The sequence below is a fragment of the Homo sapiens genome, chromosome 5 (assembly GCF_000001405.40).
Source record: "Homo sapiens chromosome 5, GRCh38.p14 Primary Assembly".
Taxonomy (NCBI): domain Eukaryota; kingdom Metazoa; phylum Chordata; class Mammalia; order Primates; family Hominidae; genus Homo; species Homo sapiens.
In genome coordinates, this window is record NC_000005.10 from 23,768,646 (window position 1) to 24,345,361 (window position 576,716).

At 35.2% G+C, this 576,716-nt stretch overlaps 5 long non-coding RNA genes and 4 pseudogenes across 6 annotated transcripts, besides 2 other annotated features; 4 read left to right on the forward strand and 5 right to left on the reverse strand.

Moving 5' to 3' along the window:
• Window positions 1-3,561: 3,561 nt before the first annotated feature.
• LOC107986377 (uncharacterized) lies at window positions 3,562-60,639 on the reverse strand. The gene is made up of 5 exons (XR_001742503.2): window positions 60,619-60,639; window positions 54,636-54,724; window positions 42,638-42,673; window positions 41,743-41,807; window positions 3,562-4,197 (listed from the first exon to the last, which is right to left on the reverse strand). It is a non-coding gene; the product is annotated as an uncharacterized LOC107986377 (long non-coding RNA).
• A 95,511-nt stretch (window positions 60,640-156,150) lies between these two features.
• On the reverse strand, window positions 156,151-161,833 carry LOC124901172 (uncharacterized). The gene is made up of 2 exons (XR_007059123.1): window positions 161,674-161,833; window positions 156,151-157,939 (listed from the first exon to the last, which is right to left on the reverse strand). It is a non-coding gene; the product is annotated as an uncharacterized LOC124901172 (long non-coding RNA).
• Window positions 161,834-182,702: 20,869 nt separating this feature from the next.
• Window positions 182,703-409,620, forward strand: LINC02899 (long intergenic non-protein coding RNA 2899). The gene is made up of 5 exons (NR_131245.1): window positions 182,703-183,158; window positions 207,352-207,405; window positions 209,136-209,277; window positions 211,292-212,196; window positions 409,192-409,620. It is a non-coding gene; the product is annotated as a long intergenic non-protein coding RNA 2899 (long non-coding RNA).
• Window positions 182,913-183,412: an enhancer, noted in NCBI's record as "H3K27ac hESC enhancer chr5:23951667-23952166 (GRCh37/hg19 assembly coordinates)". NCBI's record gives its function as "activates a minimal SCP1, AML or CMV promoter by ChIP-STARR-seq in naive H9 embryonic stem cells {active_cell/tissue: H9 hESC(naive)}" and the evidence as "EXISTENCE:reporter gene assay evidence [ECO:0000049][PMID:30033119]".
• Window positions 203,543-203,649, reverse strand: LOC124900210 (uncharacterized; annotated as a pseudogene).
• On the forward strand, window positions 211,942-212,293 carry ADH5P5 (ADH5 pseudogene 5; annotated as a pseudogene).
• Window positions 365,589-380,129, reverse strand: LOC124901173 (uncharacterized). Its single transcript, XR_007059124.1, has 2 exons — window positions 371,243-380,129; window positions 365,589-366,742 (listed from the first exon to the last, which is right to left on the reverse strand). It is a non-coding gene; the product is annotated as an uncharacterized LOC124901173 (long non-coding RNA).
• AKTIPP2 (AKTIP pseudogene 2) lies at window positions 401,526-402,800 on the forward strand (annotated as a pseudogene).
• LOC503540 (AKT interacting protein pseudogene) lies at window positions 401,594-403,632 on the reverse strand (annotated as a pseudogene).
• Window positions 439,819-440,722: an enhancer, noted in NCBI's record as "OCT4-NANOG hESC enhancer chr5:24208573-24209476 (GRCh37/hg19 assembly coordinates)". NCBI's record gives its function as "activates a minimal SCP1, AML or CMV promoter by ChIP-STARR-seq in naive H9 embryonic stem cells {active_cell/tissue: H9 hESC(naive)}" and the evidence as "EXISTENCE:reporter gene assay evidence [ECO:0000049][PMID:30033119]".
• Window positions 523,097-553,820, forward strand: LOC105374689 (uncharacterized). 2 transcript variants are annotated; one of them, XR_925859.3, is made up of 3 exons: window positions 523,097-523,419; window positions 527,868-527,943; window positions 551,974-553,820. It is a non-coding gene; the product is annotated as an uncharacterized LOC105374689 (long non-coding RNA). The 2 variants fall into 2 exon arrangements; XR_925858.3 differs by lacking the exon at window positions 523,097-523,419 and adding an exon at window positions 525,551-525,892.
• The last annotated feature ends 22,896 nt before the right edge of the window (window positions 553,821-576,716 follow it).

Consider the following 576,716-nt stretch of genomic DNA (forward strand, 5'->3'; position numbering starts at 1 on the left):
ATATAATTTTTTTGTAAAATGTAAACAATGAAACTATAAGACTATTAGTATGATATGATAGCAAACTTATAGATATATGAAGTCCCTTATTTATTAGGTGCTGTTTTAGCTATAACTATGTAGTGGTGAATTTGACTGACAAGGTTCCTCCATTAAAAGAATATATATGAGTCTTTATGTTGTGGAGGAAAAATAATGAACAAATCCAAGAGTAAAATAATCAGAAATGTGTTCTATAGAAAATAAAACAGTGCTCTTTTCTTTTCTTTTCTTTTTTGTGACTGAGTCTCACTCTGTTTTCCTAGCTGGAGGGCAGTGGTGCGATCTTGGCTCACTGCAACCTCCACCTCCCAGGTTCAAGCGATTCTCCTGCCTCAGCCTCCCGAGTAGCTGGGATTACAGGTGTGTGTGCCACCACGGCTGACAAATTTTTGTATTTTCGGTAGAGACAGGGTTTCGCCATGGTGACCAGACTGGTCTCAAACTCTTGACATCAGGTCATCTGCCCACCTCGGCCTCCCAAAGTGCTGGGATTACAGGTGTGAGCCACCATGCCCGGCCAAAACAGGGTTATTTTCAATATCTGGTTTGGAATAACTTTTTCAGATTTTGTAATCTTTAAGGATTTTCTGAAAGATGACATTTAAGTCTATATTTGAAAGAGATAAGATCCTCTTGTGGAAGACTTGGGGAAGACTTTTCTACTTTGTTTAAACAAAATTTAATAATCACAGGTATGGTAAATATTTTTTAACAAAGAGCAACAACTCCTTTTTCTCCCCTCCCCTCAGACCCTGGCAACCATCATTCTACTTTCTGTTTTTATGAGTCAGACTATTTTAGACACCTCATGTGAGTGGAATCATGCAGTGTGTGTCTTTCTCTGACTGGTTTATTTCACTTAGCATAATGTCCTTGAGATTCATCCATGTTATTGTAAATGGTAGGATACCACTTTTTTTAAGGCTGAATAATATTCCATTTATATATACACACCACATTTTATTTATGCATACATCTGTCAATGGATGAGTATGTTCCAGAGATCTGCTGTACTTCACAGTGCCTACGGCTAACCCTACAGTATTGTGCACTTAAAAATGTGCTAAAAGAGTAGAATTCATGCTAAGTGTTTCTACCACACAAAGATGACAAAACAAAGCAAAACAAAAATCACAAAGCTGACACAGAAAACTTTTGGGGATGATGGTGTGTTCATCCATTCTCATGTTGCTATAGGGATATACCCAAGAATAGATAATTTACAAAGAAAAGAGGTTTATTTGACACAGTTCTGTGTGGCTGTGGAGGCCTCAGGTAATTGACGATCATGGTGGAAGGGGAAGCAAACACATCCTTCTTCACATAATGGTGGGAAGGAGAAGTGTTGAGCAAAAGGGGGAAAAGCCCCTTATAAAACCATACGATCTCGTGAAAACTCATCCACTATCACCAGAACAGCAGCATGGAGGTAACCACACCCACGGTTCAATTACTTCCCACTGAGTCCCTCCAGTGACAGGTGGGGATTATGGAAACTACAATCCAAGGTGAGTTTTGGGTGGGGACACAGGCAAACCACATCAGATGGATATGTTTACTACCTTCATTGTGGTGATTGTCTTACAAGTATTTACAGATGCCCAAACTTCAACTTTATAAATTGAACATGCAGATTTTTTTCTATGTAAGTTATACCTCAATAAAGATGTTGGAAATTGATAATGTATTTTTAGTAATTGTTCCATTGTGTAGTATGATAAACTTCATTGACAGTCTTGCTCAGAAAGAATAAAGCTTTCTGCTTCATATACACAAAGTTAACTCTTAATAATGTACTTCTTAGTATAAATTTATGTATGATTCATCTGCATTAGCTGATAAAGTTCCAAGGTAAGACACAATTTTTAGTACTTAACAGTCTGTTATGGACTGAAGTGTATCCCCTTAAAATTCCTATGTTGAAATGTTAACCATCAATGACTGTACTTGGAGATAGGTCTTGTTTAGAAATAATTAAGGTACAATGAGGTAATAGGGTAGGCTCTAATCCAGTAGGACTGGAAGAAGAGGAAGAGACAGCAGAGGAAATGCCAGGTGAGGATACAGTGCAAAGTTGGCCATCTGCAAGCTAAGGACAGAGACCTCAGGAGAAAATTACTCTGCTGAAACCTTGTCTTGGACTTTCAATTTCCAGGACCATGAAAAAAATAGATTTCTGTTGTTTTAGCCATCCAGTCTGTTTTATTCTATCATGGTGGCTTTAGTAGACTAACAAATATCTCTTACATTAACTAAAGTTATATGAAAAGTACTAAGTTCAACAATTCCCCATTGTTAATTTTCATTAATATTAATTTCTAAAGGGATCAATTAAACAATTCTCTTCTGTAGATGCAATTTATAATGACTTATTGTCTCAATTTAATTTAGTTTTCAAACATGCTCTTATATGAACTTTACAAAGTGTTTTCCTCATCTTATAAATAGAGTAGAAAAGAGAATAAATCTCTTTTTAGAAATACCTTAAAAATTTGATCAGAAGTTTTAGAACAGTAACTTAAAATAAGCATTGCTTTACCTTAGTTCTACTGGTATCTCCTATTACTAGTTCCACTAGCTATAAGAAATAACATACGCTTTATGTTTTATATTTCTTGAAATTTTTTCAGACTTGCTTTACAATCTTTAATATAGTTCACTAAAATATATGTATATATTTATGTTTATGGGATGATTTTATCTCTGATTTTTTCTTTTGTCTCTAAAATATTTACACTATTATTTAAAAATACTTGCAGCTTAACTGTAATCTAAATTATCCCTTTGTTTCTATTTCATTTTTCTATTGATTATAAGTCACATTTATTGTTTCTTTTCCTGCCTTACAGTATGTATAAAAAAGCTTAGAGACTAAAGTCTAAGGTCCTTGTGTCCCAGCTTTTCCCTTAGGCCGACAGGATGAGGGGTCTAAACACATCAAACTGATCATTCACTGAGTTGAATCAAGTCTGAGTTTGCTTTCTCAATTTGCTTAATGGGCTTCACTCGATTCCTAGTATATTTGTGGTCTCCTGAGGTAGCGCTCCTTTGGTTTAGTAATAGCTTTATTGATATATAATTCAAATACCATCATCTTACTCTCCTTAAGTGTGAAATCCAGTGAGTTTTGATATATGCACAAAGTTGTACAACCAGCACCAATGTCTAATTCCAGAATACATTCATCATCACAACAAGAACATCAGTTACTTCCCATTTCCCACCCTATCCTATGCTCCACTCCTGCCAATAGTAATTTGTAAATTTCTGATGTTATGGATTTTCCTATTACGTATGTTTTTATAAATGAAATCACTCAACATGTTATCCTCTGTGACTGGCTTTTATTTTACATAATGTTTTCAGGGATCATCTGTGTAGTAGCATGGAACAGTACTTCATTTCTTTATATTCCATTGTATAGATATAACACATTTTCTTTATTCATTCATCAGTTGATGGGCATTTAGATTGTTGCCACTTTGGGCCATAAGGAATAATGTAGCTATCAATATCCACGTACGCATCTTTGTTTAGAAATGTTTTCATTTTTCTTGGGTACATATCTAGGTGTAGAATTGCTGTCTTCTATGTTATATCATTTGAGGAACTGCCAGATTATTTTCCAAAGCCTCTGTACCACTTTACATTCCCACCAGTAACATAAGGTTCCAGTTTTTCTACATCATTATACCTGTTATCTGTCTTTTTTGTTGCATGCATTTTAGTGGGTGAAAAGTTTCCATCCATCTTTCTGTTTTTGCATTGCGTCTCCCTAATGATTAACAATGTTGAGCACCCTTTCACGAGCTTATTCTTTGTCATGCAACTTTTTTTGGGAAAAGTCTATTGAAATCATTCGCCCACTTATTTGTTATTTGTCTTTACATTGTTGAATTGTAAGCATTCTTTATTTATTCTGGATCTTTATGGAGTTTTGACAGAGAGCTTGATAGGTTTCCTTCCATGCTTCAGAGGTTTGAGTTGAGCATTTTGAGACGCTTCTTTATGTCAGCACCACAAGTTTGCTGGGGATTGCATTCTGCCCAGCCCGGCTGCATTCTGCCCAGCCCGGCTGCATTCTCCCAGTAAGGCTCTCTCAAACTCTTGAGAACTCTACATTTTCAAAAGTTTTGAACTTAGTTCTTCGGACTTCTGAAAAAAAAAAAAAATCATGATCTGGCCAAATCCTTGAAAATCACTATTTTTAAATTTGTTTTGTAAACTTATCCTTCCAAGAGGGCTTTGCTCCTGAAACACTTCAAGATTTCATTTTTCACTCAAACTCCACATAATATTGATGAAGACTCAGCAATGAAAATATGTTTTAGAACAAAATGTTATTAATTTTGTTATATATTTTTAGCTTGTAACTTTTATGTGCTGTGCCACTTGTAGAAACATACCAAAACTTATTTCTCCAGTCATTTGTTGATAGACATTTGGAATGTTTCCAGTTTGGTGCTATTAAAAATAAGGCTCTAAAAGCACCTCATATATTTCTTTTAGTATCTCTTGAGAATCACTTAGTAATGCAATTACAGAGTAATAGCTGAGACAAATATGAAGCTTTAGTTGATACTCTCATACAACTTAACACAGTGATTGTACAAATTTTCCCTACCACCAACAGTGTATGACAGTGGAAGTAACATCACATCTTTATGAACATGTGATATGGATAATGTTCTGTTTTTCGTTTTAATTTTAGATACTGGGGTGGGTGTCTAGTACTATAACAACATGGTTTTACTTTGCATTTGCCTCTGGAGCAATGAGATTAAGAGCCCTTTAGGATGTATATTGGTTATTTAGATAGCCTCTCTGTAGGTGTGCCTCTTCAACTTGCAAATATTTGCTGAGTATATAAGTTGTATTTTGTCATCATGGTATGGTTTGGCAGAAAAAAAATTATTATTTTTTCATGCAGTCTAATGTATAATTATTTTTATTTATCATGTCCAATTTTTGAATCATGAGTATAAAACAATTGCTTACTTTTTAGGTCATAGTGTGGTTCATCTACGTTTTCCTCTAGATTTTTACAGTTTTATTATATTTATGTTAACTATATTTTTATAGTTTTATTTTTTACACTTATATATGCCTGATTCCTTTGCTCTTCCCAACCCCTTTAGTATTTACCCTTGGCCATAATGCACTATATATCGATATTTTTATTTTCCAAATGTTTTTCCAGTTTTCCCAGCCCTCCTTGATTCTTCTATAGTTTGTTCACAAGACTCTGCATGAGTGTTCTTCATATGTGTGTGTGGTTTTAGTGGTTTTATTTTAGCATTCACCTGCTACTGAGAGCCTGTGAGGACCTTTCCCATTTAAGTGCATTCTCATCGCTTTCTCACTCAGAAAGTGGAAATAAATATAGGGAAGGAATATGAATAATTTTACACGTATGTATGTTTGTGTGTGCATGTGTGTGTGTGTGTGATTTCTGTGTGGTTGATCAGAATGAAGACGAATAAAGAAAATGGGAATGAGTATTTAATTTGGTGATTTCTGAGTGACCCATATGCTAAGTTTCCCTCTAACCTCTGCTTGTCCTTTCAGTCAGCCCTGTGGCACTGCTGCTGAATCTATACAAGTGCTGTTCACAGGTAGTGCAGCCATGACTCATCCCTGCCACCAATAATTATTTTAGTAATATTATCCACGCTTTCATTCTTTTGTATTACTGGTTGCTTTCCCTGGCTTTAGGTGATGATCAGAAGTGATTTTTAAAATGTGTGAATTAGTTTTCTATTGCTGCACGACTCATTACCACAAACACAGAGGCTAAAAACAAGAGCCATTCATAATCTCACTATTTCTTAGGCCTGGAGTACAAACATAACTTAGCTGGGGTCTTTCCTCAGGCCCTCCTCAGGCTGTAATCAAGGTATCAGCCAGGCTGGGGGGTTATTTGACACCCAGGTTTCTCTTCCAAGCTCACGTGGGTGTTGGCAGAATGTGTTTCTTGATGACATAGAACAATTTCTCCAGGCTCCTTCAAAGCCAGAAGGAGAGAAATAGTCTCTGAACCAAAGAGCCCTCTGTCCCTGTTTGAAGGATTTTCACCTGGTTAAGTTAGGCCCACTCAGGATATTCTTTCCTACTATTAATCTTAAATCAACGTTTTGACACTTAAAGAAGTTAGACAAAATTCCTTTACCTTTCCCATATATTATTTACCAGAAACAAGTCACACTTCCCTTCCACACTCAAAGAAAATGGATTATAAAATAGTATGACTTATTGAATTTCAAACTGAGTCCAACCCACTCTGTCTCCATGATTTCTCCAAATCCAGATCAAACTCATACTTGATACAAATATTCTCCCCCTTTTTTTTCTTTTTGCTATGGTCTGAATGTTTGTATCTCTCTCAAACTCACATGTTAAAATGTTAATCCACAAAATGATGGTTTTAGGAGGCAGGGCTTTTGGGAGGTGATTAGGGATTATTGCTCTTATGAGAGAGGCCCAGTTCTTTTCACCATTTGAGAATGCAGCTAAAAGATACCATCTATAAATTGAGAAATGAGCTCTTAACAAGCAACCAGTCTGCTGAACTCTTGACGTTAGACTTTTCGGCTTCCAGAACTGAAGGAAATACATGTCTGTCGTTAATAAACCACCCAGTCTATATTTTGTTATAGCAGCCTGAATGAGCTAAGATAATCTTCATAGAATTGTTCTGCAATCTACACTTCACCCACCTTTACTTGTTATAGCCTCTGATGTTCTCTGTGGATCAGAACTCTAGTCGCAGATTGCTAAATTTTTCTGAGCTCCTTATGGACCACCTCTCTTTGTAGTTTTGTTAACCAAGCTTGACTAATTTTGCCTTCCTAACTCCTGTCAGACTCTGACACTATTTCCATACATTGCTCTGAAACACCGATTTTTACCCCTTTTGGATGGGGTCCTTAAGGTTATTCCAATTCTGCCTTCCATATTGTCCACCTAACCCACAGGAAATCCATGAATTGATAAACAAATACAAATATATCCCTAACCCACTACACTTTTGTCTTTTTATTGGCCCAGACAACACTCTAGGTACCCCTGCCCTCTTAGTCATGGAGTATGGGTTCATATAAGCAATTATCTTGCCCAATTAGACCCTTCTGAGAAATGCCATTTGTGTCCCCTTGTAGGAAATCCAATCTGTGTGTATGATTCTCTTTGAATTCTACTTAAATATGCAGATTCAAGGAATAGACAAACTTCTTGGCATAAATACTGCAATCCCCTCTCCAAAATTCCTACATAGATTGTTTCAGGAATGCCATGGAATGACAAGCAATCATGCAGCATTTTAACAAGCCCCAGATAAGCTGAAATGATTCAATTTATGGTTGATTTCATAGAACATGAGGTTCTAAGTGCATCTTGATTTTAACTGTAAGCTCTAATTCCAATACCAAAGAAAGTTCTACTTAACTTCCAGTAACAAGTTATACATATAAAACCAATCTAAAATGTTGATAAATTACAGTGGGATTATACACGAACATTGTTTAGAGGGAATACGCATTTCAATATCCTCAGTGTCATCATAATTTGCAGTATAAACCCTTCCTAATTTTCAGGGTTCCACCCTTTCCTTATTAATGCTTCAATTTAACATTATAGGTACTGCATGCTAATAAATTTAATTCACATTGTATTGAAACCACCAATATTTTTGTCTTTGGTTTGAATTTCTAGAAATCTCTGTCTTGTGGCTATAGGAGATTAGATTTTTTTTCAAGGTAGTCATAGTAGATTTCTGGTCTCTAATGTGGACCTTCACCTGAGAATTTTCTGTGACCTGCAAATTTTTTCTCTATGTTGCTAAGTGTTCTTAGAAGCAATCCTCCAACTCCTTTATACAATTTATTTTCACTAGTCTATTATGTCAGAAACTACTTAATGTTTAACTTTACTTTCAGCATGCACTTGATTACAAGTATCTACAGAGGATAATTTAAGTAACCGTTTTTCCACTGTTTGCCATGGGCCTCCAATGACCCTTTAAATACTGATGATAGAGACATCATTGTCTTTAAATGTAATCAGATATGAATACAAAGTAGAGATTCTTATCCTGAACTTTCAGTCCTCTGGAATAATTTGTGATATCAAAAACTATTTCAGTCAGGACTGAATCAAGGAAGTAGCACAATTTTTCTTCCTTATCTGGCAGTTGGCCTGAGGGAACTCGTGATCCAGAGTTGGCACTTGGAAGGAAGAGCTAGACACAGAATGGTTGAGAACCAACGTGAACCTTCAGGTATCTATTTGTTATCTATCACCATGAAGGGGAACAAAGACAACCTGAAAACTGACAGCAGCTCTGAATTTCTCTCTTGGCTCGTCTGACCACAATGGCCTTCAGAAACTAGTGATTACTGCTTTATTTCTGCCCTCCAAATTTCATGCAATTCTCTCTCTTTTTTTTTTTTTCCAAACTCTCAGGGGGAAACAGGCAGGGAAGGGCATTCCTGGAGAAGCAGTTCCAGATTATCCTAGTTGACATGGTGTAAAACTGTGAGAGCTAAACAATTCATAACAATATCCATTGTAATTTTTTCAATAAATCCATAAGATATCAATATTAGTAAATTAATCTTTCCAGTAGATGGTTTAGTATAGGGTTACTTTCTTTGGTTTCTATGTTGTCTGAATATTTATATTCATGATACAACTAGATGTACAGTTGTTCAATTTGGGGTGGGGTGATGCATAGGAAAAGAGGACTTAAAACTTGAAATCAGATTTAACAAGGAAACTAAGTAAGAAACTATGTATGAAAAAATAATCTTTTCAATACAATAAGGTCAACTGCAGGCATAAGCAGAAATTGTAGTTTACAATGTTCACCTAATAAAAGGAAGCAAAGAGCTGAATTGAGATTTACCCTAGCAATTCTAATCTGCTTACATTTTCAAGAATTGCTGACATCTAATCAGAAAGCTTGAGGATTATTATATTTAGAAAAATATGCTTACATAACATATAATCTTCTATCCTGTTTTATGAGTAAGATTTTTTTGCATGAAACATATCTTTGTATCTGTATGGTTAATCTTTTGATGAAATCATAAAACACTTTTCACAGCAAGAAATTATGTCAAAGTCACTCTTTATTTTACACTGGTTAAGGCATAAATATAAGGATTTAAACATTTCTCAGAATACCAAGTTTCTTATGTTCAAGTTGATCTTTATCAGGGTTTTTTGATAGTGCATATTATGACAGTAGAACTGGTTTTAAATTCTTAAGAAAATACCTGAAATAAGGAAATGTAGAATCAATCGTCCATTTGTGGAGTGGGTGAAATTTCCTTTATCTTTCAAATAACTGAGAAAACTCCATGGTGTATAGATAGTAAATCAAATTTTCAATAATTTAAGTGCCTTCTAATTTTAAAACCTATACATTTATCTGGTACTAGAAAACAGCATCTTTTAGCCAATTATTTTTACTTTACATTATTTTTTAAGCTTTGGGCTTTTCAAAAGACTTGATGTCCATTATTTTAGTCACATGTTTTTGTACATAATGAAAGGTGTATGAGCATACGTGTTCTAGATTATCTGACGATATTCTCAGTACCTACACAGTCAAATGCAGTAAAAAATTGACTTAAATTTTCCATTTAATGGGTCCATTCTAATATGCTGAATTTATCAACCCAATGTTTATGGCATATTCTTTCTCATTAATTAGTTTTTCTTTTTCTATACAACTAGCACACTGGCTAATTTCAAGCAGTTAATTAATACTTGATGAATGGATTAATAAGTGAATGATTGACATAATCTAGAGCATCCACAGAGTTTTTAAATAACTGTTGTTAACCAAAAAGAGTCTTGGAAAATATTTTGTCTTAAAATTAAGGCCAGTGGACCTGTGTTATTTTTTATTCTTGTAAATATCCTATTCCTAATTGTTTTTTGAATCTAAGAATTAGTTCTTGCATGGACTTGTAAGTTTTAATTATGCAACTTTTCTGTGAAACAGGTAAGAATGCTAAAAATGCCACCTATGACAAATTAATTCTTCTCAACCTTTCATTACAGTAATGTCATAGTCAAAAAGGAACTTAGAAATCACCCAACCCAATCCTATTCTCTTTGTATAAAATCTGTGATCTCATCCATTTAATATTTCCAGTTCTGAGTTTATTTTTTCTACTTTTATATGCATTCCAGTGTCCTGTACCCAGTTGAGACAGAGCCACTGATTAATATATTCACATTAATATAATATTTTTAATGTTTTAGAATATAATCACATTTATACAATGTCAATTTATCTGGAGAGATGTGTGGACTTTTTATTGTACAATTCAATAAAAATATTTGATGCCACTATGTTAATAATTCTATGGCAAATCTAAGGTTTTCACATAAGGGGGCAAGCACACAGTAGTGATTTTCTTTTTATATTTTAATATGTAAAGTAACAAGAACAACTATTTCAAAAGAGTTTTTTTAAAAAACTCTTAAAAAAGCAGTACTTCATTTCAAAGTTTGAAGTCTCTACGTTTTCTGAAATAACGTCAGTGTTCCTTCCTATTTCTACAGTATGGTCTATAAGGTTAGATTTGTAGTATCTGATCAACTTTGGATGTCAAGATAGGAAATAATCCATCTCTTGTGTGTGTATAACAACATGTACTTCTGCAATAGGAAATAACTCTATAAAGAACAGTTTATATTTTTACATACATCACAATGGCTGAAAGCTTTACCAGTTTCTTAGTCAAAGTGGGTTTGATTAAAAGTCTCAGTCCTTCTGCTAGCGGCTCACCAAATTTTCTGGAACAATATTATTTTACTTTAGTTTGTGTTGTCTTTTCTGACCTTTCTCAAATTAGAGAGAGTAATATCTATTTTTAGATAAATCTATGTAAAACCAATTCTGATTCAGGTTTGTTAAATGTTGAAAGTGGTTGGTAATTTTTAAAAACTCATCTATAAGTGCTATAAGTCAAGTAAATCCTTATAAGCTCTACAAGGTGTACATGGAAGGATGTTTCTGACATTAAAAAGAAACTAGTGAGATGGAAGACTATGCTTTATTTAGGGGTTTAAGATTAAATTTAATATTATTCTGTATTAATCTGTACAAACTTGCAACTCCTACATTGAGTACTGCAAGGATAGAATCTACAGAAAAAAAGTACATATTTAAGTAAATGCTATTTTTATTGTTTGTAAGTAAAATAATTTCATGAACAAAACATATAAAATTTAATACCACAGACCCACATAAGCATAATTTAGTTTATGGAGAAATATGCACACACACACACACACACACACACACAAAAGCACATAGACACAAACACACACACACACAAACACACACACACATACACACACACACACATATATATATTTCTCATATCATAACCATGTATAATGTTTCCTAGTCCTATGAATTTGTTTAGTAATGACATATGCTTATTAGTTGACTAATTTGTGCCTAGGATCATTGCAGGTCCTGAGAATGTAGCAGTCTATTAGTGATCCATTCTGCTATAGCGAAGTACCAAAAACTTAATGACTTACAAGGGGCCAAATTTCCTATCGTATAGTGCTAGAGATCAGAAGTCCAAAATGGGTTTCTCTGATCTAAAAATCAAAGATCATTCTGAAAGCATTAGTGGAGAATCCATTTCCTCACATTTTCGGACTTTTAGAGGCTTCCTCTACACCTTGGCTCATTGCTCCTTCCATTCCTTCAAAGACAGCAATTTAGCATCTTCAAATCTCTTTCTGATACTGAACAACTTGGTCTTTTTCTTTCACATATAATTTCATTTCTTCCATTTGGATAATCCTGGATAATCTTCACACCCCAAGATCTTTAATCACATCTGCAAAGTCCTTTTGGCCTTGTTAGGAAGCACATTCACAGCTTCCTTGGCTGAGGATGTGGACATTCTTTGGGGACTTCTATTTTGCCTGCTAGAAGTGGTAAATAAAACAGACTAAACCCTCTATGTTCATAAGAGTATATTTTAGTGAGAAAGGTAGACAAAAAACAAACCCATAATTTGTCCTCTTTTGTATTCCTACAATTTATTTGTATCATTATTTTATTTATAGTTTTCTCAAGAAATTATCTATATTATTGCCCTCCTCAACCACTCAATTTTTACCTTTGTAAACACACTCAATTTCATACACTTATGTTCATGTATATTTCTCTCTCCTTCTACTTTATTTGGTTTAATTTTCCTATTATTTTCAAAACTTCATAATATGTATGTTTAGCTTAACCATTACTAGTCTTCTTTATTTTGTTTTATTTTTAAAAATCTATTTCTTTAGAGACAAAGTCTCATTCTGTTACCCAGTTGGGAATGCAGTGGCACATTCTTGCCTCACTGTAGCCTCGAACTCCTAGGTGCAAGTAAGTCTTTCATCTCAGCCTCCTGAGTAGCTGGGACTGAAGGTGCACATCACTGTGTAGGAATACTTTTAGTTATTAGTCATTTTTGTAGAGAAGGGGTCTCATTTTGGCTCCCAGGCTAGTCAGGGACTCCTGGCTTGAAGAGATCCTCCCAACTCAGCCTCCCAAAATGCTGGGATTACAGGTGTGAACCACCACTCCCCGCCTTCTTTATTTATATAAACTTTCAGTGTTAAAATTTGCCCCACAAGTACAGGTTTTATGGTATTCCACTATTTTCAAATATCATCTTTTTCTATTTAATTAGAATAAAACATTTGTTTAATTTTTCCTTGGATCATAACATAGTAAAAGTTTTGTTTGTGTCTGTGTGTGTGTCAGCAATTTCCAAGGGTTGCTATAATTTTCTTTAACGTTTTTTATTGTAGTAAAATACTTGTGACATAAAATTTACCACTTTAAATGTTTTTAACTGTGCAATTCAGTGGCATTAGTACATTCAGAGTGTTGTCTAACTACCATCACTATCCATTTCCCCTCCCCTTAGGAATCCCTGTTCTACTTCATATCTCTCTGAATTTGCCTATTCTAGTTACCTCATTTAGGTAGAATCACACAATGTTTGTCCTTTAGTGTCTGGCTTCCTTCAGTTTTTATAATAATTTCAAGGTTCAATTAAAAAACTTGATTGAATTATGTTTAAATATCCTTGATCTGTTACAGTACCACTCATAAAATACTTTGAGATAAGCCTTTGTTTAGCACTTAGTCATTTTGTTTAGTATAACCCCTGGGTGTTTATGAGAAATATGATTTTCCTAATAGTGGGGATAGACTAAATTGTAATTGTATTTTTCAAATATTCCATACCCTTACTATATTTTGGCCTTCAGAGAAAGAAATAGAGCATGCGTACTGCAGCAAAGCTATAAAGATTAAATGCAACCATTTCATGACTTATGGAAAAGAGCAAGGAAGGAGATACTAATATAACACCAAACTTTTAAGAAATATAATCAGAATTCAGAGAGAATTGTGCAATTATTTAAAACTGTGCTAATTGGACCATATTTTATTTTTCACAGAATCTGTCTCAGATTGCTCTCCTTAAACTCCTACCCTTTTCTCAGATGTAATTTAATGTATAAAGGCACATAAACACAAACATTAGATGATAAGATCACTCTCCATCTGATATGGTTTGGCTTTGCATCCCCACCTAAATCTCATCTTGAATTATAGTTCCCATAATCCCCACGTGTCATTGGAGAGACCTGGTGGGAGGTAATTGAATAATGGGCAGTTTCGCCCAGGCTATTCTTGTGTGACAGTGAGTGAGTCTCACGAGATCTGATAGTTTTATAAGGAGCATCCCCCTTTGCTTGGCACTTCTCTCTCCTGATGCCATGTGTAGAAGGATATGTTTGCTTGCCCCTTCTGCCATGATTGTAAGTCTCCTAAGGCCTCCCCAGCCATGCAGAACTCTGAGTCAATTAAACCTCTTTCCTTTATAAATTACCCAGTCTCGGGTATTTCTTTATAGCAGTGTGAGAACAGACTAATACACCATCTTTCTCCAATATATTCTGATTTTATGCATACATACACAAGCACACACATACACATGTGTACAAACATAGACACATACAAAAATATATGGATACCTATTTTATGAAATAACTGCTTTGTAAATCTGTCTTCAAATATAAATTAGAATTCTAGTTTGCCCATTTCACTTGTGTCTGTCTATGTCTAATTAAATTACATAAGCTTTGTTTTACTAAATGAAGACTGAGGAAAACTACGCATTAAATGTAGATACATTTGAAAAGCTCTAAACTTGAATCCTGATTCTAGCACTCCTTTCCTCTCTGACATTGATGTGGCTTATATTATCCTGGTAGGCAGTATAATGCTTCTGCCGAAGATATCATTGCCCTAATACTCAGAAATTGTGAATCTGTCATATTATATGGCATAAATATATTTGCACATATAATCAAAATCATAGACCTTAAAATAGGGAGATTGTCTTGGATTAACTAGGTGGGTCCATCTACTCACATGAGAGCTTACAAGCAGAGAACTCTCTCTGGCAAGAGAGATGTAGCAGAAGGAGATCAGAGATTCTAAGGGTGAAAAGGATTCAGTGTACCCTTGCTGGCTATGAGATATAGGTTCCCACATTCAAGGACAAGATAGAAACCTCTTGGAGCTAGACCATCTGCCAGCTGACAGATAACAGGAAACGAAATGTCCTAAAACTGCAAGGACCTAGATTCGGTCAACAACCTGGGCAAGTTAGAAGCACAATTTTCCCAGAGTATCCTGAGAAAAGTCTAGTTAGCTTGATTTTGGCTTTATCAAATTCAGAGCAGAGAAATCAGTAAAGCCAGCTAGAACTTCTAATATATAAAACTGTGAGATACAGAATTTGTGGGGTTTGTTTGTTTTTGTTTGTTTGTTCATTTGTTTGTTTTTTGAGACAGAGTCTCGCTCTGTCATCCAGGCTGGAGTGCAGTGGCGTGATCTGAGCTCACTGCAACCGCTGCCTCCTGGGTTGAAGTGACTCTCCTGCCTCAGCCTCCTGAGTAGCTGGAATTACAGGCGTGCACCACCATGCCTGGCTAATTTTGTATTTTTGGTAGAGACAGGATTTCACCATGATGGTCACGTTGGTATTGAACTCTTGACCTCATGATCCGCCCGACTCGGCCTCCCAAAGTGCTGGGATTACAGGCATGACCCACCACACCTGGCTGTGTTGTTTTAAGCCACAAAATTTGTGCCTATTTGGTATGGCAGCAATAAAAAGCAAGTACAATTATCTTTTTCAACTCAAACATGAGTCTCTAGACAACTAGAGAAAATAATGCTATGTCCCAAGTGTGTGTATGTCGTAGGTATTCAAAGTGATTAATAAGTAATTTTTGACATGTATTTTAAATTTAAACTGTGATTATATAAATCACATTTTTCCCCTTTATGTATGTGTGTACAAATGTGCACACCCATGTGTATAACACATTGATCATATTTAATTACCTTTGGGAAAAGCAGCTACCATCTGATTACTTAATACTTTCACTGACATATACAGATCCAATACAGGGAAGTGTTACAGTGGAAAGTTCCTGATACAAAAGACAACGATGAGGGTAAGTATCATTGCCTGATTCTAAGAAATAGAGGTATGCTACTCCAAAGGCAGACAGAAATGCTATCAAATTTGCTATATTTCATTAAAATACTATACCTTTCTATGCAATCATCTAGTTAATTTTTTAGCAAAACATGTAAGAATGTTCTTACATAGTACATGAAATAAGAGATGCTCTATTGTTATTCATAAATAGATAAAAAGAGAGATGTGGCAGAAGGAGATCAGAGACTCTAAGTGTGAGAAGGATTCAATGCGCTTTTGCTAGCTATGGGATACAGGTTCCCACATTCAATGACAAGAGAGAAACCTTTTGGTTTCTCTTGTCCTCTGAGATTTTTTAAATGTTGGTTTTAAATGAAAATATAATTAACACTTTATTTGGTATTATAGGATTTTCAAATGGATATAAAATTTATATTCAACACTTTAAAATTATAATTGAATGATTTCATGTTTCTGTGGAAAATATGACAGAAGAGAGATCATGTGGCTTGTAATAGATTTTAGATGAGCCCAATGGTTCAATATTATTTTCATAGTTTGATTTTTTTTAAAGCAAGAATGAACATGGTTTTCATTTTTAAAGGATGATTATATTTTCTTTCTTGGAAATTAAATTGTTTTGAGAATGTTATAGCAAACAGAGTTGAGAATGTTGTAGTAAAATAAGAGATAGTATTTATATGTAGTCATGCCATTCAGGTATAGAATGTTTTTATCTATTGATTTACTGTAAATTAGACAATAAATTGTATATTACTTGGTAGTATTATTCTTTCATTTTCTGTTGCTGCATATGGCACCGTCGAATAATGGAAAATTTGCCTGAGACTTTCCATTAATCCCTCACTGCCCAGATAATGTAATACTTGATTCTGAAATAATATAAATTTTATTTCAAAAAATCATTGCAAAATATTTTAATAAAAATATTTCAATACAAAGTTTTAAGTAATACAGTTTATTTTGATTCAATTAGTTTTGAAATTATCAAATAAAAAGATTTGGGGAATAAATAATTTCACTTTCTCTGTGCTTTCTTCCACTCTTTACATCCAATAATCTCATCTTAAATTTGAATTTAGTGGAAAGTGTTCATAGAATCCTCCCATAGTCTATGCTTAAGGAAGAATGAGTAAAAGTCCTTGTATGTTAACAATTTTCATCAAACATACTGGAGACAGCATGCCCCTCCTACCAGAATTTTTGCAGATTTTTGAACCTTTATAAACTTCTTGTTTATGAATTGTTGAATTGTTGAGGTTCTAGAGATATAGGCATCTGCTTTTAATCTCCTCTATATCTTTCCTGAAGCTATGTTAACAATTATAGGGGTAAATTGATGACTGAAGGAAAACAATCAGACACACACAAACACACATATATGCTTTGCACGAAACACTGCATTCAAAAAGAAAACCTAATAAATCTACTTTTTTAATCTTTTGAACATTCAATAAATAATATTTTTCCCTTGTCAGAAGAAAAGTCTCAGAAATGTGAGAATTGGTTACTGAAAAAAAGAGGTCAAAATCTATATTAAGGTATTAAAATTCACATAAGGTGATTGATTTGACAAAATGAGAAGAAGACTAGCAAAAAAATGGACCAGAGGAGAAAATAATAGAAAATTTATATAGTATTTACTCTGCAAGCAAATATTTTTAATAACATATATGAATGAAATGGATAACATAATTTATAACATGAATAAAATTTGCAGAAAGCACTTCATATATTTTGTTTATAATAATTAAAAGGAATATGCTACATATACCTCTAGACATATTTCCCTCTGTTTTTCCATTAGAATACTATGTGAAATGTAACATTCTCTTAATAACAAATAACAAATGTTCTCAATGCTTAAAATAATTTAAAAACCTAATAAAATATTCCAAATAAGTTAATAATATGCATAACACAAAACATTATGTATATTTTATGGCAGAGAACTTATACATGTTTTATTAAAATATGTATAAAATTTTGTATAAAATATGTATAAAATATGTATAAAAATGTACAAAATATGTATAAAATATGTATAAAATTTACCTCTAGTAAAAAGCACAGATTTAAATTGTGTAATACTATGAGTTTTGAAAATGAGTATGCCTCATACAAGACTATCAACCTATAGAGCATTTATCATTCCAGAAATGTCCATTGTACCTTTCAAATCAATCCCACCAAAGGAAAACAAGACACTATTCTGATTTACATTTTCACAGATTAGTTTTCTCTGTTATAGAAATTTAGAAATCCAAGTAAGCAGGAAGACATCATATACTGTTTAGAACTTCAGTTAGTTTGCAGAGAAATCTATTTTTGAAAATTGTTTATAATATTGCACATATAGGTATTCTTTTTATTTTCTGAGTAAGATTCCATTGTATGAATATATCACACTGTTTCTACCCATTCATCTTGGGTTGGATATTCTGTTTATAATTTTTGTTTTTTATCACTAAAAGTACTACAGATATCTTATGAAAGTTGATGTGTAGTAATATATTTTAATTTCTCTTTGGTACATAGTTAGGAGTAAAATTTCTAGATTATACATGTTTAATTTTATGTGTACATAATCAGATCATCTACTAATAAATGCAGTTTTACTTCTGGTATTCTGAAACGTATGCCTTTTCCCCTATCTATGAAATCTTTACCAAGCTCCAGACCATGGGTTTTTTTTTCTAAATAACCTTGTAGAAATGTTACAGTTTTAATTATAATTTTTAAATCTATTAACCCATTCGAGTTCATTTTAGTATATGGTGTGAAAATGGCTGTCTTTGTGATGTTCTTCAATATTTTTAAAAATGTATATTCGATTGTCCTATTATCATTGAATAAGAAGAATATTCTTCTTCCATAAGTTTGCTCTGTCATCATTGCAAAAAAAGCAATTGACCATGTAAGTCAATGATAATCTATTCCTGAGCTGTCCTTGTACTATTGATCTTTAAAGATATCCCTTTGGCGATACCACACTGTCCTGATTACTATAGCTTTAAGGTCATTCTTAAAATGAGTGAGTATAAGTACTACAACTTTTTCTTCTTTAATTTTTTTTCTATTATAGGTCACTTCAATACCTATATAAATATTATGATCAACCTATTAATTTCCACAAGTTACGTTTTAGAATTTTGATTGGGTTTCCTTTGAATAGATAGAGATATATGTAGCTAGATTTGAGAACATTCTTTTCCTAAATATTTAACTGTGAAAGATACTCCAGGAAATGTATTAGGTTTTAAGATTTAAAAAAATCCTTTAGGCTTTGAGGTGAAAATACCAAGTTACTTATTAAGGTTAGAAAATAAGTTTGGCATCACACACCTCAACAAAATAATGCAAGACAACAGTGGAGCAACATTATAAAGAGACTCAAGAAAGATAGCATAAGCCAGAAATTCTGTATCTAAAATTATTTTCTTCAAATCTCTAGGTAATAGAAAAACTATTTTAATGATTCAACAACCCAGGAAAATTCCTTTCTGAGGTTTTGAGGTAGTGCCTAACACAAACTTTTTGTTTTTTTAAGGCAAATAGCACAGATATTAGGCAATTCAGATCATAAGACCTCTGCCACATCTATTAAATTCTGTTGTTAAAATGTAAAAGCTACCATAAAAGGTTGGTCAATGAATTGTCATGGCTGTGTTTTAATAAAACTTTATTTACAAAAACAGGAGGCTTACAATATTTCCATATATAGTTTGCTGATCCTCATCTAGGGCAGCTATTATCAACATATTGTTCTTAGATCATGCTCATCAGTAACACCTAGGAACTTGAGGGAAATTTGCACTACCTCTTCCAGACCTACTAGATCAGAAATTTTGAGGAAAGTATTCAGCAATCTGTGTGTCAGGGACCTACAGGTGATCTTTATGCATTCTGAAGTTTGAGAACCACTAATCCTGAAGATCAGTGTTATTCTAACGGGTTGACTGAAGGAATATTAGCAAAATGACACCTGGTGACCAATGAATACAGAGGAATTTGAAGTCTTCTGTGCACTATGGTAAATGAGAAAACAAAGCCCAGATCCAGCATAAGTACAATGTAGATTGACTAAATTTCTTCATTAACCAGATAACTGAAAAAGGGCATATCTACTTTGGATGTAAATGTTTATTTTAGCTTTTACTATTCTTTGATATACAATGTCTGATATTAAATTTTATAACTCATTTAAAAAGTCAAGAAATTATGTTAATGAAAATAGTGGAAAATTGAACATGTTTGCACAGTTGGAAAAATCCAGCATAGAGACAGAAGTCACATAAAAGAGACAAATGAAAATGTACTCATAAGAACTTTATTTTTATATAAACCAAATCAGTTTTCAACATAATTGTACCAATTACATATTTTTGCCAAGAATGTCTGAGATTTACTGGTTTGACATTCCTGGAAACACTTGGTTTTGCCAGGGTATAAACGTATTTATTTATATGAAAATTTACTGTCATCTCTCTTCTATGAAGGAATTCATCCTTTTGGGAAAATGGGTTATACAATAAAGTATTATAATCCTGGGGAATAATAGTGTAATATGTATTAGTCAAAAAGCCCTTGTATTGACTTTAAAATATCCAAGTAAATATTTTATTAGACAAGTATATGAAAATAAAGTTATTGGGCCAGGCGCAGTGGCTCACGCCTGGAATCCCAGGAGTTTGGGAGGCTGAGGCAGGCAGATCACTTGAGACCAGGAGTTGGAGACTAGCCTGGCCAACATAATGAAACCCCATCTCTACTAAAAATTCAAGAATTAGCCAGGCATGGTGGCACAGGCCTGTATTACCAGCTACTCGGGAGGCTGAGACATGAGAATCGCTTGGACCCGGGAAGCAGAGGTTGCAGTGAGCCAAGATCCCGCCACTACACTCCAGCCTGAGCGGCAGAGCAAGACTCCCTCTCAAAAAGAAAAAAGAAAAAAAAAAGTTCTTATCAAAAGCCTGCATCTGTTAGATTAATTTGGGAGCATCAAGGTAAGTACCTGAAGCCATTTTTAGAGATTACAGCTTGAGAAAAAGAGCTTCAAATTACGGTAAAAAGACTTCTCTGGAAATTCAGAAAGAGAAAAATTCAACCACTAAACTACTTAGATGGAGTTTCCAAAGAAGTAGGAGGCAAACCAGGTAAATATGTCATAGGAGTCAAAGAAAGAATTCAGAGGTTAGGATCAACATTCTCCCATCATTTTGATGTCTGAGACAAGGGTGCCAGCATGGTCAGATTCTGGTGTGGGCCCAATTTCTGGTTTACAGATGGCATTCTTGTGTCTGTGTCCTTACGTGGAGCAGAAGAGAGAGAGGTAACAAGCTCTCTCATGCATCTTCTTACAAGGGCACTAATCCCACTCAATAAGGGCTCCAGCTCTAGGATCTAATCATCCCCAAAGACTCTACCTCATAATACCATTACTTTGGCAGAATTTCATAATATGAATTTGGAAGGACACAAATATTCAGCCCACAACATAGAGAAATATGTTAATATTATGTAAATATTGTTCCTCATTTTTTTCTCATACTTTTAGTATTAATTGATATTTTCTAACTCCATTATTATTTCTCTTTAATGGTTGGTGTTCTACTACAAGGAAGAATGTTCCTGTTTAAAATTTATATGTATTATATGAACTCATGATTCTTCAGTTGTCCAATAGTTTATAATCCACTACTCTGTCTCTTTCTCTATATATGTGTGTGTATGTGTGTATATATGTATTATATGTGTGTGTATATATGTATATATATGATATATACATTACGTATGATATACAGATTTGTATATATCTATATATATACACACACATATAGATACACACACATATATATTCATTATATATAATATACATATATACACACACACATCCTGGCTCTTGCAACCTTTTGACATGTTTCTGTCTTAGTCTGCTTAGGCTGTGATGCTAAAATATTAATGACTGGGTGACTTAAATTGACTATAGACATTGTTTTTTCCTCACAGTTCTGGAGGCTGAACGTCTGACATTAGGGTACCAGCATGGTCTGGTTGTGGTAAGGGCCCTCTTCCTGGGTTACAGAAAGCTGCCTTCTTACTGCGGTCTTGCATGGTAGATCAATCTCTCTTTTTCTTCCTTTTCTTATAAGGCCACACCAATCCTATCAGATCAGGGTCCCACCCTTCTCATCAGTATTTGTTTTTAAACATAAGTTTATTTTCTATTAAGGTTTTCATGTATTTCTGTTTCCTTCTAAGATATTTACATTTTATATTTCTGGGATTTTAACATTCGTATATTTCATAATATATTTGAATGGTTATAACTTTATCTAACAATTATGCAATACTTTAGTATTTTTTTCCAAATTCCCTTAAATTCCATTAGTCAGTATTAATTTCTAGTATTTATGGACAAATTCTTAAGTCTGATCACATAACATTCCTTACTGCACTCTATTATTAATTAATTTAGTTGTATCATAACATATATACTGTAGTTCATTGATAGCAATATAGGTATTTTTAAAAGCTACACTAGTGTTTATTCCATAAGGACAGAATCATGCATATTCAATCTGAATTAAATAAGGTATGCAAGGGAAAATATGACAGTATAGTAAATGAGTGTACCAAAATCAACATCTAAGTTTAGAGTTCAATAAAAAATGTAATTATATTGGTCTGCTATGATTTATGATTTACTCTTGCTGTTTATTGCTCAGCAATTGATTATGATCCAGATGTTTAAAACTTTCTATTCCACTTTTTAATTTTCAGTTTTGTTGGAATTTTTATCTTATGGCCACTCTAAAGGAAGTGTGTAATTTCCTTTGAAGAGAAGAATATATATTAGAAAACTAAAGCTGTCCTCTGAGATTTTCTTAATTTCATGATCAGTATGCCTATAGGTGGTTTCACTAACAGTTGACAATATCCCACGCAGCAATAACAGACACCCATAATCCCTACCATCTTTGGTTAATGGCTCTGCCTTTTGGATCCACGTGCATGCAATCATTGCAAGACCTATTATAGATGTTTAAGCATTTTTATCTAGCTAGCAAGTAGGCAAATCCAGCAATTATAACTTAAATGTAAACTACATATTATTTGAACATATGTTATAGAGTAAAAAATTTGAAAGCTAAGAAAGAAATGAACAGTTATGTTTTTCTTTTCTTCTCTCTTACCCTGGAAAAAGAATCTATCTCACTCAGACTACTTTATTGTACTTAATGGTACAAAATATAAATATGAACAGAGAAAACAATAAATATAACAAAAGAAAAGAGTGATAACTAATAGCAAGTGGTTCAAGTAAAAGTATAAATAGAGATGTTGGAAAGGTAGTAACACATTTCTTCTGGCTAAGGAATAAAGACAGCTCAAGAGTTTAAGTTTGGTACATATTTGGATAATTTGGGGTATAAGAGGAGCACATATATTATGAAAATCAGTTTAAAGATACTTAGCAAAAAATTAAAAATTTACACTAGAAAAAATAAAGGAATTCTAGCCATAGAGCTTATGACAATTAAATCCAAGAGATCATGTATTTGTATAAGATACAAAAGAAAGTAAATGTTACATGCCTTTTAATCAAAGGAACAAAATATTTTTGCATACAAAACAGAGAAAAGAAAACCCTCCAAAAATAAATAATTAAAAGAGATGACTCTGTGAACGCTACCTGAATAATGTTCTGAATATTGTTTTTATTTTATGTATGAATCTATGTATGTATGTATATATGTATGTACGTATGCATGTATTTAAGATGGAGTCTCACTCTGTTGCCCAGGCTGGAGTGCAATGGCATGATGGCGGCTCACTGCAACCTCCGCCTACCAGGATCAAGTGATTCTCCTGCCTCAGCCTCCTGAGTAGCTGGGATTACAGGTGCACGCCACCACGCCTGGCTAATTTTTTATATCTTTGGTACAGATGAGGTTTCACCATGTTGGCCAGGCTGGTCTCGAACTCCTGACCTCAAGTGATCTGCCAGCCTCGGCCTTCCAAAGTGATAGGATTACAGATTTGAGCCACTGCACCCAGCCTGAATATTGTTTTTAAATGCTAATATGAAAACAGAAACACTCAAACTTGATTCAGGCCTTTATTTAGGGGACACTATTGGACAATTTAGAGAAATAAAAATTAATCTCCCGAATTTTTGCACTTGCGTTTGTGAGGAATATTGCATTGTAGTAATCTTCTGCAACATTTTTGTATGTGTTTGCTATTAAGGTGATTCTAGAATTCTGGCCCAACAAAATTAATTAGAAAACGTTCTCTTCCCTGCTCTTTTCAGAAAGAGTTTGAATATAATCATTTTTTTCCTTCTAAAATGTTTCTTTTAATTGACTGGGGAAGTGATTTGGGCCTAAGGTTTTTTTTTTAAAGTATGTATTCAATTGTTTAATAGATATAAGGCTATTCAGATTATTTATTTCTTTTTGTATATGTAATTTGTATGTTTCAAATAATTTGTTCATTTTCAAATATTTTGGCCTAAATTTGTTCAGCATATTCTCCTATTACCATTTTAATGTCCACAGGATGTATAAATAATATTGGTATATTCCTATATTGGCTGGTATTATTGTGCTTTCTCCGTCTCTGTTTTTCATGATCATTTTATAAAGAATTTAACAATATAATTATATTTTCAAAAAACCTATATTTTGTTTTCTTTCTGGTTTTCTAACATAAAAACCATTTACTCAATGACACATTTTCTAAGGGTTGCTTTAGTCTTACTCTACACATTCGATTTTATATTCTGTGCTTTTATTTCATTCTATTTAAAATATTTTAATATTGAATATTAAAATTATTTTTTTATGTTTACTGAAATTAAGGTTATTTGGGATGTTATTAAATTTCCAAATATTTGCAGATTATCAAAATTATCTTTCTCTTACTGATAACTAATTATATATTGGCCTAAACCACACTATGTAAAACAACTTGTTCAAATACTCTGAACTTTGGAGGTTATAGGGTTTATTCTCAGATATTAAAAAATAAATAAAACTTTGCTTTGCATGCATACACTTCATGAAACTTCTGTATTCTTCATCGTTAGCCAGAACCTCAGATAAGAGTGAGATGTGTCGGTCTCATACGCCAATCACATTGCTATTCAGTATGGCGCACATGGGCATGTGTTGACAAGTAAAAGTGTTGGGGTACAAAGCACACAAATGTGAAATCAAGTTTCTTATTGCCTAATGACCCCCGATGTGGTATCCAAAACAAAAATAAAGTGAGCATAATGTTTCGTTTTATTTTATGGTAATACTAATACGTGAATTCTTATCTCCAATACTTTGAAAAACTAATTAAATATACAAAAAATAATTTTAATGCCAAAATAATTATAAATGTTACTATAATAAATTAATTATTAAAATGTATCCTACAAGCATTTTCACCTAGAAATATGTATTTATGTTTCCTCCATGTCTTTTCATGGCTTGAAACGTATTTCTTTTTAACACTGAATATCTTTCACTATCAGGCACCACAGTTTATTTGCCCATTCACCTGCCGAAGAACATTGTTTTATTTTGTTTGTGCTGCTATATAGGAATACCTGAAGCTGGCTAATTTATAGAGAAGAGGTTTATTTGGCTCACAGTTCTCCAGGCTGTATAAGAAGTATGGCACCAGCACCTCATTCTGGTGAGGGCCTCAGGCTGCTTCCACTCATGACAGAAGGTTAAGGGGAGTTGGTGTGTGCAAATGACCTAGCAAGAGAGGAAGCAAAAGAGAGAACAGAGGAGGTGTCAGGCTCTTTTCTACAAGTTCTTCTGGAAACTGAGTGAATACCCACTCATGGCTGCAATAACAGCACCAAGCCATACACAGGGGATCCACCCGCACAACCCAAACACCTCGCATCAGGCCCCACCTCCCACACTGGTGAGAAAATTTCAACAGGAGATTTGGCAGGGCCAGACAAACCATACCCAAACTGTCTGACATTTTATCAATTATGAATAAAGCTGCTGTGAACATTCATGTGCAGTTTTTTGTGTAGACATGAGTTCTTTTACTCTTTTGAGCAAATACCAAGGGCTGTAATTGCTAGACTGTATTATTATTGTATGTTTGGTTGTATAATAAATCACCAAACTGCCTACCAAAGTGGCTATACCACTTAGTATTTGCATCAGCAATAATTGGAAATTCCTGTTGTTCTACATCCTCACCAGCGTTAAGTGTTGTCAGTGTTTTGAATTTTAAAGAAATGTGTAGTGGTAGCTCATTGTTGAGATGAGCAAACTCTTGATATATTCAGTGAAAGAAACATCTGTAAAGGCTGAAGTAACCTTTAGTAATGTGGTTGTGAGATGTGGGGTGGCAAAGAGAGAAGTGTTCTATAGTCCCATGAGCAGATTTAGTAAGTCTGTACCAGTGAACTGTGAACTTCATACATGCTTCTAAAATCCACCTGCCTGTCTTTGGTGAGAAAGAATGTCTAGAGTAGGCTACAACTGTGTCTTTGCCTTCTCTGAATCCATCTAGGTTCTCATTAAACCCAGCAGGTTAGTCTCTGGTAAAAACAGTTTCTCCTGCAGGTAGGTCTTGTTAAGAAAAACAGATGCTCTGAAGTATTTCAAAATGGTTATCTTTCCCCTCCCCCTGCCAGAAAAATCAGGGAAATTTTCTCTGATATTTACTGTAAGGACAGGGTCAAGCTGGTAAATTTCACAAAATGTGGGATCCTCCGGTGACTGAGTCCCCTTGGAGTTGTCATGTCTCAGGGATGATATTTCATATCTGATTCGTGAAATCAGAGATGTGATTTGTAAAATTTGTTCTACCTGCAGTAGAAAGTATTTAACCAGAGACTAACCTGCTTGGTTTAATGAGAACCCAGCTGAACTCGGAGAAGGGAAAGACACAATTTTAGCCTACACTAACTTGTCCACACTAAGCCTCCAGAAATTAATCACTTATAACGCAAGTTTCCCTACACCAATATGGGTTATCTTTGAGGTTCGTGCTTGAAGGTTTCTGCTCTGGTAAACCAAGACTTTGGCCCTCACCTGTAGGTCTCTCCAATTTGGTGAGCAGTGGTTTGCCCTGTGACCGCATTTCTATGAGAAACCTAAGGAATTTTTTTGTTTGTTCAGCTTTTGTTGTTTGGATGAAGTGGTGATTTCTAGCTTCTTACGTACCTGACAGGAGAGTTCTAGTAGATTTTTTAAACCTGCTTTTTGTTTTAATTGATTCACTATGCTGTATAATTCTTTCATTTCAGTGAGAAAAAAAATGGAAAGAAATATTCTCCAACATATATTGTTATACTAGGAAAATGAATTTAAAGAGAAATTGTGAAATTATAAAATGAAAGTTATGAACATATAAACTTTGATAGTGCTAGCATAATAAAATGAAACAAAGGCAATCGATCAATAAGCAAGCTAAGCTAATTGTAAATCCTTCCTCATTATGTTATCATTAGAAATTGAGATAAATTGGAAAATGCTTAAAAACTTCCTACAGCAAAAGTCTTTTCCTCTGAAATTAATTAAGAAAACATAGATCTCTTTGAAAACTTCCAACTAGGAGTAATTTAAATATGATCACTCAATTGCAAATAAAATAATTAATGTATTAATAATTTCAATGTTATTATTATATTTGCTTATAGATTAACTTGTTTCAGTAGCTTGGTTAACATTTGAAACAGTAATTAAAGAACGAAAAATTCGGTCAGTCATCCAGGTGTGTTATTTTCAAATGTAAAATAAATATATGAGATAGCTTGGTGTTGGAGATGCAGAATATAAATTAAATTAATTTATATTATATGTATAAATAATTACTTTATATATAAGTAATTGGTTTATATATATATACACATGTACATACATTTTCAAGTGAATATTAAGTTTGTTAGATTTACACTTACTATTTCCACTAAGGAATTAAAGTTTAACTTGTATTAATGTTATATGTACATATAGTGAATATTCTTTCTTAGGAAATTTATTCAAAAGGAAACAAAGAGAAAAGATGATGTCGTTCTAATACAAATAATGACAATGTTAAAAAAAAAAGCAATAATCCAAACTCTATATTCCACAATACCAGGATACTTTGATACCTTTCTTATGTAGTATCTAGGAAAATATAATACCAAATAAAGAAAAGTTCAAGTAAGCATAAGGAAGGATTCTGAGAAAGCTTTTTAGGTTGCATACATCCCACAAAGCCAACAGAGCACCTTTCCCTAAATAATATGGCACATTTAAGGAAAAAAAGCTTCAAGTTGTATTTCAGAATCGATGTAGAGAAATTAAACCAGGTTGTAAGAACTGATGGTGAGGCTGTATTTGACATCAGGAAGATTCAAAGAAAATGGCCCTGAATTGTAAATTATATATATGAATTCTCATGAAAAGGACCATTATTGAGGCATAGTGGATAACTTTGGAGTTGTAAACTGACTTGAAATATATACTGTAAATATATAACTCTGTGTATATGTATTATATCTGTACAAATATGATCGTATGGCATACCTAAGTTCTTCGTACAACCTGGAGAATTACTAATAGCCAGTCACATAGTCCTTGTCTCTCCTTCACATTAATTCTCTCTATTTGCTTTTCTAGTTATTTGTCATCCCATTATTAAAAAAATCAACAAACTAAGAAATAATTACAGAAACTAGACAATATCACTTCAAGAAAAAAATAACAAAGGTAAAATAACAAACAAAGCTTCCAAAACTTCTGGAACTTTGTACAACAAATCAAGAGAAGTTAAGAATTTAGCCAAATGAATTGCTACTAATAATATAATAACAATAATGAGATAACCACACCACAAAATGAAGAACTAAAGAAGCTACAGGCCGGGCACGGTGGCTCACGTCTGTAATCCCAGCACTTTGGGAGGCCGAGGCAGGCGGATCACAAGGTCAGGAGATCGAGACCATCCTGGCTAACATGGTGAAACCCTGTCTCTACTAAAAATACAAAAAAATTAGCCAGGCATGGTGGCATGTGCCTGTAGTCCCAGCTACTCAGGAGGCTGAGGCAGGAGAATAGCTTCAACCCGGGAGGCAGAGGTTGCAGTGAGCTGAGATTGTGCCACTGCACTCCAGCCTAGGAGACAGAGAAAACTCCGTCTCAAAAAACAAAAACAAAAACAAACAAACAAAAAGCTGCAGAAGCTGACAGAAATACAGTTAGACAATATAAGGAAATAATTCCAAAGATGACAGAACTGAGGAAAAAGATGAAAGTGTAAAATAAAAACATCAGTAATGAAGGCTACATTTAAAGCAGTGTAGGAGAATAGACACTGTTGAAAACAATGTAAATGATATAAAGGACAGGATTACTAACCAGAAAAAGATAAAATGGATCACGGTAGAGTTAATTTAAGGAGAAAAGAAGCTCACAAGCCATACAAAGATGTTAGGTCATGTCCCACGAAGAGCGACCAAAGCAGTGAAACAAACAAAAGGAAATCATCAACCCTGTATAGTAGACAGCCCCCAAAGGTATCCACTTTCAAATCCTGAGGACATATGAATATATTATGTTACCCGGCAAGAAAGATTTTGCAGATATGATTAAGTTTATGAACCTTGAGATGGATAGATTGTCTCAATTGTCCAGTTGGGTCTGAATTAATCGTATGAATTCTTAAATGCACAGGACCATTCTGGGCTGTGGCTAGACAAAGAAAAATGAGGAAAGAGGAAGGGTCAGAGAGATGTGAGTTCCCAGCTTTAAAGATGAAGGAAAGCGTCATGAGCCAATTAATTAATTCAGGGATCTTCTAGAAGTTATAAAAAGCAAGAAACAAAGCACCCCCCAGATCCCCCAGAAAGCAGTGCATCTTTGCTGATGCCTTGATTTTAGCTCAATATTATCACTGTCAGACATGTGAGCTAATTTATATTCTGTAGTTTTGTGTTACTTTAACTTGCAAAGGTCATGAGAATGTGCATGATAGGGATAGAAAACCCACATACCATGAAGAAAACCAGACATTTCCAATGTTTGGAATATTGGCTAGTGAGCATATACTTTTCTACTTGAACAATAAATAATGCAGAAATTCAAGTAAAAGAAATCATGAATCTATAGATTGAAATGCCATACACCATCCCAGGAAAATGTGGTAGAGTAATCAAACTTAGTCATATCCTTGTCAGTTGCTTGCACTTCAAAGATAAAAAAAGAATTGTCAAGTACGTAGTTAAAATGGCATGCCACAAATTAAGATTTGAAAATTGGGTTGGTCCCAGAATTTTCCAAAGTAAAGTTATGAGTAGAAGAGAGAGAAACTTTTTTACAAAATTTTCAAGAAAGGAACCCTGCAGATAAATGGACAGATCACAGTGACTAACTGCCTCTAGTCTAAGAGGTTATCTAAAACCCAGTTTATTTGATCATATAATTCTACTGTCCCTTAGGGTGTTTTACTCATTTAAATGGTCAAATAGAATCATTCCTACTGTGTCAATATTGCAGCTTGCAAAAGAAAGAAGAAATAGAGGACAAGTAATTTTCTCTTTTGCATATGATCCAAATAAGTTGCTTATCTCCTTTCTGCATCCAAGAGCTCAGAATAAGTTAGGTGGCCACCATCATTAGATCCAAGGGAAGCTGGGAGTGCATTAGTGCTGTGTTGCCGTGTACTTATTTGAAACTTCACGATTTATTTATTTATTTATTTATTTATTTGGGACAGAGTCTTGCTCTGTGGCCCAGGCTGGAGTGCAATGGTGCGATCTTGGCTCACTACAAGCTCCGCCTCCTGGGTTCATGCCATTCTCCTGCCTCAGTCTCTCGAGTAGCTGGGACCACAGGTGCCCGCCACCACACCCAGCTAATTTTTTTTTTTTTTTGTATTTTTAGTACAGATGGGGTTTAACCGTGTTAGCCAGGATGGTCTCGATCTCCTGACCTCGTGATCCACCCATCTCCGCCTCCCAAAGTGCTGGGATTAAAGGCATGAGCCACCGCGCCTGGCTAAAACTTGATGATTCTATTTCAGATATGGTTTGGCTGTGTCCCCACCCACATCTCAACTTGAATTGTACTTCTATAATTCCCACATGTTGTGGGAGGGACCAGATGGGAGGTAATTGAATCATGGGGTTGGTTCCCCAATACTGTTCTCATGTAGTGAATAAGTCTTTATCAGCAGTGTGAAAACAGTAAATTGGTATCGGTAGAGTCGGGTGTTGCTGAAAAGATACCTGAAAATGTGGAAGCGACTTTGAAACTGGGTAACAGGCAGAGGTTGGAACAGTTTAGAGGGCTCAGAAGAAGACAGGAAAATGTGGGAAAGTTTGGAACCTCCTAGAGATTTGTTGAATGGCTTTGACAAAATTGCTGATAGTGACATGGACAATGATGTCTAGACTGAGGTGGTCTTAAATAAAGATGAGGAACTTGCTGGGAACTGGAGCAAAGGTGACTCTTATTATGTTTAAGCAAAGAGACTGGTGGTATTTTGCCCCTGCCCTAGAGATTTGTGGAACTTTGAATGTGAGAGATGATTTAGGATATCTGGTGGAAGAAATTTCTAAGCAGCAAAGCATTCAAGAGGTGACTTGGGTGCTGTTAAAAACATTCCATTTTAAAAGGGAAACAGAGCATAAAATCAGAAAATTTGCAGTCTGACAATGCAGTAGAAAAGAAAAAAAAACATTTTTTGAGGAGAAATTAAAGATGGCTGCAGAAATTTGCATAAGTAACAAGGAGCCGAACGTTAATTCCTAAGACAGTGGAAAAAATGTCTCCAGGGCATTTCATAGGTCTTCTTGGCAGCCCCTCCCATCACAGACCCAGAAGCCTGGAAGGAAGAAACGGTTTCATGGGCTGAGGCCTGGGTCCCCATGCTGTGTGCAGCCTAGGGACTTGGTGCCCTGCATCCCAGCCACTCCATCTGTGGCTGAAAGGGGCCAACATCAAGCTCAGGCTGTGGCTTCAGAGCATGCAAACATCCAGCCTTGGCAGCTTCCATGTGGTGTTGAGCCTTCAAGTGCAAAGAAGCCAAAAATTGATGTTTGTGATCCTCTGCCTAGATTTCAGATGTATAGAAATGTCTGGGTGCCTAGGCAGAAGTTCACACAGGGGCAGAGCCCTCATGGAGAACTGCTAGGGCAGTGTGGAAAAGAAATGTGGGATCAGAGCCCCTATGCAGAGTCCCTACCAGGGCACCACCTAGTGGAGCTGTGAGAAGAGGGCCACCGTCCTCCAGATCCCAGAATGGTAGATCCACCGAAAGCTTGCACCATGCACCTGGAAAAGCTGCAGACACTCAACGCCAGCCCATGAAAGCAGCCAGGAGGTGGGCTATACCCTGCAAAGCCACAGGGTGGAACTGCCCAAGACTATGGGAACCTACTTCTTGCATCAACGTCACCTGAATGTAAGACATGGAGTCAAAGTCATTTTGGAGCTTTAAAATTTGACTGGCCCACTGGATTTCAGCCTTGCACGCCCCGCCCCCACCAGCCCCTTTGTTTTGGCCAATGTCTCTCATTTGAATTGTTGTATTTACCCAGTGTTTGTGCCCCCATTATATCTAGGAAATAACTATCTTGCTTTTGATTATACAGGCTCATAGGCAGTAGGGACTTGCCTTGTCTCAGGTGAGACTTTGGACTATGGGCTTTTGAGTTAATGCTGAAACGAGTTAAGACTTTGGGGGACTGTTGGGAAGGTGTGATTGGTTTTGGAATGTGATTTACATGAGATTTGGCAGGGTCCAGGGGTGGAATGATATGGTTTGGCTCTATGTCCCCATCTAAATCTCATCTTGAATTGTACTACTATAATTCCCACATTTTGTAGGAGGAACCTGGTAGGAGATAATTGGATCATTGGGGTGGTTTCCCCCATGCTGTTCTCATGGTAGTGAATATGTCTCATGAGATCTGATGGTTTTATCAGGGATTTCTGTTTTTGAGTCTTCCTCATTCTCTCTTTGCCTGCTGCTATCCATGTAAGACAGGACTTGCTCCTTTTTGCCTTCTGCCATGATTGTGAGGCTTCCCCAGCCATGTAGAACTGTAAGTCCAATTAAACCTCTTTCTTTTGTAAATTGCCCAGTCTCAGGTATGTCTTTATCAACAGCGTGAAAGTGCACTAATACAATTTCTAAAAACAAAAGGAAACAAAACAAAAACAGCAGGCAAAAAAATTAGGAAGCAGTTAAAAATGTTTACCCTGGTATACTGACATTTCTATGTATGTCATTGTCAATAACTTTCTAAATAAACTACTACTTACTGAATCCATCTCATCATCCAAGTGCTTGGGGTAGGCCCTATACTTTTTAGCAAATCAAGATGATATGTCTTTTTATTTCCTGGTGATTGTTACACTAAAAATAGTTTGCTCTACCCAATATAAATTGGTGAAGTAGGAAGGATAATTACAAAAAGAAAAAAATGTGAAGAATGGAAAGCACACTGCAGTCAGTATTTCATAGTAGTTATGAATTACTTTACAGAAATTATAGAAACTCCCTTCTCTTTATGGAGAAATTTTCATGATTAGCACATTGGGCAACTCTTAATTCTCCCTTTGAAATTCTCTTGTGTGTTATCCTCCATGACCCCTGGATTTCCAATGAAGAAAAACCATTCTACTACACTATCCTCTTTGGCCCCATCTAAAGTGGGCAATGAAGTTTATAGACTGAAGTTTATGTATCTTTGGGGATACAGATATCCTCAGAGGATTTTGGTCTATTTGCTTGCCACGATATTAACAGCAGCTGATCACATCTGGTCACAATTCCTAAGACAGATCAGCTGAAATAGCAGGCATGGAGTGAATTGGGGAGAGCCGTACCATTCATCTCTTCTTTGGAGTTGAGCTGGCTCTCACTGTCTTTCACTTAACTGTAGGGTCTTGAAAAAAGACTCAATGACAATCCTATCTCCTGCTGTTTGGGCTCCAGAAGCCCTTGATTTTTCCAACTTTGAGGACCAACATTACCAAAAGTTCAACCAATTTAAATTGCAGGCCATAATCACAGAAATTTCCTCAGAGAGGTGTGGAATTCCCTTCCATTTCTACTAGCAAATTCGGATTTTTGCTAGAATCAATCAGTCTCTTGTATCACTCTGCTAGAAGCATCAAGGAGTACCAGTAATTGTAGTTTTTCTAATCACTTTTACAGAACTACAAGTTCAATAAGCCCATGTTCTGTGTTCTAAGTTATCACAGGTGACAGTCTTAACACCTGTAATTGCCAAGATGAAGATGACCAACTTTCTATTTTGCACTATGTATACTGCCTCTATGCCAACTGCTAAGCCAACAATGTGTATTTTAGACTTTTTTGTTATAATAGCACACGCTTCCAATTATCAATTTTATATATTCATGGAGTATAAGTTAAGCCTCTGTAACAAAGAGTTCCAACACAGGACAGCCATTTCTTTATTTTTATGTAATGGCACAGAGGATAATTTTTAGTCCAGAGTGAGTAGAAAACTCTGCTCCACAAAGACATCTAGGTTCTTTCAATATTTCTAGCTTGTGAAACACTCCCTAAGTTGTATCCCTAGTATGCATCACCAAGTGGCTCAATATCTCTGCCTTCTAGCCTGCAGAACTGAAGATGTGAAGGGCAATCTTCTTCTTAAGGTGGTGCCTATAATCTATGCATATCATTCCCACAGGACTCACTGTCCATAATTAGTTGTAATGCCAAACCTCTTTGCAAACTAAGCTGAGAATGTGCTGGCACTAATTCAGTATTTTTACTATGAAGAACAAAATTTTACAAGGGAAAAGAAGGCAGCTTCTGCTTGACATCAAAAAACAATGGAATTATTGACTTTTTACTATGTTCCAGAAACTATTGGATTAACCACTGGCTTTACAAGAACTTAATTTATTAACAGCTGAATAATAGAAATAAAATATTCAAGTAAAAGTGTCTAAGTGGCACATGTAAATAATATAAATTAAAATTTATTAAATTATTCACTATATCATAGAACAAAAATCTTGTATTATTCATATCAATTACTTGTTTCCAAAATGTCAATTTACTTTTATAATATGGTCTCTAATTCAAGTACTTTACTTTTTAAACATTTTATGATATGTATCTCTAAGTAAAAATATATAAAAATAACATCTGAAATATATAAAATAAAGAAATAAGTCATATGTAGTACTAGTTATTGCTTTTCTGAATAAAAAATAAATACAAGATTAGAGTAAAAATGTAAAGATTCAAGATAATGTTTAATTTTAGACTAATTTATAAATACAAATTATAACATTCTGTGTGTCTTTACCATTTTTACACAAATAAAGTTACCTTAAATTTTACTCTAGACTTTTATTTTTAATATTGCTTTAATTACTGACTTTTCTGTAAATGTATTTTTTTTTTTTTTTTTTTTTTTTTTTTAGTTTACTTGCTTCTGAGCTAATTTGATAGCAAAAAACAGGTTCTTCATTTTGGTAGCACTAGTTTTTGCCATCATAAACAAAATGGGATCATATATGATCATGTTAAGAGCTCAAGGTAAATTCCTTTGTCCCAAATGTTTGATAAGAAAATGAATATATCTTAAATTTAATTACCCTGTCATGTGAATTATATAATAATTGAATTCATAACTTCAGATTAAAGATTTATGATTATATATAAAATATTTGCTTATATTTAGTATATGACTACATTTATAGAGACAAAATACAATTAGCATTTCATATTTATGTGCTTAAAGACTCATTTCTAATCTTGTTTTTTTAATTTTATTACTTTTATAATCAATTTTTATGATAGTTTTCAGAGAAATGACACATTTTACTTTTCTATTTGTTTGAAAGTTTTTTTTTAATCATATGTGATGGTTGCTACTGAGTGTCAACTTGATTGGATTGAAGTATAGAAAGTATTAATTCTGGGTGCATCTGTGATGGTGTTGCCAAAGCAGATTAACATTTGAGTCAGTGGGCTGGGAAAGATAGAGCCACCCTTAACTGGGTGTGCACCATCTAATCAGCTGCCAGCAAATATAAAGCAGGCAGAAAAACGTGAAAAGGAGAGATGGGCCTAGCCTCTCAGCCTACATCTTTCTCCTGTGCTGGATGCTTCCTGCCCTCAAACATCAGACGTCAAGTTCTTCAGTTTTGAGACTCTGGCTGGCTCTCCTTGCTCCTCAAGCACGCAGACAGCATGTTGTGGGATCTTGTGATCATGTAAGTTAATAATTAATAAACTCATATATATTTATATTTTATATATATATACAGACATACATATATGTATATGTATGTGTATGTGTGTGTATATATATATAGACATATATATACACACATACACATACATAGTCCCTGGCTAATACAGATTTTGGTATAAGGAGTGGTTCTAGAGGAACAGAATATTAAGGATGGAGTTCTTTTTTTGGTTTTGGGGTTTCTGGAGTTGGCTTCTTAATATTATTAGACCCCAAAATGCTGAGGACTCTACCTAATAGTATGGAGAACACTGATAGTCCTTGGCATAAAGTGTTTACAGAGTTATGCAAAATAAACACATTTGACACTCCTGATTCACCACTTGTGAGAGACAAGGAGTTTAGTTACTCTATCCATAATACCTTTGACCACATGTGGAGAATCAAGGAACATAATGAAACTGGTAGCTTGCTCCTAAGTTCAGTGGACAAAGTGATTAAAGAAAATGATGAACTCAGGGATTCTGTCTCCCGGCTTCAGAAGCAGATACTGAGCCTTAAAACTGCTAAGACTGCACTGAGTGAGAGTTTTATCTCCTGTAGACAAAGAGCTGAAACTTTGGAAAAAGAGACACAAGCTCTTAACACATGAGGGGCTGACCTGCAATGAAAGGTGCATGCACAGCCTCACCAGGTGTCTACTGTTAAAAGGAGGGCATTACTGGAAAAGAATGTGACCCTGCAACTTGGAATGGGGAAGTATGGGAAGACCCTGATGAAACTGGGGCCACTGAGTTTGTAAACTCTGATGAACCTTATTTGCCTGAAGGAACAGCTTCACCGTCCCCTGTAGTGGCAACATCCCCTCCTAGACCCATGCTGCCATCAGCCTTTACACCTTTGTCTGAGGAGATAAACCCTGTGCTGCCTGAGGCAACAGTGAGGGCCTTCCCTGGGGCAGTTACCAGGCAAAATAATGTTGATTCTCCCCAGGAACCACCCCCAAAACCCCTGTTTGCTTCTAGTTATCTAACTAAAGTCCTGGCAGGTCCCTTGAGGTGAGGTTGCATGCTACACTTGAAAAGAACTGTTAATTTATGTAAACAGAAACCTGGAGAACAGGCATCAGAATGGATATTAAGGTTATGGGATAATGGTGGAAGGAACATAGAGTTGGGTCAGGCTGAATTTATTGATTTGAACCCACTAAGTAGGTACTCTGCTTTTAATGATGCAGCTCAGGGAGTTAAAAAAGTTTCTAATACTTTGTCTGCCTGGTTAGCTGTCCATAAGGCCTACCAGAAGCAATTTGCCTTTAGCTGGCAAGCCCAGCAATATGCCTTTACCCCTGAGGGGTATACCTTTACCTCAGAGGTATATCAACTCTCCAGCTTTGGGTCATAATCTTATTTGGAGAGAACTTGATTGCTTTTTGTTTCCACAACATATCACTCTGGTCCATTACATTAATGACATTATGCTGATTGGATACAGTGAGCAAGAAGTAGCAAACACACTGGACTTATTGGTGAGACATTTGTGTGCCAGAGGATGGGAAATAAATCTCACTGAAATTCAGGGACCTTCTACTTTAGTAAAATTTCCAATGGTCCAGTGGTGTGGGCCCTCTTGAGATATTCCTTCTAAGGTGAAGAAAAAGTTGCTGCATTTTGGCCCCTCCTACAAGCAAGAAAAAGGCACAACGCCTAGTGGGCCTATTGGATTTTGGAGGCAACACATTCTGCATTTGGGTGTGTTACTCCCACTCATTTATCAAGTGACCCAAAAGGCTGCCAGTTTTGAGTGGGGTCCAGAAAAGGAGAAGGCTCTGCAACAGGTCCAGGCTGCTGTGCAAGCTGCTCTGCCACTTGGGTAATATGACTCAGCAAATACAATGGTGCTTGAGGTGTCAGTGGCAGATACGGATGCTGCTTGGAGCTTCTGACAGGCCCCCATAAGTTAGTCACAGCAGAGGCCTCTAGGATTTTGGAACAAGGCTCTGCCATCTTCTGCAGATAACTACCCTCCTTTTGAGAGATGGCTGTTGGCCTATTACTGGGCTTCGGTGGAAACTGAACATTTGACTATGGGTCATCAAGTCACCATACGACCTGAACTGCCTATCATGAACTGGGTGCTTTTTGACCCATCTAACCATAAAGTGGGTCATGCACAGCAGCATTCCATCATCAAATGGAAGTGGCTATATATATGATCAGGTTCGAGTAGGTCCTGAAGACACAAGTAAGTTACATGAGGAAGTGGCTCAAATGCCCATGGTCTCCACTCCTGTCACCCTGCCTTCTCTCCCTCATCCTGCACTGAGGGTCTCATGAGGAGTTCCCTATAATCAGTTGACAGGGGAAGAAAAGACTAGGGCCTGGTTCACAGATGGTTCTGCACGATATGCAGGCACCACCCAAAAGTGGATAGCTGCAGCACCACAGCCCCAAGGTAGGACATCCCTGAAGGATGCGGTGAAGGGAAATCTTCCCAGTGGGCAGAACTTCAAGCAGTGCACCTGGTTGTGCACTTTGCATGGAAGTAGAAATGACCAGATGTGCGATTACATGTTGATTTATGGGCTGTAGCCAATGGTTTGGCTTAATGGTCAGGTTCTTGGAAGAAACATGATTAGAAATTTGGTGACAAAGAAATTTGGAGAAGAGGTAGGTGGATGAGCCTCTCTGAGTGGTCAAAAACTGTGAAGATATTTGTATCCCATGTGAGTACTCACCAATGAGTGACCTCAGGGGAGGAGGGTTTGAATAATTAAGTGGATACGATGACCCGTGCTGTGGACACCACTCAGCCTCTTTTCCCAGCCACCCCATCATCACCCAATAGGCCCTTGAAGAAAGTAGCCATAGTGGCAGGGATGGAGGTTATGCATGGGCTCAGGAACATGGACTTCCACTCAACAAGGCTGACCTGGCTACGTCTACTGCTGAGTGCCCAATTTGCCAGCAGCAGAGACCAACACTGAGCCCTCGATATGGCACCATTCCTTGGGGTGATCAGCTAGCTACCTGGTGGCAGGTTGATTATATTGGATCTCTTTCATCAGGGAAAGGGCAGAGGTTTGTCCTCACAGGCATAAACGATTACTCTGGATACGGATTTGCCTAACCTGTACACAATGCTTCTGCCATGACTACCATTCATAGACTCACGGAATGCTTTATCCACCATCATGGTATTCCACACAGCATTGCCTCTGTCCAAGCCACTCACTTTATGACTAAAGAAGTGTGGCAGTGGGCTTATGCTCATGGAATTCACTGGTCTTACCATGTTCCGTATTATCCTGAAGCAGCTGAGCAGCTGGATTGGTAGAACAGTGGATGACCTTTTGAAGTCACAATTACAATACTATGTTGAATAAGAGTGGTGAGAGAGGGCATCCTTGTCTTGTACTGGTTTTCAAAGGGAATGCTTCCAGCTTTTGCCCATTCAGTATGATATTGGCTGTTGGTTTTCATAGATTTTGTTATTTTGAGATATATTCTATCATTACCTATTTTATTGAGGGTTTTTAACGTGAAGTTAAATGATGTTAAATCATTTAACTTAAACCATGATGTTAAACTTTATCAAAGACCTTTTCTGCATCTATTGAGATAATCATGGGGTTTTTGTCTTTGATTCTGTTTATGTGATGGATTACGTTTATTGGTTTGCATATGTTGAAGCATCCTTGCATCCCAGGGATGAAGCCGACTTGATCGTGGTAGATAAGGTTTTTTTGATGTGCTGCTGAATTGTTTGCCAGTATTTTGTTGAGGATTTTCTCATCGATGTTCCTCAGGGATATTGGCCTGAAGGTTTTTGTTGTTGTTGTGTCTCTTCCTGGTTGTAGTATCAGGATAATGCTAGCTTCAAAAAATGAGTTAGGGAGAAGTCCTTCCTTTTCAATTGTTTGGAACAGTTTCAGAAGGAATGGTACCAGCTCCTCTTTGTATTTGTGGTAAAATTCAGCTGTGAATTCGTCTGGTCCTGGGTTGTTGTGGTAGTTTTTTTTTTGGGGGGGGGGGTGGTTGGCAAGCTATGAATCACTGCTTCCATTTCAGAGCTTGTTATTGGTCTATTCAGGGTTTCAACTTCTTTCTGGTTTAGTCTTGGTAGAATGTATGCGTCCAGTAATTTATCCATTTCTTCTAGATTAGATAGTTTATTTGCGTAGAGGTGTTTATAGTATTCTCTGATGGTAGTTTGTATTTCTGTGGGATCAGTGGTGATATGCCCCTTATCAGTTTTTATTGTGTCTATTTAATTCTTCTCTCTCTTATTCTTTATTAGTCTAGCTAGTGGCACAGTACAGTTTTTATCTAAAATAACGATACAAAAATTAGCTTAATTTTGCTAAACAAGTATATAAAACAACCTTTTTTTAAAGTAATTTCTCTAATGCTTTTACCAGAGGAACATGTTTTTATTTATTTTTATCTATTTATGTTTATTATTTATTTATTTGAGACTGGGTCTCACTCTGTTGCCCAGGCTGGAGTGCAGTGGTGCAATCTCAGCTCACTGTAACCTCTGCCTCTTGGGTTCAAGTGATTCTCATGCCTCAGTCTCCAAAGTAGCTTGGATTATGGGCATGTACCACCACACCCAGCTAATTTTTGTATTTTTAGTAGAGACAGCATTTCACCATGTTGCCCAGGCTGGTCTTGAACTTCCAGCCTCAAGTGATCCACTCACCTCTGCCTCCCAAATTTCTGTGATTACAGCAATGAACCACCACACCCAGCCAATTTTTAGTTTTTCAATTTGTCTTCTTTCAGGTGGCAAAATCTGCCTACTTCCTTTGTCTCCTATAAGCGATGATAACCATCCCATCTATCCAACACCACCCACCAAAAACGGAAGCGATTTTTTTGTTTCGCTAGATCCACAGTCCCTTCTTAGTTTTTCTTGTATTTATTTCTTTCTTTTTAATGTCAGTTTTCTCCCATAGTTCAATGAAAAAGGCAGGGGTTTTTGAAAAAATGAGTAACTGACCTCTTTCTTACTGACCCAGGTGATCACCCTCACCTAATTCTTGAGCTATCTGTTGCCATTGAAATAGGGTCAATCTTCTCTAAACAGCAATTTCTTTAAAAATAATTTCTCCATCATGCTTGTAAAGTATCTATATCTTAACTGTCTAACACATTTATTAGCACAGTTTTAGCAAACAGTATCACCAAAAACATCTATTAGAAAACTCATAGGTGATGACCAAATAGCTAGAGAACAGCATCGTAACACATGAAGTGAAGAAAAAACAGGGGACAGACAGAAAGACATGAACTCTCTCCAGACAGACGTCAGGAGGACAGATAGGGACCTAGAGGCTTGGAAACCTTGCTGACATAAAGGTAACTGGCCTTAAATCCAAAGAACTGATACGACCTTAGTAGTACTGTCTCATAATAAAACAAGGTTATGTCTAAACATAAGGACATATACATTTCTATAGTAGAAATATGTACTATGTTTAGTAATCTGAAAGTTTAAATATCATTTTAAATTGGTACATAAACAGAAAAAGTTTAAATTTTGGAGTTAAAAGATAAATATAATTTCGATTATTTTTAATGCTGAAAGACGATTATATACTGATATTACTTAAACATAACAAATAGATATTTATGTGGCTGTAGTAATTATTCAAATAGAAAATGCAGTCAATCATACTATATATAATATATAATATGTATTTTCAGTGACCATAGAAGTATTTAAATGGCAGTTCATCATCATAACCACAACTTCAATGAAATTGCCTAGAAACCTATACAGTAACCATCTCGTGCATGTTCCACATATAATCTGAGCTTTTACAACATGACTCCTATGTAACTAGTATCATAATCATAATCAAAATTATATGCTCTGGCATTAATATAGACTGAATGTTTGTGTCCTCACCTCCTGCTCTCCACCATATGTTGAAGTCTTGACCCTCAGTGTGGTAATACTTGGAGATGAGGCCTCTAAGGAAATAATTAAGATTAAATGAGGTTATAGGAGGAGATGGGGGTGAGGAGCATAAATCCAGATCCAATGGAATTAGTGTCCTTTAAAGAAGAGACATCAGAGAGCTGGCTTGTTCTATCCATGCGAAGATTGTGAAAAGGCCATATAAGGATGTAACAAGAAGGGGGACATATACAAGCTGGAAAGACAGCCCTCACAGAAATGGCACTGCAAGATCGGATTTCCAGCCTCCAAAATTGTGAGAAAATAAATTTCAATTGTTTAAGCTACCCATGATGACAACAACATGGCTCTCTTTAACAATCAAATATTAATATTAATACATGCAACAACAGTATAAAATTATGCAAAAGTTATTGAAGTTTTAAAATTTAAATGTGGAGGAGAAAAAAAAAAACATATCCAAACATCCTTAAGATACCGTCTACAGGCTCCCCACTGTAAATCACAATAAATCCATAGGAGCTGCTAATATATACTATTTAAATATACAAATGATATCTTTTCTAGTAAATAGTTCACATATTAAAATAGTTTTCTACCTTATTTGCGTATGTATATAAAACACTTATGACAAAGATTTGAAGATAATATTTGCTTGTGCTTAAGATAATTTAAGCATTGCTGTGCATATTTTATTAAATTCCTCTGCTAATGCATCTTCAGTATGATGCAAAAACTCTAGGTAACTTACATGCTTGTATATATACATGCTTGAATATGTAGTCACTTTGAAAATCCGGAAATATGAAATAATGCTTCAGGGAACTCCATGTATGTCATGAATTTGATGAATTTTAATCCAAATTTACTTTGAAATACTCACACAATATTCATGTGTCTGTGATACAGTTTTTAATGCCTACAAATAAGAAGTAGAAGAAAATTAGTTTTTTAACTAACGATATTGACAATCTTACTTTTAAGGTGATTGAGCCCTGCATACCGTGAGATTCTAACTATTCTGATAATGTAATGTGAATCTGATTATTGAATTTTATTTGCACTCTTTGAGCATTGAAAACTAATCACAGTAATCCAAGTCTGTGCTGTTTATTTTTCCCTTAAAACACAAGGAAGTCAGGATAACATAGAGTTGTCTCTGTTGCTTAGTATTTTCTCCCTTCCTCTGACCCCATTTAAAAATGTTTGTTCCTGACTTTGTAAATACTAATATTCGTTGTCTGATAACAGGATATAATTCTACAAACAGTACAAAATTAGAACAGTAATAATACCATTGTCCTCTTTTATGAGGTAATAATTTGATTCCTACTAAATGAAAATAAAGACAATCTAATAAAACTAAGAATAAATGCTCAGAAAAATAATTATATTTATTATTTCACTGTCCTTACTTAGAGAATTTCTCTTCTGAAGGGGGCTTCCTAAGAAAGAAGTCTTGATGAAGGATTTGTAAATATAATTAGTAAACATCTCCAATGACAAAAAATGGTCTTTTCAACCTTCAAAGGAATTTTACTATCTCCAAGGTTGTTAAGGTTAGTCCCAATTGTCCCTTTGTTTTATTTAGTCTCAACTATTGCCGTAACTCCAGAGAAGTAGTGCCTGATTAGCAGTAGTTAGAGAAAGGAATCAATTTACGTTATCTCCTCAGTTTAATAAGCATAACAATTCTAATCACAGCTTCTCTGCTTGTTGCTTCTCCTTAAGTTTTAGAATGTAATATAGACAATGTTTCTACGAGGTCGTAATGAGGACAGATATAGTAATTATAGCACCATATTAAATTTTTAGAAACTTTCTGGGAACTAGAGATAAAACATTGAAGGGGGAATAAAACAAAAATCTCTGCTTTTATTTTTAGGGGGTGAAAGGATAGAGATATTTATGAAAATAAATATTATTTATCATATTAAAATATAATAAATGCTATATAAAAAATAAGGCAGTGGAAAGAATAAAGATTTCTGAGAAAGAGTTTTAATTTCATATTGGTTGTCCAGTGAAGGCTTCACATTTGATAGGTGAGCACATGCAGTCTTTCCCCTCTCTGGCTTTCAACTTCTTTTTATAGATCTGTTCCTATAATACCCAAACTCCAATAACTCTTTGCTATGAACAGGAGTTCTAATCATTGAACATCAAAATATTTTTCTATTTTTCGACTTCCTATCACTTATGTGATGATTTATATTCTTTCAAAGTTTGATTTTCATGAAAACCATAAGACTCTCCTTTTATTATAATATTCTGTCAACTCCTGTGCTGCTGAGTTGCTTTTTTTTGCTCTTACTTGGAAAAGCTTTAATCCTGATTAAATTCAACTAACTTGCTATTCCTTTGCTATCATCCATTCAGCTGAAAGTGGTTGGAGAAAACACACACACACACACACACACACACACACACACACACACACACACACGAGAGAAACTGGTCTCATATTCAATTTATGACTATGTCCACAAGAGGGCTCACTTCTTTTTTTGGCTTGTAAACTAAATTTCTATCTATTTGAAGCTATGTCACACCTATCTACCCATTTGTAACTGAAAATAGTAATAAAAAGAAAACAGACAATTTGAGTGTTCTTCATTCCGTGAATATCTCAATTTTGTAAGCTCTTTTTAAAATTCACTTTCCTGTAATGTGTCTGCTCACTGTGTATTTTATAGATTGTTGATTTCCCATTAGAATGATAAATTTGGTCTCTGTTCACAGTGATTGGTATTTCATGTTAATTAATGAAGATGAGAATACTCATTTACTGAATAATATTATGATATTTAAAATGATTTTTAAAGTGTATTTGGAAACTGATATACAAGTTATACATATTTTAGATGATGGGATAAAATATTTCATAATAGCTCATAATTATAATATCTCTACATTATATCTCTGCCATTTCTAAAGTTTCATTTTATTTTATTTTTTGAGACAGAGCCTCACTCTATCATTTGGGCTGGATTGGATTACAGTGGTACAATCACAGCTCACTGCAACCTTGAACTCCTGGCCTCAAGCAATCCTCCAGTGTGGGCCTCCAAAAGTGCTTGGATTACAGGTACAAGCCACTACACCTAGCCTGTCTCTAACATTTAAATTTAAATTTAAAATATCCCTGATACTATTATTTAAACATTTGTTAGTGAAGAATGATTTCTTAAAAGTTTGAGATTAAAAAATAAGGAATGACTATATTCACTGATAAGATCTTTTTACATTTCTAAAGAAAGATTTTTTATATATATAATCAACATATTTTTATGTTTTTGAAATTATCTTACTATGGAAGTAAGAATCCAGAAGGCAGGAATATTCTTCTCATTTATAACTATGACATTATTCAATGGAAAGCATAAGGTAAATCTTTAATCTCCTTGTTAGGGAAGAGACAGTATATCAGAACAGAATACTAAATATGTAATTTTGATAGATTGAGTAGGATTAATAGCTAGTCAAGGAAACCCTGTGTGTTTGCACATTTAGCAGATCATCTGAGCTATTAGAAAGTTTCATGTAATATATCATTTACTTAACTTGTCAACTCTAAAACTTTTTCAGCGAAATCATTTAACTCTCAGTAATAATGAAGAATGAAGAAGAAAGTACAAATAGATCAGATGGTAAATTATTAACATATGCCTATGTGAAGTCAGCTTTAGGGCTACTATACATCTTTGTTATGGGGTACATGAGAGAGAACAAATTCCATGCTAATGTCTCATTCAACCTCTGTTCAGTGTAGCTCTTTTTTGATAACACACAGTTTACTTATTCTAAAAGTTGATAAAGGCTCATGCATACAATAAGAACAAAAGTGTCTTAATTGGACTATCAATTCGAGTTGGGAAAGGAGAAACCTGGTTGGGCGCTTGGATTAAAAATATTTGTGAAAGACTCTAATAGGAAGGCAAGATGAGAGGATAATGATAAATATTACTAAGATAAAATAGATAAATTGCAAATTTTCTGCCATGTGTACAATGCTTATAAGCCTTGGGGTGAGATTGGTCTGTGTTATTGGCCAGAAATGTCTAGTATATGTTTCTTCTCCTCTGTCTATTGAAGCATCCATATTTCATCAGCTCTTCTTAAACAAATTTCTACCCTTTGCTTGTTGGTTAAAAAAAAACGACAGTACAGTTTAGACTCTATGAGCATAGACCCTGATACCAGAGTGCCCGAGATAGTTTCCTCATTCTATTGTCTTGGTAAGTTCCTTAAATTTCCTTTACTTCAATTTCCTCCTTTGTAAAATGGACCTAATAAGAATTTCTACTTTATAGATTATTACAGTGATATTAAATAAGCTTCTATTTGAACACACCATAATCATTTTTGGCAAGAGGTATACTTTTTTAAAAAATCCTATTTTGTTCCTTCAAAAAAATGTAAAATAAGAAATTATTCTTTATTTTTTACTAATTTGAAAGTCTGTTACAGAGATTACAAATCCAAGCTATTTCAGGAGAGCTGGGCAGGTTCTGGGACAAGAAGTACCAACAAGGTATATTATTTTCCAGCACCAACAACCTGGTAGGAAGTCCTTAATCTGTGGCTCCATCAGAGTATTGTCTAACACTGTGCCCCACGAGCCCAGAAATTAGAAAGCATGTGATATTAGATGTGGTGCTCAGGGCTTTTTCACTACATGCTGACTTCAGTCAAGAACAAGTCAAGGTAATTTCCTCCATCTCATGGACATTTACTTCATGAGTATTGGAGACAAATAATTCCTGTAGTTAATAAGTGAGTTCATGTTCTAGCAGTCAGGGAGAATGACACACAGACCAAAACATGCAGTCACTAGTGGAATCTTCAACCTTGTTAAGTTCCAGGAGGCAGTCCTGTCCTTTTGCAGCTGAAGTCCCGTTTAATATAATCCAGACAAACTTCCAGGTTACTGGTCCACCAAGACACATATGTGCTGCAAATTGGGGATTCTAATTATTTAAAACATTTTGATTTGAATACATTAAAATGGATTTAATGAATACATTAAATGGATTCAAATCCATTTAAACAGTCAAGGAAATTGGGGTGCACTTGGTCTCTCAAGTCACCCACTTGGCCCTCTTCAAAGTGTACTTTCCTTCCTTTCTTTTCCTTATTTTCCTTACTGCTTTAAAGCTTTTTAATAAACTTTCACTCCTGGACTGAAAAAAGAAAAAAGGAAAGAAATTGAAATATTGCAGTTGCTCATAGAAAAGTACAGAGCAGGGAGACAGACCAAGATGGCTGAATAGAACCCACTGGAGATTGTACCCCAACAGAACGCCAAATTAAACAACTCTCCACCCAAGAAAGCACGTTGAGCAGAACAAAAAAACCAGGTGAGGGATCATATTACCTGATTTTAACATAATATCAAGGAAAGAGGCAATGAAGAGTGTGGGAAAGACAGTCTCTTTGCCAACATTGCTTCTCTCCTACACTGTGTCAGTGCCTGGTGGGGAGAGAATCTGTGTGCTTGGGGGAGGGAGAGTAAAGTGAGTGTGGGGCTTTGCTTTAGAACTCAGCGCTGCTCTGTCACAGCAGAACACAACCCAAGGCAAAATTCTGCCAGTACTCAGGAAAACAGCATTTAGAACAGTTCCCTTTTTTCTGAGTCCACATTTTACAGTCCCTAAGTTCCTGTGAAAGACTATAACTTTAATATCTACAGCCTTTTCTGGGTTCTAAAAACTATTCTTCCCCTTGGCCTTTCAGACGTAGCAGTGGTAACAGCTTCATAATGTTTCTCAATTTAGGTACTTTTGCACCCTGTATAGTTCTCCTTAACCCTGTCAGTACCTTTAAAACACTCTGCTTATTAAGCCTGGTGGCAGCATGACCTTCTTACTTTGATGGCCCTATACATGATAAAACCTGTGTGCTATATACCCCATTATATTTTTAATTATATTTAAGATGAAAATATTAAAAATTATATAAATATTTATATATGCTTCACTCATAATGTAGATCTAAATCTACATTCAAAAACACAACAATAAATAAAGTTGGAAGTTATCTACAGAGTAAATGGACAATAGAGTGGGTGGGAGCAGAAGTATTTGGACAATTCCAACATATACTTTGTATTTTCATTTGATGCTTAAAATATATAAAATAACTACCTGTACAAAATAAACTAAATAAAATTAGCACAATTATTAATGGCATTAAGATGTTTTAATTTCAAAGGTGAACCTCATTTTTTGTCCTAAATAATGAAACTATTATTAGTTTACTAAATTAATCTATAGTTTTTGTCGATCATGTTTCCTACTTTTCATTCTGTCACATTTTGAGAAACCAAGGCCTTCCTCTTTCTTACCTTATCACTAGGCAGAGATTTTAATATGATTTCAAGACAAAAAGGAGACTAAGGATGGGAGAAATTTCAGTGCAGCAATATATGGATAGAGGAAATGGTTTGATGTTTTCCTATTTTGACTTAATTTTGGTTCTATTTTCATTTTACAAAGGATGCATGATTTCCCAAGGCTCAAGAGAACTGCCTGGTATAAACATTTGCAAACACTAGTCTCATTATCTAGGCTTTACGGGAGACAGATGAAAGGTGATCTGAGTATAATGTATTGTCTCTGCTCAGGGGCTCAGGGTAAGATCACTGGGAGGAATCTGGGTCCTGCCAGGCTGCATGTAGGTGCTGGAAACAAAGAAAATAATGTTTACTGACAGTGATTCTGAGATGCAATGATCCAGCCATCTATGCTTATGAGACACAATTGCTGTTACTTATGTGATCAATATAGGAAACATTCAATTTTACACACCCTAACATCATACAGTAAATATTTAATTTAGGAAGCAAGTTTCTGGGTATTGTCTACTGTCTTTTGTAACAGATAGGGAAAGTGTCAATTTGTAAAAACTCTTTACCCCATTGATTAGGAATTTATTATATAGGAATAAGTTTTCTATTTTATTTAGAATTCTTAATGGTGCAAATAAGGATGCTTCAGTCTTTCATCCTCAATAAAAAAACATCACTGAACTTCATGAAAGCAAAGGCCTCATCTCCCATGATTTTTAAAAATTATTTTTGAACTCAAGATAAGTATATACTTATAGGGAATAAGTTGAGTTTTAAAAATATGCTGCTTCTTCTTAATACTCTTCTCATGTTATTATTGTCATCTAAATATTTCCTATAATTTGTATATCTTAATCCCAAGAGTCCCAGCAAGACATATTACTTTCCCTAAGCGGCATCTCCAGGAGTAGTGTGTGGATTGTGGTGGGTCCACAGAGCCAATAGCCAGAGCGGTCAATCAATATACAAAGACATAAGTGGCAAATTTTCAGAGCCACCACAAATTGATTTTACTGTGTTTCCTCAGTCAGTATTACATTCTCTAATGATATAGCCTTCTTATAGGTTTTAGTATGCCACATAAAATAGTATCTCACAGTGTTTTACTCCATCCAAGGATATAAAATACTGTCGTTGAGAAGGCTTATTAAAGTAGCCATCATGCCAACTCCAAAATGTATGCTTATTCATCTGACATAAACCATATCTACAGAACACGAAACCTTGCACAGTTGTTTCTAAATCATTGTAGAAGTGAAACAAATAAATCAGCCCAGAAAATTCCAAGGCTAGCAGTTTGTTTTCTCCCTCTTTATTTTCCCTACACATCTTAGATATTTCAGATTGGAAAATATAATTCAATCAAATTGTTAAAAGGTTAATATGTTTATTACTATTACTCTAATCATGAATCTTTAGTAGTCATCAGAAACATTTCATATTTTTATTCATCAAATCTCAGGTTTAAAGTGAGTTGGGTTGTTCCTTTTTTACATTATTTTCCTTAAAAGGATCGTATCAAAAATCAGTATGTTACACTGCAATTATCTTATTTGACTAAAGCACTGTTAAAAGATATGAATAATTATTTTAAGAATATTAATCAAAATATTTGTATTGAAGATATCAAAGGGAAATGTTCCACAATTGAAAGCAAAGTATGGGGAAAATTATCTCGCATATGGCTGAATATTATTGCTTATTTGTCCTACATATTTAAAACTAGAAGGACATATTATGCAATTCCAGCAGGCAATTGAGTCAGACTACCTAGATTTAGATGTAAAATTTACAAATTTCTAGTTTAGTGACCATGAGTAAGGCATCCCTCTGGACCTTAGTTTTCTTATTTGCAAAATAGGTGATGTAATATAAACCACCACATAAACTCATTGAGGAGACCAGTTAGCATGCATACCATTTTATAGAGCCCTGCCACTGTTTTGTTTTTGGCTTAAAAAATTGTTAGTTTAATATTTGATATACAACGCTATTTTTGTGTCACACAGAATATGTGAATGATTAACCTCATGGAATAACAATTTATAACACTGCCATTCTGCCAATGGTGGATAATTACAACGAAAGTTCATCCATTGTTCCAGAACAAATTATTGCAGTGTATGATATTTAAGAATAAGTAGAAAGAGTGAAATCATTATCTCTAATGTTGTTTTTAAAACTTCCAAGATTTTGATAACACTGTGAATCTGAGAATAACTGGCAAGTAGAATACATTAAACCTATAACAAGGGTTCTTAGTGGAGTTGTGGAAATAACTATTCTATTATAGGCTTTGCTGATCCTATAGGAGAACAAATAGCCAACATTTAAAGGTTCCATAGAGAGAACAATCTAGCACTTTGGCCCACCTGGATATATTTCTTCCTATGAAGCTACACATATTATTAATACTAGCATACAGAAATGGGCAAAGAAACATAGTATTACATGAATATAGTATATTCCCATCACCCTCAATGCAGTGATCTTATGGAAAGTTTGAATAAACAATTAAGTCATGTGTTCTTTAATTCAGGAGGTGAGAAAGGCTTGAAAGCTGCAGTACAAATGTGTTCTCCTGTTGCAGGTGAAAGAAGAAAAGAAAGAACACTACTGGAAAGCTTTTGGAATTTCTACATAGGTATACGTGATGACATTAATAGAATTATGCAACTTTATTACCTCCCATATTTCTTGAAAACTTTTATTTTGTTTTGACTGAGTTGATGTTTAAGCATTGTGGCTACACTCAGCCAGTAGGAGAAGTCACTGCAAAAGACATGAATCTATACCATTGAATTTGGCTTGTGCGTTCTTAAAAGAACCTTGGGGTCACTTATAACGTGTTCCCTTGCAGTTAAAATAGCGTTAGTTGTGACTACATTAGCAAACGGAAGGACAGTTGTGCAATTTTTACCTGTCAAATCCTATGATACTTTCCAGGGGATGAAGCAGAGGAGAGATCATACCGATGTTGTTACGGTTTGCTGAGTAAGTAATACTGCCAAAGCAGGCTATTTCGTCAGGGCGAGTTAAATGAGGTAATAAATGGAAACTGATGGAGCTTATGACAAATGTGAAGAAGACACACAAGATTTTCTCAAAGAAATACAGTCATTCTTGTCTGAGTTCATTTATGCTGCTATAACAAAATGTACCATAAACTGGGTGGCTTACAAACAATAGAAATTTATTTCTCACAGTTCTGGAGACTGGGAAAACCATGACCACGGCACTGGCAGATTCAATATCTGGTGAGGGCCCATTTTCTGGTTTATAAATGACATTTTTATGTTGTGTTCCCACATGTTGAAAGGGGCAACGTGGCTTTCTGGAGCCCCTTTAAGAGCACTCATCTCATTCTTGAGGGCTCCAGCCTCATGAGCTAATTACCTCTCAATGGCCTCACCTTCTAATGGCATCATATTGGTAATTAGGTTTCAACAGATAAATTTAGGAGAGGCAGGAACACTCAGACCCCAGCAATACTCTAAACAACTTCTCTCAGGCTTGGTGCAGACAATGGGTGATGTAAAGCGAAGCTGCCTAAATTACTTCTTTTTCCAGTAAAAGAAAATAGGTCTCCTGCATACTTAAAGTGTCTACCTAAAGACTTCACCTGAATGATCTGGATTTAAGGATTTAAGGTGTGATGGGGCACACTCTAACATAATCGTTGACTGGTTGGAGCTACCATTTGGCTCATGATATTAGGATTATATTAATTGTTGTTGTTGTATTTTTTTCAGGTACCTGGAGAAAAAAATATTACCTTTAAATCATACATGGCAAAGGCTACTGAGCAGCTGAGTATATGCACACGATGTCACTATGAATTAAGTGACACATTGCTAAGACAGATATGTGCAGGGGATGAGAAGCAAATTTTTGCCACCTGCCCAGTTTGTCATAGCTTCAATCTTTCAACTTTGTCAAATCTGAAGGTGAATGAAATGTCTTAAAGAGAGGATAAGACCTGAATAGCCTTGAAGAAAGTGGGCGCAGAAATGGCCCAAATCACTGGTAATTATCCTCATATGGGCCACTCATGGGGAGTCCTATGCAGCAACCAGATTGAGCTGTCTTCGTAAAAGAATGGGCTCTGTTGAAATTTTCATGACGCATCCAATGTTTGGGTGTTCTTCTTGTGCATAAAACTGTACTCATGACAATTAGAGGAACATTGGGTTTAATCAACACTGGCCCCAACCAAAACAGATGAGTCTTGGAAAATTTAGAAACTATATTTGGATTACTGAGTCATCTGAAAGTGTCCTTCCAAGACGAAAAAGATTTGCTAACTATATAGGAACACTAGAGGGAGCCCACTTCCAAGAGACTTCATGTGGCTGGCAGTTGATAAAGGTTATGAAGTGATTCATGAGTGGACAAGACATGTTTTCAAACCAATAAGGCATCACATTCATCAACCACGCTGGTGGAGGCCTTTACTCTCACTCAGGAAGGAGTGCTAAAAATGTACATTACTATAGAATCTGAGAAAGTGATGAAGAGTTCTAGGGGACTAGTTTGGTATAGGAGGAGGCAGTCATTTACAAAAATTCTATGGTAAGCCTAAGCTATGGAGAAAAAATTAAAAAAAAAAAAAAGGCTGTCGGAGAATGTGGCTTTCACTGAAATATCTAAGAGTTTATGTCCCATGGAAAAAAATGTCTTTCTGTAGGGGGCAGATGTGTGGTTCATAATGATACCTAAAAGTCTGTTTTTATATAAACCTGTAATATAATTATGTCAACAAACGACGTGGAATCTAAAATTAATTGAACAGTGGTTTCTTGTCATCAGTCTAGTCACTAAAACTGTATATCGCATGAAAATCGTTCATTTGCTTCTTGGAAATAAATACAAAGATAAATCTGTAATTTTACTAGATGCGTAATGTGTCAAACATTATTTTAGTCACTATGCTATGGTTATACACAGTAAAAAAGTGCATGTAAATACATTGATAAAATTAAATTGAAATCAAACTTCTTTGCATGGTGATCAATTATTTTGGGAGACTAATTTGAATCACCTATCTCATGTGATAACTAACACACTTAATTGTCTGAAAAAGCAGAGCAGTTGGCCTTAGAAAAAGCCAGCACCTCTATTTAAGTGTAGTAATAAAAATATTCAAACCATTGGTGAATATGGGAGAAATAATCTAGCCAATAGTGCAGCCCTGATTTATACCTGGTTCATAGCCTGCCTTTCCGAGTCACATCTCAATGCCTGATTTGTTTACTAGTGTCTCTCTTATTTGGTATGCCCTTTCTTCAGTGGTCTCTTTCCACACAACCTTAGTCACAATGGACACACACATACACACACATACGCCACATCAAACACACAAGTAAACATTTATTTATCCCGTAAATCTGCTGCTCAGTAATTTAGGCTGGGCCTCATCTGGTGATTTTGCCTATCTTGTTTTACCCTACCCAGATCAGATATCTGATAGTCAACTGGTTGTGAGCTGAGACAACTCAGGGTTACTGGATTCGGTTCTACCTATCGTTCCTTTTCTAGTAGTCTAGCCTGGGTTTGTGTTTATAAAATGGTAGTGATGCAAGACCAGGAAAAGTCTAATCACTCAAATGATCCCCAAGCCTCTGCCTTCAACGTGTTTGTGAACAACATGCCCAAGTCAGATCCATGTGTGAGAGCACTGCCTGAGTACTTGGAATAGGAGAAAAATATAAACAGTGTTATAGACTGAATTGCATTTCCCAAAATTTATATATTGAAATCCTAACCTCTAGTACCTCATATTACTATATTTAGAGATAGCGTTTTTAAAGAGGTAATAAAAGTTAAATGAAATCTTTGGGGTAGGCCCTAATACAATATAACTGTATCCTTAGAAGAGGAGGTTAGGACACACACATACACACAGAGAAGAATGACCATGTGGAGACAAAGGGCGAAGACAGCCGTATATAAGCCAAAGACAAAGGTTTCAGAATAAAACCAAACCTGCCTACACCTTGATTTCAGATTTCTCACCCACAGAACTGTGAGAAAAATTTTAAACTTTTGTCATTTAAGTCATGCAGGGTCTGGTATATTATCACGGAAGCCCTAGCAAACTAATATAGGGAGAAATAAAAAATGCTATCACAATATGGTGAGTCCCAGGATAAGGGCCCCAACATTCTTACACAATCATTTTATCAAGCTTAAATTACAGGACTTTATGAGTCACATCAGGTCTAGATGTAGTTCCCTTAAAAGGCTGATCTGTAAAGCGAAGTGCTATGGTTTTAATATTCATCCCCTCCAAAACTTCTGTTGAAAATGTAATCTCTAATATGGCAGTATTGAGAGGTGGGCCTTTAAGAGATGGTTGGGTCATGAGAGCCCTGTGCTCATAAATTGATTAATTCATTCGTGAATTAACAGATTAATGGAATATTGGGTTAACACATTGAACAGTTATCATGGGAGTGATGCTGGTGGCTTTATAAGAGGAAGAGCGAACTGAGCCAACACATTTAGTCCTCTCACTATGTGATGCCCTTACCCAACTCAAGACTCTGCAGAGGATCCCAACCAGCAAGAAGGCTCTCATCAGATGCAGCTCCTCAACCTTGGACTTCTTAGACTCCACACCTGTAAGAAATACCTTTCTTATTAAATAAATAACCCAGTGTCAGGTATTCTGTTACAAACAACAGAAAATGAACTAAGATATTAAACTAAAAGATATCTTCCTCACACACACCCAAATGTAGTCTTGCAACAGAAACAGAATAACACCAAAAAGAATCTGCATTCAAAAAGATGGAAAAAGTGAGGCAGCTGTTCCGAAAAGAGCTCAGGGAGACTCTGTTCAAATCATGCACATTCCCCGGGTTTTAAGATTGGCTCTTTGCCCAACACCTGGCAGATGACCCCTAAGTCCCTGGAGTATCTTGCCTGGTATGTGTGTCTTCATACACTTGAGTTTTTGGGCCATGACAGATGGTTTACACTAATAATGTTATTTATGGTAAATGTCCGCAGTTTTGGGACTTAGCTGAGCTCAGTCACGTGAGCACTGCATGCCTTTGTGAATAATCCCCAATGAAAACGGTAGGCGCCAATGTTCGGGTGGGCTTCCCTGGTAGGCAATACTGTGCATGCGTTGTCACACACTGTTTCTGTGGGATATAAGCACTGTTCATACAAATCCACTGGGAGAGGACAGTTGGAAGTCCATGTCTGCTTTCTGCTGGACTCCATCCACCCTGTGTACCTTGTTATTCCTTGCTGATTTTAATCTGTTTTCTTTTGCTGTAAGTAAACTGCAACTGTATTAACACTTTTCTGATGTCTGTGATGTTTTCAAGTGAATTAGCAAGCCTAAGTGTGGTCTGGGGAACCCCTGAGAACAAAACAAATGATAAATTTTAAGATGAGGGCTCAAAATTGACAGTTATTTACACCTATATTCTATGAACAAAAGAAAGTTATAATATGTATTAGTTGTAATCATTCTTTCACTTGAAGCCAAATCATTTCAATCTCTGCTTCTGTGGCCACATCCTATCTTGTTTTATGTTGTTTTGTTTTGTTTTTCAGACAAGGTCTTGCTTGGTTGCCCAGACTGGACTTGGAGTGCAGTGGTGTGATCTGGGCTCACTGCACTGCAACCTTCGCTTTCCAGGCTCAAGGAATCCTCCCACTTTAGCCTCTTGAGTAGGTGGGACTACAGGTGTGTGCCACTATGCCCAGCTAATTTTTATTCATTTATTTATTTATTTATTGTAGATATAGGGTTTCACCATGCTGACCAAGCTGGTCTTGAACTCCTGGACTCAAGCTATCTGCCAACCTTTGCCTCCCAAAGTGCTGGGATTACAGATGTGACATCCTGGACCTGGCCCTTTCTCTCAAAATTACTTCTACCTCTCTCTTATAAGGATACATGTGCATTTAGGGTCCAAAGAATAATCTAGAATAAGCATTTTCTCTAAAGATTCTTAAGTGAATACAGTCATGCCTCCCTTAATGACAGGGATATGTTCTGAGAAATGCATCTTTCAGCATTTTCACTGGTGTACAAACATAGAGTACTTACACAAGCCAAGATGGTATAGCTCACAACAAACCTAGGCTACACAGTACAGCCTACTGCGCCGAGGCTACAAATCTACACAGCATTTTACTATACTGAATACTGGAGACAATTGTAACACAATGGTAATTTATTTATTTTTATTTATTTATTTTTAAGATGACAGTCTTGCTCTGTTGCCCAGGCTGGAGTGCAGTGGCATCATCTCGGCTCACTGCATCCTCCATCTCCTGGGTTCAAGTGATTCTCCTGCCTTAGCTTCCCAAGTAGCTAGGATTGCAGTCGTGCACCAGCATGCCCAGCTAATTTTTGTATTTTTAGTAGAGACGAATTTCATCATGTTAGCCAGGCTGATCTCGAACTCCTGACCTCAGGTGATCCACCCACCATGGCCTCCCAAATTGCTGGTATTACAGGCGTGAGTTACCATGCCTGGCCCCTAAATATATTTAAACATAGAACATGCAGAGTAAAAATACGGTGTGAAAGACAAAATGTGGTCCACCTGTACAGGACATTTAACATGAATGGAGCTTTTAGTACTGCAAGTTGCTGTGGGTGAGTCAGCAAGTGGGTGCTGAGTGAATGTGAAGGTCTAGGATATTACTGTACACTACCGTAGACTTTATAAACACTGTACACTACCGTAGACTTTATAAACACTGTACACTTAAGCACTACTAAATTTATTTAAAAATATTTACTTTCCTCTATAATTAAACTTAGCTTACTGAAAGTTTTTATGTTATAAACTTATTTTTTTTACTTTTGACTCGTACTCTTATAACATCCAAAAACACAAACACATTGTACAGCTGTACAAAAATATTTTTCTTTATATCCTTATTCTATAAGCTTTTTCCAGTTTTTAAATTTATTTTATTTATTATCAATTTATTTTTAAACTTCTTTGTTAAAAATAAGACACAACCATGCAGATTCACCTAGGCCTACACATGGCTAGCATCATCAACATCAGTTTATTCTACCTCCACATCCTGTCCCCCTGGAAGGCCATCAGAGGCAATAACACTCAAGGAGCTGTCATCTCCTGTGATAACAATGCCTCCTGACGGACCTGCCTGAAGCTGTTTTACAGTTAACCTTTTTTTTCTTTAATAATAAGAAAGCATACACTCTGAAATATAGTACGTTAAATATTAGGTGACGGGAATTTTTCAGTGTCATTATAATCTTATAGGACCACAGTCATACCGTGTATGCAGTCCAAATTGTGACAAGAAACATGACTGTAAGATACTTTTCCAAATAAGGTAATATTCACAGGTGTCTGGGATTGGGACATTTTTGGGGCCATCATCCATTCCACATAAGGCAATGGCCAAAGTCAAATGGTGGGCAACAGACTCCATCCATTGTAAGGATATGGCCACAGTGTAAGTTTACAACACAACAAGGGGCTACTAAAAAGTTGGGACCAAAAAAAAAAAAAGAATTGCCATCTTTTACATAATGAGTCATGGTATGCAAATTTTACATTTCCCTAATACCAAAACGTCCCCAAATCTCATTCAACTGTTCGTGTCAGGCTTAAAGCCTAGGTTCTCATGATCTATAGAAAAGTTATCCCGTTTTTAAAAATATTTTAAGATATTTTTAAAATTTTTGTGGGTACACAGTGGGTGTATATATTTATGGAGTACATGAAATATTTTGACACAGGCATGAAATGCATACTAAGCATATCATGGAGAAGGGGGTAACCATTCTCTCAAGTATTTATCTTTTGGGTTACAAACAATCCAATTACACTCTTTAAATTATTTTAAAATGTACAGTTATTATTGACCACAGTCACCCTGTTGTGCCATCAAATAGTAGATCTTATTTATTCTTTCTACTTCTTGTACCTATTAGCCATCCCCACCTTTTCCTCCACTCCCTCACTACCCTCCCCAGCCTCTGGTAACCATCCTTCTACTCTCTACGTCCATGAGTTCAATTGTTTTGATTTTCAGGTCCCTCAAATAAGTGAGAACATGTGATGTTTGTCTTTCTGTGCCTGGCTTATTTCACTTAACATAATGATCGCCAGTCTCATCCATGTTGTTGCAAATAGCAGGATCTCATTCATTTTTTGTGGCTGAATAGTACCCCACTGTGTATATGTACCACATCTTCTTTATCCATACACTAATTACAATTATGGAATCTTAGCATAAACTAAATACACTCTCATTTTAAAAGGGAAAACAAAGAGGAGGTGCATATCATACTCTGTGAATATTGTGAAATCTTGCTGAGAAAATGTTATTAGGTTCTGGGAATTTTCCTTGACTTAATTCTGCTTTTGATCCCTGGGAAGGGCTTCTCCAACCATTTTTCTTTATAGTTTGAATTTTCTTTCTGGGGAGATTTCCTTCCCTATGATATGCTGGTTATTCAAAGAGATCACTGAAAAATATGCCCTTCAATCAACATTTTCAAAATATTTTCTTCTTACAGAATGTTGGGGGGCAGGGCAGAGATATTTATCACTTTTTACATTTCCCATCAACTTTACTCAGACTGGCAATTCTTTTGTAAATACAACTTTCTCAAATATTCATTAGCTTCCTTGATTTTTGATTCAAGTTTACTCTGTAGCAAAAGCCAGAAGCAAAATTTATGTCCCAACTTCCCTCTCCGTCTAGGCTTGTTTACTCCAACTATGGGTGTGCCATGGCTGCTAGGAGACCTAAAGCCTATTTATCCAGCAGAAACTAACTTCTGGGGAAAACCTGAATTATTTTAGAATTTTTAGTAAATATTTTCATAGTAACAATGTTGATTTGGTCTTACCCTTTAGGTTATGTCTTAATGTGAAAATATTTAACCGACATGAGAGTCTGAACATAGAAAAAGTTTTATTTTCCAAACTAGCAAATTCTGGTCCCTGCATATTAATCTCTAAATTCTACTTTGAAGCTTTTCCGTTCTTTTCTCAGTTAATTTCTGAGTTAATATCTTTCTTGTAGTACCACAATATCTCATATAATCAATATGCTGCCTGGAAGACTCTGTTTAAGTCTAAAAGCTCATTTATACATTTTCTACCTTCTAATTTACTGCAGGTGAAGAGCTGTACTAAATAATTTGCTACAGAAAAACACGGATTGCCCTTTCCCCAGCCTATTTTCCTTTTTGCTGTGTTATCCCAACCTTCTCTAATTATTTTCTTGTCATTTACTAACTTCTTTTAATAGTGTCCCCATCCCCAGGACCTGGCACAAAATTACTGCTACATACTTTAAGGTTGTCTTATGGTGGCATACCTCTCTGGGCATTAAAAAATGGATTAATCTGGGGTTTTATCATTTATAAAAAGTCATTATCTGAAATTTTGAAAACCTGAGAATACTGTATTAGTCTCTTTTCATGCTGCTAATAAAGACATACTTAAGACTGGGTAATTTAGAAAGAAAAGAGGTTTTAATTGACTCACAGTTCCACATGGCTGGGGAGGCCTCACAATCACATTAGAAGGCAAATGAGGAGCAAAGTTACGTCTTAATGGCAGCTGTCAAAAAAGGGAACTTGTGTAGGAAATCTCCCCTTTATAAAAGCACTGGATCTCCTGAGACTCATTCATTTTCATGAGAACAGCAGAGGAAATACCCACCCCCGTGATTCAATTACGTCCCATCAGGTCCCTCCCATGACACATGGGGATTATGGGAGCTACAATTCAAGAAGAAATTTGGGTGGGGATATTGTCAAATCATATCAAATACCATAGCAGCTAACATACACAAATGTGAGGGGAGCTACAGAGTGAAGTTCTGGAAAAAGAAAGTTGTAGTATCAGAGAGCTATTGACCATTCCAAACTAAAGCATTGGCACAAAGATACGGACTGTGTGCAGTTGCTATAATCAAGTTATCTTCTTTTCAGCTGCAAACTTTGAAATTGGTGCTTCCCTTGAAGGGCAGTTGTTTATATTACAAAGATATATCAGTTTATACAGATCAATTAAGACTTCAGTAGATTGCCTATCTATTTGTTTTCTAGAGACAACATGATTGACTAGCCAATGTCATATGTCTCTGAGAGTCAGACTATTTTGATTACTGCTTTGGAACTACTGTTCGTATTCACCAAATCTTTGACAATTAAAATTAACTCAGCTCCTGCTCTTGATGGCTGTTGTGAAACCTTGATTCTTGTTTTCTTAGTTTAAAAGAATTTAAACAAGAGACATACAACAAAGGAGATACAGCATAGAGTAATTTATTGCCAGGAGAAAGAATACTCTAAAAGTTAGGTGAAGAATAGACAGTACACACTGAGAGAGGATTCAGGATGGGCTGCTTATAAGGATGAGACCACAAAACTGACACTAGGAAAACTCCCTTTATGGGCGCTGTATTAGTCCATTTTCATACTGTTATAAAGAAATACCCAAGACTGGGTAATTTATAAGGAAAAAGAGGTTTAATGGACTCACAGTTCCACATGGCTGGGGAGGCCTCACAATCATAGCAAAAAGCAAAGGAGGAGCAAAGGCACGTCTTACATGATGGCAGGGAAGAGAGCATGTCCAGGAGAACTGCCCTTTGTAAAACCATCAGACCTTGTGATACTTATTCACGCTCAGGAGGACAGCACAAGAAAAACCCACCACTCTGATTTATTTACCTCTCACTGTGTTCCTCCCAGGACATGTGGGAATTATGGAAGTTACAATTTTAGATGAGATTTGGGAGGGGACACAGCCAAACCATATCAGAAGCCTTACATAATTATTCATAAGTGAATGTGAAGAAGTGTTACTAGTAAGCATGTTATTATGGGTGGTCCTCTGGGTGCACATGTGCAGTAGCTGTACATGCTTTTTCATACATTGGATATCTCATTAGAATGTTAAATCTCCACCCAGGGGTGTGTTTTTTACTATTATAATGAGTAAAAGATCAGTCCAAGGTCAGGTAAAATCAAAATGCACATGCTCTCTACAGGGAAAATTTCCTACTGAAGATAGCTTTGCTTGAATGATCTTGACTACAATGTGAATGCTGGGGCTTATTTTGCTGATTCTATGGTCACCATGGTTGTTGCATCCAGAGGATGTGGTTGCTTCTTTGACCACATATCCTGCTTCAGTGTCACTCTGTAATTTTATTATCACAATTGCATTTAAGGATTCTAGTTTAATGTTAATAGTTCCCACTATAATTTCTGTCATACAGAGAAGAGTAAACACAGAGCACATTAAGGACACTGGGGTGCCTATCAAAAATTTATAACTTGCAGTCATGGTGAAAGACGATTCTTCTGGACCCTCTTAGGGTGGGTGAACAGGTCTTTCAGACTAAATCCAATTTAGCATCCCCTGTCTGTAAGCCTTTGATACCTTCCTCTATCCAGCCAGTATGGGAATTTTAACTTTATTTAGTATAGGCCACCTTTGAGTCTATGTGTCAGTCAATAAACAAAACAATTAGAGGCTTTTATAACACCTTCTGCTAAATTATTGATTCCAAAATCTCTGTTTAGTAAGTTGATATCAGTTTCAGGGTTGTAGCCAAGATGGCTGACTATAAGCAGCTACTGTGCATGGTTCTCACAGAGAGGAACAGAAGGGGTGAATAAACCTTCAACTAAAGCATTCAGGTACCAGCCTTGGGACCAATCAAACAAACAACTTGATCCATGGAGAACAGAGCCAAAGGAAACTCCCCCACCCAGGGAAGTGGTGAGTGAATGTGCAATCCCAGGAAACCATGCTTTACCCACAGATCTTTCCAACCCTTGGGTCAGGAGATCCCCTTTTAAACCTACCCCACCAGAACCTTCAGTCTGACTCACAAAACTATGTGGAGTCTCCACAGGGCAGCCACTTGGGCACATGTGGAGGTCCAGAAGCTTTAGATACTCTGGGTTTTTGGACTTCCTGGCAAAAGTAGCTGCAACTTTAGACCCCCTCTACGTACCCAAAGGAAAGAGGCTGAATCCAGGGGGCAAAATAGCAATTGTCTGCAGGCCCCATTTCCATGACACATCACAGGGTAAGACCCTTTGGCATGGAGTTCCAGCCAGCCACTGATAGTAGTGTTGTGATCTGAGATGGAGCTCCTAGGGCTAGGGACAGGCTGCCATCTTTGCTGCTTGGGCAAATTAGCTCTTCCAGCCTTCAGGCTTTAGAGAGTCCAAGCAGACTGGGGGTGGAAGCAGTATTCCAACACATCACAGCAGCCCTACTTGGCCAGACTACTTTTTAAGCAGGTCCCCAATCCCATTCCTCCTAACTGGGTGAGACCTCCCAACCGGGGTCTCCAGCTACCTCATACAGGCTCATTCAGGCTGGCAACAGGTCTGTACCTGCTGGGGATGGAGCTCCCAGAGGAGGTGGTAGGTTTCCATCTTTGCTGTTTTGCAGCCTTCAGTGGTAATACCTCCAGCGAAGGTAATACTTCCACTCGGAAATCTGGGGTGACTAGGGACTGTAGCAAGCCTCAAGCATACTGCAGCTGACCTACAGAAAACTGACCAGATTGTAACATGGGTGCCTGGTTCTGTATCTTTTCACCAGGCAGATTGTAACATGGGTGCCTTGTTCCCTATCTTTTCACCAGGCAGTTTCTCCAGGCCTGTGCGTCTAGCCATTCCTCATCAGTGCTATTGAGATAGTAGCAACTTGGCAACTCACCGGACATAGCCTCCAGGGGCAACTGAACTGTCCCTGCTACCCTTGGACTAATGAAGGAGCCGATACTCTAAGTACCATATCCACACCCCCAAAAAGCTGCAGTTGACCCAAGGTGAGGAGGCCAGTCCATCTCCCAGGAGTCCCACACTTCCACTACTGCTCATCACAAGAAAGGGAATCCATGGCTTGAGCCCAAAGCAAACACCCACCATCCTGGGTGGATTGCATTGAGCAATTGCTGACCCACATCTCTCTTGGATGGAGCCCACAGGAGATAAGCAAACTAGTGAAGCAGCAAGCCAGCTGATGTGGAGCCCAGAGGTTTTGATGTGGGACTTTCTGTAGTGGAGCATGATCAAGGATGGCCATCTCTGTAGCCTCAACTCACTCCCATAAGAGACTTTAGTCCTAGGGGAACTGTCAGACCTGATCTTTGCAGGTGATCTTGCACATCAGATGGGGATGGTCCAACCTGAGTATTCCTTGGTCTGCTGGCCTCTCCTGGAGCCCCAACCTGGCCATGCCTGCTTACAGGGAAGTCTCAGGTGCCCTGGGGACCCAACACCATAGCTTCTGCAGTGGTGGAACAAGCCTGACTAGTGAAGAACTCCAGCAAGGCAGCCCCTATGGCCATGTACCACCCTGCAGGTTCCCTCACCCTACTGCAGCTTCCCTGGAGCCCACAGCAACTTCCCACATCACTTTGCTGGTATGTGTCTGCATGAGCAGGTTTTGGTTTACTTTCCCTGCCAGCACACAGGAGTGCAGTAACTCCCTACCTTCATTGACCACCATTGCAGATGGATTATTGACAGGCACAGAGCCAGAAAGCCCTGCACCCACCACTGACCCACCTTTATACTAATGCTGCATAAAGAACAGAGGCCCTTCCACACCCTGAGCAATCACTTCTGTTTGTGGGGCACCAAGAAGGCACCCAGACTCGCACTGGCCAGTATTCTGCCCCAAACCAACACCATCTTCAGTTCAACAGCACACACAGTTCCCAGAAATGGCCCTCTGCTTCTCCTTCAGCTGCCTTGCCTCTACCACTGTGTCGAATGCCCATAGGGAGGCAGGCAGCCCTGCATCAGCTAGCACTCTGCTGCAGCTGCCACCTTGGTCCTCCCAGCACAGTAGACTCCAAACTTCAAAAAGGCAGAGAACAAAGTCAAAACTCAATACAAGTCCCGCAGATTTTGAGCATGCAGTCCAGGAGTTGGGAACTGAATGTAATGCTGGCCCATTAAAATCTTCCAGAAATAAAGCCAGTAGGCTAAATCCAGCTTGTACCACAATCAAACCCCAAAGTCATGAAGTAGAATTTTTAAAAAATCCAAAGGACAGCAACCTCAAAGATTGAAGATAGATAACTCCACAAAGATAAGAAAGAATCAGCACAAGAATACCAAAAACTGAAAAAGTCAGAGTGACTTCTTTCCTCCAAATGGCCACATCGCTTCTCCAGCAAAAGTTTGGAATGAGACTGAGGCTGAGATGGTTGAAATGACAGAAGTAGAATTCAGGTGTAGACCTGAAAAAGGTTACTGAGCTAAAGGAGTAATTGTATCCTAATGTAAGGAAGTTAAATAATCATGATAAAACATTGCAGGAGCTGACAGACAGAATAACTAGTATAGAGAAGAACATAACCAATCTGATAGAGCTGATAAACACACTACAAAAATTTTATAATGCCATCACAAGTATTAATAGTAGACTAGACCAAGCAGAGGAAAGAATTTCAGAGTTTGAAGGCTGGCTTTCTGAAATAAGACAGACAGAAAAAAATAGAGAAAAAAATAATAAAAAGGAATAAACAAAACCACAGAGAAATGTAGAATTATGTAAAGAGACCAAATCTCGGAGTGATTGGTGTACCTGAAAGAGATGGAGAGAATGGAACAACTTGTAAAACATGTTTTAAGATATCATCCATGAGAATTTCCCCCTTCTGGCTAGAGAGGTAAAATCTTCAAATTCAGGAAATGCAGAGAACCCCAGTAAGGTACTCCATAAGAAGATCATCTCCAAGACACATAATCATTAAATTTTCCAAGGTCAAAATGAAAGAAAAAATGTTAAAGGCAGCTAGAGAGAAAGGCCAGGTCACCTACAAAGGGAAGCCTATCAAACTAACAGCCAAACTCTCACCTGAAACCAAACAAGCCAGAAGAGATTGAGGGTTAATATTCAACATTCTTGAAGAAAAGCAGTTCCAAGCCAGAATTTCATGTCTGGCCAAACTAAGCTTAATAAGCAAAAGAGAAATAAGATCCTTTTCGGATAAGCAAATGCTGAGAAAATTTGTTACCACCAGAGCTGCCTTATAAGAGTTCCTGAAGGAAGCACTAAATATTGGAAAAAAGACAGACCATTACCACCCAAAACAGAGACATCGAAGCACAAAGACCAGTGACACTATAAAGCAACCACATAAACAAGACTGAAAAGTAACCAGCTAACACCATGATGACAGTATCAAATTTACTGTAAGTGTAAATGGGCTAAATGTCCCAATTAAGAGACACAGAGAGGCAAGCTGGGTCAAGAATGAAGGCACATTGGTATGCTGTCTTCAAGCGACCCATCTCACCTGTAATGACACAAATAGGGTCAAAATAAAAGGACAGAGAAAAATCTACTAAGCAAAGGAAAAACAGAAAAAAAAGTTGCAGTTATAGTTTGAGACAAAACAGAATTGAAACCAACAAAGATCAAAAAGGACATTACATAATGGTAAAGTGTTCAATTCAACAAGATCTAATTAATTATCCTAAATATAAAGACATCCAATAAAGGAGCACTCAGATTCATACAGCAAGTTCTCAGAGACCTTCAAAGAAACTTAAACTCTCACGCAATAATAGTGGAGACTTTAACACCTCACTGACAATATTAAACAGATCATTGAGACAGAAAATTAACAAAAATACTCAGGACCTGAATTCAGCTCTGGATCAAATGGACCTGTCTACAGAACTCTCCATCCTAAAACACCAGCATATACATTCTTCTCATGGCCCCATGGCAGACTCTAAACTCAATCAATAATTGGAAGTAAAACACTCAGCAAATGCAAAATAACTGAAATTGTAACAAAAAGTCTCCCTGACTGTAGCACAAACAAATTCAAAATCAAGACTAAGAAATTCACTCAACACCATACAATTACATGGAAATTGAATAATTTGCTTCTGAGTGACATTTGGGTAAATAATAAAATTTAGGCAAAAATCAAGAAATTATTTGAAACTGATGAGAAAAAAGATACAACATACCAGAATCTCTGGAACACAACTAAGGCAGTGTTAAGAAGGAAATTTATAGCACTAAGTGCCCACATCAAAAAGTTAGAAATATTTCAAGTTAACAATCCAACAACTAAAAGAATTAAAGAACCAAAAGCAAACAAATCCCAAAGCTAGCAGAAGACAATAAATTACCAAAATCAGAGCTGAACTGAAGGAGAAAGAGATATGAAAAACCATTCAAACAATCAACACATACAGGAGCTTTTTAAAAAAATTAGTAAAATAGATAGACCACTTGCTAGAATAATAAAGAAGAGAGAGAAGATTTAAATAAACACAATTACAAATGAAAATGTCAGTATTCTCACTGACCCCACAAAAAGACAAAGAGCAAAGAGAAAATATTATGAACACTTTCTGTACATAGACTAGATAGTCTTGAAAAAATAGATAGATTCCTGGACACATACACCCTTCCAAGATTGAGTCAGGAAGAAATCGAATCCCTGAACAGACCAATAATGAGTTCTAAAATTGAGGCAGTAATAAATAGCCTACCAACCAAAAAAAAAAAAAAAAAAAAAAAACGCCCAGGACCAGAAGTATTAACAGCTGAATTCTAACACATATATAAAAAACAGCTTGTATTATTCTTACTGAAACTATTGCAAAAGAATGAGAGGGAGAGATGTCTCCCTAACTTATTCTATGAAGCCAGCATTATCCTGATACCAAAACCTGGCAGAGATACAACAACAACAAAAACTTCAGGCCAGCACCCTTGATGAACATCAGTGTGAAAATCCTCAATAAAATACTAGCAAACAAAATCCAGCAGCACGTCAAAAAGCTTATCCACCACGATCAAGTAGGCTTTAACCTCAGGATGCAAGGTTGGTTCAGCATACACAAATCGATAAATGTGATTCATCATATAAATAGAACTAAACACAAAAACCATACAATTATCTCAATAGATTCAGGAAAGGCTTTCAACAAAATTCAACATCGATTTATGTTGAAAACTCTCAATAAACTACATATTGAAGGAACATACCTCAAGATAATAAGAGCCCTATATGACAAAGCTACAGCCAACATCATAGTGAATGGGCAAAAATCATTCACTATGGAAGCATTCCGCTTGAAAACTGGCACAAGACAAGTATACCATCTCTTACCACTCCTATTCAACATAGTGTTTGAAGTTCTGGTCTGGGCAATCGGGCAAAAGAAAAAAAATAATAAAGAACATACAAACATAAAGCAAGGAAGTCAAACTATCCCTTTTTGCAGACTACATATTCCCATAGCTAGAAAACCTGATAGTCTCAGCCCCAAAGCTTTTTAAGCTGATAAACAATTTTAGCAAAGTCTCATAGTACTAAATCAATGTGCAAAAATCCCTAGCATTCCTATACACCAATAATAGTCAAGCTGAGATCCAAATCACAAACTATCCCTCATTCACAATTGCCAAAAAAGAATAAAATACTTAGGGATACAGCTAACTAGTTCTCTCTTAAGAGGAGAACTATTGTTCAAAGATTTCAGAACCACTGCTTAAAGATTTCAGAGATGACACAAACAAATGGCAAAAATATTCCATGCTCATGGATAAGAAAAATCATCATTAAAATGCCCATACTGCCCAAAGCAATTTATATATTCAATGCTAGCTATTTCTATTCAACTACTGTTGACATTCTTCATCAAGCTAGAGAAACCTATTTTAAAATTCATATAAAACAAACAAAGAGCCCAAACAGTCAAGGAAATCCTAAGAAAAAAGAACAGGGCTGGAGACATCATAGTACCTGACTTTAAACTATGTTACAGGGCTACGGTAACCAAAACAGCATGGTACATAAACAGATGCACAGATCAATGGAACAGAATAGAGAATCCAGAAATAAAACCACACACTTAAAACTACCTAATGTTCATCAAGCCTGAGAAAAACAAGCAATGGAGAAAAGATTCCCTATTCAATAAATAGTGCTGGGATAACTGGCTAACTGTATAAAGGAGACTAAAACTGGACCCCTTCCTTACACTATATACAAAAATTAACTCAAGATGGACTAAAGACTTAAATGTAAAATCTAAATCTCTAAAAACCTTGGAACACAATCTAGACAATAAAATTCTGGACGTAGGCAGGGGCAAAGGTAAAAAGGCATCAAAAGCAATTGCAACAAAAGCAAAAACTGGCAAATTGGATTTAATTACAATACAGAGCTTCTGCACAGCAAAAGAAACTATCAACAGAGTAAGCAAACAACCTAAAGAATGGGAAAAAATATTTGCAAACTGTGCATCCAACAAAGGTCTAATATCCAGCATCTACAAGGAATTTAGACAAATTTACAAGAAAAAAATGAACAATTCCATAAAAACTGGGCAAAGGACATGAACAGACACTTTTCAAAAGAAGACATACATTTGCCCAACAATCATATGAAAAAAAAGCTTGAATTCTCACATTTAATTTAACGGTTAAAAAAAAAGTTTCGGCCTGATCCAATGTTTTATTTTTCTACAGTGATCTCACATCCTTAAGGTAAATTCCAACAGATATTCCTAAGATTTCTGTGTAAAGTGGAAAAATCATGCAGTACTTGGTGTTTAGCACTTTTTTATGGGTTAGACTTTGTATCTTACCCTTTTTGGTGTGCTGGAAGTTGAGTCTAATTATAGGTCTAGAAGCATGCATGGGTAGGACATGAGGTGATTCAGTAGTCCCTTGCAAGTCAGAGGCCTCAGGAGAGACCAATATAAGTTCTTTGGATATGGGTGGAAGGTCCGCTTCTACTGGGAAAGAGGTTCTGGAAGAATTAAGGGATTTGATAATCCATTATTGAAATCTGTTCATATTAACTTAGTTTAATGTTTAGAATCCCATTCCTTCCAACGAATGCCCTCACAATAGAGAAGATATCTAGCAAGACTGAGAATCCAATTTGCATTATAATTCAACCACTCACAGGATGAAACTCTGAAGTTTGGTTTTTAGAAAGCTTTAACCTGAGGCTATTGGAGATGAAGATTTACTTCAGTGCAGATTTAAAACATTTCCAATTATTTACATAGAGCCTGAGCCAGGAATTTGGTTTCCCGAGCTCATCCTTTTCTTTTTCCACTGCTGTGAACTTAACTGTTTTCTTCAAAATTAATAAAGCCCTACTTAATTGGATTAGAGGTCCTAATCTATCCCTAATGTGACTGTATTTGGAGATAAGGCCTTTAAGGATGTCATTTATTTAAATGAGATTGTAAGGGTAGGACTCTAATTTGATAAGGCTGAAACCTTATAGAGAAAGAAATGCTAGAGCTCTGTTTCTCTCTTTCCTCACATACCCACCAAGGAAAGTTCATGTGAGCACCCAACAATAAGGTGGTCATCTGAAATCCAGGAAGCATGGCTTCACCAGAAACTGGCCATGCTGGCACCTGGATGCTGGAGCTTCCAAAACTGTGAGAACATAAACTTCTGTTTTTCAAGCCATCCAGTCAGCAGCATTTTGTTATGACAGCTAAGCTAACTCATACATGCACTTACTCCAGCAAATCCCATGATAATTCTTAATTTGATTAAAGTGTTCTAAAATATCTTCAATAGGTATTTGATTAAGAGTATCCAATGGCAATCTTTTGTATTATCTCTATTGCCACATTATTTGAGGGAAAATCAGTATTTCTTTTATAGTCATGAGTGTTTTGAAATCTGATTACATTAGAAAACCAATTCCAGAAATTTCAGAACCAATTCAGAGAACTTATTTTTAAACTTCTCTTCTTCCAGAACCACTTTCAGTACCAAAACTGTAGCCATCATGCTTCAACTAGAGGGACAAAAACAGTAGTAGATAAATATTAAGAGTTTTATTGTCATCATTTGGCTTACATGATTTGGGAGAAATGTGTAGCAAATAGAAAATCCAAAGGGCAGGCTGTCAGGAGAAAGGCTGGAATTCTTTAGCAAAGACTGAAGCTGTTAGGTACAAGATGAATTTCTTCTTCTTTAGGGAATCCTCAGTTCTGCTCTTAAGATCTTTCAATTGATTCAATAGAGTCCACCCAAAATATCTATTATGACATCAAATATCTCTAATTTACAGCCAACTGATTATTGACCACGATCACATCTGCAAAATACCTTCAAAGTAACACCTAGATCAGTGTTTGATTGAATATCTAGAGATTGTAGCTTACACAAGGTGACATAAAAACATCACATGTGCTATTGGCAAAAAACAGTAAGCATTTAATAAGATTCAAAACATTGACATTCAAAATATGTCAATAATTATAATAAATTTAAATGAGCTGAGAGTTCTACAATTTTTTATGTCAAAATTAGCCAGTATTTCTTAGAAAGACTCGTTGTTGTTGTTGTTATTTTCTTTTCCTTAATATAAACCCATTGTGCATTTTAGGAAAAAATATAATAAAAATTTATTGAATGTACATGTGGTTTGTTATACAAAACCATGATATTATAGCAAAGCAAACATATTTACACAACTGTCAAAATTTATAAAATCCAATAAAACAATTTATGTATATTCAAGTAGATATTCTTGCAAATATATTTCTGTCAATGTTTGTTGAATTTATTTTGATACGTCAATATTTCAATCTGTGGCATCTTGATGGTTCTAAGATAGTTTACGTGTCTAGGGTTATGAGTCTTCTAGTTTTAGTATGAGGTATAATAAGTACTAAGTAAGTAAACATTTCATCCAGGCATTTGCAGGTTTGTGTTAAAGTTAATCCACTGTAACTCATAGAACCTGTCTCATTCTTATCATCTTTTTGAACTCTACTTTTTGGCAAACTGAGCATTTGTGATTCCCTGAATATTCTTCCTGTTTTTCGTAATGCTGTGCCTGGTAGACCCTTATGTTCTGTCTAAAAAGTTTATCACTCTCATTCTTCCCATTCATCCACCCGAGTAACTGATTATGTAACTTTTATCATTTGAATTGTTCTAGCACCTTTTAGTGGTACATTTTTTTATGACACTTTCTTTATTCTGTCTTATATAATTATTTTTATGCATATTATTCATATTCAACAAGAGAAGACACTGTGTTTTATTTATAATTGTCTCTATTCAGTGATTAGCCTAGTTCCTTATATATATCAATTTTCAATAATTATGTTTCATTTATAAACTATAACCCACACTGCTTTAAGAGCAAAGGTTTGTTTTTCTTTTACTGTAATAATTATTCTAGTAACAATCTTATTGCTAAAATGATTTAGGAAGAAATCAACAGCCTCTCTCATTATTATTTTTCTGAGCTATATAATGTTCACGTAATAATAGTCAGAAAAGCAAACCTGAACAGGCATAATAAAATTTGAAAGCAGCAAATAAACAATAAAAAAAAGAAACAGAGAACTTTATCTGAACCAAAAGATTTAAATGACTTCTACCATCTTATTTATAATTTTATTTTTATTTTCCAATATTGTATTTAATAAATATCTATTTCCATATTCTACTCAAGCTCTAATACAATATTCAATGTTATGGTCAATACAAGCAGAGCCCTCTGCTGTATGGCAGAAATATAACAAGATAATACAGTTCCTTCAAATTCACTGGGAACAGTTCAGTGAGTAATCTGCTTATAGCTATTTCCTTCATGTTTCAAAAATACAAACTAGTTGTAGTTTACATAGGTTGTATTACTATAGTTTAAATGATATTTTCAAAAATTAATATGTTGTACTAACTAACTCTTTTTTTTTCCTTTAGGACTGCAATTTGCACAAACAAGGCTTTGTATATACATAAAGTGTCAGGCAGAAACCAAGATTTATTAACATCTTCACAGATTCCTTGCTAGTTTATAACTGTATTAAATGTTCTTCTTCCAGTCACCTAGGGTCTTTATTCATTAGCTGTATTTAATTAAATAGCTGAGTTACTCTATTTTGAGTATACTGCCTAATCCATTAACTAATAGGTACCTTATTTTCCTTTCTTCTGTATTTCTTTCCTCATTTCCTTCCATCTATCTTTATTTTCTTCCTTACTTCTTACACTTCATTCCTTCTGTTCTTTCCTTCCTACCTTCCTTGAATCAGTGTTATAAAGAGAGTTCAGAGAGGCAAATGTAAAATTTTAATTCTGTTTGCATTTCGAGTGACACTATTTTAAGTAGCATTCTTATCTCATTGGCCAGAGGGAATTTATCACTTGGGCACAATCTCATTGTGACTAATACATCAGAACTTTAGCCAGAACTCTGATGGGGCTACACATATTAATTGAGAAATAATAGTATTTTCACCAAAAATTAATGATGTTCATAATACCATTAATATAAAACTCTAAAAGTCTAAAGTTCCATGAGTTCAGGGGCTGGAATCGTGATTTGCCCAACTGTATCTTCAGTGCAATACATGGTTTCTAATACATAGTAATTTCTGAATGTATTAATTGGGCAAGTAATTATTTAGTGTTTAGACTGAACAGGGAATTACACGCTGTTAATTCTCTAGAACATTCATACAGTGCAGTAATGTACATAGAAATCTTTATAACCTGGTTTAATTAATAAAATTTTATTTTTCTATAAAATATGATCCATAGCATTTTTGAAAAAAAATCATTGTTTCAAAAACAATAAGTATATAATTCTATAAGGTATTAACAGTCCATAAATACTACAATTAACAAAAAATTCTGTGAACTAATTATCTCAGTTAATTTTATAATATTTTCAACATCTAAAAAAATTAGAATTATAGTTTTATATTGGTATAAATGTATACAGGGTAAGATAAAGTTCTAATTTTTTTTATCTAAGGGATGTATTAACATGAATTTGACAATAATTATATGAAAAATTGACCAGGCTATTCTTCAGTTCTGGTAAACTAAGAAACATTTATTTAAAAACTATAAATAATAAAATAGAAAACACTCTTAAAGCTGAGAAATTCTTAAATCTTTATACGGCAATGAATTGCAATTAAACATTGGCTCTCAAATTATATCTCTAATAAAATGCTGGACTAGAGAAAAAAATTCTGTACTATTATAAGGATAAGATAAGAATATGACATCTATCATCTTTACCTAGGCTCTGAGGCCCCAGACCGTCCAAAAACATTGGTCTTTATTCATAGTATTTGGGGATTTTAATTTACATTGTTTACATCGTGTGAGAACATCTGGTCCTCTTGTTCAGATTGATTTTTGTTTTCTATTTGTAAAGTGGATTTTCTTTTTTTGCTTTTAAAAATATTTAAATAGGGGAAGTTTGGGGAACAGGCTGTGTTTGATTACATGAGTAAGTCCTTTAGTGGTGATTTTTGAGATTTTCCTGAGGTTTGGGGACACAGGTGGTGCTTGGTTACATTAATAAGTTCGTTAGTGGTGATTTCTGCACCCAATGTGTAGTCTTTTATCCCTCACCCCCTCCCACACTTTCCCTCAAGCCCCCAAAGTTCTTTGTATTATTCTTACATCTTTGCATCCTCATAGTTTAGCTCTCACTTATGAATAAAAACATCCGATGTTTGGTTTTCCATTCCTGAGTTACTTCCCTTAGAATAATGGTCTCCAATTGCATTCAGGTTGCTGTGAAGGTTTGTGATTCACCAGTCTCATTCTACAAGGGACTGTCACTGAAAACTAAGCCTACCACACATTAGCAAAAATTAAAGGTCTCAAAAACACTGTCGACAAAAGCAAAAATTGATACAAGAATCAACGTCAAACTAAAAAGCTTCTGCACTACCAAGAAAATAACAGAGTGAAAAAGCATAGGCCATTTTTGTGGAATGAAAGAAAACATGTGCAAAGCATTTATATAATATGTGATTAATTCCAAAATATATCAAAACTGCTATAACTCAAAAGTAAAAAGAAAAAGAAAACCAAACACAAAAGAATGAATAATCCAATTTAAAAATGGACAAAGGACTTGAGTAGACTTTTCTCCAATGAAGACATACAATATGAACACCAGGTAGGTAAAAAGGTACTCAACATCATTGATCACCAAGGAAATCCATATCAAAACACTACTGAGATAGCACCTCACATCTGTTAGGATGGCTATTATCAAAAATAAATAAATAGGAACAAAAATATGAAGAATTTGGAATACTTGTACAATGTTGATGGAAATGTAAAATGGTGCAGCCACCATAGAGAATATAGTAAGGAAATTTCTTAAAAATTAAAATATAACTACCATATGATCCACTAATCTTATTTCTTGGCATGTATGAAATCAGGATCAGAGATACTTTGTACTGTCATATTCATTACAGCATTATTCATAATAGCCAAGATATGGAAACAACCCAAATATCCATTGACAGATCAATGGATAAAGAAAGCATGGTATATACATACAATGGAATATTATTTTACCTTAAAGAAGAAAAAATACTACCAATTGCAACAACATGTATGAGCCTAGTGAACACTATGCAAAGCAAAATAAGCCTGTCTCAAAGATGATTCCACGTATATGAGGCATCTGCAATAGTCAAACTCATAGAAACAGAGAGAAACGGGGTAGTTACCAGAGACTAAGGGTAGAGGGAAAGAGAAAATTGTTGGGAAATGGGTATAAAATTTTAGTCATTTGAGATGAGTAAGTTCTGAGATAATCTGTGTAACATAGTACCTATAATTAACAATGTGGTGTTATGCACTTCAAAATGCATTGAAGTTAAATCTCAGGTTAAGTGTTTTTACTGTATTAAGGAAAGAGACAGAAAATTTGGGGCGATGACAGATATGTGTATGTTTAATATCTTGATTCTTGATGGTATCACAGCTGTATGCATATGTCCAAACTGATCAAATTACATACAGGTAGATTAAACTTGTATAATTTGCTTTTTTGTTGAATGTTAACTATACCTTAATAAACCTGTTAAAATTTAAAGTTGTTATTAAATCCCTATGAAAACACAACCCACCTTCAATGAGAATTACACTGAATATAACACAGAGAGGTGAAACATCAGAAAATATGGATGACTGTTTAAGACCAGAAGATTAGGATGTAAAACCATAGTTATATGTGTGATAGGAACCACAGAAGATCTGGGGATGAAAATAAAGACCTAATCATTTATAAACAGCAGAAATAATAAATACAATACACATGAGATGGCTTTTTTTACTGTCAGGAATTACAGATGACAGAATTTACTTCCCAGAAAAAAATTAAGACTTTTTCATGAAGATGGAACTAAAATCCACTAAAATACAAGTAAAATGTGGGAAGTTATGGTAAAGAAGGGATACAAAAGAAAGAATAAGGAACATACGTTCATTATTATAACATTTCTAACCGTGCAGTACTAAAATTTCTAAACGTGCAGAGGAAAATGAGGAGGAAATAAAGGACTAACAATCACTTGAACAACCCACTTGAAACTTTTCTATATTACATTTTCCCCAGTTGTCAACATGGGCAACAAGTCTTTATTATTTATGATAATTTTTTGCCTAAAATAAATATGATTAACAGATAACTGGTTAATCCCCAAACCTCACTGTGTACTTACTTTTTATCTTATTTCTCCAATGAAAGCATTTAAAGTAACCACTAATTAGGACTAAATTTGACTGCTATTTGTTTAATATCTATTCATGTTTTCCCTTTCTAATTCTCTGGTTGGGAAAACAATTAGCAATAAACAAGCAAGTGGTAATGTACAAGGGAAAAACGGCCAAAATTCAGCCACAAAGTTCACAGTTGTCTCTTTTTTTTTCATTTTGATAATACAATGACTGAACAAATGAAGACTATGTATTCATTCAATAAATACTAATTGAGCCCAGCCGCGTTCCTGTCATGGTGCTCAGTGTTGAATGGACGTAGTGTTTCACTACTTACAGATTTGAACTCCAAGTTCAGAAAAGTCAAAAAGAAATAATAGCTCAAAAGTTAGATTAAAATAGAACTAGAACCAATTTACAAATCCAGTGTTCCTTGTCTGCCTCTCATCATGTTGGAAATGAATGATCATTGGTTATTAAAGCAGATTTTTCACAAGGGACTTTAATTAATCCAGAATGTCCAAGTATTTTTGTTTCTAATCATAGTGGAAAGACAGACATTAAAATGAACAAATACCCACATAGATTTGTAAAACATTATTAAAATATATATTTGGTGTAATTAGCAATCCTCCTAATTTTAATTTATTATTATGTCCTTCATTGCTCATTCCCAACATTCCAATTGAAGTAATTCTACCACTTCTCTCCCACCAAAGTTTAAGATGTCCCAGATCAGTGGGTCTATAAATAGATCCACTAAACTAAATAGAATTCCAAGTTAAAAAGAAAAAAAAAGCTACACAAAAATAATAACAGATGCTAGCAATCTGTTAGTGATAATATAAATTAGTAAAGACATCATGGAAAACAGTATGAAGAGTTCTCAAAAAACTAAAAGGAGAACTACCATTTGACCCAGCAATTGGACTATGGGGTATTTATCCAAGGAAAGAAATACAATATATCACAGGCATACCTGCACTCTCAGTTTACTACAGCGTTATTCACAGTAGCAAAGATACGGAATCAACCTAAGTGTCCACCAATGGATGAATAGATTAAAAATGTGATATAAATACAAAAATGGCATGCTATTCCCCAAAAAAGAATAATATCATGTCATTTGCAGCAACATGGATGGAACTGGAGGTCATTATATTAAGTGAAATAAGCCATGCACAGAAAGATAAATATTGCATGCTGTCACTTATATATGGGAGTTAAAAATGCTGATCTCATGGAGGTAGAGAGAGTAATGACAAATACCAGAGGCTGGGAAGGTGGGGAGGAGGATTAAGAGAGGTTGGTTAATGGGTACAAATATACAGTCAGATAGAACCAATAAGTTCTGTGTTCTATAGCACAGTGGGGTGACTATAGTTCATAACAATATATTATATATTTCAAAATAACTAGAAGAGAGGACTTGAAATGTTCCTAACACATAGAAATGATGAATACTTGAGGTGATAGATACACTAAGTACCCTGAGCGGATCAATCCACATTCCATGCATGTAACAAAATATCACAGGTCCTCCATAAATATGTAGAAATACGCATCAATTGAAAAAAGAAAAAATCCATAACATAGATGTAAGGAAGTCCAACTCTTCTGATTTTTCCCATAAGGTTTACTTGGGGCTTTAAAAAATTAAATAATAAATTTATAAACAAACAAAGGGCTCTTGAAAGAAATTTAAAGTGTTTCTCCAAAGAAGACATGAACGATAAGAAAATGAAAAAGCCTTCTTTCTGATATGAAGAAAGTTTTAATGGTCTGGATAGAAGATCAAAGTGGCTACAACATTCCCTTAAACCAAATTCTAATCTAGAGCAAGGCCCTAACTCTCTTCAATTCTGTGATGGCTAAGAGAGGTAAGGAAGCTGTAGAAGAAAAGTTTAAAGCTAGCAGAGGTTGGTTTACAAAGTTGAAGAGATAACGCCATCTCTCTAACACACCAATGCAAGGTGAAGCAGCAGGTGCTCATGTAGAAGCTACAGCAAGTTATCCAGTAGTTCTAGGTAAGATGAATGATGACGATAGATACACTAAACAACAGATTTTCAATATAAACAAAGTGGACTTCTAATGGAAGATGCCATCTAGGACTTCCATAGCTATCGATAAGCCAATGTCTGGCTTCAAAGCTTCAAAAGACAGACTGGCTTTCTTATTAGAAGGCATTACAGCTGGCGACTTTAAGTTGAAGCCAATGTTCATTTACTATCTGAAAATCCTAGGGCTGTTAAGAATTATGCTAACTTTAGTCTGCGTATGCTCTATAAATGGAACAATAAAGCATATCTGTTTATAGCACAGTTTACTGAATATTTTAAACCCATTTTTTAAAACTACTGCTCAGGAAAAAAAAGATTTCTTTCAAAATATTACTGCTTATTGACAAGTTACCTATTTACCCAAGAACTCAAATGAAGATATATACGAAGATTAATGTTATCTTCATGCCTGTTAACAAAACATTTATTCTGTAGCCCATACATCAAGGAGTAATTTTGACTTTCATTCATATTATAAAATAAATACATTTTATAATGCTATAGCTGCCAGAGATAGTGATTATTCTGATGGATTTGGCATGAAGAAGTGAAAAGTCTCCTGGAGAGAACTGAGCATTCTAGATGCAATGGACAATATTTATGATTCATGGAAGGAGGTCAAAATATTAACATGAACAGGAGTTTGGAAGAAGTAGATTCCAACTGTTATAGATGACTTTGAGGAATTTGACTTCAGTGGAGCGAGTAACTGCAAATGTGTTAGAAATAGCAAGATAACTAGAATTAAAAATGGAGTCTGAAGATGAGACTGAATTGCTGGTATCTCATCATGAAATGAACGGATGAGCAGTTGCAAAATAAAAATTACAGGTGAGCAAAGAAAGTGGTTTCTTGAGATTAAATCTACTCCTGGTGAAGATTCTGTAAACAATGGTGAAATGACCAACATATTGTTTATATTATTTCATAAACTTACTTGGTAAAGCAATGGTTTTTGCAACCACCATCCTGATCAGTCAGCAATCATCAATGATGAGCAGATTTCTCCACCAGGAAAAATATTCAGACTCGCTGAAGGCTGAGGTGATTGTTAGCATTATTTAGCATAACGTTTTTTGAGTTTTTGTTTGTTTGTTGTTTGTTTTTTGGGGTTTTTTGACAGGGTCTCACTCTGTCACTTAAGCTAGAGTGCAGTGGCACGATCTTGGCTCACTGCAATGTCGAATTTCCAGGCTTAGGTGATTTTCCCACCTCAGCCTCTCGATTAGCTGGGACTGCAGCCATACACCACCACACCCCGCTAATTTTTTTTTTTTTTTTTTTTTTTTTTTTTTTTCTGTAGAGAGCGGGTTTATCCATGCTTCCCAGACTGGTCTCCAACTCCTGAGCTCAAGCGATCTGCCCGCCTCAGCCTCCCAAAGTGCTGCAATTACAGGAGTGAGCCACCAAGCCCAGCAGTAAATATTTTTAAAATTAAGGTATGTATATGTTTTAGACATAATGGTAGTGCACATGCAGTACACTACAATATAGTGTAAACATAACTTTTATATACATTGGGAAGCCAAAAGTTTGTCTGCCTCACTTTATTTGTATATTAACTTTATTGCAGTGTCTGGAATGCAACTCGTGATATGTCAGGTATGCCTACACTTTGCATTTATACATTTTATTTATCCATATTCCTTAAAATATCTTCCCTGCCTTGTTTTTTTCTTTTTTTTTTCTTTTTAACTAACATGTAATCCTTACATTTCTCTGAAACTATTTTGGAAATGTAACCAGAAGATGAGCATTCATAATTCTGCATATATTTGAATCTTCAAAATGTTCAAATGTTTATACATAGACAGAGATGATGTGAGTGTGCGTGTGTGTGCATGTGTATAATCTTACATAAACAAGATCATAATAATCATGCCTGTTTTATTTTAGAAAGGTTTGAGCATGTGTTACTTGTTTCCTCTTTACTCTCACTTCTCCCGTTTTCTTCTCCCTGTTTCCTGTACCCATGTTAAATAAATGACACTTCATTTTCCATGCTTACATAATTAACTAATTATTTATTGTTTTCCTGTTTGTTTAACAAAACAGGTCACATTTCCTTGGAAACATTGTAAAATGATAATATGGAATATATAATTTGGAGAAATAATTATGTAATTACATTGCAAACCCTTGAAGGTAAAAGATGTAAGAAGAAAATATAGCATAGTTTATTAAAAAACATATTTACTTTCAAAACTCTTTCTGTTCCTTTTGTCTTTTTCATCAATTAAGCATAAATTCAGCTCAGTGCAGTATTATAAAAAACATTTGAAAATGTAATTGGTAAATTGTGTCTTCCCATAGGAACAAAGAGCGACGGCACCTTGTTTATCACCCTGCAATAATGTCATTACTATCCAGTTGACCTCTGATGCACAGTGACAGACAGATGATAGAGTAAGAATTCAGTGCATATTTGATAAATTCAGTAAAACATTTTCTTGCAATGAAAAAATAACCTTTCTGGCATTTCTACTTTCCTTCTCATTGAATAGCTTCTACAATAGCTCTATGTGATGCTTTAGAAGCTCTCTATGACTCTTTGGAAACCCAAACCGATCTTTGAATTTTTTTCAGGCTTCTCATTAACAGCAAGGATGAAGACAAAGCAACAGCATTCAATCGAGGATACCAACAAGTGATGCTTGTGTAGCACTCTTTTAACATTTGTATAAGTGGATGTAGTATATGTACATGGAATGACAGTGAATTGATCAAAGGATCAATTAGGTTTTTTCATTAAGGTTTGGAAAACCTTAATTTGTAAGATGTTCTAAGAAGAAATCAGCTTAATACATTCAAAAATATCAAAAACATCTCAATTATTTTGTAGAATTTCAAAAACAAAAAGATATATATTATATGAATTAAATCTGCATAATGATCTAATTCAAAGTGATAAAGTGGGAACTCGGGCTCATGATTTGAGAAGTGCATATATATGTTTTCGATCTTGAAGTAATGGATACTCCAAATATTTTCTTTTAAATGTAAGAAAAGGCACCATTACATAATATTTAATAAAATAATATATAATATCTTAGGAAATCTCTTGCAAATTCTGACTGTACTGATGATTAGCAAGCAATTTTTGTGTGCCTCAGGTATTTCTTTAAAGACAGTGCGAAATATATAGAGCTATAGGAGTAAATTCACATATACAGTGCATTTAATTAGATAGTTCCTGTAAAACAATAAGAACAGTGCCTGGAAAATAGAAAGCTCTCACTAAATATTGCTAATTGTTAAAAAATTCAGGTAATGGTTAAAGTCTGCGCAGAGCAGATACGTTTTTCTTTCTGCTAGGTCTGTGAATAGGACACAAAGATACAATTTCCTCCATTATGTAGAGAGTTGGAAGGAGCTTTGAAAAAACTCTTCTAATATCAACTTAATGCAACAGTCATAATAGTTAAAGAAAATAAAATGTATAAAACATGAAAGAAAAAAGCTGAAGCTCAAACACATTGGTAGAAAAAAAATGATGGAAATAAATAAAATTTTAAAATGCTACTACTTGAAATATTTCAATAAGAAGGACCCTATTTCTTCAGATGAGGGTGTTCAGGATGTGGAGAATTGGGTATCAAAATGCCCTAACATCAAGAAAAACTTCCAGGGATGAACAGTGTGAGATATCTGTAGGGTAACTTGAATTTGGGACTAGAAGAGAGTGATATTTGACAATTTGTTTTCTAGGCTTCACAGTGAGATTCTGGTAGAAGTTAAACCCTGTAGTAGCACAGGGAAGAGAAATCAGGGGCAGCCGTAAATACTCAAAAGCTGTGAGGCATGCTTCTGGAAAACCATTTTACTAGGATCTAAAGAAAATTCACATCATTTGGAAATAATACAGTTATTTTATTAAGTTTTTACAAAATCAAAGCTGATTTGTTTCAAAGTGGCTAAATTGATCTGCAGGCTTTTAGCATATATTTCCTCTGTAAAGAAGGACTTGTCGATAAACATGGTTGCACTCTCAGTATTGGAGTTTGGCATGAAGCCGAATGGGCTCCTTAATAGAATATCACTACATGATGTGGTCAGAATGAAGTAGATGCTTATGCTTCAAAAAAACTCATCATTTATATGAGTGAAATATTTTATGACATTTATCTGGAATTAACACAGCACTCTAAATATAACCAGATGACAAATAGGAGTGGTAAAAACCAGGAATTTTGAGATATTTGAGTTCTACAGTAATTATTTTTCATTTGCCTAGTCTCAAACATACTGTGGAAAGCCAATGCCTTTCAAAGCTTGCAATTTACCATGAACAAAAGGTGGAATCCTCTTGGTCAAGCAGGAATGAGGTACTACCCCATCCTGTGTGCACAAAACAGGTTTGCAGTGCAGATGTAGCAATGGCTTGTGGTTTTAACACTAACCAAATGAAACCATAAAATTACCCCCAAAGTTTTTAGGACTCTATCCTAAAAACTATCTAGCAAAATAAAGAATAATTTTGGAGTTGAAAAGACTTAAAATATATATTAGAAAATTTATCTAATTGATTTTGCAGCAAATGGAGGTCATTTTTTTCCATTAATCTTAACTGAATGCAGGATAATAAAACATATAGATAAACTCAAAAATAATAAAATTAATCACTTTATCCTCCATATTTCTCCCATATTTGTTGTAAAAGCCTCATCCTATATCTGAGTCTTTAAAGTTGACGGTCCTCAGACTTTTCTGTGTCTCATTTTCTCATCTCAATTGTTCCATGCTTCTTGCATCTCATCTAACATTTTGTTGTTTCTACCACCTTTATTCACATGTCCCAAAATCTATATCCTCAGTTCTAATTGCTCTCATAAGCTCTAGATTAATATGTCTGATGGCTCATGAAAACACTTATTTGAATATCTATGGGGAATTATGAGATAATCATCTAATTTTAACCTTGCCAACCTCTCCCAAACCTGCTCTTCTACTGGCATTCTCTTTTTAGTTATTTGAGTTTAAACCAGAGCATCATACTTGACTTTCACTCCTCCACTCCCTTTCCCAGTCGGTCCCAAAGCCATGTTGATTCTGCCTCTTTTATGACACTCAGACTTCACATTTGTCTTTCTCCCATGCTGCTGCTCAAAAAAATACTATTGTGAACTCCCATCTGAATTTTTGTAATCATTGATATTGTCTATTTTCCATTACATTTGCATCAGAATATTAGACATCTTAGAAAAAGTAACTATAATATCCAAATAAAATAAATATTTGACTTCTTTTTTTATTTTTATTTTATGTCAAAGTCTATTTTTTTTTCAAATTTAATTTAGGTTGGAGGGTACATATGCAATTTCGTTACATGGGTATATTGTGTGATGCTGAGATTTGGGATATGAATGATCCCGTAACCCAGGTAATGAATACAGTAACCAATAGGTATGTTTCAACCTTTTTCTCCCTCCTACCTCTAGTAGATGTTAGTGTCTGCTGTTTCCACCTTTATGTCCATATATATTCAATATTTAGCTCCCACTTAAAGTGACAACACGTAGTATTTGATTTTCTCTTCCTGGAATAATTCACTTGGAATTATGACATCCAGCTGCAACCATGTTGCTGCAAATGACATGATTTTATTCTCATTGTATTCCATGGTATATAAAATCATATTCTTTAGCCAGTCCATACTGTTGATGGACATCTAGGTTGATTCCTTGTCTTTACTATTGTGAATAGTGCTGCAATGAACATACAAGAGCATGTGCCTTTTTGGTATAATGATTTATTTTGCTTTGGATATATACCTAGTAATGGGATTGCTGGATTGAATGGTAGATTTGTTGTAAGTTCTTTGAGAATTCTCCAAACTGCATTTCACAGTGGCAGAACTAATTTACATTTGCACCAGGAGTATATAAGTGTTCCGTTTTCTCCACAACCTTGCCAACATCTGTTATTTTTTGGACTTTTTAATAGTAGCCATTTGGACTGCTGTGAGATGTCATCTCAATGTGGCTTTTATTTGCATTTCTCTAATGATTAATGTGATGTTGAGCATTTTTTATATATTCGTGGCGGTATGTATGCCTTTTTTAAAAAAAGTGTTTATTCATGACTTTTGACCATATTTTAATGTGGTTATTTGTTATTTTCTTGTTGAATACTTTAAGTTTCTTATGATTTCTGGATTTTAGATCTTTGATGAATACAAAGATTGCAAATATGTTCTTCCATTCTGTAATTTGTCTATTTACTCCATTGATAGTTTATTTTACTGTACAGAAACTCTTTAGTTTAATTGGGTCCCATGTGTTAAATTTGTGTTTGTTGCAATTGATTTTGGGGACATAATCATACTTTTTTTTTTTTTTTTTTTTGCCAAGGCTGATGTCTAGACTGGTATTTCTTACGTTTTAGTCTAGTCTTATGTTTTAGTCTAGTATTTTATAGTTTTAGGCAGAACATTTAAGTTTTTAATCCATCTTAAGTTAATTCTTGTATATGCTGAAAGTTAGTGGTCCAGTTTAATTCTTCTTTGTATTCATAGTGATTTATCCCAGCACTATTTACTGAATACGAAGGTCTTTCTCCATTGCTTGTTTTATTGTAATTGTTAAAAATCAGAAGATTGTAGGTGTGTGGCTTTACTTCTGGGTTCTCTATTCTGTTCCATTGGTCTATGTTTCTGTTTTAGTACTGGTACCATGCTGTTTATAGGAATGATGAGAGTGGCCATCCTTGTTTGTTCCAGTTGTTAACGGGAATGCTTCAAGATTTGGCACACTCACTATGATGTTGGCTGGGGGCTTGTCAAAGTCCCATGTACCTATTTTGAGGTATGTTCTTTTGATGCTTAGCTTACTGAGGTTATTCATAGTTATTACTGTGAAGGGATGTTAGATTTTATCAAAAGCTTTCTCTGTGTCTGTTGAGACAATCATATGTCTTTTGTTTTTAATTCTTTTTATGTGGTCAATCACATTATTTATTTGTGCACATTGAACCAATCCTGCATCCCAAGAATAAGACCAACTTGATGATGGTGAATGAACTTTTTTTAAAAATTATACTTTAAGTTCTGGGGTACATGTGCAGAACATGCAGTTTTGTTACATAGGTATACACATGCCCTGGTGGTTTGCTGCACCCATCAACCCGTCACCTACATTAGGTATTTCTCCTAATGCTATCCCTCCTTTAGCCCCCCATCCCCCAACAGGCCCTGGCATGTGATGTTCCCCTCCTTGTGTCCATGTGTTCTCATTGTTCAATTCCCACTTATGAGTGAGAACATGCAGTGTTTGGTTTTCTGATCTTGTGATAGTTTGCTGAGAATGATGGTTTCCAGCTTCATCCATGTCCCTGCAAAGGACATTAACTCATCATTTTTTATGGCTTCATAGTATTCCATGGTGTATATGTGCCACATTTTCTTAATCCAGTCTATCATTGATGGACATTTGGGTTGGTTCCAAGTCTTTGCTATTGTGAATAGTGCCACAATAAACATAAGTATGCATGTGTCTTTATTGTAGAATTATTTGTAATCCTTTGGGTATATGCCCAGTAATGGGCTTGTGGGTCAAATGGTATTTCCAGCTCTAGATCCTTGAGGAATTACCACGCTATCTTCCACAATGATTGAACTAATTTACACTCCCACCTACAGTATAACCTACAACAACAGCATTCCTATTTCTCCACATCCTCTCTAGCATCTGTTGTTTCCTGACATTTTATTGATTGCCATTCTAACTGGCATGAGATGGTATCTCATTGTGGTTTTGATTTGCATTTCTCTAGTGACCAGTGATGATGAGCATTTTTTCCTATGTTTGTTGGCCACATAAATATCTTCTTTTGAGAAGTGTCTGTTCATATCGTTTGCCCATTTTTTGATGGGGTTGTTTTTTTTTTTTCTGGTAAATTTGTTTAAGTTTTTTGTAGATTCTGGATATTAGCCCTTTGTCAGATGGATAGATTGCAAACATTTTCTCCAAATCTGTAGGTTGCCTGTTCACTCTGATGATAGTTTCTTTTGCTGTGCAGAAGCTCTTTAGTTTAATTAGATCCCATTTATCAATTTTGGCTTTTGTTGCCATTGCTTTTGGTGTTTTAGAAATGAAGTCTTTTCCCAGGCCTATGCCCTGAATGGTATTTCCCAGGTTTTCTTCTAGGATTTTTATGGTTATAGGACTTACATTTAAGTCGTTGATCCATCTTGAGTCGGTTTCTGTAAAAGATGTAAGGAAGGGGTCCAGTTTCAGTTTTCTGCATATGGCTAGCCAGTTTTCCCAACACCATTTATTAAATAGGGAATCTTTTCCCCATTGCTTGTGTGTGTCAGGTTTGTCAAACATCAGATGGTTGTAGCTGTGTGGTGTTATTTCTGAGGCCTCTGTTCTGTTCCATTTGTCTGTATATCTGTTTTGGTACTAGTACCATGCTGTTTTGGTTACTGTAACCTTGTAGTATAGTTTGAAGTCAGGTAGCATGATGCCTTCAGCTTTGTTCTTCTTGCCCAGGATTGTCTTGGCAATGCAGGCTCTTTTATTGTTCCATATGAAGTTTAAAGTAGTTTATCCAATTATGTGAAGAAAGTCAGTGGTAGCTTGATGGGCACAGCATTGAATCTATAAATTACTTTGGGTAGTATAGCCATTTTCACGATATTGATTCTTCCTATCCATGACCGTGGAATGTTTTTCCAGTTTTTTGTGTCCTCTCTTATTTCCTTGAGCAGTTGTTTCTAGTTCTCCTTGAAGAGGTCCTTCACATCCCTTGTAAGTTGTATTCCTAGGTATTTTATTCTCTTAGCAGCAATTGTGAATGGGAGTTCACTTATGATTTGGCTCTCTGTTTGTCTGTTATTGTTGTATAGGATTGCCTGTGATTTTTGCACACTGATTTTGTGTCCTGCAAGTTTGCTGAAGTTGCTTATCAGCTTAAGGAGGTTTTGGGCTGAGACAATGGGTTTTTCTAAATATAGAATCATGACATCTGCAAACAGAGACAATTGGACTTCCTCTCTTCCTATCTGATTACACTTTATTGCTTTCTCTCACCTGATTGCCCCGGTCAGAACTTCCAATACTGTGTTGAATAGGAGTTGTGAGAAAGAGCATGCTTGTTTTGTGCCAGTTTTCAAAGGGAATGCTTCCAGTTTTTGCCCATTCAGTATGATATTTGCTGTGGGTTTGTCATAAATAGCTCTTATTATTTTGAGATATGTTCCATTGATACCTAGTTTATTGAGAGTTTTTATCATGAAGAACTGTTGAATTTTGTCGAAGGCCTTTTCTGCATCTATTGAGATAGTCATGTGGTTTTTGTTGTTGGTTCTGTTTATGTGATGGATTACATTTATTGATTTGTGAATGTTAAACCAGTCTTGCATCCCAGGGATGAAGCCATCTTGATTGTGGTGGATACACTTTTTGATGTGCTGCTGGATTCGGTTTGCCTGTATTTTATTGAGGATTTTCACATTGATGTTCATCAGGGATATTAGCCTGATATTTTCTTTTTTTGTTGTTGTGTCTCTGCCAGGTTTTGTCCTAATAAAATGAGTTAGGGAGGATTCCCTCTTTTTCTATTGTTTGGAATAGTTTCAGAAGGAATGGTACAAGCTCCTCTTTGTACCTCTGGTAGAATTCGGCTGTGACTTCATCTGGTCCTGGACTTTTTTTGCTTGGTAGGCTATTAATTACTGCCTGAATTTCAGAGCTTGTTATTGGTCTATTCACTGATTCCATTTCTTCCTGGCTTAGACTGGGGAGGATATACGTGTCCAGGAATTTATCCTTTTCTTCTAGATTTTCTAGTTTATCTGTGTAGAGGTGTTTATAGTATTCTCTGATGGTAGTTTGTATTTCTGTGGGATCAGTGGTGATATCCCCTATATCATTTTTTATTGCATCTATTTGATTCTTCTCTCTTTTCTTCTTTATTAGTCTGGCTAGAAGTTTATACATTTTGTTGATCTTTACAAATAACCAGATCCTGGATTCACTGATTTTTTGAAGCATTTTTTGTGTCTCTATCTCCTTCAGTTCTGCTCTGATCTTAGTTGTTTCTTGTCTTCTGCTAGCTTTTGAAATTGTTTGCTCTTGCTGCTCTAGTTATTTTAATTGTGATGATAGGGTGTCGGTTTTAGATCTTTCCTGCTTTCTCTCTTGGGCATTTACTGCTATAAATTTCCCTCTAAACACTGCTATAAATGTGTCCCAGAGATTCTGGTGCATTGTGTCTTCGTTCTCATTGATTTCAAATAACTTCTTTATTTCTGCCTTAATTTTGTTATTTACCCAGTAGTCATTCAGGAGCACATTGTTCAGTTTCCAAGTAGTTGTGTGGTTTTGAGTGTGTTTCTTAATCCTGAGTTCTAATTTGATTGCACTGTGGTCTGAGAGACTGTTTCTTATTATTTCCGTTATTTTGCATTTGCTGAAGAGTGTTTTACTTCCAATTATGTGGTAAATTTTAGAATAAGTGTTATGTGGTCCTGAGAAGAATGTATATTCTGGTGATTTGGGGTGGAGGGTTCTGCAGAGGTCTCTTAGGTCCCCTTGGTCCAGAGCTGAGTTCAAGCCCTTAAGACCATCAACACTATGAATAAACTGCATCAACTAACAGGCAAAACAACTGGCTAGCATCATAATGACAGGATCAAATTTACACGTAACAATATTAACCTTAAGTGGAAATAGGCTAAATGCCTCAATTAAAAGACACAGACTGGTAAATTGGATAACGAGTTGAGATCCATCGGTGTGCTGTGTTCAGGAGACCCATCTCACGTGCAAAGACACACATAGGCTCAAAATAATGGGAAGGAGGAATATTTACCAAGCAAATGGAAAGCAAAAAAAAAAAAAAAAAAAAAAAGACAGGGGTTGCAATCCTAGTCTCTGATAAAACAGACTTTAAACCAACAGAAATCAAAAGAGACAAAAAATGTCATTACATAATGGTAAAGGGATCAATGCAACAAAAAGATCTAACTATCCTAAATATATATGCACCCAATACAGGAGCACCCAGATTCATAACCCAAGTTCTTAGAGACCTACAAAGAGAGTTAGACTCCTACACAATAATAGCGAGAGACTTTAACACCCCACTGTCAATATTAGACAGACCAACGAGACGGAAAATTAACAAGTATATTCAGGGCTGGTAGGTTCTTTACTACTGATTCAATTTTTGAACTCACTGTTGGCCTGCTCAGCATTTTTATTTCTCTCTGATTCAGTCTTGGGAGTTTCTGAGACTTACCCATTTTCTCTAGACTTTCTAGTTTGTGTACAGAGGTATTCATAATAGCCTCTGAGCATCTTTTGTGTTTCTTTGGTACCGGTTGTTACATCACCTTTGTTGTTTCTGATTGTGCTTATTGGGATCTTCTCTCTTTATTTTCATCATTAATCTAGCTAGTGGTCGATTAGTCTTGTTGATCCTCTCAAAGAATCAGCTTTTGGCTTCATTTACCCTTTGTATGGATTTTTAAATCTTAATTTCATTCAATTCTGCTCTAATTTTAGTTCTTTCTTTTATTCTACTAGCTCTCGGGTTAGTTTTTACTTCTTTGTCTAATTCCTCTAGGTGCCATGTCAGATTGTTAATTTGAGATCTATCTGATTTCTAGATGTAGGCATTTAGCATTATAAACTTTCCTCTTAATACTGCTTTTGCTGCATCCCAAAGATTTGGGTATATTGTGTCTTTGTTTTCATTTATTTCAAATAAGTTTTTGACTCCTGCATTAATTATGTTGTTTACCCAGAAGTCATTCAGGAGGAAGTTGTTTAATTTTCATATAATTGTGTGTTTTTGAAAAGTTTTATTGGTGTTGATTTGTATTTTTATTCCACTGTTGTCTGAAAGTGTGCTTGGTATGATTTTGATTTTTCTGAATTTGTTGAGATTTGCTTTATATGCAAGCATGTCATCATTCTTAGAGCATGCTCCATGTGCAGATGAGGAGAAGGTATATTCTGTGGTTGAAAGATGGAGTCTTTTGTTGTTTATCAGGTCTTGTTTATTAGATGATTATTAGGTCTAATTGATCATGTGTCAAATTTAAATCTTCTTTGTTAATCATTTTCTGTCTTGATAATCTAACACTGTCATTGCAGTATTGAAGTCCTCCAATATTATTGTGTGGCTACGTAAGTCTATAAGAACTTGTTTTATGAATCTCAGTGTTCCAATGTTGGGTGCATATATATTTATGATAGTTTAAGTCATCTTGCTGCATTGAACCTTTTATCATTGTGCCGCACCCTTCTTAGTGTTTCTTTACTGTTGTTGGTTTAAAGTATTGGCCAGGTGCAATGGCTCATGCCTGTAATCCCAGCACTTTGAGAGGCTGAGGCAGGTGAATCACTTGAGGTTAGGAGTTCAAGACCAGCCTGCCCAACATGGTGAACCCACATCTCTGCTAAAAATACAAAAATTACCTGTTCATGGTGGCACATGCCTGTAATCTCAGCTACTCAGGAGGCTGTGGCATGAGAATCGCTTAAACCCAGGAGGCGGATGTTGCAGTGAGCCAAGATAGCACCACCGCACTATAGCCTGCATAACAGAGTGAGACTCCATCTCAAAAAAAAAAAAAAAGTAAGTTTTATCTTTATCTAATATAAGAATAGTGACCTCTGCTGTCTTTTGTTTTCCATTTAGATGATAGGTCTTTTCTCCAAACCTTTACTTTGAGGACAAGGGTGTCATTACGTTTGAGATGAGTCCCTTACATATGGAAGAGGGATGGGTCTTGGATTTTTTTTGTTTTTGTTGTTGTTGTTGTGTTTTTTTTAAATCTATCTTGTTGATCTGCACCTTTTCATTTGGGAAGTAAAACCATTTACATTTAAAGTTAATACTCATATGTGAGATTTTGATTCTATCATGAAGTTGTTAGCTGGTTATTTTGTATTTTCAATTGTGTAGTTGTGTTATAGTTACAGTTTGTGGGCTATGTACTTAAGTGCAATTTTGTGGTAGCAGCTATTGTTCTTTCATTGCCTGTTTGGAACTCCCTTAAGACTGAATTTCGTACATGTAAACCTTTCTAACTACATCATACTCAAAGTACAACATAGTCATCCTTCTCTGTATTTGTACTCTCCATACAGCTTATGCTTTATGTCCCATGAAGCTTCCTAAACAGAACTAAGTCGGGGAGCAATAAAATCTACTACACAGGCCATTGCAATCACACATTCCAGGAAATGTTGATCATGTAGGGGATTCCAATAACTGTTAATTTATTAAATAAAAATGAACTCCAATACATTTCAATATCATAAAAGCTTTTCCTTTGTTCATAAAAAATACGATAAATGTCTATTATCTGGGCTTTATGAACTTTATATTCTTAGGGAGAAGAAACTAGTTTATAAAGAGCTCTGGACTCTTAAGTTTCTAAAATGTTTAACTAACACTGGTACGTTAAAAGCCTTCGCTATACACTATAGCATTAAAGCAAACAAATACACACACACACACACACACACAAACATAATACTAGGGTAAGGGTAATTTGTTTTGTTGTTGTTTGTGTGTGGGTATGTGATAGGTTGAATTATTGACTGTGATTCTTCTCATCTTTCTGCATCTATACCCATGTTATGGCCTCATTGTGGGTGGAGTTCCATGACTTTGAACCTGGCCACATGACTTGCCAAAGACAAGGGTATATAAGAGCTGTTGAGTTTAATGTAAGCCAATTCCAAGCTGGGCCCTGAAAAAGTCTCAAGTGTTTTCATTAGCTTGCTTCCACTTTGATATCACCAGGAAAAGATCATAGACCTAAGAGGACGAGAAAACTCTTTGACAGCAGAGCTACCAGAGTCGATTTGACCTAGCCATGACCTGCCTAGAAGAGCAAATCTCCACGGATTAAGCAGATGCTTTTGTAGTAATAAATGAGTATTGTTACAAGCCACAGAGCATTGGGTGGTTTACACAATAATAATTAACTTAAGTAATTTTATTATGCTTCATTAAAAGTGCAGGCAAATCTGAAGCATTCCTTAAGAATTCATTGTTAGCCCCGAGGTTGATCACTTACCTCATTAATAATATAGTTTACATGTATTTTCATATTAATTTTCTAAAAGCTGATATGCAAGCCTGTGTTGTGAAAAATATATATATAAAACTGTTAAATTGTGTTAAATAAATGAGCTAAGTGGAAAAGAAAACCAACAAACAGTAGTTTCACATCATGAAGAACAGAAGGTAAATAGGCTAAAATTATTTAAAGTGATGTGGGACACTATGTGTCCTTTTAAAAAATTATAGATAAGATTTTAATTTTACTTTGGAAATAGATACATACTTATCAATCCTTTCTGGAAAAGTAATGCTATTGGCAACCAATTATGGGAGTGAGAGAGTAAACTATGTGAATTATAACATGTTACTAAAGTACCATTCTTTATATTTTCCTTAGAAACAGAACACTGTCTGTTAAATATAATAAATTGATATTAAATTATATATTAACTCAGATATTCAATAAGAATATGTTGTAATTAAGCTTTTCAGAATCTCATAATTCTTTCATGTGGGGGTAAATGTATTAAATAGTTTAGCCAAAAAGTTCTAGATTTCAGTTATTTGTGATCCATTAGAGCAGGCAGCATGAAAAATGCAGAAAAATGTATCTGTATTTACTTTTTTTCAAGTGAAGCATCATAGTTTGTCTTTTTATTATTACATTTTTGATTCTGTAATAGCTATTACTTTTGTGTATTATAAACAGGAAATCTGTCTGATAATTATTATCAAAACATCTGTTTTTCTGTATACGCTATTTCCAAAATGGGTATGTTTATAACCTCTTCAGGAGTATAATTGAATCCATGTTTGGCTTGCATATCTTATATGAATTCTACCTCTACCATGTCAATAATTATTTTGTTCCTTGTTATTGTCAGTTTTAAAATTAGTTCGATGTTTATGGAGAAGATAAGTAATGCTTTATAATTTGTATAAAGCAAACGAGTGTTCCACCAGATATGGCATGCAGGCTGCCCTGGTGAGGGGGTATCACCTTGGACAACGCAGCTCTGTTCAGCTGACAGCAAATCCCAGAGAGGGACTTGAGAGGAATTGAGGTTGAAATTTTCTCTGTCAACATTCCAAGAAGCTAGAAAAATGAAGTTCTCAGTCTTTTGGAGGTGTGTAGAAATAATACCATGACATCTGCTGGAACATTAATTTTTATTTAATTTTGTTTCATTTATTGATTTATTTTATGGATCAGAATACCAAATAATCCCTTCAGATTGCCTTGTTTATGATTTGGAAGCAACGTGCATAAAGGTGATTCAAAATACCAAATATAGCCAGTAAGGATATATCCTGATTGGTCAAAGACAATTTAAAAGCACTAAATCTTACATCTATGGTTAATGTGCATAGAGCTCACCTACTTAGTGACATGTTTCATGTTCTGTATTTCATCAATTTTAAGTTATCATTTTTTTCACATTGCATTAGTTTTCAAATTAAGAAAAATTAAAATATTTTTGCTGGCCAGACTACAGCCATTCTTGTATTTGCCTGGGCAGATGTGAAATAGCATGTAACTATTATTATTTTTTCACTTTCTTTGAAATATGTGCATCAATAATTATGTTTCATTTTAAATAAATTTCTATTTAATTTTCATTTCATTATATTACCACTAGCATGAACACTTGGGTAAGGGGAGTCATGATTGAGACAAAATGTTTGGGGCAGTACTAGAGCATTCTTTTAAGAAATGATGAATCACAGACAACTTTGATATTACAGAAGGCAATGTTATATGAGAAAAATATAGTAAAAAAAATTCTTATAATTGCACTGGAAGTGCTTTTGCTTTCTTAGTAGTAGATGAAATAAGAGTATGTCTAATCATGAAGGTGCTTTATATATGAGGAAATACAATTTTAAGAAATTTTACTCATATGTCTTTTAAGAAATATCAAAGTTATAAAATGACTCTGAATCCAAATCTGTACTACAAGGAAGGAGAAGCAAGCAGGAATCAGAAAAATAAGCAAATGAAGGATCTCAAGCCCAAGGATGGTAGCTCACACCTGTAATCACAGCAGTATGAGAGGCTGAGGTGGGAGGATCACTTGGGCCTAGGAGTTCTAGACTGGCATGAGCAACATGACAAAAGCCTGTCTCTACAAAAAATACAAAATAAATCTGCTGGGCATGTTGGCACATATCTGTAGTCCCAGTTACTTGGGAGGCTGAGGCAGGAGGATAACCTGAGCTCAGGAGGCTGAGGCTGTAGTGAGCAGTGATCACACCACTGAACTCTAGCCTCAGTGACAGAGTGAGACCCTGTCTCAAAAAAATAAAGAAACTTAATAAACATTTAATATAATAGAAAATAAAAGTTAAGACTATAACTATTAGATATTATAAAAGGGGGATTTTAAGCAAATTGAAATGAGTAAAATAAAATTACAGGAGCATATACGTTCAGATTATGTATGCATCAGATAACCTAACACCAAAACATATAATGCGATTATTACAAAAGTATAAGAAAACACACAGAAATATAATTGTACCAGCAAACAACCTTAATATTATTTATCTATGACAAATAAGTAGAAATATGATTAAAAGTTAATAATTACAAAAGTTAGATAATATGTTTATTTATACATACATAATATGTATACATATGGCTCAGAAATATGTAACTTTGTTGGTTACAAATTTCACACACACATATACACACACATACACACATTTACACACACATACACACACACACTAAGGGGTCTTCAAAGTTTCATGGAAAACATGTATTCAGAAATAACAATGTGGCTGGGAGCGGTGGCTCACGCCTGTAATCCCAGCACTTTGGGAGGCTGAGGCGGGCGGATCACAAGGTCAGGAGATGGAGACCAACCTGGCCAACATGGTGAAACCCCGTTTCCACTAAAAATACAAAAAAAATTAGATGGGTGTTGTTGCACGTGCCTGTAATCCCAGCTACTCAGGAAGCTGAGGGAAGAGAATTGCTTGAACCCAGGAGGTGGAAGTTGCAGTGAGCCCAGATGGCACTCCAGCTTGATGACAAAGCAAGACTCTGTCTCAAAAACAAACAAACAAACAAACAAACAAACACCACAAATAACTATAAATAGATTTCAAAACTTTTTTTGGGACCAAAATACATTTACTTGTTTTTGTTTTTTTAGTTTTTTTTTTGAGACAGAGTCTCGCTCTGTCGCCCAGGCTGGAGTGCAGTGGCACAATCTCGGCTCACTGGAAGCTCCGCCTCCCAGGTTCACGCCATTCTCCTGCCTCAGCCTCCTGAGTAGCTGGGACTACAGGCGCCCACCACCGCACCCCGGTAATTTTTTGTATTTTTAGTAGAGACAGGGTTTCACCGTGTTAGCCAGGATGGTCTGGATCTCCTGACCTCGTGATCCTCCCACCTCGGCTGCCCAGTATTTGTTGTAACATGTCTGAACAGGATCTAGTTTGAGGATAAAGCATGAGTTTGAAAATAGCCCCTATAAGAGCAACATGAATTCTAGACAAATTGAAGTATGAACAAACATCAAATTGAGACAACCAGGTGAGAAGGGCCCCCTGACAGAGCCTCTGACTGGGAGAGCCCCTGACAGACTGCCCACTGGGAGAAACACATACCTGGCTGGAGCCACACAAGTTTGCACCATTTGCAGCGGGGAAGAGCCGGGCCCCTCCTTTTCCTGGGTGGAAGCTGGGATTCAAACTGCAAGGCAGGAAACCCACGGGCAGGAAACACACTTTTTCGCTTCACTAAGAGCCTCTGTTTCCCTTTCTTTTCCTTCTTGCCAAATAAATCCCATTTTTCTCACTCTTCAACTCATCTGTGAGCCTAAATTTTCATGGCTGTGTGATAAGGAACCCCATCTTTAGCAGAACTAAGGGAAAATGCCTTGCAACATCTTTGGTGTGCAAGGTAGGGACTTGAGAAGCAGTGAGTGAAATGGGTTCTCAAAACCTCTCACTGTCCTTTCTAAGCCTTTTCATCCTTGAACTTCTGAGGGCAGGGGAAACTTTGCCCCCACCCTGCCACTCCCGGGGGTTTGAAATGTCAGCCTCAGTCTCCATGGCATTGTCCTCCCTTTCTCTGGATGGACTGGTGAGTGATGGCTTCCTCTTTCCCTCACTGGGCTTCCCTCCCTGCTGGGGCTGGGACTCATGGCCTGAGGCACCCTGCCTGGCTGACTGGCATTTTCTGCCATGTGCCCATGGAGTCTTTCCCTCCCCTGGCCAGAGAGGCCAGCTTCGACCGACAACAATTAAACTTGTCTTCCTGGTGGAAGGGCCATTTGCATAAAATAAGAGGTTCTTCCTCACGCATTTTTAAACTTTTTCTTTCCTCTTACCCACCCTGTCAGTCGTTAACTTTTAAGCAAGTTATTCTTTTTTCCTGTTGGAAGACATTTTACTAGGCCAGGCCCCCCAACTATCACTGTTTATATTCTCTGTAAAGTTTTGGTTGTGAGGAGAGAGGCCATTTTTCCTACTGTCCGCTGTCTCCAAAGAAAAGGAGGAAGTAAAAACTGAAAAATAACAGACTGATTGGCCCACTGGCCAGGCCTGTAGGTTAAAGATTAACCCCCACCTAACAGCTTGTGCTATCTATAGATCACAGACAATGATATAGAGAAATACTTGCCTTGCTCACCACCCCCACCTAGTCACATACCCCATGCTTGCTCAGTCTATCATGACCCTTTCACGTGGACCCCTTTGAGTTGTAAGCCCTTAAAAGGGCCAGGAACTCTTTCTTCAGGGAGCTCAGTTCTTGAGACACAAGTTGGCGGACGCTCCCAGCCGAATAAAGCCTATTCCTTCTTTAACCTGGTGTCTGAGGGGTTTTGTCTGAAGCTAGTCCTGCTACAGTTTTAAAAAAAGGATCTTGTGGGGACTGGGTTTTCTTCTGTCTGTCTGTTGTATATAATGTCTGGAGAAAGAGCTCTAATTAATTTAGCCTAAAGAAAAACAATCCCTTGGATCTACAATTTTTTTAAGGGAAGATAAAAGCTGTGGTACCTTTCAGTTCATGTGACTTTAACTTTTGAGAAATAAAAACAACCTTAAAGATTATTAGTAAAAAGCAGATGTCTTCAAAATGTAAATAGGTGGAATACATTATGCAGGTCAAAGTGAAGATTTGCTAAGTGTCTTAAGGTGACAAACTGCTTTTTGGGTTTTGAAAACTATTTGACTTGCCTGCTTCACAACTGGTAAGGCCTGGGGGCATATGGAACTAACTATGCCCTTAATTATGCACGTATAACATGATGTAAACAACTTACCAGGTTTCACATTAAAGTTAAAATTACTAGGAGTTAACATTAAAACATGTAATTGAAACTACTGAAAATAGATTTACATGCAAGGTGTGTAAGAACAGTAAAATCTTATTTATTTATTTATTTTTTGGTAAAAGGTTATAAGAAGGCATGAAAATTTAAATTTTTGCCTAGGGTAAAAAATTGTTTTGAATTCAATAAGATAAAGCTGAAAGTTCAAACAAATGGTGGAAAGATTATGGAAATGAATCTTGCAGATGAGGTTCTCTGTGTGAACATACTGACTAAATTCAAAAAAGATATTATATGATTTCTTTGTAAATTGAGCATTGAAATAAAGCATAACAAGGTATTCTTAAGGCACTAATCTGCTCTTTATCAAAATTTATAAATGGTTACAAAAGGTTTTTGCTTCTTTAAATTTTCTGAGTCATCATTTTGGCAAAATAAATCGTTTATGGCAATCTGGAATTCTATTTCTTAATATCAGTGCTTTAAACATATCTAACAGGCATCCCAAAATCACATTTCAGTTTCAAAATTGAATTTTCTGACACCTGGCTTTTGAGATACTTCAGAGGGCTCCTGAGGCATCCAGAAAAGAGAGGTAAAGAGGGTTATTTGACATATTTAGGTACATGGGATTGCCAAAATCATGTTCAGTCTTCTTTAGGTTATATTTTGATGAATAATGCTAATTAATATATGTTCCAAAATTGTGTGGGATTTCTAAAATTTTAATGTCTAAGTATATGCTATCAATCATAAGTAAGGTTGTCATGTTAAGTTATTGTAAGCCACAGAGATAACCAAAGTTCTTTGTCAATGGTGTTTCAAACTGTAACTATCCTGGACATTTTACTCTTCACAGACAACTGTTGTCTTGTTTTAATCCTTTTCAAAAGATGGTTTATAATAAACTATAGAACTTTAACAGGTGCTCTCAAATACAGGCTTCTGATATCTTTGGAGTTTGTGACATTGGAATAAAGGAAAATGTACAGGACTCATAAATAGCTGAAATGTTCATGAATATCAAGCAAAACAAGAGTTTACTAAATGGACTAAGTTCAGAAACTGAAGCAATCTATGTAACCTTTGCTTGGAATATTGCTGATCTTTGTTTTATTTTGCAGAGTCAAGGAAACTTATTTTGAACTATTTACAGCCTTTAATAATTGAGTAAGTTATATTCCTATAAACAAATTTGGAGCATGTTTGTTTCTCTCTGCCTGGTTCCTGTAGAATTTGGAGACTATATGTGAGCATTCTTAACTTATGGCAATATAGTTGTTTGCATCAGTGCAATAAAAATCCATTTTTCTTTTGCAACAGGATCCAATTGGAAAAATTGGTTATTTTACCAAAGCTTTAACTGGAATGATATGCTTCCATTTAAGGAGTCAAGCTCGACTTGCAGAGCCAATAAAAGTCCAGTGGGGAAACTGGCCTCATACTCTTGTCTATTCAGTCCCTGTACAGGGTTCCTGACCTGTGGTCAGTAAAGAATGTCACTTTCGGCTGGGCATGGCGACTCACCTCTGTAATCCCAGAACTTTGGGAGCTAACATTAAAAATTAGGGTTTATGTTTTCATTTTTATATTTTAATTCCATCTTCCCATAAACTGTTGGAAGTACTCTTTTGAGTTTGTGTGTCTGTGTATAGAAAATACATATTTTCCAGGCTACTGAATATATACCTAATGCAGGTTAACTTGAAGGAAATAAAGACTATCTGATTAAGGAGAAGTAAACAAAAGTTGAGTAGATTTTTAATATGTGATAAAATAAATCAAAAAAGAAAAATGAAAGAAACAAATGGCATTATGTTTTCAATCTAATCAAACATTTTCAATACCAAATTTTGCCATGTCTTTCCACATGTAACTGATACCAAATTTTTCACATATTTCCTGATGTTTAGTAATGTATCGTATTCATCCAAATAAGGTTTTTATTTCTCCTTTTTCAACTTCCTCTTATTTTTCCCATTCTTTTATTTCTTTTTCCTTTTTCCCTTTCTATTTTCCCTCCCTCCCTCCTTTTCATCTTCCTCTTATCCTTTCTCTTTTTTTTGAGATGGAGTCTTGCTCTGTAGCCCAGGCTGGAGTGCAGTGGCGCAATCTCGGCTCACTGCAAGCTCCACCTCCCGGGTTCACGCCGTTCTCCTGCCTCAGCCTCCCGAGTAGTTGGGACTACAGGCGCCCGCCACCGCGCCCGGCTAATTTTTTGTATTTTTAGTAGAGAAGGGGTTTCACTGTGCCAGCCAGGATGGTCTCGATCTCCTGACCTCATGATCCGCCTGCCTCGGCCTCCCAACGTGCTGGGATTACAGGCGTGAGCCACTGTGCCCGGCCCCTCTTTTCCTTTCTTTACTTTCTTTCCTCCTCCCTCCACCCTGTCTCAACTTCTCCCCTCCTTCTTTCATTCCCTTTCAATCTTCCCCAGCAATGTTAAGAGAAAAATCTACCCATGAAATAATTTATTACACTTATCAATTTTATATTAAAGGTTAAAATTAATATATAATTAAACACTTAAATGTCAAATCTATGATCTGCAAAGGTAAATAGGGCTGCTTCTAAAAATTAACCACAATTTTACTTTTTATAAATAAGTTTCACATTAAAAATATTTTTTGCTCCTTCTTGCACAGTTTGTTAAAATTTTTAATTTGTTTTAATTTATTTGGTTTGGCTTATTTGCTGATTAGAACAAAAACAATAATATAATCACTTTAGACATATGCATATATAAAAAGTAATTACTGAAGGAAAACACAAAAAAGTTGCAGCAAAATATTTGATTTTTAAATGATAGATCCTAAAGAAGAAATAAATGTAATATATACTAGAACAAGCTTTAGTAGAAGTCCATTACTTTAATGGAGTAATGATGATCACTGACAATAAAATTTAAAAATTTTTGCTGGCTGCGGTGGCTCAAATCTGCAATTCTGAACTTTGGGAGGCTGAGTCAGAAGACCACTTGAGGCCAGGAGTTCAAGTCTGGCCTGGGTCACACACATTCATGTTCCTTTACATTAAAACAAATTGCATTTATTTAGGTATATACCCAGTAATTAGATTGCTGGGTCAAATGGAAGTTATAAGTTCTTTGAGAATTCTCAAAACCACTTTCTACAGTGGCTGAATGAATTTACATTTCCAGCAGGATATTAGCATTCCCTTTTCTCTGCAGCCTCACCAATATCTGTTATTTTTTTACTTAGCCATTCTGACTGATGTTAGATGGTATCTCACTGTGGTTTTGATTTGCATTTATCTAACAAGTGATGTGGAGTATTTTTTCACATGCTTGTTGGCTGCTTGTGTGTCTTCTTTTGAGAAGTGTCTGCTTATGTGCTTTGTTTTTGAATTGAGTTGTTTAATATTTGCTTGATGATTTGCTTAAGTATCTTGTAGATTCTGGAAGTTAGACCTTTTTCAGATGCATAATTTGCAAGTATATTCTCCCATTTTGTAGTTTGTCTGTTTACTCTCTTGATAGTCACTTTTTCTGTACAGAGCTTTTTAGTTTCATTATGTTACACTTGTCAATTTTTCTTTTGTTGCAATTGCTTTTGAAGATTTAGCTAAAAATTATTTTCCAAGGCCAATGTTAAGAGGGCATTTCCTAGGTTTTCCTCTAGGATTTGTATACTTTGAGGTTTTATGTTTAAGAATTTAATTAATCTTAAATTGATTGTTTTGTATACGTTGAAAGGCAGGGTCCAGTTTTAATATTCTGTATGTAGCTAGTCCGTTATCCCAGCACCATTTATTGAACGGGGAGTCCTTTCCCCATTGCTTGTTATTGTCGACTTTGTCAAAAATCAGATTGTTGTACATGTGTGGCTTTATTTCTGTGTTCTCTATTTTGTTCCATTAGCCTTGTGTCTGTTTTTGTACCCCAGTACATGCCAGTACACGCTGTATTGTTTACTGTAGCCTTGTGTTATAGTTTGAAGTCAGGTAGTATAATGTCTCTAGCTTTGTTCATTTTGCTTAGGATTGCTTTGGTTATTTGGACTCCTTTTGGGTTCCATGTGAATTTTAGAATAGTTTTTTTCTAATTTTGTGAAGAATTGTGTTAGGGGTTTTATAGGAGCAGTATTTGATATGGTTTGGCTCTGTATCCCCACTCAAACCTCATCTTAAATTGTAATAATCCTCATGTATCAAGGGCGAGACCAGGTGGAGGTAAGTGGATCATGGGGGCAATTTCGCCCATGCTGTTCTTGTTGTAATGCGCTAGTCTTATGAAATCTGACGGTTTTATAAGCATGCCACATTTCCCCTGCTTGCACTCATTCTCTCTCCTGCTTCCCTTTGAAGAGGTAACTTCTTCCATGATTCTATTTTCTGAGGCCTCCCCAGCCATGCAGATCTGTGAGTCAATTAAACCTCTTTCCTTGATAAATTACCCAGTCTCAGGTATGTCTTTATTAGCAACGTTAGAACTGACTAATACAGCATTGAATCTGTTAATTACTTGGGCAGTGTGCCTATTTTAACAATATTGATTCTTCCTATCCATGAGCATGGAATGTTTTTCCACTTGTGTCATTTCTGATTTCTTTAGCAGTGTTTTGTAATTCTTGTTGTGGAGATCCTTCTCTTCCCTGTTTATTTGGCTTTTTTTTTTCTATTTTTTTTGTGACTCTTGTGAATGGGATTTCATTCCTGATTCATCTCTCTCCTTGGATGTTATTGGTGTATAGAAATGTTAATATTTTTTGTACATTGATTTTGTATCATGAAAATTTGCTGAAGTTGTTTATCAATTCTAATAGCATTTGGAATTCTTTTCAAAATATGGTAAACATCAAAAATGAAATCCAGTTTAATTTATTGTAAATTAAATTGTAAAAACCAATATCAATCTAAAAAGAAACATTCTCACATATAAATAATAATGGTGGAATTATTTGCAAAGGCCATCTAAGAAAGAAAGCCAAAATGATTTCTGTGTGCTTGCTATTATTTTAACAGAAAACCATGTCCATGCTATTTGGGCAATGCCTTTATTCTAGGTTACAATGGGATTCACATTGTTGAAGAAAAAACAGACATAAAATTTGTGACAAACAACTGTTATTTATTTTCCCTGTTTGTAAATGATACATGACTGAGCATGATGATACCAGTTCTTTATCAAGGCTTGAGAAAATATAAGTAGTAAATCTTTCTGTGCCTGAAAAGAAGTTCTTTCCTTTTTATTCAGAGCAAATAAACTACATAACATAAATATGGAACATAAAGTGGTTTTAAAAAGTGTAATGAAGAGAATAGGATGTTTATTCTATCTGAAGACACATTTTGACTTTGTTTCAGAAAAATCTCCTGCTGTCTTAAAGTATATCAGAATACCTGATAGCCTCAATGGAGAATTTTGTTTCTTTGACAGAACCCAGACTTTTAAACTCTCCCCTCCCTGGGAATGTCAAATTTCAGAATATATATACACACACACACACACACACATATACATGTGTATATATGTGTGTATATAACATATATATTTATGTTTATATCATATCACAAATCTATATAAAATGTGTGTGTATATATATAGATATATTTATATATATCCAACCGTGTGTGTATATATATGTGTGTTTGTATCTCTATATATAAAATCTATAATTGTTCTATGATGGTTCTGTTCAGAATGAACTCAGCCTTTATTTGCTCTGAGAAGCCTTCAAACACTTCCACAATAGTGGTAAAATGTATCACTTTTGTAATTCCACGGTAATCTGATAGTGGCTTTATTTGACTCTTACTACATAAGGATAAAATTATCCATACATTTGACCATAAGCTCTTCTTCACTTTTGCTTTTTTTTTTTTTTTTTTGATGCTTCGATGACATAGCCTGATGTTTATGCATAGTGGGTACTGAACATATTTTATTGACGTATCCTGATTATTTGTTACTGTATTTACATGGTCAGATATAAAATTTGTACTGAAATCCATGTCATTAGGTTAAATTCATCCATAATTAAAATAATTCAAATAAAAAATCAATTTTACAAATGCCATTTTCAATATGACAGATTCATAGTAATTGTCACTTTTCTTTAGAAAAGTTTTATGAACTTTGCATTTTCACTCAAATCTCAAGGTCAATTTATAAAATCCTATTTGTATTCCTTTAAGCTTTATTAAAGTATAATTTATATACAAATGTTGCTCATGTTTAATGTATACATTTTGATGAGTTTGAACATATACATACACCTGTGATAGTATTTTTAATTCCAGTACCAAGGTAATAGACTTATATGCATCGCCTCCAAAAGTTTTCCTGAGAGCTGTCGAAAACAAGCAATGGGAAAAAGACTCCATATTTAATAAATGGTGCCAGAATAACTGGCTAGCCCTATGCAGAAGATTGAAGCTTAACCCTTTCCTCACTCCATACACAAAAATCAACTCAAGATGCATTAAATATTTAAATATAAAACTGAAAACTACAAAACAAAATAAACTGGACACAACCTAGGTGCAATACCATACTGGAGATAGGAATGGGCAAAGATTTCATGACAAAAACACCAAAAGTAATCCCAACTAAAGCCAAAATGACAAGTGGGATCTAATGAAACTTAAGAGCTTCTGCACAACCAAAAAAAACAAAAAAACAACAACAACAACAAAAAAAAACTAACGAAGTAAACACACAACCTATGGAATGGGAAAAAAAATGTGCTCATGGATAGGGAGAATCAATATCATTATAATAGCTATACTGTCTGAAGCAATTTACAAATTAGTGCTATTCCTGTCAAACTACCAACAACATTCTTCATGGAACTAGAAAAAAAACTGTTTTAAAATTCATATGGAACCAAAATATGTCCCCAATACCCAAAACAATCCAACGCAAAAAGAACAAAGATAGAGGAATCATGTTACCTGACTTCAAACTATACTACAAGGCCATAGAAAAAAAACAGTGTGGTACTGGTACAAAAACAGGCACATAAACCAATGGAACAGAATAGAGAGCCCAGAAATAAGGCTGTACATCTATGACCATCTGATCTTTGACAAAGCTGACAAAGACAAGCAATGGAAGAAAGATGCTCTATTCAATAAGTGGTGCATTTTGATGAGATTTTGAATAACAACCAAAAATTATAAATGTTCAGAGTGATGGATATAATAGATATCATTACCTTGATTTGAGCATTATACATTGTATATATGCATTAAAACATCATAATGTACTTCATAAATATGTACAATAATTATATATCAATTAAAAAATAATTAATTTTAAAAATCCAGTGATGTGGATTGTCAAGATGTCTACAATTTTATGTTGTCCAATGTCATGTCTTTTAACAATGTGCCCTTGGGCATTAATGATATTTTATACCATATTTCAACCTTATCCAAAGCTTGAAATTAGATACAGTAGTAAATTTGAGAAATTTGTACATCAGTGCCATCTGGAATTTTCTGGCAAACCCAAGCCCTAATTTGATAATACTGTATAAAATAGTGACATATGTGTAGTGTAGCACTCTATTCAAAATATTAATGCTTAATCCACTTCATTAAAATCCTAAGTCATACTAATACTGGTAAGTCAGATGTTATAAAATGCCTTTTAATCTAATGTGTGTGTGTGTGTGTGTGTGTGTGTGTGTGTGTGTGTGTTGTTTTTTGGGTGATCTTTTAAAAGCTAATTCTGTCATATTTTTGCATGAAAGTAAAATGATCTTAGAAACACATACACAGACACACACACACATACACACATACACAAAGAAAATTAAATAAACCAAAATTATACAAAGGTTTAAAGGGAATGAGGAGAAAAAGATTCACTTTTTACCACTTTCAAGCAGTCTCTCAGTCCAACTACTCAGAGGTAACTTATGTATCTTTCCATTTGCATATATTAGTTACTCATAGTTACATAGCCCTATATACACAATGGCACAAATGTATTTTTTATATGCAAGACTGAACTTGAATATTTTTATAAAACATGGCTCTTTGTTATTTAAAATATATCTCTATCTTTTAGCATCAGAGTATGTATAGATCTACATTGCGTACTTTATGGTTCTTTATTTTATGGCTGCCTTAAAATACAGAAATTATTTAATTTAACCTATATTACCAGTAAGTAATATTGTTTCTAAGGTTTTGGTTTTTGAGACAATTATAAATAATATTTCAGTATCTAGGTAAGTGTATGTCCTAGTTTTGTGCTGCTATAACAAAAAACGTGAGTAATGTATAACACAAAGAGATATATTGCCTCCAAGTTCTGGAGAATACAAAGTCTAAGATCAAGGTGCTGTTATCTGGCAAGGACCTTCCTGCTATGTCATAATGTGGCAGACACATCTTATGGCAAAAGGGTAAAAAGAATGTTAGAGAAAGAGCAAGAGGAGGAAAATCTACTGTGGACATAGCAAACCCACTTTCATGCTCACGGCTTCTGATTATGTTCCTTCAACTTCTACTATTCCTCTTGGTTGAAAATATACATTTCTACCACCTATTAGAAATATTTGTCTGGGTGGGTGTGGTGGCTCATGCCTATAATCTCAGCACTTTGGGAGGCTAAGGTGAGAGAATTGCTTAATACCAGGAGTATGAGACCAGCCTGGGAAACATAGCAAGACCCCCTCTCTAAGAAAACTAAAAAATAAAAGTATCCAGGCATGGTAGAGCACACCTGGAGTCTTACCTACTTGGGAGACTGAGGCAGTAACACCCCTTGAGCCCAGAGATTGAGGCTGCAGTGAGCTATGAGCATGTCACTGCTCTCCAACCTAGGTGACAGAGCAAGACCCTGTCTTAAAAATAATTAAAATAAAAATGAAGGGAGAAATATTTGTCTTACAGACATCTCTGTAATTTCACAGTATATAGTTGAAAAGAGGAGTCAACAAAGGAAGAGACCAGGTGCCGTGGCTCGTATTTGTAATCCCAGTACTTTGGGAGGCCAAGACAGGTGGATCATTTGAGGCCATGCATTCAAGACCAGCCTGGCCAACATGGTGAAATCCCATCCCTACTAAACATACCAAGATTAGCTGGCATGGTGATAGGCACCTGTATACAGTCCCAGCGACTCAGAAGACTGAGATAGGAGAATCACTTAAACCCAAGAGGCAGAAGTTGTAGTGAGCAGAGATCATACCACTGCACTCCAGCCTGGGCTACAGAGCAAGACTCCATCTCAAAAAAAAAAAAAAAAAAAAAAAAAAGAGATGTAAAAAGAAAAAGAAGCGAAGGGCGAAGGTAGTGTTTGTTTGACAGCAATAGAGCTAGATAGATTGGGTTGAATCCCAGTTAGGCAACTTTCTGGCTACATACTTTGGAGAAGTCACTTACCCTTTCTGTTCCTAAATTTTCTCAAGTGTAAAAAGGAATCACAATAGAAAGAGGAAAGATTGAAATAAGAATGACAGCGCTCTGCATATACACACAGAGTAAAATATGTCAAATGTAGTGATTCAATATCAGTAGGATGACAAAGTAATTAGACTTGAATACATATTGCTCAAAGGAGGAAACTGGGAAAAATTATACAGAGTTCATATAATTAGTTTTTCCATTCTCATGGAATAGGGTCCTGGAAGCCTAGTGGGAAATTGTTCTGTTTTTCCAATGCAAAAATCACTTAGTATGTTGCCTTTTACTGGTTTCCATTGCAATATGGAAGGCCTCATATTTTTACTTGATTTGATGTAAATAAAAGTTGCATCAATTTAAGTGGATCAAACAATTTCACTATCCACCCACTCATTCTTTTATCCATTCATTTTTAATGTATTTACACATTGAGTAAACCTTCACTGGTTTTCTTTCAATTGTTAACCTCTTACTTGGCAGTATGAATTTTTTAAAAAAATAAATGTGTGATTTAAACAAAAAAGAATGAAGATAATTTTATGACAAATTTCTCATGTATTTTGAGTGAATAGTCAGACTGAAGATGTACAATAAGATCATTTGACATGGCAGTAATAATTAAATTTGTGTTTTATTGATTTATATAGTATTTATTGTGTTCTTGCTATGATCCATATGCTCTGTTAAGGGATCAGTCCAATTGCCAACAGTGATAATCATTGAATATTTTCTAGAGAGCCCATGTCTGAAGCTACAGTATCCATCTGAAATCATGTGGGAAGAGAAAAATGCAAAGGATATTGAGGCAGAAAGATAAATATTCATAACATAACATTTGAAAAGATAAACGGATGTTTTGGGGACATAAGGCATTCTTAATTGAGATTCCCATTACATATTAATACATGCATTACAAACAGATACAGTTAGTAGAGTAAATAAATTACTTAGGACTCCTGAGTGTTTAAGTGGTTCTGACACCATCCTTCTCATCTAACTTACTTATTCACAAGAATTTTACACTGAGAAGCTGACTGTACATAATAATTATGGTATTATTATAGTTTCTTGGTTTAAGTTAGTGAAGAAAACTGAGAGACATATGCACAGAGAATCACATTTTTTCCAGTAATTTGACCACTCAGAGAGATAATGAAGAATAAAGATTATCAGGTTGATCTCAGGAACAGAGAATTGCACTCTTCTGAGACAAAGTTGAGAATCTTGGTTTTAACATTATTTAATATAAATACCATACATATTTCTTTTAGACTCCATATGGTCTCTTAAAGAGTTAGTGACATGAAAAACATGTTCAAATAAAATTATTCTAACTGTTCAATTCAAGATGAGATTATTTGGAGAGTAAAGAGAGAGGACAAGTGGATACCCTATTATCCAGGTTTATTAGTGTACTAAAGCAATAAAAGTACTGAATCCAATGTACTCTCAAAGTCAATTCTCATATGAAGAACAACTTTATATCCTGATGAAGTAAAAGATCACAAAATTCAATAGCGAAGATTCAAGGTAATGACTATTTTAAGGAGGACATATCTTTTTCAGACTGGCATATGGTCCAACAAGGTGCTGGCCTCATTACTGACAAGGTGTGAAACTATTTAGAGCAGAGAAACATTTAGGGCTCTACAATAAGAGCGCTGGGTACATTAGCGAAAACAAAACAATACCTTTAACAAAACAGTGTATCTCAAATAATAAGTTTTATGGCTCTTTGTTTTTCTGTGCTTTTCCGTGCAAGTATGATAGCATACAGAAATTGCTTAACTAAAGAAATGCAACAGAATCTTAAACTAATGGGTATGGTGTGCAATGCTTTAACTTAATGATGTGGCACTTTTTGGACTATCCCACTTTATATGTTAATTTTTGTAATCCTTATAAATGGAAAATCTCATATAGACTATGCAACATCATTGTGCAGCATAAAAATTATATCCAAATGATTTTTCTGATGACATGCATCCATTAGAAGGAGCCCATAAAAATGTTATAAACATACTTGGATCTGCTAGGTGATGATTTTTCCTGACAAGGTAATGTGTTGTGCTACGAGTAAAAATGGAGTAATACTGTTGAAAAGAATAAAATGACTCCAGTGTCATTTATGCAAAAACAAAAAATTAAAAAAAAACAGTATAGTCTACAAAAGCTCAGCTATTAAGATAGTCCTTTGAGAATTGTAAGTTTCACATGATAATTTTTACAAGCTATTTTTCTAGATTGATAGGAAGTATATCAATGAAGATAGCATTGTCTTAAATTTGCATTTTAATAATTCAACCACTGTTAAGGTCTCCAGAGCTTCCAAAATAAACATTTTTCCCCTGAGTTTTCTATAATTTGAAAAATAGTTCTGAAGAACTGAAAATGTAAAAATATATGTCAATTTTCTATGGACATTATCTTTAATAGTCCTATATCTACCTAATTTTTTTAAGCAAAGACTATATATATATACACAGATTGAATGCAGCATTTACATATGATAAATTTTTGAAGGTCTGACTAAACTCTTTGTGTTTTCAGTGGTAATTGAGTAATCATTGATTTTATTTGTCATTTAAACATAATACTGAAATTCTCAATATAGACTTGATTAAAAGTGAAGATTGATAAACACATCAACCAGCCTGTGTAAAAAGTGGTAGAAAACTTTTAACAAAAAAGCAAATTTTAAATCACTTACTGGTTATAAAAGAAAAATAGGTTAAAAAGAAATAACATATATGACAATTGTCTACTGACAATATTGCAATTTTTAATTCAAAATTGTTTTAGACTAAAAAAAATACTATTTACACAGCTAAAAAATAAATATAGCAGTGGTTGCCAGTTCTGGAAGTGCAGAGCCTAGTAAAAAGGAGATGTTCTTATAAAATCATAAACGCTTCGCAGAACTAGTTAGGTAGAGAGGACAATTAGTCAAAAGACTGCAGACTATGAACCAATGTGGTGTAACGGGGGAGTTTAGATTCTATATTTATGACCAATGCCTGAAACTTAAGGTGGGTATAAGGTCAGAAGCATTGTGGTAAACCAGGTCAACATTTGCAATTAAGACTACAGCATAAAGAAAAGGCTCTGGAAATTTTGAATTAGTTGCCAAAGAAATTAAAGATTAATAAGTGAATAAATAAATCAAATAACATAGATTCTGAAAAGCCAAAATAAATTTATGATTGCATGCAACAGAGGGAGACATAGCTATATATAAATATATACAAACACACTCATACTGGTTAGAAATGAACCAGTATATATACTATATGTCAATTATTAGCAAAATATATTACTTATTAGCAAATAGTCCAAATGTATATTGTCTATAAAGAATTTCCAAACTAAGTAGCTATTTTACAAACCAATTCTAGAATTCTAGACTGGTAAAACCCCAATGACACATAGCAAAAAAAAAAAAAAAAAAAAAAGAACTAAATAAATATAGAATAACAGAAAAATAGTTTTTTAAAATACTTACAAAATGTAAGAGAATAGAAAAATATATTTCTAACTATTCTCTTAAATCTCTTTAAATCTAGGGTTATTTGTGTATGAAAATGTTATCAAAAATAAAAACATAAAGTAGTTTACTATAAAGTATTAATTCCACACCCACACAAAATACAGACAAAAGAAAATACTTCCAATATACTTCAAGACAGTACAAAACATAAGACTTAAAAATTTACATTCATTTTATAAATTTAATTTAAAATGGGTAAAAAGAATTACTTTGATATGAACGAGTAAACCAATGAAATAAAAATAACAAAATAGTTAAAAATAAAAATCAGTGGGTAGTCAAAGAGGTAATTAAGTCTATATGATTGGAATTGTGGTTGAAAATATATTTGAGAAGACTACAGAATACAACACAGAGACAAAAATAGATTTTATAAAAAGAAGACAAATAGAAATTATGATAAAATCAGAAGTGTGTGTGTGGGTATGTCTCTGTGTATGTGTGTGTGTGTGCATGTGTGTGTGGAGATGAAATGTGGGGTTGGAGCCCCCCTACAGAGTCTTCACTGGGGCACTGCCTACTGGGAGCCATGAGAAGGGGGCCATTATCTTCCAGATTGCAGAATGGCAGAGCCACGGACAGCTTGCACCCTGTGACTGGAAAAGCCATAGGCACTCAATGCAGACCCATGGGAGCAGCCATGGGGTCTGGCCCCTCCAAAGCCACAAGGGTACAGCTGCCTAAGGTTTTTGGAGCCCGCCCCTCAAACCAGAGTGCCCTGGATGTGGGAAATGGGGTCAAAGATTAATTTGTAGCTTCAATGTTTAATGGCTGCCCTGCTTGGTTTCAGACTTGCACGGTTCCTGTAGCCTCTTTCTTTGGCCAATTTCTCCCTTTTGGAATGGGAGTATTTACCCAATGCCTATATCTTCATTGTATCTTGGAAGTAACTAACTTGTTTTCTGTGTTATAGACTCATAGGTGGAAGGTACTTGCCTTGTCTCATATGAGAATAAAAAATAAAATACAAATAAAATAATATATAAATAAATTAAATCTGAGATTTTTATATATAAACATGAATGTTGACTTTCATATGTGTGTTTGCAGCAACAAGGAAAAGTACATGAGTAAATAATGCCTGTGAAGTTAAAACTGCCCACTGTTATTGACGCCTACTCAAAACAATTTTAACTTTATTTTCTATTTTGTATTAGATAATTTAAAAAATTACAGAAATACTTGGAGAGAAGAGGTTAAAAAGGCATGCATAAAATTACTAAAATACAAGAGGCCAAAAATGTGAAGAAATGCTTAACATCACTAATCTTTAGAGAAATGCAAATTAAAACTGAGATAGCATCTCATATCAGTCAGAATGCCTATTATTAAAAAGTCCCAAAACAACAGATGTTGATGTGGATGCAGAGAAAAGGGAACGCTTATGCACTCTTGGTGGGAATGTAAATTAGCTCAACCTCTACGGAAAATAGTATGAGGATATGTCAGAGAAATGAAAACAGAGCCACCATTCAATCCAGAAATCTTATCACTGGGTATGTATCCGAAAGAAAATAAATAATTATGTAAACAAACATCTGCACTTGTATGTTCATCACAGCAATATACAGAATAGCAAAATCATGGAACCAATCTATGTGTCCATCTATGATTGACTGGTTAAAGGAATGTGGTATATATATATCATGGAATACTATGCAGGAATAAAAAGAATAAAACCATGCCATTTTCACCAATATGGATATAACTTAATGCCATTATCTTAAGTGATCTAACTCAGAAACAGAAATCAAATCTCATATGTTGTCACTTTCATGAGGGAGCTAATCAATGTATACCAATGGGTATACATAAACATGAAGATATAAATGATAGACACTGGACACTCCTAAGGGGGAAAGGTAGGAGGGAGGTGAGGGTTGAATAAATACCTATTGGGTACAGTGTTCAATATTTGCTTGATGGATACACCAGCAGCCCAATCTCCACCATTATGCAATATACTCATATAACAAACATGCACATGCACCCCCTAAATCTAAAATTTTTCAAAAGTTAAACAATCTTCTAGAATGATTTAATTTTGACATTTTGGAAACAACGAAAATCAATATAAAATAGTGTACTCCAACCCAAAGGTTTTTTTTTTTTTTTTCTTTTCTTTGAGATGGGGTCTCACCCTCTCTGTCCCCCAGGCTGGAGTGCAGTGGCTCAATCTCGACTCACCTCAACCTCCACCTCTCAGGTTCAAGTGATTCCCCAGCCTCAGCCTCCCCAGTAGCTGGGATTACAGGCACACGCCACCAGGCCCAGCTAATTTTTGTATTTTTAGTAGAGACCAGGTTTTGCCACGTTGGCCAGGCTGGTCTCAAACTCCTGACCTCAGGTGATCCACCCACTTAGGCCTCCCAAAGTGCTGGGATTACAGCCATGAGCCACCCGCCCTGCCCCAATCCAAAGTTTTAACAATTTGTAGAATTGAAAGAGAATACCAAGCATAGAACTCTATTTTCAGAAAAGTAGCGTAAGTTGCACACATAAATATAAATGGTGCATTAAGATCACTTTTTGGAATTCTACTTGCTGATGTTAACAATGTAAGTTTTAAAAGTTTAAAATGTGCTTGTGTGTGTGCTAGAAGAAATGACGCTACTTTGAAACCTGCTTTCCTAACTAGTGGCTATAAATTAGGAACATAAAAATTGTGATAATTTTACTATTTCTTTCCAATTTGGATGCTTTTATTTCTTTTCTTGTGTGGTAGATAATATAATTTGATATAATTCTATATGTAAAAACCACAAAGAGTTCACAAAACACTATAAGAACTAATAAAATTTGTAAAGTTGTAGAATAAAAAATCAACTTAAAAATTATTAGCATTTTATACATAAATAATTACCTAACTGAAAAAGATATAAATTATTCTTAAGTTTCTCCACAAGATAAAAAAAATTTCATTTATGACAGCATCAAAACAAAAAAGAACCTGGGAATAAATGTAGCCAAAGAGATGAAAAAATCTTGGTATGGTTTGGCTCTGTGCCCCCACACAAATCTCATTTTGAATTGTAATCCCCTCCATCCCCCTTTTCAAGGGAGGGACCTGTGGGAGGTGATTGGATCAGGGGGGTGGTTTCTCCCATGCTATTCTTGTGATATTGAGGGAGTTGTCATGAGAGCTGATGGTTTTTTTTCTTTTTTGAGACGGAGTTTCGCTCTGTCGCCCAGGCTGGAGTGCAGTGGCGCGATCTCGACTCACTGCAAGCTCCGCCTCCCGGGTTCACGCCATTCTCCTGCCTCAGCCTCCCGTGTAGCTGGGACTACAGGCGCGCACCACCATGCCCGGCTAATTTTTGTATTTTTAGTAGAGACGGGGTTTCACCGTGTTAGCCAGGATGGTCTCGATCTCCTGACCTCGTGATCCGCCCGTCTCGGCCTCCCAAAGTGCTGGGATTACAGGCGTGAGCCACCGCGCCCGGCCGAGCTGATGGTTTTATGTCTGGCATTTCCTCACTCTTTCTCTCTCTCTTGCTGCCTTGAGAAGAAGGTGCTTGCTTCCCCTTTGCCTTCTGCCATACTCCTAAGTTTCCTGAGGCCTCCCCAGCAATGCAGAACTGTGAGTCAATAAAACATCTTTTGTTTGTAAATTACCCAGTCTAAGGTGAGTATCTTTACAGCAGTGTGAAAACGGACTAATACAAATCTACATATTTAAAACAGTAATAAAAATTGGAAAATTATACAAACAAATGGAAAGATATCTATTTCTTATGAATTGGAAGAATTAATATTTTGTAAATGTCCGCATTTTCCAAAGCAACATTCAGGTTTAACACAATCTTTTTCAAAATCCCAATGACATTCTTTATTTTTTTTGAGACAGAGTCTCACTCTATCGCCCAGGCTGGAGTGCAGTGGTGCAGTCTCGGCTCATCGCAACCTCTGCCTCCCTGGATCAAGCAATTCTCTTGCCTCAGCCTCCCGGGTAGCTGGGACTACAGGTGCATGCCACCACACCTGAATAATTTTTTGTATTTTAGTAGAGACAGGTTTTACCATGTTGCCCAGGCTGGTTGTGAACTCCTGAGCTCAGGCAATCCACCCACCTCAGCCTCCCAAAGTGCTGGGATTACAGGCATGAGCCACTGCACCCAGCCCCAAATGACATTATTTATATAAACAGAAAAATAATTATAAAATCCATGTGGAGCTGAAAAAAACAAACACTTGAAAAGCCAATACTATTCTGAGAAAGAAAAACAAAATTGGAGGCATCACACATACTTAAAATTCTGTTGAAAAGCTCTAGTAATGTAGACAGTATGATACTGGCATAAGAAAACAGATGTATACACCAGTGAAACAAAACAGAGGGCATAAAAATAAATCTATTCACTTTCAGCAATTAATTTTTGATAAAAGGGCCCAAAACACATAATGGAGAAAGGACAAAATGAATTGTATTGGGGAAACTGGATATCCACATGCAAAATAAAGAAATTAGACCTTTATCTCACAAAATATGCAAATAGCAACTTAAAGTACATGCAAAACTTGAACATAAGACCTGAAACTGTGAAAGTACTGAAAGAAAACACGGAAAAAAAGCTTCATAACATTGGTCTGGATAATGACTTTTTTTTTTCAGATATGACCCCAAAAGCACAAGCAACAAAAGTAAAAGTAGACAAATGAGATTACACAAAAGTTAAAGATTCTTCAGGCACACACACACAAAAAAATCAGCAAAATGAAATGACAGCCTATGGATTGGGAAACGAAAATTCAAACTTTAAATCTGATGAGGTGTTAATATTCAAAATTTATAAAGAACTCATACGACTCAATAGTGGAAAACAAATAACCCAATTAAAAAATGGGCAAAAGACCTGAATACACATTTCTGTAAAGAAGACATAAAAATGGCCAAGACATATGAAAAGGTGCTCGACATCATTTATTATCAAAGGAATGCAAAACAAAATTACTGTGACATACTGTCTCACAACCCTTAGAGCGGCTGTTATGCTAACTGAAGAAGATTGAAAAATGTGGCGGGGATGTGGAGAAAAGAGAACGCATAGCAACTGTTGACAGAAATGTAGGTTGTTACAGCCATTATGAAAAACAGTATGGAGGTTTCTAAAGAAATTAAGAATAGAATTATCAAATAACCCAGCAAACCTTCTTCTGGGCATACACCCAAAGAAAGGAAATCTCCACCTCGTAAAGATAATCACATTGCCATGTTAATTGCAGCATTATTTACAATAGCCAAAATATAAAACCAACCTGTCTCTTAATAGATTGATTTTTTTAAAAACTGTGATACACATATATATAGTTGAATATTATTTACATTAAAAAAGAATAGGAACTTGCCATTTTCTGCAACGTAGATGAGCCTGAAGGATGTTATACTAAGTAAAATATAAGCTAGAGACAGAAAGAAAAGTATTGCATTATTTCACCTATATGTGAAATCTGAAAAAATATATATAAAATATGAACAGATAGGAAACAAAATCTTGTTTACAAGGTGTTGGGGATAGGGGACAGAAAATGAGGAGAAATAGGTCAGAGTGTATAAACTAGCAGATAAGTGGGATGAACAAATCTAGAAATCTGTTGTACAACCTGAGAACTATAAGTAATAAAATTGTACTGTATTTTGGATTCATGCTAAATGAGTAGATTTTATTTGGTTTTGCCAAAACAGCAAAACAAAACAAAATGTATAACTATGTGAGATGATGGATCATTGATTTGCTTTGCTATAGTAATCTTTTGTGCTATCTATATCTATCTCATAGCATTATGTTCTGTATCTTAAATATATACAATAAAATGTATTTTTAGAAAAAGAGAATCAGCAATAATCACATTTGTGCTTTTAGCTCCTGAAAATTAAACTTATAATGGTATCTTATTTAAATAAAATTTATAGATTTTTAATGCAGCTAAGCCTCTGTCTTAGGTGATTTATTTTTAAAACATGAGTAGAATAACCATCTCTAGCCATTATGAATCATAATTGGGTATCTGTGTGTATAATCCAATGTCATAGTTTCTTTCACTTTCTTTTTGTCCGTAATAAACATAGTTGTTTTTCACTTGCTCTTTCTGAAGTTTCTCAGATGCATTACTTGGATTCCTAAGGAATATGTATAAGTATATATATATATATATATTTTTTTTTTTTTTTGAGACAGCGTCTCCTGGGCTGGAGTGCAGTGGCACTATCTGAGCTCAATGCAACCTTGGACTCCTGGGTTCAAGCGATTCTTCTGTCTCAGCCTCTTGAGTAGCTGGGATTACAGGCATGAGCCACTGCACCCGGCCAAAGCCCCACATTTCAAATACATTTTTTACTTAGGGTGAAAATTACTGAACCTCATAATTATGTTTAAAGTTTAAAACTAGATTTATCTTAGATCACATTAATACATTTAAAGATCTCTTTGATATTCTTCAAGCCCATGAACTGAATGATTTCATCTTAACTATGCTAAATCACTGTTAATTTCATTGCAGTGATTAATAAACCGTGTCACTATGCATTTAAAAACCTGCTATTTTCAGAGTTGCATTTATTGCTTGCCTTTTTTCAAAGTGCCATTTCATCAGAGCAGTTTAACAAAAGTTAAATTTCAAAGACAGATAATAGATAATTACAAACATTTAAATGATGGATGGTAATTTGATCTTAATAAAATATCAGGTAAACTAAGGTCATGTAAACAGAAGGCAGGCATTCTAAACAAATCTTATTGCTATATAATAAATATATCTCACCTCTTACATTCTACCCACACACTTGTTTATTCGAATTAAATAAAGTTTTTAAATAATGGTTAGATATAACAAAATTGTTCTCATTACTCATCAACACATTTGAAGCAAGCCATTGAAAAAAACCTGTGTTTTGATTCACCAGGTTGGAAACACTGTTTTTGTAGAATGTACGAAGAGACACTCTTGAGTCCATTGATGCACATAAGATAAAATTGAATATCCCATGATAAAAACTAGAAACAAGTTATCTGCGAAAATACTTCATGATGTGTGGATTCATCTCAGAGAATAAAACCTGCATTTTGATTCACGAGGTTGGACACTTCTGGTGAAGAATCTACGAAGGGACATTTCTGAGCTCATTGAGGCCTACAGTGAAAAAACTAATATCCCACGTTAAAAACTAGAAACAAGGTATGTGTGAAAATGCTTTGAGATGTGTGGATTAATCGAATGGAACAGAATCTGTGTTTTAATTCACCAGGTTGGAAACACTCTTTTTGTAGAATCTATGAAGGGATATTTTGGAGCCCATTGAAGCCTATGGTAAAAAACCAAGTATCCTGGGATAAAAACTAGAAACAAACTATCTAGGAAAACGCTTTGTGATATATGGATTGATCTCAAAGAATGGAACCTGTGTTTGGATTTACTAGTTGGAAACATTCATTTTGTAGAATATACAAAGGGATATTTCTAAGCCCATTGAGACGTGTAAGATGAAATTGAATATCCTGCAATAAAAACTAGAAACAAGGTATCTGTGAAAATGCTGTGTGATGTGTGGATTCATCTCACAGAATGGAACATGTGGTTAGGGTGGAAATCCCCCTTTTTTTAAATCTATGATGGAACATTTTTGAGCCCATAGATGCTTATCATTAAAAACTAGAAACAAGGTATCTGTTAAAATGTTCTCTGATGTGTGGATTCATCTCACAGAATGGAACCTGTGATTTGATTCTCCATGCTGGAAAAACTTTTTGTAGAATCTATGAAGGGACATTTCTGAGCCTGTTGAGGCCTAATGTGAAAAACCTAGTATGTCGTGATAAAAACTAGAAACAAGCTATCTGTGAAAATGCTTTGTGATGTGTGGATTCCTCTCACAGAGTTAAACCTGTGTTTTGATTCACCAGGTTGGAAACACTTTTGTTGTAGAATCTACAAAAGGGACATTTCTGAGCCCATTGAGGGCTACAGTGAAAAACAGAATATCCCGCGTTAAAAACTGGAAACAAGCTATGTTTGAAAAAGTTTTGTGATGAGTGGATTCATCTCACAGAATGGAACCTGAGTTTTGATTCACCAGGTTGTAAACACTCTTTTTGTAGAACCTACAAGGGATATTTCTGAGCCCAATGAGGCCAAATTGAAAACCCGAATATGCTGCGATTAAAATTAGGAACAAGCTCTCTGTGAAAATGCTTTGAGTGTAGATTCATCCACAGAATGAAAACTGTGCTTTAATTCACTAGGGAGGAAATGTTTTTGTAGAATCTATGAAAAGACATTTGTGCACCCACTGAGGCCTACAGTGAAATCCCAAATATTCCACAATCAAAACTAGAAACAAGCTCTCTGTGAAAACTTTTTATGATGTGAATATTCATCTCACAGAAAGGAACCTGTGTTTTGATTTACCAGGTTGTTAACAGTAATTTTGTAGAATCTATGAAAAGACATTTCTGAGCCCACTGAGGCTTATATTGAAAAACAGAATATCCCATGATTAAAACTAGAAACAAGGTATCTGTGAAAATGCTTTCTGATGTCTGAATTCATTGCACAGAACATACCTATGTACCGATTCACAACATTAAAAACTCTTTTTGTAGTATCTATGAAGGGACATTTCTGAGCCCATTGAAGCCTATAGTAAAAAACCAAATATCCTGCGATAAATATTATAACAAACTACCTGTTAACATGCTTTGTGATGTGTAAATTCATATCACAGAATGAAACCTGCTTTTTTTTTTTTTTTTTTTTTTTTGAGATGGAGTCTCACTCTGTTGCCCAGGCTGGAGTGCAGTGGCATGATCTCGGCTCATGGCAAGCTCGCCTCCAGGGTTCATCCCATTCTCCTGCTTCAGCCTCCTGAGTAGCTGGGTCTACAGGCACCCACCACCATGCCTGGCTAATTTTTTGTATTTTTAGTAGAGACGGGGTTTCACCATGTTAGTCAGGATGGTCTCGATCTCCTGACCTCGTGATCCACCCGCCTTGGCCTCCCAAAGTGCTGGGATTACAGGCGTGAGCCACCGCGCCTGGCTGAAACCTGCATTTTGATTCACCAGGTGGAAACACTCTTTCTGTAAAATCAATGACCTGACCTTTCTGCACCCTTTGATGCCTATAAGGAAATATCATATATCTTGTGATATAAACTACAAACAATGTGTCTGTGAAAATGCTGTGTGATGTGTGGATTCATCTCACAGAATGGAACCTGTGTTTTGATACACCAGGTTGGAAACACTCTTTCTGTAGAATCAACGAAGGGACATTTCTGAGCCCATTGATCCCCATACTGAAAAAGTGAATATTTTGCAATAAAAACTAGAAACAAGCTACCTGTAAAAATACTGTGTAATGTGTGTACTCGTCTCACAGAATGGAACCTGGATCATTCACTAGGTTGGAAACACTCTTTTTGTAGAATCTACAAAGGGATATTTCCGAGCCCTTTGAAGCCCATAGTGAAAAACTGAATATCCCTGGATAAAAAATATAAACAAGTGATCTGTGTAACTGCTTTGTAATGTGTGGATTTTTCTCACAGAATTGAACCTGTGTTTTGATTCACCAGGTTGTAAACCCTATTTAGAACTTACTAAGAGACATTTCTGATCCAATTGAAGCCAAGAGTGAAAAACCGATTATCCTTCGACAAAAACTATAAACAAGAAATCTGTGTAAGTGCTTTGTGATGTGTGAATTCATCTCACAGAATGGAACCTGTATTTGATTCAAAAGGATGGGAACTCTCTTTTTGTACAATCTACTAAAGGACATTTCTGAGCAAATTGAAGCCCATATTTAAAAATCAAATAACCCACCACAAAAACTAGAAACAGGCTATCAGTGAAAATGCTTTGTTATGTGTGGATTCCTCTCACAGAATGGAACCTGTGTATTGTTTCACCCCGTTGGAAACACTCTTTTTGTAGAATATATGAAGGGACATTTCTGAGCCCACTGAAGCCTATAGTGAAAAACCAAATATCCCATGATAAAAAGTGGAAACAAGTTGTCTGTGAAAATGCTTTATAATGTGTGGATTCATCTCACAGAATGGAATCTGTGCTTTGATTTGCCAGGTTGGAAACGCTCTTTTTGTAGAATCTATGAAGGGATATTTTTGAGCCCAGCCAAATATCCCATGATAAAAAGTGGAAACAAGCTATCTGTGAACATGTTTTGTGATGTTTGGATTTATCTCAGAGAGTAAAATCTGTGTCTTGATTCATCAGGTTGGAAACACTCTTTTTAAAAATCTACAAAGGGACATTTCTGAGCCTATTGTAGTGTATAGTGAAAAATCAAATATCACAACATAAAAATCTATAAACAAGCTCTCTGTGAGAATGCCTTTTGATGTGTGGATTCATATCACAGAATGGAACCATTGTTTTTATTCACCAGGCTAGACACATTCCTGTAGTAGGTTCTAGGAAGGGACATTACTGAGCCCATTGAAGCCTATTGTGAAAAACCAAATATTCCGTGATAAAAATTAGAAACAGACTATCTGTGAAAATGCTTTGTGATGTGTAAATTTATCTCACAAAATAGAACCTGTGTTTGGATTCACTAGGTTAGAAACCCTCTTTTTGTAGAATCTACAAAGGAACATGTCTGAGCCCAATTAGACCTTTACTGAAAGCCAGAATGTCCCACAATTAAAACTACAAACAAGCTATCTGTAAAATGCTTTGTGATGTGTGGATTCACCTCACAGAATGGAACCTGTGATTTGATTCCCTAGGTTGGAAACATTCTTTTTGTAGAATCTATGAGGAGAATTTTTGAGCCCAGTGATGTCTTTACTGAAAACCCGTATATCCAATGATGAGAACTAGAAATAAGCTATCTGTGAAAATGCTTTGTGATGTGTGGATTTATCTCACAGAATGGAACTTGTGTTTTGATTCACCGGGTAGGAAACACTCTGTTTGTAGAATCTATGAAGGGGCATTTCTGAGCTTTTTGAGGCCTATAGTGAAAAACTGAATATCCCCGATTAAAACTAGAAACAAGCTATCTGTAAAATGCTTTGAGATGTGTGGATTCATCTCACAGAATGGAACTTGTGTTTTAATTCACCAGGTTGGAAACATTCTTTTTGCAGAATCTACAAAGGGACATATCTGAGTCCTTTTAGGCCAATAGTGAAAAACGGAATATAACCGATAAAAGCTAGAAACAATATACCTGTGAAAATGCTTTGTGATGTGTGGATTTATCTCACAGAATGCAAACTGTGTTTTAATTTACCAGGATGCACACACTGTTTTGTATAATCTACAAAGGACATTTCTGAGCCGAATGTGGCCTATAGTGACAATCCGAATATACCACAATTAAAACCAGAAACAGGCTATCTTTGTAAATGCTTTGTGATATTTGGATTCATTTCACAGACTTAAACCTGTGTTTTGATTCACCATGTTAGAAAGACTTTTTTTGTAGAATCTATGAAGGGACATTTCTGAGCCCTATGAAGATTATAGTAAAAACCAAATATCACACGATAATAACTAGAAACAAACTATTTATGATAATGCTTGTGATGTGTGGATTCATCTCACAGAATGGAACCTGTGTTTTCATTCACCAAGTTGCAAACCCTCTTTTTGTAGAATCTTAATCCAGTGAGGCCTATTCTGAAAGTAGGAATATCCTGAGATAAAAATTAGAGAGTATCTATCTGTAAAAATGCTTTGCGATATGTGAATTGCTTTCACTGAGTTAAATTTGTGTTTTGATTCACTACGTTGGAAACACTTCTGTTGTAGAATCAATAAATGGAAATTTCTGAGCCTACAGAGGTCTACAATGAAAAACAGAATATCCCGTGATAACAACTAGAAATAACTATGTATGAAAAAGCTTTGTGATGAGTGGATTCATCTCACAGAAGGAAACCTGTGTTTTGATTCATTAGGTTGGAAACAGTCTTTTGGTAAAATCTACTAAGGGATATTTCTAAGCCCACTGATGTGCATAAGATGAAATTGAATATCCCACAAAAAACAAAAAACAAAAAAAACTAGAAACAAGGTATCTACGAAAATGCTTTGGGATGTGTGGATTCTTTTAACAGAATGAAACGTGTGTTTTGATTCTCCATGCTGAACACACGCTTTTTGTAGAATCAATGAAAAGACATTTCTGAGTCCATTGCAGTTTATAGTGGAAAACTGAGTATTCCATCAAAAAACTAGAAACAGGCCATCTGTGAAAATGCTTTGTGATATGTGGATGCATTTCACAGGATGGACCCTTTGTTCTGATTCACCAGAGCGGACACACAGTTTTTGTAGAATCTACAATGGGACATTTCTTAGTACCTTGAGGCCCATTGTAAGAAACTGAATATCCAGCGATAAAAACTAGAAACAAGTTATCTGTGAAAATGGTTCATCATATGAGGATTTATCTCACACAATGGAACCAGTGTTTTGATGCATCACGTTGGAAACACTCTTTTTGTAGAATCTATGAGGGTACATCTCTGAGCCCATTGAAGCCTATAGTGAAAAATGGAATATCTCACGATAAAAATTAGAAAGAAGCTACCTGTGAAAATGCTTGTTATGTGTGGATTCATCTCACAGAATGGAACCTGTGTTTTGATTCTCCAGTTTGGAAACACACTTTTGTAGAATCTACGAAAAGATTTCTGAGGACACTGAGGTATATAGTGAAAAACCCAGTATCCCTGGATAAAAACTAGAAACACGCTATGTTTGAAAAAGATTTGTGATGAGTAGATTCATCTCACAGAATGGAACCTGTGTTTTGATTTATCAGGATAAAAATATTCTTTTTGTAGTATCTACAAAAATACATTTCTGAGCAAATTGTAACTCATATTTAAAAACCAAATATCCCCTTATAAAAACTAGAAATGAGATCTGTGAAACCGCTTTGTACCGTGTGGGTTCATCTCACAGAATGGAAACTGTGTTTTGATTAACCAGGTTGGAAACACTCTTTTTGTAGAATATACGAAGGGACATTTCTGAGCCCTTTGAAAGCTGTAGTGAAAAACCCAACATCATGCGATAAACTAGAACCAAGCTGTCTGTGAAAATGCTTTGTAATGTGTGGATTTATCTCACAGAATAGAACCTGTGTTTTCATTCACCAGGTTAGAAACCCTCCTTTTGAAGATTGTATGAAGAGAAATTTCTGAGCCCATTGAAGCCTGTATTGAAAAACAGAATATCAAGTGATAAAAACTAGAAACATGCTACTTGAGAAAAGGCCTTTTGATGTGTGGATTCATCTCATAGAATGGAACTTGTGTTTGATTCTCTAGGTTGGAAACACTCTTTTTTAGTACCTGCAAAGGGACATTTCTGAGCCCATTAAGGTCTACAGTGAAAAACCGAATGCCATGCAATAAAAACTTGAAAGAAGCTATTTGTGGGAATGCTTTGTGATGTGTGTGTTCATCTCATGGAATAAAATCTGTGTTTATCTACATTAGATATTTCTCCTAATGCTATCCCTCCCTTAGACCGCCACCCTCTGACAGGCCCTGGTGTGTGATGTTCCCCTACCTGTGTCCATGTGTTCTCATTGTTCAACTCCCACTTATGAGTAAGAACATGTGGTGTTTGATTTTCTCTTCCTATGTTAGTTTGTTCAGAATGATGGTTTCCAGCTTCATCCGTGTCCCTGCAAAGGACATGAACTCATCCTTTTTTATGGCTGCATAGTATTCTGTGTTGTATACATGCCACATTTTCTTTATCCAGTGTATCATTGATGGACATTTGGGTTGGTTCCAAGTCTTTGCTATTGTGAATAGTACTGCAATAAATATATGTGTGCATGTGTCTTTATAGTAGAATGATTTGTAATCCTTTGGGTATATACCCAGTAATGGGATTGCTGGGTCAAATGGTATTTCTTGTTCTAGATCCTTGAGGAATTGCCACACTGTCTTCCACAATGGTTGAACTAATTTACACTCCCACCAACAGTGTAAAAGTGCTCCTATTTCTCCACATCCTCTCCAGTATCTGTTGTTTCCTGACATTTTAATGATCGCCTTTCTAACTGGCATAAGATGGTATCTCATTTGGGTTTTGATTTGCATTTCTCTAGTGACGAGTGATGATGAGCTTTTTTTTCATATGTTTGTTGGCCACATAGATGTCTTCTTTTGAGAAGTGTCTGTTCATATCCTTCACCTACTTTTTGATGGGGTTGTTTGTTTTTTTTCTTGTAAATTTGTTTAAGTTCTTTGTAGATCTGGATATTAGCCCTTTGTCAGATGGATAGATTGCAAACATTTTCTTCCATTCTCTAGGTTGCCTGTTCACTCTGATGATAGATTCTTTTGCTGGGCAGAAGCTCTTTAGTTTAATTAGGTCCCAGTTGTCAATTTTCGCTTTTGTTGCTTTTGGTTTTTTAGTCATGAAATCTTTGCCCATGCCTATGTCCTAAATGGTGTTGCCTAGGTTTTCTTATACGGTTTTTATGGTTTTAGGTCTTATGTTTAAGTCTTTAATCCATCTTGCGTTCATTTTTGTATCAGGTGTAAGGAAGGGGTCCAGTTTCAGTTTTCTGCATATGGCTAGCCAGTTTTCCCAGCACCAAGTACTAAATAGGGAATCCTTTCCCTAATGCTTATTTTTATCAGATTTCTGAAAGATCCAATGGTTGTGGATGTGTGGTGTTCTTTTTGAGGCCTCTGTTCTATTCCATTGGTCTATATATCTGTTTTGGTACTAGTACCATCCTGTTTTGGTTACTGTAGCCTTGTAGAATAGTTTGAAGTCAGGTAGCATGATGCCTCCAGCTTTATACTTTTGCTAAGGATTGCCTTGGCTATACAGGCTCTTTTTTGGTTCCATATGAAATTTAAAGTAGTTTTTTTCTAATTCTGTGAAGAACATCAATGGGAACCTGTATTTTGATTCACCAGCTTTGAAACACTCTTTCTGTAGAATCTATGAGGTGACTTTCTGAGCCCATTAAAGCCTATTGTGAGAACAAGAATGTCCCACAATTAATACTAGAAACACAATATTTATGTAAAAGATTTGTAATGTTTGGATTATTCTTCCAGAGTTAAACCTGTGTTTTGGTTTACCAGTTTAGAAAGACTCTTTTCGTATAATCCACAAAGAAACATTTCTGAGTACTTGAAGCCCATAGTGAAAAACCGAATATTGCGCAATAACAACTAGAAACAATTGTGAAATCTGTGAAAATGCTTTTTGATGTGTTGATTCATATCACAGAATGGAACCTGTGTTTTGATTCACCAGATTGGAAACACTTTTTTGTAGAATCTCCGTAGGGTCACTTTTCAGCCCAATGAGGTCTTTATGGAAAACCTGAATATCCAACGATTAAAACTAGAAACAAGATATCTGTGAAAATGCTTTGTGATAAGTGTATTCATCTCACAGAATGGAACAGGAGTTTTGATTGGTCAGGTTGGAAACACTCGTTTTGTAGAATCTACAAAAGGACATTTCTGAGCCCAGTAAAGCCTGTCCTGAAAAACCGAATATCCCACAATAAAAATTAGAAACAAACTGTCTGTGAAAATGCTTTGTGATCTGTGGATTCATCTCACAGAATGGAACCAGTGTTTTAATTCAACAGTTTGGAACCACTACTTTGTAGAATCTACAACGTGACATTTCTGAACTTATTTAAGCCTAGAGTGAAAACCTGAATATCCCATATTAAAAAATAGATACAAGCTATTTTTGAAGATTACTTGTGTTGTACTGATTTTTCTCAAAGAATGGAAACTGTGTTTTGATTCACCAGGTTGAAAACACTCTTTTGGTAGAATGTACAAAGGGACATTTCTGACCCCTGTAATACCTGTATTAAAAAACCGAATATCCTGAGATAAAAACTAGAAACAAGCTATCTGTTAAAATGCTTTTTGATGTGTGGATCCATCTCAGAGAGTTATACTTGTGTTTTGCTACACCAGGCTTGAAACACTCTTTTTTGCAGTATCTATGAGAGGATATTTCTGAGCCCATTAAAGCCTATTGTGAAAAACCGAATATCCCGTGATGAAAAGTAGAAACAAGCTATCTGTGAAAGTGTTTTGTGATGGGTGGATTCATCTCGCAGAATTGAACCTGTATTTTGATTCACCATGTTGGAAAAACTCTTTTTGTGGAATCTACAAAGGAATATTTCCAAGGTTTTTGTGGCTAATAGTGAAAAACCGAATATCCTGTGATAAATACCAGAAACAAGCTATTTGTGAAAATGCTTAGAGAAATGTAGATTCATCTCACCAAATGGAATTTGTGCATTGATTCACCAAGTTGGAAAGTCTCTTTTTGTAGAATCTGTGAAGGGACATTTCTGAGCCCAATGAGGCTTATACTAAAAACCCAAATACTTTACCATTAAAACTAATAATAAGCTATCTGTGAAAACGCTTTGTGATGTGTGGATTCTTCTCACAGAATACAACCTGTGTGTTATTGACCAGGTTGGAAATACTCTTTTTGTAGAACCTATGAACGAGCGTTTCTGTTTCCATTGACACCTATAAGGAAGAACTGAATATCCTGCTATTAAAACTAGAAAAAAACTACCTTTGAAAATGCTTTGTGATGTAGACTCATTTCACAGACTTAAATTTGTGTTTTCATTCAGCAGGTTGAAAACACTCTGTAGAATCAATGAAGAGAAATTTCTGACCCCATTGAGGCCTATAGTGGAAAACAGAATACCCCCAATGAAAACTAGAAACAAGCTACTGTGAAAATGCTTTGTGATGTGTGGATTCATCTCTCAGAATGTAACCCATGTTTTTTTTCACCAGGGTGGAAACAATTTTTTTGTAGAATCTACAAATGCACATTTCTGAGCCAATTGAGACCTATAGTGAAAAACCGAATATCCCGCAATAAATACTAGAAACGAGCTATCTATGAAATGTGTCATGATACGTGGATTCATCTCAAAGAATGGAACTTGTTTTGTGATTCACCAAATTGGAACCACTCTTTCTGTAGAATCTACAAGAAACATTTCTGAGTTCATTGAAGCCTATAGTGAAAAACAGAATATCTCAAGATAAAATGTAAAAACAAGCTATTACAATTATTCATAATGTGTGGATTTATCTTACAGAATGGAACCTGTGTTTCAATTTATCAGGTTGGAAACACTCTTTTTGTAGAATCCAAGAAGGGACATTTCCGAGCCCTTTGAAGTATATAGTGGAAAACAGAATACCCCACGATAAAACTAGAAACAAGCTGTCTGTGAAAATGATTTGTGATATATGGATTCATCACACAGAGTTAAACCTGTGTTTTGATTTATCCGGTTGGAAATACTCTTATTGTAGAATCTAAGAGGGAAAATTTTTAGCCTATTTAAGTTTACATTGCAAATGTCCCACAATAAAAACAAGAAAAAAAGCTATCTGTGAAAATGCTTCGTGGTGTGTGAATTCTTCTAACTGGAACCTGTGTTTTTATTGACCAGTTTGGAACACTCTTTTTGTGGTATATATGCAGAGTCATTGTTGTAGTTATTGAAGCCTGTAAAGTAAAACAAAAATATCCTGCCATAAAAACTATAAAAAAAGCTATCTGTCAAAATGCTTTCTGATATGAGATTCATCTCACAGAATAGAACCTGTGTTTTCATTCACCAAGTTAGAAACACTGTATGTGTAGTATACATGAAAGGACATTTCTGAACCCATTGAGGCCTATACTGCAAAACCGAATATCCCGTGATAAAAAATGGAAACAAACTATCTGTGAAAATGCTGTGTGATGTATGGATTCACCTCACAGAGTTAAACCTGTGTTTCATTTACCAGCTTGAAAGGGCTTATTTTGTAGCATGTATGAAGGGACATTTCTGAGCCCATTGAAGCCTACAGTGAAAAACCGAATATCCTGCAATGAAATGTAGAAACAAGCTATCAATGAAAATGCTCTGTGCTTTGTGGATTCATCTCACAGACTGGAAACTGTTTTGATTCACCAGGTTGGAAACACTCTTTTGGTCAAACTACGAAGGGATAATTCTGAGCTTATTGAGGCCAATAATGAAAAACTGTATATCACGTGCAAAGAACTAGAAACAAGCTATTTGTGAAAATGCTTTGTAATATGTGAATCCATTTCACAGAATTAAACTTGTGTTTTGATTCACCAGGTTGGAAACAATGATGTGTGGATTCTTCCTACAGAATGGATCCTATGTTTTGAATCACCAGGTTGGAAACAGTTTTTTTTTGTAGTATATACAAAAAGACATTTCTGTTCCATTGAAACCTATAGTGAAAAAACCAATATCCCACGATAAAAACTAGAAACAAGCTATCTGTCAAAATGTTTTGTAATGTGTGGGTTCATCTCACAGAATGGAGCCTGTGCCTTGATTCACGAGGTTGGAAACACTCTTTAGGTAGTGTATACGAAAAGTACGAAAAGACATTTCTGAGCCCGTGGAAGCCTACAGTGAGAAACCAAACATCCAGCGATAAAAACTAGAAACAAGCCATGTTTGAAAATACTTTGTGATGTATGGATTCATCTTACAGAGCTAAACTTGTGTTTTGTTTTACCAAGTTAGAAAAACTCTTTTTGTAGAATTTTCCAAAAAATTTCTGAGGTCATTGAAGTCTATAGTGATAAACTGAATATCTAGTGATAAAAAGTAGTAACAAGCTGTCTGTGAAAATACTTTGTGTGGTGTTAATTCATCTCACAGAATGAAAACTGTGTTTCAATTCACTAGTTTGGAAACAATCTTTTTGTAGTATCTCCAGAGTAACATTTCTGAGCCCATTGTGGCCTGTAGTGGAAAACTGAATATCCCACGATAAAAACAAACAAAAAAGGGGATCTGTGAAAATGTTTTGTGATGTGTGGATTCATCTCACAGAATGGAAACCGTGTTTGATTCACCAGGTTGGAAACACATTTTTTGTAGAATCTACAAAGGGACATTTCTGAGACCACTGGGGCCTATAGTGAAAAACTAAATATCCCACACCAAAAACTAGAAACAAGCTATCTGTGAAAATGTTTTGTGATAAATGGATTCATCTCACAGAGTTAATCCTTTGTTTTGATTCAACACGTTAGAAATACTCTTTTTTAGTACATACAAAGGGACATTCCTCTTCCCATTGACGCCTATAAGGTAAAATCAAATATCACACCATGCAAACTAGAAACAAGCTATCTGTCAATATGTTTTGTGATGTGTGGACTCATCTAATAGAATGAAACCTGTGTTTTGATTCTCCACATTGGAAATACTCTTTATGTAGTATATACGAAGGGACATTTTTTAGCACATTGAAGCCTGTAATGAAAATCTGAATGGAACCTGTGTTTTGATTACACAGGTTGTAATTATGCTTTATGTACTATATACAAAGGGATATTCCTGAGCCCTTTGGAGCCTATAGTGAAAACCCAAATATCCCATGATATAAACTAGAAACAAACTATCTGTGAAAATGTTTTGTGATGTATGAATTTATCTCACAGAGCTAAACCTGTGTTTTAATTCAAAAGGTTAAAAACACTTTTTGTAGAATCTACAGAGGGACATTTCTGGCTCATTGAAGTCTAGAGTGAAAGACAGAATATCCCATGACAAACACTAGAAAAAAGCTCTCTGTGAAAATGTTTTGTGCTCTGTGGTTTCATCTCACAGAATGGAAACTCTTTTGATTCACAACGTTGGAAAGATTCTTTTCATAAAATCTATGAAGAGACATTTCTGAGCCCATTGAGGCCTGCAGTGAAAAACTGTGTATCCCTCAATAAAAACTAGAAACAAGCTACCTGTGAAAATGCTTGGTGGAGTGTGAATTCTACTCACAGAATGGAACCAGTGTTTTCATCCACCAAGTTGGAAAGAATCATTTTGTGGCATATATGAAGGGACATTACTGTTCCCTTTGAATCCTATAATGTGAAACTGAATATCCCATGATAAAAACTAGAAACAAGCTGTCTGTGAAAATGCTTTGCGATGTGTGGATTCAACTCACAGAATGGAAACTGTGTTTGATTCACCATGTTGGAAATACTCTTTATGTAGTATATAAGAAGAAAAATTGCTGAGCCCTTTGAAGCCTGTAGTGAAAAACCGAATATGCTGCAATAAAAACTGGAAACAAGCTATCTGTGAAAATGTTTTGTGATGTATGGATTCATCTCACTGAGCTAAACCTGTGTTTTGATTCACCAGGTTGGAAACACTGTTTCTCGCATATACGAGGAGATATTTCTGTTTCCATTGAAGCCTATTGTGAAAAACCAAACATCCCATGATAAAAACTAGATAAAAAGCTATCTGTCAAAATGCTTTGGAATGTGTAGATTCATCTCACAGAATGGAAACTGAGTCTAGATTCACAATGTTGGAAACACCCGTTATGTGGTATGTACAAAGGGTCACTTCTGAGCCCTATGAAGCCTATAGTGAAAAATCGAATATCCTGAGATTAAAAACTATAAACAAGCTATCTTCAAAAATGTTTTGTAATGTATGGATTCATCTCAGAGCTAAACCTGTGTTTTGATTTATCAGGTTACAAATACTCCTTTTGTATAATCTGCAAGAGGACATTCCTGAGCTCACTGAAGTCTATAGTGAAATACAGAATATTGTGCAACAAAAACTAGAAACAAGCTCTGTGTAAAAATGCTTTGTGCTGTGTGGTTTTATCTCACAGAATGAAAACTGTCCTTTGATTCACCACGTTGGAAATACTCTTGGAAAAAAAAAAAATGAAGGGACATTTCCGAGCCCATTGAGAACTATAGTTAAAAACCATATATCCTGTGATAAAAACTAAAAACTAGCTACCTATAAAAATGCATTGTGATATGTGGATGCTTCCCACAGAAGGAAACCTGTGTTTTTATTCACCAGGTTAGAAACACGCTTTTTGTAGTATGTATGAAGTGACAATTCTATTCCCTTTGAAGCCTATAATGTGAAAACAAATACGCCATGAAAAAAATCTAAAAACAAGCTATCTGTGAAAATACTTTGTGATGTGTGGATTTATCTCACAAAGCTAAATTTGTGTTTTTATTTACCAGGTTAGAAACACTCTTTTGGTAGAATCTTAACAAAAGACGTTTCTTAGCTTTCATAGTGAGTAACCTAATATGCCATGATAAAAACAGGAAACAAGCTATCCTTGAAAATGCTTTGTGATGTATGGATTCAACCCACAGAATGGAAACTCTGTTTGATTCACCATGCTGGAATTTCTCTTTAAGTAGTATATACGAAGAAACATTTCTGAGCCATTTGAAGACTATAGGAAAATCAGAATATCCTGTGATAAAAACTAGAAACAAACAATCTGTGAAAATGTTTTGTGATGTGTGGATTCATCTTAAAGAGCTAAATCTGTGTTTTGATTCACCAGTTTGGAAACACTGTTTGTAGTAGATACGAAGAGACAGTTCTGTTTCCATTGAAGCCTATAGTGAAAAACCGAATATGCCGCCCTAAAAATGAGAAGCATGCTGTCTCTCAAAATTCTGTGTGATGTGTGAATTCGTCGCACAGCATGGAAACAGTATTTTGATTCACCAGCTTGGAAATACTCTTTATGTAGTATATATGTTGAAAAATTTCTGAGACTTTTGAAGTCTATACTAAAAAATTGAATATCACGTGATAAAAACTAGAATCAAACTATCTGTGAAAATGCTTTGTTAAGTGTGGATTCACCTCAGAAAGCTCAAACTAGGTTTTCACTTACCAGGTTAGAAACCCTCTTTTTGTAGAATCTACCAACATACATTTCTGAGCTCATTGAAGTCTTTAGTGAAAAACCAAAAAAACTGCAATTAAAAACCAGAAACAAGCTATCTGTGATAATGCTTTGTGATGTATAGATTCATCTCACAGAATAGAATCTGTTTTTAGATTCAGCACGTTGGAAACACTCTTTTTATTGCATATATGAAGAGACATGACTAAGTCCGTTGAAGCTTATAGTGAAAAACTCAATATTCTGAAATAAAAACAACAAAACAAGCTATCTATGAAAATGCTTTCTGATGTGCAGATTCTTCTCACAGAATGAAACCTGTTTTGGTTCAACAGGTTGGAAACACATTTTTTGTAGTATATATGAAGGGACGTTTCTGTTTCCATTGAAGCCTGAAGTGAAAAACCAAATATCCTGTGAAAAAAACTAGAAACAAGCTATCTGTGAAAATGCTTTGTGATATGTGGCTTCATCTCACTGAGTTAAACCTGTGTTTTGATTCGTTAGGTTGGAAATACTCTTTATGTAGTATATACAACGTAAAATTTCTGAGCCCTTTGTAGTCTATAGTATAAAATCAAATATCACACGATAAAAACTAGAAACAGGCTATCTCTGAAAATGCTTTGTGATGTGTGGATTCATCTTAGAAAGCTAATACTGGGTTTTCATTTAACAGGTTAGAGACACTCTTTTTGTAGAATCTACCAACATACATTTCTGAGCTCACTGAAGTCTTTAGTGAAAAACTGAATACACCGCAATAAAAACTAGAAACAAGCTATATGTGAAAATGCTTTGTGATGTGTGGATACTTCTCACAGAATGGAACCTGTATTTTTATTCAACAGGTTGGAAACACTCTGCATGTAGTATACATGAGGACACATTTCTGAACCCATTGAATACTATATTGAAAAAATAAATATCCTGTGATTAAAACTATAAACAAGGTATAAGTGAAATTTTTTGTGATGTAATAATTCATCTCACAGAACCAATCCCGTATTGTGATTTACCAGGTTAGAATCATTCTTTTTGTAGAATCTACAAAGGGACATTTCAGTGCTCTATTAAGTCTATAGTGAAAAACCAAATGTCCCACAATAAATACCAGAAATAAGCTATCTGTGAAAATGCTTCATGATGTGTGGATTCATCTCACAAAATGAAAACTGTGTTTTGATTCACTACACTGGAAACAATCTTTTTGTAGTATATACGGAGGTATATACGGAAATATACTATATATACGGATATATAGTATATACGTATATACTATACGGAAATATATACGGAGTATATATTTCTGTTTCAGTTGAAGCCTATAGTAAAAAAACGAATACTTGCGATAAAAACTAGAAACAAGCTATCTCTCAAAAAGCTTTGTGATTTGTGGATTCATCTCACAAAATTGGACCTGTGTTTTGATTCACCTGGTTGGAAACACTCTTTATGTAGTATATGCGAAGTTACATCTCTGAGCCCATAGAAGCCTATAGTGAAAAACAGAATATCCTGCAATAAACCTAGAAACAAGCTATCTGTCAAAATGCTTTGTGATGTGTGTATTCTTGTCACAAAATGAAAGCTGCATTTTCATTCACCAGGTATGAAACACTCTTTATGTAGTATATACGGGGACATTTCTGTCCCCTTTGAAGCCTATAGTGAAAAAACAAATATCCCATGATAAAAAGTACAAGCAAATGATCTGTGAAAATGCTTTGTGATGTGTGTTTTCATCTCACAGAATGGAACCTGTGTTTTGATTCACGAGGTTGGAAACACTCTTTTTGTGGAATATATGAATGGACATTTCTGAGCTCATTTAAGTATACAATAAAAACCCAAATATCCCATGATAACAACTAGAAACAAGCTCTTCATAAAAATGCTTTGTGCTGTGTGGATTCATCTCACAGAATGGAAACTGTGTCACTCTTTTGGTAGAATCTATGAAGTGACATTTCTGAGCCCATTGAGGCATGTAGTAAAAAACAGAATATCCTGCGCAAATCTAGAAACAATCTATCTGTGAAAATGTTTTGTGCTGTGTGGATTCATCTCACAGAATGGAAATGGTGTTTTGATTCAGCAAGTGGGACACAAATTTTTTTTTGTACTATATATGAAGGAACATTTCTGTGCCCATTGAAGCCTATAGTGAAAAACCGAATATCCCATGATAAAAACTAGGATCAATCTATCTGTGAATATGCTTTGTGATGTGTGGATTTATCTCACAGAATGGAGTGTGTGTTTTGATTCACCAGGTTTGAAAGACTGTTTATGTAGAATCTACCAAGGGACATTTTTGAGCCCCATGAGACCGATAGTGAAAACCCAAATATCTCCAAGCAAGCTATCTTTAAAAATTCTTTGTCGTAAGTGGAATCATCTCACAGAATGGAACCTGTGTTTTGATGCAACGGGTCGGAAACACACTTTTTATACAATCTACAGAGGCACATTTCTGAGCCCATTGAATCCTATATTGAAAACCGAATATCCCACAATAACAACTAGAAACAAGCTATCTGTGAAAATGCTTTGTGATGTGTGGATTCATCTCACAGAATGAAACCTGTGTTTTGATTCACTAGATTGGAAACACTCTTTTTGTGAATCTAGGAAGGGACATTTCTGAGCCCAATGTGGCCTATAGCAAGAAACCAAATATCCCACGATAAAAAGTGGAAGCAAGCTATCTTTGAAAATGCTTTGTCATACGTTAATTCATCTTACAGAATGAAACTTGTGTTTTGATTCACCAGGTAAAAAACAATTTTTTTTGTAGACTCTAAATAGGGACATTTCTAAGCCTATTGAAGCCTATAGTGAAGAACCAAATATCACGTGATGAAACCTCAAAACAAACTATCTGTGAAAATGCTATGTGATGTGTGGATTCAATTCACTGAAGGGAACCTGTGTTTTAATTCACCAGGTTAGAAACACTCTTTCTGTAGAATCTACAAAATGACATTCCTGAGCTCATTGAAGCCTACAGTGAGAAACTATATATCCCTTGATGAAACTAGAAACCAACTACCTGTGAAAATGTTTTGTGATGGGTGGATTCATCTCACAGAATGGAATCTGTGTTTTGATTTACCAGGTAGGAAACACTGTTCTTGCGGAATCTACTAAGGGACATTTCATAGCCCATTGAGGCCTATAGTGAAAACCAAATATCCCGCGATACAAACTAGAAACAAGCTATCTGTGAAAAATGCTCTGTGCCGTGTGGATTCACCTCACAGGGCTAAACCTATGTTTTCATTTACCAGGTTAGAAACACTTTTTTTTTATATATAGAATCTACAAATGGACATTTCTGAGCTCATTGAAGTCCATAGTGAAAAACTGAATATCCCACGATAAAAACTAAAACAAGCTATCTAAAAAAATGCTTTGTGACATGTGAATTCTTCTCACAGAATGGAAACTGTGTTTTTATTCACCAGGTTGGAAACATTCTTTTTGTAGTATATACAAAGGGACATTCCTGTTCCCAGTGAAACCTATATTATAAAACCAAATATCCTGTGATTTAAACAGAAACAAGCTATGTGTAAAACTGCTTTGTGATGTGTGAATTCATCTCACAGAATAGAACCTGTGTTTTGATTCACCTGGTTGGAAACACTCCTTCTGTACTATATGCGAAGGAACATTTCTGAGTCCATTGAAGCCCATAGTGAAAAACCGATTACCTGTGATAAAAACTAGAAACAAGCTATCTGTGAAAATACTTTGTGATGTGTGAATTTATCTCACAGAATGAAACCTTTGTTTTCACTCACAAGGTTGGAAACATTCTGTTTGTAGTATATACGAAGAAACATTCCTGTTCCCGTTGAAGCCTATAATGTAAAACCGATTATGCTGTGATAAAAACTAGAAACAATCAATCTGTCAAAATGCTTTGTTCTGTGTGGATTCATCTCACAATGGAACCAGTGTTTTGATTCATCAGGTAGGAAACTATCTTTTTTGTAGAATCTATGAAGGGACATTTCAGAGCCCATTGAAGCCTACAGTTATAAATCCAATATCCTGCGATAAAAACTGGAAACAAACTATCTGTGAAAATGCTTTGTGATGTGTGGATTCATCTCCATGATCAAACCTGTGTTGTGATTTACCAGATTAGAAAAGCTTTTCTTTTAAGATCTACAAAGGGACATTTCTAAGCCCATTGAGTCCTATAGTGAAAAACATAATATACCATGATAAAAACTAGAAACAAGCTATAGGTGAAAATACTTTGCACTGTGTGGATTCATCTCACAGAATGGAAACTGTGTTTTGATTCACCAAGTTGGAAACAATCTTTTTGTAGAATCTACAGAGGGACATTTCTGAGCCCATTATGGCCTATAGTGAAAAACTGAATATCCCACGCTAAAAACTAGAAAAAAAACTATCTGTGAAAATGCTTTGTGACAGGTGGATTCATCTAATAGAATGGAAACTGGTTTTGATTCACCAGGTTGGCAACACTCCTTTTGTAGAATTTATGAAGGGACATTTCTGAGCCCATTGAAGCCTATATTGAAAACCAAATATCCCCCAGTAAAAACTTGAAACAAGCTATCTGTGAAAATGCTTTGTGATGTGTGGATTCATATCAGAGAATGGAACCTGTGTTTTCATTCACCAGGTTGGAAACGATCTTTTTTGTGGAATCTAGGAAGGGACATTTCTGAGCCCAATGAGGCCTAAAGCCAAAATCCAAATATCCCATGAGAAAAAGTAGAAACAAGTTATCTTTGAAAATGCTTTGTGATGTGTGGATTCATCTTACAGAATGAAACTTGTGTTTTGATTCCCCCGGTTGGAAACATTTTTTTTTTTTTTTTGGTAGAATCTACAAAGGAACATTTCTGAGCCTACTGAGGCCTCTAGTGAAAAATTGAATATCCCATGATAAAAACTAGAAACAAACTATCTGTGAAAATGCTTTGTGATGTGTTGATATAACTCACTAAATGGAACCTGTGTTTTGATTCACCAGATTGAAAACACTCTTTCTGTAGAATCTAAGAAATGACATTCCTGAGTCCATTGAAGCCTACAGTGCAAAACTGAATATTCTGCCATAAAAACTAGAAACAATCTATCACTGAAATTGCTTTATGATGTGTGGATTCATCTCACAGAATGGAACCTGTGTTTCTATTCACCAGGTTGGAAACACTGTTTCTGTAGAATCTGCAAAGGAACAGTTCTGAGCCCATTGAAGCCCACTAAAATCTAGAAATTTAACGTTCAACATGATAAATATAAATAATAAAATTGTGCTGTATTTTGGATTCATGCTAACCCAGTAGATTTTACCTTGTTCTGCCACAAAAGCCAAACAAAACAAATTGTATAACTATGCGACATGATGGATTGTTGATTTGCTTCTCTATGGTAATCTATGGTACTATCTACCTCTATTTCATGGCATCATGTTGTATATTTTCAATTTTCAATATACATAACAAAATGTATTTTTAGAAAAAGAGAATCAGCAATAATCACATTTGTGCTACTAGCTCCTGAATATTAAACTTATTATGGTATCCTATTTAAATAAAATTTATAGTTTCTACTTTTTATGCAATTAAGCTTCTGTCTTAGATGATTTATTTTTAAAACATGAGTAGAATAACCATCTCTACCCATTCTGAATCATAATTGGATATCTCTGTGTATACTTCAATCTCATAGTTTCACTTTTTTTGTCTGTAATAAACATAGTTGTTTTTGAGCTGCTCATTCTGAAGTTTTTCAGATTCATTACTTGGATTTTCTAGGAAAAAAATAACCCCCCATATTTTAAATACATTTTTAGCTTAAGGTAGAATTTACTGAACCTCATAATTATGTTTAAAGATTAAAACTAGATTTATATTAGATCACATTTAAAGGTCTCTTTGATATTCTTCAAGCCCAGGAACTGAATTATTTCTTCTTAACTATGCACTGTTAATTTCATTGCAGGGATTAATAAATCCTGTCATTACCCATTTATAAACCTGCTATTTTCAGAGTTGCATTTATTGCTTGCCTTTTTTCAAAGTGCCATTTCATAAGAGCAGTTTAACAAATGTTAAATTTCAAAGACAGATAATAGATAATTACAAACATTTAAATGATGGATGTTAATATGATCTTAATAAAATGTCATGTAAATTAAGGTAATGTCTGCAGAAGACAGTCATTCTAAACTAATTTTATTGTTACATAACAAATATGTCTCACCTCTTACATTCTACCCAGAGTTGTCTACTCACTATTTAATACACTTTTAAAATAAGGGTTAGAGATAACAAAAATGTTCTCATTACTTATCAAAATATTTGAAGCAAGTTATTGAATAAAATGATCTTAAAGAATAGAACAAAAGTTTTAAATTAAGAAATGTTTTAAAATAATATTCAATAAGTTGAATAACCTCACAATAACAAACAAAGGTGAAAAAATATTTTCCCCTTTCAATCAATCAGAAAATTCAGCATAAAGAAATACAGCAACCTGCCCAAAGTAATGAAATAAGTCTTGTAACCAACTCTTAACTCTCAACACACTAGAAAATTATACTACTAAAAAGTTTTGATTAGTTATGTATAAATAGAGCAGTGCTGACATGTAATACAAAGAATGTGCATGAATGTGTCTAAATAGAAGTTTTGTTTAGAATTGGTCATCTACAGTTCATGTGTAATTACAATTTGCAAGTTCTCTCAGGTTTACCACTCTACTGTGGGGCCTTTGATGATGCCAACAAAATTTCATTAAAATTCGGATATATGCTCTACAGTTAAAATCTAAACTCATATTAACCAAAGGAAATGCACAAAAAATGTGAAAGTATTTAGGTAGACATATTAATAGCTTCACTAATACCCTGTAAAATATTATATCTCAATTCATATTTGACTACATTTTGTATATTGAAAATAAACTTATTTTAGACCTGGAGAAAAAAATGACACTATTAAAGAAAATGAATAAAGCAATCATGATATTAGATGAGAACACTTGGGTCTTGGGAGAGAAATAAAAAGAGTGAAAGAATCAAAAGATAAATAAGCAGCGCCAAAATCAAATTGTACTCTGGATGACGTATGAATAGATTTATAACAAAACACAGTGTTGTTTTTCAAATAACTTAATAAATACAAGAAACATTGTGAATGATTGTTCATTGTTATTACATAATATTTAAAATATGAAGTACACACTTCTGTAACTTAATATGTCATTTGGATACCTTTTCTCAAGAAGACTCAAATAAATAATTTTATTATGCCTTAAATATTACCAAGTCAGAATACTCACAGATGGATACTCTGTCCAAATGAGTATTTGTGATTGCGCATTTACACACACATATAATTTGTCATTGGTAATTTTGTTGCAGAAATTATTGTGAGAAAATAAATTTTAAAAGAAAATACGATTCTATGAATACATTTTATATTTTACCTTTTTCTGGCACATACTGTTGCATCAAACTGATTAATTAATGTAATTATGTTAAACTTCTCCAGTTAAAAAAGAGAATATACACTGCAAAGCTGAATGTGTATACTACTTGTTGAATATACTGGTATTTAAATATGCACATTTAAAGGACTATTGTGAAAATTAAATGAAGTTTTATTCGAATATCATCAGTTTATTCACACTGAAACTGAGACATTATTAAAAGTCAGTATGTGAAACCTCGTCTCTACTAAAAATACAAAAATTAGCCAGGCGTGGTGGTGGGCGCCTGTAATCTCAGTTAGTCGGGAGGGTGAGGCAGGAGAATTGCTTGAACCCGAGAGGTTGAAGGTTGCTGTGAGCCAAGATTGTGCCATTGCACTCTAGCCTGGGCAACAAGAGTGAAACTCCTCCTCAAAAAAAAAAAAAAAGTCATATAGTTCACCCATTAGTTAAGATTAAATTTAGAACAAAAAAAGTAATTAAAATATGGTTTATTCAATTTTTCTCATTAATTCTGACAATATAATAAGACTATCTTGTATTCATAATTATGAAATGGAACACTGTAAACATAGTATCACTATTAGTAAGTGGTATCCAAGGATATAAATGTGCTCCTGGATTAGGCTGACTTCTTTCTCATTTGATTTTCTAAACCATTTATATCTCTGAATTTTGATTTCTATTTACTTCCAATAAATAGTATGGGTAGATGAACCACACACTTCAATTATCGTAAAAAATATTTTTGTTGATCTACAACATTTTAGTTTAAATTCAATTTTAATGTTTCCTGTGTTTAACTGAAAATATATTCAAATTAGTTTGTTTATTTAAATAGTCTGAAATTTTGATATTCACAAGAGAGCTCTTCATTAAACTAGTTATAGCAAAACATTCACCAAAATTTAAAAAACACTATTTTAAAAAACATATATTTTTATATTATCATTGAAGGATTATAAAAATAAAAATATAAAAAATTTAAGTAAATATATACCTTGGCAATGAAAATGGCTTATATAATGACAGCATTTATGAGAGCCACTAAACAAAAATTAGTAACGAAGTTTTTATTTCTGTTTATATTTTATTTAAATATTTTATTAACTTCTTGTCAACTTACTTGACATATGGGTTTGAAAATTTAGGACACGTACACTTTGTACATGAATTCAATGACTAGCTTTTAGTTTGTTTTATTTTGTAAGCCTCAGTGATTTTCCCCAAAACATATCCTTAGTTCTTCTGCTAACATTTTCACAGGAATAAAGCACAAATAGGGAATATCTGATCACAGAGGATACTATGAATACTGTCACACTCACACTAGCCACTCATGTCCTCAAACTTAGTACATATTTGTTTTAGAAAAATATTCTCAGGGACCTTCTCAGTAACATCAAGAAAAACGACTTATTGAAAAGTGGAGATATGAAAGCGTTTGCTACTTCTGTTATAAAACCTCTTCCCTGGCTAGCTGTGTGACACTTATTATAAAGGACCCCTAATCATGGTTCATAGCTGTTACAGTTTTTTGTTTATTTTCTTATTTAATGTCTTTAAGGAGTTAAATAAGCAATTTTGAAAATAATAATATAATTATTATAGCCTCAACATAAAGGAAAGGAGCAGTATCAAAGAGCATTTTTTTTGGTCAAACATTATCAGAAAATAATGAATAGAGTTTTTATAAGAATATATGGAGAACATGCTGAATCACTTATCATAATCAAACATTAGAAGCTAATTCCAATGTATTTAGGAAATAAGATATTTTTCTTGGCAGGCTAATTGGTAGCATCTAGAATTTATGTGATGGGTGGAGAATTAGACTTTGGTAAGAATCAAAGTATTGTTGGCATAATTGAAATCCAGGCATAAGAATAATGAACTTAGCTTGTAGCTAATTGTCATCACAAATACTCTGACATTGTCCTTGGGAATGTCACTGTTCAAAATAGGCTGCAGATCCCCCCGATCTGTACATGTATGTGGACATGGCCACCGTGGCACTTCTGGAAGTAATCTTTGATCAAACCTGCAAATTTGTGTGAATCTTTCAAATGTAAAGTCTCAGCACAAAGCATCTTAAACTCAGTGCATAGACCACGTCCACATATTCTCAAAAAGAAGAGGGGGCACAGGAAGAATATACATCTCATTTTAGGTGTCTGTACAGAAAGCTAGTTACTACCTGCTACCAAAGTCTACTAGTGGTTTTGCTCCAATATACGGAGATGGTATAAATGCTGGGCCGCTGAAATAGTAACAAAACACACTTCACTGAAGGATTTATTTTTAAGATTGCTTTGATTGTCATGTTTTATAAGCATTAGACAACTTTTAATTGATTATAAAATAATAGACTTAAGCATAACTAAAACATTAAAAATATAATAGAAAATGTGATTCAGTGTTCCAGTGTCATGAATCACAGTGAAAGTAACTTATACTCTATCTCCTTTGCTAGTCCTCTATTTAAAAAATCATTCTCGGCCGGGCGCGGTGGCTCACGCCTGTAATCCCAGCACTTTGGGAGGCCGAGGCGGGCGGATCACGAGGTCAGGAGATCGAGACCCCGTCTCTACTAAAAATACAAAAAATTAGCCGGGCGTGGTAGCGGGCGCCTGTAGTCCCAGCTACTCGGGAGGCTGAGGCAGGAGAATGGCGTGAACCCGGGAGGCGGAGCTTGCAGTGAGCCGAGATCGCGCCACTGCACTCCAGCCTGGGCGACAGAGCGAGACTCCGTCTCAAAAAAAAAAAAAAAAAAAATCATTCTCAGCAAACTAACACAAGAATGGAATATTATAAAGAAAATTTTGCTGATTAATATATAAATTGTAGTTTTAGAAGTGATTTGACCAAATTGTTAAGGAGGAGAATTTCTATATCTCAAATATACTAGGCTATGAGTAATAAAAATTAAAAAGAAATATAGGCAGACTGATAAAATTGCAATAAAATTCAAATTTACAAACAATTTATATGAAACCTTTTTTTAGAAACATTAAACAGCAATAAGTAAAAAATATGTTTTGTACAGTAAAGTAAAAAAATATATTTTGTACAGGAAATTCACTGATGGGAAAATGACTGTTGAATTTGTTTAATAATAATGTTAATTATATAAATGTCAAAGAAGAAAAACAAGGAAATAGCATTCTATATCATACACTCAGGAAACTAAGCTGTTAACTGCTTTGGAAAGTGTTTGTATATATATATATATAATTTTAGATGAGTGTTATAAAAATTATAAACCTCTAACTATACCATAAACGCAACACAAAAATGTCAAATGTGCACAAGGAATATAAATAAAGGTTTCATGCAACATTATATTTAACAATGACATAAAGTTTGGAAACATTATCGTGTCCACCAAGAGGAAAATATGAAACTTATACAAAATCAGGGTTCCCATAAAACAGTACACTATAACTAAAATAATAATTTGAGTTATAGGAATAAATATAACAAAATCTCTAAAACCTAATGTTGAATGTAAAAAAAAAAAGTTGAAACATAAGTCTGCTGCAAAAAATTATGTAAAATTTAGAGATTCACAATAAACTCTAGATATTTCATATGGATACAATTATGTAATTTAAGTACTGGGTATATACCCAAAGGATTATAAATTATTCTATAAAGCCACATGCACACGTATGTTTATTGCAGTACTATTTACAATAGCAAAGACTTGGAACCAAACCAAATGCCCATTAATGATAGACTGGATAAAGAAAATGTGGCACATATACACCATGGAATACTATGCAGTCATAAAAAAGGATGAGTTCATGTTCTTTGCAGGGATATGGATGCGTTCATGTCCTTTGCAGGGACATGGATGAAGCTGGATACCATCATTCTCAGCAAACTAACACAGGAACAGAAAACTAAATACTGTATGTTCTCACTCATAAGTGAGAATTGAACGATGAGAACATATGGACACAGGGAAGGGAACATCAAATACCGGTGCTTATTGGGAGGTGGGGGGCTATGGGAGGGATAGCATTAGGACAAATACCTAATGGAGATGACGGGTTGCTGGATGCAGCAAACCACCACGGCACATGTATACCTATGTAACAAACCTGCATGTTCTGCACATTTATACATGTATCTGAGAACTTAAAGTATAATACAAAATAAACATTTAAAAAAATAAGCTGTGTTAATTGTATTGTGCTTTCCTTTACTGTACTTCACAGATACTATGATTTTTACAAATTGAAGGTTTGTGGCAACCCAGTATGAAATAAGTCTGTGGGTGCCATTTTTCCAACAGCATATATACACTTTTTTAGAATTTTTTAGCAATAGAGTATTTTTAATTAAGACAAGTAAATTTTTTAGCACAATGCTATTCCACACTTAATAGAATGCAGTAAACTATAAATATAAATATTATATACACTGGAAAACCAAAAAATGTATATGACTCACTTTATTGTGATATTTGCTTTACTGTTATGGTCTGCAACAGTACCCAGAATATCTCTGAGGTATGTCTAAGTACTCAAAACTCTTTCAAAAGAAACCTTACTACAAACAGTGATCTTGTCATGGATAAATTCATAAATGTTTAGGTTTAAAAACATCTAGGAATCAAGACCCTGGCTTTTATAAAGATAGTTTATGTGGGTGGATCTCGAGGTCAGGAGATCGAGACCATCCTGGCATCCTGGCTAACATAGTGAAACCCTATCTCTACTAAAAATACAAAAAATTAGCCGGGCGTGGTGGCAGGCACCTGTAGTCCCAGCTACTCGGGAGGCTGAGGCAGGAGAATGGCGTGAACCTGGAAGGCAGAGCTTGCAGTCAGCCGATCGCGCCACTGCACTCCAGCCTGGGCGACAGAGAGAGACTCCGTCTCAAAAAAAAAAAAAAAAAAAAAGGGATAGTTTATCTTCTAGAATCATACCTGAAGAGACTTTGGTCAAAGAGTTTCAAAAGCACTCATCTAGTCCAAACTATGGTCATCTCCTCAAGACAAATATGTGAAGAGAAGATTCACTAAGCTTAAGATAAAGGTATTGGGATTATCACTATCAATATAATTCATCTGTCATTTCTACTACACGCACTTGGACTGTATCCTACATATTTTAGCAGTATTTGTAAGTATTGAGCTGTGCATTCTTCAGTGAGAAATCTTATCAAAATTTATGTTTACTTGGATATATAGATATCAACGAAAAATATTTTTATATATACCTATTGTTTTTTTAATAATAACATTTAAAGGAAAGTCAAACAAACTTACTACTTAAACAGTATGAACAGTGAGTTATATAGGCTTGTATTCTTAAAATAAAACCCTAATATGCATATGTAAAAAAGGATTTATTAAGTTCTACAAGGTAAGCATACCATACACAATTGCAGGAAGTGCAGACATGTCTCAGAAATACAGAAGTGACAGGAAGTTACTCTTTCCTTTTACATTCTTCTCATGATTTTTATAATTCCATTTTGATCCTCTCTTCCTCTCTCTCAAATTGTTGCCTTATCTGTTCATACATATTTATTCATTATTTACTAGTAATCTCTCCATCTTGAGTCTATGGAAACTTGGAGTTCATGTTTTTTAAATGAGGGATTAACTCTATTCAAATGTCAGTCAAAAAATTGAGGAAAATGAAGTTATATGATTTTAAATCAGGTGTCCATTTGTGACTGTTGGCCATGATATTGTTGAGGGCAAATTCTATTAGAAGGCATTTTGCAATCAATGCTTATCTAATATGCTGCCTGGTTAAAATACATAACACCAACCTTTCTCCCCAAATATATACGTTAACAACATCCCTTAGCATCATAATCTAGCCACATTAGTCTGTTTTCACACTGCTAATAAGGATATACCCAAGTAATTTACAAAGGAAGCAGGTTTAATGGACTCATAGTTCCACATGGCCGGGGAGGATTCTCAATCATGGTGGAAGGCAAAGGAGGAGCAAAAGCACATTTTACATGGCTGCAGGCAAGAGAGTTTGTGCAAGGGAACTCCCATTTATGAAACTATCAGAACTCCTGAGAATTATTCTCTATCATGAGAAAAGCATGGAGGAAACTGGCCCTGTGATTCAATTCTCTCCACTTGGCCCCATCCTTGACATGGAGGAGGATGGTTATTGCAATTCAAGGTGAGATTTGGGTGGGGACACAGCCAAACCATATCAGTAGCAAAGTATGTCATGCATAAATTTGACTTCTATCCTCCTCCTCAATAAAGGCAAACAAAAATGACAGATTTTGCATTTTTAGATAGACTCATAAGGTCATTTTGAATATGGCTAAACTAAGAAGTATATCTTCTTCAAGTAATTGACAACTGAACACACATAATATTAATCACTATGCCATGTAGGCCACACATTTTTAAAAAGAGCCAAGATTTGCTGTAAAAAGTGGCTAGAAGACTAAACCTGGAATTTAAAGCTGTTTTACCCAATACAATTTTATGTTCTCAATGAAGTCGCTGAAAATCTAAGCACAATATTGGAGAAACTCAAAGGTATAAGGACAAAAATTAGAGTTAAATGATCTGATAATAGAAGCATCAGTATACTCAGACTTTGAGTTATATCTCATACAGCTTAACTAAAAATACATACATTTGTACAAAGTAAAGGCTAGTTTTGCACCCTCTGAATCTCTGATTGTTGTTAGTTGATCTGGCATTTTAAAGACTTTGCTATTTGCCAGCAGTAAACATAAATTATCTCTGAAGATAACATCTTCTAAGGCCTTATGTTAACTGAGCTACATGAAATATATAATAAGTAAAGACGTAAGAAATATGACTGGCCCCATCGTTGTTCTCAGCCTTGGGATGCTTGTCTTGGGCAAACTTGATGTAGACTACAGGAGCAACCAATAAGTAAAGAAAGACTTCAGCATAACTCTCAAATTATGCACAATCCAACAGATAGCTGAGTGTAGATGATAATCATGGCAAGATTCTTGATTATAACTGGTGATTGTCCAGCAAAAAATGAATGGGTACACTATTTTTTTATATTGTTATCTCAGTAAAAAGAAACACTTCTTCTAGATGAGGTTTCTTCTCCATCCTATTTTCTCATATAGATTTGTATGGCTTTTATCATACCAACTGTGTCTGAAAGCCTTAGGTCTAACTCTGGCAGCTCTCCTCTCTCCAACAACCCAAGGTGTATGCTAGTTCTCCTGAACATTAACAAAAAAGATTAAGCATTATAAGGTTGTTTTAGTGCCTATATGTTATGTGCATTTTCACTTCCTTATTTCAATGATATATTATTAAGTACTGATACAACCACATTGTTTTATTCTATTGATCATGGTCTATCCATATTTGTGAAAATTACTGCAAAATTTTAAAACATAAATCATGAATTCTAGGGATGATAGTTTATGTCACTGTGTATTCACATACTTTTAGAAAATACACATTTCAAGGGGATCAATATTTGATCAATTATTTTTTGTCTGAGCTACATATTCTAATGTTACTTATTTAATTCACAGTAATTCATCATCAGAATTTTTTTCCCAACATTGATTTGCCTGTGATTGCTAGAATTATGCAAGGAAATTGGACTTTTTAAATATATGAGACATAGTTTTAGTATAAGAATGTGGCATAATGTGTAATTTTCTTTTGCAAATTGTATACATGGTGCTAAATAAAAATTATGTCTAGCATTCCCCCTGAGAACCAGAACAAGATAAGGATGTTCACTCTCCCCATTCCTATTCAGCATAGTACTAGAAATCCTAGCAAGAAAAATCAGGAAAGAGAAAGAAATAAAAGGCATCCAAAATAGGAGGAGAGAATGTTAAACTATCTCCTTTTTCAGGCAATATTATTCTATACCTAGAAACATACAGTGTCTGCCCAAAAGCTCTTAGAACTGATATACAACTTTAGTAAAGTTTCAGGATACAAAATCAATGTACAAAAGTCCATGGCATTTCTATACACTGATAATGTCCAAGCTGAGAAGCAAATTAAGAATGCAATATCACTCACAACAGCCACAAAAATAATAAAATAGCTAGGCACACAGCAAACCAAGGACGTGAAAGATTCCCGTGGCAAGAATTACAAAACATTACTGAAGGAATTCAGAGACCGCACAAACAAATGGCTAAAACTTTCCATGCTCATGGATAGGAAGAATCATTATTACTAAAATGGCCATATCGCCCAAAGCAATTTACATATTCAATGTTATCCCTATCAAACTATCAACATCATTTTTCACAGATTAGAAAAAAAAAAACTATTCTGAAATTCAAATAGAACCAAAAAGGATCCCGAATGGCCAAATCAATCCTAAGCAATAGGAACACAACTGGATGCATCACATTACCCAACTTTATACTACAAGGCTGCAATAACCAAAGAGCATGGTATTAGTACAAAAACAGACAGGTGGGCCAAATGACCAGGTTAGAGAACACAGAAATAAGTCTGCACAGATACAACCATCTGTTCTTCAACAAAGTTGACAATGACAAGCAATAGAAAAAGAACTCCTATTTAATAAATGATGCTGCAATAAACATACGTGTGCATGTGTCTTTAGAGCAGCATGATTTATAATCTTTTGGGTATATACCCAGTAATGGGATGGCTGGGTCAAATGGTATTTCTAGTTCTAGATCCCTGAGGAATTGCCACACTGACTTCCACAATGGTTGAACTAGTTTACAGTCCCACCAACAGTGTAAAAGTATTCATATTTCTCCACATCCTCTCCAGCACCTGTTGTTTCCTGACTTTTTAATGATCGCCATTCTAACTGGTGTGAGATGGTATCTCATTGTGGTTTTGATTTGCATTTCTCTGATGGCCAGTGATGATGAGCATTTTTTCATGTGTTTTTTGGCTGCATAAATGTCTTCTTTTGAGAAGTGTCTGTTCATATCCTTCGCCCACTTTTTGATGGGGTTGTTTGTTTTTTCTTGTAAATTTGTTTGAGCCCATTGTAGATTCTGGATATTAGCCCTTTGTCAGATGAGTAGGTTGCAAAAATTTTCTCCCATTCTGTAGGTTGCCTGTTCACTCTGATGGTGGTTTCTTTTGCTGTGCAGAAGCTCTTTAATTTAATTAGATCCCATTTGTCAATTTTGGCTTTTGTTGCCATTGCTTTTGGTGTTTTAGACATGAAGTCCTTGCCCATGCCTATGTCCTGAATGGTATTGCCTAGGTTTTCTTCTAGGGTTTTTATGATTTTTAGGTCTAACATTTAAGTCTTTAATCCATCTTGAATTGATTTTTGTATAAGGTGCAAGGTAGGGATCCAGTTTCAGCTTTCTATATATGGCTAGCCAGTTTTCCCAGCACCATTTATTAAATAGGGAATCCTTTCCCCATTTCTTGTTTTTGTCAGGTTTGTCAAAGATGAGATAGTTGTAGATATGCAGCATTATTTCTGAGGGCTCTGTTCTGTTTCATTGGTCTATATCTCTGTTTTGGTACCAGTACCATACTGTTTTGGTTACTGTAGTCTTGTAGTATAGTTTGAAGTCAGGTAGCGTGATGCCTCCAGCTTTGTTTTTTTGGCTTAGGATTGACTTGGCAATGCGGGCTATTTTTTGGTTCCATATGAACTTTAAAGTAGTTTTTTTTCCAATTCTGTGAAGAAAGTCACTGGTAGCTTGATGGGGATGGCATTGAATCTATAAATTACATTGGGTGGTATGGCCGTTTTCATGATATTGATTCTTCCTACCCATGAGCATGGAATGTTCTTCCATTTGTTTGTATCCTCTTTTATTTCCTTGAGCAGTGGTTTGTAGTTCTCCTTGAAGAGGTCCTTCACATCCCTTGTAAGTTGGATTCCTAGGTATTTTATTCTCTTTGAAGCAATTGTGAATGGGAGTTCACTCATGATTTGGCTCTCTGTTTGTCTGTTATTGGTGTATAAGAATGCTTGTGATTTTTGTATATTGATTTTGTATCCTGAGACTTTGCTGAAGTTGCTTATCAGCTTAAGGAGATTTTGGGCTGAGACGATGGGGTTTTCTAGATATACAATCATGTCATCTGCAAACAGGGACAATTTGACCTCCTCTTTTCCTAACTGAATGCCCTTTATTTCCTTCCCCTGCCTGATTGCCCTGGCCAGAACTCCCAACACTATGTTGAATAGGAGTGGTGAGAGAGGGCATCCCTGTCTTGTGCCAGTTTTCAAAGGGAGTGCTTTCAGTTTTTGTCCATTCAGTATGACATTGGCTGTGGGTTTGTCATAGATAGCTCTTATTATTTTGAGATATGTCCCATCAATACCTAATTTATTGAGAGTTTTTAGCATGAAGCGTTGTTGAATTTTGTCAAAGGCCTTTTCTGCATCTATTGAGATAATCATGTGTTTTTTTTCTTTGGTTCTGTTTATATGCTGGATTACATTTATTGATTTTCGTATGTTGATGCAGCATAGCAAAGATTTGGAACCAACCCAAATGTCCAACAATGATAGATTGGATTAAGAAAATGTGGCACATATACACCATGGAATACTATGCAGCCATAAAAAATGTTGAGTTCATGTCCTTTGTAGGGACATGGATGAAGCTGGAAACCATCATTCTCAGCAAACTATCACAAGGACAAAAAACCAAACACCGCATGTTCTCACTCATAGGTAGGAATTGAACAATGAGAACACATGGACACAGGAAGGGGAACATCACACATCGGGGACTGTTGTGGGGTGGGGGGAAGGAGGGATAGCATTAGGAGATATACCTAATGCTAAATGACAAGTAAATGGGTGCAGCACAGCAGCATGGCACATGTATACATATGTAACAAACCTGCACATTGTGCACATGTACCCTAAAACTTAAAGTATAATAATAATAATAATAAAATTTAAAAAATAAATGATGCTTGGAGAAGTGGCTAGCCATATGCAGAAAATGGAAACTGAACCACTTTCTTTCATCATGTACAAAACTCAACTCAAGATGGATTAAAGACTTAAATTTAAAACCTAAAACTATAAAAGCCCTAGAAGAAAGCCTAGGACATAGCATTCTGGACATAGGCCTTGGCAAAGATTTCAGGATGAAGACTCCAAAAGCAATTGCAACAAAAACAAAAATTGACAAGTGAGATCTAATAAAACTAAAGAGCTTCTGCCCGGCAAAAGAAACTATCAACAGAGTAAACAGACAATCTATAGAATGATAAAATAAATATTTGCAAACTCTGCCTCTGACAAAGGTCTAATATGCAGATCTATAAGGAATGAAATTAAATCAACAAGCAAAAACCAACTTCATTAAAAATGGGCAGAGGAAATTAACAGACACTTCTTAATGAGGACATACATGTTGCCAACAAGCATATAAAAAATGTTCAAGATCACTAATTATTAGAGAAATGCAAATCAAAACCACAATGGATTACTATCACACCAGTCATAAGGGCTATTATTAAGAAGACAAAATGTAATAGATGTTGGTGAGGTTGCAGAGAAAAGGGAATGTATATCCAGTGCTGGTGGGAATGTGAATTATTTCAGCCACTGTGGAAAGCAGTTTGGAGAATACTCAAAGAACATAAAACAGAACTATAATTTGACCCAGCAATCCTATTACTTGGTATATACCCAAAGGAATATAAATTATTCTGCCATAGAGACGCACACACAAGTATGTTCATCACAGTACTATTCACAATAGTAAAGACATGGAATCAACCTAGATGCCTGATACGGTTAGGTTTTGTGTTCTCACCCAAATTTCATCTTGAATTGTAATCCGCATAATCCCCATGTATCAAGGTGGAGACCAGGTCGAGGTAATTGAATAACGGGGTTGGTTCCCCTATGCTGTTTTCATGATAGTGAGTAAGTTCTCACAAGATCTGATGGTTGTACGAAGGGCTCCTCCCCATTTGCTCGGCATTTCTCCTTCCTGCCACCTTGTGATGAAGGTGCCTTGCTTCCCCTTTGCCTTCTGCTATGATTGTAAGTTTTCTGAGGCCTCCCCGCCATGATGAACTGTGAGTCAGTTAAATTCTTTCCTTTATAAATTACCCAGTCTCTGGCAGCTTTTTATAGCAGTATGAAAACAGACTAATACCATGCCCATTAATGGTGGACTGGATTTAAAAAATGTGATACATATACATCATGGAATACAGTACAGTCATAAAAAGACTGAGGTCATGTTCTTTGCAGCAACATGGATGTAATTGAAGGCGATTATCCTAATGAAATCAACACAGAAAATCAAAAACACATTTTCTCAAATATAAATGGGAGCTAAATATTGAGTACACACAGACCTAAAGAGGGGAACAGTAGACACTTGGGCTTACTTAAGGGTGGAAAATTGAAGGAGGGTAAGGTTGAAAAACTACTTATCAAGTACTCTGCTCACTATCTGGGTGATGAAATAATTTGTACATCAAACCCCAGAAAGATGCAATATATGCATATATCAAAACTGCTCATGTATTCCCTGAATCTAAAATGAAGATGGAGAAAAATACTTCTAAAGACTGAGGAAGATACTGTTTTCCATAATGGCTGTGCCAGAATTACAATAACCCTAACAGTGTACAAGGATTCTCTTTCTTCCACATCCATGCCAACACTTTTTATCATTTGGCTCTTTGATGATATTTTCTAACAGGTGTGAGGTGATGCATGTGTGTGACTCTGTTAGTATTAAGAAAATGTATTTATATACCTTTTCTGTAGATCCAAAACCATACAACCTCAGATATAATATGTTCAAAGAAGAAGATGTATTGAGAAGTTAGCTTTGTAAAGTTATAGCATTAAAATTTTCAAAAGTATGCTCATTGGGCAGATTCATGATTTTCTGCTTTATCAATTTCCAGTATGTTTATGGAATATGCATACATGCTCATCAAAAATGTGTGCCAGGGTTACTTATTTAAACCATCTCTGTTTCACTCACAAAAGCATATATGATCACCCTATTTATATTGAAGATGTAGCTAATAAAATTAAGACTTATTTTTAAAATGGTATAATGATTCATGGCATATATAAGCAGTCAAAGACAAAACCGACTATGAACCAGGTCCATTCCAATTAAGTTAAGCCCCAGAGTAGAAGAATGACAGTGATGTCAAAACATTTTATTTGTTTCTGTATCTTTCCCTTATAAATAAGTCTCATTTCTTTCTACCAAAGCCAGATGTCAGTGAGTGCTTAAATGATTTGAACAATAAAGTAGGATTTAAAAATTAAAATGTTTTCATTCTCCGAAAATAGCCTAAAAGTAATTGAGTAATTGTAGCACATTTTAAATAAACTTTAGAGATGTAAAAATTAAATATAAAGATGCACCACTTAATGCTTAATTTGATAAATTTTGATAAAAATATACACTAGCATAACTAGCACCACAACCAAAATATAGAAAATTGCCATTAACCACTCCTAAAATATTCTTAGCAATCATTCCTTACCTTGACCTTGTGTAATCACACCTGCTTTCTATCATTATAGATTTATTTTTCTTTTATTTATTTAGGTTTTTTTTTTTTGAGACAGAGTTTCGCTCTTGTAACCTGGGCTAGAGTACAGTAGCATGATCTTGACTCACTGCAACCTCCACCTCCCGGGTTCAAGCAATTCTCTTGCCTCAACCTCCTGAGTAGCTGAGAATACAGGCGTGTGCCACCACACCAGGCTAATTTTTGTAGTTTTAGTAGAGATGGGGTTTCACCATGTTGGCCAGGCTGGTCTCAAACTCCTGACCTCAGGTGATCCTCCCACCTCAGCCTCCCAAAGTGCCGGGATTACATGCATGAGCCACTGCACCCAGTCTCATTATAGATTTAAAAGCTTTGCTTTGTTGCTTTGTCTAGAATGTCATATAGAAAATTAATTATACAATTGTACAATATGTATTTTTTTGTTTCTGTCTTATTTCATTCAACCTAATGCTATGTATTTATGTAGAACATTCTTTTATTGCCAAGTAGCTTTTCATCCTGTGGAATTTACCTATCAATCACATATTTTTATTCATTTTTCAATTGATAGGCATATGGGTTGTTTCCAGTTTGTGGCTATTATGAATAAAACCACTATAAATATTTATATACATATCTTTACACAGATATGTGATTTTGTTTCTTTTCAGTAAATACCTAGCAATGTATCACTGAGTCATACGTTAAACTGATGCTAATAAGACTGCCAATTGTTTTTCAGAGGGATGGTATATTCCCACCAGCGATGGATGCGAGTTCAGTCACTCTACTCTGAATGTTCATCAACACTTATTATTGGCAGTGGGGATTCATTATTGTTGCTCTAGTTGTTTTTGCTGGGTTGTTTTGTTTACATTTCATTTTAGTCTTGCAATAGCATATTCTTGTAGTCTTATTTGCATTTTTCTAATGAGTAAAAATGTCAAGAATACATTCTTGTGTTGTTTTTTTTTGCTCTCTGTATCTTTTATAATGTGACTTCCAAGTTTTGTTTTTTGTTCTTGTCTTTTTATTTATTTAGTTTAAAATTTATTTTAACTCTCATTTCTTCCTGCATGTGGCTAGCCTTTGCATTTTATTAATCATGTCTTTTGAAAAGTAAAATTTCTAATTTTGATGATATTTATCTATTAAAATATGTTATGAACTTTCTGTGTGCTGTCTGATAAATATTTGCATATTAATTGTTAAAAAAATTATATTATTTCTACTAGAAATTGTTTACAGTTAGTTTTTACACTTGGGACATTTATAAAGTTAATATTTGCTGAAAGCAATTCTCACTGAACACTCACTGAAAGTGAAATATAAATAAGAGTTTAAATTTTTACAGGAATATCCAGTTGCTTCAGCATTATTAGTTGAAATAAGCATTCTGTCTTCATTGCATTAAATTGACATCTTTAATAAAATTTTAATTGACCACGTGTATATGGATCTCTTTCTGGACTCCGTTTTCAAATTCATTGACCTAAGTGTAAAACATGTTGTAAATTTGGTAATAAATAAGATACTTAGTTGGATTATTTTGTTTTATCAATTCACGATTTAAAAATCTAGTCTTCATGATTTGAACATCAACAACCTCAGATGTTTGATATTTCTGATTAATTGATATTTTTGTTTATAAATTATTAAAAGCATGTATATACACATATATGTTCATATTTATTGTTAGTTTTTAATTTTTATTCATCATTATGTTTTATTTAACTATTATACACTTATTTTATTGAAAGAGATTCCTATAGGTTTTCTTTCACCATATTCTTGTCAGACTTACTCCTCAATGTTCTAGTTATATCCAAAAAACAAATATAATGATATGTATTCATTGTTTAAAGTCCATATTGCTTTTTGTAGCTAATTCATTTTTTAAAAAATTTCTCAAACTTATTGTATATTTATTGAGAAGAATTGCAATAAAACAAAATCAAACCAAAATTTTAGATTGATTGAAATGTATATACCTAAACAATTGTACATATTGTTTGAACACTAAACTCAAAGATTATTAACATAATTGTTTATATAGATAACAACTCTGTAAGAATTAGTAAAGATAGTAATAGGTGTATAAATAATAACAAAATAATCATAAAATTATAATTTTAATATGAAGCTAACATAAAAGAATTAGAGTCAATAGAGAGTATGGGAAAAAACAAAAAAGTTATTTAAGTTTAGTCAATGATTTAGGCCACATTCATAGAGAAATTGCTATATTTCAGGCTCTAAACTTGGCAGACAGCAAGGATATAGAAAAATATGATCATGCAGTAATGGAAATTATGGTATCAGAATCTAGAAAAGGTGACAGTAGACCACTAAAAAAAGTATCTAATATTATTGTAATTAGGACAAATAAAGAGAAATAAAAGGGCAATATAAAATATCGAGTCTTTAAACATGCAGAGTGATTGGAATAAAATTCAGAGACATCATGAAAAATCAATATATGAGAATCAGCAGGAGTGGTCAGTTAGTTAAAATTTAGTCAAAATTATTTTCAAAATGTAAAAATTACCAAATATGTCAACCGCTAAAAGGTGAAGTGAAACTGATTTTCATTTGCATGTGGTTATAAAATAAATTTTCAGTAATTTATTTTCTTATGATAACAAGTTAGTATATATAGAAAAAACCTCATAAAAATGATATGCGAATATTGATATAAGCCATATGGGAATAAATTTAATTAGAATATTTTTAGAGTACAAATGAAAAAAAAGAAACCTATCCAGGGACATAAAAGAAAATTAAAAATAAATGTGTATCTTTTTCTGATGTGAAATGACTTATTGTAGAGGTAGCAATACTTTCCAAATTATTACTATTTTTTTCTTTTCTAAAAGAAAAGATATTTATTTGAAAATAGAGCATTGCAATGGGAATATGTGTGTCATGGTAAACTATGTGTGTATTCATGAGGGTCAAGGAAGACAGATTTTTAAAGGAAAAATGAGGAGAATTACATACTTCTTTTGAGATAATTGTCCTTGGGTACAAGGATCAATAACAAGGGTAGTTTAAGTCTGAGTTTGGACAGGTAGTTTCTGGACAGGTGTTCTTGAAGAAGCATTTTTTGTGTATAGTTGTCATGGCCTTTTTTGCAAGGTTGTGGTATTTGCAAGTCTTTTGTTATGGTTTACGATATCAGGTATTTATGCCTGAGAACCCTTCCCTTAATGGCCTATCTAAGCTCTATTTGTCAAGTGTTTTTCCTTTTTTGGTTTTCTTGTTTGCTTGTTTGTTTTAACATAGGTACTCCATTAAAAAGAAAAAAATACCATCTGTATTAGTTCATTTTAATGCTGCTGATAAAGACATAACCGAGACTGGGAAGAAAAGGAGGTTTAATTGGACTTACAGTTCCGCATGGCTGGGGAGGCCTCAGAATCATGGCAGGAGGTGAAAGCCACTTCTTACATGGCGGCGGCAAGAGAAAAATGAGGAAGAAACAAAAGCAGAAATCCCTGATAAACCCATCAGATCTCATAAGATTTATTCGCTATCATAAGAATAGCATGGGAAAGACGGGTCCCATAATTCAATTACCTCCCTCTCTGTCCCTCCCACAACATATAGGAATTCTGGGAGATACTATTCAAGCTGAGATTTGGGTGAGAACACAGCCAAACCTTATCATTCCACCCCTGGTCCCTCCAAATCTCTTGTCCTCACATTTCAAAACCAATCATGCCTTCCCAGCAGTCCCCCAAAGGCTTAACTCATTTCAGTATTAACCCAAAAGTCCACAGTCCAAAGTCTCATCTGAGACAAGGCAAGTCCCTTCTGCCTATGAGCCTGTAAAATCAAACACAATCTAGTGACTTCCTAGATACAAGGGGGGACAAGTATTAGGTAAATACAGCCATTCCAAATCAGAGAAATTGGCCAAAACAAAGGGGTTACAGGGCCCACGAAAGTCCAAAATCCAGTGGGGCAGTCAAATTTTAAAGGTCCAAAATGATCTCCTTTGACTCTAGGTCTCAAACCCAGGTCACTCTGATGCAAGAGGTGGGTTCTCATGGTCACGGGCAGCCCTGCCTCTGTGGCTTTGCAGGGAACAGCATCCTTCCCTGCTGCTTTCAAGGGCTGGCATTGAGTGTCTGCGGCTATTCCAGGCACACGGTGCAGTGCTCCAGTAGGGATGTTGTGTGGGGGCTCTGACCCCACATTTCCCTTCCCTCATGCCCAAGCATGAGGGCTGCATCCCTGCAGAAAACTTTTGCCTGGGCATCCAGGTGTTTCCATACATCTTCTGATACCTAGGTGGAAGCTTCCAAACCTCGATTCTTGACTTCTGTGCACCCACAGGCTCAATACCACGTGGAAACTGCCAAGGCTTGGGGCTTCCACCCTCTGAAGCCACAGTCCATGCTGTACATTGGCCCCTTTCAGCCAAGGCTGGAACAGCTGGGACACAGGGCACCAAGTCCCTAGGCTGCACACAGCATGGGGACCTTGGGTCTGGCCCATGAAACCACTTTTTCCTTCGGGCCCTCTGGGTTTGTGATGGGAGGGGCTGCCATGAAGATCTCTGACATAGCCTGGAGACATTTTTCCCATGGTCTTGGGCATTAACATTAGGCTCCTTGTTATTTATGCAAATTTCTGCAGCCAACTTGAATTTCTCCTCAAAAACTGGGTTTTTCATTCCTAGTGCATCATCAGGCTGCAAATTTTCTGAACTTTTATGCTCTAGGATGCTTTTAACAGCACCCAAGTCACCTTTTGAATGCTTTGCTGCTTAGAAATTTCTTTCACCAGATATCCTAAATCATCTCTCCCAAGTTCAAAGTTCCATAAATCTCTAGTGCAGGGGGAAAATGCCCTCAGTTTCTTTGCCAAAATATAACAGGAGTCACCTTTTCTCCAGTTCCCAACAAGTTTCTCATCACTATCTGAGACCACCTCAGCCTGGACCTTATTGTTTACATCACTATCAGCATTTTTGTCAAAGCCATTCAGCAAGTCTTCAGGAGATTCCAAACTTTCCTACATTTTCCTGTCTTCTTCAAACTGTTCCAACCTTTGCCTGTTACCAAGTTCCAAAGTTGCTTCCACATTTTCGGGTATCTTTTCAGCTATGCCCCACTCTACTGGTACCAATTTACTGTATTACTCCATTTTCACACTGCTGACAAAGACATACCTGAGACTGGGAAGAAAAGGAAGTTTAATTGGACTTACAATTCCACATGGCTGGGGAGGCCTCAGAATCATGGCGGGAGATGAAAAGCACTTCTTACATGGCAGCTGCAAGAGAAAAAATGAGGAGGAAGCAAAAGCAGAAACCCCTGATAAACCTATCAGATCTTGTGAGACTTGTTCACTATCATGAGAATAGCACAGGATGACCAGCCCCCATGATTCAGTTATCTCCCTCTTGGTCCCTTCCACAACACATGGAAATTCTGGGAGATACTATTAAAGTTGAGATTAGGGTGGGAACACAGTCAACCACATTATCATCTTTACTTTTTTCTTAGACAGAGGCTCACTCTGTTGACCAGGCTAGAGTGCAGTGGTGTGATCTTGGCTCATCACAACCTCCGCCTCTCAAGTTCAAGCAATTTTCCTGCCTCAGTCTCCCAAGTAGCTGGGATTACAGGTTCATGCCACCATGACTCGCTAATTTTTGTATTTGTAGTAGAGACAGGGTCTCACCATGTTGGCCAGGCTTGTCTCGAGCTCCTGACCTCAAGTGATCTACCTGCCTCGGCCTCCCAAAGTGCTGGGATTAAAGGAGTGAGCCATGGAACCTGGCCCTCTTTATCATTTTTTTAAAATTTATTTTTGGGACAGAGTCTTACTCTGTTGCCCAGGCTGGAGTGCAGTGGTGCTATCTCAGCTCACTGCAACTTCCACCTCCTAGGTTCAAGTGATTCTCATGCCTCAACCTCCAGAGTAACTGGGACTATAGGCGCCCGCCACCAAGCTTGACTACTTTTTTTTTGACTCTTTAAATTTCATTTCATTTTATTTATTTATTTATTTATTTATTTATTTCATTTTTTAATTTTATTAAACTTTAAGTTCTGGGATACATGTGCAGAATGTGCAGGTTTGTTACATAGATATACATGTGCCATAGCGGTTTGCTGCACCCATCAACCCATCATCTACATTAAGTATTTCTCCCATTGCTATCTCTCCCCTAGCCCCCAACCCCCGACAGGCCCCGGTGTGTGATGTTCCCCTCCCTGTGTCCGCATGTTCTCATTGTTCAACTCCCACTTATGAGTGAGAACATGTGGTGTTTGGTTTCTGTTCTTGTGTTAGTTTGGTGAGAATGATGCATTCCCTCTTCATCCATGTCCCTGCAAAGGACATGAATTCATCCTTTTCTATGGCTGCATAGTATTCCATGGTGTATATGTGCCACATTTTCTTTATCCAGTCTATCACTGATGGGCATTTGGGTTAGTTCCAAGTCTTAGCTATTGTGAACAGTGCTGCAATAAACATATGTATGCATGTGTCTTTATAGTAGAATGATTTATAATCCTTTGGGTATATACCCAGTAATGGGATTGCTGAGCCAAATGGTATTTCTGGTTTTAGATCCTTGAGTAATCGCCCCACTGTCTTCCACAATGGTTGAACCATTTTTAAGTGTACAGTTCAGTGGTAATAAATTCATTTTTTTTCCTCGATCATCCTCTTCTTTCTCTTCCCCAGCTTTTCAAATTAACAATGTAATCAACTCAGTGATAAAATCGCAATGATATTTTCAGAATTGATAGACAATAAATAGGTAGATAGATACATGGGTAGATGGGTGATAAAACAAATAATAAATAGGAACTTGGATTACTAAGAATTCCACTGTTATCACTGGCTGACCCAATACGCATAACTAACTTCCTCTATTTTACTTATCTTGAATGTAAAGTCTGAGAATGTGCTTGTAGCTAAAGGCTGTTACATGAAATGATTCTGGCTAAAAAAGAAAATCTCGTAATTTGAGAAGGGAAAGTAGGTACAATTGCTAAATGTAGAATAAAATAAGGCAAATGGTCAAAATTTATTTTGAAAACATAGAGAGCCAAAAGGATGATAAAATAACAATAGAGAAAGATGATATTTTAAAAAAATCTGTAAACACAAAAATGAAATACAAAGAACAAAAGCATAATCAATGAAATAGATGAGATGTTTCAAAATGCCGTGTTCCTATAGATAATATATATCATAAAAGGCAAATGTAAGCAATTTGGAAAACTTAATTGCTAATGTGAAATTACAAAACCCCTTGGGTCCTTAACTAAAATATAATCAAAATTTGAAAAAACTAAATATTTTTAAAATACAAGCAAAACAAAATAGTAGTAGGATATTTTTTGTAATATAAAAGTGTGATTAAAATTAATTATAAATGTAGCTGACTTTAAACCTGTAATAAAATGAAAATGATAACCATATCTGCTAAGTTATTGCAATCTATAGTTAAAGCAATAAAAAAGCAATTAGAAGAAAGCATAAGGACTAAAATGAGAAAAATCTTTGCATCATAAATGACAGACAGTTAATAACCCCAATATAAAAAATAATACTAGTTGGTAAGAAAAAGGCAAACCACTTAGAAAAAGCAAGTGTAGTTCCAAAGAGCAATTAATGGAAAAGCAAAACCAATGGGAAGTGTAACTGTTATAATTGTAATAGTTATAATAATATGAAGTAACATAACAAGTAGATATACTTTTTACCCATAAAATTGACAATTTTTTTTAATTAAAATTTTTAAAGTTATTCAGTCTTGCCAAGGAATTGAGCACATTGGTACTTTTATGAGGTGAATGCTGTTGAAACTATCAGTTTCTGGTATCTATGGGGAAGGTAATATAGCTATAGCCACTGATAAAATATATTTAAATCTCAAATAAAGACATATATGCTATAGGAAAAATATCACCCAGATATAAGAATGTATTTTCCAATATCCTTACTTTTTGTACCAATAATAACCATAAAAATAAAAAATACGTACAGGCAGAAAACAATTTAAATGCCCATCAAAAGGATGTTTCAATAATATTGTATATATAAATATACATATATATATATATATATATATATAATTGAAAGTTATTAATCTACTGACTCATTATATCAATCTACACTTATTGACCTAGGGGAATATTTAAGATGTTGTTAATTGGGAAGAAAGATGTATATTACAATTTTAATTTTTTAAAAGCAAATAACCAAAAAACCCTAGATAGATACAAAGGTAGATCATAGGTTGATATGAGAGAGAGAGAGAGAGAGAGAGAGAGAGAGAGAGAAACATGTTTTTAATTGTGCTTTAAGAAAATCAACTATATTCCCTAGGCCATTTAAAATTACAATAAAATGAGAGGGTGTTATAAAAAGGAAAGAAAAAGCTCAGACAGGCCCCCAAATCTTTAGTTGTGGTATTAACACATTAGGTTCTTCATTGCACAAATACCTTTTAATATAAAACAATTAGGGTCCTGCTCAAAAATTAAAAAAAAAACTATACATTGATATCCCAGAAATGCCCTTCATAGTTTGATAATTTTAGCACCTAACTTGTTTTCTTTTATTCCCCTTTTCTATTACCATATTTGGTGACTACCACATCCATTTGATCTTCCTGCTAAGGTTTAATTCTCCTGAACATTCCTTTCAAATTTTCTTTTCTTAACCACTTTCAGCCAACAAACATTTTATCACCAATTTCTATACCACACCTGAAGTCTCAACAGCCACCTATCCATGAGGTGTGTCTACTATCTCCTATCCCACTGACAAAGGTAATATAAGCTCCTGTTCCCCAATATTATGCCACCCAAAACACTTTAAAATTTCAGAAATATTTCTAAATCAAATTCTCTAAGTCACTGACTTCCACACTTGCATGGCAGCCTACACATAAAATCCCAAATCTGGTAAACTCTAACTTACCTACTCTACATTGTTGAGCAAACACTTGACCAGGATACAAATTTGTCAAATGTTCTCACCTTAAACTCAGACCATTAGGGTCAGGCACTGTGATTCACTGCTGTAATCCCAGCAGCACTTTGAGAGGCTGAGGCAGGAGGATGGCTTGAAGCGCAGGAATTCCAAACCAGTCTGGGAAACATAGTGAGGTCTTGCCTGTATTAGTTCATTCTTGCACTGCTATAAAGAAATACCTGAGATTAGGTAATTTATAAGGGAAAATGGTTTTATTGGCTCATGGTTCTGCAGGCTGTGCAGAAGGCATGGCAGCATCGGTTTCTGGGGAGACCTCAGGGAGCTTTTACTCATGGTGGAAAGCAAAGTGGAAGTAGGCATCTTCACATGTCTGGAGCAGGATGGTGTTAAACCATGAGAAACTGCCCCCAGTATCCAATCACCTCCCACCAGGTTATACCTCTAACATGGGGTACTAAAATTAGACATGAAATTTGGGCAGGGACACAGATCCAAAACATATCACCATCTCTACAATAAATAAATAAATGAATAAATAAAAAAAAGAGTTAGGACATTCTCCCTAAATTGACATGAAAACTACTTTAAACCAATGCTTCTCAATCCCTTATATGGAGAGAAATAAGCTGAAAAATTTGCTAATGAAACTTCGATTTAATAAGTTTGAGATGGGTTTGGGTTTCTTCATTTCTAAGAGGTACACAGCCGTTGCTAATGCTGCTGATACTTCTGTAAAGAGAATTAAAATACCACTCCCCTTTGCTGATTATAATTATCATTTTATGGTATGTTTGTTTTCACATTTTTTAATACATGACTTAAAACTTACACAATGCACCAACTTCGTATTCACCAGGAGAGTTTCAGAGAGATCCACCCAGCAACACGGGCAGGCATTACAGAAACGGCTTCATTGGCTACAGCTCAGCATTTACCTTATTTGGGGATAATGTGTTGATGTATTTGCCTTTTATGGACATAGTTGGGTTGCAGTTTGTCTACACACTAAGGTTGCCATTTTCTGCATTCAGAGAACAAATTAATCTAACAAGCTTATATCCTATTGGAGGATAAAGCAGTTTCTCCTCAAAGTCTATATTTTAAGACAATCTCAAACAATGAAGTTAAGTTTTTCTAAAGCAAGGAATTTTGTCATCCTAAACACATTCTAAAAAGGCTATTTTTTAACTCCAAGGCATTCCTCTCTCTCTCTCTCTCTCTCTCTCTCTCTCTCTCTCTCTCTCGGACTTGCTCTGCTTTCTCTGTGTGTCTGTGTGTAAATTTTATCATCATATGATTATATGATTCCCTTCTTATGGTTTATTTTTTTTCTATTCTGATAAAAATTGATACATTCAAGGATAAAGACAAAATATTTTTTGGACATAAATTTGGAAAGAAACAATGAGAAAATAAGTGGATTTAACGTTCTAGAAAGATGTTCATTAAGACATAAGTGCCAATATACTTTATTAAACTGATAGTATTACATGAGTTGGCAAAGAGCCTTCTTGGTTTGATCAGGGTTAGAGTAAGTTTATAATAACCAGAGTTGTGTGTAACATTATTTGAAATATTACTGTTTTTGTTGTTTTACTATTTACAATGTTTTTACTCATTTTTCTGTGTATTGATTTAACATTAAGGCAATTACGCATTTGAAGAATTTCATAATAATTTTCCTTGTGAGTGAAATAATTGTTAGAAAGGACCTGAGGGCTAAGAAACAATAATATAAAATGCAATAAATTTTATTTTATAAAATTATTGGAAAGGCAAAGTTTTTTTTGTTGTTGTTAATTGATGCAAGCTTGTAATATCTGCTGATATAGTTTGTCTGGTATCAGTTCCTCAGTGATGATGTTATTGGTGACATAACCCTCCGAACTTTTAAGTGGCATCAACTTTCTTCAGCTTCTCTTGTTTTAGTCATAGCCATTATATAAGTAGTGTTTGCAAATTTTTGAACTTTAATTTTCGCTTAAAAATAAATGCCATTTTTTTACTCCATACAATATTATTTTTCTTTCTTCTTATTATTAAATGAGCATTAGTAGAAATCTTTAAAGATCTTCAAAGATAAGCACCTTATAAATAACAGAAAACTGTGATCTTTATGGGTTTCTGTGGAAAAAAAAACTTTTACACAGATGAGATAGGTAGACTGTGATGTGTCTCTTTTTTTGTTGTTGTTGTTTTGTTTTGTTTTTGTTTTTGTTAGTTTGTTTTCAGAAGCACCAACTCGACCCTTAAAGTGCTACCTCAGTTTTAGGTGATTCTCCTTGTCTCTTAAAAGCAAATTTAGGCTGGGCACGGAACCTCACATGGACTTTGGGAGGCATCACTTGAGCTTAGGAGTTCAACACCAGCCTTGGCAACATAATGAAACACTGGTCTCTACAAAAAATGTTGAAAAACAATTTAACCAGGATATCTGGTGTTGTGTAGCTGTAGTTCCAGCTATCATTCCAGCTACTCAGGTGGCTGAGGTGGGCGTATCGCTTGAGCCCAGCAGATCAAGTCTGCAGGGAGCCATGACCACACCCCTGTACTCTACCCTGAGTGACAAGACCCCATTTCCAAAAGGAGTTTATTCTAATTATGTTAAGTGTGAAATGCTTCCTTATATAAAGAACATTTTCAAATAGGACAATATAAGATGATTTATTTAAAAATGTATTAATCCAGTGGAAATAAGGAAGATCAGGAAACTAAATTTTATTGTGTAGCACTGAATATTTAAATTTTTTTATGTGAAGTTAAAAAAAAGTAAAAACTTTAATCCAAGTGAAGTAAAAAGTGATAAATTCAAGAGAATAAATGCAGTAAATAATGTAGGAAAAAGACATATTTAGAAAGAATGAGATAATGTCCTTTGCAGAGACCTGGGTGGAGCTGGAGGCCATTATCCTTAGCAAACTAGCAAAGGAACAGAAAACCAAATACTACATGTATAAATGGGAGCTAAATGTTGAGAACACATGGACACATAGAGGAGAACAACACACGGTGGGGTCTTTCGGAGAGTGGAGGGTGGGAGGAGGGAGAGGATCAGGAAAAATAACTAATGCGTACCAGGCTTAAAACCCACCTGGGTGATGCCATGTACAACAAACCACCATGATGCAAGTTTACCTGTGCAACAAACCTGCACTTATACCCCTGAACTTAAAATAAAAATTAATATATGTATATAAAATTGCTAAAGTTTTAAAAATATTTAAACATATTCAAAATCAGAATGCAGCTTAAAATGCACAACATGTCAAAGTTTAATTGAAAATATTTTTGATATATGAGGTGATAAAATTTAGCACTCAAAATTTATACAAATGATTTATTTTGTACAGAAAAATATCAGTATATTATAGAAAATATGTATTGGCACTTCCAGTATAAGAAAGAAAAAGAAAAACGCTGAAGAAGAAAAGAAAAAGAAGAAGGAGGAGGAAAGCTAAACACTCACACGACAAATATGCAAAGGGAACGCACTGAAAGTTCACCAAAGATAGAAATATGGCGATCCTAGCTATGAAAATATTGTATTGCCAAGGCAGGCAGATCGTGAGGTCAGGAGATGAGACCATCCTGGCCAACATGGTGAAACCCCGTCTCTACTAAAAATACAAAAATTAGCTGCGCGTGGTGGCAGGTGCCTGTAATCCCAGCTACTCAGGAGGCTGAGGCAGGAGAATTACTTGAACCAGGGAGTTTGAGGTTGGAAATAGAGACTTTCCAGATGCATTTAAATTGAATTCCTACTGTATTTGAATGGAAGTTAAATTTGACAACTGATGTCCTTATAGGAAAAAGGTATTACACACCTAGAGACTTACTCATATAGAGGAGACAGGAACGCCAAGAAGGCCACCGTTTAATTTTCATATTATTTTTATTTTATGTGCTAGTTTATAAAAAAGTAATATATATAATTTTCCCCAATAAGTGAGGTAAAATACAGTTAACATAAAATTAATTATATCATTTAACAGTATCTAGGACATTCTCAATGTTGTACAACCATCACCATTGTATGGATACACTGCAATTTGTTTATCCATTCATTCACCGATGGGCGTTCGAGTTGTTTCCACCATTTTGTTATTGTTACACTAGTGCTGCTATGAATATTTGGGCAAATTTTTATTTTGAGTAACTATTTTAAATTATTAGATCTATGTACAGACAATCCCTGATTTATAATGGTCTGATTTATAAATTTACAAATTTACTTACAAATTTACGATGCAGTTTATCAGAGCATTAAAGACATTTTTCACTTAAAATATTTTTGACCTGAGATGGATTTATCAGGATGTAACCCCATTATATCGTGAAGCATCTGTACATAGAAGTGCAATTCCTGTTTCATATGTTAACTCGATGGTTAGTTTCATTAGGAATCGCTAAGCTGTAGTTTACAGCAGCTATACCATTTTACATTTCCACCAGCAATGTAAGAGGATTCCAATTTCTCACCAAGTGCAATTTTCAATATTCAATAAGCCATCTTAGGGGATATAAAGTGGTACTCTATTGTGGTTTTGTATGTTTTAAATAATTAACGATGTTGAGGATCTTTTCTTGTGATTTTGAACATTTGTGTATTTGCTACACAAAAACACATATTTAAATATTTTGCCCACTATTTTATGGGGTTGTTTGTCCATTCAGCAATGATCATAAATATACGACAATAGACTTATAAGATATATAATTTGCAAATATTTTCTTATTCTGTAGATTGTCTTTTCAGTTTCTTGATAATGTACCTTAATAAACAAAATATATTTTGAAAAAATTTTTATTTATATTTGTCTTCTGATGGTTTTGCTGTTGGTGTCATATTGAAGAATTCATCAGTAAATTGGAAGTTATGAAAAATCACCCCTATGTTTACTTCTGATATTTTATAGCTTTAACTGTTACCTGTATGTTGTTGATACATTTTTGGTTAATTTTTATACATAACATGAGGTAGAGGTTTAACTTAATTCTTTTTACACAGATATCCAGTTATTTCAGAAATATTTATTGAGATAGTATTTTTTCCCATTCAATTTTGTTTGTATCATTGTCAAAAATAAATTGATAATAGATTTATGAGTTTATTTCTGGACCCTACATCTTATTTAATTCATCTATATGTTTATTCTTTGTTTGGTTTATTATTATTAACCATTCTTATTACATTATTAGTTTGGTTAAAAAGCAATTGCAATTTTTGTCATTAAAAGTAATAGCAAAAAACACAATAACGTTTGCGCAAACCTGACAGCACCATAGTTTTGTTATTTTGTAGTAAGTTTCGAAATTACAAAGTTTGAGACCTTCAATATGTTCTTTTTTAAACGTTTTGACAGTTCCTGCTTCCTTACAATTTCATATCAATATTAGATCATCAGCTTTTCTATTTCTGCAAATACAGCAGTTTGGATTTGATATAATTTCATTGAATCTTTAGATATTTGGGTAATATTGCCATTTTAACACTGAGTCTTAAAATTCTTTAACAAAGAATGCCCTTCCATTTAATAGATATTCTTAATTTTAACAGGAGTTTGTTTATTGTACAAGGCTTGAACCTAATTGATTAGATTCATTCCTAAGCATTTAACATTTTATGCTACTGTAAATGAAATTGTTTTCATAATTTCAACTTCAGATTTTTATTGCTATTGTATAGCAATACACCTGATTTTTGAGTGTTGATCTTGTATCCTGACCCCTTGCTGAATTTGTTTATTAGCTTGAATAGTCTCTGTGGATACTTTAGGACCTCTATTTCTTGATAGTTGAGTGTTTTTATTATGAAATGATGTTAAATTTTGTGAAATGCTTTTTCTGAATCAATGAATGATTAAAATAATCATTCATTTTATTCCTTCAATCTATTAATAAATTGATTTTTATATGCTGAAAGATTCTTGAATTCCTCAGATAAATCCCATTTAGCCATAATGTATGATCCTGTAAATATGCTCCTTTATTTAGTTTACTGTTTTGGGGGCAGTTATTTTTGCATCTATATTCATAAGGTATGTTTTTCTATAATTTTTTTCTTTCAGTTGGTGTTTATCTCGCTGTGGTGTCAGAGTACCTCTATCTTTAAATAATAAGTTAGAAAGTGTTCCTTTTTCTACTTTTTGGAAAAGTTTAGAAATTATTGTTGTAAAGTCTTTAAATTGTTAGTAGAATTCACCATTGAAACCAGGTCACCCTGGGCTTTTATTTGTTAGAATGTATCGATTAATGATTTAAGTTTGTTTAGCTGTGTTAAGATTTTTATTTTTGGTGCAGTTTTGCTGGTTTTTTTTTGTATTTCTAGGAACTTTTCCATTTTATCAAAATTACATAATTTATTGATCTTTAATATTTCAGTATTCTCTTATCCTTTTAAATATTTTAGGTAGCATATTCTCACTTTCATTTCTGATTTTAGTACATTAGATCTTCTCTTTTTTTGTTATCTATGTTTGTTAATTTTGTTGATCTTTTCAAAGATACATGTTTTGGTATTACTTATTCTTTCTTCTGTTTTTCCTATTTTGTTTGTCTCTGCTCTAAGAGTTTTATGATTCCCTGAAATTCTAAATTATTAATTTTTAAAATTATTATGTATTATACACTTTGTAAAGGTCTATGAGCTTTGACAAATGCATAGTGTCAAAAAATACGATTATAATATCATAGAAAATAGTTTTATGACCTCAAAAAAAAAACCCTTGTGTTTCACCTGTTTAACCAACTCTCTCTGCTGATACCATGCCAACTGCTCATCATTTTATTGTCTCTATAATTTTACCCCTTCCAGAATATCACATAAGTGGAATCATATAGTATATCACTTTTTTCCAACTGGTTATTTTACCTATTAATATGCATTCAAAAGTCATCCATAACTTTTTTATATTTAAATGTTTTTATTTAATTTTTATGAGTACATAATAGCTGTATATATTTATGGGCACATGTGATGTTTTGATACAGTCATACAACGTGTAATGATCCAATAAGAGTACTGGAGTAGAAATAATGTCAAGGCTTTATTATTTCTTTATATTAAAAACATTCCAAATTCACTATATTTGTTATTTTAAAATGTATGATAAGTTGTAGTTAACTGTAGTCACCCTAATGTACTACCATTACTAGATCTTATTTATCTAACTGTATTTTATACTCATGAAACATTGCCAATCTATCTCCACCTCTCCTTTACCCTCCCCATTATCTGTCAATAATTAATCCACTCTCAATTTTATATGTTTATATATTTTTTAGCTCCCACATGTATAAGTGAGACATAGGACGTTTGTCTCTATATCATTCAACGTAATGTCCTCCAGTTTCATCCATGTTGTTGCAAATGACAAGATTTCATATTTCATTGTGTATATCGATCCCATTTTTTGTATCCATTCATCCACCGATGGGCAGTTAGGTTGCTTCTGTAGCTTGGCTGTGGTGAATAGTGCTGCATTAAACATGATAATACAAATACCCCTTTAATATACTATTTTTCTCCTTTTTTGGGATATAGCCCGCAGTGGGATTGCTGGATCATACGTTAGTTCCATACCTAGTTTTTTAAAGAAGGTTTATACTGTTCTCCACAGCGGCATTATTAATTTGCATTCCCACAATAGTGTACAAGGGATCCCCCTTCTCCATATTCTTACCAGCTTTAATTAATGACTATCTTCCGGATAGAATCCATATTCACTGGGGTGAAAAGATATCTCATTTTATTTTTGATTTGCATTTTCCTGATAATTAGTGATGCTGAGTATTTTTTTTTCATAAACCTGTTGGCCATTTGTATGTCTTCTGAGAAACGTTTATTTAGATATTTTGCCCATTTTTCAATCAGATGTTTTTCCTATTGAGTTGTTTGTGCTCCTTACATATTCTGGTTATTAATCCTTCAACAGCCATGATGTTTGTAAATATTGTCTCTTATCCCCTGGATTGTCTGTTCACATTGTTAATTGTTTCCTTTGCTGTACAGAAGCTTCTTAATTTAATGTGATCACATTTGTCCATTTTTACTTTGATTGCCTTTGCTTATGAGGCTTACTCAAGAATTATTTGCCCCTACTAATGTCCTGGAGTGCTTCCCAATGTTTTCTACTGGTAGTTTTATAGTTTGAGCTCTTAGATTTAAGTCTTTAATCCCTTTCAATTTGATTTTTGTACATGGCAAAAAAATAAGTGTTTAGTTTCAATCTTCTGCTTATGGATATCCAGTTTTCCTGTCACTATCTATTGAAGAGACTGTCCTTTCCCCAGTGTATGTTCTTGTCCCCATTTGTCAAAAATAAGTTGATAGCAAATCCTGGATTTATGTGTGGGTTGCCTCTTCTGTTCCATTGGTCTGCATGTCTCTTTTTAACGCCAGCATCATGCTGTTTTGGTTATGAGAGCATTGTGGTATACTTTGAAGTTATATAATGTAATTCCTCCAGTTTCGTTCTTTTTGGTGAAGATGGCTTTAGCTATTCTGGGTGTTTTGTTGTTCCATAAAAATTTTAGAATTAAAAAAAAAATCTGGGAATAAATGTCATTGTATTTTAATAGGGATTATATTGAATCCGTAGATTCTTTGAGTACTATGGACCTTTTGACAATATTGATTCTTTCAATCCATGAACATGGAATATCTTTCCATTTTTTGATGTCTTCTTCATTTTTTATTAATATTTATAGTTTTGATTGTATAGATCTTATCTGTTTTTGGTTAAGTTTATTCCTAAGTATTTTATTTTATTCATATTATAGCTATAGATATGATTACTTTAGTGTTTTTTAAAATTCTTTGCTGTTGGCAAATAGAAACAGTACTGTTTTTATTTTTCTAATAATGACAAGGCCTTGCTCTGTCACCCAGGCTGGATTGCAGTGTTGTGATCTTAGCTAACTGCAGCCTTGAACTCCTGGTCTCAAGCAATCTTCCCACCTCAATCTCCTGAGTAGCTGGGAATACAGAAGAACACCCACGGACCTGGCTGAAAAATGCTACTGCTTTCTGTATGTTGATTTTGTATTTTGCAATTTTACTGAATTTGTTCATTAGTTTTAACAGGCTTTGTGAAGTTACTGAGTTATTTTAAATACAAGATCATATCACCTGCAAACAAGGGTAATTTAAACTTCCCCTTTCCAATTTGGATACCTTTTATTTCTTACTCTTGCCTAATTGCTCTGGCTAGGACTTCCAGTATCATTTTAAATAAAAATGGTAAAAGGTGGCATCCTTGTCTTGTTCCAGATCTTGGAGAAAAGGTTTTTTGTTTCTCGCATTCAGTGTAATACTAGCTATGTGCTTTTTGTATACAGCTTTTATTGTGTTGAGGTATATTCTCTCTATACCCTGTTTTTTGAGAGGTTTTATCATGGAGTTACGTTGAATTTCACTGAAATTCATTGAAAAAGCTTCCAGCATCAGTTAAAATGATCATGTTTTTGTCCTTTATTCTGTTGATATGATGTATTACATTTATTGATTGCATGTGATGAACCATTCCCACATCGCTGAGTTGAATCTCATTTGATTATGATTAATTGTCTTTTTATTGCATTGTTAAAATTAATTAGCTAGCATTTTGTTGAGGATTTTTGCATCTATGTTCACCAGATATATTGGCTTATAATTTTCTTTTTTTTGTGTGTTTTTTTATCTGATTTTGATAACAGGGTAATACTGGATTCATAGAATAAATTTATAAGTTTTATCTTCTCCTTAATATTTTAGAATAATTTGAGTAGTATTGTAATTAATTATTCTTTAAATGTGTGATACAAATCAGCAGTGAAGGCATCACATCCTGAGGTTTTCTTTGATAAGAAACATTTTATTACTGCTTATATATTGTAACTTATTATTGGTCTATTCGGGTTTTGAATTTCTTAATGTTTCAATCTTGGTAGGTTGTATGCTTCTAGTAATTTATCCACTTCTAGGTTTTCCTATTTTTTGGCATATAGTTGCTTGTAATAGTGTCAAATGATCCTTTGAATTTCTGTGGTATCAATTGTACTGCCACCTTTTTCACCTCTGATTTTGATATTTTAGGAGGCTCTTTCCCCTTTTGCCTTGATTCATCAGGCTAAAGATTTGTCAGTGCTATCCTTCAAAATAACCCAAGTTTTCATTTTGTAGATCATTACACTTTTATAGTCTCTATTTTTTTTACTTATGCTCTAATCTTTCTTATTTCTTTTAGTTTTATAATTTTAGGTTTAGTTTACTCTTTTAGAATTATTTAAAATGCATCTTTTGGTTATTTGTTTGAAATTTTTATTACTTTTTCATTTGGGCATTTATTTCTATAAACTTCCCTCTAAGTATTGATTTTGCTGTATTCCACAGGTTTAATATATTGTGTTTCCATTTTTATTTGTGTTCAAAATATTTTAATATTCTCTCTAGTTTCTTCATTCGTCTAATGGTTGGTCAGGAGCATATTGTTTAATATTTATGTGTTTCTGTAGATCCCAATGTTTCTCTTGTTGTTAATTTCTAGTTTTTCTGTGTTAAAAATACATAATATAATTTATTTAAAAATATTTGAGACTTGTTTTGTGGCCTAAAATATTTTCTATCCTTGAAAATGTTTCATGTACTGAGGAGAAGAATGCTTATTCTGCAGCTGTTGGATGTAATGTTCTGTAAACGTCTGCTAGGTCCATTTGGTCTATATTGCAGATTAAGTCCATGTTTCTTTATTGATTTTCTGTGTGAATGATCTGTCCTGTGCTGAAAGTGAGGTATTGAAATCCTCCCTCATTATCCTATTAAAGCCTGTCTCTCTTTTTCTAGCTCTAATAAGATTTGTTTTATATATCTGGGTGCTCCAGTGTTGAGTGCATAATTTATAATTGTTAAATCCTCTTGCTGAATCAACTCCCTTATCATTATATAATAACCTTCTTTGTTTCATTACAGCTTTTGTCTTGAAATCTATTTTGTCTGATATAGCTACTCCTTCTTCATTTCCATTTGCATTGACTATCTTTTTATTTTCTTTATTTTAAATCTGTTTGTGTCTTATAGGAGAAGTGAATTTCTTATAGGCAGCATGTAGTTGGCATACCTTTGACAGGCTTGGTAGAGCATTCCTTTTTGTTGATAATGTTCCACTGAATGGATGTACCATCATTTGTTTGCCTTTCACCTATGCAAGGATATACTGTTTGCTTCTAACTTGGGGCAATTATAAATAAAGCAATTATAAACATTCATGTGCAGATTTTGCTTAGTTATAAGTTTTCAAATCATATGAATAAATAACTAAAAGTGTGATGACTAGATTATGTGGTATGTCTATGATAGGGTTTGTAAAAATGACTGCCAAATTATTTTCCAGAGTGATGTATCATTTTGTATTTTCATTAAAATTAATGTCAGTTTCTCTTGCTCTGTATTCTTACCAGCATTAAATATTATTTTTTAAAAATTAACATATGTAGTGGTATCTCATTATAATTTTAATTTGCTTTTTTCTAATTAAAACTATTGCTTTTCATATGCTTAAATGTAATACATCTTTGTTGCAAATTTTTAATTGGGTAGTTTATTATTATTATTACTATTTAGTTTTAACTTTATATGTTGTATAGTTTTTTAATCAAATATGTGTTTTGAAATATATTCTGTGTGTTTTCTTTTTGTAATATTATATTGACAAAACATTTTTTAATAAAGTGTAATTCCCCAGTTTTCTTTAATGAATTGTGCCTTTAGTATTGTAGCCAAACTCTTGTACTAGTTCATTTTCACTCTGCTAATAAACACATACCCGAAACTGGGAATAAAAGAGGTTTAATTGAACTTACAGTTCCACTTGGCTGGGGCGGCCTCAGAATCATGGTGGGACATGAAAGGCATTTCTTACATGGCAGCAGCAAGAGAAAACTGAGGAAAAAGCAAAAGCGGAAATCCCTGATAAACTCGCTAGATCTCGTGAGACTTATTCACTATGAGAAGAATAACATCAGAAAGACCAGCCCCCATGATTCAATAACCTCCCTCTGGGTCCCTCCTACAACACGTAAGAATTCTGGGAGATACAATTCAAGTTGAAATTTGGACGGGGACACAGCCAAACCATATCATTCCGCCAGGCTTCACCAAATCTTACGTCTTCTCATTTCAAAACCAATCATGCCTTCCCAACAGTCCGCCAAAGTCTTAACTCATTTCAGCATTAACCCAAAGTCCACAGTTGAAAGTCTCACCTGAGACAAAGCAAGTTCCTTCTACCTATGAGCTTGTAAAATCAAAAGCAAACTAGTTACTTCCTAGATACAATGAGAGTACACATATTGGGTAAATACAGCCATACAAAATGGGAGAAATTGACCAAAGCAAGGAGGTTACAGGGCCCATGCAAGTCAGAAATCCAGCAGGGCAGTCAAAATTTAAGGCTCCAAAATTATTTTCTTTTGACAGCAGGTCAGGCATCCAGGTCACACTGATGCAAGAGGTGGGTTCCCATGGTCTTGGACAGCTCCGCCCTGTGGCTTTGCAGGGTACGGCCTCCCTCCTGGCTGCTTTCATGGGCTGGCATTGAGTGTCTGCAGCTTTTCCAGGTGCACGGTGCAAACTGTCAGTGGAGCTACCACTCTGGGGTCTGCAGGATGGTGGCCCTCTTTTCACAGCTCCACCAAGCAGTGCCCCAGTAGGGACTCTGTGTGGGGGCTCCAACCCCACATTTCCCTTCCACATTGCCCTAGCAGAGGGTCTCCATGAGGGCCCTGTCCCTACAGCAAATGTTTGCTGGGCATTCAGTAGTTTCCATACATCTTTCTGAAATCTAGGCAGAGGTTCCCAAACCTCATTTCTTGACTTCTGTGCACCCCTGGGCTCAAAACCAAGTGGAAGCTGCCAAGGTTAGGGGCTGCCACCCTCTGAAGCCACAGCCTGAGCTGTACATTGGCCCCTTTCAGCCATGGCTGGAGTGGCTGGGACACAGGGCACCAAGTCCCTAAGCTACACACAGCATGGGGACCCTGGGCCCAGCACATGAAACCACTTTCTCCTCCTGGAATTTGGGGCCTGGGATGGGAGCAGCTGCTATGAAAGTCTCTGACACGGCCTGGAAACATTTTCCCCATGGCCTTGGGGATTAACATTAGGCTCCTTGCTACTTATGCAAATTTCAGCAGCTGGCTTGAGTTTCTCTTAAAAAAAAAAGTTGGTTTTTCTTTTCTAGTGCATTGTCAGGCTGCAAATTTTCTGAACTTTTATGCTCTGTTTCCCTTTTAAAATGGAATGCTTTTAACAGCACCCAAGTCATCTCTTGAATGCTTTACTGCTTAGGAATTTCTTCTATCAGGTACCCTAAATCATTGCTCTCAAGTTCAAAGTTCCACAAACCTCTAGGGCAGGGGCAAACTGCTGCCAGCCTCTTTGCTAAAACATAACAAGGGTCACCTTTGCTCCAGATCCCAACAATTTCCTCATATCCATCTGAGACCACCTCAGCCTGAATTTTATTGTCCATATTGCTATAAGCCTTTTGGGCAAAGCTATTCAATAAGTCTCTGGGAAGTTCCAAATTTTACCACACTTTCTTTTCTTCTGAGCCCTCCAAACTGTTCCAACCTCTGCCTGTTATCCAGTTCCAAAGTTGCTTCCACATTTTTGGGTATTTTTACAGCAACATCCCACTCCTGGTACAAATTTACTGTATTAGTTCATTTTCATGCTGCTGATAAAGACATACTCAAAACTGGAAACAAAAAAAGGTTTAATTAGACTTACAGTTCCACACGGCTGGGCAGGCCTCAGAATCATGGTGGAAGGTGAAAGGCACTTCTTATATGGCAGCTGCAAGAGAAAAAATGAGGAGGAAGCAAAAACAGAAACCCCTGATAAACTTATCAGATATTGTGAGACTTATTCACTATCATGACAATAGCATGGGAAAGGCTGGCTCCCATGATTCAATTACCTCCCACTGGGTCTCTCTTACAACACTTGGGAATTCTGGGACATAAAATTCAAGTTAAGATTTGGATGGGGATACTGTTAAACCATATCAGTACTCATCATCAAACCCAAGATCACAAATAATTTTAAAATGTTTTCTTCTAGAGTATTTTAATCTTGCATTTTACATATAAATGATTGTGTATTTTTAGTTTAGTTTTATGTAATATGCAAGGTCTTTAGATCTGTGTCTGTTTGTTTTGTTTCCTTTTGCATATTAGCATTCAATTGCACCAGCACTATTAGTTAAAAATAGTCTTGATTACTCTAGCTTTATATTTTCTTAAAGCTGGTAATATGAGTCTTCCAATTTTGAGTTTCATTTTTTTTTTATTAATCTGAGACTTTTCCTTTTCCATGTAAACCTTAGAATCCACTTGTCCACATCTACAAAATAGGCCTGTTGTGATTATAATTTGTACTGTCTTGAACTTATATATCAAGTTAGGAAGAACTGACATCTAAGCAATATTGAGTCTTCTTATTCAAGAACTTGAAATATATCTTTATTTAAGTCTATTTTTTCTTTATTTCATGATTCATTTGTAGTTTTCTGCACAGATGCTCTTTAAATATTTTATTAGATTTATGCGTACTACTGTATTCTTTTATTGGTGGTGGTACTTTCATTTCCAATTATATTATTCATTACCATTATGTAAACAGTAGTACATCTTGTGACATTGCTATACCTGCTTATTATAACAGTACCAGACATTTTTGGTATATTATTTTGAAATTTTATCCATAGATAATTGTCATCTGCAAATAAATTTAGTTTTACTTCTCCTTTTCTAATTTGCATTATTAAATTATTTTACTTCATTATCTAGGTATTTGAGTACAATAATGACACAGAGTAATGAGACATGACATATTCGCATATTTTCCAGTAGGAGAAAAGGTCTAGTCTTTGTCCATTAGAAATGGTGTTAGATGTACGTTTTTTGTAGATGTTCATTATCAATTTATGGGAATTCCACCTTTATTGCTAGTTTATAAAATGTTATTTTTTTGTTTTAATTATAAGAGTTGGAATTTTTTCAAATACTTTTCTGCAGCAATTGTTACTGTTATATGAACTACCATATGATCTTATTCTATTAATATAGTGGAGTGATTCACATTCACTCATCATTCACTCACTCACTGACTTCCCAAGGGTAACTTCCAGAACTATGAGCTTCATTCATGATAAATGCCTTATTCAGGTGTACCACTTTTTATCTTTTATACCATATGCATATTTGAGTTAAAGGAAAATACAACTTAGCAAAATTTGTGGAATACAGATAAATTATGCTTAGTAAATGTTATTGTATTAAATGCATGTATTATAAAAGAGAGATATAAAATAAATTAACTAAGCTTCTACTACCTTAAGTAATGAGAGTAAGAATAGGAATTTAAGTCTAAAGTACAGCCACTCATCATTTACCAAGGAAGCTACTTTCTGAGAAATACATCATTAAACAATCTTGTCACTATGCAAATATCAGAGAAGTGCCTACGCAAACCTAGATGGAGTCTCTGCTCTTGTCTGTAGAAGTTATATGATATATCCTATTTTTCCTATGATACCTATGTGTATAAAATGCTACTGCACTAAATACTTTAGTTAATTGTAACACAATGATTTTTGTGTTTTTTATATCTTAACATATAAAAAGTACTGTAAAATATGAGGGGGTCTTCAAACATTTATGAAAAATATGTATTATAAAAAAAACTATTCATGGCTTTAAATTTCTTTTGCACCAAAATAATCTGGTACTAACTTGTTATAACACGTTTGAACAGAATCCAATTTGAGGCACTATAAGACACCAGTTTTAAATGAAGTACTATCAGAGCAACACTAATTCTGCTAACATTGAAACAAGAACATCAAATTTATGATTAAGCTTGGATAGAAAAATGGTAAAATCATTGATGCTTTACAAAAAGTTGATGGGGAGTGTCCCAAATAAATCAACAGTTAACTCATTTCAAGAAGGGACAAGACAATGTTAAAGAGAAAGCCTGCAGTGTAGACCATTCAAATGAATTTATGACAAAAATATTTTTCTTGCACTAATTGACAATCAATAATTAAAAGCAGTAACAATAGCCAACACCATAGACATTTCAATTGTTTAGGCTTACACTATTCTGGTGAAAAAATTAAAGCTGAACAAACTTTCCACTCAAAGGGTGCTAAAACCATTGTGCCCAAATTGGCTGCAGACCAGAATGTAGCTTTCAATGGAATTTTAAACAAATAGGATCATGGTCCTGAAATTTTTCTTTGCAGAATTTCCACAGGAGATGAAACATGGCTTTCCCAGTACAATCCTGAAGACAAAGCACAATCAAAGCAATGGTTACCAAGAGGTGGAAGTGGTCCGGTCAAAGCAAATGTGGACTGGTTAAGAGGAAGTATCCTGGCAAAAGTTTCTTGGGATGGTCAAGGAATTCTGCTTGTTTACTTTCTTGAGGCCCAAAGAACAACAACATCTGCTTATTATAAAAGTGTTTTGAGAAAGTTAACCAAAGTTTATCAGAAAACTTCCTGGGAAAGCTTCACCGGTCTTTCTCCACCACAACAATGCTTCTGTTGATTCTCCTCAAACAAGGGCAATTTTGTGAGCATTTTGAAGAAAAATCGTAAGAAATCTACCTTAAGGTCCTGATTTGGCTCCTTCTGACTTACTTCTGTTTTCTAATTGTAAAAAAATTGTTTCACGGGCATGCAATTTTTTTTTTTTTTAGTTAATAATGTATAAAAGCCTGAATTGACATGATTAAATTCCCAGGATCCTCAGTTCTTTTGGTATGGACTAAATTGGTCTGGTATCATTGCTTACAGATTACATTGAACTTAATGAAACTTAGGTTTAGAAATACAGTTTATATTTTTTATTTGTACCTTTTAATTCCATTTTCCTTTGACCTTTTTGATATCTCCTCAGTAACTTCTTCCATCACTGTTTCTTCTTTCTATACTTTAACTGTGCATCATTAAATTTCCAAATATTTGAGTATAGCCCTTATATATTTTTATTTTTATTGTAGTATGAAAATACACTTTATATTATTTCTGTTTTTTGAAATGTGTTAATGTATGGGAGGGCCCACAATGTTGTCTATCATTATATGTTCCATGTGAACTTGAGAAGAATACATGTGCTGTTGTTGTTGGATGGAGCATTCTATAAATTTTGATTGCATTAAATTGATTGATAGTGCTGATCAGGCCACTAGTATCCTTATAGATTTACTTCTATATTTATCTGTCAGTAAGTAATACAGGGGTAATAAGTTTTTGAACTAAAATAGTGTATTTGTTTACATTTATTTCGGTCTTATTACCTTTTTGTCTCATATTTTGATATTATTTTGTTAGGTGGATACATTTATAGTACTGGTATTACTTCTTGAAGAATTAACATCTTTATAATTATGTATTGCTCCTTTTATTATGAATAATCTTTCTTGTAAATTTTTTTGTCTGAGGTTCATATATCTATTCCAGGATTTTTGTGTGTGTCTGTTTGTATAATATATGTTTCTCTATCTCTTTACTTTTAATTTACATGAGTCTTTATATTATAGTGAGTTACTTAAATAAAATTTGTATTTTTTGTTTTATTTTATATTTTAATCTACTTTGATAATATCTGTATTTCAATTAGTGAATTTATAAATTTACCCTTAAAGTGATTATGAATTAATATTACCATATCTGTAATTGTTTCTTATTTGGTACATTTTTTCCTTCATTCTTTCCTCTTTTTCTTTGAGCATTTTATATGATTCATTTGATTTCTTCTTTTAACATACTAATTCCTTTTATGTTTCCATGATTGCTCTAAAACTTTTAATAACCATTAAAAGTAATGTAAGTCCATTGTAAAATAACACCGTAGCCCTTCACATGTAATACAAGTAACATAACCATGTATACCTAATTCCCCCCTTTTATCTCTTATAATATTGCTGTCATTCATTTCTTGTTTTTTAATTAACTGTATGCAACATGTTTTCAAATTTTCTCACAGTTCTTGGATATTCTGCTTGTTTTAAATTTACTTAGTTTTTTCATTCTTTTTCTTTTTGCTCTTTAATTTGGGAAGCTGACCTATCTTGACCTATATTTTAAGCTCACCAATTCCTTTTTTATCCATGTCAAGACATCCCAATATTTCATAAGAAAATTTATTTATTTATAATCTTTTTATATTTAATTTATAAAATTTAATTTTGGCTGTTACTTAAAATTCTATTTCTGTGCTTACAATGACTGTATGTTACTGCATTTTGTAATGTTTTAAATAGAGCCTTTAACATAGTAATTATTGCTATTTCTACATTCGCTGTCTGATAATTCCAACATTTCTGCTATTTTTTAGTTTTATTCTGATGATTGGGTTTTCAATTGAATTTGGCGTGCCTTATCATTTGATGTTGAAAGTTGTACACCTTCCATCAAGTAATGAGAAATAAGGTAGATAGAACCATGTGTGAGTATTTAATTAATATGACTAAAAATTAAGCTTTAAAAAATTTTTGCTCTATCTATAAGTGCCAGAGGCTCCATTTCTTCCCAGTTTTTTGATATTTTTCTCTATTCTTGACTTTGGTTTTTCTACATACTCCTGCTCAGAGATAGTCTGTGAAGTTTAGATCCTTCAAATTTAATACACTGTTATACTGAGTTTGGCTGTTGTACAACAAAGTGTGAAGAATGATGAGCTCTCTTTAATCTTTTAATTAAATCTCAATATTTTGTGTGCCTATGTCTCAGGCTGTTACCTTCACAAATGTTTATAAAGTAGTATTGTTCTTTTTTCAACCTTTATAATCTACTATGTTCCCTGGCTACAGCATTCCCAATATATTTCCTTTAAGCCCTGACCCTGCAAACTATATGCTTTTCCCTCTTAGGTGAGACAGAAAAGCCAATGGAGGCTGGAGTGGAAAAAATATCTTTCTCTCAGCTCAGCAATCAGAGATAACTTGGACCTCAGTTCTTTACTTGATCTAAAGATGATCACTACTCTTTAGTGTCTTTTCTTCCTCCTCTTCCTCCTCCTCTCCTTCCCCTTCCCCTTCTTTCTCTTCCTCTTCTTTCCTCCTTCCCTTCCTCCCCCTTCCCCTCCCACTCCTCCTCCTTCTTCTTCTTCTTCTTGATAGGGGCCGGAAGCAGTGGCTCATACCTGTAATCCCAGCACTTTGGGAGGCTGAGGCGGGTGGATCACCTGAGGTCAGGAGTTACAGAGCAGCCTGGTAAACATGGTGAAAGCCCATCTCTACTAAAAATACAAAATCAGCCAAGCACGGTGGCACACATGCAATCCCAGCTACTCAGGAGGCTGAGGCAGGAGAATCACTTGAATTCCGGAGGCAGAGATTGCAGTGAGCCAAGATGGCGCCAGCACACTCTAGCCTGGGCAACAGAGTGAGTGAAATGAATGAGACTACATGTCAAAAACAAAACAAAACAAAAAGAAAGGCAGGAGTAATGACTTCCAAGTTTTCTACACATCAAAGCTGTAACTGGAAGACTCTCACTATAGTTTTTTAATTTCTCTTTTTAAATTGTTTTTAAAAACTTTGACAAAAAAGACATAACTTTAGATTTGTTTTTTTTTTTTTGGAAATTTTGTTACCAGATGGTTTATTGATTGATACTAATCCTAAATCCAAGAGTTGTCATTAAGTATACAAATAGTATTTTAATTATGAGTATCAATCCAAAATTTAACTGTTTATGTAAATTTTAAGTGTAATAATAGTTGTGTGTGTACATGCATGTACACATTAATACTAAGAAACAGACCCAGCGAAGATAATATGTATGATACAAAATGAGATACTTCTCAACAAACATTCACTCCTTTCTGGCTCCATAAATTTGGGATTTGCTCTCTGGCTTACGGTGGTCAAAAGAGAGTAAAGTGAGATATAAGCAAAGGCTATACCTATGATTCAGGAAGTTGGCCTGTCTTTTTGCTGTTTTGGATCTGCCATCAAAAGACAGTGATTTGAGGAGCTGAATAGTAACCAATGATTTAAAGAGAGTTAGGAAATATATGGAGGAGATTTGCATGTAATTTGCAGCTTAACATTAAGTCAAGACAATCATATATGAGTCTAGTAGAGCAATAGTCACCCTTCAAACATGGAAATATGGGCATAAGCGTTAGAAGCCAGAGTGAATTAGTGTTGATTACACAGCAAGAAATGGCTTACTAAAAATGTAATGTTACTTACAATATGTGGAATTACAACCAAATGTATTAATCAACATAACTACATCACATGGGTAAAAAAAGAAGTTATATTGTACAATTTAAGATGTAAATACTCCTTTTTTTCTCTAATATATGAAGTTAAGTCTTACATAACTCTCAATGACTGAAGATAAATACAATTGTGTAATTAAAGAAATTTGCTAAGATAATTATCTCTCCAATTTATAAATGAAATATATTATTTAACTATTTAGATATAAATTATAAGTGATAAACGAGTGAGAAGAACTTTTAGAAGGGGTCAAAATTAATTAAGCAAGATTTTTTTTTTTTGCTAAATGCCCATCTCACAGGTTTTTAAAAAAATTTTTTTTTGCTAAATTATAACTAAGCAAGTTTCAATGTTTTTTAAGATGTATAGGTCATGAATATAATTTTACTAATGTCATATGTGGTGTGAGATAAAATATTTGAGGCATTTTTGAATTGCATCCAGATTCTACACTTTGTTTCATTAACATTTTCAAATAAATCTTAAAGTATTATAAATATTTAATATTTAAAAATTTTGGAACTCATCAAAGATATTGAGAGGTGACAACGTGCTGGCAGTCCTCACAGCCCTCGCTCGCTCTCGGCGCCTCCTCTGCCTGGGTTCTCACTTTGGCGGCACTTGAGGAGCCGTTCAGCCCACCGCTGCACTGTGGCAGCCCCTTTCTGGGCTGGCCAAGGCCGGAGCCGGCTCCCTCAGCTTGCAGGGAGGTGTGGAGGGAAAGGCGACAGCGGGAACCGGGGCTGCGCGCGGCGCTTCCGGCGCTGCGCGCGGCGCTTGCGGCCAGCTGGAGTTCCGGGTGGGCGTGGGCTTGGCGGGCCCTGCACTCGGAGCAGCCGGCTGGCCCCGCCGCGGCCGAGCAATGAGGAGTACACCCTCCGGGCCAGCGACTGTGGAGGGTGTACTGGGTACCCCAGCAGTGACAGCCCACCGGCGCTGCGTTCGATTTCTCGCTGGGCCTTAGCTGCCTTCCCTCAGGGCAGGGCTCGGGACCTGCAGCCCGCCATGCCTGAGCCTCCCACCCCCTCCGTTGGCTCCTGTGCTGCCCGAGCCTCCCGGATGAGCGCCGCCCCCTGCTCCAGGGCGCCCAGTCCCATCGACCACCCAAGGGCTGAGGAGTGCGGGCGCGCGGCGCGGGACTGGCAGGCAGCTCCACCTGCAGCCCCGGTGAGGGATCCACTGGGTGAAGCCAGCTGGGCTCCTGAGTCTGGTGAGGACATGGAGAACCTTTATGTCCAGCTCAAGGTTTGTAAATACACCAATCAGCACCTTGTATCTAGCTCAGGGTTTGTGAATGCACCAATCGACACTCTGTATCTAGCTACTCTGGTGGGGTCTTGGAGAACCTTAATGTCTAGCTCAGGGATTGTAAATACACCAATTGGCACTCTGTATCTAGCTCAAGGTGTGTAAACACACCAGTCTGCACCCTGTGTCTAGCTCAGAGTTTGTGAATGCACCAATGGACACTCTGTATCTAGCTAATCTAGTGGGGACGTGGAGAACCTTTGTGTCTAGCTCAGGGATTGTAAACGCACCAGTCAGCGCCCTGTCAAAACAGACCACTGGGCTCTACCAATCAGCAGGATGTGGGTGGGGCCAGATAAGAGAATAAAAGCAGGCTGCCTGAACCAGCAGTGGCAACCCGCTCGGGACCCCTTCCACACTGTGGAGGCTTTGTTCTTTCGCTCTTTGCAATAAATCTTGCTACTGCTCACTCTTTGGGTCCACACTGCTTTTATGAGTTGTAACACTCACCGCGAAGGTCTGCAGCTTCACTCCTGAGCTAGCGAGACCACGAACCCACCAGAAGGAAGAAACTGAACACATCCGAACATCAGAAGGAACAAACTCCAGACGCGCGCCACCTTAAGAGCTGTAACACTCACCGCGAGGGTCCGAGGCTTCATTCTTGAAGTCAGTGAGACCAAGAACCCACCAATTCTGGACACAATAGTATCTCATTGTGGTTTTGATTTTCATTTCTGTAATGATCTGTGATACTGAGCTTGATACAGGTTTTTTGACCACATATATGTTTTCTTTTGAAAAGTGATTGTTCATGGCTATTGCTCACTTTTTAATGGGGTTGTTTTTCCCCTGTAAATTTGTTTAAGTTCCTTATAGATGCTGGATATTAGATCTTTGTCAGATACATTGTTTGCAAATATTTTCTCCCATTTTGTAGGTTGTCAGTTTACTCTGTTGATAGTTTCTTTTGCTGTGCAGAAGCTCTTTAGTATAATTAGATCTCATTAATCAATTTTTACTTTTGTTGCTGTTGTTTTTGGTGTCTTTATTATGAAATACTTGTCAGTTTCTATGTCTATAATGGTATTGCCTTGTTGTCTTCCAGGGTTTTTATAGTTTTGAGTTTTGCATTTAAGTCTTCAATCTATCTTGAGTTGATTTAAATATATATGTATGTATGTGTATATATATATAATGAAAGAGAGGGGTCCAGTTTCCATTTTTTGCATATGGCTAGCCAGTTACCCATTTATTGAATAGTCCTTTCCCTATTGCTTATTTTTGTCATTTTTATCAAGGATGAGATGGTTGTAGGTGTGCAGACTTATTTCTGGGGTCTGTATTGTGTTCCATTGGTCTACGTGTCTGTTTTTATACCAGTACCACACTGTTTTGATTTCTGTAGCGCTATAGTGCAGTTTCAAGTTGGTTAGATATGCCTCTATCTTTGTCCTTTTTGCTTAGGATTGCCTTAGGCTTTGTTTATTTGTTTGTTTCTAATGAATTTTAAAAGAGTTTTCTTTTCTAGTTCTGTGAAGAATGACATTGGTAGTTTGACAGAAATAGCAAATCTGTAAATTTCTTTGGACAGTAAGGCCATTTTAATTATATCGATTCTCTCTATTCTCAAGCATAGCATGTTTTTCCACTTGTTTATGTCATCTCTGATTTTTCGAGCAGTGCTTTGTAATTCTCATTGTAGAGATCTTCCGCATCCCTGGTTAGCTGTATTCCTAGGTGTTTTATTTTTTTGTATCCATTATAAATTAGATGGCATTCCTGACTTGATTTTCAGCTTGGCTGTTGTTGATATATAGGAATGCCAGTAATTTCTTTTTTTTTTTCTTTTTTTTTTTTTTTGAGACGGAGTCTCGCTCTTTCGCCCAGGCTGGAGTGCAGTGGCGCAATCTCGGCTCACTGCAGGCTCTGCCCCCCGGGGTTCATGCCATTCTTCTGCCTCAGCCTCCCAAGTAGCTGGGACTACAGGCGCCCGCCACCTTGCCCGGCTAATTTTTTGTATTTTTAGTAGAGACGGGGTTTCACCGTGTTAGCCAGGATGGTCTCGATCTCCTGACCTCGTGATCTGCCCGCCTCGGCCTCCCAAAGTGCTGGGTTTACAGGCGTGAGCCACCGCGCCCGGCCGCCAGTAGTTTCTTATGTTGATTTTGTATCCTGAGATGTTGCCAAAATTGTTTATCAGCTGGAACTTTTGGCCTGAGACTATGGGGTTTTCTAAATACAGAAACATGCCGTCTGCAAACAGGGATAGTTTGACTTCCTCTCTTCCAATTTGAATGCCCTTTATTTCTTTCTCTTGCCTGATTGCCCTGGCCAGAACTTCCAATAGGAAGAGGAATGTTGAGGAAGGGCATGCTTGTCTTGTGCTGGTTTTCAAGGGAAATGCTTCTTGATTTTGCACATTCAGCATGATGTTGCCTGTGGGTTTGTCATTGATGGCCTTTTTTTTTTTTTCTTTTTTGGAGGTGTGTTCCTTCAATGCCTAGGCTATTGAAAGTTTTTAACATGAAGGGATGTTGAATTTTATCAAAAGTGTTTTCTGCATCTGTTAAGATAAATATGTAGTTTTTGCCTTTGGTTCTGTTTATGTGATGAATCACATTTATTGATTTGCAGATGTTAAACCAAACTTGCACCCAGGGAATAAAGTCTACTTGATCATTGTGGATTAGCTAGCTGTCTGATGTGCTTCTGAATTCAGTTTGCTAGTATTTTGTTGAGAATTTTTACATCAATGTTAATCCAAGATATTGGCCTGAAGTTTTCTTTCTTTTTTTTTTTTTTTTCGCTGTGTCTCTGCTAGGTTTTGGTACCAGAATGATGCTGACTTAATAGAATGAGTTGGGGAGAAGTCCTTCCTCCTCATTTATTTGGGAATAGTTTCAGCAGAAATGGTACTAGCTCTTCTCTGTACATCTGGCAGAATTTGGCTGTGACTCCATCTGGTCTTGGGCTTTTGTTAGTTGGTAGTCTATTTGTTACTGGTTCAATTTTGGAACCTGTTATTTGTCTTTTCAGGGAATCAGTGTCTTCCTGGTTCAGTCTTGGGAGGGTGTATGAATCCAGAAATGTATCCATCTCTTCTAAGTTTTCTAGTTTGTGTGCATAGAGGTGTTCCTAGTAGTCTCTGATTATTATTTGTATTTCTGTGGGGTCAGTGACAACATCCCATTTGTCATTTCTAAATTTGTTTCTTTAGATTTTCTCTCTTTTCTTCTTTATTAATCTGCCCAGCCACCTATCTACTTTACTATTTTTTTCAAAAAGTCAACTCCTTGATTTGTTGATCTTTTGAATTTTTTTTGTGTCTCGATCTTATTCAGTTTAGCTGATTTTTTAATGTCTGTCTTCTAGCTTTAGAGTTGGTTTGCTCTTGTTTCTCCAGTTCCTTTAGCTGTGATGTTAGGTTGTTAATTTGAGATCTTTCTAATTTTTTGATGTGGACATTTAGTGCTATAAATTTCTCTCAACACTGCCTTAAATCCCAGAGATTCTGGTAACTTGTGTATTTGTTCTCATTAGTTTCAAAGAATTTCTGTTTTATCCTTAATTTCATTATTTATCTAAAGCCATCCAGGAGCAGGTTACTTACTTTCCATGTGTTTGCATATATTTGGGCAATTTTTTAATTATTTATTTCTATTTTTATTGTTTGTGGTCCAAGAGTGTGTTTGGTGTAATTTTAGTTCTTTCACATTTTCTGAGGATTGTTTTATGACTATATGATTGATTGTAAAATATGTGCCTTGTGGTGATGAGAAGAATGTATATTCTGTTGTTTTTGGTGGGGAGTTCTTCAGAGGTCTATGAAATCTATTTTGTCCAATTTTGAGGTCATGTCCTGAGTATCTTCTGCCTCGATGATCTAAGTATCAGTGGAGTGTTGAAGTTTCCCCCTATTATTGTGTGGGAGCCTAATTCTCTTTGTAGGTGTCTAAGAACTTGCTTTATGAATCTGGATGTTCCTGTGGTAGTTGCATATGTATTTAGGGTAGTTAGGTCTTCTTTTCAAATTGAATCCTTTACCATTATGTAATGCCCTTCTTTTTCTTTTTCTTTTTCTTTTTTAATATTTGTTGCTTTAAAGTTTGTTTTGTCTGAAATTAGGATTGCAACCCCTGCTTTTTTTTACTGAATTCCATTTGCTCAGTAGATTTTCCTCCTTGTCTTTACTTTGAGCCTATGGGTGTCATTGCGTGTAAGGCTGGTCTCTTGAAGACCACATATCAACAAATCTTGCTTTTGTATCCAGCTTGTCACTCTGTGCTTTTTAAATGAGACATTTAGCCTATTTACATTCACAGTTAGTATTGATATGTGTGGATTTGATCCTGTCATTATGTTATCAGCTGGTTATTATGCCAACTTGTTTATGTGGTTGCTTTACAATGTCACTTGTCTATGTACTTAAGTGTGTTTTTTTATTGGCTGGTAATGGTCTTTCTTTTTCATATTTAGTGCTTGTTTCAAGATCTCTTATAAGGTGGGTCTGATGGTAACAAACTCTCTCAGCATTGGTTTATCTGAAAAAGATCTTATTTCTCCTACCCTTTGGATTCTTGCTTTGGCTGGTATGAAATTCTTGGTTGAAGACTTCTTTTTTTAAGAAGCTTGTAGAGTTTCTGCTGAGAGGTTCACTGTTAGTCTAATAGGGTTCCATTTGTAGGTTACCTGCCTTTTGTCTCTGGCTGCCTTTAATATTCTTTCATTTCGTCCTTGGAAAAATCTGACAATTATGTGTCTTGGAGATAATCTTCTTGTTGTAGAATCTTTCAGGGGTTCTCTGTAATTGCTGAATTTGCCTGTTGGCCTGTCTAGTGAGACTGAGGAAGTTTTTATGGATAATATCCTGAAATATGTTTTTTAAGTTGTTTGGAAAGTTTAATAAGGTATCTGAACATAAAATTAATATAAATTGCTGGTGTCTTTCTATACATAATTGAAAAATAAAATTAAATTGTTCATTTCTTAGAAGACACAAAACACAATTGTTAAAAATGTGGAGGAATTTGTCTATTTATATTAGAAAATATAATAAAAAGGTATCAATTTTCCTCAAGTTTATTTGTACAGTCAATGCCATTGATTTCAATAAGATTTCTACAGAATTTTTAAAATATCTATTAAGAGGATTTGAAATGCATTTGGTAGATTTTATGCCCAAATATCTATCTAATTACAAAATTAGAAAGAGAAAATAGTAGATTTTACATCCAAGAACAGGCAAAATACTGCTGCAGAAAAAACTAAATGTGGGATTTGCCCTAATACTTATTGAGATGTGAAGCTGTAGGTAATTCTTAGAAAACTGATAGGAAATACTATCGGTACAAGAACAGACAAGATAATAGTTCAGTGGAATAGAAGTGTATTAAATTTATTGGCTGGGAATATTTGCTGACACCTGTAATTCCAGCACTTTAGGAGGTTCAGGTGGGTAGATCACTTAACGTCAGGAGTTTGAGACCAGCCTAGCCAAAATGCAGAAACCCAATCTGTACTAAAAGATACAAAAATTAGCTGGGGGTGGTGGGATGCACCTGTCACTCCAGCTGCTGGGGAGGCTGAGGCAGGATAATCACTTGAACTCAAGAGGTGGAGGTTGCAGCAAGCCAAGATCATCCCACTGCACTCCAGTTTGGGTGACAGAGCAAGACTCTACCTCAAACCAATAAATAGATAAATAAATTTCTTATATCTTGCTGATACGACAAAAGTATCCCTATTACGAATACATAAAGACAATAAGAAAGTGCAATTAAAACCAATAGAAAGTGGGAAAAGTCAGGAATTTACTTTCTGTAGAAAGGAGTCACATAGAGGCAAGCATCATTGATAATGAAGACATTAAAATAAAGGTCATAAGATAAAATTTTATGACCATTTGATGGAGAAAATTAAAACATTTGAAAACATCAGATGTTGAAGTAAATGCTGAGGAATGTACAAGTATCCATTGATACAACCACACTGGCAAAGAGTTTATTACTGTATGATTTTATAAAGATGAGGAATTACATGCTCTATACCTTAAAATACTGCTTCCACTTCTTTATACAAGAACAATTCTTTCACGCATTAACTCAGAGATTTATACAAGTATATTCTTATCAGCTATCCACAGTAGCAGAAATTAAGAAACATAGAGGCCATCAAGAGGAGATTGTTACACTCAAATAATGTGATTTGCTACATTTATCCAAGTGAAAGAATTACAAAGCAAGTACTCTAATATAAATAAATATTTATGTACATAACATTAAGTATAATATTAACCCACTGGAAATAAAATCAGCATATAAACTCATATAAATATAACATAAAATATAATATATATACATATACCCTATAAACAAATACATAAAAATTATATAGACAAATTCCTGGACACATACACCCTCCTAAGACTGAACCAGGAACAAAATGAATCCCTGCATAGATCAATAACAAGTTCCTAAACAACTGAGGCAGTAATAAACACCTACCAACCAAAAAAAAAAAAAAAAAGCCCACAACCAGAGGGATTTATAGCTGAATTTTACCAGACGTACAAAGAGGAGTTGGTACCATTTCTTCTGAAACTATTTCAAACAATTGATAAGCAGAGATTCCTCCATAACTCGTTTTATGAGGCCAGCATCATTCTGATACCAAAACACAGCAGAGGTACAACAACAACAACAAATTTAGGCCAATATCTTTGACGAACATCGATGTGAAAAGCCTCAATAAAATACTGGCAAACTGAATGCAGCAGCACATCAAAAAGCTTATCCACCATGATCAAGTTGGCTTCATCCCCAGGATGCAAGGCTGGTTCAACATAGGCAAATCAATAAACATAATCTATTACATAAACAGAAACCACATTATTATCTCAACAGGTTCACAAAAGGCCTTTGATAACATTCAACAACCTTCAAGTTTAAAAGTCTCAATAAACTAGGTATTGATAGAAGATATTTCAAAAAAATAAGAGCCATTTATGACAAAGCCACAGCCAATATCATACTGAATGAGCAAAAGCTGGAAGAATTCCTCTTGAAAACCATCACTAGACAAGAATGCCCTCTCTCACTACTCCTTTTCAACATAGTATTGGAATTTCTGGCCAGGCCAATCAGGTAAGAGAAATAAAATGTATTCAGATAGGAATATAGGAAGACAAACCGTCTCTGTTTGCAGATGACACTATCCTGTATCTAGAAAATCCCTTCATCTCAGCCCAAAAGCTTAAGCTGATAAGCAAATTCAGCAGTCTCAGAATACAAAATCAATGCCAGAAATCACAAGCATTCTTATACATCAACAACAGACAAGTGGAGAGCCAAATCATAAATGAACTTCCAATAACAATTACTACAAAGAAAATAAAATACCTAGGAATACAGCTAACAAGAAAAGTGAAGGACCTCTTCAAGGAGAACCACAAAGCATTGCTCAAGAAAATCAAAGCAGGCACAAACAAATGGAAAAACATTTCATATTCATGGATAGAAAGAATCAATATCATGAAAATGGCCATATTGCCCAAAGTAATTTATAAATTCAATGCTATTACCATTAAACTACCAGTGATGTTCTTCAGAGAATTAGAAAAAAACAACTGCTTTAAAATTAATATGGAATAAAAAAACAGCCTGTGTAGCCAAGACAATCTTAAGCAAAAAGCACAAAGCTGGAGGCATCATGCTACCTGAAATCAAACTATACTACAAGGTTACAGTAACCATAAGAACATGATACTGGTACAAAAACAGACATATAGACCAAAGGAACAATACAGAACTGAGAAGTAAGACTGCACATCTACAACCATCTGATCTTTGACAAACCTGACAAAAACAAGCTGTATTATTCCATTTTAACACTGCTGATAAAGACATATATGAGACTAGGTAATTCCTAAAGAAAAAGAGGTTTAATGGACTCACAGTTCCACGTGGCTGGGGAGCCCTCACGATCATGGTGGAAGATGAAAGGCAAGTCTTGCATGGCAGCAGACAAGAGGAATCAAAGAGAACCAAGTGAAAGGGTTTTTCCCTTATGAAACCATCAGATCTCGTCGGATTTATTCACTACCACAAGAACATTATAGGGCATACCACCTCCATTATTCAATTATCTTCCACCGGTACCTCCCACAACATGTGGTAATTATGGGAACTACAATTCAAGATGAGATTGGTGGGGAGTCCCCACAGCCAAACCATATCACAATCAATGGGGAAAGGATTACCTATTTAATAAATGGTGCTGGGAGAACTGTCTAGCCATATGCAGAAAATTGAAACTGGACCCCTTCCTTACACTTTATACAAAAATTAACTCAAGATGAATTAAAGACTTAAATATAAAACCCCAAACTATAAAAACCCTAGAAGAAAAATCTAGGCAATACCATTATGGACATAGGCATGTGCAAAATTTCATGATGAAAACATTAAAAGCAATTGTGGCAAAAGCAAAAGTTGACATATAGAATATAATTAAACTAAAGAGCTTCTGCACAGCCAAAGAAACTATCATCAAAACAAACAGACAACCTATAGAATGGGATAAAAATTTTGCCATGTATCCATCTGACAAAGATCTAATATCCAGAATCTACAAGATACTTAAACAAATTTACAAGGAATAAAATGAATAACTCCATTAAAAAGTGGGCAAAGGACATGAGCAAACACTTCTCAACAGAAAACTTGCATGAGGCCAGCAAACATATGAAAAAATAACACATTAAAGAAATGCAAATCAAACAACAATGAGATACCATCTCATGCCAGACAGAATGTGATTTTTAAATAGTCAAGAAACAATAGATGCTGGTGAAGTTGTGGAGAAATAGCAACATTTTTACACTCTTGGTGGGAATGCAAATTAGTTTAACCATTGTGGAAGACAGTGTGTTGATTCCTCAGAGACCTAGAACCAGAAATACCATTTGACCTAGCAATCCCATTACTGAGCATATACCCAAAGAAATATATCATTTTATATAAAGATACATACATGCATATGTTCACTGCAACACTATTCACAATAGTAAAGACATGGAATCAACCCAAATGCCCATCAATGATAGATCGGATAAAGAAAATGTGGTACATATACACCATGGAATACTATGCAGCCATATAAATAAATGAGAGCATGTCCTTTACAGGGATATGGATGGATCCAGAAGCCATTATCCTCAGTAAACTAACTCAGGAACAACAAACCAAACACCAAGAGTTCTCACTTACAAGTGGGAGCTGAACAATGAGAACACATGGACACATGGAGGATAACAACACACACTGGGGCCTGTCATGGGAGACTGGGAGGTGGGTGAGCATCAGGAAAAATAGCTAATGCGTGCTGGGCTTAATACCTAGGTGATGGGGTGATAGGTGCAGCAAACCACCATGGCACATGCCTACCTATGTAACAAACCTGCACATCCTGCACTTGTATCTCTGAACTTAAAATAAAAAAATAAAAAGACTGAACCAAAATTTAGGGTAGCATTTACCTCAACCAAAGAAAATCTTTAATATAAAATGAGGTAGAATATAAAAACAAATATAACTTCATACGTATGTTCATATTTTCATGCCATAATGGTAGTTTGGGAGGGATGTTTAGTTCAATATTAATGAGTCTATGATATAAAATAAAGTATAAACATACATAGATAATGTATGAAAGAATAAAGTTTTAGAATCCCTGGCCTTTGAACTAGTAATATTTTTTATATTTTAAAAGTTTTATAAAAAACAAGAAATGTATGGCTAGGGTATATGTGACCCACAATACATAGATTATTTTATCTTTTACAAAAATACAAAAAAAAAACTTTGCCAAACTCTTTTCTCAACATGAAGATAACTTACTCACTGGAAATTACTTTTACATTTTTCTTCATCCTTTCATAGATATTTTAGGTATTTGCAAAAATACATGTATATTTATTCACTTTTAATAATAATGTGTTGGATATTATAGTTGTATTCTGAACAGTACTTTTTAACAACAATATATTTTGCAATATTTCAAATCATTGTATATGAAAGTGACTAATTCTTTATAATAATTTTTTGTATTTCAATACATAAATACAATATGATTTTTTAACATTGTTCTTTCTTAAAGGACATTTAGATTGATTTCCATGTTTCGGTGTTTTAAAACAATGCTCTTTAACTATCTCTCACAGGTGAGATATTGTAAATACAAACACTTCTGGTACAAGGGTTATGTGCATGTCTAAATTAGACACATATTAGCACACTGCATTTTTAGAGGCTATACAAATTTGCACTTCACTGGCAATGAAAAATAATGACTATTTACACTATTTTATGACTAGTGTACTCGTTTTCAGTAATCATCTCCAATCTGTTTGGCAAAGATAAAAATTCCTTGTTTTTTTTTTTAATTGACAATCCTCAATGAAAATAGTTTAGATTGGTGCTGTTTGTAAAAAGCAGTTCTTCTGGTTTGGATTTGTTTTCATCATCTACTTCTATAGGAATGTGTCTGATTTAACTTTGTTTCTACCTTTTAAGGTAAGATTTGGTAAATTATGTACTTTTAGAAAACAGATTTCATTGAGGTGATCTACTTCGTTTCTATAGCATTATCAAACTAATATGTCATGGCCAAGTGTGGTGGCTCATGCCTGCAATCCAAGAACTTTGGAAGGATTCTTGAGCCCACGAGTTCAACACCAACCTTGGCATCATAGCAATACACAGTTTCTACAGAAAAATAAGCTGTCATGGTGACCTGTGCCTGGAGTACCAGCTGAGGTGGGAGGATTGCTTGAGCCCTGGAGGTCGAGGATGCAGTGAGCCATAGTCATGACACTGCAGACCAGCCTGGGCAACGTAGTGGTGCCCTGTCCAAAATAATAGTAATAATAATAACAATAATGTATCACAACCTTTTAAATTTCCTCCTTATTTTGTTTTGTAATCAATTATTACACATTAGCAATATGAATTTTTCTCAATATGTAAATTTTAATCTATTTTTAATAATCATTATTTGGATTCTTATTCTAATTTCTAATTTATTAACTTATTATTTTTATTTTTATTAGTTATGCTGTTTTGTTTTCCTTAGTATTATTGTGTTTTTCTAAAGAATTTAATTGATTGCATGAATCATGTAATTTTCTTCCCAGTTTATTCAGTTAATATTTAATAGTGTAACTTTTGCTTTCTTTTGCTAACTTTTGCTGTTTTTTAACCCATTTATATATTTTTACGTGCATAATTTATTTTTATGTTCTCACTTATGATGGAGTAACTGGCATCTGAATGACCCTCTTGGGAAAATAATTTATAAAATTAGAGAAATTATATTTGAAAACATATTTCAGGGATTATACATCAGTTATCTACCTGTGGTCTCTGTGAGAAGGGAAAAATCACAAGATCAACTCCATATTTTCTCTGGCTCTTAGCCTAGGGACTCTTCCTCAACCATATGCAGCAAGCTGATTCCAATAAGAGCATGATAGACCTGCTGAAGTAAGGAGACAAAAAAACTTGTGACAACTGAAGCAGCTAGAATGCACAGAATGCAGTGTTGAAGGTGAAAAGATATGGACAGGAGGCAATCTAGGGGCCCCTGCAACTCTGCAGCTTAGGACCAAACTGAACATGCATGCACAAAGCGAGATTATCCAAGAAATACCAGAGAATGGCAACTCTGTAGTTGGAAACCGAACAGAAACGCTACAGGTTGGGCAGTATAGGGTTAGACTAGTGCCTAAAAGTATGGGACATGAAAATTTTGGCTTGCCATAAGATCTCCTTAATATCCATTGCTGACTTTGCAAATAAATTTGCTTTGAGTAAAACAGTGCCATATAAGTAAAATATGCTCTAGATATTAAGCAAAATGTTTTTAAGTGATCTCGGTTTCAAAGAATAAATCAAAATTAGTCTGTTCTCACACTGCTAATAAAGGCATATCCCAAACTCGGTAATTTATAAAGGAAAGAGATTTAATGGACTCACAGTTTCACATTGCTAGAGAGGCCTCACAATTATGGCAGAAGTCAAAGGAGAAAGAAAGGCACATCTTACATGGCAGGAGGCAAGAGAGCTTGTGCAGAGGAACTCTCATTTATAAAACGATCAGGTATAATGAGACTTATTTATTACCCTGAGAATAGTATGGGAGAAACTGCCCCTATGATTCAATTATTTCTGCCTGGCCCCACCCTTGACATGTGGGGATTATTACAATTCAATTTGAGATTTGGGTGGGGACACAGCTAAACCATATCAACACTGAATAATGAAAATACCTCATATCAAAATGTAGGAAATTCGGCTAAAACAGCATTCAAAGAAAAATTTGTAGCTTTAAGTATTTGTAGTAAAAAAAAAAAGAAGAAAAGTAAAAAAAATCATCTAACAACAGAAAAATTAGAAAAGCAACTTAGTGAATAAGTAAGCAAGTAAATAAGCAGATATAAATAAATGCTAAAAATAAAGAAAAAAATGAAAAACAAAACGAACTAAGCCAAAAATAGTCTTTTGAAAAGATGAATAACATTTACAACCAAATATACAGACTGATGGGAGAAATCAAAAGGAAATGTAAGGGTTACTAAAATTAGGAATTAAAGGGAGAATATCTCTGTAGAGCATTGAAATATTAAAATATTAACTGAGGATAATATAGTTAGCTTTATATCACTAACTTCAAAAAAAAGCTCAGAATAATTCCTCCTCAATGATACATTAAAACATTTGACAAAATTGAATATATCCATTCATGATAAAAAACTCTCACAACAGTAGGTATTGAAGAAAATACCATCAAACTTTTAAAGGCTATCTCAAAAACCGTATGGCAAATATCAACCTTAATAGAGAAAAAGTGAATAACTTTTTCCCAAGATCATAAGCTAGCAAAAAATGCTCTCTCTCTTCAAGGATATCCAATCATGCAAGTAGGTTTACTTACTGTACCATACTGTAGAGAAGGGTCTAGGTAGTCTATTAAAGTTAAAAAGAAATTATACATATTGGAAAATATAAACGTAAAATTTTCTTTATCTCAGATGACATGGCTGTTTTTGTAGAAATGAAAAGCAACAATCATAACTGTATTCGTCTGTTCTCATGCTGCAAATAAAAACATACCCAAGACTGGGTAATTTAAAAAGGAAAGAGGTTTAATTGACTCACCATTCCACATGAATGGGGAAGCCTCAGAATCATGGTGGAAGCCAAAGGCTCATATTACATGGTGGCAGGCAAGAGAGCATATGCGGGGGAACTTTTTTTTTATAAACCATCTGATCTCATGAGACTTATTCATATTATGAGAACAGCATGGGAAAAGCCTGCCTCCATGTTTCAATTACCTCCTACCAGGTCCCTCCCATGACACATGGGGAACATGGGAGCTACAATTCAATGTCAGATTTGGGTGGGGACACAGAGCCAAACCATTTCTATAACCAAAACAAGAAAATTGCTAGAATGACTAAGCAGTTTAATAAAATCACAAGTTACAAACTGAATATAGAGAATCAATTGCATGTTTCTACAGTAGCAGCAAATTATTGGAAAATAAAGTTTAAAACTGCCATTTACAATAACATTAAAATCAAAATGTTTCAGAACACATTTAATGAAGTATGTATAAACCTCTAAAATGGAAACTGCAAAGTATGTTAAGGGAAGTAAATAATATCTAAATAAATAGAAGTGGCAGCTAGATTCTAGGCTGACCCTCAAGATTCATACCTACTGATATATATGCCCTGTGTAATCCCCATCCCATAAATATGGGCAGGATCTGGGAATATGATGGGTTATTACTCCTGTGGGAAGATCATTATATATGGTCACAGGCAAATGTGAAGGACTTTTGTAGACGTAAGGTCCCAAATCAGGTGACTTTGACTCATTAAAAAGGAAGATTGGCTTTCCTAGTTTTTTCTGACTTAAACAGTGTAAAGTATTTAAAAGAGAGATTAGACACTTTCTAAAGAAAGAGATGCTCTCCTTCTGGTCTTTAAAAAGCAAAGAGCCATGCTGTAAACTACCCGTGGATCTGGGAAGCCTCCCAGTACCAAAGGCCTCAATCCAATCACAACCAGGAACTGAATTTTGCCAACAACTGGAATGATCTGAACAAGTCCCAAGCTCCTCGTGAGAACACCATCTGCCCAACATTTTGATCTCAGCCTAGTTAAGACTCTGAGCAGAAGACCCAGATAAGTCATGCTAGGGTTTCTGAATCATAAAAACTGTGAGATAATAAACATATATTGCCTTAAGGCAGTAAAACTGTGAAAATTTTTATGTATTACAATACAAACTAATAAAATAGAGATGTGTCACATTCACAGAATGAAAGACTTCATATTATTATAATTTCCAATTTCCAAAAATCAATATGTAAATTAAGGCAATCCTAATTAAATTTCAAAAGGTTTATTCTAAAAGGTGACAAATTGGACTAAAATATTTTAGGAAATGCAAAAAGCCTAACATTTCTGAAATCATGTTTGAAAAAGAACATACAAAATTGAGGGATTCACCTTTTCGAAGTTCACAACTTACCATAAATCTAGAGCAGTTATCATAATATCTCATTCTCACATGAGACATAAATAAATCATTGCATAAATTAATAAATACAGAAATACAATCCCAAAGACACCACTGATTAACTTTCAACAGAGGTGCCAAAGTAATTCAATGTACCTTGATACCTTAAAGATAGCAATGTACCTAATTAGGTAGGTGAAGATTGAAGTTTATTTTTCCACACAAGTGTCTACCTTTAAACAATGTGGAACAAAGTAGATATTTGTGCGAAAAGATGAACTTTAATCTTCACCTATGGTGATACACAAAAATAATTGAAAATTGTAGACATAAATTTTAAAACCACAAATATTAAACACCTACATGACAACATAGGAGAAAAATCTATGCAATCTTGGTAAAGGTAAAAGTTTCTTAAATAGCATACAAAAAGTATTACCAAAAAGGGCAATTTTGATAAATTGTACTTTATCAAAATAAAACTTTTTGCTCTTCAGAAGATACCATAAAAAATAAAAAAAAACATGAATGGATGAGTCATAGTCTAGGAGAAAATATATAACACAGTACTTCCATCTACAATATTCAAAAACCTCCCACAAATTAAGGAGATTAAAAAATCCTATGTAATGTAAAGCACTTGCATAAACATGTCCCAAAAATAATATGTAACTGGAAAATATTTACCTGAAGAGAACAATGACATTATTGATCACCAAAACACTGCAAACTAACATCCTTGGAATATATCACTTATATTAACTGGTATGCTAAAGTTAAAAGGGTATCAACTGCAACAGTTCATAAGGATGTAGAACACAGAGCTCTCACACATTCCAGAGAGTGTCAATAGGTAAATTTATTTTTATTTTTCTCTTTGGAAAACTGGCTGACTCTCTCTTTAAAAAGTAAGCCTAAACTTATCATATGACACAGGAGTCAAACATCTAGGTATTTTTCCAAGGAAAATGAATATATATGCTCATAAGATCACTTATAAATGAATGTTTGGAGCCCCTTTAATCATAATACCAAACACCATATACAGACTCATGTCCTACAGTCCATCCAAAGATAAATGAATAAATAATTTTGGTATAATCCCCCAATAATATGTAACTAAGAAGAAATGAAACATAGAAATACTGATACCCATGATAATATGGATGAATTTTACAGACATTATGTTGAGAGGAAGAAGCCAGGTATATAAAGGTATTTGTTGTTTGCTTTCATTTTTATTAAATTCTAGGTAAAATCAATAATTAGGGATCCATCGCCCAAGATGGAGTACACAGGTGCGATCTTGGCTCATTGCAACCTCCACCTTCTGGGTTCAAGTGATTCTCCTGCCTCAGCCTTCTGAGTAGCTGGGAGTATAGGTCCCCACCACCATGCCTGGCTAATTTTTGTATTTATAGTAGAGGCGGGGTTTTGCCATGTGGGCCAGGCTGGTCTCGAACTCCTGACCTCAAATGATCGACCCACCTCGGCCTCCCAAAGTGCTGGGATTACAGGCATGAGCCATTGTGCCCAGCCTAACACACACACACACACACACACACACACAAACTTGACTTAATAATATCTGCAGTGGGTTCATTTTTGCTGGCTTTATTTTCCCTAATTTGTCAATACCTGATTAATTTTTGAACTCATATATAGTTTTAACAACCTGTAAGGCAATCATTTCTCATTTGGACCTTGTGATAAGTAAATCTTCAAATGCCTTAGGAGTTTATAAGTCAAGACAAATACTGCTACATGCTTCTTGAGTTAGCTATCCTGTTATAATCGCATTCTCAGTTGATTTTTTACACCATAGCAGAACTTATAAGGTTCTTCGTCCATGTGAAAGTTTTGCTGCCACAGCTTTAAATTTGTTCAGCTTATACTGAAGTTTTTCAGTTTATTCAATGTTAAAAAAATATTAGTCATTATGTCAGATTTAAAATTATTTATATTTATGCATTTTAACTAAAATTATCATTTTGTTGAACGAATCAAATATGAAATATTGAATTTGCTGCACGTTTACCAAATGAATGTTACTATCATTTGACTCACTGTATTTACAATATGAGATATTTATTTTTTTCTTATAGTAAATGAGTCAGTTTTTCTTGCTTATATTCTTAAAAACACCTGGAATTTTAAAAGTTATTTTAAAAAGCAGGATCAATATTCATATAATTTCATATACCCATACATAAATTCTTGCTCATAATAAATGAAATCTTACAGTTGAAAGTAAATTTAAAAATCATCAAATAACAGCTGGTGAAATTGAAACACTGGCTTAATATATAAATCAAACACTTATCAGAAAACATTTGCAAACTCAAGGTAGGATAGTGTGAAGGAAATATTTTTTAAAATAGGACTCCATGTGAATTTTAGATAGATTTTTTTTCTAATTATGTGAAGAATACCACTGGTAGTTTTATAGGAGTAGAATTAAATCTATAAATGAACTAAATCTATAAATCTATAAAATGATGTCTTTTGGCCTAGGAACAGAGCCCCTCTTAAAGACTTGCTGGAAAAAGCTAGAGTGAAATTCTATTTTGCTCCATCTCTCTTACCTTCTGACATTCTCTCAGTGGCTGAGAGAATCTATCTTTGTCCTATTTGTTTCTGTCATATAGATCAATACTCTACAACAGAAAGCAGAGTGGAAATTTTAAAAAATACATCAGTTGTCTTAGAGAGGATCATTTTTCTTAATGACATATAACGTTGCATACAAAATAGCAAAACAAATTATTTTGAGAACACATAAAAAATTTAATTTGTTCTAATTGACTATATGTTAGATCACAAAATACTTTTAAATTCACAATAAAATCATACATTTACTCATGAATTTACTGATACATCAAATACTTAACAACTCTCCACTCTATACCAAATATGACTTTAGTCCAAGGGGATGAAACAGGGAGTGAACTCCCTCTGACTACAAAGTTGCTTCTCTTTAGCTTATACCCTGTATGGAGAGACAGAGAGTGAAATAGCTAATCTACAGAAGATCACTTAGAGATAGATGTGGGAAAAATTGGAGAGTGTAAAGGGATTTCAAGAGACAGGGTATGATGTGGGGGATCTATGTTTGTTAGATTGACTAAGGGATGCCTCTCTGATTAGATGGCCCACTAACAGTGTATTAATTCCCCAGCCCTGCCATAACAAATTACGACAACTAAGTTGTTTAAATAAACAGAAATTCATCATCTTCCAGTCCTGGAAGCTAGAAATTAAAAACAGAGGTTTCAGCAGGGTGGTACTCCCTTTGAAACTCTGGGTGGAATGATCTTTTGCCTCTTCCTAGCTTGCTGGTTTGGGATGTCAGTCCTTGGTTGGAAGATGATACACCAATTCAGTCTTTTACTTTGTTGTCACATCGTGTTCTCTGTGTGTGTCTCTATCTGCTCTCATAGTATTCCCCTCCTGTGTCCTCACAATATCTTTGTATAAGGAAACCAGTCATATTCGATCAAGAGCCCACCCTGCTCCATTATGACTGCATCTTAACTAATTACACCTACAATGACCGTATTTCCTATAAGGTTATATTCTGAGATACTAGGGGCTAGAAATTTGGGGGGTAGCCACAATTCAAATCATAACAAACAGTAAGCTTAAGTACAGCAGGAACTGAGCCATGAGAGGTTCTGCAAAAAGAGCATGACAGGTTGATATTATTGCTCCTAATGCAAAAACTCACTTGGGGTGTACATGTAGACTTACCACTCATTATAGTTTTCCCAAAATAGTTCTAGTTTATTGCTGTGGTCTCAGTATAAATTTAATAGATATCGTTTAACAAAAAACTGCAGGCACCCTCATTGGACAAGAAATTACATGTTCTTCCTATGTGTAAAAAACACAAGAAGTTCAGTGTCACTGTAACAGAGTGAGTATGGAGGAGATTATTTTACAGAGATGGTGATTCAACCATCTCTGTAAATATGTATATGATTTTGTTTTCCCAGGTAAGGTCTTTGCATATAATTTTGCATCTCTTGAGAGGGGTTTTTAGCAAAAAGGTAAAATGATATATTTATTGAATTATAACACATGGAGAAAATCTGCAAAAATCTTACCTATAGCTTAACAAATGGTAAAAAATAAAAAGTGAATATATTCAGGTAATCATTACTAAGTAATGGTTAGTAATGAGTAAAGTCAAGAGATAGAGCATTACTAGCAATTTTGAGGTTTCTCCATCATCCCTTCCTAAATATTTCTCCCCTTCCTCACATAAACACCAAATAATTTATAAATTTTAAACACATGGAACCAAACTGTGGGTATCACTTTGTGTTTGGATAATTTACAGTCAATATGATTGCTAGATTAATGCATATTGTTATAATTTATGTATTTCACTGTTGATGAGAAATTGTATTGTTTCTAATTTTCAACTTTTATATGGCAATGTAAATAATCTTGTATATACATTTGGTGTAAATCAGAAGTGAAATTTCTGAGTCATAGGGTATGTTTAGCTTTAATGAATGCCAATCAGTTTTTTGAAGTGGCTGCATCAATGTATACACTCCATACAGTGTAAAGTAGTTTTGTGGTTTTATATTTTCACAAAAATTAGTATTGCCATCTGTATTGTTTTATTTCAGATATTCTGATATTTATGAATTGTTATCTTATAATGATCTTAATTTGTATTTGTGTTTTCATAATTATAAGATGTTTGATTAGTGATGTTTGATTTTGTTTAGTGAACATTTGGCCTGGCTGATTTGGGAACTGTTACCTCAATGTTTTGTTTTGTTTTGTTTGTTTGTTTTTTCAGTGTAAAGAGGTTGTTTTTAATTGTGTATATGTAACATTAGACAAAACTATTTAAAGTCAATAAATTTTTATTCAGGGAATTCCATGTTGTGATTTCTTCCACTGTCCATTAAGGTCACTTTAGATCCTCTAAAGAGCTGGAGTCAAAAGATTTATCTTCATGTTAGCCATTTTTAATGAAATGATGCTTATTTTAATCCAGTTGTCCTTTTCAGCCCATAATTCTTTTATTTTGGTTTCTGTCATCTCCTTTTGATATGGATATACTGATGAAGACTTCAAAATTTACCAAGAATCTTTGGGATCTAATTTCTTCAACCAATTTACTTTAGGGTCCTTTTTACTGCTGGTGGTGGATCTGCTTGGTTCTCAATTTGGCAACCTCTCTTAACATGTATGAGTTCAAATCATATTCATTCCTAAATGATCACACTCAAGAATAGTACAGATGTGTGGAAGATGCCAATCCCTTTAACTCCAGACATCATGTTCTCAAGATAAAAGCCTTTAAACAAAAAGCCATCATATGTATGGTCAACATGGAACTGGAATGAAAAATTAATACTGCTGAGGATTTCCCTCATATTCCATGCTGTTTAACTATCTATTCTACTATCCTAGAATCAATATTTTTTTATTAAGAGACAGGGTCTGTCTTTGTTACCCAGGCTGGAGTACAGTGGTACCATCAATGCTTAGTGCAGCCTCCAGCTCCTGTGCTCAATCCTTTTGCCTCAACCTCAGCTTCCTGAGTAGCTGCAACTACAGGCACATGTCCCAATACCCAGCTAATTTTTAAATTTTTGTGGAGATGAGGTGTTTGTTACTATCTTGCCCAGGCTGGTCTTGAACTCCTGGTTTTAAGCAATACTCCCACTTTGGTGTGGGGATTGCAGGCTTGAGCCACTGTGCCTGGCCTGGAAACAACCTTTATGGCTGTCAATACTCCCATCAGTTAACTGTCTCAGGTGTCATAATATCCCTTCTTACATGTATCAAAACTCATACTGAACAATAAGTTCTGGGTTGCAGAAGAGGATTTATGTTTTGCACCTGTCCGTAAGTCTTTGTCCACAAGACCTCAATGTTTTTGACTATCATTGTAGTGAATACTCTATTATTTAGTTAGTTTCTATTAGTAACTGTTACTGTGTACATGTGAATCCTTTATTGGAAATAATTGTTAGAGTAGCTTTTCCAACTCTGTTTCTTGCCCATTAACTTTATGTCCTTTAAAATTTTCCTATTTCAGGCCAGGCGTGGTGGCTCACACCTGTCATCCCAGCACTTTGGGAGGCTGAGGCGGGTGGATCACGAGGTCAGGAGATTGAGACCATCCTGGCTAACATGGTGAAACCCCGTCTCTACTAAAAATACAAAAAAATTAGTTGGGCGTGGTGGCGGGCGCCTGTAGTCCCAGCTACTCGGGAGGCTGAGGCAGGAGAATGGCGTGAACCTGGGAGGCAGACCTTGCAGTGAGCCGAGGTAGTGCCACTACACTCGAGCCTGGGCAACAGAGCAAGACTCTGTCTCAAAAATAAATAAATAATAAAATAAAATAAAATTTTCCTATTTCAAAATTTAAATATATTCTCTTCTGCTATCTTGTAGAGGTCTTATTGTAATTTCCATGTTTACTTCTATCACAGTAAAGGGTGTTATAACAAATTATCATAGACTGGGTGGCTTTTATAATAAACATTTATTTTTCACAGTTCTGGAAGCTGAAAGTCCAAGATCAGTGCCCCAGCATAATTGAGTTCTGGCGAGGGCCCTCTGTCAGGTTGCAGCCAGCTCACTTTCTTTCTTTTTCTTTCTTTCTTTTTTTTTTTTTTTTTTAATCCTCACGTCACAGAAAGATGACAGGCTAGCGCTCTGGCCTCTTTTTTTAAGGGCACTAATTGCATTCATTAAGGGTCCACCCTTATGGCCTAATTACCACCCAAAGGATCCAGCTCCAAAGAGGATCATATTGAGGATTAGATTTTAATATTGAATTTTTGGGGATACACAATATTCAGTCTGTAACTATATATATATTATACTGTTTATACTGTAGGATTGTTTATACTGTAAGAGAAAATTTAAGTTTATTTTATTATAGACATCAAATAGTCTAGTATACTAAAAGTTTGTAGTTTCAACTGTGTCATAAATCATGTATCTTTTTTTTGTGAAAGTGTGTACTCACTGGTTTATTCTACTGCTCTGTCTACTATGATACCAATAAAACATCCTCTTTGTGTATTTTTAAAATAATTTTAAAGCAGATTTATTGGAGAAAAATTCAAACATTTTAGAATGTAGCTGTTTAAAGTGAATAGTCAGTAGTTTTTAGTACAATCATAGAGTTGGGAAACCATCACTACAATAAATTTTAAAACATTTTTATTCACACACACAAATTCCATTAGCAGTCACTAATCATTCACCACTAATTGTGCGTTGAGAATTTTAGCAACAATATTCCTAATAAATATTGGTCCGTAGTTTTCTTTGCTTGTAATGACTTTGTCCAATTTTGTTATCAGGTTAATATTGGCTTCTTTAAGTGAATTGGGAAGTTTTCCCTTTCCTTCTATACTTTGGAAATGTTTGTAAATATATGAAATTAGTTATTTAAATGTTCTGTGGAATTCACCACCGAAGCCACCTGAACCTTGGATTTTTCTTTTGGGTAGTTTGTAAATTGCAAATGCAACGAATTTTACATATAAAATATATATACTTTTTAATTCATTCTTGTTAGTTCATGCATTTTAGGAATATGACCATTTCATCTATGTTATCTAATTTGTTAGCATATAATTGTTTATAGAATTCCCTTATAATAATTTTCAATTTTTTAAGTTTATTAGTAATTTCATTTCTGATGTTAATGATTTGATTTTGACTTTTTTCTGGGTCAGTATAGCTATAGATTAGCCAATTTTGTTGATTTTTTTCAAAGAAGAAAACTTTTGATTCATATATTTGATTGCTTGTCTATTCTCTATTTTATTAATTTTCACACTGTTATTCCCCTGCTTCCATGTGCTTTGGCTACAGTCTGTTTGTCTTCAAATGGTGCCATAAGTTGGAAAGTTAGGTTATTGATTTGAGTTTGCTCTTCTCTTTTAGTGTAGATATTTACAGCTATAAATTAATGCTGTAAACACTACTTTTATTGTAGTCCGTAAATTTGGGCATGTTGTGCCCTTACTTTCATTTATCTCAAAGTACATTTATCTAGTTTGATTTATTTCAAAAAAACTTTCTAGTTTCTCTTTTGACTTTTCCTTGAATTCATTGGTTTTTAGAAGTGCATTCTTCAATTTCCAAATATTTGTGATTTTACCAGTTTTGTTCTGTTAATTTGTAATTCCATTTTGTGATTGAAGAACATACTCTACATGATTTTGACCCTTTTAAATATATTTAGATATGTGTTTTGATAGATATGTTAGATATGTTTTAAACACATTTAGATACGTGTTTTGTCTAGGGTGGAGAATGTACCATGTGCATTTGAGAAGATTATGTATTCTGCTGTTATTGAGTAGTGTGTTCTATAGAAGTTTGTTAGGTGAGGTTGATTTATAGTATTGTTCAAGTCTTTTATTTTCTTGTCAATTGCCTGCCTAATTGTTATACCCATTATTAAAAAGGAAGTATTTAAGGCTTTATATTGTTGTTGAATTGTCCATTTCTTTCTTCAATTCTTCTAGTTTCTGTTTCATGCATTTTGGAACACTGTTGTATTTGTGTATATTTTTATAATTCTTATATGCTTGTGATGGATTGGCTTTTATCATTATAAATTGTCTTTATGTCTAGTTATGTCATTTATGTCTTATAGTGTACAGTGCCTAATATTACCACAGTCACTCCATATTTCTTATGGAGAAATATTTATATTCTTATGACACAAATTTTACCATTCTTTAACTTTCAATGTATTTGTATCTTTGCATCTGAAATCTAAAACGTGTCAGCTGTAGATAGTATATAATTAAATCTTTTTAATCAACTCTAGCAATCTCTTCCTCTTAATTAGATTTGTAAATTCTTTCAAAATTAATATTATTCATGTAGTGTGCAAATTCCTCTGCCATTTCTATTTTTATATGACTCGTATTCTTTTTTCTACATTCCTCCTTTATTGCTTTCTTGCATTAAGTGAATATTTTCTTGAATGAATTTTAACTCCTTTAATATCTTTAATTTTTTATTGTATTTTTTTGTCATTTTCTTAGTGTTCCTGCCAGGGCTTCTAAATACATCTTATTACATGTACTTATATAAAAGTAATTCTGTTGAAACAGAATTATTATCCTTATATGTCTTTATTCCTACTTTTTTGAGGGGGGTATTGTTGTATACATTAATTGTACATATGTTAAAAATTTAAAAATGTAATATTATAACTTTACAGAATTATATCTATTTGAAAGAGGCTGAGAGAAGAAATAAAGCAAACATATATTTACAGCATTTGTTAACCTTCTTATTTACCAATTATTGTTCTCTTAATTTGTTTTTGTAGATTCATTACTATCTATGTCATGTCATTATTCCAGTACAGCTTTGTTCTTACCCACCTACTTTGTGTTGTTATTGTCAATTAATTTCATTTTTATATGCTGTTGTTGTAACAATACAATCATAAATATATGTTGTTTGTACAATGCTCTTTACATTAGTTATGAGAAAAAGGAGAATAGATAAGCATCCCTGCTGTATTTTAGAATGTCATAATTACCTCTACTGGTGCTCTTAATTTTTGTCTGTTTGTTTGTTTTCAGTTGCAGTCCGTAGGCACTTGCTTTAACCGTGAAGAATTACCTTCAGTACTTCAGGTAAGACACATCTGCTAGTTATGAATTCTCTCAGAATTCATTTCTCTGGAGGCATTTTTATTTTATTAATTTTGAGAAATACTTTTGCTGAATATAAGATTTTTGGCTTACGTTTATTTTTCAGCATTTTGAATATATAGGTCCACTATGACTTTCATTGTCCATGATATAAAGGTAGCTATTAATATTATTAGCATTTCCTTGTACATGATAAATTATGTTTCTGTTATAGTTTTCTAATTTTTCTTTTTATGATTATGACAATTTTTATAATATGTGTGGGGGGTGGTATCTTTGCACATTTCTAAATTTTAGTTTGTTGAGCTTCTTGTGTGTAGATTAATTTATTTTTAATTAAATATGAAGTTTTCAGCTAGTGTTTTTTATCTCCTCTCCTGGATCACCTAATATGCATATGTTTGCATGTTTAATACTTTTTTATGTTTCTCCAAGACTCTCCTCATTTTTCTTCATTGATTTTTCCTTATTCTTCAGCATTCATAATCTCCATAGATCTGCCTTCTATTTTGGGAATTCTACCACTTCAAATATACTATTTCCACTCACCTTATTTTCATTGTAGTTGTTATTGTTTGCCACCACATGGGTGAGCTGGAGTGAGAGTAATCAGTATTCCACTGTCCTTGGATACACTTGGAATAGAGCCTCCTTACTATAAGTGGGGGATCGATGGAAAAAGGAAACTGTAATTTTGTAGCAATAGTTGTCAGATTATACATTTCAACTTAGAACTAGGGGGATGAGAAATGATGCTTACTTGCCCTATTCTCATGAGATGCTCTTTTCTTTTATAAGGAGCCAAAGGGAGATGGAGCCTAATTTTTTTTACTTGTTTTAGTGGAGCTTCTCTCATGCAAATATGTTTGAGAAAAGAGGATAGGTGGAAGTGGAAAGAAGTGCATCATGGCTCAAGTGAAGCAGACTTTAACTGTTCTTGTTCAGATCTACAAGATTTGGTAGTTTCTTTTAAAAAATGTTTCTTCACTTGCTATATGCCCTTAGAAGAATTTTCAGATGATATAAATTGTTAGTTTTTTTAAAAAACTTTTTTTTGTTAGTACAATTGTTTTACTGGGGAGTAAGTACATGGAACTCTTTAAGCTGTATTTTTGGAAGTTGTTAGGTACAGTAAGTTCCTCTTCAAAGAGTCAGCTTGTTCAGCTTCCTTGTTCTTTGTTCTCTATTTTCAAAGCCTAACTTCTTCGTTCTTTGTACCTCCTTGCCCCTAGTTACAGTAAACAACCTTCCTGCCAGTCTTAAACTATAACGCACATCTGTTCCCTTGGTTACCCACTCTGCAACTGCCCTTCCTGCCAAAACTTCTTCCTGCCCAAACCACTCGTCCTGCCACTGTAACCCACATCCCTGCTGTATTTGAAATAGCCAGTTGGGATTAGCTTAGATTGTGTGGTCCAGCCCCAGCCAGTGTGAACAGGACATAGAAGCAGTGACTAACCGTTTTATGGATAAAAACCCCTTCCCTCCTTTGTTCGGTATGCTCTCATAGCAGCCAGAAGTGCGAGTGGCACCCTTCTGCAGAAGTAAATTTGCCTTGCTGAGAAATCTGTTGTTTGAGTGCTCGTTTTCCTTGCAACTCTGAGCTCTTATTTTCAGCAATCTGGGGGCTTATCTGGGATTCCCATTCTCCTATGGGGAAAGGGTCTCCGGTAACCTCTCATGAGGAGACTTATTGCACTGCCTCATTGCAGTGGCCTCAGGGTGAGGAATTGGGAGCCACCAGTGTGACAAATAAACCTGGACTCTCAGCAATGAGGAAAGAAACAGACCAACAAGTTGGGGAAAGAAAGCTCACATACTGCGGTGACCAGGTAACTCTGTTCACAGACCAAGGTAAGAAACATCGCAAGAGTGACAAAGTACTTCCTTGGTGGTTGGGATACCTTGAAGGTTGAAAGCATGTGAATAAGATGCACAATTGAGTGAAAAGCTAGTGTTGAGTCTGCATCTGTGGTTCCATGGTCCCTTCATATGGCTTATGGCAGTGCTCCTCTAAAGGAGTCTGGGTCAGGGGTTTATACTGACCAACCAATGCTAAGAGAGACCCAACGCCTGAGAGGGAAATGGCCAGAGAAGAACGAAGCGAATGAAGAAGAGTGCAAGAAACCTCCACCAGGGGGCGTTGAGCCTCTAGGAAAGGAAAGGTGAGAACTCTCCAGTAGGGTATGTTGAGCCTCACACAAACCTCCAGTAGTGGGGAAGGCAATAAATTTCCAGTAGGGGAAATTGAGCTCTGACATGCTTTCTTCTACTTGTTCTGGTCTATTGTTGAAACTTTCCACTGCATTTTGTATTTTTCTAGGTGTATCTTTCATTTCCAGAAGTTGTGGTTGTTCTTTCTTTATGGTAGCTATCTCTCTACAAAATTTTTAATTCAAATCCTAGATTGTTTTTTGAATTTCTTTAATCGGTTTTCAACTTTCTCTTGTATCTTCTTGAGTAGGTTAATAATCAACCTTCTTAATTCTTTATATGGCACTTCAGAGATTTTTATCTTTGTTTGGATCTATTGCTGTGGATCTAGTGTGATTTTGTGGGGGAGTTATAGAGCCCTGTTTTGTCATGTAAATGCCCTAAATGCTCCACTTAAAAGATGCAGAATGGCAGAGTGAATTAAAAAAAAAAAAACAGTCAAATATCTGTTGTCATCAAGAGATTCATCTAACACATTAAGGATTCATAGAAACTTGAAGTAAAGGTGTGGAAAAAGATATTCCATGCAAATGGAAACCAACAGTGAACAGGAGCAGCTATTCTTACATCACACAAAACAGACTTTAAAGCAACAACAGTACAAAAAGACAAAGAAGGACATTATACAATGATAAAATGATTAGTTCAACAGGAAGATATTACAATCCTAAATTTATATGCACCTAACATTGGAGTTCCCAGATTTAGAAAATAATTGCTACAAGATGTGTAAAATTGAATAGACAGCAACACAATAGTGGGGGGGACTTCAATACTCCACTGACAGCACGAGGCAGATTATTAAGAGAGAAATTCAGCAAAGAAACAATGGACTTAAACTATACCTTAAAACAAATAGACCTAACAATTTTTTACAGAACATTCTTCCAAACAACTGCAGAATAAACATTATTTTCATCAGCACATGGAACATTTTCCAAGATAGATCATATAATAAGCCAATGAGTCTCATCTGAATAAATTTAAGAAAATTGAAATTATATCAAGTATCTTCTCAGACTGTGATGTTACAGTTGGTAGTTACTCAGGCATGGGCAGGGAAGGAGAGGGTCCCATCCCCAACAGGAATGTTACATGACCCTCAGGTGATGGTCATGGGGTTGTTAAGCTGTCTCTCTAAAATAACAATTGGTTGCAGCCAAGGCCAGAAAAAAGTAGTCTCCCAATAGACAGAAAACTTGAAACTGATGAGCAGCAGCTTCCCAATAAGATCAGAGTTGGGTGAGTGGGCTCAAGCATGCAAAGTAAGAGCCAAATTGGTGGAGTTTAACTGGTATATGACCTCTTTAAGGAACCCTTGACTGGTAAGGGAAGAACACTTTGAGTGAGAATGCATAGAACTTCAGTAAACACATTCTGCATGCAGCCCCTCCCAAAGTGTTAACAGGCCACTGCACATGTGAACAGCCCAACCTAAGGGAAGAATCAGGAGAGAAAGGATGCTAGACCCCAGAATCATGACAGTGTATAAAACCCCAAGTCAAAGGTCAAACTGTGCACTTGAATCCCTCAAGTCGCCTGCTTGGCCCTCTTCCATATGTACTTTATTTCTTTTTGTTCCTGATCTAAAGCTTTCAAATAAACTTTCATTCCTGCTCTAAAACCTGCTTCTGTCTCTCCCTCTGCCTTATAGCCCTCAGTCAAATACTATCTTCTGAGGAGGGAAGAATCAAGGTTATGTAGACCCATACAGAATTGCCACTGCTAACACACTTTCATACTGCATGACTTGGATACACTCCCTATTGCTAACAAGACCACAGTGGAATTAAAATTGAAAATGAACTCCCAAAGGAAGCCTCAAAACTATGCAAATACATGAAAATTAAATAATCTGCTTTTGAATGATTCTTGGGTTAACAATGAAATCAAGATGGAAATTTTAAAAACTTTTGAAATGAATGAAAATAGTGACAAAACATATTAAACCTCTGGGATACAGCAAAAGTGGTGGTAAGAGGAAAGTTCATAGAGTTAAATGCCTACATCAAAACATCTAAAAGAGTGCAAACAGACAGCCTAAATTCACACCTCAAGGAACTGAAGAAATAAGAACACACTAAAGCCAAAGCAGGCAGAAGAATAGAAATAACAAAAATCAGAACAGAATTAAATTAAATTGAAACAAAAAAGTGTAAAAGATAAATGAAACAAAAAGCTGGTTCTTTGAAAAGATAAGCAAAATTTATAGACTATTAATGAGATTTACCAAGAAAAAGAGAAAAATCAAATAAGCTCTATTAGAAATGAAATTGGGACCCCCACATTGACCAGAATCCGTGGACGTGGTGAACCAGGTTATCAAGTACAAGCCTGCAGTTGCCTGGCAGACTGGAAAGCCTCTCTCCATAGAGGAGATAGAGGTGGCACCCCCAAAGGCTAATGAAGTTCGAATCACAATCATTGCCACTGTGGTTTGCCACACCGACACCTATACCCTGAGTGGAGCTGATCCTAAGGGTTGTTTTCCAGTGATCTTGGGACATGAAGTTGCTTGGAATTGTGGAAAGCGTTGGCGAGGAAGTTACTAAGCTGAAGGTGAGTGACACTGTCATTCCACTTTACATCCCACAGTGTGGAGAATGCAAATTTGGTCTAAATCCTAAAACTAACCTTTGCCAGAAGATAAGAGTCACGAAGTTTATTTTCTAATATCCATGGGTTGGTAAAGATTACTATCCTTTAATTGTATGAAAATCCAAACTGCTAGGTATTTTGTTAATATGTGTATCTCATATGTAGGCATTGTATTTTTGTTTCTAATTTTAAATTGAAATTGAGTAGACACACTTATAAGTGGGAGCTGACTGATGAGAACACATGGATATATGAGGGGAGGGGAAAAACACACACTGGGTAACTGCAGGAGACTGGGGGAGGGAGAACATCAGGAAGAATAGCTAATTGGTGCTGGGCTTAATACTTGGGTGATGGGATGATCTGTGCAGTAAACCACTGTGACATACATTTACCTATGTAGGAAACCCGCACGTCCTGCACTTGTACACCTGAACTTAAAAGTTGAAAATAAAGAAAAATAAATAAATTGAGTAGACAATTGAATTTATACACTTTGTAAAACCTATACATATTCCAGGGTGCAGATTGCTAGTCTTTTGATATCATCATTAAGCTAATTCATTGACAATAAGTGAATATTAAATAAATAAGGCAACTAGTGGCTGGGCGTGATGGCTTATGCCTGTAATCCCAGTACTTTGGGAGGCCGAGGAGGGTGGATCACGGGGTCAAGAGTTCGAGACCAGCCTGACCAACATGGTGAAACCCCATCTCTACTAAAAATACAAAAATTAACTGGGCGTGGTGGCGTGTGCCTGTAATCCCAGCTATGCTGGAGGCTGAGGCAGGAGAATCTCTTGAAACCAGGAGGCAGAGGTTGCAGTGAGCCGAGATCGGGCCACTGCACTCCAGACTGGGCGACACAGCGAGACTCCATCTCAAATAAATAAATAAACAAACAAATAAATAAAGCAACTAAAAGAATATCTACAGGGGATGATATTTAGAGTTTACATTTTAACAAGTCTTATTACAGCAGTAAAAAATGCAAACATAATAAGCCTAGTAAATTAGTAATTTAAAAAGTTAAAAGAAATGAATGGATTCAAAGCATATTATAGACATGACATGTTATTTTCAGACCATTAAACATGACCATGATGAACAATTGCAGGTGCTTGAAATTTCCACAATTTCATAAAACATTAATTAAACACTAAATGTCAGAAGAAAATCACTAATAGTGCTTCTCAAAGAAAGGTGCATGACCGCCTGTATCTGAATCTCTTACCTGCTTGAGACTGCTAAAATCATTAATTCATGTCCGTTATAAGAGGTTTATGAATTGCACTACTAAGTACAGGTTTCTGGGATCCCAACTATATACAAAATATCCCACGTGATCCTATGCACATTACTATTTGAGTTGCACTGCATTAGGGAAGAAAGGCAAAAAGTTTTCATATTCATTGTAATGTTTAATTTTGTGTGTCAACTCAGCTGGACCACAGTGCCCAGATATGTGGTCAAATACTTTCTAGATGTTTATTTGAGGATGTTTTGGGCTGAAATTTAAATTTAAATTAGTGTATTTTGAGTAAATAAGATCACTTTTTAGACTGTAAGTCAGCATTATCCCACGATACAAGATCTGAACATAACTCTGCCAACAGATGATCTTGGGGCTTGAACTGCAACATGAAGTTTTCTGGGTCTCCAGCCTGCCAGCCCACTCTGCAGATTTAGAACTTTCCAGCCTCCATAATCACCTGATTCTTTAAAATAAATCTACTCACACACATACATACACGCGCGCACACACACACACACACACACACACACACACACACAGCCCATTGGTTCAGTTTCTCTGAAAAAGCCTGATTTAATACCTCTGCAATGCACTAATTAACCATCATACATTATATTTACCTCACATTAACTTACATTCTTTACAAAACAACCCAAAAGGCCCAGAACCCACTACTGTCCTCAGCGCTGAGCGGAAAAGGAATGCAGAGCTGCCTCAACAATAATTCACAGACCTCAGGGAAACCTTCTAGATCCTAATCCCTAATATTGATTCCTCTTAGCCTTGTTCTATTCTCCCTATAAAAGAAAAGCCTTTTCCCGCTTGTTCCTTAAGAAGTTTGCAAATCTTTTGTTTATAGAATTTTTATTGCAAAATATTTTCAGTAATTTTTATATTAATTCCAAGTAAGTTTTTAGTTGACAATTTCCTGGTGCTGCAATTAGGATCAACATTGAGTCTCAACTATGAAACCTTGTCATTCTTGACCAGGTAATGGAAACTTGCAAATCCTTTGAACTCCTTTTATCTTAATTGATACAGTGAATTTTTGGTGAGTTCAACACTCAATCCAGCCTACAGATGTCTTGTCTCTTGAAACACAGTAAGAATTTACTTTAACTCCTGTAGGCAAAGAGACTTCTCTTTGGCCTTTCTGTGCAGCCTCTTCTGGTTTTCTTCAAATTTCCAGGCTGGAATTTCATGGGACTGTTTCTCTGGCTTATTGGACATAGGATTGTGCAAGGAAATGAACTGAGAGGGAATCTTTCCTAGTTCTTCGAAGTCTTATCTCTGTTTAATAATCAAATCCTGTGCATAGCTCACTGTACGGGTACCCTTTATTCTCTTCTCCCACTGACTATATACTCTGTAATTATTGCACTACCTCTGTTAAATATCTCCAATGACACATATTTCTAAGAATAATGTAGAACTGAAGTGGCCTTTTTGAGGTTCTTGTGCTCTCCTCTATAATCAATGGTCTGCTTATTAATCAGTAGTCTGCTTATTTGTTATGGAATGTGTAAACCAAAAGGTTTCTCAGTGTAAGTTTAATTAGGACATTCAGCAAACTTGATCTACTTAATCTGAGCCTATTTAATCTCTCAATAATATTCTGTCTCCCTCAAATATGTATTTTGTTATTTTCTAATTTCACAAATAATATTATATGTATTTATCATATAATGTTATGCTCTGATATATATATATGTTCTAAGATATATATATATATATATGTTTGTGTGTATGTATATAGAGAGAGTAAAATGGTTAAATCTAGCTAATGAACAAATGCATTACCTAACACAGTTATTTTTGTGGTGAGAGCATTCAACATCTACTTTTTTCCTTTTTTAAAAGTACGGTATAGTCTGCTGTACAATAAGCCTCTTGAATTTGTTTCTCCTGCTTATCTCTACTTGCGTATTACTTAAGTAGACTTATGTGTACTTACTACTCATATTTATTTCTCACTTACTCCACCCTCAAAGGCATTCCCAGCCTTTCTCTTTTCTCTCTCTTTTCCTCTCAGGTCCTTCAAATCCATTCCAAGTTCTTCACATTACCTTAACTTCCCTACAATGTCCTACATACTGGGTCAATCTTAGGTATTGTAAGGGAAAGAAACATTGGGGCTAATGCCTATGCAAAAAGAAAGAGAATTTATCAAACTCAAAAGTCTCAGTGATATCTCTGAAGGATATGGTCCTATGTGCCCCTCAAAAACCCTTAAACTAACTGGATGAAATCATAATCTCAGTCAATGAGCACCCCTGCACCTTTTTGACAGACACTAAAGCCATTTGTGCTACTTTAAGACCTTATATGATCTCACCATAATCCCTGAGAATATATCAACGATCTCACCGGTGGGATGGGAAAACTTACCATATAACTTTCCCCTTTCTCAACCACTTTCTGTATCTCCTTCACCCCATAATGCCCAACGTGGTTATCGTCTACTAGTCGATTAGACAGATATTAACTTTCTTATTGGCATGTAAATATTTGGTGTTCACCCCAAAGGACTAACCCTTGAAGTCCTGGACTCCTCCCCAATCACTGTTGTTCTCTAACAACTTTGATAGATCAACCCAAATTGCTTACCCCTCTCCCAGCTCCCAAAACTCTTAACCATCCTCACGTTCAGACATACTAACTGACTTTCCTGAGCCTCTCTGAGCTGTGGATGTATTGCAAAGCATAATTGTTGAAAAGGATATAGTCCCCCAACATAGCCCTCCCTAAGCCACCCCAGTATCTTTCAAGAACTGAAGGAATTGAAAGTCTCAGACCTATCTTTCAAGGGCTTATGTCAAAGGACACTTTTTTTGTAATTGTCTGGCAATACCCCAATTCTTCCAGTAAAAAAGCCTCATTATCTTTTATTAAGTCTGGATTTGTTTTTATTTGTCAAAGAAAAGTAAGTCACATGAGCCCTATGTTTGCCCAGGTTTCCAATCAGAGACACTTCCCAGACACTATCCCAGAGAAGAAAATCTCACTGAATTGAGGTGGTAGAGATCAGATATTTGGAATTCTATGGCAGGTGGAATTTGAGGGGCAGAGTAACAGAACTGAGAGATTTAAACAGATAAAGATCCCAGAAATCTGCATACAAATGCTGTAGAATATTTGGCTAAATATTAAGCTGAGTATGCTTAAAGTTCCATAATGCCAATGGAAGAATGACTCATAGGGAGCTTTAGGAAGAATAAAATTGGACTTTTTATAGAATTCCGAGATTTTGAATAACCAGAGAGGACAAAATTTAATGAACACCTGTAGTATTAAGTATTGAGCCCCCAAAGACTACATACTTCAGGAGTAGTGCTAAATAAAACCCACAAAAAACTGCTAGATTACCTATATAACCATAAAAACAATAATAAGAAAATTCAATAATATACAAAGTAAATTAAATGTCAATTGGTGAAAGGGTACAAAGTTTCAGTTAGATAGGTGGAACAAGTTCTGTTGATCTATTGCACAGCACAGTGACTATAGTTAATAATAATATATTGTATATTTCAAAATAGCTAAAAGAGGTGATTTAAGTATTCTCATGACAAGAAAATGATTAGTATTTGAGGAGATAGATATATTAATTAGCCTAATTTCATCATTCCACAATGTAGGCATGAATCAAAACATCACACTGTACCCTGTAAATATATATAATTATTTTATCTGTAAATTAAAAATAAAATAAAATAAAATAAAACTTTAAACAAATTTTGTTTGCAAGGAAAAAATCAACACCATTTAAAGCAGGAAAATAAAATCCAAACCTGAGTTTGTCCTCATAAAATAAACTGGTAAGTATTCCCTCATCTTATATATGTTTAATATTTCTGAGGAGTTGCAGTTAATTCTTTAAAGGTGGAGTGGTATTCACTAGTGAATCCATTTTGATCTGAACTTTGTAGAAAATTTTCATTAATTCTTTAATCTCTTTATGATACTTATATGCAGATTTTCTATTTCTTCTTGAGTCAGTTTCCGTAGTTTGTGTTTTTCTAGGAATTTGTCCATTATCTGATGTATTAGCATATAATCATTCATAGTATTCCCTTATAATCCTTTTTGATGTCTGTAATTAGCAGTTATGCCCCTTCCTTCATTCTTGATTTTAATAATTTGAGCCTTCTTTCTTTTTTATAATCTGCTTAACTAAAAGTTTGTCAATTTTGTTACTCTTTCCAAAGAACCAACTTTTAGTTTCATTAATTTTTCTTTATTTTTTTATTCTCAATTTTATTTATTTATGATCTTACGTTTATCGCTTCCTTTGGTTTACATCCTCTTTTTTTTTTAATTCTGTAGGCAGTAAATAATTAGGTCATGTTTGTTGATCTGGTCTAACAATCTCTGCCTTTTGGCTAGATTTTTAATTCTTTCATATTCAATGTTATTATAGACATACAGGATTATATTTGCCATTTTACTTCTTGTTTTCTTAGTGTTTTGTGTTCTGTTTGTTTCTTTTTTTATTATTATTACCTTATTTGGGGTTAAATATATAATTTTTGTACATAAAATTTCAATTTGTCCCTGCTTTTATTATATTTTTAAGTTTTTTTTTTCTTTTGTGGTTGCCCTGGGGAATGCAATTAACATCTCAGTCTATAATAAACGAGTCCATATGAAGAGCAACTTAATTTTAATAGGATACAAATCCTTTGCTCCTATATATCTCAATTCCTTTTGCCCTCCTTTATGGTATTATTGGTATATTAATTTCATGTTTATACATTATGTGCCTATCAATGTTAATTCATAGTTTTGGCTTTGTTGGTTTAATTTTTAATCAGATAGGAAAAACAAATTAAAAAAATACATTTATCTCCCTTTTATATTTACTGGTGTGGTTATCTTTACCAGCATACTTCATTCTTTCATACAATTCAACTGTCAAGTATCCTTTTGTTTTATTGGTATTTCTTAATAAGGCCAGTGCTAATGACAAATTCTCTCAGTTTTGTTATCTGAGAATTTGTTAGTTTTTCCTTTATTATTTTAAAGGTAGTGTTGCTAAATATGGAATTTGAAGTTAATATTATTCTATCAGGATTTTGAATATGTGAACCTACTGTGTCGTGGTGTTTGTGGTTTCTGATGAAAAAATAGCTGATATTTTACTGAGGCTCTTTCCTAGTAATGATTTACTTCTCACTTGCTCATTTTAAGTTTCCGTTTTTGCTTTGTGGCTCGGAATTGTTTCAATATGATGTGTCTCATTTTTATTCTCTTTGACTTTATTTTACTTGGAATTTGTTGAACTTTTTAGATGGGTAGATTTATATATTTTATTCGAATTTGAGATGTTTTAAATTATTATTTCTTCATATTTTTTCCTGCCTCTCTCTGTTTCTTCTCTCCTCCTGGGACACTCATTATGTGTATGTTGGTACTCTTGATAGTGCTCCACGAGTATCTGAGGCTCTGTTTGTTTTTCTTCATTATTTTTGCTTTTTGTTCCTCAGACTGGATAATCTCAATTGCACTGTCTTCAAGTTCACTGATTGTTTCTCCAACCAATCACATTTGCTGCTACTGATCAATCCCTGCGTCAATTTTTTATTTATTATTATTATTTGGAACTTTAACTCCAACATTTTTCTTTGGATTTTCAAAAAACAATGTCTCTATACTTCGATATATTCTATCTAGTGAGTATTATGAGGTGATTTTTTTCCCACCAAAATTCTAATTTGAAATCCTAACCCCCCAGTATGTGACTATATTTGGAAATAAGGCCTTTAATGGAGGTAAATAAGTTAAAATGAAGCCATCAGGGTCAAGGCATGACAACCACTCCTTGACCTGAGAACCTCTTGGTAAGCTAGATAGAATAAAGTCCTTCTCAGTCATTTCTGGCTACCCACATGATTTTTTAGGTCCCTAATCAAATCTGTCTGATGATTTTATAAGAAAGAGTGGATTTGCGCACACAAAGGAGGTACACAGGTCGAGGAAAGATTGTGTGACAATATAGTGAGAAGGTGGAGAAGGAACCAAGGAGAGAGGCCTTAGACAAATTTAAATTTGCCCACACATTGGTCTTAGGCTTCTAGCCTCCAGAATCATGAGAAAAGACATTTCTCTTTTTTAAGACACTCACTCTGTGGTATTGTGTTACGGTAGCCCTAGCAAACAAATACACTGAGACACTCTTTTCAAATTTTCTTTTAGTTCTTTAGATGTGATGTATTTCTTCTTTTTCTTTTATTCTTTCTTTCTTTCTTTCTTTCTTTCTTTCTTTCTTTCTTTCTTTCTTTCTTTCTTTCTTTCTTTCTTTCTTTCCTTTTCCTTTTCTGAGATAGGGTCTTACACTGTCAGGCTGGAGTGCAGTGACACAATCATGGTTCACTGCAGCCTTGATCTCCCCAGGTTCAGGTGATCCTCCCACCTCAGCCTCCTGAGTAGCTGGGACTACAGACACATACCACCACACCCTGCTACGTTTTGCATATTTTTGGAGAGATGTGGTTTCACCATGTTGCCCAAGCTGATCTTGAACTCCTGGGCTCAAGCAACCTGCCAGTCTCAGTCTTGTGGAAGTACCGGAATTACAGGTATGAGCCACCACACCTTCATTGAACACACTTAAAATATCTGATGTATTATTTTTCAGGTTTTTCTCTGGAACATTTCTATTGATTGCATTGTTACCTATGTATGCATCATACTTTGTTTTTTTCTGTATGTCACATGTACTTTTGTTGAAAGCCTGACCTTTAGGATAGTACAATGTGGCAACTCTCAGTATCAGATTCTCTCCTCTGTCTAGGATTTGTTGCTGTTTGTATGTGTTGGTTTTTTTGTAATATTTTTTCTTTTTTTAACATCTAAGTTAAGGGGTACATATGCAGGTTTGTTTCAATGGAAAACTTGTGTCATGGGGGTTTGTTGTACAGATTATTTCATCACCCAAGTATTAAACCTAGCATCAAATTAGGTATTTTTCCTAATCCCTCCCTCCTCCCACCCTCCACCCTTTAATAGGCCAGATGTGTGTTGTTCTCTTTGTATCCATGTGTTCTCATCATTTAGCTCCCATGTATAGATGAGAACATGTGGTATTTCTTTTTCTGTTCTTGCATTAGTTTGCTAAGAATAATGATCTCCAGCTCCATCCATGTTCAGGCAAAGGGCATAATCTCATTCTTTTTATGGCTGCATAGTATTACATGGTGTACATATACCACATTTTCTTTATCCAGTCTATCACCAATGAACATTTAGGTTGATATCATGTTTTTGCTTTTGTGAATAGTGCTGCAATGAATATATGCATGTGCATGTCTTTATAATAGAACTATTTATATTCCTTTGGGTATATACCCAGTAATGGGATTGCTGGGTCAAATGGTATTTCTTAGTGACTCTCCTTAACTAATTATGTGAAGTCTCCATATTTTGTATGTGGCCACTGACATTGCTGGAACCTGTAAATGTCATCTTATAAGGAAAGAGGTGTATACAGATGTGATTAACTTAAGGAGTTTACCATGGGATGATTATTCTGGATTATGTGGGTGGGCCATAGATCCAATCAGAGGTGTTCTTATAAGAAAAAGGCAGAGGAAGTTTATATACCCATATTAGAAGAAAGTGATGTGAAGACAGATGCAGAGATTGGAATGATGTAGCCACAGCCCAGGAATTCTAGAAGCTAGGTTTCCAGATGCTAGGGTTCTCCTCTGCATTTTCTAGAGGAAGCATGGCCCTACAAACTCTTTGATTTAAGCTTAGTATAATTAATTCTGAATTCTTTGCTTTCAGAAATGTGAGAGAATACATTTCTGTTGGTTTAAGCTATGTTGTGCTTTTACAAGTTTTTGGTGATTTGTAATTTAAGCCATAGGAAATGAACACAGCATGTCTGTGGCCTACTGGATTCCCAGGAATACTTAGGAATGTATAAAATCCTCTATGAACATTCATACTCCAGATTTTGCTTTGCAGTTTTCTCTTAGCCTAGTGTTTGCCCAAACTGTTATTCACTTCTTCAGACAGCCATAATGCTAAACAATTTTCTGTAATTGTTTTTGACAAATAACCTAGAGGAAAAGGCTTTCATACTGGTGAGCTTCAAGTCAGTTTGTTTAAAGACAGACTTACCATTAGTGTCTTCTGGGAAACCACCAGCCAAGTCAATGACAGTGCTCTGGAAACATTCTTTGAAGGAGCTCCTGTTTTTCTCTTTGGTGGCTGCCACTGTGGGTTTTCACTGGGATTGTAGGCTGCTGGTTTTTATTGGTACTGCAGAGATGGGGATGGAGGAGACGTTAAAACACCACATAGTTTTCCATTCTTGCTGAGTTTCAGCCAGTTTTCTTGCATACATTCTCTCTGTATTGCTGCAAGACTTAGATTTATTTCTAGAGTTTGAAAAAGTTGGTGCTGAAAATTTTGTTAGGGTTCTTATTGCTTTTATATAGAAAAAAATTTTCAGAGATTCTTACTTTCTGAATATATGAGGTTATCAATTTTGTTATGACCTCATATATTTTTATTCGTCAATTATTAGCAGCAAATCTATAAGGTGATTTTAGGCATTTATTAAACTCAAATAATTATTCATTTATCTCTCTAAAGTTTTAAGTAAATACTATGACTTTCAACATTTCTAAAAATATGTATCAATACTGTGAACAACACTGATATTTAACAAGCTCCCCAAGTAATAATGTCTTAATAATTACTGTATCACTGTATTGAATATTTGGGACCCTGTTGTTCACTGGTAAAGTGATTTTTATCTTTCTTCAACCACACTTTTTTTTACATCCTCTGTGGATTAGTTCCTACTTTGTCACAATGCAATCTGATAGGTCATATTTAGCCTCACAAATAGCAATTAATACGTGAGGTTAGAAAGTAATTTTTAAAAACCTCAGGTCTGTATAATTAGATCTCTTCTCTCTAACGTTGTATTGCTCCAGTCTTATAAAATTTTCAAAGTAGAATAGAGGTGGCACGGTGTTCTTGTTTGTTTGTTTTTCTTGTTTGTCAGCTTCTTCCATGTAATATATGGTGGTTCCTCATCTCTCCAGTGATGTTGCCTCACATGAGGGGAATGACAAAAAAAAAAAGACTATTTTATTAGGCTGATGCTGTCAGAGTTTGTTGTTGTTGTTGCTGTTGTTGTTTTCTTCTGGAATTTGATGTACATTTAAACAGACACATACTCCTTTGAGGAGTGTTTTGTGTTTATTTCTTTTTAGTAACAACCATCACCAGTTCCTGAATTTCCATTGACTAAACCCTCTGTCAGATCATTCCATCTTCTCTTCACTTAAGTCCTTTTTGAGATGGAATCCAAACCAGGTTACTTCTACACCTGTCCCATGGAAGATGTACACTATCATCTTGTAGTCCATAGTAGCAACACAACTCACTCTTCCTTTCTCTCTGGTTTGTCATCTCAGATCAATCCAGATACAGCTTGGTATCGTTCTGAGTACTAGTCAAACTCCAGAAACAGGACTCACGCAGTAGTTGGTTTCTGTGAAGCCTCTTTCACTTTGTTGATGAAAGGGAAACATAATTTTTTTTTTTTTTTTTGAGACAGGGTTTCACTTTTGTTGTCCAGGCTGTAGTGCAATGGCACAAACTTGGCTCATCACAACCTCCACCTCCCAGGTTCAAGCAATTCTCCTGCCTCAGCCTTCTGAGTAGCTGGGGTAACAGGCCTGCACCACCACGCCTGGCTAATTTTGTACTTTTAGTAGAGACAGGGTTTCTCCGTGTTGGTCAGGCGGATCTTGAACTCCTGACCTCAGGTGATCCGCCTGCCTCAGCCTCCCAGATTTCAGGGATTACAGTCATGAGCCACCGCACTCAGCCGGGAAACATACTACTTCTAATCACTAATTGCAAGGAATCTAATACTTTGCCCCAGGAAGGTCCTCTCCTAGTTGGTTTCTATAAACTTTTTATAAGATAGATTGGAGAGATCAGGAATTCCAGTCTTATAATCTCTTAATACATTCTGCACAGATGGTTTAAAAACGTACTTTAGAATGTGTGCGTTGTTGCTACCTGTCATCATTTTACTTACAGAAAGACCTTAGCTCAAAGAGCTTTTATTACAAATGAAAGAAAGATAATGTGATTGGCGTAACAATTTTAAGGAGCAACACTGAATTTAAGAAGATAATTAAGTAACATTTTTGCTAGTTCAATAGGTAAATAACTTTGAAACCATGTAAATATTATTGACTAAATTGTAATTTACATATGATATCTTGAATATACTTTTTTAGACTTGGAATACTAAAAAAATTTGCTATGAACAAGCTCGCTCTGAAACTTTACTTGAAACTTCTCAAAATAAGAGAAAATATCTCGGATGTGTAATAAGGAAAAAAGGATATGATTTATTCAAATATATTGTAAATTTTTAATGATGTTTTTAAGTAACCAGAATGTAAAATACCAGATAATAAGATATCAGATGGTGAATTGTAGAAGGTGTTTGGAACACAAGAAATAAAAGAATGCTAAGATTCTTGTCTTATGATTAATTAGTTCCACATATTCATTATGATATATTCATATTTCTGTGACATTTAGTGATAACCATTAGAAAAAAAGACATAAAATTCATAGTTTTAAACAACCAACATGAATAAAATGACAACGTTACTCAAGAGAATAGGAGTTAAGAAATTCCTACATTGCCATACAATTTGATTAAGGAAGAAGTAGGAAATGTTTACAGATCAATAAAAACAAAATTATCAAATTGCTCCTGACATATTCATGATAGATGTCTTAGTCAGTCTGAGCTTCCATAACGATGTATCAGGTAATAAAAGATGAAATAATAAAAAACAATTTTTAGATCTAATAACAATAGCAGACAATCATAAGAATAGTCAAATAAAAACAAATCCAGACATAGATAAGGAAAGACTTTATTTTAAAAAGCTGTTGTAATAGGAATAACTGGACAACCTCAGGATTGCAGGTGTCTCAAAACTAAACAGGGAAAAGGCTTTTTTACTATAGCCCGGGTAAGTAGAACTAGCAGGAACTTTGTGGAGAGCATGATAAGCCAGCAAAGCTATCAAGTGGAAAATCAAGGTGCTTCAATAAGAAATGCTTCTTTCTATGGTCAGTAGATGATTGGAATGAGCTGTGAAGGGAGATATTAATGCTTAGTGCTTGCTTAATATTAGGGTAAGCCAAAGTTTAGGAGCCTTTGAGAAGAGAAGCCTGATTCAGGTTTAGTCAGGCCAACTCCATGGATAACTAATGAGCATTAAAAACATTTTTATCAGGTACTTTATAGGTACCAGGTACTGTCTTATTTTCTTAACAAATGTTAATGTATTTAATCAATGAAGCTGAAATTTTGCAGGGAAAAAAATAGGTGAATTTCATACAGGTTCAGAAAACTACTCAATAAAAAAAACAATATGTCAAAAACAGGTCTTGGGCCACACTTTACATCAGAAAAGAATAGAGACTGGGGATACGACATAAGACTGCTAGACGAGAACTGGAAATAATTGTTGAACATCACAATTGATTACTTTGTGTATATATTCAATATAAATACTTGAACATATTAATACTACAGGGAAAGCAAACATTGATTAATCCAACCATAGAAAGACATTTATATGGGCCAGGCGCGGTGGCTCACGCCTGTAATCCCAGCACTTTGGGAGGCCGAGGCGGGCAGATCACAAGGTCAGGAGATCAAGACCATCCTGGCTAACATGGTGAAACCCCGTCTCTACTAAAAATACAAAAAATTAGCCGGGCATGGTGGCGGGCGCCTGTGGTCCCAGCTGCTCCGGAGGCTGAGGCAGGAGAATGGCGTGAACCCAGGAGGCTGAGCTTGCAGTGAGCCCAGATCGTGCCAGTGCACTCCAGCCTGGGCGAGAGTGCGAGACTCTGCCTCAAAAAAAAAAAAAAAAAAAAGACATTTATACAATAAAGACTATTTTGACATAGGCCAATATGGATTAAATTATAATTTAATCATTCTCCTTTATTTTTCTATGTTGTTTTTATAACTTAGATTTATAAAAGTGGGTGTTCTCTATTGAAAAATAAAAAGACACACATATACTATGGAAATATAATATATGAAGTATTAAGACATACAGACAAGCAAACTTTGCCTGAAATGTGTGACTAGATGATAAAAAGGGGAAAAATAAAGTGTGATATCTTTTATGCTTTTCTGTTTGAAAAAATTACAACTTAAAAGCACTGTATAGAACATTAAAGTGTACTTTATACATGCATAGACTAATATCAAAATAACACACCCACCACACATATATATATATATGTGTGTGCGTGCATATATATATATATATATATATATACACACACACACACAGGTTTGTCGAGTGAAGCAGTGGAAGTGGAGAAGGAACAAATAAATCTGTAACTGATTATGATCAATTAGCTGTAAACACCACTACACTTGGAGTGGCCTAAAGTCACATTTTATTAAAATAGAAAAAAAAACCCTCATCAGAACAAAGAAAGCAAAAGGTAATTATTGAGAATATAAAATACACATGGGTGTTTTCTCAATTTTGGTTACTCCTGTTCCACCATCTACTGGTAGCTTTTGAGAATGCTTTTTGTCTCCCTCAAAACCAATTCACTTTTTCTAAAATATGTTAACAAACCTGTTTATTGACAGAAGTTGTTTCTTCAAAGTTTCCTCTTTACTCGCTTAATAATTAACTCCAGAATAAATCTATAAAGGTATGTTTGTCCTTCAAATACTACCTTCTTTGGCAATTGCAATATGCATTAAACCGGTCAGAGTGTTCCAGTTTCTCTAAGTTTAAATACCACACAGGTAAAATTAATGCTAATTGATAATTTAAATGAATTGATTTAAAATCATTTTTTATGAAATATCTTTTATGAATTTATATAGTACCAAAGATATTATAGTTAAGTTTATTTAACTTTGTTTCTCTTTCTCCCTGTGTTTCTGTTGATCGCTCTCTCTCTCTCTCTCTCTCTGTGTGTGTGTGTGTGTGTGTGTGTGTGTGTGTATCTCTTTTTCTCAATATTTGAATCAAGGTTAGGTAGATATGTGGGATAATGGAAACCATATTTTGTTGGTTGTTGTATTAGTCTGCTTGGGCTGCCCTAATAACACAGATTGGGTGGCTTAAACAACAGACGTTTATTTTCTCCTAGTTCTGGAGACTGAAAATCCAAGATTAAGATGCTAGAAGATATAGGTACTGATGCAGACTGTCTTCCTGGTGGGCAGTCAGCAACCTTTCGCTATGCTTTCACAAGTCTTTCCTCTCCTCATGGAAGAGAGGCACAGAAAGAACTGGGGTGTTTGTTCTTCTTATAAAGACATCAGTTGTATTGAACTAAAACCCCACTCTTATGACCTCATTTAACCCTGATTACCTACATAAAGGGCCTATCACCAAATACAGAAATTTGGGAATTTTATTGTCCCCAAATTCCTGGGTTTTAGCTTCAACACAGGAATTTGTGGGAATACAATTCACTCCATTATAGTAGGTGTAAATTGATGCAACTTTTATAACAAGCTGTCTTGTAATACATAACATTTGCTTGGAAGCCTTTATCTCCTTATCCAGTCATTTACTTCTGGGAATTTATTTTAATAAAGTATATGAAACACTGAATAGGGTTTGCTCACAAATATGTTCACCACAGTCATAGAAAATTATAATACTGTACAACATTCTGGAGTAAATAGGACTTTATGAACAAGAAGCTCTCAGTGCCCACAGCCCACCCAGGAGACCACACGCTTACTGAGGGCATCTGTGTCTTGCTGTACCTGGAACCCATTTGTGAAAACCAGTGATCCTGGTTGTACTAAAAGGATCTGATATAAAGACAGAATATCCGAGTAGTTAGTGGAGAGAACCTGATGTATTGGATTATTATTTCCTCTTCTTGTGAAGAAACAAGTGATAAGAGAGATTCCTGGAAGATGAAAAAGGTGCTGGCATGTATATTTATACCCATCCATTTTTTTTGCCCATATATTCTTTAATATATTTTAAATTCTTTAAAATAATGTTTGGTAAAGCTTATCATGATAGAGAAATAATATGTACTCTAATGTTAATTTTTATTTTTTTTATTCTGTAAAGTTAGCATCAATATAAATATAACAGTAACAAAACATGCTACCACATTATTTGCTCCTGGGGAGTAAGAATATAGGTAATTTTGTTTATATTACATATTTTACCTTGTTTTTACCAAAATAAACAGGATTTATTTAATGCTATAAAATCCTAAATTAAATATGTGTGATATGTTCACACTATGTTTGGTATGGATGGAATCCTGTTCTCCCACAACTCACTTATTGAAGCCTTAACCTCTCATGTGAGTGTATTGGAGATAGAGCCTTTAAAGACGTGATTAAGGTTAAATGAAGTCTTAAGAATGGATGTCTGATAAGATCGAACTGATTACCTTTGCAGAAGAGAAAGAGATTCCAGAGTTCTCTTTCTACTGGTGAGGACATGGTGAAAAGTCTGCAGCCAGGAAAAGACTCCTCACCACAACCCAACTGGGCTGGCACCCTTATCTTGGACTTCTAATCTCCAGGACTCAGAGAAAACACACTTCTATTGTTTAACACATCCGGTCTCTTGTATTTTGTTGTGCTGGCCTGAGCCAGCTAACACAACCTTATCACTTCGTAAGAAGCTCATGCCTGTTTATAATACATGCACACACACACACTCACACATAAATTTGTATATAATTAAAAATATCGGTATTCTAAGAGGCATCTTATTCATAAGAATATATAATTTTCCAAGTCCTAGAACTTGTGAGAAGCTTTAAAATATCACTAATTGGCTTACTTTTTTGAAATACTTTAATGGTAATTTGCGGTAATTACTCCTGCTTTATCTGAAGTTCACACAAAAGGTTATGCTTTTGTGACACTGACACATTGTCACAGCTCTGCGTTTTCCTGACATGGCTCTAAAATTACTTTGCCTCCTGAACTACATGACTTCCACTTCTGAGGCTCACATTTCCAGGCTTGGGCTGGACCTCAGAAATAGCCCACTGATAACTCTGTGATCTACCTAATTCTGAACCTGGGAGGAATGGGAATGGAGTCTCCATGAAGTCATCCTGGCTGTTGCTCCCATTTTTACTGTTAGAGTAAGTAGTTAGGCAGACATGAGCAGGGCAGAAGAGGCCCTGCAGCCATGCTCCCACCAACCAGGAATGTCAGGTGACCATCAGGTGATGGTCAGGTAGTTGTTAAACTGTCTCTCTAAAATAATAATGGGTTGCAGCCAGCCAGGGAAAGGCACTCTTCCAGCAGGTAGAAAACACCTGAAACGTGATCAGTAGCTTCCAGATAAGATCTCAGGAGTTAGGTGAATGGGCTTAAGCATGAGCACTAGAGGCAAAATGGTGGAGTTTAATAGGTCTACGACCTTCCTCCAGGAACGCTTGACTAGTCAAGGAAAAATGCCTCAAATGAGGACATGCACAACTTCAGTAAACACACTGCACGTGCGCCCCTCCCAAGTGCTGCTGGGCCACTGAGCATGCAGACAGCCCACCCCAAAGGAAGAATCAAGAGAGGAGAGATGCAAACCCCGGAAGCAAGCCAAAGTATAAAAACCCCAAATCAAGGGTTGAAAGGGAAAGAATCAAGTTTGCTGAAGACCTGTTGGATTTGCTGCTGCTAACATTACCTCTCAACCACTATCTTGGTGGCTGAGCTCTTCGTCTGGTTATGTGAGTTTTTAATTTATTTGGTAATTAAGTTTTGTTTCTGAATCCTTATAATCCCATGTTTGTATTCTATCATAGCTGCCTAGTCTTTTTCTGATTTAATCGTAAGCACATGACACCAAAAATTTGAAATGCCCTCATTCTTCTTAGCATTATTATACCACCTTTCTACTTAGACCAAACCATCTTCCTGTTGACGTACTATATATATATATGTATATATATATATACATACATATATATACATATATACATATATACATATATATATATATATATATATATATGCATTTCTTTTTGAGATAGAGTCTCCCTTGTCACCCAGTCTGGTGTGCAGTGGCATGATCTCAGCTCATTGCAACTTCCATCTCCTGGGCTCAAGCAGTTCTAAGGCCTCAGCCTTCCAAGTAGCTGGGACTACAGGTGCACACCACCATGTCTGGCTAATTTTCGTATTTTTAGTAGAGATGGGGTTTTTCCATGTTGGTCACTCACACTGGTCTTGAACACCTGACCTCAAGTGATCCACTCACCTCAGCCTCCCAAAGTGCTGGGATTATAGGTGTGAGCCACCATGCCAGGCCTTGATCCATGATTTCCAATGTCTGCATTCAAACTTGTAAAACGGTGCTGCTTGGTCTTGATCACAATACTATCACAGAAGATTAGACTTAAAAATATCCACGGAAATTAACCCATTCAAATGCGGTCATTTTACACACAGAGAAATTTCAAAATATTTTGGCCAAACTTACAGGAGGAGTGAATTAATTTCCCGTTGTTGCCATAATGAATTACCACAAATTCAGTGGCTTCAAACAACATATATTTATTATCTTAGAGGTTCTGTAGGTCAGAAATTGAAAAATCAGTTTCTCAGGGCTGAAGTCAAGGCATCTACTGGCCCGCTTCCTTCTAGAGGCTGTAGGGGAGAACCCATTCCCTGGCCGTTTCCAGAGTCCAGAAGTTGCCTGCATTTCATGGTCATGGCGCCTTGTGCTGGCCTCACTCCAACCTGTGTTTCTGTCATCACATCTTCTCTCTCACTCCAACTTTACTGCTTCCCTCCTGTAAGCAATCTTGTGGTTACATTGGGCTGTCCAACTATAAACAAGTTTGGAGTCAGGTAAAAGGAAACCAGTATGCTATTTAAAAATATTATTGCAATAGGGAGAAATACACTAAGAATAAAACAAATGTCTCAGGAGTCAGGCAAAATAATTTTTTTTTTTAATGAAAAAAGTAAAGCTAGAGGGTGTGAGGAAGTGGAATAAAAGAGCAGTGTGCTTAGGTAGTAGATCAGAGAATGTGTAACCCTGAGGCCAGAGTATTTCCTGAGACAGGCCCTTAAGGAGGGTTGTGTTTGCTGAGGGTGGTCAACATTCAGGGTTCTGGGGAAAGAGAGAATTTTAACTAAGGTCTGGTTAAGAATGATTTTCTTCTGATTGATCAGTGTGGGCAAAACAGTTCAACCAATCATTTGTGGGGTAAAAAAGGACAATTAGGAAAGTGTGTGTCTGATGTTGTCATATGTAAACAAGGGAGTGATCTGTGAGTTTTACCTAAGTCACATAGAGAAGGGGGATTCTTTGCAGTAGCCATTTTTCCAGAAAATAGAAGTGTAGAGAGATTTTTTTTTAAGCTATCACTGTGTTCTACAATCAGAGGGCTTATGTAAACTTCGACATTGTCATGGCTCACCTGAATTATCCAGAATAACCTTCCCATTGTGTGTTCCTTAATTACACCCACAAATGTCCTTTGCCATATGGGGCAAAATACAGTTTTCAGGGATAAGGGACATGTCTATCTTTGGCAAGGGGAAGGCATTTTTCAGCCTATCACAAAAGGTTAGTGGATAATCCTAAAAAGAAATGAAAATTTTTGTTTTTCTAACCAGAGCATTTTTCTACCACAAACTTTAGAGTATCTGTCTTTCTCCAGGTGCCTGCATATACCCACCACCCCATCTGAAAAACCATCTCTTCAGTTTCAACAAACTTCACAAACTTTTTATATACATGCTGACTTTCTGCCTTAATTGCTAACTCTGATTTTAAAGTCTACGCCATGTTTCAGCACCTCACATGTGCTGCCAATATTGATAGCTTTATAAGGCTCAGAGCCCTGGTTTAACCACTTAATGCCTAGTAGGCCTTGGTGGAATGCCAAGCTTTAAATGAGTCCCTCAAAGTTCCTGTGTTGGAAACCTAATCCCCAATGCAACAGGATTGAGGGGCATGACTTAATTAGAGGTCATGTGGGCTCTGCTCTCATGAATGCATTAATGTTGTTATTGTGGAAGTGGGTTAGTTATCACAGGAGTGGATTGTTATAAAATTAACTTCAGTCTGCTCTTACTCTCTTGTTCTTACAGTTTCTTGCCCATCCACCTTATTCCATGGGATGACTTAGATTGAACAAGAAGGTTCTCACCAGTTGCTGGCTTCATGTTCTAGGACTTCCCAGCCTCTAGACCTATGAGCCAAAAATGTTTTTTTTCTTTATAAATTAGTCTATCATATTCTGCCATAGCAACACAAAACACACTGAGACATAGAGGAAGCAAACTTTCCAAGCCTGCCCTGTTCCCTTGCCATTCTTGCCCCACACTAATAAAATATTCCCAAGGATGTGAGCAAAAACATATACCTTCATGCCACTTTTGGTGTGTGTGCAGATGGGGTTATATTTCCTGACTATCATATATGGTACTCCCCTTGAAAATTATGTATCTGCTTATTTAGACTAATTATGTATCTACATTTTTAGACTAAAAAATAGTATTACCTATTTTTTTCATCTATAACTCCAGTGAAATTACTGGAATAATTACACTTTGAAGGCATTCCAGCTGTTCAGTATTTATCATTCTGTGTATACAAAATAATATCATAACTTGTTTAATATATTTCCATATAGAGCTCATCACCAATATCACTTCTCAGATTATTATAGTCATACATATTATCCACCATCTCTGGCCATCTATTTTAACTTGAATTTCTGCAATGGATTTCCAATTGGCTGTCCAGCTTCCACTTTCACCTTTAAGAAATCAATTGTGTACACGGTAGCTAAAGGAAAAAAATATACATATGTATGTGTGTGTGTGTATATATGTGTATATGTGTGTATATACATATATGTGTATATGTGTGTATATACATATATGTGTATATGTGTGTATACACACACACACACACACACACACATATATATATATATATATATATATATAGTTGTTCCTTGGTATTAGTGGAGTATGGGTTTCAGGAGCCTGCGGAAATACAAAAATCATAAATGCTCAAGCTTCATATATAAAATGGCATGGAGTTTGCATATAACCTACCCATACTTTTCTATATGTTTTAAATGACCTCTAGATTACTTATATTACCTAATATATTATAAATTCAATGTAAATAGTTATATTTGTATTTGTATAAATTTCTATTGTATTTTTTAAAATTTCTTTATTACTTTTGATCTATGGTTGCTTGAATCAGCTGGTGCAAAACCCATGGATATGAGAGGCTGACTGAATATACACAAACATACGCATTCAAGTTTCTTCAAACTTAACATATGGTAAAGGTATAAAGCTGTCTTACTATTTTCGAATAAAGTCCCACATTGTAAACTAAACTTGTTTTCCCAGGTGCTTGTTAATATATACAGATAAAGGTTTATATGGTAGGGCTCCATATTAAACCCTACCAACCTCTCAGTCTAATACCTTGTTGTGATCTACTGTGTATGTCAATGCCATGCCAAAAGAGATAGCTGGCATTTGGCCTCAGTTTCTGGTAGGTAATATAGACCTTACCTAGTAAGAGTGCCTTTGTTTCAGGTGGGGATGGCCAAACCTCTATATCTTTAAATAGAGTTGTGGCTAATCATGCCAGAAAGACCAACAACAAGGCTTAGGTTGGGGTCACTGGGTCATGCAATATGAGTCAACTCAGAGGCTGAGCTACATCACATGGAAAAGTAATAAATCAATTATGTCTACCCAAGGGATCCCCAGTAAAACTCCAAAGAGAGGATTGAGTGATTCTCATTGTTTGGCAGTACTCCGTGTGCACTGTTGCATATTGATATCTCAAAAGCAAGGTGCCCTGACTCTCCAAAGAGAGGACAACAAAATAATTTCATTTGGAACGTTTCTATATCTTCTTTTGGCTAATTTTAAACTGTATCACAGCTGTGAGAATAATTACTTTCAGTGAGTTATGTGACTTGTTCTAGCAAAGTATTAAAGCTTAAGGGTCTTTTTGGAAACCCTCCAAAATTTCAGATGGCATTAGAAGTGAAAGCAGTTCTGTGGAGGATTTTGCCCTCAAACATTGCAGTTTGGTTAACTCTGAGCATTTGCTATGAGAAATGGGATGTGCTAAAAATAATCCTAACTTATTGAACTATGTGGTTAAGAAAGAAGAAGGATGAGCGGGAAGGAATGACAAACCTCTTATTCCTGCACGGCCTTGAGGTGTCCCGTTTTGTGCAACTGTAGCTAGGCTGCAATCAGTTACTGGAGCAAAAGTTACCAATGAAATTTAGAAATCATGGGTCCAACTTCTGAGGAGTTGGCTCACTGGATGCATTAAGAAATGTAAATAAGAAGAAAAAAGCAAAATTTGAAATCTCTGTTAAATGTTATCTATAATAACTAAAATAAAAGTAAGAGAGTATTGGTGTGGATCCTGATGCTGGGCCAACCTTGGATCTTGGCAGGTCAGAGCTTTGACCTCTAGCCTTAGAGCCACTACCGAAGAGAAAATTTATGCTAAGAAGACAATGAAGAAGACTGAGCAAATTTGCAAAAGAATGGAGAAGGCAAAATGAGAGAGTAAAGGGTTTCATCCAGCAGCCTGGACATCTTCATTTTTAGAGTTACTAAGAAAAGGAGTAAATACAGTAGAAATTGATGAAGTCAAAACAGATAATATAGCACTCTCTGAAGTTGGATGGACAAATAGCCCCTGCTGATTTCACAATGTTGAAGAAATCTAAACAAATCTGCATATTTGCTCTACTTTAAAGAAATTTAAAGAGTCACAGGCAAAGATGGAAACTTAACCTTCAATTGGCTGGGACAGTAAGTCTGCAATCTAATCAAGATAGGAGCAGACAAGTAGTTATGGGTCCTTCACTGGGAATCCAAGGCTAAATGCATATGAGTGACTGAAATGGTAAGACAGGTAGAAGGTAGAAACAAATCTCAGACTTCTTGAAATGGAAATTCCATGTCCCGTGGTTACAACGTTTTGATGAAGGATACAATAATAAATAAATACAAATGGATATGTTTGAACAAACTTTGTGTAAAGTGGTTTTGTTTTCTTTCCCTAAATGTATTATGGGAATGGATATTGGGTCTGACTGGTGAATGTGTCCCCTGCCTAGTATTATAAAGCAAACTGCATATAAACCAACCCTTTCCCAAATATCAATTGGCTATAGTAAATGGGAACCATAAGCCCATCCAGGTTGTTACTTTGCTGTATAATAACTCTGTGTGGAAAACAGACTGGAGATTATGGCAAAAGTCTGTGAGTGCCACCCAGAAACAACTCTGAGATTTTGGACCAGAAAATTTCCATGTGGGAGGGAATTATTAGTTTGCTATTGAACATTAATTAAAACTGCCTCTACATCTAAAGGACATAATGTAACCATGAATCCTATTATTCCCATATTGTCTTGGGTGATATCAAAGAAACAGTCTAATAAGGAAAACAGTATCCCTAAGTGTTCCTTAATTAATTGGAAATAGTGTACACCGTAACATGCTACCAGGAGAATACAAGAAGGTACTCCTGAAGAGGCAGGCTCTGTTCCCTTAGGGATGATTTTGAACCCCTCTGAGGAGCTGTTAGTTATAGTGAGCACTTGGCCACTTAGAAACCAACTCACAGCTCTTTGCTGACTAACAAAACATTGTTTGGTGTATAGGTGGCAGTTCCAAGGTGTATAGGCAGTATCCTATTTGGAAACAGGTACTCTGATTGAAGAAGATAAATGCAAATCAGCTCTGTGGGCTGTATTACATGTGGTTTGCCCTTATGTTTTGTTTTTTATTGACTCAAGGCTGGTAAGTGATGGACTGGTCATATGGTCATTCACAAGGGCTCATTAAAGACATGTCCATATGGGACATTGCCCTATGGGAATCACTATGGGAATTTAAGGAGTACACGAAAGCAGGACATATTAATACTTATCAGAAAATCCCCTTCCAAGACCCCTGCACCACAGGGAAAGAACAACAGAGCCCTATGTTTGGAGCCCTTATGAACTCTGCCCATGCCTCTGTTTCTGTGGCTGATTTTAATCTGTATCTCTCTATTCTTTTATAAGCTGTAACTGTGAAAGAAAGAGCTTTCAGTAAATTCTGAGTCCTCTTAACAAATTGTTGAATCTGAGAATGGTTTGGGAACTCCCTGAACTTACTGTTGGTGTCCAAAGAGAGGGCAGTCTTGTGGAAGGCTGTGTGGCCTCTAACTTTATAATTGGCCTCGAAGTCCTTGAAACTACTTCAAGTCCTTCAGTGTAATTATTATTATTATTTTTTCTGCCATTACATTGCTCAAATTCTTATGATGAAATCCTAGTGAACCTTTATAAGTAAAAGTAGAGATTGAATTATCAAGTGAATTAAATTGACAGACACAGATGTTTGTGAATTATGGTATCTATACTTTGAAAAGATGTTCACATGCAGTATATACACATACACATGCATAATGAATTTGTTGAGTTAATTTTGGTATCTAACAATTTTCATATAAAAATCTTAGCAAAATCTTTAGTCTTGTAGCCAAAAAATGAACTTTTGTCTTTTTTTGTTTTTTGATTATGTGTGGATTATTTTGCTTGGTGTTTTTTGCTCATAATACCTAAATGAAACACACAGTTTTCATGTACTGCTAATTTTAACTCATTTGATACAACTTGGGATTTCATAAACTTATTTTATCAGGGTGTTTACTGTTGTTATTTCTTTAGGCACTATTACACCATTCATCCTAAATATACTTTTTTAACAAATATTTTGAGAAATCATCTTTTCTTTTGTTGAGTTTGAATTCTGTTTCCAGGTGGTAATGACTTTGAATTCTTGCTTCCATCGCTTACTAATTATGTAGCCGTGGCCAAGGTTCAGTTAGTCTCACATTTATTTCTAGGATAATTAAAGCAGTATCTTTCAAAATAAATTATTATTTCTTTAATAATTGCTGTTATGCCTCAGGGAAAGTCTGTGACAATACAGTTTGAAAAATGCTTACTTCTATACATTATACAGTATTTCCTGCCCCCAACTTTTTCCACAGTTGTGCAGCATTCCTATTATTTGTGTCAATATAAGGGTTACATTCCAAAAACTCCAACATTTAGGATTCTAGAATTCACTTGTGGATTCATTATTGTGTCTTCATTATACAGAAATGTGATCAGAAACATAGTTTTGGCAGAAGTACATTGGTCCCCTGTTTGTAGCTACTCAAGTATTTTAGTGTTTAAAAACCTATACTTAGAATAATGAAGACATGGGCTCTTTTATATTTATTGACTGTGGCCATAAACTTTTCTATTTTATAAGCTTATTGTGGCCATGTGTTCTGACCTACTTTAAATACCTTTCTCCCATAGCTTGTTGCTTACCTCCTGTTTTACCACTAGATGGTACTCATATATTCTTGGTATATTTCAAATACACAACTTTATTTCTCTAATCAGTAGAATTTAAATAATTCAGAAATATAAATAACTCTAAATACCAACTTTAAATAAATTATACTTTTAAATGGCATTTATTAAATTTAATTACAACTATATACTTATGTAAAAATCAAATGCTAAATGCAGATTTGTTTCTGCCTGTATTCCCTTTAATAAGTTTTTACTCTATATGTAGGAATGTAAAAATATAAGAATGATAATAATATTTATTTTACATTAAATGTATACGTGAATATTCTCCTTCCAAATTCTAATTCTTTGTATTGATGGGGTCTATATACCCCTGGATTTCTTCTTAATTAGGTATGTACAGTTTGCCTTTCCGTTAATCAGATAGTTTTCCGATGAAGCTATTGACTGTTAATTAGCTAATACATATGAATATTACCTTATATACGCTAAAACTGTTTTGGCTTAGTGTAATTCAAGCACTATTCTAAATATTTTACATTTGTTAAATAATTTATTGTTGCACCAACCAAATGAGGTAGGTATTGTTTAATCCTCATATGAGAAAACAGAATTAGAGAAATTAAGTAACTTCTCCATAGCCACATATCTGGTAATTTCTAGACATCGGAAGTTGTCTCTTTCAAATCTCAGAGTTGTAATTATTATACAATACTTCTAATACAATAACAATGGTGTTTTTATTATAAAACTTTCCACTTTTCTGTACCAGTAGAAAAAATAATTGGGCTTAGGTATACCTGCTCAAATAGAGAAAAGGAAATATCTAGCTTTGTGGTCTTCATGGAAAGAAAACAGATTAATATATACACACATAGTTCTTATGGGGTTACAAATTGAATGTTAAGAATCCATGTCAGGGTAATAAATTTTATTATCATGAATATAGCAACAGAATTTAATGCTTACCTCTTTATTTCTCTACTGCTTAATATGAATCTAGTGTTTCTGTATCAACTTTTTAACCTTTGCAGTTGAAAAGAAAAAAAAGCAAAGACTAGTTTAAAGTAAGAATGATAATAATAATGAATAATAACAGAAACCTGACTGTATCCATAGTATCTTTCTAGGCAGTTAGCTGAGTACAAAGTTATATTTTGAGCAGGTAGGCAAAAATTTTAATAACATATGACTTTAATTTGATTATCAACACTAAAAGGGAAAAGTTATACCTATTAATTTGCTTTATTAAAACAAATTGGCCAGGTGTGGTGGCTCATGCCTATAACCCCAGCATTTTCAGAGGCCAAGGCGGAAACATCACCTGAGCCTAGGAATTTGAGACCAGCCTGGGAAACATGGCAAACCCCATCTCTACAAAAAATAACAAAAAATGCTGGGCATGGTGGCACACACCTGTAGTCCCAGCTACTGTGGAGGCTGAGGAGGGAGGATATTTGAGCCCGAGAGGTTGAGGTTGCAGTGAGCAGTGATCATGCCACTGCACTCTAGCCTGGATGACAGAGTGAGACTGTCTCAAAATAAACAAATAAACGGAATAAACTAAACTAAAATAAAACAAGTTTCTTAATTTCAAATTCTTTAGTGGCTTTTTGGTCATAGAGATTATAAATCAAATGTAAATGGTATTTGATTTAGGAAATTATGGTTTTATATATGTAATGTGCTCTGAGAATTAAGAAACTATTAGGAAGAGTAAATCTCATCAGTATGTAGGGAGAAATATTGAACCTCAGATGGCTAGTAGAAAAACAAAACTATCAAGAGCCATAAAATAAAAAGAATGTATTAACTATATATATATATATATACACACACACACACACACACATATATGTGTGTGTGTGTATACAATTTTACAACTAAATATGTATATATAGGCACACAATTTTTTTCAAATTTTATTTTAGGTTCAGGGAATAGATATACAGGTTTGTTAATGGGTCAATTGTGTGTCACTGGGATTTGTCATACAAATTGTTTTGTTACTCAGGAAGTGAGCACAGTAAATGATAGGTAGTTTTTCAATCTTCACCCTCTTCTCGCCCTCCAGCCTCAAGTAAGCCCTGGTGTCTATTGTTCCCATATTTATATCCATGGGTGCTTAAGGTTTAGCTCCCATTTAAAACTAAGAACATGCCAAATTTGGTTTTCTATTCCTGCCTTAATTCACTTAGGATAATGGTTTCTAGCTTCATCCATGTTGCTACAAATGACAAGATTTTTTTTTCTTATTATGGCTTTGTAGTATTTCATGGGTTATAGTTACCACATTTTCTTTATCCAGTCCGCTGTTGATGAGCATGTAGGTCTATTCTATGTCTTCACTAGTGTGAAAAGTGCTGCAATGAACATAAGAATGCATGTGTTTTTATGGTAGAATGATTTATTTTCTTTTGGATATGTATACCCAGTAATGGTACTGCTGAGTCATATGGCAATTCTGTTTAAGTTCTTTAAGAGACCTTCAAACTCTTTACCACAGTAGCTAAAATAACTTACCTTCCCACCAACAGTAAATAAGTGTTCCCTTTTCTCTGCAACTTTGACAAGACAAAATCTGCTTTTATTTTTTATTTTATTTTACTACCTTTTAATAATAGCCTTTTTGACTGGTATCATGGTATTTAATTGTGGTTTTGATTCACATTTCTCTAATGATCAGTGATATTGAACATTTTTTCATATACTTGTTGGCCACGAGTATGTCTTCTTTTGAGAAGTGTTTGTTGATATCTTTGCCCATTTTTTAATGAGTTGTTTGTTTTTTTGCTTGTTGATTTGTCTGTATTCCTTATAGATTCTGGATATTACATATTTGTTGGATTCGTAGTTTGCAAATTTTTTTTCCATGCTGTAGATCTGTTTATAGTTTATTTTGCTGTGCAGAAGCTCTTTAGATTAATTAGGTCTCATTCATCAATTTTTATTTTTGTTGCAATTGCTTGGAGTCTTTGTCATAAAGTCTTTGTCTTGGCCTATGTACAGATGGTATCTCCTAGGTTTCCATGATTGGTTTTTAAATTCTTAGGTTTTATGTTTAACTCTTTAACCCATTTTGATTTGATTTTTCTATATGGCAAAGGGAAAAAATCCAGTTTCAATCTTCTGCATATGGCAAGCCAGTCATTGAAGCACCAGTTATTGAATATGGATTCCTTTCTCCTTGATTGTTACTGTTGATTTTTTTGAAGACCAAATGGTTTTAGGCTTGTGGCTTTATTTCTGTGTTCTCTAACTTATTCCATTGTCCTATATGTGTGTTTTTCTACCATTACCATGCTGTTTTGGTTACTGTAGCCTTGAAGTATAGTTTGAAGTCAGGAAACGTGATGCCTCCAGTTTTGTTCTTTTTGTTTTGGATTATTTTGGCTATTCAAGATCTATTTGGTTTATATAAATTTTTAAGAACTTTTTTCTAATTCCATAAAAAAATGGTGTTGGTATTATGACAGCATGGAATCAGTATATTGCTTTGGTTATTTGAAATATATTGATTTTTCCTATCCCGGAGCATGAAATATTTTTCCATTTGTTTGTATCATCTCCCATTTCTTTGAGTAGTGTCTGGTAATTATCATTGTGGAGAACTCAAGCCTCCATGATTAACTCCATTTCTAGGTATTTTATTCTGTCTGTGGCTTTTGTGAATGGGACTGCATTCTTGATTTTACTCAGTTTGGTGGTTATTGGTGTATAGAAAAGCTACTAATTTTTGTCCATTGATTTTGTAATCTGAAACTTTACTGAAGTATTTTATCAGTTCTCAGCATCAGTGAGCAGATACCATGGGTTTTTCTAGGTATAGAATGGTGTCGTCTGTGAAAAGAGACAGTTTGATTTCCTCTCTTTCTATTTGGATGCCTTTTATTTACTTCTCTTGCCCAATTGTTCTGGCTAAGGCTCCAGTAATGTGTTGAATAGGAGTGATGTACAGGGACAGTTTATAGTGCTAAAAATCTATATCAAAAAGTTAGAAAGAATGAAAATTAATAATCTAACATCACACTGAGAGGAACTAGAAAAACAAGAGCAAACCATACCCAAAACTAGCAGAAGAAAATAGTCAAAATCAAAACTGAACCAAATGAAATTAAGAAATTAAAGCAATGATCTGTACAAAAGATTAATAAAACCAAAAGTTGGTTAGTTGAAATAATTAATAAGATTAATAGAACACTAGCTAGACTAGTAAAGAAAAACAGAGAGAAGATTCAAATAAGCAGAATCAGAAATGACAAAGATGACATTACCACTGAAGTGCACAGAAATACAAGGGGCCCTAATAAACCATTATGAACACCTCTATGCACACAAACTAGAAAACCTAGAAGAAACAGATAGATTCCTGAAAGCATAAAACCTCCCAAAATTGAACCAGGAAGAAACAATACCAGGACAGACCAACAATGAGTTCCAAAATTGAATTAGTAAAAAAAATACCTACCAACCAGAAGAAGCCCTGGACCAGACGGAGTTACAGCTGAATTTTAACCAACATATAAAAAAAAGCTGATAACAATCTTACTGAAACTTTTCCCAAAAATCCAGGAGGAATTCCTCCCAAATTCATTCTATGATGCTAGCTTCATTTTTATATTAAAAACTGGCACAGATACAACAAAAAGAAGACTTTATGTCAATATCCCTGATGAATATAAATGCAAAACTTCTCAACAAAATACTTGGAGATCATCAAATCTAGCAACATATCGAAAAGATAATTCTCTATGGTCAAGTAGGCTTTTTTCGTGGGATGCAAGGTTGGTTCAACATACACAAATCAATAAATGTGATTCATCACATAAACAAACTAAAAACAAAAACCACTTGACCATCTTAATAGGTGAAGAAAATACTTCTTACAAAATGAAATATCCCTTTATGTTAAAAACCCTCAACAATCTAGGAATCAGAGGAACATAATGGAAAATAATGAGTCATCTCTGATAAACCCACAGCCAACACCATACTGAATAGGCAAAAGCTGGAAGCATTTTCCTTGTGAATGCGATAATGGTAGTGTCATCACCAGATCCTGGGAAGAGTACGGGGTGTGGGGATGGTTTGTTAATGGGAGTATAATCCTTCTCTTACTATTTAATTTTAGTGAGTAGATAGTAGGTATATATATTTATTGGGTACATTAAATATTTGAAAATAGGTGTACAATGTATAGTAATGATATGAGGGTAAAATAGGGTTTTTCTCACATCAAATATGTATCCTTTCCATGTGTTACAAACATTCCAAATATAAACTTTTAGTTATTTTAAAATGTATAATAAACTAGCACTGACTGTAGTCACCCTGTTGTTGTGCTATCAAATACTAGATCTTATGAATTCTATCTAGCTATATTTGTGTAGCCATTAGCCACCCCCACTTTCCCTCAACATTACCCATCCCAGCATCAGGTAAACATCATTCTATTCTCTATCACCATGAGTTCAATTGTTTTAATTTTTAGCTCCTATGAAGAAGTGAGAAGATGCTATTTTTTTTTTCTGTGCTTGGCTTATGTCAGTTAACCATGTCCTCTAGTTCCATTCGTGTTGTTTCAAATGACAACATCTTATTTTTTTTTATAGCTTAATAGTACTTCACTGTGTATATGTACCACATTTTCTTTATCCATTCAACTGTTGATGGACACTTAGGTTGATTCCAAATCTTGACTATTGTGAATAGTGATGCAATATACATGGAGGTATATTGCATATATACCTTTGATATATTTATTTCCTTGCCAGCATTTGTTACTGTCTATCTTTCAGATATGAGCCATTTTAACTGAGTGACATCAAAACTCTTTCAGGGTAGTTTTGATTTGCATTTCTCTGATGATCATTGATGTCGATCACCTTTTCATATACCTGTTTGACATTTGTATGCTTTCAGAAATGTTTACACAAAACTTTTGCTCATTTTTAGTAGAATTCTTAAATTTTTTGTTACTGAGTTTTTTGAGCTCTATCTAGATTCTGGTTATTATTTCAGATAAACTAGTTTGCAAATAATTAGTATGCTAATAATTCATCCCTTTGAATATATCATCCCATTTTCCCTGGCCTTTAAAGTTTCTGCTGAAAAACCCACCATTAATCTGATATGGTACTACTTATAACTGACTAGTTGATTTTCTCTTACCATTTCAGAATTCTTTGTCTGACTTTTGGCAATTTGTTTACAATGTGCCAATAAAAAGATCTTTTTAAATTTTCTATTTTGACCTCTGAGCTTCCTGTATATAAATATCTCAATCTCTTGCTAGACTTGAGAAATTTTCAGCCATTATTTTGTTGCATTGGTTTTCTATTCCTTTCATTTTTTTCATCTCCTTCAAGGACACTAAAAATTAGAACACTGATTCCTTTATGATGCTCCATATGTCATGTAAAATTTATTCATTTTTAACCACTTTTTTCTTTATTTTTTCCTTTTTGACTCTGTTATGTTCAAAGGCTTACCTTCAATTTCTGGCATTCTTTCTTATTCTTGACCTAGACTATTGCTAAAGCTTTCAAATGCATTTTGTGTTTTACTCAATAAATTCTTCAGTTTCAGGAACTCTCTTTAGTTCTTTATTATAATATCTAATCTCTTCATACATTTCTTATTTATATCCTGAATTGTTTTTCTGATTTATTTGTACTGTACTGTTTATCTGTGTTCTCTTCTATCTCATTGACTTTTTGTAATTACTATTTTTTGAATGTTTTTCAGAATATTATTATATTTTTAATTGGAATCTATAGCTGGAGACTTATTGTGTTTCTTTGGAGCTGTCATATATACTTGCTTTTCCATTTCTTCTCATTTCTTACATTGGTATTTGTGCATCAAGTTTAATAGTTGCTTCATCCAATTTAAAACATTTGCTTTCATAAAGGAGGATTTTTTTCCTGAGCACATATCTATAACATTGGATGGGTAGAGTACTTTGACTTTGATTCTAGGTGGGCACAGCGGTGTCTTTATATAATTGTTTTTCAGCTCCAAAAAAGTCAGTGGTGTCTGTAATTTCCTCAGTGGTTTAGGCTGTAGTCGTTATTGGGAGGCTGTGGTGAAGTCTTGCAAGGGGTGGGAATGCCAGTAGGCCAGTCCTCAGGCTCCAGTCATGACAATACTGCACCAAGTTTACTTGTCTTTGGGGTCCAGGGTGGCATACCCTGGTATCATTGTTATCAAGTTCAGATGTCAAATTCTTGGGCCTCCAAAAATTTTGCTCAGGAGCCAGTGGTAGTGGTGGGCCAGGTGGCCTTGTGGGTATTCAGCCCCCTGGAAAGTGCCCATGGCATGGGTGATGGCACTAACAGTGGTGGGAGGAACTTCTGGCTCCCAAATGATCCATACTGGTGTTTATGGTGACTGTGATGTGCTGGGTGGGCCTGTCCTCAGGCCTGCAATTGGGGTGTGTGTGTGTCTGTGTGTGTGTGTGTGTGTGTGTGTGTGTGTGTGTGTGTGTGTGTGCGCGCGCGCGCAGGCTGTGGTGGCAGCAGCAGTTTGAGTCGGCTCAACCTCAGGCACCTGGGGAAAGTTCTCGGGTACCAGTGCTGGTGGATGGGACAGGATGATCCACAGACCCCTGGATAGCGTGCTTGGGTACTGGTAGGAAAAAAATTGGCCTGGGTGGAACTGCTTTCAGGCTCCCTGATGATATGTGTCAGCACTGGCTTTGGTGGGATAATTCAAAAGCCCTTTGCAAAATGCTTAGGTGGGGCTATAGCAGCTGCTCTGCACACCAGCTGCTGATGAGGGTAGGGTGACTTTCAGTGATGGGAGCCATAGACAGGTGGCTTGGGAGCTTGGACCCTAGTAATAGCAGCCAGCAGTAGGGATGGCTGAAGGTGGGAGAGTGTCATCAGGACATGTAAAAACGCAGACCTGCTCTGCTTCTGGGAGTAGTGGAGTCACTGCCAATGGCTTGCAATTTGGCACTGGTGGCAGCAGCCAGTTTGGTGGTGACTGCAGTTGGCAGATGTCAATGGGCTACAGGGATGTAGAGATGCAGGGAGTATAGGCCAAGGGCAGAAGGCAGTCTACTGTGAGCTAGGGTCTCAAAATAGTGCATTGCTGTGACTGCTTAGGAATTAGGGAATGCATGGGACCCAGTGCAGGCTTCTTCTCTGGAGCAATGCCATCACATAGTCTTGGGAAGCTCCCTATGTTAATTGTAGAGACTGAAAGGGTTGACGGGCTCCCTGATGGCTAGAATTGTAGGAGTTTGTGCTGGGAATGTGGGCCACTGGGGTCTCTCACTCTTTCCTACATTGTGGAGGCTCTCTGGGTTCTTAGCTGATCCCAGCTGAGCAGGATGCCTAGCTTTTTTTCTCCTTTCTTGCCTTGGGTTTTTCTTGTCACTTCTCTGTTCAATTCCAGTATTCCCCTTAGAAAATTTATTAAAAGTGTGATTACTTATTGTTTTTGTTCTTCTTGGCAGAGGAGGCAAATACAAGATTCCTTTAATCAGCCATTTTGATGCCAGCTACATGAATGTATATATAATCCAGCTCTTTAATTGTATTATTGTAATTTTTTTCTACTTTGTATAACCTCATATCTCTGTTTCACTTTCTCAAATGACTTTATTAAAGAAAACATTTTAAGGTGACTTGTTGCAATATCATATGTAGTAGGAATACACACACACACATACCCTAAGTTTCTGTCATTAACAAACAGAAAAATTATCATCAATGCATTTAGTAAAATAATTTACATGATTTGAAGCTCTAAATAAATGAATGATACTGAATTATTGTAAAAAATGCACAATGCACAATAATGCCTTTTGGTATAGCATTTAAAAAACACAAAAACAAGGAATCTATATAAGAACTCTCACTTGTATACATGCTAATTACTCATATGAATAATGACTGCCTCCAATAAAAGGTTCGAGAAAACTTTAAAACTGGGGAGAAAGAGTAACTTATTTTGCACTGTTTACTCTTTTAAATACTCTTTATTTTTTAACAAATGTCTATACTATCTACTCAAATCAGCAAAATATAAATATAAGGAAATCTAGTTATTTAAAACATAATAAAGACATTCATTTGACAAGCCGAACTGCTTCTGCTTTTCCTGGGCATTGCATGTGGCTTCTGAATAAAGATGTCAGTGTGTGAGACAGAGATGGAAACAAGATAGACGGGCCTCCCTTCTAGATATGTATAGAGCTTTCCTCTCCATATGCCAGTGACTAGACTCTGACTTGCTTCTGCCTCTGATGCCACTGTTTATTCAAGGAGATTATAATGGTAAATCCCCATTTTTACCTACAATAGCATTTAAATCATCAATAATGTTTCTAAGACTGGAAAGTATATATACACTCAAGTATATATCAGTATATATATGTATATATTTAAGTAGGTATAAGTATATATACACATATATATTTGAATATATATAAAAGCATATGTATACATATATTCAGGTATATACAAGTATATAGATATATATTCACATATGTACATATGCATATGTATACATATATTCAGGTATATATAAGTATATAGATATATATTCACATATGTACCATTCACATATGGAAGGTACATAATCTCAGCTTTTATCTTGCCATAGATATGTGTAAAAGTTTTATTCAGTCACTGAAGGATGGAGTGAAAATACACTATAGAGAAACACTCTTCTAGAAACATCAATTTGTTCATGAAGTTCAGAACTAAACTTTTGCAATGGACTGGTGTGTTCCCCCAATTCATATATTGAAGCACTAACCCTAATGTTATTGCACTTGGAGATAGGACATTGAGGAGGTAATTAAAGTTTAATGAGGCCACAAGAGAAACAACCTGATCTGATAGCTTTAAAGCTCTTACATGAAGAGGAGAAGGGAGGGATCTCTCTCCATCTCTCTCCATCATACATGCAAACAACAAGGAAGCTACAGCCTGCAAGCCAGAAAGAGAGCTCTCACCAGGAGCTAACATGGCCCAGTCCTTGATCTTGGACTTCCCAGGCTCCAGAAGAGTGAGAAATAAATGTCTGTTAAATCATCCAGTTTATGGTATTTTGTTATAGCAGCACAAGCAGATTCATATAATTGGAATAAAAAGTAAGTTTATACTTGGCCGGGCACAATGGCTCACACCTGTAATCCTAGCACTTTGGGAGGCTAAGGCAGGAGGCTTGCTTTAACTCAGGAGTTCAAGACCAGACTGGGCAACCTGGTGAAATCCTGTCTCTACCAAGAATACAAAAAATTAGCCGGGTATGGTGGTGGGAACTTGTGGTCCCAGCTATTCATGAGGCTGAGGTGGGAGGATGGCTTGAGCCTGGGAGGCAGAGGTTGCAGTGAGCCAAGGTCATACCACTACATTCCAGCCTGGGTAACAGACCAGGATTCTGTCTCAAAAAGAAAAAAAATTATACTTTATCAAACTGAGAACAAAAAAGGATAAGAAAAATGTACAGTTAACAAAATAGTAAATGTGTGTATATGAGTAAATGCAAATTAAATAATTTTAGTATAGTTCTTTAAAATTCAAATGTTAAATATAAAATGTACTTACTGTGAATTATGTATTACTTGAAAGATAAAACACACTGAGGCTAAGCAGATGACATTGTAATATTGTTTTTGAAGTTGAAACAATATTTACAAAGTCAAATAATCATAAAAATAAGAATGAAAAATAATAAACAAATTCATTTTATGGAAAATATTGTTTTTAGAATGTTAAGAAAAAGAGATATTTTTCTCATTACATATTGTTCCTCTGATATCTGAAGTTTCAAATGACTTCCAAATTTTAAATTACTTGTGAAGTTACTATTTTGTATTTGGTATATTTTTTTTCATATATACATTTTTTTTTTCAAATAGACATGCAATATACATATATATTTTTTAAAATAAAGTCATGTATCTCCTAATGATAAGAAAACATTTTGAGAAATGCCTCACTGAGTAATTTAAATGTTGTTCAAGCATAATGGAATATACTTACACAAACCTAGGTGATATAACTGAATATATACATAGGCTATATGGTACAGCCTATTGCATCTAAGCTACAAGGCTGTATAGCATGGTATTATACTGAATACTGTAGGCAATTATAACACAATGGTAAGCATTTGTGTATTATATAGAAAGGGTACAGTAAAATTATACTATTATAATCTTATAAGATCATTAGTGTATATTTGCTTCATTGTTGACTAAAATGTTATGCAGCACATGATGTTTATACACATTCAGTCACACACAAACACACACATATATGTACACACACACATACACTTGTCAATACAATAATGAAATCATTGTAGAGAAAATTTGGGGGCTTTTTGCAAAATAATACAGTCATCTGGAGAAGTCTAAAAATAGACTTTGCACCATTGTTTATTGCTCATATTAATTTGCTCTTACATTTTTAAGGGTGTGTTATGATGTATCACAGAGAAAATTGATCATACTCCATGGATATTTAAAAAACACATTTATTATGATTTTGACTAAAATCCTCTGAAATTAAATTATTCAAGAGTTAATATGTGACTGGGTGGTTTAAATAGCAGAAATGTGTGTATCACAATTTTGGAGACAAGAAATTCATGATCAAGATACCAGAAAATTTGGTTTTTGGTGAGGAATCATTCCTGGCTTGTAGATAGCTGCATCCCTCTATGTCCTCACATAAACTTTCCCTGTGCATGAGCATGGAGAGTGAGAGCAAGATCTCTGATGTCTCTTCTAAGGACATCAGGCCTTACTACCCTGGGCATTTTTTTTGCAGAGAAAAATAGGTTTTAATTAGTATTTAATTTTTTAAAAAATTATTTTTTCCCTCGAATCTGGGCTTTACGCTTATGACCTCATTTTTTAAAATTTTATTCCTTGAGAAGCTCCATCTACAAATACAGCCACACTAGATGTGAGGTCTTTAACATATAAATATTAGGGGCATGAAAACTTTCCACTCTGTAGCAGTGGAGATCATGATAAGACAACTGAATTCCATGACAAGAGCCCATTGTTACACTGAATTTACTTGAGGTGACTTCCTTGATCAGAAACAATATGTTGTGTGGGATACCATAATGATAGAAAAGGCATTTTGTAAGTCCATGGAAGGTAATTTTGGAAGAAACATTGAGGGGAGGGAAGGCAAATCCATATGCATAGTACGTGCCTATTTCTGTAAGAATAAAAAAAAAATGCCACTCCTTCCCTGATAGAAGTAGTTCAATGCAATTAACCTGTTGCCAGGTAGCTGGCTGACCACCCTAAGAATAATACAGTAAGTTGGCCAGGCGCGGTGGCTCACACCTGTAATCCCAGTACTTTGGGAGGCCGAGACGGGTGGATCACAAGGTCAGGAGATTGAGGCCATCCTGGCTAACATGGTGAAACCCCATCTCTACTAAAAATACAAAAAAATTAGCCGGGCGCAGTGGTGGGTGCCTGTAGTCCCAGCTACTCGAGAGGCTGAGGCAGGAGAATGGCGTGAACCCAGGAGAGGGAGCTTGCAGTGAGCTGAGATCTCGCCACTGCACTCCAGCCTGGGCGACAGAGCGAGACTCCGTCTCAAAAAAAAAAAAAAAAAAAAAAAAAAAAAAGAATAGTACAGTAAGTCAAGGTAGGTCCAGCATTTCTAGTTCATTTAATATGGCCCACCTTATTGTTGCTGTTTCAGCCAACCAAGCAAACAATCTCTTACAGCCCTTTCTTACTCCCTGAGCTACATACAACATTAAATGCAGAGGTTTTGCTTAGTGACTCCATATTAATAAATTAGTCCTAATTCAACTTTATGCCCCTTCCACAATTATCTCACACCCTTAATATCCATTCCCACACATTTCCTAAATTTTTATTTGCATAAATTAGAAAAATCAAGTACTTCTTTTGCACCATAATGCATCTCATAATGGGATACACTTTGTACCTCACCTTCATGGACCGCTAGGACTTGTGTTTAGTAGTAAGGCTACAAGTGAAAGAGGGCAGTGAGAGTAGTACCTAAGGAGAATCAGCATTGTCTTCTTGCAAGCCATCTGTCTCAGGGAAGGCCATTTCAGTGTTCTCAAGCAATATGGGGTTAATATCCTTAGGGTAGAGAGGCTGCTTCTACAGCCCAAGGAGACTCATCAGAATTTAAGGTCTCAATGTCTCCAGCTTTATCAGGGTATTGCCAATGCCTCCCCATTCCAACATTCAGAATCTCATTTCTTCTCAGTCTATGTCTTAATCTTCACAATAGGCACACTGTGAGGCTGATAATTAAATTTGCCTTGTAATTTAGCAATTAGTTAGATGAGATTCTGGGTTTGATTTTAAATAGTCTCGGCCTTGTCATCTAAGGGATAAATATCTCTTTTATAGCAGATACAGAAGATTTCAGGTCATTTGTGAAGCACTTGAGCTAGAAATTAGAATCCTTTAGCTCTGTTCTTTTCTTTTCCTACTTTAAAAGCAACATCAGGAACAAACAGTAAATTTCATTATACTTGTTAATTTGACAAAAAAATGTTTAATGGTATCATAAATATGATCATTCAGATCCTTACCTCTTATAAATATTTGATTTGGTATATTCAATTGAGACATTTTGAGTATCTCTATTGCCACATCACAACATGGACTACCAGTGCTCTCTTTACTACTGGAAATAGATTGATTAGCATCATTAAATCTAATCTGATTAGAGAGCCAATTCCAGAAATCCCAGAATCAATTTAAAAACCTCATCCTTACAATTTTATTCTTCTAGAACCACTTCTAGTACCAAATCTATATCAGTCTGAGTTTGCCAAAGAAACAGATCAAGTAGGATGTATATAATAAAGTCAGCCTTCCATATTTGCAAGTTTTACATTCATGAATTAAACCAACAGGGGATTGAAAATATTTGGAAAAATACACCAATGAACAATAGCAATACAACAATACAAGTAATGTAAATAAAAATAGAGTATAAAAATTATTTGCATGACATTTTCATCATATCTGGTTACATAAGTAATCTAGAGATAAGCAAAGTATACAGCAGGATGTGGATAGGTTATATGCAAATGCAAATACTGCACCATTTTATGTAAGAGACATAAGCATTCTCATATTTTCGTATTTGAGGAGAACCAATCCCTTAGAACTGTGGTGGGACAGCTGTATATATGTATACACACATTTATTTTAAGGAATTGGATCAAACAATTATAGAGGCTGTCAAACCAAAGTCTTCAGGGTGAGCAGACATGTTGGAGACAAAGTGAAGACAAATGGAAACTGAGAGGAAGGTCACCTACTGACATAATTTCTTCTCATTTGTGAGAGGTCAGTCTTTTTTCTATTTGGGCATCTAACTGTTAGAATGAGGCTCACTCACACTAAGAAGTACAATCTTCTTTACTCAAAGTCCATGGATTTAAGTGTTAGTCTCATCCAAAAATACCCTTACAGGAACTTCCAGAATAATGTTTGACCAAATAACTAGCCATCATAACCTAGACAAGCTGACACATAAAAATAACCATCATACCCTACTTTAACATATAGCATAAAATTTTATATTTTTTCTTTATATACCTAATGTCTTTTTTTATTTCAATAGGTTTTACTATCCTGAGCATTTTTTTTGCAGAGAAAAATAGGTTTTAATTAGTATTTTTCTTTTTAAATATTATTTTTTCCCTTTCTCTATTAGGTGAAATTATATTTTCTCTTTTTATATAAAGGCCTTTAGCATATGTGTTAGTCAGCCTTTTTCCATGGTAAAGAACAACCCCCAATCTTATTAGCTTAGAAAAAAACAAAAACAAATGTTTATTTCTTCTCCTGATGACTGAAGTTCTGTTGAGTTCTTGTTGACTCCACAATTTCTTTAATTCTAGAACATTGGCCAGAAAAAGCATCTACTCTCTGAGACATGATATTGTTCCTGAAGTAAGCTCGAGGGTCAAGCATATTATAGTTCTTCTTGAAGCCTTTATTTAGGAGTGAGCACACTTCTCTTCTTGCCACATCCTGTTGGTCAAAGCCATTTACATGGACAAATCCAGAGTCAATGGGATGGGGATGTTTACTATTTCTAGTCTACTGGAAAGAAAGCACTGCAGAGTCCCATAGCAAAGATCAAGGAGGTACAATACTATGTTTAATTAGTAGCTAACAGTGGATAGTAATCCAGTCACTTAAAAAAATTAAATGCAGAGCCTTAACATCTTAATAAGTAGGAGATTTATTAAATATTTTCAAATTTACACTGGTTTTTCTTCTGAAAAATACTTTACATCAATTCATGATGGAAGCATAGCATACTGACTAACATGACTAACTTTAATACAACATAAAATAGTTAAGTCTAATGGGGGGTTAGGGGAATCTAAAGTCACATAGTGATTAAAAATTATTATCAGTAATAGTCCTGCTTATTGACTATTTACATTATTTCTCTCTCTTTTATAGGCCTAACTTGCATGTTCTTATACAATTATCATAAAATTTATATTAAGCAATTACTTTTAATAGCTCAATTTTTAAAATGAGAAAACTGAAGCAACAAAAGCTTATCTAAATGCTCATGATGAAGCAGATAGCAGCAGAATCAGAATTCAACTCCAAGCATGTAAGAGCCACAGTAGTACATTATTGCTGCTGTAATATAGTACAGGAAGTTATAAAATTCCATCTTATTTTGAATACAATAAAAGCAACCATATGCTTTCACATTAGCTATGCATGATTAAAGCTTAGAGATTACATACTTGAGATTTAGTTATTTCTTCTTAAAAGTATGTGAAAATATGGATGCATCAAGCCCCAAGATAACTTTTTTTAAAGACCCTTGAAGACAAACTTGATATAGAAGGAAATATACATTTAATTTAGAAGGATGTGTTTCACATAAGGATAAGATGCTGGAGTGATTGATCTTACATTTACAGTTTTAAATTTAGGTAATAGATGATTTGTCCTAATCAGAATCCACAGGAGTTATTTTTAAAGACATTGCTATCATTCATCTCATTAGTTTCTCTCAGGTATTTATGTAATACATTTCTATCTGTCATGCACATTGATTAAGAGACAAAAAGTTAGCTGTAAATGTGTTTTCAAGATTATCTTTAGAAAGTTAAATTTTAGCACATGTGTTAATGAGACATTTTTTTAAATCATTAGTTTTCTTTAAAAAGCTAACAGCAAGATATTTATATAGGTATTAAAATAAGAATCTTATGTAACAACATATGCTGTATGAATTTAAATCTGCTAAATTATATAAAAGATGCTACTTGAGTAATATATTGCTGGCAATGAGAATATAATAGCTTAAGTCTTTAAAGTTGGATTGAAAAAGTACTAAGAGCTCTGGGGTATTTTTGGAAAAAATGTATTAAGCCTATAGATACTTTAGAATGTTCTATTGGGAAAATAATAATTTTTTCATTTGACATATCTGGTATATCCATTGACACTCCTGAGTCATCCTATTAAATAATCTGCTGTATCTTCAACTGTCTCTTAGGTCTCTTCTAGGTAGTCCATAAGTAAATTATGTAAAAACATATAAAATAAAAATAAACACATACTCAGGGATTATTAGTGACTTACATAATGTCCCAAATTTGATAGTGGAAATGGGTTTAGAAAATGGAATGTTAGGTAAGCATATTAGGTGTGGTATTGTTGTATATACTACAAAGAAGAATTTTTGCCTACTTTTGAACACCTCTTAAAATATTCCTGATAACAAGGCTAACTTCAGTGTTCTTATATACATTTTATAATTATTATTATACACTTTAAATGGTTTTAAGAAATTGTGTGAACAACTCCATAACAGTGATCACTTTTTATGCATTCATTCTAAATGATGCAGCATTTCATTCTTCCTATAAAGGAGAAAGAGTAAGTTTATTTGATTGGTTGCAAATCAGTTTACACAAAGTTAACATTTGAGAAAAAAGCTTGCATTATCTTTTATTATACCAACTAGAGAAATAAATATCTGTGGAACGAAGTCTGGAAAAATGGCTGATAGGAGACAAAACTAACTTTCAGTTCTCACTTGGATGGACACAGCAGCATGTGGAGATTCACACTGTGAACTTTTGCTCCAAGAACTACCACTGAAACATACCAGGAAAGCCAAGAGAATCCACAGACCCTTTGAAGGAAGCAGCTTAACACTGCAGGCTCCCTGAGACAACCAAAAAACTGTGATTGTTCAAAGTGTGGGAGGGGAACTGTCCACCCTTGAACACACATCCTCACTGGTGAACCTGAACATTGAGACCTGGGAGATGAATTTGACCATACCTGAAGCTGAGAAGAATTTAGGGAGCTGAGCAAAATATAGGGGTAGAGGAAACAGTGGGAAGAGCCTTGTGGGCACTCTCAGTCCCCAGGGTAGCCATTTCTGACTGTGGCTCAGAGGAGTTCTTGGGAAGGGCTGTCAGTGGAATTGGTGAGACCACAGGGAGAAAAAAATGTCAGCTGAACTTTGTAACAATTTACACCAAACGTGAAGTTTCCTGGACAGACTATGGGGGAGGAGGTGAATGGGGAGTGCAGATACAAGCACAGAAGCCATGGCAGGCAGGGTGGTGTGAAAACTGAAAGCTCTGCTTGCCTTCTCAGTGGGGAGGCTTGTAGCCTAGGGAGAGTTCTCAGCCCTGCTCACCAGCTGCCTGGAAATAAACTCAGTTCCATGAGGGGGGCACAGTGCAAGTGAGACCAGCCTTTTGGTCTATGTGGGACCTGGGTAAGGCCTGTTACTGTTGGCTTTTCCCTACTTCCCTGGTGACCTGTATGATGCAGCAGAGGCAGCCATAATCCTCCTGGGAACATAACTCCGTTGGCCTGAGAACCACTCCCTCATCCCCCACAGTGGCCACGCCAAGCCCCACCCAAGGAGAATCTGACTTCAGCTACAGCAAAAACAAAGGAAACAATCTCTTGGGATCTGATTTCCCCTCCTCTGACCACCTAAAAAACCCAAATACTTATCCAAGCAACACTAGGGCAAGCTTGTATCCTCCCTGTGCTACAACAGCTGATGCCCTCTTGAAAGTGCCACCTCCTGGCTGGAGGCCAACCAACACAAAACCAGCCCACTAAACAAAAACACAACTGTGGACCCTCAAAGAGTCCATTTCACTCCCCTACTACCTCTACCAGAGCAGGTGCCGGTATTCATGGCTGAAAGACCTGAAGGTGAATTACATCACAGGACTCTTTCCAGACACTCCCCGGTACCAGCCTGGAGCTCCGTAGCTTCACTGAGTGGCTAGATGCAGAAGAGAAATAATAATCACTGCAGTTTGGCTCACAGGAAGCCCCATCCCTAGGGGAATGGGGAGAACACCACATCAAGAGAGCTGCCCGTGGGACAAAAAAAAAAAAAAAAAAAATCTCAACAGCAGCCTTTGATCCTGAGCTCTTCCCTCTGACATAGATGACCCAAATCAGAAGGAAGCAGAAAAACAATTCTGAAAATACAACAAAACAAAGTTCTTTAACACCCCCCAAATATCACACTAGCTCACTAGCAATGAAGCCAAACTAAGAAGAAATCTCTTAATTGTAAAAAGAATTCAGAAGATCAATTACTAAGCTCATCAAGGAGGCACCAGAGAAAGGTGAAGTCCAACTTAAAGAAATTTAAAAAGTGTTACAGGATATGAATGGGAAAATCTCCAGAGAAATAGCATAAATACAAAACAATCACAACTTCTGGAAATGACACACTTAGAGAAATGACAAATGCACTGAAAAGTCTCAGCAAAAGAATTGAACAAGTATTACATTGGTTCAGAAGTAATTGCAATTTTGCGCCAGCAAAATTGAGAAAAGAACTTTTGAGCTAGAAGACAAGGCTTTTGCATTAACCCAATCCAACAAAGAAAAAGAATCAAGAAAAAAAATGAACAAAGCCCCCAAGAAGTTGAGGATTGTGTTAAATGATCAAGCCTAAGGAAAATTGGTGTTTCTGAGAAAGAAGAGAAATCTAAAAGTTTGGAAAACGTATTTGAAGGAATAATTGAGAAAAACTTCACTGGCCTTGCTAGAGATCTAGACATCCAAAGACAAGAATCTGAAAGAACACCCAGGAAATTCATAGCAAAAAGATCATTGCCTAGGCACACAGTCATCAGATTATCTAAAGTCAAGACAAAGGAAAGATTCATAAGAGCTGTGAAGCAAAATCATCAGGTAACCTATAAAGTAAAACCTATTAGATTAACAGCAGATTTCTCAGCAGAAAACCTATAAGCTTGAAGATATTGGAATCCTATCTTTACCTTCCTTAAACATAACAATTATTAGTCAAGAATATTGTACCCAGTAAAACTAAGCTTCATAAATGAATGAAAGAGACAGTCTTTTTCAGACAAACAAATGATGAGAGAATTTGCCATTATGAAGACATTATTACAAGAATGGCTAAAAAGAACTCTAAATCTTGAAACAAATCCTCAAAATACACCAAAATAGAACTTCCTTAAAGCATAAACCTCACAGGACCTATAAAACAATAACACAATAAAAAACCAAAGGCACTCAGTCAAAAAATAGCACAATGCATAGAATAGTACCGCACATCTCAATTCTAACATTGAATGTAAGTGGCCTAAACGCTCAACTTATAACATGCAGAATGGCACAATGGATAATTCTCCAACCAAGCATCTGCTGTCTTCAAAAGACTCACCTAAAACATAACCTTAAGGGAAAGGGGCAGAAGAAGTTATCCCATGCAAATAGACACCAAACACTAGCAGGAGTAGTTATTCTTATATCAGATAATACAAGATTTAAAGCAACAACAGTAAAAAGAGCAAAGAGGGACATTATATAATGATTTAAAAAAAACTAGTCCAAGAGGAACATATCACACTTCTAAATATATATGCACCTAACACTGGTGTTCCTAAAGTTATAAAACATTTACCGTTTGGCCTGAGAAATGAGACAGATAGTTACAAAATAATGGTGGGGGAATTCAATACTCCACTGACAGCACGAGGCAGGTCATCAAGACAAAAAGTCAGCAAAGAAACAATGGACTTAAACTATACCACCTTCTATTCATCAGCACATAAAACATTCTTCAAAATAGACCATATGATAGGCTACAAACAAGTCTCAATAAATGGAAGAAAATCAAAATTATATCAAGTACTCTCTCAGACCACAGTGGAATAATACTGGATATCAATTTCAAAAGTAATCCTTAAAATTATGAATATGCATGGAAATTACATAACCTGCTCCTGAATTATCATTGGGTCAACAAAAAAAAAAGATGAAAATTAAAAAAAAAATTAAACTGGACAAGTATAGTGACACACCCTGTCAAAACCTCTAGGATACAGCAAAAGTGGTGCTATGGGGAAATTTCACAGCATTAACTGTCTACATCAAAAGGTCTGAAATAGCACAAAAAAACAATCTAAGGTTACACTTCAAGGTATTAGAGAAATAAGAACATATCAAACCCAAACCCAGAAGAAGAAAAGAAATAACAAAGATCAGAGCAGAATTAAATGAAATTGAAACCAAAAAATAATACAAAAGATAAATGAAACAAAAGCTGATTATTTGAAAAGAGAGAAAAAATTGATATAATGTTAGTGAGAGTAACGAAGAAAAAAAGAGAGAAGATCCAAATAAGCTCAATTAGAAATGAAACAGGAGATATTATAACTGATACCACAGAAATAAAAGAGAACATTCAAGGTTACTATGAACACCTTTATTCACACAAACTAGAAAAAAATAGAGGAGATGGATAAGTTCCTGGAAATATACATCTCTCCTAAATTAAAGCAGAAAGAGACAGAAACTCTGAACAGACCAATAACAAGCAATGAGATTGAAATGGTAATTAAAAAGTTACCACCACCAACAACAAAAGTCCACATGGATTCACAAAAGGACCACATGGATTCACAGATGAATTCTATCAGATATTCAAAGAAGAATTGGTACTAATCCTATTGATGCTATTCCAAAAGATAAAGAGAGAATTCTCCCTAAATCAGTCTATGAAGGCAATATTACCCTATACCAAAGATAGAAAATGACATAACAAAAAAAGAAAACTACAGACCAATTTTCCTGATGAACGTAGATGTAAAAATCCTCAAAAAAAATACTAGCTAACAGAATCCAAAAGCATATAAAAAATAATAATCCACCATGATCAAGTGGGTTTTATACCCAACATGCAGGAATGGTTTAACATATACAAGTCAATAAGTATGATACACCACATAAAGAGAATTAAGAACAAAAATCACATGATCATCTCGTTAGCAGCAGAAAAAGCATTCAACAAAATCCAACATCTCTCTATGATTAAAAGCCTCAGCAAAGTTGGCATAGAAGGAACATACTTTAAGGTAATAATAGCCATCTATGACAAACCCACTGCCAACATTATATTGAACAGGGAAAAGTTGACAGCATTCCACCTGAGAACTGGAACTAGACAAGTATGCCCACTTTTACCACTTTTATTCAGCATAGTACTGGAAGTCCTAGCTACAGCAATCAGACAAGAAAAAGGAATAAAGGGCATCCAAATTGGTAAAGAGAAAGTCAATCTGTTGCTGTTTGCCAATTATATGATCGTATACCTAGAATACCCCAAAGACTCATCTAAAAAGCTCCCAGAACAGAAAAATGAATTCAGCAAACTTTAAGGATACAAAATTAATGTACACAAATCAGTAGCACTGCTATACATCAACAGCAATTAAGCTGAGAACCAAATTAAGACTCAACCACTTCTACAATAGCTCCCAAAAAAAGAAAAAAAACCCTTAGGAATATACCTAAGCAAGGAAGTGAAAGACCTCTACAAAGAAAACTACAAAACACTGCTGAAAGAAATCATAGATGACACAAATAAATGGAAATATATCTCATGTTCATGGATGGGTAGAATCAATATTGTAAAAATGACCATACTACCAAAGACAATCTACAATTTCAGTGCACCTCCTATCAAAATATTACCATCATTCTTCACATAAGTGGAAAAAACATTTCTAAAATTCATATGGAACCAAAAAAGAGCCTGCATAGCCAAAGCAAGACTAAGAAAAAAGAACAAATCTGGAGGCCTCACATTACCTGACTTCAAACTACACAGTAAGGCCTTGACAGTATAATACTGGTATAAAAAATAGGCACATAGATCTATGGAACATAATAGAGAACCCAGAAATAAAGCCAAATACTTACCAACAATTCATCTTTGAAACACACACAAAAAAACATAAAGCAGGGAAAGGATAACCTATTTAACAAATGGTGCTGGAATACTTGGCAAAACACATATATAAGAATGAAATTGGATCCTCATCTCTCACCTTATACAAAACTCAAGTCATGATGGATCAAAGACTTGTATCTAAGGCCTGAAACCATAAAAATTATAGAAGATAACATCAAAAAATCCTTCTTTACATTGGTTTAGGCAAAGACTTTATAACCAAGAACCCAAAAGCAAATGCAACAATAACAATGATAAATAGATGAGAATTAATTAAACTAAAATTCTTCTGCACAGCAAAAAAAATCATCATCAGCTGCAGAGTAAACAGACGATCCACAGAGTGGGAGAAAATCTTTGCAATCTATACATCCAACAAAGGACTAATATCCAGAATCTTCAAGGAACTCAAACAAATCAGCAAGAAACAAAAATCCTATCAAAAAGAGGGAAAAGAATATGAATAGGCAATTCTCTAAAGGGGATCTACAAATAGTCAACAAACATATGTAAAAATGCTCAGCATCACTAATGATCAGGGAAATATAAATCAAAACCACAATGCAATACCATCTTACTCCTGCAAGAATGGCCATAATCAAAAAATAAAAAAAAATAACAGATGTTGATGTTAATGTGGTGAAAGGGGAACACTTTTAAATTGTTGGTAGGAATGCAAACTAATACAACCATTATGGAAAATAGTGTGGAGATGCCTTAAATAAGTAAAAGTAGAACTACCATTTGATTCAGCAATTCCACTCCTGGGTATCTACCCAGAGGAAAAGAAGTCATATGAAAAAGATGCTTGCACACGCATGTTTATAACAGCACAATTCACAATTGCAAAAAATGGAACCTGCTCAAATGCCCATCAATTAATGAGTGGATAAGGAAAATGTGGTCTATATATATAAAATGAAGTACTACTCAGCCATAAAAAGACATTAAATAATGGCATTCACAGCAACGTGGATGTATTTGGAGACCATTATTCTAAGTGAAGTGACTCAGGAATGGAAAACCAAACATATTATGTTCTCACTCATAAGTGGGAGCTAAGTTATGAGGACACAAAGGCCGAAGAATAATAAATGGATTTTGGAGACATGGGGGAAAAGTGGGAGGGGGTAATTAATAAAAGACTACATACTGGGTACAGTGTACACTGCTCAGGTTATGGGTGCACCAAAATCTCAGAAATCACCACTACAGAAATCATCTGTGTAACCAAATCTCACCTCTTCCCCCAAGACCTATTGAAATCAAATAATAATAATAATATAAAATAAAAAATACAAGAAGAAAAGAAGTCAATTAAGAACTGTAAAGTACTAATTTTCCTGTGGGTAGATACTCAGTAGTGGGATTGCTGGATCAAATGGTAGTTCTACCTTCAGTTCTTTAAGAAATTTCTACAATATTTTCCATAGTGGCTGTGCTAGTTTACATTCCCACCAAAGGTGTAAAAGGGTTCCCTGTTCACTGCATCTGTGCCAACATCTAGTGTTTATTTATTTTTTTGATTATGGTCATTTTTGTAGGAGTAAGGTGGTATTGCATTGTGGTTTTGATTTGCATTTCCCTGATCATTAGTAATGTTTGAGCATTTTTTCATATGTTTTTTGGCCATTTGCATATCTTATTTTGAGAATTGTCTATTCATGTCCTTTTCCCACTTTTTGATGGGATTGTTTGTAAGTAATTTTTCTTACTGATTTGTTTGAATTTGTTATAGATTCTGTAGTCCTTTATCAGATGTATAGATTGTGAAGATTTTCTCCCACTTAGTGGGTTGTCTGTTTACTCTGCTCAGGGTTCCTTTTGTGGTGCAAAAGCTCTTTAGTTTAATCAGGTGCCACCTATTTATCTTTGTTTTTATTGCCTTTGCTTCGGGGTTCTTGGTCATGAAATCCTTACCTAAGCCAATGTCTAGAAGGGATTTTCCAATGTTATTTTCAAGAAATTTTATAGTTTCAGGTCTTAGGTTTAAGTCCTTAATCCATCTTGAGTTGTTTTTTGCATAAGGTGAGAGGTGAGGATCTAGTTTCATTCTCCTACATGTGGCTAGTCAATTATTCTAGCACCATTTGTGGAAAAGGGTGTCCTTTCTCTACTGTATGTTTTAGATTGCTTTGACGAAGATCAGTTGGCTGTAAGTATTTGGGTTTATTTCCGGATTCTCCCTTCTGTTTCATTCATCTATGTGTCTATTTTTTTATACCAGTACCATGCTGTTTTGATGATTGTGGCATTATAGTATATTTTGAAATCAGGTAGTGTGATGGCTCCAGACTTGTTCTTTTTGCTTAGTCTTGCTTTGGCTATGCAGGCTCTTTTTTGGCTCCATATGAATTTTAGAATTTTTTTTTCTAATTCTGTGAAGAATGAAGGTGGTATTCTGATGGGGATTGCATTTAATTTGTAGATTACTTTTGGCAGTATTGTCATTTTCACAATATTGATTCTACCCGTCCATGAGCATGGAATATGTTTCCATTTGTGTCATCTATGATTCCTTTCAGTAGTGCTTTGTAGTTTTCCTTGTAGAAGTCTTTTGATTCCTTGGTGAGGTATATTCCTAAGTATTTTGTGTTTTTTTTGCAGCTATTGTAAAAGGGATTGAGTTCTTGATTTGATTACCCACTTGGTCACTGTTGGTGTTATAATTTTATTTTCTAAATAAATGTTCAATATGAATGTAGGTAGGACTGTTTTTATAAAAATATCACAAATATTATAAAAATAAAGAAAAATAAAATATTATTTAAATAGTTAATGTTTTATAATAATTTCTCTATTCTTAGTTACACTGAACTCAGCCCCCATCTGTTTGCAATTTTCTTTCCTCTGCCTTACTCTTAGTATGTTAATGTTCATAATTAATTCAAATCCTAATGATGGTCATATACATTCCTCTAGTTTTAATTCTTAAGTCCTTTTTTGTATATTGTCATTTAAGATATCCTGTTGGTGTTTCAAGTGTAATATAATGAGCTCAGCATATTCCAGCTCATTCCACTGACCAATCCACTGTGGGAAGTCAGGGACCCTGAACGGAGGGACCAGCTGGAGCTGTGGCAGAGGAACATAAATTGTGAAGATTTCATGGACATTTATCAGTTCCCAAATAATATTTTTATAATTTCTTATGCCTGTCTTTACTTTAATCTCTTAATCCTGTTATCTTCGTAAGCTGAGGATGTGCATCACCTCGGGACCACTGTGATAATTGTGTTAACTGTACAAATTGATTGTAAAACGTGTGTTTGAGCAATATGAAATCAGTGCACCTTGAAAAAGAACAGAATAACAGCGATTTTTTAGGGAACAAGAGAAGACAACCATAAGGTCTGACTGCCTGTGGGGTTGGGCAAAAAGAGCCATATTTTTCTTCTTGCAGAGAGCCTATAAATGGATGTGCAATTAGGGAAGATATCGCTAAATTCTTTTCCTAGCAAGGCATATTAATATTAATACCTTGGGAAAGGAATGGATTCCTTGGGGGAGGTCTATAAATGGCCGCTCTGGGAATGTCTGTCTTATGTGGGTGAGATAAGACTGAGATACACCCTGGTCTCCTGAAGTATCCTTAGGCTTACTAGGGTGGGGAAAATCTCCACCCTGGTAAATTTGTGGTAGGACCGGTTCTCTGCTCTCCAACCCTGTTTTCTGTTGTTTAAGATGTTTATCAAGACAGTATGTGCACCGCTGAACATAGACCCTTATCAGTGGTTCTGCTTTTGCCCTTTGCCTTGTGATCTTCATTGGACCCTTATCAGTAGTTCTGTTTTTGCCCTTTGTCCTGTTCCCTCAGAAGCATGTGATCTTTGTTAGACCCTTATTAGTAGTTCTGCTTTTTGCCCTTTGAATGTGATCCTTGTACCTACTCCCTGTTCTTACACCCCCTCCCCTTTTGAAACCCTTAATAAAAACTTGCTGGTCTGAGACTCAGGTGGGCATCGCAGTCCTACAAATATGTGATGTCACCCCCAGTGGCCCAGCTGTAAAATTCCTCTCTTTATACTGTCTCTCTTTATTTCTCAGCTGGCTGAAACTTATGAAAATAGAAAGAACCTACATTGAAATATTGGGGGCGGGTTCCTCCAATACCAATCAATGCAATGTTATCTTATTTACCCCCTTTTTTAGTATCAGAGTTTAAAAATCAGATTTTTCAAGCTCAATATTATAATTTATATTTTATCCTCTTTCCCTTTATACAAGCAATCTCTAAGTTGTACTGTGATAATTGATTTCATCTTAAGTTCATTGTTGCTTTAAGCCTAGAATAGGCTGCCCTACTTCATCCTTCAATTCCTTTACAAGCCTCTTAAGCAGTCCCCTAAATTTTTATTTCTTTATCAAATTCACACTATGTCCTGAATGGTATTGGCTAGGTTTTATTCTAGGGTTTTTATGATTTCACATCTTATATTTAAGTCTTTAATCCATCTTGAATTATTTTATCCTATTTCTATATTTACCAAAAAATATAACCCTTTCTACACACACACACACACACACACACACACACACACACACACACACACAGTGCTTACAGGAAAATGTTTAAACAATACTGGCATTTACAGTTCTCCATGTTTTGAGAGCATTATAAATAATAATGTTTCAGTTTTTTCTGAGATTTCTGTCATAATATTGCCTCTGATAAAACTCAAATCTTTAGTTAATGTGTTGGTTATGTATTTCTTCATGAAAATGTTATCACAAACCTAGTGGCTTAAAGCAAACCACATTTATTGAACTCAAGTACTCTGTGAGTCGGAAATCAGGGTACAGCCTAGCTAGGGCCTCTGTTCCAAGGTCTCACAGGTTGACTCCAAAGGTGTATCAGTGTTGCAATCTCAGGAGAGGCTCAAGCTTCCAAGCTCACATGGTTGTTGGCAAAATTCAGTAACTTCCAGGGTGCTGGACTGAGGACCTTAGTTTCTTGCTAGTTGTTGGCAGGAAGCAGCTCTCAGCTCTTTGCCCTGTGGCTCTTTCTGTAAAATAACTTACAGTATGGCAGCTTGATTCTTTAAAGCCAGCACAGGAGAGAAAGTCTTCTAGTTACGTGAGTGATAATCAGATACAAAATAATCATGCACAATAAATCACCATGTGCATCCTATCACATTCATTGTGTGCCTATTGATTAGAAGCCAGTTTAGGTCTCATCCGCACCCAAGGGGAGGGGATCTCAAAAGGGCATGAACATTAGTGAATGAATCTCTTGGAAGTCACTCCAGAGTCTACCTGCCACAGCCACCTTTACGTAAGTTATGTCCTTCCAATAATAATTCACTCATAATGTTTACAAATCCCGATACATTTTTTCACTTTTCCATCTACCTTTTTCTTTAGGGAGGATCCTCTGAGCAGTGTAATTTCAGAACTACTAAAGAAGTTATTGTTTCAGGTAGTTATTTGACAATGTGACATTTAAATAACGGCAAGACTATAATATGATGTTTTAATCTGTCTACCATTTGTCTAGCCCTATTACGAGAAGAAAAGTGTTGAATTGATTATAGCAGGAAAATGTCTCCATGCCATCTACCAATCTAAGATACAGTTTATAATCTTTCCTCAATGCCTAATAAAGGCAAGTTCAAGTGTTTATAATATAAGCAACTGAAACCATATCTTATCAATAAACTTCATGAGGGCACACTATTTTACATGTAGCAATAATTCAAAAATATTTATAAATGATTAAATCAAGTCTGAGTAACAGGTGATTGGACACAGATGTAAAATTACTTTTAATTAAGCAATTTAATATAATTTTGTAATATGATCTGCAAAAAAACTATGTAGGAAAATGAATATTTAAAGCATAGCTTAATGGATACTAACCTAACATGATAAAAATTGCTTTTGACATTAAAAAAGGCATTACTCAGTAAATATTTCTTGCTGATTAAATGAGTTCTTTACATTAAATTCAGCATTAAATAGCAGTCTTTCCCCTTTTTTCTCTAATAGTAATTTGCTCCAGAGTTTATTAGTTTTTTTTAAATTGCTGTTGTAACTTAATCTGAGAGACTCATGTATCAGAATATAAAGTAATGACACATAATATAAGCTTGGTAATAAAAAAGCAACTTTCAACCGAGAAAAAAGTCACATTTAATAGCATTCAATATAAAAGACGAGTATGGCTTCGAGATAAATTACTAACACTTCTATACTGAGCAGTGATACACATTTATCAGTGGTTGCCAAAAGATACTTACGTTAATGTACTGCCTTGAATTTCTTATTATCTGAAACTCATTTTTAATCATTCAGCATGTATTTACTAACAATTATTTGTCTGCTTTAGTACATGAATCAAATATCTGACACTTAAAATTGTTAATAGATTGAATGTACTGTGATTGCTAGATGTGTGAAAAGTAGACTCTATGATTAAAACAATTTTTTACATGGTTAGATACCAAAATGAAATTCTTACAATAGTAATACTTCATTTGAATTGGTTTATAAATGTCATGTTAGCTACAATGCAATGAATTGTATAATGGATTTAGAAATCTTTTTTTTTTTGTCCAAGTCATGTAAAGTACTTCAGAGGTGAAATTTCAAAGTCATGTAAACTTTTCGTCAGACTAATATTAGTGGAAGACACACGTAAGTTGTCAATACCTACTAGCTTTTAAATATAAAATATTAATAAATTATACCAGAAAAGTATATGATTTTTATGTAAATAGGACAAGTTTTCAGTTACTTAAGTATTTCCTGGGTTTTCATTTAAGTGTTTATGTAAGAAATATAAATTTGAGGACTTGAAACTATTAAATTGATTGTTCAATAACATAATTAGTATTGACCTATTAAGTGGTGTGATTTAATAATTAGACTAAGTATGTTAGTAATTATATTGGACAAGCTTATATACTACATTCTTGGGATGTATGATGGAATGATTAATATGATATTTGTTTCTTCTTTCAGAATTTTAAATAAGAACTGGATTTGAAGTAATTAATGCAGGTAGATATATTGCAAAGCTCTAAAGACTACATTCATATTACTGATCACAGTAAAAAGCTATAAGAATTAATAAGACAAAATGTAATTTCCAGTTAAGGAAGTCAGGAAAATCTTTTTGGGGAAAAAAAGTATTTGAAAAGAAATATAAACTCCAAGCAAAAGTATGTGTGTGAGCAATATTTTAGAGAAAAGAAAAATCACGTTGTATCCACACCCTTGACCATATATATGACTTTGAAATTTCTACTAAAAGTGTTCATTATATACTTCATTTTGGGTCCTGACACTTGATTTGTTTTCACTTTACTTCCAATACTTACTTATGCAATGTCATTACAAAACCATGCTTAGACAATGCTTTTGATCTCAGAAAGAAAATCAGAAGCACAAAAAGCAAAGCCGTCTCAGATGAGCCGCTTCAGCTTTTTCTGAGAACAACTATCTCCAAACTCACCCACATACATACACATGAACCTATCTGTGATTCTAGAGTTGCCCAACTGACCCCAGCCTTCAACAGTTGACTTCGTGATGACCTATAAATTAAAAATAAAATAATTTTTCCTTCTGGCCACTGAGTTTAGGGGCCACATGGTACATAACAATTGATCATAGATTTAAAATGAATACTGGCTGCATAGTATTCCATGGTGTATATTGCCACATTTTCTTTATCCAGTCTAACATTGATGGACATTTGGGTTGGCTTCAAGTCTTTGTTATTGCGAATAGTGCTGCAGTAAACATATGTGTGCATGGGTCTTTATAGTAGAATGATTTATAATCCTTTGGGTATATACCCAGTAATGGGACTGCTGGGTCAAATGCTATTTCTATTTCTAGATCTTTGATGAATTGCCACACTGTCTTCCACAATGGTTGAACTAATTTGCTCTCCCACCAACAGAGTAAAAGCGTTCCTATTTCTCCACATCCTCCCAGCATCTGTTGTTTCCAGAGTTTTTAATAATTGCCATTCTAACTGGCGTGAGATGGTATCTCATTGTGGTTTTGATTTGTATTTCTCCAATGATCAATGATGATGAGATTTTTTTCATATGTTTCTTGGCCACATAAATGTCTTCTTTTGAGAAGTGTCTGTTCATATCCTTCTCCCACTTTTTGATGGAGCTGGAAACCATCATTCTCAGCAAACTAATACAGGAACAGAAAACCAAACACCGCATGTTCTTACTCATAAGTGGGAGTTAAACAATGAGAACATATGGGCACAGAGAGGGGAACATAACACACTGGGACCTGTTGGGGGGTTTGGGGACAAGCGGAAGGATAGCATTAGGAGAACTACCTAATGTATATGTCGGGTTGATGGGTGCAGCAAAGCACCATGGCACATGTATACCTTGCAACAAACCTGCACATTCTGTACATGTATCCCAGAACTTAAGTATAATAATAAAAAAAAATACTAAAAGTTAGAGTATAGTTATAACAAAAACCCACTGTGTGACATTGTCATTAGAACCATGTAATGAATGAATGCTGGAAAAGCAGTTAAGAAAGTATTCACTATTTAGTTGTGAAACATATGTTAAAATTAAATCTATATATTATTTGGTATAAATCAAACCAAAATATTGAAAATGCATCTGACATAAATGTCAACAGGAGGAAATGTTTTTAGGTAACATATTTGCAATTTTTTTTGCTATCAATGGTTAATGTACATCAAGACAAATCTTATTTTAAGAACAGAACTAGCCAGTTTGACAGCAAAATGAAGGAGTATGAAAATAAAGCTACTTTTCATATCCAGACTCTTCAGCAAGTAAAGGGCCTTCAAAATCAATTACAGCATGTGGCCATTGACTAAATTCAAGGTGTTATCAGTGTTATATGGATTCCATATAAGGACATATAAGTCATATACAGGCAGCCTCTTTACCAAGAAAAAAGAGGACTTTAAGTAAGTACAGAGAATCATCCTACAGCAGTAATTTTTTTTGTTTGTTTGTTTGTTTTTGTATTTTTGGTTTTAAGTCTAGAAGGAAGCATATGTGTGATAGAATATTAGGTATAACTTTTAGCTAATGGATTAATTAAAATTAAAAACATAAAAGACACAGCATTTTGACAAAAACTTACTGGCAAAGTACGCCATATATGATCTAAGAGGTGACTGAATGTAATGAGATATAAAATTTACTCTGAGGTCTGAGCATTCTAGTGCCAAAAATCATGCTGATAATATTTACCTGCCATCAAACAGGAAATATTTTTCGATGATCTTTTTATAAGTGACCAAAGATAATAATAAAAAAAGAAACACATCCCAGAAAGCAGAGGCAAAACCAAGAGAGAACAATGAACAGAGAGAGAATCTCAATGAGCAGAGTTAGGGCCTAATTAAGAAACATCCCTATTTTTTTTATTATACTTTAAGTTCTAGGGTACATGTGCACAATGTGCAGGTTTGTTAATAGATATACATGTGCTATGTTGGTTTGCTGCACCCATCAACTCATCATTTACATTAGGTATTTCTCCTAATGCTATCCCTCCCCCAGCCCCCCACCCCCCGACAGGCCCCAGTGTGTGATGTTCCCCACCCTGTGTCCAAGTGTTCTCAGTTTCAATTCCCACCTATGAGTGAGAACATGCGGTGTTTGGTTTTCTGTCCTTGTGATAGTTTTCTGAGAATGATGGTTTCCAGCTTCATCCATGTCCCCGCAAATGACATGAACTCATCCTTTTGTATGGCCGCATAGTATTCCATGGTGTCTTAATCCAGTCTATCATTGATGGACATTTGGGTTGGTTCCAAGTCTTTGCTATTGTGAATAGTGCCGCAATAAACATACGTGTGCATGTGTCTTTACAGTAGCATGACTTATAATACTTTGGGTAATACCCAGTAATGGAATCACTGAGTCAAATGGTATTTCTAGTTCTAGATCCTTGAGGAATCACCACACTGTCTTCCACAATGGTTGAACTAATTTACACTCCCACCAACACTGTAAAAGCATTCCTATTTCTCCACATCCTCCCAGCATCTGTTGTTTCCTGACTTTTTAATGATTGCCATTTTAACTGGCATGAGATGGTATCTCATTGTGGTTTTGATTTACATTTCTCTGATGACCAGTGATAATGAGCATCGTTTCATGTGTCTGTTGGCTGCATAAATGTCCTCTTTTGAGAAGTGTCTCTTCATATCCTTTGCCCACTTTTTGATGGGGTTGTTTTATTCTTGTAAATTTGTTTAAATTCTTTGTAGATTCTGGATATTAGCCCTTTGTCAGATGGGTAGATTGCAAAAATTGTCTCCCATTCTGTAGTTTGCCTGTTTACTCTGATGGTAGTTTCTTTTGCTGTGCAGAAGCTCTTTAATTAGATCCCATTTGTCAATTTTGGCTTTTGTTGCCATTGCTTTTGGTGTTTTAGACATGAAGTCCTTGCCCATGCCTATGTCCTGAATGGTATTGCCTAGGTTTTCTTCTAGGGTTTTTATGGTTTTATGCCTTACATTTAAGTCTTTAATCCATCTTGAATTAATTTTTGTATAAGGTGTAAGGAAGGGATCCAGTTTCAGCTTTCTCCATATGGCTAGCCAGTTTTCCCAGCACCATTTATTAAATAGGGAATCCTTTCCCCATTTATTGTTTTTGTCAGGTTTGTCAAAGATCAGATGGTTGTAGATGTGTAGTGTTACTTCTGAGGCCTCTGTTCTGTTCCATTGGTGTATATATCTGTTTTGGTAACAATAACATGCTCTTTTAGTTACTGTAGCCTTGTAGTATAGTTTGAAGTTAGGTAGTGTGATGCCTCTAGCTTTGTTCTTTTTGCTTATGATTTTCTTGGCTATGTGGGCTCTTTTATGGTTCCATATGAAATTTAAAGTAGTATTTTCTAATTCTGTGAAGAAAGTCAATGGTAGCTTGATTGGGATAGCATTGAATCTATAAATTACTTTGGGCAGTAGGGCCATTTTCATGATATTGATTCTTCCTATCCATGAGCATGGAATGTTTTTCCATTTGTTTGTGTCCTCTCTTACTTCCATGAGCCATGGTTTGTAGTTTTCCTTAAAGAGGTCCCTCACATCCCTTGTAAGTTGTATTCCTAGGTATTTTATTCTCTTTGTAGCAATTATGAATGAGAGGTAACTCATGATTTGGCTGTCTGTTTGTCTATTATTGGTGTATAGGAATGCTTATGATTTTTGCACATTGATTTTTTATCCTGAGGGTTTGCTGAACTTGCTTATCAGCTTAAGGAAATTTTGGGCTGAGATGATGGGGTTTTCTAAATATACAATTATGTCATTTGCAAACAGAGACAATTTGACTTATTTTCCTACTTGAATACCCTTTACTGGTGAGAGGGCATCCTTGTCTTGTGCCAATTTTCAAAGGGAATGCTTCCAGTTTTTGCCTATTCAGTATGATATTGGCTGTGGGTTTCTGATAAATAGCTCTTATTATTTTGAGATACGTTCCATCAATACCTAGTTTACTGAGAGTTTTTAGCATGAAGGGCTGCTGAATTTTGTCAAAGGCTTTTTCTGCATCTATTGAGATAATCATGTGGTTTTTGTCATTGGTTCTGTTTATGTGATGGATTACATTTATTGATTTGTGTATGTTGAACTGGCCTTGCATCCCAGGGATGAAGCCGACTTGATCGTGATGGATAAGCTTTATGATGTGCTGCTGGATTCAGTTTACTAGTATTTTATTGAGAATTTTCTCATCGATGTTCACCAGGTTTATTGGTCTAAAATTCTCTTTTTTTTGTTGTGTCTCTGCCAGACTTTGGTATCAGGATGATACTGGCCTCGTAAAATGAGTTAGGGAGGATTCCCTCTTTTTCTATTATTGGAATAGTTTCAGAAGGAATGGTACCATCTCCTCTTTGTACCTCTGGTAGAATTCAGTTGTGAATTCATCTGGTCATCTATGTTCCATCCATTCATGCCACTCTTCCTCCTAACTCATGGCAACTACTGATCTTTATACTATTGCCATAGTTTTGCCTTTTCCATGATGTAACATAGTTGGCATCATACCACAGCTAGCCATTTCATATTGGCTTACTTCACTAAGTAATATGCATTAAAAAACAAAGTCATATATATCCATGACTTGATGGCTTATTTCTTTTTAGCTCTGAATAACATTTCATTGTCTAATTCACTGCAATTTATCCTTTCACCTGCTAAATAACAGGCCTGTTGATTGCTTTCACGTTTTGGAAATTATGAATAAAACTCCTGTAAACATCTGTGTGGATAGAAGTTAGTTTTTGTTTTAATGTTTTTGGGTAGATATCAAAAAGAATCATTACTGGATCATATGATGAGTATACTTAGTTTTATAAATAAATAAGAAAGTTCTCAACTGTCTTCTAACGTGGCAGTACCATTCTGCCTTGCCAGCAGGAATTAATGAGCATTCCTGTTGTTCCATATGCTCACCAGCATTTGATATTGTCAGTCTTCTAGATTTTGGCCATTCTAATAAGTATGTAGTGGTCTTTGATGTCTTTTTATCTTCCCTTATTGTCCATGTATTTTTTAAGAATCCTTTTCTATATACTTGGAACATTTTCTTATAATGCATACCTTCTGGCAATTATCGGTTGTACAGCAGATCTCTAGAACTTATTCATCTTGCCTAACTGAAACTGTATTATCTATTGAACAGCATCTCCTCATTTTCTTCTGCCCCTAATCACTGGAAACCAAAACTTTTCTCTTTGTTTCTATGAGTTTGACTGTTTAGACATCTCAAATAAGTGGAGTCATGCAGTATTTGTCCATCATTAACTGGATTATTTCACTTACCATCATGTCTTTATGTTTCATCTATGATGTCACATATGACACGATTTCCTTCTTTTTTTAAAGCTGAATGACATTCTATTGTATGTGTATACTACTTTTTAACTTATTTATCCATCAATGAACATTTAGGTTGTTTCAATATCTTGGTTATTGTAAATAATGCCACAATAAGCATGCTTATATCTCTCTGAGATCTTAATTTCAATTATTTTGGGTATATAACCAGAAATGGGATTTACTGGATCATATGGTTGTTCTATGTTTAATTTTTTGAGGAGGATTCATACTGTTTTCCATAATGGCTGCAGCATTTTACATTCCCACCAAGAGATATTTTTCTATAAATAGAATTAGGATTTGTATAGGGATAGCATTGAGTACGTACACCAATTTGAGTATTATTGGGCATTTTAATAATATAAACTCAAATTTATGAATGTGAGATGTGTTTCCATTTATTTGTATCTTCTTTAACATATTCCATCAATTTTTGTAACAACATTATTAATAATCAGTGAAATGCAAATCAAAACCATCGTGTGATTAATTAAGCCATCACCTCACAGAGTTAGGAAGGCTATTAGAATATGAAGAAATAGGAAACAGGATGGTATGGCATAAATTCTGACATATAGGTCAGTGGAACAGAATAGAGCAGACAAAAATAAACCCACACATATATGGTCAACTGATCTTTGATTAGGGTGCCAAGAAGAAACAATGAGGAAGCAGTTTCTTCATCAAATGGTGCTAGAAAACTGTATATCCACATGCAAAGAATGAAATTAGTCCTTTATCATACATCATACACAAAAAACAATTTAAAATAAATTAAAGAACTAATCTTAATACCTGAAACTCTAGAACTCGTAGAAGAAAATATAGAAGAAGGTTTTGCTGCCGATGTTAGCAATGATGTCTTGGATATAAACCAAAGGCACAGGGAAGAAAAGCAAAAATAGACAATTGGAATTGGAATTACATCAAATTGAAAATTTTCCACACAGCAAAAGAATCAATAAAATGAAAAGGCAACCTAAAGAATGGTGAAAAATATATTTGCAAATGATATGTCTGCTAAGAGGCTAATATCCAACTTATATAAGGAATTTCAAAAACTTAATAACAATGAACAAATAACCTGATTAAAAATGTGTAAAGCATGTGAGTAAACATTTCTCCAAAGAAGACATACAAATGATAAACATCTAGATGACAAGAATTTTTATATATTTTTAAGATTAAAGTTATATTTATTTGTCTCACACTCTTCTAGTAGTTTTGTACTTTATAAATGGCCCGTTTTGTGGGTTTTCTCTGGAATATCAGCCTTCAGGTGAAGATTAGAATTGCCAAATATTCTTAAGGAACAAGCAGCTGTATATCATCACTTCACCACTCTCTTGAGCTTTGAACTGAATGCTGTTGTAATAACTAGGCCCTCTCTGTCGGAAAGTTTTTGTTCAGAACTGCAACCACAAAAATAGAACACCAAAGTCTAAATAGGTAGGTTTAAAAAAAATCTGAAATTATTGTCAAAGGAGAAATGTAGGCTTATTTTCTGCTACAAAGAGTTAGTTTTATGGAATGTTTAATAACACAGAATTTGGAACAACATAAGCTCAGTGTGAAACTTGGTTTATCCACGTACTGGCTGAGTGTCTTTAGATAAGATTCTTAAACTCCTGTGCTTCACATTTCTTAAGTTCAAAGTAGCTGAAATAATAATAATATCTAACCTATAGATTTATTTGGTGATTAATTAAGTATACATATGGTAAAACACTTAGAAGAATGTTTGGCCTATGATAATCAGGCCTATAGACACTATTGTGAAGATATATGTGAAACTACTTTCAAGTATAAGATCTATAAAAGTGTTAAGCCAGTCTCTTATTGGATATTCTGTTTTCCATGATTCAACATAGTTCTTGGCACAAGGTAGGTAATGCCAATGTTTTCCTTTTTTTTTTTTTTTTAAGAATGAAATAAATGAAGTAGATGACTGGGTAAAGAAATTGAGTGAATGTCATGCCCAGACTGAGGATATGTACATAAACGATTTCATGCACACAATATTTCTAGGTTCTCATGTAACTTTGATCAAATCTCAGTAGTTATCTATCTCATTAATCTATCATTTATGTTTGTATGTATTCCTACTTTTTAATTAAAAACTCTTATATCACTTCTCAGAATGTAATAAAAAGTAAAAGGATTCAAATCACGTGACATTTAGTTAAGTACTTAAAGGAAGTTGAAGGAAAGAAGAGAGGAAAAAGGAAGGAAAGTAATGAAAAAAATGAAAAAGCTTGAAAATAATGGAGTATTTTCATTGAGTGAAGGACCACTACAATGAAAATACTATTTTTTCAAGATAAATTTTTTAAAATATTATAAGAGCAGCATATACTAAATGCTTTCTTCACTGCTATGTAGGTCAAAACACTTACTTCTTATATAGGTACTTCTATGAAATAATACATAAATTTTCAGAATGATTTACTGATAAAGTCAAGTAAAGGACAAACTCTTATTTATGTTTACACAAATTAAATTCATTTTTTTTAACAAAAATGTAGGATTTTACAGGTTAGTTTAATGATTTTTAAAGAAAGTTACTTATTTATATAGCTATTTTACATTAAATGTATAATTTTCACCTTAAAGTAATACATTGTACCTAAGCACTATTGCTTAGGTTAAAGACGTAGGGTTGAAGACATTTTCATTTAATTTGTTATTGCTGCTTTAATAATATAACATTAATACCTGGCACATTACAGGAACAGAATAAATGCTTCTAAAGGTGAGGTTGCATTTTAATATGTACCAGTCAGAGTAACTGGATTTTTTCTGAATGATTGGGTACAATGAATGCCCTCCCAAGAAGCAATCAGTGACAGAGGCTTTTATTTAAACACTATCTACATGAGGAAAAAAGACCTAAACTAAAACAAACAGAATACCCTACAGAAAACTCCCATCATTTAATGATTCTCTGTTAAAATTAGAATCATATTGTTTTTCAAAAGTACATTAAATTGTGAATATCTAACAAACATATTTTTTGAAAGCTTGGTTGCAAAGAATTTTGTAAATGATATTTGCTATCTTTTCACTCAAATTTTATCAGCATTGCACTTCAGTTTTCCTTTACTTTCAATACCCTGGGTATCTATCAACAGAACATCATTAACATTACCTAGGTTTTCAGCAAGTGTGATGAAATTATTTTGCGTGGCTCACACTAATATCTGGTACAACCCAGAAAAAATGTAATTCAAGTTTATTTATTTAGTATTAGGAACTAGAGATCTAAAATTAGGCTTTGCTTTTACATCAATGACTAATAGCGCCGCCACCACCATCCCCACTGAATATGAGACATAGATGCTTCAGAATTTTATTTCTCATGTAAGTTTTCTCTGTCAATACCAGCTAAAAACTGTTGACTGTCACAATTTCCTGTCTAGACATTACAAGATGGTTCTTGACATGGTAATAATTATTTGTTTATTCAAATTCAGATGTAACTCATATCATATGTCAGAATGTGCCTTAGCCAAACAGAAATCAGGTTTTTCTTTTTTTAATTTAGTGAGGAGAAAAGTAGAAAGTTACGCTGTTTTGTATCTCCTCACTTACTACACCCTCATTTACTCCTAGTCTTCACTCCATCCTGGATCCTCGCTCATTGTACTGATTTTCTTTGAACTATAGAACATCTTGGAGATAATGGGATGAGGTTGGCTAACTGTCCATCTCCTTACTACTTCTAAATCTTTGTGGACATATAGAATTTTGAAAATTGAAATCTGGGGACAGTCTGTAAGGAAAATTTAATGTGGAATGATACTTTTGAAATCTTTCACTAAACTTGAAATCTTTCTCCAGAGTTCTCAATGAAAGGACCTATAATAGTCATGATAGGATCCGGTCCAGAAAACAGAAGGTCATCTTGCAGATACTCCTTATTTTATTTTATTTTACCTTATTTTATTTTATTAAGTAATTTTTCTTTCCTCTCTCCATAAAAAATACTTTTTAATTTTCCTCAAGTGAATCTCCACCTTTAATCACAGAATTATCTCACTGTCTGGGTCTATGTTCTGATCTATGAATGTCAAACTAACTGTGTCATTCTCTATAACAGACAAGAATTTAGCACTAGGATCAGTGTTGCTTACCAAACTCCAGGTATTCTGGCATGTCAGAAAGCATGTTAAAGCCTGGATACTGTCCAATTTCCTTTATAGTTTAAATATTTCCATGAGAGTATAAATGTTTCTTTAATGTTAAACTTTATCACTCACATCTTTCTAAGTACAGACATTCATTTTGAGAGCCAATGTAACATAAAGAAGTAAGCGAGATATCTCTATTATCCTTAGCAATGCAATAATCAAATTATTGTATAAGGTAGTATTTTGTTTGTTTACTATTTCAACTTGCAGTGTACTACCATAATAAACAGTATACATCATATTTTAATGGATATTTTCCACAGAATGCCTCCCCTGTAAGTAAGGGATCAAATGGCTTTTCCTTTATTTTCCCTTGGCAAAGAGAAGGAGGTAGTAAATTATTCCAGTAAGGCTGAGATCACCAACATCTGTTTACAAAGTAAAATGTCAAAGTGTGTAAGCTAAATAAATCATAACCCCAAAGTATTTAATCATGCCAAAGTGTAGATGATTATATTTAGTCATGATTTATTTTCATTTTATCTGTTCAGATCAATGGTAATCTCATTTAAAATTTTGTCTGAATGTTCAGCTAAAACCACATGATATTTCTGATAAATGTTCATTTTATCTACTTCAAGTTGAAAAGTACAATTTATTCCCACAATTAGATAGGTTAAAATATGCTTTGCTGTTTTGTATTTCTAACTACTTCTATTTTTTACAGAAAAAAATGGTGATTTATAAAAGATGACAAGTTGCAAAATAAGATTCACTAGGATTTATGAATTGCAAAATGCTCTCTTGATAATAATCAATGGTAGAATCACTGTTTAAATTTTCTCATTTATTTGAAAGTTCATACATTACAGAGCTGGAAATAGAAGCACTCTCTTCCAAACTTTCTGTACTAAAAAATGACTGTATCTGTATTACAAAAGAATTGAATTAAGGGCTTAAAGTTGTAAACTTTTATATTACAGATTATTTAATCCTTTGATGATGTGAAGAGATGTCTTTCAGCACTTATGACTAGAATCTTAGAAACTTGGTCAGTGTAAGAACAGTTGGTGATTTTATAACACATAGTTGACAGGGCATTTCTAGTTTAACCTAAATAGCTCAGATGGAAGCAAAATTGTTGTACTTAATAATAATCAAAATAACATAGTGCCAATCACTCATTTATTTTTCTTAATATATGATAATTTAATACAAGATGTGTTAGATATAATTGGTTAAATCTCTATACTAAGATTCTGGTGTCTAATACTGTATATCTTAATAATATTTATAAATTTGAGAAAGGTTGACAACAAAATTCAATTTATGCATTTATATATTATATCCAACCAAATTTTCATTTCTCATTGTCTCCTTTTTATATTTTCTTTTTATGAAACTACCTTCACCTTCCTCTTTTCCCCCCAGTCCTTTTGAACTCTGTTTTCTCTGCTTGCTTCTCCTATTGGTGTCCAAACTTCTCTTGGCTTCACCTCAGTACTAAGTCGTTGTTCAAGTTTGATTTCACCCTAAATAAAATAATTTAATTTTGCTTTTCATAGAGAGAACTTCCATTTGATATGTCTTTTTAAAATGATTGTCCTTTTAAAAATACTATCTTATTTCTATATGCTCATTGGGTAACGATTCTTTAGGAAAAGCGAATATTAATTTGTACTTTCTGGGTTTCAAGATATTAGGCTACTAAAATCACCAGTATTTTTCTCATTGCTTTTTTCACACACATCAATGACACTGCATTGGTTCTACTGGAGTCATTGGTTTGACCTGATAAAATTATATTCTGTGATTCATGAGAATGCCTTTCATCTAGTTTGTTAGAGGTGATTTTGTGTATATGTGTGTAAATGTGAATGTGTTTTACATGAAGAAATTTGGAGAGAATCCAAAACTTATCTTATTTACAACTAGTCTTTTGTTTCCCTCATCTCACTGAAGTTCATTTTGTAACTTTTGGCTACACTACTTCATAACTTTTTCTTGTCAAGTTTGATATTCATCCTCATATTGCTAAGCCTGGTAGTCAACTTTCAGTTTTATCTGGCATGACCTATTAGCATATTTGACACAGTTGGCCTCTTTGTCCTCAGTCACAAACTCTGGGCCCCACCAAACACATACGCACATGCACACACACCGAGACACCCACACTTGGATTCAATATTATTTTCTTATATCACTGGTTGTTTCCTGTTATTTTCATTTTCAGGATTCTTCTCTTTTTCTGATCTTTTAATTTTGGAATATTCTGGGACTCAGTCTTTGTGTTCTCACATAAATGCACCCACTACTTGTGAGATTTCATTTGTCTCATGGCTTTAAATACATCTATGTGTTGATGACTTCCAAACTGTACACTCAAAACTCCAGACCGAAACATTCAGCCACTTACACAGTGTGATTACTTATATATCTAATAAACTTCTCAAATGTAATGCATACAAAACTAAAATCATTGTCTTCTTTCTTAATCTACTCAACCCACAGTTTTTCACATCTGCATAAATGGCAACTCAATCCTTTGTTGCTCAAGAAAACCAATGTTCTTTGACTCCACCTTTTCCCCCACACTCCATATTCAATCTGGCAGGAAGCATTGTTCATTTCAACTTCAAAATATTTCCAGAATCTGACTACATTTTACCAACTCTACCACTGCCATCCTGATATCAACCTGATACCTCTTTTCTTAACTAATGGAATAAATTCCTAATTGACTTTTCTGATTTTTTACATATGCTCTTCACTGTGTTCTACTTTCAGCATAGCAAGGAGATTGATAATTTTAGAATTTGGATTACTTAGAGCTTACAACATATCAGCTCAAAGCAATTAATGTCTTTCTGTGCCAGAAAATATTCTTGCATCTTCCTGTGCTTTCTCAAGTACTGCAAAGGCTAAAATACCGGAACCTTAATTTCTTAGATTCTTTGAAAATCAAGCTTCAGGTTAAATGTTGCTAATGACAAGTACTCACATAAAATTTTGGAAGTAAAAGGGAATTAAATCCTACTTGTCTGATGTCTACTGTGGGCATGTATGTGTGCTATTCAATAAGAGAAATATGCGATTCTGTCAGCAGCTCCCATGCGTGTTTCTAGTAACCATCTAGTTTGATATTGAAAGCAACCAACGTCATTAATCATTGTTTCCCTATGAGTCCTACAATGTCCAATGCCTGAAAACTAAAAATAGCCTCTTTGATTGTTCATTACAATGGCTTTACATTATCAAAATTCCTCTATTAAATAGGTCTTCTCTGAAATACCTAGAGTGACTTTTTTCCACATGTTTTGTCTGATTATTAGGTGTTTGAAAAGTTTTCACAGAACAGAGCATCATAGATTGTAAATTGAAATTCTATATATGACTTGGTTTGATTTCAAATAGTAATAGTCTTATCACGAGTGGGAAATTTGTTTGGGTATGCAAATAGAATGCAATAGCAAAACATTTACTTAAATTATAATCTATCATTGACTAGAAGGAAGTTCTTATCGAAGCAAGGCTTTGAGAGATTAAGTTGCACATGCTATAGAACAAAATGTTGGAAATAATGATTATAATGACTATGAAATCATCATAGCTTCTAATTACAGTGGAGAACTTACAGAAAGTAAATGATCAGAAAATTACTTTAAATCTCATTTCAAGCTCAGATAGAAATACCAAAGACCTATGGCTGTCTTAAAATAACTCTTACTTCTTTTAGCTCTGGAGACAATATATGCAATTTCCAGTCTGTCTGTAGCTACAGCATAAATTATAAAATAAATAAAATTTGGCTTCTTCATGGCCATTTTTACTATACTTAAGTAATTGAGAAACTGGGAAACTATAATATGGGCACCAGATTAATTCTAATGTATCTGACTAAATTGAATCTCTTTATCCCACTGAGTTTCCCCTCCAAGAGAAAGTGACTTTCTATTTTTCATCTGTAGAGATGAACCTCTCCATACTATAGAACCCATAACTTTCAAAAGGGATATTTGTCTTGCACGCAGATGCAAACTTTCCTGAAAACCTACCTAGCTACCTCTCATTGTATCCAGATCTGTAACTAGAGTGAAATCACTCGATGACTAAAGGAAGTGACAAAATTTTACTTGGAAGAGATAGGATAGCTATTAATGGAACTGCAAGATTTTTTACTATTTATGTTGGAAGAAACCAAGCAATATTTGTAGGAACAAATTCTAAGGTGTTATGTCACCGAGGAAGGTACTTAATATTGGACAAAGCTGGACCTACCAGAGTATTTAGATCTATTGACTTAGTTCCTGACATAGAAGTAGCACTAATTGTAAACTTGATTGGGTAACAGAAATCTAGATTCAACAGTAGCCTATAATAAAAGTAGCTGCAGAGTTTATTTTCTACAGGATAAAAATATCAAGACTTAGAAAGACAGAAATGTTATAACGAGTGGGGAGGCAGAGCAAAACGGCTAAATAGAAGCCCTGAGCAATTGTCCCCCCACCACTGGGACACCAAATTGAACAACTATCCACACAAAAAAAGCACCTTCATAAGAACCAAAAATTGGCCTGGCGCAGTGGCTGATGCCTGTAATGCCAGCACTTTGGGAGGCAGAGGCGGGCAGATCACGAGGTCAAGAGATCGAGACCATTCTGGCCAACATGGTGAAAACCGTCTCTACTAAAAGTACAAAAATTAGCTGAGCGTGGTGGTGGGCGCCTATAGTCCCAGCTACTCGGGAGGCTGAGGCAGGAGAATTGCTTGAACCCGGGAGGTGGAGGTTGCAGTGAGCTGAGATCCTGCCACTGCACTCCAGCCTGGCGACAGAGTGAGACTCTGTCTAAAAAAAAAAAAATGGACCAGTCTATCATTGCTGGACATTTGGGTTGGTTTCAAGTCTTTGCTATTGTGAATAGTGCTGCAATAAACATGTGTGTGCATGTGTCTTTATAGCAGCATGATTTATACCCCTAAAACTTAAAGTATTAAAAAAAAAAGAACCAAAAATCAAGTGAGCAATCACAGTACCTTCTTCTTCTTCTTTTTTTTTTATATCACTTTTAGAAAAGTAGCACTGAAGAGAGTATAGAAAAGACAGTCTTGAATTGCCTATACTGTTCCTCCCCAATCCCTAGCAATGGCTGCATGGCATGGAGAGAAAATCTGTGCACTTGTGGGAGGGAGAGTGGGGTGATTGTGGGTCTTCACATTGGAACTGAGTGCTGCCCTGTCACAGCAGAAACACTAGACAGACCTCAGATGGTACCCACAGAGGGAGCATTTAGACCAGTCCTAGCCAAAAGTGAATCATGTATCCTAGCAGTTGGAACCTGAGTTCCAACAATCCTCTTCCCCATGGGCTAAAGTGCTCTGGAGTGCTAAATTATTTTAAAAGTCAATCTAAGCCACAATAACTAAAATTTCTGGGCAAGTCCTTATGCTGTGCTGAGCTTAGAGCCAGTGGATTTGGGGGTACACATGAACTAGTGAGATCTCACCTGAGGTGGCCAAAGGAAATGTTTGCATCACCTGCTCCCCAAACCCAGGTAGCACACCTCAAAGCTATGGGACAGACTCCTTCCCTCTGCTTAAGGAGAGGAGAGGGGAGACTAAAGAGAACTTTGTCTTGCAACTTGGATATCTGCTCAGCCACAATAGAATATGGTACCAGGCAGAATCTTGAGGTCCCCATTCCAGGCCCTAGCTTTCAGATGACATTTCTAAACACAACCTGGGCCAGAAGGAAACTTGCTGCTTAAAGAGAAAGACCAAGTCCTGGTGAGATTCATCATTTGCTGATTAAAGAGCCCCTGAGCCCTGAATAGTCAACAGTGGTAGCCAGGCAGTTTTTGTTGCAGACCTCAGAGTCTTGCTGGTTTCAGGTGTGAACCAGCACATTCCCAACTGTGGTTCCTATGGGGAGAGATTCCTGTTACTTGAGAAAGAAGGAAGAGTAAAAGAGGGCTTTGTCTTGAAGCTCAGACACAGTGCGGTAGAGCACCAGCAGAGTCCTGGGGTCCCCGATTTCAGGCCTTGGCTCCCGGATGGCATTTATATGGATCTGCCCTGGGCCAGCGGGACGCTCACTGCCCTGAAGCAAGAGACCCAGGCCTGGCAGCATTCAACTCAAGCTGACTGAAGAGCCCTTGGGCCTTGAGTGAACATCAGTGTGGCCAGGTAGTATTTACTGCAGACATGGGGTGGTGGTAGCCATGGGGAGAAAATCCTCTGCTTGAAGAAAGGAGAGAGAAGAGGGAGAACTTTGTCCAGCAGCTTGGCTACAAGCTCAGCTTTAGAATACGGTACCAGGTAGATTCCTAAGATTCCCAACTCTAAACCGTGACTCCCAGATGGTGTCTTTGGACCCAATCAGGGTAGGGGAAAACTTGCTGCCCTGAAGGGTAGGACACAGGCCTGGCTTGCTTTACCACCTGCTGATTGTAGAGGCCAAGGGCCTTGAGTGAACATACGCAGTAGCCAGGCAGTGGGAAAGACCCAGAATTTTGTTGGCTTTAAGTCTGACCAAGCACAATCCTAGTGGTGGTGGCAACAAGGGTGCTTGTGTCACCCCTCCCCCAGGCAGCTCCAGGCAGCTCAGCAGAGTGAATGAGAGGGAGAGAGAGAGACAAAGAGACTCTATTTGCTTGGCAGAAAGTAAGAGAAGGAGGCAAGGGTCTCTAATTGGTAATTCAGGAAATTTTCCAAGATCTTACCAAAGACCACCAAGGCAGTACCTCTATGAGTTTGCAAGAGACACAGCAGTACTGTGTTTGGGGTGCCCCCATGCAGATAAAACTACAGTGAACAAAGACTTACATCACAACACCAGAGTATTGGATTGAAGTCCCTTCAAATACTTGGAAAGCCTTCCCAAGAACAATGAGTACAAACAAGCCCAGAATACAAGGGCTACATTAAACACCTAACCCTTCAATGCCCAGATACTGATGAACATCCACAGACATCAAGACCATGGAAGAAAATATGACCTCACCAAAAAGGCACCAGTGACCAATCCTGGGCAGACAGAGATTTTTTACCTTTTGGACAGAGATTGAAAATTGCTGTACTAAGGAAGCTCAATGCAATTCAAGATAACACAGAGAAGAGTTCAGAATCCTATCAGATGAATTTTACAAAGAAATTGAAATATTAAAAGAAGCAGAAATTCTGGAGCTGAAAAATGATATTGGCATACTAAAGAATGCAACGGTCTCTCAACAGCAGAACTGATCAAACAGAAGAAAGAATTCATGAGCTTGAATATAGGATATTTGAAAGGACACAGGAAGATGAGACAAAAGAAAAAGAACAAATCATGCCTACAAGATCTAAAAAAGAGCCCCAAAAGGGCAAATCTAAGAGTTATTGGTCTGAGAGAGAGAGAGAGAGCAGAGTAAAAAGTTTATTCAAAAAGATAATAACAGAGAACTTCTGAAACCTAGAAAAGTATATAAATATTCAAATACAAGAAGGTTACAGAACAACAATCAGATTTAACCCAAATAAGACTATCACGAGACATCTAAGACCAAAGGTCAGGAATAAAGGATCTTAAAAGCAGAAGGAGAAAAGAATCAAATAACATACAAGGAGATCCAGTATGTCTATGATATAGTTTAGATATGTGTCCCCTCTAAATCTAATGTTGAATTGTAATCCCCAAAGTTGGATGTGGCGCCTGGTGAAAGATGATTGGATCATGGGAGCAAATTTCTCATCATCCCCTTGGTGCTGTCCTCACAATAGTGAATCAGTTCTTGTGACATCTGGTTGTTTAAATGTGTGTGGCACTTTCTCCCACATTTGCTCTCTCTCTTGTTTCTGCTTTCCCCATGTTACGTGCCCATTCTCCTTTTGCCTTCCAACATGATTGGAAACTTGCTGAGGTTTCCTCAGAAGCAGATACTGCTATACTTCCTGTACACCCGGCAGGACTGTGAGCAATTTAAACCTCTTTTTTTGAAATAAATTACCCAGTATAAAGTATTTCTTTATAGCAGAGCAAGAACGGCCTTACACATTCTGGCAGCAAACTTCTCGGTGGAAACCTGACAGTTAAGGCATGACATATTTAAAGCGCTGAAATAAGAAAAAAAAATTATCCTTAAATAGTGCATCTACTGGAAATATCCTTCAAGGATGAAGAAGAAATAAAGACTTTTCCAGACACACAAAAGCAGAAAGAATTTATTAGCACCAGAACTGCCCTACAAGAAATGGAAAAAAAGAGTTTTTTCAATATGAAAAAAAGAATGCAAATAAATAATAAGAAATTCTTTGAAGGTACAAAATGCACTGGTAATAACAAGCACACAGAAAGCCACAGAATATAATAACACTGCAAATGTGATGTGTAAAATACTCATATATTGGGTAGGGAGACAAAATAAAAACCTATTAGAAATAACAACTACAATAACTTTTCAGACATAGGTAGTATAATCAGATATAAATAGAAAAATTAAAAAGCAGTGGGATGAAGTTAAGGTGCAGGGTTTTTATTAGTTTTATCTTTTCTTATTTGTTAGTTTCTTTGTTTATGTAATCTACGTTAAGTTGTCATTTGTTTAAAATAATTGGTTTTAAGATATTATTTTCAAGCTTCATGGTAACCTCGAATCAAAACACACACAACGGATACACAAAAATATAAAACAATAAATTAAATTACAACACCAGAGAAAAGTATCCTTTCTAAATGGAATACAAGAAGGAAAGAAAGAAGGAAGAGAAGATTGCAAAAAAACCCCAGAAAACAAATAACAAAATGGCAGTCAAAAATCGTTACCTCACAATAATGACATTGAATGTAAATGTCCTAAGCTCTCCAATCAAAAGACATAGAGTGGTTGTGTAGATAGAAAGCAAGAGCCAACCATCTATTGTCTACAGGAAACATACTTCATTATAAAGACACATAGAGACCAAAAACAAAGGGATGGAAAAAGATATTTCATGCAAATAGGAACCAAAAAAAGGGCAGAAGTAGCTATACTTACATCATAGAAAATAGATTTCAAGACAAAAACTATAAAAGGAGATAAAGAAGGTCATTATATAATAATAAAAGTGTCAATTCAGCAAAATAATATTACAATTGTACATATATACTCACCCAAGACTGGAGTACCCAGATATATAATAAAGCAAATTTTATTAAAACCGAAGAGAGAGACAGAAACAATATAATGATAGCTGGAGACTTAAACACACCCACTTTCAGCATTAGACAGATCACTCAGACAGAAAATCATCAAAGAAACGTCAGACATAATCTGCAGTATAGACCAAATGTACCTAATAAATATTTACAGAGCTTTCCATCCAACAGCTGCAGAATACACAATCTTCTCCTCAGCACATAGATTATCCTCAAGGATAGACCACATACTAGGCCACAAAGTAAGTATTAAAACATTCAAAAAAATTGAAATTGTATCAAGTATCTTCTTAGACTACAATGTAATAAAACTCAAGATCAATTAAAAAAGAAATTTTGGAAACTATATAAACACATGGAAATTAATATGCTCTGGAATGACCAGTGGGTAAATAAAAAAAATTAAAAAGAAAATGGAAAAAAAAATTCCTGAAACTGCTGGGCACGGTGGCTCACTTCTGTAATCCCAGCACTTTGGGAGGTTGAGGTGGGCAGATCACGAGGTCAGGAGATCGAGACCATCCTGGCTAACATGGTGAAACCCTGTCTCTACTAAAAATACAAAAAAATTAGCCAGGCGTGGTGGTGGGCGCCTGTAGTCCCAGCTACTTGGGAGGCTGAGGCGGGAGAATGGCATGAACCCGGGAAGTGGAGCTTGCAGTGAGCCGAGATCTCGCCACTGCACTCCAGCCTGGGCGACAGAGCAAGATTCCGTCAAAAAAAAAAAAAAAATTCCTGAAACAGATGGTAATGGAAACACAATGTACTAAAACCATTGGGATACAGCAAAAGCAATAATAAGAAGAAAGTTTACAACAATAAGTGCCTACATCAAAAAAGTAGAAAAACTTCAAATAAACAACCTAATGATGCATCTTAAGTAACAAAGCAAGAGCAAATCAAACGCAAAATTATTAGAAGAAAATATATACTAAAGATCACAAATGACATACATGAAATCAAAATGAAAAATATACAAAAGATAAAAAAGTCAGTTTTTGAAAATATAATTAAATCAACATTTATTCAGATTAAGAAAAAAAGAGTAGATCCAAATAAAGTCAAAGATGGAAAAGGAGATATTACAACCAATACCACAGAAATTCAAAGGATTACCAAGACTACTGTGATCAACTATATGCCAATAAATAGGAAAATCTGAAAGAAATGGATAAATTCTAAGACACATACAACTTACCAAGATTGAACCATGAAGAAATCCAAAACCTGAACAGACTAATAACAAGTAACTAGATCAAAGCTGTACTAAAAACTCTTCCTGGAAAGGAAAGCCCCAGACCTGATGGCTTCACTCCTTAATTATGCCCAATATTTAAAGAACTAACACCAGTTCTGCTCTAATTATTCTGAAAAATAGAGGAAGAAATATATCCAAACTCATTCTATGAGGCCAATATTACTCCAATGTCAAAACAAAAAAAGGACACATCAAAAAAGAAAACTACAGGCCAATATCCCCAATGAGCATTGATGCAAAAATTCTTGATGAAATATTAGCAGATATAATTCAATAACACATTAAAAAGATTATTCATCATGACCAAGTGGAATTATTTCAGGGATCCCAGGATGGTTCATAATACATCAATCAATGTGATACATAGTATCAACAGAATGAAGGGCAAAAACTGCATGATAATTTCAGTTAATGCTGAAAAACATTTGATAAAATTCAACATTCCTTCATGATTAAAAGCTCTCTCAAAAAACTGGGAATAGAAGAAATATACCTCAACATAATAAAAGCCATATATACAGAACCACATATAGAGCCAAATACAGAAACACAGCTAGAATCAAGCTAAATGCAGAAAAACTGAAAACTTTTCCTCAAATAACTGGTAAAAGACAAGGATGCCCACTTTTACCACTGTTGATCAACATAGTACTGGAAGTCCTTTCCTAGCTAGAGTACTTAGACAAGAGAAAGACATAAGGGAATCCAAATTGGAAAGGAGGAAGTAAAATTATCCTTGTTGGCAGATAATACCATCTTATATTTGGAAAAACCTAAGGAATCCACCACCAACAACAAAAACTATTAGATCTGATAAACTCAGTAAAGTTACAGGATATAAAATCAATATATAAAAACCCATAGCCTTTCTATATACAAACAGCAAATAATCAGAAACAAAAATCTACAAAGTAATTTCACCTCCAATAGCTACAAATAAAATAAAATACCTAGTAGTAAATTTAATCAAGGAAGCAAAAGATCTCTGCAATGATAACTAAAATATTGATGCCAGTACCTGAATAGAACAAAAAAAATAGAAGGATACTCCATGTTCATGAGTGGGAAGAATCAATATTGTTAAGATGTCCATGCTACTCAAAGTGATCTACAGATTTGATGCAATTCTTATCAAAATACCAATGGTATTCTTCACAGAAATAGAAAAAAAATCCTAAAATTTGTATGGACCTGCAAAAGACTCAGCATGGTCAATACTATCCTAAGAAAAAAGAAAAATAACTGGGGGAATCACAATAGGTGACTCCAAATTATACTACAAAACTGTAGTAAACAAAACAGTATGATACTAGCACAAAAATGGACACATAGACCAATGAAGAAGAACAGAGAACTCAGAAATAAATCCATACCTCTACAGTAAACTCATTTTCAATTAAGTTTCCAAGAACATAACACTGAGGAAAGAACAGTCTTTTCATTAAATGTTGCTAGGAAAACTGGATATCCATATGCAGAAGAATGAAACTAGTCCTCTACCTCTCTCCATATACAAAAGTCAAATCAAAGTGAATTACAGACTTAAGTCTAAGACCTCAAGCTATAAAGCTACTAAAAGAAAACACTGAGGAAACTCTTCACGTCATAGGACTGGGAAAAGATTTCTTGAGCAATACCTCACAAGCACGGGCAACCAAAGCAAAAATGAACAAAGGGGCTCACATCATGTTAAAAACCTTCTGTACAGCAAAGGAAACAACAAAGTGAAGAGACAATCCAGAGAATGGGATAAAATATTTTCAAAAATTTGACAGAAGATTAATAACCAGAATATATAAGGAAGTCAAATAACTCAATAGGAAAATATCTAATGATCTAAGTAAAAAATGAGCAAAAGATTGGAATAGACATTTTTCAAAAGGTTTTAAAAGAGGTGCTCAACATAATTGATCATCAGGGAAATGCAAATCAAAACTACAAATAAATATCAACTCATCCCAGTTAAAATGGTTTTTATCAAAAAGACAGGCAAAAAAAAAAAACAAAATGCTGGCAAGGATGTGGAGGAAAGGTAACACCCCTACGCTACTGGTAGGGATGCAAGTTAGCAAAGCTACTATGGAGAACAGTTTGGAGGTTTCTTGAAAAACTAAAAATAGATCTGCCATATGATCCACCAATCCCACTGCTTGGTATATATCTCAAAGAAAGGAAATAAGTATATCAGAGATATCTGCACTCTCTTGTTTTATTGCAGCAGTATTCATGATAGCCAAAATTTGGAAGCAATCTGTGTGCCTCAACAGATGAATGAATAAAGACAATGTGGTACATATACACACTAGAGTACTATAAGCAATAAAGATAATGAAACACTGCCATTTGCAAAAACATGAATGGAACTGGAGGTCATTATGCTAAGCGCAATAAGTAGGGCAGAGAAAGACAAATTTTGCATGTTCTCACTTCTTTGTGGGAGATAAAATTTAAAGCAATCGAAATTGTGGAGACAGTAGAATGATGGTTACCAGAAGCTGGAAAGGGTAATTGGGGAGGAGGGCATGTGAGGATGGCTAATAGGTACAAAAGTGTATTTACATGGAATAAATAAGATCTAGAATTTGATAGCATGGCAGGGTGACTACAGATTTATTGTGCATTTTAAAAATAACTAAAAGAAGAATTGAATTGTTGGTAACATAAAGAAAGGAAAAATGCTTGAGGTGACGGAGACATTTACCCTGATGTGATTATTATGCCTTGTATGTCAGTATCAAAATTCCCTTGTACCCCATAAATATACATGCCCACCTACTACATACCCAGAAAAACTTTTAAAAGTGAAATAACAAAAAAGTGAGAATAAATTTATAATAGTCAAATGTTCTGAAGAATTTCTTCCACCTGCAATATCCCTCCAGTGCCCTTTTCTGAGAAAACCTAACCTGTGCTCCCTGTAAAGGAGAGGTGCTTAAAGAAATTCATTGATTATTGCAGAGCAGATATTGATGGTTGAATGTGCAGCTGAGAAGAAACATATTCATATATAGAGCAGGTGATAAAATTACAAATGAAGAGGTTTGCCTGAATCTGTCTTAGTGTGTCCACAGATACATATTGCACTATTTCTTCTGTTCCTGAATACACAGTTGAGAAAAGGCTGGCAGATTTTTTACATCAGCTCCCTGAACCGCAGATAGGGATTTATTAAAGTAAAAAGGAGAAAGTAGAAGCCCCTGGAACTTTTATTTCCTAACAAAATAATAAACCAAAAGTAATATACTGTAGCTGACAGATTTCAGATACTATTGCCACACTCAAAGACCTAAAAAATGTGGAGATGTCTTTTCCATCACTTCCTCTTTGAATTTCCCTATTTGACCTCTGTGAAAAAACAGATAATGATGAATAAATGTATATTATGGTTATTTTTTATCATGTGTTGACTTCAATTACACCTGCTTTTCTAGTTGTTTTATCTTTACAGAAGCTAACTAACCAAGCCTTTGGATCCTGTTGTACAAATGCTTTGATTTCTCTTTTATCAAATAGGAAATGTCATCACAATCTATGTGCTCTTATATTGAAAGGATGACCATACTGCTGTATTACCTAAGCTCAGGGTTAACACAGTTCTACAGATCCCTGTCTTAATAAGGCACTCTATTATCTTGATATATCTTGCTGCAGAATTGAGTTAGTGATATGACGATTGGAGCTTATAAGCAGGAAGCAGCAAATGCTCTTATAACTTATTAAGACAATATATTGGCCAAAAGGTGGAATAAAATCCCAGAGAAAATTAAGGGACCTGATGCCTCAGAAGGAAGCTCAATAATTGCTGAGCTGTTTAGATTTATGGAGGTAACATTTACCATATATGTGTGTGTTACTCTGAACTACTTACTGAGAAAGCCCACGAGGCTACCAGTGGTGAGTGGGAATCACAGCCTCAAGTATTTGCTGAAAAGCCTACAGTGTGAGTCACACCACCAATTGTGCCTCCTAACTTCTCAGAAACAATTGCACTTCAACAGTTTCTGGCAGCTCCAAATGTAGTATGGGAGCTCTGGTAAACCCAACAGAAAAATTGTAATCCAGTCTCTTAGAAATGAAAAAAAAAGTGCATAACTTGACGTTGCATCCTGGTTGGGCCTGAACACCTAATAATTTTGGAACCAAGGGAACAGGTGTACCTCAACAGTCCTTGATGAACTAGGTATCTGATCCACTGAGTCATAACATTGGGTAGTGACACTAAAATCCATAGTAAGTTGGAAATGGTGTATATGAAGTTGCGTTCTAGCAGATTCTATCTAGGGCTCAGTCAAGTGGCTTAAATGGCCATGGCCCTCACTTGTTCTTCATTGCTACCTATTCCTCACCCCACACTTACAGCCTCATGGGGAGTTCTCTCTGCATGACCATTGTACCTAAAACAAAACAAAACAAAACAAAACAAAATGTGAGCTAGTTTTATGAATCGTTAAATATAGGATACAAATACTGAACGTAGACTGAAGCATTACAGCTCTACTAAGGGTGTCCCTAATTGGAAAATGTAGACTTTGGTTCCTGGACTTCCCCATATTTAAGCATCCCATTACCTGCATCATATGCTTTTCTATTTCCAGTATACAGATGGCTTATGTTTTCCTAACGAAATCCTGAGTGATTCACTTCCCATCTTATCCAGAGTAACAGCCAAAGTTCTCATGGTGGCCTATGTGTCACCCTATAAGTTCTGGCCTCCATTTACTTCCTGGTTATTCTCTTATTTTTTATTTTTATTTTTTTTCATTTTTAGTACTGCACCCCAGTCACACTGGTTTTGTATATCTCAGGCATGACACTGTCTTAAGACGACTGCACAGAATGCTATGACTTTTGGAAATGTCCTTTTCCTATATGTACTTACATATTCCTCTCTACCTTCTTTCTCTATAGGAAAAATTGCTCAGGTATCACCCTTTCAACGGAGAACATCTTGCTACCATAATTGCAATGCCCAATCCCCACTTCTTTGAGCACTACTGATCTTCTCATCCAATTTTTGTTCTGTTTAATGGTATTTATCATCTTATAACTTTCTGTATATTTGACTATTATACTTACTCTTCAATGTCTGTCTACCTAAATCATATTGCAAGGTCCTGGAGCACAAGATTTTTGTTTTCTTTGTTCAGTCAGGCATTCAAATTGCCTAGAACTAAAAACATAAAAAGAACCTGGGGCCGGGCACAGTGGCTCATGCCTGTAATCCCAGCACTTTGGGAGATCGAGGCGGGTGGATCACGAGGTCAGGAATTCGAGACCAGCCTGGCCAGCATGGTGAAACCCCGTCTCTACTAAAAATACAGAAATTAGCCTGGCGCGATGGCGGGCGCCTGTAATCCCAGCTACTCGGGAGGAGAATCATGTGAACCCTGGAGGCGGAGTTTGCAGTGAGCCGAGATCACGCCACTGCACAGTACAGGCTGGTCGTAGTGGCTCATGCCTGTAATCCCAGCACAAGGCAGGTGGATCACCTGAGGTCAGGAGTTGGAGACCAGCCTGAGCAACCCCGTCTCTACTAAAATATACAAAAGTTAGCCGGACATGGTGAGGGGTGCCTGTAATCCCAGCTACTCAGGAGGCTGAGAGGCAGGAGAATCTCTTGAACCCAGAAGGCAGAGGATGCAGTGAGCCGAGATCATGCCATTGCACTCCAGCCTGGGAGACGGAGCAAGACTCCATCTCAAAAAAAAAAAAAAAAAAAAAAAAAAAAAGTACTCAGTGCATAGCTGAGTACATAGCTGAGTAAGCACTCATGAGATAGACCAATATAGAGGCATGCAGACAGATACACATATATAGGACAAGTGCATGTGTTTATGTCTGTGTTTGATGAAAAGGGTAGAAAGGTGACTGACTAGGGACACGTCAATGGATTAATTAAGGTGTTGAATATCAAACTGAATTTAGAAGATTTAAATATGCAGTTTCATGGTATCATGCAAATATTGAATCAAGGAATTGGGTGACTTAAACACGCATTTAGAATGCAAGACATGAGATATCTGAGACTGTAGACTAACATACACAGAGAAGAGAAACTAAGGAAAAAGCTAAAATTTAGGGGAAAAAGAGGGCCAGAAATTTCTATTTGAATGAAGATCAAATTTAATGACACCAAGTATGGAAAAATAATAACCAGTATAACTATATTTGAAAGAAGTGATTTGGAGTGTGTACTCCAGAATTGACCAGTTTCAGTCTATGACACACCCCAGAACCTACATGTAGAAAACTGAATTTAAGGGAAATGACTTAAGATTAATGTGGAAGCAACATGTGTGGAATAAGAGGTAAGGGAATTTTGTTGGGAATATTATTAGAAAAAATTGGACTATTGTCCCTAAAATGTTAATGGGGCACACAGCGAAGTGGGGGAGAATATGGTCTTTCAAAGTGAACAAAGACTTAACTAATCATGAAATGGTAAATATATTTGAAAACCACCTATTAGGAATATAGGATGCAGGTGGTATGGATAATGAAAGATGACATTTTTTTGCGTGACTGATGACAAAATTGGGAGTAAGTGTCATTAACACATGAGATCTTATAACTTCTCAGGGATCTGACTAAACAGGATATGAGAGAATACAAGCAAACTGAAAGCAGAGTTCACTTTCATTTAAGAGAACTAAAGAAGAGTTCATCTATTTTCCATGTAAACATCTGTGGTAAAAATAGGATTCTAGAAGGTAGGTTTGAATTAAGTAAAAGAAGAAAACACTAATAGCATATAGAGACAAATGACTTAATAATTATGTCCCCAAATCCTCATTCATTTAATCTGTTCATTCGTTATCAGTATTTACATCCCTTTTCAGTATGCTGCTTTTTTTGCTATTATATTGTCAACCTTTTCATGAAATTTATTTTATAGTTTAATTTGTTGAATCTTGATATTTTATGATTTATGACTTATGATTTATAGTTTAGAAACTCTTTGTTAATGTTACCCATTTTTTAATACTCTATTAAACAAGTTTGTGCCAGTCAGGAATATACACTCATTCCTTTTATAATTTTTTTGATATTGGGTTTTATCAGTCCCCTTTGTTATATCATATACTAGAAGCCAAGATAATTTGCTTAGGTTTAATTTGTTAGATATGGTTTGAAATTTGTTCTAGACCAAGAAATAGATAATCTATTTTGAAAACTGTTTCATCATATTATCATTATTTTTGTTTTTGATAACAATTGTTTTGAAATATAACTATGAATAAAACTATAAAATAGTTTATCATTAAAATAATGTACGCTATATCAAATGCCCAATGTATACATTACTCCCGCATTTTGGAATTGTAAGTATTTTATGAAAAGTCTTAACTTCAATGAAAATAATAACAGAAAAGTAAGAATTCTATGATTTAGGGAATAACTTCTGAGTTAACAGTTAACAAACAGTAAACACTATCTTATCATCCTGTTAGTAAACAAATGTTACCAGTGTGGCCATATAGCAGAAATAATACATAGAAATATCTTTCTGCTATCAGAAAAAAATTTTTATGTATATTTTTATAACTTCAGGTAAAATACTGTTTGGGATTGTTTGTGTGAAATCGTATTATTATTTTGGCTCACAAATACATTGGCTTATAACTTATTTTCCAAATTATGGGCTAATAATGGTGTCCCAAGTTACAATAATTGATGATGTTTTCAGGATTCTATTGCCCAATATGGTGAATATAACTAATAGTCAAATATTGTACATTTCAGCATCACTAAGAGAGTAAATCTCAGATGTTTTTATCACCAAAAATGCCAAATATCTGAGGTAACTAATAGGTGAACTGGCTTGATCATTCTACATTGTATTAAAAATCATAATATCACTGTGTACCCCCATATATATGAGTATAATTTGTCAACATATAACAAAAAATAAAATAAAGTGACTATAGAAACAATGAAATAGCACATGTATATGTCATATATATCCCACTTTGGATTTTAAAAATATATTAATTTCTAGTAGCAAAATATTCTGAGGTATTGTGCTTTGTTGTTCATCAAGTAAAATTCTAAGATTATCAGACATGTCTCATTGTAGTATGTAAGCCTAGTCATTTGAAAATAATAAACATATAACATTTTGCCTTTTCCCATATACACAATGTCTAAAATCTACACATTCAATCACATTTGCTGACTGTAAAAGCAAAACAAAAGAAGGTAATCTAGAGATATACAGCCCTGAAGGCTGTTTCTTCAGAGATCACAATGGCACTGATGTTAAAATGTTACTACAAAATAAAACAGGGGAAGCAATTGGCAGGAAGTACATGAAGGTGAAATAAAAGCTTAGTATTTTTATGAAATATGAAAAATTCTGTACTAATATAAATTAATCCAAGTACCAGAGGGAGACAGACATATACTCCTCCTCCTGACAAATAGTGTGGCTGAAGTGCACAGAAGAGTAAATGACTTTTCCATGTCTTATAGGAAATCAGAAATACAACCTGGGGAGAATTCTTAGATTTAAGAGCTCAATAAATTAAGAACAATGAAATGCTGTTATATTTTTTGAGCAAAATATAGGGATATAGTTTGGAGAGTAAGGCTCTGGTTTTGATTTAATAGGAGTTCCAAGATAAGCAATCTTAGGAGGGCCTAGTACTGTCCCCAAACTTTTCTAGCAAGACAGAGAAGTTGCTATTTTCTATTCTTGATGGGCAGGAGTCAGTCAGTGAAAGAATACAGCTATGGCAGATTCCACATAGTCATTCTTTCCCAGTAGAAAATTCCAGTGAGTTTTTCAGTTATGTTTACCCTGTTCATTTCTTATGTCTGTTCATTGTCTATGCACTTATAATAAGCTTCAGAATAAAAAGAATACATAAATTCCTCAATTACAGCTTATTCTTCTCCCTTAACCCTTCTACTTCATACTCCTCACTCAACACACACATACACACGCACACACACACAAACCCATGCATTTGCACACATTTTTCCTTATAGCGCTAGATATTTTTGACCTCTCAACCAAGATACATACATACATATATATATGTGTGTGTGTGTACATATATATGTGTATATGTACACACACACACACACACACACACACACACACACACACACACATATATATATCCCAAGTAGCTGGGTCCACAGATGTGCACCACCACTCCTGGCTAATTTTCTATTTTCAAAATTACAAATTTACACCATAAAGACGGTGTTTGGCCATGTTGCCCAGACTGTTCTCAAACTCCTGGACTCCAATGATCCACCCACTTCGGCCTCCCAAAGTGCTGAGATTGCAGGCATGAGACACTGCATCTAGCTTGAAGAAGTCCTTTTTTAAGGACAAGAGTTAACATTAGGACTATGGTTAATACTAGGCTGCTAGATTTGCTATCAACTACTGTTTATCTATGAAGTTCTCTTAAAAACTGTCACAAATGTTTATATAGCAAATTTAATAATATGGAATATGTCCCATTCTATGACTACTAGTAGAGATCTGTACCATGCATATACAAAATATTTCAAAAGAAATAGATAAAATTAATTCAGCAGATTATATTTTGTGTAAATTTATTTTTATATTGCCTAACTTGACAAATAAAAGATAATGTTCTTTAATTCTTAAATATCATAAGGTCATTACAAATTTATGTCAAATATTATCAGTGCATTCTTTTTTGTTGTTGTTGTTTTTTGTTTGTGAGATGGAGTCTCGCTCTGTCACCCAGGCTGGAGTGCAGTGGCGCAGTCTCCGCTCACTGCAAGCTCCACCTCCCAGGTTCACGCCATTCTCCTGCCTCAGCCTCCCAAGTAGCTGGGACTACAGGCGCCCACCACCACGCCCAGCTAATTTTTTGTATTTTTAGTAGAGACGGGGTTTCACCATATCAGGGCATTCTTAATTACACTATTTATACTTAAAATATTAAAAAATAAATTCATGTACAAGTAAATGATTTCATATTTCATTAACACTAATAAATAACTTGCCTTTTAATCAGATTTTCTTTTACCACATATTGAAATCAATACTTTACTATTTGTGACTTAAAAATGAACAAACTATAATCCTTTTTAAAAAGCTGTATTTTCTGCAACATGACATACAGTTTCCCATTAATTAGCATTTGATTTATTGTAATATGTCAAGCACACATTATCTAAAAGCATTACATCTTATGATTACAAAACCTACAGCTTTAAATTGCTATTGAATATGAGGTTATTAATTTTATTTTACTCATTTTTGTGGCGTATATAATTTTTTGTGCTCCTAATCATTATGCATGATCTTATTTCCTCCTGCCGTAGTTAATAATAAGCAGATTACCTTAAATAACATCTCTGAGGTTTGTAGAAGAAATGTCTTACTGAAAATAACAAAATCACTTCTTTTTTGGGTTAGAGATGGTAAAACTGTAGAAACATACAAAATAAAAATAACCTGCTAACCACCAAATTTAAAAATTAAAAATTAAGTCAGCAAATTAAAAAAACTCTTTGTAAATGTATCACATTGTAACTAAATAGTTTGTGCAATTGTTGAAGCCTGACGCCATCCTGTACCCAAAGCAGAGGGCTATGTTTTGAAAACTGTTTAATTACCAGCACATTAACCGTGTCCAGTACTAAGGAACCCCTCAATTTACTGACTGTACGTGTGAAATAAAGGTTGACTCATAGAAGACTAATACTACAAAACACATGTGTAACTCATAATTAGGTGAATATATGAATCATTTTGCCTAGGGCAGTCTCAATTCTTAACTGACGCAAGAGAGTTATGAATAGTGCTCCCCTTTCTCTCTCAAGATGTCTCAATTTGGACAACATATCAGTTCTATAATCCACCTATTCTATTCATATGTCAACTTGTGTTCTAGATGTTTTTATTTTATTTTATTTTTGATATTTTTAACTTTTAAGTTCAAGGGTACATGTGCAGGTTTGTTTCATAGGTAAACTTGTGTCATGGGGGTTCGTTGTACAGATTATTTCATCATGCAGATATTAAGTCTAGTACCCATTTATTATTTTTCCTGCTCCTCTCCCTCCTCCTGCCTTCCACTCTCCAATAGGCCCTGGTGTGTGTTGCTCCCCTCTATGTATCTATGTGTTCTCATCCTGTAGCTCCCACTTCTATATGAGAACATGTAGTATTTGGTTTTCTGTTCTTATGTTAGTTTGCTAAGTATAATGGCCTCCAGCTCCATTCATCTCCTTGCAAAGAGCATGATCTTATTCTTTTTATGACTGCATAGTATTTCATGGTGAATATGTACAACATTTTATCATATTCATGGTGAATATGTATCCATTTTATCATTGATGGGCATTTGGGTTGATTTTATGTCTTTTTTATTGTGAATAGTGTTGCTATGAACATACATGTGCATGTGTCTTTGTAATAGAATGATTTATATTTTATATTTATCAACTTTAATTTTTAACAAATCCCTAGGCAGGAGGGAATACTGATATTCCTCAATGGAGAGATGAGGAAGTTAAGTTAGAGAAGTTTGTTCAATCTTGGTCATACTTTTTGAACATGGAAAACATAAGAATCATACCCAGGTTATGTGGTACCAGAGCCGTTGTCCTTAAATCACTATGTAATGATGATCAAAGTGTTTTTATGGACATTATCCAGGGTCCTGATATGTATTGCCAATGAGATCGAATTAAAATTTTGAATTTTTCTACAACAGGAGTGGAGTGAACACATGGAGGTGGCAGAGGGGCCCTCAATTACAGAAACTGCACTAAATTTTCTGTAGTATTCAGTCTGGGGCTGAGCCCTTGTCATCTGGTGAAATCTACTTGTGTGTTTTATGTTCTTGGGTTGTCCAGACATAGGTGATACATCTTTAGTTGTTGACCCTATACTAGCTTTTAAAAAACCTTCATATTCTCCTTGAAGTCAGCCTGTTTTTTTTGTTTGTTTGTTTTTGTTTTTGTTTTTCCACATGACCAGGATAATCATCCAGAATTATATGAGGGTCACAGTTTCCTTTCTTCTCCATTGTTTTGCTTTCTATGCAGCATAACAAATTACCACAGGCTTAGACTAGTGGCTTAGAACAACATAGATTTGCTGTCTTATAGTTTCTGTGGGTTGGCCATCTGGGCACAGCTTAATTGGTTCTTCTCTCAGGGTCTCAAAAGTCTGCAGTCAAGGTTTCACCTGAGTTTCATTCTCATGTTAAGGATGGACTGAGGAAGAATCCCCTTGAACTCTTTCAAATAGCTGACAGGATTAATTTCTTTGTGCGATGATGACTGAGAGTCTCAGCTTCTTACCGGCTTTTGGCTGCAGACCACCCTCAGATGCTAGCGGTAACATTCCTAGTGGCTGCTTGCGGTTCCTTGTTACATGAACTTCACCAACAGGGCTACTGACTTAAGTAAGTCTGCAAGGAGAGTCTGCAAAATGTGTCGGTGTGTTACATGAAGTCCAATGTATGGTAACATAATCACAGGAGTGACATCTTACTATGTTTACAATATTCTATTGATTAAAATAAAATTACAAATCCTTCCCACATTCAACAAGTAGTTGATGTACAAGTTTGTGATTATTAAGAGATAGGAATCACAGGGGTTACTTCAAGGACTGTAAGTCACATCTTCATATGCCTTTCTAAACTCACCAGATAAAAAACAGAATGAATTCTCCATCTTGTGTTTAAGGAAGAGTTTTTTTTTTAATGTTTCATACTAATCACTTCCTAACCATGTTTTTGCAAAAGCATCACACTAATCCAGTAAACCAGGACTAAGTATTGATTCGAAATTATTGAATTACATTTTCAGTCTTAATCTTGAATGTCAGAACTGTGATTTGCTTATATAGTCAAAAATTCGACTTCATCAAATCTACATATTGATTCTGTCATTCCTCTTTGTATCCCTGCAGTTAAAAACTAAATTTGCTGAATACTTATGGTTAACTAGGAGAAAGTTACATAAAATAAAATATATAAGTAAAAAGTATATTTACAGATTTCAAAAAACATTGATTATATCCATATTTCTATAATTAGCAACAATAATGACATAAAACTATAGTATGTGCTAATAATAATATATCATTGCCTCTGATGCCCTAACCATGGTGTGGGTAGTATTTCTGCATTTTATAGAGGAAAAAATTAGAACCCAAGGCTATATGATTAAAAGGACAAGGTCACATAGAGCTGGGGTTTAAAACCAGCTATTTCTGAATAAAGTGGTCATCGTCTCTGCATTGCAATATAAACAAAATATTGGGAATGATCACTAATGAAAGTGATCAATATTGGATATATCCTGAAATATGTAAGATAATATTACGTATATCAACTAATTTCCTGTATTAGTCAGGGTTCGCTAAGGGGACAGAATGAATAGGATAGATGACTATATAAAGGGGAGTTTATTAGGAGGATTGACTCACACAATTATAAGGTGAAGTCCCACAAAAGGCCGTCTGCAGGCTGAGGAGCCAGGAAGCCAGTCTGAGTTCCAAAACCTCAAGAGTAGGGAAACTGATAGTGTAGCTTTCATTCTGTGGCTGAAGGCCCAAAAGCCCCTGACAAATCACTGATGTAAGTTCAAGATTCCAAAAGATGAAGAACTTGGAGTTTGATGTTTGAGGACAGGAAGCATTCAGGATGGGAGAAAGATGGAGGCCAGAAGACTTAGCCAGTTTAGCCCTTCTGAGAGACAGGACATACTGAATTTCCTAGGCTGACTAAGAATTCCTAACCCTAGCTGAGAAGGTGACTGCACCCACCTTCAAACATGGGGCTTGTAACTCAGCTCACACCCAACCAATCAGGTAGTAAAGAGGGCTCACTAAAATACAAATTAGGCTAAAAGCAGGAGGTAAAGAAATAGTCAAGTCATCTATCATCTGAGAGCACAGGGGGAGGGACAATGATTGGGATATAAACCCCAGGCATTGGAGCTGGGAGTGGGAAACCCTTCTGTGAGGCAACCCCCTTTGGGTCCCCTCCCATTGTATGGGAGCTCTGTTTTCACTCTATTAAATCTTGCAACTTCATACTCTTCTGGTCCATGTTTGTTACGGCTCAAGCTGAGCTTTCACTCGCCGTCCACCACTGCTGTTTGCCACCATCACAGACCTGCCACTGACTTCCACCCCTCTGGATCTGGCAGTGTGTCCACTGTGTTTCCGATCCAGGAAGGCACCCATTGCTGCTTCTGTTCAGACTAGAGGCTCACCATTGTTCCTGCACTGCTAAGTGCTCGGGTTCGTCCTAAGCTAAACACTAGTCGTTGGGTTCCATGGTTCTCTTCCGTGACCCACAGCTTCTAATAGAACTATAACACTCACCGCATGGCCTAAGGTTCCATTCCTTGGAATCTGTGAGACCAAGAACCCCAGGTCAGAGAACAAAAGGCTTGCCGCCATCTTGGGAGCAGCTTACCTCATCATGGGAGCAGCCCACAACCATCTTGGGAGTGGCCCGCCACCATCTTGGGAGCTCTAAGAATAAAGATCCGCCCATAACACCTCCATGTTCTTCTGCCTGCTTTCACCCTAGGCACACTGGCAGCTGATTGGATGGTACCCACCCAGATTGAGGGTTGGTCTGCCTCTCCCAGTCCACTGACTTAGATGTTAATCTCCTTTGGCAACAGACGCACCTAGGAACAATATTCTGCATCCTTCAATCCAATCAAGTTGACACTCAATATTAACTATCACACTTCCTATTTTGCATGTTAGTATTAGACCATTTTCAGCCCATACTATTTTTCTGTAGCTATTTTTTATTTTCATTTTGTGAGAATGTAAAAACCAAAACAATAAAACAATTAGTTGTCTGAGGGAATGTTTTTATGACACACCATGCTGAGAGTTTATGTGATTTCTATTTTTTTCTTTTGATTCTCATAAAATACAGTATTGTAAGCAATCTTTGTAGAAGCTCTTTTACAATGACTTGCTTTTGGTAAGTGTAATAATCCTATGTTAATAATTTTCTTTTTGTAGGTAACCTTCTTTTAGGGTACACCTGAAACATTAAAAACTAACACCTAAAATCTTACCATATATTCTATAAAATATCAAATATTTGTGGATATAAAATCTACATGCGGCCCGGCGCGGTGGCTCACACATGTAATCCTAGCACTTTGGGAGACCAAGGCAGGTGGATCGCCTGAGGTCAGGGGTTTGAGATTGGCCTGGTCAACATGGTGAAACCCTGTCTCTACTAAAAATGCGAAATTAGCCAGGCATGGTGGCAGGCGTCTATAATCCCACCTACTCAGGAGGCTGAGGCAGGAGAATCGCTTGAGCCTGAAGGGCAGAGTTTGCAGTGAGCCGAGATGGCACCATTTCACTTCAGCCCGGGCAAAAGAGCGAGACTCCATCTCAAAAAAAAAAAAAAAAAAAAAAACTACATATGGCTCATGCTGTGTATCTCATTAGCTGAGTGTTAGATGAATACTGAATTAAACACAAATGACTAATTTCCTGTGCAACTCAGGAAACAAGGTTATTTTATTATATTTAAACAGTGAAATCAACATTATTCAAGAAAAAAGAATGAACATATGTTAAAAATGTACTGATAATCTCAGGTGATTGATCTTTCTGTGTATCACTTCCAATTTAGTAAACTCTAATATATTAATAGGCCATAAATTATTTGTAAACACAATATTGTTCTGCTTTCTGAATCAAATTTGCTTACATTATGCAGAAATATTTGTTAATACAACAGCAGGATTATTTTTACTATCCATGTACAATCATTAGACATTCACTCATTGTAACAATAACACATATGCATGTATACAGAGAGAGACAGAGAAATTTAGACTTTGCCTTAATCTGAACTTAGTGCATCCCTTGTGCCTTTAGTTAACAAAACATCCATCCTGTGGGGCAGCAAGACTGCTAAATAGACATCTGCACAATGTTGGAATCCAGGCTTTACTCAGGATGGCTGCTCTGGGCACTACTTTCATCTAAGCAAATGCAATAACTTTAGGGAATAACAGTGAATTTTTTCCCTAAACAGTTATCACAATGCCACTGAACATATTTTACCACCAATAACTGATCTAGAAAACCCATGTGTTCAATCTTGTTTGTGTATTCTTCCCATTCTTCCATGAGCTTTTTCATATCTCTATGTTTGTTTTAAAAAAAAGAAAAAGGAAAAAAGAGCCAGTATGTCTCCAATGGCAGAACACAGCTGCCTCTTCCAAACAGAGAAAACAAATATCAGTGTATCTTTATTAGATTCACTAAGTTTGATTCCTTCATTTTACTGACGATTTTCATTCAGAGACTTTTATGTTCCACATTGGACTAATATGAGTATATCATTGTTGTTTCTAAAGTGTTCACTAGTTGACAAATACATTTCCTGAGGAAATAAAACTTAATCTGAGGTCAAGATAGACTTTTCTGGGCATGAATAGATTTTCTACAATTTTATTCAAGGTCTACAGAAAAGATGATATTTGAACGCTCTGAGACAGTAATAAATTTTGCCTGTTTGAGCAACCAAGTTAAGGCTATGAAGCTGGAGTAATGAACAAGGAGATGGAGGTCAGCAAGCAACTGCCTAAAGAGTCAGATGTTGACATTTTTTGTAAGGATTTTGAATTATATATTTTTTTCTTTTTTTAATTATACGTTAAGTTTTAGGGTACATGTGCACAACGTGCAGGTTTGTTACATATGTATACATGTGCCATGTTGGTGTGCTGCACCCATTAACTCGTCATTTAACATTAGGTATATCCCTGATGCTATCCCTCCCCTCTCCCCCCACCCCACAACAGGCCCCAGTGTGTGATGTTCCCCTTCCTGTGTCCATGTGTTCTCATTGTTCAATTCCCACCTATGAGAGAGAACATGCGGTGTTTGGTTTTTTGTCCTTGTGATAGTTTGCTGAAAATGATGGTTTCCAGCTTCATCCATGTCCCTACAAAGGACATGAACTCATCATTTTTGTGGCTGCATAGTATTCCATGGTGTTTATGTGCCACATTTTCTTAATCCAGTCTATCATTGTCGGACATTTGGGTTGGTTCCAAGTCTTCGCTATTGTGAATAGTGCCACAATAAACATGCGTGTGCATGTGTCTTTATAGCAGCATGATTTATAATCCTTTGGGTATATACCCAGTAATGGGATGGCTGGGTCAAACGGTATTTCTAGTTCTAGAGAATGCAAGGCCACTGAACAGTTCAAGTAGATTAGAGGCGAGACAAAATTTACATTGATAACCTTATCTACTACTGTGGGGAATCCTGACCATTTGGAGAAACTATTATCAGTAATTAGGATAAGGAACTGTGGATACTCAGGAACTGAAATACTAATGGCTAGAGAGAAATGAATCAATGTGACAATATCAAGACAGTAGAAGATGGGTGGTGATTTTTCCTCGGCTAAGGGAGGATGACCACAGAAGAGGAGTTGATAATTCCTAGATGTCTAGCACAAGTATATTCTTCAGTTTCTAAGCTATGGAATAATGCAGATAAAGATTGACTTCAGCTTTTAGTGAGTGGACTTTGATTCAATAAGCTTATGAAAAAAACTGATATCACAGAAACTCTATGAATTACAGCCTAAAACAATTGTAGGTACAGCAGGTGTTAATTACTTTATCATTTATAAACTTTCTGACATTTGTTTCTTTCCTATCTATTCTTACTCTAGCATTCCTGCAAGCTACTGTAAATACTCTCTAGTAGATTATACAGGGAAAAAATGTATATTTATGTGCTAACTCCAGGAAGGAAAGTACATTACAGTTCTTTGTATAGCCTTGAACCAACCCAGTTGCCCCCACCTTCCTTTCCGTAGTTCCCACGGATGACTGTAGGATGTGCTGAGAATAAAACATCTTAAAATAAGGGGAAGCTGGCCAGACAGCCCAAGCTCTAGTTCAGGGATATCCTGTAGCAGAGAAGGGTGTCCTTGCCAGTGCTTTATCCCAGAGAGTTGTTACCTCAGGATATAAAACTCAGGGCAGGCTGCTTTTCCAGGTACCTCAGAATCAGTATAAGCAGGACAAACATAGATGAGATTACATCTATGCCAGGAAGCTTTCTTGACCCTTTGCGGAATAGCTTGGAAGGAATCCCAGACTTTTGTTGTCCCTCTCTATTTATCTGTAAGTAATAAACCTGCCTCATGTAACTTGTGTGTTTGAGTCTTCTGTCTCGCCTGATTCAGACATGTTGGTAAGCAGAGCACAGTAAATCTGTTTCACAGGAAGGGTTAAATTTCCATATGCGTAGTACTGAAAAATATCAAGTTGAAAAAAGTAAATGAATTAAAATTACTCTACTTCCAAATAGACAGTGGTTGCCAGAAAGGAGTAGTGTAAAAATGTCAGGCTTTCTAAGGGCTTAGGCCAGCCTACTTTCTATATGAAAGTCTTTAAAGCACTACTTTGAATCTTAGACAATCTCATTTGAAACAAAACCTTCCAGAATATATGTATTTTACTGGGATTTTGGGATTATTATAAACTGGATTTTTAAAAGTTACTGTTAATAATTGATAGTTAAGTTTTGTTGTTAAAACATTTCAAACATTAACAGTCACTAAAAAGGCTCTGAACAGCAGTTGGATCTTAATTCTTTGGGTAAGAATTAAGCTGGAATTTTTTATGCCATATTGATTAAATTAAAAGTTGCCTTAAAACTGAGATTATTTTAAAGGTGGCATAATACTAAGAGTTTGATAATTACATTTGTCTAATTATTCTAAATTTTGGTTGAATAAAATTCTATTACTACATCCTTATTGCCACCCTCTTGTATTATTCTCTCCTCTGATATCATTTTTCTAAAATAGTTATAATTGTTCTAAAATAGTTATAATTCCCTCATTGTTCTTTTATTACTCTGCAAATACTCCAATCCATTCTCTCCCTCTGGTATATATATATATATGTATATATGTGTGTGTATATATATGTATATGTATATGTGCATATATATGTATATGTATATATGTGTGTATATATATGTGTGTATATGTATATGTGTGTATATATGTATATATGTATGTATATATGTATATATGTATATATGTATGTATGTATATGTATATATGTGTGTATATATCTGTATATGTATGCATATATGTATATATGTGTGTATATATGTATATACATCTATATATGCATATATATGTAGATGTATATATGTATGTATATGTATATGTGTATATGTATATGTGTGTATATATACATATATACACATATATATACATATATATGTATATATGTGTGTATATATACATATATACACACATATATACATATATATGTATATATGTGTGTATATATATAATAACACATATATATAGTAACATATCAAAGCAACATAAGCTGGGCCATAGAAACATACATATATATATACACACACACACACATATATATACACACACACATAGCAACATATATATATACACACATATATACACACACACATAGCAAAATATATATATACACACACATATATACACACACAGCAACATATATATATACACACACACATATATAGACACACACATAGCAACATATATATATACACACACATATATACACACACACACATGCTTCTAAAATGCCAGTTTTAGAAGTTATGCTCTAAATTCCAATCTAATTTTACATTTTCATGCTTTAACTATCCATAGTCTAATGATGAAATTAAAAATGCTTGACTTGCCAGAAAATCCTTCCATGTCCTCCATTAAACTTCAGTAACGTTTTCTCTTGTGTGCTCCTTTAGTTCTATGTCTATTCTTCATGATACCATATTTTGGATTACCCAGAATAGCCTTAATCTGTCCCTGTTTTCCCAGATTCCTTTCTGGTTTTTACTATTTCTGAATTTGCTCCTTTTTAAATGAAGTATTACTTTGATATTTATATTAAAATAACCTATATGAGTTGGATAAACATTTACATTTTATTTAAAGAATCTTCTATGTATTCATCTAGTATTACCTGAAATGCATGCTTAAATGCTCAATAAACAGATTATATCTATAAAATGATCAGTGAGAATGCTTCTTTTTCTGATCCATTCTCTATTTTAGAAGCAACATAACTAACACTGCCTTTTCAAAGGCATTATGGAGGGCAATTCACTAATGCAAAATTTTTAGTCACAAATGATTAAGAATATCTAACTTTTTCCAGTAAGGGAGAATTTTCTATTTTGTTACTCACCATTTGTGTTGCTATGGCCCAGCTTATGTTGCTTTGGCTCATGACACATTAGAAAAGATCCAAGAAACCACTAAGCCGCTAGATGTCAGGGGCACTCAGAAATAAGCATGTGTATATATGTTGCTAAGTTGCTTTGATATATTACTCTGTGTGTGTGTGTGTGTGTGTGTGTGTATATATGCATATTTTTATATATATCTGCATGTGCAGAGAGAGAATGGATTGGAGTGAGTATATATTTACACCATTATAAATTTGGTGTAAATAGAGAACCATAGAAATTGGTGCCCCCTTTCCTTATCAAAATGTATTTATTGAAATTCTGACCCAAATGTGATGGTATTTGGAGGTTGGTCTTCTGGGACCTGGTTAGCAAATAAGAACAGAGCCCTCAGGGATGGGATTAGTACACTTATAATAGACAACTCAGAGGTCTATCTCATACTTTCCACCAGGAGACGACACAGGGAGAACTTGGCCATCTACATACAAGGAAGCATAACCTTACCAGACATCAAATCTGCCAAAGACTTGATCTTGAAATTCCCAGACCCTAGAACTTTGAGAAATAAATTTATGTTGTTTGTATATAAGTTACTACGTCTATGGTATTTTGTTATAGCAGCCAGAACTAAGTCAGAGTATATACAAAAAAAAAAAAAAAAAAGAAAAAGAAAGAAAGAAAGAAAGAAAGAAAGATAGAAAGAAAGAAAGAAAGAAAGAAAGAAAGAAAGAAAGAAAGAAAGAAAAAGAAAGAAAGAAAAATAAAGAAGGGGAGAATACAAATGCATGGTATCTGGAGAGCAGTGAAAAAGTTTTCTGTTTTTTTTTGTAATTGATAGGCATTATAACAATTGAATATTGCTGAGGATTTTTCAATGGTGATGAAATTTATAATGCAAAAGCATCTGCATCTATATGATTTCTGTAACAATGGTCTCTGGCAGATCACATGGATAAAATCTAGTGCACATAAAAAATGTTAGTGTTAGAAAATTTATTCATAATTTTGGAGATAAGGTGGAGTATATGGGTTCAGTTACAAGTGGATTGGTAGATAAGTTGATGGGAATCTTGTGGAAAGACTCTTCTTTTTTTTCCTATTTTGCAGTAGAAACAGTAAGAATAATTGATGATATATTTACCAAGCTGAAATAAAATTGAGACCCCACAATTGGTTTAAATTAATTGAAAGTTGTTCTTCTCTTATGCGTCAATTCAGAAATAGACAAATATACCAGAATAGGAAGGTGGTTCCACTTCCTTTTTCATTAACAGATCCTGGTTCCTTCTGTCTTGTTTCATATCTAGTTTTATCTACATTCTACTAGTTACATCATACTAGTTACATCATAACTAGTTTTATCTACATTCTTCAAATGAAATTTGGCTCCAAGCACTGCTCTACATTTATTTTCATGCCATGGGACAAGGAAAGAAGAAAAGAAGATGCTAGGGAAGCAAAAACATGTAAGCTGTACGCTGTAGATAAACAGATGTGTGTTCTGCTGGAATTTGATGAAAAGGAAGAAATTATTACTAAAAAAGTAGGGATATTAGACATTGGGAGAGAGTTAAGAGTTTCTGCCACCTAAGGTCTTGGATGGATTTAAAATGCACCTTTGAATGTATATCCTAAGGAACGTATAATCCAGTTCATATATATGCATGATATTGATATATTTACCAATGTGCCACCACAATAGTTGTAACCTAAGACATTGCAAGAGCAACATATTAGACTGGTGCAAACGTAACTGCAGCTTTTGATGGCAAAAGATGCAGTTACGTTTGCACCAACCTAAAAACTCATTAAATATATACTATATTATATTTATTTCACACTTAATGCACTTAGTGCTTTTGCTTTTATATTAAATATTTAGGTGTTGTTGTTTTGTTGTTGTTGTTGTTGTTGTTGTTGTTTTGAGAGGAAGTCTCACTCTTGTCGCCCAGGCTGGAGTGCAATGGCCCAATCTCAGCTCACTGAAACCTCCACCTCCCAGGTTCAAGCAATTCCCCTGCCTCAGCCTCCTGAGTGGCTGGGATTTCAGGCACCTGCCACCATGCCCGGCTAATTTTTGTATTTTTAGTAGAGACGGTGTTTCACCATGTTGGCTAGGCTGGTCACAAACTCCTGACCTCAGGAGATCTGCCCACCTCAGTCTCCCAAAGTGCTGGGATTACAGGCATGAGCCACTGCGCCTGGCCTAAATGTTTAGATTTTTAAAGATTTTGTTTTAGCAGAATGTCACTGCTGAACTATTAAATTGCATACCTTTTATTACATGTCAAAATTTCAATATTTTAAGATATAAAAGTGTTCTTACAAAACAGCCAGAAAAGAGTAAACATGGTATATTTGTCTATGAATTCATAATATGATTTGAAAGATAGATCTTATAACATTAATAGACATTAGCATATATTACAAACTGAATTGAGCACCACGCCCAAATCCATATGTTGAAGCCCTAATCCTGTGTATAGTTGACCATTGAACAACCCAGGGAGGCCTTAGAGGCACCAACCCCTACACAGCTGAAAATTTACACATAACTTTGGCTCCTTCAAAACTTAAATACTAGTAGCCCACTGTTTATTGGAAGCATTATCAGTACCATAAACAATTGATTAACACATATGTTGCATGTTACATATATTATATACTATATTTTTACAGTAAAGTAAACCACAGAAAAATGTCATTAAGAAAATCATAATGAAAAGAAAATATATTAACTATTGAGTAAGTAGAAGTGGATCATGATAAGGTCTTCATCCCTTTTACATTGAGTAGGCTGAGGAGGAGTAGGGAGAGGAGGGGTTGGTCTTGTCATCTTAGGAGTAGCAGAAGCAGAAGAAAATCCATACATAAGTGGACATGCACAGTTCAAATCTGTCGTGTTCAAAGATCAACTGTACTTCAAAATGTGACTATATTTGGAGCTAGGAAATTTAAAATGCTAATTAAATTAAAATGAGGCAATCAGGGTGGCCCTATCTGCGAATGTCCTTATAAACAGAGACTAGGACATGCAGAGGGCTACTAAGACTGTGTTGTATATACACAGAGACCCCTATGTGAAGAAGGAGCAAGATATCAACCATTTGCAAACCAAGAGAGGCCTAAGAGGAAACCAACACTTGGTACCTCGATTGTAGACTTCTAGACTCTAAAGCTGTGAGAAAATAAATCTGTGTTTTAAGCCACTTAGTCTGTGGTATTTCGTTAAGGAGGCCCTAACAAACTAATACACCAGACAAATTTTTGTTCTCTACAGGTATATGTGCTAAAATCACAGTTTACCTATTGACTATTTTCAGAAATGTTTACCGAAAAGGAGAGATAAGTAAAGTTAAATATTGCCACACATAAACCAAATATATTTGTCATGAAAATATAATCTGATAGACAATGTTCCATCTGTATTAACTATTCAGCTTTTCTAGTGAATAAACCATGATATAAAACCATATGAGGTCGACTGGGCGTGGTGGCTCATGCCTGTAATCCCAGTACTTTGGGAGGCCGAGGTGGGCGGATCACGAGGTCAAGAGATAGAGAGCATCCTGGCTAACATGGTGAAACCCTGTCTCTACTAAAAATAGAAAAATTAGCTGAATGTGGCGGCACGTGCCTGTAGTCCCAGCTACTCAGAAGGCTAAGGCAGGAGAATCACTTGAACACGGGAAGCAGAGAATGCAGTGTGCCAAGACAGCACCACTGCACTCCAGGCTAGGCGACAGAGCAAGACTCCATCTCCATCTGTCTATCTATCTATCTATCTATCTATCTATCTATCTGTCTGAGGTCTAATTATTTATTACTTAGTATTGATTTTCTCGGCCAGGCACGGTGGCTCACACTTGTAACCCCAGCACTTTGGGAGGCCGAGTTAAGCGGATCACCTGAGGTCAGCAGTTCGAGACCAGCCTGGCCAACATGGTGAAACCCTGTCTGTACTAAAAATACAAAAAATAGCCAGGTGTGGTGGCGTGCACCTGTAATCCCAGCTACCCAGGAGGCTGAGGCAGGAGAATTGCTGGAACCCAGGAGGCAGAGGCTGCAGTGAGCTGAGATTGCACCACCACACTCACCAGCCTGGGCAACAGAGCAAGACTCCATCTCTAAAGAAAAAAAATAGATAGATAGATAGACAGATAGATAGATAGATAGATAGATAGATAGATAGATAGATAGATTTTCTCAATTAAAACATAGTGTTAAAATTCCTATTTGTCTCTAGGATGAATCCTTAAAAAATGTATACAGAAAAGTAGAATTTACTTTTAAATGTTTCATGGAAATGTGAGTATTGAAATTATAATCTATATTTTTAAAATGTTATTGGGAAAACTATATTGGGAGGAAAATTATTCTTTTAGAATACAGAAAGACAGACTAGATTTTTATTTTCCATAATAACATTTTTTCCAGTATCCCGTTTTGAATTATCAGAATTCACATAAGTCATTTATTAACTTCCCACTTCTGTTGTAACAGATTACCACACACTTTTGTAGGACAAACAACAGAAATTTATTATCTTATGGTTCTGTAGTTCAGAAATACAAAATTATTCTCAATAGGCTAAAACCAATGTGCTGACAGATGTGAGGTATTTTTTGGCTCTAGAGGATAATTTGTCTTCTTCTTTTCTAGCTTAGACAAGCAACCTGCATCATTTGGCTCATGGCCATGCATCCGTCCAATCTCTACTTCTGTCATCACATTTATTTTTCTCCCTGTTTCTGTTGTCACATGTCCTTCTCTTCAAAGGGTCCTGTGCATGATTGAATATTCTTATATTTGCATACTTCTGAGGCATTAGCGAAAGACTAGCTTTCTTTCCAGAGCACATTTTACTGACAATAAATCTTTTACACTTAGTGTCTTTTGCAATCTGAATAGGCTTAATTTATTCCAACTCTTAAAACCTGGTTCCCTCTTGCTTAAGAGTTGTTTCATCAACGACTCTCTTTACTCTTGATGTTTTTTCTGTAAGCAGTAAGAAGAAACAAAACCACATTTTTGAATACTTCATGTGGAAGTCTCATCTAAATACCCAGATTCATTGCATAATAGTTCTGTTTTCCTCATATATTTAGGATGCAATTCAACTAAGTTTTCTGCTACCATATAACAAGAATCACCTTTCTTTCAGTTTTCAATGGCATGGACCTCATTTTCTTCCAACAATCTTATTTTGATGATTTAGATAATCTCAAAAAATTAAAGATAAAACTACTATATGATCCTGCAATCTCACTTCTGAGTATATATCTAAAAGAAATACAAGCACTATCTTAAATATATTTTTATATTCCCATGTTCATTGCAGCAATATTCACAATAGCCAAGACTTGTAAATAGCCTAAATATTTGTCAAAAGATGAGTAGATAAAGAAAATGTGGTGTATATTTGCACAATGGAAAATTATTCAGTCTTTAAAATGAAGGAAATCTTGCCCTTTGCAACAACATGAATGAAGCTCGAGGACATTACACGAAGTGAAATAGCCAAGCACAGAAAGACAGCTACTGCCAAAATAATCCACTTATACGTGGATTTTTTTTAGTTGAATTTAGTAGAGAGATAAAAATAGTAATCACCAGGGGCTGGCAACCATGTGAGGTGATGGATAGGTTAATTATTATGGTTATCAATTCACGCTGTATACATATGTCAAAAAAAGCATGTTTTATGGTCTAAATATATGCAACTTTTATTTGTCACTCATACATCTATGAAGCTAGAAAAATAAAATTAATATTTTTAAAGAGATACTCTGTAAAATGAAACAGAATTTTTGTTGTTCTTGTTTTTTTTTTTTTTATCCATGTCTCTCATTTCTACCTGAACCCTTGCCAATGGTGTCTTTTATATTTATATTTTCACCAATGGTCTGCTCAAGTAAACGAGTTTGATTTTGTTTCTATGATGGTAGACAAAATTATTCCATTCTCTACTCCTCACCGTAGTCTAAAGCCACCTCCATATGTTCAGGTATTTGTTACAGCAGTTTCCCATTCCAGGTACTAAAAACAGTATCAGTCAGGTCTCAACTAGAGAAACTGAATAAGTAGGAGATAAATATTAAGAGATTTACTGCAAAAGGTTCTCTGTTTTGTACACATGCCAAAAACGTAAGTGGAATGGGGATGTGGTGGTATCAACACTCTTGAGTCTTTCAAGCCCTTGATGGTAGTACTAATTTCTGCAGTCCCTCCAGGAATGCAGCATTGCTTTTGATTTACTTTTTTGCAGGGTAGAATCTGTTCTAATGGCTTTCACCTGGCCTTTCCCTCCATAATTGCCCTCACTTTACAGGTCAAGGAAACATGGGTATTTTGTTATTGCTGCATGTATCTATTTCAATTATTCATTCTAATATTGAGGAAATACCACAGAATAGGTTGAGGTGTCCACTGAATGCACTGTTAGCTGGACCTGAGCTAAAACTCCTCTGATCCCCTGACCTATACAATAGCCTTCTGTGACTTGTGGACCACAGAGGCTTTTCAAGTGTCCTGGAATTAGTATCATTACAGTGCCAGTGTTCAGAAATCTCCCAAAATTCTGATTATTTCCCTTCACAAGCTAAAATCATCCTGGTAAACTATCATATGTCCCTTTGGAGAATTTTATGAGAAATAGGATCACAAATACTTAGTGTTACAAGTTCCTTCCTAGAGGAGCCAGCCTCCCTTTCATTTAAAGGATTCTGGGTATGTAAACTGGCTCAAGTCTGAAAACTGATCGAGGGGCCATGTCTCTCTGTTTTGGTGATTCAAGTTAAGCTTCTGTTCATTCAACCTAGAACTATTGTGCTTATACAAATAAATTAAGAAATTAATGAACTGATTATTTATTATAGGAGCAATTAGCTATTTTAAAAAATATATCCCTATTTCCACACTGGCTTCTCCAAAAACTAAATATCTGATCACTTTTTGGTTTGTTTTATTTTGTTGTTTGTATTCTTATTGTTTCTCTCTCTCTCTCTCTCTTTTAAGGGAGACTTGACCCAGTGGGGTAGATTGCATAGCGGTAATCTACCCAGTGGGGTAGAATTTGGTTTTGCCAAAGAAAAGTTCTGGTCTCTGCACAGAAACCAGTTCAATTTTTACAAAATGGCAGTGGATTATCATGAACTCAACCGGGTCATGACTCTGACTGCATCTGCCTTTCTAGATTTGTTTCATTACTTGAACAAATTACACACACTCTGGTTTTGGTATGCCATTCATGATCTGGCTTTTATTTTTTTTTTCTTCTTGTAACTGTTTGTAAAGACCACCAGAGTCAGTTTTCTTTAAGCATTCAGGACTAACAATACATGTTAAGTCTCCTACCTTAAGAGTAATTGACTTGCAAGTTGTATAATTTAGTTCACAAGAAACTTGATTCCCTTCCCTTTCCACAGGGCATCATGCTGGTCTGTTATACTAATAAAATATGCTAATTGGATATAGTGAACTAGAAATAGCAACCACTCTAGTTATATTGGTAAGACATTTGTGTATCAAAGAATGTAAAATAAATTTTACTAAAATTCAGGGAATTTTCACCTGAGTGAAATATCTATGGGTCTAATAGTGGAAGGCATATCAAATATGATGGTTAATACTAAGTGTCTACTTGATTGGATTGAAGGATACAAAGTATTAATCCTGGGTGTCTGTGGGGGTGTTGCCAAAAGAGATCACTATTTGAGTCAGTGAGCTGGGGAAGGTAGACCCACCCTTAATCTGGTGGGCACTATCTAATCAGCTGCCAGCAAATATAAAGCAGGCAGAAAAATGTGAAAATGTGAGACTGCCCTAGCCTCCCAGCCTACATGTTTCTCCCGTGCTGCATGCTTCCTGTTCTCAAACATTGGATTGGACTCTAAGTTCTTCAGTTTTGAGACTCGGACTGGCTCTCCTTGCTCCTCAAGCTTGCAGACAGCCTATTGTGGGACCTTGTGATTGTGTAAGTTAACTCTTAATAAGCTCCCCTTTATATATATGTGAGTGTGTGTGTGTATATGTGTGTGTGTGTGTGTGTGTGTATCTTCTATTAGTTATGTCCCTCTAGAGAACCCTGACTAATACATCAAGAGATCTCTTCTAGGGCAAAGGATAATATATCGCATTTGACCTGAACTGCAATCAAATTAAAGACACACAGTCCACAGCTCATGGGCTTTTCTGGGTTTTGGAGGCAACATATTCCTCCTCTGGGTGTACTACTCTGCCCGTTTTCCTAGTGACTTGAAAAGGTGATAATTTGATGGAGGCCCAGGACATAAAAAGGCTGTCCAAAAAGTCTGCATTGCCATTTGCTATGCAAGCCATCTTCCACTTGATCCGTATTGATACAGCAGATCTGACTGTGATTGAAGTATCAGAGGCAAGTACACTGTTCTGGATCTTTGGCAGCCTTTTATAGGTGAATCAAGTGTAGACCTTTAGGATTTTGGAGAAAAATCCTCTCATTTAACAGATAATGATTCAAGAAACAGCTTTAGGCTTGCTACTGGAGCTTAGTAGAAACAAAACACTCAATTATGGGCCCCCAGTTACCATGTGTGCCTCCTTAGTACAGACATTTCAATTCTGAGATTTATTTAATAGAATAGAATGAGTTTTAAAAGCTCATGAAAATATATGATAGAAAGTTTTAATATTTCTTCTTTGAAAAAAAAATTAAGACCCCAAATCAGCAATTATGTGTTCTTGAGCTACAAAAAAAAAAAAAAAACAAATTTAAGAACAACATAATGTTTCAGCCAATTATTTAATCTAAATATAAGCTCAAATTAGCAGTTTAGCAAGCTCTTGATTATTTCCAGTTTTATATTCTGTATGTCCACATTTAGTAGTTTAATCAGTAGCCTCCCTTAAGGATATTACCATAAGAGATTATTTAGGCCCTTAATTGCACTTTAATGCCCCTCACTGAGTTGGCACCATTGAAGAAGGTTTAGAAGATTAATCATATCATATTTTTTCTTCTTAAAATAGTTTACTACAAAAACTGTATGCTAGCCATTTTCTTTCCTGTTTCAATTTCATTAGATTAGTATATCCCTCAGAGGCTATTAAAAACAAATAGGATCATTTTCTTTCAGTTAGGTAGTGTCTGTAATATCAGAATATCAGCAATCAGAACACCCAGCAATCAGATAATTGCAGACAATATTTTCCCTTCGTTAATTGGGAGAATGAACTATTGTGTAGCAAATAGAAATATAGTGTTAAACATTTTATCTCTGATATAGATTTGGTATCACCTTCAGTGAAAGGTTTATGGAAGCATCATAAGATAAATTAGCTTCTATTAAGCATTGTACACCCCTCAACCAAATGAAATAGTTTAAAAGTTTTGTCAAAGACTACATTGTACAGTGATTAACAATTATTAATGTGCTATTTATGGTAAAGTGTAATGGTCAAAATATTTAACCTAAGGTACAGTAAAATTTGGTGGTTTTGTTTTTGCTTTAAATTGGGTATTGACTTACCTATGGTACATAAAATATTTGTGTAATCAGACGTTATTGGATTTTTTACTTCTTTATTGCCTAAGTTTATTGTTCAATCAAAAAAACATATATTTTAGTGCCCTTGCTGACAGGAAGTAATTCCAAATCCTTCATGCTGAAATTCCTTTCATATTTTCTCCTACTTCCCTTACTGAAAGACAGAGGTGCTAGTCAGCAGTTTTTATATTTTCTCAATTTATTTTCTCTTTTCACTTTATCTAAGGTGAATCCCTATTATGCACTTTCACAAACTTTTGACTGTTCTGAATATACGAGAGAATTAGTCAGATAAACATTGCAAAGTTTTGTATGAGATAGATATTTTGAAATCTGCTGATTACTTTTAGTAATTTGATGTGAGAAGGCAATTAAAAATAGACTAAAAGAGATATGAAGAGTCTTTGTCTCACTGAGTAATATTTTAAACAATATCAAATACAAAGAAGATTAATTTAACTTCACAATATTTCAGTAAAGGAAGACTAAAGTTTCAAAATTATAAGTTTGCTTGCTTAACCATGTTTAAGTATGCTCTATAAAATTTAACTTTATGTTAAAATCTAATTGAGAAAGTAACATATTCTTTAAGAAATAAAATATTAGTTAGCCTCCTTCTCATCATTTATGTACGAAGAGACTTTTAAAGGTTTATTATGTTATCTGATAAATTGTGATTTATAGTCATCAAACAGGCAGCAGTCATTTATTGAGTACTGGAGAAGTGAAGGCATATATTGTCCCCATGGATATGGTCAATTAAGTGTTATAAAAACAACTGCAATAGCAAACTCTCAGTGATGTACCACCAAACAAAATCTTTATTTTTTCATATAATAATACAATATGTATCATCTGAGAGACTTATTTTTTATCATCCACCCAATTATTCAGTGACTCAAGCTTCATTGTTCTTTTTCTCTTATTTCTCCCATAAGCTTCCCTGTATCCCCTCAATTGGATTGGTAGGCCAAGGGAAGAGAGAAAACGTGGAGGATCTTGCAAGACGTTATTGTTAAATAGCCTAGAAATGGTTTAATCACTACCCTTTCCACTTATTTAGACAACATACATTCTCATGGCACACTTACCAGCGAGGAAGGCAGGGAAGTATAACTGGGAGAAGAAAAGCAAGAAAGATGGTTTTGGAGAATATATAGTGAAGCAAACGATTTGACAATCCCTGGTGTCACTGTAGATCTATTGACATTTCCGGAAGAAATAAACGAGAAAATGGAAAAGAAATGGTAGGAAGACAAACTGACAGAAAAACATAGAATACTCTTATGGTCTGCATGCACTGTATACTTACGATATCCCAGAATTCCTTCTAAGTATTTTTACTTATTAACTTCTGTAACACTCAAAATACCCTGTTAGTTAAGCACTATTTTCAACTCCATTTTACTAATGAGAAAATATATAAAGACTAGTGTTTTTTAAAGAGTTAAAATAATCTGTTCCTGATCACATAAAATTGTTGTTTGTAGAAATTAAATATTAAACCAGATTTCTCTTGATCACGTTTCCAGGCTCTACAATATATTTTTCCAGTGAAAAATCAAACAACCAGCATACTATACTGACAGAAATAATTGCAAAACAATTCTTTTTAGAAGCTAATTTAATATTCATATTAAGTTTTTTATGTAATAGAAAGCTTGTGAAAAACACTGGAATCAAATTATACTGATGTATTTAACACAGATATCCTTTAATGCAAGTAAAATTGGTTTAAATGCATTGAGATTAAATTGTTAAATCACATCAGAAAAAAATTTATATTTTCAATCCTATGTCATTATAAGTAGTAATATATACAAGGGTAAATCTGAACAGAAACTGTACAATTCCTCATTTGTATTTTTAACCATATTTATTCAGTTAGCATATCTTCTGTTAAACACTAAAATAGTTTAATACTATGGCAGATAGCAAGCTCACAGGAACTTTTTAAAAAGAAATTTATGGTCTGTGAGAAAGTAGTCAGATGGCTTTGCTGGGAAAATAACTGCTTGACTTGTAAGTCATTCAGTTGCTAACCACGTTTATAATCTTTTGAAATGTCAGCATTTGCTTTAAACTAGTGGGCTCCTTTTGTTCCTAACAAGTATAATTTTGAGACCCAGTGTCCCTCTTCTAAGGAAGAATGTAAAATTAATGATAACTCCTTTACTAATCCTGTGCTTCTCTTGTGGAAGATTTAGTGAGGAGGTGGAAGGAATGTAACAATATAGTTATAAATAAGACTACTTGATAACCAAGGCTTGCATGCAGTCTTTTAATTACTAGCCTAGCAGTGCTGGAAGACTTTTAGAATTTTAATTATTCTCAAATTATAAACCACATAGATTTCTTAAGATAGAGATTTGACTTTAAAACCCAAATCAAATTTTAACTGTTTCACAAAGTCATTGGCAAACAGTAAAGAAATGTCTACCTTTTTAAAAACCCTACACCTTTGGCCAATTTTGTCCTTGAGGCTATGAACTATTTCTTTTATGTATGTTTTAATTTAATTTCCTAATATTGATCTAAAAGAGAGAAAGAGGATTTTCTTTTTCTCTACTTTGGCATCCCTTCAATGGCTAGAACTGTGGAAGCACATTTTCGGTCATCTTAAGATACATATGCCAGCAATGTTCTAGTTCTTTACCTTGGTAATAATCTACTGGTGTTCATTTTTACACAGCCACCCAGAGGTACGAGCTACAATTCTCCCCATTGTCCCAGTGAAGCCACAGAGGCCCAGAGAGGCTAAGGAACTTGCCCAAATGGTCTCTCCAAATGAGGAAAGGACCCCCCATATGAGGAAAGAACCCCCAGCACAGCACAGCTGCTTTGCCACAGCATGGCCAGACTGCTTCTTTAAGTGGGACCCTGATCCATTCCTCCTTATTGGGTTGGTCCTTCCAGTTGTGGCCTCCAACCACCCTTGCCCTTATTCTATGGACAGAATTCTGATTTCTCCCTGGGACAGAGTACCCAGGGGGAGGGGCAGGCAGCCACCTTTGTTGTTTGGACAACTTAACTGTTCTAGCCTGTGGGCTTTGAAGAGTCCAAATGGTCTGGTTGAGAAGGAGACTCCCCCACCACAGTACAGCTGCTTTACCAAAACGTGGCCAGAATGCATCTTTATGCAGGACCCCAATCCATTCATTCCCACTGGGAAGGTCCTCCCACCCAGGCCTCTGGCCACTCCACCTGTAATCTATGGACAGAGTTCCTATTTCTTCCTGGGATGAAGGGACTGTGGGGTGGGCCACCATCTTTGCTGTTTGGGTGACTCAACCATTCCAGCCTGTGGGCTTTGGAGAATCCAAGCCGACTGGGCAGAGGCAGTTACCCACTATGACATGGCTGTTCTATTCTGTTCTATTGAGGCATGACCAAACTTCTACTTTAAGCGGGACCCTGACCCATTCCTTCTTACGTGGGAGAGGGGTTCTCCCAGCCAGAGCTTCTGGCCACCCCCATTCATATTTTATGGACAGAGTTCTGACTTGTCTATTGGAAAGAGTGTCATCAACTTTGTTGTTTGGGCATCTCAGCTGGTCCAGCCTGTAGGCCTTGGAGAGCCCAAACCAATCAGGGATTGAAAGGATCCCCAACATAGCACAACTGCTCTACCAAAATGCAGCACTACTCCTTCTTTAAGCAGGTCCCAGATCCCGTTCCTTCTGATTGGGTGAGACCTCCCGACCTGGGTCTCCAACCACCTCCTACAGTTGCATTTGAATTGGCAACAAGTCAGTATCCACCTGGGATGGAGCTCCCAGAGGAAAGGGCAGGCTGACATATTTGCTGTTTTGCAGCCTTAACTGGAGTGGACCACCAGCAAACTGCAACAGCCCTATGAAGAAGTGGCCAGGCTGTTAAAAACAAACAAACAAACAAACAAACAAACAAACAAAGAACACTAAAACCCAGGTTGTGTGACCACGAAAAGGTCAGCAACCTCAAAGATTGAAGATAAATAAGCAAATACACATGAAAAAAAATCAGCACAAAAACATTGAAAACTAAAAAGCCAGAGTGCCCTCTTTTCTCCAAATGACCACAACACCACTCCAGCAAGGGTTCATAACCTGGGTGAGGCTGAGATGGTTGCAATGACAGAAGTAGGCTTCAGAATATGGATAAAAATGAATTTTGCTGAGCTAAAGGAACATGCTGTAACTTAATAAAAAGAAGCTAAGAATTACGAATTATGAAACAATGAAGAAGCTGACAGTCAAAATAGCCAGTTCTGAGAGAAACCAACCTGACTGATAGAGCTGAAAAATAAACTGGTAAGACCTTTACATTGCAATTACAAGTGTTAATAGCAAAATAGACCAAGCAGAAGAATCTCAGAGCTGAAACACTTTCTGAAATAACATAGTTCCCAATAAGTTCCTTATCTCTATCTGAGACCACTTCAGCATGGACTTCATCATCCATATCACTGTCTTCATTCTGGTCAAAACCATTCAATACATCTCTAGGAAATTCAGAACTTTCCCACATCTTATCTTCTTCTAAGCCCTGCCAACTGTTCCAACCTTTGCCCCTTTCCCAGTCCCAAAGTCACTTACACATTTTCAGGCATCTTTATAGCAGTACCCTACTTCTCTGGGGACCAACTTTTTTTTAGTCTATTTTCATACTGCTATCAAGAACTACGTGAGGATGGACAATTTATAAAGAAAAGAGGTTTAATTGACTGTTCTGCATGGCTGGGAAGGCCTCAGGAAACTTACAATCATGGCAGAAGGTAAAGGGAAAGTAGTTAGACTTACATGGTGACAGAAAAGAGAGAGAGTGAGAGGGGAAAATGCCAAACAATTTCAAACCATCAGATCTCATGAGAACTCACTCACTATCACAAGAACAGCATGGAGGAAACCACCCCCGCGATCCAATCACCTCCCATCAGGTCCTTTGTTCAACACATGGGGATTACAATTCAAGATGAGATTTGGATGAGGACACAGAACCAAACCATATTATAAGCAATGGAGAAATAAGATTCTTTTTAGATGAGCAAATGCAGGGGGAATTCATTACCACCATACCCGCATTACAAGAGCCCTTGAAGGAAGCACTAAATATGGAAAGAAAAAACTTTTACCAGCCACTACAAAAACACACCAAAGTACACAGATCAGTGACACTATGAAGCAACCACATCAACCGGTCTGTAAAATAAACAGCTAGCATCATGACAGGATCAAATTCACATATAACAACACTAACCTGAAATGTGAATGGGCTAAATACCCCAATTAAAACACACAGAGTGGCAAGCTAGATAAAAAACAAGACCCAGAGGTGTGCTATGCTCAAGAGTTCCAGCTCACATGCAAAGACACACCACAGGCTCAAAATAAAGCGATGGAGGAACATTTATCAAGCAAATGAAAAACAGAAAAAAGCAGGAGTTGCAATCCTAGTTTCTGACAAAACAGACTTTAAACCCCCAAAATCAAAAAAGACAATAAAAGGGCATTACATAATGATAAAGCTTTCCAGAATCTATGCAGAACTTAAACAAATTTAAAAGAAAAAAAGAAACTTTAAAAAGTGGGCAAAGGACATGAACAGACACTTCTCAAAAGAAGGTATACATGCAGCCAACAAATATGAAAGAAAGCTCGATATCACTAATCACAGAGAAGTGCAAATCAAAACCACGATGAGATACCATTTCACGCTAGTTAGAATGGCTATTAATAAAAAGTCAAAAAACAGCAGATGTTGGTGAGGTTGTGGAGAAAAAGGAATGCTTTTACACTGTTGGTGGGAATGTAAATTTGTTCAACCATTGTGGAAGACAGTGTGGTAATTCCTCAAAGACCTACAGGCAGAAATACCACTTCACCCAGCAATCCCATAACTGGGTATATACCGAAAGGAATATAAATCCTTCTATTATATGGACACATGTATGTTCATTGCAGCCCTATTTACAATAACAAAGATGTGGATTCAACCTAAATGCCCATCATTGATAGTCTGGATAAAGAAAATATGGCACAAATACACCAGGGAATACTATACAGCCATAAAAATGAACAAGATCATATTCTTTGCAGGGACATAGATGGAGCTGGAGGCTAGCATCTTTTGCAAACTAATGCAGGAACAGAAAACCAAATACTACATATTCTCACTTATAAGTGGGAGCTTGTGTTACAAGTGGGAATGTGTGTTGTTCTCCCCCAACCATCCATGTGTCCTTACCACGTGTGCAGGGTATGCAGATTTATTACATAGGTAAATGTGTGCCATAGTGGTTTGCTGCACAGATCATCCCATCACCCAGGGATTAAGCAAAGCATTCACTAGATGTTCTTCCTGACCCTCTCCCCTCCTCCTAAACCCTGCCCTCCAACAGGCCCAAGTGTGTGTTGTTCTCCCCCAAGCATCCATGAGATAGAACTTATAAGATAGATGAACCATTATTGTCACCCCCATTTTCCACATAAGAAAACTGAGGCAGGCCGGGCGCGGTGGCTCACGCCTGTAATCCCAGCACTTTGGGAGGCCGAGGCGGGCGGATCACGAGGTCAGGAGATCGAGACCATCCCGGCTAAAACGGTGAAACCCCGTCTCTACTAAAAATACAAAAAATTAGCCGGGCGTAGTGGCGGGCGCCTGTAGTCCCAGCTACTTGGGAGGCTGAGGCAGGAGAATGGCGTGAACCCGGGAGGCGGAGCTTGCAGTGAGCCGAGATTGCGCCACTGCACTCCAGCCTGGGCGACAGAGCGAGACTCCGTCTCAAAAAAAAAAAAAAAAAAAAAAAAAAAAAAAGAAAACTGAGGCATAGGGAGATTAAGTAACTTATTCAAATTTATATTTCTAGTAAGTGACAGAGTGGAGATTTGAACCCATGACATCTGGCTCTGGATCACTATGAGTAATATCTCAAGGGGCAGCTTAAATTCTCACTCACCTAGTATTTTATCAAGTGACATATGAAATAAAGAAATATAAGTATATAATTTATTAATATCAGAAATCTTGGCCCTAAATTTCTATTTTAAATGTAGGATTTAGAACCTTTAATAATTGTAAATGTCAAATAATGTTAGTTATACTTTATTAAAATAAGAATTGGCATACTTATCTTTATTATTTTTCATATGTATTTTTCTTGCTTCATCTTCTTTTGTTTAACTCCACATGTGTATGTGGTTAATACAACAAAAGGTTATGCTTTGTCAAGAGCGAACTAGTCAGTCAAATAAATTAGAATCAGATTGTAAAAATAGAAAATCTGCTAAAACCACCACTTCCAGAAAGGCCACATTTAAGATCATAAAAATCAACAATGTGATAAAACACATAACAATTTTAATTAAATATAGCATATAGTTGAGGTCATTACATAATCAGAATTAATTTGCCATTTTATAGCCATAAATATTTCTCCTCATTAAATCTTTGTAAATAGATTAAACATAAAACATTAATCAAAGGAAAAAATTAGAAGACGTTATAAAAAGTGTTTTTGTTATTTGAAGTAGCAATTTTTATTAGTCAATATTGGAAAGTTTAAATTACCATTCAGACTTACCACTTGTTTCTTAGGATGCAAACACTCCACTAACTTATCTTTTCATCTTTTAACAAGCCTGTGATTACTCCTCTATCTCTCTTATCAAAACGAGGCCGTTTCAGATATTTTACACATTCTCTGCAATATTTACTAAAATCTCTCATTTTATTCTATTTGAATTAGAAATTATTTAGCTCAAAAACATGTCTGTCACTCATAACTATATAGTGGGCCACATTTTTTTTTTGTTTTTATTTTCTTGCCCCTGGGTGGTCAATTCATATCCACACTGTCCTTTGCTTCACCCAGGGCATCCACTCTGCCCTACAATATTTAATTTGCTGCTTCTTAATGCCCCCACTCTTAAACAAAATGGTAATGTGGCGTTAAGTAGAAAAATGTGCCTTTCCTCAAAGCAGTTGAGTGAGTTTTGCAAGGAAATGTTTCTAATACCTATACTTACCTATGATGACTCAATGGAAATGGCATACTCCGAAGCTGCAAAAAGCTGCAAATGCACACACATACCTACATGCACTAGCCCCATGGATTTCCTTGCTATGGTTTGGATATGGTTTGTTTGGTCCTACCAAGTTTCATATTGGTATTTGTTCCCCAGTGCTGGAGGTGAGGCCTGGTGGGAGTTGCTTGAGTCACAGGGGGAAGATATGTCATGAATCGTTGGTGCCATTCCCAAGAGTGAGTGAGCTCTCACTCTTAAGTTCCAAAGAGAACTTATGATTGAAAAGAGCCTCACACTGCCCCTTCTCCTGTCATATGACCTGCACAAACTGGCTTCCCTTCTTCTGCCATGAGTGAAAGCAGCCTGAAGTCCACCTCAGAAGCAGATGCTGAGGCCATGCTTTGTGTTCAGCCTCTGGAAACATGAGACAAATAAACGTCTTTTCTTTATAAATTACCCATCCTCGGGTATTTATTTATAGCAACCCAAATGAACTGAGCTCTGAATTCCCTGTTTAGCTGTTGCATCACTCCCACAGTCAATTTTGTCATGTCTACCCCCGTCTCTTCCTTTATTCTCGTTAGATATTGTGGAGCTTAGCTTTCAAAGATGTCAGGTTTTACAATTGTATTTTCTTTAAAAGCTCTATCCAGTATCAGAAGAAGAGCTAGTTATCCATTGCCTGTCTAAAGTCTTTACTGTAAGAAATGATTTATGTTTTCTGTCTCTCATAAGACATCCCACAGTCTCTCTCTTTTTAGTATCTTCAACAATCAGTCAATCAGTCTCAAATATTCTGATGGCTCTTTTTTTTTTTTTTTAGCTTCAAGCATATTCAAGTCATTCCTTTGCTATAACAAATCTTTTAAAGTAAAAATATATATATATATATAAATAATCATACAATTCTGACTTCTCCCACAATAAAAATGCTATTTTTTTTATTTTTCGTATTTCTAAGCTCTGTGTTCTGTCTCTACAACCACAATTTACTCACCATGTATAACCACCACTCAGTTTCTAATTTAGCATGAAAAAAAAAGGAAACCTGAATGAATAGCCAAATTAGGAGGCTATAACCTCTGAATTGTTGGAGTGTATTAGGGTTCTCTAGAGGGACAGAAATAATATGATAGATGTATATATAAAGAGCAGTTTATTAAAGTGTAGTGACTCACAGGATCACAACGTGAAGTCCCACAATAGACCACGTGCAAGCTAAGGAACAAGAAAGCCAATCTGAGTCCCAAACCTCAAAAGTAGGGAAGCCAACAGATCAGACTTCAGTCTGTGGTCAAAGGTCCCAAAGCTGAAGAATTTGGAGTCCGATGTTTGAAGGCAGGAAGCATCCAGCACAGCAGAACGATGTAGGCTGGAAGACTCAGCCAGTCTAGGCAGTCCACATTCTTCTGCCTGCTTTTGTTCTGGCCACGCTGTCAGCTGATTAAATTGTGCCCACCTGGATTGAGGGCGGGTCTGCCTTTCCCGGTCCATTGACTTAAATGTTAATCTCTTTTCGCTACACCCTCACAGACACACCCAGAAACAATACTTTGCCTGCTTTAATCCAATCAAGTTGACAGTCAATATTAACCATCACATGGTGTATTACTTGGAGAAATACTGCAGTTTGTATTCTAAGGAGTGCTTATCTTGCTGACCTTAAAGATTATACCAGAAAATTGGTTTAAGTATATGTTTAATACACAGATTATTTATAGAAAAATAATTGAATGAGTAAGTAGTTTTTATTTAATTAATTATGGTATTCCTTACTTCTTATTTCCTGTAGTTATTTTTTTCCTCATGGATAATATATGATCATGGTTTTTTCTGGATCTCTATTGTGCTTTTTCTCTTCCCTTATGGCAATGCTAATTTTCTAACCATATTTAAATATCTTGACATTTTCTCTTATATTTTTCCATATTGCTGGCATATGAACTATGTTTGGATTATATTTTTGTTGCCCATGGAACACTGAATATAGTAGGCACTCAATATTTGTATACCTTTTTTTTTAATAAATTAATGATGGCAAAGTGTTACACTAATTCTTTTTTTTTTTTTTTTTTTTTTTTTTGAGATGGAGTTTCGCTCTTGTTGCCCAGGCTGGAGTGCAATGGCGCGATCTCTGCTCACTGCAACCTCACCTCCCAGGTTCAAGCGATTCTCCTGCCTCAGCCTCCAGAGTAGCTGGGATTACAGGCATGTGCCACCATACCTGGCTAATTTTTTGTATTTTTAGTAGAGACGGGGTTTCTCCATGTTGGTCAGGCTGGTCTTGAACTCCCAACCGTAGGTGATGCTCCTGCCTTGGCATCCCAAAGTGCTGGGATTATAGGTGTGAGCCACTGCGCCCGGCCTATTTCTTTAAATAGATGAAAGAGACAGCTTTTCATATGCACAGGCTTAGAGTACGTACAAGTCATGAAAGCTTACTGTTTTCCATATAAATATTTGATTATTTAACTGTCAGAGAAATCACTGAAATGTTATAATATTTTGTTTAAGACCTTTTGTTAAGTAATTGAAACAGTAGGTTTATGAGACAAAGTTTTATATGGTGTATTAGTCTGTTTTCACACTGCTAATAAAGACATACTCAAGACTGGGCAATTCACAAAAGAAAGAGGATTGATGGATTCCCAGTTCCACATGGCTCACAATCATGGCGGAAGGTGAAAGGCACATTTCACATGGTGGCAGAAAGAGCAGAATGAGAGCCAAGCAAATGGGGTTTCCCCCTTATAAAACCATCAGATCTCATAAGACTTATTCATTACCACAAGAACTGTATGGGGGAAACTGCCCCCGTAGTTCAGTTGTCTCCCACTGGGTCCCTCCCACAACATGAGGAAATTATGGAAGCTACAATTCAAGATGAGATTTGGGTGGGGACACAGCCAAACCATATCATGTGGTAAAACGTTTCTTCATATGTTTGCTCAGTATCTGACGTAAATTGCAAACTGATAATAAAATTGAAAAAATGGAAAATGTCTCCATATCTAAGCCCCAGTTCCTATGACTATATTATACTAAATGGAAATGTAGATCTCTATTTATCAAATGATATGGAAGAAATAACACAGCTTCTCAGTTGTTACTTTTTTATATTAACTCATTTGTCTTCCTATCCTTAGAAAGCTGTCAAGTTAATGTAAAAAGGACACTATATAACTAAGTATAGAAAATTTTAATAACAGAAAAATTAGGAGCAAAATTAGCTGCATATTGACATTTGCAGCTGCATATGTATTTAATACATATACATTAATATGCAGACAGCTGCATATTGTATTTAAAATACATAGTATATAACATCTGGTTCCAGCAAACATTCTCATTATTGAATTCAAATATGGCAGTTATGTGTGAGGTTCTTCATCCCTAACTCCCTCATCTCTCTGATGGGAATAAGTGTCAAGACTGTCTGAGAATGTGTATTTTAATAAACTATACATGTGATTAATATACTGACTGAATTTTGAAATCGAATTTATTAAAATACAATTTACGTGCAATAAAATGCACACATTTTTGTTCTATAGTTCACCAGTTGATGGACATTAAGGTTATTAGATTTGAAATTATGATGAATAGAGCTTTTATGAATATCAGTATACAGCATTTTGTTTAGATATTACTTTTATTTCTTTTGTATAAATACCTACCTCAAAATAATTATGTTTTATTGTAACACCACCTGCAACATATGAAAGTTCCAGTTGTTCAATACCCTTGCCAACACTTGAAGTAGACTAATTTATGGGCTTTTTAGTACATGCATATTCATATTTTTTTGTGCTTTAAATTTGAATTCAATGAAGACAAATACTGTTGAGCATCTATTTGTGTGCTTTATTATCTATCTACGCAACTCCTTTTGAAAAGATTTTCTTCCTTTTTTTATTTTATGGAAGAATTGGTATAAAAATAGTATTATTTCTTCCTTAAATGTTTGATAGAATTCACCACTGAAGCTATTTGAGCCTGAAGTTTTCCTTGGAAGGCTTCTAATTATAAATTCAATTTATTAATGAATTTCAAATTTTTCCTTTTTTTCCTTGGGTGAATCTTGCTCAATTTTGTCTTTCAAGGAATTGTCATCTTATCAAAGCATTCAAATTTATTAACATGAAGTTCTTCATAATACTCCAGTAATTTTATTTGAATACCAGTATCATTGGTACTATTTATTTCTTCATTCTTCATATTAATAATTATTCTTGTTTCTTTTTCTTTTCTTTCCTTTAGTTATTATTTCTTGTATTATTATCAATCTAGCTAGAGCTTAGTCAATTTTATTGATCTTTTCAAATAACTAACTTTGGTTCCATTTGTTTTCTACCATTTTGTTTTTTCTGTTTTCTTTCACTCATTTCTCCCCCTATATTTCATATGCCCTTCCTTCACACTTCTGAGATTCTCAGTACACTAATATTAGACTGCTCGAAAGTTCACATATATCACTGACTCTCTATTCATTATTTTTCTGCTTTTCTTCTCTGCAAATCAAGTAGAATAGTTTCTCTTGGCTTGTCTTCAATTTAACTGATCTTTTATTCTACAGTATCTAATCTACTATTTAAAACATCTGGTAAAATTGTATTTTTGATATTGAATACCTATTTTACCTGCCAGAGACCAATTTTGTCATTTTTTAATAGTGTTCATTTCTCTTATTACTGTGTTTACATTTTTCTTTTCAATTTCAAAACGTAGTTGTAATAGCTCTTTTAAAGTTCTTGTCTGCTAATTCATCATCTTGTTTATTTCTGTTTCTATAGATTAATTTATTTTCAACTATGTGCCACATTTTTTATTGTTACATTTATTTGTTAAATTTTGTTTTCTTCTTTTTAACAGTACTGATTTTCTTCTGTTGGGCAGGTATTTTACTTTCAGATTAAGTAAATTTATATAGGACCATCTCAGGCTTTACTCTAAGGCTCATTTAAGCTGTATTCCTAAGGAGTGGGTGGTCTTTCTAAGATATCTACTAAATTCCCAGGGTTCAAGAAAGTCAATATGCTTTGATATTTGGATATTGGACTTCCCCTCCATTTGGTAAGCTGAAGTCATTTTTTAACTTTAAGCTACTTTGAAGTTCTTTCATTCTCTGGTAGTTGTTCTTTACCCAGATTTGTGAAGTCTCAGCCCATGCATGAGAACTTATTACAGGAGGTCTTCAAATAATATCATTTTGTTCAATGTCATTTTGTTTAAATGATGAGAAAAAATTGATTTCTGGCCATGGAGTTTGCATGTTTTTGTGAAGTTAGCATGTTCTCCCCATGTTTGTGTGGGTTGTCTCTGACCACACAGGTTTCCTCCCAGATCTTAGCGATGCGCTTGTTAGGTCAATTTGTGTGTCTAAATTGATATTTTTGTGACCAGAAATATTCTGTAGGAACTTAACTCCTGTTTGGGTCAATTAGCCTATGGTAAAATTGGTTTAATTATGTGTCATTTTGCTTAAAGTTGAAGTTTCCAGGAACCTATTGAGGACATTAACTCAGGATTTACTATATTCAGTAAAGAAAGCAAGTGGTTCCTTACAGAGATTTCCAAAGCTCTTTTTCTACATAGGCACCTCCTCTCAGCTATTATGCTGATTAAATTCTGTCTTAGTTCCCCCATGTACTGATCTCTGTCTCCAAACCAGCATGCTCTATTTGGATTTCCTCTTCTAAAATCAGTAAGTGCCTCTAGTTGGGTTTCACGGTGCTGTGTGTCCTATTGTCTGATGTCTGCAAACAGTCATTTCTTACATCTTGCCAAGTTTTCTAGTCATTTACTTTGAGAAGGCTATTCCAGTACCATCATCCCAATCACAGCTGAAATAAGAAGGCCCTTACTCACTAAACTTTGAGAACTCCTCTTTATTAATACTAAAAAAGAAAAAAAAAGTCCAGTAATGTATTCAGCAAGCTTATCATCCTTCCCAAGTATTCTGTCTTTGAAATCACATTTAATACTCGACCACACTTTCTCTTTTATCATAGACTTTCTCTTTTTACTTGATGTAATTTATCAGAAGGTATACTGCAGACCCAGGATGAATAGTATTTTGAATTCCTCTTCTGACCCCACAATCTTTAATATTCCAATCCATTATAAATTCAATTTCTAGATATATTATTCTTAGATATATTTGGATTTTCTTGTCAAAGCTTTAGATGATTTCACATTTCCATTTCTTACTTCTACAAATTACATTTCTCTCTCTAACAGTTAATGCTATATAAATGTGAACTCCTATTTCTTTAAGCTTATGTTTCTCTCATCACAACATATTTTCTTTGTCAAAAAGAATCACCACAATATTTATGTGGTACATATATCATATATGACTTTATTGTTTTGGTTTTCTTATTTAACTGCTATTTTCCTTTAAATCTGGGTTTACCAGATAAAATAGAAGATGATCAGTTATGTTTAAAGTTCAGATAAACAGTGGTTAACTTTTAGTAGAAATATATACCAAATATTGCATGAGGCATATTTACACTAATACATTATCCATTGTTTATCTGAAATTCAAATTCAACTAGGCATCTTGGGTTTGTTGCTTGTTTTGCTAAATACACAAACTACATTTAAATTGCTACCTATTTTTAAGTCTAGACTTAAATGATGTATTCTATAAACATTTCCATTTCTTCACTAGTAGTCGCTTATTCATATTCTCTGAATGTTAACCTACATTCTGTAAAATAGGATTTTATAATTAATTATGTATAAAATACATACACATATTACATTAAATAAATGAACTTTAATTGCATTAATTTCCCACCTAAAGGTAGATATGTTATCTTATTTATAATTCTTCCAGCAATTGTAATATAAATCTTAACCATCACCAATTGCTTATGAAGATTATTACAGTTTGCTAACATTTTATGTTAAATATTTATTTTAATTTTATTTCAAATGAATACTTTTCAGAAGGGATATTGACGATGATTTGTTGCTTCAGATTTAAAGAAGTAATAAATGTCACACATAGACAAAATATGAAAACAGAATGCAAGAGACCTCATGCCCCTTACTTAGTCCCTTTCCAACTCCTTCTTTCTGTATACTTTATTTTCTCCTTTAATTCCCATTCTCTTTCATAATAATTTAATTTGTGGCTTTATTTTTTTCTCCTGAGCTGCTAATAAAAATTAATTATTTTCCTCCTATCTTTTGTAACTTCAGTCTATTCTTTTATAATCAGTGGCATCTATCTGAAAGCATACCTGATTATTTCAGTATGCTGACTATAATTTCAGTGATGTACACTGTCTTCATGAGAGCTTTAATCAACTTAGCATCATATACTGTCACCTGCCTCTCCAGCCACACGTTCCATTATTCCTTGCCTTATGGTGTAGCTTTTGTAAAAGATTACTCAGATTACATGTTGTGCCAAGATTCCATGACTTTTATCTTGCTCTTTCCTGTCAAGAAGGCTTTTCCTTCATTTATACTCATTGTTAATCTCCATTATTCTTTTAAGCCTCTGTTCAGAATGACTCTCCTCTACTCACCCTGAATGTCCAGGCTCTCGCTGATGTCCATTCATCTGTGTTCACATATCATCCTGTAAATAAGTCTTTATTAATATTTTTGAAGTATACAGAATACCTGCTTTAATTTTTGTTTTCTTTAGTTCAATCAATATTTTTCAAAGACAGGGGACTGACTTATCTTTATATTTAAATAACCTAGGAACTGATCTGATGTCAGCGCTGCATTAAGAACATCTTTGCATAAAAGAATTTATGTCAAAGTATGAGAATAAAGAGAAAGAGTGAAGTTTGTGTTTCACAGAGTTTTATAAACATAAAACATATACTTTAGTCACTTTGAAAGAAAACAGTAACAGAAAATAATACTGTAGGTTGAATAATAAACTCATAGGAATTACAGGGATGAACACAATTTTATTGTTTATAAGCAAGATGTAAAATACATTAGAATAAAATATGTCAATAAGTCACTTAAGTTCAGGCAGTCCTTGAGAATCTCCTTTACATATTTCTTAAAATTATCTATTAAGATTTGGATTCACAAAAAAAGAATAAAATTCATATCATATTTTCTTTCATAAAATCTGAAATAGAATAATTACATTTTGAAATATAAAATTGTAGTTTCAAAAGAAATGGATATATTTTGTTAATATAATTACTCTTCCTAATGAGATATCCTTTCCTCATAAATGATCAAACCCATAAATTAGAATAAAAGATCTCACCGGGTGCGGTGGCTCATGCCTGTAATCTCAGCACTTTGGGAGGCTGAAGCGTGTTGATTACCTGAGGTCAGGAGATTGAGACCAGCCTGACCAACATGGGGAAACCCCGTCTTTACTAAAAATGCAAAAATTAGACGGGCATGGTGGCACATGCCTGTAGTCCCAGCTACTCAGGAGGCTGATGCAGGAGAATTGCTTGAACCCAGGGAGCAGAGGCTGCAGTGAGCCGAGATCGCGCCACTGCACTCCAGCCTAGGCGACAGAGTGAGATTCCGTCTCAAAACAAAAACAAAAACAAAAAGAATAAAAGATCTCAATGATCTTAAGAGATCTTCAGGTTACTAATCTTAGCTTGGTTATTATTAAAGTATTTATTCTTTATATGCCAACTTAGAGCTTCTAGAAACCTCAACGTATATGCAGATATAGCTTCCAAATTTACCAAAATTATAAAGATTTTAAAAATATGTCAAATTTAAAAATTGTGTCCTAGAGGTGTAAAAAAGAAATTATAGTTTTTATCTTGACAAAAAAAATATTCTTAGGGCACATATATTGAATTCAACTGCTATACCAGATATCTTCAGCTATTATTTCATTCATCACATAACAGCAAACCAAATCACTTTTACAGAGGAGAAAATCGGGTGGCAAAGCTTAATCTAAAGTCACACTGCTTATGATTGGAAAGAGCTGAATTTGAATGCAGTTTTATCTAGTGTCAAAGACAAGCTGATGCTCTTCACGTAGCACCTTGCTGAACCCCATGCATCGTGTTCTAAAAGAGAAACACCAGTGAGTTTCTTGCTGGGCATGTAGATAAGTTTTGGATCTTTAAGTTCAAAATGATGTTAACTAGACTTTTTCTCCTACCTGTTAGTATCATTTCAAACTCTTTCTGAATATTCTTTAATGCTGTTTCAGCATTTATCTTTTATATAAAGAAATCTTTTTGCCCAAACTTTATTACCATTTAGAATAATCAAATCAGGGAAATAAATGTTGTTTATATCACTTAGGCCTCCATTATGATGAATTCCCATCAGCAGTTTTCAGAAGCTATCTTCATTTACTCTTCCAAGTGCTTTGAAATCCTCTAAAATGATCATTTATTTCCCTAGTCACTAACAGTAATCTAGGCAATGTGTCTTTCCCAACTGCCAATAATACTGATTTATATGTTCTGTTTGAAATTTTCATGTTACAATCAAATGGTAATTTTATTTCCCTGCTCAGTTACTTGCTGAAAATTAATAGAATTTGTTTACACTTCGCCCTGTAGAACAATATGTACTTCAGGCAAAAGTGTATTGTAAAGGAGAAAACATATTTTTTTTACAGCCCTGTATACAGCCAGAATCAGTTTGTGAGTCTAATATTATCACTGTAACCTGAAAATAAATCAGACTTATTAGTGTGGAAACAAGACCTGTTAATATGACAAATGTATAGTATATGTACATGTCCAGGGTTTTATTTTGTTTTTAAATATCAAACTCTGTGTCTATAACAAATAATCAAAATGTTACAATTACCTTGCTGTAGCATGTTTGAATCAATACATGAGGCCTGAAAGAAATGCAGAAATGCCACATTTATTACTACTATGAATATTGTATATTATTGCCAGTACTTACACAGAAGTGCTTCCCACAAGGAAGTTTACAAATGCAGAAATAATTTGATGAGAAAGAAGTTACTCAAAATAATTTCCAAATGCAGTCAAGTTTAATGTGACAGAAAATGTGATTAATGTTAATGCTAGCAGAGAGAGATCCTCATGGCAATTCAGTTAAATGTTACTATTTCCATTCTCCAACAGTGGAAAATGTGTGAGGTAGAAAAGGCGTATAGTTCTTCAAATATCAGATAGTGAATGTTTCAGTAACATAAATAAAATATTTCTCTTTTAGTGGGGAATTAGTTCAAAAACATGGAAAATGAATTAGATTTTCAGTTATTAATTGCATTTTATAGAATACAATTGTGACATCAAGTATACAAAAATCCAAGGGACACATATAACTATCAAACTTATTTCTGTGTTGGCTAATTTATACTATTCATTTTTTTCCAAGGACTTCAAGAGTTCATTAAGCCACGCTGAAAAGTTTACTTTCCAAAAATACAACATAACCCCCTAAGACTCCAAAATGATGTAAAATTTATTTATTTTTCTGTTATAGCATAGCTGAAACAGTGTGCATTTGCAATCACAGAATGAGTAATTGGAAAGATTTAGAGGTCACCAAAAGCAAGTTACCTTCCATCCCTCCCTTTTTGTCATTTAACCAGGCGAAAGACTCCTTGTACCTCGCAACAGAATGCCTCTGGGCATGTACTATATTGGATTTTATGTCAGGTCATGCAGGGCTGGTAATGAACTCTGAGCAGTACACTCCGAACATAACAGATAATGTAGCTTTGAATCATTAAATTAGTTTTCTGTCATCTAAGCCCATACTAAATGACACTTGTTTTCTCAAAGTCTATAAATGATTGATGGTCTGATATTTTAAAATACTCAGAAGGCATTCTTAACTGTAACTCCTCTAGCTGACTGCATGTGTTAGAAATAACACATTTATCTCTATCTCTCTCAATAAACAGTGAACATATGTCATTAGAAAATTACTTGTCATATATGTATGTTAGAACACTGAATTTGTTTGAGAACCTCACTGCTATGTAAAAGGCTAGTATTTATTCTAAGTACTAAATATGAATACTTATACTGTACTTATTTTGTATTATAGCTGTATCAAAAAGTCTAAGAAACTCTAAATTTTTATTATGAAATAATTTCACATATACAGAGAAATATAAATAATACTGTGGGAAGCATTACAGTATACCTAACAAACACCTACATTTAATGATTGTTCAATTTTTGCTATATTTGCTTTATTTACTTACACAAAAAATCAAATATTGAAAAGCTAAAATATTTACAATTATTTACAGCTATTATAACATTTTACTTCTCAGGTCTTTAACAAATATGCTCAAATCATAGAGAAAATTTTTTTCATTTAACGACAATTCAATTATCATGCTAACAAAATCAGCAATAATTCTTAATATTATCTGCAATGCATTCCATTTCTTATTTTCTCAACTTTTTCCCAAAATGCCATTTGCTTCCCCCCAAACAAAAAACCTTATGTTGATCTCCACAAATGCAGCAAAAGCATTTTATTTGTTCTCACACTGCTATAAAGAACTACCAGAGACTGGATAATTTATAAAGAAAAAAGGTTTAATTGGTTCATAGTTCTGTAGGCCCTACAGGAAGCATGGCTGGGAAGACCTCAGGAAACTTACAATCATGACAAAAGGCAAAGGGGATGCAGACATATCTTTCATGTCTGAAGCAGTGGGTGGGAGTGCAATACACTTTTAAACAACCACATTTCATGAGAACTGACTTTGTGTCATGAGAACAGAAAGGGGGAAGACTGCCTCTGTGATCCAATCGCCTCCTACTAAGCCCCCACTCCAACCACTGGAATTACAATTCGACATGAAATTTGGGTAGGGATACAAATTCGAACCTTATCTTTCCATTCCTATTTCTTCCAAAATCTCATATCCTTCTCACAATTCGAAAATATAATAATCCCTTCTCAATGGTTCCCCAAGTATTAACTCATTTTAGCATTAACACAGAAGTTCGTAGTACAAAATCTCATCTGAGACAAGGAAAGTACCTTCCACTTATGACCCTGTAAAATCAAAGACAATGTAATTACTTCCAAGATACAATGGGGGCATATGCATTGAGTAAATACACCCATTTCAGGAGGGACAAATCAGCCAACACCAAGTGGTTGCAGGCCCCAAGCAAGTCTGAAACCCAGCAATGCAGTCATCTAATCAAAAATCTCCAAAATAATTTCCTTTGACCCCATGTCTCACAGCCAGTCCCCAGTGATGCAAAGGGTGGCCTCCCATGAACTTGAGCAGGTCCACTTCTGTAGCTCTGCAGGGTAGAGCCCCTGTGGTTGCTTCCGATGGCTGGTATTAAGTGCTTGTGGCTTTTCCAGGTGCATGGTGCAAGCCATCAGTGGGTGAGTCATTCTGGGGTATGGAGGATGGTAGCCCTCTTCTCACGGCTCCAATAGACAGTGCCCCAATAGACAGGGACACTGTATGGGGGCTCCAGCCCCACATTTCCCTTTCACACTGCCCTAGCAGAAGTTCTCCATGAGGGCTCTGCCTCTTCATCAGACTTCTACCTGGACACCCAGGCATTTCCATACATTCTCTGAAATCTAGGCAGAGGCTCACAAGCCTCAACTCTTGCCCTCTGTGCACCCAAAGGCTTCACATCATGTGTAAGCCTCCAAGGCTTAGGACTTTCACCCTCTGGATCAGTGGCCTGAGAAGTATCTGGGGCCCATTTAGTCACAGATAAAGCTAGAGTAGCTGGGACTCAGGGAGTAGTGCCCAAAGGTTGCACAGGGCAGCAGGGACCTGGTCATGGCCCATGAAATCATCCTTATCTCCTAGACATTGGGCCTGTGATGGGAGAAACTGCCACAAAGGTCTCTAAAATGCCTTTGAAAGGTTTTCCTCAGTGTCTTCACTTTTAACATTCAGCTCCTCTTTACTAATGCAAATTTTTACTCTTGCCCCACTGGTATCAGTGAAATTATAGTCTCATACATCAGTGGAACAAAATATAGAATCCAGAAATATATCAAGCTTTATAGTAATTGATACTAGCAAAGGTTAAAGTGCAATAAAATGGGGGAATGGTGCTGAAAATATCAGACATCATATACAAAAAAACAAACCTTGATTATGCCTAATGACTTAGATCAAAATACTGCAAAATAAATTAGAGGACTAAATGTATAACCTAAAACTAACTTGTAAAAGAAAAAAAACTAAAAGACCACTTTCGTTACATTAGCTTATGTAAGGTTTCTTGGATATTACACCAGAAGCACAACTCCTACAGGAATATTTGATAAATTTGACTTTAAAACAATTAAAACCTGCTCTGTCAAAGATAATTTTAAGAAAATTACACAAGAATGCAATTAGAATAATGTATTTACAAACGTGTAAACCAAATATAAAATTTTAAGTTTCCCAACCAACAGAATGTACCTCTCTTCTTGGGCATTCCAAAGTTAACCTGAAACACTAGTTCAGGCCATGATGGGAATTCGTGGTTGGACTTGTCTCATTATATCCTCTTTCCTATGGAATTCCAGCATAACTGACAAGCATTAACATTAAAACAGAGACCTTAAGACTGACAAAGCAGACTCTTTATAGCAATAAGATACCAATGTGACAGATAGCAGGCCCTGAAAAAAATTGAAGTATTTTATACCAAAATATATGTCTTTGATATATTTTAAAACGGCCCTGCAAAGCCATTCTTTGTGGAAGAAATCTACTTTCTAGAAAAAATCCCCTTCCATTTTCAGGCCTTTTTTCCTAACCCAGGAGAGAATTAAATAAGAGCCCAGCACCTTTTTAAGTCTGATAAGAAGCATTTACAATCTATTCTCTCAGAAGCCTGCTATGGGGAGGTTTCATTTGCACAATAGGAACCTTAGTCTCCACAACCCCTTATCTTATCCCAGACACTCTCTTCTATTGATTCCAGGTCTTTAGATAAACTTTTTCAACCAGTTGCTAATCAGAAAATCTTCGAATCTACCTATGACCTGGAAGCCCCGACTTTGAGTTGTCCCACCATTCTGTATGAACCAGTGTATACCCATATATTGATTGATGTCTTTTGTCTCCTAAAATGGATAAAATCAAGCTGCAGCTCAACCATCTGGGGCATATGTTCTCAGAATATCCTGGGGCTGTGTTATAGGGCAATGCCACTCATATTTGGCGCAGAATAAATCTCTTCAAATACTTTACAAAGTTTTACGCCATCAACACATGTATCTAGTAAAGAACAAATAGCCAGAATATACATAGAACTTGCAAAATTCAATAATGAACAACTCATTATTAATAATGAGTTGTTATTATAAAACTTACACCTATTTTCTTATAAAATAAGAAAAATATTTGGACAGATATTTTAATAAAGATTTATATATTAGAGGCAAATATACACATGAAAAAATAAGAACATCATTAATCTTTAGGGAAACGTACACTTAAACTTTTTAGGACATCTAAAAAAATGTTTCAAGATACGAAGTTCTGATTAGGATGTGGAATCCCTGAAAAAATCATACATTGTTGGTTAGAATATAAAATGAAACATCATTTGGGAAAATACCTTGGCACTTTTCATTAAATAAAATATATTTTAGCCATATATCCCCACACTAATATATGTATTTAAGAATAATGAAAACATATGCTCACCCAAAAACCTTATGCAAACATTTTAGTGGCTCTATTTATCATTGCTAAAACCAGAAAACAACCCAGATGGATGAGCAATTTCTGATATATCCAGGCAGTGGGAGAGTACTCAGCACAAAAAAAAAAAAAAAAAAAAAAAGAAAGCCACTATAAAATTGATTGGTATATGCAACAATATGGATAAGTTTCTAATTCATTATAAAAACAAAAAAAGGAAACAAAATAAAAAGTTTCAGGCTCCAAAGGCTATACACCATATGCTTTAATTTATAAGACATTCTAATAAAGAAAAGCTATGAAGATATTACCTGGGAATTGGATAAGATATTAGCTTCAAATAGAAGAGAAATTGGGGAATAAAGAAATTATTTTATATTATGATTTTGATGCATATAACATGACTAATTTTGTCAAAATTCACAGAGCTGAGCACTGTAGAGTGAATTCTTTGTATGTTAACTGTACTTCCATAAACTTAACAATAATAAATATATGCATCCATGTGTATATGTGCATTTATTTTCTACACACTCATATATTAATTATTATCTAAAATGCTGTATTCCATTTTCATATATGTTGCTTTTGGTCTTGCTTTTTACATTCAGTAATATGACATCCGTATCAACATATAGATGACTTCCCTATTAAGACAATGCCTTTTCAGATGCTTTTAGGTAAAAATTCAGTCAGTCTAATCTAAAATGGTCCCTGATTTTTCTGTGTGTATACATATATAGACAGAGTCTGGCACCTTGTTAAGTTTGATAAGGAACATTTACAATCTATTCTCTCTGAAGCCTGCTACGGGGAGGCTTCATTTGCAGAATAGGAAACTTAGTTTCTGCAGCCCCTTATCTTATCCCAGACACTCCCTTCTATTGATTCCAGGTAAAAGCTCATATACACACATTTGTGGTGGGGGGGCACCAACAAAAATACCTAATGGTTACACCTATGGCATTGCGTGTACATACTATTTTAAGAATATGTTTGTGTAAAGGCTCTTTAAATATGTGGGAAGTTATGATAAACTGGATTCGATTACATGTTAAGAATAATGTTTTGGGCATTGTAGTAGTTTTCTACGGATATTATAACAAAATGCCACAAACTAGGGGGGTTAAAAACGAGAGATTTATATTTTTACAAGTCTGAGGATAGGAAATCCAAAATCAGGACATTGGCAGGTTGAGTTTCTCCCAAGGCCTTTCTCCTTAGTTTGCAAGTGGCTGACTTTTTGCGTGTCCTCACATGGTCTTTTCCTCTATGCGTGACCATCCCTAATGTCTCTTTCTCTTGTTTTAAAGACACTGACCATATCGGAGAAGGGTCCCACCTTATATGACCTAATTAACCATCATTATCTCTTTAATGGCCTTGTCTCCAAATATGGTTACATTCTGAGGACTAGGGGTTGTAACGCCAAACATAAATTTGCAGGTGCCATAATTCAGCCTAACAAGAATACTGAATTATGTAGTGAAAAATTTGTTGTGTATGGATTCAGAGACTTCAGTTTTAATTCTAGTTCTAGTACTTGGTAACCTGTGATAAGTAACTTAATTCTCCCAACCAAGGCTTTCTTCATGTCTAATGGAAGGGGGGTAGGATTAAGCTAAATTAATTGCTTTGAAAATTAGAGAAAAAATTTGTGATTTGCTGGACACATGCCAATAAATATGTCCTCTTGTTGAAATAATTAATGTTTCCTCTCATTTCACAGAAAGAACAAATTTGACAAAATATGCACTTTTTAGCATAATTTTGAAGAAAAGTGGCTAATTTTATTAAAATTTGCATGTGTGTGTTTATGTCTAACACTGAGCATCTTAACTGGGTACCATGAATGACTTGCAGGTTCCTGAGATATTGATATTCTCAAAACCAGGTTTTGAACAGCCCCTTCTTTCTCCTCAAGTTTGTTACACAAATATCATCATTTTCTGTATTTGCATTTTATACAGAGGTTTGAGAAGCTCCATCTTTACAAGAACATACTCATATTTGAATAATGTTAAGGTGCACATAAAATTAAATTAGTTTATTTCAGTATAATATACAAATGACAAGGAATGAGAATTTTCAAGAAAAGTACAACGTTTAGGATAATATAAAGAGGTTTTTAAATGTTGTTTAAACTTTGTACAATAATTACAAATCTAAAGATAACCTTCAATTTTGATACTTAAAACTATTTTCTCATTGAAATGAATCTGTGATCCAACTTTATAGGAAATTCAAATAAATATTTTTTCTGCATTATCAACATAAACAAAAATACTTGCATGAAAGTAGGTATCACAGATAAAAAGTAAAAAGATGGCTTTTTTGTAGCTGACATCCATTCTTCTAATTTAATGAAGGCAGGAAAGTAATTTTTAATAGTCAACAAACTGTAAATAACATGATACAAAATTGGCTTATTCACATAATCTTCTCAATAAAAACCTATATTTAATTTTTCCCAGCTGCAGTCCATTTCTAAATTTATGACGGGTCTCAGGAAAAAAAGACTAGCAACTGCATTAGCCTTTTGCTCTTCTGATTACACAGGAATGCCATCTAGTGTCAAAACAGTAACTGCATCCTTTCTGTCCGGTGGAATATTACTGATTGCTTATGGGGGAAAAATGATAACATTTCACACTACTTTTCTGTAAAACATGCTTTAAAGAAATATATCACAATGAATATTTGGAGACTGCTTGTCTATAAATTAGCAATATGAAGAATGTAGCCCAAGTAGGCTTTAGTTATTTTTTATAGAGCAAATTAAATTAAGTTTAATTTCACACAAAAAGATTCAAGTCATTCTTTATAAGCAAATCATATTTAAAGCAGGAATTATCCAACAAGCTCAATGTTTCCACATTTTGTATTTTAAAGTATACAACAATTCAGAAATACACCAAAATGTATTTTCTTTTTTGTCGTTGTTCATAATTTGTCTCTTATTAATTTCTACTAGAAATTCAGGAAATCAGTAAATGTAAATCTAGTTGAAAGATTATCTGGAATTGAAGTCATTTTAAATAATACTATTTATTAAATGCTTACTACTAAAATGATGTTTCATTTGTAATTTTTAATATAAATTTGTGCATTCTATTTAGTATCAGTAATACTTCTTGAAAGTATTGAGATAATCAAAATGAAAATGAAAAACAAATTTATTAATTGAGTTTATTAGTTTCTGCTTTTGTAGCTGATTTATATGAATAAGAGAATTTTCAGACACTTCATTTTTTCCCCTAGGGAGCCAGTTTTCTGTTATAAGTGTAATGAAGTATCGCTTCATTAATTAATTTTCTGTTTTGTAGATCAGTGTTTTACAAATGGTAGCATGTACTTGTGTGGAATTTGGTAATAAATAGCAGGAGATAAAGGTGTAGATGAAAAGCAGATTTGTCTGGTGGCAGAAATTGTGTAAGAAAAGGAAAGGAGGCAATAGATAATGAAGCGAGTTGATACAAGCAGCCACAGTGGTTTATTTTTCTGGGTCTGTACAACACAGTTGAATTTACCATGAGTAGAGACTTGGCTATTAAATAATGGCCTGCATATGGCTTTCCTTTTTAGCTCCAACATTGAGCTACTATAGGAAAATTCGGAAAATTCTGCAAAAAGGAGCACCCTCAAGCACTTGCAACTAAGAAACTGACCCAAGACTAGGGCCAGCTGTAACCTGTATCTAGTGTAGCACCATCTGCCCTAAGATGGAATTTTAGGTACAAGCTACCAGTTCTGACTTAACTTGATATAGTGAAAGGCAGAGTTAAAACTCAGTTCTGAAGTCAGGCACACATGATTGTTAGTTGTTCCTTTCCTATGTACTATGTGTAATATAAAATAATCAACTTACTTTTCAGGTTTGTTGGAAAAAAAAGTTAGCTGCCATGACTAGCACATTACAGAGGAAAGTGATATAAAAAATAATTTAAATGAATTCCTATATTAATAAGAGAAAAAAACCAGGATTCAAACCCAGCTCTTACTGATTTTAAAATCCATTCTTTTATCCTGTAACACAAACACATCTCTAAGCCAAGTTCTATAGATGTTAACTATATACATTAGATAAAATCACTTTAATCATTGTTCATGTTGGTAGAATAAGACAGTAGTGTTGTCTATGTATTGCTTTTTTTGCATTAAATATTTTGAATTATAGAAGAGAAAATATTAAATATGATTTATTTCATCATCTTGCCAAAAGTTCAGTAGGGAGTGAATGGTTAAAAAAATTAGTAAAGAATTAAAGCTTTTGTGAGAGAAATATCTAGATTAATGGTGAAGAGTAAGTCAAAACTAATACTGGAAGTGACAGCAGAAAGTATTAATAGAGGAGGTAATAAGTGACATAAGTCTGGAAGGATCAGTAGATGCTCACATGGGAGACCAGGGAAGGGGAGGTCAGTGCATATGGAGGAAGCAATACAAACTGAGACATATATATTAGCTTGATATAGTCAGGGTATTGCAAGTAGTTTATTAAGCTTGTAAAGTTGTGAGGGTTACATGAAGTAATCCATGTAAATCATTTTGGACAGTTCTTCCTGGTCAATAGCAAATACCTCACAAATTTAAGCTATATTATATAATAATAGGCCAAGGTGGGAAAAGAATATAGCAGAAGATAAAGCCAGCAAGGTATGCAAGTGAATTATCTCCAATTATCTATTACAAACTCCCATAAATACTTTTTCTTTTCTGTAGATAATAGAAAGAGAAATAAGAATTATAATTTGAGTGGGTCAGGAAAAACTATGACTATTAGAAGGATCTCTCTGTTAGCTAGAGTAGGGAGAATTGATTAGAAAATAATGTGAGGCTGTCAAGGTACAAAAGGTATGGTCAAGGCAAGAACCTAGACAATAGTCGAGTGATAGGAGAAATCCATAACTGAAATTTCACACAACAAAGTAGACAGAACAGTGTCAATGACAGGACCTAGAGAGAAAAGTCAAGAATGACCTATTAACTTGAGTGATGATTTCACCAGGAAATTCAGAGCTAGAGAAACATTACTAATAAGACACAAAAATAGAAGCATCAGCTCAACAGTCAACACAAATCTCATCGCCCCCAAACTGGAAGCACATTAATTACACAGTGTTTAAAAATGCTAACTGTTCCAGGTTGGTTTCTGAGGACAACAGAAGGGGCAGAGACTGAAATCCTGGAGTTTCATCAGAGAGTATGCCTGGGATTTGAGGAAGAGCTAGGAAGAAGCAGGGTTAGAGAGAGGTGGGAGTTCACTTGTGCTGTGGTCTCAATAAAGGCCTGTTTGCCCCATGCAGATCACTAAAACTGAGATGGTTCCACAGAGTTTTCTTTCCTTGTGTCAATTTTATGTATCTTTATATTACTGTATTAACTGGGTGATAGATTTGGGCTGCACCAGAAAGATCCAAGACTCTTCACAGTTTCTTAGGCCAATGCACTTTCCCCAGAGAGCTGATGAGTGAAAGATGTGGACTGCTGCTGGCACTTCTGGAACCTGGAGAACACTCCTTCTCTACTGAAGGGGAAAGTGTGCATTTGGGACAATGTTTCTTATGCCACCAGTTCTCAACCTCCTATATTTAAAATTGCCAAAATCGCTTTTGACAAATTATGTTCCTTATTGCTTATAGTGAATTAGTGTTCAAATTCAGTCATTTTTTTCCTAATAATAGCAACTTTGGTCCCCTCCTGTATCCCATTACTACTAACTTGTGACTCTCTTTACATGGACTTTCTGATTTCTACCTGCCCCACCTACAGTACATTCTTTCTTCAACTTTCATTTTAGGAGCTACGTTAAAATATTTCTGTACCTTAGGAAAGGTTAGTTTCCCCTATTAACCTGTCTCTTACATCCTAGTGATTCTTCATTGACTGGTTTGAATGTGATTCTTCAAAAATAATATACCACAACATATAGTTTTGCAGTTCTTGTAGTCTGTTCTTCTTGTTTTATCTTGAACATAAATGTGTCTAAGCAACTCATAACAATTGCTAGAGCTCCTCAAGCCTATACTGGGTTTTTCTCATCTTGAAATCCTTAGTGAGACTTACATGAGGTACCACTGAGAGGCTATTAAAGAGGCAGATAAGAGAGCTTGGGCAAATGCCTAAATTTAAAGGTTAGGTCTTTCATTTGTAGGCTCTCTGAAATTGACTTGTCTGCTTCCTTTGCATTAGTTCACTCAGTTTCAAAATAGGGCTAATATTGGAGCCTGCTTCATGGACTTGTTATGAAATTCTAGGTACAAACAATTTCATGTATGTAAAGAATTTACAACAGTTTTGCCTCTTACTAAGTATTAGTATATTTTAACTTTTATTTGATATTGTTTCTTCTAAATACATGGATCAGATTCAACTTTTTCCACAGTTACATCCCCCAAACTAGCATAATTTTTATTGTATTATGTTACTGAACAAATAGATTTAATAGTCTAAATGTGTCAAGCACACATAATATGAATAATATATTATTTAAACAATGTATTTTTATCGTGTTATGAGTATGCTAAAAGTTTATATATATATATATATATATATATATATATATATATATTATACTTTAAGTTCTAGGGTACATGTGCACAACATGCAGGTTTGTTACATATGTATACATGTACCATATTGGTGTCCTGCACCCATTAATTCATCATTTAACATTAGATATATCTCCTAATGCTATTCCTCCCCCCTCCCCCTACCCCACAACAGGCCCCGGTGTGTGATGTTCCCTTTCCTGTGTCCAGCTGTTCTCATTGCTCAATTCCCACCTATGAGTGAGAACATGCGGTGTTTGGTTTTTTGTTCTTGTGGTAGTTTGCTGAGAATGATGGTTTCCAGCTTCATCCATGTCCCTACAAAGGACATGAACTCATCATTTTTTATGGCTGCATAGTATTCCATGGTGTATATGTGCCACATTTTCTTAATCCAATCTATCATTGATGGACATTTGGGTTGGTTCCAAGTCTTTGCTATTGTGAATAGTGCCGCAATAAACATACGTGTGCATGTGTCTAAAAGTTAAGTAATTTGATTAGAAAATTAAGCCACCTGTTTCTTTAAAACTTTTATTTTAGTTTCAGGGGTACATGTACAACTTTGTTATAGGTAAATTGCATGTCCCAGGAGTTTGGTGTACAGATTATTTTGTCACCCAGGTAATAAGCATAGTACCTGATGGGTAATTGTTCTAGCTTCACCTTCATTCATGCTTCGACCTCAAATAGGCCCCGAAGTGTACTGTTTTCTACTTTATGTCCACGTGTACTCAATGCTTAGCTCCCACTTGTAAGTGAGAAGATGCAGTATTTGATTTTTTATTCCTGTGTTAGTTCACTTAGGATAATGGCCTCCAAGCCTATGAATGTTTCTTCAAAGGGCATATTCTAATTATTTTTGGATGTTACTGGTGTATAGAAATGTTACTGATGGCTGGGCGCGGTGGCTCACGTCTGTAATCCCAGCACTTTGGGAGGCTGAGGCAGGCGGATCACGAGGTCAGGAGATAGAGACCATCCTGGCTAACACGATGAAACCCCGTCTCTACTAAAAATACAAAAAAAATTAGCCGGGCGTGATGGCGGGTGCCTGTTGTATTCCATGGTGTATATATACCACATTTTCTTTATCAAGTCCACTGTCGATGGGTTCACTGTTGATCTAGGGTGATTCCATGTCTTTGTTATTGTGAATAGTTCTGTGATGAACACACACATGCACATGTCTTTATGGTAAAACGACTTTTATTCCTTTGGGCATATAACCAATAATGGGATTGCTGGGTCAAATGATAGTTCTGTTTTCAGTTATTTGAAAAATCACTAAACTGCTTTCCACAATGGCTGAGCAAATTTACATTCCCACCAGCACTGTGCAAGTGTTTTCTCTATAACCTTGTCAGCATCTGTTATTTTTTTACTTTTAATAGCCATTCCGATTTGCGTGAGATGATATCTCATTGTGGATTTGATGTGCATTTTCTGAATGATAGTGGTATCAAGTAATTTTTCATAAGTGTATAGGTTGTGTGTATGTCTTTTAAAAAATTTCTGTTCGTGTCCTTTGTCCACTTTTTAATGGAATTATTTTCTGGTTGATTTGGTTAAGTTCCTCATACATTTTAGATATTAGACCTTTGTCAGATACATAGTTTGCAAATATTTTCTTCCATTCTGTTTACTCTGTTGATAATTTGTTTTGCTGTGCAGAAGCTCTTTAGTTTACTTAGGTCCCATTTGTCAATTTTTGTTTTTGTCACAATTGCTTTTGACATCTTCGTCATGAAATCTTTGACAGGGTCTATGTCATGGATGATATTTACTAGGTTACCTTCTAGAGTTTTTATGGTTTTAGATTTTACATGTAAGTCTTTAATCCATCTTGAGTTGATCTCTGTATAAAGTGAAATAAAGGAGAGCAGTTTCAATTTCTGAATATGGTTAGCCAGTTATTCCAGCACCATTTATTGAATAGGATAGGGAGTAGTTTCCCAATTGCTTGTTTTTGTCAACTTTGTCAAAGATCATATGATTGTAGGTGTGAAGCTTTATTTATGGCCTCTCTGTTCTGTTTCCTTGGTCTATGTGTCTGTTTTTGTACCAGTACCTGCTGTTTGGGCCATTGTAGTCTTGTACTGTAGTTTGAAGTTGGTTACTGTGAGCTCTTCAGGCTCTTTTTTGATTCTGTAGGAATGTTAGTTTTTCTAATAATTTGAAGAATAACATTGGTACTTTGATAGTAATAGCATTGAATCTGTACATTGTTTTGGGAAGTATAGCCATTTTAACAATGTTGATTCTTCCAATCCATGAGCATGGGATGTTTTCCCATTTGTTTGTGTCGTCTCTGATTCCTTTCAGCAGAGTTTTGTAATTCTCATCGTAGAGATCTTTCATCTCCCTGGTTAGCTCTATTCCTTGGTATTTTATTTTATGTTTTGGCTATTGTGAATGGAATTGTGTTTTGATGTGGCTCTCAGCTTGGATGTTATTGGTGTATAGAAATGTTACTGATGGCCGGGCGCGGTGGCTCACGCCTGTAATCCCAGCACTCTGGGAGGCCAAGGTGGGCGGATCACGAGGTCAGGAGATCGAGATTATCTTGGCTAACATGGTGAAACCCCGTATCTACTAAAAATACAAAACAAAAAAAAATAATAATTAGCCGGGCGTGGTGGTGGGCGCCTGTAGTCCCAGCTACTCGGGAGGCTGAGGCAGGAGAATGGCGTGAACCTGGGAGGTGGAGCTTGCAGTGAGCGAGATGGTGCCACTACACTCCAGCCTGGGTAACAGAGCAAGACTCCAACTCAAAAAGAAAAAAAAAAACGAAAAAAAAAGAAAGAAATGTTATTGATTTTGATGTTCATCGATTTTGTATACTGAAACTTTGCTAAAGTTGTTTATCAGATTTGGGAATTTTTGGACAGAGACTGTGGGATATAAAACTATATGGTCTGCAAAGAGAGATAGTTTGACTTCCTCTCTTCCTACTTAGATACCTTTTATTTAATTCTTTTGCCTGATTGCTCTGGCTTGGACTTCCAGTACTATGTTGAAAAGTAGTAGTGAGGGAGGCCATTCTTATCTTTTTCTGTGTCTTAAGGGGAATGCTTTCAGCTATTGCCCATTCAGTTATGATGTTGGCTGTCGGATTATCATATATGGCTCTTATTATTTGGAGGTATGCTCCTTCAATGCCTAGTTTTTTGAGGATTTTTTTAAAATGATGAGATGTTAAATTTTATAGAAAGCCTTTTCTGCATCTATTGACCTGATCATGTGGTTTTTGTTTTAAGTTCTGTTTTTGTGATGAATCACATTTATTGATTTTTCATATGTTGAACCAACCTTGCATCCCAGGAATAAAACCTACCTGCTCGTGGTAGATTACCTTTTTGATGTACTGCTGGATTCATTTTGCTAGTGTTTTGTTTAGAACTTTTGCATCTATGTTCACCAAAGGTTATTGGCCGGAAGTTTTATTTTTTTGTTCTGACTCTGCCGGGTTTTAGTATTAGAATGATACTGCCCTCAGGGGATGAATTATAAAGTATTCCATCTTCTTCATTTTTTGGAATAGTTTCATTAGAAATAATATCAGCTCTTCGTTACACATCAGGAATAATTAGACTGTGAATCTACCCAATTATAGCTCTAGAGATTACAAAATTGTCAAGGATGTAAGTGTTCAATACACTTTTTAAAGGTTTCATTATTTTTAAATGTTTTGATAATCGTACATAGACATGCAGTTGTAATAAGTAATACAGACAGGTCCTATATTCCCTTCACTCAATTTCCCCCAGTGGTAACATCAAAACTATGATATGAAGCCACATCAGGAAATGGGCCCTGAGACAATCCAGTGATATTATTAAGAGTTCACCAATGTTATAGACACTCAAGTGTGTATGGTTGTTTCTATGCAATTTTATCACTTGTGGAGATTCATGTGACCACTAAGATAGCTCAGACACAGAACAGCTTAATCATGAGGATCCATCAGACTTTCATTTTGTAGTCCAGCCACCTTTCCTCTTTCCCCATTCCTTAACCACTGGGGACTACTCAGCTCTTTTTCTATAATTTTGATAGTTATAACAGTTATATAAATATATTTAAATAGTATATAAACATTTGAGATTTTCTTTTTTTCTTTTCACTCAGCATAATTCTATTGAGAATTATCTAAATAAATGTGTATCCTTAGTCCATTCCTTTTTATTGATGAGTAGTGTTTCATGGTATATATGAATCATAGTTTATTGAACCATCATCTGTTAAAAGACATCTGTGATGTTCCCATTTTTAACTCTTAGAAATAAAGATCCTATGAGCACAGATTTTTGTGTGAATACAAATTCTAATTTCTTTGGCATAAATTCTCAAAAGAGCAATTGTTGAGCCAGATGGTAAGTATATGTTTAGCTTTGTAAGAAACTGCCGAACTTCCTTTCAGAATGACTATATCATGTTTCATCTCCACCATCAATGTATGAGTAATTGAGTTTCTCTGCATCTTCACCAGTATATGTTGTTTTTATTATTTTTTATTTTAGCCATTCTAATACGTAGGGATATCTCACTGTGGTTTTAATTTGCATTTCCCTATGGCTAATGATGTTGCAATAAATACTTTTATTGTTTTATTTTAAACTATTTTTGGTAAAATAGCCATTATTTCATTAGATATAAATCAGTGTATAACAATTGTGCCAGTACACATATACTGTGTCTATATACCTATTAAATTAGCAGATATTTAATGGTAATCACTGCATGGGAACAGTGTTTAAAATAATCAAAACAGTTTTCAAATAATAGAACAAGATTAGAAGATTTTTACTACCTGATTTTACAACTTACTCTTAAGCTATAGTAAACAAGTTAATGTAGTATTAGCATAAGGGTAGACACAAAGATCTATAGAACAGAATAGAGACTGTATTAGTCTGTTCTCACACTGCTAATAAAGATATACGCAAGACTAGATCATTTAAAAAGGAGAAAGATTTAACTGATTTACAGTTCCATATGTCTCAGAAGGCCTCGCAATCATGGCAGAAGGCAAGAAGGAGCAAAGTCACATCTTACATGGTGGCAGGCAAGAGAGAACATGTGCAGGGGAACTCCCATTTATAAAAGCATAAGATCTTGTGAGACTTGCTCACCACTACGTGAACAGTTTTGGGGAAACTGCTCCCATGATTCAATTATCTCCACTCAGCCCTGCCCTTGACAAGTAAGGATTACTATAATTCAAGGTGAGATTTAGGTAGAGACACAGCCAAACCATATCAGAGACTATAGAGGTAAACATACACATAGGGTCAATTGATTTTGGAAAAGTGTGCCAAAGTAATTCAATAGGGATCAGATAGACTTCAACACTGTTGCTGGAGTAATTGTATACCTTTATGCAAAAAAACAAAACAATACCAGAACCTCATTACCTAGTGAGTACCATACAAAATTAACTTAGAAGGGATTATAGAATCAACTGTAAAGGCTGAAACTATAAAATCTTTAGAATAAAACTTTGTGTGTCTTTTCACAAAGGTGAAAAATCTTTGTGACCTTGAGTTGGTAAATGGTCCTTGGATATAATAATAAATAAAAAAATTAATTGGTTTCATCAAAATAAAAGTATTTTGGCATTCAAAATCTATCATCAGGAAAAAGAAAAGGCAAGCCTCAGCTAAGGGAACAATAGTTTCTGATGATGTATCTGATAAAGATGTTAAATATAAAATAGTAAAAAAAATCTTAAAAGTCAATAGTAGACAAACAGCATAATAAAAATAAAATTATAAAAATATTTTATATTTTATTTTTATATTTTTATATTTCAAATTCAAAATATGAATTTGAATAGATACTTTATTAAAATGTCAAATAATAAGCAGATCAAAAGATGCTCAACATTATTAGTCCTTAGGGGAATGCAAACAAAACCAATAAACACCCATTACAATGGCTACATTTAAAAAGACTACAATAATGAGTGTCAATAAAGATACAGGGAAACAGAAATTTTATCACATCACTGGTAAGAATATAAAATGCTCCAACCATATTGCAAAACCCTTTGACAGTTTCTTAATGAGTTAAACATACATTTACATTAAAACACTGCAATTATGCTCCTTGTTATTCATCCAAAGAAATGAAAACATATGTTCAAAGACATACACACCAATATTCGTAGCTACCTTATTAATAATATAAAAAAATTAGAAACAAGCCAAATGTTCATCAGCTGGGTAAGGATATAGGAAATATGCTATATTCATACAATGAAAGTGCACTCAATAGCAGAGAGAATGAACTACTAATACATAGAACAACATGGATGAATCTCAGAAGCATCATGCTAAGTGAGAGAATTCAGACACAAAATGATTCCATATATACAGAATATCTTTAAAGAGCAAAACAGTATCTAGAGGAAGCAGATTAGTGACTGTGATCAAGACAGGGAGCAGGGATTGACTACAAATGAGCATCAGGAATCCTTTGGGGAATGAAAATCTTCTAGAACTAGACTATGTTGATAGCTGCACAACTGCATAAAACTAATCAATTTCTACCTTAAATGGATGTCTTGTAAAATGTTTTTAAAAGGCTAAAAAACAAAAACAAAATTAAATGTATGATGTGGCAATTACATAACTGTGTAAGAAGAATCATGACTAGAACAATGGTTGCAAAGAAAAAAGAAAGATTGGCTAAAGCCAGCCAGAGAAATGTATAAATCTTGGAAGACATGAGAAAAGTATGCTTTGTTTGCTTATTCTTTGAGGGGATGTGTAGGATAATTATCTTACAGGTAGATAGGTATAGCTCTTTACTGATTTCTAGGAATGCCTCAAAGACTAGTCAATATACGGACAAGATGTGCTAGCTAGAGATGTGTAATATGCTGGCTAAAGTTGGAAAATATCTTAGAATAGCTGGCTTATATTGTTTAGTGATTTATGGATTGATGCCTTTAAAACCTCTATAACTGATTACACAGCATGCCTTAAGTTATGTGACCAGTGGAGTATATAAGACCCTCCTGGAAACTTTTGCTTCAGTTCCCTGCATCTAAGATTTCTCTCTAAGACAATGAGTGTTAAAATTCAGAGACAAAGCACATCCTCTGTGTATTCGTCCATTTTCACATTGCTATAAAGAACTACCTGAGACTGGGTAATTTATAAAGAAAAGACGTTTAATTGACTCACAGTTCCAGGTGGCTGTGGAACTTAAAATCATGGCAGAAGGTGAAGGGGAAGCAAAACACGTCTTACTTGGCAGCATGAGAGACAGAGAGAGCGAGGGGCAAAGTACCACACTTTAAAACCATCAGGTTTCATGAGAGCTCACTCACTATCACAAGAACAGCAAGGAAAAATCTGCCCCCATGATCCAGTCATCTCCTATTAAGCCACTCCTCTAACACATGGGGATTACAGTTCAAGGTGAGATTTGGGTAGGGACACAGAGTCAAACCGTATCATTCGTCTCTTCCCCTCCCAAATTTCATGTCCTTTTCATATTTCAAAACCAATCATGCCTTCTCAACAGTCCCCCAAAGTCTTGACTCATTCCAGCATTAACTCAAAAGTCCAAGTCTAAAGACTCATCTGAGAGAAGGCAAGTTCCTTGTGGCTATGAGCCTGTAAAATTAAAAACAAGTTACTTACCTCCAAGGTACAATGGGCATAAAGGCATAGGGTAAATGTTTCTATTCCAAATGGGAAAAATTGGTCAAAACAAAGGGGCTACAGGCCCCACGTAATTTCGAAAAACAACAGGGCAGTCATTAAATCTTAAAGCTCCAAAATAATCTTTGACTCCTTGTCTCACATCCAGGGCACATTGACAAAAGATGTGGGCACCCAAAGCCTTGGACAGCTCTTCCTGTGTGGCTCCTCAGGGTATAGTCCCCATGCCTGCTTTCAGAGGCTGGCATTGATTGCCTGTTGCTTTTCCAGGTGTCGGTGGATCTACCACTCTGGGGTCCGGAGTATGGTGGCCTTCTTTTCAAAAGCTCCACTAAGCAATTCCCCCGTGGGGACTCTATGTGGGGGCTCCAACCCCGCACTTCCCCTCTGCATTGCCCTTGTAGAGGTTCTCCATGAAGCCTCTGCCACTGCAGCAGACTTCTGCCTGTACATCCAGGCACCTCTATACATCCTCTGAAATCTAGGTGAAGGCTTACAAAGCTTAACTCTTGTCTTCTGCACCCAAAAGCCCAACACCACTTGAAAGCTGCCAATGCCTGGGGCTTACACCCTCTGAATCAATAACCTGAGCTGTATGTTGGCTCCTTTTAGCCACAGCTGGAGCTGAAGCAGCTGGGATACAGAGTGTCATGTCTTGAGGCTGCACAGACCAGTGGGGGCACCAGGCTTGGCCCATGAAACCATTTTTCTCTCCTAGGCCTCTGGGCCTGTGATGGCAGAGGCTGCTGGAAGATTTCTGAAATGCCCTGGAGACATTTTTCATCATTTTTTTGGCTATTAATACTTGGCTTCTCATTAATTGTGGAAATGTTTGCCCCTAGCTTGAATCTCTCTCAAAAAATATGTTTGTTCCTTTTTTTAATACAGTATGGCCAGGCTGCAAATTTCCAAACTGTTATGTTTTTTCCCTTTTAAACCTAAGTTTCAATTTCGAATCTTCTCTTTGTGAATGCGTATAACTGTATGCTTTTAGGAAAAGCCAGGTCACATCTTGAATGCTTTGCTGTTTAGGAATTTCTTCTGCCAGATACACTAAACCATCTCTCTCAAGTTCAAAGCTCCACAGATCTCTAGGGCAGAGAAAATCGCCATTAGTCTCTTTGCTAAAGCATAGCAAGAGTAACCTTTGCTCCAGTTTCTAATAAGTTCCTCATCTCCATCTGAGCCCACCTCAGCCTGGTTTTTCATTGTCCATATCACATGAGCATTTTCATCAAAACCTATTAACACGTCTCTAGGAAGTTCCAATCTTTCTCACATCTTTCTGTCTTCTTCTGAGCCCTCCAAACCGTTTCAAACTCTTTCCATTATCCGGTTCCAAAGTCATTCCCACATTTTCAGGTATCTTTATAGCAGTGCCTCACTCCCAGTTTCAATTTTCTGTATTAGATAATTTTCAAGCTGCTGTAAAGACCTACCTGAAACTGGGTAATTTATAAAGGAAAAGTTTTAATTGACTTACAATTCCTCATAGATGGAGAGGCCTCAGAAAACTTACAATCATGGTGGAAGATGAATGGGAAGAAAGGCATAACCTACATGGCAGCAGAAGAGAGAAAGAAAGGGAGGGGCAAAGTGTCACACTCTAAAACCATCAGCTCCTGTGAGAGCTCACTGTCAAAAGAACAGCAAGAGAGATCTGCCCCCATGATCCAATCATGTCCCACCAGGCCTCTCCTCTGACACATGGGAATTGCAACTCAAGGTGAGATTTTGGTGGAGACACAGAGCCAAACCATATCACTCTGCAACTGAGAAAGAAACCTGAGAACTGCATCTGGAAGACCCTTTGGCCCTGAGGCTTGCCTGTGCCTTCTTTCTTCTACTATACTATACCCTGTATCTGTATTAAATCCTTTTGTGAGGAAACCCTGAAATCTTGTGAATTCTTTCAAATATGTGATTATATATGATCAATGCAAAAAAGACATTAAAATTGGAAAAATTTAATGTTTGTTGTATAAAAATTTGTCATATGTTTTCATTTTTTAATAATAATGCACTTATATACATTCAAAAATAGTTAAATAAATTGAAATTTGAGAGTTTCTTTTGATTCTCTCCTCCACTGACAAAAGTTGGAAATGTAATATTTGTCTTTCAGTTTAAAAAAAATCTTTTTTAGGCTGGGTGCAGTGTCTCATGCCTGTAATCCCAGCGCTTTGGGAGGCTGAGGCAGGTGGATCACCTGAGGTTAGGAGTTCGAGACCAGCCTGACCAACATGGAGAAACCCTGTCTCTACTAAAACTACAAAATTAGCTGGGCACAGTGGCGCATGCCTGTAATCCCAGCTACTCGGGAGGCTGAGGCAGGAGAATCGCTTGAACCTGGGAGGCAGAGGTTGCGGTAAGCTGAGATCATGCCATTGCACTCCAGCCTGGGAAACAAGAGCAAAACCCCATCTCAAAAAAAAAAAAAAATCTTTTTAAAAAAGTTTCTGTTCAAAAAAAAAAAATAGGATACATGTGCAGAATGTGCAGGTTTGTTACATAGGTATACATGTACTGTGGTAGTTTGCTGTGCCCATTGACCTGTCCTTTAAGTTCCCTCCTCTCACCTCCCACTCACCACCAGTCCCTGGTATGTGTTGTCTCCCCTGTCTGTGTCCATGTGTTCTCATTGTTCAGCTCCCATTTATGAGTGAGAACCTGTGGTGTTTGGTTTTCTGTTCCAGTGTTAGTTTGCTAAGAATGATGGTTTCCAGCTTCATCCATGTCCCTGCAAAAGACATGATCTCATTCCTTCTTATGGCAGCATAGTACTCCATGGTGTATATGTACCCCACTTTCTTTATCCAGTCTATCGTTGATGGGCATTTGGGTTGGTTCCACATCTTTGGTATTATAAATAGTGCTGCAATAAGCATATGTGTGAATGTGTTTTTGTAGTAGAATGATTTACATTCCTTTGGGTATATATCCAGTAATGAGATTGCTGGGTCAAATGGTATTTCTTGTTCTAGATCCTTAACAAATTGCCATACTGTCTTCTACAATCATTGAACTAATTTACATTTCCAGCAACAGTGTAAAAGCTTTCCTATTTCTCCACAGCCTTGCCAGCATGTATTGTTTCCTGACTTTTTAATAATCACCATTCTGAATGGCATGATATGGTATCTCATTGTGGTTTTGATTTGCATTTCTCTGATGATCAGTGGTGTTGAGTTTTTTTTCATATGTTTGTTGGCTGCCTAAATGTCTTATTCTGAGGAGTGTCTCTTCATATCCTTTGCCTACTTTTTGATGGAGTTGTTTGTTTTATTTTTGTAAATTTGTTGAAGTCCTTGGAAATTCTGGATATTAGACCTTTGTCAGATAGGCAGATTGCAAAAATTTTCTCCTACTATGTAGCTTGCCTATTCGCTCTGATGCTATTTTCTTTTGCTGTGCAGAAGCTCTTTAGTTTAATTAGATCCCATTTGTCAATTTTGGCTTTTGTTGCAATTGCTTTTGACATTTTTGGCATTAAGTCTTTGCGCATGCCTATGTCCTGAATGGTATTGCCTCGGTTTTCTTCTATGGTTTTTATGGTTTGGGGTTTTACATTTAAGTCTCGAATCCATCTTGAGTTAATTTTTGCATATGGTCTAAGGAAGAGGTCCAGTTTCAGTTTTCTGCATATGGCTAGCCAGTCTTCCCAGCACCATTTATTGAATACAAGATCCTTTCTCCTTTGCTTGTTTTTGTCAGGTTTGTCAAAGATCAGATGGTTGTAGATATGTGGTGTTATTTCTGAGGTCTTTGTTCTTCTCCATTGTTCTATGGATCTGTTTTGGTACCAGTGCCATTCTGTTTTGGTTACTGTGGCCTTGTAGTATAGTTTGAAGTCAGATAGCATAATGCCTCCAGCTTTGTTATTTTTGTTTATGATTTTCTTGGCTATATGGGGTCTTCTTTGATGCCACATGAAATTTAAAATAGTTTTTTTCTAATTCTATGAAGAATGTCAATGGTAGTTTAATGGGAATAGCATTTAATCTGTAAATTACTTTGGGCAGTATGGCCATTTTCACGATGTTCATTCTTCCTATACATGAGGATGGAATGCTTTTTCATTTGTTTATGTCCTCTCTTATTTCCTTGAGCGGTGGTTTGTAGTTCTCCTTGAAGAATTCCTTTACATCCCTTGTTTGCTGTATTACTAGGTATTTTATTCTCTTTGTAGTGACTATGAATGGGAGTTCATTCATGATTTGTCTCCCTGCTTATCTATCGTTGGTGTAAAGGAATGCTTGTAATTTTTGCACATCAATTTCATATCTTGAGACTTTGCTGCAGTTGCTTATCAGCTTAAGGAGTTTTGGGGCTGAGATGATGGGATTTTCTTAATATAAAATTATGTCATCTGCAAACAGAGACAATTTGACTCCCTCTTTTCCTATTCGAATACCTTTTGTTTCTTTCCCTTGCCTGATTTCCCTGGCCAGAACTTCCATCCTATGTTGACTAGGAGTGGTGAGAGAGAGCATCCTTGTTTTGTACGGGTTTTCAAAGGGAATTCTTCCAGCTTTTGCCCATTCAATATGATATTGGCTGTGGGTTTGTCATAAATAACTCAAAATAATAATATTTTGAGATATGTTCCATCAATACCTAGTTTATTGAGAGTTTTTAACATGAGGGGATGTTGAATTTTACCAAAGACCTTTTCTTCATCTATTGAGATAATCATGTGGTTTTTTGCCTTTGGTTCTGTTTATGTGATGGATTATGTTTATTGATTTGTGTATGTTGAACCAGCCTTGCATCCCAGACATGAAGCCAACTTGATCATGGTGGATGCTTTTTGATGTGCTGCTGTATTCGGCTTGCCAGTATTTTATTGAGGATTTTTGCATCGATATTCATTAGGTATATTGGCCTGAAGTTTTCTTTTGTTGTTGTTGTTGTGTCTCTTTCCAGTTTGGGTATCAGGAGGATGGTGGCTTCATAAAATGAGTTAGGGAGGAGTCCCTCCTTTTCAATTGTTTGGAATTGTTTCAGAAGCAATGGTACCAGCTCCTCTTTGTATTTCTGGTAGAATTCAGATATGAATCTATCTGGTCGTATCTGGACTTGCTTTTTTTTTTGTTGTTGGTAGGCAGTAATTACTGCTTCAATTTCAGAACTTGTTATTGGTCTATTCAGGGATTCAAAATCTTACCAGTTTAGTCTTGGGACAGTGTATTTGTCCAGGAATTTCTCCATTTCTTCTAGATTTTTACAGTTTATTTGCATAGAAGTGTTTGTAGTATTCTCTGATGGTAGTTTGTATTTCTATGGGGTCAGTGGTGATATCCCCTTTCTCATTTTTTATTGTGTTTATTTGATTATTCCCTCTCTTCTTATTAGTCTAGCTAGCAGTCTCTATTTTGCTAACTTTTTCAAAAAAACACTCGTGGATTTGTTGATTTTCGGAGGGTTTTTCATGTCTCTAACTCCTTCAACTCTTCTCTGATCTTAGTTATTGTCTTTTCTAGCTTTTGGATTCGTTTGCTCTTGCCTCTCTAGCTCTTTTAATTGTGAATTTAGGGTGTTGATTTGAGATCTTTCTAGCTTTCTGATGTGACATTTAGTGCTATGAATTTCCCTCTTAACACTGTTTTAGCTGTGTCCCAGAGATTCTGGTATGTTATCTTTTCGTTCTCATTGGTTGCAAACAACTTCTTGATTTCTGCCTTAATTTCATTATTTACCCAGGAGCTATTCAGAAGCAGGTTGTTCAATTTCTATGTAATTGTGTGGTTTTGAGTGAGTTTCTAAATCCTAAGTTCTAATTTGATTACACTGTGGTCTGAGAGACTGTTTGGTGTGATTTCAGTTATTTTGCATTTGCTGAGGAGTGTTTTACTTCCAATTATGTGGTCTATTTTAGAAATAGTGCCATGTGGCACTGAGAAGAATTTATATTCTGTTGATTTGGGGCAGAGAGTTCTGCAGATGTCTGCTAGGTCCACTTGATCCAGAACTGAGTTCAAGTCCTGAATATCCTTTTTAATTTTCTGTCTTGTTTATGTGTAAAAAACCTTATTTATAGATTAAATTGTTTTACATAAGTCATTCTCAAATATGTGATTCTGCCCTCAGGGGACATTTGGCTATGTCTAGAGACATTTTTTGGTTGTCACAAGTGGGAGTGGGTGCTACTGGCATCTAATGAGAAGAGGCCAGGGATGCAGTCTAATGTCCTACGTTGCATGAGACAATCTCACACGACAAATAATTATCTGGTCCAAATGTCAATAGTACTGAAGTGGAGAAACTGTGCTTTATGCAAAGACATGGTCAGTTACCAAAATGTTTATTATTATGGATGCAGAAAGTTTCCTGATCCAGTATTGTAGTAATTTTAGCAATGTTGAAGTATAAGAAAGAGAGTTTAGACAATGTAAATTCAAAATAACAAAAAATGTATTCCGAAATAACTCAACTGCCTTTTCTTGTGTTGCTTGTACACCATCTCACAGAAACATTGAGATTACCTTTCTTCTTCCCACTATTTGCATTACAACTCTCAGCTGCTATTTTGTCCTTCTTGTTAAGTATTTCCTTGGCCCACCAGAGAACTAAAACAGAAGTTGATAACAAAAAGATATTTGGAAATTCCCCAAATTTGTTAACCAACACAAATCAAAGAAATGTTAAATGTAAGAGGTGATGGGTATGCTTAAATACCATGATTTGATTTGTATACAATGTATACATGCACTGAAATGTCACACTGTACCCTATAAATATGTACAGTTTTATGTATTGATAAAATGCCCATAATCCAAATTAACATGTGTTCAAAGGGAAGGCCAAAAGGGAATGTAAAATATTTTATTTTAATGAATTGAAAAACCAAAACACCAAAATTAATGGAATGTGATAAAAATAACAATTAGATGGAAATTTATAGCATTAAATGTTTTTATTACAAAAGAAAATTGTCCTCAAATAAATAAATTTTCCAACTTTAAAAAGTGGTGGAAAGACACATTTTACATATTACATATTATATTAAATTAGATTATATATTATATGAATTATATGTCCTGTGTCAGATGTCTTTGTTAGATATCTGATTTGCAAATATTTTAGCCCAATATGTCTATTTCTTGATATATGTTCAATTATAGGCAAACAAAACAAAAAATAATATATAGCCAGAATATTTGAACACATATTTCACCATAGACATGTGGTCATTTAAACTTCCCTGATAAGTCTGTTCTTAAATAAATGGACTTCTGTCATCCAGAAAGTACAAATTAAAATCCAAATGACATAACTCTACCCCATACGCACCCAATAGAAAGGCTGCAATTAGAAAAACAAACAAACAAAAAGGAACTTGGCAATACCAAATGCTGCCAGGATGCAGAATAGCTGGCACTCACATACACTGGTGATGGGAATGCACAACACAGCCACTTTTGAAAGTGTATGTAAGTTTTATATAAGTGCATATGTACCCTAAAACTTAAAGTATAATAATAAAAAAAAAACTAATCATACACTTATCTGGCTCAGCAATTCCATTCGTAGTGTCTAAGGGAAAGAAAACCTTAGGTTTGTGGAAAATCTGTATAGAAATGTAGCATTTTAAACTAATAATCATCAAAATCTAGAATCAAATCCAACACTCTTTATCCAGTAAATGGTTCCAAACAAACAAAAATCCTGTGGCACATCCATGCTGTTCAGCAATAAAAAAATGAACTTTTGATACACACAACATCATGTTATCCTCTCAGATGTGTTTTTGTTAAGTAAAAAGAGCCAGAGGCAACCTAGTATATATTTTCATTTCTGTGACTTTCTGGATGAGACACTTAAGTGGTTGCTAGAGGAGAGAAGTTGACTAAAAGGAGCAGCATGAGGGAAATTTATGGTTATGGATACATTACTTTTTGCGTATTTCAAAACTCATAGAACTGTACACCACAAAGTAAAATTTAGCTTATATAAATTCAAAAATGAATTAAGTTATTTTTATTTTTTACTGATGTGAATATTGAGGCTTTGGTGTATCAAATTACTCAGATGTAAAAGAGTTAATATCCTTTTTTAAGCCATTCTGTTGTGAAACTTCAATTTTTTAAAAAAATGTTTATCACGGAAAATTTAGTGCTGTTTTGTTTTTCTTTTTACCACTTTGTATTTTTCTGAATACTTCCAAGTATATTCAGAACAAACGACATTATATCTTTCAATTTCCCTTTCCCTTTATTAGATAAATGCAATGATAAATACTGGCTTACTATCAAGCAAATTGAAATGATCTCTTTATTTTACTTTCACTCTTGCTTTGTTGTTCGTATTGCGATTGCTGCATTTTTGTTTGATTCTTTGTTTATTATAATTATCTACATCAGTTTACTTTAGTTTCTGGGATTATTCCTTCAATATCTTTTTAAAATAATTCCAAAAGTTGTATTTTACTTTCCACATAAAAAACAGAACTCTAGCCAAGAATAATGCACACATATTTATCTTAAGAAAACATGTTGCTGCAAATGTTCTATTATTGATTAATGTTAAAAATCCTATATTCAAAGTGATTCTCTAAAATCTTCATGCTTAATTTTCTTTCCAAAATATCAAACACTTCAATGAATTTTAAATACTGTGAGTAGTATGCAGGATGTTACACAGATGCATTTATTAACTAGAAAAATATTATAAAATGGATAAACATCTATGTAACAAATAAGAATTTGTAATTGCTAACCTCACCTTTTTCATATGTTCCTAGTTTCTTTTAAGTGTCCTTCCAACAGTTTTCTTAGATAATTCTGCTTTTCCGTGCTTTCCCTCATGGTTCAATTTTACATGAATAAGCAACAGCACTCATTTACCAAAAGATGCTAAAGAAGCATAATTTTCTTTTTTATCCCCTCTTCCTTAGCCATTGGCAATGTTTTCTGTTCTACAATCTCATTAACTAGACTAAAAAAAAACATGAAACTTTTCAAATAACTCCTTTAATCGTTATTAGAGGACATCATTTTCAAAATAAATGTGTAGACTGTTATTTTTAACAGCATATCAGATCTATTTATTTTGCTATTGCAATCTAGTTTTGCAATTTGATCTTGGTTTATTGTTCCCTCCAAGCCCCATCCCTTTATTATGTTATATTTTGTTAGGGCCCTCTTTTGTTAATGTTTCTTACAATCCAATTTATGAAACATACTTTAACTTTCAAGCCATGAATGACTCAAGTTAATGCCTTTCTAAATGTGAACCACAATCCATAGGATTCGAATTGTTTAATATAAAAATGATTAGATTGCTTTGTATCTCAGAGCATGATTGAACACGTCTGTGATGAGTTTCAGAGCATGTAAAACACCTTCAAAACTTGTCATTTCTTTGATCTTTTACAAAATGAACAACCCACATCTGTGCCGATGGGTTTTTTCATTAGCCTCTCAGTGATCTGACTCTAATCACTCTTTTCTGCTGTGTAAATTATATTTACTATAGACAAAAGCTGACATCTTATAATGTCTACCGATTATACTTCTATAACAGCACAGAGGCAGCTTATGAAGTCATTTGCCATATTTATTTTGTATCTTCAGTTCTGTTTCTGAATTCAATTATTTTTATTATAGGTAGAGCAAGATGAAAAATTACTCAACTGTATAATTGTTTTCATGATAAAATAGAGTATAATTTTCTAAATCTGTGTAATATTTAATATATGTATTATGTGGGTCACAAAATCCATTATGCACTATTAAATAATAATATTTATAATTTATTTAAGGATGTGTAGGGGGTCAGTAGCTGTAATATTCACACATATTTGATCATTTTCATAGGAAATAGATGTTTCAAAATCAATTGTCCCTGATCATTCTTAATGATGTTAGGCATATTTGAAAGCTCCAAAACATTTGGAAAGGAGAAGAGTAAAAATGAAAATTTTGTTTTGATAGTATTGAAACTCTCAAAGCAATTTCACTAGTAAAGTATTTAGTCCCATTTTAATGTCCAAATCATTATAGTAAATCTTCATTTGATATTTCTCTTTCTCATTCAACTTTTTTACTTTGGTATTGGTGATGTTAATTTTAAATGCTCACTATTAACCATAAGTTCCTTAGCCTGAATGCCTATATATTAACATTCAATAACAAGAGTGTTTTCAATGTATAACAGAACTCATTACTTTAAAAGTCTGTCAGAAAAACAAATACTCATTGTTAATGTGAACTCTGCATTTAGTAATTCCTTCTCACATTTATATCAGTTTGTCACTTATTAGACCAAATGAAAGTACAAAGATGTTCCTATTATACTAAAGGAAATATAGATAAATTACAAATTTATAAATCATATTTCTCTTTGACCAAAATGGTCCAAGAACCCTTAAACAATAAAACTATCATTGGTTTAGGAGCTGGGATGCACAGTAAGTCACAAATCAGCACAAGGTATTTGAAAAGGTATTTTCAAAAGTAATCTGTAAAGAAGAGAGAAGAAAGAAGAAAGGAGGAAGAAAGAAGAAAGAAGGAAAAAAGAAGAAGGAGGAGGAGAGGGAGAAGGAGGGGAGGGGGAGAAGAAGGGGGAGAGGAGGAGGAGGATGAGACAGTTACTAGGGCAGGGAGGGAGAGGAGGAGGTGGGAGAGGGATGGGGAGGGGGAGGGGGAGGAGAGAAAAAAAAGAGAACCAGAAAGAATATGGTTTTAGGTAGCCAAGCTGTGACAAAACTGGCCAAAATGGGACTATCAATGAAAAAATTTAAAAAACAACATAATGGTAATTTTATTTAAATATGTCTTTTGTGCAAAATAAAGCTAAAGTAAACTTTGGTAACCTTCTGAAGTCAATATATTTGCCTTGCTGTGGGTATAGTTTGTAATTATTGTTTTCAACTTTGTATATATACTCATGATTTAATCCATCAGAAATATGTTGGGGTGAGAGCACGTTTGTCTTTTGTTATACTTTCTGAACAATTATGTCTGCCTAATCCTGCTATTAGTGGCCTCCTCAACTAGATACTTAAAATAAGAATTAAGAAAAATAAGATTATTTGAGTGATATTTCAATATCTTTCATGTTAGCATGGAATGGAAAGGGAAGGAAAAGGAAGGGACGTAAACAAGTGCAAAAAGAGGAGAATAAAAATAGGTGAATTTCATTACAGAACAGATAATTCTGCTGTTAAGTGTCAAGACATGTACAACTGAATTGAAAAGTAATTACATTTAGTCATAATCACCAGTACTTTTGATATTCAGTCTTCTCTCTTAAAGAAAAAATACATTGGATGGGAGGAAATGCTTATGGGAGTGGATTCAGTTATAAAGAGGCATTTTGTTTTGCTTTCATCTGGCATTGAATGACAATGGTCAGGACTAAAGTCATATAGTTATGTATTTGTGTATGCATGAATACATTAATTTAGTATATGTATCTATACATTTATGAAAGACAAATTTAATTCCATATCAATGTTAATAACAATTATAAATTTAAAGCTTTGAATTCAATGATTTAAAAATATAACAAAATAACATCAGAATATTAGACCTGTATTTTCTCTATATTTGATGGACAAAAATATAGAATGCACAGAACACTTGTGCAACACAAATAAGAAATTTGCATAACATAAACATGTTTGACATGATGAATTATGTTGCACTCTGCCCTCAAAAAGATAACAGGAAATAAGAATTTAAAAATATAGCGGCACATCTACAGAAGCAACAACTTAATAGATAACAAAATTACTCAAAATTTTAAATATCAATTATATATTATATTGTCTAAGAAAGTCAATTGTATTAGAAATTGTAAAGATAGTGTTATATATCACCAATAAATTTGGAAATTTAATAAAAGCCCTACTAAATAACTTTTGGTTTAAAGAATATGTTACAAAGGAAATATGGCCTCAACTGAAGGACATTAAGTATGCTATATAAAAACCATGAGATACGTGAGTATAGTGACACATGGAGGTATTATTACAGCCTAAACCCATCGCTTCAGAAAACGTTTGAAAATCACTAAGTTTGAAATGAGACACTAACTCACGAAATTAAAATAAAACTGTATGTCTTTTCAAAATAATAATGATAATCTCATGTAATAATGAATAGAAACCAAAGAGAAAACAGAAAGTGTATATGTTTAGAAGCCTACAAAACAGTAACAGATATGATGTTCTTAAACAAGAAAATAGTAAATATCTAAGAAAATGGCAAATATGAAAAAAATTACCTTAGGAATGACGAAGATGACATATATACGCCTATGTTCATTCTATGAAAAATGCAGTGCCAGTAAATTTAAAATATATTTTGAGAAATTTTAGGCATACAAATAGTATCAAATAATTATGACATAAAACAAAATTTTATCAAACCAAATATACAGTTTACTCATGAAGTGTACATTGGTGGATGGTTAAGACGAGGAAAGAATTCCATCCTTCACCCTTAACTTTGATGTCTGCTGTGGGTTTGTCCTAGATGCTGTTTAACAGGTTAAGGAATTTATCTTCTTTACCTACTTTGTTGAGTGTCTTTATGATAAAGAATTGGTGGAGTTTGTCAAATGCTTTTTCTACCTCTATTAAAATAATCATGTAATTTTTCCCTTTATTCATTTGGTATGGTTTATTACATTAATTGATTTTAAGATATTAAACTAACTTTCAATTATGAAAAAATTCCCTCTTGGATATGGTTCAGAATTCTTTTTCTATATTGCTAGTATTTTGTTGAGAAATTTTTTGGCTGCATTCATAAAAAATATTGGTCTGTAGTTTTTATTTTGTTTCCTTGTTGATTTTTTTTTTTTTTTTGGATTTGATGTCGACATAATACTGACCTCATAAAATTTTCTGGGACATGTTCCTCTATTTTTCTTGGAAGAACTTGTGAAGTATTGGTATTAATTCTTCTTTAAATGATTGGGAGAATCACCAGGGAAGCCATATGAGTCTGAGTTTTCTTTCTGAGCGGCTTCTTTTCTTTATTATTAGTTTAATACCAATTAAATATAGATTATTTTGAAGGGGCAGCTCTTGAGGTAAGATTTTGGTTTTTTTCGGCCCCAGAAAGGCATTTTCTTAGCAGTGTGTTCATCATTCTTTCTGGCAAACTACTGGACCAATGGTTTAACTTGTATATCTCATGAAGTTACCACCCTTCTCTTCTTCTCTTAGTTACCTGTCAACAATTTCCCATTGTTTTTGAGGGTACCCTTATGTTTTAACTTTTTCAAACTCTGTTTTAATAAAATCCATTTCTTTGGGAAACTTTCAGAGTTTTGTTTGTTTATTTGTTTGTTTGTTTGTTTGTTTTTCCTGCATTTCACCCTGGGCAAAATCTCTAAGCAATGGTTCTGAGTTTGGGGCAGAAGCAGTCGCATGATTCTTTCTGAATGACGTCCCTGCTTTAGGATTGGAGTAGTAGCCTACAGTCTTTTCAGGTTTTCCACCCTACAAATAAGCGGTAGTAGTATGAGTGATCGAGGCAAACTGCAGTGTTCCCAATCACTGTGCCTGAAAAAAAGAGACAGAGAGAGAGAGAGAAAGGAGAGAGACTTTTAGGAATTATTTTCATAAAATAGACAGTGGTATTTTTAACTGTTTTCAAATTTTATATTGGAATCCCCCATTCTGGATGGTATTGTGAGATGCTCTGTGGACTGAAACAAGCATATCTGGTCAGAATTGAAAAAACAACCATTTAAATTATCTGGAAATTGTCATAAGGGAATACTACAGATGAAGAAATATATATTCTAAAAAAATCCACTAATACTAGGTAGAGACAGTGAGAATGTGTCAGTTGAACCATGATTCTCTCCCTCCCTCACCCACCTGCCAAGTTCAGCATAGCTGTAATTCCATTCCAGGCAGGTATAGTCATATAGCCAGAAACACATGGCTGTCTCTCCCCTTGATTATGGTATCTTCCTAGGAGAACTGGATTTCTTATTAGAGCTTTCTCCATTTTGTTTGGTTTCTATTGTAACTAAAAACTAACCAAATGTTTGGTTTTTCCTATATTTTAAAATCTGTTTCATTATTTTTATGTCTGTGCATGTCACAAATTCTATGTAATTTACAAATTTATTAGTCTTATATATTTTAATAGATATTTATAAACAAATATTGAACCTGAATCTTTGAACTATATTTGTCTCTTTCATTTGAGGTTTTTTTTTAACAAATTTATCTCATTTTGGTCATAATTCACTTGGTGAAACTTTTTGTGTGTGTTTCCTTTGAGTCAAATTGGTAGTACATAGAAAATATTACATTTATATGCAAAATTGCATTTTGCCACTATCTCAGCTTTAAAATGTAAGTCTCATATTAGCAATTAATATGTGTAAAACATTTTTATAATATCTCATAAGAGAAAGTCAATATTCAGAAGTGAATTTCTGGCCAAGCTAATACATTATATTATTTTTGATGCAACCTAATTAGCTCTTACACCACAGCCTCTGCTGAAACTGACTTTGCATTAACCGTCATTCACTAGATTCCTTGATGAGTATGAGGTTCAGCCTCTAGCAAACACTCTGAGTTGCACTCTGTAATGGTGATATTTGGAAATGCTGTTCACTGAATGTTTTATTTACTCACCAAATGTTCTTATTGACTTAATTATTAGTGCCATTATTGCTTCTAAAAGACTGCTAGAACAAAGGAAAAAATTTGAGTCAGATATTTGGCATGTTTTCTCCCTGCCCTTTTTTTTTTTTTTAGAAAAAAAAAAATATTGTTCAGGGTGTTTTCAAATGTAAGCCATTTGCATAAGAAATTATTGCAAAATATAGACATCATTTCCACATAAAATTCTATTCGAAGCATCATATGTCATGTGAAAAAATGTCATAAAAATTCTTTTCTGAAGTGGATTTAATGTTTTTGCCAAATTCATATTACCAGACCATACATAATCCCTTTACCTTTCAATAGTTGATAATATTTTTAGTTATAGTCATAGCTAAATAACCCATATTACTCAAGATTGAGAGGCAGGAAGGGGATGCACAAAGAACATTGTTGTTAATGGTAACTGCTATTTGGGCCCTAGTGGTATTGATATTCTCCCTCAAATCAACCTATCGAAATTCTATATATTGAAGGACAAGGCTTTGTGCTTTCCCCAAATTCATATGTTGCAGCCCTCAACTTCCAGTTTCATTATATTTACAGATGGAGTCTTTGGGAGGTAATTAAGTCATGAGGTTGGAGCCCTTATGAGTGAGATTAGTATCCATAGGCAAATAGACATAAGGGGATAATGTCTCAATCTCTCTCTCTCTCACCCTGTCTCTCTCTCTCTCTCTCTCTCTCCATGTGTGTGTGTCTCTTTCTCTTTCCCTCTTCCCTCTTTCCCTCTGCCCTATGAGGATATGGTAAGAAGAAAACCTTTTGAAAGCCATAAACAGAACTCACCAGGAACAAATCAGCTGGCATTTTGGTCTCCAGACATCAGAATTGTAAAAAATAAATGTCTTTTAAACCACTCAGTTTAGGACATTCTGTTATAGCAGACGGAGCAGACTGGGACAGACAATTTAAATATATCAAATGAGGCCTTAACTTATTATTTCTCATATCTACCAATAACATTAATGATATTCTACTTTTTCATGTTTATTTGTGAGTATGCATCTCATCTCTCTTAATAAACAGTAAATTATTTTATATCAGGCAAATTTTTACTGACTGTTTTGCAAGAGTCCTAGCATAATTCTGTGCACATATTAGGTGTAAGCAGTATTTGTTGAATTTAATTAGGAGCCATTAGTGAATTTCAATATGAATTGTTTAAACAGACATTATAACAAATTTAGTTTACACTTAGATTTATTCTTTTTTTTTTTTTCTAATCTCCTCTGGTTAAAAGTTTTAAAAAGTTTATACATGGGGTATTTTTGAAAAAGATACAAGGCCTAATGTATATTGGATTTAATTTTTGACAAGGGAGTTGATAAGAAGATTGTTGATAATCCATGATAGCCAGGTAAAAAACTTTCGCAATTAAAATATAACATTATATGTCATGTTAGGAATTTCAAAAGCTTTACAAGTATTACCACGAGATGATGTCCTCATGCTTTAAGGATGCTTTTTATGTAATCTCTCTTAAATTTTTTACAATAGAAGAGAATATAATAACCAAAGCAAGCACACAAATTTGCTTTTTGAATCTCTAATCTTTCCAGCATTTTAAGAGATTCATGTTGAATCAAATATGTGCCCTTTCTAATCCTCCTTTGAAGGGCACAGTGAATGATTATACCTAGTTTCAATTTCTGATTTATTTGCTCTTCAGAGGAGAAGATAATTGTAAAAAATTGGCTCACAAATTTAAGAAAATGTCTACAAGTATTTTTACTTATATTTTTCATTCTTTGATAGTAAAGAAACAATATGTAAAAAAAAAAAAAAAAATTGTAAGCCACCAATACAAGCTTTCAACATTTCTCCCAGAAAAGGGAGTTTAGCTTTTTCTAAAGCATTTTGCTTATTCTGACACATCTGCAAATCCCAGGATTTTTTTTTCCTAAAATGTCTGATTTTAAGCATTATATCAAAGAAACTGTATGTATCAAAATGTTACTGTTTTTGTTTTTTATTTTATTATTTTTTAATTATGTATTTTTTTCAGTTCTACATGTGCAGTATGTGCAGGTTTGTTATATTTCATACCTAAATTCACACATCACCAAAATGAATCAATGTATGCCAGGATTTTTCAACCTTTGCTCTATTGACATGTTGGACTGCATAATTCTTTGAGAGGATAACTGATAGAGTTTGTATATTTGTCCCTGCCTCAATTCCATGTTGAATCCCCAGTACTGGGCATGGGGCCTGGTAAGACGTGATTGGACCCTGGGAGCTGATTTCTCATGAATCATTTAGCATCATACGCTTGGTGCTGTCCTCGCGATAATGAGCAAGTTCTCATGAGATCTGGCTGTTTGAAAGTGTGTGGCATCTCTTTCTCTCTCTTAATCTTTCTCTGTCTCTTGCATTCATGATGTGACACGCCTTCCCCCATGAGTAAAAGCACCCTGAGGCCTTCCCAGAAGCTGAAGGAATTTGGCGCTATGCTTCCTATACAGCCTCCAGAACCCTGAGGCAATTAATTCTCTTTTATTTATAAATTACCCAGTCTCAGGGATTTCTTTATAGCAATGCAAGAACGGCTTAATACAGTGACTGTATTGTTTATGTCAGGATTTTAACAGAACCCCTTGCCTCTATGCTCTAGATGAGTAGTATCCAGTATTTCTGGCACCAGGGACCAATTTTGTGGAAGACAATTTTTCCAAGGATGAGGGCGGGGGATAAAACTTTTCCACCTCATATCATCAGGCATTAGATTATCATAAGGAGCACACAACCTAGATCCCTCACATGTGCAGTCACAATGGGGTCCACGCTCCTATGAGAATCTAATGCCACAGCTGATCTGACTGGAGGCAAACTCAGGCAGTAATGCTTGCCCTCCCCTCACCTTCTGCTGTGGAGGCCTAGTTCCTAATAGGCCATGGACTAGCAGCAGTCCATGGTCCAGGGGTTGGGGATTCAGAGCAGATGTTAAGAGCAAGAAAGTGCAAAGGGGATTAAAAATAAAGTTATATTGTAGATGTCAGAAGCATCAATGATGAATGAAAGAAATTTGAAATTTAGCAACGTTTACAAAAGAATATTTGCAGGTTTAAAGTGCTTTTGGAGTTAGAAAATTGTCTAGACTGAATACATTGTTTATTGTTTAGACTGAGTAAAGAAAACATTAGTCAACAAAGGCTCCTGTGGGGAAGGTCTCTCTCTGCTCAAAATGAGGTAGACAAAAAGAAGACTAGGTTTTGAAGAAAACGACATAAAACTTTGGGCACATTGAATTTGAGATATTGATGAGGTATAGTCATGCTAGTGATGCAGAAATATAGAAATTTAAGCCTGAAACTCAACTGAAAGGATGGATTTACACATATAAATCAAGAATAATTAATGTTTAATTCTTACCAGGAACCATAAGATTACTCCGGTAGAGCATATTTGAGAAGAAAATAGATCTTGACAGGAATCTTGAAATAAACAATATCTAAGGGACAGATAAAGAACCTATTAGAAGAAAAAAATACACATTAATACAGATATAGAAGAACCAGATGAGTTTTTGCTTATAATTTACAGGGGGCTGTTGGATTTAATAAACTGAAAGTCATCTTTGATTAATGAATGGGAAGTTCAAATAATTTTTGACCCACATATAAAGAGAGAAATCACAAAAATGTCATAAAAGGATAGCAGCCACACAGGAAGGGCTTTAAATATATATTTTTAAAATTTTGATGTATTTATTTATTTTTGTCTAGCAAGTGAATCTGAGTGAGTCAGATTCAGCAAGATTTAAATTATATTTTTAAACACTGACATATAATCTATAATCTCCATTTTTTGTTTAAAATATGAAGTACAAATGCAAATTTTGAGATTCCTGATCAGTGATTTATCTCAATCTAGAAAAGTATGTATACAAAAGCAAAATAAAATGAGATACTTGATTGCTTAGCATTTAATTGGAGCAAAAGGTTTTAGTTTGATGATCTTATTGGTCAATGTAAAAAATTATAAAACACGCATAAACTATATTTTTCCCCTATTAATCTACCCTATAGAAATATTTAAACATATGTTCTATAAAGCGTCACTTTCTATACACACATTGGGTAATTCTCTTTCATTTTGAATGTGGGTTTGGCCGTATAACTTGCCTTGTTCTGTAGGATACCCGTAGATATAACACAGGTAGAGAAATTAAAAGTATTTGCTCATTGGAACATTTCCTCAAGTTCTGATGGAATTTCTTCTTTCACTACATGAACTAATCAAGATGCATCCATCCATTGACTAATAAGAGATCAAATGGAGAGTGGCTTCAGACATCCTGCCTTTTTAGCTGAGAATCCAGATGTATGAGTTAGATGAGTTAACCCATTCTAGGTAAATCTGTCACAGCTTGGCCAAATCAGATAAGAATGCCGTGCTAAAACACAGAATAATGACAGACAATAAACAGCTTTTTGGAAGGGGAGAGGACACTACATTTTGTGCTGGTTTATTACAAGTGAGATATACATACCCATCATTCTTCATTCCATTTTACACAACTTTATTCTGAGCCAGTCAGGTGGGAAGTGGTCCCTGGAGAGACTTCAACCAGCCTGCCCACTGAGGTAGAGCCTTGGGAAGTTCACGACATTTGCAGCAGGGAGGAGCCTGGCTCTTCTTCTTCTTTTATGGAACCAGGGATTTAAATGGCAAGGCGGGAAGCACTCCAGCTGGGATCCTGGCCTAGCGAGAGTCCCTGTTTCCCCTTTTTCTTCTTTCTCACCCAATAAAACCCTGTCTTACTCACCATTCAAATTGTCTGCAAGCCCAGATTTTCCTGGCTGTGGGACAAAGAAACCAGTCTTTAGCTGAACTAAGGAAAAGTCCTGCAACAAATCCATCCTGGTAGTTATTTTAGATGATTTTACATAAGCAAGACAGACAAAATGTGACCTCCAAGATTAGCTACTCGTGATATAGGGTGGCCAGTGCCTAAATTAGTCCTTTAGACATGCTGTCAGAATTTTACTGTAACTGAGATTACTGTTTCTTTATCTGTCAAAATATAATTAGGCCATAAATTCCACTACATGATGCCAATAATAATAATAATTAGACTATTTAAAATTTACCACTTGCTAAAGCAGTACTAGGAGTTAATATGAAAGACAGAAGGCATTTCAACAGCAACAACCCTAGTGTGATATCAGGTGTTGGTGTTATCAATTTATAATAGATTGCTCTCATATTGAAAACATGTTTCCAAATCTGTCAACAAGTGATTTAATAGATGCACAGATATTCTAATGCTGTATAATTATATTAGCATATTTAAGGAGCTAGCCATAACAATGTACTAAAATAAACTTGTTAAAAATATGATTAAAGATACTCTAAATTTTAAGTTGAAACATTAATCAATCTCTATACCCAAGAAGACTTTTTAAAATCAATTCATTATTACATGAATATTATTAACACATACATTACTGCATAAGAGTTTCTGGAGGAGTAAATCCTTGATGTATTAAGAAAGGGTTTCACTGCAGGGATCCAGTTATTTTGAACGAAAAGAGATTTGATGCAGAAAATTGGGTGCTTATAAAATGTGTATTCATTTCAAGATAGTTTATTTATTTCTTTATAAAAATGATTTTTTTTCAATGTTATCCTTTTTGTTGCCTAGGGAGAAAATAAAATTCTTTTACAATTTTAAAATACATGTACTCACTCTATTTTTAGACTTCTTTTGTTTTGTGTTTCTTTGAGAGAGCTATTTTATGCGTTATAGTTATAATATTTCCTTACAATGAGTTTAGTTTTTCTTTGTTTTGTTTTGTTGTGTTTTGTTGTTGTATTCTCTTAAGATATGTTCTTTTTGATTGTAAGCTCAGTTAAAATAGATTTGCTGGGTTGGTTATTTTTTGTTTTGATGAAAGTCTACTGTTAATACATTTTTCAGAAAACTTTTCCATAGAGCAGTTTTAAATTTTCCGTCTGCTCTCACAGGAGAATTTAACAGTTCTGGACACTATGTTATTTTTCATTTTTGGATCCCTGCATGTGTGGGTGGAATACATTTTGATTCACTAACTCCTACGCTGGTTTGAGATTTTGACTTCTCACAAGGAAATTTTTTTCTCTCTGTCTCTCAGAGGTCTGTATCTATTGTACACCTCCTTTCTGCCTCACCAGGCCCAGTAAGAAGGGATAATTTTAGTTCCTATTATGAGAATGTTACTGTATTTTAGATACCCAGCATTTATTGAGAATCTCAGTTTTCTCTTTATGAGTTATACAGGCTCAGGGCACAGTCTATTGTCCTTAACTTTGTTCAGAATTTCTGCCCCAGTCTAGGTCCTTGTCATCATAATTTCAGCTTCCAGATTACTTGATTTTACTTGTTTCCAATTTTTTTTAACCTAAAAGTTTTAATTACAAATTATCCAGAATAGTATTTCCATTTGTTCGTAGATTGAGAAAGCAAGCTGTATCACCTTCCTTCTCCATGTTTCAGGAAGTTGTCTCATTTGCTCTGAAAATATTAGATACATGTAATAACCACATAAATATATTATTTTTTCAAAATTGTCAGTGCATATTTTTAACTTAATGTTCTATTAAAGTTTGTGGAAATTAATATGCATTAAAAGTATTTGAATTCAGCATCTAACACTTTGAACAATCAAAGAAAATAACAAATGTATTAAACCTGAACTTAAAATGATTAAGCAAGATAAATAAAAACATAGTAAATTAAACGTAAATTAATATTTTATGCATACCTTTTGATCTTTAGTTGCATATTCTTAATGTGAAAATTTTTAAATTACACCAGGCATACATTTTCAAAATCAGTCTCCCTCTACAAGACTGTAGATTGTGAATCAGTCTCATTGGTATCTTTTTTAGTAAAAGAAAGCTCATCAGTCTGTCATATTATACATTTTATTTTTGATTAACTACCACTCTAGAATTCTCATAAGTTTTAATATACTTTTCAACAACAGTCATCCTAATTCCACTGTCTGAATAAAAACAGAACAAGTATTTTTCTTTTTCTACATAAAGATTTTCAAATATTTGAAGAAAATTCACCATTGTATTCCAAATATTAACTTTCAACCGCTTTTGTGTTCCTCAGATAACACTGCTTTCAAATTTTTTATTACCTTAGTCATTCATCCATTCTTAAGTTAATTTTAAACTTAGGAGTCTAAAATAGATAATCTATAGGTAGTTCAGCAGGCACTGAAAGCAATTTTACTTCTTTTGAAGTAGACACTTGATATTACATCACATTAAATTTGCATTATCTCTTAGACTGACTTCTTTGAACAAGTATGCCCATTCACGTCTCCTTATTCTCTAATACTACTAATCTTAATGTTAAAATATTCTTCTTTTTGTTCAGTACTTTCATTGTGTTTTCATTAGATGAAAGAATAACAGTGAAATAGAATTTATCTCTTATAATTATGTATATCTTCTCTAATATGTCCTCCATAATATTTGTACTTTAGCTTTAGGATTTATATAAATTAGTGTTATCATTTTCTCATGTGTTTTTTCCAAATGTCATAAAATTCAGACATTGTTTTTCTTTGGTAAAACAGGGTCAAAGTCAATTCTCTTACTTTCTCTTCAAAAAGTTGTTAAATAAATTAAATATAACAATATATGCATAACCTAATTACCAAAAGGAAAAATGACCCACAATGATCACCTGATAAGCAAAAGTAATTCCAGGCTTAAAAAAGAGAACAGTAAGATAAACTTAAGAATTATACTTATTTCCATTCATATTTGGTATTTTCCCAGTCATGACAGCCTCTTATGATTTAGATCATGTTTTTCTTTTTACCTAGTATACACATTTTTGCTTTTCTGCAGCCCTAATGAACTTACATTCTTCTAGACTTTGTTCAAACATCATTCTATTGTGGGCATGCCTATACTTTGACACATCATCTATTCTCCAATAAACACCAAATTTATTTGTAATAAGGTAGTTTGTCTTTCTATGAGCTTTTTGTCTGTATTTCTATATTTTTCCATCCCCAGAATAGAGTTGTCATTCGATTAATAAATGCTTTCTGAATAAAGAAAGAAAATAAGAAGAAATAAGCAAGAAACAAACACCAAAAGTAAAGTGCACATCTTAGGTGCAAAAAGTGTGAAGGCCTTAAAGACAAACATTGATTTATAGGCAAATTTCCTTAGGCCATACATTTTTATTATTATAATCTGTATTAAAATAAATGCATTTTTTATAAAATACATATTTTTAAAGCTGTCATCTAAAAGTTTGAAATAATTCTGTTAGATTTTTGAAAAATAGTGCAATTGTGTAATAATTAAAGCCTCATTTGTAAAACTGATAAAATAGAACATACTATAAAAGTCAATTTTGATCATGAAAATAATTCATCCTATAAAGGGTTTAGCATAGTTTCTGGTGTCAAAATCAGAAACTGTATCATAAATAATTTTTCTTCTATGAGTTCTGAACTACTTGAGAGATATGAACAATAGATTGGGAAATTGTAAATCAAAATATAAGCCTAATCAAATATTAAAATCTATCATCAACCCTAAAAAAATCACACATAGGATTTTTGGCCAGAATTTGGAATTTTGAGTAATTAAATTTAATTATCAATTATTATAGCCTTCTATGCAGAAAGTCTATTTTATTTATTATGAAATATGCTACTGACTGGGTATGGTTGTTCACGCCTGTAATCCCAGAACTTTGGGAGGCTGAGGCAGGCGGATCACCTGAGGTAGGGAGTTCGAGACCAGTCTGAACAACACGGAGAAACCCCATCTCTACTAAAAATATGAAATTAGCTGGGCGTTGCTTGGTTGCTCATACCTGTAACCCCAGCTACTTGGGGAGGCTGAGGGAGGAGAATGGCTTGAAACTGGGAGGCGGAGGTTGTGGTGAGCTGAGGCTGTTGCACTCCAGCCTGGGCAACAACCATCAACTGGGCAACTCCATCAAGAAGGAAAGAAAGAAGGAAAGAAAGAGAGAGAGAGAGAGAGAGGGAGAGAGAGAGAGAGAAAGAAAGAAAGAAGGAGGGAAAGAAAGAAAGAAAGAGAGAAAGAAAGGAAAAGAAAGAAAGAAAGAAAGAAAGAAAGAAAGAAAGAAAGAAAGAAAGAAAGAAAGAAAGAGAAGGAAAAGAAAGAGAAAGAAGGAAAGAAAAAGAAAGAAAGAAAGAAAGAAAGAAAGAAAGAAAGAAAGAAAGAAAGAAAGAAAGAAAGAAAGAAAAGAAAGAAAGAGAAAGGAAGGAAGGAAGAAAGGAAGGAAGGAAGGAAGGAAGGAAGGAAGGAAGGAAGGAAGGAAGGAAGGAAGGAAGGAAGGGATTGTGAATGTTCTATATTCAGGAGTAATTACATGTAATAAATAATTTCTCCATATGAAGGGAAAAACCTCTTCTAAGTAGATTTGTTAAATTACACAATAGCCACTATCATCACTGTACTTTATTTCATTTCCTGTCACTCTAGATTTCCAGTACTCATAAAGAGCCCAAGCCTCTCCTAGAATTTGAAAAATCAAGTTACTGTAAAATAAGGCCTCCCAAGGTTGCCACATTTAAAATCGGAGATTTCAGTATTAAATATTTGTAGGCCTTTGAAGCAGATGAAACACGGTATTTTTGTTTCAGTAGTATTCTCAGGTTGCCTCAAATACTGAAATTAAATCTATTCCCTACACCATCCATCTTCAAAGTTTGAACTAATCATCAGCAACTTGAAGATGTTCAGAAAAATGTTAAAATGATTATAGGTGTTTTAGTGCATGAAGGTCAGTGTGATATTCTGGAAGCATAAAATAATGTATTGAATGTTTACTCTCTTAGAATATGTATGTCTAGAGCTAAAGAGATATGTTACATTCCCGACATTGTTTCTTGTGAATGTTTAATTTGATGAATTTAAATTCTGAGAATAATAGTTTTCAGTTTCAATTAATTCAAGAACTGTTTCTGGGTAACTTCCTATACTTCAGCTACATGGCATTGAAAGAGGTCAGATAATTTCCTTCAACCATAAGGTTTTCTATGATAACAGTATTAAAAGACTTAAATTATAGAGAATGTATCCTATGAACACCAAACTAAGAAATTCAAAATCAATAAAATAATTTCTTTAGGCAATTCCCAAATATTTGAAAATTACAGATTCTGAAAAAATGCATAGGGCAGAGAAAAATATCACAAAGAAAATTAGAAAATATTTTAAGTGAATTATAAAGAAAATTCAAGACATCAAAATAAGTGTGATGTTGCAAAAGCAGTGCTTAGAGGAATATTATGACTTAAAATTTCATATTAAAAGTGAAGAAAGATAAAAATCTGTAGTCAGCTTTCAATTTATAACATTAGTAAAAAAGAAATATGAGAGCAAGAGAAAACTAAACAATTAGAAGAAAGGAAAAAAATAATTGTTTAATGTAATAGTTTTTGGGATGCAGGTGGTTTTTGGTTAGATAGATAAATTCTTTAGTGGTGATTTCTGAGACTGGTGAACCCATCACCCGAGAAGTGTCCACTGTACCCAATATGTAGTCTTTTATCCCTCAACCTCCTCCCAAATTGCTTCCTGTATTTCCAAAGTTAATTATACCATTCTTATGCCTTTACATCCTCATAGCTTAGCTCCCACTTATTGTAAGTGGGAACATACAATATTTGGTTTTCCATTCCTGAGTTACTTCACTTAGAATAATGGCCTCCAGCTCCACCCAAGTTGCTGCAAAGGCCATCATTTCATTTCGTGTGATGGCTCAGTAGTATTCCACGGTGTATATATACCGTGTTTTCTTTATCCATTCATTGGTTCATAGGTATTTAGGTTGATTTCATGTATTTGCCATTGAGAATTGTGCTACTATAAATGTGCATGTGCATGTTTCTCTTTCATAGAATGACTCGTTAGTAAATTTGCGAGCATACGTCAGTGAAATAGAAAAAAATTAACAAAGTCAAAAGCTATTTACTTTAAACAACATTGATCAAGCCTGTGCTACATTGGTCAAAAAAATGAATTAAAAATAATCCAGTAATGTTGGGAATAAAGCAGGTTTTATCCCTTCACATATTATAACCGTAATAAGGGAATATAACTTTATATTGACAAATGTGACAACTGAGTAAAAGGCACACATTTCTGAAAAAATGCAACTTACCAAAATTAAAAGATAAAACAGAAAATCTGAATAACTATATTAATTAAATTAAACTCATTATTAAAAAATAACTTTCTATAAAAAAATTCTAGGCCAGGCACAGTGGCTCAGGCCTGTAATTCCAACACCTTAGGAGGCTGATGCAGGAAGATTGCTTGAGCCCAGGAGTTCCAGACCAGCCTGCGCAATTTAGTGAGAACTTTTCTCTAGGAGAAAACAACAACAACAACAACAACAACAACAGAAAGCACATACAAATTAGCCAGGTCTGGTGGCGTATGCTTGTAGTCCCAGGAATTCATAAGACTGAGGTGGAGGATCAATTTAACTGGGCAAGTGAAGGCTGCAGTGAGTTAAGATTGCACATTTACTCCAACCTGTGCAACAAAGCAAGACCCTGTCTCAAAAAAATAATAATAACAGTAAAGAAAAGAAATTCCAGTACTAAAGAGTTCAGTTGGTGAATTGGATCAGACATTCAAGGATATAATTAAGTAAATTGTACACAAAGTCTTTAGAAAATAGTTAAAAACAATTCTCAACTGAACCTCCACAATGGAGTCAATATTTACACCATAAGAAGTACTGTTTAAGTGAAGTAATAATGCTACTGTTTGTTTATTTATAATCTTATTTATTTATTTTAATTTAAATGATTCGCTTTCAAGTGATACAACAAATTATTGATAAATTTGAGATTATTCTTCATATTCTCAGATTACTTTTTTAATAATCAACTTTTTAATAATCCTCTCATCCTCTGTAACTTGATATTCAAAATTATACGGTTTCTAATTTCAAAATACACAATCTCTAATAAGTAGCTTGAAATCTACTGAACCAATTCTTACTAACTTATTTACAGTAAGCTAATTTATTTTTGCCAATTCTAATTATTAGGTTTGGGATGGTTCTTTCTTTTTTTATTTTTTAAAGATTAAAACTTTTTTTAATTTCCATAGATTATTAGGGAACAGGTGGTGTTTGGTTACATGAATGAGTTCTTTAGTGGTGATTTCTGAGATTTTGGTGCACCCATCACCCGAGAAGTGTACACTGCACCCAATTTGTAGTCTTTTATTCCTCACCCCATTCCCACTCTTTCCCCGAGTCCCCAAAGTCCATTATGTCATACTTATGCCTTTGCCTCCTCATAGCTTAGCTCCAGCTTATGAGTGAGAACATACAATGTTTGGTTTTTCATTCCTGATTTACTTCACTTAGAATAATCATCTCCAGTCTCACCCAGGTCATTGTGAATGCCATTAATTCATTCCTTTTTGTGGCTGAGTAGTATTCCATCATATATATGATTTATATAATATATATATATCTTATGTATGATGATATATGATACATATTATATATCATATATATGATGATACATATGATACATAATATATATGATATATATATGATATATATATTTATATATATCACAGTTTCTTTATCCACTAGTTAATTGATGGGCATTTAGGTTGGTTCCACATTTTTGCAATTGTGAATTGTGCTGCTACAAACATGCATGTGCAGGTATCCTTTTTGTATAACGACTTATTTTCCTCTGGCTAGATACCCAGTAGTGGGATAGCTGGATCAAATGGTAGTTCTACTTTTAGTTTTTTAAGGAATCACCACACTGATTTCCATACTGGTTTTACTAGTTTACGTTCCCACCAGCAGTGTAGCAGTGTTCCTTGTTTACTGCATCTACACCAACATAAATCATTTTTTGATTTTTTGATCATGGCCATTCTTGCAGGAGTAAGGTGGTATCACATTGTGGTTTTGATTTGCACTTCCCTGATCATTAGTGATGTTGAGCACTGTTTCATGTTTGTTGGCAATGTACATCTTCTTTTGAGAATTGTCTATTCATGTCCTTAGCCCACTTTTTGAGTGGACACTAATAGTTTGAGTTTTTCAATTAGCCAGGTGTGGTTATGGGCACCTGTCGTCCTAGCTACTCAGGAAGCTGAGGCTGGAGGATCACTTGAGCCCAGGAGTTCAAGGTTACAGTGAGCCATGATAGTGCTGGGTGACCAAGTGAGACCTTGTCTTGAATAAACAAACAAACACATGAATAAATAAATAAATAAATAAATGAATAAATAAATAATGGCTAAAATATATATTCACAGATTCCCGTTTGATTATTCCTACTTTTACTATACAATTTTGCCATGGTTAAGTCTCATTATTTTTTCTGATTTCAAGTTTCTAAATCAGGAATTGGAAAACTATGTCTCCTGGGTAGGGTTGCTTGATAAAATATAGGAGGCCCAGCAAAATTTGAATTTCAAATAAACAACACCTTTTTCTTAGTATAAATGTGTTCCATACAATATCTGAGACATACTTACACTTTAAAAATATTTTTATGACATGCAAATACCATTGACTGTCCTGTATTTTTATTTGCTGGCAACTTTTCCCATGGGCCAAATCCAGCCTAGCAGCTGTTTTATAAATAAGGTTTTGTTGGAACATGGCCGCTCTTCATTCTTATGCCTTGCTTGTAGCTACTTTTGCACTACAGTGGCAAAGATGAGTAGTTGTAGCAGATATCAAATAGCCTATAAAGTCTAAATATCGATTATCTGGTTGTTTACAGAAAAACCTTGGCAATCTCTGATCATAATGATAATAATTTGTAATATAATATTTGTATCATCTGATTCTTTACTCAGTTCCTATCTCCTTTTGCATTGATATGATTGATAGATAGATGATAGATACATGCCATAAGAGTATTGCAGACTTCTCCTGCTTAAAGTGAATGTATTCATTCTCCCTTGAAGTTACTTCTTTTCCTATGAACAACATCAGTATTGACTACATTACCAATAATATGTGACCCATACCTTAACCCACAGATTTGTTTTGCATGTGTGTGGGGGGATGGGGCATGGGGAGTAAGGTCAGGATGTAATGAATCAGAAGCAGGTAGTTTCTAGACCCTTAGGCTTCTCATGTCCATTTTTGTCATTTTATATTGATTCTATTATTTTGTTACCTCAAAAATATGTCTCCTTTTTTATCATGAAAACCCACTAAATTCTCTTCATCAATGCTACTCTAGATTGCAGCTCCTTTGCCCTATAACTCAGTATAACCACATCAGATCTAGCCTTCACAGTGAATCAATATCTTTCTGCAGGTCAGCAAATTGTACCAAATCTTAAAATATTCCCCTTAATATGTATTTATTTATCAAAGATATTAATATATATTGAAGGCCTACTCTGTGCAAAGCAATAGTTTGGATGCTCAAGATATATCAGAGAATTTAAACAAGTATTTACCCTTGACCTTTTAGGGATAATAATCTATCAAATACATCAATATAAAAATGATTAGAAGTAACTTCATTATGAGGATTTACTAGATGTTATATATAACATCAGAGTAAACAGACTTCAAATTTAATAATATTGTCCAAGGACAAATAACGATTAATTATGGAGCCAGCATTTGAAATTCCATGGTTTACAATCTAAGAACTCAGACTGTGAGAAAGAGTTCCTTCCAATAACTAGTCTTTGTCACTGAACTTGAAGACATAGTCTAAGAGAGTAGGGCTATGTGCTCTCGCCAGTCTAACACAAATTAAGCTACTACATATATATTTGAGACAGGGTGTTGCTCTGTTGCCCAGGCTGGAGAGCAGTGGCACGATTTTTGCTCACTGCAACCTCAACCTCAACCTCCTGTGCTCTAAAGGTCCTGCTGAGTACCTGGGACAATAGGCACGAAACACAAAGCCCAGCTAAATTTAGTGTGTGTGTGTGTGTGTGTGTGTGTGTGTGTGTGTGTGTATAGAGATATATAAAATATTATATATTATATATAAAATATTATACATATTATATACAAATATACATATTATATATAAAATATATATAATATATAAAATATTATAAATAATATATAAAATATTATATATATTATATATAAACAGCCTATTTTAAAAGTGTATAAAATTTTCTTTATACTATTTGGATTTTTTCATCTCACTGAAGAGTCAATGCAGTTATCCATCATTTACCAAGCTTTTAAAGGCCAGGCTGACATTATATATACACATTTTATTTCCATGAAAGTGGACAGAGCTAGTTATTTTATTCTTACATAAATATTGTGCCATTCTCTACTGTTTCATTGCACAGAACATTTTTTGTATTCAGACTCAGTATTCCATGACAATACTGAATACATAGGATCAGGAGCAAGGGGTGCCTTTTGCTTAGATGCATAAAACTGTAGAATTCTGACATTTTACACTTTTGATATTAATTTACAAATAGTGTATTCTTTGGTGGAGATAATTTGTTTAAAAGTAGATAATGTCATTTTATTAGCTCAGCCAACTTCTTTGTCTTTTGCTGTTTTTTATTCTAAAATTTATTATTAATCTTGGGGCTTCCAATATTAATATCCAGAATTATATCTAGAATTTTTCTTTTTCCTAAATATAGTTGCTGTGCCCAATCCATACCAAGTTACTGACTATTTCCTATATTTGTCATGATTTATCACAGCGTTGAATCTTTATAATTTTTCTAAAACCTGAAATACTTCTATCTATATATATTTTTGATATTTAAACTTTGTTTAAATTTTAAATTCTAATTCAATTAAAAACTTTGAATAATACGTTTCTTATCTCATTGCCATAGCAGTTTGCACTAGTTTTTTTTTGTGTTTAAATGTCATTTGGACAGAGAAGATTATGTATTTACATTTATAATGTCATATAAGCATCCATTCAGTTTATCAAATTTTACTTATTTTAACTTATTAAACATAATGGATACATTGTCAAATTTATTTATGTCACTTAAGTTGAACACTGATTTGCAAACTACATTTATCCACAGTGAGCTTTTATTTTTTCAGTGATTTAAAGTTACTTGAAATCATTATATTAATAAATATTATGCTTTTTGGCTACTAGGATTAATTTTACAAAAATACTAATGTAAATTAAAATAAGATCATTACATTTGTAATCTCCTATTATTGGGCCTAACTTGTCTAGAAGCTATCGTTATGACCTCCTACTCTGACTTGGCAATTTCTTCAATTTATTATTATTGTTATTATAACCACTACTAAGTTCATTATGTTTCTAGAAACACACCTTGATTTTGCAATCTTTTTAGGGTATACCAGTATAGCAAAAGTATTAATTCACTTCAATTCTTAGTGCCATTATTTTTTTGTTAACATAAAGCACTGTTCATTCTAAGCCATATGAAGCCAATGGTGGTGGTGTAATGTCCTCTCAATTTTAGTGATTCAAATTTTTGTGAGAAGTGAATGAATAATACAACAAAAAAGTAGTGCTTTTCGTATCATGTACAAACTTTTTCAAGAAAATAAATACAGTAAGTAAATAATAAATAACTGATTATTCAGCTCCTGATGTAGTTTATGCAAACAGTGAATTGGAGGGAAAAATTGGCTTAACTATAAAAGTGGGCTTTGAGGTAGAGTGATATTTGTATTGACTTAGTCCATGCTGCCTAATACTTAATACAAAAAAAGAAAAAAAAGCAGGTTGGCAGAGAGTAGAAGTGAAAACAGCTCATTGTGCCATCTGTAGAGGGGCTTTCTAATGACATGTCACGATTACAATGTTTCCTGTTTCCCTTTAAATGTCAATTATCCTTATTAAGAAGTTAATTCATAATAACGACTCTCATTCATTTCTAGAAGAACATGAATAGTGAGCTCATAATTCAATTTGTTATTACAGTTAAACAAATTAACTTTACTTGGCCTAAAGTGCTCTTCTCTGATCAAGCATACCTTAATATTTAACAGATATAGATTATTAATGAGCTTATTGATTCACTTCATTGAAAACAGTTAAAATTCACATTAGGAGGTCGTGATAGAGACACATATGACTGACTGTGACTAAATGCAAAACTTGGACACTCTAAGCCAATTCTGTTATAATTTATTTCCTCTGGCAGGCTTGAAAACATAAATTATTCTGTGAACCTTGTATGCCTCTTAAGGACTAGACACATGTAACAATATTTAACATAACAGGTCAGCCATGGTGGCTCACACCTGTAATCCAGCACTTTGGGAGGCCAAGGCGGGAGAATCACCTGAGTTTGGGAGTTCGAGACCAACCTGACCAACATGGAGAAACCCTGTCTCTACTAAAAATACAAAATTAGCTGGTTGTGATGGCGCATGCCTGTAATCCCAACTACTCGGGAGGCTGAGCAGGAGAATCACTTGAATCCGGGAGGTGGAGGTTGCAGTGAGGTGAGATTGTGCCATGGCACATTGTGCTCCTGCCTGGGCGACAAGAGTGAAACTCCATCTCAAAAAAACAAATAAATAACATACTTTAAAAATTTTAAGATTAATTAAATAAATATGTGCCTAAAAATATGAGGAATACATTACTATATATAAATTGGTTATTAACGTATAAAAATAAACAGATATGCTAGGAGACACAGAGCAAGATGGTGGAATAGAAGCCTCCACTGATCAACCCTCCTGCAAGGACATCAACTTAGCAACTATCTACAAAATCAAAGCGCCTTTATATGAACCAAAAATCAGGTGAACACTCATAGTACCTGGTTTTAACTTCGTATCTGAGGCACTGAAGAGGTAAAGAGTCTTGGAACACTGACACCATCACTACCCTATCCCCTGGCAGCAGTGTTGGCATGCTATGGATAGATTTTCTGTGTGCCGATGAGAGGGTGAGAGCAGCAATTTTGAGGTAGTGAATTCAGTGCTGCTTTATTATAACAGAAAACAAAACCAGACCAAACTCAACTGATGCCTACCCATGGGGAACATATAACGAGGCCTACCCAGAGGGGACTCACCGATCCCAGTAGTCTGAAATTGAGTTCCTGCAAGCCTCACCACTGTGGACAAAAGTGCTGTGGAGCCCTAAATAAATTTGAAAGAATATCTAGGACAAAAGGAAGGCAAATCTTAGGTAAGGCCTAGTGCTTAACTGGACCTGAGACAGTGGAATGGTGGGGCACGTGACCTATTGAGACACCAGCCACGGTAGGCAAGTGAATGCTGGCAGCACCCATCTCCTAAACCCAGGATCCACAGCTCATGGTTCCAAAAGAGAACTCTTCTCTAGGTGTGAAGAGATAAGAAGGAAGAATGGGGGAGTGGCAAGAGTAGGGAAGACTTTGTCTTGCATCTTGGATACCAGCCCAGCAACAGCAGGATAGGGCACCAGTCAGAGTCGTGGGGCCCCCTTTCCAGACACTAGCTATAGAATGGCATTCCTAGAAGTACGCTGGCTCAGAAGGGAAAAGAACCCAGTCCTGGAAGCATTCATAACATGCTAACCAAAGAGCCCCTTGGCCTTGAATAACCAGCAGTAAAACCAAGTTACTATGTTGAAGGCTTTGGATGAGCCTCTGAAACTTCCTGGCTTCAAATGAGATGCAGACCATTAGAGCTGTGGTGGATATGGGGCAGGACTTCTTCTACTTGAGAAAAGTGGAGGAAAAAGTAAAGAGGAATTGATCTTGCACCTTAGGTACCAGCTCAGCCACAGGAAGGCAGAGAAAGCAGAGCATCAAGCAAGTTCTTAGGGTCCCTGATTCCAGGACTTGGCTCTTGAATGGCAGTTCTGGACCTGCCCTGGGCAAGACTTTAGCTCACTGCCCTGAAGAGTGAGTCTCAGGCCAGGTAGCATTCATCACAAGCTGACTAAATAGATCTTAGGCCTTAAAGGATCATCCGCGGTAGTCTGACAGTACTCCTTGTGGGTCCGTGGTGGCCGTGGCCATGGAGGGAGGCTCGTTTGACTTTAGAAAGTGGAAGGAAAAGTGGGAAGGACTACATCAGGTAGAACATGGGGTTCTAACATATTTTAATCTAGTCCATGAATCCCAAACAGGACCTCTGGACCCAACCGATGCCTGGGGAACTCACCACTCTGAAGAGAAGGAAACGGTTCTGGCTAGCCTTGCTTTTCCTTTCCATCTGCTGACTGTGGAGACTCAGGGACTTCAACAAATGTAGGCAGTAGCCAGGAAGTGGTTACAGCAGGCTAGATAATTCTTCCAGGCTTGTACAAGACCAACAAGAAGTTACCTTTACAAGTCTTCAAAAACCACAACGTTGCTGGGCTTGGGGTGCCCCTGAAGTAGATAAAGCTGAGATCACTACACACAAGTCATTTCAAATATCTAAATAGCCTTTCATGTAAAACAGGTAAAAACAAGCCCAGACTAAGAAGACTACAATAAATACCTGACTTTTCAAAGCCTGGACACAAATAAATATCAAGTATCAAGTCTATCCAGGAAAACATTAACTCACCTAATGAAGTAAATAAGCATCAGGAATCAATACTGGAGGAACAGAGATATGTGGCATTTTCAAACAAAGAATTCAAAATAGCTGTGCTTAGGAAACTCAAAAAAATTCAAAATAACACAGAGAAGAAATTGAGAATTCTAAAAGTTAAATTTACCAAAAAGATTGCAATAAGTAAAAAGAATCAAGCAGAAATTCTAGAGCTGAAAACTGCAATTGGCCTACTTAAGAATGTGTCAAAGTCTTTTAATAGCAAAATTGATGAAGCAGAAGAAAGAATTATTGAGCCTGAAAACAGGCTGTTTGAAAAAAAACAGAAGACACAGAAGAATAAAAAACAATGAAGCACATCTACAGGATCTAAAAAAATAACCTCAAAAGGGCAGGTCTAATAGTTATTGGCCTTAAAGAAGATGCAGAAAAATAGATAAGGGTAGAAAGTTCTCTTGAAGGGATAATAACTAGAACTTTCTAAACCTAGAGAAAGATATCAATATCCAAGTACAAGAATGTTATAACAGCAAGCAGGTTTAATCCAAACAATACTTCTTCAGGCATTTAATAATCAAACTCCCAAAGGTTAAGGATAAAGAAAGAATTCTAAAAGCAGTAAGAGAAAAGAAACAAATAAAATGCAATGGAGCTCCAATATGTGTGGTCACAGACTTTTCAGTGAAATCCTATAGGTTAGAATAGAGTGTCATAACATATTTAATGCTCTGAAGGAAAAACTTTTACTCTAGTATAGTATATCCAGTGAAAATATCTTTCAAACATGAAGGAGAAATAAAGACTTTTCCAGATAATAACCTGAGCGATTTCATCAACACCAGAAATGTCCTGGAAGAAATGCTAAAGAGAGTTCTTCAATCAGAAAGAAAAGGGCATTAATGAGCAAGAAGAAATAATCTGAAAGTACGAAACTCACTGGTATTAGTCAGTACACAGAAAAACACAGAATATTATAACACTGTAATCGTGGTGTGTAATCTACTCTTCTCTTAAGTAGAAAGTCTAAATGATGAACCAACCAAAAATAATAACTACAACAGCTGTTTAATGCATAAACAGTACAATAAGACATAAAGAGAAACAACAAAATTTAAAAATTAGGGGGACAAAATTAAGACAGAGAGTCTTTATTCATTTTTTTACTTGATTGTTTATGCAAATAGTATTTAAGTTGTTGTCAAATTAAAATAATGGGTTATAAGATAGTATTTGCCACCCTCATGGTAAACTCAATCCAAAAACACATATCAGAAACACAAAAAATAAAAAGCAAGAAACTAGTCATATCACCAGACAAAATCACCTTTATAAAAAGGAAGACAAAAAGAGTAGCAAGGAAGAGAAGACCACAAAACAGCCAGAAAACATATTGTTAAAATGGCAGGAGTAAGTCTTTACTTATCAATAATAACATTGAATGTAAATGTTATTATTTACATTCCAAAGTCTCCAATAGTATGGCTGAATGAATGAAAAAACAAGACCCACTGATCTGTTGCCTACAAGTAACATACCTCACCTATAAAGACACATAGACTGTAAATAAAAGGATAAAAAAAAAGACATGCCATCCCAATGGAAACCAAAATAGAGCAGGAATGGCTATACTTATATCAAACAAAATCGATTTCAAGACAAAAACCATAAGAAAAGATAAAGAAGGTCACTATATAATGGTGAAGGTACCAATTCAGCAAGAGAATATAACAATTTTAAGTATGTATGCACTCTATTCTGGATCACCCAGATATATAAAGCCAGTATTTTTAAAGCTGAAGAGAGATATAGGCCCCAATACAATAATAGCTGGAGAATTTAATACCCCACTTTCAGCATTGGACAGACCATCCAGAAAGAAAATCAATAAAGAAACATCACACTTAATTTGCACTATAGAACAAGTGAATCTAACATATATTTACAGAACATTTCACCCAATGGCTGCAGAATACACATTACTTTCCTCAGCACTTGCGTCATTTTCAAAGATAGACCATATTTTAGGTCACAAAACAGGCCTTAAAACATTAAAAAAAGAAATAATATAATACAACTTCTCTGACTATAATGGAAAAAAACTAAAAATTAATAAAATGATAAACGTTGGAAAATATATAACTACATGGAAATTAAACACTATGATCCTGAATGGACAGTGGGTCAATGAACAAACTAAAAAGGAAGTAGAAAAACTTCTTGAAATAAATGACCATGGAAACACAACAAACCAACACTAATGGGATACAGAAAACATAGTACTAAGAAGGAAGTTTGTAGCTAATGCCAACATCAAAAAAATAAGAAAAACTTCAAATAAATAACCTAAGGATGTATTTTAAAGAAATAGAAAACTAAGAGCAAGCCATACCCAAAATTAGTAGAAGAAAATAAATAATAAAGATCAGAGCTGAAATAAATGAAATTGATAAGAAAAAAATACAAAACTTCAATTAAAAAGTTGTTTTTTAAAAGAAAAATGAAATTAACAAACCTTTAGCTAGATTTAAAAAAAAAGAGAGAAGACACAAATAAATAAAATAAGAGTTGAAAAAGGAGACATTAAAAACTGATACCACAGAAATTTAAAAGATCATTAGTGGCTACTATAAGCAACTATATGCCAATAAATTGGAAAATCCAGAAGGAATGGACAAATTTGTAGACATATCCAACCTACCAATATTGAACCACAAAAAAAACCAAAACCTAAACAGACCAAAACAAATACGAAGATCAAAATAGCATTAAAAAGTCTCCAAATAAATAAAAACCTGAGGCCTGAGGGCTTTATTGCTGAATTCTAACAATCATTTAAAGAAGAGCTAATACCAATTCTATTCAAACTATTCTAAAAAATAGAGGAGAAAAGAATACATCCAAATTCATTATACAAGGTCAGTATTACCCTGATACCAAAACCAGACAAAGACACATCAAAAAAAGGAAATCAAAGAAAACTACAAGCCAATATTTCTTATTAATATTGATGCAAAAATCCACAACAAAATACTAGCAAACTAAATTCAACAATACATTAGAAAAATTTTTCATCATAACCAAGTAGAATCACTTTATCCCAGGGATGTGAGGATGGTTTAACATTTGCAAATCAATGTGATACATAATGTCAATAGAATAAAGGATAAAAACCATGTGATTATTTCAATGGATGCTGAAAAAGCATTCAATAAAATTCAACATTCCTTCATAATTAAAAGAAACTAAAAAGAACTGGATTTAGAAAAAAAATTCCTCAATAAAATAAAAGACATATATGACAGACCCACAGCTAGTATCATACTGAATGAAAAAAACTGAAAACCTTTCCTCTAAGATCTGGAACACGACAAGGATGCCCACTTACACCACTGTTATTGAACATAGCTCTGGAAATCCTACCTAGAGCAACTAGACATAAGAAAGAAATAATGGGCATCCAAATAATAAGGAAATAAATCAAATTAGCCTTGTTTTCAGATGATGTGATATTATATTTGGAGAAACCTAAAAACTCAACAAAAAACTATTGAACTTATAACCAAATTCAGTAAAGTTGCAGAATACACAATCGATATACAAAAATCAGTGGCATTACTGTATGTCAACAGTGAACAATCTGAAAAAAATAGATTAAAAAAATCTCATTTACAATAGTCACACATAAAATTAAAAGCATTGGAATTAATGTAACCAAAGAAGTGAAAGATCTCTAAAATGAAAACTATAAAGTCCTGATGAAAAAAATGCATAGGACACCAAAAAATGAAACATATTCAATCTTTACATATTGGAAGAATCAATATAGTTAAAATGTTCATACTACCCAAAGCAATTTACAAATTCAGTGCAATCCCTATCAAAATACCAATGACATTGTTCACAGAAATAGAAAAGAAAAACAATCCTAAAATATATGTAGAAAAACAAAAGTCTGAGAATAGCCAAAACTATCCTAGGAAAATAACAAAACTGAAGTAATCACATTACCTGACTTTAAACTATACTACAGAGCTAAAGTAACCAAAATAGCAAAGTACTGGCACTAAAACTGACACATAGACCAATGGAACAGAATAGAGAACCCAGAAACAAATCCATACACCCACCGTGAGCTCATTTTCAACAAAAGTGCCAAGAACATATATTCAGGAAAAGACAGTCTCGTCAATAAATGGTGCTGGAAAAATTGGACATCCATATGCAGACTAATGAAACTAGACCCCTATCTCCACCATATACAAAAATCAAGTCAAGTGGATTAAAGACTTAAATCTAAGACCTCAAACTATGCAAGTGTTACAAGACAACACTGGGGAAACTCTCTAGGACATTGGTCTTGGAAAAAAATTTTGAGTACTACCTCACTAGGACATGCAACCAAAGTGGAAAAAAAAAATAACTGGTAAATGGGATTACGTCAAGTTAAAAAGCTTCTACACAGCGCAGGAAACAATGAACAAAATGAAGACACAACCTACAGAATTGGAGAAAATATTTGCAAACTACTCACCTGACAAAGGATTAATAACCAGAATATATAGGGAGCTCAAACAACTTCATAGGAAAAAATCTAATAATCCAACTTAAAAATGATCAAAAGATTTGAATAGACATTTCTAAAAAGAAGACATACAAATGGTGAACAGGGATATGAAAAGGTGCTCAACATCATCGGACATCAGAAAAATGCACATTAAAACTACAATGAGATATCATCTCACCCCAGTTAAAATGGCTTGTATCCAAAAGACAGGCAATAATAAATGATGACAAGGATATGGAGAAAAGGAAACCCTTGCACATTGTTGGTGGGAATGTAAATTAGTACAACCACTATGGAGAACAGATTGGAGGTTTCTCAAAAAATTAAAAATTGAACTCTCATATGATCCAGCAATCCCACTGCTGAGTATACACCATAAGGAAACGAAATTCGTAACGGAGCTATCTGCTCTCCCATGCTGCAGCACTGTTTACAATAGCCAAAATTTGAAGCAACCTAAATGTCCATCAACAGGTGAATGGATAAAGAAAATGTGGTACTTATATACAATGGTGTACTGTTCAGCCGTAAAAAAGAATGATATTGTGTTATTTGTAACAAAGCGGATGAAACTAGAGGTCATTATGCTAAGGGTAATAAGTGAGGCACAGAAAAGACAAACATCTCATGTTCTCACTTATTTGTGGCATCTGAAAATTGAAACAAATGAACTCAGGAAGCTAGAGAGTAGAAGGATAGTTACCAGAGGCTGAGAAGGGTAGTGAGATGGAAGGTGCAGGAGGCTGGGACAGTTATGAGTTAAAAAAATTATAAAGAATAAATAAGACCTAGTATTTGATAGTAAAACAGGGTCTATAGTTAATAATTTAATTGTACATTTTAAATATCTAAAAGAGTATATAATTTGATTGTTTGTAACACAAAGGATAAGTGCTTGAGGGGATGGAGACCCCATTTTACATGATGTGATTATCACTCACTGCACACCAGTATCAAAACATCTCATGTACCCCATAAATATATACACCTATTATGTACCCACAAAAATTACAAATTTTTAAAAATTAATGGACAAGGTTGGTACATAGTCGCTGTATGTTTGGATATTTACCACCTAGAGAAAGCATGAAATCATATATAGTAAAATGTAGAAGAATACACTGAGTCACTCCCTACTAGCTCTTAATGATCTCAGTCAAAGTGCCATCCCACATGAGTGACTCTGAGCATGGGAATTTTTTTATGATGGGGAATTTTTCAATTTGTCTATAAGAGCCAAGGTGTCTAATACTCACATTCTTTTTGTGTGTGTGATAAATTGAAATGGTAGTACCAATTCTGGCCTGCTACTCTGACTTCGGGCCTTGTCTTATGACCTGCTTTGTTCATGAGATATTAGTAAACATAACATAACCCAAAATTTGAAAAAAAAAAAAAAAAAAAAACAGAAGCTCTTGCACTGTTGGTCTTTCCTAAATGTTGTGCCTTTGCTATTGCTGTTCACGCTAGTCTGCTGAAGGATAAGAGGCAGCTAGAATAAAGGTGAGCTGTCTAGGTTGTCCTAGCCACAGGTAGTCTTACTGGATCAACAGCCATCCTACCCACAGCCAAATTAAGTAGGCTCCCTCAACAACCATCCCAGATGCCTGAATAATAAACAGTTTTATTGTATGCCACTGAATTGTTGTGGCTGTTGTTAGAAAGCAATGGAAAATCAATATGTATGTGTTGGAACTGGTCAGCTGTAGCCAGTAAGAGCATGGGAGGTAATATCTGTAATATCTAAATGTCTAACTGGGCAGCATGTATGGACTAGCCACTGTATACTATTTGGTTGGAGTTTATGAACTAGTCAGTTTGACAGGTCTTTTTTTCCTTCTTTTATTTTTTCCTGAAATCTCAAAGTAATTTAAAACAGTGAGAGTCTTCTGAGTTATAATTGTCTGCTTTGTTCAGGATGTCTGAAGGTAGCTTTGGATGACTTATCTAATCATCTTGTTGAAGCTTGTCTGTGTACATCTTCATCTGGCCAGTTTTTAATAAAGCAGTACACTCATACTGGTCAGCCTACTAAGATTGCTAAATTAATCTGGAGCAGTCAGTGGGTCTGAGATGGCAGTGTTTTTGGACTTATGTTACACAGAAGAATCAGTGTTTTGTGGGGGCATCAGTTTGTCCTGGAAAATCAACATGGAAAAAAATCAATCTTTCCAAGGTGACAGGGTTGTGAGCCATTTCTATATATTTCCCCCAAATCTTGGTTCATTCATTCAATTAATATTTAATAAACACCTTCTATGTAGTAAAAATTGTACCTAGAACAGGAGACAGCAATGAATAAGACAGCTATAATATCAAGCTTATATTCTTATGAAAGATATTTTGATTCTCTGAGAATTGCGACCCTCGAGTGAGCAGAAATGAGGTTGCAGATGTTGTTACAATCACATTAGTGTTCTTCAAGATTAGAGGTGGCCCCCTTGAAGGTCCTCATGATAGGGAACCCACCCGTGCCCTTCATCTCTACATGCAGTTCTTACCTCTGCATCCAAGATGCCCCAAAGGTGGATGTACAAAGTAGGACTAACCGCTGAAGAAATCTGCCTTGTCTTTGAGCTAAGCCACTCAAAATCTGTGTATTTATGCTTGTGTCATCTGTCCCCCATGACTCACAATGAACTTAGATCCTCACTTGAGAGATTGTAGAATGCTGTCACTCCAGTTTTCTCTTGCCAATTCCCTTTGTCTAATGAGGGCTGGATGATGTTGCATATTTCCTGTTGCATATTTGTTAGTCATTAACAATTTGGCTGTCGGTTTTCAGATTGACTGAGCTATGTCACTTAAGGTTAAAATGATGATGTGAAAATCATTTGAAGAGTGTCTAAGCAATCATGCCCATCTCAGGTTTGTGACAGGGTTCTAACAAATGCATGCATTTAAGGTATAAACTGTCTTGAATTCAGTGAGGATGTTTAAGTGATACATGGATTAGTAGACATGGAGATAAATACACAGGTAAAAATATAAATTCTTAATAAGGTTATTTTATAGTGTTATCCAAATTTCTGCTTGTCATTATCTCTCTATTCATAATATTTTTAAATTTTATCTAGGTGTCATTTTTAAGTAATTGTTGGATGTTTTCTGGAGTCATTTTGTGAAAAACCTACTCATCTGAACCTAAGGACAAATGAAACATTAGTTGAACACAGCTATTACCTGAATCTCAATGAAGCATCGCTAAAGTGATAAAGAAAAGTAGATACACCAACTGGAAAGTAGATGCATAGTTATAACTTCTTCCTATAAAAATCATACTTTGCCAGAATAACTTTTTTACAGTTACAAGCAACAAGAAAAGCAAAAAGCAAAAGGCAAATTTGTTTACCTTTTTTCAAAATATTTTATTTTAAATCTATTAAAATATAAAATTCACGGCGCTATGCTACATGTATGTGTATATATATATTTTTTGAGACAGAGTCTCGCTCTATTGCCCAGGCTGGAGTGCAGTGGCATGATCTTGGCCCACTGCAACCTCCGCCTCCTGGGTGTAAGCTGTTCTCCTGCCTCAACATTCTGAGTAGCTGGAACTACAGGCACCCACCACCATGCCTGGCTAATTCTTGTATTTTTAGTAGAGACGGGGTTTCGCCATAGTGGCCAGGCTGGTCTCAAACTGCTGACCTTGTGATTCACCTGCCTTGGCCTCCCAAAGTGCTGGGATTACAGGTGTGAGCCACCGTGTTCAGTCTAATAAATATATTTAAGAGTAACATTTTATATCCTCATTTCAGACAGTAAAAAATTGCAGATTTTTTCCTTTCATTTAATTGATGAAAATTGTGCATATTTATCATGTACAGCATGTTTGTAAAAGTATGTACATTGTGGAATGGCTAAATTGAGCTAATTAACATATGCATTACCTCACATATGTATCATTTATTTGTGATGAGAACACTTCAAATCTGCTCTCTTGGTAATTTACGAGTTCAATTCATTGTTATTAACTATAGTCGCCATATTGTTAAATAGATCTCTTTAACTTATTTTTTCTATCTAACTGAAATTTTGTTTTATTTGATCAAGATCTCGCAAGCCCATCCCTGTCCCCCAACTTTGGTAACTACCATTCTGTTCTATACTTCTATGAGTTCAACTTTTTAGATTCCACACATAAATAAGACCATGAAGCAGATGTGTTTTCTGGATTAAAAACAAACAAACAAACAAACAAAAACAAACAAACAAAAACTTTTGCTTGTATTTATTTCTTGCTTTTGATAAAATTATCAACCAAAATTAAATATATGTCCTAAAGAAAGATGCATGACTGAAGATAAGGAACCAGGTTTTCTTGGGTTGCTTATAATACATCTAAGAAAACATAGTTCACCCCCTTTTCTTTTGTTTAAGTGAGATGCTATGTGCCAAAAATATCTATAATTTTACCCTCTTAGGAAAAGTTCAGCTATACTTTATGCATTTTTCCTCATTTAACAAATGCCAAACAACATGATGTTGAAATCTTTCTCAGTAAGAAATTACAGCTGGCATAAGTATAGACTATATATGTCTTGGTATTTGAATTTTGTTCACTTTATGTTATCTTCTTTCTATTTTTTAGGTTTCAATTCTATAAATGCCTGGTAATTCCACGTGTGAAATGCACAAAAAATATGTATCTTGTGTCTGTTCATATATCCTGTGATAACCTGAAGTCTTTATTCTCTCTTATTAAAAATGTTAGTATAAATATAATTGTAATTAGAAACCATTTTACTCACTAAATTATACTTCTATGCAAAAGATTGCCATATATGTACTTTTCCTAATTTCTATTGACCTAAGGAATTAAATAATAATTGAGATATGATTTACATTTCTTGATGTGATTTTGGTAAAGGCTGTATTTTAGAGTCATAGTCTTTCCACAAAGCCAGGATTTGGTCTTGCTTCCTGCATCTGTCTGGTGTCTTTTCATTGTAAGCAGCAGAATACCAACATAACTAGCTGGAGGAGCTGAAAGAATAATGGTATTTTCTGGGCCTATTTAGTGTGCGTTGTTGGATGAATAGAGTCATTCTCAGATTGCCAATAAATATTTTGAAACAGGAATAACCAAGATAGAAATATTAAAAAGAATTGCTGCATATGATCATTGTGCAGTGCACGTCACTGTTAAACTCACCCCTCTTTAAATTCTATTTCCATTTCATTCATAATATTATATTTTGTCAGTATTCCTTCTAACTTTTTTGCCATCTTAATTGACCTCATTTGTCCCCTTTACTCTGCTTTTGGTTCGTTTCTCCTTTCAATCTAATGTACTTGTAGAGTAATGTAATTTGTGTCCCACCTATATAGTGATAACCATTCATAAATGTTTAGATCCTTGAGAGAAGAAAATATTTTCTGGTATCAAAACTGAATTATATTAATTGCTCAATAACATTTGTTAAGTTGAACTAAGGGAATTTGAAATATAACTTGCAAACTTTTTTCTCTTCTTCAGACTCATACATTGAACTTTGTTGCATGCATATCTATAAATGCTTAACAGACATTTCACTCTCATTTATCCCAAAACATCTATCCCATTTTTCAATTCACACTCCAAACCCATTACGCTTGCATTTCCTCTCAGTTAAATTTAATGTCATCTACACAACCATCCTTCATCTCTTACTTACTTTATGCACCCGATCAAGTATCGATTCATGGAAATTCTCATTTCTGTATCTCAAATCCATCCCCCTTTCCACTCACTTCTACATCTGTCATAAGCCGGACCCTGGCAGAATTCACATGCAATTATCTCTAAATGGTCTCCCAGCCTCTAGTTCTAAATCATCTCAAAATTCTGCAGTAGAAGATTTTCAGACCTTTAGCAAATACCTTACTGTTTTATGCCTACTTAAATTTTTTTAATGGCTCACTGAAATAATTAGAGTAAGTGGAAAATGGTTTTATACAGTTCTCCATGATCTGTTTAGCAAAACACTGTGTTGCCCTGGGGTCAAATTGCCTGGGTTCTTAATCCATCCTCTATGTCATTAGCTTTGTGAAGTTATGTAAGTTATTTGACTATTCTGAGCCTTGATTTCCCCATCTGTAAAATTGATATGACAATAGAACCATCCCACAGAGTTGTTTTCAGGATTAATGAATGATCCATGTAAAGTGCTTAGAAGAATATGAATCACAATAAATCACTGAATAAGTGTTAGCTCTTCTAATTTTCCCTTTTTGATTAGGTAAACTTTTTGGCCTTTTTTTTTACTCATCCTTAAAAGCTCAAGTATTTGAAGAATCACTTTGACAAAGACTGAAATAATTTATATTTATCTGTTATAATGTATGTAACATTATATAAAAACAATCTCTTTAAGCATCTGTCTTCCCCATTGGAGAAGCAAGAAATATGTCCACCTAATCTCTATGTCTCTCACACCCAGAATAGTGCCTAGTAAATTGTAGCTTTCCATTTAATGCCTCCTGAACAGAACTAAAACGATTCTATATTTCTCAGCCCTCAACAGCTTGAAAATAAAAATAGACCGTTATAAGTGTCGCAAGCATTTTGAAGTTCTGTGCTCACTTACTCTTCAAAAGTTTTGGCCTCTTTCAAATCATTTTGAAATAGAGGATATTACCGTTTGCTCTGAAAATTGTTCATTATAGATACTTTATGGCATGTCTACTTTCCTCCATCCATCTGTACTATTATCTGGTGACATTTTCAGTCACCACAGTTACCCCTACAGCAGCTATGGTGCTGAAACCAGTATTGCTGCAGATAAATTATGGAATCCACATTGAGATTTTTTAATGTTTAATAGGGAGAGTACTAATCTTTTTCCCCCAAAAGTGGTAGTAGTTGATCTGCTTGCTTTTTCAAGGAAATAACACTGATAAGAGCTGACTGATATTTGTGCTTCCTTGACATACGGCTGTAATTAGCTGTTCACTGATATCAACAGAGCTGATGTATGTATCAAAATACTTATGTCCCATTTCTATTCAAGCCATTGCCAATGCTACTGGTGATACTTTGAACTCATGATGCCACAGAAATGCTAAGAAATTTTCTTTCACTGCTGTGTGTTTTTGTGTGTGTCTAATTGCAACTTGCGTGCCATTTAACCACATTATGAATTATTGGGGATGGAGCAGAAAGTAAAAGAGTGACACAAAGCAATGATGTGAAAATATTTATACCTTCTCCTAATATCTGGCCTTTGTTCTTTGAAAGAAACTGGAATATTTTACCATAAGTCTTCATAGTCTTTGTGCAAACACAGTATTTTTGGATCAACTCTCCTTTCACTCAGGTGCCTATTGTGTCTCAGGAAAATTAAGACTTTTTCTCAGAGGAGAGGCATTAATAAATAACAGATCATGGGTAAGCAAAGCTTGGATACAAAGCTCAATAATTAGCTACAAGTGGAATAATAGGAAATGAGTCATGTGCTTATTGTACAAATTCTAAGCACATACCATAGTCTTTAGCAGTTTGTGAAACACAAGAAAAGCAGAAAACAGTATCTATAATGAATCATCTTATAACATGTTTGGGAAAAAAAGTATAAGGTATGTATTTCATAATTTAACATTGCTTATCATAAGTAATAAACTAGTGATGGAGGCAGTCAGTGGTACAGAGTTTGTGAAGGAGAACCTTTCTGAAGAGCATATAAAAGTGATAGAAGGTTGTGTCATATGTTGCGTTCATAAATCCAGGAAAAAGAAAAACATAGTGAGGTTATATTGGGCCTATTAATTAATGCTATTTTATTTTGAGCAGTGAAATACATTGTCAAAGTAGAATCCCAATTATTATCAATCAGAAACACCCATATTTGGACTGAAGGGAGAAAAATTATCTGTATTTTCAAATAAATATGCATATTTCTGGTTAACAATCATATCACCCTAAATATTGGAAGAAAAAGGTCAGAATAAGTTAAAATGCCAAAATTGTTTTTGGTATAACAATTTTCACACATATTCACATATATTTTAACAGGAAGTGTTTTTAATTCATTCTAACCCTATGAGATTTTCATTTGCAAATAAATTTGAGTCCTTTCAGCCTTGACTTAAATTGTGTATATAATAGCTCTCTGCAACGTAGAATAAAAGGCTTTTAAAAGGTTTAGAACATTTTGAGATAGAAAACAGTTCATGCAAAACATTGCGATGAGATAAATATAAAGAATGCGAAACCATATGGATTAATTTTCCTTTTAAATACAAATAGAATATGACACTATGAGAAAAGTCACTTGGAAGAAGAGAAGTGGATCACAGAGTATGAAAAAGTTTTTTGAAATATTGTTTATATATTACTTTTAATAACATAACTGAAATAAACTTACTTTAACATGTATTTTGTTTTAATGTATATTCATCACAATAAAATGATCATTTCTTTTTATGACATAAATCATGTTTCTTAAATAGTTTCAATTTATTCTGCACACTTTTTATTTATTTATTTATTTTTAATTTAATTTTATTTATTTATCTTTTTTTGAAGCGGAGTCTCGCTCTGTCACCCAGGCTGGAGTGCAGTGAGGTGATCTTGGCTCACTGCAAGCTCCGCCTCCCCAGTTCACTCCATTCTCCTGTCTCAGCCTCCTGAGTAGCTGGGACTACAGACACCCGCCACCACGCCCGGCTAATTTTTTGTATTTTTAGTAGAGAAGGGGTTTCACCGTGTTAGCCAGGATGGTCTCGATCTTCTGACCTCGTGATCCGCCCGCCTCAGCCTCCCAAAGTGCTGGGATTACAGGCGTAAGCCAACTTGCCCGGCCCAAACTTTTAAATATTGTCTACAGTTGGCATAATCCTCAGACCACAAGCTTTGCTCGTGTTCTCTCTATGTAAATAGAGAAGAAAAAGTGAAAATAAAATAGCTTGAACACATACAGGATTCAACATGCTAAGATGGTTCCTTGGTAATAAAGACATAGGCAAAGATCCTCCCACCTTGCTCTGCTGAATGATACTTTTGTTTTTAATACTTCCCCATCACTTCTTTAAAATATGTCTGATATGGTTTGGATCTGTGTCCTCACCCGCATCGCAGTTGTTATTCTCAATGTTGGAAGTGGGGCCTGGTGGGAGGAGATTGGATTATGCGGGCAGTTTCTCAGGAATGCTTTAGCACCATCTTCCTTGGTACTGTCGTTGTGATAGTGAGTTCTCATGAGATCTGGTTGTTTAAAAGTGTATCTCACCTCTCTGTCTTGCTCCTGCTCCCATCATGTGAGATGCCTCATTCCTTCTTTGCCTGACGCTATGACTGGAAGCTTCCTGAGGCTTCCCCAGAAGCAGAAGCTGCTATACTTCCTGTACAGTCTACAGAAGCATGAGCCAATTAAAGCTCTTTTCTTTATAAACTACCAGGTCTCAGGTATTTCTTTATAGCAATGCGAGAACAAGGGACTAATACAATGTCCCTTCCCACCAATATTAAATATACTCAAGTTTCTTTGATATTAGAGAAGAGGGATCCTCCACAAATCAGATGTACTACTCAGCTGTATGCAAACCGCTTTACCTATCTTCCCTCTTCCCCATCCCCCACAAACAAATATCCTTAAAAGATGTACAAAACTCGAGGGGGCGGAGCCCGCTGCCGAGGGCAGGGCAGGGTGGGGCGGGGCGGGGATCAAGCAGGGGCAGGGCTGGCGCTGCGGCCGGAGATGCTGTTGGGCCGCGACAGCGCTTGGCAGCCAGGAGCTCTGCACTGAAGGCACTGGGGTAAAGTGAATGCCGAAGACAGAAGATTTGGATGATACACCACTGAATTTCTTTGTTTGGAGTACACGTTATGAACCCTTTCTGGAGCATGTCTACAAGCTCTGTACACAAACGATCTGAAGGTGAAGAGAAGACATTAACAGGGGACGTGAAAACCAGTCCTCCACGAACTGCACCAAAGAAACAGCTGCCTTCTATTCCCAAAAATGCTTTGCCCATAACTAAGCCTACATCTCCTGCCCCAGCAGCACAGTCAACAAATGGCACGCATGCGTCCTATGGACCCTTCTACCTGGAATACTCTCTTCTTGCAGAATTTACCTTGGTTGTGAAGCAGAAGCTACCAGGCGTCTATGTGCAGCCATCTTATCGCTCTGCATTAATGTGGTTTGGAGTAATATTCATACAGCATGGACTTTACCAAGATGGCGTATTTAAGTTTACAGTTTACATCCCTGATAACTATCCAGATGGTGACTGTCCACGCTTGGTGTTCGATATTCCTGTCTTTCACCCGCTAGTTGATCCCACCTCAGGTGAGCTGGACGTGAAGAGAGCATTTGCAAAATGGAGGCGGAACCATAATCATATTTGGTAGGTATTAATGTATGCAAGGAGAGTTTTCTACAAGATTGATACAGCAAGCCCCCTGAACCCAGAGGCTGCAGTACTGTATGAAAAAGATATTCAGCTTTTTAAAAGTAAAGTTGTTGACAGTGTTAAGGTGTGCACTGCTCGTTTGACCAACCTAAAATAGAAGACCTCTATGCAATTAGCTTTTCTCCATGGAATCCTTCTGTACATGATGAAGCCAGAGTAAAAATGCTGACTCAGAAAAAGAAGCCTGAAGAACAACACAATAAAAGTGTTCATGTTGCTGGCCTGTCATGGGTAAAGTCTGGCTCAGTATAGCCTTTCAGTAAAGAAGAGAAAACAGTGGCGACTTAAGAGATGGTGAATCTGGTGCACTATGCACTTTCCTGCTGGACTCTGGCCTAGTTCAAGCTGACCAATGGCAGAGGACTGCCTTAAGAGTAAAACTGTGTGAACAATGACTGACTGCCAGTGTTTTCCATGTATGCATAGGTTCTAACAGCAGGGTTTGGAAACCTGTCTCTAAGTAATGCATTACTTCGGTCAGAAGTGTCTTAGGGTGGTTATCTAGTTCAGTACTCCAAGTTATTGGGGACCTTGAGGCTTAAGTATTTTTCTGAATATAATGCTAAAGGTAAGTTGCATTCATTTAAACTAATAGAGCAGACAGAATTCAGCACTACTTAATAGTTTATAAATCAGTGGTTTCAGTTGTATATATGTTAGGAAATGGAGAGGTATAGAGAGAGCAGGTCCATAGCTCAGCACTTTTAAGTGGAAGATCATTTGAATCTCAGTCTTCAGCCTGCAATGATTTGTAGCCCGCACTGTCTTACTGATTTACAAACTGAAATCACTGAGAAATGTCTTTAGTTGAGTGAGAAGAAACCAGAACACTTGTTCCTAGTGTTGTATTGTTTTTTTAAGCAAATTACTTACTGTATTTTTATGGCAGGAGGGAGAAAAAGTGTTACAACGGTTTCTAATGAAGTCCGGTATTTAAATGATAAATGACTAATGTGTTTAGTAGAGACAAAATAAACCAATAAATGATTGTTCTTTGCCATTTATGCAGGAAACTACCCTTTTCTCAACATAAACAAACAAAGGCTAATTTAGAAATGCTTTATTGAAAAATACACTTATCTTCATATAAAATTACAGTAGCAGTATCTTGAGAGGTTTTGTAAGTATTTTTGCAGAACACTATTCTAATTGAACAGTATAAGTTCCATATTTCTCTCAGAGCAATATGAAATTACCTAGTAACTTTGTTTATACTGATTCAATTTACAATTGAATTTTCTCCCTAATAAGATTATTAATTTGACTTGAAAACTGCTGGAACAATAGTGATTAATAAAGATATGTATAGATAATTCAAAAAAAAAAAACTCGTCACCTACACTTTCTTCTTATTCCACTGCAGTCTCACTTCTGCCCCACAATCTTCTCCTAAATTTAAGTTTACACAGATTTTCAATGACAAGTCCCTTACTGGATACTCTAATTCTGAAGATACTTTCATCAGCATCCCCTACGTAATGATATTCCTTAGGTTTTGGTTCTAAACTCTCTTCTGTACTCTGCTGTATTCTCCACCATAATCTCATCCACTTTCACATCTTCAAAAATCATCTGTGTAATATGACTTATAAATCAGTGCTTTCTGAGTAGAATTTGTTCTTGAGATTTTCCCATATCCAACTCATAATTAACATATACATTTTAGCTATCGTCAGGTGCATCTTGAAATAAAACTTATTAAAACTAAATTTTGATTTCCCCATCCAGACAAGTAAGCATTGGATGCATATATTATTTATAACATTTTGTAACCCAATACCTAGCATTGAATCTGATACATAACTTTAACTTAAAAGCTATTTGTTATAAACCTTTATTTTCCTTCACAATCTAACATTTTATCAAATACCTGTACTTGAAGCTATGTAGTAACCTAAAGCCTTACCTTCAGTTTTAACTTACTATAGCCAATTGTAGAAAGTATACTCTGAATGATTTTGAATAAAATTTGAAGACATTTGGTCAATATGTGTTTGTTAGTTGTTGCTTTAAAGAAGTCTACAGAATATAATCGAATCTATAGTCATAAACATTAATGGAAATATAGTGTAAAGCAAATATTTCATTGTTCATGTACATTACTTCATTGATTTTGCTTTCAAGAGAAATGTTTTAATTCAAAACATTTATATATATGAAATATATAATAACTATTTTATTCTGCCATTGTTCAATATAAAATCCTGGATTGTAGACTAATTTTAAAATTTTATTATTAAGGTTTAAATTATATATAAAGCATGGTATCCCTCTGATACATACAGTTGGCTAAAATTTGTCATAGTAGACTTTTCTAATGGTACCAAAATATGGTAGCTAGCATAGGGGATCTCACCTTAGCATTTTGTCAAGTCATTTAAAATGTATGGTGATACAATTATAACAAATAATAAGCCAAGTCTACTAATCCCATAGTCTTACAAAGACAAATGAATGCAACATTTTAAACTAAAATTATCATATCAGTAATATTTGAACCTGTGCTTCCTCTGGCTTTAAACAGCAGTTTTACTTAGCATTTGTTTAGTTGTGTTTAGACAAATTTTGAGAAAATACTTGTATTTCTATGTTAACATACAAGTTGATAAAGTATACATTATATCAAGTGGATTAAAACAGACTTTCTATGAAAATATTATGATACATTTTTCTATATTTTCATTATATTTGACAGTTATCATCAGCAAAATATTTTGACTGAATTTAAGAACAAGTTCCATTTAAAAGTTTTGAGATAATTGAGACAACTCTTTGATGTCTGATTTTCTATCTTTCCACAAAGCTAGTATTCATGATTACATATATATATGTTGATAATAGATTAGGTTTTCTTATATAACTTCTTATAGGATAGTTGTACAATGTATGCACTCTAAGCTTTTTTCAGTGACTTGTATACAGCAGTTTCTTTTGAAGCCACTAGTAATAGCTTCCTTTTTTGCCTTGAATTCTGACAGTATTTAATATTAATAATTTTCAAGCAATTTAGTGGTTAACTAATTCAGAAAATTATTTTAAATATCTTTTTTTCAAAACAAATCTATTGTAAGCTTAGTTATATTTTAATTTGGACTATTTATTATGCTATACTTTTTGAATTAGATAACTAAAATGTTGGGCACCTGTTTGGTTGGACACTTTGCTTAAACAAAGGTGGAAGTGAATATGAAAGAATTAGAAAAGTGGGTCTAGATATAGCTATGAATTTTTTTATCCACAAATATTTGTAAATATGTTAGTAGGTAATTTGATTTGTTATTACTATACATTTCTTGTTTTTGAAACAGGATCTCTCTCTGTTACCCAGACTGAAGTGCAGTGGCATGAACACAGCTCACTGCAACCTCAACCTTTTGGGCTCAAGTGATTCTGCTGCCTCAGCCTCCCAAATAGCTGAGACCACAGACGTACATCACCACATCATCATACTCTGCTAACTTTTATTTATTTATTTTGTAGAGATGGTTCTCACTCTGTTGCCCAGGCTAGTTTTCAAACACCTGGGCTCAAGCAATTCTCCTGCCTTGGCCTCCTTTCAAAGTGTTGGGATTGCAGGCTTGAGCCACCACACCCAGCCATATACATTTCAATGAGAAATTAACTCTACATTTTGTTCCAATGCCTATTTAAGTAATCAATCTGCATTTTCAAAAGGAAGAGCAAACACGCAAATAAACACAAAGAAAGCAAACTATAACATAATTAATGAAAAAATATCTCCACCAAACATCTTTTCAGTATATCCACAAACATTATTCTGTCCCTCATAACACAAACACACAGAAATGCTAGATTACAACACAAATAATGATCAATTCAGGAGAAAAATAAAAGAAATTATTGCCTTAGAGAAATAAATATAATTCAATTATAAAGAAAGTGTACTGTTTAGTAATTGATTTAAATTTGATCAGAAGTTGCTTAGCACATAGAAGTTATGTGAGAATGTTGAACAACTGTCCAAAAGCTCCATAGCTCCATTCAAATTTCAAATTTTCCTTATTTTATTAACTTCGGTTTTTGAGAAAATGATTTTATATTTTAATATTTTACACCTACTTTTCTCTCTCTCTCTCTCTCTCTCTCTCCCTTTCTCTTAAAAGATACACACATATATATGTGTACATGAAAGGAACAAATATATATATATATATATATATATATATATATATATATATACACACACACACACATATACAGGATAAGGTAGGTTTGCTATTGTATAATTAGATTTGTTAAAGGGAGTAATCTATATATCCAATTGATAGATACATAAAACACTTATTAGATTCTGCAACCAACCAAGTTGATACTCTGTCATCACTACTGTTAAGAAAATCTATGTAAACATAGTAACACATATCTTAAAATAGGATCTTTACCAAAATCATTTCATAAAATTATAGAAGATATTGGCAGCTTCAAATAGATAACCTAGTTACCTAGATGCTGTTTTAAGTTTCCAAACCTGAAAGCTTGGGGATGTTAAGAAATGCAAAAGTCATCTTTGTAACTAGCTAGACATAAACACAAATACATCATATGGGAAAGTATATTTGTGTCCTTGTTATATTTAATGGTATTTGAATATTATATCATTATCAATTTCTCACAAATGTTTTAAAATATTTTCTAAAGACATATTTTTGAACTCTTTTTCCTTGTATCCCAACTTCACAATCTCTACCTCAGTCTTAAGATATATATAAATATTTATTGTTAAAAAGTATAGGTTGAGGCCAGGTGTGGTGGCTTGCGCCTGTAATCCCAGCACTTTTGGGAGGCAGAGGCGGGTGGATCACTTGAGGTCAGGAGTTCAAGACCAACCTGGCCAACATGGCAAAACCCCATCTCTATTAAAAATACAAAAATTAGCGGGTGTGGTGGCATGCACCTGTAATCCTAGTTACTTGGGAGACTGAGGCAGGAGAACTGCTTGAACCTGGGAGGTGGGGGTTGCAATGAGCCGAGGTTGTGCTGCTGCACTCCAGCCTGGGTAACAAAGTGAGATTTCCTCTCAAAAAAAAAAAAAATATATAGGTTGAATATATGCTCTCTTATTCTATATTTTCTATGTATATTTTAAAAACATGAGTTCCCTTCTACAAGTTCTCAAAATTAAGGTGTAATACAAAGGGATACAATTGTAACACAGAATTCTCTATAGACTTAGTATTTTTTAAATGCTGTCCTTACTCACTAAGGCAAATTTGCCATTTCATTTGCATGTATAACATTATCTCTAGATGACCCTTTAAAAGATGTGGTAAATTATATTTTTGTGGAAACTTTTAAAATTATACTCTAAAAAATAAACTCCCAAATTAAATGATCTCTTTAAATACCTATCGGTGATTCTGATAACTTTTATTTATTAGTCAGGATTTTATATTCTCTGACCTCATTTAACAGATCCTTGCTTTCCATCAAAATTGGGATATTTTCCAGTCACTGACTTCAAAACTTTAACTTGCTTAGCATTTTTTCAATGATTAGTTTATCTTAATCAATAATGATCTACATCTCACTTCTTAAATAATTTGTATTATGCTTTTCAAATTTAAATTTTACTGTCTGTGTTTCCAGTATTAACTACCTGATAATCTTCTGAGTTAGAAACATGATATCTGGCTACTTTTTTCCTTAGAGAAATCTTCTGTTGAATGTCAAGAAAAAATATCTACAAAGTAAAATGTAATACAGGCTGTTAATAAGTAATCTCTATTCCCATTTCCAGTGTTTTGCAATATCTTAAAAAAATATGACCTAACTGATCACACATGTGCTCAAAATTTCTGACACACTTTGTGAATTATGAAAGATAAAAACACACATATTTTGTTTTCCTTCAGAATTTCTGACTTTCAATATAGTAAATATGTTTTAATATCTTTGAAAATTTATAAGAATAAAAGATATCATAGAGGGTAAAATGATGTACAGGTGGCCCTTAAACTCAATATCTACAATCTTATGGCTGCTTAAACTAACATGCTAAAATTTACAGAGAATATTATTTATTATGATGTAAGGTGGTTTTGCATATTCTGTAGTTAAAAAAAATGGTGAAAAGGAGAGATAAGTAAAACCTATTGCCTAGTCTTCAAAATGTAGAAGTTATTTTCACACACTGAAAAGAGAGGAAACAAATTCCAGGTATGTGAAACAGCACACATGAACCATACATTACATGTGAAAAAATGCAAAAAGGGAGACCTTATTTTAGCAGATATTCCACTCCAGGAAATAATAGAAGAAAAATTTGTCTAAGTGGAGTGGGACTAGGTTATAGAGGACAGGACTTGAGGTTCAGATGGAAAAGTTAAATGTGTTTGCAAGAAACAGAAAATTATTGAAATAAATTAATTCTGACTTTTTTATAAGGTTATCTAAATGGCAAAAAGCTGGAGTTTCCATGTATTGCAATATTCTAGGTAGTTGAGTTCTTGCTTTGGAAAAGCAGCTATAAATAGGTAGATAGAATAAATGTAAACACACACTGCAGTGCAAAAATGCATGTTCACATCTGTGTGTCTGTGAGTGTGTGTGCACATGCTTTCATAGATGTGTCACTTGGTTTCTAATTAAATAAAAGAAGTAGAAAACGGATAGGAAAGAGAGTAGTTTCCACATTTAACACCAGGTGACTGGAAGTATACTCAGGTCTAGGATAGAAATAAAGTTTTTAATGATAGTTCCTATCTTGGAAGAGAGAATTGCAAGTCAGTATAGTTTTAGACTGATTCTGAACTGACTACAATGTATTTATGAAACACTCCTTCTGTAAACATGCTTAAAATTACTTTTTTCCAAACACAATTATTAACCCTTCTTTCCTGGATTATCTGTTTTCAGCTGAGCTTCTTCCATGCTCCACTAAACCATTTCTTGCATCACAGTGGAGAGTCGAAGAATTCCATCTCTTGGAATCACTTTCAAGCAGATGTCTAGCTTGGATTCAGCCAATGGGATTCAATAAAGAGAGATTTAAAAGTCAGAAGAAAACAAGAATTCCAGTACAGCTGTAGCAAGATGCGCAGGCATTTGGCAGACATGACGTTGGCAGCAGCATCCAAGTGAGTTCCTGTGAATCACCCGCTTTGAGAATTCAAGCAACTAGTGCCATTGCAGGTGGCTTTCTCACATTCTTGAATTTTTAGATCTCTGAGGCTAGTTAACAATCTCTTTGACATATACAAATGCAACTTTACAAGGGAGAAAAAAGCATCCAATTCTCTGCATTGATTTTTTTTCCTACTCAAAATAAATTCTTAGAATGCTTTAGGTTTTGACTTTGTTGTTTTTTTTTTTATTTTAGAAAAGCCTAAGTAACACATCATCTTTTTAAAATTTTTATTTTATTGTGCTAAACACACAGTATGAGCTCCACCCTCTTAACAAATTTTAGTGTACAATACATCATTGTCAACTACAGGTACAGTGTTATAAAGTAGATCACTAGAGCTGAATCATCTTGGTAACTGAAACTTTATGTTCATTGATTAGCAACTCCCCATTTTTTTCTCCACCCAGCCTCTGGCGGCCACCATTTCACCCTTTGATTATAAGATTTTGACTATTTTCAATGTTTTCTCCAAGTAAAATCATGGAGTATTTGTCCTTCTCTGACTGGATTATTTCACTTAGCGTAATCTCCTCCAGCTTCATTTATGTTGTCACATATTGACAAATTTCCTTTTTTGTATGGCTAGCTATATTCCGTTGCATGTATATACCATATTGTCTTTATGTGCTAATCCATTTTTAATAGACATCTGGGTTGTTTCCACATCTTATCTCTTGTGAATAGTACCACAATGAATACAGAAGTGTTAATATCGCTTCAAGATTCTCATGCTATTTTTCAGATATATACCCACAAGTGGGATTGCTGGATCATATCATAGTTCTATTTTCAATTTTTTGAGCAACCTCCACAATGTTTTTTATAGTGGCTCATCATTTTGTATTCCCACCAACAGTGCATGAGAGTTCTAGTTTCTCCACATGCTGGCCAATACTTGTATTTCTCATTTTTGATAATAGCTATCCTAACAAATGTGAAGTGACATCTAATTGTGGTTTTGATGCATTTCCCTGATGACTAGTAATGTTAACATCTTCTTATATACTTCTTGGCCACTCATATGTCTTCTTTAGAGAAATATCTATTCAACTCTTTGGCCCATTTTTAAATTGTATTATTAGGGTTTTTGGTTTATCTTGTTTTGTTATGTCTTGTTTGTTTGTTTTTGCTATCGAGTTGTAGGAGTTCATTATATATTTTGGAAATTAACCCTTTATAAGGTATATGGTTTGCAAATATTTCCTCCCAATCTGTAGTTTGCCTTTTCATTCTGTTTATCCTTTGCTGTGCAGAAGCTTTTCCGTTTGGCACAGTTACACTCATCTATTGATGTTTTAGTTGCCTGCACATTTGTGCCATATTTATGAATTCAAACTTAATGAAGAAGGTGAAAGATTTGTACATTGAAACCTACAAAACATGGATGAAAATGTTAGATAAGACACAACTAAATGGAAAGACATCCCATATTCATGGATTGGAAGTCTTAATATTGTTTAAATGTCCATATTATCAAAACAATATACAGATTCAATGTAATACCTAATAAAATTCCAGTGGCATTTTCTATAGAAATAGGAAAAGCAACTCTAAAATGTATATGAAACCACAGATTGACACAAACAATAGAATAAATTTTGCAAAAGAAGAGCAAAGGTGGAGGCATCACAATATATTTGTGTTATATACATCACAGTATATTTCAAAATATGTTATAAAGCCACACTAATTAAAACAAAATTTTTACTATGTATCAGCCCTAACTGAGCTGAGACCAGGTACCAGACAACTAAGGACAACTGTGTGTCCAAGGCCTGCCAAGTTTCTTCAAATTAGCCAATCCACAAGGATCCCAGGAAACCTAGCTGTGCTTACCCTATTTGCTATACATAAACATTCCCTTATGGCTTCAGTTTGCTGTTATGCTTCATGGAGGGCACCTCTGTGTGGCCCTGCCAGGTAGCTTTTTTCTTTGAGGTTGTAAATAACAAAATATTCTGCCTTTTTTTTTTTTTTTGAGACAGTGTCTGTCACTGAGGCTGGAGTGCAATGGTGCAATCTCGGCACACTGCAACCACTGCCTCCTGAGTTCAAGCGATTCTCTACCTCAGCCTCCTGACTAGCTGAGATTACAGGCGCCCGCCACCATGTCTAGCTAATTTTTGTACTTTTAGTAGAGACAGGGTTTCACCGTGTTGGCCAGGCTGGTCCCGAGCTCCTGACCTCAGATGATCTACTGCCTCGGTCTCCCAAAGTTTTGGGATGACAGGCGTGAGCCACTGTGCCCGTGCTCGGCCTCTGCCTTTCTTTTATCTAAAGTGTCATTGTGTTGTAACCTTCCATCGAAAGGATCTTCAAATCTTATAAATAAAAAAAGGAGGCAACTTGATACATACCAAATGGGGACAATGAGCAGCACATGCTAAGAGAACAAAAGTTCTAGTCCCACGGATTAACATGATAGTGGAGATGAGGTGGAAATTTATGGTGACAAAATATGCAGTCTTTAAACAATACTGATTCAGAGGCAAAAGAGGACAAGATATAATTTGATTCTATATGGTATTGATTATTCAAAGGAAAAGGGAGTTTGGAATATGAAATGCAGTGGCTATCAAGTGTGTTAACAAAGAAATTCTACCCACGCATAAGGATCAAGAGACATCAAGATCTGGTTGCTGGAATGGCAATAACTGACTAGAAACTTTATCATGAATTCTCAAATTAATCTCAGACAACAGCAGTTTGTGGGATAACTGTTTTGACATACACCAATTAAAACTTTGCTGTGAAAATGACACCCTGATATTCTGAAATTCTAGATGATATATTTTTTTCAAAAAACATTCTTATCCACAGAGATTACAATCTCTCACAAAGGAATTAATCATATTATTGCACACTTAAATTTGAACCTTGATTCTTCCCCTAATTCAGGGGATCCTTTGTACGCTTTTCAAGGTTTCAAATATTTTAGTCTATAAAGGCATTAGAGTAGTGTATAAGTCGCTCCTCTCTGGTCATATATACAAAGGTCTGCTACAGAAATTAGTTTGGTGTTTTTGTTTTTAATAGACTATTTACTTGATCATCATTTTACTTAAATCTGAGCAGTAAATTAGAAGCAAATATACTTGCTACTGCTGTACCATTAATGCCTATTTTTAAACATTTTTTTCTTTCTTCTCATTTTCCCATGTTTTCCCTTAATTGTTTTACAAATATTACTATTAGTCTAATGCCTCATTCCACATCTCATTCTATAGCAACTGCTGCATGTTCTTTGCCTTCATAAAAACAATTTTTATGTAAAATTATAAATGAGCTATTGGTCTATCTTTGAGGTTTTCTCCCGCCTTTAGAACACATTTTTTAGACTGTAAATTGATTGCAATCACCAAGTTTGAAAATAGGTGTTTCTTAAAGTAGACATTTCTGATATTTAATTTTACACAGGAGGTGACTTCCAAACAGAACTGTGTTGTTTATATGTATTTCATCTGATTTAGAAATGCAGCAACTTTTCCTCTAAAAAAAAAAGAAAAGAAAAAAAAGACCCTAGATGAACAACAACAATAACAAAAATAGGACAACAGGCAACTTCATTTTGAAGGAAAAATAATACATTCACTGATGCATCAGTGATTTTTTTTTTTTTTTTTTTTGAGGCAGTGGGCTCTGAGAACTTGCCAGAACAGGTTTCTGTAAGAATTTTACTTTTACAGAATGGAGTACATACTTAAAATCTACAGACCCAGCAACATTAGCTAACTGCAGAAGTCTCTTTGCTTCCCAGTCCCGGCTCTGAGCATACTGAAGCCTCAAGAGCTGTAGAGTGATTTCTCGCTTTCCCCGTTGCATAGTAAATACCAATTTATTTTTTTAATTGGTCCAGTACTCTTGGAAGTTATGCTCTTTTCATCCATATTGTCCATATTTGACTTTGTTTGTATTATAGTCATAATAGTTATATTAAATCCCTTTTACTTTAACCCTAAGATTTGGACATTTGTCAGCGTTCTTCTACACACTCTTTTGATTACTGTCCACATCTTGCATTTTAGATGTAGCCTGAATTTTATTTCATTTTGTATAAAATAACCATTGAGAATGTCAATGATGTCAATGTCACACAAAGAGGGTTAACTGTATCAGCATTGGAGGAGCTAAACTTTTCAGTCCAATCAGTTAATAAACTATGTTTGTACTGGGTTTACAAGGTTGATGTAAACATTCCACAAGGGGAAAAAACAGAATAATAAAAGTATAAAATAATTATTTGTAGAAATCTAGAGAAATATACTTCATTATAAAAAATGAAGTGAAGAATTTCCTGGGGAACTTTATTTTAGCAGAATTGGCCCCATTCAACATAGAAAACTTAAAGCAATTTTAATAGAAACATTTAAAAAAGTTATCAATCAATTATCCCCTCCAAGAGGATCTATATAATCCTTGAATATAGAAAAATGTTTTCTAACTATATATCAAAATCTGGAGGCATTAGAAATAAATACTTATAAATTAGACAATAAGAAAGTTGTAAATAAAAAAAATAAGCAAACAAAGCTATATAATAAACTGGGGAGAAAATATTTGTGACATGTTTCACATATACATGAATAGCACATGCTATTCTTTAAAGTCTCTTGAAATTTTGAGGAAAAGATAGAAAAAATAAGTATAAAAGACAAGAATTGCGAATTCACCCCCAATAAAGTAGTTAGGTGTGTGTGTGTACATATATGTGTGTGTGAGTGTGTGTGTGTGTGCAGACATGTTCAAAAAGTTAATCATTGGCACAACATGGATGAAACTCAAAAACATTATACCAAAGTGAAAGAAGTCAGGTAGAAAAGACCACATATTTTGTTATTTTGTTTCTATCAAGCGTCCTAAAAAGACAAGTCTGTAGAGACAGAATGTAGTCATCTGCAGTTGTGAGTGGAAATGAGATCATGTGTCAATATGCATTAGGAATCTTATCAGAGTGATATAATTATGCTAAAACTATGGTTTCCCAGGTTGGTAAGTTTACTAAAAATCACTGAACTGTCACGTTAAATGAGTGATTTTATGATATGTAAATTATACCTCAATAAAGTTGTTTTTAGAGAAGTAACTCACATGTCTGACCTCCAATTTTCACAGAGTTGAGCTTAAAACAAAACAAAAAGGCAGCCTTCAAACATCATTTAGAGCAAGTAAAGAGGATCTAGAACTTTCTAGGTTGACAAATACAAATTGTGCTTATTCTCTCAGCCCTGCCTCTCACACCAATAAAGGATTTTCAATGTAAGAAAACAACTGATGGAAAATATCACATCTAAGGTATGTCCATGGGCCCTTTAGTTAAGAATTCTGAATACCCAGTGGAGTCTCTCAGTTGTACCAAAAGGGCTGCGGGACTCTTTGTAGTGTGATTTTCTAGCAGCCTGCCATGACCCGAAAGGCAGAGATGAAATCTATGGAAAGAAATATCTCAAACACAATGATGCATGTGAGTTTTGCCAACAGGCATGGAATAAATTCATGAGAATACCTACAAAGTTTTTGAGTCTGCTTGTACTGATTAAAGTGGTGCTAACTTGAACTAAAAGGGCTTGAGATACTTTACAAGTTAAAAATCATACTTGCTTCTTCTCCCATATTTCTACTGTTAAGAGATAGGCTGAAAGTTTGCTTAAAGGATACATTTCCTAACATAATTTTCACAACTGGTTAAGAAGGGTGATGGAAAAAATAACTATGACTGTCCTATAGAACATAGCCATGGCTCATTACATACAATCAAGTGGGGAAGCAAGCCCAGGTTACAGAGCAAAGGCCTAACCACAGTACACATCTTACCACTGGTGCAAAAGACCTGGCAAAAATTGCCTGGTGAGATTGAAAAGTTTCTATGAGACAATACTGCCATGTACCTCCCATTCTTCTGTGTTTCAAGCAGGAGTGTTTATTGCCATTGTTTGCCAATGTTTGTTGATTGTTGAGGCTGATACATTGTCCTTTTAGTTCACAGATTCCCCAAATCAAGAGAACTTACTTATGAAATAGATATAGATGACACATTCCTGGACTATTTCCTTGCAGTGATGAGAATATTTGGGGTTTCTGGAATAAGGATAAGACTATTTTGCAATGTGACGGAGATATGAATAATTGCAGCTAAAGTCTGACTATGTTATACAAAAGTCATCAATTTTCACCCCTCCCCACAATCATATTTGCCGTGTAACATTGCAGTGCCCATTCACTCTGACTTTGTCCTGGTTTCATGACCTGCTTTGGCAGACAGATTATTGACCAGTTATGAGGCAAGCAGAAGCTATAAAAAGGGGCTTATGCATTCCTGCTTGTGCTCTTACTTTCTGCCAGTGCTATGAGATGAGCATTTTCAAGATAGCCTACTGGTTTCAGGAAGGCAGAAGAGAGACACATGGAACAGAATTGAGTTACCTCAGTTATTCACCAACCTAGATCATTTGTCAGCCAGCCAATTCCTAGATTTAAGTAAATCCATCTAAAATTAGCAGGAGCACACAGCTCACCTCCATAGATGTGTTTTCAGTATATGCTTATTTTCTTAAGCACCTCAGATGTTAACACTATTTTTAAATGAATCATCACCATATATTTATGAACAGGGCCATTCTGTTCTTATGTCAAACCATACAATGCTATTTGCAAAGTTACTAAGTGCTAATGTCATTATTTCACATCTGAGCATACATAAACAGTTCAATTCTGAACTACTTTATGTGTTTTATTTCATTTTAATTCCATCATGTCATATATTGACTATTGGGAAGAACCAGCATTTTAAATGACTGCTAGATTTTGTTTATTTTTATTTATTTTTATTTTATTATTATTATACTTTAAGTTTTAGGGTACATGTGCACAATGTGCAAGTTTGTTACATATGTATACATGTGCCATGTTGGTGTGGTGCACCCATTAACTCGTCATTTAGCATTAGGTATATCTCCTAACGCTATCCCTCCTCGCTCCCCCCACCCCACAACAGTCCCCAGTGTGTGATGTTCCCCTTCCTGTGTCCATGTGTTCTCATTGTTCAATTCCCACCTATGAGTGAGAATATGTGGTGTTTGGTTTTTTGTTCTTGGGATAGTTTGCTGAGAATGATGGTTTCCAGCTTCATCCATGTCCCTACAAAGGACATGAACTCATCCTTTTTTATGGCTGCATAGTATTCCGTGGTGTATATGTGCCACATTTTCTTAATCCAGTCTATCATTGTTGGACATTTGGGTTGGTTCCAAGTCTTTGCTATCATGAATAGTGCCGCAATAAACATACATGTGCATGTGTCTTTATCGCAGCATGATTTATAATCCTTTGGGTATATACACAGTAATGGGATGTCTGGGTCAAATGGTATTTCTAGTTCTAGATCCCTGAGGAATCGCCACACTGACTTCCACAATGGTTGAACTAGTTTACAGTCCCACCAACAGTGTAAAAGTGTTCCTATTTCTCCACATCCTCTCCAGCACCTGTTGTTTCCTGACTTTTTAATGATTGCCATTCTAACCGGTGTGAGATGGTATCTCATTGTGGTTTTGATTTGCATTTCTCCAAAGGCCAGTGATGATGAGCATTTTTTCATGTGTTTTTTGGCTGCATAAATGTCTTCGTTTGAGAAGTGTCTGTTCATATCCTTCACCCACTTTTTGATGGGGTTGTTTGTTTTTTTCTTGTAAATTTGTTTGAGTTCATTGTAGATTCTGGATATTAGCCCTTTGTCAGATGAGTAGGTTGCAAAAATTTTCTCCCATTCTGTAGGTTGCCTGTTCACTCTGATGATAGTTCCTTTTGCCATGCAGAAGCTCTTTAGTTTAATTAGATCCCATTTGTCAATTTTGTCTTTTGTTGCCATTGCTTTTGGTGTTTTAGACATGAAGTCCTTGCCCATGCCTATGTCCTGAATGGTAATGCCTAGGTTTTCTTCTAGGGTTTTTATGGTTTTAGGTCTAACATTTAAGTCTTTAATCCATCTTGAATTAATTTTTGTATAAGGTGTAAGGAAGGGATCCAGTTTCAGCTTTCTATATATGGCTAGCCAGTTTTCCCAGCACCATTTATTAAATAGGGAATCCTTTCCCCATTTCTTGTTTTTGTCAGGTTTGTCAAAGATCAGATAGTTGTAGATATGCAGCATTATTTCTGAGGTCTCTGTTCTGTTCCATTGGTCAATATTTCTGTTTTGGTACCAGTATCATGCTGTTTTGGTTACTGTAGCCTTCTAGTATGGTTTGAAGTTAGGTAGCATGATGCCTCCAGCTTTGTTATTTTGGCTTAGAATTTTAGACCAATATGCTTGATGAAAATTGATGCAAAAATCCTCAATAAAATACTGGCAAACCAAATCCAGCAGCACATCAAAAAGCTTATCCACCATGATCAAGTGGGCTTCATCCCTGGGATACAAGGCTGGTTCAACATACGAAAATCAATAAACGTAATCCAGCATACAAACAGAACCAAAGGCAAAAACCACATAATTATCTCAATAGATGCAGAAAAGGCCTCTGACAAAATTCAACAACCTTCATGCTAAAAGCTCTCAATAAATTAGGTATTGATGGGACGTATCTCAAAATAATAAGAGCTATCTATGACAAACCCACAGCCAATATCATACTGAATGGACAAAAACTGGAAGCATTCCCTTTGAAAACTGATGCAAGACAGGGATGCCCTCTCTCACCACTCCTATTCAACATAGTGTTGGAAGTTCTGGCCAGGGCAATCAGGCAGGAGAAGGAAATAAAGGGCATTCAATTAGGAAAAGAGGAAGTTAAATTGTCCCTGTTTGCAGATGACATGATTGTATATCTAGAAAACCCCATCGTCTCAGCCCAAAATCTCCTTAAGCTGATAAGCAACTTCAGCAAAGTCTCAGGATACAAAATCAATGTGCAAAAATCACAAGCATTCTTATACACCAATAACAGACAAACAGAGAACCAAATCATGAGTGAACTACTATTCACAATTGCTTCAAAGAGAATAAAATACCTAGGAATCCAACTTACAAGGGATGTGAAGGACCTCTTCAAGGAGAACTACAAACCACTGCTCAATGAAATAAAAGAGGATACAAACAAATGGAAGAACATTCCATGCTCATGGGTAGGAAGAATCAATATCGTGAAAATGGCCATACTGCCCAAGGTAATTTATAGATTCAATGCCATCCCCATCAAGCTACCAATGACTTTCTTCACAGAATTGGAAAAAACTACTTTAAAGTTCATATGGAACCAAAAAAGAGCCCGCATTGCCAAGTCAATCCTAAGCCAAAAGAACAAATGACTGCTATATTTTAGATAGTTTATATCTTGCCATTTAAGTGTACAAAGTAATGAATTTTAAATAGAAAAAAAGCTACCCAAGCATGAAACTATTTAGCAATATGTTTACATAACTATGGATATTTTGTTTCTTAGGAAAGGTCATTTGAAGATAAATATCATATTTTAAAAAGTGTGGCTATGTTGAAACAAAATCAATTTTTAGTGATTTATCATATAGTAATAAAAGTCCATGTTTATACCCATTATTATCATTATCGATTAATTTAGTTATGTCTGTGTAATTCTTATTTTTAACTATGACTGTCTTTTCAGGCAATTAACATTTTCCTGCATACTCATGTATGAGCTATGAAACATTTTTTTTAATTTTATATTAAAACATGCATTACTTTAGTGACAATTTGGTGTGCTGTAATTAGGGTATAAAACCAAATGTCCAGCAATGATAGACTGGATTAAGAAAATGTGGCACGTATACACCATGGAATACTATGCAGCCATAAAAAATGATGAGTTCATGTCCTTTTTAGGGACATGGATGAAGCTGGAAACCATCATTCTCAGCAAACTATCGCAAAGACAAAAAACCAAACACCGCATGTTCTCACTCATAGGTGGGAATTGAACAATGAGAACACATGGACACAGGAAGGGGAACATCACACACTGGGGCCTGTTGTGGGGTCAGGGGAGAGGGGAGGGATACCGTTAGGAGATATACCTAATGTTAAATGACGAGTTAATGGGTGCAGCACACCAACATGGCACATGTATACATATGTAACTAACCTGAACGTTGTGCACATGTACCCTAAAACTTAAAGTATAATAAAAAAAATTAAATTAAAAAACATATTTTCTATGTTTGCACTTGATTAATGAACGTTGTTGTGCGTTTTTATTCCGCCTTTCGCATTACAGAGCAAAGATTCATACCATATTCATCACATACTTCCTGTAAACCAAGCCCATGCTAAAAATAGGCACAATGGAGAATATCTTTTCTGTCATCATACGCTTACAATTTCTGCCTTCACCACAAAGTTCATTCTTAATGTTCCATGAGAAGTTCTAAGTTTCCTTTCTTTCTGTTCCCATTTCTACCATAGTACACTGATGCAGGCCACATCAACAATTCTGCTTTCAGGAATATCAAACTGAGAAGAAGACATCAGCTTCTATGTTCACAAAAGCTCTCACGCTGAAAGAGGCCCATGTCAAATTCTCTGAAGAACTTCCTCTCTAAATAAGGTCCCACAGCTGGAATCATTTATTTAGGTGACTATATATCAAGCATCAGAGAAGGAGCATTAGCATCCCCTCTTTAGACATGAAAAAACTTTGCTGGTGGTTTTCTTGAGCAGCTCCTACGTGCTGCAAACAACATTCCACAAAAAAGCAACTCTGAGTCCAATGATTTTTTTCTGTCTCATCCTCCTCCTAAGCTCTTTGCTTACATGGACAGAAAGGGAAAATAGGTTGAAAGTTGTAAGTCACAGCATAAGTTAAGTTGGTAAATAAGCCCTGGAGAAAATGTCTCATATCATTGTCTTACTTTAGGATAGGAGGTATGTCTTCTGCCCTCAGCTTTGTATCCCAATTGCCATCTTGGAGGCAATAAAAAAATTCACTCACCATCCACAGTTATGTAAAAACCTAAAATTCCATGCAATATTTATTTAAAAATAAGATGGGTGCTGATATTAGGGTATTATTTTCCTTTTCTAAATACAAATGTTATATCCATCTAAAAAGAAATAGAATAAAATCAGGTATTAAGGTGAAGTAATATGCAAAATGACAGAGTATTAGTTATCTATTGATACTACAACAAATTACCACAAATTTAATTGCTTAAAACAAGTCAAATTTATTACCTTACAGGTGTGTACATTAGAAGTCTTAACACAGATCTCACTGGGCTAAAATCAACAAATAGGTAGAGCTGCATCCCTTTCTGGAGGGAGACTGTAAGAGATAATCTATTTACTTTCTTTTTTTCAGTTTCCTGAGGCCACCCATATTCCTTTTGGCTCCATGTTCCCTTCCATCATCCTCAAAACCAGTGATTAATAATTAATACATCTTGGGCCAGGTGTGATGGCTCACACCTATAATCCTAGCACTTTGGGAGGATAAGGAGGGCAGATTCCTTAAGACCAGCCTGGACAACACGGAGGAACCCAGGCTCTACAAAAAATACAAAAATAAGCCAGGCGTGGTGGGGTGTGACTGTAGTGACAGCTACTCAGGAGGCTGAGGCAGGAGGATCACTTAAGCCCTGGAGGTCGAGGCTGCAGTGAGCCATAATCATGCCACTTGCCCTCCACCTTGGGGGACAGAGTCTCAAAGAATGATTTAATACTATTTTGAGATGATGTCTCAAAAAATAATTTAATAATAATAATAATAATAAATCTCACTGATTTCCTTTCATAGTGACACTTCCCTCTGACCACTGCAGGAAATTGCTCTCTGGTCTTAAGGATTCATGTGATTAGATTGTACCCCCCTGGGTAATCCCAGGTAATCTCCCCTTCTCGAAGACCTTAACTTTAATTACATTTACTAAGTCTCTTTTGACATGAAAGATAATATATTCACAGGTTCCAGAAATTAGGGCATTGACATTTGAGGTGGAAGGGATATTCTGCCTACTAGACAGTTAAAGGAAGCACTGGTTTTCGACTGGAAATATCAAAATATACTACAAAGCTTTTTAAAAAAAATATGGTATATCAAGGGGCAGACTCTCTTCCAGACTTACTGACTTAGGATCTTTAGTGTTGAGGCCTCACATGCTCATTTTAAATATTTCTGAGAATCTGCTAATTCCCAAGTATGGACACAGAAAATATTACAATGTTTAAATGAAGATAATGATTTTAAGAGAAAATATATAATACATATATCACATTATTTTACTCAAAATATTTTTCTACTCTAAATTGCTACAGAAATATCATATGATGTGGCCACACACATGCGTGCATGCGCACACACATATATATTTCCCTAGACTTAACATATGTGGATAGATTTTAAAATATAAATGCAAAAATACAAATTTATCACATGTTTAAAGATCTGCACATATAGCAAAAGCTGTTCCGGCTATCTAAGAGAAATTTGGACTTAAAGGTTACCAGATACAAAAATACAGTTAAACATGAGGAATCAGTTCCAGTGGTTTTTTTTTTTCTGAGTAGTTTCTATTTATTTATTTATTCATTTATTATATTTTAAGTTCTAGGGTACATGTGCACAACATGCAGGTTTGTTACATATGTATACATGTGCCATGTTGGTGTGCTGCACCCATTAACTCGTCATTTATGTTAGGTATATCTCCTAATGCTATCCCTCCCCCGTCCCCCCTCCCCCCACCCTACAACAGGCCCCGGTGTATGATGTTCCCCACCCTGTGTCCAAGTGTTCTCATTGTTCAATTATAGCACTAAAGGGTGACTATAATTAACATCAATTTAATGTATATTTTCAAAGAGCTAGAAAAGCAGATTTTAAATGTTTCCAGCACAAAGAAATGTTAGATAGTAGAGGTGATGGATATGCTAAGTACCCTCATTACACATAGCGTACATGTATGGAAATAACAGACTGTACCCCATAAATATTTAAAATTATTATGTCAATTGAAAATAATAACAAAAGCAAAAATGTGGGCACTGAAAAGAAATGAACTATTATTACATATTAAAGAAAAGGAAGAAAAGAGAAAAAGAGGAAATTTGGACTTGCCAGTGAGTATAGATGAAATGTTAACGTCATACACTTCCAGAAGGCCTTTCAGCAAAATTACGTGCAAAAGGACTTCTATTTTTTCATTGAGATATAAAGGAAGAATTGGATCTGATGACACCCATAGTAAGAACTGATGAAGAATATGTGCGTGGGAGGGGGCAGGTATGATAAAGTCTGTTTCACTTCTGTGTTATGGAGATGGACATTTGAGCTCATTTGAGCCCCGATAGAGAGAGATGTTATGGGCAAAAGATAAAAAATTTGAGGGACAGTGGAGCAGGGATATTGTTGTCTGCTGCGTCTGATATTGTTTGGATGTTTGTCCCTTCCAAATCTTATATTCAAATGTGATTTCCAGTGTTGGAGATGGGTCCTGGTGGGAAGGGATTGGATCATCGCCGTGGATCTCTCGTGAATGATTTTAAACTATCCACTTGGCAATCTCCCTCAGTTAGTTCATGTGAGATCTGGTTGTTTAAAAGAGTCTGGAACGTCTTCCTCTCTCTTGCTCCTGCTCTCGTCATGTGACATGCCTGCTACCTTTCTCCTTCCACCATGACTGTAAGCTTCCTGAGGCCTCACCAGAAGCAGATGCTGATGCCATGCTTCCTGTACAGACAGTAGAACTGTGAGCCAATTAAATCTATTTTCTTTATAAATTACCTAGCCTCGGGTATTTCTTTATAGCAGTGCAAGAATGCCCTAACACTCTATCTTTAGGAAAAAATGGCCATGTTTAAATATTACCTTCAGTACTAATAGCTGTGGAACACTAAGTACCTTACATAACTTTAGTCGGTATCTTTTTTTTTTGCATCTGGAAATCGAATAATAACACATATTGTAATAGAAGTTGCTAACTAATGTGCGGCCTCATCAGTTAGAAAGACTGACTCTTGGCTGGGTGCAGTGGCTCATGCCTGTAATCCCAGAACTTTTGGGGCCAACGTGGGCAGATCACCTGAGGTCAGGAGTTTGAGACCAGCCTGGCCAACATGGTGAAACCCCGTCTCTACTAAAAGTACAAAAATTAGCTGGGTGTGGTGGCAGGCTATTGTAATCCCAGCTACTTGGTAGGCTGAGGCAAGAGAATCACTGGAACCTGGGAGACAGAGGTTGCAGTGAGCTGAGATTGCACCATTGCACTCCAGCCTGGGGGACAAGAGCAACACTCTGTCTTAAAAAAAAAAAAAAAAAAAAAAGAAAGAGTGACTCTTTTTTCACCTTGAAGAACAGAAATAAATTGGAAGAAAAAACTTGGTGTTCAAACAGCCAATTAAAGCTCATCTTGGAGACACAAATGTGTTTAAGGGTGTTTCTTTCCACACAAGTCTGATTGCCTCAAGATAGCTGTCATTTCTTTATGAAGGCACAGAAAAGAATTCAAAAGCAAATCAATGAATATACTTTAAATGTTTTTCTACTATAGAATTCTAGTATGCTTACTTGCAAAAAATCAAGAATTGAAGAATGGTGTAGGGTAATGACTAGAAGGAAATAAATCAGAAGGATGCCATTATTTTGAAGAAATTATAATGGCAAAGAAAGTACCGACTCTAACTAAAAAATATTTTGACTATACAGTTCTTAAAGAATCCCTCGAGTTTTCAAATGGGCATGCACAAGAAGAAATAAGAGAGATGAAAATCCCACAAAAAGTAGACTTGTGCTTCAATATTCACTTTAAATGTGGCCACAGAGGAATGGACAAAGAATATTCCAGAAAGCTGAGCAATGGGCCACAAAAAAATAAATGAATGAGAGAATTCTTTCCAAACAGCAGAATTAGGTTGTAATCATGTCTTTCCCTACTCTTAGGAAAACAAGACTTCTCATACAAGAGTTCTCATTAGCAGGATTTCATCATTGTTCTTGTGTGTCTCCGTATTTTATTTTCATAATGGGGAAGTTAATTGCAATCATCTTGCTTGTACTCTACCATTGTATACTGCATATACTGAGAACAAATCCCTAGTCTTCCGGCTTCATATATTTAGAGCCACACCTCCATTTAATAGAAAAGACTCAGATAACTGGAGCTTTTAAATTGGATGCAGAAACTTGTTGGAAACACCTTGGATCTTCATCAGGGAAGGAATGAGCATGTTCTACATGTGGAAACAAGTGATAATAAAATTGATACTTGGTGAACAGAAGAGCAAAATGGTAGTGGCTGAGAGCACAAATGAAAGATGCATCTCCCTATACTACAGTAATAATGTTCTCTGTTTCTGAGGCTTTATCTTGTGACAGAGTCAAAATAAGCAAAATGTGAACAGACCTTGGCTCATGGCTCGTTGTAACTCGATTTGTGTGAGTCTCTTGCTCTTCCCCATTTGCCCATTTGCTTATTGAATATTGAAGCTCACAGCAATATTGTGTTGAAGTGTGAAGGACTCCTCCTGGGTCCCTGAATGACTAAGTGGAAATGAGTCCTAATTTGAAATCCCTCACTTACACTTCAAATGAATAAAAAAAAAAAATCTATTTTGTTTAATAAGCCACTGTTATTTGAGGCCTTATCTGTTACAGAACCTCATATTATATTTAACTAATCACTGTACCTTATGGGTTTGTCGAGGTAAATTAATCACATATGTCAATTCATGTAAATTAATTCGTGAATGTTAGCTCTTGTACTATAATGTCTGTAACATTTTAGATCACAAAGCACATGAGTGTGGCTTTGGTTTATCAATAAAATATAAATATTTCATTAAGGATCATATGTAATTTACAACTAATAAAGAAAAGATAACATTTCTATATAGTGCAAAATATGAATGCATGAAAATGGCAAGAATTCATTAGACATTAAATTGTGATAATGGCTCATGTTTAAACAGTTTTGGAATTAGCCCACTGTGTGATGTCTGGTTTCTTTGCTTGTTTACACTACAAGAATGAATAGAGTTGAAACTATCAATTCACAATTTTTAAAGCCTTTCAATTTTTAGTATAAAATTTGTTTTCTCCTACATGTGTAATAGTTATCTATCTGCAGTAATCCACTGGAACAGAAATGTCCAATGTTTCAAAAGTATGAAAATATGATTGTATTTTGCTGGGGAAATTTTATATTCTATACTAAAATGAGCATGTAAATAAAAGTATATGTTCACAAATTTTCATACGGATAGGGAAACAAAATTGTAGAAAAATTAATTTTCTCAAATATTAAGCAATCCTTCTACATGTGATACTTGATGATCCTTTAAAACACCTCAGGGATATTCTTTTGGTAATATGCTAACATATTTAATCAAAAATCAGTGTAGCTTAGGTATATTAATATTATGCTCCAACAAAACACCCTGGAGTGAGCTTTATTGCTTAAACTGTGGAAAGGTCAGACATTTACAGCATATTATCCTGTTTCAAAAATAATTACATTTTCATTGTCAGTTGGGGAAATAGAAAGATAAGATCTATAATACTACATGCAATTAAATTTAACCTTCTTAATGGAATATTAGTGATCTGGGATTTACTTTTGAAATTTACTGAGGAGGTACTCCTTCTATATGTATTCGTATAAACTAGTCAATGTAGAAAAAAGACCATGACTCATTTGGATAAAGTAGTCAATGACCCATTCCATGAGCTCTAAACATCAGTTATCACATGCTTTTCAGATAGACCCATTTGATTTTCCAAATGTCAAATCACATGACAATAAACATGAAAATTCTTTTTTCTTCAGTTTCTTTTTATATTATTAATTTATTTTATGTTTCCTTCTATTCAAAAACTATAAAATATCCTTTTCCTGTAAAATGTCTTTTCTCTGGATGATATATGTGGAGTGCAGAAAAAGGCACGGTGTGAACAAACAGTACACAACTGCTGCCGTGGGGCACTTGCATTTTATTGCTGTATTTATCAAATAAAATACTAAAACCCTAAATGCTTAGATATCCATAGCTCCAACTACATTTTCAGAAAATATGCGTCTATCAGAAATGATCCTTAGGAAAGGTACAGTGAAGATAATTAATTTGCAGAAATAGAAGCCCTCTTAAACCTGTTAAAGATTCACTGAGCCATGTGACATGTTTTCAGTTTCGTCATGACCATTAATTCCAATATTGTTTCATTTAATAGCAACATACAAGAAAAAGGTGATTAAAGATTAATTTTATCCTTTACTTCTAATTCCACACTGCCTTGAAATAGACATTCCAGTAACACAAACTGTCCTAGAAACTACAGCGAAAGTTATTAACGAAAAAAATAATGGCATGGCCACATGGACTTTGAATGACATCAATACAGTTTTGGTATTGATATTTTTATCCTAGGAAGCCCAAGTGTTATATACAATGAATTGAGAATGATGATACATATTTTAAGCTTCTGGATTTACATTACAACATTTTAATTTAGATATAAAAATAATTTTCTTAAAAAGATATAAGTGCAACCAAAAGAAATAAGGAATTTGAATAATGTGCTATCAATAAAATTGAAACCATAAATTTCATATCTTCTCACAAAGAAAACCCCAGTCGCACATGTGCTTCCCTTGTGGATTCCTTCCAACATTTAAGGAAAAAACACCTGTTTTACACAAATTCATCTAGCTAATTAGAAAGAATGTACTCTTCCTACCGTATTTTGTAGGAACACAAATTCAGAACTAAGAATGAATAATAGATTTGAAATGTGAATGATGACATGCATGCAAAAAATCCCACTAATATTCAAGAACATCTATTCTGTGCTTGATTTTGTCGCCTCTTCCACTGTCCCAACCAAAAGTTACGGTTATTAATTTTTGTCAGAACTTTTTGAGCAAATCTAACTGCTTAATATTGAGTTTCACTATGACTGGACTTCTTTTTTATTTTAAAATTTTTACTTTACTATTTCATTCGGTTTTTATTTTGGAATCAAAGTGTGGATGTGCAGGTTTGTTGCAAGGGTATATTCCATGATGCTGAGGTTTGGGGTACCACTGAAGCCATCACATAGGCAGTGAGTATAGTACCCAATAGATACCCAAAGGCTTTTCAACCCTTGCCCCCTATGGTTTTTCCTCCCTCTTGTGGTCCATCTGTATGTCCATGTGCATCCAATGTTTAGCTCCCATTTATAAGGGAGAACATGTGGTATTAGGTTTTCTGTAATGGCCTTCAGCTGAATCCATGTTGCTGCATTGGACACGATTTCATTCTTTTTTCCAGCTGCATATTATTCCATGGTGCTTGTATAACACATTTTCTTCATCCAATCCCTAAATGATGGGCACCTAGGTTCATTCCAGGTCTTTGCTATTGTGAATAGTATCACAATTAACATACGAGTGCAGGTGTCTTTTCTTTTTCACAGAATAATTTATTTTCTTTGGAGTACATTCCCATTAAAAGGATTGTTAGGTTGAATGATACATTCTTTTTTAGTTCTTCAAGAAATCTTCAAATTGCTTTTCCCAGTAATTAGCCCTAATTACTCCACCTTCCTTACTCTAGCATAGTATAATTCAAAATAGAATATCAAAAGTGATATAATTATGTCCTACTTAAAAATGTTTTTGGTCATCACATGTTAGTTTGATTATTTAGAACTTTTATTATTTTATTTTTATCTTTCTACTTTCATTATTTTGCTAAACATTTAAGCTTCCTACCTTCCAATTAACCTGACACACTGAATATTTTAACATCCCATTAAGTGGCAGCACATTAACTGAGGTGGGCCATCACACATATTCTGTTCTTTCTTTTTCATTATAGATTGTGTGTTTAGAGGTAGATATCTTAGCAATTAGTCATATGTTCCTGGAATATGAAGAGAGATGACAAATCCAATTAAGATGATATTGATACAGCAGAGATCCTGGAAACAGAGCTTAACACAGCATCTGGAATAAACATTGATTTTTCTCCCTTTGAAAATGGTGGGATTATGACAAATCTATTCACGGATATTTTTGAAGGTGTCTGTATGAGAAAACGGGTGTGTGTGTTTGGCAAGTGATACATTGTAGACATTGCTATTGCCTTTTCAAAAGTCCTTCAAACCTATTTCATTGTGTTACAGCTATGTTGCTTGGGTACGATTAACCCGATTAACCCAGTCATAACTGTAAAGATAGAACTCGATTAGTTTAAGAAAACATTTTCTACCTTGTGTGTAATGTTTATGATTCAGATTGATTCAAGTGACCCAGATTTTCAAACCAGAAAAAAATACAGCTTTTATGTAATAGTTGTCAGAGAGAGAGATGTTTTCTCTCCACCCTGGCTCTAAGTAATGGAGAATGTACTGGTTTATGAGATTGTTAGAATTTTTGTAATCTCAGATAGAAGCTGAAATACAGCGAAGGGCAGAGCCAAAAGATTCACCAAGAAACACAATCAGTATGCTTAAAAAAGTATGTCTGGATTCTACCTAACCTCACAACTATTAAGTAAGATTATCAATGCATTGACCTTGGTTTATATCAGCTAGTTTCCCAATATTTGCAACTAAAGCCTTTGGATATGGAGTGAGGTGGAAAGATGTTATCAGACTAATCTTCTGTTATTGTTGTTTCTTTTCACTTGATTTAAAATGGTGATGTTTACTAACAGAGGGCTGAATTTTGAAAGACAACATAAATTAAGGATATACTTGCTAATTTGAAGGAACTTCAAAACCACAAATAGGTTTGTCGATCATGTCATTGATTAGAAACTCAGATGAGAGGACTAGTAGACATTGAGCCATAAAGAAGTGAAGCAATATTTTTTCCACGGAAGAAATTACAGAATAAACACAAAGAAGGATTTTTACTGAACAACTTAAAACCATAAAAATTTGCAAATAGGAAGAACACAATGAGCCTGAAAACAAGAGCAGTGAGAAGGGACCAAAAAAATTGAAGGAAGGAAAAGCAAGACAGTACTAAGCAGCGCACACACACACACACACACACACACACACACACACACAATTTAATGAAAGAGTAGTACAATATTGCCAAATTCTATTGCGAGGTCAAGTAAAATGATAACTAATCTTTCATTTGATTTAGACAGATACATGTAATTGAATAGCTTAGAGAATGGTGTTTCTGTGATGGTGTGGAATTAGAAGTCAGACTAAAGGCATCAGCACATTTAGCAGAAAATGAGGACATGGAAACAGCATAAGTTTGACCAGTAATAAGAAGAAAATGTAGTTTATAAATATATGAATATGTACTTTAAAGAAGTTGTGTGTTTGTATATTTTTAATATATTTTGCTTTACTTTTTTCATACATAGACTTAGTTTTTTGGAAAAGTTTTATGTATATAGAAAAAAAATCACTCAAAATTAAAGAGTTCCTATATACCCTCCCTGCCACAAGAGTATTTGCTACTATTAATATCTTGCATTACTGAGATACATTCATTATAATTGATGAGCCAATACTGATAATTCTTTTAATTAAAATTCATAGTTTACATTAGGGTTTACTCTTCATGTAGATTGGTGCAACTTCATCATGTTAAGTATCCACCATTACAGTAACAGCAAATGTTTTCACAGTCCTGAACCTCCTCTGTGCTGCACTTATTCATCCCGCTCTTCTGCTTGGCAACCACCAATATTTTTACTGTCTCAATAGTTTGACCTTTTCTATAATGCCATATTGTTGAAATAACACAATATGTAGCATTTTCAGGTTGGCTTCTCTAACTCAGAAATGTGCAATTCAGTTTCCTTCATGTCTTCTGTGGCTTGGTAACTCATATCTTTTTAATTACTAAATAGTATTTCATTGTATGAATATGCTACCATTTGTTATCCATTCACCTATTGTATTCATGTTTAGATTGGCATGCTTATATATTTTATCTGTTTGATGGAAATACTTCAGAGAAGAAGAAATTCTTGAAGGTAGGGAGAACTAAGGGAGTCAATAGAGTAATGTTAGTTATAAGGTAAAATAATTTTTCTTCAATTGGAGAAAAGACACTATGTCTATTGAAAATCAGGAGAGGAGTAAAGATGGGGTGTAGCAATAAGAAATCTGTCAATTTCAGGGTGAAAACAGAGCTCTTATCAATTAAATTTTTTTTTTTTTTTGAGACAGAGTCTCACTCTTTCACCCAGGCTGGAGTGCAGTGGCATGATCTCAGCTCACTGCAAGCTCCACCTCCCGATTCACGCCATTCTTCTGCCTCAGCCTCCCGGGTAGCTGGGACTACAGGTGCCTGCCACCACGCCGGGCTAATTTTTTGTATTTTTAGTAGAGATGGGGTTTCACCTTGTTAGCCAGGATGGTCTCAAACTCCTGACCTCGTGATCCATGTGGCTCGGCTAATTTTTATTTTATGTGTTAATTGAGGTCTGAGTCTATCAGATAATAAGGAGCACAATAAAAGAGAATCTTTGGAATATTTTAGAATGAGTGTTGGAGAACCAGTTTGTATTTCTTTTCATATGCAATGATATTCACGACCCAGAAGTCCTCATTTACTCCCTCTTAAAGCTTGTGCAAGAAGCTGTTAATGCTTGTTTTAATTAAATTATCACTAATTGATCTTGTAAGTGAACACTGTTACCATATAAATTTATTTTTATATGGAGAATATCTTCCCAAAATAAAGTTTATTACTTTTATAGCATTTTGGCATTACTAAAATACTTCACAATTCACATTGATTTAATAGTGAAATATTTTTTCAATTAACAGCACAGTACCAAAACATAAAATTGTGTTTTATTTTTAAAGCATGTTCAAATTATATAAACTCAGAGAAAAATAATTGTAGTTTATAAACTATAAATCCATTCATAATTGCCCTCACATCACCTCATTTATGTAAATTAAACAAATTTTCTTCAATTGCTAAAAACTTGTTTTTAAAAGAACTCTCACAAACTGAATAAATTACCACACTTGTTTAGTGATAATTATGTACCCATTTAGGAAGCTCATGACATTAAAATTTATGATTATGCAATTAAAATTATCTTCACTTATAAAAAATAAATGTATATATTTCCAGATAAACAACAAAAATACAGACATTTTTTCTCCTGACAGATCTTCAGAGGGAAGACATTGAGAGTGTATGGAGGGAAGATACAGAAGCTGGACTGAATAAGAAGGAAGCTGAGAACCCTGCATGGGGCTACTGCACACCAGGACTTGTATCCAGCCCCCATCAACTCCAGGGGAACAGATGAGTTGAACTGGCAAGGAGCAACCTGCTCTCCTCATAGGCCTCTAGAATCCCAGAAGAAAGAGACCCCTCAACCACTATGGACACTTGAATTGGCAGGGAGAGCTGCTTAAAGAAGTGTCAGGGACTGCATGCCATCCAATACAGAGTCCAAAGGGTCTAGTGCCAGCGCATCTATAGTGGAGTGTGGCCAGAGATACCCACCCCCCGAGGCTTCACTTACTCCAATAGGGGACTTTAACTCTGAGGAAACTGTCAGACCTGTACTCTGCAGGGAAGTCTCCGCCATCAGATGGGGATGGTTCAACTGTGCTAGTTCTCTAGCAAGGGTTCTAAACCAGGTTGAGATGACTGATATGACAGAAATAGAATTCAGAATATGTATAGGAATGAAGATCACTGGGATGCAGGAGCACATTAAAACCAAATCCAAGGAAGCTAACAATCACAATAAAATGATATGGGAGGTGACAAACAAAATAGCCAGTATAGAAAGAATGTAAATAAGCTGCTAGAGCTGACAAGCACATGATGAGAATTTCATAACACAATTGCAATACTAATAGTAGAATACACCAAGCCAGGGAAAGTCTCAGAGCTTGAAGTTTAGCTTTGTGAAATAAGACAGTCAGACAAGAATAAAAAATAATAATAAAGAGGGATACACAAAACCTCTGAGAAATATGAGATTATGTAAAGGGGCCAAATGTATGTCTCTTGTCATCCCTGAAACAGATGGAAAGAATGGAAACAACATGGAAAACATATTTCAGGATATCATCAATAAAAACTTTCCCAACTTAGCTAGAGAGGCCAAAATTTAAATTTGGAAAATGAAGAGAACCCCAGTAAGATACTTCACAAGAAGATCATCCCTGAGACACATAATCATTAAATTCTCCAAAGTGAAAATCAATGAAAAAATGTTACAGTCAGCTAGAGAAAAAGGTCAGGTCACCTATAAAGGAAAACCCATCAGACTAACAGCAGACCTCTCAGCAGAAACCCTGTAAGTCAGAAGAGACTGGGGACCAATAGTCAACATTCTTAAAGAAAAGGAATTCCAATCCAGAATTTCATATACTGCCAAATTAAGCAAAGGAGAAATATGATCCTTTCAGACAAGTGAATGCTGAGAGAATTTATTTCCACTACATGTCTGCATAATAACCAGTTAACTTCATGATGTCAGGATCAGATTCACACATATCAGTACTAACCTTGAAGGTAAGTGAACTAAATACCCCAATTAAAACACACAGAGTGGCAAGCTAGATAAAGAACCAAAATCCAATTATGTGCTGTCTTCAAGAGACCTATCTCACCTGCAATGACACCCAAAGGCTCAACATAAAGGAATGGGGGAAGAAAAGTTATCAAGCAAATGGAAAACAGAAAAAAGTAGGAGTTGCAATCCTAATTTCAGACAAAAGAGATTTTAAACCAACAAAGGTCAAAAAGGACCAAGAATGGCATGATAAATGGTAAAGGGTTCAATTCAACAAGGCCAAATAATCCTAAATATATATCCACCCAACACAGGAGCACCCAGGTCATAAAGTTAAGTCCTTAGAGACCTTGAAAGAAAGAGACTTAAACTCCCATGCAAAAATAGTGGGAGACCATAACACCCCATTGACACTGTTATGCAGATCATCAAGGCAGAAAACTAACAAAAATATTCAGGACCTGAACTCAACACTGAACCAAATAGACCTGATAGATATCTACAGAACTCTCAATACCAAAACAACAGAATATACATTCCTTTTATCACCGCATAGCACACACTCTCAAATTGATCACATAATCAAAAATAAATAACTCCTCAGCAAATATAAAAGAACTGAAATCATACTAAGCACACTCTCAGACCACATCACAATAAAATTAGAAATCAAGACTAAGAAAATTGCTGAAAACCAGACAATTACATGGAAATTGAAAAACCTGCTCTGCAATGACCTTTGCATAAGTAGTGAAATTAAGGCAGAAATCAAGACATTCTTTGAAACTAATAAAGACAAAGATACAACATACAAGAATCTCTGGGACACAGCTAAGGCAGTGTAAAGAGGGACATGTATGGCACAAGATTCCCACATCAAAGAGTTAAAAAGATCTCAATTTAACAGCATATCACAACAAAAAGAACTTGAAAACCAAGATAACAATCCCAAATCAAGCAAAATGCAAGAAATAGCCAAAATCAGAGTGGAACTGAAGCAGATTGAGGGAGAAAACCATTCAAAAGATCAACATATTCAGGAGTTGGTTTTTGAAAAAATTAATAAAATACACTGCAAACTATACTAATAAAGAAGAAAAGAGAGAAGACCCAATGAACACAATTACAAATGACAAAGGGGATATTACCACTGACCCCCCAGAAATACAAATAACTATCAGATAATATTAGGAATACCTCTGTGCACACAGACTAGAAAACCTAGAAGAAATTAATAAATTCCTGGACACATACACACTCCCAAGACTGAACCAGGAAGAAATTAAATCCCTGAACAGACTGATAAGTTCTGAAATTGAGGCAAAAACGAAGAACCTACTAACAACAGCAACAACAACAACAACAACAACAACAACAACAAAAGCCCAGGACCAGAAGGATTCACTGAATTCTACTACATGTTTGAAGAGATGGTAACATTTCTACTGAGACTATTCCAACAATTAAAAAAAAAAAAGACTCTTCTAATTCATTCAATGAGGCCATCCTGATACTAAAACCTGAAGAAATACAACTAAAAAAGAAAACTTCAGGCCAATATACTTGATGAACAACAATGCAAAAATCCTCGGCAAAATACTGGCACAATGAATCCAGAAGCACATGGAAAAGCTTATCCACCATGATGAAGTAGGCTTCATCCCTGGGATGCAAGGTTGGTTCAACACATGCAAATCAATAAATGTGATTAATCACATAAACAAATGAAGATGGAAACCACATGATTATCTCATTAGATGCAGAAAAGTCTCTTGATAAAATTCAACATTGCTTCATGTTAAAAACTCTCAAAAAACTAGCTATTAATTTTAATGGCAAAAAGTGCAATTACTTTTGCACCAACCTAATAACATTATACTGAATGGGCAGAAGCTGGAAGCATTCCCCTTGAAAACTGGCACAAGACAAACATGACCTCACTCACTACTCCTAATCAACATAGTACTGGAAATACTGGCCACAGCAATCAGACAAGGGAAAAAAATAAAAGGCATTCAAATGGGAAGAGAGGAAGTCAATCTATCCCTGTTTCCAGATGACATGATTCTATATCTAGAAAACCCCAGTCTCAGCCCAAAAGCTCCTTTAGCTGATAAGCAACTTTAGCAAAGTCTCATGAAACGAAATCAAGGTACAAAAATCACTACCACCCCTATTCACCAACAACAGTCAAACAAAGAGCCAATTCAGTGACACAATCCCATTCACAATTGCCACAAATAGAATAAAAGACCTAGGACTACAACTAACCAGGGAGGTGAAAGATCTCTACAATGATAACTACAAAACACAGCTCAAAGAAATCAGAGATGACACAAACAAATGGAAAAACATCCCATGCTCATGGATAGGAAGAATCAATAGCATTAAAATGGCTATACTGTTCATTCAGCACAATTTATAGATTAAATGCTATTCTTATGAAATTATTAATAGCATTCTTCACACAACTAGAAAACACTATTTTTAAAACTCATATAGAACCAAAAAGAGCCTAAATAGTCAACAGAATCCTAAGACAAAAGAACAAAGTTAAAGGCATCATGCTACCCAACTTCAAATGATGCTACAGAGCTACTGTAACCAAAACAGCATGGTACACATAGACCAATGGGACAGAATAGAAAGCCCCCAAAAAAGACCTTACATGTACAACCATCTGCTGTTTGACAAAGCTGACAAAAAGAAGCAATAAGGAAAGGACTCCCTACTCAATAAGTAATATTGGGATAACAGGCTAGCCATATGGAGAAGATTAAAACTGGACTCCTTCCTTTCACTATATATAAATACAACTCAAGATGGATTAAAGACTTAAATGACAGACACCAAACTATAAAAACTGTGGAGGAAAACCTAGGTAATACCATTCAGGACATAGGCATGGGCAAAGATTTCATGAGGAAGACCCCAAAAGCAATTGCAACAAAAGTATAAATTGACAAATGGACTCTAATTAAACTAAAGTGCTTCTCTGCAGAAAAATAAACTATCAACAGAGTAAACAGACAACATAAAAATGGGAGAAAATATTTGCAAACTATGCATCTGACAAAGTTCTTATATCCAGCATCTATAAGGAACTTAAAATATTTACAAGAAAACAATCACATTAAAAAGTGGGAAAAAACATGAACAGACATCTTTCGAAAGAAGATATATATGTGGTCAACAAGCATATGAAAAAAAGCTCACCATCACTGATCATTAGAGTAATGCAAATCAAAACCAAAATGAAATGCCAGCTCGAACCATTCTGAATGGCTATTACATAAAAGACAAAAAATAGCAGATGATGGTGAGGATGAGGAGATGTGATGGTTAATATTGAGTGTCAACTTGATTGGGTTGAAGATTGCAAAGTATTGTTCCTGGGTGTGTCTGTGAGGGTGTTGTCAAAGGAGATTCACATTTGAGTCAGTGGTCTGGGAGAGGCAGACCCACCTTCAATCTGGGCGAGCACCATCTAATCAGCTGCCAGTGCAGCTAGGATAAAAGCAGGCAGAGAAATGTGGAAAGACTAGACTGGCTAAGCCTTTTGGCCTCCAGCTTTCTCCTATGCTGGATGCTTCCTGCCCTCAACCATCAGACTCTAAGTTCTTCACCTTTTAGACTCTTGGACCTACACCTGGGGCTTGCCAGGAGCTCTCTGGCCTTCAGCCACAGACTGAAGGCTGCACTGTTGGCATTCCTACTTTTGAGGTCCTGGGACTTGGGCTGGCTTCCTTGCTCCTCAGCTTTCAGATGGCCTATTGTGGGACCTCATCTTGTGATCATGTGAGTCAATACTCCTTAATAAACTCCCTTTCAAATATACATATATCCTATTAGTCCTAGCCCTCTAGAGAACCCTAATACAGGAGAAAAACAAATGCTTATACACTGTTGGTGGGAGTGTAAATTAGTTCAACAATTGTGGAAAGAAGGGTGGCAATTTCAAACAGAACTACTATTTGACCTAGCAATCCCATTTCTGGGTATATACAGAAAGGAATATAAATTGTTCTACCATAAAGACACATGCACATGAATGTTCACTGAAGCACTATTCACAATAGCAAAGACATGGAATCAACTTAAATGCCCATCAATGTTAGACTGGATTTTAAAACGTGGTACATATATACCATGAAATACTATGCAGTCATAAAAAAGAATCAGATCATATCCTTTTGCAGGAACATGGATGGAGCTGGAGGCCATTATCGTTAGCAAACTAATGCAGGAACAGAAAACCAAATACTGCATGTTCTCACTTATATATGGGAGATAAATGATGAGAACACATGGACACATAGAGGGGACCAACAAACACTAGGGTCTACCAGAAGGCAGAGGGTGAGAGGAGGAAGAGTATCAAGAAAAATAACTAAGGAGTACTATGCTTATAAGCTGGGTGATGAAATAATCTGTGCAACAAACCCTCATAACACACATTTACCTAAAAAACAAACCTGCACATGTACCCATGTACTTAAAATAGAAGTTAGAAAAAATGACACATGCATGTCTATGTTCATCACAGCACTAATGACAATAGCAAAGTCAGGGAATCAACATAAATTGTCATCAACAGTAGGCTGGATTAAAAATATGTGGTGATTATATACCATGGAATACCATGCAGCCATGAAAAAGAATGATATTTTTCCTTTGCAGCAACATGGATAAAGGTGCAGGCCGTAATCCATCATAATCGTAAATGAACTAATGCAGGAACAGAAAACCAAACATTGCATAGTCTCACTTTTAAGTAGCAGCAGCTAAACATTGAGTACACATGGACACAAAGAAAGGAACAATGGATACTAGGGCCTACTTGACGGTGGAGAGTGGGAGGAAAGAGAGAATTGAAAAACTATCATTGGTGCTATGATTATTATGTGGGTGATGAAATAATCTGTACACCAAACCCTCACGACATGCAATTTACCTATGTAACAAGCCTTCACATGTACAACAGAAATTAAAATAAAAGTAAAGAAAATATAGACATTTGTGTGTTTTTGGAAAATCTGTGGTAGTAAATATATTCACATAGCATACAATGATGACCATAAATCAATTATAACTAAGTGGGTTTTAGAATTTTATTTTCAAAATCCATACTACTTTTCTCAATCTGTGTATACCAAAAATATAATATCTCTTTTTAGGAAAAGTATAATATTATTTGAATAATAGTTTAATGGAAATAGCTAATTTAGAAATTATAATGCAAATCAAGAGGCATTAAAATTATTTTTTAATTAACTAAATTTACATAGATATCTTGAAATGACAGAAAATTAGAGTATCTGCAGTGCTATCTAAATTGAATATTATTAAAAACAATAAGTGCTTAATTATGCTTTGTTTGTGATCAAAAGTTAATGTGCCTAAAAATAATTTAAATGTAAGCATTACTGAGAGGGTTTTTAGACATGTCTGAAAGCTGTCTGAAAGGTCTAACGGCTACCTGGCTTTTGAACAGACTGGAACAGACTGATGTTGAGCAGAACATTTTGTATTTGCTATCTGGAACTTAGATTATATAATCTTTCTAGTGCCTATGTAAATAATAAAAAGATAAATGAAACAAAATAATATAGTAGGGTATGATTTTACTTTATATGCATGCATATACTAAATTACTAAATAAATATACTACATACTAAATACTAAGTATATTATTTACATATCTATTTCATATGTGAAAACCTGTGGCTTACATTTTTTATACCCTTTCCTTTGCTGATTTTATCAGCAAATCAGCAAAGGAAAAAGGTATATAGTGCACAATTTATCCTATAGAATTTAGGAGAAACCAGGTACAAGCCCTCAATTATTCTTCCCTAGTGGCATCAAACAGGCACCATTTAATTCTCCAAGCAATGACGTATGGTGACACGTAAGTGTTGGCAAACAGAGAAGCCCAGCTGAGTTTTGAGGACAGGGTTTTTATTGGCAGTCAGTCTTGTAGGCATGAGGCACCCACATAACCAAACTGCTCTATTTGGCTCCATCCCATCAGAGGTCAAACTGATACAGAGTGGCCCAAATCCCCAGGTACACAAAAACAGCTGTACACTAAAAGTTACATTATTGGCATGAACTATCTGGTATGGCCCAGATTCTCAAGGATACAAAGACATTCTTATAGGCAGAATATTCCAAGGGCTCAGAGGTTATCTCCCTGGAACAAGTAAGGGGCCAGCACTATGTTTGGAATATTCAACGTTTGAGCCCACCAAGCTCACTGGGTTATCCCTTTACTGTACAAGTAAAATTTATAGAACTAGAAAAATCCTAAGGCAATCCAATCATTTAAGAAATAATTTTGAACTGTTATCATGTGCGATGCACTATTGTAAGTGTCAGGTAGATAGCATTGAACAAAAGAACCCCCATCTCCTAATTTCACAAAGCTTACATTTTCCAGGAAATAATTGTAAATACACAAAATGAAAAACAAGGAAAATAGTATATTAGATGCTAACTAGTGCTCTGTGAAATAATAAATTAGAAACAGGATGAGTGTGTAATGATTTTTATTTTAATCAGATTTTATTGGAAAGGCCTTCCTCTGACGGCAGTATGCTAGTTAAATGTGTGCAGGTCGTGAGGAAGCAAGCCTTGTGGACACCTGGTAAATACCATTCCAAGTAGGCAGAATCGGCATATAGGAGCACCCATCTGGAGATTCATGTTATGCTGGAAGAACAAGGAGGCAGTGTGACTGGAGTCTGGTAAAATGAGAGAGGAAGAGAAGTAATGAAGCCAGATGTGTAAGTGGTGGCAAAATTTTTTCTAGTTATTATTTTCAACATTCATTATTTGTATTAATATTCATTATGAGATTATTATAATTATATTTCAAATTATATAAAAATGGTTTGGAATGACACAGATTTGCAAAAGGAGATAAAGGCATTTTTGATCCTGACTATTAGAACCAAGGGCTAAGAAAATGCTTTGCTCCATGTAGCACTTTTAGTTTGTTATTTGAAATGTTACATTCAAATTATCTTGTAAATACTACTGCTTTATGAAAAGTATCAATAATTGACGATATCACAGGTGGCCCTTTTTTAAAAGAGAACAAACAGATTTTGGCACCACAGAGCTACTCAAAGAGATCACCATGGGTCACTGTCATACAATGCTCACTCTGCACTATTCTTTCTTAGCCATTGCCTTTTCACATGCCTTTCTTCCCACAGCTGGACTTCTTTGTCATATGTAACGTATCATGCGGTGCACATTTTCTCTCCTGTCGCCCATGATTGAGAACAGATGTTATATGCGTTATAATTGTCTTCAGGAGATCTTGATGCCTTTTAATGGCACTCTGTACCTTTTATAATCAGGAGGCTTAGCTGCATGCTTAGAGGCCCATGAAGAATAGAACTTCTTTGTATTGTAGGTCTTCACATATAACCTCTAGGCCTGCTGTTCCCCTTTCACTGCTTGCTGGAACAATTAGCATTGGTAAGGGTTTTTCACAACAGGTATTAATGCCTTACTGAAAGAGGTGAGGACATTTGGCTTTTCCAAGAGGCAAGGATTGAGCTATGGAAGATAAAAGGTTTCCTGAGGGAAAAAAATAAAACAAACTTTTTAATTTTCCTTACTCTATCTTTCCATTCAAAATAAGTTAATTTTTAGTTTTTAATTACTTGATGTCAAAGAACAAGGAAAACAAGGTTTATATTCAAATTTGGGTTATCAAAACGTAAAATGTGTTTTTATAATTTTTAATTATTTTGATTGGATCAGAGAGTAATACAAATAAAATCTTGCAGAAGGCCTTCTATGTGAATGCTAGATTGTTTTCTCTGAAGAATTTTGGATAAACCATCAGATGAGTCTACACTCTATGTATGTATTGATACATAGAGTATAGACTTCAATGAATGCAAATGGACTTATTCCATCTGTTTCTCTGTTTTGTTTGTTTGTTTGTTTGTTTGTTTTCCATTTGGGGAAAAGACAAGCTAATGAGAGAGCTGAACTCAGGGAAAGGGGCTTCACTGTGATCCTAAAACATCATCTGCATTCCAATGGTTGAGTCTTTAAATGCATTTTTCTGTTCACTGTAATGACCTTACATAGGTTCTTAAAACTCTGAAGCCTTGGTTCTTGTGTTCAAAATTAATATTAGTAATGATAACAATATTTATTAGGAGTTAGTTTACTGTGTGCTTTATAGCCATTTACTTTACATTTTGCTACAGCAGTACGTAGTAGTGGAGTTGGGAGTCCAAATCCAAATTCCTTCATGTATAATCTATTTGATTCCTCCAAAACACTTTTTCAGCCCTCTCCTGGTTAGCACACTTAATTTTATGCCTGATTTTCTTCAAAGCAACCATTTGTTCTGCATAGTCTCTGTTGTACTCTGTAACAAACTATATATATATATATATATATATATATATATACACACACACACATATATGTATACATGCGTATATATGTGTGTGTATATATATGTGTATATATGTATATATATACATCTATATATATACACATATGTATACACACACATACATACACACACACACACATACATATATGTAAACTGATTACTTTCTCTAACTTCCTAACTAGAATTGAAATTTTTCACTTAATTTAAAATGTTTACGGTTAATATAACTCTTCAACAGAAAACAGTCAGGTGACCATAAGAGCCCCGTGAACTTGGCATGAGATTTCTTTAAATATTCAGATCAATTTGAGAGGAGTGGACACCTTAAAAATATTGACTCTTTCTGTCCTTGAGCATTGTATATCTGCCCAATTATTTACATATTCTTAGTTTAAGCACTGTGTTCCAATGGTGCCATTGGATGACATCGGGAATGTTCTTTTTCCCTGTATTTGAATCATTTTGTACAATGCTGGCATTATTTTCTTTTTAAATATTTAAAACAAATTACTTGTGAAGATATCTGGAGCTAAAATTTTCTTCAAATGCAAGATTTTGTTTTTTGTTAGAAGAATAATTTTTTCACTGTATTAATTTTCACTGTATCAATTAACACACGGCCCTTCAGACTTTCTCTTTCTTCTTATGTCAGTATAATTCGTGTATTTTATAAAATGTTATACATGTCTTCTAAGGTGTAAAATTAGTAATTATAAAATTATATATATTTTCTCTCTATTACCTTTTAATGTCCATCATAAGATCTGTATTAATGCCCCCTCTTTTACTTGTAATATTGATAATTCTACCAACAACCCTTGAACTTGAGGGGGACAGAAAAACCTCAAATGAAATTGCAACTCGAAATAATCACTGTGACTTTTTTGTTAACTCCGCCAGGATTTTATCAGTTTTATGAACCTTTTCAAATAACTTGCTTTTAGTTTTATTGATATTTCTCTCAAGATTTTTCTTTTATTGTTTTCAGCTTTTATGTATATTTATTCCATATTTTAATTTATTTTAGGTTTAATTTACTCCTGTTTTCCCACCATCTAGTGATGAAAACTTTGTCCATTGATCATAAAGACTTAAAGCTCTAAAAATTTCTTTAAGCATCCCAAATTCTGATTATGTTCATATGAAGTTCCAAATATTTTTATATCCTTACAATTTATTTATTCAGCTATTCATGATCATATGGAATGGTATTAAACAGTTTCTGACTATTTGAAAATTTTCTACATACTTTTGTTGTTGATTCTAATTTAATTTAACTTTTGTCAGAAATTTATCAAGACTTATTTTACATTTCAAACGATAGTTCATCTTTGTGAATGCTCCATATGTTCTTGAAAAAACTGTGTGTTTTACAGCAAGGTCACTTTATTTTATATGATCAGATCTCCAGCGTTGCCCTGTATAACTTTTGTCTCACTTGTATAACTTCTGTAATCTCTATTTTACTCACAGCTCTCTAGGACTGTTCTCTGCCTGACCTCTCAGAATGTTGTTTTTTATATGTACAACTTAATATTGAGATACTGGCTGAAGGAAGCAGTTTTTGGGATTTGCTTACTTCCACCTTCTCTAGTTAACTATCCCTCAAATTGTAGCCGTCTCAACAGCCCCATCCCCTGATCTCTACCTATTTTACTCAGCAAGACCACTGCTATGTGATTAAGGTCCACTTCCTGTGCTGCAGTTTGAAAAGTGCTCCATGCACAAAACTGTTTTCAAAATGACTCTGTCTCATTGGGATCACAACCTTCTGCTTTCTGTTATTCAATGAACAAAGCCAGTTGAAAGATTCATTTTGCATGGTAATATGGTGGATACTTATGTAAGCAGGTAAATCACCTCCCTATTCTGTTCCATTGGCCTGGGTGCCTGTTTTTGCACCAGTACCATGCTGTTTTGGTTACTGTACCCTTATGGTATAGTTTGAAGTAAGATAATGTGATGCACCTGGCTTTGTTCCTTCTGCTTATATTTGCCTTGGCTATTCAAGCTCTTTTTTTGGTTCCAAAGAAATTTTAGAATAGATTTTTTCTAGTTCCGTGAAAATTACATAGGTAGCTTAATAGAAATAGTGATGAATCTGTACTTTGCTTTAGGTAGTATGGCCATTTTAATGACATTTATTCTCTTAATTCATGAGCATGTAATGTTTTCTATATTTGTTTGTATTTTCTATTATTTCTTTCAGCAGTGTTTTGTAGTTCTCATAGAGATCTTTCACCTCCTTGGTTAGATGTATTCCTAGGTATTTTATTTTTTTTTGTTGCTATCATAAATGAGACTGCATTCTCGATTTGGCTTTCCACTTGCATATTATTGGGGTATACAAATGCTACTGATTTTGTACAACTTTTTTTCTTTTAGTTCTGCAGCACCTTTTTTTTTAAAAAAATAAACATATTTGTGTTATTTTTTGGTAAATTTGTATAACTTCTCTTTGTTGTTTCTTTATTATCCTCCCATTCTATCTACCTGCCTTTTATAGTCAACTAGGTTGTAATCAAAGAAAATGGAATCTCAGCGTTATTTCTCCTTTAGTACCAATTCCACTTATTCTTTGGCATCGAATTAGATGTTAATCAGGACATTTGCTTGCAGATTTTTATATAACAAATATTAAAAAAAGGACTGTGACACTTACTTTTAGGAAAATCTTAGATTTCTGCTGGTCTCAGTGGACAAGTTTATACCAATACCCAGTTCTCTTAAATCAGTCTATTTTCTATGCAAATAGAAAATATGCAAAGCTAAAGTTATGCTTTAGCTTTTATAACCACAGCTCTGCTTTGACTATCTTAAACATCGCCACTCATCTTTTTAAAAATATTTATTGCATTTATTTCATCTATTCCAAACTTTATCAACTATACTTAATTTGTTACTTTTATTTGATTATCTACCCTCCTCCGAGGATTATTTTACTTTGCAATTTACCTTCAAAATCATTATATCTTTTCACTAGTTGTTTCAATTTCCCTCAGTCTCAACATCTACAATGCCCCTTCCTCCAACTCAAAGTGCCTTTTGTCTTCAGATATAATCTTATACTTCTTTTGATGAGAGAAAGAGCTATTTTATTCACATTTCACAATTAAGTATTTAGTTGGGAGGCAAACAGAGCATAGAATAAGTACAGAGACTCTAGAACTCCAATGCCTTGACCTACTTGTCAAATCCTTGACCTACTACTTATTACTTGTATAATCCCGGATAAATTACATTATATCTCTGTGCTCCAATTCCTCAATGACAAAGTTTAACAGTAATGGGCATCACTCAGTAGTTTTCCATTAACAATTAAATAAATTAACCTATGTAGAGCACTCAGAACAAGATTTAGCACATAAAATGTACTCAATAGATGTAAGATATTCCACTATAACTATTTTCTGAATTTTCAGCTTTTGTGTATGTGTGTACCTAACATGATTCTTTTTATGTATATGTTACTCTGAGATGAATTTTCTTATGTCTGTAAAATATTATTTTACTAACTCATAATTTTCCTTAATGATTTTCCTGTTCTTTCTCATTAAATATTTTAATAGACAGTATTTTTTCAGAGAACTTTTAGGTTCAGAGCTAAATAGAGTTTAACTTCTCTAAACTTATGTCCCAAAACAAGAAGAAATTGGACTCACTAAATGTTCCAGCAGCAGGGATCAGAATAAGCCTTTTTATATCTCTTCGCACAGGAATTGTGATCCTATTCCTTAGTCTTTACAAAGCCCCTAATTACTAATATATCAACCTGATAAATGTTAATTCATATATGAGCTAGAATTTTCAGTATTGTACTTTTCCATTTTATAAAAATGTCACCCCTAAGTTTTAATAGACTTTACTTTTAGGACAGTTTTAGTTGTCTCCAAAAAATCTACTGAAGGTACAGAGATTCCCCATATATCCTATTCCCCCACACATGCATAGCCTCTCCCATTATCAATATCCACCTCCATGGTGGTATATTTGTTACAATTGATAAACCTACATTGACACATCATTATTACACATCATATCATTATTAAACTATTAAATTCCACAGTTTACATTAGGACTCATGACACTTTATTGTCTCCCAAAGCCCATAGTTCACATTAGGGTTCATGCTTGGTGATGTGTATTTTATGGGTTTTGACACATGTATAATGACATATATCCACCATTGTAGCATCATGCACAATAGTTGCAGTGCCCAAAATCTCATCTGTGCTCTGCTTATTTATCCATCCCTCTCATATCCCCTCGCAACCACCAATTTCTTTTTTACTGTCTGCATAATTTTGCCTATTCCAGAATGTCATATAGTTGAAATAATATAGTACATAGCATTTTCAGATTGACTTCTTTTACTTAATAATATGTATTTAAACTTTTTCCATGTCTTTTTATGGCTTAGTAGCTTACTTAATTTTAGTGTTAAATATTCCATTGTCTGGATGTACCACAATTTATTTATACTTTTACCTATTTAGTTGCTTCCAAGTTCTAGCAATTATGAATAAAGCTGTTACAAACATCCTTGTCCAAATATTTTTTCAGATATAAATTTTCAGTTTATTTGAGTAGATACCAAGGAGAACAATTTCTGGATATTTGGTAAGAGTATACTCAGTTTTGTTCAAAGATATCAAACTGTCTTCCAAAGTGGCTGTACTGCTTTACATTCTCACCAGCTCTGAATGAGCGTTCCTGGTGCTCAACAACCTGGCAAGCATTTGGTGTGGTCCATGTTTTAGATTGGCCATTCTAAGAGATGTGTAGTGGTATCTATTTTTTTTAATTTGCAATTCCCAAGTGACATATGATATTGAACATCTTTTTAACGTGTACTTGCCATTTGCATGTGTTTAGTGAGGTGTCTGTTCAAGTCTTTTGCCCATTTTTTAATTGGGTTGTTTGTTCTCTTCTTGTTGAGTTGTAAGTATTCTTTGTGTATTTTAAACAGCAATCCTTTATTAGATGTCTTTTGTAAATACTCTCTCCCAGTCTGTTTCTTGTCTTTTTATTTTCTTGACATTGTCTTACATTAATTAAATATTTTTTCAAAAGAATATCTATAGTAATTGTTCTAAATTCTTCATCAAATAGGCCGGATTATAATTTTTGATCAAGTGAAAAGATTAGCGAGAGAAACAGTTTGGGCTTAGTTTTTAGTTTTTCTATTACCATAAGACAACTTTCTGCTCCTTTAGAGGAAGCAATTTGTCATGTCATTGACAACCAGCCTCTCCGTCCTACTTATTTCCCACTCAATGAAACAGAAACTAGAATGTCTTCAGCCTCATAATCCAGTGACAGGTGTACTGATAGATATGGAAGGATAAATGTATTTTCTCACATACAGTGACATGTGAAGCAAGATACTTAGATACTACTAGTTCTAGTAAGTAATCTAATTGCAATTACATTTATTTAATTACTCTAATTAAGTAATTATAGTTTATGAATTCTTCCAAAATAAAAAGGATTCTTTGTGTACGTGTGTGTGTGAGTGTGTGTGTGTGTGTGCGTGTGTGTTTATAATGTGTTTTGGGGAATGAAAGGGCTAAATTAGAATCTGAAATTGGCATCTACACCAGAATCTGATACAAAAAAAACTTCAATATTAAAGATTATGGAGTACTATTTAATAAAATTTAAATACTGTTTCATTGATCATCACGAAAGTTATATTTTGATCTCCTTTGGACGAGGACCTAAATAGAAGAGATTTGTTTTGACTTCAAATGTTTTGTCTTTTTCTGGGGAGATAAGATTCTTTTGAGATGGTTGATAGAGTTATGATTTTGACTGTTTTAAAAGAAGAGCTTTTATCATATCTTCCTTGTAATAATATTCACGTAGCTATCTCATAGACCTGTATGTTTGAAGTGGGGGAAACTGTCAAAGCACAATTACTTATGGAAAACAGAGGTTATTCTCATGTGTATTAGGTTTTAAGGGTTTCGTCAGGAAGAGGCTGGAGTGTCCTACCCACTTCCCCATCCTACTCTCAATCATTCAAATATTTTCACCAGAGAAAACATTCCTACTACACTAGATTTTTTACTGTAATGTAACAAAATTATCACAAACCTAGTAGCTTAAAGCTATACATGTTAAAGCTTAATGCAGATTTATAATCTCTTAATTATATGGGTCAGGAGTCTATGCAAAAATTAGTATGTTCTCTGCTCAGGGTCTCACCAGACTGAATTCAACATGTTAGCTGGGATTGCAATCTAACTTGAGGTTCAGCCTCTTCTTCCAAATTCACTGGTTGGTGGTGGGATTCAAATTTCTGCAGTTATAAAATTGAGGCCCTAAGTTCTATTTATTTATTTACTTTTTTTTTCTTTTTCTTTCTTTTTTTTTTTTTTTTTTGAGTTGGAGTCTTGCTGTCACCAGACTGGAATGCAGTGGCGCAATCTTGGCTCACTGCAATCTCCACCTCCCAGATTCAAGGGATTCTTCTGCCTCAGCCCCCCGAGTAGCTGGGATTACAGGTGCACACCACCACACCCAGCTAATTTTCATATTTTTAGTAGAGACGGGGTTTCACCATGTTGGCCAAAATGGTCTTGGTCTCCTGACCTCATGATCCGCCCACCTTGGCCTCCCAAAGTGCTGGGATTACAGGCGTGAGCCACTGCGCCCGGCCGAGGCCCTCAGTTTTTAGAAGCCAGTTGTCAAGCGCTGCTCTGTGGCCCTTTTGACAATAGAATATGGACTTTTCTTCTTCAAGGCCAGAAAGAGAATGTCTCTGATACTATAAATGTCTCCGACATTTTGTAGAACACAACATGAGACATACCTTTTGAAAAACTTTACAGTATTTTTAACTAGAGGCACAAGAATGGACAGCACATCCCTGGCATTAATTCATCTTCCATAACTAAAATAATATACCCAATGAAGAGCAACTCCACATTTTCCCCTACTGCCAGTGCCCGGCAACCACCATTCTACTCATTCTGTTCTGTTTCTATGAGTTTGACTATTTTATGTACCTCTTGTAAATCAAATGATGCAGTATTTGTCTTTCTGTGACTGGCTTATTTCACTGCATAATGTCTTGCAGGTTCATCCCTGTTGTCACAAATGGCAGGATTTTCTTCTTTTTAAAAGCTAAGTGATACTCTGTTGCATGCATATACTACATTTTTTAAATTCATTCACCCATTAGGGGACATTTAGGTTGTTTCCATATCTTGGCTATTGTGTGAACAATGCCGTAGTGAATACAGAAATGCAGATATGGGAGCCAGGCATGGTGGCTCAAGCCTGTAATCCCAGCACTTTGGGAAGCCGAGGCAGGCAGATCACCAGGTCAGGAGTTCTAGACCAGCCTGGCCAATATGGTGAAACCCCATCTCTACTAAAAATACAAAAATTAGCCAGGCATGGTGATGCTTGTCTGTAATCCCAGCTACTCGGGAGGCTGAGGCAGAAGAAATGCTTGAACGTGGGATGTGGAAGTTGCAGTGAGCCAAGATTGTGCCACTGCACTCCAGCCGGGGAGAGAGAGCGAGACTCCGTCTCAAAAAAAAAAAAAAAAAGAAAGAAAGAAGGAAAAAGAAAAATAAATGCAGATATGTGCTTTCAAGATCCTGACTTCAATTTTCAATTTATATGTGTGTGTGTATATGTGTATATATATATATATATATGTATATGTGTGTATATATATATATATATATATATATATATATACCTGTAAGTGGGATAGAAAGCATTGGTACCATCTTGGCTCACTGCAACCTTAACCTCCTGGGTTCAAGCAGTTCTCATGCTGCAGCGTCCTGAGTAGCTAGGATTGACAGACATGCACCACTACGCCTGGCTAATTTTTGTATTTTTAGTAGAGATGGGGTTTTGCCATGTTGGCAATACTGGTTTGAAACTCCTGGCCTCAAGTGATCTACACGCGTTGGCCTCCCAAAGTGCTGGGATTACAGGCATGAGCCACCACACTGGCCATTTGACCCATTTTTAATTAGGTTATTTATTATTTTGTTAGTAAGCTGTAGGAGCTATTTATATCTTTGGGCTACTAACCTCTTAACAGATATGGTTTGTAAATATTTTTTCCAATTCTATAGGTTGCCTTTTCACTCTGTTGTTTTTTTCCTTTGCTATGCAGAAGCTTTTTACTTTGATATAGTACCACTTTCTACTTTTACATTTTTTTTTTTTTTTTTGGTTTGTTCTTCTGGTATCATATTCAAGAAATCATTGCCAAAACCAGTGTCATGAAACTTTTCCAATATACTTTCTTCTAGGAGTTTTACATTTTCAAATCTTAAGTCATTAATTCACTTTTAGCTGATTTTTGCATGTGGTATAAGTGTCCATATTCATATACATTTTTGGTAAAAAATGAAAACAGTATTAAATAAACTTTACTTCATTAAATTTGCCAAAATAATTGACTCCATTATTACAGTCACCATGTATCATTCAAAATCCTAATAGGCTTATTTTTCCTTATAGTAAATTTTGGCACCAAGGATTTCATTGTTAGTCACTGATAATAACATATTTCATTTAGAATCTAATCTTCTCGGATTCTAATCACATGAAGTTGTGAGGTCACTTGGACCAGTGCTGCCCAAAATAATAACCATTGGTCACATGTGGCTTTTTAGCTCTAGATGAATTAAAATTAAATAATATAAAAAGTTCTGTTCCTCAATTATACTAGGTGATAGGACTTGGCTGTGTCCTCACGCAAATCTCATCTTGAATTGTAGTTCTAATAATCCCTATGTGTCATGGGAGGGACCCGGTGGGAGGTAATTGAATCATGGGGGTTTTTACTCCTATGCTGTTCTCATGATAGTGAGGGATTTCTCATGAGATCTGGTGGTTTTATAAGCATCTGGCAGTTCCCCTGCTGGCTCTCATTCTCTCTCCTGCTGCCCTGTGAAGAGGTCACTTCTGCCATTACTGTAAGTTTTCTGAGGCCTCCCCAACCATGTGGAACTGTGACTTAGTTAAACCTCTTTTCATTATAAATTACCCAGTCTCAGGTATTTCTTCATAGCAGCATGAGAATAGACTAATACACTAGGCATATTTTAAATACTCAGTAGGCCTATGAGACTACTGGCTCATGCATTGGATAGTATAGATAGAGAACATTTCCATTATCACAGAAAGTTCTATTGCACAACCGTGGCATAGAGCAATAGGTCTCAAACTAACTTGCCCTAGAATGACTTGAAGGGCTTGCTAAAATATGTTAGATTCCTTCCTCAATAGGACTACAGTGAGGTTTAAGAATTTTCATTTCTGTGAAGTTGCTAGGTGAGATTGATGTTGCCCTACTGGGAAGCACAGATTAAGAGCCATTGATTTAGAGTTATTGATTCATTTGCCCAAACTTACAGAAAATACTAAGTAACAGTATTCTAACAGATAGAAGAGTTGTATGTCTAAGTATATGTTTAATATTAGAGATCCTGATAGTAGAGAGGAGAATTGCTCTCAGTCAATAGTATTTTAATGCTATCTATAAGTATAAATGGATATAACCCCTAAAAAATTGAAATAAAAAATAAATAAATACATTAAAATATTTTTAAAAACCTTTTTATTTGTTGATATTTTAGGCAGAGGCAATTTGATTTAAATAAAATACATAACATTTTAAAAATTGATGGTATATTTGCTGTAAATGCAAGAGAGTATTTAACAAGGAACATACAATTTACGTTACTGAAATAGGTGAAATGATTGAAATATGTGAATATATATATATTTAGATAGCTTTCATAAAGTCACTGTAATAGAGTGCTATTTGTGCAAATGAGTGCAAACATTAATTTACTGATCTTTAAATTTCACTTTATTCATGAAAAATTTTGCAATACAATATACTGTATTTTAGTGGTTTTTGGTGACATGGATGAATATTTTAGTGGTAAAGTCTGAGATTTTAGTGCATTCATCACCCAAGTAGTGCACATTGTACCCAATATATAGTTTTTTTCCTCGTGTCCCAACCATCCTCCCTCTTCTGAGTCTACAGTACCATTATACCACTCTGTATGCCTTTGCTTGGCCATGACTTAGTTCCCACTTATAAATGAGAACATATGGTATTTGGTTTTCCATGAGTTACTTCACTTAGAATAATGGTCCCCAGGTCCACCCAAGAGTCTGCAAAAGACATTATTTCATTTTTACGGCCAAGTAGTATTCCATGGTGTATATATATACCACATTTCTTTACTCACTTATCAGTTGATGAGCACTTCTTAAGTTGATCCCATATCTTTGTAATTGTGAATTGTGCCATGATAAAATATGTGTGCAGGTGTCTTTTTTATATCATAAATTATTTTTCTTTGGAAAGATTCTCAGTTGTAGGATTGCTGGATTGAAAGGTAGATCTACTTTTAGTTCTTTGAGACATCTCCACACTGTTTTCCATAGAGGTTACACTAATTTACATTCCCACCAGCAGTGTATAAGCATTCCTTTTCACCACATCTGTTGTGGCTCCTTCACTCCCATAGTTCAACAAGTGGGAGACAGTGTTACAGCTCTTCTACTCCCACAGTTCGGCAAGTTCTAACTTCTTTTCTCATGACCAAGAGGAATGAGGTATGTGGACACCAGAGAGTGAATAAGGCAGAGTAGAGTTTTACTGAGTAACAGAAAGAAAGCTCTCAGCAGTGAAAGGGGACCCAAAAGTGGGTTGCTGGCTACAAGGCTGAGTCTGGGGCTTTTATTGGCTTATAATGAGGAAATGCATGCTGATTGTTTTATAGGTAGGCTTGGAAAAGGCATCATTCAAAAAGAGATAATTAGTGTAGATAATCAACTGGGGGCCGAAGTGAAGGCTTCTCTCAGGACCTTGGGCTGAGACCAGTCAGGAGCTGGAGTGAAAGTTTGGCCCAGGAACTTGGATTGGGACCAATCAGAGCAGAGTGCACTGAACGGGAATGGAAGTTCTCACTCTGCTCTGTGGACTCTGTCTGAATCTGGTAGTTTGATGTTCAGGCTTCAGAGTGTCCTTGACTTGAAGGTCAAGTTTCACTGGGGACCTGCCCCTGTCTGCCTAGGAATTTGTCTGCCTGCTATCACTATCTCATCCACATCAACATCTATTGTTTTTTGACTTTTAATATGGTCATTCTGTCCTGGGCAAGGTGGTATCACATTGTGGTTTTAATTTGTGTTTCCCTGAAGATGAGCAATATTGAGCATTTTTTCATGTTTTTTGCCATGTGTATATCTTCTTTTGAGAAATTTCTATTCATGCCATTTGCCCACTTTTTGATGGAATTATTTATTTTTTATTGCCAATCTGTTTGAGTTCCTTGTAAATTCTGGATATTAGTCCTTTGTTGAATACATAATTTGCAGATATTTTCTCCCATTCTGTGAGTTGTCTGTTTACTCTGATAATTATTTCTTTTGCTATGCATAAGCTTTTTGTTTTAATTAGGCCCTATTTATTTATTTTTGGTTTTCTTTCATTTGCTTTTGTAATCTTTGTCATAATTTTTGGCCTGGGCCAATGTTGAGTAGAGTTTTTTTCAGATTTTTTTTTCTATAATTTGTATGGCTTCAGGTCTTATATTTAAGTATTTAATCCATCTTGCAGTGACTTTGGATATGGTAAGAGATAGGTATCTCATTTCATTCTTCTATATGTGGCTATTTAGTTTTCTCAGCATTACTTATTGAATAGGATGTCCTTTACTCAATTTATGTTTTTTTAATGCTTTATTGAGTATCAGTTAGTTGTAAGTATTTTACTCTATTTCTAAGTCCTCTATTCTGTTCCATTTGTCTATGTATCTACTTTTATACCAGTACCATGCTGTTTTGGTTATTATTGCCCTGTAGTATAATTTGAAGTTGGGTAATGTAATGCCTCCAGATGTGTTCCTTTCTCTTAGGATTACTTGGGCTAGAAAGGCACGTTTTTGGTTCTATATAAATTTTAGGTTTGTTATTTGTAATTCTGTGAACAGTTATATTGGCATTTTGATAGGAATTGCATTGAATCTGTAGATTGCTTTGGGAAGTATGGTCATTTTACTAATATTGACTCTTCCAATCCATGAGCATGCATTGCATTTCCATTTGTTTGTGCCATCTATAATTTATTTCAGCACAGTTTTCTAGTTAACCTTGTAGAGATCTTTCATTTCCTTTGTTATGTATATTACTAGGTATTTTATTTTAGCTTTTGCAGCTATTGTAAAAAAATTTAGTTCTTGATTTGATTCTCAACTTGGTCACTTGTTCATTGTTGGTGTGTAGCAGCACTGCTGATATTTGTACATTGACTTTGTAACCTGAGACTCTACTGAATTTATTTTTCAAATCTATAAGTCTTTTGAAGAAGTCTTTAGGGTTTTCTAGGTATACAATCATATTGTCAGCAGAGATAGTTTGACTTTCTCTTTTCCAATTTGGGTGCCCTTTCTTTCTTTCTCTTACCTGATTGCTCTGACTTGGAATTCCAGTACTATGTTGAATAGAAGTGGTGAAAGTAGGTATCCTTGTCTTGTTCTATTTTTTAAAATGCTTTCGACTTTTCCCCATTCAATATGATGTTGGTTATAAGTTTGGCATATATGGCTTTTATGATTTAGAAATATGTTTCTTCTATGCCTAGTTTATTGAAGGTTTTTATCATATATCAATGCTAAATTTTACTGAAAATTGTGCTTTTTCTGCATTTATTGAGGTGATCATATGGTCTTTGTTTTTAATTATAATTATGTGATTAATTACATTTATTGATTTGTATATGTTGAACAATCCCTGCATCCCTGTAATGAAACCCACTTGATCATGGTGAATTATCTTTCTGAATCTGAACTGAAATCTTTGAATTCAGCTTGCTAGTATTTTGTTGAGGATTTTTGCCTCTATGTTTATCAGAGATATTAGTCTGTAGTTTTCTTTTTTATTATGATTTTTTCCTGGCTTTTGTATCAGAGTTATGCTGGCTTCATATGAGTTAGGGAGGATGTCCTCTTTCTCAGTCTTTTGGAATATTTTCAGTATGACTGGTATCAGTTCTTCTTTGAATGTCTGTTAGAATTTGGCCGTGACGGTCTGGCCTTGGCTTTTTTATTGTTGTTGGAAATTTTTTTATTACTGACTCAGTCTTCCTGCTTATTATTGCTCTGCTTAGGATTTCTGTTTCTTCCTGATTCAAGCTAGAAAGGCTCTATGTTCTAGGATTTTATCTATTACCTCTAAATTTGCTAGTTTGTTGCATCCAAATGATCACAGTAGTCTCAAATTATCTTTTTTTTTTTTTTTCCAGACAGAGTCTCGCTCTAGTGCCCAGGCTGGAGTGCAGTGGTGCGATCTCAGCTCACTGCAAGTTCTGCCTCCTGGGTTGACGCCATTCTCCTGCCTCAGTCTCCCGAGTAGCTAGGACTACATGTGCCCACCACCGCACCCGGCTAATTTTTTGTTTTGTTTTGTTTTGTTTTGTTTTTTTAGTAGAGACGGGGTTTCACCGTGTTAGCCAAGATGTTCTCAATCTCCTGACCTTGTGATCTGCCCACCTAGGCCTCCCAAAGTGCTGGGATTATAGGTGTGAGCCACCACACCCGGCCTCAAATTATCTTTTATATTTCTGTGATGTCAGTTATAAGGCCTCCGTTTTCATTTCTAATTGAACTTATTTTAATCTTCTCTCATCTTGATTAACCTAACTAATGATCTATCAATTTTGTTTATCTTTTCAAATAACCAACTTCTCCTTTCATTGATTTTTTTTGTTGTTCTTTTGGTTTCAATTCATTTCGTTCTGCTCTAATTTTTGTTATTCCTTTTCTTTTGTTAGCTTGGGATTTGCATTTTTCTTGTTTCTCTAGTTCCTTGAGGTATGATGTTAGGTTGTCAATTTGTGACCTTTCAGACTTTTTGACAGGCATTTAGCACTATAAACTTTTCACTTAGCACTGCTTTTGCTGTATCTCAGAGGTTTTGATAACTTTTGTCAGTGTTATCAATCATTTTGAAGAATTTTTAAATTCCCACCTTGATTTCGTTGTTAACCCCAAAATAATTCAGGAGCAGATTGTTTAATTTCCATATATTTGAATAGTTTCAAGGGTTTCCTTTTTATTTCTAGTTTTATTCCATTGTGGTCTGAAAAGATACTTGATATGATTTTGATTTTAAAAAAATAATTAAGACTTGCTTTGTGGCCTATCATATGGTCTATCTTGGAGCATATTCCATGTGCTGATAAGAAGAATATGTATTCTCCATTTCTTTGGTAGGACTTTCTGTAAATAGCTGTTAGGTCCATTTGTTCTAGAGTGCAGTTTAAGTCCAATGTTTCTTTGCTGACTTTCTGCCTCGATGATCTGTCTAGTGCTGTCAGTGGAGTGTTAAATTTCCCCAGTATTACTTAATACTGTTTATCTCTTTTCTTAGGTCCAATAGCAATTGTTTTATGAATCTGGGAGCCCAAAATTTGGTGCGTATACACTTAGAATTGTCGTATGTTCTTGCTGGAACAAAAACATATCTTGTTCTTGTTTATGATTATATAATGACCTTTATGATTATATAATGACCTCCTTTGTCTCTTTTTACTGTTGTTGCATTAAAGTCTGTCTTATCTGATGTACAAATAGCTACTCCCACTTACTTTTGGTTTCAATTTGCATAGCATGTCTTTTTCCACATTTTTATCTAGAGTCTATAACAATCCTTCCATATTAAGTTTGCCTCTTGAAGACAGTAGATATCTGGTTTGCAATTTTTAATTCATTCTGCCAATCTTTGTCTTTAAATGGAGCTTTTAACCATTTACATTCAACATTAATATTGAGATAATGAGGCACTGTTCCAGCCGTCATGTTGATTGTTACCTAAATATTGCCTTTATTGTGTTATTGTATCATAAGCCCTTTGAGTTTTTTGCGTTCAAGGAGTTCTTTTCTGGTGTATTTCGACCTTTAGTTTCAAGATGTAGAACTCATTTAAGCCTTTCTTGTAGGGCTGGTCTGGAAGTGGCAAATTTCCTCAGTATTTGATTGTCTGAAAAAGACTTTATTTCTCCTTAATTTATGAAACTGAGTTTTGCTGGATACAAAATTCTTCCTGGACAGTTATTCTGTTTAAGGAAGCTAAAGATAGGACCCCAGTCCTTCTGGTTCATCAGGTTCCTGCTGAGAAGTCTACTGTTAGTCTGACAGATTTTTCTTTATAGATTACCTAATGCTTTTGTCTCACTGCTCTTAGAATTTTTTCCTTCATGTTGACTTTAGATAGCCTGATGACTACACAGATTGGTAATGTGGTTTTAGCAATGAATCTCCATAGAGTTCTTGGAGATTCTTATATTTGAATGTCTAAGTCTCTGACAAAGCCAGATAAGTTTTTCTCAAGTATTCCCTTAAATAAGTTTTCCAAACTTTTTGCCTTTTCTTTTCCTTCAGGAATAACAATGATTTTTAAGTTTTATATAATCCCATATTTCTTGCAGACTTTGATCATTTCTTTAATTCTTTACTTTTATTTATTATTTATTTATTTTTTTGAGACAGAGTCTCACTTGGTCACCCTGGCTGGAATGCAGTGGTACTATCTTGACCCACTGCAACCTTCACCCCCAAGGCTCAAGTGATCCTCCCACCTCAGCCTCCCAAGTAGCTAATACCACAGGCATACACCACCATGCTGGGATAATTTTTTGTATTTTTAGGAGAAACGTGGTTTCACCATGTTACCCAGACTGATTGCAAACACCTGAGCTCAAGCAATCCACCCACCTCAGCCTCCAAAAGTGCTAGGATTATAGGCATGAGCACCAACCCCAGCTCAATTCTATTTTATTTTTGACTGATCGGGTTAATTTGAAAGCCTTGCCTTTGAGCTCTAAAATGTTTTCTTCTACCTGATCTTGTCTATTATTATTTTCCACAGCATTTTGTAATTCTCCAACTATGTCTTTCATTTCCAGAAATTCTGATTGGTTTTTCTTTAAAATATCTATCTTTTCATTCATATCCTTGATTGTTTTTACATTTCTTTTTGTTAGTTTTCATCTTTCTCTTGTATCTCCTTGAGTAACTTAATATTCAACCTTCCAAATTCTTTCTCTAGTATTTCAAAGCTTTTATCTTGGTTTGGAAACATTGTTGGAGAGCTAGTATGATATTTGAGGGCATATAGAACCCTGTATTTTCATATTGCCAGAATTATTTTTTTGTTTTTTTTTTTCTCATTTGGATAAACTATTTCTTCTAAGTTTTGTGAATTTATATTTGTTTTGACTTTTTAAAATTTCATTTTTTCCCTTGAGGGTATGAATTTAATATTTATCGTTAATGGTAACCTAATTCAGTTCTAGGTGTTTTCAGTGGTGAAGACTCTATTTAATTTCCTTGGTTTTAAAGAGTTTTTATATGGTTGTTTTCTTAGATGCTGGTTGGAGTAGCAATGTGCTCAATATGTGAGCAGGTTCACTGTCTGCTGTTGGGTTGTAATGGCAAGGGTCTCATGAAGCATATTTCATTACTAAGTGGTATACACTGTTTTATTTATTAATTTTTCCCCCCAGTATCTTATTCACTGGGTTGAGCAGTTCAGGCTTCAGCACAGTAGGAGGTGTCCATGGGTAAAAATGGGCTGTGGCTAAAGCAGATGTGAAACTGCAATATTCAGTTGTGGGCAGAGGTCCAGCCTTGACACAGGCAGCTGGAGGAGCTCTCAGTGAAACACACAGAGTTCTATTCAGGAGGAAGAGAGGTAGCCACTTCAGCTCTACTACTGAGTCAGCAGGAAACCAATCTATTTTTCAAGTCACACTCGTGACCCAGAGAGCCAGCATTTCAGATCAAACAGGTACCTCTTTTCATCTGCAGGAATGCTGATGTTCTAGGTAAAGACAGATTGTGACTCTACCCATTGTACAAATCTGAACCTGGAGGACACTATTCCTTTGGGGATGTGGTCAACCTGATGTGTTCCAGAAAGGCTGTCTACAGGTACATCCACACAAGCTCCCGTAGGAGAAGCCCCAGATGTGTCTGCAATGGTGGACAAGGGGGAGAAGTTCCATTCTCCAAGACCTTTTATTATGAGCACCAGAGCTGCCTGATTGTTTTGGTAGAGCCACAGGCTTTCCCCACTGAATACAACAGTGCACCTCTGCTTCTGCTGAAAGAAAGTTTCCACAGGTGGAAAATTCTGGGACTCAAGGCCTGCTGTCTGGATTATTTTGTCCCACAAAGTGTTCCCTTGATGTGGTACACTCCCCCATCCCCTAGGAGAAAGAGACTGTTCTATTCTGCCAGCAGATACTGTGATGGACTGTTGGTTAGCCTCCAGCCAGGAAGTGGCACTTGCAAAATAATGCTAGATGTTGATGGAGGCCAAAAGACAGAGGGTCGTGATCCCCAGCCATCCCATTACTGGTTATATACCCAAAGGACTATAAATCATGCTGCTATAAAGGCACATGCACACGTATGTTTACTGCGGCACTATTCACAATAGCAAAGACTTGGAACCAATCCAAATGTCCAACAATGATAGACTGGATTAAGAAAATGTGGCACATATACACCATGGAATACTATGCAGCCATAAAAAATGATGAGTTCATGTCCTTTGTAGGGACATGGATGAAATTGGAAATCATCATTCTCAGTAAACTATCGCAAGGACAAAAACCAAACGCCACATGTTCTCACCCATACGTGGGAATTGAACAGTGAGAACACATGGACACAGGAAGGGGAACATCATACTCTGGGGACTGACTGTTGTGGGGTCGGGGGACGGGGGAGGAATAGCATTAGGAGATATACCTAATGCTAAATGATGAGTTAATGGGTGCAGCACACCAGCATGGCACATGTATGCATATGTAACTAACCTGCACATTGTGCACATGTACCCTAAAACTTAAAGTGTAATAATAATAATAATAATAATAAAATGAGGGTCGTGATCAACTCAGTATACCACTGGAGGCTATATGAGCAAACAGCAAACTATTCTCATGAATGCAGGTTGTTGGCAAACTGACAAACTGCGTCTGCCACCCAGAAGGAATGCTGAGGGCAGTCACGCCCCAGGCGCAGTGTTTCTTGTGATTATCTACAGGCATATCTGAAGCCTGTTAGCAATCATGTGAACCTGTGATAAATCAAGCAGCTGACCAACCGTTACATCCTCCTCCCTGCTCTTTCTACCCAATAAATATGAAGGACTGTAGAAACTCAGGGCCCTTGCTCACTAGAAGCAAGGAGCCCCCTGACCCCTTCTTTAAAACAGAACCTTTTGTCTTTATCTTCATTTCTGCATTCATCCCCTTCATTCAGTCCCATAGTAACCATCACAAGCTGTGGAGGTAATGGTGGGATTTATGTTTGTTCTATGTTACCCAGGGCTGGTACTCTGGTATCTCAAGCAGTGGGCAGGGCCATACAGCTCACAAAAGATCCTGTCCTTTTTGTTAAACTACCGTATCTAGTGGAGGGTCAAAGCCAGGTGGGGGCTAGGTCAGGCAAGTCTGTGGTGCTCTGGCACCCCAAGTGTGGGTACTAGCAGCAGCCCCAAAGGGGATCAAAGGGCAGTTCCCTGGCTAATAGGACAATGTTCTAAGGAGGAGGGCAACTGCATCTGTTGCACAGGAGTCTGCATGGAGAGCGGGGAGGAGTAGGCTGCACCAAGTCCCATCCACGTCCCATGCTCTTGGCAAGGCATGTCTCACACCCAAAATATTCCACTAGTAGCAGCTAGCTAGGTTCTAAACAGTCTGTGCTCAGAAATCAAAACTGACCTTGGGCATTAGCCTTCTCTGATGAGACAGAAACCATGGCTTTCAGGCCATATCTCTCCTCAACAGTCTGAAAAGCAGGGTTATCCACCCCCTGTGCCCTTGGCTACACCACACTTCCCATTCACCCCTTGGTTCTGGCCAAGGGGGTTTGTCCCTACTGGAGATTATATCGTGAATCTCCACTAGGAGCTTCTCTCAACCTGGGACTGTCTCCTGAGTTAGCTGGCTGACTTCCATGAGGTCACTTGAGAGGTAGGATGAGAAATGGCTTCCGTCTGTCTTTACTAGGGTCTGGGAGTACACACAAAGCATGACTTCATACCACTCCTTCTGATCTACTCCCCACCGCTCACTAAATAATCTTCAGAAATGGGTACAGTTAAGGCCTTTCCCCCTGGCCTGGATTGCCACGCTCTCCAGTGAGAGAGTACATCCTGAAGGCAGTCTCTTTCCCTCTCACACTCTGAGGATTTAGAGTTTTCCACCTGGCTCACCATGTGGGCTGCAGGCTGTCACTTATTTCAAAGGACTTGTGATTTCTTTCTGTTTTGCTGTTAAGTTCCTGTGTTGCTTCTTAGAAAAAAGTTTGCAGTGTGAGTCTCTACACACTATTTTGCCATTCCAAGTGAGAAAGGGATGCTAACAAGGCCTCCAGTGCAACATTTTGGTGGGAAAATAAAGTCTTAAGATGAGATATATTCACTCAGAAATCATATTTTTTTCTTAACAAATCATTAAATATAGTTGATTGTAAAAAAAAGATGCAAGCCTACATTATCCCCATGTCATTCAAGGATTAAGTTGTAAAAAAAATTAAAAATAAGTTAAAATAAATATAAAAATACTAATACAAAACTTTGATGCTAAAGGGCTTCTTAAATGGGACAAAAATTGAGATACTATAAAGAAAAATAGTTAGAAATATATGTATTTTTACATGGCAAAACAAAGAAGATAAAATACACCTTATAAGCTTTTAAATCACTATTTGTACAGATATTCACATTGTCTTAATAACAAAGAGGAACTAGAGAGGAAAGTTTGGGAGTATGAACATTACAGATAGACCTAGCCTGTATACAGGTCCACAGATACAAAAGATAAATTACAGTGAATATGAATATGTGCCTGTGTATATACATATAAATAAAAACATAAAATATTATATATTATTAATTTAATTGTTTTTATATTTATGTGTGACAAAATGACACCTGAGAAGTAAACAATGATTTAAAGGAGACTCTTAGGAATATATACTTTCCTTGGAAGCTTATTAAGAGCCATTCATAATGTTAATGACAAAGGTAACATGACAAAATTTTTGTTTCACAAATAATATGTCTTCCAGGGTATCCAGTGTGGAAATTTGAATTAATAAAATTAATATGGGTGATTAAGACCAATGAGGAACCTATTTTGGAAGTTATTAAGTTATGTTGGGAATTTGTGACTTAATAGTCAAGGTAGTAATAGGAGAAAGAAGATGATCCTAAGATGTTAAACCTGTGTACATGGATGGTGGTACCTTACAACCCATTAGGAAACAGAGAAGGAAAATACTTAGGTAGGAATAACATGATTCAATTTTGAAAATGTGGAGTTTGAGATATCTGTTGTAGATACAACGGTGAATGGTCAAATGACAGAAGCAAACTTGTCTGTGAGCTCCTCAAAGCAATCTGGACCTCAGATATTGATGTGAGAATCATCTTGGTTGTGTTTATAACAGTATGAGTTTATCTCTGTGCTTAAATATCCCCTTTTTGTAAGGATACCAGTCATATTGGAATAGGGACCATTTTGTTGTTTTATCTCAGCTTGATCATGCGCAAAGACCCTATTTTCCAATATGGCCTCGTTCATAGGTGCTGGGTTAGGAATAAACATAACAATGAGTAAATTACCTAATGCTGGTGCTTCAGTATTTGCTATCAAACCTGACACAATAGTCTCTAATTTAGTTATTATCATCAAAAGGTTGATTTTTGGTTCCCATGTAAACATTTTTAATTTATTGATTTGTTTAGAAGTCATGTGGGAGAGATATTTGGTATTTATTTCATCTCCATCAAAGTACCCACAGGTGGGAACAATGTAATTTGTGAAACTGTTGAGCTTATGACAACACAAGTTGAAGTCAATTTGTTCCAGTTCACAAAAGCTGATTGTTACATTTTTAGGAATTTTGAGAGCTGATTACTAAACATACTTATTATAATAACAATTGAATAATATAAAAATAACAATTAAATATATTCCAATAAATATTCAAACCCATACTTTCTAATTGTTTTGCTATATTGCTCTATTATCTGTGTGTTTGGACTATTTACCTATTATACCTATGTGGTAGAAATATTATATAACGGTATGCTACTGAACCCGTCTTTTCAACTTTGTACTCAGTGACATCACTCTGGAGTTTAAAACTGTCTGTGATGGGCCTATTTCCTTCACATAAATATGAAACAACAAACTGTCAGAACTTGACTTATTTTGTTGAATCCCCAGACATAAGAGTGTAAGGAAACATTGATAATTTACATTAAATTTTAAAGTGTGTTATGTCCGTGCCTCATACATATTAAGTAACAAAAAAGGGGAGATATATTATTCTGATTCAGCAAAGAAATCACTTGCATTATTGACAAGTGAACGAATTTCCAACATACAGCTGCATTATTTCACTGTTATTTTACTAGTTAATACAAATGAAACTATCAACCAACACTCACACCGAAACCACACTCACAGAGTCACTAGTTAAATCTTCATTAGCGCATCATGAAATAGGAAGACATTAACGATAGCAAATTTAGATTTTTTTCCGTACAATTCCTAATTCTACAGGTGGTCAACATTTTGTTGGGTTGTTTACAGTAGTGGAAGAGATTTAAGAGGCTATTCATTAGACATATGTGTATTGGTGAGAAAAAGAGAGAGAAAGGAAGAGAATGTAGCTGAATCTGAGTATAAAGAGAATATGCTTGATGAAGAGACATATCAAACTCAAACTGGAGGGTTTTGCCATGAGACTTAGGGCAATTCTTCCATCCTAAGGAAAGGAAATAATGAAATAATGGGCGCAGGTGTAGGTAATTTGTATTTAGTATTGCAATATATTGAGGGAATTTACACCTGGTGTTTTACATTTTTCTACAAAATAAATGTATTGCTCAAAGTGAAGGGGAAGCAAGAAGCATAAACAACTTTAAATCTAATTGAGTAGTTTTGAGTTATCTGCAGTAACAAACAGGAGATAAACTAAATATTGGTGAAGGGAGGGGAATTGAAAGGCAGTATTTGAGACCTTGTGGGATCTATCAGGGGTTTGCATGATTTGAACCTATATTATTCAGCCTAGAGGGTTAGGTTGGCCTAAGGTTTGCTTTTTTTTGATTGAGATAGATGAAGGGACTCACATCTCATTGAGATGACTAAGGAGGTGGTATTTAAAGGGCAGGTCTAACTGCACTGAAAAGAAAATAAACTGATGACAAGAGACATTAACGGCTTGCAGAAAGTACAAGGTTCAGCCACAGAACACAGAAGAAAGTCAAAGAGCTATTGTGGTATGAATGACAGAGTATATACATGTAAAATAGTTTACTAATTATACTCTGGTGTTATCTGTCTTTCTAATCCTTGTATCTCTGTTTTTTCTCGTAATGGTGCTCGCTTTTCAAATTCTCAGTAAGCTAAAAAAATAAAGGCATCACAAATATTGTCCTTGTACTGGCAAATTGTAAAATTAAATTATTAGAATTACACTTCAGTAGAAAATATAACACTATTAGCAGGCACTTTTATTCTTGAGTACTTTTATCAACTTAAGGCTAATTATCAGTGAGCTAGGGAAATGATCAAATAACTTTCTCCCAGTTATTAGAGTTTCAATAATTTATCTGAAGTTGCATTTTAGGATAAGAGTATTGAGTGTATATATTGATTATCTATTTTTCTGTTTTACTTTCCCCAGGAAATGTTTGAGTTATTAAGTGCTTTTTTCCCATATCAGATGCTTCATAAATTGACAATGACCATAAAAGTGAAGTTAATGAAGATTAAAAATACATTTTTATTTACTGTATTCTCAACTATACTTGGGTTATAATTCTGTACTTATATGAATGTATACAAAACTGCTTAGATTTTGTCCATACATTGTTGAGTTTGTGTCTATATCTAATTGTCATGTTTAAAATTAACAGTTAAAAACCACAATATATAGTGAACACATGTAACGTTGAACAAGTGTATAGTAGCCTATGAAACAATTATGAGAATTCATATAATCCAGAAGATGGTGCTGTTTACATTTCTACTGCGTTTTGGAACTGCAGCGAAACAATTTATTTCCGATTCCTCCATTGATGGGTTGTAAATTATTGAGCATACCTTTGCAATAGGAACAGTTAATGTAGCTTTGCTCTTGAGGATTTCACATTTACAAATAATTTGCATAACATTTCCACAGGAGATATTAGAAAATGTACTACTTCACAAGCAATCTCACATTAATGGAACCTGATCAGTTGCAGCCATCCCAGTTATCTTATGCCAGGAGTACACTCAAATGTGAAAATACATATTAGTTAAAAGACCTATTTAATTTTCTGGTTACTTATATGGCTATTAAAATGCAACATGCAGACCATTAAAGTGGTGATGATCCTTATTTAATGGAATTTGAATTTATTCTTCCAAGTAGTGAACAGTTTTATACTGACATGTTAATTATGTACTATACTGGCACAAAAGATTTAGCCAGTTAACATAGATAAATGGGACACATAGTATCTATAATACATCAGACCTATTCCACTTCACTCGAAGTTTAGTAAGGGATCATGCACACAGTCTTATAACTGCTTCTGGTAATTTTGTAAGGAGTTAGGAAGAACCCCTATGTGCTTTTACCAAGACTGTCACTAGCAATGCTTACTGCCTCTGTTTAAAAAGTCATGCCCTCCAAAGCAAATGAAATAATGGAAATTTGAGCATAGCTTTTCAAATCCCCTGCAAATCAACGTAGAAACAAAAACAAAACAAATGAGAGTGATCTAAAATCTGCATAAAAATTTTTGTACAGAACAATGTTTAACTACTTTTAAATATTGAGTTAAGGTTATAATATAGAGGTCTAAATTAGTAATATTTTAAATGAGAGTGAAGAAGTTTGGCAATTCGAGTGTGCTATACCCTTAGTAATCATAGGAGAATTGATACAGATAAAAAGAAAAAAGTAAGTATAGACACATCATTTTGTAGATAGAGGAACCCACCAGAAAATCTGAGAGAGAAACCAAGAGTTAAAATTAGTTATTTATGGGGAGAGGAAATTCAGGTGGAGAAATGTGGAGATAGAAAAGTCTTAATTAATTATATTCTCCCTTATTTGCTACCTGAGTTTTTAAACGCATTACTATATTTCTTTTATAAAAAGTAAAATTATCCCTGGAAAAAACAAGACAGAGACTCCAAAGGTTGCCCAGTAGACTATCTTTATCAGAATCATTTGGAATAATTTTGGTTTTGTTGCTATGGTTGTTACAATTAAAATAGCTTTCCTGGGTTTGCCTGGAGAGCTGCTAAATTAGACCCTTTGGATTAGGCCTTGGGAGTTTGGATCTTTGACAAGCTTCTCCAGTGACTTTGCTCTGTAATAAATTTTGCAGACCCTTGAAAATTCTTAAGCTGGGGAAGACTGAAACAGGGGTAGGAGAGGAGGCATACTAGGCCCCAATAAACACAGGGCAGCATAATGAAACAAACAAGCAACATGATTAAATAAAACAAGAAAATACATAGAAGATTTATGGATGTTATTCTTTTAAAATTTAGATATTATAAGCTTTTAGTGGGAGATACCCTCTTACCAAATGACTTCATTTTTTTTCTGGAGCTTAATTCAACAATTAGATATCTCATTTCATTTTCCTAGATCCGTTTACCAGAAGTAATTCTAAGATTTAAGTTGCCTGGAGCAAAAATCTAAGGAGCAGAGTTGCAGCTGGTTTTTCTGATGATTGTAATTTAGGTAAATAGTCAATGCTGCTGGAAATAGAATTTGGTTTTTGTGTGTTCTTTGATAAGGTCTTTGTTGAACTAATTTGCTGTTGCTCTGCCTTTTCTAGAATTTGGAAATTAAAAGTTCTTGGAGGTGTATATGTGTGTATACATATATATATATGCATGGAAGTGTGTGTATATATATGCATGGAAGTGTGTATATATATATATATATGCATGGAAGTGTATATATATATATACACACACACATACATGTGTATATATATAACTTACATATATATAACATATATATTACTTTTTAATGTTAGAATATAAAAGGATGATTCTTTTGAGCATGATACTGTTTCCAATGGTTAAAATTGTTCACAAAAAAAGACATTATTTGGAAAAAAATCTCTTTATCCTGTCAACTTTTTTCTTTTGCAAAATGTTTTCTTTTATTGTTTCTATGCTTTTTTATGATACTAAATGCTCACAGCTTTTTAAACAACAAAAAATTTCTAAAAACTATTTTCAACATAGGAATGTTACAGGAAGTGGTTGCATTAATTAATTCAGTCCCTATATAACTAATTAATTGTGTGATCCCTTACCAAACTATCTTACACTGGATACTTTGCATAAAAAATTACATTGATATGTATGCTTTTAGTCACTGGATTTAATATTGAGACAAGTGACACATATACAAAATATAACTCTTGGAATTCATGAACTAAATTTATACTCACAAAGTTGTGTGAGGACAACTAATCTATATAGCAGATCTAATTAGAATTTGGCTCTATTCTTAAACACAATTTACAAACTTAAATGGACTTGTTGGCAGAAATGCATGATATAACGCTCTACATCCTACGCTTATGGCCAGGTGTTATACAATATTTAAATAAAAATCTTAAAAACATGATCTTTTGAGCGGCACTCTTGGTTAATGCCTCATATTGGATATCCTGATGCTTTAACATGTGAGTTGATTTCTTGCATGTATTGTATACTTAGTGTCTTAGTCATTTCAGGCTACTATAACAAAGTACCATAGATAGAGTGGCTTATAAACAACAGAAATATATTTCTCATAGTGCCATGGGCTGAAAGTCTGAGATCAGGGTGCCAGCATGGTCTGGTTCTAGTAAGGGCCTTCTTCTAGGTTGCAGACTGACAATTTCTCACTTTATCCTAACATGGTGGAAAAGAGTGACCTAGCTCTTTTGCCTCTTCTCTTAAGGACATTAGTCCCATTGATGAGAGCTTCATCCTCATGACCTAATTACCTCCTGAAGCCCCACCTCCAAATGCCATCACGCTGGGAATTGGATTTCCAAATATGAATTAGGGAGGGACAAAATATTCATTCCATAACACTTAGCGTCTACTTCCTCTCTGTAAATTGTTTCAGTTCCTATTTATATTTCCTCTATTTTTACTGTGACAGGACCATGTTAAATAATTTTTTCTCTATGTTTATAAGCATTGAGATACATAACAATTTAAAATGAAATGTTTAAAAAATGTAATGACAGTGATAAACAAACTAGACATCTTTGTACCTCTTTAGACCTCTTTGTGGTGTGTGTGTGTGTGTGTGTGTGTGTGTGTGTGTCTGTGTGTATGTGTCTGTGTGTAAATGGGCAGTATCTACTATACCTCAGTCCCACAAGGTGTCTTTTGAATAGCATTGTCCTGATTTTGTATTTTTTATTTGTTTATGCTTCTAGGTAAGACTGTGTTTGAAGAGATGGTTTAAAGGCTATAAAAAAATGGAAAACTCTTGCTCTAAGATATTAATACAAATGGAACATCACAAGTGCATTCAAGTGTTTCTTATTCTGCATTGTACAAAAATTATTTCTGAACATTGGCCTGCTTTTCTTTTTTATTGTATGCCTTATCTTTCCTTTTCAATTATTCATAGTCTCCTAAGGACCACTTTCACTACAAAATAGTATCTATGGGAGGTAAAAACAGCAAGAAATGTATTTCTGAATGGATTACAGGGAACGGTCTATTTAGAAATTTAAATGTATGTGGTCAACATAGAAGAAGATATATACACCTACTCAATAACTCTTTTAACCAACAGTGTTCTGGTTATGGCCTGTTTTAACCTTCTGATTTTCTTTCTGGGAAGTATGTATATATTTCTTTTATTTTCTATGTCCAATTTACTTTTATGCTATGAAATTTGGCATGAACTCAAGGGATTTGGGGCTATGTTTTTCTTTTTAATTATATTTAGCAATGTTTTCAGTTGATTTAGAATGCGTATAGCCTCTATTTACTTTCTGACCATCCATTAAAAGAATGTATTGCTGCTTGCTCTTTCTTTCTAATCTGTAAAACATTTTAGAATTTTTGCAGATCTTTACCCACCCTTCCTTACAACAAAATTCTGCCCTCATTTATATTTTTATAACCTACTTTTTCAAAGTTGTGTCAATTTCATTTGTAAATTATTTCAAACATACAAAGAAATAAAATAATATAACAGAAACTCATGTATCCAACACTTTGAGTATGGGTTAGCCATATATCAGGCTGATTTTCCTTCCTGATATTTCTATGCACTTAATTCAAGTAATCTTCTCCCATCACAGTGTTCAAATGTTATAGAGAATCATTTTATAATAAAAATTTAATTGTTTTAAAAAATATGAGGTTAGATTCCATCTCTCTTCCAAAAAGGAAATGTGATTTTTTTAAGAAAAGGTGCTGAAAAGAAACAACAGAGAACATTCTACTCTCAGCCCCTTTAGTGTAATGTTACTTACACAAAATATAGCCTATAAACAAATATCTAGCATATATATGAAAATAGCCAATATTTTGCTTGTCTGCTTTGTTTGTTTTTTTTTTTTTTCCTAAAACCTCATTTAAAATAGCAGGGACTCTTTCAATAAATATGAAGCAGGTCTAAGTAAAATAAAATGGGTGTGGCTAGAACTGAAAAAAATGTAGACTGTGTGTGGCTTAAATATCATATTCGAATGGAAGAAGTACCTGAATCTCAGTAAGAGATATCCCCCAGCCCCATGATGTAAATTAGGTGACTGAAGGAAACTGTAGTACTTCTAAGGGTGAATTTTATTCTTAAAAATTAACAGAACCGTTCAGAGAACAACACAAGTATAAGGAAATCAGGGACTACTATTCGGTTCAGCAGAATGTATGTATGGATGTTATAGGTTTCAGGATTATTCAGGAAAACTAAAGGTAAATTATAGGTCACTGATAAGTTTTTGAGGCATATCAAATAATGATGCTTGGGTCAGCACTGACAATATCCCTGAAAGATTTCCTTTATTCTGAGCAGATGAAGCCTTAAAATGAAAAAAGAAGGGTTATGTCGTTTTCTGCAGACATTTGCTTCATCTCTTGATATACACAGCACCTAAGAGAGGTGCAAAAAAAGACTGGAAACATTTTCGAGGAGCAAGATGTTGGGAAAACCAAAAATAAAATAAGGATATTTCTAAATAAGATGGGTATTTATCTCATAAATATTGCTTCTGCAGATATGCAAGTGCCTAGCTATGCAATCACAAACTATTCACTCTGTGTCTCCTCATTTTTAAAGTAGCCTACATCAAAAATTTGTTCTAGAGAGTCAGTAGGTTATGAATATTAAGATTTTGAGTAATGATTGGCCTTTAGAAATTATTCAATAAATATTATCTGTTACTATGATTCAACAAAGAAGGAAGGCATAATCAGGCTGCAGTGGAGATGTTGCTAGAACTCTCAAAAAAGGAAAGTATTTCCTTGGGTTTGTTTCATTTTCTTTGATTGTCTTCTTTTACTGGAGAAATGCCTTCCCCTTTCTCCCACTTTCTTGTTTTTTTAATTCTGTACTTGCTTCATATTTTTCTCTGTACATTTGCTTTTCTGTTTACTTTCAGTTCTTTCCCAGAATATCACCCTTCCTATGACTATGGCTTAATCTATTGTAGACAAAATGCCTGTAGCCAAGGCTCTCACACGTTGGGGTGCCTAAGTATAATATTGAAACTTGTTACAGTGCAAAATTATAGCCCAAACTCCAAGAGATTTTGATTTAATAAATCTGAGTTAAATTATAGAAATGCACAATCTTATCAAGCTCTCAAAGTGATTTTAACGCCCATAGCCTGTGAGAAACATCAGATGACAAGACCTCTAACTCAGTACAAATTATTTAAAAAGAAAATCTGCTTGACTGATCCAAGCCTATGGATGAATTTCCTTTAAACCGTTTACTACATGATTTAAATCTTTATGATCAAATTAAAGGTGGATAATTGTACTAGAACATTGTTTGAATATGCGTGTCAACCCAATTCCATCACTTTGCCTTGCACACTAAGTTCTAATTATATATAATACATGATAAACTAATCACAGTAAAACATCAAATGCAAAGACTCTCCTTTAAAAAAGAGACAAATAAAAATATAGCTATGTCTACTGGCTGGATCTAAATGCAATGTTTTGGAGAAGAGGCCACAAACTCTCCTTCATATTCTTGTGTTCAGCCATGGTCTTGTCAGGGTGTGGGCTCAGTATAGTCACACTATTCACACTATTATGCAGAATTTAAACAGGAACATAAACATAAGGAAAATCCATATGCTTCAAGTAAAACCTCCACTTAGACAAAAGGATAAAGAATAAGACATGAGGCTTTCTTGCTAGGATGTTTTCCTGTCTTCTGACTTTTTTTGTATGCCATGTGGGAACAACCAGTTTATTTCCAGCACTAGGAAAGCTCCACATTTTTCCATCCCTTAGCGGCCATGATCTATGTGCCTGGTTTCTTAGCATTCAAATAAGAATCACTTTCTTAGCCCCATCTTTGATTCAGATGCTATGTTTTTATATCCTGCCTCAGAATTGTACCTTTTCTCTCACGAAGACAGCTAAAACATCTATGAATTAAGAAGCTGCTGCTGCCCACAGAATTGTTATCTAGCTTTTGGCCCTGGGTAAGACCATTATGATACATTAAATCAATTCCAGGAAATACTTGAATAATCTAGATTTCAAGCCAAAGAGCTCTCTGGATATTGGCCATGTGTCAGGACTTTCTTGTTCTGCAAAGAGACAGGATTGATAAACTGCCACAAGTGGTTCTAAGCTTAGAACTGAGAGACTCTGACCACACGGACACCATCACCAGGGAGAACAGACGCATATGGAAACAAGGAAAGGAAAGAGGTGCAAACTGTTTTTAGAAGAATCTTATGACATTTTGTGTCTGAAACAGATATGCAGGCTATGTTTTAATATTTAAAGAGTAAACAAAGTAAAAACCTTGCTCTCAGTGTTTAATAGTGCAAGAAAATGCACAATTAGATATTGACATTGTCAATCATTACCACTTCCAAAAGGAATATACAATAAGAAATCAATAAATGCTCTTCTTTGAAAAATTTTCTTTGTTTTTTTCAAGGAATCTAGTTGTGAGACAAAATATTTTTGCATATTCTCTGTTTGCCCCAAATTACTGAGATAAAGGAATAAAGAAAGAGAGGAAGACGTGGGAAGAAGGAAAAAGGGGAGAGATTTGAAGGAGGGAAGGAAGGAAGGGAGGAAGGGAGAGACAAACATGAAAAATTCTTAAAACCACATTTACAGAGCATAAAAACCTGTGGGGGTAAAACATAAAAAAAAGCTTGAGATTATTTTAAATGAAGAACTTTTGTAGGAAGGACTTTTTACCAGTCTTTCTTAGTGTACTAAAATTCACCTCATTATTCTTTTTATAATAAACATTAAGCCTAGTTTTAAAAAAAAAGTCAGTTCTCAATGAAAGTTGCTAAAATCAATTGGCAAATAAGATGAAACAGAAAAAAAAATTAGCCTGATGAATGACCAAAAAAGCAAGCTTCTATTATAGAAACAAAGTGGACAATACTAGTCGCCCTTGTTACAATCTCATTTGTTTGTCAATAATCCATAGTTAATCAACAAACCACGTGCCTTAGAAAAAAAAACCGGTTAAACTGTACATTTGAAGACAAAACTGGAGACAATACTTAGCTTGTTCGGTTACAAAATTAAAGAAGCAAATTCATTTACTCTTCTCAGAAAGAAGAACTGTTTTATATGATAAGGTGAGTCAGAGAAGTTCCAGAAGCCCCTGTTTTTAAAGTCTACTTTCTTGTATCTCTTTCAAATAGGATCTTCTTCTTTCCATAGGGTCTAAATAAATCAATTCTAATAACACATTCAGAGTAGATTTTCATTGTTTTGCGGTCGTTGATTATTATTTTATAACTTTCTCTGTAATGGTTGCAGCTCATTATATTGGTTGCAGCCAATAGAATGTATTATATGCGATTACACGCACAAAAACACACATACACATACACATGCACGTATACCACACACAGTCATGTCCTTGACCTCACTGTTCTGCCCAGCTACCACGATCTTCCTCAGCTTCTCTTTAAAGCAAAAATGCCACAAAGAGATATCTTTGGCCTGGGCGTGGCGGCTCATGCCTGTAATCCCAGCGCTTTGGGAGGCTGAGGTGGGCAGATCACGAGGTCAGGAGATCCAGACCATCTTGTCTAACACGGTGAAACCCTGTCTCTACTAAAAATACAAAAAATTAGTCAGGTATGGTGGCACAAGCCTGTAGTCCCAGCTACTCAGGAGGCTCAGGCAGGAGAATGGCTTGAACCTGGGAGGCGGAGGTTGCAGTGAGCCGAGATCGTGCCACTGCACTCCAGCATGGGCAACAGAGCGAGACTCCATCTCAAAAAAAAAAGATATCTTTACTCAATGTATTTCTTTTCATTCCTGCAATTCTCTGTTGAGTATAGAAATTAGCCGTTAACTGTCACACAAGATTAAAACTTGTATTATAGAGGTTATTGATGACAATACCAAATATATAAATGTCAATTTGCAGTATTCATCTCTTTTAGCCTACCTGAACTTGACACACTGACCACTGATTTACCTTAGGATGCGTATTTTTCCAGGATGCTAAAATAGTAATCTCTTTGGTTCTTATACTGTTTTGGACAGTCCCTCTCACACACCTTCATGAGATTTGCTTCATTTTTCCAATTTCTTAATTTTGGAGTGCCCTAGGAGTCACTTCTTAGAACTCTTGTTTCTGTCTGTACCCACCTCCAAATTTGTCTTCTTCAGTCCTGTGGCTTTAAATATGATTGTATTACCTTTCTGAGAGTGCTTTAACAAATTACCACAAAAATGAGCAGCTTAAAGCAATAGAAATGTGTTTTCTTATAGTTCTGGAACCCTTTTTCATAAATTTGAAGGCTGAGGCGGGAGTTGGGAGGGCTCCACGCCATCTGCATACCCGAAAGGAGAATCCATTTCTTGTCTCTTCTAGCTTCTGCCAACTGTCTTCATTCCTCAACTTGTGGCCTTGGGCTACATGACTGCAACTCCCTGACTCTGTAGTCACATCGCCTAGTCCCATCATCTCTTTCTTTGTGTGTCTGTTTTCTTCTGTGTGTCTCTTAGAAGAACAATTGTCATTGAATTTTGGGATTACCTCAATAATTGTAATAATCCACTTGAGCTGCTACAGCAAAATGCCATAAACTAGGTGGCTTATAAACAACAGAAATGTATTTTTCACAATTCTGGAGACTGGGAAGTCCAAGATCAGGGTGCCAGAATGGTCAAGTTTTGATGAGGGCCTTCTTCTGGGTCAAAGACCAGAAACTTCTCAGTGTGTCCTCACATGGTAGAAGGGGCAAACCAGTTTCCTCTAGCCTCTTTGATAAAAGCACTAATCCCATTTTGGATTAAATGGGTTCTGCCATCTAATCTAATAACTGCCCAAGGGACCCACCTCTTAATACCACTACCTTGTGGGTTAAGTTTTAACATATAAATTTTGAGGAGACACAAATATTCAGACCATGACAATAACCTATGGTGATCATCTCTTTATCTCAAGATTCTAAACTTAATTACATCTGCAAGGACCCTTTTTCCAAGTAAGGTAACATTCAGTTTCCAGGGATTTCATGTGAATATCTTCTGGGGGATCTTTTTTTGTCTGCCCCAGCGATCTATAAGCCAATAACTCCAACATGTAATTCTCTAATACACAGATCTCCTATGGCATTCCGATTCTGTTTTCATATATTTGTCTGACATCTCCCTTTGTGAAATTCACAGATAGCTCAAGAAAACAAAAAAAAGTACTACCCAGTTTCGTTAGTCAGAATTCAACAGGAGAAGAAGAAATAAAAATATATGAATTACAGATATATTGAAGGTACTGGCTCTCATGATTTTGGGGACTGGCTAGTTAATTTCCAAATATCAGAGAAAGCTGGAAAAGTAGGTTGGAATTCCAGAGCCTGAGCTGAAGTGGTTGTCCACAGATAGAATTTCTTTGAACTCAGGAAAGATTTAGTTCTGCTTTTTTAAGACCTTACAAATAATAGATTCAGGCTCACCCAGTTTATCTAGGATATTTTCCCTTCCTTAAAGTCAACTGATTGTGGACGTCAATCACATCACATCTAATTAGTGTTTACTTGAATAACTGGTGATAGTAGCCTAGTTCAGTCAACTTATCAAAGAAACTATCTTATCACCACTCAATTTGTTTATTACTAAGTCTACCCAAACTCATTGTTTTAGAGCTCTATTTTTTCCTCTCTGTTAGGCCAAATAAGCATGGTGTTATGCTTGACACTTGTCTTTCCCTCACATCCCACACCCAAATAATCAGCAAATCCAATGCATATTCAGAAATGTTCAATTTCTCAGTAACTCCATCAGTACCTCTTTAGTTCAGAATGACATGATTGCTCCCGTGAATTATTTCTGTGCCTTTTAAAGTGATCTACATACTCTGGCAAATTATACTGTACTCAGCAGCTACTGTGATTCCTTCTAGTGATATATATATATATATATATATATATAATATATATATATATATATTTTTTTTTTTTTTTTTTTTTTGCTTTTTTTTTCTTTTTGCTCAAAAACTCCCAAGAAGGTTCTATTTTGGTCAAAACAAGACCTCTGGCCAAAATGCTTGTTGCTCTTCCCCTTCCCACAAACTAAATACCTCCAAACCAACTAAATCTGGACCATATCCTGTTCATGCCTCTGTATTAATCTCTTACCTTGTACTTTTAAATTTTAGTATAAACAATTATTCACAGCATTTTATATAGGAATTGCCTGGTCTATATCTCCGAAATCTAGCATATTATGATATGAGCTGGGTCATTGACAGTTTTCATCCCAGTTACATCTTTAATGCTTAGAAAAGTATTTGTTCAAAATAAATACTTGTCAAAAGAATATAATAATTAACATCCTACAAGATCATATGAAATGAAATATAATTCCAGAGGTACACTCTTAAACTAAATTTAGCCTGGTCTACTTTCACATTAACGCACTATACTAAAAGTGCTTTATTTCCCATATAAAACTACAAGCTTTTTATCACTGAGTTTCAATGGCTACAATTCTCTTATTTTTTAGAAAATATAATAGCATTAGTATTTTATCAGTATTTCGTATGGATAAATGGTACATTCTACTTATTGTATGCTTTGTAGATAAAATTTATAGTACCATAAAATAAAGTGTTATAAGCAGTCTTTGGCTACATTTAAAATGTTAAGAAGTGTTTTTGATTTTTCATCTGCATTTTCAAATAAACCCCACCATGATAGATTAAATTTCTCTTTGAATTGATGAGACATTTTGATATCCACAGGGACTCCACGCATTATTGACTTTTTAATACTAGTTGTGCATTATGCTGTGCACCTAAGGCATTTTGAAATGAGAAATTAAAAGTAGTCAATAAGTAATCTCTATAACATTTAATATAATCTTTAAGTGAAAAATATGGTGCTACCCGTTATTCTTTAAAAATAACTTGATGAACAGTACCTAAACCTCATTCATCTGTTTGTCAAATAGTCACTGACATTCTACATAACATTCTGTTCATGGACAGCCCTGTCTTCCTGCTCCATGGATTAAGACAGGTAAAACGAATGAAGTAAGCACTGCGGTGAATGCCAAATAATGTGTTAAGGTTAAAAAATAGAAATGATAAGAGAGATAAACTGTGCAAGGTAGACTGTTAGTTTTTATAAAGTGATCAAGGAAGATCTTTCAAATATAGTGTTATGTGACCAGGAACCTGGAAGAACTGATCTATTGAACCATCTCGTATTTGGAGTCAGGAAGAGCAAGAAGATTGAGGATATTCAAGAACAATAGCAGGAAATGCAGTTAGAGAGGTGGAGGGAGGAAAACTCAGTCATGCAGTGTCTTCAAAACTATATTAAAGACTTGATTTTGATTTTGGAGAGTTACAAAAAGCTACTGGATGGTTCTGAAAGCTAAATGTTATGATTTATCTTATATTTTGAAAAGATAACTAGCAGCTGAGAGATAGGGGTAGAATAACAAGTTCAGAAGCAGGGAGACCCGATAGGTAATCAGGACAGAGAAGGCTAACAGGGTGTGGTTTTGACAGGAATCATTTGTATGGGACTGATATTAGTATATTACTTCATGTTATTGTACTGACGGTGCATAACACATTGGACATTTTATTTTCTGTAACTTGTGATTTTAAAATATCAGTATACTGATTCCTGGGCCAATGATTATTTAATCACAATAAAAAATACTGCAACATTTATTATCCACCCACGTTGATGTGCTTCATAAACCTTCTTCTCTGTGTGCATATATTAGTAGTTTAATAATTCAGAATACTAGGTATGATATGCAATCAAAAATAATTTGAAATAGTACTTTCCATGAAAACAGAATATCAGCTTTATTATGATAGACTGCTTGGTACAGAGTGAAATCACATTGCCACTGGATTTGATGTTATGAATTTTTTTCATTATAATTTAAATCGGTGCATCCAAATAATTAGAATGGCCATTGGAGTAATTGATAAATGAGTGAAATTCTCCATCATCACCAAATTTCCTCATTATGCTTAAGTACTTTAGGGATCTCTGAGCAGTGTACATTCCTTTGTACTCATAACTTAATTGCCTTCTTTAAAGGTTGACTTCAGTTTCAAAAAGTACTAGTAGTAAATGAAAGAAATATAAGATTAGTCTCATCCTTCTGGTATGTGAGATATTCCTTGAAAATATATGTTTACAAGTTGCTTTGAAATATTTGAGTTAACAGAACATCATTAACAATAACCGCATAGGGGTATAAATGTTACCTCTATGGCCTGAGACAATTAAGCTACCTCTTAAGCTTTAACCTTTCTAATGGGAAGTGACTCATAACTAGAAAAAAATATTGCAACTGCAAGAAAGTACTCTATAAAAGAAATTTAAAATTAATGGGATCTACATGCTAGTTTTACTTTTTCTTACACATTATTGGTAAGGATAAATTTAAGATTCTGATAGGCTAATACTCTTACTGATCATAATAATTATACCAATTATTATGTTTATTAAGAATTTATTACTAGATATGATTATAAGTAATACACACATCTACATGCGCCTGTGCACACATTCATAAAATCCTGTTAAATTCTCATAATAAGAATTGAATTAGGCCCTATATTATATTTATTTTAAGATGAGGAAAATAGTTCAGTCCTGTGATCTGACAGAGACCATAAATTCAATAAGTGGCAGCTCTGGACCTCGGTCCACCTCATCTAACTCAAAAATGCTGTTTCTGAGTATAGTTTAAAATGTATTAGATAAAAATTAGAAAGATATTTATGAACATTTTTTTCTTTTTCTAACAGCAAGCACTTAGTTGATGACCTAACTGAAGATATAAACTATTAACTTTTTTAAAAGTAATAAAACGTTACCCTTTTACAAGCTGTAGTGAAAGATCTTATTCATAATGACTTATCTATGCGGGACATAGAGATAAGGGTAAGAAGGGAAAGTAGTGTTTTCTCAAAACCGTCTCTATTAAGATTTTTCTCTGAATAAGCTGTTATATTTCCTAGAATTACTTGATGCAAGTGAAAGTAATTAGTAAAATGGATTAACATGTGCACAGTGATATATAACTACTGGGTTTATTTTGTTGCCAATAATTTTTGCTTTACAAAGTCACCTGACTTCAAGACATACTAGATCATTTACTTACAAACTTTTATATCCAAAGCTCTATGGAGCAGCATATAAGAAGCCCAATTGCTTAGATATAGAGATAGTACATAAAAAAGAGTGAGTGAAATATAAAACGATGTGTACTGCCTTATGAAGATTTGGATTATGATCATAGATTTTTTTCCATATTTTGTTTTTTTCCATATTTTTTCCATATTTTGGTTATCAAAGAAATTTTTTTTTGTCCAGATACCTAAGCAAGAGGACCATTATCCTACTTTTGGACCACTGGGAAAATTTCAGATTTCAAACTCTCAATAACAACAGTCATTGGAACTTGGCACATTTGACATATCTGATTGATACTTTAACTAGATAAGAAGTTTAATTATAAGAAAGGCAACTATCTACAGTCTCACACTAAACATTTGGATCAGTCAATGTGTCTGAAATATCTCTTTTTATTTGAACATCAAGTTATCAAACATTTTTAAATGTAATTTCAGAAAACGAATCAAATTTTACACTGACTTTATTAATGCAGCTGTGTTTTCTTAATATGATGACTAAAACATTCTTTGGATTTTTGGGGAGGAGGGGAATCTGTTTCAGTTGATTTTGGTTTTCTCAGAGAATTCCTACTAGTTGTAAGTGGAACAATTTGAGCATTAAAATAAAATAATGCATTACAAATAAAAAATCTTTAATTAAAAAACAGATGCAAAAAGTCTTTAAAGATTGCTGGAAGACCATTTTCTGAAATGGGTAAGTATAAGTAAAGAGAAGGAGTTTATTGTGTACATGCCTCTCTTCAACTGACTGTACTTAATGCTATGACAACATTGATGAAGCATAGTTGTTTTATATTTAAAAGAAGAATGGTTAATGATAGATTCAAGAAAATTGATTAGAAAGTCATTATTTTATAATCCTTCATTAAAACACATGGAAATAGGCAGTGGTCATCAGCAGTTATCAAATAATCTGGTGAAATGATGAACTGAACATTTTAAAAATGGATCAATCCACCCCCATGATCCAATCATCTCCCACCAGGTACCTCCCTCAACGCTGGGAACTAAAATTCAACATGAGACTTAGGTGGGTGCACAGAGCCAAACCATATCATTCCACCTCTGGGCCCTCCCAAATCTCATGTCCTTCTCACATTTGAAAACATAATCATGCCTTCCCAACAGTCCCCCAAGTCATTACAGCATTAACCCAAAAATCCAAGTTCAAAGTCTCATCTGAGACAAGGCAAGTCCCTTCCACCTATGAGCCTGTAAAATCAAAAGCAAGTTAGTGACTTTCTAGATACAATGGAGGTACAGGCATTGGGTAAATGCACTTGTTCCAAGTGGGAGAAATTGGCCAAATCAAAGGGGCAACAGGCCCCATGCAAGTTCAAAATCCGATAGGGCCGTCATTAAACCTTAAAGTTGCAAAATGATCTCCTTTGACTCTATGTCTCACATCCAGGTCAAGCTGATGCAAGAAGTGGGCTCCCATGGCCTTGGGCAGCTCTGCCCCTGTGGTTCTACAGGGTATATCCCCTGTGTCTGTGTTCAAGGCCTGGTGTTGAGTGCCTGCAGCTTTTCCAGGTACATGGTGCAGTCTGTCGGTGGAACTACCATTCTGGAGAAAGATGGCCCTCTTCTCACAGCTCCACTAGGCAGTGCCCCAGTGGGAACTCTGTATGGGGGTTTCAATCCCACAGTTCCCTTCTGTGCTGCCCTAGTAAAGTTTCTCCATGAGCATTCTGCCCCTGCAGCAGACTGCCTCAACATCTAGGCATTTGCATACATCCTCTGAAATCTAGGTGGAGGCTTCCAAGTGCCTACTTTTGCCTTCTGTGCAAGAGCAGGCTCAACACCACATACAAGTTACCAAGGCTTAGGGCTTGCACCTGCTGAAACAACAGCCTGAGCTGTGCTTTGGCCCCGGTAGCCACAGTTGGAGCTGGAGTGGCTGTGACACAGGGTGCCATGTCACGAGGTTGCACAGAGCAACAGGACCTTGGGTTAACCCCACAAAACCAGTTTTTTCCTCCTAGGCCTCCAGGACTGTGATGAGAGGGGCTGCCTTGAAGGTCTCTGGCATTCCCTAAAGACATTTTCCCCATTGTCTTGGCTTTTAACATTTGGCTTCTCTTTACTAAGCAAATTTCTGCAGCTAGCTTGAATTTCTACCCAGAAAATGGGCTTTTCTTTTCTCCCACGTGGTCAGGCTACAACTTTCCCAAACTTTTATGCTCTGATTCCCTTTTAAACATAAGTTGCAATTTCAGACCATCTCTTTGTGAACACATATGCTGTTAGGAGCAGTCAGGCTATCTCTTGAATGCTTTGCTGCTTAGAAATTTCTTCTGCCAGATACCCTAAGTCATCTATCTCAGATTCAAAGTTCCACATATGCCTAAGGCAGGGTTGCAATGCTGTCAGTCTCCTTGTGAAAGCATAGCAAGAGTGACCTTTGTTCCGGTTCCCAATAAGTTCCTTGTCTCCATCTGAGCTCACCTCAGCCTGGACTTCACTGCCCATGTCACTGTCAGCATTTTGGTCACAACAATTCAACAGGTCTCCAGGGAGTTCCAAACTTTTCCTCATCTTCCTGTCTTCTTCTGAGCCCTCCACACTGTTCCACCCTCTGACTATTACCTAGATCCAAAGTTAGTTCCACATTTTCAGGTATCTTTAAAGCAATACCCAGCTCTCGATACCAATTTTCTTACACTACTATGAAGAACTACCAGAGACTGGATAATTTATGAAGAAAAGAGGTTTAATTGACTCACAGTTGCACAGTCTGGTACACGAAGCATAGCCAGAAGCCTCAGGAAACTTACAATCATGGCAGAAGGCAAAGGGAAAGCAAACACCTTCTTCACATGTTGGCAGGAGACAGAAAGAGCAAGAGGGAAGTGCCACACACTTTTAAACCATCAGATCTTGCGAGAACTCACTCACTATCATGAGAACAGCATGGGGCAAATCTACCCCCATGATCCAATCACTTTCCACCAGGTCAGTGCCCCAACTTTGGGAATTACGATTCAACATGAGATTGGGGTAGAGGCACAGAGCCAAACCATATCATAGCATTAAACACAAATGGTCATGCAGTACCCATATTTGAATTTTGATCTCTGTAAGTCCATTACATGTAATTAATGGAATTCTGGCAAATTTTAATTTACTACTTGGATATTCTAAATTAATCAATTCAGAATATAATCTAAAGAGGGATACATAGTAACAAAAACTTCATCAGATATTTTAAATGTAAAACTAAATTAAATGTAAGGGTTTTTTTTTTTTGTAATTTGGAAATGACCTACACTTTTAACATTACACATAAGAATTAAATTTGTCGGCTGGACACAGTGGCTCATGCCTGTAATCTGACCACTTTGGGAGGCCAAAACAGGCAGATAACTTGAGGTCAGGAGTTTGAGACCAGCCTGACCAACATGGTGAAATCCCATCTGTACTAAAAATAAAAAAATTAGCCACGTGTGGTGGTGTATGCCTGTAATCCCAGCTACTCTGGAGGCTGAGGCAGGAGAATCGCTTGAACCTGGGAGGTGGAGGCTGAAGTGAGCCGAGATTGTGCCACTGCACTCCAGCCTGGGTGTGAGCGAGACTTTGTCTCAAAAAAAAAAAAAAGAAAAAAAAAGAAAGCATTAAAATGGTTAATGTAACAGCTACAATTGGGTTGTATAACATGGGAGTGGAGAGATATTATACTTCTTTAATTTAGGTTCTTAGCGTAAAATCTATATTTTAATACTATTTGTACAGCTAAATAATTCAATGTCAAAGTAAAAGACTATTTTTGAAGTTGTCTATGAGCTTATTGTTTCCTGTAAAGGTTCCCGTACCATGAGAGGGAGATATCCAGGTTTTGATGCAGTACTTTTGTGCTCCTTTTTGTTTTTCCACCTCCTTATCCTGGCAGGATTCTTATATAACATTTGCTATCATCTATACAGAAAAGCTACGTGATGGTCCACACATCTCCAGGATGAGGTTCCTCACACGGCAAGCTTAGTAGTCATATCAGGGCAATTATCTTAACAATTGCTGAATGACACTAATGAACCAGGCTCATCAGGTGCAGAGCAAGATTTGAAACTTATAATATTGAAAACAAACAGGAAGTAAAATCTTTAGAAGTAGGCAGTCTATGTGCATTTTCTAAACTTTAGTAGTATTCTTCTTTTTCTTTTCTTTTCTTTTTTTTTTTCTTGAGACTGAGTCTCGCTCTGTCGCCCAGGCTGGAGTGCAATGGCATGATCTCAGATCACTGCAAGCTCCACCTCCCGGGTTCAGGCCATTCTCCTGCCTCAGCCTCCTGAGTATCTGGGAGTACAGGCGCCCGCCATCACGCCAGGCTAATTTTTTTTATTTTTAGTAGAGACGGGGTTTCACCGTGTTAGCCAGGATGGTCTCGATCTCCTGACCTCAAGATCCCCCCGCCTCGGCCTCCCAAAGTGCTGGGATTGCAGGCGTGAGCCACCGCGCCCGGCCTGTATTTTTCTCAAGGCATCAATGATGGTATATTACCTCTTTTTTGTAAATACCTGCCTGTGCCTAATGAACAATGAACAGCTAGAATTAGCACTTCTTTTTATTCGTTTTTTTTTTTCTCTGCTTGCAGTGCAGTGTCTGGTCTATAATTATGCTCAATAAACCCTTTGTTAATTAAACTGAAATGTTGATAAACGAATAAACTCACAGGTGTTTCTTCTGTCTAAATAGAAATATTAATTTTTGAATGATTCTTAAAACAATTTGCCCTATTATTTTACTTGCAAGAGCTCAAACATTTATGGAAATGTTCTTTACTTCATAACAAATAATGCAAAAAATTATTTCATAGTTAATTATATAATAAGTAATTTAACATAAGAATTAACTTATTTGAGTTATAGAAAAAAACAGATTACTTGTTTGTCTAAATATTCTCACAATTTCTGTGGAGTTGGAACAAAATTAGAAATACACACAGACTTTATATTTATCTTGAAAATTTATATTTAATTATTATGTAAATGAAATAAAAAAGCTGGAACACATTGGGAGTATATGCAACACACTGTCTTACTCTGTTTTGTGTTACTGTAACCAAATATCAAAGACTGGTTAATTTATAAAGAACAGAAATGTATTGCCTCAGAATTCTGGAGGCAGAGAAGTCCAAGACTAAGGTACCAGCATTTGGTCTGCTAAAGGCATTCTGGCCTTGTCTCCACAGGGCAGAAGGTAAAAGAGCAAGCTAGCCAAATGCTGGATAAAGCCTCTTTTATAAAGACCTTAATCCCATTCATGATCAAGAAGTTCTCACAGCCTTCTCACCTCTTAATGAACCCACTTCTTAATACCTTCACATTGGGAACACCTGAATTTTGGAGAGTCCATGTTCAAACCATAGCCAATACCGTGTAGACACAATAGTTTACTCCACAAAGTATATAATGAGCAATATAATTATTTGAAAAGATGTTTTTGTAGATGTTAAAAATCATCATGACTTTTTGGCATTAAAACAAATTACTTATTTTTAGGTCAGGCTATCTGGTGTTATTAGGACAGTCATTTATTTTAAAGACATATATTTAACCTCTTGATGGTATTTACATAATAATGTCTGTTTTATGCCCAAAGTGCTGCAAATTTTGAAAAACTCATGATTTAAGCACCCTGCTGCCCTAAAATAGTTATGTTTTCAATCAAAAGTGTTTTAGAGTCTGTTCAGTTTACTTTAGTTTTAGTTCGCATAACTATTCCATTAGTTCACATAATAACTACTCCATTAACCCATATTTGCAATGCTGTCAAGTATAACATACGCAACTCTGCAAGTAAAAAGAACATACATATGTAAAATAAATAATGTAACTGACTAGATGTCAAATTTGTTTTGTCTCTCTGTAGGTGTGTAAGATCTCTTCATATAGATTTTTTGCTAAAAGTTGTGTTTAGCAAATCCTCCTTATAAATATAAATTTTAAAAATGTCTGATTTACATATATGTAATAAAACTGAATCTGTTGACTGAATGTAAGGTTTAAGACATTACAAACATTTTAATTATTTTATTTATACATTTAGGAAATAATCCAACCTTTTAAATAAACTTTTAAGAGTAGATAGAGCCAAATACCCAGAACTCAAAACTCTAAGATAGCATAATAAATAAATAATAAATAATGATGAATCAAAGCACTGAAAAAAATATGAAACGAGAAATTTGTGCCTTGGGGATCTAACCTATGGAGAAACAAAGATAAGAATTACAGTGAACTTTTTGTTAGAAACCACACAACTAAGAAGAGCGTGAAGCAAAATATTTAATGTGTTAAAAACAAATAAATATAATCTGGAATACTATATACAGTGAAGTTATCATTCAAGAGTAAAGATTATTTTCAGGCTTTTTGACTTTGGAAATATTTTAAAACATGTATTATAGTCACCTGACAATTGATAGAAATATCTAGGCAGAGATATTTATTTTTTCATTTATCTATAGTATAAATTAGCTTAGAACCTGAGTAAGGCCATTTAGGAAATAACATAGAATTTATTTCCTAGAACAACTAGAAGTTGTTCTAGGAAAAAGCCTGGAAGAATTTCAGTCTTGAATCATTGTGTGGGAATATAGATAATGAGATGCAAAGGAATCAATAAATTAGTTACCACAGCTGTAAGAAACACTAAGTAACATTGTTAAAGACAAGCAAGGTCAGGCCAGACACAGTGGTTCATGCCTGTAATCCAAGACCTTTGGGGGGCTAAGTAAGGAGAATGGCTTGAGTCCAGGAGTTCAAGATCAGCCTGGGTAACATGGTGTAATCTCCGTTTCTACAAAAATTAAAAAACAAACAAACAGGTTTGATGCTGTGTGCCTGTAGTCCCAGCTACTTGGGAGGCTTAGGTGCGAGGCTCACTTGAGCTCAGGAGGTCAAGGCTGCAGTGAGCCAAGACTGCACTACTGCATTCCAGCCTGGGCAACAAAGCCACACTGTGTCAAAAAAAAAAAAAAAAAAATTCAAAATTGTTTTACGTTCATTATAAAAGTGTCATCTACACTAAAGTTGGTTTAGAAGCACTGCTACTTCTGTTACTATGGCTAAATATGTAGACTGGGTTATCTACCCCTTGCAGAAAAATTAGACCATGGAAGGCAGTGTTTGAGATGAATTACTTTCAAAAAAAGATAATAAAAGAGGTAATAAAAGTCTCCACGGTCTACATCTCCATCCAAAATTAATGTGAATTGGACCTGGAACACTTGAAGATGACCTACATGTCAATAAGCTCTGCCCAGTTACTGCATGCCTATTGTCACTCCGCAACTGGGAACCAAGCCTTTCTTCAGCTATGAATGAAGCCGACTTTTATCTCGAGATGAGATATTGAGAGGGTTATTCTCATTTGGCCAGTGGTTCCACTGACTACATTTAGAGACAAAAGCAACTTTTTTATTAAAGAAATGTTTCACCAGTATAGTCCTGTAGGACTTATAAATATCAAGTCAAAATGTGGATTTACCATGATCACATGGTATAAAAGAATACAAGCAACTATAAGTGGAAATTCAGCTAGAAGCATAAATAATATATATAAATCATGAAGGGCTGAATATATTAGAATAATAAAAACTATAGAAATATATGCATGAAAATTTTATAAACAAAAGAGGCAATACAAAAATCATTCTGCAAAAGACTATTAGGAATCAAAGGACAGCCCTCTTAAAATGGATTTTCCATAAATAAAGTCTGTAACTTAATGTACTGAAATTAACTGGAAAGAAAATGTATCTAAAAGAATTAAACACCAAAAGACATAGAGACACAAAATATGAACAGATAAGCTATATGGAGGATGAAATAAGAAGATTTAATATATATGTATATATCACTTAGCATCTCAAGTGTAAAGAGCAGAAAAAATGGAAGTGAGATAATATTTGAAGAGATAAAGTTTGTATCTCTTTAGATAGATCTATGTCCAAAGCAAAATAAATAACATGAAACTCAATACTAAAACTGTATACTGCCAAAGACAAAAACAAATTTTAAAAATACTAGAGAAAAGAGAGACCACGTGAAAGGAGTGAAAATTAAAATTGTAGAAAGACTGGATAACCAAAACAGTGAAACTGTGGTTATCGTCAAACTGCTGAGAGAATATAAGCATTAATCATGCATAATCTAAGATGTTGTTGGATGTTCTCTACTTGACTCTGGTATTAGTCCACATTTCTTCATATGTGCTTGGATCCTGGAAGTTTACAGGTAGCATCAAACAGGTGTCTTGCACTCTGAACTGTCCTTTGTTTCAGCCAATGAGTAATCATCAGCTGGAGGGAAGAGGATGAAAGACAAGAGTCAAGATAGTTATTCCTTAGATTTCTTACCTACAGGACCATAGGTTGGTGAAGATTTCTCTTTCAAAGTCTTCTAGTCATTTACACTTGATCTTAGCCAAAAGGCCAGATGCTATCTTCTAGCATTTACAGTGGGCCTTTTCTAAAACTGCAGATCTTACTAGTTCCAATATCACTGCCTCATTGTATCTTTCAGGCCTCAAAATGGGAATTTCTCGAGGCTGTTGCTAGCCCTGGGATGCTTTATTATCCCTGGTCGATATTATTCAGGCTCACACTTTGTTATATAGTCTGTTCTATATTATTCCATTTGAGTGTGCCATTTGTTTCTACTTTAAGGCCCTAAAGAATATTTTATTTTAAGGGTGAAATAGTAACATATAGTGATAAACAGAGTTTAAGTACTAGAAAACTTAGATAAGGAAATACCTAGACAAAAATATTCAATGATTTATATTCCTTTGACTATATACCCAGTAATGGGATTACTGGGTCAAATGGTATTTCTGGTTCTAGATCTTTCAAAACCAGCCTGGCCAACATAGTGAAACCCTATCTCTACTAAAACAACAACAACAACAACAACAACAACAACAACAACAACAACAACACAAAAATTAGCCAGGCATGGTGGCGAGCTCCTGTAGTCACAGCTACTCAGGAGGGTGAGGCAGGAGAATCGCTTGAAGCCAGGAGGCAGAGGTTGCGGTGAGCCGAGATGGTGCCACTGCACTCCAGCCTGGGTAACAGAGTGAGCCCCGTCTCAAAAAAGAAAAGGAAAGAAAAGAAAAAGCAGCAGTTCTATCTCAAAGCACTACAACGGCAGGCGTGGTGGCTCATCCCTGTAATCCCAGAACTTTGGGAGACTGAAGTGGGGTGATCACGAGGTCAGCAGTTCGAGACCAGCCTGGCCAAGAGAACAGCCTGGCCAATATGGTGAAACACTGTCTCTACTAAAAATACAAAAATTAGCCAGGCGTGGTGGCAGGTGCCTATAATCCCAGCTACTCGGGAGGCTGAAATAGGAGAATTGCTTGAACCCAGGAGGCGGAGGTTGCAGTGAGCAGAGACTGAGCCACTGCACTCCAGCCTGGGCGACAGAGCGAGACTCCGACTCAGAAAACAAACAAACAAACAAAAAACAAAAAACTAATTTTAATAAGTTCCAATTGGTAGTAACAACAACAAAAAGACATTTAGAAGTAAATTTAACACAGTATGTTCAGACCTGCAATAACATGTTTAAAAACTAAAACTGTAAGATGTTACATGAGACTTAAATAAATGGACGCATAAAGGAAATTTATGACCAATAAGACTCAGTCATTATATTGCTATTTCTCCTCAAATTGTTTTCTGCAATTAATGCAATTCCAATATTTGTCATGAAGGCTGTTTATTTTTAATAAATTTATTAGTTTTGAAAAAATTATATAAAAACCAAAAGGGTCAAAATAGTCAACATCCTCCTCCAGAATAAGACTAAAGAAATTGTACTTGTCGATGTCAAGATGTTAGTAAGTCTGTGGTAATTCAGATAGTGCATGTTAGTATTGGGTCAATGCAACATATTAGAGGGCACAGATAATGGTACACACACTCACACAAACCCACAACTTCACATATATGGATCCTGGATTGACCACATAATTAGTATTGTAGGTTGTTGGATTACGGATGACACAATCACATTCATCCCCCATCACACCCTTACTTTGAAGAAGTACCATTCATAAGTTGGTGATTTTTTTTTTCTGTAACAAGTAACCAGCCAAACTCTCTTGACCATGGGTGTGTTCCTGATGTTTTTCATTGATGAGCATAGATAGGCGAGAGGGAATTATATTTTTTATAAGGTTTTATATTGGTAATGTGATTATATAAAAATATATCCTTCATCTGAGGTGATGCCATGCTGAAGAACATTTTTGGAGTATCTTAATGTTTTCACTTTTACATTTCCTTACATTTTCTCATTACTGGAAAGAAGAATCAAAGATTTCAACTAAGGTGTGTATTTTTTTGTTTTAAGTTTTTGTTTGTTTTAGAAAGGGTTTCACTTTGTGCCCATGCAGTGGCGCTGTCACAGCTCGCTGCAGCCTTGACCTCCCGTGATCAAGCAATCTTCCTGCCTCAGCCTCCCAAGTAGCTGGGACTACAGGTGTCATACCACCACGCCCAGCTAATTTTTTATTTTTTTTTTGTACAGACAGGATTTCACCATGTTGCCCAGGGTGGTCTCCAACTCCTGGTTGAAGCAATCTGCCCACTTCAGCCTTTCAAAGTGCTGGCATTACAGGCATGAGACACTGCTCCTGGCCTCCAGCTAACTTCCAGAAGTTGTAACACTTGTTTTCTATGTTACACATTGAGATGATGCTTTGTTAAACATATTTCTATGGCTCACAAGGTGGAGCAAAACTTCTCCCATAATTTTATGCATCACCTCTCTCCAGCTTATTACAGACATGATCAACATTTGGTCAGGAATAGAAAAAGGTTGATATGTTTCCCATCCCATGTTTCTGTCCATCTCTATTCCCACCTGGATTTCATCAGAAGAATCTCAGGGTCTTCCAGGAGGGGGAACCAGTATCTCCAGCAATGGGTAGATACACACTGCTCTACAGAACAAATGCCTGCTCATACTGTGCGGTTACTTTGATGGTAAGGAAATTGATGGGTGTTCCTAGAGTTTGGAAGACATAGAGATATACATATTTTGCAATGCACCTGGACAATTCTAAAGACAAGAGCCCAGTTAAAGCTCCTTTGACCACAGAGCAAAGAAAAAGTGCTGAAAAGGGCTGAGCCTGCACTTCCAGAATTAGCTGCCTCTAAAAATTCCAAGTTTTTCCATTATCAAAGTGGACACTATAGGAAGATATACATAGGGATATCCTAAAAGAACTTCCTGCTAAAATTATCTGACACAAACAAATGAAGTGGTGTAGGGTATATCACTGAATCAGAGAACTCAAAAGCATTCTTGGAAGGTCAGCTCTAGAAAGTTCAGCTAGATATTAGTATTAAATATCCCAATCAAAACACTCGAAAGTGCCACAAGAAAAAAAAAGCCAGGAATTAATACTAGAATCCATCAACACTTAAGTAAGACCTGCTTATTTTCCTTACACTCCTGGAGAAACCATGTACAGCTAGCAATTTGAAGAATAATTAGAATGGTAAGTAGAAGATCCAGACGGAATATTGAAGACAATATCTCTCTTCCTTGTTACTGGACTCTGAATTAACCAGGGAATTATACTAATTGCTTGCATTTATTGTAAGCAGCAAACAGTGCTTACTATTTGCCAGCAATCCTCCATGAATTAATTTATTTAATCTTTGCAATAAACCTATAGGGTGGTAATTATTATTACTACCCACCATTTTAGAGTTGAGAAAACTAAAGCATATAGAGTTTGAATAACTTGCCCAAGTTTACATCGCAGCTGGTATTCAATTTCAGGTAATTAGTTTCCAGAGTATGTCCTCTTAACCTCTATTCCTAACTACATCCAGTTGTGAAATAATCTTTGAAAATATGAATAATTTATTTAACTTTTTTTATATGAAGGAAAAAGACTTTTCTAAAAACAAGCAGTAAGTGGAAGAGCTATTGGAATTGCCAGAGACATGATCAATAGGCTGAATATGAAATTCAGATAAGCTTGCTGGATGTCATATTGAGAAAAATAGAAGCATTGTTTTCCCTGGTAGCATTTGACAAAGTCCAGGTCTTGTCATATGCCCAATACATCAATTTCCTATTTTAAAAATTTATCAGGTTCAATGTTAATCTGTACAAACATATTAAAACTGAGGTAGAATGGTGCCAATTACACTAAAATGAAACCTACAGAGATCCGTTTTATTTAATTAGGAAAGCAAATTATTTTGCTGCCTAACGATTTTTTTGAGGAAGAAAGAAAATTCTGTTTATTAATATTAAGGCCTGACATGTGAGGAGAAGATTATGAAATTCCTGAAACGTTTAGTGCCTTATCTATTTTCTTCATGATGCCAGAGCCCATTTTACCCCGATAGATTTCTGAAAATTTTTATTAGGTTAATCATGTGATTATAAAGATTGTGGTTAATCAAATTCCAGGATATTATGTTGGTATACTTTTTGTCTGTTTGCTTGTTTTTATCATTTCAAAAGGAGCATCTGTGAAGTTATCGTGCTAGGCACATAAAGTAGGATTTTGAGGATCCTGGCTTTCTGTGGTCACACCTTCTGCAATACATGAACTTGGCCATTTGTGGAAAACAACACAGAAAATGTGGAACATGTTACTATTTGTTTTTTATCTAACAACACTGGACAGAGTCAGAAGCCAAAATGATAAAAAGAAGTGTAGTAAGCACACTGTAAAAATAGAAACCTCCTTTTGGACAAAAGATACCACAAATGTAAAGAGACAGGAATTCATAAAATGTGGTTAAGAATTCACTCACATGGGCAAATATACTCGAGAGAAATAAAGTTATTTTTTATCATATCCTCAACAACCTGACCACCTGGGTCTTCTTTACTCTCCTGGAAAACTAGATTGGACACAAAGAAACCCATACTCAGAGAGCTGAAAAGCTGACAGTCTTCTTTTTGTCAGGTAGCCAAGAAAGAGGCAATATGTGCACGCAGGTAAAAGCAGGATTAGAGATCTGCTTCTGCTTAGAAAGTTTCACTGCTAAATCTTATGTAAAAAGTAAGCTTTCCACAAATCTTAGCCAACACTGATATTTAATCTAGCATCTGGACAGTTGTTTCAGTTTACCACCTTGTAGGTGTAACTTTAGAATTATTGCAGAGTCCTAAAGGTTGAAAAGCAAGGAAAGTTGTCTAGATTCTCACTGTGAGAATCACAAAACACATAAACTATACTATATTTCACACACCACAGCTGGAAACCTTTAAGCAATTCAGGAGGAGTGAATTCCCTTTACTTACAGAAATGAAAACCTACCTAGACAGGATATTCTTAAGCAAGGAGTTTCCTCTGTACAATTTGCTGACATAATTAGAGATGAAACTGAAAATTTGGACAGTACTTATTCTGAGTTTTATTACCCTATTCATCTGAAATATTTAAAGTACATGTAAATTGTCTATGTGAGTCTTGTAGATAAGTCAAAATCATGTTTTGTAGAAACCTTAAATTGTTCCCACTTTTTTCCCCTTGTTCATTATGCCTGCCTCATCCTAAAAAGAATTTGAGGTGCCAATGTATTGTTTGGCTACTATCAAGTTATGAATAACAATTTAGCTGCCAGGAAGTTTATATCAAGAGTGAACCAAGAACTGAATGGTTAAGGTTTTTCCTTTATACATTCATCCATGAATAATTTTTGTGATCCACTTTAAATTAATAGAACGAAATTAGCATTTTAAAGAGTCAAAAACACAGTTCTGTTTTTATCTTCTTTTAAACCTTAATTATGACTTTTTAAATATCACCTTTAAACATGATAATAAAATTGGGCTGCAATTCTATTATGCATAATAACAGATATCCACAATAGCACTACTTTTTACAAAGCATAACATTGTATTAGATTTTGAAAAATATATTTTTCCTGAAGAATAAAAGGTAAATTAATATTTTAGTATGATGTGTTTCATGTAAAATCAAGTTTAATTTTTTCTTTATCTAATATCCTACTTTTAAGAAAAGTTATATTGAATGCTTCCCTCTTCTCATAAAGATAACAGTAACTACTGTTTTATCTCATTAATTTGTTTTATTATTATATTTACTGACATGATGTAACTGTACTTTTTGTCATGTCACACTCACATTGATGTCTTGATATCCAGTTGTTTGTTTTAGGATTTCAGAAACTCAGTTGTATTTGTTCAGCCAAGAATTATCAATTTCTAAAGAAAGGGAAATTGACTAGTGCAATAAATTCAAGACTGGCTATGTCGGGATGGCAAATTTTCTATTTACAATATGTTAAAAATATCATCTGATCGCTAGAATGAGGAGGGAGTACAATTTATGATACCCAAATCTAGAATAAGTAAAAACAGAGTTTGGTAGTCATAAGAAGAAATGGATGCTGTTTACTAAAGACAAATTTCCACTCACTTATCTTCATCTAGTGAACTTCCATTTTCTACTTTAAGGATGAATCTGTCACCTGAAGAACAAACCTGTGGGTTTCAGTTTCAGAGCAACCTTATTTGAGACATAAAGACCAATATATAATTGTTAACTTTCTTTTTCTGATATATTAGAAAGTTCATTATATTCTCTGTGTAGGGGCAAAAAGCATATTTGAATTCTCAAGATGATCTATTATTTAGTCTGTTATAATTAGATTTTGTAATTCTATTTTTGTAAAGCATCCAGTTCAGTAAAAATGAAACAAAAATCACTTATTACACATAGCTAAAGATGTATTAGCTATGAAAACATCCTACCACCCCCATTATAAAAGTATATTCTGGCTATCATATGAAGAGTTACAATTCTTAAACATATATTCGTATGGTGGAGCTTTCCTTTGTCTGGGACTTAAAGTCAACCATAATTAACCGCACATGTATCTACTTGATCTTTTAATTTTTCAATAAGGCAAACATATTTTTAGATTAATAATACACTTGAAAATTATTTTTGTTGCTGTTTTAAAGTAAGTGGACTGTCTCAATTTATATCTGGTACATTACTTTCAAGATTACTAATTTGCTTTAAGTCACTAAGGAGATGAATGTGCCTGGTAGTTCGTTAAGCAAAATTAAATGTATTGCAAGTGTCTGTAGAGTTATTCATGGTGTTGGCACGAATACATTGTGCTTCTTTAGAACATTATCACTTATAAAAAGAAGAAAATCATATGGCATGCTTAGACCTTAATGTCATAGTAACAAAATGATTGAAAACAATATTTAAGCTTCTTGGAAAATTTGCCTAGAGATGTTGCCTCTATGCTGAACATAGTACTTTTATTTTTAAGTGTAAATAAATAGGATCTATTTTGAATGATTATAGAGGCAATCTACTGAATGTCTCCCTTTAGTAACAGTTCAGATGTATGTAAAATGCTTAACAGGTATGAACTACCAATTGATGACTGTCAACGTCTCCAAACTCAATGGTGGAGAATATAGCAATAGAGTTTCCAAATTAAAAATGGTTATTCACCATGCCTTCTTCGTCCTGTGCGTGCCTTTTTTTTTTTTTAAAGAAAATGCAAATATATTCAGCTACAGACTTAAAGCCATTGATATGTGTCTTCAATGCTAGGAAACTTATAAACAGCAGTTCCATTTATAATAGATCTGTTCTTATTAAAAATAACCCTGGCTGGGCGCGATGGCTCACGCCTGTAATCCCAGGCCGAGAGGGGGTGGATCACGAGGGCAGGAGATCGAGACCATCCTGGCTAATACAGTGAAACTCTGTCTCTACTAAAAATACAAAAAAAAATTAGCCGGGTGTGGTGGCTGGCACCGGTAGTCCCAGCTACTTGGGAGGCTAAGGCAGGAGAATGGCTTGAACCCGGCAGGCGGAACATGCAGTGAGCCGAGATCGCGCCACTGCACTCCAGCCTGGGTGACAGAGTGAGACTCCGTCTCATAAAAAAGAATAATAATAATCCTAAATTATGTGATGATCTAAAGACAGTTATGAACAGTTGATGAAATTAACTAGTGACAGCATCAACTGCATGTGTTGATTGTGTCCAGGAAGGAAGACTTATTTTAAAATATATTCACAAAAGTATGGCCTATCCCAGACCATTATTTGGAATAGGGTGATAAAGATTTTTATTGCATTTTTTCCCTCTAATCTCTGGTTAATCATTCTCAACACCAAGAAAATCATTCGGACTTCCTGGCATAGGATGATAAAAGTTGAGGAGAAGCAATACTGATCTTTTCTTTATTTTTTTAAAACAATATCTGTTAATATATTTCTTAGGAAGAAACTGAAGCATGGAGGAAATTATGGAATCCTTCGAGTTAGAAGAAAAAGCCTGTTAAACAGATAAATTAAAAACTGATACTCCATTCCTAACACTCTACTGAGTTATAATCCTTCCTTTTCTACATTTCTTCTGTATCAAAGGAGACCATTCTGTTCTTGAGGAAGAATATTTTCTATGTAGAATTCTCAGACTATGTAAAGAGATTAAAGGACTTACCAAAGATCAAAAAGGAAAATGAGTATCAGAGTCATTACATATTAGTTTTAAGTAATTCATTTCAATGAAGAGTAATTATGGAAAGTTAATTTTTAATACTTTAATTTCAAATACTATATTGACTTGGAAGACATAATAGTTTAGCTTTGGACTACATAAAGAACGAGCAATTAATTATTTTAAAATACTTCTAGTACACATAGTCTTATATTCTGCATAAAATTTTAAAAATAATTTTGAAGCTTCCCGGAGTATTAGCTATATTACTGAGAAAAGCATCTTCTAACTACTTTCATGCATAATGCCATGCTTATATGGCATTTCATTTAAATGTAGCATTTTTTAAAGAAAGATTGTTTATGACTTTACTGACCTAGTAGAGAATGGTTTTTAATTTTAAGTATTTATATATTGTTGACCAGATCCTTCCCTCCATTTTACCTATTGCCAGATACAAAACACCTCCATAGTAGAGAGCCTCCCTGCTATCTGCACAGCTTCCTGTGAGATCTCTGTGACATCAAACATCCTGCTAGCTGGATAGGTGCATAGTCTGTTCTCACACTACCTTTGAATACATAGGCCATGTTCATCGACAGCTTATCCTTATTTTGTGTTGCTAGGAACCCCTGGAATCATTCACGACACCCTCGTCAGTCTCTGATTCCCTGCCATCCTTGAGCTGTCTATGCTTTCTGTCAGTGGAGGCCTAGTTCTGTCAGTATTATGGAGACATTGGCTCAATTCAAGAGTAAGAAAAAGAAACATCTTAAAAAGCATCCGTTTAAAGGACTCTAGAGGAAACGAGTCAATAAATGCATACATATTATTCCCTGCTGTTCATTTTATTCCTAATCTTATAAAGTGGACCTATTATGTCTCTATTTTTATTTTTATTTTTTTCTTCAACTTTTATTTTAAGTTCTGGGGCACGTGTGCAAGATGTGCAGGTTTGTTACATAGGTAAACACGTGCCATGGTGGTTTGCTGCACAGATCAGCCCATCACCCAGGTATTAAACCCAGCATCCATCAGCTATTATTCCTGATGCTCTCCTTCCCCACTACCCCTGCCGCCTCCCACCCTAACCACCTTCCCCGCCCACAACAAGCCATATCTCCTCACTGTTTGGGGCCTCGCTGTGGGAATTTCAGCAGCTCCAACCAGGGTTATAGCAACAGATCTCTGATCTCTCCCTGGGATGGAGTCCTTGCAGGGTGGGGCAGCAGCCGCTGTCTCTGCCATTCAGCCAAATTAGTCTTTCCAGGCTGCTGGCTCTGGAGTGGCCAGTCAGTGCAAAGCACCTGCTCTGCCAAGGGACAGCCAGACTGCTTCTTTAAGCGGGTCTATGTCTCTATTTTTAAAAAGGAGAAGCTCATGCTAGATACGTAAAAAAAAATGTGATAAGTATTATTAAAATGAACACTAATGTGTTATCTTTGGCACTTGGCTACTGACATTTTGCTGTTTAGCTGGTAGGAAAAAAGTAGCCCAGGCTCTCAACCACCTGTGAAGTTGTTCACTTCCCACTCACCCTCTAAAAAGTATCGGGGTCAGGGAGGAAAACTGAATGCATAGAGGAGCTATTATCTCTAGCACAAAGGAAATGTTTATTATCCCTCAATGTGCCTAACTTGGAGCCAATAATGTTGTAATAGTTGAGGTTAGCATGTAGACGAGGTGACAAACTGAAGGAGGTTACCGGGGCTGCTGGGACTCTGGTTTGCCTCTAGGCTACCAGGAAGTGTTTCTTATCACAAGTGATCCAGCCCATTTGTTAGGAATAAAAACCTGGTAGTTTGAGGATGTAACATAAAATTATTAGTTTATAGATTGTGTCATGGCCTAGAACATCACCTGATTACCTATAACGGTAGTAGATAAAAGATTAGGATTCAATTTTGGGAATCAAAGACAAATTCTTCTCATTATGGAACTGCCAAGCAGGATTTTTTAAAATACCAAATAAGCCAGTGCTATTTTGAATGTTGGAAGATATACTGCGGACATCAGGGGAAAAACAAATAGAAGTTTTTCCTCATTTGCTTTTGGTTTGCTATACTAAGCATTGCCTTTCTAGCCTTTCTAGAAAAAAAACAAGTCTATTTGTACCCGAATAGGCAATCTTATTGCCATTTTTATAGTCATTTGCACAACATTATCTACCTAAGAAATCTTTCTTGAAATGCCAAAAAAAAAAAATTGACTATGGAAATTTCATATATGATAAAGCGAAAATCTCAAATTAGCATGGAAAGGATGGTGTTTTACATAAGTGGTTCTGGAATAACTAGAGTCATGTGGAGAAAGTTAAAATTGGATCTCTTCCTTATATCATACATGAGGATGTGTACTTCAAGTAGACAGAGATTTTAATATTAAAAAACAATTAGACGAGTGACAGAAGAAAACATGTATGATTCACTCACAGTTAAGTGAAAATACGTGCTATTACACAAACTTCCAAGTACTTAAAAAGAACATAGTCACATATTTGATCATATACAATTTTTTTTAATTAAAAAAAATCAACATAGCTGGGTAAAAAGGCAGACCACACACTGAGAAATATTTGCAAAGCATATCCTAAATATATATGAGCTTCTCAAAGCTAGAATTAAAAAAAACAGAAATATGCTAGAGCTATGAACAAATACTGCATAGAAAAATAAATTGTAAATTGTCTATGTAACATGTAAGTATACATACATTCACACTCAAAAATTATAAATTTATGTTAAATAACATTAAAATACTATAAAATAAATGAAAATTCTTTCATTGGGGAAAAATAAATTAATTTAAAAAAATTGATAGTTTTTTAACAACATTAATCACAATGGGACCTCTCAATAGTAGAAATGTTTAAAATTGTGACTTTTCAACAATTACTGCCAGAACAACTTTTAATTCTTCTTCCCTTGCCGTAATAAACTAAAGTGAAGAAATGATCAAGTTTTAAGCAGACTATAAATTCCTTTAATAAAGACTTCAGTGTTGAAAACACTGGGGCATTGGAGGTATGGGCAAACCTATTTTTACTGTGCCTCCCAGATATTGCACTTATCCAATACTGTGTTTTTACAAACTAAAGGTTTGTGGCAACCCCGCCTCCAGCAAGTCTATTGGTGTCATTTTTTTTCAATGACATGTGCTCACTTCATGTCTCTGTGTAATTCTTGCAACATTTCAAAATTTATTATTACTATTATATCAATTTTAATGATATGTGATCAGTGTTATTTAATGTTACTGTTGTAATCATTTTGGGTAACCACAAATCACGCCGATACAAAATGCCAAACTTAATCATAAATGTGTGTGTTCTGACAGCACCACCAACAGGCTGTTCCCCTGTTTCTCTCCGTCTCTTCTCGGCTCCCTATTCCCTGAGACATTTCAATTTAATATTGAAATAAGGTCAGTTAATGATAACCCTACAATGGCCTCTAAGTGTTCAAGTAAAAGGAAGAATCTCAAGTCTCTCACTCTAAATCAGAATCTAGAACTGATTATAAACTTAGTGAGGATGGCATATCAAAAGCCAAGACAGATCAAAAACTAGGCCTCTTGGGCCAAAGAGCCAAATTGTAAATGCAAAGGAAAAGTTCCTTAAGGAAATTAAAAGTGCCTCTTCAGGGAATACATGAATGATAAGAAAGTGAAACAGCCTTGTTGCTAGGATATGGATAAAGTTTGATGGTCTAGATAGAAGAATGAAACAGCCACAATATTTCCTAAGCCAAAGTCTAATCCAGAGCAAGGCCCTAACTCTCTTCAATTCCATGAAGGCTGACAAAGGTGAAGAAGCTGAGGAAGAAATCTGAAGCTAAAAGAGGTTGGTTCATGAAGTTTAAGGACAGAAGTCATCGTTGTCACATAGCAGTGAAAGGTGAAGCAGCAAGTACTGATATGGAAGCTATAACAAGTCAACTAGAAGATCTAGATAAGATATTTGATGAAAGTGGCTACACAAAACACTTATCAATGTAGATAAAATAGGTCTTATATTGGAGGAAGATGTCACCTAGAACTTTCATAGCTAGAGAGGATTACCTGACTTCAAATCTTCAAAAGATAGAGTAACACTCTCGTTAGAGGCTAATGCAGCTGGGGACTTTAAGTTGAAGCCAATGCTCACTTTCCATACAAAAAATCCTACAGTCCTTAAGAATTATGCTAAGTCTATTCTGCCTGTGCTCTATAAACGGAACAACAAAGGCTGGCTGACAGCAAATCTGTTTGCAGCACGGTTTACTGAATATTTTAAGCCCACCTTTGAGATCTAATAAGAAAAAAAGATTCATTTGAAAATATTATTGTTCATTGGCAATGCATCTGGTCACCCAAGATCCCTAATGGAGATGTACAAGTAGATTACTATTGTTTCTATGCCTGATAACACAGCATCCATCCTGCAGCCTATGAATTAAGGGGTAATTTCAACTTTTAAGTCTTATAACTTAAGAAATACATTTCATAAGGCTGTAGATGCCATAGGCAACAATTCCTATGATAGATCTTGGCAAAGTAAATTGAAAACTGGAAAGGAGACACCATTTTATTTTATTTTATTTATGTATTTATTTTGAGGTGGAGTCTCACTTTGTTACCCAGGCTGGAGTGCAGTGGCGCGATCTCGGCTCACTGCAATCTCCACCTCCCAGGTTCAAGCGATTCTCCTGGCTGAGTATCCCATATAGCTCAAATTACAGGCATTCTCCACCACGCCCAGCTAATTTTTACTATTTTTAGTAGAGACAGGGTTTCACCATGTTGGTCAGGTTGGTCTCAAACTTCTAACCTCAAATGATCCTCTCGCCTTGACCTACCAAGGTGCTGGGATTATAGGCGTGAACCACTGTGCCCGGCCAGGAGTCACATTTTAGATGTCATTAAAATATTCACGATTCATAGGAAGCGATCAAAATATCAACAATAGTAAGAGTTTGAAAGAAGCTGATTCCAATCCTCATGGGTCACTGTGAGGGGTTTAAGACTTCAGTGAACGAAGTTCTTGGAGATGTCCTGGAAATAGCAAGAGAGCTAGAGTTAGAAATGCAAGCTAAAGATGTGACTGAATTGCTGCAATCTTATGATAAAACTTTAACAAATGTGTAGTTGCTTCTAATGGATGAGCAAAGGGAAGTGGTTTCCTGAGATGCAATCTACTTCTGGTGAAGATACTGTGAACACTATTGAAATGACAACAAAGGGTTTAGAATATTACATAAACTCAGTTGATAAAGAAGGGTCCGGATTTGAGAGGACTGACTCCAATTTTAAAATAAGTTCTACTATGAGTAAACTGCTACTGAGAAATATTTCATGTAAGAAACAGTCCATTGATGTGGCAAAGTTTATTGTTGTCTTAGTTTAAGAATTTGTCACAGCCTCCTCAACCTTCATCAACCACCATCCTAATCACTCAGCAGCCATCAACATCCAGGCAAAACCCTCCACCAGCAAAAAAGATTATGACGCACTGAAGGCTCTAATGATGTTAACACACTGAAGGCTCTAATGATGTCAGCTTATTTTAGCAACAAAGTCTTTTCTTAATTAAGGTATGTAAATTTTTTATTTTAATCAGAATGCTATTTCACACTTAAAGCACTACAGGATAGTATAAACATAACTTTTATATACACTGGAAAACCCCAAAATTTGTGTGACCAGCTTTATTGTGATATTCACTTTATTCTAGTAGTCTGGGATGGAATCTGCATTATCTCTAAGTGATGCCTGCATTGAAGCATGTGCTCTTAAAATGTTTATGCCAGCATAAACATATATATGAGACACACTGAACATATATATATATGTGTTTATATATATATGGCATATATATATATATGTTTATATATATGCCATATATATGTTTATATATATGGCATATATATATAAACATACATATATGTTTATATATATATGCCATATATGTTTATATATATGCCATATATATGTTTATATATGGCATATATATATGTTGAAACTTTAAAATCTAGACATTACATAATATTTTCTAATTTTTAAAATCTCAGAAAATGACCACTTATTTGTTGAAAATATACTCACCATTAAGTCAATATTTATGTTTAAATATGGTTTATATTTGTTAGATGAAAAAGCAGGGCTTTGCCTTTTATATTTAACTTATTTCATTGTATAACATAAAAGAATTTTAGTATAAGTTGCATCCAAACTATTTTAAGTTACCAGTTACTCGGAGTACAGATTGTTTAAATTTTCAGAGACATTTGCTAAATCCGGAATAAAGCAACCTAGCTCTATAGATCTTGTCTTTCTCTTCCTTACCTAGCTTGCTTCCCTTCATGATCTATTTATTTATGTATTCTTGAGTGTATTATTTTATATTGTCCTAGTTATGTATATATATATCCCGTGCTTATGTTAAAAGCTCTTCTGAAAGAATTCTTGTCTAATGACATCCCATTTGAGCTTACACACATATGCTACTCTTTGATGAACAAAATTTAATATTGGAGAATATTAGAATAATACCACTTTAATTATATCCTCCCCCCCAATAAATTGATACTTATTCAGTGATATTTTTATAGGTGAAACACAACATATGAAGTCATAGGCAATTGGAGAATTATCTGTAATACTTATAATAATATGGGTCAAAGATCCATTGAGCAGACATCCTATGAATATCTTATCTTTGGAACATAAAAGTGGAGCATATGGCATAACTCAAGATCCCAAATGAAACAACGTACAACTTAGAACACTCATTTCATTTTTGTTTAAACCTTAAATGATTTACTTACACTTACATTGTTCTTAACATTTTCTCTCTGCTAAAATGACAAATGTGAAACATCCTGCTTTCATTTACTGGCATGTGTTTAAATAAATACTGCATTAAACAAATCAACAAACAAAAGTCAGGAGCCTAATCAAAGATTTCTTTGATTTCTTTCTGTATATGTAACACAGCCTGCATAATAAAAATCTTCTGCCGCAATTCATATATCAAGGAAAGTCAATGAGGGTCTCATCTTAGAATTAGTGACAAAACACCATGATATTACTTCTGACATCAGTTGCTGCCTTTAAGAAGTGAATTTCCGCTTAGCCAACCATTACCTCTATTTAATCAAAATAATTACCTCGGCAAATCCCAAATACTAGAACTGGTTTGAAGGAAAACAGGACTGGATTTTAAGTTTTGTTATAAGAAACCTTAAAGATATTTTTAAAAATAAAAAATATTTAGTGATTACACACATAGTAATTTACTGTTTTCTACAATTATCTATTCATAGTCAATGTTGTTTTATTTCTACTCCACATACTTCTATCACTCCCATGAATAACTTTGAAGCAAATTCCAATATTGTACAGTTTCATTCATAAGCATGCTAGCATATACAGTAAAAAATAGACATAAAAATATATTCAAAACACTGTTAATAAACCCAGAACAAAAAAGGATAACTCCCTAATAACATCGAAATACATTCTCTTTATTCCTATCATAGTTTATTTATTGAATAAAATGGTTATAGAGTTATCAACGTTCTGGATTTTTCTCATTGCCATTGTCGAATTGTTTAAACAATGCCTTTGTCATGATATTACTTCCAAATTGGCAAATATATTTAGAGATCTGATTAAATCCCACCCCCGCCCCTACCACCACAAGAAAGAATGCTTCAGAGGTTGGTTGGTTTTTTTAATCAGGAGACCCGTGTTATTTAGTTGTCTTCTATTTGTAATGCATTGATGATTACGCCTAGAATTCCTATATCTTATTAGGGTTGCAAATATCATAATATTCTAAATTTCTTAACTCATGAGCAGTAATAATTTTGGAAAAAGGTGTATTATATTAGTCAGGGTTCTCTAAATGGACAGAACTAATAGGATAGATGTGTAAGGGAGTTTACATCTAATAGGATAGATGTGTAAGGGAGTTTACATCTAATAGGATAGATGTGTAAGGGAGTTTACATCTAATAGGATAGATGTGTAAGGGAGTTTACATCTAATAGGATAGATGTGTAAGGGAGTTTACATCTAATAGGATAGATGTATAAGGGAGTTATAAGGGAGTTTATTAAGGAGAATTGACTCACATGATCACAAGGTGAAGTCCCACGATAGGCCAACTGCAAACTGAGGAGCAAGGAAGCCAGTCTGAGTCCCAAAACCGCAAAAGTAGGGAAGCCAACAGGGTATCCTTCAGTCTGTAGTTGAAGGCCTGAGACCATGTGGCAAGCCGCTGGTGTAAGTCCAAGAGTTCAAAACCTGAAGAACTTGGAGTCTGATGTTCGAGGGCAGGAAGCTCCAGCACGAAAGGAAGACGAAGGCCAGAAGACTCAGCAAGTCTGCTCCTTCCACCTTCTTCTGCCTGCTTTATTCTAGCTGTGCTGGCAGCTGATTTTAGATGGTGCCCACCCAGACTGAGGGTGGGTCTGCCTCTCCCAGTCCGCTGACTCAAAAGTTAATCTCCTTTGGCAACACCCTCACAGACACACCCAGGAACAATACTTTGCATTCTTCTATTCAATCAAGTTGATAACATTAACCATCACATACATCAATTTAAAATATTGATGCATTTCAATCCATTGCATCATTACTCTTTTTGGCACTCAGTTGTGGCATTCCTGACCTGTAGAAACTTCTTCAAACTGACCCCTTATCCCTTTGTAAATTACCTCAGTAGTCTTTGATAACTTCCTTGTTTTCTACTCTGACAAGATATTTATAGAGATCTAACCAATCTGGGACATTTTAATACTGTAATTTGTGTTATTAATAATTCAGCCAGGACAAGGAGGCATAAATCAGGAATCTCCTGGGACAAATTAAATTCCCACTCTAATTTACATTCATATTACCCTTTTAAATTTTTGTAGATTCCTGGTCATGACCTGGAATTATTATTATTATTATTATTATTTTGCATTTAAGTGTTCCTTATCACTATGCTTCTCACTTAACATTTTCTTTGACATGTCAAAGACAATATATTAAGGTTGTAAATATATTCACACTATAATCATAATGAACAAAGACCTTTTTATTTTTTATAATTTATTATCATAAACTCCCATCAATGGGTAATTAAAAAGAAACTGAATTTATTCGTATGAAGTTTATAACTGTATTTGATGACTTAAAGAGTCTCTTTATGGTAATAGTCAGTCTCTCCTATTTTACCTGGCCTCCATCCACCTTGTCCCCCTCCCTGAAATAGTGCCGGTTTTCTATGATTGTGTCACACATATTAAAGGACTTCCTGATCCGTGCAGTGTGCATGCAGCTCTGTCATCTGTCACTTTTTTATCCTGGAACCCTATATGTTCCCGAAGCTTAAGTGGAGCAGTGACATAACTTATGATTTAGGCTCCTCAGCTCTAACAATCACAGATGTATACTGCGCTCTGTCTTGTGACAAACCATCTGAAACTACGCCACATCCTCCATGACCTAGATAGTGCACCCCGCCTGATTCTGCTCCTCACCATAAATGGTGGTTCCTTTTAAGGCAGGCGTTTCAGGCCGCCTCTAAGTTCTTCCTGGAAAACCTAGATTGGTTCAGGAAATAACCACACAGCTTTACCCCATCTAACCTCTCAGAGCACCTAAGTTTACTTAGATGTGGTCATTTAAGATTTAGACAAGAATTCTAAAGGGGCAACTGTATCATAAAGAGATTTTTCCCTGGGCACACTTTTTTTTTTTTTTTTTTTTTTTTTTGAGGCAGAGTCTCGCTTTTCGGCCCAGGCTGGAGTGCAGTGGGGTGATCTCGGCTCAATGCAAGCTCCGCCTCCCGGGTTCACGCCATTCTCCTGCCTCAGCCTCCCAAGTAGCTGGGACTACAGGCGCCCGCCACCATGCCTGGCTAATTTTTTGTATTTTTAGTAGAGACTGGGTTTCACCGTGTTAGCCATTATAGTCTCCATCTCCTGACCTCGTGATCCGCCCGCCTCGGCCTCCCAAAGTGCTGGGATTACAGGCGTGAGCCACCGCGCCCGGCCCACACTTTCTAACTACCTTATGGATCATCTTCTGTAGAACTGTTACCACTGAAGAGAAAATTCAGAACACAGTAGACTGACAGCTTTTTGATCTGGCGGGATATTTTTCTTCCATTGGCTACGAACCTTTGGGATAGAAATGGGTTGATGTGTCTCAGTCATATTCTTCGTTAGAATCTTCTCTACACTTTGAGAAGAATGCTATGACCTAATCTAGCTTTCTATCAACCATAATGCCTGGCTTAAGATCTCAAATCATATCATTTTCTAGTGTCTCAGTTTCAAAAAAGAAAGCTGCAATTAGAAGATAATTTTAGTGGGAAATTAAGATTCATCTCTTTCACATTCACAAAATATAATTCTCATTTTAACGACATATTCCAGAAAAAAATATTTGCAAGGAAATCAATAATGTTAATGGTCACAGAAATAGACTTTAGTAGCAAGCGTGTGTATGCATGTGTGTGCATACACACATGTCTGTGTAGAGCTGTGGATTGAGTGTGAAAGTAAAAATTCTGCTAAAATATGAGGTCAGTTCTTTCATACATTAGATCAGATTAACAGCAGGTTTCCATATCATCTGTCAAATGATGAACTGAGAATCAGAAGACAGGAGAATGAGAAAAACAAAATTATAGCAAAGTGAAGGTACCTAGGTAAAGTCCAGCTGTGATTTGGGAATTATGATCAAATTAAAAACTGTGAGCATCATTCTTCCTTCCTCCCATTGCAGAGCTAAAAATATGATGAGTGTAAAAAAAAATAGAGATGGCATAATTATGCTGCTCAAATAACTTATCCACAGTCATGAAATCACTGCTTGGGTAGCTCTCTCCTAATTCCAGAATGAGTGGAGATAAATTATCATGAAGTCTTTAAAAAAAAAATAGAACAAGACAAGAGGCAGAGTATTTGGGAGAATCTGAACAAAGAGGTACCTCTCAAAATGAGGTATTATAAAATGAAATAAAAGCATCTAAAGATATTTTGCATCCTCAACAGATAAAAGGAAGTCCTCATCCTATAATAAAGTAACAGAATTAGTTGAAATTGAATCAAAGTGAGAAGAAAGGTAGATAAGAAAAAGAAGGAAAGGACAATTTTTTTAGAATTAACAAATAATATCAGTAAAATATAAAATGCAGGTATAAAGATTAGAACTAAATTCTAAGAAGGGAAGACATAATGTGATAAAAATCAGTTCTTTAATAATATTTGCTTTATATATCTGGGTGCTCCAGTGCTGGGTACATATATATTTAAAATTGTTGTGTCCTCTTGCTGAATCAGCCCTTTTATTATTGTATAGTGACCTTTTTTTTGTTTCATCTTATGGTTTTTGTCTTGAAATCTGTTTTGTCTGATAAAAGTACAGCTCCTCCTGCAGAGACTGGGAAGGGGGTAGGGGGCTGGGGGGGCAGGTGGAGACAGTTAAATGGTACAAAAAATAAAAAGAATAAACAAGACCTACTATTTGATAGCACAACAGGGGGATTATAGTCAATAATGACCGAATTGTACATTTTAAAATAACTAAAAGAGTATAATTGGATTGTTTGTAACACAAAGGATAAATGCTTGAGGGGTGCATAGCCCACTCTTCATAAGGTGATTACTTCATATTGCATGCCTGAATCAAAACATCTCATATACTCTGTAAATATGTATACCTACTATGTACCCAGAAAAATTAAAAATTTACAAACATCAATTCTCCAAAATTAAATATTTTGAGGTTCTTAAATTGCAAATGGAATGTCAATAAAAATTTCCTTGGGGATTGAATACAATGATGTTAATGGCCATATGAAAGAATATCATATAAAAATAATTTTAAAATATATATATTAAAAATAATGAGGCCTATTTCAATCCATACAATAAAAAAATTCTAAGGCAATGCCAATAGCAAGATTTCAGTATTGACTCAGGAACAGAAAAGTAGATCAATGGAAAATAATATAATACTCAAAAACATATATTAGTACATAATATATATATATACATAAGGCCTCAGGTTTTGGTAATAAGTGGTTTTTATTCTCATATGGGGAAAATTTTTCAATATGACTAGACCCTTATTTCACACATCATTAATTCCAGGATCTGAACATTTAAATGTAAAACATAAAATAACTCTTAGCAAAGGATTTGGAAAATTATGCATATATTATACAGATAGAAGTTTTTTATAGACCAGCCAGGAAACTCAAAGGCTATAAGATGTAGTCATATTTGATGCCCTACAAAATTATACATTCTATAGCCCAGTGTTGTCTAGTAGGACTTTCTGAGGTGATGGAAATGTTCTATATCAGAACAGCCCAATATAGAGCCAGCAGACACATTTCAAATGCTTGAATTGACAGTGTGACTAAGATATCAAAACTGGGAAATGACTATTATTGGAAATGCTGCTATAGACAATGTTACTACATTAGTAGAAAAAAAACGTGTCATATTATCTATCTAGAATAAATATTTCTATAAATTCATAATAAATTTTACAATAAAATATGGTATATGCAAATTATTTGAAAAGAATTCACAGAAGAGCAAATGTAAATGGCAAAAAAATAAATAAATTGAGTGTCAACAGTTCTAGGATTCAAAGAAATTAAACTGAAATAATATGAAACATCTCACCCATCAAACGAGGGAAACAGTAAAATAAAATTTATGATAATATACATAACAAGGAATGAAGAGAATATATCACTTTTTTTTGTAAGTGGTAATTGATGTCTTAGAAGGCAGTCTGTCATTATGTGTTAACATAAACTTGAATGGTATTTTGTCCCAGAAAGTTCACCTATCATAGTCTCAGGAATCCATCTTAAAAGGAAAAGCAACCTTTAGTGGTAATTATACAGATTTATCTCTAGAGTCAATAAAATAAAATCAACATAAGTTTAAAATTTTAAAAGGATATTTATTACCTAAACTATTCAATTAATTGTGAATATATTAATATAGCTTAAAATTGAAATTTATCTGCAGGGCGCAGTGGCTCATGCCTGTAATCCCAGCACTTTGGGATGCCTAAGTGGGTGGACCACTTGAGGTCAAGGAGTTCAAGACCAGCCTGACCAACATGGTGAAACCGCATCTCTACTAAAAATACAAAAAAAAAAAAAAAAAAAAAAATTAGCTGGGCCTGATAGCCCACTCCTGTAACCCCATCTACTTGGGAGGCCGAGGCAGAAGAATTGCTTGAACTCGGGAGGCAGAGGTTGCAGTGAGCCAAGATCATGCCATTGCACTCCGGCCTGGGCAACAAGAATGAAACTCTGTCTCAAAAAAAAAAAAAAAAAACTGAGGTTTATCTGTGGAAATTGGATTTGGAGAATTCCCTTTAGGAAACTAGTTAGAGAAAAACGCTAATAATTAGAGAAGTATCTGTAATACATTTCTATTTTTTTATAAAACAAATAATGATAAAAACAATATTGCTCAATTTAACTGTTTATAGTCTCATTTTAAAACTTCCCTAACAAAACCCCTGGCCCCACAGATTGACTTGCTTCTAACAAGGCCATATATTGAACTGTTCCCCTCTTAAAGCTGTCTCCTTCGCTAGTGCCATCTTCTCAAAGGTGATTTTAATAAGGTCAATTATCATGTTTTTCTAAAAAACAACCAGGAAAGATCCTATCATGACCTACATTTTTGTTTCCCACAGTCATCGAAGAATTCTAGATCTCACAAGGCATCTCATTTATCCAGAACGTTTGGATAAGAAGTGGATTTGCACATCTCTTAATCTGACACTAAGGCTCATCCCTCCCTGAAGTTCTCCCCTCAAGATTGCCAATGTGACCTCAGAAATTCAACGTCTGTAATTGGAAAACTTCTCAAATCCTTGTTTTATATTTTTGAGGCTTTCTTGTTTTAAATGCAATCATCAGAAGCCCTCTCAAGAGGTGACTGTTTTATTTGCAGGGCGGAGGGTGTTATTTGACACGTCCCAGTAAACCTGGAGTTGGGATAGACCTTACCTTTTCTTCTGCTCCCAGATCAGACACTTGACAACTGCATCCCCGCACCCATTTCTCTCCCTGCAAATATACTCTCTAGTGTCAAAAAATCAAATCAAAATAAGTTTAAATATTTTTAAATATATTTATTATTACCTAAACTATTCAATTTATTGAGGGTATATTAATATAACTTAAAATTGAGGTTAATCTATGCAGATTGAATTTGGTGAATTCCCTTTAGGAAACTAGCTAAAGAAAAAAGTAATGTCAGAGAAGTGTATCTAGATATATTTATTCTTCTCTGATCATTACTTTATATAGAGATATATAGACATATTTACAGATAGATGATAGATAGATAGATAGATATGGAGAGAGGGGAAAAGAAGCATTTTCGTCTCTTCATTTGTTTCCATGAATTCGAGTTTCTATCTAGTTTCATTTCCTTATTCAAATAGTTTTGCTTACATCCACTTCCTTTTTGTTTCTATTGAAAACATATTCGTTTCTATATATTATAGGCCCAACAATAGTTTTATACAATTTCTCTTTAGTTAAAAGAAGGAATGATAAGAATTATGCATTCATACAGTCTTTATAATTACATAATTATCTTAACCAGTGCTTTTCGTGCGTGTGTGTGCTAACTCTAATTACTTTCTGCCATCACTTACTTTTAACTTGAAGAACTTTCTTTAACATGTATTATAATACAAGTTTGCTAGAAGAAAGTTCTCTTATTTTTTGTTTATATCAGAATGTATTAATATAAATTTTTTTATTACAAGATACTTTTGATGTATATACATTTCTTGATATTGGCTTGTTGGGATTTTGTTGTTGTTCCTAGCACCTTGAATAGGTCGTCCCATTCCTTCTGGGTCATTTTTTTCTTTTTTTCTTTTTTTTTGTTTGAGACAGAGTTTTGTTCTGTCGCCAAGGCTAGAGTTCAGTGGAACGATTTCGGCTCACTGCAAGCTCTGCCTCCCGGGTTCACACCATTCTCCTGCCTCAGCCTCCCGAGTAGCTGGGACTACAGGCGCCCGCCACTGTGCCCAGCTAATTTTTTGTATTTTTAGTAGAGACGGGATTTCACCATGTTAGCCAGGATGGTCTCGAACTCCTGACCTCATGATCCGACCGCCTCGGCCTCCCAAACTGCTGGGATTACAGGCGTGAGCCACCCCGCCCGGCCCGGGTCATTTTTTCTAATGAAATTTAGCCATTAATGTTACTAGACATGATGAGTCATTTTTCTGTTGCTGCTTTAAAGATTTTTTGTCTTTGTTTTTCAGCATTTTTACTGTGATACGTCTGTGTCCTCTTTGAGTTTATCCGACTTGGAGTTCACTGAGCTTGAATGTGTAGATTAGTATTTTTCATCAAACTAGGAAAACTTTAACCATTATTTTTTGAATATTTTTTCTGTTCCTTTTTCTCTTCTCTTCTTCGGTTACTCCCATCATCATGTATTAGTGCCCTTAATGAGGTCCTCCAGTTTTCTAAGGCTCTGTTTATTTTTCACATTTTTTAATTCAAATTGTTTAGTCTAAATAAATCTATCTGTAAGTTCATGAATTCTTTCTTTTGCCTATTGAAATCTACTGTTAAGTCCATCTTATGCATTTTTCATTTTAGTTGATCAGAATTTACTTATTATTGCTAACATGGCAGAGCCAAAATAATAAAGATAATATAATAAAAAGAATGTCCTGCTTGATTATCCTGCTTGTATATATTCTATTTTTCCAAGAACATATTTCTCATTAAGTATGTCTGAAAGAAGGATGTCTGTTTGTATTTTTCCACAACACAGACACTGGTCGTTTTGTAGATGGTCCTCTGTAGACTCATAACTTCTTTGTAACATGGATAGCACATATGGAAATGTCTAAATGCAAATGTATGTGACATTGACACATTGTGTGTTTATTGTGTTTATAATCTCTCTCATAAAGAAGTCTATAAACAAAAAGATTAGCAACCACTTTCATAGATGATAAACAGAGCCTGAAGATCAAATTAAATTAGAAGTGAAGAGCAGGAGATGTCTAACCTGTAGCTTCATTGTCTAAATTTGTGTTCTAAAGATACTGAGATGTATTCCTTTGAAGGAAAAATCAGCAGTCTTATCAATCATCTCCTATGTATAATTTTCTTCCATAACCTCCCCTCAAGTAGCTTTCTAATATCATTTATCTTTAGTTTTCAATAAGTTGACCCTGATGTGCATATATGCAGTTTGTTTGTGTTTATCTTTCTGGGCAATTATTGAACTCTTTGGGTCTCTAGTTTAATGCTGTTTATCAAATCAGGAGAAGTTTTTTCATTATCTATACAGATATTTTTTCTGCTTCAGTTTCTCTTCTTTCTGGGACTTCAATTATTTATAGGTTACAAAAGTACACATATTGTTTTACACATGTCACAGAGGTATTGTTCATTTTTCAGTCTATTTCCTTTCTTTATTGTTCTCAATTTAAACAATTTCTATTAATGTATTTTCTAGGTCCATTTTCTTCTGCAGTGTCCAGTCTTCTGTTAAATCCCTGTAGTGATATTTACATCATATATTTTTTATTATATAAGTTCAAATTTTTTCTTTTTCTTAATAATTTCCACTTTTCTGCTGAGATTCTCAATCTTCCCATTACTTACATTCATCTCATAACAAAAGCAATGTTTGTTTTAAGTAATTTTTGTTAATTATAACATGTTCTAATCTGTATATTTCCACCTTGGTTATGACACATTTTCCTGTGTCTTCACGTATCTAGTATGTTTTATTGTACACAGGAATTTGTGCATGCTACAATGTTGAGCAAGTGAATTTCGTGTTGATTTTTGTTCTAGTTGTTAGTTAATTTACTGGCAGATCAGCTTGACCTATTGGTGCTTACATCGGCCTTTTCTAGGGCAGTTCTAGAGTAGCTCTTACAGTATAAACGGAGTAGCTCTATAAGCCTCTAAGGTAGAGCCATTCTTGGGTCTCAAGTGATTCCTAGAGTGTCCAGTGAGGCATCTTCATTCTGGCTGGCTGGTTGTCTCCCAGTTCTGTGCAACCTCTAGACTGCTGTGAAGTATACTTTGTATATCTCACTTATCCCCGGGTCACAGACAAGGGCTGCTACTGTCAAAATCCTGAAAACAGGTGCTTCCTATATTTTCTGTGGTTTTAGATTTGCTCACAGTCAGGAGGATAGTTTGATACCTGTTACTTCATCACAGTTAAATTATTATTACACAGTGATACTTTCAAAACTCAAAGTAAAGTCATAGAAACTATAGATAATTTTATTTGTAGAATTAAAATTAGTATTTCTTACATAATTTTAATGAAGTTAATATTGATTCATATTTAATAAATATGTATTTCTATCCAAAGAACATATATTTCAGATATTACAATATTTCTAAATAAACCTGTCATCTGTTATCTATTCTTAGGAATAGAATCTTGTTTTGAAAGGGGAAAAGCTTAATAAAATGTCAAATAAAGATCAGTTTCAGAGAAACTGAAAATAACAAATATGGCATGCTTAACATGCAATTTATTATTTGATTTTAACCAGCAATTTTTTTCTTCATATCGACAGGAATGCACTATCTCTTTAAAATAGTCAAATTTCTGACTCCGTAACACAATAGTTAATATTAGTTCAACAAAAAATATAGAGTGCTACTTTCTTTTAATTCCCTTGAAACATTTAATGTCTATATCTTTAATTATCAGGTAAAAATAGTTGTTGATTTTCCATATTGCATGAAAGAATTATCTAAAATATACCATAAAAATGTAAATATTTCTGAATAAATTTTACTTAAACCATTTAACTTTTGCATTAAAAAAGTCTTTTAGGAATTAAGATTATTCTGAACTACAATGTCTAAAGAACTAATAGATATTATCTGAACTTTGTAGACTATTACTACTGCCCAGTGCTAGAAACCCGTAAGTAGCTAAATAAGTTATATTAAGAGATACAGGGAATATAAGAAAATATATTGCAGATTAGAACTCCTTTCAGTAGTTTATAATAGATTACTTATATCTATGTTTTCACATTTTTAGCATGCCATTTCTACCTCATTCGGTCAGGCAGTAAACAGTAGCCACCATACATGCATTATTTTTTTTACATACTGTATGTGTCTTAAAGAAAATATAATTACTAGCTCAGGCATACTCACTAAATTTTATTGTTATGGAATATTGTATGAATAATCATAAAATTATTTAAAATATATTCTAGATTCTCAATCACTATGTCTAGTTTAGAGAAAATCCTTTTAAAATTCTAAATGCTTGAACAAGTTCTCCAGGAACAGTTGACTAGAAAGCTACTGAAGTCTTTATTTTATGTTTTATTACTAAATGTCCTGTTAAATAATTTATCATTAGTTACTTTATATCTCCCAGTTTCTTTTCTGTTGAGTTATAGTTTCTTAAATCTTGACAAATAGGAAATCTGTGTGAATAAGTTTACTGGTGAATTCAAATATCTTTGCTCTTATGCTTTTACTGGATCATTTCAATTGGGTGAATATAGTCTTGGCTTTACTTTTATGTTGCTATGGCAACCCTAATTATCATTACTAGTATATGGTATATACGATGGTGAAAATATACTGAGTTATTTAAGAATTATTTTCCCAGTATTTTAATTACCAACTTATTTAAAATTATTTGATATAGTTAAATCACAGCACCTGAGTGTTTTTATTTGAAATTTAAGTTTGAATCAATTATAGAATGTTTGTAGTTTTAAATAAATAACATTTTCATATGTGGTGTCACAATTTAATAGGTGTCAGCAGCAAGTCATAGAATGGAAGCCGGAAGTTTTATTAAATAAAAATGAATCTGTCAAGAGAGGAGAAAAGTAAAGCAGATAAAGGAAAAGAAAAAGAGAGAGAGAGAGAGAGATCTTTGGGATTTAAATTGCTGTAAACCATGGAAAAAGACAGGCAGGACATATTGAAATAATCACTTGATACTTGATTCAGAATTGAAAAAATATAGAAAAGCATAAATACACGTTAAAATTGGATGAGGCTATGGACTTCTACTATTTTAGTGACAAAACCCAGAGACAAGTGTTTAAGAGTGTAGATTTTATTAACGCAGATTTTTTTTTTCTCTCTCTGTAGCCATTATAACTCTTAAAGAATCTGGCCAGGCGCGGTGGCTCACACCTGTAATCTCAGCACTTTGCAAGGCCAAGGTGGGTGAACAACCTGAGGTCAGGAGTTCAAGACCAGCCTAACTAACATGGTGAAACCCTCGTCTCTACTAAAAATACAAAAATTAGCGGGGTGTGGTGGCGCATGCCTCTAATCCCAGCTACTTGGGAGGCTGAGGCAGGAGAATTGCTTGAACCCGAGAGGCAGAGGTTACAGTGAGCCGAGGTCGCGCCACTGCACTCCAGCTTGGGCAACAAGAGCGAAACTCCATCTCAACAAATAATAATAATAATAATAATCTAATAATCTAATTAGGGACAGTAAGTCAGTAAGTCCACTGATGAAAAGGTGTCTAACTTCAGTACTTCCGGTCCTAGACAAAGTGATGTAAACTCGCTCTTTCCTTATTCTCACCTCTAAATACAACAAAATACTTTGGAAATAATATAACAAACAATCATAAAGGGGCTCTGAAAAGTTGAAAGAAGAGAAAAGACTGGCTAAGGTCCTCAGGACTTGAAGAAATATGTCTCAGTGAATTCCGTAGGTTTTGTTTTCATTTGTTGTCTATCCCAGTCTGGGCACTGGACAGGCCTGCAACCCAGAACTGCTAACAGGCATAGCAAATACACATACACATACACCTGCCCCCCACCCACCCACCCACACACACCACACAAGAAAAGCCTGCTCTCTGGCCAAGTATCTAAAAAAAAAAGTAAGCTCTACCTAGATCTGGCAGAGAGACCCATCCACTAATCCATACTGAGTGCCAGCAACAGCACCAGTGAGTGGGGCCGACTGACTCATCTACCACCCAGAACACATCTGGTAACAGCAGACCTGGTCTGATTGTACTTCAGCTCCAACAGATCCAGGATCTCCTGGTTTTCCTTCACCCTGCAGCAGAAGGTAGACTAGGGTCAGGAACTCCTGATCTCATCTATTTGCAGAAGGCTGTCCAGGTAGGTGCTTCCTTTCCCCAACAGCACCAGCAAAGATATCCTGGAAGCTTGTGGCACCAGGTGTGGGATGAACAGGCCAGAGGAAACATTCTCAATCCAGTATCCCCTGCTACCTAACTAGCAACATGGGCATGTCCCAGGGAAGTGCCTTTCGCCTCAACAGCTGGCATCTGCGGAGTACAAAGGATGCCTTCCTGGATCCAGAAGGATAAAGAAGACCAGAACAGCAGTGCAAGGGTTAAGCAAGCTGAGAATCACTAGATCTACTCTGGGGGTTGGGAGTGGGCTGGGCTGGGCAGGGAAAGGGGAAATGTTGGTCGAATGTACAAAGATTCAGTGAGAGAGGAGGAAACATTTTGGAGATCTATTGCACACCATAGTGATTCTAGTTAATATATTGCATATTTCAATATTGCTAAAGGGGTAGATTCCAAATGTTCTTACCATAAAGAAATGATAAATATGTGAGATATTGCATATGTTAATTAGCTTGATGTACTCATTCCACAATGTATTCATGTATCATAACATCACATTGTACTCCATAAATACATAAAATTGTTATTTATTAACTAAAAGAAAAGAAAAAAAATGTAGTTCAGATCTACATGTTAAACCTAAATAGGAAAATGCCTGATGAAATAGAAGATTTAAATAGGATCAAAAATTTCCTAAATCAATATCCAAAACAAAAACAATTTAAAAAATCACTTGTCATACCAAGAACCAAAAAAAATTCCTGGCAATCAAGTGATCTGAAGTCCCAGATAAGTCCAGATACTGGAACTTTCAGAGATTTTAAAGCAGCCATCATGCCGGGAGTGGTGGCTCATGCCTGTAATCCGAACACTCTGGGAGACCAAGGTGGGTGGATCACCTGAGGTCGGGAGTTTGAGACCAGCCTGACCAATATGGTGAAACCCGGTCTCTACTAAAAATACAAAAAAATTAGCCGGGCATGGTGGTGGGTACCTGTAATCTCAGCTACTTTTGGGAGGCTGAGGCAGGAGAATCGCTTGAACCCAGCAGGCGGAGGTTGCAGTGAGCCGAGATTGTGCCATTGCTTTCCAGCCTGGGCGACAGAGCAAGACTCCACCTAAATAATAATAATAAATAAAGCAGCCGTCATAATATTTCAACAAAGGAGTTAATTTCAGTTTTGCTTAGCAGGTCTCTTATATAAAGTTAATTTTCTGTTTTAACAATTATACACAAATTGGAGTTTCTCAGAAACCTTAGCTCCTATCCCCTCTTTGTATTGAACTCACTGAAATTCTCATTCACAAATCACTTTCCTTTGAGACTGGGTAATGGATAGAAAGCCTTCTTATCTAGTAAACATTAATTTCAAATACCAAACCAGGCCATTTGATTTTAATTTTCAAAATTCTCAAATCTGGCAACACCTAAATTATCTAATGGCATTTTAGTATAATAAAAATGCCTAGATCTACTCCAAATGAATCTAGAAGTGTGGTTCAATATCTGTTTTCTTTTTTTTTTATTATTATACTTTAAGTTCTAAGGTACATGTGCACAATGTGCAGGTTTCATAAATAGGTATTCATGTGCCATGTTGGCGTGCTGCACCAATTAACTCATCATTTACATTAAGTATATATCCTAATGCTATCCCTCCCCCCCTCCCCACCCCACGACAGGCCCCAGTGTGTGATGTTCCCCTTCCTGTGTCCAGATGTTCTCATTGTTCAATTCCCACCTATGAGTGAGAACATGCGGTGTTTGGTTTTTTGTCTTGTGTTAGTTTGCTGAGAATGATGGTTTCCAGCTTCATCCATGTCCCTACAAAGGACATGAACTCATCCTTTTTTATGGCTGCATAGTACTCCATGGTGTGTATGTGCCACATTTTCTTAATCCAGTCTATCATTGATGGACATTTGCGTTGGTTCCAAGTCTTTGCTATTGTGAATAGTGCTACAAAAACATACGTGTGCATGTGTCTTTATAGCAGCATGATTTATATTCCTTTGGATACATACTCAGTAATGGGATGGCTGGTTCAAATGGTATTTCTAGTCCTAGATCCTTGAGGAATCGCCACACTGTCTTCCACAATGGTTGGACTAGTTTAAAGTCCCACCAACAGTGTAAAAGTGTTCCTATTTCTCCACATTCTCTCCAGCACCTGTCGTTTCCTGACTTTTTAATGATCGCCATTCTAACTGGTGTGAGATGGTATCTCATTGTGGTTTTGATTTGCATTTATCTGATGGCCAGTGATGATGAGCATTTTTTCATGTGTCTTTTGGCTGCATAAATGTCTTCTTTTGAGAAGTGTCTGTTCATCTCCTTTGCGCACTTCTTGATGGGGTTGTTTGTTTCTTTCTTGTGAATTTGTTTGAGTTCTTTGTAGATTCTGGATATTAGCCCCTTGTCAGATGAGTAGATTGCAAAAGTTTTCTCCCATTCTGTAGGTTGCCTATTCACTCTGATGGTAGTTTCTTTTGATGTGCAGAAGCTCTTGAGTTTAATTAGATCCCATTTGTCAATTTTGACTTTTGTTGCCATTGCTTTTGGTGTTTTAGAAATGAAGTCCTTGTGATTATAATGTTCAGCTATGACAATAAATAAATAAATTAGTACTAAATCAGCACTGAAATGGAAAAAATATCCAGTTCAGTTTAGTTCCTGAAACATAGAAAATCTAAAGAATTAAACAGAATATTCAGAAATTTAATATTTACAGTGTAAACCATACCTTAAAGGTAAGAATATTTTAGCATAGGGCTTTTCATTTGCTTGCCAAAGGAGTAAAATGTAAGTCTTCTGGGTCCCCAAACCAGAATCTTTTTAAATAATCATATTCTTCTCTGATTACTATTGGCAATACCTACCTTCATAGGAAAACTTCCTTAGGCATCTCACTGCCATAATAATTTTTTAGTGCAATAATTTTAAATAAAGTATATGAATTAAAATATAAAAATGATTCCCAATATAATCCCTCTTATCACGTGAAGAGTTGTTTTAGGAAAACAAAAAGTGAAAGAGCAGGAAAGACAATACCTGTCACTTTACACATCTCTTTACCATTGTCTCCAGGGTAGGAAAGCCTGCCAATGGCTGGAGCACAGCAAAAAACACTTCAAAGTTATTTTTAATGGTCTTTTTAAAAAAATTAACTTAAAAGGTTTTGAAGTAAAACCCATACATATTTAACTTTATCTGAGAAATAAGCTATTTACTATCTTATTATTCTTTATATATTATTTTTGGAATTTGAAATAAAGTCTATTGATATCGAAGGTTATGTAGTCATTTAGAGGAGAGAAGCTGGGTTGTGGTAGAGGTTGGCTTTTGCCTTTTATTTATTACATTCATTTCTGTAATTCCTTATTTTATAAATGTTTCATTATTTTTATCCTTCTTTGGGAAAAAATAAGAATCAGCTACTTCATTAAAAAGAAAAGCTTAAAATGTTAACCAGAGTTTCACTAATTATAAGAGTTTTTTAGGTATAAACACGTCGTGTTTCTCTAAATAGCAGCTTTCCTATGAGGGACATGATTTAATTCTTTTCATCTGGAACTTTCTATTTAGATAATGCTATTATATAGAAAAGTTACTTTTTATGTAGAACACATTAATATAATGTATTTAACTCTAATGTTAGGGGTAATATTTTAGAAATTATTTTATTCTACATTCAAGTTATGTAATACCTTCTGAAAAAAATCCCAGCAAGTATTGTCCTTTTCAGGATTTATGATTTTTTATTTTTATTTTTTCTTTATTTTTCACCTACAGAATAGTCTAAGACTGATAGCAAAATGTTAAGTAATAGACATAGTGAACAGTGAGAACTTGTTCATCTTTTTGACATTAATGGAAAACTTTATCTCTGTAATATTTGTGGATTTATTACATTCCTAGGAATACAAATCTATTTCTTCTATTTTTAGGTTTCTAAGTCTTTATTCAGTAATAGATTTTGAAACTGAATCAAAGTTTTTGTCATCTACTGAGAATAATATGTGGAGTTGAAATAATGAATTGCCTTAAAAAACTAAGTGCTTAGCTGGGTACGATTTTCTGGAACATTATGGAGATTTTTCCACCTCTATTCATAAGGGAGATGGAAGATGCCAGTCATGTATTTTTCTTTTACTTCTTTCAGTGTTGTACTAACTTTTTTATAAGAGTTTGAGGAGTATCTTCTCTTTGACTGTACTCCAAAACAATGTTTATAATAACAGATGGATCCAGTGAATTTTAAAAGGGATGTAGCTTTGAATAACTTTTAATCCTGTGATGATATTTTATACAATTCAAATTTTCTGTTACTTCACAAATCGATTTTAGCAAATTATATTTTCTTGAAGAATCATCAAATTTATCATGTGTTTCAGTTGCATTGTTGTGTGTATGTGTGTGTACAACACTACTAAATCTACTGAGTATATGCAAATTTTATAATTCCAAAATTATGCATTCCTTACTTGGAGCTTCATTAGACTTGTCTAAGGTTCATAATGCTTTTTGTATTTTCGAGGAAACAATTTTTCATTTTAGTGATCAAGTTTGATATTTTTCTATTTCTTTCCCATTGCATTAATTACTCATATCTTTAATTATTTTATCAGTAGTGTAGGTGAGTACCTCAATATAATCATCTACTCTTTTTTATAATTTATAAATAAGTAAAATTTTTAAGAAATTAAAAAATAATTGGTGGAACTATGATATCTATTTTACAAATATATTAAAATATAAGGACTGTGGCAATATTAATATTAACCTTTAAGAAGAAAGTTGAATTCTAATAAATTATTTTAATTTTTAAATGTACATATTTATTTCAAATGATGGCATTGTTTATATGACATATTGTTGGTACCTAGTTTAGTATATATTAAATGTACATTATATTTTTATTTATCTATCTTCCTGGCCCCTTCATTCGATGTGTGTTTGTTTTCTATTATGTAGCTGTGAAAACTCTTCAACTATTTTTGTGTAGTAATCTTGCTAACTCAGTAGAAAAAAAATTTCAATAATGAAAGAAAATTTTAAATGTGCTTTTGTTAGGTAATTTTGTTTCAAATTGAAATGATCAGTTATTCAAGGGTAGCTGCTAAATATTATTAATGATAGTAGGAATTGCACCTTAAGAATTTATATTGACTAAAATCCTTCCCCAGGCATTGCCACAAAAGTGTATGTACTTATGCCATCCTGAAAACGTAAGAGAGGAAAAGAAGAGCTTATTTAAAGATTGGGAGATTAGAGAAAATGGAATAATAATGAAGTAGAGTATTCAGGTAAAAGATGGTAAATTAAAAAACTGAGTTCTTCATATAATAGGTAAAAAGGATCAATGGATAGAAAGGATTTTAGCAAATAAAAAAGTGAGAAATCAAAGCTTGAAATAAAGAAATAATAATGTCATCTAGTTTAGAAGGGAATTCATGTTGAGGCACGATAAAAAAAATTAACATTCAAAATACACTTTTAGAAGAAAAGAAAGTTTAATACTTTGTATAATTTAAAACTAGAAAAATATTTGAATACATCAGGAGAATCTATTTGAAACTCAATTTCTCATCTAATCATAAAGTGGAAAATGTTACTTTGTTTGAAATGTTCTTCACTTGGTGTATCAAGATATTATAAGAAGCTAAAAGCAAAAATATTTAAGGGATTATGGTAACGACATTTGAAATAGCATGGAGAAATGATAGGATTATCATGAATAAAAAATGTCATGAACTGTACTTGGAATTCTATTTCCTATTTTATGTGAGTGTTTTATAATAGCAAAGTATACTTTAAATGGAATATTTGGGGGACTGCATTTGATTGGAATCGTTACAGAAAATTGTTTGACAGATCCTGTTTTTGAATACTGATTCTTTCCATTTTCAGTTATACTTATGCATATATTTTTGCTTCAAATCTATTCTTTTGCTGTCAGCCAAGCAATTCTTATTGTATATTATAGCAGTCCCAAATGATTGAGATGAAAATCAAATGTGTTACATAAAAACATAAAGGAACTAAATCAATTAGGGCATGCCCATGTTTGTGATTCAAGTTAAAGAAACTAGACCGAGATTTTAAAATAAAATAAAACAGTTCATTTTACTGTTTGTTTTGTGTATGCATGAGGTATAGATATCCAATAATTTTTAAACAAATGTGGGATTGATGATGTAATGTATTTTTCATTGACATATGTCTTTATGTTTTACATAATATTTTCTAAAACCCTTTAGAAATTAACTCTTCAGAAAACTACTCAGTATGAATTTATTTTTGACTTGTGGTGAGGTATTATTTACAAATGAATCTTTATTATTATTATTATTATTATTATTAATGTTCACAGCTTTTGAATGGTGAAGAAAGGGACTCTCACTTTTTGGGAGAACAAGCCATCTAAAATAGGAATTTGTATCTGTAAGCCAAATTAGCAGTGAATAATATCATGAAGTTATCATGTGTTAGTTTGAAACATTAAAAATGTGAGCCAAGAAATGTAAGCCAAGACTTGCTTTATACATAAAGCATGACTTGAGGGGGATGGAGAGGAGTTGGTTAATGGACATGAAAATACAGTAAGATGGAAGGAATAAGCCCTAGTATTCGATAGTACAGTACAGAAATTATAATTAACAGTATATTTTACATTTCAAAATACCTAGAGAAGAATTGTAATGTTCTTTTCCATAGCAAGGAAAAGATAAATGTTTAAGGTGATGGATATCCAAATGTTTCTGCTTTGAACATTTCACATTGTATAAATGTATGAAAACATAAAATGTACACCAATATATGTACGACTATGTTATATCAATACAAAATACAAAAAAAGTGTTTTATTTTCTGAAAATCAAGATTTTTAGAATAAACGAAGCTTTAAAATACCTATTTAAAGGTATATCTTTATTAGGGAAGGAACTACAAGCAATATTAATGTAGGAAGGCTGGCTAAGACATGCAAAAATATATAATACATACATTTTCTTTGAATGTTTTGAAATTGAGGTAACTTCAATGCCAGACCCAAGCATGCATATGGGGAAAACCCAAATAAATAAAACATCACTTGCTTTCACAGCTCTCACTGTCTAACAATGCTCGCAGATGTGTAAGCCAATATGTTCCATGTTGAAGAATCCTTTAGAGGATTTAAAGAATAAGAGACAAACTTTGACCAGAAGCCTAAAAATATAAAAACAAGGAATGAAACAAGAAAGAGGCATCTCAGATCTAGGTATAGATTTTGATAAAAGAGCATCTTAAGGATAGAAAATGAAACAAGAATGGGTCACTATAGAGATTTATTTTAGCTACCACCTTTCAAGTTTTTTTTTCCACAAAAGCATAGTGGGTAGAAATTTAAGAATCAAAACCTGAATTTCTCTTACTTAATATAAATATTCATATAAATACTATTATGTGTTCTCTGCATTCAAGAATACTTCTAGGTAATAAGGATACTTCTGGTTATATAAAGGTGATGAAACATGCTTGCAACCAATATTTTGATTTTCAGATCAAATACGAGTAAGAACTTAGAGAATTCTGCTTAAATAAATATTTCTGCCTGAATGTGGTACACTATACATTGCATTCTAAACCAAAAATGGTTATTTGAAGTGGTACTACTAAAATACATCATGGAAAAAAATTATATATTTTGTCACTGTCTAATTTTCTGTATTTTGGCAACCTGAATAAAGCCTGATTTTATATTCTGAGGTATTATCAAGGAAAATATTTTATCTAGTCAGTGGAGAATCAGTTTAGTTTTCTTATGTAATTCTGACAAAAGAAGAGTTGTGTATCTTTATTACCATTTAAGTACTTACTCAGTAGCAAAGCTTTTAATTCATTGGACTATGTTGTTCTTGATATAGTCTTTTTGATGGCATATTTGTATTCTTAGAATGTGTATTTTGATATTGTGTAAAAGTTACTACTGATACAAATAATTGTTTAATAGTTTTAGTAAATCATTTGATAAGCTATTACTTTAGTAATGTGTCCAAATACTTTGAACTTCATTGGAATTTGGTTGAAATACAAGTGGAAAATTAATAAATTAGAATTATTTATAAGAATAAGGAATGGTGAAATCTCACAAGTGACCAATCAAATAATTTGGAGGGCTGGAAATGTTCTTTGTCTTGTTCGAGAAGACTGCAGGCTTTCTTTCTCATTTAACACATTAAAAATAAATTTTTTCAAGGATATTGAAAGTTACACCAAAAAGATTGTGTCATATATTTTTGTTTTGTTTCTTGTATTTTTTTTTTTCCTTATTTCTGCAGTTGGGGTGGATTTGGGTGAGAACAAATCAGGATAGGCCTTAGAAGAGAGAATAATCAAGGTGTCATCGAAGTCTAACAACAATAACAACAAAAACACAGGCCCATTATGGCAATCCAACAGCAGAATGGGAGGATAAAATAATCAGAACTAGAGGTAAGCCAAGATCCAGATCCACAGGTTTTGACAAAGAAGCAAATGCTGTGAGACGTGAGACCATGCACAGCAGGTTGGGCAATATTCTTATACAATGTGACCCTTCTGAGAGGCTAGCACCCTGCAAACCTTAGATCTGCTGTGAGAATCCTAAAAGGGTGATACACATAACCCAACACATGATAATTTTGAGGATAGTCACCATTACATTCACTTAAGTTATAGATATAGCCCACAACTTAAATTTTATTTATCTGCTTTTTGTAAGTTTGATATATAAATTTAATTCATTATTAGGAAGAATCTAGATGTGTACCTCACAATAGACTGAACTTGAAAAATGGTGATCTTGAAGAAAAGTACCCAGAATATTGAACAAATTACACCATTAACGGGTATCGATATTATTACAAGTTTATTATCTACTTTCTTAACAGGGACATCAGCTCTAATCCTGGTTATTACCAGTTAGCTGATGCTTTACATCCCACACTGCCTAACTCAAAATAAGGCCCATGTATTTGCCATAAACAGTAAACATTGTCTCTTTTACATAGAAGATAGTCTTTCACAGAGAAGCTAGAATTGATTGTCTTTCAATTTATGTTCTCTACCACCTATATATTTGTTCGATTTACCCCACCACTAACTACTTCCTTTTCTTCATGATGGGAAAAATATTTATACCCTGTCCCAAACAAACAAACAGAAAAACCCTTCAGTAAATTATAAGTCCCACTTACACTTTTTTGTTTTTAATTTGAAAACTTTGATAATAGTCCATTTTACTTTCTAATGTCTGCAACTTTATCTGTCTATCTATCTATCATCTATCTATCTATCTATCTCTGTCTGCCTGTCTATCTAGTGTTTGGAGAGATTTTGTGACAATTTAGCAAGAGGTATGAGAATCCCTACTAGGGAATAAATACATATTTTGGAAATATATTTTAGTAAATCTTATTGTGGTAAAACATGGGATGAAGAAACTGGGCATTGGCCAACCTTAAGGCTTAGAGACAAATAAAGATTTGCAAATACATGTAAAGTACTAAGCATGAAGGGAGAGAGATAAGTAAATAAATTCCAAGAAAAATTAGGTCAAAGAGAGAATCAACATGCCATCTCCTCCCTCCTGCCTTCCTGGTTATTTGACCCACATGTAGTAGGGTAAAATTATGATTTAATGTTAAATCAAGTTACTGAAGAGTAGAAGGAGATTCGCTTTTACTCTTTTTTTTCAAAAACTGTAGTAAATTAAGACTATTCTAGCAAACCAAGCAATAACTTAACCGTAACCAGGGAACAATGGAAGAAGATGAAAGGCTAACAGGGCATTTTAAGTTATTTATTATGGACACAGGTTGTTTGTATTCTCCTACATATATTATACGAAACAGTCTGTGAAATTCAAATTGATTACTAATGCTTTGTGGGAGTGTTTTTTCATAAAGTACAAGAGATTCTGTGTGTCATCATTTTGTAGATAAGGAACTAAAACAGAAACTGCGTCCACATGTATTAAGGTTAAAAGAAGAGATTACAACAGGTTCTTATTAATATTCAAGATTATCCCATTAACAACAACAAAATAGCAGAAACAATATGCGTGTGTTTGCATATATGTGTAAGCACGTAAACAGTTACCTACATACACACTTATATGTACTTCCTTTACTCCATTTCTCCTTCCATTGCCACAATGCCACATTACTCTACTTCATATTTAAGATTTTTGGGCAGGGTGCAGTAGCTCAGGCCTGTAATCCCAGCACTTTGGGAAGTTGAGGCGGCTGATCGCGAGGTCAGGAGATCAAGACCTTCCTGGCTAACACAGTGAAACCCCATCTCTACTAAAAACACAAAAAATTAGCCGGGCGTGGTGGCGGGTGCCTGTAGTCCCAGCTACTTGGGAGGCTGAGGCAGGAGAATGGCGTGAACCCGGGAGGCGGAGCTTGCAGTGAGCCGAGATCGCGCCACTGCACTCCAGCCTGGGCGACAGAACGAGACTCCGTCTCAAAAAAAAAAAAAGAAAAAAAAAAGATTTTGAAAATATTTTAGCTGTCCTTATTGTATTGTTTTTCTGTTTCTCTTTATCGAGGATTTGTGTTATGCTCTTTTGTAACCTTGCCAAACCTGCAGAGAATCTGCCGCTCACTTTCCTATTAACAGAATAGTGAAATGTTTTCAATTGGTGGGAAAAAGATCCTGATTTCAAGAAAGAATATCCTATTGTTTCTTTGTGATGGCAGTCATATGCTTACGAAATAATAGGGGATATTCTCCTGGGAATTTATAGAGAAGTCATTCTCCCTTACAAAAGGGGCATGCTTGAGCGAAGTGTACACACTTGCCACCATGTTTCCCTCCTGTCATAAATGTGACAAGAGTAATATAGCTGAAGCAGCCATCTTGTGACCACAAGCAACGGACTAGTAGGGGAAGAGTCGACACACTGAAGAGAAGAAAGCAAGTGGGTAGATTTTGAGTTACTGATGATGCTGTTGTTGACCTGCTAATCCAACCCTGAAACTACCAGTTTCCAAATGACGTTAACAAACTCTGAAAAAAAAATCAGATGTAAAATATGACTCAAATGCATATGTTTTAGTGTCAGGTTCTAATGTGTTGAATTTAGGTAAGCAAACCATCCAGAAATAATCAGAAGAAAAATAGAAAGCATATCCGAAGCAAAAGTGAAGATGTGTTTACCAACACAGAGGGTGAAACTGTGGCTAAATATCACAGACTAAATTAGGAAGTACAGGGAAACTATTGCATTCACACAGAATGCTAGCAGGTAGGGTACAGTGTTTTGTGTGTGTAGAAGAACCGCTTACCCTGAATTTGCATATCACCAAATTAATTTTCAACATACCATTAACCTATTTATTTATTTGCATATTTTGACAATCCTTTTTACGGTTGCTAAAAATTATTGTTTTCAATTTCTTAATTTAATATGGTACAAGGTTATTTTCCCATAGATATGATTTTTTTCCAAAATATATTTATGGAAATATAGTAGATTTTTATCTATCTCTATTTTTCTTCCCTATCATTTTAAGCAGTATTTCTTCAGAGATTGGTTCCCTTGTTTGTTTGTTTATTTGTTTTGAGGATTTTGTTTGAGTTTGGTGCCTAAAGTCTGATGAATTTAGACTACTTCTTTGTATTTATAAACTAATTTCAATACTGTTCAATATCTGTTGGTTTAATTGGTTTCTCCAAACATGTAAAATCACTTTTCCTCCACAATAAATATAAATGATGACCATAGGATTCCTGGTCACATTGATTCACAGCTAAGCTCTATGTTTTTCTATCTATAAAGAGTTTGCCTTCAGCGTTTAGAAAATCACTGTCCGCCGTGGTATTTCATGACATCTTACTTGGCATTGCTCTACATTTTTCTCTTACGAAAATATGCCCATACTGGAATCTCCCTACAGCAAAATGACCCGAGTTTTTTTTGTTCGTTCGTTTTTTTGAGACGGAGTCTTGCTGTCGCCCAGGCTGGAGTGCAGTGGTGCGATCTCGGCTCACTGCAAGCTCCACCTCCCGGGTTCAGGGCATTCTCCTGCCTCAGCCTCCCGAGTAGCTGGGACTACAGGCGCCCCCCACCACTTCTGGCTAATTTATTGTATTTTTAGTAGACATGGGGTTTCACCGTGTTAGCCAGGATGGTCTCGATCTCCTGACCTCGTGATCCACCCACCTCGGGCTCCCAAAGTGCTGGGATTACAAGTGTGAGCCACCGCGCCCGGCCGCCCCCAAAACTTTTTTAGCTAAAGCTGTTTTTTCTCTTTAATAGTTTTATTCTAGGGGAAAATGTTGCAGCCATTCAAACTACCACCTAAGGATGGGTGATTATTTGATATTTCTATTACTAATCATTTCTCTAATTTCAACTAACTGACCCTTAACTACAACTCTTCCTATTTCTGATCTTAGGAAAATGTTTTCTGTGTTTCTGATAAAAATACACTTTTAGATGTTTACTAATTTACCTATACTGATTTCTGATTCCCTCAGCCCTGTTATGTCTTCCCATTAATCAAATGTCATCTACTTTATAACTTTCAGAAATATTTTAATGTTCCTATTCTGTTGTGACATACCTCTTAGTAGGCCTCGTCATCCTGCCATGAAATTATTTGTTTGTTATATATTCTGTCATTTCAATAAAATTTCATCAGAGAAGAAAGGCATCATGGACTGCACATTTGCGTCTCTCCCTTCCAACTTAGTATGTTGAAACTGTAACCCCTAAATGATGGTATTTGGATATGAGTGGGAGATAATTTTGTCTCATTCACCTATCCAAAAATCCCTACCCTATGGGAGTGTGATACACTCAGCTTTTGCTATGTACCTCCCTCTTTAAATGATCTTGGCATTAAGCCTATTAAAATTGCACAATTTGAAATTCCAGTGTTTTTTTCTAGAAAGAAGAAAGAGAAAAGTGGATTCTCAACTAGAAGCAAAAACATCCACTGAAGTTTGTGAGAGTGCAATAGGCAGGTTAGTGGAAAGCTGCTGCCCCAATCTAGCTACAACCTCTACTAATGGTTTTCTTGAGATTGTAATGAAGGAGGCTAGAAGAGGAGGCTATATTTGTGAAATATTTTGTGTGCAAATCAGCAGGACATGAAGGCTTAATAGATATGGTTAGTAAAGACACAGTTCCATCCTGAAAGCGTTACCATTTATGGAGATGGAGAACGCGGGGGAAGAATAGATTTCAGGAGAAACTCAGATAATTGGGGTGTTAGAAAATCTTCTGTTATTGTAGAAATTTTTTAATTATATTTTAAGTTTTGGGATACATGTGCAGAACGTGCAGTTTTGTTACATAGGTATGTACATGCCATGGTGGTTTGCTGCACCCATCAACCCATCACCTACATTAGGTATTTCTCCTCATGTTATCCCTCCCATAACCCCCCAAGCCCCCTGACAGGCACCGGTGTGTGATGTTTCCCTCCTTATGTTCATGTGTTCTCATTGTTCAACTCCCACTTATGAGTGAGAACATGCGGTGTTTGGTTTTCTGTTCTTGTGATAGTTTGCTGAAAATGATGGTTTCCAGCTTCATCCATGTCCCTGCAAAGGACATGGACTCATCCCTTTTTATGGCTGCATAGTATTCCATGGTGTATATGTGTCACATTTTCTTTATCTAGTCTAACATTGATTGGGCATTCAGGTTGGTTCGAAGTCATTGCTATTGAGAATAGTGCTGCAATAAATATAGGTGTGCATGTGTCTTTATAGTAGAATCATTTATAATTTTTTGGGTGTATACCCAGTAATGAGATTGCTGGGTCAAATGGTATTTCTAGTTCTAGATCCTTGAGAAATCACCGGACTGTCTTCCACAATGGTTGAACTAATTTACACTCCCACCTACAGTGTAAAAGCATTCCTATTTCTCCACATCCTCTCCAGCATCTATTCTTTTCTGACTTTTTAATGATCGCCATTCTAATTGGCATGAGATGGTATCTCATTGTGGTTTTGATTTGCATTTCTCTAATGACCAGTGATGACGAGCATTTTTTTCGTATGTCTGTTGGCTGCATAAATGTCTTCCTTTGAGAAGTGTCTGTTCATATCCTTTGCCCACTTTTTGATGGATATGTTTTTTCTTGTAAATTTGTTTAAGAAAATCTTATAATGTACATAGGTGGGATAGTTAATGAGAAAGTAGAATATCTGATCCTGAAGTTTCCAGAAGAGGTGTCCAGGAGAGCTGGATATTCAGGGGTCATCAAAAATGGTTTTGAAGCCACAAAATATTAATATCAATCAGGGGAGTGTTTGAAGAGGGAAGAGAATGGAGAACGTTACAGATTTTGAAGATGTCTGTCATTAGTGAGACAGGGGAAGGGGATTATCTGACAGAGTGGAATTAAGGAAAATACCCACAAGGAAAAGAGGAAGGCAAAAGCTGGGTCATGGAAACCAGGAGAAAATGGGGCATAATAAAAAGGAGAATTGTCTATTATATGAAAATCCGCAGAGAGGTCAAGTAAGATTTTTTAAAAATAATGACATCATTAGTGGTTTGGGAATGCAAAGTTCAAGTTACAAATTATACTGAACTTATATTTAAAATATCAATCTCCAAGAATTTTATTTATGAAACAGAATAATGGAGAAATTGGGACAAAACTTGACAGGTTGTGGGGACAAGGGGATGACTGAGTTTTGCGTTCATTGTGTGATAAAAGAGTGTAAAGGCAATTTATATGATAATTCAGCAGAATGTGACAAATGTACAGATACCGTCTATTGTACAGACAGTTGGCTTTTTATTCCTTAAATGTACAGTGTCTGAGAGAGTTAAGTGCCACCAAGTAATAAGGCCAGGCCATGAAATATCCTGTCCAGAGACCACTAACAGCAAATGAATTACATACCAGTATGAGCTTCTTGGCACAAAACCTACTGAAGGACCCTGTTGAAATGCAAATTCCCTTATTATGTTGAATCACATCAAACTTCATAAATAGTATAATGCACATAAATCCATGAAAACTGTTTGTGTTGAGAAAATAAAGTGAATTAATATGAGAGTATGCATACATTAGATAATGCCATAAAGCAGCTTTATAAAATAGTGCATTTTATTTGCCATTTACTGTTTGCATTTACCTAGTTTTTTTTAAAAAAATAATCTCTTCTAGGGACATGAAATGGCAGATATTCAAAGGTGAATATTTATATCTGATTGTAAATGTGAACAGGATAGAGACAAGTAGATTTATTAAATAAGCAAAACCTAATGAAATGTTTATTGTTGTATTCAGTACACTAGTATTCAAAAATTTTCATTAAGAATCACTTTATTTTTAAACTTTTAAAGCAATCAAAATTTTATGGAAATATTATTTTAAATGTCTGTAGAATATAAATAGCTGAAGTTGTGTAATTAAACTGGTAAATTATAAACAAATTGTCAACTACAAAACAAATTCCTTCCTACCAACTTTTTCTCTCATATCTGTGAAAGAATCCAACGTAGAATTGTTTTGCATAAACGACTTTAATATCAGTTAAAGTCAATACCCTTTAGCCAAAGACAACAAGGAACACGCCTATCGTAGAATAACCTGAGTATATTTATTATTGCATTGAGAGAGAATACCCACTCTAGACAACTATGGAGCAGAGCAGTAGGTGGGTATTAGAATAAACCTGTTATAGGATGTGGGGCAATGTTAGGTGATTGTGGGGAGAGTTTAATGGAGTAAAGCTTTACTCTAGATTGAATGTTATCAGAGAGTAGTTCTATAATTGTCTTATTTAGAAGGAGGGAAGACTTATTTTAATGTCTTATTTAGAAGGAGGGAAGACTGAGTCATGTCACAGCTGTAATTGGTAAAGAAACAACAACCATTTATATTAGCAGGGAGAAGGGGATGTTTGATGTTTTGTGGCTTGAACAATGGTCATGTTTGGTCTGTGATTATGGTATAGCACTGTTTTTACCCTTCTCCATTATGGTCAGTGTGGCCTTATCTGGTGTTATGATTATGGTCAACAAAAGAACACCAAAATCTAGCTGTGAGTGCCAGACCATCTCATAGTAATGCCAAGGCCTAGTTTATACTACCAGGCCAGCTAGTGGGTATCATGGGCTGATTTTCTCTTTCGTGCAAATGATGCAGTGTGCACTAGTCACGAGTACCCTTTCTCCTCTACAAATCTCATGAAATGACAACAGATTATATAGGTTGAAAATGATCAAATCCATCACAACCAATGGCAGCAAAGGTTGCCATTAAAGTAAAAAATGTAAGGGAGCACCTGCGATCAGTACAATTCAGCAATAGAAAGTCTAAAAGTCACTGAAATTAAATGGAGAAACACAATTTTCTTTTAAAGGCAGTGTCAGAGTTACTGGGAACATTATCAGGAAAATTAAAGAATAGCATGTGAGGTAAATTGACAAGCTAATGCTAATATTTTTGAAAATACAAAAGAATAAGAACAACTGAAGCAATCTTGAAAAAGAAAAAAATCCAGAGAAAATATGTTTCTATATGGTAGTAATTGGTATAAAACTATAATAACATAAACAACATGGCATTGAAGCAGGGCCCAAAATTAGAAAACTGTCACAGAATAAATTTCAGCAGTAGTCCCACCAGTTTACATGTTGCACTGTAATACAATGCAGACAGGATGGTTGTTTCCTAAATGTCACTGAATCAACTGGATAACTAAACAGAAATATATATATATATATGCACACACACACTACACATACACATATATATGCACACAAACACACACACACATATATGCATATATGCACCTGGACTTAACTTGTTGAGACATTAGAGTTTAATAAAATTATTAACTCTTTATAGATTGCTGGTTGGAATTTAAATTTTTGCAACCACATTTGTAACTGTTTAGAAGTATCTAAAGAAGCTAAACATATGATTTCTCTGTAAACCAGCCATTCTACTTTTAGGTATAACCTTGAAAGAAATACATACATATTTCTAAAAACACAAGTAAAACAATGTTCTTAGGAGTTCCTTTTGTAATAGGTAAAATCTCAAACAACCTAACTGTGCATCTTCCTTAGAATAGATAAGCAAACTGTCATATATTCATACAGTGAATGTGGTGGAATGTGATTCCTGACTCTCACACCCTGTGTAATTGCCTCTCTCCAGTATGGACTGTACCCAATCACTCACTTCTAACTAATAAAATATACAAAAAGTTCAATGATTTCACTTTTAAGGTTAAGTAATGAAGAGACTGTAGCGTCGGTCCTGGCTATTCTCTTTCACGCCCTTGCTGGCTCTGAGGGAAGCCAGTGGCCGTGTCGTGATGTGCCCTATGAAGAGGACCACAAAGTAACTGATGACCTGACCAACATCCAGCATGAACCATATGAGTTAGCTTGAATCAGACTTTCTTCTTTTAACACTTTGGAGACAACTGCCATCCTGGCTCATACCTTGATTGCAATATTGAGGCAGGTCCTGAGCCAGACTTACATAGCTGAATTCTACCTGGATTGCTGATTCACAGAAACTATAAGTAATAATTGTTTGATGCCTTAAGCCCCAATGTTTTAAGGTAATTTATTTTACAGCAATCGACAGGTAATAGAGTGGAACATGAAAGAGAACTATGAGAATGAACAAATGACAGTTATATTTAAGACACTTGGGTAAATATTGCAAACAAAAATTGAAACAGTAAAACCAGGCACAAAATGATGCGTGCTATGTGATTCCATGCACAAACATCCCCAAAATAGGCCAGACTTATCTATAGCATTAGAAGCCCAAATAATGCTCATGCTTGGGAATAGCATAACACTATCCTTGGAAATAGAGAGTGTCTGAAAGTCGTCTGAAGGGGATTTTTTGTGTCTCTTGCTTCTGTTTTGAAAATGTATAAAGCTGTTTACTTTTGATTTGTATACTTTTCTGAATGTGTATTCTATTATTACTTCATAGATGATTACACTAAAACATGACTTTTACACTCAGTTCTTTGCTTTATTTGACCTGTTCTTTTCTTTTGTCCATAATTTTGTGGTTGAGTTTTCCCTGCCTTTTGTTTTTAAATGTGTCTTTGGACATAATATAATGCTGAATTATTTTTAAATCAAATTACAGCTTTTCTACTTTCAACAAATTATTTTAAGCCTTTGCATTTACTGTAGTTACTGAAAGTTTAAGATTTGGTCCTATCATCTTATTTGTTTTTGTTTTACCAGGTTGTCTTTTCTTCCATTCACTGGATTAATTTATTTTGTCCAACATCTCTGCAGTTTGGATGTTACAAATTTCATGTGGGTTCTTGGGGTTGACTCATAGCATATTTACAACTTTATCTCCCATGTCATAGTCCAAAGCCTGGTAAGTGAACATTATTAATTAGTGGGTGACTTTTGATGATAATGATCAAAAAAAGATGAAATATGGTAGTAAAAATTTAAAAAATTTAAAAATTAGTAAATCATATAAAATGAACATAGGTCAAAAAACTATTGTGGAGACTTATGTATGCATATACATAAAGGCCATTGTTGCTTGTTTTGCTTTCTTGTGAAGTGGGAGAAGAAACTAGGATTTGAACAAATAGATGAAGTTCCATAAAAGGCTTCACTCTCCAGATATCACTTCCATTTGCCCTGATAATGGGTTTGCACCCCATGCATTGGCAATATAAAGAGAAAAGCCATTTGCAAATGAAGTAAATAGCACTTAGAAATGTAGCCACATGTGGTAGAGTGAAAACATATTCAGAGATATTCTGTAGATAATTTTAGGACTAAAATGAGAAAGAATAAAATTGACCATAAAACATACTAAGATGTTCAGGTTCTAATAGGATTTAAAAAATAAATATCCATAATTATCTATGAAACTGTACAAACAGCTCTAAAAACAGAACCAAGCTTACAAGGGCAGTGAAGGCAAAAAGAGACGGGTCAGTTTAATATTAACTAGTTTATAGAAGCAATAATGAGAATTGCCTAAATCTTTGCAAAATTTACATCAGAAAAACTTAGGATGGTTGTGCCACACTGAGGTGAAAATCAGGCAGCATGAGAGTTATCATCCAGGAAAGATTTTCCCGATGCCAAGCTACTCCCATTGACTTTTTATATTATAATGAAAGTGTAGTAAAGGGAGATGAATTTAAGAGCTTGATTTGAGAACAGAACTGGACAGTTTTGTACATTCATCCAGGGGCACCAAATTCTCCCCAGGGAGTTATTGCAAATCAGCAGAGGAAACAAAGGATGGTTATTATGTCAGTTTTTAAAATATTTCTATTCCTTTCCCACCTTCCTATTGTCAAACTGTAAACATTCTTCTCCTAGGAAATAAGCAAGTTCTTTCAAATCCAGATGTTTTCAGTTAAATTAGGATTGTAAAGTTTGAACAGTTTATTGCAACCACATCGTTCTTATTTCTTAAGCTTCCAAATAAATGTCAACATACATTATATATATATATATATATATATATATATATATATATTTAACATAATTGTTTTATTGTTAAATATACATTTTTTGGTATATTTACTGTTAAACATATGTATATTTAACCATAACTGTTAAACATACATATATGGGCAGGGCACAATGGCTCACACCTGTAATCCTACCACTTTGGGAGGCTGAGGCAGGTCACCAGAGGTCATGGGTTTGAGATCAGCCTGGCCAACATGTTGAAACCCAGTCTCTACTAAAAATACAAAAATTAGCCGGGCATGGTGGCACATGCCTGTAATCCCAGCTACTCGGGAGGCTGAGGCAGGAGAATCACTTGAACCTAGGAGGCGGAGGTTGCAGTGATCCGAGATCTCGCTACTGCACTGCAGACTGGATGACAGAGTGAGACTCCATCCAAAAAAAAAGAAAATACACATATGTGTTTGTGTGTTTTGTGAATATGTATGTAAGTGAATGTGTGTGTGTGTGTGTCTCTGTGTGTGTGTAAAATTGAGTTTTAACTAACTTGTATTTACTGCTTTTATGTTCTGCTCTCTTGTTTGGTCAACATCACTTTACTACATTATGTTACTGCATAGACATTGTGTTTTTTGAAATTTTAGCAACTGATATCTGAGAGGACCTTTGTAGGGAAAACTCCAAAGGTTGATTCTCTTTTGATAAGATATATGTTAGCAAGCTGGGCACAGTGGTGCGTATCTGTAATCCCAGCTACTCCAGATGCTGAGGCAGGAGGATTCCTTAATGCCAGGGGTCAAGGCAGTAGTACACTGTGATTGCACCTGTGAATAGCCATTGTATTTGAGCCCGGGCAACATAGCAAGACCAAGTCTCTTTAAAAAAAAGAAAGAAAGAGAGGAAAAAAAAACAGGAAAAAATAAGAGAAGAGAAAGAAAAGAAAAGAAAGGAAAGGAAAACAAATTAGAAACCTAAATCTTCACGGAGTAGGTAATAGAATCCAACAGGGATTCCCTATACTCATTAATTTCTATGTTGCCCCACAAGTGCAACACTGGCATATTGTAGCTTTCCTCAGGACATCATAGTATTGCCTGCTTAGTATCTGCCGTTTTAGCACCTATTTTTAAGGTGTTTTTTTAACATCAGTAAGGTTCGTGTTCTGATAAGAAGCTGTCATCCCTGGATTAATTCAACATCTTGGCCAAAATCTGTAGCTTATTTGTCAATTTCATTGCTAAGTGAAAATTAATCAGAAGCACTGAAAATAAACAAAAAAAATAGATTCATTCTTTTTACTACATAGACTTCCTAATTTTACATATATGGTCAGAGCCAATAATTTTAGTGAGTGATAAAGTTCAAATTCTTCATAAAATGTTTGTAGCCATTTTATAATACAATGATTATTATGGTGATGGAAAGTAAATACATGCGAAAATACACCTATAACACTACCACGTACCAGACACTGCCCCATATACTTTTTATATTCACTCATTTGAATATCACAACAAAACTTAAGGAAGTATTAGAAACATGAGAAAAATTAAACTTACATGATTGGTAAGTGATAGAATCAAGAATCAAATTCAAACGGTATCATTCTACAAGCCACGCTCATAAACTCTACCTATTCTGTCCTTTGTCATATATTACTACATGGCATTAAACCCTACACTATAACGTCTCTCCTCATTTCCTCCTTGCTGCCTATAATAAAAAAAATTATACCAGCTAGCAACGTTTTAAAGATAAATTAAAATATTATGTGTATCAATATTTTAGATTTTTGAGGTTTAATTTTTATTGCTAAAATCTAGTGGGACATAAATATATAAATATGTGTGTGAATGTGCTGTAAGTGTGAGAAATAGACATGAAAAAATCTGTAAATAATTTTACTTTAATATTTCACTAACAAGTGGATAAAAAATCTAAATCTATTAATAGTTTCTTTTCATTTCTCTATGCCATTATTAAGGAAATAAAAAACATATACATATTATAAACATAAATTACATAATCACAGCTTATTTTATAAACTACAAATCTACATGGTACATATATAATTTTGGCATTCACATTTAATTTATAATTATTTTTTAGGGAAAATCTTGTTTTAGGGTCAATAAATGCTTAAAAACTTTCCAAACCATGCTTATGTTAAATTAGTGAAATTAATTTAATAAAATTTTTCATGTTTATAAACATGAAAATCATTTTAAACTGGAAATTTTGTTTTTTTATTAGACTTTAAGTTCTGAGATACATGTGCAGAACATGCAGGTTTGTTACATAGGTATACATGTGGCATAGTGGTTTGCTGCACCCATCAACCCAACATTTACATTAGGTATTTCTCCTAATTCTATCCCTCTCCTTACCCCCCACCGCATGACGGGCTCCAGTGTGTGATGTTCCCCTCCCTGGGCCCATATGTTCTCATTGTTCAACTCCCACTACGTGTGAGAACATAAGGTGTTTGGTTTTCTTTTCCTGCGTTAGTTTGCTGAGAATAATGGTTTCCAGCTTCATTTATGTCCCTGCAAAGGACATGAACTCATCCTGTTTTATGGCTGCATAGTATTCCATGGTGTGTATGTGCCACATTTTCTTAATCCAGTCTAACATTGATGGGTATTTGGGTTGGTTCGAAGTCTTTGCTATTGTGAATAGTGTGGCACTAAACATGGGTGTGCATGTGTCTTTATAGTAGAATGATTTATAATCCCTTGGGTATATACCCAGTAATAAGATTCCTGGGTCAAATAGTATTTCTGGTTATAGATTTTTGAGGAATTGCTACACCGTCTTCCATAATGGTTGAACTAATTTACACTCCCACCAACAATGTAAAAGTGTTCCTATTTCTCCACATTGTCTCCAGCATCTGTTGTTTTCTGACTTTTTAATGATTGCCATTATAACTGAGGTGAGATGGTATCTCATTGTGGTTTTGATTTACATTTCTCTAATGACTAATGATGGTGAGCTTTTTTTCCTATGTTTGTTGGCCACATAAATGTCTTCTTTTAAGAAGTGTCTGTTCATATCCTTTGCCCACTTTTTGATGGGCTTGTTTGTTTTTTCCTTGTAAATTTAAGTTCCTTGTAAATTCTGGATATTAGCCTTTTGACAGATGGCTAGATTGCAAAAATTTCCTCCCATTCTATAGGTTGCCTGTTCACTCTGTTGATAATTTATTTTGCCATGCAGAAGCTCTTTAGTTTAATTAGATCCGATTTGCCAATTTTGGCTTTTGTTGCAATTGCTTTTGATGTTTTAGTCATGAAGTCTTTGCCCATGCCTATATCCTGAATGATATTACCTAGGTTTTCTTCTAGGGTTTTTATGGTTTTAGGTCTAATGTTTAAGTCTTTAATCCATCTTGAGTTAATTTTTGTATAAGGTGTAAGGAAGGGGTCCAGTTTCAGTTTTCTGCATATGGCTAGCCAGTTTTGCCAACACCATTTATTAAATAGGGAATCCTTTCCCCATTGCTTATTTTGGTCAGGTTTGTCAAAGATCAGATGGTTGCAGATGTGTGGCATTATTTCTGAGGCCTCTATTCTGTTCCATTGGTCTATATATCTGTTTTGGTACCAGTACCATGCTGTTTTGGTTACTGTAGCCTTGTAGTATAGTTCAAAGTCAGGTAGCATGATGCCTCCAGCTTTGTTCTTTTTGCTTAGGATTGTCTTGGATACAAAGCCTCTTTTTTGGTTCCATGTGAAATTTAAAGTAGTATTTTCTAATTATGTGAAGAAAGCCAATGGTTGCTTGATGGGAATAGCATTGAATCTATAAATTACTTTGGGCAGTAGGGCCATTTTCACAGTATTAATTCTTCCTATTCAGGAGCATGGATTGTTTTTCTATTTGTTTGTATTCTCCCTTGAGCAGTGGTTTGTAGTTCTCCTTGAAGAGGTCCTTCACATTCCTTGTAAGTTGTATTATGAGGTATTTTATTCTCTTTGTAGCAATTGTGAATGGGAGTTTGCTCATGATTTGGCTCTCTGTTTGTCTCTCTTGTCTATTGGTGTATAGGAATGCTTGTGATTTTGCACGTTGATTTTGTATCCTGAGAGTTTGCTCAAGTTGGTCATCAGCTTAGGAAGTTTTTGGGCTGAGACAATGGGGTTTTCTAAATATACAATCGTGCCATCAGCAAACAGAGATAATTTGATTTCTTGCCTTCTTATTTGAATATGCTTTATTTCCTTGTCTGGCCTGATTGCCCTGATGAGAACTTCCAATACTATTTGAATAGGAATAGTGAGAGAGGGCATCTTGTCTTGTGCTGGTTTTCAAAGGGAATGATTCCAGCTTTTGCCTATTCAGTATGATATTGTCTGTGGGTTTGTCACAAATAACTCTTATTATTTTGATATATATTTCATTAATACCTAGTTTATTGAGTGTTTTTAGTATGAAGGAGTGTTGAATTTTATTGAAGGCCTTTTCTGCATTTTTGAGATAATCATGTGGTTTTTGTCACTGGTTCTCTTTATGTGATGAATTATGTTTGTTGATTTGTGTATGTTGAACCAGCCTCATGTGCCAGAGATGAAGCCGACTTGATCATGATGGGTAAGCTTTTTGATGTTCTGCTGGATTTAGTTTGCCAGTATTTAGTTGAGGATTTTCACATTGATATTCTTCAAGGATATTGCCCTGAAATTTTCTTTTTGTGTTGTATCTCTCCCAGGTTTTGGTATCAGGATGATGCTGGCCCCTTGAGTTAGGGAGGATTCCTTCTTTTTCTATTGTTTAGAATAGTTTCAGAAGGAATGGTAACAGCTCCTCTTTGTACCTCTGGTAGAATTTGGCTGTGAATCCATCTGGTCCTGGGTTTTTGTTTTTTGTTTTTTTTTTTGGTTGGTAGGCTATTAATTACTGCCTCAATTTCAGACCTTGTTGCTGGTCTATCCAGAGATTTGGTTTCACCTGGTTTAGACTTGGGAGGTGTATGTGTCCAGGAATTTATCCATTTCTTCTAGGTTTTCTAGTTTAGTTGCATAGAGGTGTTTCTAGTATTTGTTGGGGTGATCAGATCCAACACCAGGTCTTAAGGGTGACGAAGTCCGGCGGAGTCAAAGGAATGAGAAAAATTTGAGAGTGAAAGTGGGACCAGGGGGCCATCGCGAGTGTGGAGGCTGCGAAGGCCCCAAGCTCTGGGAGCCCACGCTATTTATTTGTGCTCAAACAAACAGGTAGTGAGGATGTGGGGGTTGAGAGGAAACAATGTATCAAGTAAATGAGAAACATATAGCTGCTTGAGATAACAGGAGTGCTAGAAGCAAGGAGCCAGCAAGTCTAGCAGACATGCAAGCCCTGCCTCAGCTTCTCTCCCAACACTCAGCTTTTCTCCCAACATGCCCCCTTTCTCTTTTTTGTAAAAACCACCACAGCTATCATTATTACTAACAAGGTGGCCTCTTTTTAAATTAATTGAGCAAGGCAATTGCAGGCTGTGCAGATCTTCATTGTCAGTTGGTGATCCAGCTTCATTTTTCTTAGCCCTTATTCCAAATGGAGTCGCTCTGGTTTGAATGCTTCCTACATATCTTCCCTTTCCCTTTTACAAGAGGACCCTTAATCCTAGGGGTTGCAGAAGGATGAAAATCCATCTTCTGTAACTTCTTCATGCTGAATAGGGGAGATGATACTCCTGCCTACCTATTAGGGTCTCTTGTATTCAGGGTAGAGAGAAGTTCGGTCAGAAAGCATTGGTTTTAAGCATCTATTAGTAAAACCCTGGTGCTCCAGCAGTTTCTCAGCATGTCTCATACTGGGGGAACCCAGTCCATGGTTGTACACATCTTGAGGGCACCTACAAGGTTTGTTCTTCTCCTGCAAAAACACAAGCATACTCTCACCCCCACATTAGTAAATCTACTGAAACAGAAGCAAAGACTTTTGTGGCTGTAGCCAGGAGGCATGCCATTGCTGAAGCATTTGTAACTCGGCTTCTGCCTCTTTGGTAAATTACTGTGGCATAAAACTTACTGTTGATAATGAGAAGCAGGCTCTGTCTAACAGAAGGCACAGAGAAAGCAAATCAAGGCTTAAAAGCAATCCTTAAACCTTCAATTTGCACTGTACAGGTGGGTCCACTAGAGGCTGTGGTTCATGACAGATCTTCACATGTTTGGTGGGCACCCACACAGGCACCTGATTGTCACCTGGAGAGACACAAGTAAATCCTCTTCCCTATAAAATCATCTTTCCTTTTTCCCAGCTCTTTGTTTGTGCATCCCTCCACCATATATCTTGTCCAGCCTTTTTATTTTCTTTTGTCCTCTCAGGTGTTGTTTAGCTGCTGTCAAGGGTTGAATCACAGCATTAACAGCCCTTAAATCTTTTGACATTCTCCATTTTCCTGATTTTTTTCTTAATGACAAATACATGAGAATTCCAAGGGGGAAAAGTAGGCTCTATATGTCCCTTTTGCAATTGTTCCTTCACCAGTTCTTTTAAAGCCTCCAGTTTTTCCTGTTTCAATGGCCATTGCTCCACCCAAACCAGTTTGACTGTTAGCCAAACAAGAGGAATGGGAGCCAGAGGCTCAACAATGGCTGCTCCTAAAAATGACACCCCAATCTGGTCCAATCTGTTTGCCCTTCTAATTCTAAAGGTTCTGATTGGCCATTTTTAATCTTTTTCTAGTCCTTTTCCTGGTTGATATCCCACATTTTTCATCATTTGTCTACTATTATTACTATATTGATCCATGGGAGTAGATATTTCAGCATCTTATTGTTGCAATAAGTCTCTACTCCATAAATTGACAGGAATAGGTGTAATGATAGGTTGAATTGTCCCTTCCTGACCATCCAGCCCTTGACATGGTAAAATCAAAGAACTTTGAAAAACTTCTGAGGCAGCTCCTATTCCAGCAATACCAATAGATGCCTTTTGCATAGGCCACTGCCAGGGCCATTGATTTATAGCAATAATAAAGACGTCAGCTCCAGTATCTACTAGTCCTTCAAAATCTTTTCCCTGAATAGTTACTGTGCAAATAGATCTTTTGTCAGATACTTGATTAACCCAATACACAGCCTTTCCTGCTGGATTAGTATTACCAAAGCCTCCTGTTCTTTTCAGTTTGCTGCTTCCTAGTTTTATGTAAGGTAACAGCAACAACTGAGCAATTCTTTCTCCTGGAGAGGTAGACCATGGAGTCAAGGAACTAATAACTAATTGAATTCCTCCAGTATAATCAGAGTCAATTATTCCCATATGCACAGTGACAACTTTTAAATTTAGACTAGAACTTCCAAGTGAGAGGTGAAGCTGGCTGGGCTTCTGGGTCGGGTGGGGACTTGGAGAACTTTTCTGTCTAGCTAAGGGATTGTGAATACACCAATCAGCGCTCTGTGTCTAGCTAAAGGTTTGTAAACACACCAATCAGCGCTCTGTGTCTAGCTAGTCAGGTAGGGGACTTGGAGAACTTTTCTGCCTAGCTAAAGGATTGTAAATGCACCAGTCAGCACTCTGTGTCTAGCTAAAAGTTTGTAAACGCACCAATCAGCACTCTTTAAAACGGACTAATGAGCACCCTGTAAAATGGACCAATCAGTTCTCTGTAAAATGCACCAATCAACAGGATGTAGGTGGGCCCAAATAAGGTAATAAAAGCAGGCCACCTGAGCCAGCAGCGGCAACCAGCTCGGGTCCCCTTCTATGCTGTGGAAGCTGTGTTCTTTTGCTCTTTGCAATAAATCTTGCTGCTGCTCACTCTTTGGGTCCGCACTACCTTTATGAGCTGTAACACTCACCACGAAGGTCTGCAGCTTCACTCCTGAAGCCAGCAAGACCATGAACCCACCAGGAGGAATGAACAACTCCAGACGTGCCAACTTTAAGAGCTGTAACACTCACTGCAAAGGTCTGCAGCTTCGCTCCTCAAGTCAGCAAGACCATGAATATCTGAAGGAAAAAACTCTGGACACACCATCTTTAAGAACTGTAACACTCACTGTGAGCGTCCACGGCTTCATTCTTGAAGTCAGCGAGACCAATAACCCACCGGAAGGAACCAATCCCGGACACACAAGTAATAGACCGACTGTTCCTGAGGGTAAGCATCCCCTAACTCCCGTGGGGACCTTCTTTGATGGTTCTCCAGGAAGTAAGGAGACAGGAATTGTGCTGTGGAAATCTATGGCAGCACTGCCTGCTGAGGAGGGGGACAACTGTTGTACGTTTGTATACGTTTGTAAGTGTACTGGCTGTGCTGGGTATGCCTTGGTATGTTGAGGGGCTCGAGGCGGGCCCTCTTCCCATTTCCCAAAAGAGGTTGTCCATTTTTGCTAAATTTAGAATGACACTGACTTGCCCAGTGATTGCCTTTCTTACACTGGGGGCATACACTTGGACTTTTCTGTTGATTGATGGTAGTAGTTTTTGCCTTTTGATTTCCTTTTCTACATTCCTTTCTACTGTGTCCAAATTGCCCACAATTAAAGCAAGAGCCTAAGAAATGGGGCATATTCTTTCCTACTCTTAATCCAGCCATAGCCTGATCTGAAAAAGCCTTATGTAAGTTACCTCCAATGCCATCTCAAGCCTTAATATATTCAGCTAAATAAGCCTTCCCTCTCAGTGGTCTAAGAGCAGTTTGACATTCTGCATTAGCATTATCATATGCAAGAAGCTGTATTACAACATCCTGAGCTGTCTTATCAGTTATGACTTTATACACAGCCTCTTGGAGCACAGCAATAAAATCAATATATGGTTCTTTAGGTCCTTGTTGGACAGAACTGAAAGAAGGATATTTCTCACCCGTAACATTTATCCTTTCCCATGCCTGTAAGCACACAAAGTGCAGCTGAACAATGGCAACATCCTCCATTACTGCTTGATTCTCTAATCGACCCCAATTATGGCCAACTCCCATTAACTGTTCAAAGGAAATAGGCACAGGTGGCTGTGCTTGTGTGTTTTCCTTTGTCTGAGATTGAGTTTCATCAGACCACCAGGTTTTAAACTGCAAGTACTGAGATGTAGTGAGAACAGATTTTGTCAAAGTATCCCAATCATATGGTATTAATCTATTATCAAGAACCATATTTTTTAATAAAGTTTGCACAAAAGGAGAGTTCGGTCCGTATTGACTAATGACTTGTTAAATTCCTTTAGTAACTCAAAAGGGAAAACGGCCCCATTAGCTATATTCTGTCCTCTCTGCTGGATTATAGTAATGGGAAATTGCCATGCTTCAAGGTTTCCCTTAGCTCTAGCTTTTGAAATAAAATTTTGGGTAGCACCACCAATTGCTCCAGGTTTTAATGTTGCAACCACAGGAGCAGTAAGTTTTTCAGCTAATTTGTCTTCTCACCCATTAAGAGGAGAGAGAGGAGGTGACCATTCACTTAATTCAGCAGGTGGAGCCGACAGGCTAGTAAAACATACTTTTTTTTTAGTTTTCCTTTCTTTTCTTTAATCTCCTCCAGTAGCTGTCCCTCACACTCAGAATCTGAAGTTAGTTTTTCACACTCATCCTCTTCCTCATCTGAATCTGCCTCATCATCTGTTTGAAATGGCTCAACTGCTGCCTTTATTAGCTCCCACTTTGACAAAACAGAAACTGGAATTTCTGCTCCCTTTTTCTACACCTTTTTAAAATCTCTTCCAATTCTCTCCCATTGATACAACTCCATAGTTCCTTGTTCAGGAAACCATGGACAAAACTGCTTTACTGTACTAAAGAGTGATAACAAATTCTGAGTACTAACTTTCACTCTCCCTCTTCATAGTAAATGCCTTAAGAAATTTAAGTAAGTAGAGTGTCTGCTTTCATTTTGTCCCATTGTTACCCTGGTTCTTCCGAGTGCTCAGCTTTCCCACCGAGCTTCTTTTAGACATCCTCTGGTGTCCTTTGACTATGCGTCCTCCGCTTTCACATGCTCTAGCATTCCTTCACCAGGGTCTTTGTCACCCCATGTTGGGCAGCCAGCAATGTTGGAGTGATCACACCCAACAACAGGTCATGGGGGCGACGAAGTCTGGTGGAGTCAAAGGAATGAGAAAAAGACAGTTTGAGAGACAAAGTGGGACCAGGGGCCCATCGCAAGTGTGGAGGCTGCAAAGGCCCCAAGCTCTGGGAGCCCATGCTATTTATTGGTGCTCAAACAAATAGGTAGTGAGGATGCGGGGATTGAGAGGAAACAGTGTACCAACTGAATGAGAAACATATGGTTGCTTGAGATAACGGGAGTGCTAGAAGCAAAGAGCCAGTAAGTCTAGCAGACATGCAAGCCCTGCCTCAGCTTCTCTCCCACAACTCAGCTTTCCTCCCAACAGTATTCTCTGATGGTAGTTTGTATTTCTGTGGGATCAGTGGTGATCTCCCCTTTATCAATTTTTATTGTGTCTATTTGATTTTTCTCTCTTTTCTTCTTTATTAGTCTGGCTAGTGGTCTCTCTATTTTGTTAATGTTTTCCAAAAACCAGCTCCTCGATTCATTGGTTTTTTGAAGGTTTTTTTGTCTCTCTATCTCCTTCAGTTCTTCTCTGATTTTAGTTATTTCTCGTCTTCTGCTAGCTTTTGAATTTGTTTGCTCTTGCTTCTCTAGTTCTTTTAATTGTGATGTTAGGGTGTCTATTTTAGATCTTTCCCTCTTTCTCCTTTGGGCACTTAGTGCTATAAATTTTCCTCTAAACACTGCTTTGGCTGTGTCCCAGATATTCTGGTATGTTTTGTCTTCATTCTCATTGGTTTAAAGAACTTCTTTATTTCTGCCTTAATTTCATTATTTTCCCAGCAGTCATTCAGGAGCAGGTTGTTCAGTTTCCATGTAGTTGTGCAGTTTTGAGTGAGTTTCTTAATTCTGAGTTCTAATTTGATTGCACTGTGGTCTGAGAGACTGTTACAATTTCCATTGTTTTGCATTTGCTGAGGAGTGTTTTACTTCCAATTATGTGGTCAATTTTAGAGTAAGTGCTATGTGGTGCTGAGAAGAATGTATATTCTGTTGATTTGGGGTGGAGAATTCTGTAGATGTCTATTAAGTCTGCTTGTTCCAGAGCTGAGTTCAACTCCTGAATATCCTTGTTAATTTTCTGTCTCATCAATCTGTCTAATACTGACAGTGACAGGTGACAACGTGCTAGCAGCCCTCACTTGCTCTCGGCGCCTCCTCGGCCTCGGCATCTACTCTGGCCACACTCGAGGAGCCCTTCAGCCAGCAGCTGTGCTAGGAGGGCCCCTCTCTGGGGCTGTCTGAGGCTGGAGCCGGCTCCTTCTAGTTGCTGGGAAGTGTGAAGAGAGAGGCGCGGGTGGCAGCCGGGGCTGCGTGCAGCACTCGCGAGCCAGCGCATGTTCCAGGTGAGCGCAGGCTCAGTAAGCCCTGCACTGTGCACAGCCTGCCGGAGCCTGCTGGGCTTGATCAGAGGCTGAATCCCATGCGGGGACTGCCTTTCCCTCTTCGCAGGATCATTGGCCATGATGGTGGGTCTCCGTCTCTTTCTTGCTTCCCCTCTTTTCCTCTTGGTTGTCTGGGATGAGCTCCCTCTGGGCTGCCAGAGTGCCTGGGCTAGGTGCTGCAAAGTCCCACGGCGAGTGCCAATGAGAAGTGAAGCCTGCTGGGCTTCTGGGATGGGTGGGGACTTGGAGAACTTTTCTGTTTAGCTAAAGGATTGTAAACACACCAATTAGCATTCTGTTTCTAGCTAAAGGTTTGTAAACACACCAATCAGCCCTCTGTGTCTAGTTAAAGGTTTGTAAATGCACCAATCAGCGCTCTGTGTCTAGCTAATCTGGTGGGGACTTGGAGAACTTTTGTGTCTAGCTAAAGGATTCTAAACACACCAATCAGCACTCTGTGTCTAGCTAAAGGTTAGTAAATGCACCAATCAGCTCTCTGTAAAATGGACCAATCAGCTCCTGTAAAATGGACCAATCAGCAGGATGTGGGTGGGTCCAGGTAAGGGAATAAAAGCAGCCACCTGAGCCAGCAGTGGCAACCCACTCGGGTCTCCTTCCACGCTGTGGAAGCTTTGTTCTTTCACTCTTTGCAATAAATCTTGCTGCTGCTCACTCTTTGGGTCTGTGCCGCCTCTATGAGCTGTAACACTCACCGTGAAGGTCTGCAGCTTCACTCCTGAAGCCAGTGAGACCACGAACCAACCAGGTGGGATGAACAACTCCAGACAGGAGGAACAAACAACTCCAGAAGCGCCACCTTTATGAACTATAACACTCACCACGAAGGTCTGCAGCTTCACTCCTGAGGCCAGGGAGACCACAAACCCACCAGGAGAAATGAGAAACTCCAGAAACACTACCTTTAAGAGCTGTAACACTCACCGTTACGGTCTGCAGCTTCACTCCTGAAGTCAGCAAGACCGTGAACCCACCAGTAGGAAGAAACTCTGGATACGTCTGAACATCAGAAGGAAAAAACTCCGGACACACCATCTTTAAGAGCTGTAACACTAACTGCCAGGGTCTGCGGCTTCATTCTTGAAGTCAGTGAGACCAAGAACCCACCAATTCCAGACACAACAGTGGGGTGTTAAAGTCTCTGCCTATTATTGTGTGGGAGTCTATGTCTCTTTGTAGGTCTCTAAGAACTTTCTTCATGAATCTGGGTGCTCTGGTATTGGGTGCATATATATTTATGATAGTTAGCTCGTCTTGTTGCATTGATCTCTTTACCATTATGTAATGCCCTTCTTTGTCTTTTTTATCTTTGTTGTTTAAAGTCTATTTCATCAGAGACTAGGAATGCAACCTCTTTTCTTTTTTTTTTTTTTTGGTTTCCATTTGCTTGGTAAATATTCCTTTATCCCTTTATTTTGAGCCTATGTGTGTCTTTGCACATGAGATGGGTCTCCTGAATACAACACACTGAGGTTCTTGACTCTTTATACAGTTGGCCAGTCTGTGCCTTTTAATTGGGGCATTTAGCCCATTTACATTTAAGGTTAAAATTGTGATGTGTGAATTTGATCCTGTCATTACGAGATGCTAGCTGGTTATTTGCCCATTAGTTGATGCAGTTTCTTCACAGTGTTGATGGTCTTTACATTTTGGTTTGTTTTTGCAGTGGCCAGTATTGGTTTTTCCTTTTCATATTTAGCGCTACCTTCAGGAGCTCTTGTAAGACAGCCCTAGTGGTGACAAAATCCCTCAGTATTTGCTTGTCTGTAAAGGATTTCATTTCTCCTTCACAAATGAAGCTTAGTTTGGCTGGATGTGAAATTCTGGGTTGAAAATTATTTTCTTTAAGAATGTACAATATTGGCCCCCACTCTCCTCTGGCTTGTAGGGTTTCTGCAGAGAGATCCACTGTTAGCCTGATGGGCTTCCCTTTGTGGGTAACCCAACCTTTCTATCTGGCTGCCCTTAACAATTTTTTCTTCATTTCAACCTTGGTGAATCTGATGATTATGTGTCTTGAGGTTGTTCTTCTCAAGGAGTATCTTTGTGGTGTTCTCCGTATTTCCTGAATTTGAATTTGGGCCTGTCTTGCTAGGTTGGGGAAATCTCCTGGATAATATACTGAAGTGTGTTTTCCAACTTGGTTCCATTCTCCCTGTCACTTTCAGGTACACCAATCAAGTGTAGGCTTGATCTTTTCACATAGTCCCATATTTCTTGGAGAATTTATTCATTCCTTTTCATTCTTTTTTCTCTAATCTGGTCTTCACGCATTATTTCATTAAGTTGATCTTCAATCTCTGATATCCTTTCTTCTGCTTAATTTATTCAGCTATTGATATTTGCATATGCTTCATGAAGTTCTCATGCTGTGTTTTTCAGCTCCATCGGGACATTTATGGTCTTCTCTAAACTGGTTATTCTAGTTAGCAATTCCTCTAACTTTTTATCAAGGTTCTTAGCTTCCTTGCATTGGGTTAGAACATGCTCCTTTGGCTCGGAGGAATTTGTTATTACCCACCTTCTGAAGCCTACTTCTCTCAATTCATCAAACTCATTCTCCATCCAGTTTTCTTGCTGGCAAGGAATTGTGATCCTCTGGAGAAGTAGAGGCATTCTGGCCTTTGTAATTTTCAGCCTTTTTGCACTGTTTTTTTTCTCATCTTCATGGATTTATCTATCTTTGGCCTTTGCTGTTGGTGAACTTCGGATGGAGTTTTTGTGTGGTCATCATTTTTGTTGTTGTTGCTGCTATTGTTTTCTGTTTTTTAGTTTTCCTTCTAACAGTCAGGCCCCTCTGCTGCAGGTCTGCTGGAGTTTGCTGGGAGCCCACTCCAGACCTTGTTTGCCTGGGTATCACCTGCGGCAGCTGAAGAACAGCAAAGATTGCTGTCTCTCCTTCCTCTGGAAGCTTTGTCCCAGAGGGGCACCTGCCAGGTGCCAACCAGAACTCTCCTGTGGGAGGTGTCTCTCAATTCTTGCTGGGAGGTGTCTCCCCATCAGAAGGCATGGGGGTCAAGGACCCACTTGAGGAGGCAGTCTGTCCTTTAGCAGAGCTCGAGCACTGTGCTTGGAGATCCTCTGCTTTCTTCGGAGCTGGCAGTTGGGAACATTTAAGTCTGCTGAAACTGCACCCACAGCTGCCCCTTCCCCCAAGTGCTCTATCCCAGGGAGATGGCAGTTTTATCTACAAGCCCCTGACTGGGACTGCTGCCTTTCTCTCAGAGATGCCCTGCCCAGAGAGGAGGAATCTTGAGAGGCAGTCTGGCTACAGCACCTTTACGGTGCTGCAGTGGGCTCCATTCAGTTTGAACTCCCTGGCAGCTTTGTTTACACTGTGAGGGGAAAACCGCCTACTCAAGCCTCAGTAATGGTGGACCCCCCCTCCCCCCACCAAGCTCAAGCATCCCAGGTCGACTTCAGACTGCTGTGCTGGCAGTGAGAGTTTCAAGCCAGTGGATCTTAGCTTACTGGGCTCTGTGAGTATAGGATTCGCTGAGCAAGACCTCTTCACTCCCTAGCTTCAGCCCCCTTTCCAGGGGAGTGAATGGTTCTGTCTCACTGGCATTCCAGGTGCCACTGGGGTACAAAAAAAAAACTCCTTCAGCTAGTTCTGTGTCTGCTCTAACTGCCACCCAGTTTTGTGCTTGAAAGCCAGGTTCCTTGTGGTGTAGATACCTGAGGGAATCTCCTGGTCTGTGGATTGTGAAGACCATGGGAAAAGCATAGTATGTGGGCCAGATAGCACTGTCCCTCATGGCTTCCCTTGGTTAGGGGAGAGAGTTCCCCTACCCCTTGTGCTTCCCGGGCAAGGCGACACCTCACCATGTTTTTGCTCACCCTCTGTTGGCTGCACCCACTTTCTAACCATTCCCAGTGGGATTAACTGGGTACCTCAGTTGGAAATACAGAAATCACCTGCCTTCTGTGTTGGTCTTTCTGCGAGCTGCAGTCCGGAGCTGTTCCTATTCACCCATCTTGCCCAAGCTTCCCCAAATTTTATTTTTTTAGGATGAACTTGGATTGGGTTTTTGGTATATGAATACCTGTGTATCCATTACATGAGTTGATTACTCATCAGCATAAGTTTGTGGTTTTAAAAAATCATGTTCCCTGTATTGCTATCTAGCTATTAGCTATAGCCTTTACACACATGCCAATGTTTAAATACTCTGTATCAAAACAAGCAGAAATATCAATAATTGAGAAAATATATGCATAGTTCAGAATCCTAAATATTATTTTGGCTGCCTCATTTTTCATTGTCTGAAGGACAAATGGGAAATTAACCAAAAGCAAAAAAAAAAAAAAAAAAAAACCAGAAAATGGGATAAATATGTTGCTTCCGTTAAAAGTTTATGTGACCTTAACACTTCTAATAATGATATAGTTTGGTACTCAGATCAGCATATTAAAATCTAAATTAGGAGAAATCAGATGTTTGAATGGTAGATAATGAAACAAACTGTAAAAGGCTTTTGTACAAAATGCTTTGAAAGAGACGCTGTTTTCTGATGGCAGAGGACTGACCTAATTAAGATGCCTATATATTTCCAGTCTGAATTCTCTAAATGATTTCATGTGATGGCAGTTAGGCAAATATAAAGACCATGGGGTGATTGATCTTATAACCTCAGCTTCATTAGCTGAATACGTTTAATGAACTGAGTTAGCAGGGTCCTAGGAATGGCTGGGACACTTGTAATCATTACTCATCAGTCCACATATAGACATTTCACCATGATAAAAGTAAAAGGTACTTCAGTGATTATGTCCTTGAGTACAAAAGTGTAGCTCATCTCTGCCTCTTTCACTGTACTTTTAGATATGTATATGAAACTTCACCAATATCCTCTGGTCTTTATTCAGTGGATTCTTATCTCATTTTTTCATAAATCACAAATAGGTAGCCTTCACTGACCCATATAATGGATTATGAACATTAAAGCAGAGTTTTAAAAATCAGTTATTTCAGTATTCTTTATTTATATAATAAAATATTATATCAGCTGTGTGGTCCTCATTTTGATATCCAGATATCAAGAAGACTGCTGTTACACTATCATCAAAATAGTGTCAATAACAAATTCAAGGTATTCTCTAGAATGCCCTTATCAGATGTAGTCTCAAAGAGAGGATCAAAATTCCAAATGCCCTGAAACACCCCATATGGTAAATTAGACATAGTAACTGACTGAGAGTAAAATAATATTGGCTATTTAGAAATTTAAATTCCTTTTTGACTGTGGAATGAAAGTCAGTTATATAATATTAATGGGGCATTAGCAAAATATAGGCCTCAGATATCACTAAGTTCAATGGTTCATGACAAGTTATATATAAGTTTTTAATACATTTTAAATTTTAGAATAGTTTTAGTATATGTTAGTGTATAAGTAGGAGTAGGATCTTCTGCTTTCTAGACATAATACTTCTTACTTCCACTGTATAGTAGCAAACCAATTTATCCTTATAAGTTAGGAGCAATCTTCCTAGCAAATACAGTAACTCCCTTTTTTTGCCAGTTAATTCAATGATATACGAACCCCAAAAAGGCCAAGTGAAAGATTCAACTTCTAGCTCAAGGAAGTCATTTTTTCTGTTCCCTGATAGAATATTCTTCCCTTTAGAAAAGAGACCACTACACTGCCGAAGCCTATCATAGTGGAGACAGAAATAACATATTAATTTTCTTAGTAAATTGGAAGGTCTAATACTGAGAGGAGCCACTCTAACACTCAAGAATAGCTAGATATAGTGACTTCCCACTTTGCTAAGTGGAGTTCCCATCATATTAGGTGGGCATACATTTTCACATCACTGTATTCTGTTCCCTTAAATCAGATGAGTTGAGACTTAAGGTTACTGCCACAGGGAAGACAGGCAGTCTCTCTAAAAGACAAAACATAATACATTTTGTCCTTGAAATGACTATACTTGCTGAGCTCTTTATTTGTTTTTACTTGCTAAGGTCAATGTCTCTTTTGCAAACTGCATTATTTGGATAAAGATGAGGAGTGAATATATTTACTTAGGATAACAAAAAAACAGTCATTGCAGGCTGTGAAGGAAATTCATATCCACCCAAGACTGACTTACCATGTTGGCTCTATTCCTCTCCTTCAGCCTTAGGGGTTGAGAGTTAGATTGCTAACCTCTAATCAGTCGTCTTCGACATTATCTTTAACAGTGCCACAGATCTTTCTGAGGAAGTACTACCATATGACTTCACCTTCTCAGGCTGAGGTATCAGCTTGACTGTCACTCCACAGATCAAGACTAGAGGTAAATGTAAACACTATACAGGTGGGATGAGAAACAGCTGTTCAGCTGCCTGGCTAGAAGAACAGGCCCAGTTCTTTGCTACAGGATGGACATGGAAAAGTTCAGGCATTTGAAGTTACTGGCGTCAGCCACATGAGATTGATGACGGGATTGGCTTCTACAAGAGGTCCATGTGGTTCTCATTTCTGAAAACAGATGTTTGGAAACCAATGTTTTCAAAGATAATATGAAACTACACCAATATGCTGCACTATGGAGAAAAACTAACCTTGACAGAAGAAAAAAGATTTTCTTGAGGCAGAAGATGAAGGACTATTGGTCGGGACATTCACAGAAGTCTGTTCTGTAAGTTGGGTTATATGGAAGCAGAGATGCTAGGTCAACCCATGTTGTGCCCTCCCTCTTTTGGTAAGCAAAACACTGATGCTTATGACATCTTCCTTTTCTTTGGTGGTGGCCTTGAAAATTGTTATTCCTTCCAGAAAGGGCTGGATGTCACTCGCTTATGAATTTGAATCCTTCTCTTTTTGCCAAATGATAGAACTGAGCTTGCTCCATGAGCTTCATGTGTGTAAACATTAGTGGGGATCCAAGTGGCTCTGCAGGTAGAATAGACACTCAGGTCCCTCCTGCCCAAGTCCAGGGGCTTGCTTCCATGAATCCAATCCTTTAGTTCATATCAGTTCATGGTGTACCAGAAGCCTCAACACATCTGCAAATTTTTACAGAACATGTTTGTGCAAGGAAATAAATTAGGTCACCAGGCCTTCAAAGGCTCCTTCCACTTAGGGGTGGTGGAGCCCATGAAGCTGAGAATCACCCTTGCCAGCTGTTGGAACTTGAAATAATCCTCCAAAAACCTCTTGCTATTTTAGGAGGGTCATCCTGGTGGGTCTGTGTATGCTGTAAAAGAGTGGCTCACTATTTAACCACCCATCTCTACTGTGCTGATTTAGGGACCACGATCACTTGAGCTTTTCTTGGTGCCTGGGATCTGTCTTTCTGCACAGGGATAATCTAGGCTTATTTGTGGCTTTTTTCCCCTGCATTTCCTTTACTTGCTCACTTTCCTTCTTTTCCTCACTATGTTTCCATTTGAAATCAGTTTTCACATATGCATTTCAGTGCAACTCTACCTTCAGGAACTTACTGGATTACACAGGAAATTCCTTATAGTGTGTGACCATCTGCACTGCAAACAATTTTCAGGGAATTGACTAGCTACTAATACCACTTACAAAAAATCTAATAAGGGGTTTAACATTTTCATAAGGAAAATTAATATTTATATTTTCTGTTTTGGTTGGGTTACATTTTTACTATTTTGAGAAAAAAAGTATTGCATTTTTAAAAAGTGAACAAAAAAAGCTCTCATACAATTGAATGGTATTGCCAAAAGAAATTAAGAAGTCAGAATTTGATGATTCAATATATTATAAATATATTTTTGACCATAGTCCTAAACTATCATCTGTCAAGTTGTATTATTTTGAGTACATAAGTATTTTTCATGTTCTTATTTGTTTTCTATAATGCCTCATAACATATATAGCTCTGTGAGTCTGTTCTTTCAGAAGATCTTATCTCTTGTTAGTTTTCAAGGATTTCCAGGTTCACAGCAGCTGACTTTTTACTACACATTTTATGACTCTAAAACCATTAGAAGAACATCAATGCTTCCCTAAATTGGTTTTTTGGAGAAAATGTAATATGTTTGATGAATTCAAATAAAAAGATGGAAACATAACAGCATATTGGATTACTTGTTAATTTTTCTTTCTCAAATGTTTTATATTGAAAGGAATTGATTTGTGGAGTACATTTTCAAACCAATTTCACCTTCGTTTCTAGAAAAACTACATTTTGTCCTAGAAAGCTATCGACATTTCATCAGAGGAAATAGATTCAGAATTGCTGCCCAGTAAAATCTTTTTTAGCGATAGTTCTCTATCTTTCACCAAAGACAATGCAATTGACCTTGGGTTGGAGGATAAAAAGCTGCCATTATCAAGTGACAGAATAACTGGTTGTCTTCCTCTGCTAGGTTTTTGGCATCACAGAGTTCTCTGAGTCAAGCTTTCACATAGAGAAATAACTAATCCAATAACTATAACAACTTAAATTATACAATTACTTTATCTTTGTCAATTTAAACTGGTGAGTTTATCAAAAACAAAAACGGAACTTCAAACACATTTAGAGATCATAAGCATAAGTGAAATAAGACTTAAAGGTATCTTACCATCTAAAATCATCACAAGTCAATTTCATATACCTTAAGATGTTTATCTCTGTGCCCTGCCTCATTTCAGAACAGGAGGCCAGAATCCATTCAAATTAAAATAGTTTCAAATAGCAATTCAAAAACAAACCCATTAATTGTCTCTTTCCAAATGATTATTAGAAATGAGCTTCTTAAATAGAAAAAAAATCTAAACTCTAAAGCAATCATTTAATTCCTTCAGAAAGAGAAATTATTGTTTTAAATGCAATTATTTTCATCATCACATTATATAAAATAATAAGGATCATGCAAGTACCTTGAAAGTTTTCTGTTTTTAATAAAAATGTATGGATGTAAGATAATCTTATAGGAAAATTCACAATAACAGAAATAAATGAAAAGAAACTATTAGAAGCAGAGGGTGTAATGTATTTTTATTTATTTTTTGGAGGCTGTTGAGTTTAGCCAGATTTAAGGACTGTCCCCAGCATTAAAGATAGAAATGAGCCCTGGTTCTCATCTTTACTCAGTCATTAATCAGATGTATTATCATGGAAACGCCACTTATTCCTCTGAATCTTTTTCATTTATACAATGGGAGAGTTGAACTATATTTTTTCCCAAAGATCTTTCTAGTTGTAATTATACTAGTACCTATTTTATTTGTGTCATATAATTTCCGTTGAAAGTTTTAAGTTTATTTTATCTTAAAAATTGATACCATTTGAGTCACTACTTAAAACATATCTGAAATTAATATTGATAGTTGATATTGTTTGGCTGTGTTCCCACCCAAATCTCATCCCAAATTGTAGCTCCCATAATCATCACATGTCATGGGAGGGACCCAGTGGGAGGTAATTGAATCATGGATGTGGGTTTTTCCCATACTGTTCTCATGATAGTGAATAACTGTCATGAGATCTGATGCTTTTATAAAGGGCAATTCCCCTGCATACATTTTCTTGCCTGCCACCATGTAGGATGAGCCTTTCCTCCTCCTTCATCTTCTGCCATGATTGTGAATCCTTCCCAGCCATGTAGAACTGTGAGTCCATTAAACCTCTTTCCTTTATGAGTTACCCATTCTCACGTATGTCCTTATAGCAGTCTGAGAACAGATTAATAAAATATTTGCTTTAGCATCTTCACCATACATCTAGGACTTCACTGATGCTTGTAGCAGGCAGTTAGAGGTGGCAGCATTTTGAAACTCAACCTTGTGTCTATTTTCCACTCACGGAGATGTCTTAGCGTATTACAATAGGCAGAAAAAAAAAGTGACCTGTTGATTTTAGTCCTGTGAGACCCATTTGGGGCTTCTTACCTGAAAAACTCTAAGATAATATTTATTTTGCTTAAGCCCATATGTTTATGGTAATTTTTATAGCAGCAAAACAAATTGATAGGTATACTTTCACCTCTAGTTCTTTTTTTGTTGTTGTTCTCACCTGGAGTCAATAAAATGAAAAGTAATGAAGCTTACAGCAAATTTCACTTTGTGATAGCTAAGTTTGTTAAAACATAGTATTTATTTTAGAGATCTAAGTGAATGCCAATAGAAATATTTGAAGAATTTAAGAAAAAAATTGAAACAAATAGATGCAAATCCATTATCACTTCTGAAAAAATAATTAAATATGCAAAATGAGTAAATACTATTATGATTATATACATTCTTGGAACCACATTTATCCACCAACCTGCGTTTGTATTAATCTACTGTGCCCTCTCTCCTATTTCTATAGAAAATCTGCTATGATTATTTAGTTTCTATGTTGAATTTCATCTCCTCTCATCTCCTAATTTACATGTGAACAGAAAATGGATGTATTTTCAAAGTTTAGTGTCTAAAATTTGCTGGTTATCTAAATGTGCAATAAATCACATATTAATCTGAAGTTTTATTTTTGGTTTTGGACTCATGAATTGGAAGGTTGGAGTTATTGTGTTTATTGTGTTTGTATGGGTAGTAGAAGAGGATTTAGAAGGAAAGATCAGGAGTTCCAACATCAATATTTTAAGGTTGAAATGCCTAGTAGACACCTCCATAAAATGTTTCTAAGTAGTTATAGTCATCTACCATTTAGAAAAACGGACATATAAATACTACCTGTATGACTCTGAGCACACAGGTAGTATTTTAAGCTATGGGGCATGATAAGATTACTCAAGTAGTAAGCACAGTAAGAAAAGAAAGGAATTTCTTGGATATGTCAAGGTTGAAAGCTTGGGAATGAAGAGGAACAGGAAAGGAGGAGAATGATTAGCTGATGAAGCAGTGGAAATTCTAAGTTAATGAACCGTTTCAAAGGTAATGTAGTTATCAACTTGCCAAATGTTGTTGATTGATTTAATGAAAGCTGAGACTTGACCATTTAGTTTACCAATGTTTAAATTATTGGCTACCACGGTAAAAATCACACCAAGTCCAAGTCAACTGTCTTCTGGCAGGGCATATCTGCAGAAACAGTTCTGCATAAATCTTTGAATAGGGCTGCTATACCACTAATAGCCTTTCTGATTCTACTCTCACCCTCTCCTGTCTATAGTCAACACACTAACTCAAATAATACTTCTGAAATGTAGCTCAAAAGATCTCACACCCTTGTTCAAAGATCTACCACAAGCTTAATGTTAACTGACCACAACATTTCCCCTTCCTTTATCACCTGCTATAGTCAAAATAGCTTCCTGCTGTTAGTAAACTTGCTGCACATGCATCTGCCTTGGTACACTTGCCTGAGCCATTCTCATTATGGGAGCATCTTCTGAGAGGTACCTTTTTGACTAACTAGTCACATCCTGCACTTCTCTGCTCAAATCTTCTCTCTTCAACAGTGTCTGCACCAACCTTGCCCCACCTCTACACTGGTATTTCACATCTCTCTTACCTTATTCTATCCTTTAATTCCCTTTTATACATGTTGTATAATGTATTTGTTTATTATGAGTATTTTTCAGTGCCTTCTCCCTCTTGAATATCAATTCCCAAACAGTGAGGGCCTATATCTAATTTATTTACTGATGTATTCCAAGTGGCTAGAAAATTGCCCGGCATGTACAAAATACTCAGTAAAATTTACTGCATTCAAGAATACTGTTGGTCATGTAATTTCCCTTTGCTGTGCAGGGGTTTTTGGCCTGCCTGACTCTTATATTTCGATCAAGGGTCTATATTTCAGGAAATGCTGCATGGTTTAGACCCTCTTTCTAGAAATCCCACATTTAGAAGTAACCAATTCTTTCTGCAAGTTTCTTTCCCCAAAGAAAATTGGGGAAATTGGTCAGGGGCAGATGTCCTGAAGTGTTTTTTGTTTAATTTATTTAATTTCCTTATGGAAAAAGTTTGCTGTTGTTGAGTTTTGTTGTTGTTGTTTTGTTTTTAGGAGATAGGGTCTCACTCTTTGCCCAGGCTAGCGTGCAGTGGAACCATCATTGCTCACTGCAGCCTCAAACTCTTAACGTGAAGCAATTACTCCTGGGCCACCTGAGTAGCTGGGACCACAGACATGCAACACTACACCCAGCTAACTGTTTTTTAAAGAGATGGGGTCTGGCTATTAGAATAGTACCCGTATTCAACACAAAAACTGGATTTTTCTATGAACCATTAGTACTGTTTTATACATTACCACACTTGATGATATGAATTATTAAGAGACTCATGTAAATATTATTCCTGTTTATGTTACCCAGGTTGGTCTCAAACTCCTGGTCTCAAGTCATCCTCCTGCCTCGGCCTCCCAAAGTGTTGGGATTACAGACATGAGCTACAAAGCCCTGATGCATCAGTTTTTTAATGCTTAGAAGTACATTTTGAAGCTTGTAAGATCTATATGAATGTTAGTTATTCTCAACAACTATTATCTGTTAAGTACAATATATAACTTGAATGGGCTTTGAAAAAATTAAATGAGACTATTTACCAAACAGTTATTTCAAATAAACTGTTTGAAATTTTTTCTCTTCTATCTACATTTTTAATGTTAGTTGGACAAAATCAGTATGATGTGATTCAAATGCTCTATCCAACCAACAAATATTCTGCATACTTGAACTAATTTTTTGATTCTCTGCTATTTCAAGATTTTTTCCTGAATGATGTCATCAATTGATATGAATTGAAGTATTTTATTATCACAGTAATAATGACTCCCAAAAATATAGGTCCAGAACAGAACATTCTTCCACACACAGGCCTGCACATTCAATTTTGCACTGACATTTCCCTGTGGATTCCTCAAATATCTCTCAAAATGACCTTGCCCAAAACTCTATCTTAATTCTATTTTTCTCCATCCAAACTTACTCCTTCAATTCAATCTTTACTATCTCAATAAAGAACATTGCAGTCCTCTTAGTTACTGAAACTTGAAACCTAAGAAATAATCCATAATTTTCCATTCCCTTCATAACATTCCTCCCAACTTATCATTCAACAGTCCCTAACAGTTTCATCTTCTAAATGCAGCAATACAATATTCTGCTGTTCTTATTCTCATTTTCTTTCATCTCCACTGGCCACACCTAGTCTTAGCTGTAAATCATCCTTCGCCGCTATTAATTTATCACTCTTATAAATGGATTAATTGCTTTACTTATATCCAGTCATTTATTCTCTAATTTACAGAACAGTAACACTCCTAAAAGTGTGGATCTGATCACAGCATTCTGCTTCTTGAACTATTTCGACGGTTTCTCATTTCATCTAGAATAAACTTGTGCTTTTTTTGCATGGCCCCATCTACCCAAGCTCTCTCATGTCTCTTCACATTACTCTGCTCTAGCCACAAAAGACTGTTTTCAATTCTTCATACACACAGAGTTCTTTTCTTCTTCCTGGCCCTTTCACATGGTGTTTCCTCAGCCAGTAATGCTCCATCTCCCCAGTCCTCACGTGACCAGCATCTCTCTCCTTAAGTCTTAGAATAAATGGCATCTCTTCATCAAGAGATCTTTCCCACCAGCCTATCTAGAGTAGCTCTTGCCCCTTCCACCACCATTATTCTTCATCTCAGCTCTTTATGTGTTTCCTTTAAAGCATTAATCCAAGAAGCAAAATACATGATTGTTCTATTCCCTCAAGGGGACAGGAAATGTGAGACACCTTTCTAATAGAATGTAACCTCTATGAGAGAAAGAACCAAGATTCTGTTGTCCTGGCAGAATGCTTAGCAAAATGCTTTCTGCACAGTAGGCACTAAACGCATGTTAATTTAAAAAATTATAACTTATATTTTAAAAGCTCGTTAATGTATTTTCTTGTATTTTTATAAAACACACTGTTTAAAGCATAAAGTTGATTTAAGAAATAAAGTAATAGCATTTAAAAGTATGTATATTTAAATGTTATTTGGTCTATGAATTATTTTATTCCATCCATATAACTATGGATACAATGGCATAAATAGAATTAATGAAATGATACATATAAACCATAATTTGAATGTTTTCACTTAATCAGAATTACACAATTAAAATATAAATATTTTTATCTAATGTCATACACTTCACTGCCTTTACTGAAATAAAAATAGTGCTTGAAGCAGAATAACAGACTGTCTTACATCTGTGAATTTTCAAGTTTTGACCAATATCTGTCTGGCTTGAGGCTGTTGGACATCTGGTAAGTTTCACTCCTGTATTTTGGCATATATTTATTTGCTATATTTGGGGGAAAATAATGTCTGCAAAGTGTGGCTGGAATGTTTGTGAAAAATTCAGCCTTGAATATTTTAACTCTTTTACTAGTTTGCTAATTTACTTTTTTTCTGTTAAATTGATGAGGATAAAGATGAAATTAAAACCATTGTTATAACTAATACCAAAATATTGGCAAAGTGTTTTGTAAACAGACAATTTCAAAACTTAAAAAGTAATTAGCATACTATGTGATTTAAATTGGTAACTTTCTGTACTTTTGATGTTTTATTGTTATATCATATTTCCTTTTAATGAATACAAGATGGAAAGAGTAACAAAAGGAAGATTTACATTTAGCTTCAATATCACAAATTGAGTAATCCTCCCTCCCACTTTAGTTTTTCTTTTGATTTCATCTTTAATGTATATATTACTATGCCATATACAGCACTAAGCATAGCCTCTTCTCTCAAGAAATTTACAATTTTGTTAAAGATGAGGCCTATGTAGATGTAACTAAAAAGACAATTCACTAGGTGATAAATGCCTGGGAAGTCATCACTCCTCACAGTCCTGACAGCGCTACTAGGTCCAATATGACACAGAACCAAAGCCTTGAGTAATTCCATGAAACATGCGAGATCTCCCATTTCATGAGCATGCCAGCTGATGCATGCAAAAATTGTCTTAATGAGTGTGCCCAAACTTCCCCATTAACACCCATTGTCTAACCTAATTATTAACAATACATTTTCCATTCCCAAAATAACTAGTTTAAATGATTTGTTCCTCCTATTTAACCATGAGCACCATGGTTGCAGGTGCAAAATTTGTTTAAATTGCCCTGTGTTTTCCCTTTTCCTACCACTCCATGAAACATATGCATCCTATTCCCCTACTCCAGCTATTATCACCCATCATCTCTAGGTTAACCAAGGTGCAAACTGGCATTGAGAAATTTATTTCAGAAATTCACTCTTTATGTATTAAAGGGAATCTTCTAGTACCAACAACCAAGACCCAGGCGCATAATTGTAACTTTTATATAAATCCAACCTTTGAAAGCAATTTTTCATGCCTAGTCATAGAGCCTAAAATGACTTCTTCAAGCTGCACTCTCACTATCCTGGTAATATACAATCACAACTCTAGGATTATCATAATTGGTATGGCCTAACTGGATTCACCATATGCCTCCTCATCCTTCTGAATCATGCCATATTTCTAAGCTCATCTGGTGCATGTGAGCGCCACTGAGCCATGTGCTCACACATCATGCAAGCTTCTCAACTATGACCATAGCTCTTCGTCCAAAAAAACGTTAAGTTCTCTCCACACTTACGAGGCCCTAAGTCACATTGTGAAAGTTTTTAGACCAGCCACTATAAATCCTTATTGTCATATTTTACACAGAAGTACCAGGACCAGGACTTCGGTATTCTGTGAACAAAACAGGTCCATTATAAGATCTTTGTTTTCGTTATTAGAAGTTTCTCAATATATTGCCCTACCCTCCTTCCTCTCCCCTGCCCACACACACAAAACAAATAATGGGCCTAGAGGAAATTTTAAACTCCTTTAAAATTAAAGTGTTTGGGAATACAGGACCAGTGCCTTTGTTCACAATCCTTTTGAATTCCTTTTCAAATATCTAAATGCAAATTTCTATTACTAGTCTGTTTATCTATCAAATTATATATTTATCTATCTAAATACGCAGCTCCATCATGGTTACCATGGTGATTAATCTTTGTTTCTGGGCATGACTGAGAACAGGAGGAAGGACTCAGCATTTCAAAAAAAAAAAAAAATATGCAGGAGCTCAGGACTGCCCAGATAAACACTTAAGCCCTGCCACAGATGCCCTAGTGATGGCTGTCACTTTTGTATAGCCCCAAGGCAAATGCACCTTTATTCGTTGGGATTTCCATTAAAAAGAAAATTTACTTATTCTCCTTTTACAACTTCAACTATGGACCAAATTCCTTTGTTACACTGCTTGATGAATGTCATTTTTACCTTTTTCAATGCTGAAGGGTATTTTTTTCTGAGGAAACCATCATCATCGCAAATGCCATTGGACCAGTTCAAGTAACTTCTCAGGTTTTTTGAGACACCCTGGAAAGTCATCAAACTAAGGCACCAAACTAAAAAACACACACACCATTCAAATATGCAACTTTTCCAAAGATTTCCTGAAAATCGAAATTTCTGTGCCTGTTATTTAACTTATATTATTTCCTTTCTTGTTCTATGTGGCTGTATGTATGTATGTATGTAGGTAAGCAAGGAGTCACACACTAAAATCGGTTTGTTTCTGGATATTAGTGACATACCAGAATTCTTTCATTTTTTAAAATTTATATATTTTAAATTTGTGAAAATCTTCTATAGCTAATATGCATTACCAATTTCTTAAAATGTTAAATATAAATATTTCTAGAATAAATACAAATTAATATGATAGTTAATATTATGTATCAACTTGGCCAGTCCACGGTACATAGATATTTGGCCAAATATCAGCCTGGATGTTGCTGTGAACCTACTTTTAGGATGTGATTAACATTTAAATCAATAGAATTTAAGTAAATAGATTAATCTCAGTAATGTGAGTGTATTAGTCCATTCCTGAATTTCTATAAAGAACTACCTGAGACTAAGCAATTTATAAAGAAAAAAGGTTTAATTACTCAACGGTTCCACAGGCTGTATAGGAAGCATGGCTGGTGGCCTCAGGAAACTTATGATCATGGCGGAAGGCAAAAAAGAAGCAAACACATCTTATGTGGCCAGAGAAGGAGGAAGACAGTGAAGGGGAATGTGTCACACACTTTTAAACAACCAGATCTCGTGAGAACTCACTCACTATCATGAGAATAGCAAGGGGGAAATCCACCCCCATGATTCAATCGCCTCCCACCAGGTCCGTCCTCCAATATTGGGGATTACAATTCAACATGAGATTTAGACAGGAACACAAATCCAAACCATATCAGGTGAGCCTCATCCAATGAGTTGAATATCTTAAGAGAAAAAGACTGAGCTTGCCCCAGGAAGAGGGAATTCTGTCAGCAGCCTGCCTTTTGATTCAAGCTACAATGTTTCCCCTGGAGCTCCAGCCCTCTGGCTTGCTCTGCAATTTTCAGTCTTGCCAGCCAGCTGGCAAAATTACATGAGTTAATTTTTTTAAAACAAATCTTCCTCTTTCTTTCTCTCCATATGTATGTGTGTGTGTGTGTGTGTGTGTGTGTGTGTCCCAGACCAATCCTGTCCCCCACACACATATCCTATTGTTGTTTTTGTCTCCCTGGAGAATCCTGGCAAATACATCAATAATAGAAAACTTAATATATATCTATTTTACATACATACTTATGAAAAGGTATGCTAGAATAGAAACCTCACTAAAGAACAGTAGAAGGTAAAAGGTCATAGAAAAAATAGAGTAAGTAATTAATTTAATTACCTGACTTAATTCGTTAATTACAATGACTAAAATGAGTTAGAGTACAGATTGATTAGTGTATAATTTTTTTGAAAGCGTTCTCTTGCCACTAATATGAACTAAGCTATTGCAGTGAAATGTTATTTGCTTTGAGACCCCTAATTAATTCTCACTATTTGAAATTATTCTTTTAACATTTCCCAGAATAGTAAAAAAAAAAAAAAGTAAGACAGTAGAAAAACACTCGTATGCAATCATATGCCACTTTTTTCAACCAACAGGAGCTAGATAGAATATAAAGAATAAAAAAATGGAAACAAATCACCTTAGTCCATTTCCAAAAAAGACTTTCTGGTTAACGACCTCAAGTAATGCTTATTTAGATTTGGACAAAAAACAATGTTTCAGGGGAAAGATGGTGATTAATTCTTCTGAAGCCCCTCTTGAACCTTCCAATTAACAGATTTATTTTTACAATACGATCAAGTTCTACAAGGACAAGCATACAGTCATACCAAATAGAGAGTTGAACACAGAGGTCTAACTTATAAAAGGCTGAGTTTGAGTGCAAATATGGTTGACTGTTAAATAGAAAATCGTTCTATTTGAGTCTTTATTTCTGGTTTGCACAGAGATTTTATTTGATGTAGATAATATAGAATAGTTGTGTCTTCATGATAAATTAAAATGATCTGAAGCAGATGTTCTTTAGACAAGGTTAAACCCAGTTCACTATTACCTGCCAACTGGAAATAACTTTATGGGGTTAAAAGACAGCATCTCTATCCACAGTGAGGTAGCTCTCTCTAAATACAGGGACTAGAAAGACTGCCCTAGACATGCTAAATATTTGTATTCATAAAGAAGCCCAGTCATACATTCAGACTCCAGAGATTTTAACAAAGACAGAGGAAAACAACACAGAATAAAGAATAAAATAAAATGTCCAGACTCAAGTTACCTATGTTTAAATGAGATTCTGTTATATTACTTATTTCAGAAGTTTTAAGGTAGGTTAGTATAAACAAGAAAACAAATATTTAAGCCAAAAATAATAACAAAGACAAAAAAGATCCTTGATATTGCTATTGTCTATAAACAACAAAATTACCTACTAATTCATCCAAAGTCTATATCTGTTCAGAGCATACAGTTTAATGTATTCAAATTTCTATATCTTCTTCACAGTTGTAAAATATTAAAAGTCATGATTTCATTAATTATGACAATATTAAGGAACAGATTGGATGTAGCTAATATATGTGCAACATAGGCTATGTCCACATCTTTAATATTTTAAAATAGTTTGTGTAAAGACACAAAAATGATTAGAATAAATTTTAATTGCTTTGGAGTTTATATCCGATATGTTAATTATATCTAGTATAGGAATGTGAAAAAAGTTCGCAAAGTCTCTTTAAAAAGATGCTTTATTTCACCAGCATTGGAGCATCCTCTACTAGTCATCTCCATGAGCAGGGGATTAGGGTGGTTCTAAAGGTGTCACATCTGTCTACTCATCTGGCTGCATCTGCTTTCAGAAAAAAATGTCCTCTCCTCTTCTGCCTCCCAAATCTTGAGAAAGTGGCTGCATTGGAAAACACTAACCCAGGTCCATACAAGGACAGGATTCTGGGAAATGTACCTCTTAGATTCTTCTCTATGATGCCTAAGACACTAAAGAGGGTCTGATAGTCATGCTAGGATGGTAAGAGAAAACTCAGCATAGCTTGTCAGGTGTGAATCCACACACAAATTTTACTCATATTCAAGGTCCCTAATAAAGACAATAGCAATGTATTGCAACCACCTAATATGGTATAAGTACTGTTCACATAACTAAAGACCGATTGCTGCAAAAAACAATGCAAACACCCCCATATCACACTTTACCCATCCTGGAGGAATTTTTTTTTTAATTTAGCCACAAACCTCTTTCAAACTCTGCCATTAGATGATATTTAATAGTAACTATAAATATGTTTAACCACTATTAATGTAAGCACTTTAGATGGCAGAGTAATAGGAACAAGAAAAAAAGTGCTTGTAAAGACACCTAACTCTTCCAGTCCTCATTCACTCATACCTTTTGCAAAATCTGGTCAAATGGTCAAATTTTGGTACTTGCCATTTCATTCTTCTGCTACCTATTCCATATTCTTTTTGCCTTTACCCACAATTCACCTGACAGGTAAATCATTGAGAACCAGACTTCAATTATTAGAGAGTCTAAAGTATCAGTAATCACACCTGCATGTGTTAGTGATCTATTTTACTAGACATGAAATTACTACTTGCTACTCGTCCCCCAATGAATCCTCAGTCCAGAGTAAATTCATATATAATCTCAGTGTGTGATAGTAAACCAATTCCCACCCCTCTAATAGTCAGAATCAAATGTTACAATTAATTCAGTCATCTCCTTTATTTTCCTTTTCGTTGAGTGGCACAAAAGCACTAATTGTCCATGTGGCAATGTCAACTTCCAGTTCTGTGAGCACTTTTTGTGTCCCCTGGTGACAGCTCTTCTTCTTTGGGAGCTAAGACACCTAAATCAGCAAATCCCAATGTCTCATACAAGTGATTCTGAAGTAACTCATGCCTTGGTCAACATGTAGTAATAAGGACGAGAAATAACCCCAGATAAAGAGGAATCGTGTTCTAACATCATCATCAGAGAGTGTCAGTTAACTCCTCACAAATACATTCAAACTTTAAAATACAAACTATCAAATATGACTGCGGATGTGATACAAAACTTAAAACAATGGGAGTGAAAATAATCAATAAAAAAGCTAGCCGAAAGAAAATAATTCATCTGACCTATTTTTAGAAAAGTGGAATGGAGCGGTAAGAACATCATTAGCATCCAGTCTTTGAGAACCACCCGCTTCCCCACTGCTCGCGGAGATAGTCGGTAGAGGATGCCGTGAGATGCTTGTGAAGTGCAGTATCTTTTTCAAGAGAATTTGAGAACTTCTTTTTTTGACTTCCCATAATAGATATAATTAATATCTTGGATATAAACTCGATAGCAATTAAAGTTTATTCTCATTCATCCTTGCACCTATATCTGCTCTGGAAAGGGGATTCACGTGCCTTCATTGGATTCTCTCACAGAGAATTCTAATGATGTACTCTTAAATGCCTGCATCTCCTACCTGAAATAGCCCAGCCTAAATCGCCAAATTCACCTTGTGCTTAAGTATGATATGAACACATTTCCATACTAAATATGTCTCCAACACCCAGCCACGCTTCCAGTTGAAAGCCCTGAATATTATTTTATAGCATTTGAGAAACTTGCCCAAGCTCGCAGCCTGGATTATTCTTTCTTATGATGATAAAATGCTTTAATATAAATAATTACTATTTTGATCTTTTACAGTCTCCCTGAACACCCTTTTGGAAATTGTTCTCTCATCTATGTTCTTCTCTCTCATAGAGGACATGCCTTTTGTAGTGAGCTAAATGGTGGCACCCAAAAACATATTTTTATATTCTAATCCCCAATGTGAATGTGAATTCATTTGGGGGAAAAAAGTCTTTACAAATGTAATTAAGTTAAGAATCTAGAGATGAGATCATTCTGCTTTATCCTGGTGATCCCTAAATGCAATGACAAGTATCCTTATTAGACAAACACAGGGAAGAGAAGAGATCCATGAGAAGATGGAGACAGAAACTGGAGTTATGCAGCCACAATCTAAGGAAGACCTGGAACCACCAGAAACTGCAAGAGTCAAGGAAGGGTTCTCCCATAGAGCCTCTGGAAAGAACCTGGCCTTGGCCAACCTTGATTCCAGACTTCTGGCCTTCAGAATGGTAAAATAATAAATTTCTGTTGTTTTACGCTGTAGAGTTTGTGGTAAATTGTTGTGGCAGCCCTAATAAAAGTAATATACCATTTCTTGTTCTTTTCTGTCAATGAACAAAATGTCCTACTATTACCGGGGATACTGCCTTGGGGTGGACCCTTCAACAGAGGAGATCAACAAAGCTGGAGCTTTTGGACCAGCAATCTCTGTTCCTGTGATAGTGAGCAAAGAATTACAAACTAGCACCAAAATGCAAGCATAAAGCAAAGTTTATTGAAGTATAGTAATACATTCTCAAAGGGAGAGCAGGCTGATTTCTGTGAAGTGAAATCAGCAACTCTTTATAGAGCTCAGGGTGTTAATACTTTTATGGGGTTTGTGGGGAGGAGTTGAAGCTTGGGCCATGTTTGAGTGACAGGATGATGTCATTTGATTGGTAGTTTATGTTACATAACTAAAATTAAACTGTTCGCATTTTTACCCATAATTTGTTAATAAAAGTCTACTCAGGGATTGAAAACCACATGTAAATTTTATTAAATGACTGTGTAATGAGGATGGAGTTACCCAGGGTTACGGCCTAGATGGACTGGGCATGTGCCACTGTACGGGATTTTTATCTGTGCCTCAGTTTTTCTTTCTCCAGGATGTGCTGGCCACAGACTTTACCACAAACTCCATCCATTAGGGTGGAGTTTGGGCGGTCTTGGTGCTGAACTTAACGTGGGCCAGGGCCTGTCTTAGTGACAGGCCTTCCGTTCTTTCTCTTACCTCCTCCCATCTACTAACGTCAGTCTAACTAGCTAACACTACTATTTTTCATTTACTCGCTTATTTTCTGACTACCCTGTGCCATCTCTCCTAAATGAGGAGAAACATGTATTCTACATAAATTATAGACTCAATAGGTACTTGTTGTCTTTATTAATATTGATTCATAACTATAAAAATGTTGCAAATTTGTAACCAAAACCCAATGAAGAAATGGAACCCGACTATTCCTCCCATTAGAGTAATCAATTCTTGGACTTCTAACACCATAGAGTCATTTGGAATGTTCCCATTTTAAAGATGCAGAAACCAAAGCTGCTTTCTTCCGACCCCACCTCTGTGTTTTCACAGACTTTCAACTATTTCGGGGGCACTGGCAGAAGAAATGAATACTTACTGGCATGGGTCCTGAACATTATGGAGGTGAAATGGAGAGGGGAAGGGCATATAGATTTAACTGAGTTATTGTGAAATAGATCAGTTGGGAAGGTGTTAAACTGAAATTTAAAGTTCCTTTCTTTGTTTTCAGATTTCACTGAGACCCTTCATCAGTCTGGCCTGTTGGGCTTCCCTTATGTCACTCCGAATGTCCACATCTCCTTAGCCCTAGCCATCATTATGGTCCACACCAAAGCTCTATCTGTTTGATATAAATGTTAATACTTGATAATGATGTTATAATTTGATAATGATATTATCAAATTAATATTAAGTTATTTAGGCAATATAAATGTCCAGAGAGGGAATGAACTTCTTAAAAATGTCTCAGGTAATCTTCTAAAAAATCTAGCTAGTTCCTAATTCACATGTGAAACATTCTAGCCCATAATTTTCCAGTTACCCAATATTAAATCTCAATATTAAATTTCTATCAGATCAATAATTTCAAAGCAAACGATTAAATTTTACATGATAAAACATGAATCCAAACCTGTTTTTCCAAACAAGTTAGTGAATAACTGTCCAAATTCAAATGGCTGGATTATCAATTCATTGCTCTTAGCCAATTTGTCTCTCTTTTGAAATCCAGGCCTTTCTTGGCCCCTAGGCAAAGATGGAGCAGCTGTTGATGCAAGGTGTTGTCCAGCTGGGAGAAAATTGAAACTGTTACAGTTTCTGTACTGTCCATGAAGTTTTTTACATCACAAGAATTAGATAGTCATCTGGAAGAAACTGCAGCAGTGAATTCTAATTTTAAAGAAATATAAATATCTTCTGTAATTTTTCATTTTTCAACAATAGGATTGTGTACACGTAGCCTTAAAATTTAAGAATATTAATAATTTTTATATTTTGATTTGTTGTGAAAGGATACTAATTTATAACAATTTTAAGTAAATCCTATTGGTATTTTATAAAATACCATTTTAAAGAGATGACGTTTGATTTTCTATCAAAAATTTAACTATGTTTAGAAAGTAGCAACCCTAATGAAGCACAGTCATAGTTATGAAAAATGAAGCACTTAGAACTTTTACTTAGAGTTTAGACAGATTTTTGAGCATGCTTTATTCTTGAGATAAATTATAATACTTTCTCCCTAAAGATTATGTAAAATCTGATTATTATATGTAATACATGTTTATTCAGAATTCTTTGTAAACTTTACCTACTTTTAAATGTGATGTATGAAAAAAAGAATAAAATATACAAAAACATCCAAGGGTTCTTTTAAGTTGCCTTAAGCGTTTAAAACTTTAAGAACATATTCCCCTTCATTTTGCTCACCAATTACTCTTTACTAGGAATTAATCCGCTAAAACAGAAAAAGAAATATTAAAGATCCCCAAATTACATAGTATTCAAAGCATTCAAGATTCTGATATTACCTCTAGGAGCAAGAGATAAAATCAGTTATCTTTTATCATCATAAATAATTCTGTCAGTAAAATCTTTCCCAGAAACTCCCCATCAAAATATCTGGTACAGAAATTGCTGTGAATGTGTGTATTTTTTCATATATATATATATATATAAATAATAAAAGAAACTATTTTTTCATTTCTATACTGATTATTAATGGAGGTCATAAAATATTTATTTTCCAAACTAACAAATTGTCATTTCAAATTTAGGAATTCTTGGAATGAAATATTTTGTTGGTAGAAACAAATGCATGCATGACCCAAAATTGGTACTATAATTTATTGAATCTAGAATATTGGATGGTTTAAAATTCATTGTGACAAACATTGCATATGATTAATTTAAAGAAACAGACTGTTTAGTAATTCTTCTATAGTTTACATTAGTAGTTCTTAATATGTCATGAAATTATGAAATAGTCATTGTATACTTTACCATCACAAACTCACAGCTGAAAAAGAATCAATTTCTCTTAAAAATGTCTTTGATAGGCCAGGCACAGTGGCTCACACCTCTAATCCCAGCACTTTGGGAGGCTGAGGCGAGTGGATAACCTGAGGTCAGGAGTTCAAGACCAGCCTCGCCAACATGGTGAAACCCTGTCTCTATTAAAAATAAAAATAAAAAATTAGTTGGGCGTGGTGGTAGGCACCTGTAATCCTAGCTATTCAGGAGGCTGAGGCAGGAGAATCGCTTGAACCTGGGAGGCAGAGGTTGCAGTGAGCTGAGATCATGCCACTGTACTCCAGCCTGGGCAACAGAGCGAGACCCCATGTCAAAAAAAAAAAAATATATATATATATATATACACACACACACACACACACACAAACATATGTGTTAACAAAATAATACATGAAAATCAAGAACCTCTTGATGTTACAAATACAAGTATTGTGTAATATAAAGATCAGAAAAATTACATATTTTTGATTCTGATCTGGTTAGTGATAATTTGAGAAAATTCTTCCCTCTTGCTTACTTGAAATACTTCTCAGATTTGTTTCATACATACTCTTTCAGAATGAAATCCAATATTTTACCATGAAACACTTTTTAACATGAGTTTCCTATCTGTTCTTTAACATTTATTTCCTTAACTTTCTAATTGTTTCATTATCCTTTAATCAAGTTATTTCAGGGAGAAAAATAACTTTCACTAGTGAGTCCTGTACTTACTCTTCTACAGTGCCAATTATTTTTCATTTTTTTAATTGATACTTTGTATCTTTCCAAGTATAAAGTTCAATGACAACTTGTGGATTTTTCAAATTTAGTTATTATGTATTGACTTCCCAATATGGAAATAAGTATTCGGCTTTCTTATGTCATCACAACTTACTACATGGGTACACTCTTGCCATTGTTTGAGGCACTCAATATTTTTATCATAGCTTTAAATCAATATGCTGTTTTAACATTTTATCACTAAATTGAATTTAGCCATGTATGCAATCATAATTACCTTTTCTTTTGTATGCATGATTTGTTTTCTCTGTGTAGTTTTTGTCTTATGTTTGTTCACTTTGCTTGCTCTATTCTTATCACTAGTCCAACCTCACAGATGACAAAAACATTCATTTATTATGTGGTAACTAAAAACCTCAGATATTCTATTAGTTTTTTGTCTTAGGGGTATCTCTCAGAGATTGTGATCTGCTTCATTGTGGACTGGTGCATCACCCAGAATGAGATTTTCCTTCTCCATAATTTTGTAAATTACTTTTCTTATCTTCCAGAGTAAACGTTACATGTCCTGCCTCAAATTTCTTACTCCATTATTTTTGGTAAGCTAAAGTTTTCTAACTGTGTACCTCAGATATATATATATATATTCTATCTGGGCACTAGCTAGAGAGTTTGATTGCGTATAGAATAAGAGATAGGGAGTAATTTTAATGATATTAAGGTTATGGTTGCATTGACTTCTCTTTTTTAATGTTACATTTGAAAAGCCTGGTGCAATCCTAATTCTTCATCCTCTATCCCTTTAATACAACTCATTTGCTTAGAAAACTTACAGGGTTTTCTTCTTCTCCTAAGTTTCTTCTAAATTTTCAAAATAATGTATCTTCTATTTGAAAAAGTAAACAATAAAGGAATAAGATTCTTTTAAAAAATTTAATTTTAATTTAAGTTCCAGGATATATGTGCAGGATGTGCAGGTTTTTTACATAGGTAAAGGTGTGCCATGGTGGTTTGCTGCACCTATCAACCCATCACCTAGGTATTAAGCCCAGCATGCATTAGCTATTTATCTTGATACTTTCCCAAGAAGGCCACAGTGTGCATTGTCCCCCTCACCGTGTCCATATGAATGTAAATCCACTATGTGTTCCTATGCATAGCCTGGCTTTGCCTCTGTTGAACAAGATAATGGAGAACTGTGCACATGACATGCTGGCCTTTGGCTTTAAGTTTCTCCAGTAAACTCCATTCATTTTATTCTCCCTCCAAAAAATAGTGGATGTTGGTTGGGTGCGATGGCTCATGCCTGTAATCCCAGCCCTTTGGGAGGCCAAGGCAGGTGGATCATGAGGTCTGGAGATCGAGACCATCCTGGCTAACATGATGAAATCCCGTCTCTACTAAAAATACAAAAAATTAACTGGGCATGGTGGTGCTTGCCTATAGTCTCAGCTACTCGGGAGGCTGAGGCAGGAGACTCGCTTGAACCTGGTGGCAGAGGTTGCAGTGAGCCAAGACTGCGCCATTGCACTCCAGCCTGGGTGACAGTGTGAGACTCCGTCTCAAAGGAAAAAAAAAAAGGTGGGCTTTGTTTTGCTTAATTTCATCAACTTATCCTTCATTGGACATCTTTATCCTAGAAAACCATTTCTTTTATTTCTAGAATTAAAAATTTTTTTTCATTAAAAATCTCCTTGCAACTTTTTCAGTTTTATTTCTGGAACTTTGATTTCCTGATTATTGGAATTTGTGGACAAGGCCTCTAATATTCTTAAATGTTATTTTCTATTTTCCATCTCTTTTTATTTTTGCTTTTATTTCCTCAATTTTATTTTTCTTTCCTGTTCTACTGTCCTGCACAAAAATTCTATTAATTTTTTCTGTTAATTTTTCTTTTTCATTTTTGAGAGTTTTGTTTTCTACATTTTCCCAATTTTTAATAATATACTAATCTTGCTTTATTATTCTAAAATCTTCTCATATCTTGACAATATTTTTTATTTTAATTTTTCCCTTTCTGTATTGATTTTGTTGCATACCCATTTATTTCTTGTTTTCATCTCTAACTTTCATGGTAGATTCTTTCTTAAGATGTCAGCTTGCCTTTGGTATTATTTTCCTAGTTTGCCCTACAGAGTTGAATATTTTGATTGGAAGCCTTCAGTATATGGATATGGCTTTTAAAATTTGAATTTCATTGTCAGATAACCTGGAAGGATTCATTCATTAGACGTAAGTCATGATTTTTTGTTTTTCCCCTTCATATTTAAAATTTTTACAGTGGAATCTCCCAAAAGTTATCTAACTAGAAGAAAAAAACTGTTGGAATCAGCATCCAGATTGCTGATGGTCACTTAATTCCTTTGTTTTTAGTAATTTATCCTATGGTTTCTTCCCTCAATATAATGAACCTGCAGTCTTTTCCCTAAATATAGAATAGGCAGTTGCTTCTTCTATGCATAAATAATTTAAAATTATCAATGCAACTCTACTATATGTTTTTTCATATTATGTATTTCCTTATCACTTTGTTACTTCAAGGTAGTTAAAATTTAACAATACAAATAAATTTTTTCTTGGAATGATGGCCCAATTATGAATACATAAAGCAAAGCTTGTTCATAATGCTCCAGAATGAAATAAGACCCACTCTCTTGTTGATATTGCACGACAAGAGAAAAAACGACAATCACTGGAGAAGCAAATTTAAAATAAATTTATATTAAATGTGTGGGAGAAAGATATGGGTGATTATATGCAAATATTTGCTTCAAAGGGCTTATGGAAAAGCTTAACAAAACATCTTTGTTTCTGTGAAACTTTAACTTTAGTGCAAGGGTTTTCAAAAAATGCTGAGTGCCAAACCCAGCTAGCTGCCTGTTTTATAAATACCATACAGTGTTCCCTGAATTACAATGGGGTTGATGTCCCAATTAACCCATTGTAACATTATAAATAATTCCAAGGACTATCCGTACATATTTGTTAGAAGACAGCTATGCTGTTATTTACAAATTGTCTATGTCTACTTTTGTGCCACAACGGCAGAGTGAAGTACTTATTACACAGATCATACACGGATATCAAATCATATAATACTAACTGACTTCTTACAGAAAAATTTGCAGACCCCACTTTTAATGAAATATCATTGAAAGGAACACTATATCCTTAGTTGAATATCATGCATATATCAAGATATAAAGATGGGGCCGGGTGCGGTGGCTCACGCCTGTAATCCCAGCTCTTTGGGAGGCTGAGGCAGGAGGATCACCTGAGGTCAGGAGTTTGAGTCCAATGTGGCCAACATGGTGAAACTCCGTCTCTACTAAAAGTACAAAAATTAGCCAGGCATGGTGGTGGATGCCTGTAATCCCAGCTACTCAGGAGGCTGAGGCAGGAGAATCACTTGAACCCGCGAGGCGGAGGTTGCAGTGAGCCAAGATCGCGCCATTGCACTCCAGCCTGGGCAACAACATCAAAACTCTGTCTTAAAAAGAAAAAAATATATGTAAAGACTGAAATGATATGTAATTTGGCCCTAATAATATTATGGACAATTACTTTAATTATAACATAATGTGAAACTTAAATATAAAATTGATAGTGAATATATAGTCTAGCAATATTTTTCGTGAACAATAATTACAAATTGGATCAAAAAAATCTAAAGTTTCTTGTGGAAGCATTTCAGCTAATAGTCTCAAGTAAATAATTAAATTGGTAATTAGTAGAGAATCATTGTCTTTCCAGAGGCACTCTGTGAACGGAGGGTAGACAGACTCCTGCCCAGTAACTCTTAACGACGATTTACTTTCAGAATTGTGTGAGTGCCAGCCTGGGCAACATAACGAGACTCCTACTCTACAAAAAAATTTTAAAAATTAGCTGGGCGTGCTGATGCATGCCTGTAGTACTAGCTGCTCAGGAGACTGGGGTAACAGGGTCCCTTAAGCCCAGAAGTTCAAGGTTACAGTGAACTATGATTGCATGCCAATCTGCGTGCCAGTCTGGATGACAGAGTGAGACCCTGTCTCTAAGGAAAAAACAAAAGAAGTATGTGGGTGTTTGTTTTGTGGCTGTATATGTATGGGTGTGATGATATTGGAGAAGAAAACATTAGTGGCCTATCAATATTGGAACTCTAATTTCTCTGAAAACCTTAATAGTTTACTCAACTGTGGCAGATTCACCTAAAACCTATAACTAAACCATTGGAGAATAGTTTCATTGCCTACAATTTCAAGTCAAAAGTAAGCATTAATGGATAGAAAAGTTAGAGATTGCTTTTAGCATCTTTTAAAATTATTTATTGAACTCATACATAAATATATCTAGCATTAATAGTAGTTACTCAACATTAAAAATAATCTGTGAGTAATAAAATTGAATGCTTTTCAGAAATTATACATGTTTAGTGTATCAAAATATAAAAGTAATTATTTTTGTAATAAAAGTGAAATGATTTCATACAATTCTTATTAGTAGACAAAAATAATTATACTACCTTGAAATTTGAATTACTCAGTTTCTGTGTTTTAATACTATAACCAAATAAAATTTCATTCTATTTTATCCATTTTATGAATGAAGAAAAATCAGTAACATAAAAAACTACAAAACTTAGTGTGGGTATTAAATTTCTTATCACAGGTGTTTCTTTCCTGTCTTAGTTTGTTCCTGCTGTTACAGCAAAATGCCTTAGACTAGGTAATTTTGAAACAACAGAAATTTGTTTTCTCAGCTCTAGAGGCTGAGAAGTCCAAGATGAAGGCACCAATAGATTCTGTGTCTGGCGAGGGCCTGCTTTATGGTTCATAGATGGTTGGTTGCCTTCTCGTTGTGTGCTCATATGGAAGAAGACACATCTCTGGGGTTTCTTTAATAAAAGTGTTAATTATGGAAGGCTCAACTGAATATGAAAGGCTCAACCCCCATGATCTAATTACATCAAAAAGGCCCCACTTCTTAAACAATTACCTTGGATGGTAGAATTTCAACATGTGCATTTGGGGCAAAGACAAAAAATCAAGCTATAGCATTCCACCCACAGCCCTCCAAAACTTATGTCCTTCTTAAATGCAAAATAATACTTTATCCCAGTAACCCAAAATATTAATTCTTTCCTGCATCATCTTTAAAGTCTAACTCTAAAGTATCTTCTAAATATCATCTAAATTAGATATGATCGAGACTCAAGGTATGATTCATTCTGAGGCAAATTGCTCTCTAGTTGTGAACATGTGAAATTAAACATGATATGTGCTTCCAAAATATAATGGTGGGATAGGCATAGCACAGATATTTGCATTCCAAAAGAGAGAATTAGAAAAGAAGAAAGGAGTAACAGATCCTGAGCAAGTCCAAAGACTAAGATTCAAAAATTATCTTCTTTCACTCAATGCTCTGCCCTCTAGGTCCACATGGGTAAGGATACCAACTTTAGGACACACTGGAGTTTTTCCAACACACTGCAACCCTCACCTTTGGCTGGAAGCAGTGGGACTGACTCCTAAGGCTCTGGGCAGCCCACACTCACCTTTGCTGGGTGGAGCCCATGTGTCTCTCAGGGGTTGGAGCTGAGTCCTTGTGTCTCTCTTGGGAAGGAATCACATGCCACTGACAGTGAATCTTCCTTAATATTAAAATTCATTGGTGGTTTTTTTATTAGTGCATAGTCCATTAAA